Source organism: Drosophila grimshawi, unplaced genomic scaffold, assembly GCF_018153295.1.
Source record: "Drosophila grimshawi isolate 15287-2541.00 unplaced genomic scaffold, ASM1815329v1 contig_311, whole genome shotgun sequence".
NCBI lineage: Eukaryota > Metazoa > Arthropoda > Insecta > Diptera > Drosophilidae > Drosophila > Drosophila grimshawi.
The window spans coordinates 25,358,533-25,906,431 of NW_025063098.1; the positions used below are offsets into that span (position 1 = coordinate 25,358,533).

A 547,899-nucleotide genomic window follows, 5' to 3' on the forward strand; every position below is an offset into this window, starting at 1 on the left:
AGATTTTCTCAAAGTTTAGCTATTTTTTTCATGAGCTCACGCTTTCAACAACGAAATATTTAAATGAGTTCAAGTTGAGCCGCTGAACAACGGTAGTTTTTAATTTAAACTTAATTTTTTATTGGCAAACTCAAAATGTTTGCTAAACAAAACTGTAAAATATGATGAGCTTCCGAGAGTGACAACTAGTTAAAGCGAGCAGTTGATCAATAGTATATACATACATAATAAACTTGTATATACATACACAAATATGTACATTCATTCAAAATATATTTATAAAAAGTTCCAAAATGTTTTTGTCCAATTAAAATTTTTATTATAGTTATTTATTCAGTTTTTAAAAGTTCTGTCGTCCCAATTTAAATAACTGAACAACAAGTTTCTTGATTCTTATTTCAGGCTTTGGTAGATCTGCTCAGATATATAACTAAAGATTCCGTTAAAGAGTCAGCAACTAATTAAGTGCAATCGAATGCCAATAAGTTGCATAATTTTATTGTTACTGCTTTTAATTTTGGGTTGCTTTTGTAAAACGCGTTGCAATTGCAGTGTAACTTTTGGCAGCCTTGCCTTAAAGTGTAATTAGCATAAACTGCCTCGCGCTTTACTTCCTCGTGATGTCAACAATTTTATGTCAATTCATTTAGATCTCGTTAATGTTAATATTCGGTTGCTGTGGTTGTTGTTGCTGTGGCCAGTCAATTGGCATTCACCGAGCGTCAGTCGCACAGTTGAGCGACAGGCGCTTAATGCATAAATAAATTAAAAATAAACCGTGTTAAATGAGTTTTTACTTGTTTATACATGCATATATATATTTTGTGTGAATTGGGAATTGTTGCTGAACTTCAAAATGTGGCACTTGATGTTGAGTTTTGATTTAATTTATAGCACAATTCATTCAAGGGGGATTGGGGGGGAGGACTGTAATTAAACCAAGATTTTGATCAACTCGATGACTTTGTGGGTCATCTACATAAACAAAAATCTCAGATGCCGCATCAGCCAAAGCAGTTACTTCAATTAATTGGAATAAAACCCAGGCCACTTAATCGTAATATTGTCTATGATTTTTATTTTTTTTTTACTATTATTATTATTTTTTTTTGTAGTTCATACAAGTATGTACCTTCAATGCTCGTTTTAAGAGTATTTTTTTTTCTCTTTTGAATGCCAAGCCGTGTGAATTCGTTTTACATTATCAGGCAGTCAGATTTGTACGCTTCATTGTTGTTGTTGTTATATTGTTGCATTGTCTTGTTGCGGTTTATGTATATATAATTAAGCATTATCAGCAGCGAATGGAAAATAGATGGCAGATGGGAGCATACCTTTGAGTTGCACACAAAACAAATGCCTTTTAGGTTTTTGTATTTATTTCTTTTTTTCTGTTGTGTTTTTGTTTGTTTGTTTGTTTTGGCATTGAACTTTGCTTTGACTTTGAAAGTGTTCAAGAAATCGTAATTAATTATAATATTATAAACATCTTCATATTGTTTGAAGCAAGCATGTGTGAGAAAATGTTTTAATCCATTTTTCACACAATTAACGGTTTTCAGTTGATATTTAGATCATTCGTCTGCACCAATGTCAGCGAAAGTGTGTGCTCTTTAGAGCTTGGGCGGATTGATACCATTTGAAGTGAATGAAATGTATTGCAGTAATATTAAAGTATATTTTAAAACCAGTGATGCAGTAAGTTATCTACTAAAGTTAAACAATTAACAAGTATTAATACAGCTCTAAGAAATATCTAGCCCCGTTCCCTCTTATTTTTAAGAACTTTTGACAGAACTTCAAATTATGACATATCATCTTTAGCTTAATTTAAAGCTCTTTGCTAATTTCGACCCAATTCTCAGAGGCTGTCACCGATCTTTTTTCTTTTTTCTTTGCCTTTGGTAATAAATCATAGTCGCGTTCGTTGCCCAAGTCTTTTGTTTGTAGTCACCGTCGCTTTTCAAGTTCATAAATTTGAAATTGGGCCCAGCGCGAAATTGACTTATTTTAAAGCTGTTGACAAACTTATTTAGACAACTGAATTTTATTTATCTATTATCCCCTTAAGATACGGCAGTTAATCAAATAAATTATTTTTATGTCGTATTTTGTATTTGTAAATTTGCTCTTGTGTTGAAATACTGCTTGTAAATATTTAGGTATGTATATTTTGTCACGATTTTTTCTTGTTTGGCTTATTAAGTCGTCAACACAAATTTTAACAAATTGCCTTGCAAGTGCCATGTTGGCAAGCAAGTTTCTTGCCCAAGTCTTTTGTTTGCCCATTTGTCGATTGTCAATTGAAGATGCTAAAAAGCGAAAACCGTAAGCAAATGACGAGCGAGCATCGCAATTTGTCAATACGCGACTGACATAAATCCATCCCAATGCAACAAGCGACAAAATCAATAGACGAGCCGAGCTGAGCCAACGTTAAATAAAAACTTGCATAATAAAATCGAATAAAAAGCAAAGTATTGCAAATAAACAAGTGACTGCACTCTGAAAAATAGTGTGGCCTTAAATTTAAATAGCCACCTTACAAAAAATATACTTTGAAAATTATGAAGAAATAATTTCGTAAAGGTATAAATGTAAAAGAATAATGTGTATCCATTAATTATCTTTATCTTTATCTGTTAAAAATATATTATAATTTTTAAGAAACATATTTCTGACCAAGATAAAAACATAATATTTGCTACAAAGTACTTCTTGAAAAAAAATCAAATTGAGCCTTTTTTTGTGTTTTTATATTGCTTGCTCTGACAAAAATATGTAGCTGGTGATCTTCTAAATTCCAGAGCATGAATTTTTCTTAGTGTGATGAGCAAGAAGTCAACAAGGCGCCACAACGGGACGCGAGCATGGAAGTTGGGGCAGAATTGAGAGCTGCCAGCCGTTGCACTTGCTTCTCACATAATTACATATTTTGCTTACATGCAGTTGCAGATCGCGCAGCGCTCTGGCTGTGTGGCATGTTAAGCAGCTGTGCTGCCGAGCTGTCGACTTGGACTTGGACTGGGCCTGAGCCCACAAAGTGGCAAAAGACAAAACAAAAGAAGCGCCGCACATGTGCAGTTTCACATCCGCATCGCTGACTGTTGACTGCTGCATGCGGCATACTGGCCAACAATTGCTTCATTTTAGAGCAAATGAAAAGCAATTCTAATGCAGCAATTATGTGGTGCTTGGCAACCTTTTATGGAGCATTCCGTTTGCTAACAGCCAGCTCGTTGCTTGAGTATTTTGTTTTGCATATGACAAAAATGTTAGCAGCCAGTGTCAAAGTTACAGCTCACAATTGCGCTTGAGCAGGTGCTCCTGAAATTCCTTAATAACAGTGCTGCTCAGTCTGCAGCAGTTTGGCAATCATTGTGCTTATCGTATTGAATAAACGTTGATTTTCACAGTGTCCCGTTAAAATGGCGGTTAACCTGAATACTTTGCGTATCTGAATAGACACGAATGACATATCTGTCCCACATTTAAATAATAAAACACAATTTTAATCAATATAAAATTGTTGTTCAAATAACTACTAAAATACAATTTGAGCTAACGCCAGTTAGGTTGTTGACTCTCGCTAGAACACTAGTTCAAAAATAATATTCCTATGCAATTTGTAATTGTTATGGGTTTCACAGATGATACATGATAATCTGCTTTAGCTGTTGCTGGCGAACGATTTTTATTGTCGCTCTCAGGAAACTTGTTATGAGAGTTGTAATTGTTGTTTTTGTTCTTATATTTAAATGTGCTTGTTGTTGTCACCGCCTTATTAGAATCATATAAAATATATACTTATTATCATTAGGCATATTTAACTCTTGACATTTGCCAGCCACAGAGCCGATTTAAGCCAGACCGAAAATGAGAAACAATCAAATATAAATAAATGCGACGCGCTTTTTGTAAACGGGTTTGCGATTTAGCCAAATTGATATCACAATATTTTTGTTATTTTGCATGGGCGTTCGCGACAAAGTTCTTACTATCCATGAAATGTCAAGGTTCTGGTTCAGCACTAACCTAAACGACAACCGCAACCAACAGCGGTAAGGCAATTTGCAACAAATTAAACTGAGAATTTATAATTATATTTTTGAAAAGAAGCCTAAAGCCAAATATCCAACCGAATGTCTGACTCGCTGTCTGTTTGATTGTACGGCTAGTCATGCAGAGATTGACCAAGAGTTCAACTGCCCCACACACAACACAACAAAAACAACCTGGCAAATGAAAAACAAATCTTTCACACGTTCAAAATGCCAGAGTGAGGGGCACTCTGTCGATAGACATACATAGAAAGAGAGTGAGAGAGAGAGCGAGAGAGAAAAGGAGGAAGGCGGAGGGGAGCTGCCACATTCTCTGAAACGTGTAGCAAGTGCCAGCATTGTGCGTCGTCTGCCTTTCGTACTATCTGAGCAGCTACCCATTGAAATTGTTTATTGAAATCGATGATGAATGATTGAAAGTAACTATTAGTTGCTGGCTTTGTTGTTGCTGTTGTTGCTCTGGCTGCTGGCGTTGTTATTATTGAATTTGCTGTCGGAAGCAATTTACAAATTGTTTTTCTAGACAGTCAGCGTTTTATGTTTCAGCTTTCTGCGCAATTTCTACAGAGCTCATTTTTTTATTATCTCTCGCTTTTTCGCTATTTCTGCGCTTTTTACTTTTCATAGTCGGGACTTTTGCTCAAGTCGTACTAGCTCCAATTACTGTAAAACTGTTGCAAATTTATTGCTCTTCAGCAACTTACTGACTCTCACGTACCAAAGTAAAAATTTCCTTTGGTTTTAAGTACTTCAACAACTGTATGGTGACTCCAAAAGTGTAACAAACGAGCTTGACAATTCAAACTCAGCAAAACTCTCAAACATTCTGCTGTTCGCCCAACTCTTTTGTGTTTAGTGGTTCACAATCCACGCGACAACTTAATTAAATTATAAAAACAAATAAATACATATATACGAAAACGAATGCGTAACAATTAACAAAAGCATTCCATTGGACAGTGAAAGCTCAGCTGCAGTTTACAATGAATAAAAAAAGCGGGTGGTGTTTTGATAAGCGAATGATTAACACTCTCCGCTAATGAGCATCGTACAACTAGCTTAAACAGATGCGGGCGTTTAATGGTGTGAAATGGTCGCCCAGAAAAGCCATTGAAGCGTGCCGTTCGCACAAACAAACATGCATACATGCATAAGGCATACGCTTTACACTCTAGTTACCATCAATGAAAGTCCAAAAGCAGCATCTTTAAAACTGAGGCGCTGAAAGTTGATCGAACCTTGAAAATGTTCAAACAATTGAAGACCATAAAAAAATAATAAGATAAGACAGACATAGAGGGTGAGACAGAGACAGGTAAATTACAGACAGAGTGAGAGAGACAGAGAAGGAAGAGAGGGAGGATTGCTTTAGCTTTAAAACAACAATAAGAACAAAAATAATAAAAACCTTTAGGTCTATCATTAAACAACAACAAAGGCATTTTACAATGCTGATCAAAGCGCAATAAAAAATAAAAATAAAAACGAGCTCGCAAAAATCAGAGAACAGTTAGACCATCACTTTGTCGTCATTGTTGTTGGCCGCTGGTGCTACTGCTAAGGGCCATGGCTACACTTGGCTTTTATGAAGTAATTAAAGCGCATGAATTGGCCAATTGTCTGGACAAAGCCAAAAGTTCCAGAGCCCCCACGGCAATTTTTGGATGGAAGTCATGCGCTCATGATGTGAATTAATTACTGACCCAAAGCGCTGGATACTCTGCTGCCAGTTGCCGTTGAAAGGCTGCAATTTGACTACGTTTGCAGCTACCGTGCCAAAAGATGCATAGATAAGCCATGACATGACCATCTACCCCTTGGCAGTGCACCTTATGAGGAGGCAATCGCGAAAGCATGACTAATTTTTTTTTTTGCCTGGCACTAAAATTGATCTAAACTGACGTAACTACACTAGGCACATTAGAAGTATTGCGCTATCTGTAAAATTACGAATTACCTCAGTTTGAGATATTTATAGATATTGGTATAGCTCGTTTACATAGTGATAATTATTTTATCTGTTTTAAAATAGTTTGGCTGTGATATTTATGGAGATGAGATTTACTTTAAAAATTACATGCTTTGCTTTCTAAGGTAAACAAGTCTAGCTTAAGCTAACTAAATGTAGACCTAAGTTTACTCAAGTCATTTTTTAAAGTATATGATTATAAATATCGTTATGACACTCATGTGTATACAACTTTTAGTACAACTTATATCACATTGTTACATTTATATAGATACACATTCTAATAAGTCTTGTGGTTACTTAACATTAAAATAATCTTTTCTAAGAGGCTTTTGGGTACTCGCCGGAAACAATTTGCACTCTCAATATATAATATAATACCTGTTTGGAATTGTATAATAATTTCTAAAAATATGATGTTATTTATAGAAAATTGCAGCTATTAAAGCAGACAAAAGCAGAAATGGGAAGCCATAGAGAAATAATTCTTCCTAAAGAGTACCATATACGATATAAGATTTGTCCACTAGACTAAAACGCTGGTCAGTCTTTACATTTCCGACCATTTTTTTTATATTTTGTTCTGCTATCAGGCATTCCAAATCCAAAACAACTTCCGCAGTTGTCGCGTGTAGATGCCACAACAGACACCGTCCAGCACTTTCAAATTTCCCAAGTGCACAACAACCACAAAGTGCACTTGCTTTTGATGTTTGTTCTGTTTTAGGTACTCGTAGCTGCGTTATTAAAACAAAATAGCTGACAAACGGAAGAAGTAAAAGTTGTTAAACATTTTCCATAATTATTAATACAACATAAGTGCTGACAATTGCAGTGAGTTACGTATGTGTGTGCTTGTGTGAAATTGAAAGTCAATTCAAATCAGTAGTTGAGAAAGGGGCGGTCAAGCAAATCGATGGATCAATTCGATTCGAACTGTCAATTAGATTTATGGCCTGGCGGAAATCCAAGCAAGTGTGGCATAAGGAAGCGATGTCTGTTTCTGTTTTATGCTTTATCTCTTCCATTTGGCTGTCTAATGAAAATGCATGAGATGCTTGTAAAAACACGCTGATAAAAAATCTACAGACCGTAAAACACAATTAACATTTATGCGCGTCGACAGATGCACTATGCAATCAAAACAATTTATATAGTTTACGAGTGGGGGAGCTCAGCTCAGCCCGAGACCCGACGTCCGGACTCGACTCGACTACAACACTGTCATAGCAAATGGCATATAAATATAACATTTTAAATGCACCATAATTTCCAACACCTTGTCTTGTTTTCGTTTTGGTTTTCATTTTCAATTTCTCTATCATGTGCAATGCTTTGCTGCACTGCAACAGACAACGATATAATATACGTAAAATTATGTAGATATATAAAGAAGATTTGCCGATTTTTACATGTTTCTCTTTTCAAGTTAGTGCATTACACTTGCATATATACAAAAACAATAACGAGCTCTGTTGAAATATTGGAATATGGTATATTCCTAGCTACAATAATTATAGAGTTTTCAGCTAATCGTTTGTTTTTTGTTTTTAATGATCATCTTATACTTTCAACGCATTATGATACCTGATGAAATCAACAATGATCTCAGCCATTGATCAATACAAAGCGTTATATACTTAAATATTATATTTTACTCTGAAAAATAAGTGACTCAGAAAGTGGCTCTCAGTTGATGTCATAATTTATAAATTTAAAAAAAACACATACATTTCAAGAATATGTATGTATTCTTATATAAAATATATATACTTGGGCATGTTTATTTATCTTAAAAATGTTCATTTTTATTATAAATTATTAATTACAATTAATTTTGTGAATATTATATGAATAAATCTAAGTCATATTTCGCGCGCTCATCCTCAATCTACTTAGTTCAATTACAAATGCATTCAATTGTAATATTTCAGAATGCAATGCATTAATTGCATTTTCATGTTATACCCACTGTTGGCCAAGTTCAGCAGCATGGTAAAAAAAAAACCAACCGTTAAAGTGCAGCGAACTATTGACTCAGCTGCAGCTATCACGCCCCCTTTGTTTGTTGTCTGCTTTGAGCCAGCCAACTTGAACTTTTGCCCACAATATCACAGCAAACACAAACAGAAACTGAAACAACAGCAACAACAAACAGGCAGCTGAAAAACTGTGCAAACTGTCTGACTTACTGACTTTTCTCGATGTCTGTCTGTCTGCCTGGCTGCCTTTTTGGCTGTCTGCCTCCTGGCAGAGCTGACTACCTGTTAACCCTGACTTTAGTCTTCAATGCACTTTTGACATTGAGTTGTTGTTGTTGCCGTTGTTATTCCTGTTGCTGTTGCTGCAGTTCGATGTTTGTTGTTGCCTTTTGATGTCGCTTTAACCAAGCGGCAATTGCAACATGGTCAAAGTGTCGCCCTGACATGTTTCGATGTCGTCGATGTTGTTGATGTTCTTGACGCTGTGTCATGACAAAACAAACAACAGCAGCTTGGCTAATACTGATTGTTGCAAGACTAAGATATATGATGCAAGGGTTGTGGTATAATAAATGCGTCTAGGAAGAAAAGTAATTGCAAAAATAAAAAAAACTAAAATAGATCTCGAATTTATATGAAACCGTCAATTGAAATTCAATCTCTAAACTCAGAGAGTAATGAAATAGTTATAGCTTTTTTTTTTATATATTTGTTGGTCTCCGATCTAAACTAAAGACGCTTACGCTCATCGTATCCATTTAATTTAGAGAATACTGGGTGCAATCAAAATGAATATAAAAAAGAAACACTTTCCGTCTTTACGCAAAACAGAAACCGCAAACACTTTGGGAAAGGCTGCGAGGCAGAATAAGCGACATGTTTAAACTTTCTGAGCAGGAAGCCAAGCAACGACGACCACGGCGAGTCAGCGTCAAGTGTCGTCTATCCGTCCGTCCATCCGTCTGTCTGTCTGTCTGTTCGCCTGGTTGCACCTACGAACAGCGTAGTCTATAAGCTGCACAGAGTCGAGAGCAGTGCGAGAGACCCACCTGTTGACCAACCAGCCAACCAACCGCACACTCACTCACCGATCTCATCATGCCGTTTTGAGGGCAGGTGTCTAAAGACGCAAAAGATGACAACGCTGTCCACAAGACCAGAGAATCGGTCGTCGTCTCAGTTGGTCAAGTGGCAAGTGGAAAAATAAGTCAGTGTGACAAACAACATTTCCTTTTAAGGGCCTTCAAGCGGCGCTGGCGAAACTGAAACCCTATAAAAAAAATTCACCTATTGTAATAGTTTTCAGACAAGCTGCTGCATTCATTAGCGAAACGCATCAAATGTTTTTTTTTTTCTATTGGGCTTTGGCCTTAATTGGCACAAAAAAGACGTCAATAAAATGCAGTTTCAAAATTTAAATATAATCAAAAAGTAAACAGTCCGAACAACCTTCAAGAGTTTACAGAAACTGGCGATCGCAGATTTTGTATTGTAAACTGCACTTTTCAGTCGCCAACTCGAAACTAATTTCATGCAAATTAGTTGATGAAATGTATGTTTTTTTGGCTTCTATTTTCTATGGGTGTTAGCCACTTGCATAATTAAAGTTCCGAAAGTTCCCAAAGAAATACAGAGCAATTGTTGTAATATTATACCCTCAAACAAACAAAAAAAAAAAAAAAAAAAACTCACGAAATAATTTTTATTGTTTGAATTTAGTTTTGTGTTTCATTACGAAACTTGCAGAAATAATAAACGGCTGACACGCCCCACAAACAAGAGTCCTAAACAATTGTCTCGTTTGGCCGCCTCTAATTGATAGTGTCGTGATCTCGCCAAACTAAATGTTTGTTCCACTCCCCTCCTTCTACACAACAATAGGCGTGCAGCTGGAATAATGCGCGACTATAAATAAAGGCGGGCAAGTTGAACAAATAAATGAATAAGTATGAGTAAGTAAATTAGATAAGCTAGTCTAAATTAAACGATAAGGCGTCTACGAAATGATGTAAAGCATAACAAACAATTCAAATAGCAAAATGATTCAACTACTTGGGAAATTTGAGATATTCGTCGAAATGTGATCTTTGAATAGTGTTTCGTTAAATGCAATGCAGAAATACATATTGGATTTCTTTTTATGAAATATTGTATTCATCAATAAAGCTGATGTAATTAAATTTAATTAGGATATCATCTTTTGATTTTTTGTATTCCCATCATTTGTAATTTGTCACATTTCAATAAATAAAGACCTTCTAGCTAGTAAACTATTCTCAAACTTTTCCCATATGCTAATTTTGACCATCTCCGAACTCTGTGCCGAATAATAATAAAAATAATCTATCATATTGGTTATAAAGATTTCAACATTTGCATGATCTACGCGTGACGTGACTGTTTCCCCATCGAAGAGATCTTCTGCATTTGCAAATATGAGCCATCATTAGAGACACGCAACGCCTCTCAAACTGTAAATGCTTACAACAACAGCATCCACAGCAACAATTCGAAATGAAAAAGCGGGTCAAAAAGCGGCTGCAAAATGTTAAAGTGATTAGCACAAAACGTCCAAGTCGATGCGGCGAACAAGAGAAAAAGACATAGTGGAATCTGAACCTGGGCAATTATACAAACAAAAAGCTGCCAAAAAGATTAACGCCATTATCATTATCATTATTATCAGGCACTGGCGCTTAAATAGTCTGCGAAGAATGGATATGGTATGGTATGGTATGGATTGGTGGTATGTATGCTTTGTTTGTATGTATACTTTCTAGGCTAATAGCACACATTGCCTGTGGGCCAATAGGTTCGATCACATTGCTTATGCAAATCATTGGACATGGAGCCAAAAGCACTTCGAAGAGCCCAAGGTGATTTGACATATTAAATAAAATACTCATAAGCAAAGAAAAGAAAAAAACAACAACATAAATATTTCAACCACAGTAGCCCATATATTCAGCCATGACAAAGCGATCCAATCAAGTATACGTCCCAACAAACGGAAGAAAAAAAAAATCTGAAGAAAAAATCAAAGTGGAAAAAGCATCACGAACGGAAATTCCATGGAAAAAGTTTTGGGCGGCTGCTTAACCTTTTGGCTAAATCAGCTCTAATCGAATGAGCCGCATCGCACAGTTGCCTGCAAAAAAAATTTCAACAAGCTTTATTTTTCGGCTGCCCACCATTTAATGGAGCGCAATTTCAGTTTCCTGCATGGCAAAACAAAAAAAAAAAAGAAAATAACAAAAAAAAAAATAACAAAAACAAGAAGTAAAATGTACAAGAAAATATTTGTTGTTAGGCAAAAATAGATCTCTGGCGGTAATGCCAATGCCAAGGAATGTTTTGTGAGCGGACACGGGACCGTTAAAAGAGTAACAAGTGCTGCAAATTTATTGGCAGAGCGTGTTGAAAGCCAGCAAACAATAACAACAACCACAACCACAACAGCAACAGCAATAACAGCAACAACGACGACATCGTCAATGAGTACAGCTCCAGATGCAGCCGAATGAATGGAATTTGTTGCTGAACTTTGTTAACCTTGGGCTAGCAGGAAGCTAATGCACATTTTATACACTTACCCCAAGGGGGAATTTCGACATTTGACAAATGTTTTAGTAACGGCACATAAATGGATATGTATCTCAGTATCTACATATTATATGCTGATGTGGAAACCTCCTGTATACAAATACATTGTAATTCAATTTTGTATAATTTTCCTGACGTTAAAAAGATGCTTACTGTGTTAATAGTGTTCTATAAGACATCTTCTATAAAACTTTGTCAAGATGCAGAACATTGTTTAATTGACTGACATAATTTTTGAAATTTAAAAGTAATGTTTTCAGATAGCATCTAAGATATATATTATTAATTATTTGATATTCGTTTTAATCGAATAGTAGCCAGTCAAGATTTTTAGAAGGGCATCTAAGCTTCAATTATAATGAATTTTTAGCAAGCACTTGTGTTTTTGTTTTTTATAGTTTTCGCTGGCTATCAACATTAACATTTATCAACTGCTACAGTTTTGCTGGTTACTTTCTGGGCGCAAACCTGTGCTAATGATAATGATGATATTGGAGTAGCACGTTGCCAGCATGTTGCCAACTACACAGAACGAGCAACAGGCGATTGCTGTTGTTGGAGTTGTTTACCAACTGGCCAAATGGCCAATTCGCTTAGCTAATTCATATTGGCAGGCAGTTTGTCTTTATCGCAGGCACATCGCACTGAGCGAAACGAAAATATTTATTGATAGCAGTGAAAGGCAGCCAGGGCAGACAAGTTGAGTGCTGAGTGCTGAGAACTGGATGCTTCGTTGAGTACTTTTGTACTTGTATAGATCCAAACATAATTTATATCTTTCATAATTTATGCTGACCCACATTTTGTGATCAGCCCATCAAAGCACAACAGCTATAAAAGTCTATAAAAAACAACAACTTTGTTGTTTATGTTGTTGATGCTGCCAAAGCGTTTAATGAGTTTTCATTAGAGGCAGCAAAAAAAAAAAAAATGGTAAAAAAAAAGGCAACTGAAAAATTTGCAATAATTAAAGTTGGCTGCGCAGAAAATGTTTTTGGAAACCGTTTTGTGACTAATTTAACTAATAGCGAAGCGTGTTCTCCGGTGATTAGAACTTGCCCAAAAGACAAACAAAAAAAAAAAAAAAAGCTAGCAACAGCAAGCCAACAAAAGCCGGCCACAAATTTAACGCTCATTACGCGCACGGCTTGACGTGACCAGCGGCAAAGACTCCAGCTTTGATGACGACGACGACGACGACTTCGTGGGCAGCTTGGAAATTGAGCTCTACTTTGTATGGCAGTCTGCAACTTGTAATGCCAACCAGCTCAGCTCCTCCCTCTTTCGCCCACTCTTTGGCTATTAGTTAGAATGCTTCTTGCTGGCTGGAACAAAACTCGAACAAATTGAGGCTACTGTAGCACACAGAATGTTTGGGCGGCATGGATTTCGGCTAAAGGTTCCACTTAAGTTCATCCCGTAAACTTGCAGCACCCGCAATATAACTTCTCCCCTATCACACTCACATGCCACTTCTAAGCCCTAATGGCTGCGGTAGTTTTGGCTGCGTGTGCTGCTAATGAGCCTAAGCTATTGAGTTATGAGCGCGTATGAGCAGTTATGTGTGTGTGATTATATGTGCATTGTGCTCTGAGTATTTAATACTTAAAGACCACCCACGGTAAGTTCTTAAGCTATTAAACTGTAAAGCTGCTGAAGAATTTGAAGTAAAAGATAAAAAAGACGTCCACTTTGATTGATAGAGAACTGAAAGCATTTTATTTTTTTTGTAAAATGAGTTCTATGATAATTATTATTACAGCATCCTATGTGAAGTTGCCGCTAAAATGTTTTTAATTATCAGATAGTTTCAAAGTTGTTGAGTACATGTCTAACTCTGACTCGAAATAGTCAAATAAGTTTGAACTTGTAATTTACACAAAATTAAATATGACTTATTAAATTAAAAATTCAATGTAACATTAGAAAATAATTAATAAGATAATTCTGTCTCTTTAATATATTGAAAAAATATTTTTTTTAAGTGAAAGATTAAATAACTGAACATACATTTCTTCATACCTGAGAAAATATATCTTCTAATAAAATTATCAGAACTTCCGTTTTGCTGCATTCAACATTCTAACAAGATCGTTAAGATGCCTTTAACAGTTATGAACTAATTGCTTCCCCCTGCATTGGGTGCTTAGGCTTGGCTGCGGGGCAAACCCATCAAAGTTATACATACTTCCACTTGTGTTTAGCCTGACGTTATTAATATATGATCCAAGCAGTGAGTAGTTAACGTATTTAAGTCTCATGGCTGACACACTTAACATTGACGCAGCAAGTTGTTCGCTCAACACACGCTCCTTGGGCTGCGTTCACAGAGTCGCAACTGGCCCCGGAGCATGCCTTGGCATAAATATAACATAAATTCTGGGTGCACTGCGCAACTTTGGAGGCTGCACGACGAAACGCCCCATACCCGATTGCTACACGCAAGTGAGTCCAATTCATAGCTGGTGCCTGACTCAGTTACGCGTTCCGCCTTGGGGCCATGTTTCACCTGTTACCGTTCCACACAAAATATATGTGTCACACATATGGAAATTGCTGCGGACTTTGCGTTGGGGTCTTTATCGACGACTCTCGAACGTTGCCCAACGCAGCCAATTGAGAGCAAGCTCAAAGTGTCTGCGCCTAAAAACTAAGCGTTTTGCTTTTATATTTTTGTTGTTGTTGTGTTTTTTTTTTTTTTTCTTCGATTTTAGTGGGTTTGGCGTCTTTATGCAAATGGTTGCTGCTCTTGATGGGCTCAGTGCGTACATAGGCATAAATATTATGGTAAGCCGAAGCCAACGTGTTTAAAGGTGTCGATGCCAGTCACGCTGATGCCTAGCTACATTCAACTGGACGCCACTTGTTGCCTGAACAGTGGTGAAATCTTAAAAGTGAATGGCAATCGAAAAATCTTGTTATTTAAATTTTCGACTATAGTGAGCCAATATAAAAGAAGCTAAATACACAAATCTATTTTCGTTAACAAGATAAAATGACTTTGGGTTATTAATAAACCAAGTAAAACAAATATAAGTAATATACTTGTCATATCTGTAAGAGTTGTTTAAATTTGTGCCAAATATGATTCAAAATTAATTTATTATCTAATTATTTACTTTGAAGGTTTGTCCTATAATTATAATCAATGCTCAAATCAATAAAAAGTGAACCCTTAATTCGAAAATTATTACATTTGAACATGAATCTAAAATCGACAGCCGCAAACCAAACTTATTATGATTAATTTTCATATTTGGTCATGAAATGATGAGGGCAAATTTGCGTGCAACTTATAAACTGCTGCCTTTATATTATTTTGCTTAACGCTCTTTGCAGCTCTTTATTTGTCCCACTGTGCGCATGGTCAGCTGCTTGTGTTGATATTTCTTTTGTTGCGTGTTGCAAAATGTTCGCAAATAAGTCAATCATTTAGCTTTTTTGTTTGCTTTGCTGTTGTATGTCTTGTTTGCCACTCGTTTCGTTGTCTATCGTCTTTATTTTTGCATACATGTCGTATGCGCAATATTTACAACTAATTGTGCACAAATGCCATCAAATTTGCATCATTGTCGCATGCGAATTGCCTGGTCAACCGACTCCTGGCACGTCATCATCGGAGACGACGACGACACCAGCGGCGGCATCGCCCGGAATTTCAATTAGAATGCCCCACAGGATGCCGAGCTGTCTGCGAGGCTAACAAGAATTCCATGTTGAGATTTCTACGTATCGTATGTACGGGTAAAAGTTAACTATTTGTGGTAATGCCCGTCGCCTTGCAACCCCGTCGCTAGTCGTCTCATAGCGCCTGTAAATCAAGCGTCTCAGCATCAAACTGTGCGCCGAGAGTTAGTTGCTAATTTTGCGCTTGAGTAAATTGCTGCAATCCAATCCGAATCCGAATCGGAATGGCCCCGGCCCCGATCCCGGCCGCCCGTTTGCTGATTAGATTTTATTTCTTTTTTTTTTTTTTTTTGTGAAAGGCGCTGCGATGCTGCACCAAATTTGCCAAAAAGGGAGCGCGCCACATGCTGGGCACAAGCGGGCCAGTGGCAGTGGCGCTGATAGAGAGGTGGAAGCCAGCAGTGTGGGCATCGCATTTGTATTTGAACTATTGGGATGCGGCACAGCCATCCCATGGGGCGATGCTTGCATGCTGCGTGCGTGCTCTAACGGTAAGCGTGACGCATTTTTTTTCTGCTCAAATCAGACACCGCCCTCCTCCCCACATGCTGGCTAACATGTCGCATCATTAGCTCTGGTTGGCCCGTTATTATTATTTCGCTAACTCTGGCTTCTATTAAGCTTAAATTGCAACTTATGCAAGTCGCACAACAACAACACACAAACACACACACACACACAAAATTCGTTAACATTTGAAATTAAAATTGGTTTTGGCTTTGTTACAATTTCGCTCTAGTTTTGTTTACTTTTCGCTGCTGCAGCGGCTGCTGCTGCTGCTGCTGCCCACCAGGGCGTTGGTCTGCCCCATTCAGCTAACTGGCCAATTATTTGCATTAGTTGCCCACTTACATAACTCCAGCGAGTTGTACTATAAACAGCTTGAGATCGTATTCCGATTGTTCGATGTGAACCACTTACCTGTAAATACAATGAAAAATAAATAACAATTGTTAGTTTTAGGGCTTTGACAATGGCATACAAAATGTTAAACTAAATGAATCAAATACTTTCTACTCAAACTGATATGCACTCTAGTCTTATTCGTTTGAGCTGAGACAAATAAAACTTATTGAAACGAATGACAATTATTTTTGGATATAGATATAAATAAATTCGCAAAATTTCAGCATACACTGCCAGCAATTTATATTTAACTATAAATTAAATGGAAATAATTCGACTATAACAAGTTTTTAAAACATTTTTATGCTAAACTTTATTGAAGTCCTACATTTGGTATCTACATATTTATCGAGAGATCTTTTCGATTTTTTTCCAGCTGAAATCAAGTTCGCTGTCTAAGTCTTTTGTTGCTGCACACCTCAATAGTGCCCCAAACCAGTAACTGTGAACGCTTAAGACGCCCACCAATTGCCAGCCACCCAGCACGCCCCATTTGCAGTCCTGTGACAGTTATGAACACACAACCAACACACAGCACACAATACACAATAGCAACAACCACAACAACAATACGGGAATTTCAACAAGCGCGAAGAACCTAACACATACAAAAGGTCAAACGGTCAGCGCATAAAACGGGGCAGTTTATGTGCTGCCAAAACAGTTTACAGTGCATAAATTTGTTAGTGGACTGCCCAGTTGAATAGTAACGCCCCAGACTCGATCTCCAACTCCCTCCTGCCACCGCTCCCCTACGACAAACAGCACTCAGCGAGATGCTGAGAGTTGAGTTAAGAGAGAGCAGCATTTCGTCTGTTACGAATCTCGTATGGAGCGTTAAATTGTTAATAAACAAGCGGCTAACAAGCAAACAGTTAAGCAACTGCGAACAACAGTTTACAATTAGTTTAGTCGGCAGAAGAACTTTCAACTGCGGCCGCGGCAAAAGCTCAAATGGTGTAGGCGTGCCAGAAAACAAAAAAAAAAAAAAAAAAATTGAAGAAAAAAAGCAAAAATAGTCCCTGTTCCTGCTGCCGACGATTCTCGACTGTGTATGGCACGTCTCATGGCCAGAGACAACGATTGCAAACATCAAACGGTGTGCCAACTGCAATGCCAGTTAGCGAGCGACAAGTGGGCGTGTGCAATGCTTCCGCTTCCCCCAAAAAGGCAAACACAAATGGTAACTTGCAGTTCTGGGCATTAATTGCACACACACACACACATACACACAGAGAAAAAGAGACACAGCAGCGCGCAGATCTGTGAACAGTTAAGCAAGCGATTCTCACAGGCGCCCCAACTGAATCACAACCACCTGAAGAGATAGCGATCCCCAGCTACAGCTACACAGAAAGAAAATCGGTAGGATATTAATGGGTTGACGAAGTCGTACATAAAATGAAGGAACAATGTGCTAAACAGATAAAATACATTGAATGAAAATCATTTTAGTGTAAATATTTTTTAAAATAAAAAGAAAAAATCAAAGAATATGTCTTCTTATAGATCTGCGTAAATGGAACTTTGAGCAAACAAATATTTCTGAGATTTTTAATGCTATTAATATGTAAAATTATAAAATAAATGCATATTGAAAACTGCAAGAGTCAGCAGAGTTAAAGATGCTTTCACAATATCACTGTTTTTTTCTGTGTACATCTACAGCTGCAGTTGCAGCTCCCTGCCAGCAGTGTGTCAAGTCGCGGCGAATGTGGAATTAGAATGTGTGTTTGGAATTCTTTTGTGCATGTGTGTGTGTGTGTGTGTGTGTGTTTGTGTGTGTATGTGTGTGTCAGCGTGTGTTGCAGATACACGCTACAATTTTCATGTTCTATGTGCAGCGGCGAGCAGCTGCCAGCCTCTTTGCTGGGATCTGGAAACGTGCCCGATGCGGTGTGTCCCGTGTTGGTTCTGCTGGCAATTCTACAATAATTATAGACTTTGAATTGTGTTTAACACGCAACGTCGACAGCGACGCCGACGGCAACGGCGACGGCGACGGTGACGGTGACGGCGACGTCGGCGCAGGCAATGCGCTTTCACGTTTGCCGGTCATTTTATTTTTTTTTTCATTTCTTCTTTTTTTTTTTTGACTGTTGCTATTGCGATTGCAGTGAAATTTATTTGCTGCAGAGGTCAAATATTTGATTATCGCAAGCAGCCGTAGCGAGTGTGAAAAATTTGATGGGAAATTATGGCGCAACAATTGTAGCGCATGCCGCACACCATAGGCTTCCCATCCAGTGTTGGAGTTGGAGTCGCAGCTGAAGTCCTCACCCGTCGAAGTCGTTTAGTGGCAATTTATTAGCGCAAAGTAAAAGGTTCGTTCTGGACAGCTGGAAATTATTGGCACTTGGACTGCAGCAGCAGTCGTTTGCAGATTTGGACTGACTGACTGCTGCGGCTGCGACTGCTGATGCTGCTGCTGCTGTTGCTGCTGCCGCTGCTGCTGCAACTTAATGTTGCCGTCGATTGGGGCATTCAGTTTGAGCTTATGTCGATCACAAGACATTAAATAAGACAACAGGGCTTGAACAGGGATCAATAGGCAAAGTTGTTCTCATGATGTTGAAATGCTCTATATTTATCATAAAGTTAATTAACATTTTATTTAGATATATTCTCGGCTAATTTGGGTGACAAATAGATGAAACTTCCTACAGACAGAGAATATAGTTAAGCCATTTCGTTGTTTTTTATATACAATGATACCTTATCAATTTTAAAGGCAATTAAAAAACAATGAGCATTGAAGAACAGGTCAATATGCTTCTTAAAGTGACTTCTCATTCAAATTCCGAGAAGTAACTTGAGCAATAAACGTTTAGCTATTTGCTCTCGAGGTTATCATCTGTTGCATAGCTTAGGCTTATCCCATTTTATAGTCACTAAAGTTTAAGCTCTATTTATTAAATGCTTCAGCTGGCTGACAGAAAGCGAAGGACTCTCAATCAGCAGTTAGAGTATATATATATAAAAATGAAGAAAAGAAAAGCTGTCAATAAAATAAATAATAATGCTGCATAAATATGCTGCATTCGCGTTTGGAAATGCTTCGATTCGCGTTCGGGACTCTGTCTTGGATGCATAATAATGATATTTGCCAATAGGGAGGGCGGGGTGAGTAGTGGAGGGTTAGGAGGTACTTGGGAAAAAGTGTCTAAGCGAATGAAAGGGTGCAACTGCTGTGCCACAAAAGAAATGGCGCAACGTTTGTTCTTAAAGTCATTGCTATAAATGCTGTTGTTGTTGCTTGTTTTGCTTTAGTGTTGCTGCTGCAGTTGATGTTGCTGCTGCAATGACTCGTCGCAACGTTTTGGCACTATTAACCTACTCCGCAACGCCACAAGATGAGGATGATGACGATGACGTTGACTGCGACAGAGTGGAGGCTGGAACAAAGTCTTTGACTGTGTCTTGTCTGTAAGGTTTCTTCTCTTTTTTTTTCTTTTTGTTTTTTTGGTGTGACTTTGACTAAATGCTGTAAGAAAGGAAAGGCAGCGACAGTCACAAATCAGTTGAAATAACTGTAAACGTATCTAATAATATAAATTCAACGCTACTCATGAGCTGTGTGTGTGCTAATTGCTAGACCCCAAACTCAGACTCTTACACTGACTGTGCATTTGAAGCTGTGACCCAACCAGCCATTTGCATTCAACGCAGCCCGCCTGATTTATTGGCCAAATGAGCACTTGACACGCAATTAAAGTTGACGTTCCAGCTGCTTTTGGCAGTTGAAGAAACTGAATGAAAGACAGAGCGAGAAAGACAAATAGTGGCCACATGCCGCAATCATAGGAAGTCAACTAAAATGGTTCCCCTAAAGGCAGAGGTGCTAAACGCGCTGACCTTCACAGATCTGGTTTAGACAATAACAAAAAAAAGAAGCTATTTAAAGCTTTAGCCCGTCTCTCTATTTCTATGGATGCTTTTTTGGGTTTTTGTCACATAGCCATCAAAAGACTAAATGAATTTTTTTATATTTATATTTGTTTTTTTCTTTTTTTTTTTGCATATGAAAGGCAACTTTTTGTGTAGTCTTTTTGTTTGATTTTTTTGTCTATATTTTGTTGAGTCTCCTGTAGCTATGATACTTTATAGCTCTTTTAAACATTCTACAATCAGTGTGATTTTTTATTATGGATTGGCATCTTTGTTCGTTGAAGTCTATATTTTTGATGTCATAATATATGTAAATATTATATGTTTCCTAACTAATGGGCCCCCATCTATGATTAGTGTGGTGTTGATATTTCAAGGTTTTCAATCACCATCAATTGTTTGGGATGAATGCTTTGGGTGACTGCGACTTAAGAGGGTTCCAATACAGTAGCTATGAGAAAGACGGCATTGCTAACAATACAAAATGTCACACTGAAGGCAGAATTAACTAATTAGTTTCGCTTTCTAGAAGAAATTCGGTTAGAGAATATAAATTTCATAAGTCAGAGCAGACCAAATGGATTTCTTTATGTGAAAAACTTAAAGCAAACTCCTTTTGGATTTCATAATTTAAAGAGCATTGTTGTTAACTACCCTCAAGGGAATATTTGTCTACTACATTCATCTTCTCACCCTTATGCATCCCACGCCTCTTCCGCTGTCACCGCTAACTATGTAAACGCCCACAATTTAGGATTTCAATTTATGAGATATGCCCACCTGTGCCCCACTAAATCATAACCTCAATCGCCTCACTCAATGCCCAACCCAAAAAGAAAAAACTTCATGAAAAATTAGGTAACCCTAACGGCGCAGGCGCAGCCACTTCAATCACTGGATTGAACTGCAGCGATAAACTATGATAAGTATTATTATAATAGCAACTACATCAGCAACAACTAGTAACTCTGGTGTAGGCAATAAAATCACGCTCAACAATAAAACAAAACATAATAACGAAAGACTTAGGCAACGAACTTGCTGCTTGTTCGTTTAACTGTTAAACGCAATCGAACGCCACCAACAACAAAAACAACAACAACAACAGCTGCCGCAAAGACAAAATCAACACCAAAACTAATATAAAATGAAAAATAAGAGAGAGAGAGAGAGAAAAAAAAAATAAGTTGCGGGCGAAAAAAATGTGCAAAAGTTAACAACCATTTGTTCTCACAACATTTTTACGCCGATTCACAAAAAAGCAAAACCGAAGACAACAACAAGAGTATAAATGAGTTAGAAGCCGCGCCAATCTGCAGCTCCCATTCATGAGGCTGGCGCTCGAGGAGTTGCAATCCAAATGATCCAAACGATCCGACGTACCGAGGAGCAGGCAGGCAGGCAGGCAGGCAGGCAACGGCCCACACACAAACTGCCAGCCGGGCAGCCAAACGAGCCAAGCGACTGGCAACAACAACAACAACAATAACAACAACAGTCAGCAGCAGCAACCACAACGTAAATGAAATAAAATTGAATTGTGTGTTTGACTGTGCAGCATTTGTTGCTGTTGTTGTTTTTGTTGCTGTTCACGATGTTGCTGCCGTCGTCGCCGCTGCTGCTGCTGTGGCTGCTGCCGCCGTTGAGGCCAAGTTTAAGGTCTTCCTGTTGCCAGTTGGCAGTTTGCAGTTTTTCAGTTGTTGCTATTATTGTTCCTGTTGTTGTTGTTGTTTTTTTTGTCTTAACTGTTTTCACTCGCCTCGTGTGTGCAGCATGTGGGCTGTTTTCTGTTACTCTTCCTCTTGTCAGCTGCTGCCGCGCACCACAGTTCTGCTTTTGGCTTCCTGTAGCAACAAGTGACCTGCCTTCATGCTACCTTTTTAATACATTTCCCGCATCGGGTTTGTTAGCTACAAGCAAACATTACTTATAAATATTGTTAGTGTCTTTTTATCGCCTTCACATTACAAATATTTGAATATTGATAAATTGAAATTTTACTGGTGACTTTTAATTAATTAGGAGAGCCCGGTGAAAAAACTTTCTGGCCTTAAAAAATTTATATTATGTTAACTTTTAATAATTTCGATGATCAATATTTTTAACAATTTTTATTTCCCAGTTTATTTATTAAAGACCTTGCATATATAATTAATATGATAGGAAATTGAGTTTCTTGAAAATATAGGCTTTTTCTTTTATTAATCAAATTCATTTCACGTCAGCGGAACCAATTGAACTATGGCTTATACATAGCTGAATATATATGTCGCTTGTCTATACAAAGTTCTTATAAATATTCTTCACACAAGCAGTTGAGTAAGTATATGTAAGTGTATTTCCACTTCGGTTTCGCTGCAGCCATCTTCACTAATTCTTGTTATCTATTGTTGTTAGTATAGCGATCTGCTATCTAGCTCAAAAAATAAAAGAAAACAAAAAAAAAATGTTTGGGCCATTCCAGTTGATGCTCGCGCATGTTCTGCGCATTTCCTGCAGCAAATGCAACTGCTGCATCTGCACCGGCATCCCCCTGCGCCTTTATTTTGGCAGCCTAGCAAGCCGAATTGCAATTCCATTCACCTGAACCTGCGCCTATGGGCGGCCATGTGTAGCAGATTTAGTCAAATGTGCTTAACGGTTAAAATGGGTTTGGTTTTTCGTTCAGTTAGACTCGGGGCGCTTCTAGTTGATTTCTTTTGTTGTTTGAAAAATATTGTTATTATATTTTGTTGCTTTTCGGAGCGGGCAGCAACAGCAAAGAGGAGTTGCTGCCTGGATAGGCCAGGCCGGTGCCCAGGGCTGGCTGGCTTTGTAGGTGGCGTATGCGCAATATTATTATAACTGTGAGGCGTTCTCGTTTGCGGTCAGGGACCAACCCAAAACCGAAGCCTGACCAATTGGTTTAGTTAGTGAAATGTGGGTGTGTGTGTGTGTGTGTGTGTATGTGTATGTGCATGTGAGTGTGTGCTTCAACGAGGCGTACACTTTAATTAAATATTTTCTTTTTTGGGTTAAAGAAAAGTCAACATAGCGCATCGATTATTATTTTGGTCAGCTCTTATATAACCCGATCCGATACAATTTAATTAAGTAATCAGCAGCTGCATTATGTATGGCACTCGACTTCATAAAGTATATATAGACGTAAGTATGAGCATATGCGTAATTTTTAATTACAGGCCCTCGAGAGAAAAAAGTGAGAGTGTTGACTCGGGCCGAGCTCATTAAAATTAAAAGTCTCGCGCTGTTGATTGCGCAAAACTTAAACTTTAACTCAATTCGTAACGCTGCCCAATAACTATAAATTATATATTAAAGCCACAGTATTTTAGTTATCGTTATTGTTGCCTAGTTGTGGCACATGCAGCCGTTTTTTTTTTTTTTGTATTGTGTTGCTTTTTTTTATTATTTGTCATTAGCGCAACTTCCAACTTGACATCTAGTAGTTGGGGGTTCGAGTTTTGGGGCTCCATTTACGATTACGTGACGTGCGGCGTGCTAAATAACATTAACAAAATGTAATGAGCAGCAAATTTATGACTTTAGCTTTATGCTCAAATCATCGAAATATTTGTGTGCATTTTTTTAATTTCTCATCTGTTTTTCCGTAGTCTTTAATCATTTATAACTGTAATTGCAAATTTTGACAGCTCATCAAAGGAAAATAAAGGCAGTAATGATCGCATTAATGAAAAGTTTTAAAAAATAAACATCAAAAAAATTAATTATTTGATTTTGGCTCAGTTTGAGTATAATAAATTGCACGTGTATGTGTTTTTCTTTACACATAAATCATAAGTTATTTAATTTTAGAATGATTTATTTCACTTCCTGTACTTTGAACATAAAAATCACCTGCAGCTCAACTTAAGTTTGCTCAGTAGTAAAATCCAATAAAAACCCCAACTTAGTTTTATCTATGCACAAATCATTTCATTAACACATAAATGTCTTCAAAATTTATTTAGAAAAACACTACAGCCATAAAATAGTTTCATAAATATTTATAAATCATCGTTTGTGTCGTCTATGCGTCTGGTCATCGTCAAAAATGGCTAGAAACCGGCTAAACTTATCAGGCTGTAAATTGCCCAGGGGAGCAGCGAATGCAGCAACAACAAAAATACGCACAGATCATAGACGAAACTAGTTTCTATTCGAAACAAACTTTAAACGTGTTTGCATTATATATGCAAGAAAAATAACATCAAAAATAATAAAATGAATAAAAAAGAATGAATGAGCGAAACAAGCTGATGTAAATGTTAACTCTAAATATAAATACGTAAATTAAAACTTAGCTAAAGTGGCAGGCGGTCGACATGCCTAACCTTCACATTTACACTGAGCGCATGTGCAGATTGTTGTTGTCATGAATGAGGCTCGAATTTTTTTTTTTTGATGAAGATATAATCAAAAAAAAAGATGTATATGAGTATGTATAAGCCGCACGCAAGTTTATTGGCTAACTGGGCTAATCTATTGAAATCATCTTGCGAATTAATACCAATTTGAATGTTGACGCATTTTTGGCATTAAAAACCTTGACATTTGCCAAAGTAATTAAAAACGCCAGAAAGCACCACTCATGCAGTTTGTATTTTTTTTCTAGACCAATATGTGCAGTTTGTTGCCTAAGTCTTTTGTTTCGACATGACAGTGAGTTACCTTTTGGCAAGTATTAAGATTCCGCAGATAGGGTTTACACAAAAAAAAAAAAACCAAACTTTCCAACAAGCTGTCAGCTGCTGGTAACTCTCGTAAATTCCACCAGAAAACATTTCTAACCATAGCAAAGAAAGTTGACAACAAAACTTTCTTGCAGCGCATTTGCATGCGTCGAGCATTTTGGGTTTTTAATCTTGCGGATGCGCAAAATTTGCGTCTGCTCCTCATGTTTAGAATATCTAAATAGCAACATCTACTCTTTGCTCCAAGTGTGTAACAAGAAAATGTGGTTCATTTGGTCACTGGGCCAGTTGCAAGCGCACAATTTCAGTTCTAGTCTCTGTCTCTGTCTCTCTATCTCGATACATATATATCTTTCAGAATCCGACTCTTTCTCTCACGCTCAAGTGCAATTTGTGTAGGGCAGGCTCGACCGCAAATTGAAAAGGCAGCGCGTGCGCCTCAAAAGGCAAATAACAAATTGCCTAGGCCAGCACATCTACAACTACAATAACAACAAAAACAGTTCACCTCGGTTCGCTGCTGCTGCTGCTGCTTTTGGCATGCAAATTGCGCCAGACGCCAACGCAACAGCAACAACAACAGTAACACCAAATGAACAGCCGCAACAAACGCTCCGCATTCTGCCGCGGAAAGCTGGTGCTTCATCTATTGTTGTGGAAGGTGCCCCCACCACACCACTCCGTCCCTCCCCTATGCAACAGCGACGCCTTTTTGGCATACAAAAAACGTTGGAAAAAAAAACATGCAAAACGTTTGCCCGGAACTGTCGTTGAGTGGCTCTTGGCATCTGCCTAACAGTTGCCCCTTTTTGTGGCAAATGGGGGGCAGGGATTGGTACCGCCTTGAATACTGCAAAGGTGAAAGCAAAAGTTTTGTTCTATTTGTTTCACTTGAATATAGTACTGTGGATGACTGCCAGTATGTAATTTGCCCAGCGTCCTCCACTACTTGTGTCTCTCGCTGTCATTCATGCGGATTGGCTACGGTTTTTGTTTTTGCACGAGTTTTTTTTCTTTTTTTTTCTTTTAGCTCGATGAAAGGGTCACAAAAGCAAAAGTTGTGAAATCGTTTAGGCGGGCACCAAAGGAAAGTGGAAGCAGCTGTTGCATGAGGATTGAAAGCTATTGTCGTATAGTTTATGGGTCTAAGGCAGATAGCAGCATCTGGACTTGATCATGATTTTTCAAACAGATTTATCAAAATCTATATTAAATTAATTCGATATAAAATATATATTATATATATATATTATAGAACTTTTATAGTTGTAGTGCTTAACAATATTTTTGTTGCTCACTTACGCTTTGTAATAAATGTATTAAATGATACAAATATTTTATTTTTAAAGCTTTCAACCTTTTAATACATAATTTTTCGCTTAATCATTTCATTCATTTTTTTAAATTGAGAAAGTATACTTTTTTCCTTAATTCTGGAAAGTACATTTTAATTTTTTGATTGTTATTTGAACGTTCACTCTTTCCTTTGCGTTCAGAATTACTTTTTTAAAACCTGTCGAAAGCGAATTTTTGATGCTGAAAATAAATGAATGTGATTGTGCTTGATGTGTTTGATATCTCTGTTGTACATACATATTTATATATTGAATGATAACTCTGACATTTTGGCTAGAGGCAAATCGAATGTGATTATCGAGCCGTTTAATTGGCAATTAATTTGCTGAGCGTTCCATATCGGAGCGTGGGATTCGAACGCCAGTCTTCAAGAAAGCCACTCGAGAAGACAGTTCCAGCGGTGTGATGGAATCAGGTCCGTGTCGGCGCTGTAGCTGGGCGAGCTCTGTGTACTTTCTTCTTTTGAAAAATTTGAAAAATCATGAGCTTTTGTGTGTGGTAATAAAACTTATGAGTGGCACCCGCAATCACCGCACCACATCGCGCCCCTTTTCATCGCCCAACACAGCCAAAACACTTTCATTTGCCGTTGACAGACATCGTCGTCAAGTGGCCAAGAGACCGTGATGGTCAGGTTGATGGAGGGGGCGATGTTGGGGACTCACATGTTTGCTTGCTTTGTTTGTTTATTCATCAACGTCATCATCAGCGTCAGCGTCAAGCACAGCATCCAGTTGGCTAGCTGGATAGTTGGATGCTTGACTCGCTGGCTGGCTGACTGGCTGGCTGCCTGACTAACTGACTGACTGGTTGGTCGGTTAACCGATGCTGGCCCCGCGGCCATAGGCAACGAGAGACGAGAAATTTCACTTTCATAAAATACAAAATACTCTGGCAAGTATTTTAGCCAGAGCCTCGACAGAAATTATGGCATACTATCGTGGCTGCTGCTCGTTATTGTTTGGCCAAAAACCCGTTGCATATTTTACCAGCCAATGGACATTTTCATTTATTTCCATTTTATACATACACATACATACATCTATATTCATGGCACGGGTGCAGCCAGCGGCCTTTAATGAGCAGCAGTCAGGAAATGTAGCCAGCTAAGTTCGACATGGAAATCCAGATGAATTGAGCTGAGATTAGATGGGATGAGTTGATTGAGGCGTCGATTTGCCAAGAGATTCCGATTTAATTGGACAACATATATAACCAGATATTTGAATTTATGCAATCTGCATTTATCCAAATTGCACCTAGGGATGAATATTTTCAAATATGCGGTTCATTTGGTTTGAAGTACCATAAAAAGGTTTGCAAATTGTAGATCGTATGTTGATTTATATCTGAGGATGACCAAAAACTATATAAGCTACATATATAAATTAAAGATAATTTTTAAGGTCAGTCTAGCAAAAAAAAATGCGAAATACTATATAAATAGCAAGAGTAATATCCTATTGGCAAATTTTCCGAAATGAAATGGCAATTTAAATATTAGTATAATTTGCTTGTATTCAAATATAAGAAAAATGTTGAACCAATATTGAAAAATGCTAAAAATTATAAATATACTCGAAGCTTAATAGAAATAATTAATGTGAATAGGCCACATCAATAAATTATAATGGCCAATTTATTTATTATTAAATAAAATACTAAACCTTTAAATACATACTTTTTTTATCTTTTAAGCAACGCTTTAATTGAATTGTCAACACTACAAGAACAATGAAGACTCTATGACTAAATGAGTCCATGGACTACATGAAAACGCTGCAAGCCATATTTGTATTCCAATTCAATTAACTGCTGCCGTCGGGTAAGATATCGCATGAGTCAGTCTCACTTGATTGCATGATTGAACCGACTAATTGAACAATTGATGCATGCGAGTGATTTTGATTACATGACAAACAAGTCTCGACAAAAACTTAATAAGCATATGTGGAGCCAAAGTCAACTGAGAGTAACGGAGAGGAGGTTGGCCCAACCGTTGACACACACATATATCGAAAATACACGCAAACACACTTCTGACTTTTACTTTCCAAAATTCAAATTACTTGACAATTATTGTTTGTTATACTCATAAGTAAGGGTACTCTGAAGTGGGGAGTTATGTATTGAGGTTTGTATTTCATGATCTTGTGGTTGGCTTTGTAATTATTTCAGCGTATCTTTTGTTAAATCGCTTCAATTGATCGAGTGCCAAACACTTGAGAAAGTTTTAATGAATCGAAGCGATTGTTTTGTAATTGATAAAATGCTTCAATTTTATACAAATTTATACAAAAAAAAAAATAATAATAATAGAAAAAAAGTAAAGCATTTACCACATTTGAAATTTACAATTCGCCAATTTTAATTACCATCGAATGAAAAATATATAATTAAAGCTGACTTCAACTAGTATTTACATCTCGCTTATTATACTTTCCTGCTGGACGTAGAATCAACAAGTAAAAGTAAAAACATTTCGCACGCTAAAAACCAAGTACAAAAAAAGAAAAAAACAGAAATAAAACAAAAGTGAAGGCAATTGAAAAACCCAATGGAAATACCACTTATTTTCATGTTTGTGTTTTCGCTTTCGTTTACAAATGAAGTCATAAACTCGGCCAGACCACAAGTACCAGATACAATTGTATCTTTCTTTTTTTTCAACTTTTTTTTTTTTGCTTTCTGAGACTGCCCACTAATTGCGAATAATTAAACTGCCGTTTGTCGCGAGTTCTCTTTCCTGATGACTACCGATGCCGCCTGCCAGATAAACCAAAACGAATCATTAGAACAGTGAGAGAGTGCTGACAGCAATAACAATAGATGGTCTCTATCTTATATTATAAATCTCTTTCGAGCTGAATGCTTAGCAGAGATATGACACAGACACGGGTACACAAAGTGAAACTTTTATTGGGCTTACCCCGATGAATTACCAGTCAAATTGTTTACTTCTTAAGTACTTGACAATGGTAGATAATCATATGATTCAATACATACCTGAAAGTAAAAGAGAAAAAATATTTAGAGATTTGGAAAATTGTAATTAACTTAAAATTTATAATTATGAAAATATGTAATAAACTTTTATGTTTAGAAAAATTTCAAAAATTCTATAAATTCAATGATAGAATTACATTCTGACATTTACAAAATTCTATACTTAAAATTATTTTAAATAAATATTAATTGAAAAATTGTTTCATCTATTCTAAGCCACAAAATTAGTTTAGAAGATTTGCTCTTTTAAACTTATAATTCGCAGAAATCTCAAGAGTTCTCTTCTTTAAGCCGTGCTTATTTCTATGTTACTCCCGTTAAAAAAATATTCCTCCAGATTAGCTTATAAATAACATGAAGCATCCATTTCAAGATTGTTGTAAATTTCTGCCATTAAATTCTAAAATGTGTTAGTCAACTTTTATGACCCAATTGTCATGCTAACGCTCTTGAACAGCTATAGCATAATACCAGCATTAACATATATCTACACACACATCTATATACATATATGTATACATATATATATCCACTTTAGTTACAGTTAGTACGGTGTCCATGCTATATGCCGCAGGCGGCTGCATGGCTCATTAAAATAGAGAAGCCGAAGAAAATGTATGTATGACATGTCACCAAGATCCTAAGCCACTCCAATTTCATTGCCAGTGTCATCTTCAGTAGCCAGCATGCCAGTAACAACGTCTCCATCGAAGCCAAACTCAAGGCGTCTCTGTCAATGCTGGTTAAATGGCCCAAGGCAAGCATATTTGCAGTTTGGCCAAACTTGAAACGTCGCCGCAACGTCTCAGTTTGGGTCAGAGTGAAGTGGCACCCCATTAGGCTTGGAGAACAAGTTGACCCAGTTAGTCAAAGTGCTCTGGAAATTTGCAAATTGTGACAGGCCTCGCCGCCTTGATAAACAATTAAGTCACAACTTAAACACAAATCTAAGGTGAATAACACCCACAACGCCGAGCCGGGCCATGTGACGGAAGTGACCTTGTCCATGGATTGGCAACTAGCGATGAAAAAACTTGTTAACTGGTTTGTGTATTTTTAATGTTTTGCTGTTGTTTTTTTTTTTTTCATTTTTCTTTTTGCTTTTTGGTACGGCACGCGCGTTTTGTGCCTTATTTAACGGTTTCTCGTGGGTGCATTGAACTTTTGTCATAGGCAAAAACAAAAATTTGAGTTTTCCGGTGCTGAGAAATACTTTCAATTGGCAATTGCCAGGAAGAAGGCGCATAATCATGCAAAGCAAACGCAAACAACTAAATCTAAATCTTAAACGAGCCAAATTTGCATTCGCGATGAGGTAATAAATAGCCAGCTGGCCGCTGCCCATCGATCGTATGCTCTCCGTTGCAATCTCTTCTGGCTGGATTTGAAATTGAAAAATGTGCGCGGCCAACAAATCGCATGCGAGAAAAATGAAATCAAGCCAAGATTATGCGCATAAGTTGTGTATGTCTATGTGTGTGTGTGTGTGTGTGTGTTGGGTAGGGTAGGGGGGATATGGGTGGGTCAGGTATGCATGTATGTGTGGGTATTTGTAGCAACGGCATATGTGGCCGTTATGGCTGTAGAAATTTATCAACTGGCAAGTGTAGCTTTGTCTGTCTGGTTGTGTGTGCATCGAATTGCGGCAGCAACCGGAGAAAGGTGCAACAAGTGGCAGCCAAAGTGCCGAAGTGCATGCAGATGCGAGCGCAAAACTGCAAGCAGCTGCTGTTGCAAATGCATTTCAATGCTTTATTGATTTCATACCACATTTGCCTCATATAATTGTGTGCGTGTATGTGTGTGTGTATGTGTGTGTGTGTATATGTGTGCTGGTAATTTGCAAAGCCACACACTACAAATATGGCGGCAAGTTAAATTTTGCGGCATGCCACAAGTTCAATAAACCCCAAAAGCCTGCAAGTATAAGAATTGTAAGCAATAAAAACTTTCAAGGGGCAATTTTAATTTTGCGGTTGGTGAAATTTCCGTAATTTTGTTTCTGATGTTTTTAGTTTGCAATTAAGTACGAAATATAAACACAAACGAAACTTATTCTGAAAAACGTTTCAAATATATTTTGCAAATTTGAAAGATATATGCGTATTGTGTTAATCTCTCACAATAACTACGCCAAATTTGCATATGATTCAAACTCATTTAATATGTGAATTACCAGTTCTTTGGGGGTTGTTACACGTATTATTACGTACATATGAGTATGTATTTATGCCCAGACACATTCACTTGCCAATGTGCTGGACCCATAACCTCAGTTACACCTACCTGCTTCGCCTCCCTCCTTTAAGTTGGCGGTGTTTTTTTTTTCTGTTGTTGTTGTTGTGCCTTTTGCCGGCTCGCTGCTTTCTTTGCAACAACATTTCGACATTGCAGCAAGCCGAAACGTTAACGTTTACTTTCTCCTTCGATGTGTACTTTTTCCTGCATTTTTATTACAAGTCGGCAACTGGTTGGGTGCAGGTCCAGCGCCAGTGCCAGAGTCAGAGCCAGAGCCACCTTCACCGCTCGCTTTTGGACTTTGCTTATCTTATAAGTATTGGGAAAGCGGCAGCTTCAACTGCATCTTCAACTACAACTTGCTTTACCGCTGGCTGTGGCAAGTGGCATTGCACGAATCAGACCCCAAACAGAAAATAAAATATACAAAAAAAAAACATTTGCGATTGTTATCAACTAAATGGTGTTAAAGTGCGTGAGAAACAACATCGGGAGGATGTTAAGTACCACAATGCACAAGCGGAAGAGCCGCGTGGGTAACTTTTACTCTACTGTTATACAACAATAATAACAACAACAAGAAAAGGGCAAACTGCTCATCATACAATCGTAAAATGAAAATACAGTGATAATGTGTCTGCTGCAAGACGTTTTATGCATAACACGAGGAAATGCAATGCGGCAAACTGACACGACGCTTAAAACAATACTAGAAAACTAAAGTATTTCAAACTTAATGACTAAACTAACTACGAATAGTTTTCGGACTTGAACGCGTGCCGCTTACATAACACACACACACACACACACAGACACACACACACAGACACACACACACACACACACACACACACACAACGAGAGCAACAATTGCAACAAGAGCTTAAGCCGTAAAATGTTTATCAACATTTGTGGCTATGCAGCCGTTTTAATGAGCAACAAAATTGAAACTGTAATTGAAATGCGTTGTTGTTGTTGCTGTTGTTGTTTTTAATGTTGTTGCCTGGTGCTGTCATGCAACATCGTGGCGTATGAGTGATCAGCCTGCCCCAAGTCTATGTGCGACGTGTGTGCGTGGCGCCTCAAGTGGAGCAGGCTATGTGTGTGAAGAGTCACATATGTACTTGTGCAGCGAGTGTTTTTTATGAAACTTATTGCAATACATTTCATGTGCCTAGAGAAGCTCAACTGATGTCTCAATAATGGAAGTGAGTTAAGCTGCACTTGGGACTCAACTGCACCATAATAATAGATTACGAATACCTTATTAGAACCTGAGGATACATGGAATTACAAAGCATGATTTATATATCTTGAATACCGAAATTCTAATCAATATCTATATTTTTTAACTATATTCATATTTATATTATTTATTATATATATAATTATACCTATGTATACATTTGTATCGATTTAAATATCTATATCCATTTTACCAACAAAAGCTGTATATTTGCATTTATCAATACTTCAAATTATAGTTATTAATGCTAAAAATTAAATATTATTTTTTTTGAATTATCCTTTTGCATTTTATGTTATACAATCATTTTTGTCAATAAATAGAAACTCAAGCGTAGCATTTAATATATATAATATCAGTATTTTGCCAATAGCTGCATTTTATTCTGGGATATTATTGAATGCAAAAAGAATTTTGGACCAAGCAAACGCTCAACTTTGTTTTCGAGTTTAATTTTTTCATTTTTGCTTTTGCAAACCATTTAGCACTTGAGCGTCATAGATGACGACTCGTGCTACAAATGTGATGGCTAGAGAGGAAGAGATACTGACGATCCACATATTGTGTTAATTCAATTAAGATGCTTCTAATAACTAATTTGCATAGGAAAACAATATGGAGCGCTAAATGAAAACCGCCTAACTAAATCCAAAGATTGGGTTTGAGCTCACTTCTGACGTGGGCAAAATACTGTTGTCAGTGCTGCTCCTAACAATATATGTGCTTGCGTAATTAGCGCCAGTTGGCCACATATAGAAAAAGTGTAGCAAAAGGGGGCGGGCAGCCAAGTTCCCGGACTGAAGTCGAAGCTGATGTTGAAGTTGATGCTGAAGTTGTAGCTGAAACTGATTTTTAACACTCAGCAGCCATCGAAGTTTTGAAAAGAAAGCAGACGAAATGTTTTCATACGTGCTGCCATTCGAAACACTTGACAAACATTGGATGAGCCACCATAAAAAAAAGAAGAAAAACGAAAGAAATACAGAAATACAGAAATAGAGAGAAAGAGGGAGAAAGACAGAGAAAATACAGAAAAATCACAGAAATATTGTTATTATCTAGCGACAAGCGCAGAGACAACAGACAATTGATTTGGCATGCAGCCGGGGCGCCAAAAAGACCTTTTGCATTAGCTACTCTTTGGCTCACACAGAGATCCGATAATAATAGAATGCGAACGCGACGTGGAAAATGGAATTGAAATTGGAATTGCCTGGGCCACAAAGCAAGGCGCAAGCAACGCAGTCGCTGAGGTGAAACAAACCCAACTGATTTCACTTTGCAGCAAAACTTTCCAACACAACAAATTAATCAAATGATGACGAAGACGACGACGGCGACGACGACCCAGCACAGCGCTCAGCTGATCTTCAAGTTCATCTCGCAGCTGAGGCAGCTAAGGTAGCTGCCAACAGCAACAGCAGCAGCAACAACAACAATACAACACGCCGCCGACAACTTCCGCTACGGCAAAAAAAAAAAAAAGTAACAAAAAACAACAAGCAACATTGTTGCAAATCTGAGATACAATGTGAGGAACCAGTATTTTTTTCGGATTGCACATTGATTTAGTAGAGTATTGCATGGCATGCCACAGATTAAGTAATGCTCTTTAAGACATTAATAAATGTAGAATATTCGGAAACAGACATTTTTGACTTGAATTTATTATTTAACTCGTTTAGATCCAAAATAATTTCCATTTTTTTTACCATTAAAATTTATGTTAGGAAACAAAGTTCGAATTTATTCTTCGTTCAGGTTTTTTTGCTCTGAATTTAAATTAAAATTTAACATAAATTATGAGCATATTTTTTAATATAACTTAAGGTCAAAAATACATAATAACTATGATTAAAAATATCGCAAAAAATTTTAATAATTTGTTGCTTATGGTTTTATGACCCCTTTTTATGACCTGAAACCAGCAAAAACATTTTTTTACAAAATGTATAAAATATAATAAATGTATGTTATAACCAGTGTAGACATTTTTATTTAAACATTTTTTTTGGCCACCAAATTACTTGTTTATAAATGTTACAGTGTGTCTGTGGCCGTGCTCTGCAACTGTGCTCTGTTTATTTACGAGCTTGGAATTTTGCAGCGTACCATTAAATCGTTTAAATGGCTTTCCTGGCACTTCATAATTTGCCGATCAGAGCGCCAAATTGCAATTTGCCCAGCAGCAGCAGCAGCAGCAAATATCTGCGTGTGGGCGTTGCCCAGCGCCCAGTTGCCTACATGCCTCAATGTCGAGCTGCCCGAAGAGCTGAAGATGCAAGACATAAGATACCAACACAAAAACAGAGAGTTTTTTTTTTATTATTTTTTGTTTGTGTGCAATGTTGCATTAAATGCTGTCTAAATGCATTTGACCGCCAAACGACTTTGAGTGCAACATTGCAAACATTGGTAAAAAGCAGCAACAACCGCAACAACAACGGCGGCGATGGCGACGACTCCAACTGCGTCTAGCAATTAATTGTATATTATTTGCGCGTCGTTTACTTGCCTCAAATTAGCCAACTTGCAATTTTTCTGCAACAGGAAATTATTGTTATTGCCAAGGCGACTGGCGATCGGCGAACTAGCGACAGAAATCGAAGCAAATGTTGCAAACAGCAACAGCAACAATACAAGTCGCCGCATATTTACATTTTACACACAGAAGAAAACACAGAGAGAGAGAGAGAGAGAGAGAGAGAGAGAGAGAGAGAGCGATACAAAAGACTGTAGACCCACAGTCGACGTATTATGAGTTTTGAAAGTGAATTGATAAGTTAAATAGAAGCTAATTTATGCATTGTATAAGTTGAAAGATCTGATATAATGTGCTTCAACTGAGCATTGTTATTAAATCGAAGTTAATTTGTCTAGCATAAAAATGTATACTGTTTACTGATCATAATTGCAATAAATTGATCATTTAATTATCGCATAAATTAAAAGATCGCTTAACACATGATCTGTCTGATCATTAATATCAAAGCATTTGTATATTACCTACGAAAACATATTTTATAACGTATCTTCAAAGATTGTTTTAGAGGATCATCAATTAGATATTTTCTCCTATCAAAAACAAACATAAAACTACTCAATAAAGCGGCAGATCATTAATCCGTTGCGATCTTTTTGCTGTTTTCAATTTGCTTCTGTTTTCTGTTCCGCTTGTAGTCACTTTCAATGTTAATTGAACGTGGCCAGCACGAAATGGACCAGACCTTCAGCTATCAGTAGCCAATTTAACACACAATGCAACGATGCGGAAATCAAAAGTGTGGCATGCAAAAAGAATGAAGCTGTAGCAATAAAAGAGAGCAAAGAAAGTTGTCATTTGATTATTGATTGTCGACTATCTAAACATTTTCATTGCAGCACTTTTCCATTCGGGGTGTTTGCACTTTCATTTTCAATTAACACAGCAGCGCGACAAGTGATAAAAAAAAACAACAAAAAAAAAACCAAAAGACTAAGGCAACAAACTTCGTCCGTCGTGGAAATGCAAATGGGAATAACCACGACGGCCGGTTGCCTGTTTTGAATGTTAAGGCTGCAATTTGATTGCCACACACACAAACACCCCCACACTCCCCTAACCCAATAAAAATCGTCTACTCTTCTCTCGTCGGACTGGCAATTTCCGTAGGAAACGACCCAAGAAGTAAAAGTATCCGCGAAGGTATCACTAACCAATTACGCACCTTATGTCCAAACATAAAAAACTCCCAGTCCGAGTTGTTGCTTCCTTGTTTAGATAATTATATAGCCCTTTGGGGTAATGGCCTCTAAGGCCTATGGGATGCGCCAATTAGAAGCAGAAATAGAAAATAGAATCTATGTAAATTAGCGCAAATTTTGCGTGACTTAATTAAAAACGATATTACATCATAGGAAAGTGGCGCTGTCATAAGATCAACATCTCTTCTATCTATCCAGCACGATGGCTTGTGCATGCCACTGGAACTGCGAAATGGATTTAGTATGTGAAGATCTTGCGGCAGTTTTAATATGAAGATGTTGACACGCCCGTTGGGCGAGTGAGTGAGTGAGTGTGCTCGAGTATGTGCTGGCTGGCTGGCTTTATGATTCCTCGGCTCTTATATAACTTAATTAGCTATCGAAAAAACAAATGCGGAAATGCTAAGAAGGAAGTCTTAGCTGCACAACCAACTACAACTATCTACAATGTGAAGCGATTCTAGTTCACTGAGGCGCATAGCCGAAGTTGTCTGATTGTAGTAATCTTTAAGCTGGAGCGCTTATCTAATATATTGCAAATACTTAGGAAAGTTGTCCACTTAAGCTAAAAATACCTTGAATTTGTATGTCCATTTAGATCTTGAAACACTGAAACTTAAATAGTTTAAGTTATAAACAAGATAAAAGCAATTGTTAAAATTAATATTTATTTTTTTATTTCCCAATTGCATTTACATTTTTGCAATAGTTGAACAATTATTGTAATTACATTTGTCCAATGTCCAAAAACTAAAGACTTGGCGAACAAACTTGCAACAAAAACACCAAAAAAAAACTGAAAAGCTATGAAAAATATTTGCACACAAATTAAATACAAGATAAAAATATTTGTGTTTAATTGCATTATGGGCAGCAATTAAAAAAGTAAGGCTTGTTTGCCAAAAGGCACTAAAAACTTGGACAACCAACTTGACCAGTCACAAAGTGTCTCAAATAGTTTCTTTCTGCCAATTTTCAGGCAATTGAAACGCATTTTAAATGATTAGAAATACTAAAAAAATAAAAACAAAACACAAAATCAAAAAGCTAAAACTAGTGGAACCAGTTGCCTTGGTTGTTGTATGACTGTGTGTGTGTGTGTGTGTATGTGTGTATGTATCGCACTCCAGAGCTCAGCCAGCTGAAGCTGGAGCTAAAGACTTCAAGTGGAGTCATCTTGTGTGGCTCGGCTTTAACCACTCAAGTTGAAGTTCGCACGGCACTTGCAAAATGCAAAAAAAAAAAAATTAATAAGAAAAAATACAAAAAAAACAAATAACATATTGTATGGGTGGAAAATAGCTAAAGAAATGCAGTACCAAAGCACCAGCTGCCTGACTGAAAGTACTTTCTTTCTTAATAAGATGCGCAGTTCGCAGCTCACAGCGGAGGCCAAGATGCGTCTGCCGCTGCCTCAGACTCGGCCAAGTTAATTTGCTGCCTGCCTCGAACTTGCTCTAATGCATGCAACAGCCGCATTGTCTGCAGCTGCTGCAGCGACAACAATTTGTTGTCTTATCTTACTCGCTAGCTCTCTCTCTCTCTCTCTCTCTCTCTCTCTCTCTCTCTCTCTCACTGTCTCATTTTGCAAATGACACAAAAGTGAGTTTTGGGAACTGGCAAAGTGGCACAAAGGTTGCCTGTCTGCCTGCCTGGCTGACTGCCAGCCTGCAAGCCATGGCGACAGCGAGGCAGGTGTTGAAAATATGCCACCGTCAGCTAAAATTTGTTAGGGTGTCTGTCTTCTCAACAGCAGCAGCAAAGTGCATCAGCAGCAGCAGCAGCAGCAGCATCTACAAAGTGCATAACTGCTACATCGAATGGGGCTTTTGGGTTAGTCGGCTATTGGGGAGAAGGGGGCTCATTTTGTGCAGAAGCCCCTAAAGATGCTGCCACGATATAACTAAAGGAAAACTTATGAAGCAATTATTTCTTAAAATTAACTACAAATATTTAATGTTCTGAAATATTAAGGAAAAAGATTACCTTTGGTTCAACAACTTATAAAGAAGGAATACCAATTTTCATCTCTTTAATCTCAAAAACTTTGTTTAGCTACATTCTTGATCCATCTCCATCTCCATCTCTGATCGAGCTGATATTAAAAAATATTTCTTCAATTCCCAATTCTAACTAAATTATCATGAGAGTCTTCAACTCGATCATCTTTTTTTTTTGGCAAATTAATAAGAAAAAAATGTATAAATGCTTGTTTGAATGAGCAGCTCTCAAATTCTTCACGCCCACGCAATTTGCCGGTGGATTTGCCTGTCACTTTGGCGCTCAACGCCTCATTTGCATGGAGTCGAATGAAGATGGTGACAGAGGAAGGGACAGGGGAGGGGAGGGAGGACAATGATGGAGCAGACGCCCACCACAGACAAGACGAAACGAAATGTATGTGGTTGTGTGTGTTAAATTGCTACTTAGTGCCAGGGCAAGAGCCAAGATGTATCCATCAGGCAAGCAGGCGAGTAAACAAAACATGAAAATTAAAATTAATCAGCGAGCAAAAGACAAACAAACGACTTTATAGCAATGCGCGTGGAACATATAGTTTTAGCGTGGGCTATCAAAATTTGTATATTTGTATATTGTTTTCGTTTCGTGGAAGCGTGTGAAAAACAAATTTCTGGAGTTATATATGTGAGTAAACAATTAGGCGAAAAGAATGGTATAAGCAAAGCATAAGATGAGTGCTGGGTATAAGTATTTTGACTAGTCTGGATGGTTCCCGTGGGGAGCCAAAGTCAAAGAACTTTCGGTTACTTTCAAATTAAGAGCCATTGGTTTTTGTTTTGTGTTTTTTTTTTCGGCCTTTGGGCATTGTTTGTGTGGCATTTCCGTTTTTGGCCAGCTGAGAAACGGACCCTTTCCCTTTGGCATTGCGTAACCTGCGCTATAAATGTCATCGTCTTGATTCTTGATCTCAATCTTGATTGTTTTCGATGTTAACATTAGTTTGGCTTTGATTCTAGTTTTCACAATTTGCGTACGCCATTAAAAAGCTAATCTGTTTTTGTTGTTGCGCTTGAAGTGTTTTCAACTTTACGATCGTATTTTGTTTCTGCAGGGCTTTTTGTTGTTAACACGCACGCCGGTCAATAAAATAAATTTGTATAGCAATTTATTTAATTAACGTTACGTGTGATTTTTTTATATTTTTCTATTTTGTTCTTTTCTCTAATTGCGTCGTTTCGTTTTCACAGCTGTTTTAATTTCCGATCGTTTCAATCAGCCATTTGAGTTCGAATCAATTTTGAAACTCGAGTTAAAGCAACACTTCAATGTTTTTTATGTGCAGCTTGTTAATTGACTTGAAGTTAAGGAAATTAAATGCTTTTGGATTTTAGTGTTACTTTAATTTTTGCTATGCAAATGACACATGTTAACTGAGCAATTCTTTGAATCTTTTAGCAATTTGAGTTTAGCTTTTATTGTCTAAAAATAATATATTTAACATGAGTAAAATCATTGCATTAAAATTAATTTAAAAAAAAAAAACATATTTTTTATTTTAATATCAAATATTTTTGTCGGCACAAAATATAGTTGGTTAAGTAACTAAGAAATACATCGAAAACTAATATTTATATCTGCTTGTATACTTTAAATATTGGATATTAAAGCTACAAAAAATAATATTCGATTTAATTTATTAAACTGAATATAAATATAAGAAAATGTATTTAAGTGTTTAACCTTTAGACCTGTGTCAAATTATTTGGTCTGTTCTAAACTCCATTAAGTCAGCAGCTGAGTTGAAACTCACTGTAAACCGCATGCCGCAGTTTTAATTAAAACAAATGCAATTTAGTCGAGCTTCTGAGAAATTTTGATGAACTGCTTTGATTTGGGCCTGAAGACAGCAATGCAAAAGAACACCAAATAAGACCCAAGTAAAACCACCGAGAAGCAGCAAAAGAAAAGAGTGAGATATATTTTTAACACCTTTTGCTCCACATACCACATTTGTTGGTATTGAAGAGCCGTTAGCTGATGCTAGACTTCGACTGCGACTGCGCTTCAATTGTTATTATTATTAATTAGAAAAAATATTTGTTGTGCGCCCAAAACGAAAATGAAGGCAAACCCAAAGCCAAACATCGCCTGACGCTTATCGCATCCAGTGCATCAATGGACCACGTCCAGCACTATTTTTATTTATTTTTGTTATGGGAAATGCAGTTGCGGTCCGAACGGTTGCTGGATTTTGATTAGAACTTGGCCATGACATGCGAGACTGGCTGAAACTGTGCGGCTAACATGCCCGTGTCGGCAAATTAGAGAAAATTTTTGTTTGCTCAGTAATTGGCAAAATGGGCGACGACAGCGCGAACAAAACGGGCATCAAGCGTGTTTACAAATTTGTGGCAATGCCCCCCGCCGCGCTGGAGCCCAGCGAAGTGGCTTACCGGTTTTTGTCTTTGTTAGAATTTCTGCGATCGACAGATTTGCATTTGAAATTCAATAATTTGCATGATAAAAACCACATTTAGAGATTCATAAGTTTTATATTTAGTGAATTGTAAACAGGAATATTTTTCACACACAATAGAAAATAAAACAAAATTTCGCTTTCAATAAAAAAAAATATTCAACATGTTATAAATACGTACAAGCAAAAAGTTCAAATAAAAATCAATGAAACTTAAGCGATTATAAAGCTTATAAAATTACGCAATACACTACAAATTGCAAGATACTCGTATAAGATTGCAGCACGTTCAATTGCCTCATAAAAAATTAATTAAGCCTAGCAAAATTGTCTAGCTTGGGCTGCCTGGCCATAGATCAGCCATAAAAAGCCAATAAATATAATTAAATATTAGATGACCACAAACAACAACTTGCAAATGAAAAAAGTCCAGTAAAACTTTCATTTCTGGTGCTATTTGATATACGACTCGAAATTCTTGGCCAAAATGCAAAAGTTTTGCGCGTTTTTAATTACAGAGACTCGCGAGATGCGATATACAAAATACCTAATACGAAATATGTTAATTAGCCAGACACACGCGGTAATTTATGGTTAAAGTCCAAAGGGAAATTTGTCAGCTTAGACAAAACTTGTCGGCTACTTTATGTGGGCAGCAAAAGTAAAAGCGGAGCATTAACTTAAATTAGAATATTTACACAAATTGGCCATAGATTAATTAGCATGTCATTTGGGGTCACGCAGAACTCGAAAGCATTATGATGCATAAATTGATGAATGATCATTTGGATTAATATGGGAAAATAAGAAGTTGATTTGAAAATTATAAACAAATTATGTACATATGAGGAAATAAGATCAAGACTACTTATAATACATATAAAAACAAATCAAATGCCTTGACATTGAGTACTTAAATCCCTGATCTGTCAGGAGAGCCTAAGGCTCTTTACAATCTCTTTATTAATTATACGATCTCAAAAGGGAAACCTGCATACATCAAGTATTAAGACATTGAATATTCAAACATCATCAAAGCTCAACATTTAAAAACTATTTATATATTCTTTTGTCTACAGACCTATCGAAGTGGCCTCAAGGCTATGCCAACTGGCACACCAATACGATTACCATTAAGAATCCCCATAAATTTGTCACTTAAGTTTGTAAACAAAGTCGCTAATTGCTGCACCCCACCCTCCCCCCCCCCCTCGCCGCACTTAAGCAGCCAACAAGTGTCAGTTGTTACCACAAACTTGTGCCCAGTTTATAGCCATAATTGTTGACTTTTTTTAAGCTCCCAAAGGTAAGAAAATTTATTTAAACAAAAAATAGAATGAAAAACAACAACAACCATAAAGATGCTATCTGTGGTGGGGGACTGGTTTAAGATTTCTGATTGCTGCGAATATTTGCCAATCACTTAAAGCCATTTGATGAAAATGCCAAGCCAATGAATTGATGAACATGTTGCAGACTTTTAGAGCGCTGATTGCTCATCAACCGAAGATAAAAAATGTTCAGCTCTTGTTTTTTTTTTTTTGGTTTTTTCATCTTCATATTTTTTAATTAGGCACCTTATTTGCAGCACACAAAAACAACAACAGCATCAGCAATCGAAGCCAAAAGCGACCAAGAGCGACCAAAAGAATAAAGCAAATTGAATCTTCCGCATTTGCTTTCAAATAAAATATATTTTTGTTTTTATTTATTGTTAATTTGCTTTTATTTTTGGCAAAAGCCAACAAAAAAAATCTTAAAGAAGAAGAATCCATTATGGCTGCCTTATGAGTAATTTTTGTATCAATATTTGGTCAGTAATTTTGGCCAAAAAATAAGCAGCTCGAGAGGAAGTGGAAGTGGACGCTCTACACAAATGACTGAGGCAACAAACTTCTTTTACATAATACCCCCGACGAGCGCCCGAATGTAAATTTGTTGTTGACATTACAGTTGACGTGATAGTTGTTGTTGTTGTTGTAGTTGTGTGTGTAGTCACACATGCGCAAACAAATGACTTAAGTAATATACTTGCGACTTATCTGTGTGTGTGTCTCTGTTTATATTTTTTTAGTTTTTGTTGTATGCAAATAACAGCAAAACAAAATGAATCATTTGTTTCACTTGCGACACATACACACACACACACACATGTATAGCCACATGTGTAATACAGACAATAGCAATTTCAATGTCAAAATTGTAATTGCCTTTCACAAAAAAAACTCATTTTTGTGATTTATTTTCAACTTGCGGATTTGCTTTGTTTCTGCTTTGAGTGCACCCACATTTCAGTACTGCGTTTATAAATCAGCTTAAAACAGTCAAATTGTTGACTTAGTTTAGTTTTATCTACATTTGTAGTCGGGCATCTAAATTATCTTTAGAGCTTTGCCACTTAAATGCTGATAAGTGCATCTTTTCAGCACTTACAGTATCATTATATTGTACATTTATCTTACAGCCGACTGATGACTGTAAGGGTATTTAATATTCAGCAGTTTATATTTACTTTTATCTTTATTTAAATATTTTTTGACAGATACATATATTGCTGACGTCTTCAGCTACTCAAATGTATTAATCATAAGAGCATTCACTTATCGTTCAGATCGTTATGCTCTCATTTCAAGTATTTTTCGATTTGTTTTCATGCGATTGTCTCGTGCGACGTCTGCTTTAACACCTCATTTTTTTTATATTTTTTGGCAAGTCACGAAACAAAAGAATTATGCGGATTATACAGCATTTTGTGGTACTCATTCTAAACTGATGGCAAGTGGAGTGAACGATGCGGGGTTCGCCGCACCATAATTGAGTTGTCAATGACATCAGAGGCCGAAGTGCGATACGGATTCGGATTCCAGCCAAACAAAGAACCAGCCGGAAATGCAACACAACAGCACAACAAACTCTCACACTCGCAGCCCCTCTCCCCCTTACTGACTGTAACTGCTGTGGGCGTTTAGGGTTTCCATGCGCCGGTCTGTCACACAACTTTTGTTACATTTTTCGTTTGCATTTCGAGTATTTTTTTCTCTTTTTTTTCTTTTTTGCTTTACATTTTTTTCATTGTAATTATGCGAAAAGGAAAACAAACACAATGTGAGAGCCACCATAGAGTGAGGGCCTCTGACTCAGCGTCAGTTGTGTGGCCTGGGCTCGGATGTCGACACCTGCACAACCCGCTTAGGTCACGGGCCAAAAATGTGAACTCATATGTGAAGCGGGGTGCAGATGTAAGTACTAGTTGCCCCCGCACTCAACAAATGTGCCAAAAGGCCAACAAACGTAATGAAATTTTCGTTTTATGTCTGCGGCTTTTGTGCGTCTGCATGGCATGGTAATTATTCAGCTAAAGTATAAGTATAAACATATATTTACAAACACACACACATATATTTATATATATATATATATATATATATATTTGTCTGTGTCATGCAAATTATGTTGTGAGGGACGTTGCTTCTGAGATGGTTAACTGTAGGGGTGACTCAGTTGGCAAATGTAAGCATGGGAATGCAATGAAAGTGAGGTAGTTTTAAATGTACAAAGAATGTACTTTAAGGGTTGCTCAGAAGGGTTATCAAAATTGAAAGAAAAATTGTGACAGCTGCGGCACTTTTTGAATGTACTCTAGGCATAGTCATAGCCTGTAAAACCTTAGATCATGTAGATATTACATCAACTCCAAATACAACAGATATATATTTTTTAAGTTCATTTTTAAGCATTGCGAAAAGTTTCTCATATTTCTCTCACACTAAAGCCCCTCCCATTGCTAAGCACTTTACATGATTACATATTCAATTTCGTGTCTTACATAATTTCACCTGCCATAAAAAATCAATCATGTGTTACGCTCAAAAGTTATCAAATATTTACAAAAATATCTTTAATTGTAAACTCAAATATCCATAACAAAGACGCACTTAACGTCACGCCCCTCCTCAAACGGAAGCGCGGCTATAATAAAGAGAAAAAACCCCAAAAAAAAAAATGGAAAAAAACACTTTGCAAAAACATTAAACTTTCGCACGCCCCGGTGACAAAGTGATCCGTGTGCAGCCGCATCAACAACGCATCGTGCAATGAAGCTGAGAAACACTTTCAAATGTTTTTGGGGGCGCCTCGTATTGACAAGTAAGTTGTACTGGACGCCTACACGTCAGACACAGCCTCCGACATGACCATCTACAAACAAATTAGTGTCAGGCGCAAAAACCGACTCATGAAAAGCAAAAGTGTACACAAATATGACACATAAGCGCGTGGAGGGAGAAACGATGACGGAAAAAACCACATTCATACAATGTGGATACATTTTGCGCTGGCAAAGTATTAAGAAAAAAAACTTTTACTTTTCAAGTATAAAAGTATTTGCGCATCATGCAATTTGATTTGCAAGCGCAAATCGTAATATTCAAGATGTGTTTTTGAGTGCGTTTCAATATTCAGCATCAATCACACAAGCAACAATACTAACAACAACAATCTCAGCTAAAAAGTGAATGAGCCGCGAGTTGAACTAATCAAGTTTGTTGCTTCAGTCATTTGATTGATTTCTGCTTCACAGCGCATCAAAATGCATTTTGCCGGCTTTTCAATTATGTTTGTGGGTGGTTATTCAGTTTGCAAAGTAAAAGGCTTTTAAATAACATCAAACTATTTTAGCGAGTTTTTGTTTTTTTGCTGGGACTTATGCAATGTCTTAGACGAAGCCGCCTACTTGGACCGATATTGTGAGCAGTGTAAGGAGCTCAAAAAGCCGCCTAAAATTGAAAGTGATTTTCTGTTTTTTATTTGCATTTTTATTGCACAAGTGGTGGGAATTTAAATAGCTTCAAATAATGCTAATGGTATTCGCCATAAAGTGCATGCAAAGAAAGGGGTATGCACATCACAAATACCGTTAAGTCAAAAATTTTGCTTATGTAAATTTGCAAATAAAATGATTTAATAAAGTTTCGAAATTAGAAGCAACGTTTTTTGTTAGTTTTTAATGGATGGAGTCTAAAAATAATTAAAAGTGTGCTATTTTTAATGGTAAATTGAATGGCCATATTTGTGCTATTAATTTAGTGCTTAATAATAATAATGAAATTATTCAAGCCTTCAAATTTTTACCAACTTTAACTTTTCTGCTCTATTTTTTAGTTTATTTTGTTTTTTGCAATTTCTTAAATTGATTAGTGTGACGCCCTTGGAACTCTGATCACACCTCCCCTGCTTTGCATCACAGAGTGTTGCACATGAAATGCGCCAAGTCATAAAAATTAGCCAAATGCGAGTTAATTTTCAAATTTCAAAGCTCTTTTGCATGTACGAATTGTAACAACAGTTAACAATAATAATTTAAAAAAGAAAAAAAACCAGCCAACACAAATGTAAGGCAAAAGGCAACTGAAACAGGTAATAAAAGAGCGCAGAAATTGCTAAATTATATGTGCCTGAAATTTGTTCAGCGAAAAAATTGCAATTTGCGTTTAATTTGGGGTCACACTTAACAGCGCCACGTTATGCAAAGCATAACAGAGGGTGCCAAAGCGCTGTTAAAGGACGCCATGGTCGCTGTTAGGCAATTACAGTTATTGTTTTTCTTCTTCCTCTTCTTCTTCTTCGCTCTTTTTGTCTGTTACAGTTTTGAAGGCATTTTAATTGCAGCCCCCGCGGCCAAGCTAAATGACACATGCGCTCAACTTGGCCAGGCCACTTTGTTGCTGCTGCTTCTGTTGTTATTGCTGCTGCTGCTGCTGCTGCTGGTGCTTGTGAAGACTTTCACTTTGCCGCAAAGAGATGAAATGGTTATTGACTCTTTGTCCAAAAATAAAACCGAACCAATTAAACCATTAGCGTACACTATGAAATAGTTTTGAAAACCAGAGCACAGCAATTTGCAAAATTTCGACTTTAACTGTTTCGCGTGTGTAAAATGTATATTTTAAAATATATCAACGACAGCTATTAAATGGTAAATTATCAGTTAGGTTAGACAGATGCCGATAATATTTCAGAAAATGTACTCCTAATAATAGCTAAGCAAAATAAAATAATAATACTAGCAAACCAAATATTATAAAAAAAATTTAAAAAGGGGATTTTTAACTTAAGAAAAAATGTGTAACAAGCTACAGTTTCCAAAAATGCATCATTAATGAAGCCATATTTTTATTTCGAATAAAACCGAATAACATTTTTATTTTCTTAGAATGAATTTTGCTAAAATGAATAAAATTTCTGTTTAACACTTGAAATTATATTTTGAATATTAAGATATATATTTTTTAATGTTTATACATAAGTGAAATGTTGTTCTATTTTACGATCAGCTATTGGATATAGAAAGGATTCCTGTGAACTCACCGTCTTGCCTGCCTGGGTATCGATTGTGTCCAGCACACCGGCGCCTTGTGCAGCTGATGCATATTCCTCGACGATTTGTATGTGAGATCGCCGCACTCCGTTTGCCACACCTGTAGATTGCCCTCGGCCGGATAGAACGTGTACAGACTGTGCGTCGCCGAGGCAATCACTGGCGATGAGCCGCCGCTGCCATCGATACCGACACCAACGCCCATACACCCGACACCATCGACACCGCCAACACCCACCAGCGGCGACAGTTGCGCACTCGATATCGGTTGCACCAACAGCGCTGCCTGACCACCTGCCGCAGCCGCTGCTGCTGCTGCTGCTGCCGCTGAACCTGCAACTGCAGCCGATGATCCGCTGCTTTTGTAGTTGAGCATGCGACTGTTGATGGCGCTGTTGCCGCTGCCATTGCTGCTGCTGCCGCCGTTGCTGCTGCTGCTGGTCACGTTGCCGTTGCCATCGTGCTTGAGGATGAGACTGCTCGGATCGTAGCCATGTCGCTGCCTGCCAATCGCATCCACGGAATGCGAACGTAGAGCGCTGCGCGCCGGCGTTGTCATTTGGAGGCGACGCCCACGTCTGTAGCCAGCTGCAGCAGCAGCAGCGGCACCGGCGCCAACGCTGATTCCACTGGTCAGGCGATGATTGTGAATGCTGGCGGCGGCACTTGCCACCAGCGGTTGACGATGCTTCTGGTATTGCAGGCGCTGTTGTTGTTGCTGCTGCTGATGCTTCAGCTGCTGTTGCTGATGTTGCTGTTGCTGATGCTGCTGTTGCTGCACATGCTGTTGTTGCTGCTGCTGCTGATGATGCAGTTGATCCTTGTAATATTCGCGTCGCTGCAACTGTGGCGCCGCCAGACTAAGTGCGCCGCGAGCTGTTGGCTTCTCTGTCAAATTGCTGTTGCTGTTGTTGCTGTTGTTGCTGCTGCTGCTGCTGTTGTTGTTGCTACTGCTGTTGTTGCTGCTGCTGCTGCTGGCACCGCCCGTTGCCGCTGAGCTAAGCTGCGCCAACTTGCTGGCATTGTTATTGTTGTTGTTGGCAGTTGCACTTGTTTGATGCTCTGAATCGGTTGAAACCCGATCCGGATCACTTTCGAAACCTTCGTCAAGGGATCGTGTTGGACTCAGTATGGGCTTGGAGTGTTGCTCCAGTTTGGTGGACATTGCAGACATTATCTTATCGAGTTGTTTTTGGAAAAAATACACACTTGTTGCACTTGTTTGCCGTTAGCAATTGCCTTACACCAAGCCAACTTTTTTACTTTTTTCTTTTAACTTGCCATGCACTTTATAAATTGGTTTGTTTTGATTTTTTTTTTTTGCTCGAGCGTCGCGAAAATGTTGCAGTTCGAAATTTGGTTTGTAACCAGCTTGAAAGCATTAGCTGATGCTCACGTCTGACTCGCACGAAAGTCGTTCACAAACTGTTCAGCGACTATGGCACAAAGTGTCGTCGACTGGCCAAAGTCAGACGAAAGCTTCGCTCGGCACTTGTTACGAGTCATCGTCGACGTCGTCGGTATTGTTGTTATTGTTGGTGCTGCACCTGCTGCGGGGAGAGCACAAGATCAAACGAAGAGAGAGAAAGAGAGTGTGTGTGTGTGAGTGTGAGTAAGTGTGTGAGAGCACGCGCTGCAAAACAGCTGTTGGCTGTTGACTGTTGACTATCGACTGTTACTGTGTTGTGGCCTAGCTATTCGCGAAATTTCTGAGCGCAAAGGCATGCAACGGGAATGGGAGTGGGAACAGTTAACAGGGCGAACACAAAAGCAGCGCTCAAACCTTGACTTTCATGCAAAAATGCTAAGTTGGCGACATTTTTAGTTATGTTGTTGACGTTTTCAAATTGATTAAATGCAAGTGGGAATCGGTGAATCCAGTTAGTCGAGCAAGAAAGTTATCCGGAAATGTTTAGTTATTGTTAAGATAGCTTATTATGTTTAATTAGAACCCAAGTGGAATTCATTGTTAAAAATACATAAAGAATTAATTGTATAAAATACATAAAGATCAAGGAAATATATTGAATATTCATTATTGGCCCCCAGTAAGAACCGTAAATATGTCTTACATTAATATGCACAAGTAACTCAAACTCAAAAACAATGCTAACTTTTCTAGCCGCTAGTGTGCTGAGCAGCTTAAGCCACGCTTCGCCTAAAAAGCCCCATGCGCTCTTGCTCTCTCTATTTCGCTCTCTCCCTCTCTCTATCTCTGCCAACTATGCTCATTCGCGCCATAAAATTTTCATCAATGAAAACAGACGCTACAGCAACAACGACCGGCACAAAAAACCGCAAGCACGCCAAAAGCAAACAAACAATTGAAAGCTCGAGCAACAGCTTCGCAAAAGCTTTTTACACCTGCTGCACAGCTGCATTGCGAGAGCATCAATGAGACTGAGAGAGAGAGCGGCCAAATTTGGGGTCTACCGCTCGAGTTTATTGATGTTGCTATTGTTGTTGTTGTTGGTGCTGTCGCTGCCATTTCATCTTTCGTTTCGCTGTTGTTGCTAGTTATTTTTTTTTTGTGACCACTGCGCTTACGGCAGCAACAACAACAACAACAACAGAAAGAGTCGGCCATTGCAATTTGATGCCAAGCAGCAATCGATGTTGAAGTGGAATGCCCTTACTTTGATTGATTTCCGGGTGCTGCGACGTTGACGTTGACTAAGACGACAACGACAACGATAGCAGCAGCAGCGGTTTCATTTTTCGCCAGCGAAAAAGAAAAAGTGACCGAGACAATGGAGAAATTGGCTGCAATTGGCTATAAGCAGCAGCAGCAGCAGTTGCCAATTGTTGTTCTCTTTTCGAGGGTATCACGATTATTTTGTGTTGTTTGCCAGACTTAAATTGAGACTAACTGGAAACATTTAAAACAACTGCAAATAAAATTTTTCTAGTTTAGTTGTATGAATATTTTAATTTTCTATTATTTATTTATTTATTTAATGTCAGAGTCGACACAATAAAACACAAAAGGCACAAAAATTAAATTAAAAATAAAATTATACATTTAATTTTGTAAAATAAGAATTATTTAGAGGATTCAATATAATATTGATATTTTAATGATCTGTTATATAGATATTTTAATTATTAATATTATTAACTAGTATTTTTCGTAGAGTGTTCGAAAAGCTCGTAGCAACTTCTGCATTTGTCTCCCTTCCTTTGTTGTTGTTGTTGGTCGTGTTTCTTTTTTGCACTGGCTTCCGATAGCGATAATCATAACTATTGCTGCTGCTGACGCTGCTCTTGTTGTTGCATTGATTTTCGCTTTTCTTTTATGCGCTCATTTATAAGTAAATTATAATAAAGCAGCAATTTGATTTTTCTTCTTTTTTTTAGTTTTATTTTTTCACTGTATTTTTTAAAATTTTTTTTGTTTTGACAATCGAGGCAACGAAACAGTTGTTGGGATTGCGCTATTGTAGCTGCTGTTATGTATAACAGCAATTTAATAATATAAATTTTATAGTTTGAACACCATAAAAATGTAGATCTTAATTATGTTGCGGGGCTGTTGCTGTTGGTGTTGCCGCTGCTGTTGCTGCTGTTGCTGTTGCTACTATTGGATTACGTGCCGGTATTTTGATTTTAATGACAGCCCCACTAAATGGGATGACCTGCACTTCACGTGGAATTCGGAATTGGATCGGTAACTAGCTGGGCTGGCTGGGCTTGGACCGTTACGGTTAGGCAACAATTCCAATTACAACAAACACCCCATAAAGTTCAACTCACGCGTAATGCACTCAACACTCAACAATAGAGAGAGATAGAGAGAGAGAGAGAGAGAGAGAGAGAGAGAGAGAGAGAGAGAGAGCAAAAGATTACATTACAACAGGAGAGAGAATTGGAGAGGATGGCCGTATAATGCTTTATGATGGCTGGTGGGTGTTTTATTGTTGTGTTGTGTTGTTCGTTGTGTTGCTGTTGTTTCGCTTTGCGGTTGGCGGCCCAAGTTCAACTGGGTTCAAGACACAAGCGCAGCCACAATACTTGTCTGTTAATGAGCAGCCACCAGCAACAACAGCAACAGCAACAACAACAGCAGCAACAGCAACAACAACAGCAACAACAGCAACAACAACAGCAGTCGGCAAGAAGCAATAAATCAATCAAAGTGCAGTTAGAGTGTTTCGGTGTAATATCAAAGATGTGTTCTTGACTTTTGATGCTCGCACTTAGATTACATTTAACAACACTTCAAAGTAATTTTATTTATTCAAGTAAATTTAACAATGGACAGTTAAATCTTTTATTAAGAGTAAATCAGCAGTCATTTTAATTTTAAGAATGATGCCAAGCTTTGTTTAATTAATCAATTAAATGTAAGTTTAGAAACAATACTGTAAAAAACTCTTTGATGTAGGCAAAGGTTCTCAACTGGGAAAGCAGAACAAAGTTTAAGCTCTTGGTCGAATTACATTTGTAATTAATTATCATTATTATTTGTAATTCATTTAGTATTAATGTTATTATTATTGTTTCTATTATGAATAGTATTTTGAATATTCTTTAGGCTACAGATATGAAAAGATGCTTACTATTCTCAGTCAACTTTCCTTTCAGTCATTTTCAATAATTCTCAATTGGTACAGGGTATAATAATTATCTGCCCACTGGCAGCAGCTGTTGCGACAAACGAATAAAACTCAATTCTTGTTAATTTTTTATTATCGTCTGATTTGTTTGCTCGTCAGTTGCCACTGCTCTGCGAGGCAGGCCTCTTTCCTCATTCATCATCTGCAGCACCCATGCATCAATTGGCGGCAATAAACAACCGTAAAATGTTTACAGCCAGCGTTAAACCCACAAAACTGTCTCCACCGTTTTCCGACGTGGACCACAGCAACAGCGCCACCAGGCAGCCAAATCCAGGAGTTGGGATGAGCAAAAGGGGTGTGGAGTGCCAGGCACCAGTTTAATTACAACTTTACTGGTTATGACAGACGCTGGCACCAACAACAGCAACAGCAACAACAACAACAACAGCAACAACAACAATAGCAATAGCAACAACAAATGTCACATAATTTTCACAATTAAAGCATAAACTAAAGCAATGCAGGGGCTGAGAATTGCTGGCGGGGAAGGGGAGGGCGGGCAGCACACACTTTGGCAACAGGTGCAACAGGCTAAGCTCGAGGCAGCGAGGCCTGATACAAACTCTGTGGCACACGCATGCGTAAAACGGTTGTTAGCAGTTGCAACGGCAGCGACATGCACGAAATTGTTTGCTTGGCGCAGAGGTAAGAAACGCGCGACGATAGGCCCAGAGTGCCGGGGACATGTTCTGCCAGTTGGCGCGTTGCAAGTTGCAAGTTGCAAGCTGTGGCGACAACGATAACAGCTACACGCGACTAGCAGCCACCAGCAACAAGGCGTGAATGCCGTAAGCCAATACTAACACACACACACAGGCACACGCACACGCACAGTGCTTTGGGTGTCGAGTAAAAGGAAAAGTGTAAACGCCTGTCGCCCCAAGCAACACTGCGCAACACTTCTCAATTGCCCTAAAGCTGGATTACGCAATTCAGTCAAGGATTTCCAGTCAATGAATAGGGCGTTTATATCTTTCAAATTGCTGGGTTGCCTGAACAAGTCATTTTTAAATAGTCTACCATTACTTTAAATAATGATATGCAGTGTTATTATACACTTGTAGGCCGGACTTAAGCTTCTGACATATACATTTTTGTTCGCAGCTGGAAATATTGAAATATTCATACAATATAAATACACAAATTTTAAATAATCAGTATATATATAAATATATTTCTCTTCCTTAACGTTTGTAGTTTTCTTATTTCGCAGCTTCAACCTTCCCCAATCTTTGCAACGAGTGTTCAAGCATTTTAGACATTTATTACATCCATTATTATAGCTAAATATTTTGAATTGATTTAATTACTCCCTTTAAATTATGTAGAATTTAATTTATAATTTTTATTTTTATTTTCTAAAATGCTTTACAAATTGTAGAATATTTCTTGGTCAGCTTAACTAACGAATAAAAAAGGAATGTTTATGTTATATTTACTTTAACCATTATTTGTAGATTAATATCTGTTATCGTATGCAATAAACATAATAATTAACACATTTGATATTCATCAATTTGTGCAAATGGTAACCACTGTGCAAACGTATCTTGGATGCTGTAACATCATTACCGTTTTGGCCATGGGCCGCTTGCCATTGTAATTGATGTTGTATTAGAACATCATTTACTCAATTGCTGATGCTGTTTTTGTTGTTGTTGTTGTTGTTGTTGCTGTAATCTGGTAGCTAGATTGTTGCCAGTTTCAGCTGCTTTCCTTGCTGCCGTTTAAAAATTTATATCGACTAACGATCGCACGATAAAAAAAAAAGAGCCAAGCCAGTTATCCAATTGACTATAAAGTTGCGAATGCGAATACGTATGCGAAAGGGGCATGAAGATACGAATGATCTATGGGATGATACTCGTCATATGATCTCAAGATCACTGTGGGCTGTTTTTGCCGAACAACCTTGCCGTTGGCCAGGGACATTAGTCACACATTGGCAATAAGAGTAATGGCTTGAATAATGGCCAATAACGCCCAGCTGACCAGTTATGCTGAATTCTAAATTTTGTGCTCACTTCTAATACCCTGTAAATATGAATAACATATCGATTGAATGACAACAATGCCCGCTATTTTGAGAGGCATAAAATATTTAATATTTGGGCTATTTAAGATCTGATTTTTAAGAAATCTCCTCGCAAATCACGTAGCAAAACAAACTCTTGGCTAATCCACATAGTTGGTTACTGTTTTTCGATCTAGCGCCGCATTGGCACACACAAGTTGCCCAAGCGAATGTGGCCGCAAGCGCAAATGGTTGCCCAAAAAGGCGGCCCAAAAGACACAAACGCAATGCCGCCAATGTTGCCACAGCCACCGCCCAGGCAGTCAATCGACCAACATCAACAGCCCCAAACCAATGCAAACCAAACCAAACCAAACCAATGCAGACCAAAGCGAACCGAATCGAAGTGAGGCAAAATCGACGTAGAACGCAGATCGCAGAATACGCCAAGTGGGCAAAGCGCCATCAGTGGCCATGATTGCCAAATCAAATAGCCCAAAACGCTGCGGCACGAAACGAGGCAACATTTTTTACGCTTAAATGGCAGATTGTTAAAATAACAGAGGCGGCAACGGCACGCAAAATTGAACAACGGCATCGACAGGGAACCAGAAGGAACCACAGAACCACAGCAGCAACGGGGCACCACCACCAGAGCCACCAACAGGTGCAAGCCAAGATTAACGTAAAATCAAAGCGAAAAACTGACGTTGCCAGCCATGTGGCAGAGGCAGACGCAGAGACAGAGGCAGAGACAGAGGCCGAGGAACTGCATTTCAAAAGACGTCAAGATAGAACATTTAGTTAACCCTTATGTAAAACTGGGCAACTGGGCAGAAGATGCAATAGCTTGTGTGGTTTTTGTAGAATAGTAAAGATGTTTTGCTTTATCTGTCTTTTCCTCAAAAGATTTAGAACAGTGGATTAATAAAATTTATTATAAAAAGTTCATTAACATAAATCTGTAAATCTGTTATTATAAATTATAACATGCATTATTTTATGTTACTAATAAAATAAAATAGATGGATTCCAAAAAGTGTCAAAAATGTAATAATCATTTTTGAAATCCTGCTTTGAAAAGTAATAACAACAAAAGTTAGCTAATTTTCTCAATTATATGGTAATTTTATTTGGAACTCATTTCAATAAGTTTATAATCTGACCTCAACTTTGGGATGCGGCAATAAGAATCATAAATATTTCAATTTTTGACTGAATTACATATGGGGGGAATAATCAACCCCAGCCACTCACTTGGCGGTTAATTTTAAGCACATGCAAGTTTAGCTGGTCGGCTGGCGGAATGGGTTTGAGTTAGGTTCCCTCGTTGCAGTTGCAGTTGCAATTGCTACCGTCGCGTCGCCTGTCTGCAACAGCGACTCCTCTGTCGCTGGCCGGGAGCGCGCGCGCTTCGCTTTTGACTATATCATTAGAAGCATCATTAGAATCACTTGGCAGCGTCTGTTCGGGCAACGCCTCGAGTGGATTTTGTTGCATAATTGTTGAGACGACTCCATAGAGTTGCATTTCTTTCTTTGCTGCTGCACACACAAGTGTCGGCTGTCGATATTTGTTTGCGTTGCACTGCAACGCTTTTGCTTTACTTTCGCATGCCACTTGCACTGTGCACATAGCCTGGGTCCCTTTGGCAACCACCAACCACCTCCCGGTTCCCTTCGCTGGGCATTAAACTTTTGATTAGCGCTTCCAAGAAATCAACAAATTAGCCAACAGACTCGAACTCGTGGCCCAGCTCAATGGTAACCGCTCTAACATGCACATGGAACTATTATGGGTTTTCTTTTTTCTTTTTTATTCCAGTTGCATTTTCCCTTTGTTTCTAGCACTTCCGGCTCTAGGAGAGCATTAATCTCTTTACCACTTAACGTATAGTTTCTTGAATACGTTTAAAGTTTCTAAATTCTAAATGCAATAGAAAAAATGTAACAAACTTAGAAACAAAAACGAATTTGATTAAAAATATACAAAATTATCATTCAATAATATAAAAGTAAAACTGATAAATTAAACAAATATATATTTTTATTATGTATAATTGTTCCGTATTAGACAAAAGAAATTCTAAATGTGACAATAAAGTTAAACAATTTTAAGAATAATAAATTCAAAGGCAAGCGATAGTTTTGTGTAATAATGGATTGGTCTTTGCGGTTAATCCACCTGGAAAACTATATATCTATATATATACTAAATAATCAGTCAATAATATAGCAGTCTAAAAAAATTCATAAAATCTTGATAAGAGTAAGAAAAAGATGAAAATCATTACATTCACTTTTTTTTAATTATGTTGCCTTTTATGTTTCTAATCTGCATCTGGAAAATGAGCTGAGAATAACTGCGTTGCAGTTCTTCGCTCACATTGCAACACCAACAACAACAACAACAAGAACAGCTCACATGGGAACCACATCAGCTGAGCGGAGGCAAAGAAGCCTTGACTTTTATTTGCGGTATCTCGAGCATTGAAATTGCAACACGTAGCATCCATTTAGCTGAATGAGCTGAGCAATTGACATTTGCAATATGATGATGATGATGATGGGGTAGTAGTACTAAAATATGTGTTCTAATGCAACCAAAAGTAATTTATAATAATTGATATGTAAACTAAAGTGATATTCACCAGAAATTCACTTACACGCAACAGCAAAAGACTTTACACACACAAACGTGCCGTGGCAATTTATCAGCTGATGCGATATGGGAGCGATAAGTCGGTGATGTGAAAACTGGCAAGCGGCAAGTGGGTGCATTGACATTCCGGCAACTGTGTGGCGTCTCCGCTTTGCGGCTTATCAGCGGACACCGACGCCAACGCATTTAGCCACATTTATTTCCTTATTACGAAAGCGTTGCGCACAATTTTACCAGCAGCAGCTAAAGCCACAGCCACAGTCGCAGCAACAGCAACAGCAGCAGTAGCAGCAACAAAAGACAACTCTAACGTTAATTACGTGATGCTGCAAGGAAGTCGCGACACACATTGGCAATTTGCATTTTATTTCTGAGTTTTCCTATATCCATTTTAATTTTTTCTTTTTTTTTTTTTATAAGCCACGAAAATTCGCCTGTCATGCGGCAAAGTTTCGTCGTGCAAAGAAAGTGAAAAGCGAAGCGTGGAAAGTCGACAACTGCAGCATCAGCATCAGCAGCAACAGCAACAGCCGCCGCAGCAACAACAAAACAAAGGTGAAGATGCCACGTCAAACATGGCCTGGTGGCTCATAGTTCAGAGTTCACAGCGGTCAGCAATTGTCGGTTGAGGTGTCTTCGTCGCACACAATTTATGGTCAGCATGTGAGCAGACGCCGTCAAGAGACAAGAGACAAGAGACACGAAAGATACGACAAACAAATTGTGCAAGTTTTGATGCGTCTCTTGCCCACAACATTTCCTCAATTGCGTTTGCGTTTGCGTTTGTGACGAACCAAAAGTCGGGGAAATTACAACAGGTTGAATAATCTATTAATCTTTGGCATTAAAGAAGATTACAAGCATTATAAGACATATGCATAAGGAAACATTTGTAACTTGACGTGTGTAGGAGATTTTGTCGCGATTTAGCTGACCATAGAGGCTGAATCAAAGATTTTAATATGGCCATGGAGGTGTAGTTGAAGATTTTAATATGACAATTGACAGATATAATAAGCTTACGCAAACCAATACCAAGTCAATTTAATGCAGAGATAAGGATCACAGAACTAACTGCCTTTCACTTGTAATTATATTATATGAAGACAACTTAATGCAATTGTATAAATCGTATATCCAATTGCATTGAAAATCCTACAAATAAAGTGAGCATGGAGATAAAAAAAAAAAAAAACAGTATTACCATAATATTATATGTTGGAAGTAAATAAATAAAAAAATTTAACTTACTTAAATAAGAAACAAGTTATTGGAATACTAATGCATTGCAGAAAGAAAGCATCAACTTAACGATAAAAATCCAAAGCTCAAAGTCAGTCTCGAATATGAACTTAAATTTATATATGTATATAGAAAAATAAATAAAGTTTCAAACAGCGTCAGAAATTAAAAAAAAAAACACTTGACCTGACCAGCGAAAAACATATTTAAATTATAAAAAAAGCAATAAAAAATAAATAGCAAGCATTTTAAGAGTATCTAAGAGTCGAAGGTTAGGCCATCAATAAATAAATCCAATAGGAGTCAAGGAACAATTAGTTAAAAATCATATTTGATTTTTTGTATTATATCCAGTTTTATTTTATTTAATACTTTTATGACAAAAAAAAAAAACAAAGTTAATGTTAAATGTATAGTAAACATTTTATAATACATGTTGTGTTATCTGATTTATTTATTGTACGCACCTTAGTTGCCGAGTTTTTAATATTTTGAAGTAATTAAAAGCCTTAGAGTTTTTAATATTTTTAAGTAATTAAATAGCCTCAGCTAATTACGTGACCATGGAGTATAGATAAGCAATCAACCTAATGGCACAGACAACTAAATGTTTATCATAATATAACTGGCATGTATTCAAGTTCGCGAGCAGCCAACAAATTAAACTCCACTGGTTTTCTCTACGGGTGTGTGTGTGTGTGTATGTGTTGGAATTTAGTGCTATTGCGTACAAGAAAGAGGCGTGGCAGCCAAAAATAACAAAGTGCTAATAATTTCGGCGTAACATTATGACCGAGGGGCCTATCAATAAACCTAGGGGGCTAGTCTGGCGACGAGGCAACTCTACACACAGGCACAGGTAAGCTCAATTTTAGGTTGTGCTCTATACGATTTGCATTTAAATTTAGTTTTGGGTTTTTCTTTGCGTTTTCCTCTTTACGATATCATTTCGTTTGGGCTATATAAGTGCCACAAGTTGGGCCCACAATTTGCCAGCCAGTTGATTAGCTTTGTTCGGGGCACTTTTGGCCGCTGGCGTTAGCCAAGATTGGCGCACGTATCTGACAGATACACGTGTGTAATTAACTACTTTAAACATACACACTGACAACCAAACATACAGATACAGATGCACGCGATAAATTGCTGTTGCTCTGTTGTGGGCGAAGGCTGACATATAAATCATATAAAGTGAGCCGCATTTCATGTCAAACGCAAAATAAAAAAATAAAAAACAATAGCCGCAACCAGGCAAATAATGGCAAATGATTTGTAACAATAAACAATCCATTATGAACTTCATATTTCTTCGTTTTCATTTACTATACAATATTTTTAATGTTTATACATATTTATTTTGACTTTCGACTTTGATGATAATTACGCATAAATATGTTCATATTTGTGTCAAGGATGAGCGGAAATGCTGCCAATAAACATTGATTCAGTAGTTAAGCAGATGATCCGATGAATCACGCTTTCAATTGATTGATTGATTGATCCAACGATGTTTTAATGGGCGTTTAATTGCCAACAGTAATCACGAGCTTCTTTCTCAATATTTAATCAATCGATTGTTTCAATAAAATGTACAGGAACACTTAACTTAATTACGCTTGACTATTAGATATAGGTATTAAATGCTTCTCTTCCACAAAAATTGTTCAAAACTAAATTTAATAATCATCATTAGCCATGACCATGCATCATGAAAATTGATTCAGTATTTAATCGATTAAAAATTATATTGTATTTTAATAAATTTAAAAAAATAAAATTATTCTAAACAGCAGATAAGATGATAACATCAAGAAAGAAAATATATGCATAAAACGTATTTCAATTCAAAAACTTATACTGCATTAAGGTCAAATTAAATTATTATTGGTTAGTTATGGAAGTGGGAAGTATTGGCTAAGAAGTTAAAGACAGTTATATTATCATTATTTATAATGTTTCCAAATAAATTGAACAAATATATTTGCATATATATACTTAATTATCAAGAATTATAGTCGAATATTAGGGACAACCAAAATTTGTTTTTAAGCAATAATAAAAATTTATAATATTAACATTGTAATAATATAAACTAATAATCAATTATACTTATCTTATGATTATTTAATTTACAATTTATATTTCATTAGCTTTTCTATATATTTGTATAATTTTTGGTATTGTGCAATGCAAAAATATCTATCTATTGAAAACGAAACCGATGTCAAAAGCGACGTTTGCTGCAAAGCAGGTTGTCTCTTTCGAATCACAGTTTAGCAGGAACTGGCATGCCCAACAGGCATTGCACGCAATTACCAGGTGAGGCAAACATTACCCCCCGCAGCAACAGCAATTGCCGCCACTTGGTGGCTGGCTGTCTGACTTGCTGGCTGATTTTAGCCAATTGCGGGGTAATTTGCAAACGCACAAAAGCGCAGTCCGCTGACGACCCTAATTAGCGGGCGCAACGGCGAAGCAGAAGCCGACTCGTCGTAATAGGCAAACGCACATAGAGCAAGTCGTAGAAGCCAGAGCTACAGCCACATCCAGAATGTGGCCAAAGACAAGAGGAAGGGCGATCTACCAGTTCTTAGAAACCAATTAAGGCGCCAGCTGCTGCACACTGTTAAAAGCCGAAAGTAAACCCCGCAATTCAAAACTTATTTTAACAAGATTGAAAATGATTTGCCACATAAATATAATGAAAAATTAAATATGGTTCATGTAAATGTTTTTCACTAAATATAAACTATTGGTTTAACAGCCGCTCTTTATATATTTTGTAAGTATCTTAGAAACAGTGGAAAAGATTTTTCTTAAATTATAACTAATGGTGATTAGAGAATATAGCCTTGAGTTGAACCAAGGTTTATACGCAAAAGTTAAATTTTTATGCGATCGGCTTCAAGTTGAAATCGTGATTAGTGAATCTCCAGTGTTCCAGGGTTATACGTGCAAAAGTTACATTTTTTTACGATCTTGAAGCCGATAAACCCTGGTGAAACCCTGGAGTCCACTCACGACTAGAAACACACAAATCGCAATTCGCTCAGTCAATCAGTGAGGGTAACATGTTTGATTAATGGAGGCTAACGTTCAGGTACCGATTTGTTACCAAGTCTAGTTCAATATGAAATCAAAAATGTGAAATGAAATTATTTTATTGCAGTTGTACCACTGTGCGGGGGGCAATGTTTTGATGGGCGATTGCCAATGGAGTCGCAGCCGCAGCCGCAGCCGTAGCCGCAGCCCGATGCAAGCCTCAATTGAGATATTATGAAATCGTTTTGGTCGCTGTCGGTGCGTGCGGTCGTCCGCTAATAGAGACGCATCCTCCGTTTTTCCTGTGGTCACTGGCCATTTGGCCAGTTGGGCCGTTCGCCTTGTTAATGATGTGCCGTGCGCGCATTTAAATAAAGTGCCGCCCATTATAATGAGCCGTGAACGCTTTTAACGTCTGTTGATATTATTCCATGTTATAAAGGAGCGGCCCAAACTCCGTATCACAATCTGTGGTCGCATCTAATGAGCGGCCCATAAAATGCACCAAAGTTTGCGCATCCACTAAAAAGGGTTCTCCAACTGCATAATTAAAGCAAAAACCAGGCAACAGTCTATTTTCATCTCTTTTTTCTCTTTATTTACCTGTTAGCCCACGCTGTGCTGCGGAATGTGATAATTATAAAATTCATTCTTCTTTACACGAAATACTAAATAATAAAAGTAGAGAAAACCAACGGCTAACAAGTAAGGACGCTCTGGTTGGGAGAGGTTGACCAAGAGATACCCTGAACCCAGCTGTTAAGTGTAATTATTCAAAGCAGATTTAGTTGGAAATTCTACAGTTGATCAATAATATGCCAATTTTATTCCGAGTTTTTCTTTTTGCTTAGTGTCTTAGTTTGATCAAGCTGAAGTTAAAGTAAGCAAAGTAGAATAATATGAATTTTCCTGTTCTTTAATATTTGTTCAGAAAACCTCACGAAAATTGAAGGAATCATAAATCTTTGATAATTCGATTTTGCATAAAAACTAGGTATATTGCTCAATGCAAAAGACGATGGCCAAAAACTTTCACCTTTAGTTCAGATCAGCCATTATTTTGGAAGCAACCGCATTTGTCAACAAGTTTTGCACCGGAATTGGATGCATAACTTCCTTGAACAAAATTGTAAAGCATTTTCCGTTGACGCTGGGAATGGCAATTAATCAAACAACTGCCAAGTGGTTAAGGAAAAGCCATTGAAAGCCGAAAATTGCCAACGTTTGGCATTAGCCACATGTTGCATGCAGCGCAATGCAGCGGCGGCGGCAACAAAGTCAAAGCCACAACAAATGTATGGCTGAAAATTGTAGCAGTCAACAGATAGGTAAAAATTTGGAATTTATATCATCAATTGGTCGCGGGGCTGTTAAGATAGCAGTGGCTGGCATCGGAAACGGCAATGTGGCAAGCAAGTTGAGCATAGTCGATGCTAAACATTGCGAGCGTGTGCAACATGTGGCAATGGGGCCATTAGCTGGCAACTTTGTGGCATGCACCACATGGAGCCCTCTACTAATGACATTTGTCTGCCCATCGACCATTGACCATGGCACATTCGCAATGATAAGCAATAATTGAAAAGATTGCCGGGCATTTGAATCGCCACGAAATGGAGCGTCCAAGCTGTATTGTGTGTGAAGTCGAAGAGGAAGCAGGCGATTGAAATCGGTGCCCATAATTAGGCCCAGCACTCAGGCTGTCGAAGTTTATGCCAATTGCTGGGCATTTGTCAAGCGATTTAAGATGCAGGCCGATGACCACACAGGCATCAATTTTTGCTTTTTTTTTATATTTTCTGCATCCAGTCACTCTTAAACTGCAAAACTGAAGACTCATCTCCGAGGGAAGATCATTAAGGCTAAAACGATCGTCGGCAACATTTTCAGCTTTCATTGCGCCATCTTAGCTTGCAGTTTTTCTTGTAGATTTTGCCTTAATTGTTTCTATTGCAAACGCTTGCGAAACTTTCTATTTGTGCATTTTCACTGTGTAAATCGACCAAAAGAAATTGTTTTATAATTGTTAAGCGTCAAGATGAGCTGACCATTAGATCCCTTTTTCCAGCTTATTGGATTTATAGACCAGGCCAAAATCGTGCCACAATTCCCCTCTACACCTCCCACTGCTCTTGCCACATGCATTGCTTGCGCATCTGCCGCTAATCAAATCATAGCGTTGACAGAAGAACTTTCCACCTGAGTAAAAGTTGCGTGCCCCGCAACTGACCAAATGGATCGGCTTAAGTCCACTAACAACACCAACAACTACAAATATCATAAGCTAGTTGCATTTACCTCTTAATGATCATTAAGTGCGTAAGCCAAACTACAAAAAAAAAAAAACGAACAACAACAAAAATGAAACCAGACACTGGACGCGTATTTGCTTTTTGGCTTGGTCAACATTAGACATTTTGTCCTAATTACGTAGACAAACTGAGGCAGGCCAAGACAGCGTATTGAGAGACTGAGTGAATGAAGAGACGGTGCAACAACTAAGAGATCGAAACTTGATGCTGCGCTTGATTGGCGACGCAACGCACAACTTCACTTTCCATTTAATCTCGTTTTGTGGAGCAACTGCACCAGCAGCAGCAGCAGCAGCATCATCGGCAGCAGCAGCAACGGCGACGACGACGCACAATTTGTCGCAAGCTCGCATGTAAAATCGAAAGCCGATTTTCATGTCAATATTTTGTTTAATAAACTGCACCACATACAGATGACGGCGTCTGCGCGATGCGGAAAATATGCAAATTACAAAGCGACGAACGTCTCCAACTCTGCCTCTATCTCCGCATCCGTGGCAGAGTACGCCCCGGGTGCTGCAGATTGACCGATTGGACGAAAGTGCTTTTGCCCACCAATTATGAAAGTTGTTCAAGTAGAATGCATTTCCATGGCCATGTCTTGAAAGTGCAAGTGATCCGGCATTCGATCGCCAGATCGCTCAATTGATGTAAGATCGTTATGGAACTGAGCGCAAAACGGATAGCACCTTGCACAGAAAAACTGATTGGTTTCACTTTTCAACTGACGCCGACACATGCTGAATATCACGGAATGCGGCCCGGTGGACACCTGTCGTCACTCAGAATGGAATGGAAGGGAATGAAGATGAGTGCACTGACATTGATCATCAGCATTAGAGTGAGACAGAGGTATGGAGAGTGAGAGAGATCGAAAGATCGGACGATTTAATCTGATTAAACGAAGGAATTGTGTTTTAATATTAAATAATATTATATTACAACAACCACCTCTAGCAATGATCTCTTGATACAAACTTAAAATCTAAAATTTTAAAAATTAGTGTTCATTTCAAAATCGAAGAATAATTGAAGACTATAACAAGAAATAAATAAAAATTATTATGTAAGTCTAAGAATTATATTTAAAATAAAGTAATCATTAATTATAAGATCTACTAACAATAAATACAACATAGAAACTAATTAGACGATTTATTTAATTTATTGATATAAAAATCAAACTATCAAAGAAAAATTATTTTATTTGTAGAAAGAACATTTTAAATTGTTCACAAAAAAAAAGTAAGAATTCGAATAGATCCTAATATTAGGCCCCTTTCAAGTGGCGACATGTGTAAGCTGTTTATATTGTTTAGTATTGAATCGAATAACTGAAGTTGAACACTTTAAGTAGCCCATATCACATAGCCTAGATACTTTATACATTTTCTAAAGAACGTGCTCTTTGAAGCAATTTACTGTGGTGAGTGCACTTTCATTTGCATTGTGTGCAGCTGGGTTATAGGAGCATATCAAGTCCATCAATTGTCACTTGGGCCCAACAAAGAGCCAATTGGGTTGATGCGGCACCTGTCTGCCAATCCTCTCTCTTTACTTGGCTCATCCCATTGACATGCACTCTGTGGCCGAGTGCCAAGTCATTTGTGCCTTTAGTATACAATGTCCAAGTGCCGTTAAGCAAAAGTTGAGTTAACAACTTAATGCTGAGCTAGGGACTGGGCTTGGGCTTGTGTTTGGGTTTGGGTTTGGGTTTCGTGGATTGGGGATTGGGGATGAGCTGTTGCAGCTGTTGTTGCGCAGCAGGCAACAAAGATCTACAGCTATTTTCTGTTGTAAAGGCAAAATGAATTAACGCTACATTAATTTAATTAATAACATTTCATTGGGATTGAGCAATTTTGAAAGAACGAAGAGTCGAGATCTAGGAGCATCATCATGGGTGCATACCTTCCTATAAAGATGCAACTACTGGTGGCAACTGCAATTATTTCTGCATTAGAACTTCTTTCGAGTCGCTTGGCTAATGCCAGTTTAAGTGTTGGAATGAATCCACTTTCAGCTGCCAGGCATTCAGTCAGCCAGCCAGCCAAGCTAGTCAGTTAGTCAGTCAGCCAGTCTCGATGTGGGAAAATACCTTGGCGAGCTTTTAACTTAACTTAATTCACATGGATCGCTATTCTTACAAGACTCGCAGTCATTAACAATGCATGAAATGCACTCCAAGTCCTTAAGTTCATATAATATATGTATATTTCAGCAGGGGGGGACGCTCTTCTCGGCATGAAATCAAATTAAAACAGCCACCTGCCCCAAAAATGGCAACCCACACGGCGGCTGTTGCTCAATGATGCCAAAAATAAAACCAAAAAAATCTGTAGAGCAAATGGGCTGCTCAAATGTACAGAATTTATAAAGAGCCTGGCCAAAAAATTGTGGTCATTTTATGAACTCAGTTGTAATAAACATTTTTTGTAGCATTAACAATGAATTTCAAGTACGCCAAAAAAATAAAAACTTTTAAAAGGAAACTATGCGATGAAGCAACCTGTTTTCAAGGCATACGTAGATCAGGTGGAAGATATGAGCGAAGGTATAGTAGAACCAGAGAACACCTAGATTCCTATCAAAAGCACTTATAGTCCCTAGCATCATTAAGAATAATTGCACAGTTTTAAATGAACATGAAAGTTGAATCTTGCAGCATGCTACATTCTTACTCTGAAGCCCATTTTTAGTATACTATTAACGTTAATTATCGAATTACCATATAGCTATGTCCATTTATATCAGAGACTATATGATCTAATTCACTGTAGGGAAGTTAAAAAATAAATTATCGGCTTACAAAATAAAAAAAACTAAAAGAAATATATAATTAGAAATTAGCTCGTTGACAACAACAACAAAAATTATCAAATTTATATTTAAATAATTAGAAAATTCCCATTTTAATAATAGGAATATGTACGAGTATAATGAATGAAGAAATGAGTATAAAAACAAAATAGACTATCTAAGCCAAACAAAATATTAAATACCCTCGAAAATTGATAAAAGATATATTTTAAAATGATCATAAAACACCAGCAAGTCTACATCGAGTCGGAATATTATGCTGGTCAAGAATATATACACATTTTGGGTATGGAGACGTCTCCTCCAATGCGTTACAAACCTTATTTAGGCACTATAATGATAAGAAATTCTTACAAGGTGACAATTCTCCTTCTAAACCGTTGCGTAAAATAAATAAACCAAGATTTTTTTAACGAAACATTTTTATGAATTTATTATAAATTCGTATTGCATTAAAGAAAACGTATGACGCTTAAGTACATTGAAACAAGTGGTTCAGAAATAAATTAGGTAAATGACACAGTTGAAGCACTCGCCGATAAAGAGTAAGAAGCAAGTGTAGATGATAAAATAGCTGATGTGTGATGGCAAACGCAATCGTGAATCGTTAATCGTTAATCGATAATTTCGGTTATTTTGGCATTCTCGGCAAAGACATCCGGGATTTCGGCATCATCGGAACGTTCAATGATGCGATTCCGTTCCGCAGCCGCCAGGCATTGGATGGCCACTTCGCGTGCCTTGGCGCGAGTATCATCGGCCAGCTGGCTGAGGCCGCTGAGCAGCTCCATGATGTCCGTCTGGAGGAGATTCGTGGCAATCTCGGTGCCGGCATTTATCATGTTGAGTATGACAACAACGCCGCGATGCTGCACCGCCGGACTGGGATTGGCGATGAGCGTTTGCAATATTGTCAGCCAGCTTTCAATGGCCAAAATCTTGGCACAACACTTGGTAGAGACGGAGGTAAGCATGGCCAGAGCACCAGCACAGGCCGTGGCCGTTTCCTCGTCCTCATCCTCGCAGAGTAGAGCCAAAAACTTGACACGATCGTTTTCGCCCTCAAACATCTTGACCACATCTTCGGACATTACCAGATTGCATAGGCACTGGGCCGCCGCACGCGTCAAATACAAATGATCCTCCATCAGATAGAATTCAATTTTGGACACGCCCTGCTCCTTGATAATACGCTGGCGAACGCTCTCATTCGTGCTGGCCAAATTGGTCAGTGCCATCAGCGACTCGAAATTCTCTAGGGCCGTGCAATCCTGATGCAGCAGACTCAGCAGCGGCCGGATCACATCCAGCGAGCGCTGACCGCTGAACGCCACCTCGGGATTGATGGTGATGCCGATGCGGGCCAGTGCTTGACTTGCATGCCGTTTGCCCTTCTCGGTGCCGTCCAGTGCCAAACGGAGCAATGCCTTAACGCCGCCATCCTGCACCACCTTGCCGCGCAGCTCCTGTAGCCCGCACACTGAGTTCAGAACACGGGCAATCAGCTCCTGGGAGTTGTGGCTCTCGGTTCGGGAGAGCGCACAGAGCGCCGTCGTGATGCCCTCGTTGGCCAGCACTGTGATGCGTTTGTTCACAAAATCCACATCGTCCAGCTCGTGCTCCTCGGGTATGTGATGCTTGGCAAATTTGGCCAGCTCCACCATTTCGGGCACCAGCTCCTGCTTCTCATAGGCATTGCAGAGATTCACAAACGTGGTGACAACGCCATACAAACACGACTGATCGCCGGCACGCGCCAAGTCCATGAGTGCATGTATGGATGCCTTGTCCTCGATGAGCTTCTCCTTGCACTCCGCATCCAGCGTCAGATAGGCCAAACCATCGGCAGCCCAGCGGCGTATGTCCTTGTCCTTGCCCGGCTTGATGAGAAAACGGCGACAGGCTTCGGCCAGCTTGAGGGCGGCGCCATCACCAAATGGTCTTATGGCTGCATCCTGACCACCATAGCTGCCCAGCTTACAGAGTCCAACGAGAGCACGCACTCGAATTGCATCGTTTTTAGAGTGATAGAGGCCCTTCAGTATTTCCACTCCCTGTTCGCACATCGCCTTTGCCTTGTCCTTCTTGGAGGAGGCCGCTATCAGACACTCGCAGGCCACACGCTGCTCCAGCAGATCATCCGTTGTGGCCATGGCCAGTATCATTTGCAGAATGCCTGAACGAAGTTATTAATAATAATAATTCAACTACTAAGAATTTCAATTCTAGAATACACACCCTCTCTGGCCACAATTTGATTGCCCACCTCGAGGGGACCGTTGAGCAGTGATGTAATTGCCACAGTGACGCGCACCTTGGACTCCATGTCGGGTGACAGTAGCTTGTCCTTGACGTATTCATCAATCTGATCCGTGAAACGCAGCTTGGCCTCATCGTAGTACATGTTCTCATAGATGCGTGCCAGGCACACCGAGGCGATGGTGCTTGAGGAGGCGGTAATGTTCATGGCGCTCTCGTACTTGTAGTCCTCCAGTTCGGAGCACACGTCGAGCAGGCGACACAGGCCACGAATCTCGACCAGCCGTTCCGCCCATGCCAGTGCCGTATAGTGAACGTTTCGTGTGATCAGCTCAATGACCGCATCACGTGCCTTGCCCGAAATGGTACGATCCGTAATGCTGTATACCAAGCACGTGAGCAGCGTATCAATCTCTCTGTTATTGCGATCGCACAGCTCCTTGTTCGGCTTGGAATCGGCCTTGTTCTTCATCCCAGACAGTGCATTCATGATGGTCTGCAGACAGAACTGGGCAGTTGACACGCAATCCTCGTGCTTCTGGTCGAACACACGCATAAACCAAGGAATGCCCAGTTCGGTGAGTACGCCCTTGGTGCGTTCGACGCTATTCTCGCACAGCGAGGCCACCACACGCACCATATTCAAATATATGTCGTGATCCTTCTCCACTTTGGCTAGAGTGGCAATTTTAGGCACACACTGCGCCTTGTACAGCAAATCGGCACCGGTTGGTTCTTTGGCCAGCACCACCAGATTATTGGCACCCGAGCGTCGCTTCTCGATGGGCGCGCCAATGTCAAAGGCCAAATCCATCATTTGCTGCACCTTCGTCGAAGTTTTTGCATTACGCGCAGCATTTTCTTGGACAATGAGATGTAGTCGCTGCAACATGGGCTGCACCGATTTATTACCCGGATCGGCCTTGAACAGTGCTGTGGCATCCTTGTACGCCTCCTCCGGTTTGGCGAGCGCTTCGTACGCTTGGGCGCGTCGGAACAGTGCTTTAGGATCGTTGGGCGCGAAGCGCAGCGACTCTGTACAATCATCGACAGCCTCCGTGTACTTATCGAGCTTTAGATAGGCCGCCGCACGATTCTTGTAAAACACGGGCAGCTCCTTGTGCTTGGCGCCCAGTTTGATGGCGGCGGTATATTCCTGCACTGCATCCGTCCACTTTGAAGCTTTGAATGCCTCATTGCCTTTGTCTTTGTGGCTGATGGCTGCGGCATCAGCAGCGGCGGCGTCTTTGTCGTCGATTGTCATGATTATGAAATTTTCTAAATGAAAAACTCGTATTTTAGCTTTAAACTGCACAAATGATTTGTATCCAATAGGAGTGACTCACTTGTTTAGCCTTATGTGCGCTTCTTTTATACCGTTTGGCCTAAATTCAATAGCTGCAGAAACTTCTCGATATTACACACACATACAAACTCACACACGCAGTCGTATTTGTGAAAAACAAGCACGCTGTTTTGAAAATTCTAGCAATCGCTGCGGCGATCTATATATAAATAACCAAAGGAAAACCAAAAAACAAAAAAAAAACAGCGGCAGCAACAGTTTTCAAATTGCCATTCGCCAATTAGCGACCACAAACAGCTGATCGATGCATAATCGATAAGCGATAGACAATTAGTGCAAGCAGACGTTGATTTGTTTTGACAAATTGCCACGCATTCCGCCTTCCGCTCTTTGCGAATGCCATTGCTTGAAACTCGGAGTCATTTTTGACGTAAATACTGTTAATTTATCTTAATAAATATAATAAACTTGAAGATAGTATCTATAACATTACATTACCAGCCATTTTAAAATTGAAGTTCGAATTGTTCGCCCTTGGTTGTTTACATTTTCGCAGTGAATGTCAAATTTAGTGGTGGACCGAAAACATCGTGAAAACACAGAGGCAACTTAAAAACATCCCCTGGCAATAAGGAAATTATGCGCAATTTTTGTTACGGCAAAACCCCAAAGAGCATCATTAAAATGACACTTGATGTCGCTCTGTCTGAATCAAACTCATATATTTTGTCCAAAAATACAAAATTAATCTTGTCGCATTAGCAGTTCAAAAGAAGACTAATAGTTCGGGCTGTTAATAAAATTTTATCGATTCTTGCGTGTATCGCTGCAAATGCAGCACTGTGCAAATTAGCATTGTTTTTTTTTTTAATACAATTCTTGCAAATGCCCGGCATTGGCTCGGAATATTTGCTAATTACAACATGTCCAACTCGGTAAATATATCGGTGGAGACAACGTGCGAGAACCAGATACGTGAAATAGCCTACGATGGCACCGAACTGTACCAACCGTAAGTGCCAGCAGCCAAAAGCCGCAAAGTTGTCTCGAATTTTTCACAACAAGTTGCTCTCCCCACAGTCCGCCGACGCTCTCCGAGAGTCTCGCCAAATGCGCGGCACGCATCGACTTTAGCAAAACATCGCTAGATGATTTGAAGAAGGAGGAGAAATCGGCTGCCGCTGCCGAAGATAAGGAGGACAAGGATAATCAATTCCAGGAGAGCCTTTGGCCCTGGGATGCAGTGCGCAATAAGCTAAAGGATGCCTACACTGAAATCTGTGTGCTGTCCGATGTAATTTCCATAGCCAAGGATAAGCGTTACCTGGTCCTAGATCCATTGCTGGAGGATGGCGACGACACCAAGGCCATTGTACAGGTTTACAGTCGCAAGAAGGCCCTTTCTCAGGCGGCCCAAGTGTTGCTAGGCGGCGCCGAGCGATTGCGCACTGCCCACAGCGAGCAGCGTAGTCGCAACGTATCCGATTTTCACATTGAACTGCTGCGCTTGCGCCAGAACTGGCGCCTGAAGAAAGTGTCGAACGGAGCCATCATTGGTGATCTCAGTTATCGCACTGCTGGCTCCAAGTTCGGCATGAGCGGCACATTTGAGGTGACCAAGGCAGAGGATACACTGGACGAGGAGGGTGGTGCTGGAACAAGTGCGACTGCCTCCGCAGCATCCAGTGCCAGTAGCAGCAACAATGGTATGCAGCTAAAAGCTAGTTCGGCATTGCGCGTCATTGTGCCCGCAGAGCTACAGGGCGTTGCCTACATAAAGGTGATCACCCAAAAGGATCAGGAAGATCTCTGCACTGCCCAGGTATGAATTATAAACCAAAATCTCTGCTGCTACTGTTCCTACATTCGTAAAATAATTGCCAGGTGAATCTGATGGGCCATGGTCCAAACATTACCGCCCAGGTGGGCGTTTGGCAAAAGACGCTGGAGTTCGCACAGAATGTACTCTTCTGCAAGGAGCTGTTTGCTCAGTTGGCACGCGAGGCTATTCAGCTACAGGCGCCAATTCCGCATGTGGTCATTGGGAATCAGATACGTGCCACACTTCTACCCAATATACAGCTAATCATTTCGCTGTGCCACTCGACCAGTTTCGATTCCAGCCAGCCGGCGCCTATTAACGATCATGATCATGTGCTGGAGCACTCGCTGCATCAGCTGCTAAGGGAGGTGCATTACAAGAACTCTCATCATCCGTTTCCGCATCCGGCGAGTGCACCGCTTGGTCCCAGCAAAAAACGCATGCTCGCCGGTCCAACAGCTGCCGATCGTGAAGCACTGCTGGACATGACCAAAACACAAACAATACTCGAACAGATCATTGCACAGGCACAGCACATCTTCATGCGCAAACGGACGCAGTACGTGCTCGATACGCTGGCACGCGATGTCAAGGATCCGCAAATTGTATCGCACTGGAATGCTATGAACAGCCCCACCATGTCCTGTGTAAAGATTAATATTGTGACACATGGATATGATGCAATTGGACGAACATCGCTGGTCATTCATGTGAAGGAGCGTTCGCTGAAGTGCATCTGCCGTGATGGACGCGTCATGCGACTGTCGTATGAGCCGCAGGAGCTGCGGGACCTCATACTCTGCCAGATCAATTCGCATCAGATTAGTTGCTTGGTCAGCTTGGCGCGTTGCATGGCCTGGACGGTGCTCTCGAATAGCAATCATCTTGGCATTGGCAAAGTGGAGCCGCTGGGCAATGCCAGCTCCTGTCTGTTAGCATCACCCAACAGCGATCGCATGATTGCCGTCCAGATACGCTGCGATCCGCAAATTGATGTCAAAGTTTATATTGCGCGCAGTCCGCGACAGGACTTCTTTCCCAGTCCGCTTGTCCCCGAGAAGTTCTGGGAAAATTTGGGTGGCAATTTCAAAGAGGTAGCCTATGCAACTCTATACTATTATATCTTTGCAGAAGGGATTTTAATGTTGTAAGAAATACATAGTTTCCATAATAAGTTTAGGGTTTTGGAAATACATTTTCCATTTTCCATTTTACCAATTTCTATTCTAATTTTGCACAAGTCATCAGACTTGGATCAAAATTAACAGTCAAAGTTCCCCAAACTTTGCACATTAATATCTGATTTCAAGTTCACAACTTTTTTGTCTGTGTGATAACGTTTCTATATATAGAAGAACGTTTTTACTAACACAACTTTGTTCATAAGTTAGTTAATAAGATAATAGTTAATAAGTTATTATTTAATCTTCGGCAACTTAAAGCTAACTATTCTTTTTATGTGTCAACTAATCTATTTTTATCTATTTACTTCAGGTGCGCTTCGACAAAATTGAGGGCAAGAGTTTTCTTAATAAAATGGAATTTCTGATGGCATCGCTGACCAGCAACACGGCCTGAATTGAAGCACGCAATTTAGTTGTCTAGCATATTATTATTATTTTTTATAGTTGTAATAAAAATTAGTTACTTAAATAAGCACACATATTAGATATATAGGCATAGAAATACAGATACAATTAAAGAAATCAGTTTAATGGCTGCATTTTGTAGACAGCCAAGTTATTCCAGTCGCGTTGCGGTTGATTGCTCTGTGGATGTGGTGGGTCTGTATGTGGATGCGGCCCTGGCTTCAGGATGCTAAATGTATCCTCTAAGCTGACCACATTGGCGCGATTGGTGCTCTGTATGCAAATTTGACTTTATTAGACTTTGCTGAAAGTGCAACAAAATTTGTGTGACTCACCCAGCGTTCCAGATCACAAAAGTTAATGTCATAATGCTGCGCCACCGGTTGCAGCGTCGTCTGTGGCTGTGCCACACGCAGATAGAGACCACGATTTGTGGAGAATAAGACGGGAACTCGACGCGCTGGCGCTGAGCCTGCACCAAAGCCGCCGCCTCCGACTTGGCGATACGTTAGGCAATTCGACAATCCGTTGACAGTTGGCTCCGTTCCTCGGCTGACTTCCTCACCAGCAGCGGCAGCCACGTTGCGCGCACAACCCAGGCAACTGTAAAAACAGGACGCCACTTTGCTACATTCGACTTGCGTGTCTCAATGGATGCATTTGATAATACTACTTCAATATAAATGCATTTTTTTTCTTTTGTTTTAATATATGTATTTAGTGCAGTCGGTTTATTGATTATTGACTTCACGCCACATCGACGCTGGCGGCGCTATCAACACTGAGTGAACAGCTCCGGACATTGGTTAGTCAATGTAATTAGCTTACAGTGAAAAGTTTGTGTGGGCCACCTGGCATTTGGCCTGGCCAGGTTGCCAATGGCAATGTGCCTCAATCGACGCTCAATTAGTTTCAACCTGACCACATACACATACATATATGTATATATAGATATATAGCAAAGCCCGTGCGTGTGCCACGCCAATTTTGTCTCTCTGTCTGCGCTTTGACTTGGTTTCTCAGTGTTTTGGCGTCACGCATTTCAATACAAAATTATGCAATTAAAACGGCAGCAATCAAGAGATCATTGCCCGCTGATGAACATATTAGCCAAACTCCAGACAATGCTATTTAAATGTAATTTGAGGTATTAGGTTAAGCTATCTATTCCTATCTACTCAGGTGTGTTTACTCTGATTTCATAACAAATTATTAATAATCATGCTATTAAGTAAACATAATATTTGTGATCCAAAGTGAGAATCATAATTAAAGCAGCCAAGTATTTACTACTCAAGCTAATCTGATTAAATTGAAATTTATATATATATATATATGTATATATATATATATATTTACAAATGACATGCGTCATCTAAAGGTTATTATTATAAGTGCATTAAATAATTAAATTAAAAGCACTTCAGTTGAATTTGTTAGCAAATTTAACAGCGATTATCATCACATTAGCTTAAAATGCTGAATAATTGGATTAAATTATAAGCAAATATATATGATATAATTTTCCTTAATTCTAGCTAATAAATAAGCTAAACACATCAAAAAAGTCGTTAAATGGATGAACAAAGACATCACTTTTGACAAATAATAAATGATTTTCATTAATTGTGTGGAAATATTCTGATTATATGATATTTGCAAACAAAAAAATTAAAAACGATTTTTAATTTCACTTGATAGAATATATCTTATCTTCATTGTTAACCAGAAATAGAGAACAGGAAATAAATAAATAAAGCCATTTTTTACTTTTTACAAATATTGTTTTAAAACTTTATTTCATTTTATATTATATTCTTGTTTTGTTTTTGTTTTTGTTTTTTTTTTTTTTTTTGTGTTGTGTACTTGTAAATTGTATAATTAACACTAAAATACTTATTTAAACATTATTTTTTGTTTTTTAATATATTCAATCGGGATTTTTTCAATTTTTTTCTGGGCATTTCGCATTTTCATTTTCATTTTTGTGTTATCTTTCATTTTGTTGCTGTTTCTTCACTTTTGTTTTGTTTTGTTTGTTTGTTTGTTGATGTTTAGTTTTGTTCACTAAACGCCGCGCCATTACACATACATACATTTATATAGATCCAGCAATTGAAACGCTTAAACTTAAAGCGTTGCAGATAATAAATTTAACTTAGATACTATTTAAGTGTTGTGGCTTTCGCATTCGCATCATTTTATCTGGTGCGGCATCAATTCAATAATAATAATTCATGCAGCACGCACATGCACACATACATATATACATATATATATATGTATGCCATCAATTTGTCGCACTACATTTTTCAAATTCCGACACATTAAACATATACATACAATATTTAAAATAGAATTTGTCGTTAAATTATGTGTTATCAATTGATTTGGGGTGTTGTGTTTATAATGCAAAGAATTTCATTTTGATTTGTTTCTTTTGTTATTAGTTTAGTTGGTTTTTTTTTTTTTTTTGTTTTGTTTTATGGGTTTTACGCTTATAAATTAGCTTTCAAATCTAAATTCTACGGATTTCTTGGGTTTTCTTCCTCTCTTATTTATGTGAATGTGCTCTGTCGAGAAAAAGATGCAAGCACAGACATATACTATTATTTATATATATATATATATATATATATATGCTACAAATATATATGTATATATACTTTATGCATAATATTAACATTAGCTGCGCAGCCACAGCCAACATTAACTAACTTTTGTACAGCTTTTTTTAATGTAATTTTTGTTTTGTTTTGTTTTAGTGTGATATTTTTGAAGTAAACTTTTATTTTAGGTTAGGTTTTGCTACATTTTGTTGCCTGCTGCCTTTAAGTAATAGATAATATACATATATATATATATATATATGCATATGCATTATTAAACAGCTAAATCTTAGTTATACGCGTAGCTATTTTGCAATAAATATGTGCATACAAGGCGCCACAATCTGTTTATATCTATATTTATATATATATATATATATATATACGTATATATACATATATATAAACATATGTATAATTTATATGTATATTTATTTATTTCGCTGCCCTAATGCACAATGTCGACATCGAAGGAATTTCTGAAATCGAAAACAAGTGCACAAAAGTGTTTTTTGCCGTCCTCCAATAAAAATAATTGGGGTAAATCATAAATATTGCTCGAGATTTGCCAGAGACGGCAGTTGAAGGAACTTAATTAACAATTTGTTGCTTGTAAAACACACAAAATATACAAATACAAATATAAGTACAATTTAATTTATACATTGAAGTTTGGCATGATTTAAGAACGAAAGTGACAAACTAGAAACGCATACAAATACAAATATTTAAAATATATATATATATATATATATATATATATGTATATATATATGTATATATATATATATATATATAAAACGACGACGACGACGACAAAGTGCCAACTTTACAATTTGTTTAAAAAAAAAGATACGCAAACAAATAAAATATATATATATATAAAATTAAACGTACATTGTGAGAAGAGCACACACACAAACAAACAAGATATTGCCATAATGTGCATGTATGTGTGTTACAGACTACATATACATATACATGTTCAATAATGCTAACTATGCTCCTTCCTAATATATATTATAAATATTTCATCTCCTTTGTTTTGCATCCTCAATATTTTGTTTTTCTTTTGTTGTTTTTTTTTTGTTTTTGTTTTTGATGTTGCGCCTTTAAGACTGCTTAACAAAAAATTCTATTTTTTTTTTTGCCATCTCAATTTCTACAATACAATATTATTAATATTTATATACTTAGTTTATAAGTTGTATATATCTATATAAGTATATGCAAAAAATCACACAAACAGAAAATGTACATAGATGGTGTAGCTGTGTTAAATATTCCTTCTTTTTTTCTTTGATTTTTTTATTTTTATTTTTTTTGTTAATAATGCAAAGCGCAAGTAAAAGGATTAAATTGCTAAAAATTAGTAGACAGATTGTGTGTGTTTTGTGTATATGGAGGCTACAATTTTTTGTTTTTGTTTTGTTTGTTTGTTTCTTCTTCTTTTTTTGACTTGTTGCAACAAAACTATTCAGAAGACATTGCTAAACATATTGTTTGTTGCTCTTGCTGTTGTTGTTTGCATTTTAAGTATATTTTGCTTTGTTGTTTTCGGTTTCTGCCATGTTAAAGTCAGCCACTGAACCGCTAGCGTTGCCACCTGGTCGCATTTGTTAGCATTTGAATTTGAAATGTGAGTTGGAATATTGTTGTTTGGTTTTCTTTTGCTCCGCTTATTATTTGCAATTTTACATATTTTTTTTTTGTTTTTTTTTTTTTCTTTTAGACTATTACATATAATAATTACTTTACTTTATGCTTATGTACCGAGGATTTTCACTACCGTGTGTTTATTTAGAAATTGAGTTCTTTTGCAAAATGCGCGCCAGTAGGCACAGTCGTCGGGTTGCCAGATTGGTTGTGGTTGTTGCTGCTGCTGCTGCTGCTACTATTGTTGTTGTTGTTATGGTTATTGGTATTGCCACTTAGCAAATTGGAGGCAACTGCTCCAAGTGCCGCCGCAGCAGCTATAGATGCAGCCGTTGTATTGCCATTTGGACCACCTCCACTGCCATTGGATGCGGCAGCAGCAACGACAGCTGCCACTGCAGCTGCCATCGTATTGAGATGTTGTTGTTGCTGTTGTTGCTGCTGCTGCTGCTGAAGCTGTTGTTGCTGGTGTTGCTGATGTTGATGATGTTGTTATGGCATAAAGTAGTCCGGATGATCTGTGTCTTTCTCAAACCGCTTGGCCTCCTCGTGCATGCTCTCTTTGATCTTCAGTATGGCCGCCGATTCGGTTTGATCGTTCTCGCCGGGACCGCCAAAGCCGCCTAAATTGTAATCGCCCATGCCGCTGCCGGAATCTTCGCGCGGCGTACCCGGTCCCCCGTTGGCTGGTGAGTTCTTCATGCCATCGAGACCGGTACCATCTGGCCCACCGCCGCCGCCATTAAGTACCGGACCCATTGAGTTGGGACCACCGCCCATGGGTCCCATGCCGCCGGGTCCGCCGCCACCACCGCCGCCGCCACTGCCATCGGGGCCACCGCCGCCCATCGGGAATTCTGGTTTCATTAATGAGTACATGCTGTCGCCGGGTCCGCCAACGGGACCGCCTTGCGTGTTATCTTGCGGTGAGGGCATGATCGGCGTACCGGGACCAGGCGGTCCATTCGAGCCGGGTCCGGGTCCATAGTTGCCCGGTGATGATGACGAATACGCATTCATTGGCGCTGATGCATTTGGCTGCCATTGCGGTGGTCGCCCACCACCGCCGCCCATGCCCATTGGTGGCATGCCACCTGGTCCGCCGGGCGCTGGACCACGCATGCCACCAGGTCCACCATAGCCCATGGGACCCATGCCGGGGCCACGGGGCGGATTCATGCGCGGATTCATGGGACCCATGCCGCCGCCTGGTCCCGGCCGCGTTGGATCCATGCTGTTGGGCATCATCGGTTGTCCGGGTGGCCCATTGAATTCATTGCCCATGCCCTGCATGCGCACACCGGGCCGTGGTCCGCCCGGATAGCGTGGACCGCCCATAAACGGCGGCTGGCCGGGCATCATCTGCGACGGCGGCGGCTGTGGACTCGAGGCGTGCGTTGGCGGCGACGGCCGCATTGTCGAATTTGGGAAAAAATTGGGACCCATTGGTCCCCCAGGGCCCATTGGGCCACCATCACCGCCTGGTGGCATCTGTGCCAGAGGACTGGGCGCCGGTCCGCCAGCATTGTGTGGTCCACCGGGTCCGATGCCATTCACTCCATAACCGGAGCTAACGAAGCCATAATCATGGAAGGCTTTCGCCTCTGAGCTATGGTCGCATTGATCGCGACGCTCCGGCGCCGCACAATACAGATCCCAGAAGACGCACCACCAAGTGTGCAGAAATCCCGGCGGTTCACCCAATGTTATATTCTTCTCCCATCGTATCTCCGAGAGGAATGTCTGTGCCGCCTTTTGGGCGCCCACGTGCAGCAGATATTCGTAAACATATAACGCCAACTTCTCTCTTGCCTGCGCATCAGACGGAACGGCGGATGTCTTCGATTTTCCGTACATTTTTCTGTTTGTTGTTGTTGTTGCTGTTGTTGTGATGTTTTCTGTTGTTACACTTTTTGAGTTTGTTCTACTCCCGTTGTGGTCGTTGTTGTTGTTGGTGCTGCTGCTCTCGCTCGCTTTCCAACTTCCACTTCCACTTTATTTAAATTTTTTAAGTTTGTTTTACTGCTTCTCCTCTGCTGCTGCTGCTGTTGCTGCTTCTGCTGCTGCCTCCAGCGGCTGTTGCGCGCTCGTTTTGCTTTTTGTAGTTGCTGTTCTGTTCTGTTGCTCTTCTTATTGCTCTCGTTGTTGTTGTTATTTGTATAATTGGCGCTCAGATCTGGCGCTGCTCACGCAGCCGTTCTCCGCCGCTCTATTGCTTCCACCATTTTGTTATATTTTATTGTTTTTATATGTTGTTTAACGTTCGTTCGTTTTACTTCGAAAGCCAAAATACAAAAATCACTTGGTGCCTTCTACTTTGATTTTTACAATAAACTTTTAGCGCGCTACCTTGACTTGCTGCTGCTGCTGCTGCTTGCTGTCGCCACTTCTTCTTCGCTTTACCGTTTATTTTTCTTTTTTTTCAGGTATTTTGCCTGATTGTTGCTGCTTCTTCTTGCACAACCACTGAAAACAGAAAACAGAAAAAAAATATATAAGCAAAGAGAGCCAAATATGAGTGAGTATGCGTGCGCGTGTACGTGTGTGTTGCAAAAAGAGTATGTGTGAGTGAGTGCGGCTGCGGCTTGAGCGCGTGTGAGAGAGAGGGAGCGCGCGCATTGTCGACAAAACGGCACAAGTGCTACACTGTTAGCTAAAAGAAATGGCCCACGTGCCAACTGTCAACACTGCATTAAATCGTATATTTTCCACTATTTGAATAATGGATTCTAAATAGTTGTGCATTGTCCGTCAAGGGTCATAGTTCCATAGTTCCATATGCAAAATTGTGCATGGTGCATGCCAGAAGAGACGTGCGCTGACTTTCGTCACAGACTTTAATGCGTCGTTCACTCGTGTGTTCGTTCCCCTATTTGCTCACCAGGTGAGTGAGTGATGCTCAGTTGTTTGTTGGTTGGAAAAGGCAAGGAACAGCAGAACAGCAAGCAGCGTAATCTGCTTCTGCCGCTGCCGCCGCGCGCTGACTGTCAAATGCTTATATTCAAATCAAATTTCGTGTACACTTTTGTGTACAGTGGAGCAGCATGATAGATTTATCGTTCATATTGACACCACACACACACACACACACATCTAGCTTCTTCTTCTTTTTTTGTTTTGATAAGACTGCCCTGGAACAGGTGTATTGCCATTTTACAACAAAAGCAGTTAAAAAGAGATAAAACGCCAATGCACCGTATTCTAAAAGGTGCTTACACAAGCAATATCTAGCGAAAATATTCTTTGTGAAGACCTTTACAAATTTACTTGTTTTCGAATATCTAACAACTTATTACAAAATTTTAGAATGGTAGCTAGAAGTTGTAGGTAAAGTATCAATACTTTAATACTTTAAATATGTTTGGTATTTCAATTTCTCAACATAGTTTAATTCAATTTATTCTAAAAATTCATTTATAATGTAATCATAGAAAACTTCCAGAAATTGGAAATTTTGACACTATTTAACTATCAAGCAAAACCCTCCATCTTTCAAAGAACAACTGATATTACAGCTACAGTATAATAATGTATATGGATAATGCTAGAAAACACTACTATATTAAATTGTGACATTTTATTAAGATCTATTTTTAACAAAATATATTTATATGTGCATTTGTCAACACCCAGCCAATCAATCCTCAATAAATAGAAAAGATAAAATTACTTAAACGGTGGCCACTCGTAAATTGGAACTTCTAATATATCCAATAATCAAAGTCAAATATTAATTGTTGTAAAAGACAAAAATTATAATCTTTTATCTATTTTTGTGCAATTTATGGGTTTTCAAATATCTCTATTCAGGCCCTAATTTTTTAACTTTAATCATATTTACATATATAGCATACATATGAAATATATACATATGTATATACTCAGTATATCTTGTCTAAGTGTGCTGCCCAATGCATGGCTAATTCACGCATTGCACAGGTAAAAGTTACTTTTATGTGTTTTGTTGTTTCACTGTCAACTCATTGGAACCTATTCAAATTTGACTACATCACGATTCGCTTGGCAGCTACACTATTTACTTGTTGTTGTTATTGTTGTATTGCTATTGCTCTGCCTGCTTTCTGAGTTTCTTCTGGGCTTCTCTCGTTGCTGATGCTGCCTGTTGTTGTTGTTAATCAACAGCAGCATCATAGCATGCTGGGCTTCTTCTACAGGGGGCTCTAAAAAATACCGGTCGTCGTCGTCGCTGGCCGAACCCCAAACAGTAACAGTAGTAAGTAGGTACAAATGTACGGTCTGTAGACACATATAGTGGTCACTCTCAAAAACTACCATAAGTTAAGACTGTTCGAAAATAGTTACAGACGTACAGGGACTAAAATTCTTAAATCATTTGTTCAAATAGAGCACTTTTAAAAACCCAAATTCAACTGTAATTTAAGCATATTTCAATTATTATATTTGTCGTATTCAAAAAATGTTCGTTTACAATATCGAATTAGAGTTAGATGTTGTACTTTGTGAGTGTTCACTGTTCACTGGTTTTCGATACTATTCGATACCAATCCATTGTTGCTGTTGTTCCACTAGACAACATCAACAACAACAGCGACAATAGTATCGCATTGAAGACGTCATCAAATTTTATACGCGGGTTTTCTTCTCTCACACGTCCTACATTTAACAACACACCACACCAATTTCTAATGTTTTTGTTATTGCTGTTGCTGTTTACTGCTGCTGCATACGCACCTTGTATTAAACTGTTTTGCAGATAGATATATTAGTGAATATGTATTTGTAATATGTACTTGAGCTGCTTTTGGGTGGCAAATGTTTTTATTGTTGTGGTCGCTGTTGCTGCTGCTGCTGATTGCAATTTTATCACAAAATCAACAAGAGAGGGCGCTCACAGCGAATTGTGGTGGAGGCAGAGACAGAGTTGTAGTTGTAGTAGGATGAAGAGAGCAAAATACGCAATTTTATTACAATTTCATTGATTTTTCGTATTTGCGGCGCCTCATATGTTTTCGCGCAACATACATACGTATAACTGTTTATTATTAAACCGCGCGCCTGACGACTTTTTGCACCAATTCTCAAATTTTGCGCTTGTATTCGCATTTGCATTAGTATGTGTTGTTTGTGTGTGTGTTTATGTGTATTTGTGTATGTGCGTGTGTGTTTTTAATTTCTTTTCTAAACACACTTTTCGCCTTGCTTTTTGTTGTTGCTGTAATTTTTGCAAGTTTTCTCTTTACACGCTTTTCATTCGCACTGCGCTTTGTCCGTGTATTCGTCGTCGTTGTCGACGATTGCTTTTACTGCCTTCACTGCTGCTGCTGCTTCTTCTTCTTCTTCCACTAAAAATCGGCTCTTTTTTGCCTGTACGACGAAATTTTCACGGCGAGTTATTCCGTTGAAATACATTTTAAATGAATTTCATTTCATTGGCAAACACTGCGTTTACATTTTCACTTTAATTAATTAATAATTAATACGATTTTTACACAGTAAATGATTTGTATAAATATTTTCACTGCTACAAGTTGCGCTGTCGTCGTCGTCGTCGTCTTCTCGTCGTCGCGTTTCAAATGGCGAATGTGGTGGGAAGGAACGAACAAACCAACACTTTTTTCTGCTCATTATTTTGATAAGTGCTTTGCGCGTGGACACGCTGGTTATCTCGCTCGCACGCATATTGTGCAAGTAGCGCTGCCAGATTGTCCAATAAAGCAGATTGGAATATTAAATCTCTGAAAAACCTGTCTTAAATGCATAAACATCATATGATACAAATTAATAAATTTGAATTATTTTGACTATTTAATGAACAACATGCATAAGCGCTCTAATTTTAAACTTTTTATAGCTTTTGACCGGCTGTGCTGAATCTGGCAGCGCCGCGGTTTCGGCATTTTACTCATTTTGTTTTTCCCTCATTCTTTACACGCTCTCTTTCTCTGTCTCTCATTTTTTGTGTACATGCATTTGTGTGTATGGGTTGGTACAATTGACTGCGAGTGCGTCGATATTGCATTCGGTATTATTTCTTGCTGTGTTTAAAAGGCGAGAAAGTGCCAATGGGTGAGTGCATAAAAATTATGTAATTAATTAGACATGTAGGTACACAATTAACATATTGTCACTGATTGTTATTCATTTTCATTTTGGAAACAAACTTGTCAAAATTGCCGCCAGGGATGTACAAATAAATCGAAATATCGGCGCATGTGTATATCGATTTTGTTTTGTAAAACAACAGCGATTGAAATAATAGTTCGCTAGCAATTTCATGTTAATTTGTATTAATTTGAATTGTATTGTTTACGCAATTGTAAATGTGAAAAATAAACTAATTTTAAACAAATTGCACATTTATTTCAAATGCCAACAGATACTTAATGAGCTTTGTGCAAACGAGCTTTCTGTCAATTGCAAAATAGCCGTTAGTTATTCAAAAAAGCAACTTTCGCCAATTGGCAGCCAGTGCGCAAGAACCTTTTGCCTTGCCGCCAAATGGCAGCTGCCGCGTGGCGTAAACAGAAAACAGTGCAACTGCAACTGTGCACGGCAGCGGTGCGAGCCACGGATTATCTTGTTGAATCAAACGGATGCAATTACTATATATATACCGCGGTATTCTCGTGCATAGTTTGGTGACGCGAGCGCGTTTCGAAAGTGGAAAGCGATGCAGCTAATTAATGTTGCATTAGCAATTGTATTTAATATAAATTTCAATTAAAGTAACATCTCACGTACGCAAGGACATACCGCAAACAGTTAAGTTGCCTTATTGCAAATGTTTATTCAAATCTTTAACATTTAAAATTAAAGAATAGCCCGTGACCGTGTTTCGACAACAATTGTTTTCTTTCAAAATCAACTTAAATTGAAAACATTCAATTGCTCCATGTTTAAGCGTGTTCACAGCTTAATTCAACTAGAAACATTTCCGGGCTCCATCATTTATCAAGTGAATAATGGCGCTCTGCGATTATCTGTCAATTCCCCTTTTGAAACTTTTATTCGACACATTTTATTGGACCAAATCGTTTAGCTGTAATCCGGTTTTTTTTTTTGTATGCATTCAAAATTATTATTTTTTTTTTTATGGCCACTCAACTCCCCTCAACTCCCAAGGGCAACATATTTGCTTTCCTTTTGTTTTTCTTTTGTGGTTTTTCAGCTGTGCTTGCAATTTTGACTGCAAATCTGATTGTTGTTCCGTCCTGCTGCTGTTGCTGTTTTGCGTTACAATCATTTCCGCAATGTACTCCTTTATCTCTCACGTATCTACCCCAACACACACACACACACTCACACACACACACACGTACCCGTACACATGCACGTACACGGACGCAGCTCTAGCATTCAATTAAAATCGTTTCAGCCAAGTTGCACTAACGGGCTTAACTATGATTCCGTTATGAGTGTCTTTCTTTTTTGTTGAATTGAATTTCCCTTGCTAAAGTGCACAATTTTGCAGGCTATTTCTCAAACAGAGAGCTTATGTCAAAACTGCTTACGTTTTGCTGCCAAAAAAATAAGCTGTTGAATCCGCTTAGCTGCAACATTTAGTTTCCCTTCAAGCTTAAAGCATGTATGTGAATAAATCATGATGATTTAATCATAATTTTATTTGATATTATTATTTTTAATAAATGTACGGAAAATCTCTAAAAACTTCGTCTACTATGCCATTTTTTTGTTGTTTTCATCCGATCCGTTGAAAAACTGTTACTGCTGAAATCAAAGTAAGCCAAAGCTTATTTTTCGTCTGATTGGCTAACAAATCTTTTAAGTCCCCATTGTTAGATGTATTACAGATTAAGGAGAATTTACCTGACAGAGGAAAAAAATGAGTGGAAAGACAGCATTCACTTTCTAGTTAAGAATAGATTCTTAAATTGACTAGGTTTTATGGACTAATTTGACCAAAAATATATTTTTTCACTTCTGCAACACTAAAAATTAAAATTTAGTATCTACTACATAAAACAGATTTATTATAGATATATAAGATACTGTTTATGTTGTGTGAATCGTCAACAATCTCTCGTCAAATTAACAGTTCAGAATTTTTCATAAAACAAACTTTAAGGTCGGTCCAACAAATGTTTGTTTGCTTGTTTTTATTTGATTAACTACTACAGATTTCTACGATAGGCAGTTATCAATTTATTTGGCAATCGATAGCTTTCAAGCCCCATTTTCAATACTCAAAATTCAATTGGAAGACAATTTCTTTGTCGCGTGTTGCATTAATGGCGCCTTCAATGACACAATTTACACTTGCTGCACATTAATTAATAATTAATTCCCCGAGTTTCTGCAGCAGCTGTGTTTAAATTCAGATTTATGTGATGCATTTAAATCTGCTCTAAGCCAATTTAAATGTCAACTGACAATTAAAATAGAAAATGTGTTTGTAATTTAATGAATTAACTTCTTCTTTGTTTTCCCAGCTTATTGTGCGGAAATTGATTAGTAAGTGTCCCCATTCGAGTCAGCAACTTAAGTCGCATTACCAGAACCGTGTATAAGGAATACTTGTGCTTGGATAACAAGCAATTTGTTGCACACACTCCCACCCACTCACACACACACACACAGCAGCAACTCCGTTGGGCAATTGTTTGATCCGAGAGCATATTTTACGAGTAAGTGCATCTTACTTGGGCAGTTCACATGGTTAGGCAACCAGGCAACGAGCCATTGTCGCCTTTTAGTTGGCTGGCAGGATTTATGAAACTCTTGCCCCAAAAGACGACCAGTTCCGTGTTACTTTCAGGTTGTGCTGCTCGTAATTCAATTGCACTTCCACGAACGAAAATATGGCACCTGACTTATGCGATTTATGGCGTGGTCTTTGTGACCCACAAACATTGCCAAGAATCGCAACCCGTTTCACTTACTACATGTCCATATAAACATGTCTATATTTCAGCGCATTTTTACTATAACAAATATTAAGTGTGCCAAACAGCCATTCAACACAAAAAGTGTTGCTGGCTGGAAAAAAGCAAAAAAGAATTTCAGTGGGAAAATTGAGAAGCGTGTAGCCTGAGAGATAGAAAACAGTTTTCTTGTGGAAATGATTTACAAGTGCAATAAATACTTGTTACATATTGCACTACTCATTTTGAAACTAAATTTAAACTCTGTACCAAAATATTGCCATACTGTGTCAGACTGAGTATTATGCTGTAAAATATTTGCGATACATTTATTTAAATAAATTTCGACGACAAATCTCGTTAGCCTGGGCCGACAAGTTGGCCAGCTCATTATCGTTAAATTTAAATTCCCTTTGCGTATGGCACACAATGTGACAACGTGACCTGCCCCAGCATCCACCTACCCCCAACCACCCCCTTTGTCGTGTCATGTGTTTTATTATGTGGCTTTTTTATCGCTTAATTAAAACGGCTGACAAAGTTAATTTACTTTAATTTTAATAGCGGCAAAAATGTCAATTAAATATTTCATTAGCATTGCATCTCGGGGAATATGAACTACCTCACATTTATTTACACACACTCAGAGACACACACACACACACACTCTGAACAGCAGCGCTGAAAAGCACGCAACAAATTAAGTTTTTGCTCTAAAATTTCATAAGCGCACGAGCAGAGCAAGAGCCTTAATTAAGTACACATATGTATATACTGCATATATACTATATATATATATATATGTTTATATAAAAAAAGTGGTGTATTAAGGTTTAAAACAATGGCACGTTCTGTGCAGTGTGGTTCTGCCCTGCCCTTTGGGATAGCCGGTGACAGCGGGGCAAAAAGCCAAAATGTAAACAGAAGCAAAAGAGTTGCTCCGCTCCACTGACAGAAATTGAAAGCCAATGCCTGAGGGAAAGGAAGGAAGAGTGTTGCGAAGGGGGGGAATGCGGTTTGAAGGGTTATGTGTTATGGGCACAAAGCTGCAACGTGTGGCCAATACACGCAGCACGTTGCGGAAATGGTGAGCCACATCCAGACACATACATATGATGCATATTTCCGTCTTCTTTTTCGAGCTGCTGTCAGCTCACATGGGATAGCCAGCTGAAGATGCTGAAATTTTAGATATGCAAATAATAAGTCCAATAAGCTAAATATGTGACAAACCCAAAGATATGCAAAATATTAATTTAATTTAAAATCATTTTGTTGCCAAACGCTAAAACTAAAATAGTTTTCGAAAATAATGTCAATTTTTCTTAAACTTCAAAATAAAACATCAATTTCTGAAAAGTTGAAATGATTAGAGTGTTTTTATGCTTGTTGGTTAAGCATCAGTATTATAATATATTAGAGGCGTATCTGAATGCTTCTGATCTTTTAAAATGGTCCAACACTCATTGCAAGGATTGGGAAAAATTGAATTTAGTTTAAGAGCAAAGTGAAAAGTTAAAAGGTATAATCATAGAAATATATGAATTCCGAATTGAAATCATTTTTAAGACTTTATTTTTCGAATAAGCATTTTTTTACTGTTTGCAAATATTATTATTAATATGGGAAAGACTTTGATAAGTTCATTAGTCTCTGTTCGATACTCTTTTATCGCTTCCCGTTCGATACAAATCGATAATCAATTCTCTTACTTGAGCTTAAGTATGTTAAGAAGATATATATACTATTATTTATTGTAATTGAATACTCACTGATACTCTTAAATCAAATTGAAATCATTTTCAGCTAATTTAATTTTATCAGATTTTACTGCACAGAAATTCACTGATTACCCGATCATTGTATAAATAAATTAACAGTTTGCTTAACTCTGGTTGCTATGGTTGCCACAACTCATTAACGTGTCCATTTGCAACAGAACCCCCCCCCACACACATGTCGTGTTATCGCAACTTTGTTGCTGTTGCGTAGTGGCGATATACTCCATGCAGGATTTGCATTGCAGTTCGTGTGGCCTGTGGAAACGCATTGGTGCGTGGATGCGGCGGATGTGGGAGATGCGTGTTATATTTGCATGACTGCGTTTTGCAGTCAGAGTAGAGGCGCCACTGGGACGAGGAAAGGAAAGTGGCAGTGGCAGGGGCAGGGGCAGGGGATATGGAAATGTGGTAATTGGGTGGTGCTGTGGTATTTTGTGGGCGATGATACGCCTATGCAGCGACAACGATAACATTCCAAAGTAAACAGTGACTACGTGCAGAAATTGTAACAGCAGCCGCAGCAGTATACGTGCCACATGCAACAATAACATTTAATGCAACTTCAACGCCAGCAACTACAATGCAATCTCCTCATTTGGCAGAGACGCAAAATGTTTTTCCATCCTTTCATCCTTTCATGGCCCTCATGCAAACTGAGCTGCACCAGTTGGCCCTTAAAACGACGACGGTCCTTGTTGCAGCGAGAGCAGATCCTCTGTCCAAATTTATGCCCGCTAACCGAGCACAAACCACATTCTGTTACCCTGTATACCCTTTCGTTTGAGAGCGTATGCAGGACTTCATTATTCAAAGCACACTTTCCAAACCGAAACCACTCAACCCATCTATCATCCATCCCATCTATCAACATATCATCCACAAATATATTTTAAAGATTGTAATTTTCACTCACTTGTGTTAGCAATTGTAATATTCAAATTACTTAACAATATAATAAAAAATAAATAAAATGTGCTTAAGGATCTAGCGACTTTCTATATACATATATATATATTATGGAATCGGAGATGTTTCCTTCTGCCTGTTACATACTTTTGCCTAATTCCATTGTGCCCCTCTCTAAGGGGTATATAAAAGGCCACTGATTAAAGATATTTTCTCGTTGTTTTGGTTTGTTTGTTTAGGGTGCAAAATGCTACAAACTTATTTGCATTTATACGATGAGATGGGAGAAGTGTGTTGAAATTGATGTTTACTGCTTTTGTTGCACTTAATTCGCTCAAATTGTTAGAATTTGCATGGTAATTTTAGCAAATGAAATTAGTGAAAATATTTTAATTGCATGCTCTGCGAGAGACTTTTAAATGAAAATGCTCAAGAAATAAGTGAATATTTAGGTAGAAAAACCTCGGAATTTATGTAAATTTATTTCCACCTCACCGAACTGTATTTTGTACATATTAACTAAGTTTATTTGCCTGGCTTAAACACTAAAGCTGATATTTGCCTTTGGCAAAAAGATGAACTGGAAACTTGCGCCTCTGCATCCGCTGAGCACTTGTCGTTGCAACAACAACAACAACAAGAATAACAGGAAGTACAAGAACAATGCGGGACAACAATGCAAAAGGCACTTAATTAATTTTAAGGGCAGATTAAAAGAAAAGCATAAAACAGCCCTGAACAGGAAGCAAGCTAAGCGAAATGAGATGCCGGTGTTGCGTATACGCCAAGGCGACCATCATCATGACTGCACATTTATTTGACGTTGATTAATTTAAGAGCGTTCAGATATGCTATGGATAGGAGGGGAGCCGGCTCTTTGAGGCTTGCTGCAGTGCGTTGCGTTGCAAGAGAAATTGCCAGCTGCGGTTTATGCGGTTGCCTAACATTGGAAACAAATCGAACTGGTGAAGTGCACAAAAAACCAAAATAGAAGTGTTCAAGACGAAACGAGAGCTCAACTAGAAGTTACCAACTATGCAAGTCTTTGGACTTTTGTGTGCAAATATATCAAAAAAATCATTGAGCTAAAAATACTCAGTTGCATTGATAGCTTATGTGTTCTTTCAATGATATTTCCACATTCTATCCATATTATGGCAAAGTATATTTGAAACAATTCGAATGGTATGAAATTAAATTAATCTAATAGGCAAATAAGAACTTACATACCAAATATAAAATTCCTGGCTCTTATTTATATAGATATTTGCATAGCTACACAATGCAGGGTAACACAATTTCCATCCACTTTTGATTTGTCTTGCCTTAGTTGAAGGCCTGGCAGAGGCAGCAGTAGTAGTAAACTCTTATCTGGATATAAACCACAAAAACTGTAGTAACAGTTACTGCAAAGCACATACCATAAAGTTCAATTCAATTACCTTCAAAGGCGTGTCCGAAGTGGCTTACAAGTTCTCAACTTGCTACTAGTTTCCAAAAACTCAGCTTTTGTGACAGCACCAAAAGTAAACAAGAAAGGACGGCTATTTTACTCACTCCGACGATTACACACCCTTGCAGAGTGTTAAATTTCACTATAGATATAAAAAAAGAACTGACCGATTGTTTCAATAAAGATATATGATGTTGTAGTCCGATTTTGATCACATTTTATCGAGCATAATTAAATGCACAATACAGGTATTAAGTTAGAATACATTGATACACAACAAAACTAACTAAAAGAACTAATTTTTAGACCGATTATTCATATGGCAGCTATATACGATATAGTAGTCCGATATCAATGGTTTTTACAGTATTGTGAAAAACATAATGGCGCACATATTGTGTAAGCTTAGGGCCGATAAAGAGAAAATGTTTCATCCGAGAACTCATATTGTTCCTATGGTTGATATTTGATTAAGAAGCTCGATCTTAATAATTTTCTTGTCTAAATATGATGAACACAAGAAAACACATGTTCGAAAACTTTGTGCAGAGAAAAGTTTCCAGACAAGAAAATATATTTCAAGCGATCGTTAATATGACAGTTATGTGATCTATCGATCCGATCCGGTCGTTTCCGTCTACAGCCAAAAGGAAGGTATCAGACAAACAGACAGACAGAATTAGACAAACTCGGCTAGTCCGATCAGGAATATGGTGGTTCAAAGACGTGTTCTTAAATATATTAGGTTAGGTTAGAATAGGCGGTTGTCGACCTATACCGTGTCGGATATCAGTTTTCCTCCAACCGGTTGCATTTATACAATTTACAATCTTGTCTGGTCGTAAGTTTGCCATCATTGACAGATTGAGTGGCAAATGACTGCCTAAGGTGACGAAACGTTTCCTGGCAAGAAGCAGAAGAAGTGCTCATTATATTCTTCCCCGTCCTCTTCCTTACAGCTGCTGCTCCTTTAATGTAGTGCAAACTTCACATAAAAGTTATAATGCTCGCTACAAGTGTATGGAATAAAAAAATGGTCGTCCAGCAAAAGTTTTGCAGGTAAAATGTATGAACTGACTTTGTGTTCCATCAATAACAATGCAAACAAAAAAGTGCTGCAAGTTTGCTTTGCATTCGGCATTGGGGAATTAGAAATGGGCAACGACAATAACGAGTATGAATAAGTTTTTTATTGTTTGTATATAAAACTCGTAATGCGGTTTGCTTATGTGTGTGTGTGTACACAAAACTGATATATGTTCAATTTATTTTCAAATAAGATTTAAAGACACAATCCTCATATATCTGAAGTGTTGATATTTGAATGAACTTGCAAAAACAATCGTTGGTTATTGAGACAATAAATTATATTTGGTTGCTTAAGAGATATTTATTTAAGGGGTGTGCAAATTTTATTTATGGTCTGAAGACAGATATAAACAACCACTTCTCGTTTATTGCGATTTGCATAAGTAAAAGCTTATGTGTTATATCTTATTCTTGCAGGAAATGATATACTAAATATTCCCTGTTAAATATGGCAATGTTAAATAATAACAATTATCCTCATATTCAATTATATATAGTTTTAAATAATAACCTAAAGAGGGAAATATAATTGTGATGCAGCTAACCTTCAATGCTTTTTGGCAGCACCGAACAATATTTTTAACTATATTTGACAGTTAAATCAAAATTTTTATATTTTTTTCCATCCGATCTGTCAACGTACAAATAACTTTCTGTCAACGTTTGTTTTGAACAGCTTAGCAAAAAAATGGAAAGCATATTGTGTTCACGGAAAACTAAATTCAATAAACACTTTTAGAAATGTTGTACAGATAAATTTAAGAACCACTCACAAACATTTATTTAAGCAATAAATTTGATTATAAAAGCATTCAATTTTTGATTGATTATTGATTTGTCTGATTTCTCTTAGAAAAATGTAAAGCGATTATTGATGAAAAATGAAGCAAATAATATAAGTTTGAAAAGAATCATTGCAGCTCGCATAAGTTGTTAAATCTAAAGGTGGAAAACATAAAACTCAACATAGGTAACAAGACCAGTTTAAACTTGATTAATAAATAAATAAACGATATTATCTCTTTTTAATATGTGACAAAAGTAGAACATAAATAAAGCGTATGTAAACGAGGCCTCGAGCCAGAAATTCCCTTTGTTCTCTAGATTATCTTAGATATTCCCATTTTCGCTTTGTCGCATTTCGCACGCCGAGTTCCCCATGAGCTATGTGCTGAGCAATGATGCTGCCACAGCCAGCGTTGTTGCCTGCAACACAAATAGCATTGCTGAACAGCCACACAAGGATGCAGGCATGGTTAGCTAAGGCCAAACATTCATCTTGTTGCAACTATGGCTGTGCACTCTATAATTCATAAGCATCAATCAGTAACCGAAGGGGGCAAGTTCCCAGAGTGCCTTCTGACAAATAGATGACTCGTTAAAAGCACTTGATGGCATTCCATGCCATTCAAATCCTAGCTGGGCCTCATATAGGAATAGAGGAGCACATCAACACTTGAAATGTGTTTCCCTGATTTGTGTGGCACTGTGCATTACATTAGTAAACATTTTGTTGTCAGTGCTCGTCATTTGTTCATAGCCGCATGAGACGAGTTGTCGACGCTGCACAGTTCAAAAGTCAGTTCCAAATCGAGTGGGGCAAAAGGAAATGATAGCCATTTTTGGGGGGAAATTCCAGGCGCTTGACAGTCTAGTTGCAAAGAGACAGATTTTAATGGCTTTCACTGGAATTAAAACACGTTAAATGCACAAATGCAAATACAATGAGCAGCCAGCGCACAGTAAACAAAGACAATGCCACAAATACAAATACAAACAGAAAAGTTAAAACAATAAGAGAATTAATGATGCATCATGTTAAAGGGTAAATATGCATACACAAAATGCTCTGCTCTCTTTTCCATATGCAAATAGTTTATTGCAGTGGCTTTAAACATCCAACAATTTACCACTTTAAAAGCCAGCTGCAAAAGCGAACAGGTAAAAGAGAAATGACTAAAATAACAGCAGCAACATGTAAAAGGATATCATTGTATGTAGAGTTGGATAGAATGCAAAAAGTTTTAATTATATGCTCATACAAACGTAGACTAAAAGTTTATGGAATATTTCAAGTATTGTAATCGACATAAAAGAAGCTGCTCTTAACGTTGAGTACAAAATTTTCTAATGGTATTTCTTTTAATGTAGTAACACAATAAATAAATATAAAACTAAAAGCTTAAAATTTTGTTTAAATAAAATAAACTTTACATTTGCCGTAAATGTCAGTATTTTAAGTATTTGGCTTCTTTTTTGAAATTTAAGTTTTATGTTTGCAATTCGGAAAAATGCATTATTTAAATAAATAAATTGTTGACAATTTCGGGTAAAATTTCTCAATTTTCAATTTAATTCAATTTTCTTATGTATTCAGTCCACATTTAATTTGTTATTTTTTTGTTAACCACTATTAATTTGTACTTCAAGCACTTTTCAGATAGTATCATTTTTACTATCTGTATGTATGAATCAATTATGGATATATATTTTGTTTTTGAGGTTTGTAGCGACAAAATTGGCCTAACTCAAACTTAATAAGTTACCCAAATATACATAATCAATGATAAATGACATATTGGTCATTTAAACTACATGACTGATATTTGTTAGCACATCGAACATAACACAGAACGTATTATCTTACATCTGCCAGGCCATTAATCAATCGGATAACAATGCAATTGTGAATTCAATTCGCCGATGTAAACCCGGTCAAAGGACTGTGCCAGTGCCACATTTATAATCCCAAACACGTCTGGTCGCCGAACAATCCCCAATACAAAATCGCTGACCACCACAATAATCAGCAAATACCGTTGCCAGTCCAGATACACTAGTCATACATATATATATATATGTGTATATATATGAGAATCCTTTTTAGAAATCAGTGAAACAAACAACAAACAAGATGTCTAAATGTCTGTCGGCTGTGCTAAAATGCAGGCAGAAACTCATTTCAAATTATAAACACGAGCATCGTGCGACGTTTTATGTGTCCCAGACAGATACATAGATGGACCGACCGACAGTTCGACAGACATTCAGTTGAGCATCTGGCCCTTTCGCTGCAAAACTGGCATAAATGTGTGGCACTTGAATAGTGCTTGACTATTTAAATACCCTGTATCAGCGACTTCAGCGTTATCTTATTTGTATATTTTAGGCTTACGCCAGCGCTAAGGATTACAAAAACTCAAATGTATTCGGTTCACTTGAGGAACTATTAAAAATATATGCAATATTTGCAATTAAACTTTCGAATTTCCCTGTTCTTTCCAAAATAGATACTCACAAAAAAATTCAATTAATAGTTAACATAAACTAACATAATAAATGAAAGCACACCTGGAAGCATAAGAAACTTAATTAGAAATCAAAATGTTTTTTTTTACAAACCAGTCACAATCACTGAAATACCCTTTTGCCCCATTACGTGCCGGGTATAAAGTGTCCTTGCTATGGATTTCACCATAGCATTTGTGCAGTTGCCTTTTAGTTTTTTGCTCTAGTGCTGACAAAGTAAGTGTTGCATAGTTAAGAGCGCTGAGATTTGTGCATCTCTCCAATTTATTCCCACTTCTCATTGCATCCTTGTCACTCGCATCTGTTGCGCTCGCTGCTTCTGTCCAAAGTTTTGGTCAGTTTTAATGCGCTTACAAAGTAGGTAGCTAAGTACGCTGGTATTATGCCCGGCAGTTTTGGCCAACAAAAAATCAGCGCTCGATGGCAAAACTTTGCACGTGATTCAAAAAAATAAAAGAAAAATTTAAATATATGTATATATATATATATATATATATATATGGATCTGTTTAGGACTGCAGCAATTTTCGTATGATGTTGAAACTTATGCAAAAAGTTTTCCAATTGCAATTTACATTTGGGTGCACTTGTAAATCGTTCTAGTTTTGTGTTTTGTGTCGATATTGTGAAATAAGCAAACCATAATAAATACATTTATCTTTGTGCAAGTGCTTTGAAATTCAGATTCCGTAAATAAATCAATAATTGCGTACAAATTTTGAGGTCGAGTGGGATTAAAGCTTATAAATTAAATGCCAGGCAATTTGTGGCACTCATTAAATAGAAATAACCCATATTTAGGCGCTTGTTTATCAAATTCAATAGAAAATTAGGTTTCTAAAATTAAATTGGATTGACTTGAGTTGAGATCCGAAGTAGATAAAACACTTTGTCTTGACCGACTGAAGGGCGCCGGATAAATATTAGATTTGTTGGAATTTCAATTTGCATCAAGTAAGCAGAGCCAGAACAAATAAACATAAATTTCGTTTCAGTAATTCAATAGCTCCAGGTAGAGATCCTTGGTAGGAACTAAAGAAAATAGTAGAAATTATGTAGCACGCTATAATTTTGCCCATAAATCTTCTATATTCGCATACACATGTGAATTTAACTGGCATCGTATTCCAAATTTATTAGCTATTGAGTATGAGCTCTCTTATTGATTTACTTCAACCATAAAATCCCCCTTAAACTCTCCATTTGATTTACCCACAACTCGAGTGCTTAGCCAAGTACTCGCTTCAGACAGGACCCCTACTCGCTGCAGACAGGACCCCTACTCGCTTCAGACAGGACTACTCCCCGCAACTTTTTGAGCTCCTGCCATTTCGCTTGCGCATATCCTTTTTGCATTTTCATTTTTGCCTCGAGCAGTATTTGGTGCACATTTTCAGGAAAATTTAAATGCGCATATTCAGACTGTGAGTCAATGTTGCGTCAGTTTGCAAGGAAACCAAACCAAACTCCACCAACTAGTGGACGTTAATAAGGCGTTAAATTGCCTAATTGCCGATTATGCTGGTCGAGCTAACGATAAGTCTGCCGTTATAAGCGTCTGGGCACCAAAACGCCATAACTTAAATGTTTATGCACTTGCGATTATCCTCGCTCGCTTTCCCTGGTTAAGGCAGTTTAATGGTGCCACCGAACAAGTTTCGGCACTTTTGAATGCAATGCGGGGCATGCAATAACCGCACAGCAAAAATAACAAATATGTGCATCAAAACTCATAAATAGCTCGCTTGAGTGCATTTCGAATAGGACAGCAACAAACAACAACAACAGCAACAACAACAAGAAAATGTTGCAAACTGAAGCCGCTTTAAGGATTTTTGAGAAGCTTTCTCAAATTTATTTTATTTTTTTGCCTACCCGCACTTTCTGAATCATCAGGGTATATTTGGCTGGAGTTTTTCGATGTGCTGAGTGAATTCTTCTTCTTATCTGTAGCTTTGAATATGATTTTGAAGGTAATAAAGGGATCTACACACATTTCTATAAAGTTAATATGATTTCTACACAGGGAATTTGACATTCCTTTTAAACCTAGTTTTAAGCCGATGGCAGAATAAAATGTGAATCACAGTTTTCAACCGATCTCCCAAATTATATTCACTACAAACTTTTTTTTTATTTATAAAGATTAACTAGATAACAACTATATTTAAATAAAAAATGCTGTCAAGAATAATGAATTAATTTGTTTAGAGTTTAGGTATTTCATATTCGTTTCGCTCGATTAAATGTGATTTGCTTTTTTTTTGCTTGGTTTTTTTTTTTGTTACTGGTTGCCCTTGCCGCTGGCAGGCAGCCAAATTGCGTTGTTCGACGTGGGCGTGCTGCCAGCTGGAGGCGTGACAGCTCACAGTAGGCAAACTCCTGTCGTAGGTCTTCATTGCTTAGAACATTTTGGCTCAGAAAATGTGCTGCATAAATTGCAACAACATATAGTTGATAGTGGAGAATTGCAGGCGGTCGGCAGGACGAGAAAACGACAGGATACGGATGCGAACCCACAGAGACACCAACTGCAAATTGGCCCTGTGGCTGACGTAGCAATTAAATTTCATTTTATAAACTGCTCTGCAAAATCATTGAAGCTGCACTGCGTGTGCAATTAGTCCCAGAAGCCAGAACAACAACAACAGAACAACCATAACATAAAAGCATCAAATTCCATAGAAGCGACATCAAAGAGGCGGAGGTGGAGGCGGAGGCGTTGGGCAGACAGAGTGGCGCCCCAAAATGGGAACACATTAGGTTGACACCCCCGCCCAACATTAGTTTTTTTTTTGTATTTTTTTTGCATTGTTTGTGTTGTGTTTGTTTATCTAGCTACGAGTATATTTGCATCAGCGGACAAAGCCAAAGCACTTTAAGAATTAGCCTATGGCTTTCATGTAAGTAGATTGAGGTGTGGATTTTGTACAGAGTCTATTTCCAGAGTCCCAATTTTCCTTATTTTTTGGCGCACACACCAGTGACTCACACATATATATATACATATATATATATATACAAACAGTTGGTTGCAGTATGTGGCATTGAAGTTGTAGCCAAATGGGTCAACAATTGAAATTTTCTGGTCGTTAGCAAAAATTCAGCTTGTTATTCCCGAATTGTAAAACGTGAGACTTGCCAAAGGTATACTTGGCTTAAATTGTTCTAATGATCGTTGATTCTATGCCATTTGCATAAATTGTGTGCTGCAAACAAGTTGAAAGTTTTTCCTTCGTTGTCAACTAGCTAGCTGCTTTCAAACCCATTATAAAAGTTACGTGATAAGTCTTAGATAGTTTCCATAAATAAATTTGTTATTCTTTTAAAAGTAAATGCCTTGCATGGAATAACTGATGTAATACGAAATCTTTTTGTTCATAAATTGTATATACAATTTTAGTGTCATAGTAAAATTATCATAAGCATTTTAAAGCCATTAAAGAAAATTGATAATGCATAGCACTAACTAAGTATTGTACAGCATCACTGCAAAAGATGCATGAATATATTTGTATCTCTCAGCATAATTTATGCCAACCAGTGCTAATAGCTCTGTTGCCAATTACTATTAAATGTTGGCTGCTTTAACTATTTGAAATAAAACCTTACTATTCGTTATCAGTCTTGAGCTTTAGATAAGGAAACCAAACCGCATTCCTTTTGATAAAGATATTCGAGTGTCTGTTCTAGTGGCAATAACAAGACTTGGGAACGAAATTGCCCGAACTTGTGCAACTATTTGCGTTAACTGGAATTTACTGTGGGTCGCTTAGTGGCTCCACTCCGCTCGAATCGTGAAAGGCGTCAATTCAATTTCCTCAAGACAGCTGAAGTCTGTTCCATTTCAACATGAACACTTGCATTTGTCGGCTGTCAAAGTAATGTCTATTATTGAGTGCCGGGTCGGGTCATGGCATCTTTTCTTAACCGCATTCAGCTGCAGCAGCATAATGGCTCATATATAACTAAATACACACATATCATAGCCAAATACATATGTGTATATATATTATACATATAGATGGCTACGTGCACAGTGTTGTCGGCTTTTGTTGAGCAATAAAAGCTAACCGTAGATATAAAAATGCAAATATGTAAAGCTTCTTTGTAAGTTTTCTTTTATATATATATATATATATATATATATGGAGAAAATTGCTGAAAATTCCCATGCTCTAGCTATGGTATTTTCTTATAATATTTTGCGCAATTTTATTTGTTGGGTGAAAACATATTTATGTAATATTTAACCCGTTACGAAATTATTGTTTACTGAAATTTAAATTGCTAGTTATTCAAATTGAAATGATATTGTTATTGGGAAGACATATGTTATTATTATCTGCATTTCAACTTTGAAAACTTAATTTATTATATAAACTTTTTCACTTAATATGTGGCATTTTATGATCATTTATAACTTTCTTTTGTTATAGTAACATAAATGAATTACTTGGTAACGAATTGTTGTTGCGACATCCTCTTTAAATTAAGCAGCCAAACAAACATTTGGGGAATGTTTAAAAGTAATCAAATTTCAACGTTATAAAGCATTTCATTCCTTAATTCTACTTTCAAAAATAAGCGAGGAAAATCTCGTTGGAATTGGCAACACTGCTGCTGGGTAAAACAAGTCATTTAAATGAGCTGGCAGTTTTGGGCACTTAAGCGAGCTGCTGCTGAATGCGAGCATTGAATGGCTGCCAGTCGGGCACCGACTAAAGTAAACACATCGCATATACAATGTATGTGCTTGGGTATATATAAATATACACACATATGCACACGCTTGGAGCACACAAAACCAAAACAAGCATCAACAACTCTTAACCTCAATGAACTGCCCGCAACTTGGCGTATGAGTAACGCAGCTGTTATGCTGCACAAGTTATAGCACAATTCTGGGGGCTTCTTGTTCTAGGTTTCTCAAATATTTATAAAAATGGCAGAATGGGTCGCGTCCTTTATTGCAGTTACTTTGCAACTCCATTTCACTCTCTCTCTTTCTCTCTCTCTCTCTCTATATATCTCTCTCTCCCTCTTGCAGATGCACTCGAATTTGCTGATATTTATTTGGCGCCGAAAACTTTCATTTCTGCTGCTGGCGTCTGGACTGGTTTTACTAGGTCTCTGGACATGGGCCATACTTGTCGATACGACCAAAACACTGCCAACAACACTTACACAACAACAGCAACAGTCGAACAATCTACAATCGAGTGAGGCCAATTATCAGCACGTTCACATCATCCAGAAACTGATTGCTCAGGCGAATCGTGTCCTGCGTGCTGAACGGCAAAAGGATATCGTTGAGCATCCATCGCCAGTGCAACGGCTATTGGGCAACGTGCGCTTTGTGCGTCCCACACAGGCCAAGAAGGCACCACTGCCACTAGCCGATAGCTACCTTTTCGAACAGGAGCGTCTCAAAATTCTCGAGCAGCAGCAGCGTCAACGCAACGCCGGCATGGAGGAGCTGAATGCCAATGCCGATGATGATCGCATGCTCAGCTCTGCGGAGCGTCAGACCCAATACGAGCACGAACTGCAACGTATGGGTGTTCCAGTTGTTGCGGGCATTGGTCCCGATGGACCACGTGCGCCAGCCGAGCGACTGGTGCATCTCGATCTCAAGGGTGCGCCGCCGAAGCTCAGTTTCCTCAAGCAAATGCTGCCCGTGCTGCGCGCCTTGGGCGCCACAGGTCTGCTCATTGAGTACGAGGACATGTTTCCCTACAGCGGCGTCCTCCAGTCACTTGCTGCTCACAATGCCTACAAAGAAGCCGAATTGAAGGTAGGCAGAAATCAGCTTTTTAAATTTAAATTTCCATTTCCTTTAGCGATCGTTAATCGAGTTTTGCTTTTGGTTATCGATAACAGTTGCTAATTTGAAATCGTGCTTTAAATTTGCACCGCTTTCTTTGCATGTTGTTAAAGTTGCAGATATATTTATTAATATTACCTAAGCTTAATTCATTTGGCGTATCAACAAATATTGATAGTTAAAAAGTTATATTCTTTTAATCACAGCCCATTTAGACTTCATTTTGTGTGTTATTAACCAACAATTAATTTATACTGTTTGCCTTTTCGTTTTGTTATCTTCCATAGGATTTTCTAGAGACAGCTTGGGTGGAATATGGACTGAGCGTAATGCCGCTGGTGCAGACATTTGGGCACCTGGAGTACGCACTGAAACTGTCCGGCTTTGAGCAGTTGCGAGAACTTGCCGAAAGTCCTCAATCGATATGCCCCAGTCAGCCGCAGAGTATGGCGCTGCTGGAGCAGATGCTCACCCAGGTGATTGAGCTGCACATGCGACCGTCGCCGGCAAATGCAACGAAGGCGACGCCGGAGCTGCCCATTAAGTTTACGCACCTGCACATTGGCTGTGATGAGGTGCAGCGAATGGGTGAATGCTCCCTGTGCCGTCAACGGATGCGCAGCGAACTGTTTCTCACGCATGTGATTAGCTTGGCGCACTTTGTGCGTCGCCGTTGGCCGCAGCTGCACGTCGTCATCTGGGATGATCAGTTGCGCGAGATGACTTTGAGTGAACTGCAGAACTCACAGATCGGCACCTATGTGGAGCCCATGGTGTGGGTCTATGCCAGCGATATCTATCACTATATACAGCCCCAGCTGTGGGATACCTATGCGAAGGTCTTTCCCAGTGCCTGGGCGGCATCCGCATTTAAGGGTGCCTTTGGGGAGAGTTTGTTGGTGCCGCCGCTGCAACAGCATCTCGAGAATAATATACGCTGGCTGGCTGTTATTGCCAAGGAGGGGGGACGCTTTGCCAAAGGCTTTAGAGGATTGGCGTTGACGGGTTGGCAGCGTTATGATCACTTTGCTGTGCTCTGTGAACTGCTGCCAGTGGGCATGCCCAGTTTGATGACATCGTTGTCCACCGTCGCCAAGGGTTATTTTAGCACCAATCCGCGGGACAACGAACTGTTGCGTGTGCTGCGCTGTGTTTTCCAACCGGATAGTCGACGATCCGGTCATCCCTGGTTGGAGCTGCATCCCAATGCCCACTATAGTCAACTGTTTGCTGTGTGCAGCTATCCGGGACATCTGGTGTTTAAGTATGCGCTCCGCTTGTACGACAAACTATCCGAGGTGCGTAACTATCTGCAGCAGACGAAGGAGCACAGCGCCTGGCTCTCCAACTATAATGTGCGGCACAATTTCAGTTCGCCACTGCGCGTCCTGGAGCTGACGGCGCGCACGCCTCAACTGATCGAGGAGTTGCGCGTGATGGCGCGTGAATCACAGCAACTGCTGTGGGAGGTCTACGATGAGCATACGGTGGCGGAGTTTGTGGAGCAGCATATTTATCCCAGCATAAGTGCACTGCATCAGCAGTTGGTCAGCGGTCAATCTATGCTGCAGAGACGCACTTGGCCGCAACGGCCGCTGCCCCTCTCCCCCGAGCTGCAGCAGGATATGGGATTGATTCCTACACACGATCAGCACCATCAGCAGCAGCAGCAGCACTGAACGATTTTTTTCACAAATAGTTAACAGATAGGAGCAAGATACATATTTTGTAGTCAAGGCGTTCGAAACGCCCTAAGCCTAAAGGATAATAACGATAAAAATGCACATGCAAATTAATGTATAACTTTTTCCAAGCTCACTTAATCGTACATATGTATGTAACATGCTAATCGTAAAATAAATTTTGCATACGTCAAATTAGATTTAAACTTGCGCGCCTTAATTAAAAATCCCATCAGGGTTGACAATTTGAAGCTAATTTAGGGCGACAACGCTGCTATTTAAGCCTTGTCTTGCACAAGAAGATGGAATAATCACCACATATTTGTTGAAACCCCACATTAATTTAATCATCCGTTAAATTTTATATATTCGGAACGTACATTTTTGCGGGCATTTTCAATTTGAATTTGCGCGCCACAAGTGCAACTGCCAAGCTTCCGGACCAGGGCTTCTATATTGAAAGGACTTAACTTTTTTTGTTGGTATTTTATGTATTTTGGCATTGTCATGCGTAATTTTAGCACAGGACGAAACGATGTGAGCAAAACATGTGTTCGCGCAAAATCGATGAATGAACGCCTTAGCAAAATTTGAAGAGGCTCATTTTTATTATATTCAAAAGTTCTGTGTGACAAAACAAAAGTTAACATTTATTGATTAATTACAAATATAAACGTGTTAGATACTCGTGCTCATTGTGCCGGCTGTTGAATACCACTCAATTAGATAAAGATCGGGCAAAAAATGGGCATCACAGAAACGCCGAAAACAGGAGCAGCAACCACAGGCAACGCAGCGGCAAATGAAAGCAAAAATGTTTTGACTTTGGACACGTTTCAGGAGATTTTCAAGTGTGTGGAGCCGGAAGTACAAATCGAGGCATTCGAGGTATATTTACATATATATATGTGTGTATATATATGTATATTGTATTATGTGTGTATTTCGTGTGCGTATATTTTGTATGCTTTAGCTGGCGCAAGGCTCGGGCCGTGGTGATAACTATACGGCAGCATTGTATCGCATCTACCTGAGTGGGAAGCGACAACATTTGGATGGCAGCACACACAAATGGGAGCAGAATGTTATATGCAAAGTGCTGCCAGAGAGCGTTGTCCAACGAGAGGCCTACAAAAGCGATAAGCTCTTTCGGTAAGTTTTCTTATCATATTTATATTATGCTTATGTGTATATTTATTTTGTAAAGTATTTCGCAGCAATGAGGTGGAGTTTTATACCACTATAATGCCGGAGTTGGTCAAGTTTCAGGCGAGCAAAACGGGCCTGGGGGCGCAACTATTTAATTCCATTCCCAAATGCTATACAGCTCGACATGATCTGCTTATTATGGGTAACTATTATGGAAAATATTTAGATATCTAGCTTTTGATGGCAATACTTTGTTGATTCTTTCTAAAGCATATTTTTAATTCACTCACCTTAGATTAATAATACCATAAAAAGTTAATTGTGGAATTTGTCTAAAATCAAGTTTCATAATTATAGAGATTTAAACAAATGATGTTTAATCAATATGAGATTATTAAAATTGCTTTGACATGTATCTGATATTTGAGTATTTTAATTTTGGCACTTTATTTGGCATATTATAATTATTCCTTTGGCCATATCATTATATATATATATATATATATATATCTGAACATGTACTTTCTTGCAGAGGATTTGCGTGTTCGCGGCTTTGAGATGTCGGATCGCCACAAGGGACTTAGCATGGAGGAGACGGAGTCGGTGCTGTTGCAGGTGGCACAGTTGCATGCACTCAGTTTGGCCTACAAGTTTGAGCATCCGCTGGAGTTCACCAAAATGTGCAGTGTCATCAGCGAGGGCATCTTCTGCACGGCGAATACCAGTTGGTACAAAAACTACTATGAGCGTCTGACAAAGAACGCCATCAAAATGGTATCCGATGTTCTGCCTGCCGATTCAAAATATATGCAGGCAATGCGCACCTTTGCCGAGGACTCCTCATTTTTTGGACAAATGGTGGAGTTGGCCAGCGCAGAGTCGCCGCTGTCGGCCATTTGCCATGGCGACTGTTGGGTGAACAATTTTCTGTATCGCTATGATCCAGAGGATCGACAACGAGTGCTGGAGGTGGCACTGGTTGACTTCCAGCTAGTGCGCTACAGTTCCATTGCATTGGACATTGCCAATCTGCTGTACTGCTGCACCACCAAGAAATTGCGCGACGTTCAACTCCAGACGCTGCTCAAGATCTACACAGAGGAATTGTACAAGTGGCTGGAAATGCTCTGCACCATTCTGCCGGAGCATTGCAATACACTGGAAAAATTTCAAGAACTGTAAGTGAATTTTAAGTCATGTTAGAACTGTGGAATATTCAATTAATTGAATTTATTTCGTATAGCTTTGCTCAGGAACTGAAAACCTATGGAAGATTTGCTCTCGGTCTGGCCATGGACATAATACCCATTAGTACGTGTTCTTCGGAGGATGCACCCGATATGTATTTAAATCACAATGATGACCCCGATGAGGATGTAGGCGCGCCCACATTAAACTTTCCGCCCAACGATCTGTGTCGACAGAAGATGTCCGAAATTGTAATTGACATGGTCGACAGTGACATGCTCTAGAAGATGGCCAACAAAATGATCTTCATAAAATTCCTGATTAGGTTGCTTTAGTACAAGTTATTTGAATTTTGAGTTTGTGGTCAATTTAGAAGAAATGCATAATTCATAATTTACAAAATGTAATTTACGTTCATTAATATGCGATTATGCCCACAAGATTTAGGTTAGATTAGACATAACATACTTTATTATTCCACTACCAAGTAATATGTTTACCGTTATGTTTCTCTAGCAGCCAACTTAAAAACAAAGATCGATTGTGAATTGTATGCGTACATATAAATCTAGTTACCATACACATATAGTTAACACCAAACAGACAATAGACAAATTGTCGAGGCAAACGCGTGTTTTTCTATAGTACTGTGTTTACACAAAAGCAATAAATAACATACGAACGATACAAAATAAAATTACAGTGGTTATTCAATAATTGGGACACGTTCCACAAGTGATTTTCATTGTCTCGGTAAGTTCTAGTTAGCCGTACACAAATGTAATTATAATTGTATATTAATTATTTATTAATTTGATAATTTCTTAACGATCGAGTACTTTACTTAATCTAATCATTGTGTAGTTAATAGTCCGCCTTAGCGGTCCAGGTAGCCTTGTTGCCCAGCACGCCCTTGTCGCAGTTGTTGCGCAGAAATCTCAGACCCGCCTCAATGGAGCGTTCGAGCTCCGCCTGTGACTTGGCACGCTTGGCATCTGGCGGTCCACCATAACCAGCATCCAGACAGGCAGGTGGCGGTATGGCAGCGCCTTGACTATGAAACTGCATTGAGCTGCTGCCTGCTGATTGATCTGCATCCAGATCATCGCTAGCTTTTGTATAGTTGCGTCTCTGGAATTGTTTCTCGCGTTTGGTCGAATGGAAGCTGTTAAACTCCTGTTCAGTATGCGGAAACAAAAGCTGCGATGGCGGTGGCATGCTATTGAAATTGGTGCGCTTCGGTGGCATCTCTGGCATGGGTGCAAATTCTGGGGCACGTACAGCGCGCTGCTTTTCGTTCCATTGCTCCTGGGACATGGGCAGCCGTTCGGCCTTATATTGCCATTCCTCTGGCTCTGGGTCCTCTTCATCAGCGTGCTTCTTGGCCACGCCCGTTTTATCCCTATCCCAATCTCGAATGTGCTCCTTGCGCAGCTCATCGCGTTCCGCTTCCTCGGCTGCCTTTAGCGCCGCCTTTGCTTCATTTACTTTCGTCTTTTCACGTTCGATTTCAACTGATTTGGCAGCGGCTTCTGCTATCTTTAGCTGCTGCTCCTGCTCGTAGTCTTCCTTGCTGATGGGCGGGAGACCATTGCGCGCCCGTATCCGATTCTTAGCTGCAAGCACACGATCCGCAACGATTCTATCGCGTTGAGCACGCATCCCATCGCGTCGCTTTTGCTCCGCCTCCGTTGCCTTTCGGGCCAAATCCAGTTCCCTTTGCTGCTTCGTACGCTCCGCCTCGTCCGTGGAGAAGGCATAGTAGCTGACGCCGTGTGTGCGCGCCTCATCAAAGAACACATCCTGATAGTGAACATCTGGCTTGTCCACATTCTCCAGCTCCTTGCGCTCCCAGTTCACGCGCTGCTCATCATGCTTGGTCATCGTGGAGAGTGCCTCACTAAATACACTCTCTGTGGGTCTCGGTCCATAGCTGGGCTCCTCGTCGTCCTCGTCATTGTCGCTCTTGTAGTGGCCGCTGCCTTTTGTATCTATCATCCAATTGGCTTTGGTTTGATCCAGACGCTCGGGCATACTGTCTGCTAGCTGCTTGTCGCGTTTCTTCGCTTCGCTAAGCTCACGCCGCAAACATTTGCGTGTTCGTCCCAAGCAATCCGTGTACTCCACTTCATCATCATCGTTGACAGCTTCTGTGCTGTCCCTGCTTTCCTCGCTGCTACTGCTGCTGCTGCTAATCAATCGTTCTCTCGGAGTACATGTTGGTGGCTCTGCATCCTCTATATCCTGCTCCTGGCGTTTGCGGTTGAACATCACCAGACAATTATCGTCGGAGTTGAGGGCGCCGCCACTGCGACTCATACGATCATAAAATTTACTCTTTGCCTCCAGCACACGACGTGATTTTTCTAACTGTCCCAAGTCCTCTGTTTCATATACCTTAGCGTCCTCATTGCGGCTGATTTCCTTGTAATTGTGCTCCTTTTTCTTACTGCCATTCGATCGAGACTTTTCCTTGTCGCTATCGACTTTATTGGGTCGAAATTCATTGGCCGTCGTCTTGGTGGCCTTGGCCAGTTTGACCTCATGCTGTTTGCGCTGTAATTCTGCCTTTAAACTGAGCAGTGATGATAAATTAACGCTGATTGCTTTGTTCGGATCGTTCATATTCAAAACATAAAAATACGAAACTATGACAAAGAAGAGCAACGTCAAAGCCAGCTGTTTTTAGAGCGCACTCATATATACTCGATACCCTCCAAAACCGGCAGAGAGAGATAGGAAGTTATCGATACCAACAAAAAGCGATAATACGATAATGCGAATGTACGAGAAACTGCAACAGCAAACACACTTTATTTACAAAACAGATTTCTTGGAATGTCTGGCGTTGGCAATGAATTTCAGGTGGTCACACGCAAGAAATGGATGGCGCGTAAATGCCTGAGTCGACGAAACCGCCACATATCAGAAAGCGACTATTTAAACGACTGCCCCGATGTAAATGTGGACAGCTTTACAACGTAATTATTCTTGATTTGCACATCCTTGCTGATAACTTGATTAATGTTCATTTTGTAGTCGCCTGGAGCGACTCTGTGGGATAATGAGCCAAAGTGATTACTTTATGCTGTCAATGGAGACGCTGCAACAGCAATTGGATATACTCAAGCGGCCGCTGGAACGCATTGTTTGCCTGGGCCTGGGACCGTTCACACGCACCCACCAGGCGCTGCATCAAGTGGCGTTTATAGTCTGCGCCCAACGGCAACACAAGATTAAGGAAGCCCTCTACTACGATCCCGTGTTTCGTGATACCGAGAAAGAGTTGCTCGAACGCCTGAGTGGAACAGTGCTGACCGAGGACAGATCTGGCAGACATGAGGCCACAGTGCCCACCCTGTATTATTTACCCCACTGTCCCTATGCGCTGATGCACAACCTGCTCTTGTGTAACTGGACCAGGGAGAATCTGGCAAATGTATTCCTAATTTCAAATAGCTTTGAGATGCTAACGCTAAACAGAATAAAGGGTCGCGATGCTGACGATCACATTACCCGCATAACGGACCATTGCACAGAGACTGTCCTAGAGGATGACTATGAACAGCACAATGTATTCAATGATTTGTCATTACACAGCTTTCCCAGCGATAAACTTCCAGCAGCAGATGATAACGTATTTTGGACATGCGGCAGCCCTTTAAAAGTGCACGAAGATGAATTACAAACGGAGTTAATTACGGAGGCCGCAATGACCGCATTGAGCATTAGCTCGTAGTTCATATGTCAAAGGACATGGAATAATTGAGGCAATATATTATTTTAAATAAAGTCGAATCGTAATCATTTTTCATCAATTATACTTTATACCTATTCTGAAATTAGCTATCAGAATAAATTTGACAAAAATAACATTAAGGCTTCTTTAAATTTCAAAGGTTTGTTTTTTAAATAGATTTTAATTATGCTATCATATCATATTGCCTATAAGTCTGCCAGTTTCAGTGTCTGAATATAAAGTCAACAATGATGTGCTTATTTCAATCGATTTAATGTAAATTGATGTATTATAGACACATAAACTTGTCCAGCTCTTTTTCATTCTGCTTCAGTGCTTTGGCAGCCTCCCGTTTGCGTTGCCTGTGCTGCGGCCTCTTTCGCTTCTTGGGCATTTCCTTCTTCTTGAGCGTGCGCTGCACCAGAGTTGGTTTCGCCTCGATTTTTGGTTTGTTTTTGGTGGCGCGCACGCCCCGTTCCTTGGCTGGAAAGGCACAGGGCAGCAGCTGAAGTTGCTCGTGAAGGCGACTACACAACTTGGTCGATATGGGCAGATAACTGTTGCTCTGGGTGAGAAAGTTGATGTCAGTGGGTGGCTTGCTCATGAGCAGATCATGCAATTGAAAGCTCTGCGCCGTCGCCTCCAATGATGGACGACAGAGTAGAAACTTGTCTTTATATTTGGTTGTATAGCGTAGCAGATATTCCCCGGGCGCCACGGTGCGCAACAGTTTGAGGAATTCGTGCAGCTGGCATAGCTGCTGTGGCATACTAGTGTGATAGTATTCGTACAGCTGCTCTTCGAGTGCTTCCAGTTTTAGTTGTTGCTCCAGCAACGGTGCAAAGTCGCGAAGTGAAATCCTCGAACAATGACCCACGTTGGCTTGCAGTAATTTCAGCTGCAGCCAGGCGCTGATTAGCTCATACTTGGTCATTATCTCACAGCCACAATCGGGCTTGTTCTCCAGCTTGATGAGGTGACAGCCCAGCGGATGTTCGCCCAAAGTATCCCGAACAGCTGCAATGGCGAGGCTGCTGTAGATTAACAAAGCGTCATCCTTTTCGTCAGTCTGCAGACGCCAGCTAACAAGCGCACCATTGCTTCTCGCCTGCTTAATTGGATGCACTTGGTCATCGATCTGTTGTAGTTTATATGCAGGCTGCGGCTGGCTTTGAGCTTGCTGCTTAACTGGTTCATTGTGCAACTCAGCGACTCCGTCGCTTGTCAAGTTCAACCACTGGGCTGGCGCATATGCCGCATAGCCTTCGGCTAGGATGCGATTGTTTGTGTGCCAGCCGCAGTTGCGTGCCGGCATCGGTTCATAAAACTCAATGCACTTGAGCTCCCCGTTTGCAATGTGATGTATGCGCAACAGCATCTCTGTGGGCAAATCAACATAGGCGCCGGGCATTAAAAGCAACAACATCGCATCCAAAGGCAACACAAAAACATCCTCCTCCACTTGCAGCAGTTGCCGCTCAACTTCTGCGGCCACCAAGTCGGAGGCAGTTTCATTGGCAACGCCTGCTAGCGCATAACGCTCCAAACGCAAACGTAATGTGCTCAGATGCTGTTGGTGCAGTCGCACTTCTGGCCAGTGACGCACTTGACCTGTGCGATGAAGGAGTTGCACCTGTTCCATGCTGGCCGTGTTCACATTGAGGCTTTGGCATTGCTGCAGCTGCGGCAGACCAGAGTGGGTTATATAGCCTGCATTGAGCACCGATGACAGCAAATGTTGCATTCGCAGATGAAACCATTTGTTGTAGTTTTGCACTAGGGGCTTCATCGGTACATAGAGACGCTCCTTTTGTGTGCTGGCATAATCGTAGATGTACTTTTGCACAAGCTGCTGTTCGTTGCACCATTTGCCTTGCACGGCACGCCACACAACGAAATCAGCCTCATCTACATCGGTGCTGTTCTGGAAGGAGAGCAGCACACGCAGACATGCGGACTGTTGGGCGCGTCCCAGTACCGAATAGCGTTCCTGGGGATTGGGAAATGTATACGGCAGTTGTTCGTTGGTGTGATCATAAACAGTCTGTCCCAGAACTTCCTGTGTGCGTGGATCTTGTCGGGCGAATCGACAGCCGTAGGATGTGAAGACTTTTGTTGGTTGTTGTTGCTCCTCTCTGAAAATCTCTGGATCCAACTCGTTGAGGAAAGCGAAGAGTGAATCGTCAGCATGATCGAAAGACTTGTTAAACACCTTGTAGGAGGGCTGATTGCGAAATGCTGAATGTCCCTGATATAATTGGGGTTCCATATTTTTATTTCAATTTTGCAGCACGTTACACATTTTTTTGTTGCTTGCGTCGTTTGTTGTGGTTCCGTTTCGCATTATTCGCTAACCTGTTGACTTAACATTATGCTGGAATGTTATTAACAGCAAGCACAAATGTAACAAACATAAAAATACAATGTAAAAATTACAGAATAGAATTTTAACTTGTGTTTATAAGCCAAGTTATATTTTATTTTTGTTTAAATGATTGAGAAGTACAAATTAAATGTTAAGGTCATTTTACCTCTTAGTGGTCGTTATTGTTTAAATGTGAATTTCTATGCAACGTTAAACATTTGTGAATTCATTGAAAACATGAAAGCTATTTAAGCCGAAGTTTTTAGCAATAAGCACCTTAAATTCAAAATGTATTTCAACTATTTTCTAGTTTCAATAATGTTTGTGCTGTCAGCTTTGAAAAATGAAGTTGACTCAAGCTGCGATAAGGCAAAATATTCGAAACTAGTAAGTTCAAGCAGCTTGCATAAATGAGAAAATCGTAATAAATATTTAATATTTAATAATCATATTTGTTCACATATTTTCATTTAGTTGCGCTCATGTTGTAATATTCCAAGAAATGATCAGAGCAGCAACGCCTGTCGCAAGTCCTTGATAAGCCAGTCTAAGCAAACTACCAATAATGGAGAGAAGAGTAATTTGAAAAAGGATAAAATTGCCTTACATGCTGTAAGTATAAAATTGTGCCGATCCTCATGGATTGTAATATTTGAAATGGATCGCTTTCAAGTGCATTGCAGACTGTATATTCAAGCGAAATGGCTACTTGCACGCCAATGGAACACTTAATCTGCCCATCGTCGAAAGGAGCTTGAAACAGCGCTTTAAAAATGACGAGGCTCTGGTCCAGCTAATGGTGAAGAGCTTTGAAGGCTGTGTGGATTCTGGTAAGTCATATAAATGGATATAGTTGAAATTCATCTTTCACATGAATGCTACATCATCTGTAATGTATATCACAGTGTAAATTCATAAAAGTTATCTTCCCTCGGAAAGTATAAAAAAATGTGTTAATCGAATGATTCATTTTTTTTTTAGCGGAAGCTCGCTCTAAGCAATTCGAATGGCTGCATTCAAAGGATAACTGTGATTACTTTCCGGCCACTTTACTGTCCTGCACCATGGAACACGTTTATAATAATTGTCCGGTAACCAAATGGAAAAATACCAATGAGTGCCAGGCGATGCGTAAAAAATTAACGGACTGTGGCATAAAATTAAAATGAATGTCATTAATTTGATTTATAAGTAGATCAGAAAAAATAAATCGTTTGTTTAATAACTTCAATTTTAAATTGAATTAAATTAAACAAATTGCACTTAGTTGTAAGATAAGTCTGAATTTATTCATCGCACACGTTGAACTTCATGGTGGCTAGATCTGCCAGGCCACACTCGATGACATCGCCAGCTTTGAAGGCATCGGATCCATGTGGTGTGCCTGTGAGTATCAGATCATTGGGCTCCAAAGTCATATATTTTGAGACATAGGCAATAATGTCCGGCACTTTGAATACCAGATCTGCGGTGCAACCACTCTGCTGTACTTCCCCATTAACCTTCAGCCACAGGGGCAGCGCATGGGGATCATTGACAGCATCCAGGGGTATTAGGCGAGAGACAGGCGTTGAGGTATCAAATCCCTTGCCCAGTGTCCAGGAGCCGCCAGTTGCACGTGCCGCAGTCAGATTACATTGGGCGGTTAGATCCAGAGCCAAGCAATAGCCGCCAACATGTTGCATTGCTTGCTCTCTCGAGACGTTCTTGCAACGCGATCCGATGATGACGCCCAGTTCCACTTCGTAGGCAACCTTGGTGAACACTTTGGGTAACTGAAAAGTTATGTATATAATCAGTTATCAGTAATGCAAAATTAAAGTCTTGATCTTAAGTGATTTTTCTATATTATTTCAAAGCACAAACGACACGAATAATTTTATTTTGCGAGCATAATTTAAAAAATACCAGAACGAGGAAAAGTTATAAATCAAAATGGAAAGATTTAATTTGACAAGACTGATGCTTATATTAAATTTGGAAAATACTGTAGAAACTCAAAACGTAATTTAAAACTTTAGAAAAAATAGAAGTAGCCTAAAATTAAAGGACTTGGCAAATAAATTTGTTTCTTATAATTTCAATTTTCCTATAAGCTCTTCTTTCAATGATTTGTATTATTAAGAAATATTTAAAATAAGCTGATTGTTATTTTTCAGTTTTAGTTTACTTAATATTCCGGAGAATCAGTTTTGGTTTGTGTCGTATTGAAAAATCCCACCACACTTTGAACGCTACTCACCACGATCGGGGAGCCCTCGCGTATATAAGAAGTTGTTGGTTTCAAAAAAACAATTGGCTCCTTGGGCACCGGCACTTTCCTGGCATTGACAGCGCACCTGTTTATGGTAAACAAATTTAAGTAAACGATTCATGGTAGGAATACACTATTAATTACATATAATTAAGTGCAACTCCAATAATCTTCTTGCCCTCAAATACAAAGTTGGCAGCATCCTGGCTGCGTTGGCAGGCCATGAGGCAACGAGCGGAAAGGCGCACCACTTAAAAAAGAAATGTAATCAAAAATCGTTATTTTAAATAGACATGTTAACAGCGAAATGACTGGATGTTAAAATGGGGCTTACGGACAGAAAGTAAAACTAGAGATTGCAACCGCTGCGGTCGAATGAATGTGAGCGAGTGTGTTGGGAATTTAAGTAGAGCAATGTTTATGGGCACTTACTTGCGTCAACGCTATATTAATTGGGTCCCAAGGTTATCTGGAGACGTGCCCCTCTGCCTAAAATTGTTTATCAATAGAAATTAAATAACATCAAGATCGAGTGATCAACAGTGAACTAGATCGGCGGTTCATAAAGCTTAGTGTGACCGACACACGCGAAAATATAAGCGCAAAATCACCAACGTAAACGCAAGAAAGCCAACGTTTGCATACGTACGCGAAGTGAGTAACGTATTCCAATTCACTGACTATCGACAGCTGTGAGTTGCTGAACTCGTTCATGTTTCATGAACTGAATGTTAATTCAGTTTGTTGTACTGAATCTTTTTATCATTAACATATTTGTGTGCTTTAGACATCAAATAATTGCAAATATTTAATAAAACTGTATATTGATGAACTTAGAACAAAGAAAACTATATTAATAATGTAACAAGTGAGCGAGAGTGAATTTAAGCTAACAAAACGAGCGAGAATTTGGCTCAAAAGAACAAAGGGAATCATAATTGACGAAAGAACTACTTGAACGATACTCAGTGAATCTGTTCGTTCATTCAGTTCTGTAAAGTCGTTCGATCGAACATATTCCAAACGATTGGTACAACTCTTACATTTACGTGCCGTCGCTTAGTAATGTAGGAGAAAAAAATTATTAAAATATATAAATTAAAGTGTAATAGTGTGAGAGTGCGAGGCAAACACACGTGCATTTGCGGGCCAATAGCACGGTGCGCTTGCAATCTTATTGCTGTGCAGAAGTATAGAGAAGACGAGCATACAACGCAAAAGTGTAATGAAAAGTATAAAGAATGACTTGTCAAAGAGAATAACACGAATTTGTTGGAGGCAGTAACGCGCGGCGTGGTGAATAAATATAAGCGCGAACGAGAAAGCAATGAAATATTTAAGTGGGCAAAAACGAGAAAGCGCTAAAGTCACCACCCTGAGAAGAGAGTTGTTGTAGGGACAACCTCAAACCTAAAATTTTTTGTAATTTTCTTGCAACTTAATATAATGCCCAATTTACAAATGAATGGAAACATACATGTGCTAAGTTAATTTCGGTATTGTTTGATTTAAGTTATTGCGAAACAATAAATCTGTGCGCTACTGTGCTTGTGTGTGTGTGTCTCTGTGTATGTAATAAAATAAAGAGCAGCAGCAGCCCAAGCAACTACATAAATTCAACAAACACAACAACACAATGATTAAAATGGAGACTGACAAAATGATGGACGAGACTAACTCCAATGCACAAGCAGTAAGTTCATCATTATTATTTTTCAGGTGTAGCTGATGATTTGAGTTGTAAGCGTATGTATATATATATATGTATATTTATATATATATATACATTTATATGTGTGTGTGTGCAACGTTCAATATATATACATATACATAATGCTCAAGGTGTCACATATAAACGAATTATGTTCATTTGTATCTGTGTGTTTTATTTTCGTATACACACACACACCTACACATAAATATATACACAAGTACATATATATTTTGCACTCGTGCACTCTATTAACATTTTGTTAGCATTTCTTATTTGATGCTTAACCTTAAGCATTTCACATTCGGTCGTATTTGTATTTGTCCTGTGGCCATTATAAAAATGGGTAATGTAATGAACATAGCTATAGCTACAAATCTATATAAATTATTGATTAGAAAAATGAGTTCAACTGATTTAACAATGTCAATTCACGCAATAGGAATCATTATTTCAGGGTATCTGCTAGTCGTACATTCTCCCTACTAGATCACTCTTGTTGTTTAGTAATTCGAGGAGGAATTTAAACATGCTATAGTTTATTTTGTTTTTGTTTTTTTTTTGTCATGTTTTCTTTGTTTATATGTATTTGTTGTAATTAGCAGTTAATTGGCATTTATTGCTTTCAAGTTTGGTTTATGTACACAAATCAGTTACATATGTCTAATTATAAATAAAGTAATTATTATTATTTATTTCGTTTGAACATATCTAAATTGTCGTACTTATTTTAATCCGTTCAATTCGATATATTGTGCGTAATAATGAAGGTCAGTCCTCCCCCCTTCCCACATCCACTTCAACCCCAATCTCCGCAAATCACTCAATTCATGTTTCTCGATTTATTTACTCGGTTTCGGTTTCTGTTTTCTTTCTGGGTCAAAAGTTGATTTTTGACTAAATAAATGTACGGGCTCAGCAATTAAATTAAGCATTTGAGTCATCTTTGTTATTGTTGGCCCAAAAGCTGACATCAAGGTGAGGTGGCGACCAAATTGTGCATACGCAATTTTTTTTTTATTTATTTTTTGTTGTTTTGAGTTTACCATTAAGATTTCGCACAAAACTCTCACTCGAATTAGGTCCAAAGAAAAAGGTCGCATACATCACCAAATAACATACATACATATTTAAGCACACATACATATCTACGCACACACAAACTAATACATATGCATACACAAGGCTGCAAACCGGTTCACAGTGTAATAGCAGCGTTGTTGTGGTCTGTGGATTTTGATAATCGTCTCAAGCGATTAGCCAAAAACACTTATGTATGAGCAATAAATAAATAAAATCATGCCTACTTTGCTTCCACAGGGATTCCGTAAATAAATTGGCAATTGGCTATTGTTATTGAAATAAATTCAATAAAGATCAACTATCTATATAAGCTGGCAACATAAAGTACCATTCTGATCTGTGTACGATCGATAAAGACAGTTCAAATTGGAAAAAATAAAAACATTTTCAATGAATTTAGATCCGATAGATCTTTGATGTGGAGTTTCGTAAGTTTTGCACTCATTTTTTCACACTATTTGGCGTGTATTAGTATGCAAAATCGTTGTCCAAGGTTACTACTGTGAAAATACAGCTGGCCAAATAATTTTCCTCTAAAATGATGAAACTGGAATTACCCGCAGCATGGGAATTTCAAATTTTTTGAAAATTTGTAGTTTTGATTCACTTAAAGTGTAATATTTTGCTACACTATGCTCATATTCTTTAGACTGTACTGATAAGCGATTCAATATTAAACAGTCTGTCAATTTGTATTGGTTGCTTGGAGTATGATAATCAAGTTTGTCATAAGTTCACGGATATTCCAGAGGAAACTTTGAAAGCAACTTGCTGGCTGACCTACATATGCAGTAATTGTGCGAATAGTAGGAAAAGTTTATACAAATTTCAAGTGGAAAAATATTGTAAGCATTGTCAAGTGGGGCTAATAAGCGTAGTTGGAGGCCGCAAGTCGTCGCCTCAACAGTTATTACCTACATCAAAATGTTAGCCTCAAAAAAAAAAAAAACGATTTTAACTTTATTTTTAATGCAAACGCAAATAAATGGCTATAACAAACAGCAATAAATGGAAAACGACAACAACAACAACATATATGAAATGCTATTAAATTAAGCCGCTAAAAACGTGTACAGACACACACATACACACACACATACAGGCAAACATTGGCAAATAGAAGCGCGAACAATTGTTCATTTACTCACACACCTGCATAGACAAGGTTTAGATATAGTCAAGGTATCAATATTACTACAACTAACTATATAAGCAATTATAAATATATATATATATATATATATTTATTTATTTATTTATATATATATACATACATTATATTTATTAATTATTTGCATTGAAGTTAACTTAATAATTCCAAATCTGCACATTTCTTTCACTTTTTGTTAGCCTTCACCGATATTGCAGTAACTTTATTTAGAAATAATTTAATTTAATTTCAAAAAATCTGTATATGCAAGGTTAACCCCAATTGTTAAAAAGCAGAGAATTGTTTGAAAAATTGATATCATTTTTAATGGCTTTTTAAGTACCAATTGTTTGCGTTTAACCTGGAATATTTATACTTTGTATAACTCGAATCTCCAATAAGTTGTTAAAAATGCCCACAGAAAATTTTCCTATCAGGCACAAATATTATTGTTTACTTTCAAATATTGCCCAGTTCGAATTCATTTCTCTGCCTGTCATAACACCAAATAAATCAATATGACAACACAAAGTATAGTCAAAATTCAAGAATTGCCTTCTAGAGTGGTACGTATTACACCGTTTTTCTCTCCTCTGCACCAATGAATGAGTACGGATTTGCCTCATTGTCCGTCCTCGGGTTGAGTTTATTTTTGCCATTTTTGTGCTAAATAAAGCCAAAACTATACAAGTCCAAATATACGAAATGAAACGAAAAGAAAAATGAAAAAACCGAAAGACAAGCTCAACTAATTGGCTAATTGTAAGCCGTAAGTTTATTTGCTTGCTGGTCGCCAACTCGTCTGTAAGAGTTGCACAATCTCTCAACTTGGCACATAACCTGACCTGACCCGGCCATTACTCATGCCATTGCCAAGAGCTACCTACTTTTCAACTCGTACGAGGTGCCCTTTGACATCCAAAAACAGAGATAAACAAAGAGAGAGAGAGAGAGAGAGAGAGAGAGAGAGCGATCGCTTCACAAAGAGATAGCATATAACATATATATGTATATAGAAAATTTCATAATTATTATAATCGTTTCGGTTTCTTCCGCATTTCCTTTCTATAGTTCACAACCACAATGCTGTACGATCCGGTGCGCAAGAAAGACTCATCGCCCTCATACCAGACGGAGCGGGATGTCTGTTTTCAGTACTTCAGACAGTGGAGCGAATCGGGACAGGTGGAGTTTGTGGAGCAGCTGTTATCGCAGATGTGCCACTATCAGCATGGACAGATCAATGCGTTTCTTAAGCCGATGTTACAGCGCGACTTTATAACACTGCTGCCAAGTAAGTAGTAAACAATAATGACACCATAATGATTACTAAATGTCTGGGAGGGGTTTAAAGGGGGTTTTTTTTGTACACACAGTAGTACGCACTAATATTAATGTGTCTGTTAGTAGAGCTCTAGGAAAGAAGATAATTATGTGTCTTTGATATACTGACTCACATTTATATATTACGAATCTACCACAAAGCTAGTATAATTTCCCTGTGGGAATTATTCAAAAAGAAAATAAATTAGTGAAAAAAACGTATTTTTAAATGCCGCCTTTCTATGTGATTCTCAGGAATTCAAGTAAGGTTCTTCGATCTTCATATTTCCAGTAGTGTCAATCGATCTTAAGTAAAAACAATGTTAAACAACAAGTAACAAGAACTAAAAGCAAATCGCTTACGCGAACTAGTGACTTAGAACTAGGGTAGAAACAATCAAATACAATGTGAGGGAGAACAAATTCCAAATATGAGAAGGTAAAGGGATTCCCCGCCCCGCCCCCATCCCTTGCTCCATCGTGCGACGTAAGTCGTCCTAGCCGTGACTGCGTTGCGTTGCCGTGCAACTGTTACGTAGTGCGATAACGCCACTGGTGCAGGTGCCGTCTGCTGTCCGTTGGCTGGCAAAGTTGTTGTCGTCGTTGGCGGCGCCGCTTATGTTGTTGACTGAAAGGTCATTGCTTCCATTAAGCGACGCGCTTCGCCGTCACAGAAAGAAAACAACAAAAGCAAAAGCCTTCGCAAATCGTTATGCATATATATATATGTAATGTTGTAATCAATTCAATGAACAAAATAATTGTATGGAAATTCACTATTATTGCTTAAGCCCCTAATTCCAATGTGGCCTAGAATAAAATCAATAAGAAAATCATAAGTAAAGATGATACTATTATTGTAAGCTGTATCTATATATATATATATATATATATATATATATATATATATATATACATATATATATAAGACGATATCTGAAGACATCTGTAAAATTAAAGATAGACATCAAGAATTAAAATTTAGCAGTTTCACTTATAATTGACACTTGTTCTAGAGAGCTGTAAGGTTGAATGTACTCAGGATGTCCTCAGGTAAATGCGAGCGAATAATTACATGCCCATTGTCAAAGGCTTACCTGGAGCAGTTCCTTATACCAAACAAGACATGAACAGGCCTTAGTTTTGGCATATCGATCCTGAAATACCCTTGGCCATTAGCATTTCCAGGGCTACGCACATAATCATCGTACGTTTTCATCATAAAGAAATACATGATTTAAAAATATAAAGAAATATATTCAAAATATATATATAATATATAACATACAATAAAATACATTTATTGATCATTTCCGTCTGCCTGTCTGTCTGAGGGACCTTAAATATCTCTCTCTCTCTCTCTCTCTCTCTCACTGTCTGACTCCACTATACCCGTCTCTCTTTTTCTCAATCTTCCATTTGTCTTTGTGTCGATTACTGCAATGAAGAATAGAATCACGAGTTATTTAAAGCAACGCGATAGAATTAAATGTTCGAGCCTCTTTTCTCATATTGAAAACTGATAGCAGTAGTTGCTGAAATGATAACTTATTTTCTTTCATGATGTCAGATATAAGGTTTTTTTTTGTTTTTTTTTTTGCCACACATCTACGTTTACTGCTTTGGTAGATATCTCTCTCGAGTCGTTACATCTTGCTTGACAAAGCGATAACAACTTGGCTGGAACAGTAAAGTAGACAAGAGACGAACAAATATTCTTGACAGTCTTTGGCTTGTGAATTTGTTCCTCTTCTTTTTTTTTCCAGGATGAGCTCGTGCATTAAAAAAATGCGAATGAGACAGGGAAATAAGCAGCGTTGTTTCCTCCTCCATTTACATTGTAATGCACTTCAAAGGCAGCTAACCAGCCAGTAATACACACGCACACACACACACAATTATATATGTATGCATAAGTGTGTTGCAGAGGCAGACAGAACTGAGGATAGGCAGGCGACATGAACCGTTAGACGGCGACGAGAACAGCAACAACAACAACAGCAGCAGCAACAGCAAACGGCGACAACTTGAACTACATCAGCGTTGCAAACTTGGTTGATGTTGCTGTTGCAGTTGTTGTTGTTGTTGTTGTATTTCTCTCGTTGTCGTTGCAAAGTCACTTTGCGAGTTATGCACATTTTTAATTGTGTTTGGCAAATGCTGCAGCAAGCACTTCACTTCACTTGCAAACCAGCAGGGCCACTTGCCCCCTTACCTAACCTTACCCTTCCCTTATTCGCTGCTATAGGTGGTAATCATACCTCCTCGATTCCCTGCTTGAAATATCTGTCGATTGCTCACAGTCAATTCTTTTAGCTGCTCCAACTGCTGCTAAACACCGTTAGGTGCGTCCAAAGTTAGCGTCTGTAGGTGTAAGTCGCGTAACCGTCTATGAAGCAACTTCCCACTGATTGGTACTTGGTTATACATAGTGCTTCATTAGCGACAGCAGATCACAATCTGTATCTGCGATGAGTCAACAATCAACTAGACCTTATGCCACCCAACCTTCCTTGGTATTTACTTATGCATCGTTATGTGACTGTATACAGCCACATCCATGGCCATATAAATAGCACTTATTATATGGATACGTTGGTTAGTCACTAACTCACTTGTCAGGAAGCGCAAAACGCACTCAAGCTAAGCAAACTGAAAGTGGTGATGAGTCATCCAGGTTTTTATATTTTTGCATGTGTGTATTTCCCGTAATGGGTTCATTCGCCAACGTTTATAGTCTCAAGCAGATAACTTTTAAGAATTGCACTTGAACTCTGAGTAAAAACTTCTAAGAATCAGTTATAAATCAATTATTTCGTTACTCATCCAATCCAATATTCCACAGAAAAAGGTCTGGATCATATTGCCGAAAACATCTTATCGTATCTGGATGCGGAGTCGCTAAAATCCGCCGAATTGGTGTGTAAAGAATGGCTGCGTGTTATATCTGAGGGTATGCTGTGGAAGAAGCTCATCGAGCGGAAGGTGCGCACCGATTCCCTGTGGCGTGGCCTGGCCGAGCGTCGGAATTGGATGCAGCATCTGTTTAAACCGCGACCGGGACAAATACAGAGACCGCACTCATTCCATCGCGAGCTATTTCCTAAGATCATGAATGTGAGTACCGAAAACATTTGCAAATCCCACAGATGTATATCGAAAACCAATTGTTGAATTGCATGTGATGATTTGATTGCAGGATATTGACAGCATAGAGAACAACTGGCGAACCGGTCGACATATGCTGCGTCGGATCAACTGTCGCTCGGAGAACTCAAAGGGTGTCTATTGCCTACAGTACGACGATGGCAAGATTGTGTCCGGCTTGCGGGATAATACGATCAAGATATGGGATCGTACGGATCTGCAGTGTGTGAAGGTAAAACGAGATACGTTGCTGTTGTTGTTGAGCTAGTTTTCTAATCGTTTTGTTGTTGGTATTTTAGACGCTGATGGGACACACTGGATCCGTGCTGTGCCTGCAATATGACGACAAAGTTATTATCAGCGGCTCCAGCGATTCGACGGTGCGTGTGTGGGATGTGAATACTGGTGAAATGGTTAACACGCTTATTCATCACTGCGAGGCGGTGCTACATTTGCGCTTCAATAATGGCATGATGGTTACCTGCTCCAAGGATCGCTCCATTGCTGTCTGGGACATGACCTCGCCCAGCGAGATCACGTTGCGTCGCGTCCTTGTCGGCCATCGTGCCGCTGTCAATGTTGTTGATTTTGATGAGAAATATATTGTGTCCGCCAGCGGAGATCGCACCATTAAAGTGTGGTCCACGTCGAGCTGTGAATTTGTGCGTACCCTGAATGGTCACAAACGTGGCATCGCCTGTCTACAGTACAGAGATCGTCTCGTTGTTAGCGGCAGCTCCGACAATTCAATCAGGTAACAACATATTACAACTTGTATACACAACTTATTTTTACATACTTCCATCTCCGCTCGTCGACAGGCTTTGGGACATTGAGTGTGGCGCCTGCTTGCGTGTCTTGGAGGGCCATGAAGAGCTGGTGCGCTGCATTCGCTTTGATACAAAGCGCATCGTCAGCGGTGCCTATGATGGTAAAATTAAGGTATGGGATTTGGTTGCCGCTCTCGATCCGCGTGCCGCCTCCAATACGCTGTGCCTAAATACCCTCGTGGTAAGTATAAATATTCTCTGCCAGCTAATGTTTATCAAGGATTTCGATTACTTATTTGATTTGTATCTAGGAGCATACTGGTCGCGTTTTTCGTCTGCAATTTGATGAATTTCAAATTGTCAGCAGCTCGCATGATGATACTATTTTGATATGGGACTTTCTAAATTTTACGCCCAATGAGAATAAGACCGGCCGAACACCATCACGTAAGATACGACTTTCATTTTTTCTCAACTTGTTGTCGGTGTGTGTGTATTAAGTATTTAAATCTCATCGGGTTTTTTTTTTGTTTAGCGGCGCTTATGGAACATTAACATTTTGTGCAAAGGCAGCTCCGGGAACTTGAGCTGCATTCCTCAAGTGATGAGGAGGAGAACGGTGGCGAAAACGATGATGATAATGATAATGATGATGGGGAAAATGGTGATGATGATGATGACGGCGACGCTGAATACGACGATGCAGATGATAACATCGAGCTGGAGGATATCGATCATGATTACGTTTATTCCCCACCAAAACATCGTCATAATCGAAATAATCCAGCTCTTGATAATGCTGATCACGATAACTAATGAATTAAACACTAAGCCAGCAAATAGCATTGTAACTCGTCCATTAAATTATGTTGAACCCAAGATACTGCGATCTCCGATTTTACTGAAATGCAACAAACACGAAATGCAAACTAGAAAAAAGAAAAACAAAAAATGAAAACAATTTATAATTAATGCAAAGAAATACACACATGCGGATAATATGAATTAATGAAGTTATTAAAAAATACAAGAAAACCCAATAATAAATACAAGAGTATAACAAATATTTTTGCATAATCTGGCTGTTAGGTTTGAGAAATATACGAAACAGAGAAAATAATATATACAAATATATATATAAATTGATATATATATATACATATATAAATATATATATATATATATATATATATATAGAATACAATATGAGCAGAATTATGTATTAGTTAATTAGGCATTATAGGAATAATTAAGGTCAGTATGTGTAAATCGTTGGATCGACTGCTTGTGCTTGCGGCAGCGATACAAAAGTTTATGTAACTAATGTTTAGCTCAAAAAAAAAAAAAAGAAGAAAATTAACTACAATGCATTGGGCTGAGCGCAGCTTTAAGGAATTCTTGAAATTTGTGGTACGTTTTTTTTATGAACACCCACGATTAGGATATACACACTAAGTGAGCAAAACTGTCAGAGCGTACAGATCATAGTCTTTAGCATAGATGTTAGTTAAAGCTTCATGGACTTCTGGGCGAGACATATTTACATACATTTTTTGATTTTTTAACATTACAAATCGCTTCTGTCATATTGCACATTTTGTAATTTAATTTGAATTCCTGATGTTAAAATTGTAAAAATAAAATCATTATAAATTGAATAATTAGGCCTTAAGAAATACTTATAAACAAATCTATAAAATGATAACTATGTGTGTGAGTGAGGAGACATAAAAGGCGTACACGTTTTCACTGAGCCTGTTTTTAACAGTGCTGTTTGATACTGTTCATTAGGCAAAACTATTAAAAAAAAAGGAAAACTAAAATATTAATAAATATATACTGCAATAAATTACAAACTCTTTAATTGAACATTGCTAGATGTTATACATATGTAGAAATTAGCTAATTGTCATGTCGTTTTTCAATACATCGTTGATTGTGATCAATTGATAATTTAATACATATTGCCTAAAATTTAAGTTACAAATCTACTTCCGCGCTCGTATATTATGTATATAATGTTTTAATGTAAGCCTAAGCAAAGTACCCAATATGTGAAACTGTTTAGTGGAAATGAAGCCTGGTTGTTGAAATTGGCAATAGGAACTGTAACTTCAGCAAATTGGTAATATAGATTCTATAAAATATATATTTATATAAATATATATATATATGATTAGAAATAATAAATTGTGTATAAATGCTATCAATGGTGATTTATTTCAAGTTTTGTATTAAGAGGAAACACAGCACGCAATCTTGGGCCTTGAAATTCACTAAACATCTAGCACCAATTCATTAAAAGCTATATATATGTTTGGTTAATAATTAAGTTTTATTTTAAATAAATTGTTTAAGCAGAAAGCGATTTCAAATTCAACAGAAGTCCAAATAATACATCGATATCATACTTTTTATATCGATAGCATTTTTTATATCGATACTTAAAACAGCCGATTCTCTAGCTGTCAGTTGTCAGCTGTTTCACCATAGTTTTATTTGTTGTTTGGAGGTTTTTGATTTTGTTTTTGAGCAAACAAGTTAATTTTGCCAGCTCGAAGCTTTCAAATGTATGGTACACGTTACATTGCAAAGATACTGACAACGCCACGAGTTACAGCATCCATTGTCATCCATTGCCGTCAGCATTTGAGAACATCTGCGAACCGCATGGCTTCGCCACCAAAAAAAATCGACGAAACAGATCTTTCGGCAGAGATAATCGCACAGCTTGGTAAGCCGCCTAAGATGCGTGAGAATCCCGCTTTCACCAAGGTCGACAGTGACGAATTTCGTAGCATTTTCACACCCGAACTGGAGACACTCGTTGCGCTCTTCAAGAAATATAATTATGAGCTGCGCATTGCTGGCGGCGCCGTGAGGGATATTTTGATGAAAATCAAACCGAAGGATGTGGATTTTGCAACGACAGCGACACCGGAACAGATGAAGGAGATGTTCACCAAGGAGGATGTGCGCATGATTAATGCCAAAGGCGAGAAACATGGCACAATAACGCCGCGCATCAACGACATGGAGAACTTTGAGGTGACCACATTGCGCATCGATGTGCGCACAGATGGACGCCATGCGGATGTAGTCTTCACCACCAATTGGCAATTGGATGCGAATCGTCGCGATTTGACAATCAACTCCATGTTTCTCGGACTAGATGGCACCGTCTACGATTATTTTTATGGCTACGATGATGTGCAGCGTCGTCGCATCATTTTCGTTGGCGATGCCGACGTGCGAATCAAGGAGGACTATTTACGCATTCTGCGTTACTTCCGCTTCTATGGCCGCATAGCAGCGGATCCCAACTCACACGACCCGGCCACATTGGCCGCCATCAAGGCGAATGGCGCGGGTCTGGCGCGAATTAGTAGCGAACGTGTTTGGGCCGAATTGCGAAAGATTATTGCCGGCAACTTCGGCCGGGAATTGGTCCTGGAAATGTATAATTGTGGCCTGCTTGAACACTGTGGATTGCCGGCGCAACCAAACATCTCGGAATTTGAGCGACTCTGCAACAGTTTTAAACGTTTCGAGGAGGAGTCACATCATCCCATACTCTACATGTGCGGACTGCTGCACACCACCGAGCAGGCAATGCAGCTGCACGAGCGTCTCAAGCTGTCCGCCTACGAGCGCGACTTGGCACTCTTCATCACACAGCAGCGCCACCGGGTAAGTTGCAAAGTGAATGCGAATTTATATTATATATTATTATTTATATTTATTTTCAGATCGATAACGAGTATAAATCCCTGCGCGACTGTCAGAAACTGTGCCTGCAGCCGTATGCCAAACGCGACTATGTCGAGCATCTGCTGAAGTATGCCAATAAGCTGGAGCTGTACCAGCAATTGAAGGCGTGGCAGATACCCAACTTTCCGATTAAGGGTAACATGCTGAGCAGTTATGGCCTGGTACACAGAAAACTCGGTCTAGTTTTAAACGAACTGCGTCTGCTGTGGGTAGACAGCGATTATAAGCTGACGGCCGAGGAGTTGCTGGAAAGCGTACCCACAATAATGGAGCAGATGCAGCAATCACCGCCCAGCACACCCAATACCAATAAAAAGCAACGAACGCGGTAAATTAACCTCAGTACTTGTTATGTTTGCCTCCTTTGTTAATAATGATAAAACTCAAAAAACACCGTTGAGCTCTAAACTTTGCTAAAGATCTGTATTGGTCGCTTGAAGCCCGCTTTGCAGTGCTCCGGCACGCCCATGAGTTCCATGCTGGCAAATCCCACTTCTGGGCTGAGCAAGTAGGCCGTGAAATGATCTGGTTGAAATTTGATGGCATTGTAATTTTCACGTATGCTTTCCTGCCAATTAGAGAAGAGTAACAGTTATATGGAGGGCAATACAGAAGTAGTATCTTGTAGTTCACTCACCGAAAGCTTCTTGCGACGCTTATACGTATCAAATGATTGTGGTTCCAGGATTAGCTTGCCGCCGCGTCGCAGTTGGAGAAACATGCGCCTGAATGCCTGCTTTAGGCCAGCATCACAGAAGTTGAGATGTATCCATTTGGTGACGGACAGACAGAGGATCACATCATATTGTGGACGCTCAATCTCGAGCAGCACATCGTCGTCCAGCACATAATTGCCATGCACGAATTTCACATTGTATGGAAAGATGCTAGGGGTTATAGGAGTCACGCTGGAACGTTTGAGTGCATTTATGACCATTTGTGCGCTATGCGCCAAATTGCGATCAATGTCCAGGCCAACAAGACTCCTGGCCCCAAATTTCTTCGCAATCTCAATGGAAAGGTGCCCAGAATTACAGCCTATGTCCAGCAACTGTTTGCCGCGAAATAGCTCTGTCTGTGTTGCCAGCACATCCAAGCGTATATCGTGGAAATCCTTGTCCAGTATGCGCTTTCCATAATAGTGCCTGTAGTTGCCATACATGAATGTCTCATTCTTGTTGTGTCTGGGCTTGTCTGGACCAGTGTTGCCAACATTTGTACTATCCAGCTGAAGTCGCTTCTTCGGACTCTGGGCGGGCGCTCGTTGAGAACACTCCTCTTGTTTGCTGTTGTCCTCAGGCACGTGCACCTCGCCGCTGGAGTCGGTTGCATTGTGCTTCAGTCTTTTGGTATTTTGTGCGCCATCTTCAACATCGGCAGTTGCTGAGCGCTTTACAGCAGGTACTATTGTGTTGTTGTTATTTTCCACTTCCATTGTGGGTTTGTATACGTTTTAAATCGTTTCATCCACAATAAACAAAATATTGAGCGGCATTAACAGCTTCTGTTTAAAACAGTGCTGGAAATTACCGAAAATATACATTATGCACTTAAGTTTGTGTAGGCATCGATACCTTACAATGAAATAGCTCAGTTTTTGAACAAAATACCTAGTCGTCGCCGTTGTAAATCGATTTCATATGCAAAACCTATATAATAGCGAAAAACTTGTGTCTAAAAATTCCTTAAGTGCGGGATCAACGCTAAGACTGGAAAATAATTGGCAATACATGTACAAGCTGCTTGCTATAAATCTGCACCTCTGTTGAACTGCTGTATAATACTGAATGCTGTGATGTACATATGGATTTCTGTAAATATTAACAGATTCTTGAAGCATACTTTTAGACTTTTCCAGAAAAATCCTCACATATTTTCGAAGGTCATAGTGCATTCGAATCTGAAGGACGAACTGAATCGAAGTGCATTCGAGGACTTTGGGGTCATCTACGAGCCCAAACGCTTGTGAAAATTTTACTTCAGGGTGAATGGAAATGAGCCGAAAACAATCCTTTTTTTCGGAAAACAAAATAACGATTTGGATGTCCTTTGGCCAGTTGGTAGCCCAAGTCAAAATTAATTGTTTGACACAAGACTCACCAGGATCCTCGAATGCCAATCTATATATTTTTTTATGTATTAAAAGTATGTGTCCTTTGTAGATCTTTAAGTACATGGCCGAAGTATGGCTTAAATAGGCATTTAATAAAACAAAAGTTTTAGTTTATTTTTTTTTTATTTTTATGTGCGTGCGCACATGCACGTACTATTGTTTTTATTTAATGTACGTAAATATAATGTATGTATGTGTTTGTTGTATGTTGTATGCACTGATATAAATATAAATGTGGTGTTGATTTTAAACATAAGTGTAAATTAAAGAATTAATATAATGCACGTATGTATGCGTAGAAATGAATGTATGTCTTTGTTCGTTTACCTACAACAGGTCTGAACAACGCATTAATATATTTTAATATCGTAATAGTATAATATTGGATGTAAGTAATGCTAGTTGTGGTATGGTATGGTATTTTATGTAATGTTTGTGGCCAATATGCATTTGGGATTCAGGCTTGATAGAATTAAAAACCAAATTCATTTAAATTTCTAAAGCGTATTACATACGTATATGTATTCCATTTAGTTGCATATTGTGGTTGACGATGATGATTTAACGGGACATACATAATTGTGGTTACAGCGATAAATCAATTAGGTTCATGCGTTGATGAAGAGTGATTCCAAATATTTGTGTGGTATTATGTGTATAATGATTCTTGGCTTAGTAATGCTGATAAGATCCGACATTGAGCAATAATGTTCCGTGAAGTAAAGTGCTTAACCTCATTTGCGAAACAAGATTTTATACAGTTAGATAGATCTTGTGCGGCGCTCTTTTTTTTTTCTTTTTTTGCTTTCAATACTAAGAACAAGGTTTTATTCGATATAAGAATTGATGCAGTTGTCGACTCGATTGGTGTTGGGTGGTGTTGGCTGTAATGCTCTTCTGTTGCTGGCTCTTATTATTAAAAACGCTAGGGCTAATTTCGCATATGCGGATAGTAGGGGATTCGTTTTCGTTTCTTTTTGTTTTTTTTTTGTTTTTCTTTTTTTCTTTTTTATGCTTTTCTTGGGATTATATTTGTTTGTTGGGCTGTCTCTTGCTGTGCACACATTCATCCGACCATGTTGATTTTCATTCGTGTCTCCATAATTTGTAATTACCAGAGACCCGATGAATATCCGCCGGGTGGCACACGATTCTTGTTGATAACCTGGTTCCCGCCGTTCATAGCTGCTGTTGGTTGTATATAATCGTTTCCACCAGCCTTGTAGCCCTCACCAGTCACGGGATTGCCATCTATTATGAATAAAAAAGGTAAGGCAAAAGGAAAACAATTTAAATATTTGCTACAATTTGAATCATAATTATATTATAACTAAGACCTTTCATATAAGTATTTTTTCATATTCATTGTCTCTTTAATAAACTATCATCATTTTTCATTTATTATATAACAATCATTAATATTTTATGAACTAAAATGCAATAGCCAGAAATTGGAATTATTTGCGGATGAGAATTACCCTTGAAACCGAAACTAATTTTCGATCGATCCAATTTAGTTTTGTAAGTTAATTGTCGCGTGTCTGGAGCAATAAATGTGAATTTGTGCCGATGCTAAAGTGTGAAAAGCTTTATTTATAAAACCCCACCGCAATTCTTTGTAAACGACCCCGAAAATTCACTAGGCACACGAAAATTCACCGAACAATATTAACTAAATCGATAGGCAGAATTGGGACAGGACTCTGACTGGTGTTTGAAAGTGGCTCTAAGCTTTAATAATTTTGTTTGTTTCTATAAATAATAATCACAATTATATATATATATATATCACAGTAATGTGCGAAATTCAGTTTTAATTTACCTGAACGGTTGCCTACGTTAATTTTTAAATTCTCAGTCGAAGAAGAAACGGAAGATGATGCCGACGATACCGAACCACTTTTGCCATTGTATTTTCCCTTGTTGTTGGCAAGTAATTGCTGTGCGGCATTTGTGTTTTGTCCAAATGGAATGCTGCTCTTCATGTGATTCTTGCCCGGCGTAATGGGACGTGCCGGTTCACCAAATAGACGCGAATAGGAGTCAACGGGTTTTTGGCCCCTCCGCGGTGCATCACCTGTATATTTTGTAGATTACAAGTTTCGTATGAAAACAGTCGTTGATTTGATGTGTATTTTTTTTGTTTTTTTTTTTTTTGCAGAAACAAAATAAGTACAAGATTATAAATTAGTTTGCTGTATGAGTGAATGTGCTTACATAACTACAATGTTGCATAAGTAAGACAAGACAAATTAAAATATGTTAACCATAAACTGAACTGAAACGATTAACAAGTAAATACTTAAGTAGCTCTCATTTCTGAAAGCATGAGATTAGGCCATTTAATTATAATAATTAATTAAGTGAGATGCTGGGCTGCTGGCTGCATATGCAAATGGATTTCGATTTCAAAATGGCAATCGATTAAAATTTGCATGGTTTGAGTGAAGAAAACAGCAAAGAATAATAATTAGTGGTTTTTAGCAGTAAAAGTGGCTCCATTCAATTTTATTTTTGAACTCAGCGGGTTGTCTTTGACCTATATAACAATTATATTTCTGATTTCTATTCGTTTATATTTCTCTAAGAAAATCCGTGGTATCTGGAGCAATGGTTTTTCTTATTGAAACTCTTTAATCAAGACTGATTACAGGCAGCATTCTTATTTGCTTTTAATAATTGCTTAAGTTAAATTAAAATATGAAATATAAATTTTAAAAATAAGTGGTTTTAATTGAATTAAATTGTGTGTAAATTAGACTCTTTGTGAAAAAATGTTCTCTTTATTAGCACTGTGCTAGAGTTTGAGGTGACAGAAGATTTGTTTGATTTCATTTGTTTGATTTGCACAATTAAATTAGTAAATGGTAAACCAATAACAGAATTTAAACAAAATAATTGTTTATGTTAAATCGGACACTTTAAATATGTATATATTTATGTACCAATGAAATAGAATCTGTGAGCTCCTTGCCGTACTGTAAAGATATATATAGAAAAAAAAAAGAAAAAGAGAAAGAGAGAGAGAGAGAGAGAGAGAGAGAGAAAATGGATATCGAGAAACATTCAGTAAACAAGCTCACAATATCGTTTTCATTTTATTGCATGTTGGACGACAGTCACAATTGGCTGCAATGATAAAAATGTGTGGGTTTCTATCGAGACGATAAAACTATAAAGTATTTTGTAGAGAGAGCTATCCAATTTCTAATTTAGTCTAAATAAGCTAATTCATCACAAGGTAATGTGTATGTTTCTTTTGATTATTGTAAAGCAATTTGAGCGTAATAAATAAGAAAACTGCTGAAAAAGCGTTGTTACAAGCTGGAGACTAGACAAATATTTGCTCAGTGTCTGGTTAAGATATGAAATATATTTTATTTGTATATCTCAAAATGTATCTTTCCGTGTATCTATTGACAAAATAACATTACTTACCATTGTTCTTCTGAGCGGCATCTTTATCGGCTGAAAATATATTTGAGGCCATGCGATTTTTGACGTTGCGTGGTGTCTGCGGCATATCAGATCCAAAAATGTCACTTGACCCGCCACCTGGGGCCCTCAACACCCTAGAAAAAAGCAAAGAAAAAAACGTTTTTATTATTATTATTATTATTTTTTTTGAGGTCAGTTACAATTCAAATTAAACAATTATGGGAGTTTAAGTTTAAGAAATTAGCCACAGACGTGCCACATCCAAGAAAATTATAAGGCAATGGGGGATATGAAGTATGCCTAATTATCATCCAGCAGAAATTGCAATTATTCTGCCTGGCTTAGAAAAGTCAAGCATTGCAATCAGATGAGAAGCGAAAAATGTAAGCCAAGAAACAAAGCCACAGACAGAGAGAGAGAGATGGAGAGAGATAGAGAGAGGGAGAGAGCAGCAGTAACAGCAACGGTGGATGGCACTTAACATCACGCCAGATTCTGGTGTTAAAGCTCAGTGCCTGAAGCCAACGGTGCGGAAAAGCTCGACCGGCAACAGTTGCAATTCACATTGCCTATGCTGAAATTACTTAACGAGTGTTCTCATTATGTGTGTGTGTGTGTGTGTGTGTGTGTGTGTTGCTGTTCTTGAGCTCATTGTTGTTGTTGCGACTCCCACATCAAGTAATAAAATTTGTCATGATTCGTTTTGTAAATAAACTCGGCTCCAATTAAAAATGTGTTAGAAGGGAATAAACCTGGACAAATTTATGCAAGAGGCAGACAAGGGAGTCGTCAGTCAGTACATAAAACAAATATGACCCCATAAACTATATAGCATGAATGAAGACGAAAAACTGAGAACTGGGAATTGGAACTGAAATGTTATAGACAGAGTGGAAGTTCCAGCGATTGCGATGTGATCGCCACAAGTGAATATTGCTTGCCAAATGCAATTAGTATATTTGTGGCATAAGAGGCATAAGTCGAAAGCATAAGCAACATAATTCATCTTACACCACAGATATGGTTGCATTCCACCGCTACAACTCTGCGGCAAGCACATGTAGCAGTAAAGAAAAATGTGTCTGAATCTATAATACAATGCCAAACTCGGCAAAGAGAGCCATAAGCCATTGTGTAATGCAACATTTTACTGAATAAAATGTTACGTGACGGTGCTCAAACTTGCGTGTCATAGTTTTCCTTAATTATTTATTTGAGCATTAATATCTCAGCTTGATTTGAATACCACAGAAATTATGGTATCTTATATTTGATCACTCTTGATTACCATTTAAACACATATTATTCCATTATTCAGCAATGATGCAATCCTATCAATCCAATAGATTGATTGACTAATTGACAGTTGTTGTTATTTTGTTTTTTCTTTTTTTTTTTGCATGTAGTCTAATATGATATATAAGGTATTTAGAAAGCACATCCATATGGAAATTGGAGTTGCCCACATAATGCTTAATTAGTTGTTTGTATATGTCATTTTGATATAACGACCAAATATTAATCGTTGCGGTAAAAGTTAACGTTAAGACAACCACGCAAGGATGGATGGAAGAGGCGCTCGAACTTGACTTGTTGTTAGTGCATATCGGCTATCTACTATCGAATGCCTTTCACATGTGATATAGTAGTGTTTCCATGTGTTAGCAGCAGCTGCAGCAGCACTGAGGCAAATCAGAAATTAAAGTTTGCCTTTTTTTGGTTTGTTTTTGTTTTTGCATTGACCAGAGAATGTGAGAAAAAAGCAAACCTGACCGGCAGGTAATTTTGCGGTGCAGATGGTTCATATGCCATTGGCAAACCAAGTGAGCTCAACTTGCTATCGGTGACAGCCGATGTGCACCATACGGAGAGTGAAGCTGGAGCTGCGAGCTGCAAGCTGGGAGCTGGGAGCGGGACTTGGAGGAGCTGGGAGATGAAGTGCTTTTACCTAGTACATAGTGCATGCAGCAGCATGCAATGGAGGCAGCACTAAATATGTATTGAGTCAATGACAACGAAAATGTTGAACACTTCTTATCCACAAAAACAAAAGCAAAAACAAAAAACAAAAAACCTTACGGGTAAAAGTTGTTTTGTGATCACTTAAAGTAAAAGTGATAGTTGCTGCATTGATTTAGTTTAAGCAAAATACTAGCCCCTTTCTGACATCTCTTTTTTTAAAAAAAAAATCTTTTTTATATTTTGCGTTGCCTTTGTTGTTATTTTGATTGGTGTTGGGAATACGGGATGCGATTTATACATAACGCCTTCCCAAAAACATTGGCGAAGTTTGATTTGTGTGAACTCATGTCACTTCTCATTTCTCGTTTTCTCATTTTTCTTCTTCATACATATTGATAGTATATTTTGAGCACCTTACTCTGTGGTGCAGTCGACAGCTGCCCACTACTTAATTTCATTTCCAATTTCAAAATCAGTTTATATCTGACTTGTCTCACAGACCTTGTTCAATTAATATCCACATTATTTGGGAGGATCAAAGATTTTTGTGTTTGATTAACTGTTGTTTGCACTGTACGAAAACATTTTCGTATTAAGAAATGTTGTTAAGTAAATTGGTTGTCTGTTGTTTTCTCCCACATAACGTGAACTTTAATTAGTTTTCAATGAAAATAACTTTTTTTTTATCATAATTTATTTATATAAAACTTACAGTTGGGATAAAACTTAACATGTATGTGGATAAATTCCTAGGCAGTGACTTTATTATTTATAAAATTCGATTACAGGCATAGTAAGAATATAATTTTGATGATCGTGCCCGATTAAGAAATAACCGCTACGTAACATTCTTTCATTGTTCTGTTTGCTTGGGATCGTCAGTCTAATTTTATGATTAACCTTTTTTTTTTTTACTCTCAACAATGCATTCCTGAGACTACAATGCAGGGAAAGAAGAAATACAGTGGAATGGCGGCAGTGATGATAACAATTTGTTGGACATTGTGGGTATTGCAGCTTCAATAACTTCAATAGTTCAACAAACAGTCTGTCAGCCGAAGAAAGAAAGCGCGGCTGTAAAACGAAACGAAACGAAGAGAAAAGAAACAAAAAACCCCACCCTGTGTGGAAGCTAATTTTCTATTTGGCTGATTGCGGCTTGTAGCGTGCAGCGTGCAGCTTGGGGCTCATGTCATCAAAGGTTCGCAGGTTGTTGCAAGTGCCTAAGCGCTAATTGCAACGTCAGCCGCCGGCGAGGCTAACGAAAACCGAGTGACAGCAAAAAGTGTATAAATTTATTAATTGCAAATAAATTTTATGATTTTGTTTAAACTTGACATGATGGCCGCTGACCGCCTGTCATAAAGATTTTCCAACGATCAACATATCTTAAGCCACACAAATTTGTCATTTCATTTCATTTTTTTTTGTTTTGTTTTTGGGACAGGTGAAAACGGGTGAAAATATTTTTCTTGTTTAATTATAGTAATTTCTTACTAAAATATATTATGGATAACGGATAAAAGAAACTATACATAAAATGTACATTGAGCTAGTTCCGCAATTCGTGTTCTAAAATGCATAAATATAACTCTTAAATTTAAGGCGTTAAATGCATTGAAAATGGCTATTATAATTCTTTGAAAATCGAATTTCTAATTTCGTTTTATATGTGAGGATAGAGTGTACATAGTCTGCTACCTGTTCATTATCATAGTGCACACTGTGGCTGCCAAGAGATCGGTGCACGTGCTGCATTTATACATAGATTGGAAGTTGAATGAGTTTGGTTTTTAAAAGTTTCAGTTCATTCGTCTGTAACAAACAAATGTCCGAGTAATTGTTCATCAGTGGAGTTCATTTGTTTGGTTTTTTTTTTTAAATATTTTTTTTTATTGAGTTTCGGGTTTGCTTTAAATTGGTTGCTGCACTGATCTGCTGGAGCGCATCAAACCGTTATTGTTTGGCTCGCCGGCTGCAGTATTGTCTCACTTAAAACGTGTCCAGCAGAAGCTCGTGCAACCGCAAACAAAACAACAAAAAAAAAAAGAGTTTAAAAAAAAACCATAATGAAAATTTAACTGTGGCACGAAAATTGAGTGTGGTTGCCTGAATTTATGCATGTAATGTATTTTTTTATTTTTTTGTTGCTGTTGTGTTATTGAAGTAGTAGTAGTATTTGGTTTTGTTGATTTCCCTAAAATGTTGATTAGCTGTATCCATTATAATTGCCCGGCATGCTAGAAAACAACAACAACAACAATAACTGACGTTTAAATGACTTGCTTGATGGGGCTGATGGTGCTGGCCATGCTGCAATACTTTCCCTGCACGGCTTTCTGCTGGCTGCACTGTGGCAGTTAACTGTGCATTCAAGCGGAGTTGCGAGTTAGTTGATCAATGTTGCCGATATCCGATGTTGCACTTTTTGATGGATTGGCGCGCGCGCGCAACCATTTCGAATGTTCGGTAATTTCCTCTTAGCTTTTAGGAATTTGATCAGGTGTGCCATCAATTTTGAAAAAAGTGAAAAAAAAAACAGACAAAACTAAACAAAACAAAACACAACCAAAATGAATGAGCGCTTACTGTTCAAGCTGACGAAGATTAAATACCCTTTTTGTTTTGTTACGTAATTTAAGCTCTCGCTTGTGTGTCTCCAAATTAATTACAATTGATTGCAGCTATTTTCATAGCTACTTGCCCCTTGTGTCTGATCAAAATCCCAAGCCTTTCCGAATGCGATTTGTAAACTCTTCATACGGTTGTAGTTTTTATCAGATTACTTGGTTAAAATTATTACAGTTATTAAGGATGGACTTGGCCAAGATTTAAAGTTATTAAACATTTAGCAAAAAAAAAAAAATGATTTCTTTAATCAGTCGACAATAAACACAAATACTTATGCATGTCAAATTAAATATTTAAAAACAATTTTACTTTACTTTCTGGGTATATTTGAAATACGAAAATTAATCCAACATTTGTTGCATGGATTGGTGTAAACTAAAAAAGAAACTCCAATTGGACAGAAAATAAAAATGACAAGCGTTAATATTGATTGGAAGAGTACCTTCAAATAAATCTAAGCGCATATCTTGTAATTGACCATCCTTTTTACTTATTCACAAGTTGAACGGAAATGTTGTATAAAATACCAGCACTAGTCTAAGAAACAACTTTATAAATATTTCTAAAGATGTTGTTAAACACTATTTTATTTGATTTATATTGCAGTTATGCCTGACATAATCACTGTTGCAAGTAATAGGAAATTATGCTTATCTAATCATTATTGTATATTCAAGGATAATAATAAAGTTTATGTGATAATAAATATGAATAAGACATTATCTAAAGGCCGTTATGTGCTATAGAAATCAGCTTATGGTAAAGCTTTCTTACAGAATTAAGATTCATTTATTTTTGAAAGTCATAGTTAAATGCAGAACTTAAACTATTAACCCTTATGGTGCCGCTAATCAACCGAGATATACAGATTGTTTAGTCAAACTAATTTGTAATTTGTAAATAAAACACAGATACTCATAGAAGTTTTTTTTTACCAACAGCTACATATTGTATCCCTCGGCAATCGGACTATAGATCTGAAATACAATTCCAAATCGCTGTGAAGCAATGAATGTCGCACCTCACAACACCTTTTCCAATTGGCCAGCTAACAATCAATCCAATTAACAAGACGCACACACACACACACACACATACAGATACAAATTGATACAAAGTTGCAGAGAATCTAGTGATTCACAGCAATGTCAGCTAGCTGGCTGACTGGTTGGCTGGGCTTACTGACTGTCTGGGGCTGCACAACAGTTAGATTGTCAATTATCGATAGTGTTTTCCGCGCTTGATCAATAATTATCGATTAGCTGCGTAGAAAGTGTATATTGGCCGGCAAAGAGGAAAAGAAAAGTTGCCGAGCCACGTTGCTGCCACTACTTAACAATTATATATGTGCATATGCGCCAAGATCGGTATTGCATAGGCCAGTCGCCTATCAAAGTCTTTTTTTTTTTTTTTGTTTTGTTGCGTTTAAACTTCAGAATTAATGTCAGTAGACTTCAGCTTAAAATGGCGAAAGTTGTCAATTGCATTGAATTTTGATGTACACAGACCGAGCATATTATAATTTTGTCACGCAATGTGTACCGCATTGAAAGAGATATCGGCAACTTCAAAAACTCTAAAATATGAGCTATCGAAGCTTATTGGCTTAAGAGTGAGTTCAAACTGAACTTATAAGTAATTTTTGGTGCTTACAGAAAACAAATGAAAAAACATTTTCATTAAAAAAAAAATCGAAACAAAATATTTTTATTAAATTTATTTGTCAAAACCCAGAAATTGGAAAATTGTATTACGTTTTGGTAAACATTTATCGAGACAACTTTACATTTTTTTCCAGGTTATTGAATTCGAATTCCCGCAATTTTTATTTTAACTACACATAATAATAAGCAAACATTTCAAATTAAAGATACAACTAAATAAATATTAATCTTTTTAACAGTGTAAAAAGTTACACAGCTGTTACAAATGTTGCAAAAACTGTGTCAAACTTTGATTGCCAAACACATGTAAAAAAAGCAGTTAAGATGAATAGTAGTAACATTAGCAAATACAATGTTTCAAATGAAATATTGTTATTGGAATTGTAACAGAAATCGACCAAACATCAAAGCATTAAGCATTTAATGCTTCGGGTAAGCAAATTGTTGCCGACAAGCACAAGAAGGTACGAAAATACTTCGGGAATGCGCAACAAAGTACGAGTTACTAATGCTCCAAGTAAATAGTGGTGAACTTTGTATATACTCGTATATATATATATATATATATTATATACATATATAAATATCTATATACTGACGCAACAGTATACCGTAAGCAGTATATAAATGGAATTCGAAAAATGACGTTCGCACAGATTTGAAAAGTGTAATGGCTGCTTTATTTGGTAATACTTTTCCTGTTTGCCCTAAATAAGCATATCAATACTGTTGACATAGTAACTATATATATTAATATATATGTATATATATATGGCAAAGTACAAAAAGAAAGAATAAGCCAAAATAATTTGCCCTAGAAACAAATATTGCGTTGCACACATAAAAAATTAAATACACATTTAATTATGCGCAAGAAGAGCTCAAGAAAAAAGAGATCACTGCAATTGGAGAATGGAATGCGTTAGTGCTGCATATATATATATTTAAACAAATGTAATGTTTATTAGAAATAATGTTCATTGTCTATTTGGGAGACAATCGCATGGTAATTACAACAAATAAACAATGCCATAAAAAAAATCTCATTGCAACGATTTCCGCCGCTCAGCTCAGCTACACAAAGAAATACAGTTATGTATATATATAGTTAATAATACTTTCGAGGAAAAGTCACGCCTTTAAAATTTAATTAAGTACCAACCATGAATCAGGCCGAAAAGGAAAGCTTACAAAATATTTCATTAAGCCCTCCACCCTCCCACCCCGCCTTCACTTCATAAGTGCATATGAAATACCAAATGCGATTCATGCAAGTGTCCAAACGTGATAAAACTCATTTTCTTCAACAAAAGCTAACTTTGTTAATCTTGATGACTTAATGCAGATGACTGACTGTTAATTAAATTTAGAAAATTGTGTACTCTCTGCCAGAAGCTAAGGCTAAGTCAAAGTCGGACGTGAAAAGCAGAAAACTGAAAACAGAAAAAAATTTTCAATGTTTGTTTCACGTTCTTAACGACGACCTTAGACGGAAGTAAAGCAATTTTGCTTCATAACCTGCACCCATGTTACCAAATTTGGTATTTTCTTTGTTTTCGTTTCTTTCAGTGCTGTTGTCATACGCACATTAATTGTGTCCACACCCCAAATTAAACAATTAAGAACGATTTCTTTTTAAAGCTGTCAATTGAATCGAATTTGCTCAATTTAATATTATTATTTTTTTATTGTTATTTTCAAATAACTGTTTAACTGTATTTTTACTTTCGAATACCGAATTTTGAAGAACGTTAAAACGTTCTTCCATAGAAGTCATTTCTTTATTTTCGGAAACTCGCATAATCTTATATCTATTTTCTATTTCGCAGAAGTTCAAATTGCCCAGATAATTTTATCGTGATTTTCACCGTGCATTTAAAGTCAAACTTGTATCTTATTTTGTTTCTAATAAGAATTTTTGGAGTAGCGTTGAAATCGCTATAGAGAAATGATCTTTTTTTTTTTAAATTATTTTTTCATGATTTTCACAAATTCAATTCCCAACAAAATACGAGCGGAAAGACAAAAATGAAATGGCCTTATTGACTATGAGGGCATAGAGCATTTATATGCTCTGCTCTTTCTTATAATTATAAATATTATTAGTGTTGCTGTGGGCTAAAAAAGCAGCACAAGTCGACGTGCTCAAAATAGGCGACTCCGCTGCCGCCGGAACAGTCGCAACATGCAAAACAAAAACAAAATCAGGGATTGGGGATTGGGACAAGTGAACCGAAAAATCAATGAACTGCTTAGGCTTAGAGGCAGTAGTAGTAGAAGTAGAAGTAGCAGCTCTAGTTGTAGTTGTAGTAGGTGCTTAATAAAGAGGTTCTTGGCAGATTACATGTGTGTGTGCATGTGTGTTATATGAGTGACCAATACACTGAAACAATGTACACACATTTGGTGAAAGCAAAGGGTGAATGTACGATAAATTACAATACAACAACAATAATGCAAATAGCCACACATACACAGACACATCATATATACGAATATATGCAAGTGCATATAGGAACCGCCATTGAGTTTGGGGCAAATGCATTTCATTCAACTTGAAACTTACCTCTTTTTGGCTTTGCCGACATTGTAAAGTTCGACATGTTTAAATGCAGCATAAGTAGCCATCCTTAATGTATTTCTTTGTTATGTGTATATTTATCGTTTTAAATGTTTTATTGTCTGGTGATTTTATTTTTATTGCAAAAAACCTAAAAACACAAACAAATTAAATCTTCTGCAATTAACACTAGGAAAATTTGCAAATTCAATCGTTGAGAAACATAAAACAAAACGTCAGCAAAAATATATATTTATATGTATATATATACATAACAAACGTGTATCAAGCTGCAAAGCAATGATGAGTCATGCTGCTTGCTGCATGCTGCATGGTGTAGCAGCAACGACGTTGCCTGCATTGGATGCTGTGCGCATAATAAAAGAAAAATCAATAAACGTTTGTGTGTGTGGTAGGCAGAGAGTCCTAATTTTATGACTGTAGAAAATTACACTTGTTTCTGCTCACATTTTAAACGGAATTTGCAAACTTTCCTAAATGTTGTGTGTGTGAGTGTGTTTTTGTTTGTTCGTTTGTTTGTATATACTTTTTAAGGACACTCACAAAGTAACCGACCTTATTCACACCTTTATTTTTGGTTTAATTTCAAAAAATTCTCTTTGTCACAAGTAACACGTTTTTATATCGTATACAATTATTTTGAAATGATATGCGTTCGTTTTGATTTTTAGATACTTTGCTTGAATTATTAACCGCAAAGAATGAAAGCTATGTGCTTTTCAATTTTCCCATTCATGAACGTTTTTCAAAGTGTGCTGAAGCGTTAGCTGACGTTGTGAGCGCTTCAGTATGAAGCTGACGACTGGAGTGCATTGGGAAAAGTGAAAAGCATTTATTACCACCAGACCTGGCAGTTACACGACGAACGTCGCCGAGAAGTCTTATCGATCCAAAAACAAAAGCACCAACTCTCTCAGAGCGAATTCATGTAACTGCAAAGAGAGAGAGACAAAGAGAGAGAGAGAGAAAGGGAGAGCAGCGCACACTTCGTTTTGTAAGTGTATGTATTTATATGCAATATACTCGCACTCGTACTCGTACTCGTACTCATGCTGTATACTGACTGAGAGAGTGGCGTACGTAGCATTATGTTGGGGCTGGCAGCCGTATCAAAACAAAAAACAAACCACAGCTGATTGAAGTTTAAACGGCATTACACGCTCTTTCTCTCTCTCTCTCTCTGTGCCGCTCACTTGCTCATCTTTGAAATTCAACTCAGATGTAATGTAAATTTGGTGCTGCAAACAACAAAATGCATGCAAAAAGAACTTCACCAGAGTTGCAAAATTTTGTGAATTTTACACAGCTCTTACAAGTTGAGTAAATAATCATTAATATTAGAGTTGAATTTAATTGAATGTTTTCCATTCAAAATGATACCTATTAATTATAATAGACTCGAATTTGAGTTACAGTCGAATGAGTTCTTTCTATTGTGAATTGATTTCCATCACAGAGCTCTTACGCTCTTCACATTTTGGCAACAAATGAAGTTTCTATATAAAAAAAAGTATACGATTTTTTAAAACTAAAAACTTTGCTTCACATGAATACTCAAGAGGCACAACAAAGCCTTTTTTGTTTTCCTCCACTGAGTGCTTTCTTTTGCTTTTGTGGCAATCTTAAACAATCTCCCCAAATCAGACATATTGATTTGGCGAAAGGCAGCCGTCAATTTTGACTGTAACGGATGAGGCCAGACCAGACCCGGCCAGGATTATTAATTCGAACAGATTACAAAGCTTATATATTTTAAGCCGACAAAAAAGTGAATCGTATTGTGTTTATTTAGTTGTTTTTAATTGATGATACCGTAGAATGTGCAGATGGCATCAGTGTATCATGTGCAAGAGTATTTAATGTTCGTCACGGCAAAGATAATTGGTCTTTCATGCTCTACCAATGTACAAAGTAGTTCAGGTCTAGTGCATCTTATATTTCTTAGTGTGGCTTTTCTATGGGTACCGTTAGAGCGAAGTCCATTAGAAGCTAACACTACTAGCAAAAATTCCAAAAACAACAAAAATGAAAATGCGAAAAAAAAACGAAAAAAAAAAACAAATCCAAACTGAAGACTAACAAACAAACGAACCAGAAAACATTGTGCAGCAGGTTGCATGCTGTATTCGGTTGTGGCGTCGACATAGTAAATCACTTTCATCATCATCAGCATCTGGAGAAACTTGATATGCTGCTGGCAAATTAATTTAAAATTCAACTCTGAATTGCCTGCATTCAAATCAAAATGCATTTATGTACCCACCATTCTTTGTAAGCTCTCCTCTCTATCGCTATCTCTCCCAGACTCCGTCTATCTATCTCTCTCTCTCTCTCTCTCTCTCTGGCTCGCTCTCGCTCTGTCATTCTTTGTAAAAACATTTGGCACACATTTCCGTGCAACACAGGAAGCAAGTAGTGTTGGTCCATGTTGTATGGTGCCTCTTTTTTTTTTATCTATTTTTTGTTTGCTTTTATTTTTAGTTTGAAGTTGGCAGTTCTTTACATGCTGGCACACTGTCAAAGTATGAGTGTCATTTGACACCGGCCAACATTCAACATTCAACGTTCAACATCCAACTTCCAACATTCGGCACCCCACAGGCAAGTGTAAGCTATTTCGTCTCTAGAGCAATTCACTTGCCCACATTGTGGTGCGGCGGACGGCCAACCAACCCACTGGACTGGGTTAAAAATAGTTAATGTGGTCCACACAGTCCACAGTCGACCATTGGCATCTGCTCGTCGCTGCGTTTCCACCGAATGGCTTGCCTAATTGTCGAGCATCGTTTCTTCGGGTCAAGTACTTATGTCTGTGTGCCTTATCTATTCAAAATCGTCTGTATCTACCCCCCCCCCCCCCCCCCTGTTGTTTTTGTGCTTTTTTGTTGTTGTTGCTTTTTTGATTTTTGCAGCAGTTGCATCAAGCAGACGTTAACCAAGTGGGGAGTCTGTCTAAGTGTATACAACCGGAATGTGAACGCCCATGCCTTGCCTGGACACTGTGGGCGATCATTTTCAAGATTGAACATCTGACAGTCAATAATGGCAATTCCTATTACATGCCATTAAAACAACATGAAATATGCTCTAAAGCTGTAGCAGCCAATGCTGTGGAAATTCCAAGAATATTAGTAAATGAGACATCTATTTCAAATAGGTGTTTATTATGATAGATAGATAAACAACACAAACGTTTAGGTAATTTTTATTAGTTTGTCGCGACTTATATCTGAAAAAGTGGCTATTTCCCGGAAACTAAAGCTGAGTCGTAGGCCTTTGTAGCTAGTCCACTTACACTTGAGTATATTATTGTTATATATATTTAATTTAATAACAAAAAACAATAATTACAGTTATCTAGAATATACAAATGTATCTTTTTCAGAATTGATTTTTATTTGTCAGTATTAAATTTGTAAAAGCACTAAGAACCATTAAAAATCAATAAAAGGAGAAACTCATAAATAACAAATGGATAACAACAAAACTAATCATTTTAACAAACAGAAACTAGGCTGTTGTTTAAACATTCTGACCAAGTCAAATAGGTCAGTTAAATATTGATGAAAATACCACAGTTTCATTTAACAACAAATCAATCATAAACTGGCAGCTTTCACAAAACTATAACTAGTAACGATTCAATCAAAGATAATAAATTATTAAATCGTATGCCTGCCTATGGGAAATCTAACTATATGTTGATTAATTAAACTTTATTTCTTTGTTATTTTTTGGTCACCTAAGGAAACAACAATAAAAACATTAATATTTCTCATGGAATATATACGAGTTTTTCTCTTTACATAATGCAATATAAATATATCAATAGTTTCGTGGAATATATACGGGCCCATTCCCTTCCTTACATAATGCACTATTTGCACAGCTTCAATACAAAACTATTTATTAATACACACTGAATGGGTGCATGGTAAAACAAAAAGAAAAAAAGTTAAGGCTTTTAAACGCCTCTCCTCCGACAGACAACCCAGACAACTTTTCTTTTTTGGACTGTCTATTTTAATTATAGCTTCGGGCACAAAACATTTCTTTTTGTTGTTTAGCCGGCTGCTTTTGATTTAGTCACTTTTTGGGTAAACATTTTCCACGTGTGTCCATAGAGTACATAGGGGGGAAAAAAAACAAAAAGGTTTACAGTTTTCACTGCATTTCACCCGGCAATTGACCGAGCGGCCCATTGACTTACCAACCACTTAAGAGCCACAGATTAAACGGAATAATTAGCCGACCGTGCAAACTAAAATATAAACTAAGACATAAAACAAAACAAAAAAAAAAATGAAAAAAAAAGAGGCAAACCGGCAAACCGGCTCAGCAAAGGTGACCGAATCCGCTTAGTTCAACAACATTTATCAGCGATTCCTTTTTTTTCGAAAGTACTCGAGAAGAAGAAGTTGGCTTAAATCAACTGAGGGCTTGTCGCTTTTCTATACAAATTTATTACACGTGTTTATTTTGTGAAGTAATAAAAACTGACATATGATCCAGTTGGAGCATTAAATAGTCTGCTAATTGACATACAACAACAGTTAAAGGTCAAGTTCTTTGATTTTCTTGCATGTGTATTAAAATACTTCAGAAATCATATTTTATAATATTGACAATATTAAGCATTTTAATATTGTGCACTGTTGCATTAAACTTTACGAAAGATAAGTTAATATTGACATTCTAGCACAAATTAAGCAATCCGAAAGTATTGTTATTTTTTAACCATATGTCTCTCTTTACCAAGCAAAGCACAATTTGTTAATAACATCCAATTAGAATGAAGACCAAGTCAAGCTACAACGTTTTTTTTTTAAATTAAATTCATTGAACAGTTTCAATTAAAATGGGCGTTTTTATCGTTTTAATGAAACTTTAATTAAACAATTGCTCGCTGGAGGATTTTTTATGTTCCATTGAGTGATTTATAGATACATTGAGATGCGTAGGTGGGCACTTCAAATGTTCCTTAACTCTGCAGTATATTGATGAAATGGAAGCAATGGGGTTGTTGGCAGTAAATGAAGTAAATTAAACACTTGACTCTGCATCAATAAAAGTTGGTAAACAAATACAGATTTACAGGGATTATTGACTCTAAAACTCATTTTTATTGTAATCTGAGCAGTTTTTAAAAACCTCAATAAATGTTCAAATTTATCGTCAATTTTCAATGTTAATAGAAAGTAAGGCTAGAGAAACGTTTAAAAATTCACGCAATAAAATCAGCTGTTAACCTGCGACGTAATAAATTGTATGTGTAGAGTAAATGTCTTTACAATCCTGACTGCCACTTAACAAGCAACTTGTTGCCATAAAAAAAAAACAATAACCGATTTCTACAAGCTCTTTTTGAAAGGATATCAAATTGCCCGAGTCTAGATTTATACGTTGCAGGTGCATATGTTTCAGTTAGTCAATAACTCTCATGTTCCACTTGGGCTATGGCGACAACCAAAAAAAAAAAGAAAGAAAAGTTCCGCCTTGAAAAAAAAGATAGTAAACAATTGTCTAAAGTCTAGACTCTAGAGTAAATTGGCTGCACGAAGACTTTGCTCAGCGGCAACAAATAAAACTTTGCTGTTTATTAAGCGAAAAGTGAAAGGCAATTCAATTTGTGTACTTTGCACAGCTCCTCTCTGGATAGAATTTGTTACACTTTTTGCGTAGTTAATACAGCATAACCGAAAGAAAAATAAAACACACACACTCAAACTGTTGTTAAATATAATGAAGCACTAATCAGTTTTCTGCACCTCTTAAATCACATGAAAAACTCTTTTCTTTAACAGGAAAAACTAAAAAAAAAACAAAAAACAATAAAATGTAACACTTTAGCTAAGAGTTTTGCAGGCACGTTTCAAATTATCTGTGTATAATTAATATGCATGACCTATAGGCTTATAATTGTTTTTCGGAATTATGTGCATCACATGCAACTAATTCAACTGAAAGGCGATGAACACGTTAGATAAAAGTCTTTTCTCAGTTGGATACGAAACCGTTAAGATGCCACACACACAACACACAACTTCGCGCTTAATTTGAAATCTTTGAAATGCCCGAAAATGAAATAAATCAAAACGGAAACAAGAAAACTTTTAACACATCTTTTTCCACACATAAAAGGTAGTCATGCTATGGACAGTGTTTGTCATTTTCTTTTGTTGCTATTAAAAATCGTTTTTTTACTATAGAAAATAGTTTTTTTCTTTTTAACAAGTCTTGCAGCTTGAGGCAGTTGTCTTTATTTATATATATATATATATGTACTGTGTATTTGAAAACATATAATATATACAGAAATAAGCACATAACTTTTGTATGATTTATTGCTTTAATGGCTTAACTCAGTGGTATATACTAAATGAAGCAGTTTAGAGTCTAGACTCGAAGCATTTGGTATTTATGGTTTGTGTACTCGCTAGATAAGCACTGCTTGCGTGCACTGCTTTGAAGTAGAACTCCTTTTCAACTTCTAAAAGCCTACGGTTTTAACTCTGATTATTACGTTGTTTTTAGACACAGTTTTAATGATTCAACTTAAAATAATATATTTTATTATCGTTTGGACAACACGCTCTGAAATTATTGAAGAAATTCTTTAGTTAATTGTCGATCAGAGGAAAGATGCGCAGCCGCTGTCTAAAATTGAACTGCTTGCAATTATTTTGCGTGTCAAGCGGATTACAGGGTATCAGCTTATGGAGCTCCACTGACTCTTGGTTGCACTTGCAAAAATTTAATTTCTAAGAAGTCTTTGAATTATAATAAATATAATAAACAACCCATTTGCTTGATAGATTCAACTCTTGTAATACCAAACGTTTTTTTTTTTTACCAAAATTTCCATTAGTAAATGACAAACTAAACTTGAAACTAAATCATGATTCCTACAGTTTGAAGTGAAGCTCTCAAGGATGCTTCCGCATGGAGGGAGTTACAATTCAAATACAAATGTGCAGTGTCATTAAAAAAGAGAAGATAAACTTTCCCCTTACTGATTGTCTTCACATGCGAAATTGTTGGTTAAGTGTCAAATGCGAATGAACTCCAGAAGAGATCTTCTCGCTCGCTTGCCTTGCATTATTCATGTATGCAGTCCAATCATTTTCAGCTCAGACTGATATTGCCTGCTATGTCCATACGCTGATCAACAACAACAACCAGAAGTAACATGCAACTTTACAGATTTCAGAGATGCTACTTATTCAAAAAAGTATTTTGAGAAATTGCAAAAGCTTTTCAAGTGAAAGAGAACAACATTGCAATGCTATGTCTGACTGTCTGCTCGTTTGTCTGGCATTTCCGTATTTCTGTCGATAATCCACCCTGTTCCTGCCTGCTTTACGACCATGCAATATAATCAAAGCCCCAGTTGACTTTTGCGTTGCGGCAAAAACACCCCAAAAATGGCTTAGTTAAATCCGTAAATCCGCAAAATGAATGCATTTCTACCCTTCGCGAAGCGAAACGTGCAAAGTGTCAAAATTATTGCAAAGTTCGTGCTTAATTTGCTACTCTGGCAGTCTTAACAACAACCTCTTATTCTGCTTGAGACAACTAATTGTGCCCCTGGGATGGATCCAGTCCGATACTAGCCAATTTCGTATTTTTCTAAATTGAGAAAATTCTAGAATATTTTTCTTTTTTTTTATATGTATCTAATTTTAAGCTGTTGAGAGACATTCGCATGCAGTTGGTAGTTTCGATACGATTCTTTAGAAATGTATTTTAAGACAGAAAAAACAGAATAGATGGGAGGGCAGGCAGCTAGAAGACAAATGACAAAAAAGGGTTGCTGGCATTATTTATTTATGTTTGCTTCATTTGGCAAAGTTATAGTTCAATGGCTTAGGCGTATATGTATATGAGTATACCAGGATTATTATAATGCACAGCTGGAATACTAAAATTTTGCATTTATTTATAGGATTCACCTGAAGTCGCGTTTTAAAGGCGCGCCGAGATACACGTTAATGATTCATAACCAGCAAGGCATAGTCTCTTGTTAAATGCCTTTGTCATGCACTTCATTTTCATCGGGCATATGCATATAAAGTGGCCACTGCCACAAGCGCACAAAGGCGTATTGAGAAACTCTGACTGACTCTCAGACTGCAATCTTAATACCCTTAATGATGTACATTTTTGAAGCTATCAAAGTGTGTACATTAATAATCAATAAATAAGTCAATATATTTACAATTGTTCTCTTTCAGATTTCAGATTCATAGCAAGCAAAGCATCTTTATGTGTACCCCCCCAATTAATGAATACCCATATGACACATGATTGCAGTAATTAAGCAGAATACATTTTCTATATGTATGTGTTTGCTTGGTTTCTTATGAGCAATTGGCAGACGTTGTACAACGACCTCCTCAGTCCATGTCCATTCAAGTCTGTGTGTTTTTCTGTGTTCAACGAAGCGTTCGTATTTGCCAATAAAATTTAAATAAAAAGAATTAACGCAGTGGAACTGTCACCAAGTACGGACATAATTGGCTACTCATTTTTGTTTATGTTATTTTTAAACTTTATTGATTCTTGCAAGTAATCTTATCTGTGAGCCAGCTGCTCATTTTAAATGTAGATCCAGAAATTTTAGAAATTCTCATTAAATATATGTTTATGTATTTATTCAAACTATTTGGGTGTGGCACTGATTTCTATAATGTTTATTAGCAAATTTGAATTCTTTTTGTTTGGCACGCAGATCCATTTCAGTTGCACACATTTTGTAGATATTTGACAGCATTTAAACAATTAAAAATTTGTGTCAGATGCGTGTCCGTCTTGTATTATTATTTTGAACAGTTGAACACGCGCCCATTATTATTATTTGATTTTTTTTTATTGGATTGTCTAGCAGCAGCAGCAGCAAGAGGTGTTTATCTCGGCATGAGTCACAGTTATTTACACATACGTGCGTATGTCTTCTCCCGTTATTTGTAAATATCACAGTCTCGAAACGAATCCAGACAGCCGGTTGCACCTACCTGAGATTTTACCATTCTCTTTCTTTGCCTATCCCATTCTCTATGTCTGCGTCAATGACGATTAGTTCTAGAAGCTCAATTAAGGAGTAAGGCAAAAGCCAGTAAAAATCAACAATTGTTCAACGGCGAAAAGAAGAACAACAAAAACAGCAACAACAACAGTGTGGCAAACACGTAATAACATGCAAGGCACTATGGATACTATATAAATATGTAGTAGGAAAGTTCAATGCACTTTTCTGCTACTTGCACATTGGCGGCAAGCACAATAGGTACAACAAAAAAATATTAAATAAAGTCGCGTGACTAGTTACCGCTAATACTTAAACAAACCATGTTAATATATACATATATGACTTGGCTGAGAGCCCACCAAGTGTAAAGGCAGCCCAATACCAATGCATTTCAGAGCGCACGCTCAGCTTACAAAAAATCAAATAAAAAACAAAAATTACTATAGTGCTTGCTCGGAATTCCGAATTTTCAAAATGTATAATTATCTATTATTTTCGTTTCTTTAGTTATACTTCTAGTCATATAAATACATTTAATGGTAAAAATCTATATGAATTTCCTTGCTTTTAGTAAAATCAATAATTAAATGCAGTCATAAAATTCGTGTATAAGGAATAAAAGACCCGTCTGCAATTAGTATAATTAACAAAAAAAAAGAGCAATCAGCAATTCATTCCAATTTACGAGTGTTCACTGTATGGAACACAAAGAGAAAATGAGCAAAATGAGAACAGTGGCGGGCATTAGCCGGGTTGGTAGTAAGCCGGAAATTTCTTGGGGTTGTTGCTGATGTCCATCATCAATAAATAATACATTTTCTAGCAGTGACTTGTCCTATTTAGAGCTGAACTCGTGCCGATGTCAGAGAATTTGTTTGTACACACAAGCTGCCATAGAAACAATCAGCGGAAAATGGAGCGGTTTTATGAGAAAACCGCCATTGTGTGTGTGTGTGTGACTAAGATCATCAATATATCGCTCTTATGTTATCTTAAATACACATTTAATCTTTGGCCCCCCAAAGAGAATGAAAACAAATAAATATTTCAATTCATATCTCGCGCCCATCGGTAGTGTAAAAACAAAAGCAGCTGGGCGCAGCTGGTGATAATCGATAACAATTAATATTGTTCGCTTCGAAACTAGAACGTTTCGATTCAAAAGTGATGCGAATAGTTTAAATTTCAACTAAACTTATTTTTCCAATCAACTCATGAGTAATGAATGACAACAGCACTAAAATATATTATTTCTTATTTTAAAAGAATGCGATCACTTCTTTAATGCTCAAATAAAGAAAAATATCCAATGACTCATCATGCTGTATTCAAAATTGGCCTTTGCCATCGTCGTTGTCTTCAAATGTTACTTCCTGAAGTGCAGCACACGAATGGAAAAGCAGATAACATACATTTTGAGGGGTCGGGCACTAATATCCAAAATGCGTGGTAGTATGTGTGTGTGTGTGGGATATCGGTTGTCAAGGGTGTTTACTGCACTGCTATGGGTTTCAGTGCATGTCAAAAAAAAAAAAAAACCAAAAAAAATGACAAATAGTGGTGGCCATTGTGAAATGTAACAAATTAGTCCATATGTACACAAGTAAAACAAAAAAAATAAAAGCAAGACATAGAGGAAGAAACCGATTGACTTAAGTTACAAATGACACGATCGTATATAATATTCAAATAAGAAGGAAATGCATGTGGATTACGCTGGTTATTTCCTTTTATCTTACTACATACATAAGAGGAAAAAACATCATATACAGCCTCGTCTTGCGATAAACCAACACTGATCGCATATTGCTAAAGAAACTGCATGCATACACACACACACACATACACACGCACGTCCATGCAGAAATTAGTATTTATGTATGTATGTAGATACATACAAAACAGTTTAAGTGGGCCGACAGCCATTTAGGACTCCGTTAAAAATGTTATTTTACATATGCATGTGTACATAATACATACACATGCACACTGACCAAATGACAGAAAATTATGAAAAATGGGCAAAAACTTACTTGCTGCTTGGTTTGTTGTCGGCAATATCAAAGTTGGCGATCATTTTGCTTATTTTCGATTGTTTTTCTTGATTTGGTAGATTGCCAATAGTTTTCACACTTAATATCGCAAGAGCGCTGCAAACTTGAACTTTAATTGAAATTTTATTTATTTTAAAAGTGCACACAAGAGCGGACCGGCTAAAACTGCATCCACACAGACTGTTCAATCGAAATAGAATGAGATGGAGTGATTAATCGATGTAATAAATGGTTGACATATCGGTGGCTCAATTACTAAATATTCTCGGTCACACTGTTCGGCTCGTCTTGAAATGTTAATAACACATCGATAGTTATGTTTCTGTAGTAAATAACTGTTAGCTAACATTATGTTATGAGTATTTATGTTACTGTAAGCCACTCTTTTACCATGAAAAAACTTTGTCAGTATTGGCGCGACCTTTAAAATCTAATAATAATGGGCAACATTAAAATAGAAAATTGAATCAAGCCAAACCCAAAATGTTTCCTGTGTGCTGGGGGGTATTTAAATTAAACGTTGACGCACAATTTGGCTCATGTTAACGCGTCAAAGAGCCCCAATCGAACTGTTAACGCTTAATACCATGTTAAACCTTCTAATGTTTTCCAACACACAAATTATACACATGCACATACACAAATACAAGCGTACAGTCGCAACATCTTAAAAAAATTGAAACTTAAATTTGGCAGCGTAAAACCTTACCAGTCCAAAAATTTCTACAAGCAATTGAAAATTTATTCTTGTAATGAACGTGACCGCTGTGAAAAAGTCAATGTCGTAGGACCGCAGATAGCAGAAGTGAATAGCAAAAAAACCGCCAACATGATTGCATCCGAATCGGAGGCAATAAATTCGGCCACTTATGTGGATAATTATCTGGATTCCGTGGAGAACTTGCCCGACGATGTGCAGCGCCAGCTGTCCCGCATCCGTGACATCGATGTGCAGTACCGAGGTAAAAAATTGAAACAAAAAAAATGATAAGGAAAGTTTTTATGACCTTTTTATATATCCGTCCAATAGGTCTCATCCGTGATGTGGATCACTATTATGACCTTTATGTGCTGCATCTAAACTCACCGGACAGCCAACGTCGCTGCCGTTCCATAACCCGTATGCATCAGAGCCTAATACAGGCCCAGGAGCTGGGCGATGAGAAAATGCAGATTGTCAATCATCTGCAGGAGATAATCGATGCGAAGGTACGACAACTGGACACCGATCAGCAGAATCTCGACCTGAAGGAGGAGCGTGAACAGCGTTATATTCTGCTCGACGATAGTCCCGCCTCCAAATTGCAGCGGTTACAGAGCCCCATGTGTGATCAGGGCAACAGCGCCGGCAACAATGTATTAAATAGCACCGGTTTGTCCGCAAGCAATGCAGCCAACTCCGTGGCTAAGGAACACTATGGTGCACTTAGTTATGGTGCCGTGATCGCTGTCGCGGCGACGGGTGTTGGCCTAAGTGGGAATGGTGGCGGCGGCGGCGGCTCAACGCCCACATATGACCGTGGCAGCCATTTAACGAGCAGTGCAAACAATGGATTCAATGGCACCTTCTGTGGCAGCAACAGCAGCGATCTTCAGCGTTCGGGCAGCAAACGTTCGCGGCGACGCAACGAAAGTGCGCCCAACAATGGCAGCTCCAACGAGATGGGCGGCAATGAATCAAATTCAGCAAACGAAGCAGGCAGCAGTGGCAATGGGAATAGTGAGCGTAAATCTGTCATGACTGGCGGTGCTTTGGGCCAGCGCAAGAGTCATGTACAGCTGGTTGGAAGTGGTGTTGGCGCTGGTGGTGGTGTTGTCACCGCTGGCGGCAGCGGATCTGGTGGTGCTGGCGGCGGCGGTGGTGGTGTTGGTGGTGCTGGCAATGTCGGCGGCGGCGGTGGCAGCAACTCGGGCAAGAAAAAGAAACGCAAAGTGCGTGGCGCAGGCGCTTCGAATACGGCAGCGAATGCACGGGAGGAAACGCCGCCACCAGAGCCCATCGATCCCGATGAGCCAACGTATTGCGTCTGTAATCAGGTATGAAGTATTTCCATATTTTATGTTATTCAACAACAGAATTTGTTATTGATTTTGGTTTTATCTTTGCAGATTTCTTTTGGCGAAATGATACTCTGCGACAACGATCTGTGCCCCATCGAGTGGTTTCACTTTTCGTGCGTTTCACTTGTGCTGAAGCCAAAGGGTAGATGGTTCTGCCCGAATTGTCGTGGCGAGCGACCGAATGTCATGAAACCGAAGGCGCAATTCCTTAAGGAGCTCGAGCGCTACAACAAGGAGAAGGAGGAGAAAACCTAAATCCAAACAAAACCGGGTTAAAAAAAAGAAAAAAAAACAGTTTTGTGTCAAACACTAAGCCGTTAAAATTAGACATTACAGCCAGGGCTCCGCACTATGTAAATTATTCGCTTCTTCAATTTGTGAAACTTTCAATTTGTCTATTGTTTGGGCCTACGGCCCTTTGTATCCACATTATGAAACAGTGGCTTAAGTTATTTTTTGTATAAACGTTCTCGCTACATTATCTGTAAGAATTAAAATTTAACAAATGCTAATAAACATTGATATTCATACGGAATATCGCAAAGTTATGTGCCAATCAATTATGGGCTTGCAGCCAACTTGGCTTAGATCAATATTATGTTGACACAGCTTGAATTCACACCATTCTAAAGACATCTGGAATGAAACAATTGTCGCCTAAATATAGCTTCGAAAGTATTATTAGTCTTGAAATTAAATTGGCAAAATTAGGGGTACATTTATTAAAAAACGAAAAAGTATATGAACAAAAAAAATAATCTATACTTAAATTACAATATTTTATGATTATGGTATCTTAGGGCAGGCAGAAAATCAAAGAATCATTACTATTTTCGAGCGACTATTGTAATATTTTAAACCAGATTTACATAACTATATTCATTTCAACATTTAACATAAAACAAAACATTTGTATAGTAAAATAGTAAATTTATTTGTATAAATATGAAAATTGTGTAAATATACACTCGTCGTGTTGTATAAAATACATATTTGTAAATTGATTATGTACGCTTAAGACACATTTTGTAGTCAAAAATAGAATGTCACTGAATTATTACTCTATGGACGGATTGGTTGTTTAAATACTTCTAGATTAAACGCATCGCTTTTAAATGCTTTACAAATAGTATATATTCGATTAGCTGTCGACATCTCCAAAAAAAGAGATTCATCCTTATGGCATTAAAAGTTCAATATTTGGATTCTGTAACTCCAAGAAGATTTGATATTGCGAGAAGACAACGAGCCAGCAGTATAACTGAAAGGATTTGTATTAAACAAAAAATGCCAAAGGTTTGTAATTATTTAAACAACTTACATTGTAAGCCATCCAAAGAAAGTTCAACAGCGCCGAGAATGTTTGCTCCAGCTATTACAAATAATAATATTTAGAAATTATATGTATATTTTTGGTGTATATATGCTCACGTATATGTAATAGCCTCCAATTAACCAGAGGCTCCAGGCAAACTGGAAAAGGATCGCGAGTCCAACTAAAAATAGCCAGGGCAACAGCCAGCCACGGGTGCTGTGGAAGAAATACATATTCTTTATTTATATACTCTCCAAGACGCACACGTGCAAAACTCACTTAATTTTGATGCCATGGTATACCATATAGGAGGCAATTATAATTAAAATGAAGTAGATTATGAAGAAGCCACCAGCGATCGGCATGGAACTCCGGATGTCCGTTTCAAACAACGGCGAATAAAGTTGTCCAGATTCTCCGCCAGCTAGCATATAGCAAATTATCGTAATTAATACGAAACTTAACGCTGCCGTATAGCCGGCAACTGCATAGCTGCCAGTGCGTACATTGTTTGACCAGATTATTGGTGACCAACAGGAGCTCAATACTACCATTTTTAATAAATGAAATCGTTGTTATTTACAATTGGTCAAAATATGTTTATTAACTAATAACAACGCTGTCAACGCCCTGACAGTGTGACCGAATACGGCTGAAATTAGAGATGACATGTCAACATCGATTATTTGGCATTTGGAAAATAATCGGCACTGATCGGTGCTGATCTTATTGAACATATTGAAATTTTGTACTTCAATTTAATTAAATAACTTAGCTACAGTATTTCAACAATTCAAATCTCATTCTATCTTATATATGCTAATGAAACATCATATATTGACTATGCACAGAATTCAAATGATTATACCTGTCGTGAAATAATCAGTTGTTGGCTAAACAATTCTGAATGCTGAAATGTATATTTATGTAACTGTAATGCCGCAGAATCCACATTTGAAGAAAACGGCTAAGTTTTAAGTTCCAATAGGAGTCATTTGATTCCGCACAGTTCACTCGCTCGTACATTACAAAACTATCGATATGTTCCAGCACTAGCTGCGCTCTCGAGAGAACTGATAGAGTGCAATCGAACGCGATTGACAACGGTCGTAACTGGCGGAGTGTCGCGGATAAACCCATAGTTGATTTAATTTTTTATTTAAGATACGGCATTCGTTAATAATGGTAAAGTGACAACAACAATTGACCAGTGTAAAAGTGCGCGAAAATACAAAAAAAAAAAAAAATCCGAATAAAAAAAAATTAGGTGTGTATTTTTAGTTGTTTGAATTTAATTATTTTTATATAGGTATCGAGTTTAAGTTTTGTTTATTTCGCTCCTTTGAATAATATAAATATAAATATAAATATATGCAAACTATGTGCAGTGCTTAAATTTAGAGACAGATCTGCAAAGAATGCATTAAGATACCACAAAGCTCAAAATAGGTCACATTAGCGCATGCGAATTTCCTGTATTTAAGTCCACTCAAGAAAAGTTCACAAAAAAAAAAATCAAAAACAAAAAAATTATTGGGTTCAATGAAGAGTACGTTTCACTATGGTAATTTCGTTGTTGTTGTTGTTGTAGTTGTTGTATTTTCTTTGCCAATGTGATGGGAAGAAGTGTGTTTCGAGTTCAGACTCTTATGTCTGGCAGAAAGATCATTTGGTAGCAATCACAGCACAGTCGCAGCAGCAGCGAGCATCGACCTATATTTCGATTTCATTTCATTTACAAAAATACGAAAAAAAGGCGGCCAAAAAAACAACAACAACAACAACAACCAAAACAAAACAAAAACAACATGAAAAGCAACTTTTGCTCACCAAAATGTAAAAAAAAGAAGAAGAAAAACTACTCGGTACTCAACTGCAGGCAAAGAAGCCGAACGAAGATAAATGCTGTAAAAAAAGGCAAAGCATGAGTGTATTTTGAAGATGCTTTTTCATCATCATAATTTTTGGACTGCGTGTTGGCTGTTTCTGCTGCTGCTGCTGCTGCTGCTGCTTCATCTTCCTCTTATTGAAGAGGCATACTTTCGCTATTCATATTGCATATTATTATTGTATTTTTTGTCTTCTTAAAATAAGTGCCAGTCCAGTCAGTGACCAATTTCTAAATAAACAGTTTTTTCTTTTTTTTCGTATTTAAATATTGTTATTTTTACACACATTTTTTGTTGGATATATTTTTACTTAGCGCTCAAGAGGCAACTTGATTGTCGATTTACTTAGGCGGTTTAGGCTGTTTGTCATATTTTATTTGATAAGCGCAAATAATGCATGCTTCAATACCAATACTAACTAACTTAGTACCAGTGTGTGTATGTTTGCGAGCGTGTCAAACTGTGACTAAAGAATTACAGCTGTAAGTTAAAGTTAGTTAATGACTAACTAGCTTATATGCGCTGTGTTTGATGTCCGCTATTCATTGCATTTGACGTGGTAAACCGCTTAAGAAATCCATCATTTTACAACAGTTTAGATAAATGCTTACACGGAAAAGCTTTTGAATTTAATCATCAGACTTTTAAGTGAGCATAGCTAAAGACTTTTTAAAAATTAAAAAGAAATTTGATATGGTACAGGATACAGATATTAGAAACCTAAGTTAAAAGTATAGGACATTTTCAAAAAGTATGAAAGCTCTTCAATAATCAAAAATTGTATATTTTTTTAGAACTGCACTTAATCTTAAAATCAAAAAATTTGTTTTTCAATCTTACCCTTTTATAATATGTCAAATTTAAGCTCACTATCTGCTAAATTATTTACTAATTAAGGACATATCTAATTGAAAAGTCATATATGTATTGAAATATAGCAAATGTTTTGAGTTGCTCTTTCATTTTATAGTAATTAGTAGAAAAACTTAAAAAGTTTGCGTATATTTTTACATTCATTTTTACTTAATCTGAAAATCAAAAAAATAGTTTTTCAATTATAGACAATTTTCTATGTTTTACGTAGAAAATCTAGTCAAAATTTATTTCAATAAATTATAAAAGTTTTTATGATAATAATCTGATAAATTATCGTCAGTAAAAGGACTTTAATGTTTTCTATTTCGAAATTCAATTGTATTTGAATAGAATTCAATATAGATTGATATGTGTACAACTGTTTAAAGGGGTTATAAGGCGCTATAAGTGATCGATTAAAGTGAAATGCTGATCAATTAAAATAAAAAATTATCTGAAACAAGATTTTCACATATATTTTGAAACGTTTCAATTGAATTAATGAGATATTTTACATTACTTACACCCAATTACTCAAATATTAATAATCTTAAATAGTTTCTAATATACCAAATGAAGATCAACTTAAGTCATCCCATTGGCCACTGTGTGGCGCTGTGGCGCTGTGTTGCTTGCCACCGGCATTCATAATGCCACTTGGAGCGGTGCCATTTGAACGGCTGTTGGCAATAGTCGTAATGTGACTATTTAAAACCTTATGCTGATGTCTTATGGAGTGAAAACGTCCTGCTGTGTGAAAACAAATTATAGGCATGTAATGTTGCATGTTATGTTGCGCCTCTGCCTCTGCCACTGTCACTGCCCTGCTGTTTGAAGAGACCCATTGCCTAGGCCAGCCACTTACTCGACCGTCAGACTCGGCCACTGGGAGTGGGAGTGGGAGGGGCAAGAGATCAGACTCAGTTAGCCGTTGTTGCTGTTGTTGTTGCTGTTTGTAGTTGCTGGTGCGCTCGATGCTGGTGTGGTAACACTCAAAAGTCAGCCCGGTTTGCCCTCTTGGATTTCAGCTTTATTTCGTTGCAGTTGCATTTTGTGCAACATTAGCTTTTGATGTTTGTGTATATTTTGGGTCTAATAAACTCCCAATTGTATGTGTAATAATTGTTCGCAGCAATTTAAATGCACTTTTTCTCTCTTTATCTGAAGGAATTTGAGTTCAAAGTAAATTGGAAATACAAAACACTTTAAACGAACTTAACACTTTAATTAATATTTATGCTTTTGATGCAATTCTAAAGCTAAATTTAAAGTTAAGCTAAATAAATAAAAAAATTAATTCAATTTGCAATATTATAAATTAAAATCAAAATATAATTTTTACTTGCAAATCAAATGCAAATTAATTTCTTTCAAAATTATGTTTATTTATCTGAGCATTTTTTAAAATTTGTATTTTATTTAAGTCAACATATTTTCCATTACATTTGCATGTTGCAATAATTATAGACTGAGTCCTGTGCAGTTTTCTGCTGCTTCTGCTGTTACACATTTTTGTAATTACATTTTGATATGCTGATGACTAATGTAAACGGCTATTGGAGAGCAAAACAAATACTTACTTGTGTTGGTCGGACGAGAGATTTGGTTAGGACCTGCCTACAAATCTAGCAGGCCAAGTGCCAAGAGGGGCATAATCAGCTTTTGTGTCGGCACGTTATGTTACTGTTGCTGTTGTTGTTGTTGCTGTTGTTGCTGTTGTTGCACACTCAAACAGCAAGTTGTGCGATACTCACGACCTCGTCAGTTGCAGTCACGCCCACATTGAAACTGTCCGCCTGCATCCGCATGAGTTTAGCTCAAAAAGCAAAGAAAGCTGGTGCAAGGCTAATGAAGCTTCATATTAAAGCACGTATGTGTATATGTATATGTATATGTATGCATCAACAAATGTACAAATCTATGTATGTCTGTCTGCATATGTATATTCATAATCGGGGTGATTTGGAAGTGGCGATTAAAGTTGATGAGACCAATTCCTTATCTAACCAAGCGCAACAAGACGGATTGCGTTGTGAAAGCGCAAGTATCAAATGAAATGTGATATCATTTGTAAAAACTGATGTTTGAATAATTTTCAAAATATTTAAATTTACTTACGTAATCTGTCTGTAATTATTTGTTACTTTCTTACATTAATATACTGATTTTGATTACCAATCGGTCTCAAACTAAACTCCAATTGCCAGCAGAGTATCAAGTCCAAATTATAAACTGTACCCATACAAATAAATTAATAAAGTTTCACATACGTATCTAAGTAATATAGAAGTATATTTCTGGGCAGCATAAAGTAAATGTATTTTTGTATTGGCCAACTATCTCTTATAAGTATTATAAAATCGGATTTTTTATTTCAACAATAATTATTTTCGTTAAGTTTATTTCGCTGCTATTCGCTACAAAAATTCCGTTTCACCGAATTTTTCATTTCTTACTTACTTGGAGATTGATTTCATTGCATTTGTTATACATGCTGATGCTACGATTAGCTGTCAAAGTTATGCGAAGTTAAAAGTTGGTGAAAATCGCAAAAAAAATATTCATTTGGCAGAAAGTGTAAATTCCAAAATAAAAAAATTTACATATTTAAATTGATTGCAACTGGCAATAAATGAGTTTTGTCGTGCTGCTGGTAGTGTTGAAAGCCCAAAACAAATTTTGGATCAAAATCAAAGGTTTTGGCAATACTTTGCCTAAGAATCTATTAACCAAAGTTTGATGCGCCTTTTTCACTTTCCTCGCAGGCAACAACACAGGCAAACAATGGCACTATATACAAGAAAAAAAAATAACAAAAGTGGTTGATCAGTATCGCGGCTGATCTATGGCTATGCTATTTATATGTAATGAAAACTTTCACAAGTGTCGTCGTTAAGTTACCTGGCTAATTTTGTGGCCATTTTGCTGGCCGCCGATTATTAGTTTATAAGGCGACCAATTGCTTATCTCTTGGATTTCATCAACAAACACAATAACGTTGTTTTTGGTTTTTCTTCGTTTATGTCTGAATTGTCTACGAATTTTCTTCCTGTTGCACTTTCATAAAGCAATTTATCTAACGTTTAGCGTAAAAGATGCAGAGCAAAAAGTACAGATACTTTCCATAAAAACTTAAATCAAGTCAAGTTCCGCCTCATTGTTTGACTACAAAAATAAATAAAAATATATATGTATATATATATATAAAAACGAAAAACAGCAACCAAACTTTAAATTTACTAATTGAATGTTGTGCACAACTGAATATGCTTCATCGCTTTTTTTTTTTGTATTTGTTTTTTTTTTTTTGTCGTTCATTCACTTGAACTGTTAGGTCATTCCACAGAAAAGGTCGTGAAAGTATGACTCCTGAGTGCAACCTAATCGAAAATCAAAAGAGAAACGAAACGGCTTAAACTGAAGCAGGCTGCATGGCCATAAGACACTTTTGACGCTTTATTTAATTAAACTCAACAATATATTGAAACTAGTAAGCAGTACTTAATCTAAGAATGCTATGGGAAGATACCTGTTGTAACAAATAAATTTTAAGATTTAACAAATTATATAACCTCTTTTTCTTTATCTGTATATATCGCATGTGGAAACTTTGAAATACATTAAGCGAAGGTGAATTGTGGTTAGTTAGCTAGATAAACTTGTGGCTTATCTATTGTAATTGTTGTTAGGCTGTAAGCAAACTATAATTAGCACAAAAGTATGATCTAGTTATCAAAAATAAACTTCATTTGATAACATTCTTCACATTCTTAGATTTTAGATATTTACACAACTATTGTTAATGCAGTATGCAAATAGTCAAGAACAAATTTCTGCTCAGTGGAGTATTAATCATTTTAAGCATAAGCACAATAGAATTTTGAAACCTTTTGCAATTTATTTTTTATCGACGTTGAACTTGAACTGACTGATTAAATTTCATGCGAATGTTAAACTCAAGTAAGGCCAAGGTCTCTATAGATTACTTTGATTTGGTGGTTATTAACAATGTTGTTCAATATGTATTAATTGCAACATTCACAGTGGGAACAGCACATTTGTCTGATTGGCTAACAATAAGATATATCTGTCTTTAGTTTAGAAGCAGTAACTGTTTTGTTTTGACAACATTTTTTTTGTTTTGTCAGTGAAGATTTAAGTTTGTGAGTATTTTTTATATATATATATAGAGGAAATTGTTTTGAGCATTTACATTTACATATATAAATATATATATACATAGATATGTCCAGACGAATGCGCATATGTATAAATATTTTGTCTGCTGTTTAAATCTTAACGTATTATTTATTTGCTTACAAAATACTTAGATAAAAAAATCGTAGATAAAACGAACGTTTCAACTTTGCAAAGCCGCAAAGATTCTTAAACATACGTCAGCAGAAAACCAAGTTGAATAAAAGGGAATTGCACCGAAGTTTTAATGCCCTTGCGAGTGAGAGATAAACTGGATTAAAATATGTATAATTTAAATAGCTTTGTTTATAATTGAAGTGTGCATTTTTTAACCATACAAATATTGAAAGTGAAATTCCAACAAGTTTTTTTTTCATACGATTGTGCTTGAATAGGTAAAATTCAATTTAAAATAATTAAAATGTAAGCCTTCAGAGTTCTGTAAATGATCATTAAAAAGCCATAAAAGTTTTGACATGTTGCGAACATTCTGCACTCGGGATGCAAAGGCGTCTCACCGGCTGCCATCTCAACACTCAACAATAATAACAATTAAGCCTAGGAGCGCGATATATTACATGCTGGGATTGGGACTGGGACTGAGACTGGAACAGGGATTGGGACTGGGACTGAGACTGGGACTGGAACTGCGTCGGTTTCTGTGTGATGGAAACTGCGATATGCTTGCAATCTATTTTTATACATTTTTATAGGCCGTTTAATGCCTTGGCTGTTTTGACTGACAAGTGACAGCAGCTCAACGCTGCGATGCACTGCAGTGCAATACTTCTCTTGGTAGTGTGGGCCTCTATGATTAATCTGCGCCGCGCTTCAGCAGCACGTCAGCAACACCTTCTTCTTCATCACAATCCCAATCTCAACACAATGATCGCAAAAGAATTGGGCTGATTAAGCAGCGGATACCCTGCATATTATTCTATGCTAGCGTTGACTATGTAAATCGCCTGGACACAATTTAGAAGGCAAGCGCTTTTGCTGGGAATTTTAGTGGGTATTCTAGAATTTTAATAATAATAATAATTTAAACTTGTAATTCTTAGAATATTTATAATTTATTTAGATTTCTGTAGAGATAGATTTCTATAAGTTTATGCCATACTTTTTATGTGAATGGATGCAGATATATAAATTTAATGGTATATATTAATTGATTAATATATTCAATCTAAATTGTCTTTATCTATATGCAAAGTTGTTGAACATATTTTTATCAGAACCACTGAAACTGCCACCAATTGGATAATAATAACATTAATTTCGAATACAACTGAATAACAATCAAGCTGAAAAATAGCAAAAAGAGCTTCCGACATTTGTGCAACATAATTACTAAAAACAAAAGTATGGATTGTAATGAAAAACTGCAACTGAAAAGTCAACAACTACTATTCATTTACAATTGTTGTGTTTAAACAAAAGAAACCTTTCTCCGGTAACAAAATGCGATTCAAACCGGAAAAAACAAATGTCTTTAATGTCATGCGAGCGTAACAACTTTTGTTTACAAATATGCTTATGCAGTTGCCATCTGAAAGTGATGCGGCACTTTGGCTGGCTTAAGTAATATCTTTAGTTAGTTCTTTGAACTTTAACCAAGTCTAGAAAAGTCTGAAAATAAATTGCATGTTTTTTAATATATTTTTTACGTTTTGCAACTATAAAAAGTGCAATTATTTTCTTCATTTGCGTTTAAATTGCGTCTGTCTGCTTGACCAGAACTAGAAACCAATAATTTTAAACTAAACATAAATTATTGCGCATTTTTATTATTAAATATTATTGTATTTGACTAATTGATTGCTAGCAAAAATGAATTTTCTTAACTAATACGGCCAGAAAGTGTGGCACACTTTGCGGCGTCCACAAAAATTGGCTTTTGCTATTCGGCACATTTTATTGCCAAAAAAAAGAAGAAACTAGAAACTGCAGCTTTTTAAGTATTCGAATTGATTCTCTGTTTTTTGAAAAATTTTAAAATTAATATAATTTATTTCTATGTATTTAAGGACATCCAGGACGATATAACAAAGAGAAAATATACTATAAAATGCGACCAATTAATGCATAATTTGCTACTGTAAGTCTGCAGCAAATTCATTTTGAAAATTTATTAATTATCAACAAATTTAATTGTTACAGATATAAACAGCAGACAGGATATGTTGAAAGGATAGTCGGGACTACCAATAGCAACCAACGAGCTTCACAAATCAAAAAATAAAAGCCAATTTAAAATATAAGAAATTTAAAGACGATCAAAATACAATCAAATCGAACGCTTCTGGCATTAATGCACGCATCTGGAATCAATGATTTTTAAAAATATATCGCTGTCAGAGAACTTACCACAACTGGGCAACAGCAAAACGAACGCCAACAACAACAACGACAATAACAATCATAACAATGAGGATAACGATCCGTCAAATCGAAAACCAAATCAGATGCAACGATTGTGTGAAAAGCTTCGGCGCCCAAACGAAAATACTGCCGAAAGCTCGCGAGCATGGGCCTTCTGCGAGCGGTGCTGTGGAGAGAGACAGCACCAGCAGCAACAGCAGCAGCAACAACTACGACAGCAGCGGCAACAGCAACAGCAGAAACAGCGACAGCAGCAGCAGCAGCAGCCTGGCGGCATCGTAGCTTTTTATCGTTCGTACACGGATTCAGTGTCTGATTTGTCGTCGTATCGTTTTGTCTCCGATGAGGAAGAAGCCAATGATAATGATAATAACGTTGTTGTTGCCGATGATGATGATGACGTTGGCGTTGGCTCACTGTCGCTGTCGCTGCCGTTTATAGAAATAGAACAACGCCAGCCAAAATCATCAACTATCGCACAAGACAGAACAACAACAACAGCAACAGCAACAACAGCAGCAGCAACAACAGCAGCAGCAACAACAGCAGCAACAAGAACAACAATAACAAATACAGCGCCAACGGATAAGGCCTTAAAAGTTGAAGCGTCACACGCGTCATCGACAAATCGTCGCGTATTACCAATAATTTGTTGTTATACGATTAACAAATTCACTCACCAGCAGCAGCCGCATCAGCAGCAGCCGCAGCAGCAGCGGCAGCAGGAACAATTATCGGAGCCAAATGGCCGTCGAACAACACTTGAATATTATCCAAGTGAATCGTGTCGCGCGAATAATTTTCGATCTTATGTCCGTTGTGATCGTCGCCAGCCGCCGCCGCCAGTGCCGCCCAAGCCGAAGCCACGTATTTGCTTCGAGGTGACCGCATGCAGTGATAGTTCATCGGATCCCACCGAACCTGCACTAAAGACCCGCCGCTTGGAGCAGAGTCAACAGCGGGAGCAGCTAATCTACCCCTTGGAGTACACGCATACGCATACCCAGCAAATACCCAGCAGCTGTTCAAATTTAACGTACGCCAGCGGATCCACACCAGTGCCAGCTGAAAATAGCTGCAATTTGCATGCATTTGACAGCAATCACAATTGTAAACTCGACACAGCGTTGCAACCGAAAACAACATGTGTTCTTCGCTACGATCGTAACGGATATCTCAAACAGGAGTTCAGCATAAATCCAAGCAACCCGGAGAGAGCAGCGGAAACGGAGAACGATTTGACAACCCAATCGGAAATTGCGCCAAATAGTGACGCAATTGGTGAATATTATAATGCGACTGATGAGCTAAAAAATGTCCACGCAGAAGACAACTGTATTGATTTAGATAAATCAGCGAAGCCGATTGAATTTGAAGCACAATTGTCACAAGCAGCGACATTAACGATCGCTGGCGACGAGTCGGATGTTCATATAGATTTAAATTTACCAGATGATTCAATCTCGAATTGCAGCGAGAAAACCGTCTTCATTCACAACTTGGACCAATCGAATAGTTCCTCAAATGTGTCATTGCACTCAACATTTGCCAGCATCTCGCTGCACAATCTAACATATTGTTCAATACCTCAACAGACGATCGCAGTAACTCCATTGCAATTGCGACACTTGCCGATCATTCAAACCTTTGACTGTTCCCCCTATGCGTATTCAACAGTTGGACTTAACTGTGCTGGCAAAGATGTAAGTTCATACAAAGCATACAAATAAATACACTAGTGTTTGACTAAGGGATAAACTCTTACTCACATGTGATCATCCATAATTACGCATACAATAATTTAAATACAGTGTTCACTGGCACATGTGAGAACGCTTGACAATTTTGAGGTATCCCAAAATATGGCCCACATGTAAATAAACAAATATAAAAATGTTTTTAATATCTAAACAATTCCTATATCTAAATATTTTAAATTCATTGGACAATGAAATTCTGAAATCTTGATGCACAATAAGAAATTAGTGTATAAATTAGGAATTTAAAATCATTTTCAAAATCGAAATTATATTTCAAAAACAATATCCAATTTTAGCTTCAGAGTTTAATATGCTAACTTAATTGAACTGAAATAAATTGGAAAATTAAAATGTAACTTAATATTGTATATTACACACCTTTCCTAAAACAACAAAATGCCTTGCAAAATGATTTTATTGGTTCGCTCGGGCTTAATTAATTTTTATGAACTTTCTAATACCTTTTGAAAACAAAATAAATATTTGCGAGGTGTGAGAATTGAGAGAACGCTGTAGTCTGCTCATACTAAGAAAGTACGTTCTCCTAATGTCCATTCATGCATATGTATGTATGTACATGTATGTGTTTATGTATATGCATGTATGTATGTACGTATTTATGTATTTATGTTCGTATGTGGATGCAGGCATATGGATAGAAAACAGACAGAACATGTAATATTGTCAGTTTTAATTACGTGCTTATATGCGCATTTATATGCGTATTTACTTACAAACATAATTACGAGCTATACATATGTACATACATACATACATACATACATAAATACATGCATATATTATTGGGCTAATGGTGCCACAATTTGTTTGAGATTTTGTTGTTCTGTTGTTCTGGGATGCGGCTGTTCTACGGTGTGCTTTTTTGTAAGATTCTTTTAATATGTGTCTAAGGTACATACATCTGTACGATTTTGAGTTTGTCTGGCTGCTCTCTCTCTCGCTCTCTCTCTCTCTCCCTCGCTCTCTCCCTGCCTCGCTCTCTCTCTCTCTTTTGTATTTGGTATAAATTCTTGTTGTTTATACTAAAAATATCACTGTGTGCGTATATACAGAGTTTTTCTTTTTTGACTTTTGTACATATACATATGGATATGGATGTATTCATATGTATATGTATATTTTTTGTATCCATAGCATTTTCTGTTTTGCCTTACATTGTGTTTTATGTGTCACTGTGCACTGAAAAATATAATTACGCCCAAGATAATCTGGCGCCCAAAAAAATAGTTGCAAAACTACTTACTCTCAACATCGGGCACTATTCGAATTTAAGTGTTCGCCAATTTAGATTTGTAAGTGCCTCAGATCGCTGAATGGATGTTGAGTAAACATAAGATCTGTGTACTCATCTCTTTCGATATTCAATGTTTTTATAAAAATATCTAGTAAGTGTTCGAATTAAATTGCGTTTTAAGGTATAGTTTCTAAAACAACTATTATCTTAACTTTTTGTAAGATTGCGCCAATATGCAGATACTTTATAATAATAATATAGTATTTAATATAAAATATTTAAACATTTTTTAGATTTATCCGAAGAGATACGAATATTAAAGAATGCTTTATATTTTGAACTTTATTAAATATCTTCTTTTAATAATTATAAAACGAATTTAAAAAACCGAGTTTACTTTTAGGCAAAGCAAACAGTTCAAGGACATTTTTAGATCTTCTCCAAGGTTTTCAAATAATATTTTCAACTTTAATAAATAAAACTCACTTTAATATTAATACAGCGAAATTAAAGTTGACTTCGTTTTTCGAAAAACAAAACACTTCTAGAGCATTTTAGGTCCTCTGCAAACATTTTCAAATTGAACACGATGTTGTTTCTAAACGCTTGCCTCTAAATGCACATGTTTATATTTATATTTGAAGAGAGCAGAGAAATGGGAAGAGCGAGCGAGAGAAATGACGTCGATCCATTCAACAATACAATGATTATATTGTCGCTGTTGTGTGAACTGGAAAAAATGATTCGATTAACTTTCCTCACCAATTGATTTTCTGATTCTTTCAGCAGACAATGGAAAAACGACGTAATACGCTTGATCGTTTTCAGCGCCTAGCTTTCGGGCTCAAATCAAGGCCATCGGCATCCACAGAGGGGGGTGCCTCCAATTCGAGATCGAGCAGTGCGGAGAAGACACGCAAAACTTCCGATAGATCCGAGCGACTCAGAGAGCTAACGGAACTGTTGCGAGGCGGTGGCGGTGGCGGCGGTGGTGGTGGCAGCAGTTCACGTGCCTCATCGACACCAACACCACCGCCGGTGCCACCGCCACGACGCCCCCGACTTCCGCATAATAATTCAACAGCAAGCAGCTTGGAACTGCAGGACACATTATGCCAGAGCGTGGGCGATCAGTGCCAGCCAATCGAAGATGCGGAGCCATCGACCAGCAGTAGTCAGTTACAAAAGCAGAGCAGCACAAATAGCAACAGCAACAACAACAGCAACAGCAACAATAGCATCGGTGTGCCCAATACAGGCACACAGCGACTCTTTCAATCAATGCGGCCAAACGCAAGTCTCTCCAATTTGGAAACTTTCATGTTGTGCACTCGCGAGAAGTCCAAATCACCGCCACCACGAGCAGCAGCAGCAGCAACAGCAGCAACAGCAGCAGCGACAGCAGCAGCGACAGCAGCAGCGACAGCCCCATCAGTGGGTGACGGTGAGGTCGTCGGTGAGGCAGGCAGTAGCGAATGGGCAACGCAGCTGTCCAGAGCGGAGAGTCGCACAGCGAAAGGGATTTTACCGTTTCGTTCCGTTTCATTCTCACAAATTGATTGTAAATCAACATTGAGTGCGTGGCGCGATCGACTGCGACGGGACAAGGCCATTGAGAGCCCCCCTCTGCAACAAAGCAACAGCAACAACAACAGCAACAACAACAATAACAACAACAAGGGCAACGAATTGCCGGATCCAGGTTGGGTGCACATACCACTAAAGAGTACGGCTGTGTGTATTAACCTGAACTACGGACAGGAGAAATCACTTGAGAACGTGCTGGAAGACGTGCCCGATTCGATAGCCGAAGAAGATATATTCAATACGGATAGCTGTAGTGGCGCCAGCGTATCGGTTGCGACTGCTTGCAGTGTTATTGCGGCACATGCCAAAATGGAATCATTATCGGATACCATACACTCGGAGAGCGAATGTAATGTCAAGGAGGAGGAGCTGCCCACAATAATGGAGCCCAATTTGGCTAAACTTTTGGAGGAGCAACTGCCGCTGGAATCGCCACCAGATAATATTTTACAAACAGCCACAACGTGTTTGATACCCGTGCCGGTTTATGAATGTGCGGCCCAAGAGTGGCTGGAGACACCTGCTCAGGAATGGGTGGAATTGGCGCCGGAGTTTGGCATGGTGCCGGAAACAGTGCAGCCACCCATTGCACATGCAGCATGCAAAGTAATGCAACCGGAAACGTTGACAACGCTGCCAACCATCTCAGTGAGTCGCAGCTCCGAAGAGGGTGAAATAATTAATCTAAGCCCAACAGAACAGTTAACCAATCCGTCGTTCGACTCTGTGGATGAGCAGCAGCGGCAAGAGGAGCTCGATTTGGAGTTACGCGGCACAGAGGCGATAGCGACGCCAAGGCACAGCACTGGCGAGCGCCATAAACGGCATCTGGACAAGTCCACCAAGCGTAAGGGCATGTATATCGATAATATCGATTGGCATCAACCTGCTGCACCACATCGTGGCCTTGCGCTGGATATATCTATAGCCAACTTTCAGGCGATTAAGCCAGATTCACCAGATGACAGCAACAGCCCGCTGATGTTTGAGATGAACACACCCGAGCTGGATAAGTCATCGCCCTCATGGCGCGGATCACAGGACAAGCCACAATTGCTGAGCAGTTTCAGCTGCCAGAGCAGCGAGGAAAAGGACGATGCCACAAGCAATAATCATAGCAAGAGTAACAGTTTCCTGCAAACGGATTCCATGTCAGATACCGAGGAGCGCATCAGTTGGAGTCCAACACCCAGCGGTGACTACGAAAGCAAACGTTATTCGAAGCGCCCGCTAACCGTTCGTGGTCCATATGGGCAAATGTTGGAGGCGGAACTGAAGAAACCAAATCGCATGCATTTCGAAGAGATACTCGAGGAAATGCGCGAATCTGACAGGTGAGTTTTAACACTATTTTTATTATACCTCTTATTCGCTTTGTGTAGTTTCCAAAAGTAAAACGTTTTTCTGCTCTGTTTAAAGAAGAAATAAATATATATATATATTATAATATTTACTGCAAACAATTCAAGAATTACCTCTACATTTATTCAGGTAAAAATGATTACAACATTATTCTTTCCGATATTTAATATATAAATTAGAAGCAAGAATTATTCATTTTTAAAAGATAGAAAGTGATCAAACAGATCTCTTAAAAATTAACTATGTATATATCAATATTATTATATTCATCAATTGCATATATGTATATATCAAAGTCAACCTTAGTGAGTGTCATATTTTCCATGATATTATCTATCTTATGCCAGTAATTCTGTGTATTGGAGTTGTAGCATAAAAAATATAAGGAACTTGAAGTTTTTGAAAAGGGTTTCATCTGCATTACGCTGGCAATAGAGCTTTCAGCAGTAGGACACTTTCCACTACAAAAATCATACATATTTTACTGGCAAGAAAACAATAACATTCTAATTCCTCCAGCTTGAATCCGCGTCGTGAGTCAAAGCCTTCTCTTGGCTCCATGCGCAACAATAAGCCGCAATATTCGAGCTCGATGCGGGTGCGTAAGTCGAGTGCGTATTTGCCGGTGCCGACGCATGCACGCGCCGCGTCGACTCCTTCGCAAATCGATCATGTGAACAGTGCGGGTGCAATGCTGCCAATTTCGGTGTCTGCCAAGGATCTGAACGAGACGATATTAGCGGCTGATATGCAGCCGCCACATCAAATGAAACGTGCCGCATCCGAGACGCCCCAACTCAAATCGCATCACACCAAGCGCAGTCAATCGATTAGTGGTGACACTCAGAAACCACATCTACACCAACATCAGCACCATCACGGCCATCATCATCATCATGCGAAGCGCAGTGCTGAGGCCAACAATGCTAGCAGCAGCAACAAATCCAAGGCGCCTCCCTCAGCTGCCTTGTTGGCGGAGCTGCTCCAGGGATCCAGCGAGAATATGCTCTCTGAGCAGCGACAGAAAACGATTGCGGTAAGTAGCCGAATAACCGAGCATATATATATATATATATATATTGAAGGGGGCAATGATCTTCACAATTTATTTGTTCAATAATATTTTTTATCATATAAACCTATACCTAAAGCAACAAATTTGTAGCAAAAATTGAGAGGCACTTCGGTATTTTTATCCAACAATTTCGAAAAGTGAATTATAAAAAAACAAAAACAAACAAATATTATTTTTTTTGTGTTCCAAACAATTAAGCGTTCTTGCTAGGACTATAAATCTGAAGGAAAATATTATAAAGACACATAAGTTAGCATTTGTAAATGGTTCTTTATCTTTTGTAAATCTAAAGGTTCTTAACAGCACTTCATAGTAGTTGGTAAAATGTTTCAATTAAAACTAAACGAAATTATTCATTGATCTCCGTCTCCAAACTTCTTGATATTGTTCCATCAACAGAAATGTGTTGGTCATTGGGAAAACCGTACATACATATGTACATGTGCATGAGCGCCACAATTTGTATTGTTTGCAGAGCATTTGGGAAATTGATTGGAAAAACAGAAACAGACAGCATATTTGTGCGCATGCTCCAACAACCACTGCGCATTGGAAATGTGTCACTGTGTTAGGAAGAGCGCCACAGTTGCCACAGTTTCATCTCTTTGTTCCGCTCCATGCACCGTGGTTGAAGCTAACGCATTATTTGTGTCTTTAGCTTCAGCTATTAGCGGTCTAAAGCGTATGATCATAAATATTTATTATAATGGTTAAAAGTTAAGCGCTGTTTACTCATGGTTAATGGACAATCATCATCATCAGTTGCACACTTGTCCGTTTGGTTTTATCATGTTCAGTTGGTTGTTGTTGTGACTAGGACACAGTTCTGTGAAATCTTAAATAAAAACTCGTTCTTTTAATTAAGCTAATACATTTTGTTTGAGTGAATGTTTGACTATTTACTTTATATTTGTTAGTAATTGTTCTTAAGTCCATTACTTGTCAAAGTACATGAAAACAGGGCTAAACTAACAAATAGTTCTAATATCTAAAAAGAACTTCGTGTGCAGAAAATTAAAAATTCAAAGAGTTTTTCATAATTCAAAAGTTTAATCCATACAACAAAAAAACAAAAAAACACTTTTATTGAAATTAGAATTATAAATTCTTCGAAAATTGTAAATTTCGAAATAGTCGCATTCCGAGTGACAAGAAAATTTGAATATTTGACTATTAATCAGCATATAATTGAACAAACCATTTTTGTTTTGATCATAAAGTAAAATATGAATAATTTAAGAAAATGCATGCTACCATTGTCTGTCTCTGCCACTTGTCGCATGCAGACCGAACCGAGAAGTGTTCGTGGTATTCCAATTAGTATCGTGAGAGTTCGGCTTGTTGGGGGTGGGCTGTCTGCTTTCGATTGGAATATGAAAAATGGAAATTAAGTGTGTATTTGGCACAATGGAATGTTTTTCAACGTGTTGAGTAGCACACTCCTGTGCAGCTAGTTATATGCGCCACCAACACACAATGTGAGTATTAAACCGCATCACATACACACACACATACACACACACATACAGAGAGACACACACACACACACACAAGCATAAGTTGTGTCGCTGCTCTCCCGCGCGCGCAGCAACAGAGTCTTCTCCGCCAACGCCAATGCGCGCGTTTAAATTCTTATTTGGTTTTTGTACCTCAGTTGTGTGGCGAAATTTTTCGTGTTTCGTTTGTTTTATTTTGTGGTGTTGTGGAAAATAGATTAACCCAAAACAGTCGCACAGATAAAACAGACAGGCAACAGCAATAAGCCAAATATAATAATAACAGGCTACAAGCACGCGGAGTTCAAAAGTATTTAATGGTTTTCAATTCAATAAAATTGCAAAAGAAAAAAAAGAAGATTCCTTTGCATTGTCAGCATATACATACATGCTTAAAAGTACATATGTAATTATATATATATATATATGTGTAAACACGTACGGCTAAATTCAATTTAAATCAAGTGTATGCATTGAAATAAAAGGATAACAAAAGCAACGCCTAACTTTATGACAAAAACAAAAACACAAAACAATTAAATATATGTCCATGTATTTGTGTGCGTGTCTGTGTCTGTGTGTGTGTGTGTGTGTGTCTATGTGTGTATGGATCTGTTAATGTGTGTATGTAGTAGATACATATGTATACACAAAAGCATATCGGCTACCATACCCAACCTCTTGTTGCGCTGCGCAGCTCAAAGAAAAATTGTAATTGTATTAAATTGTGAATTATATTGTGTTGTGTACTTCTGGGAAAACGCACTTAAAGCTTCAAACTCCAGCCAGCGAAGCGCAATCCAATTATATTTTTCCTATATTTTGTGCAAAACACAATCAAATCTCAACAGTTTTCTATAAGCGTTAAATACTTGGATACACATTGATACAAGCTTTATTGGACACATGTGTATTTATATGTATATATGTGTATACATATAAAAACAAACAAGATTTATATAATATATGTTTAAAAAAAAATTAAGTATCATGCCTAAAAGCAATTTAATTAATATTGCTCGCTAGTCTATGAAATATTCTTAGTTGCTGGCTTTTTAGTTTTTTTTCCCCTTTTTTGTTTTTTGCAAAAACTTTTCACAAGAAAATCAAAAATAGTTTCTCAATTGTGTTTTTACAAATTTGAACTATTAATTGCTAAACTAATGTGAATTTTGAAGTGCGATAAACATGTGAAGTTGAGCATAAATAGCAATTTAAAGGCGTTTTGATTTCCGTTTTCCTGTTTTCATCGAAATCAGATCTGACGGCGTACATCCTTGTGTATGTGTGTGTGTAAAAACACTTGGTTTTCTTGTTGTGGCAAATACATTTTTTGGGCGAGAAACCACACAAACAACTTCTTGTACCTGGAGAAGCCGCAAGGTTATTTAAATCTTCTGTTGTGAACAACCACATAGACTGAATGTACAGATGTATGTATGTTTGTACATACATACATACATACATACATACATGTGTAGTATGTAGTACTTATGTGGCACGTGGGTAGTAGTTGTTCACCCACTCGACATCTACGCAGATTTCTTCATTCCTGCTACTCCAGTACTACTTATTACTTGTTTTTAAAGCACTTTTTTGGACCAATAAATTTGTTTGCAATTTTAGTTACCTGCCTTTTATCGATGGGCGAGCACGCGACTTTAGTTTGTGCCAACAAATGCTAAATACAAAATTGATTAACTCAAACGTAGTGACAATTGGTAGTTTATTAAATGCTGAACAATACAAAACAATAATCAGTGTATAAATCAATCAAAGTTAACAACAACAACAACAAATAATCATTAAATATTAATTAAAAATGTCGCATAATCGCGAAAATCTACGTTTAAGTCTGTTGGATTTGCAAGCAACAATAACTGCACCCTCAAATACCGTTGCTGCCCCTCTGTTGCCACAGACATTGGCTCAGGCTGTGATGCAACAGCCGCTGGCGGCAGCAGCAGCTGCATCCACATCCACATCCACATTGCCGGCGAGCAGCAGCAGCACTAGCAGTGTGTCGCAAGCTGTCTCAATGGCAACAACGACTGTGGCACGGTTGAGCAAGGCTGGGTTCGCTGCGGCACCCCATCAAAATGACAAATGTGATAGGCTCAAGAAAATGGCTTCAATCACTTGCTCCGATTCCGAGGATGATTCGGAGAGGCGCGCCCAGTTCGATATTAACTGCAAATGGAATCTGGGCGGCTATGATGGCGTAAGTGTGGGCGGCGGGTTGTTTCAGAAAGGCTTAATAATAATCAATAATCAGACAATCTGTAATAATCATTTATATTTTGTATTCTCATTTTTTTATCATTTTTTTTTTTTTCTTCTTTGTTTGTTTAGGACACACGCACCTATGTTGTACAGGAGATTTATCGTAATGAGCAATCCTATGTGGAATCTCTGCAAACCGTTGTGCTTAAGTATCTGAAAGTTTTGAAGTCACCGGAACACGCTGGCATGATTGATACACGCACCGTGGATGAGATTTTCTTTATGGTGCCCGATATTCTTGAAATACATGAGAAATTCTTAGCTGAGCTCAAACACCGACTCGACGACTGGGATGTAAATCAAAAAGTGGGCGATGCCTTTATTGAAACCGTAAGTAGCACTTTGTGTTTAATCAAATGATAATCAAATGCTAAAAATGAATTGTGTAGTTTTCAAAGCTCGAAGTCCTTGAGGTCTATACATCGTTTGTAAATAATTGTAATCGCGCCAAGAATGCCATTCGTTCGATGAAGCATCAGCGACCCTCCTTTGCCAAATTCCTGGAATCCACAGCCCGCGAGCACAAGGGAAAACTTACGCTGGACAATCTGCTTATAAAGCCCGTACAAAAATTTCCCAAGTACGTATAAATTGCATATTAAATATTATTAGAAGGTATCGAAACTAGATATAATAATAATACCTGAGTAGATATAGCCATGTCCTATTGTCTTTCTGATTGCACGTCTTTCTTTTTTTCTTGTCAGTTTTAATAAATGCGATTTATATGGAATTTCAAAATTCTTATTTTAAATCCAAAGAAAATAAAATTACTTAAGCATACTTGAACTTATTTAAGCTAATCTTGGTGTAAAATAAATTTCACAAAGATTATTCATTGTATGCAGTTAATATTTAAAAGTTAAGGAAACTGAAATCAATAAAATTCATTTTCATGTTCCTTGTCATATTTATTTAGATTAGTTGCTTATTATATGAAGAAATTTGAAATTAATTATTAAATTGGACTCTGGTCCCCATGAATATTTTCGGGATGTCGAAAATGTCTTATTCTTTTTGGTTTTTATTTTAATATGCAGCTGAATTTATAATGATTTTAAATTTTCTATAGCTACGAGCTGCTCTTCCAACGCCTCATCAAGCATACAGATCACGATCATCCCGATCAGAAACATTTACAGGATGTGCTCAAGCTGGTGCACGACATTCTGGTTCACATCAATTGCAAGGAACGCGAGATCATGGAAAATGGACAGCGAGAGGCAACATTAAGGGAATTGGAGGGCGTCATAGAAGGCATCACCGATTTAATAGCGCCCGAACGTCAGTTTTTATTATTCGATTTGGTATCTATGCCCTCGGGGCAGGGTGCTCGCAAGGATCGCGGCTTTTTCCTGTTCAATGATCTGTTGGTCTTGACAAGCATCAAGAAGCGCAGTGGCACCATTAGGAAACCAAACAGCTCAATTTGTCCCGGCTCAGTGGCAACCACTTTGGACACCAATAAATATAAGTTCCTTACAAAAATTTCTCTGGACTGCCTGGAGATTGTCAAGTGTGAGTATTAATTTAATTTCATCGTATAACAATAATGCATTGCTAGATATTCAATTTAATCTAGCTAAAGATGAGAACATAAAGCGCATCGTTAGCGAAATAGAAAACCTGTCTGAAGACTCCAATAAGCTGCAACAAATCACTGATATCGCTGCATCATTAAAGCATCCGCATCAGTATCTGGAAGATGTCATTCGCGAACTGCATCGCGACATTCAGCGACAGTTATCCGAGCGTCAAACAAATGACACTCAACTAAATATGTTGGAGTTGACAGTTAGCTCACCGTAAGAAGATCCTCAATTAATAATTTAATATCATAATAAACCATCTATTATTTTTTCAGCAATGGAAGCCAAAAGCTGACTGTAGTATTTAGCAAGACAGAGAAGCGCACCAATTGGGAAGAAGCGTTTAATGAAGCTAAACTTAAACTGGGTAAGTTAAATGCAATATGTTAAATACTTAAATATTTCAATTGTCTATATGAGCATTTTATGGATACAACTTTAAATTAGCTTACAATTATTATTTTTTTAAATTTTTAAAATCACTTTAATACTTTCTTTTTATTTAATTGTTGTTTAGTTCAGTTGTTATGTTAGACAGCAAATATTTAAAAGAAATTGTAATTAAATTTGGATGAGAAGCTATAAAAAAATGTATTACATTTTACTCGTCTTTTTCGCAATGCAAATTATGATTAGTTGTCAATAAGTGAATAAAAATTGATGACATTTCAATTCCTGTTTTATAATTTACAGCCGCCACACTCGAGCGACATCCCATACCAGAATTCCTCACATCTATACCAATACGGAAGACACGAGCGGGTCTTCAGTTCACTTGTGCGGCAGCAACGCTGAGCGATAAGCGAGATGTTTGGGTCTGCAACAGCGATGGTTATGTGGGCCAAGTGTGCATCATGTCTCTGCATCCGGAACCGAACGTAACCAGCTGCAACGGTGTTTGCAATGCACGTATTCTGTGCGTTGCATCAGTGCCGGCCTACACAAGCAGCAGCAGTAGCGTCGATGATGGACAGGAGGATAAACAGCAGACTTTGCGCAGCAGTACACCACAGCATAGCTACACACAGCAGTTGCGCGACTATCGCAAAAGCATCTCGCCCATTGCACAACCTGCATCCACTTTAGCGGCGCCAGAGAAGAAGAAAGTCGCCGCGGCGATTATTGGCAATGGGGCTGATGCGACCAGCAATCAAAGTGATACTCAGCTAGATTTAAATTTAAGTTCCAGCGATGATGAGACGGATGCCATCTCAACTGCGCCCATTGAACAACAACGTATGCCCAGCCCTGCACCCTCATTACAAGCCCCATATCATCATGTGCATCAAGTAAGTACACTCAACGTAATTGAACCTCAAATGAACCTGAGCTGAGGCAACTTCTTTTATTTTGCTCCTAATATTTGACAAAAATACTTTATTAACATTAACATGAATACTCTATGGTTTATTTGCAGGACTCCAATCCCGATGAAAGCGAATGTAATCAATCCACAATGTGGATAGGTACTGAAGATGGATGTATTCATGTTTACAATAGTACTGACAATATACGCATTAAGAAGAATCGTATTAAAATTGAACATCATTCAGCTGTATTTTCCATATTGTAAGTGCACATATTCTACAATTATATAACTATATATATCTAAACATACACAACTTCATTGCAGATATCTTGACAATCGTGTTTTTGTATCTTTAGCTAATGGTGATATCTGTGTTTATCTCAGAGATGGTGGTAAGTAATCTAACATGTATATAAAATATATATATACTAATCAATTCTTCTTTTCTTTTCAGCCACATCTTGGAATACATGCTTATCGCATTGTCTCTCAATTGGCACAGTTACAAGCCCAGTGACTAAGCTGCTGAACGTAAATGGCAAATTATGGTGCTCCATACAGGGGATTATAAAAGTATTGGATACTGAATCATTTTCGGTAAGATAACTTAAGAAACCAGTTGAAAAGCATGTCAAAATTAACTTTTTTAAATTTTGTATTTTTTCAGGTGGTCAATCAAATACAAATCTCTTCAGACTCAAAGCCAATTACGAATATGACAGTAGCAAATAACTATGTATGGATATCCGTACAAAACTCAGCTCACATTAAATGTTTTCATTCCAATACGTAAGTAATGTCGTGACCTATATACTGATATGAATGTTTCACTAACTGTTTGTATTGTTAAACAGCCACCAACTGATAACTGAAGTAAACCTCGCTCCTGCCGTTAATAAGATGTTGTCCAATTGCGACGAGATCATTCGGCAGCATAAAGCCGCTTGCCTGCGGGTTACTTCGTTGCTCTGCTGTAAGGATCTCATTTGGATAGGCACCAGTGCTGGTGTATTGCTTACCATACCAGCTCAGGGCTATGAAAAGGGTGCCCCCAATGTGGTGCCCACTGGCATCCCACACGGCCATACGGGACATGTGCGTTTCCTTACCTTTGTGGAGACACCGTCACACGGAGTAGAGGGCTGCTCCCAAGTGATAGCTGCTGCGGCATCTGCACGAGAAACTGGAAGCAGCACCAGCGATGAGTACACAAAACAGGGGTGAGTTCAAATATAAACTTATCATCTAACAGAAATTAATTGTACTTATTTATATTTATCGAATAAATTGTACGCATCCACGCGTTTAGTTCAACGAAGAACAATTCAAAATCCAAATCGGAAACAAAAAATATACTTATCATATCTGGCGGTGATGGCTATGAAGATTTTCGCAATTCTGGGGCCAATTCACTGAGTGAAATCGCTGGCCGCGAGGACAGCACCAATCATTTACTCATATGGCAAATTTGAAGCAGAAGACGTAAAAATCGCTGGCGGTTATTGCTTTCGAGATGGAAAAATAACAACTGAGATCAACTTTAATGATCTTAAATCATCTAAAAATGAATTGTTATTTTGAGAATACTAAGAAGCACAACTGAAAGTCGACTGCAGCGGTTTTTATTGTACCAAAAAGCCAAGAAACAGAAATCGGATAGAAACCAGTGTTACAGCAAATATATGCTTTTATTTAATTTAATTTAAATTAGCCTAATATTTCATTGCTTAAAGTATATAATTCTAAACATATATATATATATATATACATTTATATATATATTATATTCAACTAAATAGCTAGCAATGTTCACAATTATTGTATTTATGCAAATCTATATAATATACTAAAAAAAAAAACAAAAAAAAAAACAGAATTATTAGTGCCAAATATACATACTTATTGCGCCAAAACATTCGGAATGAATTATTAAATGTATTTAATCAAAACCAATAGCTAGGCCCAATGGCGCTATATTCCAAAACCAACACACGCATAAAACTACAAATTCATATAGAATAACAAATATTTTTATAAAATATAGCAAATATGCAGACTAAATATAATTATTTATAATTTGAAATATATATGCATATATATATATACATATATATATATATAAATATGCTACATACATACAAACAAATAAAAATATGTACATTTAGTACATATTTTCATACAAATATTAATATGTACGTAAAGTATGTCCTGATGGCAATTTAATTAAAACTAATTTACCCATATGATATCGCCATAAAATTTCATTAAATTAAATGAAACACTTTATCGAATTTATTCTAAAGGTAATCATTCAATGTACTTAAAAGCATACTTCAAATACAAATAAACCCAATGGCGAAAGAATAAATAACTTTGTAAAAATCAAGATGTTAACATTAAGTTAATTTTCGAGGTATGCAACCAAATAACTTTATATAAATGCTAATCGTTTTAATGGCGTTTTCAAAACGCAATGTAATACAACTTTCATGCAAGAGAATTGAATTTGAAAAAAAAAAACAAAAACAAAAACAAAACTAACAACCCATACATACCAAGTGATATTCAAATGTTTGGGAATGTATTAACTAACAACATATGTATGTATATTTTTCGAAATAGCATATTACTAAACTTGACTAATGATAGCGATGTTTACAGTTTTACCAATTAATGGAAAATCTGTCTCTTTAAAAAAAAAAATAGAACCGTCATTAAAGCTCTATGGTTAATAAAAGTGTGCTTTCTAATTTCTAGATCACACTTATTGCCTAACAAGTGAATTCGCCCTCTTTTTTATGGGGTGGATGAACACAATCTGTCTATATATTTTTATTGAACTGGACGGTATTTAAATTGTACTTAAATTTGTGTATACTCTTTATGTAATAAAAACCATAGTTAATATTTTCTTTAAAAAAAATCATATATATTTAAATTCGTTTAATCAACTTATTAGCAGATTTATGTACGATTACGGTAAGCTGCTAGCTACAATACGCATTTCTTTATTTTTTTTTAAATGGCATCTGACAATTGTTATCCTACCTCTATAAATACCAGCAGGTGTTAGAATAGATATCGATATACATACTTATACCAGAATAAATCTGAAACAGAACTGTAATAATAGATTGTGAAACAATAATTTCCCCTTTACAAATTGCAAAGTAAGATTTAACAATAAAAATTAAAGTGTAAAATGTAAAAATGCGGTTATATGTGTACGTTACCTGTTAAATAAACCAAATTTTCAAACTGAAACAAAAAACTTATAAATTTATTTTATCGTTCTATAGCTTATTTCTCAGATACTCTTTGAAGAAAAACTTCTTGAACTACTTTGGAACCTCTGTTGTAAAATATATGCTAATTTTGAAGTTTTTTTAAAACACATTTTCGGATATTTAAATTTAAAAGCAAGTAAGTATTTGATCATTTCATATATTTAAATAGTAACTGTGAACTAAGAAAAGAGGTTAACAAATACTCATAATTCGCATATGCAAATTAATTTGTTTTTGATATATTTATGAAAAGTTTAAAGATTATAAAGTTTATAAATAGATGCTGAAAATGCTGCAAGTTAACAAGGAAACGGTGTCTTTCACTTGTCACAACATAACGTAATTCTACAAGAGCATAGTTCATTCAGCCGACTGCCATGGAAATATTAAATGTTGACCTAGACTCACATCTCTGCACTCAACCGCTCGATACTCATAAAGTTTGCGCAAAACTTTGGCCCTTTGCCCGTTTGTTTGTTGTTACAAAGCCTTTGAATAATTGAATTTTACGCATAATTTTGTTTTTATTTTACATACACCTGGATGCATACGTACCGGAATCAAGTTTATACCCTGCTACCCATAAAAGGGGTACAAATAAGGATGTAATAAAGTTGTTTCAACTTTTATAAGAACAATGAAATGGCGGCATCTCCAATCACATTTGGTATCAATATATAATAAGGCCTTCTCCATGTATGTTACTACTTTTATTTCGTCTGTCAAAACCAATAGGCCATAGTTTGCAGACAGTGTATCTCTTTCGCAATTCCACCTTGAAATATCGAACTTTAAATCATGTCGGCTGACAGGACAGTTGCCAAACGTACAGGAAAACTTTTCTCTAACTAAAGTAAGGACACATTTCCGCTTCTGGTCTTTGTGCATTTTAACATTTCGCCTTAATACAATTAATTAATGAATTTAAATGTTGTGTTCACAACCTTTTAGGGCACAAAAATAAAGTATATGACACAGTTTATATACTTTGGGGACCGCGACAAAACCATTTGTAAATGATACTTTAAAATAGACAATAAATGTATATTGAGTTCGTTGCAAAAGTTACAAGTCCTAGATGATTAATCTGATTCAGTTTTTGAAATTAATTAAACAATTAAGTGATAAAGTATAACCACTAAGCAGATAATATTGCTGAGAACGTATTCGCTTAGAATATATTTACCTGTTTATCTATCTATGAGATTTTAGTATATGTGTTTGGTGGCACTGCAAACTGTCCCGTACTGAGAAGATTCAGCATTTTGCAATTTTCTGCTAACATGCCCACCGCATTATGCAGTTGTGTGGCTTTTGTGGTTTATGCACATCGTTAATTTTTTATTTCCCCCTCGGTTACTGCTCACTTGCAAATGCTCTCTTGCGTTTAGGTATGTATGTTTATATGTATGTATATTCGGGAGGCTAGATTATTTGGGATTTAGAATTAACATTTAGTTGTGTTTTCATTCAGGGTTTATTTTTTTTTGGAGCACTATTTACAAAACTCCGAAAAATATTAATTCAATCGTATAATTTTTGTATACTTTTACCAAACCAAGTGCCATACCCGTCGAATACTTAATATGCGCAATCAAACGGCACATTGCTATTGAAGTAACTTTAAGCTCTACAAACTTTTAACCTATATAAACCATTACCTTCTGTACTGTAGAGCATTTTAAGTGTAAGTTGTAAAATGAAGTGCACGGAAGTGCTTCAGTGACTGTTGCTGCTTGTTTATATTAAGTTAAATAAAGTAAAAACAAGCTTTGCTTTTAATCCGCTACAGCTTTAATGTTTGTATTTTGTTTCTATCTATAAATATTGTTTTATGTATGTTTATATACTTATCTTTATTTATTGGTAATCAATAAATTATTCAACTCAACAATTATTAAGCATTTTACTAAAAGTGGGTAAACTTGTTTACATTAAAAAGCGATAAATCTGATTTTTATTCGTAAATATTTTTAATACGTTCCTCCATATTAAATCTGCTTAGGCTTCTTGGTTTGGCAACGACCATAAAATACTTGGCGGTAAAGTGTGTTCAACGTAAACATGTTGACATTTTCGATCCTAAAAATTCCTTATTATTTATTACCTTATTGAGAAAATCGTAAAGGCAATAAATATTAAGAATTTGATGTGATTCACTGATTTACATCGCGATGCATGTGGATAATTAAAATGTTCGAAACCCTTATATGTTTATATATCCTCTACTTAGTCAGGACATTTTCTGCCATAAGTATACATAGTTTGTTTATATTTTCTTATCTCAAAATGTTGGGGAATTTAGAAGTACTTCAACATCATGCGATTCCTTTTAGCAGCAAATCAATAATTATGCGCAAAAATAAATGTGTTGTCATAATATGACTCATATTATTTGTGGCCATAAACTGTGGTACCCTGTGGCGCTTGCAATAAATTAAACTACAATTGTATCATAAAGGTGTTTTCATGCAATTCTAATGGAATTTTTGCAAGTGAGAGAAAGTCTAAATGTAGATGTAAATTTTAATGTAAATTGGATATTGGCAGTTTAACACTTATTAATCTAGCAAGTAGTAATTTATTTCATTGTTTTATAAAGGGAATTCCATGATTGACACTGTGGCATTATAAATTAAGTTTAAAATGAAATGCTGAACAATTTCCAAATTAAGGAATTGATAATCGAATAATTGCAGCTTACACCCCATATAAAAATCAAATTAGAAATGAGAGATTTTAAGGAGAAGAATGCATCTCCGATAAGTATCAGGCCGAAAAACAAAATAGTTATACTTAATTAAGACAGTCTCTATGAAGGTATGAAGCCTTCTGCAGTTTCTGCTGCGTTATAATTTCATTTGCCTCAATCATAAATTTGACAATTATATTAAAAGAGTTTTTAGGTTTTGCGAGCTATTGTCTAATTATGTGCAAACATTGTCGATGTTTGCTTTAATATATCAGTTACAATTCAAATGTAGCTTAATGCCTTCCAGTCATTATTTCTATAGAAATACGCATGCGCTAAATTGTGCATTTCTTCCGATGACTCCTTCAACCTACGTTCCACTTTGCACCTTATTAATTTCCATAGTAATGGAAACAGACAATGTTAATGTTGCAAATTAACTTGTTAATCACAATTAAATACGATAGTTTATTATTGATTCAACAAACAATTGTCTACTAGTAAATATGCATTAATTGCTAGTCATTAATTATAAATTTGTTTACATTTTATATTCCATAATTTAATAAGCTACAATGCTAATGCCATCCATATCTTGTAGCTTATCTTATAGATAATATAAAACGAATTCCAAAATCTTGAACTAACAGTAAGAATATATAACTGAGCTAAAACTGAGTTAAAACAACTACAAACAGATTTATTGTAATCCGTATGCCCAAAATTTATAGCTGTTTGCAGGGTATTTCAAAGTTCTGTTCATTCTCAGAATTCTTTAATTGATGATGCAGTAGACAGACCATAAAACATAGAAGCATACAAATGTTAATACATTTAAGTGCCTATGAGCAGCGCACATATACAAATAAAATGTTTTAGGCACTCATAAACATTTGTTATTAATACATTTAACGTATTTGCAGTTAAAAAGAATCTGCGAAGAGCAAATACGAAACCAAATAAAAGCCACGATAAAAGGATTAAGAACAGGGTACACTTTACGGCTCTAATCACAAATATGCAATGCAAATACACATGTACGTACATACATATATTATGTTGTTATGTTAGATATGTGTTCGCATTAAGAATGGGACCCACAAATTGGAAACTGTTGTGGCACGCCTGCCTTACACACATTGTAAAATTTCCCCACAAGCACACACACACACGCACACACAGACACACACACGTACATACGCATTTAGAGGGAAACGTTGTGATACACTCGTGGCATGTATCTTTCGGATACGCGAGTTCTCTCTGTTGTGTGTTACGGTTGTCAAAGCAGGCGGCAGTTCTGTAAGAGCTCTGAACCGAAGCAGTCGCGTCTGTGAGTTATGTCCGAGCGAATGTTATTTTAACAAAATCGTTAGACGAATACGTCAAATTGATCATATGTCGCTTGATTTTAATTAAAGTGAACCCGGTGAGACGACAGAATTTGATTACCGACGGTTTCTTGGCAATGACCCTATGATGTCTACCATTACTACTTGCTGCATGTGAAATACAATTTAGAAATTGTACGAAGTGAACTTAACAGGAAACGGAAATGTGCAATTAAAACAAGTACTATTAAGTTGGCTACCACTACTACTAACTTGATGGGAATCAAACAGACATATTACAGCATTTATATAAAAGTCCATTTGACTGCATATAGAAATTATTACTATATGGGGCACCTTGAGCAAAAATACTGTTAGTGCAATGTTAAGTGAATTGTACTTGTACATGCACACATATGTAAAACTTACTATATATATATATATATATATGTATATTTGTGTGTAAGTGTGTATGCGCGCATAATTAAGGAAATACACTGATAATGATAATGGACAAAAGGTTTTTACATTTAAAACAATACAAAATGTGTAAACAAAACTGAAACCAAATGTCTGATAAATATTGAATGAAAGAAGCGGCAACTGAGGTAATGATTTATTGAAATACTAAATTCAGATTTATGTAACCTCTGTTACCTTAGAGACCTTACGCATTGGCCACCAATCAAAAACATAACCATTTAAATATTCATACAAATATTTTGGATAAACATATGTAGGCTATACTTTAGCTGATTCAAATTGAAAGTCTACTTTTATGCATTTAATTTTTAAGGTGAATCTCAATCAGTAATCCAATATGCAAGTTCTCAAAAAATGCTTAGCATTAGGCATGAAATGCATTTAATAATAAGCATTTATTTGTATTGTCCGCCAAGCAGTAAACGTATTTTGTGGCAAATGTTCGAACAGCTGTTCTTAAAGCCATTATTGACAGCTGGCATTTTTAATGGCATTTTAATGCTCAGATACAACCCAAATAAAGTGCTTTCATTTTTTTTTTTCGCAACTTTTCTAAACGATACATATGAATGTATACGCCCACACAATTTTTGATATAATTTAGCTTTGCATAAGTATATCTACATATGTGAATACAGGAATATATGCTTGTATGCTTGTTTATTTGTGTTTGGGATTGGGCTTATGTGTTAGTATATAAATTTGAATTAGAGGCTTTTAATGTAATTAATGTATTGTTGCTGGGGAATTAATTAAAAAAGGGAAAAAGGGAAAAGGGAACGCAGACACAACTGGCTCTCCATCCATAAAAACCAAAAGGCAGATAATTTGCAGCAGACTCATGTACAAAATGTACAATAAAAACGTAAGGGAAAATTTTCATAAATACGTGGCCATGTACGCATATGTATACATTTGCATTTACATAAAACCCTAACCGCAAAACAAAACGTAAGCGCAAAAATAAAAAAAGTAAAAAAAAAAATGGGTTCTAAACCATGGTTTATTTGTAATCTGGTTTTTAATTCGTTTTACATGTTTCTATCGAAACTTTCAATTGCAAATCGACAGCAAAAATTACTCTTTAATTATTTAATTGTATGCTGTGCTGTTGCGTATAAAGCATTTCCATCGATTTTAATTAAAAAGTTTGTTTCGATAAGATGTCACTTACCATTTTAGCGATTTTGGACTCGCTTAATGCCTCCACATAAAGATTGATCAGCATATAAGTGTATATGCCTTTATTTGAATTTGCATACGTATGGGAACATTTGCACATGTTTACGATTGCTTCCTGTTCCTCTCAAATCTTTGCCAATTGAACTTTTAGTGTGAAATAAATCTTCCATTGGCACATTGAAGATTATGATGTGGTCGGTATGCCCTCAAAACGAAATAAAAGCAACACCATTAATCGATTCTCTTTTACAAAACTCGAATAATTCTAATTAAAAAAAAAAAAGAAAAGAATTTATTTAAATCAACAAACAGACTGACAAAGAAACGGACATTGTACACGCTTGACAGAAGAAATCAATTAGTAAAATTCTATTTTATAGTTCTGAGCTACGTCATAAGGAGAAAAAATGTTATCTAAATAATGCAAATATGTCTGAATACACAAATCAAAAAAATATATATCTAAGCATGTGTGCTGAAAAGAGGGCTTGTAAATAATTGCGTTAGGAAATCGCTTGATTTGTTATCAAATTTGCGATAAGCGACTCAATGACGGGTTGATGAGGAACGACTCTCTCTCTCTGTATTCTATAAATCGGAGTAATGTAAATATATATACCTAAATGGAAAGATTTAAATATGAAAATCTGTACAACAAAATACAAATCTAAGAAATAAAAAATGTCAAAATCATTTAAGATAATCCTTAAGCTTACGTAAGGCTCTCATTTATATACTTTCTGGCAAATGCCACCTTGTCTATCTTGGCTGTGGTTTTAATTTAGTTATCGCGTACATACCTATGCATAGACACACACATATATACAAATATTCAAATACATATACAGGGGCAATGGCAATCTACGACAGCACTGGCATTTGGTGAACGCTATCAGACGCTAAATAAATAATACTTAATTCCACATTATTGTCAGCACGAACGTCGGCAACTGTCGATTCCAGGCATGGCGGGTGCCTTTTTCATTACTTCTCATCAGTTTACCATTATTTGTCGGTGCGATCCCATAGGCAATAAGAAAAAGTTCATACAAAATATATATGCCACATAAATATTTGAACGAAAGAAGCGTCGGAAATTCCATCAACATTTTATTTATGTTTATAGCCAAGCACCTCTTCAGAAGTTTTTCTCGCTGTGTTAATTAAACGGTTTATATTGTATATTTATGTGTAACTATAATTAAATAGTTGAAATGATAAAAGTGCGTTTATATTTATTATTATTCAGTGACAAAGTATATATAATGAAAAGTGACGTTATCGTCAATTAGTTATTTTTAATTCAATCATTTCGATTAATTTCAATTTGCCAAATTGATAAGGTTAAATAAGCTGGTGGGGAAATAACGATTGATAAAAAAAGAAAATCACAAGGAAAAAAATGTGAAATATCAATTCAATGTGTCATTCACATTCAACAAAGTTATTCTTATTCCTGTGCAGAGGGAAATTCTATTTTTGTAATTAAATGCGCATTCACGTGAGCCCATCGAAATGAAACTTGACATTAATACCTCATTGTGCTTCAGAAAGAGAATTCAATTTGACTGAAAATAAAGCTCTTGTGGAAATAACTTTTTTTTGTTCAACAATTACACACAATCACCTTGACAATGTTTTTTATTATGATTCAATAGGTGTGTTATATATTAACAAATTGTTTTTTCAATTCTATTTTCGTTCGGAATTATTAAGCACGCTATTCCATTTTCATTCCGACTTAAATAAGATTATGTTGAAGTGAAACGTTACACTAAATCCCACCCTTAATCCAAACTAATCTAAATGTGTTTGCTTAAGGACAACATTTTGAGCTGGGTTCTTGTAATTACATGTATATGTATAAAGTTATTAAAAGATAAATGTGTTTTGTCGCTTTGCTATCATTGCAGGATATCATAAAAAAAAGATACTTAAAAAAAATTATCAAATAAAAAACGAAAAAACAAAAAATGTTGAAATTAAAAAATGACAATTACGATGGCAATATGAAGCTATCGTCGATTTGCAACTACAAAAATCGTTCACTAGCTGTGCAGCTTGAACTGTGAACTATGTTGATTTAGCAAGAATAAATACTGCATATATGGCTATCCACCCACAGTTGGATAATTCAAACGCTTTGTTCCCGCCACTGATGTATGTGGCAAGCACATTTCTTGCCACCAGCGGCGTTCTTGGATTGCAGCCCAACATTTCCGTTGGCAACGATGACTTCCTAGATGCATGGAACACTGATAATCGCTCCTTATCATCACCGTCAACTACATTCAGAGCTACTTATGCAAACAGCAGTAAACCGACTTTGCCGTCAAATTTAAATGAGTCGGGAAATTATACCTTTGGTGATTCGGGGCCCGCCTCAACAGTGTTCAACTACTACAACGAATCTGCCGCAGCGGTCGAATGGCCGCCAGCATGGCAGGGCATCTGTTTGATTGCTGTCTTCTGCACGTTTATCGTTGTCACCGTCATCGGAAATACCCTCATCATATTAGCTGTTCTAACCACTCGCCGACTTCGCACCGTAACAAACTGTTTCGTTATGAGTTTAGCTATTGCTGACTTACTTGTTGGCATTTTCGTTATGCCACCGGCTGTTGCTGTTCACCTTATCGGTAAGTTTAATAATAATCAGTTACTTTAAAACTATACAATAAAAATACGATTCCTTTCTTGGGAATTTTAGTTTTCTAAAACATTAATTGCTTGGTATCACAATCTGCTTCTATATTATTTAAATATCGGGAAGTTGTCACTTGACTTCATTTGACTAGAGAGATTCCAAGTTTTATCCAAACACAAACTCATTAAGAACGTGTTTTTTAAATAAAATTTAATAAATAAAAATATTAGAAAAAGTTTATGGACAAAATTATGAATTATTCACAGATATAAGAAATTTCTTTGATTAAATTTCATATTTTATTTCTTCAAGTATTTGAAAAGAAACAAAATCTTAACAAATTTGTGTCAAAGAATGCGAGTTTGACTTTTCTCAAAAATTCTATTTGAAGTTGAAAAATTCGGCAACTGTGGTATTTTGCCTGTGCCTAAGAATTTTTTTGGCCTTTTGGTCTTATCTTTTTTTTTTGAGAATGGAATTTTTGCTTCAGTAAAAAATATATTTTTATATATTTCCCTGGATTACCATAAACACGCATTTTGGAAAAAACAAAAGTTGAATCTGCGTGTCTGCTGAAGAAACCTTTCATGTAAATGAACAGTTGCGCTAATCGAACATTGGTACTATTTTCAGGTTCGTGGCGACTCGGCTGGATACTTTGCGATATTTGGATATCCTTTGATGTGTTGCTGTGCACGGCATCTATTTTAAGTCTATGTGCCATCAGTGTTGATAGGTATTAAGTTTTAAAATTGCCTCGCAAAGAACGTGCTACAACCACATCTTAAACATTCTAGATACCTGGCTGTTACCCAACCACTCACCTATTCAAGGAAACGACGTTCCAAGCGCCTTGCGCTTCTAATGATTCTTATCGTTTGGATACTGGCATTAGCAATCACCTGTCCGCCCATGCTCGGCTGGTAAGTAAGGGCGTTTTTTTTTTAAATTTAAAGAAAGTAGTTCATTAGCACACATACGTATTTGCTCTATGTTTAAGACAAGCATGTGAACAAAATAATACATTTCGACCAAAAGTTTTTGTTAAAGATGTAAACGAATGTTTATACATGTTTAAGTTTATTGCTGTTCAAACAATTCATTTTATTTTTTATATAAACAGAGATTTTTTTGTTTTTTAAATCATCTTCATAAATTTGCGTACGAATTTGTTTGTAGAATATGAAATCGAAATTTTGATATAAATATTAAATTAATAAATAATACACATTGTATTGAATATTGATTAAATATTAAATGGTGCATGACTTTCTTGAATTTACATATATACGAGTATATTTGTATATAAAAATATTTTTAAATTTTATTTTATTTTTTTTTTTTTTTTTTTTTTTTTTTTTTTTTTTTTTTAGGTACGAGCCTGGACGGCGAGATTTACATGAGTGTCGCTACAACCAGAATGAAGGCTATGTAATTTTCTCAGCGATGGGTTCATTTTTCATACCAATGGCTGTCATGATTTATGTTTATGCCAAAATATCCTGTGTTATAGCAAAAAGACACGACAATATGAACGATATTAATATTCATAACAAGGTAAGCAATAAGTGAAATTATTAACGTTCTTTTATACATCCTCTAGCATTCTCTGTATTCATAATTCATATCATTTATCGTTTTTATTTGTAAACATTTAACGTTATGCTAACGATGATGTGCAATCGATTATAGCTTATCTTGCTTTTAGAATATTGTATATAGATTGATAGATACACTCAGTTCGATATTGAAGAAAGTCGCTGAATGTTACGTTAAGTGGCAAGCGTACATATTTCTGTAAAGTGCTTATTAAAGTTGTCATTGAGTAATGTTTTGCTTTCATCAACTCTATTCTAGGTATTAAAAAGTATAATTACTAAAATTCACAACAGTTTTCATTTTAAAATAAGAATATTTGAATATGCAGCTTCAAATAAAATTCCAAGACGGATTCATAATTAATCAATTTGAACTTTTTGTTAGCAGAGCTGATCATTTTTGAAAAATATTTTTGTTTATTACACAGAAATTTAAGCGCTACACCGCCGCCGATGTTGAAAATGAATTCTCCGAACAGGATCACAGTACGGGCTATAAGAGCAAACAAGCCACGGCTCAGACATTTTCTAATCAGACGATATCGAAGGAACTACATGAAATCGCACTGAGCGATACTGACAATCTTGGCGTGTCAACAACAGTTGGCGGAATTCATGCTGGAAATTGTCAATCCTTGCTGGCACTGCCATCCTCAAAGGACAGTGGCAGTGGGAGGAGCAGTTGCTATGAGCTAACACGTCCAGCCTCATTGTCGATAAAACGCACCTCGACAGCTTCGACTACAATGACCACAATGGCCAGTGGCATTGGACCCAGCAGTAGTCTATTAGATGCCCAATGGCAGGGACAATCACAACAACAGCAGCAGCAACAGCAGCAGCAGCAGCAGCAACAACAACAACAGTTGCGCACACACAGCTTTCGGCACTCGCATCTTAGTGTTGGTGGTGCCGGCGACAGGCAGCGTGGCCACCATCATCATCATCATCATCAGTCAGCTGGCGCTGGAAATGCATCGGATGCAACTGCAACAGCAACAACATCAGCCAATATCAAATCTCTATCAAATCGCATTACATCGCTAAAAAAGGAGAATAAAACGACGCAAACATTGAGCATTGTCGTTGGCGGATTTATAGCGTGCTGGTTACCGTTCTTCATCTACTATATTATAACCCCATTCCTCGCCGAGCATCAAGTCAGCGGCACACTGGCGAAAGCACTCACATGGCTTGGTTGGTTCAACAGCGCCATAAATCCATTTATCTATGCATTTTACAGTGTCGACTTTCGTGCCGCCTTTTGGCGCTTGACCTGCAAGCGTTTTTGCAGTGAGGAGCCAAAGCCACAGTTTCCCACAAACACCATGTCCATCAGGCGATAGTCGTGGCGTGTCGCCACCGCACATTCCACCACCGCATCCCGCACACGCACAGATAGGGATAGGATGATAATAGGGATGGGGCGTGGCGACATGGCGACAGTTCCTTCAGCTAGTCGATTATACAACTAGAAATTTGCAAGTCGACAATGTGGCAGGACTTGCATATAATTTCAAGTCATTCTTCAATATTATGCGGACATACACTCTGAAAAATGATATGCCCTGTAATTTAGACTACATCAGCAGAAAGTGAGAGCCCAAAATGGTTGGCTTAGTTTGGAATTTCCAAAAGAAATCTTATTATTTCGAGCTGCGTCACTTAGAAAACAATCTTCCAAATAGCATTCATTTACAATTAAACAGAAATATATCTCCCAACTCCATAAATTAAGGGAATTGCTAATATTTAAAAAAAAAAATTCTACAATTTTTCAATTTAATTCATGTTAACGCTTAAGTCAATAGCTGTTATATTTTTTTTATTTTAAGCAACATAATTGCTTAAATTCAAAGTAGAAATTGCAGTAATTGTAGTAATTGTAGTAAGAGTGTAACCAAAGACCTTCCACAAAAGCAAGAAGTGTAAATTGCAGCTTAAGTTTTTTGTTGTGTTTTCCACGAACTATCATCAGTGTAAATAATTTCATACATAAAGTAAGCTTACAGTCTAGAATCTTTCTGTGATGCGGCTCATTTCACATTCATAGTGAGACGCACACAAACACACACATACTAATTCATTCAATAAAGGGCATTTGCCAGGATGACATGAATCGATTTAGTAATTTCCGTCACGTATTTTTTCCGCCTTTCAACCGGGTATTTGTCGTATTGCAATCATATAAAGCTTTTGCAAACCGTTCAAAGTTACAAACTGAATTGTGCAACCAGTTCATTAAGTTTATTTGTGTTATATACAAAAAAAAAAAAAAATAACAAAAAAATGAGAATATACATATATATGTATACATACATATGTAATATATATCTAGTATTTATATACGTTTTTCGCCAACTAAGCGTCCTTGTATTGGAAATGTAGGATTCAAATGACAACTTCCACAAGAAACTTTGTAGTATTGTTCTTTGTAAAAATAAGTAGTTCAAAATATAAAAACAAAAAAAAATACATATATAAATACATTTAAAATTTTTATTGTGATGTAGCCATAATCAAACCGGAAAAATGTAACATTTAAAATCTAATTGTAGTGCTATGTCTTGAATCAATTTTGCATTGCCTTCATAAATAATATCACTAAGCAGACAATACACGTTTGCTCAGTGGTAATAAACTAGTACATATAAAATAGCAAAAACGGCACAAACAAATTGCAGTCAATTGCGAATTGCGAATTATTTAATAGTTGTAGTAGCAGCTAGATCAATCCAATGTATAAGAACATATACATACTATATGTAATCATGTCAAGCATTAGAAACATATATTGAATAAAACTAAATCTCAAAACTCCAGCATACCGACAACTATCATTTAATTTAATATGTATATATCATATAACTTAATATCAACAAGTTTGGATGCAGCAAATCGAAAATAAATTTGTAGCACCAGAACTTCATCCATCTATTTTAGAATTTACTTAAAACATCTATTTTTTTGCAATAAGATTACACTAGTATTACCTTTTAGAATAATAGCCAAATATATATTTATTTATTTATTACACACATAGATATTTTATTTAAAATGGGATTAAATTAAAATATTAATTTTGTATACTCATTTCAAAATTGGATTTAATTTGAAATTACAAATTTGAGGCTACAATAATAAAAGCTTCCAGTTAAAGGGCACTCAGAGGGCACGGAGAGTCCAACTTAATGACTTTCAGAAAGGTTCTTAAAGCCAGAAATGAAAATCACAGTGAACACTAAACTATCGGGGGGACTATTATTGACAAATGCAGTTTATAATCACAGTGCCAGTTGACCTAGATTGAAATGCACTTGAAAGGCATTTGCCAATTATACATTTTGCCATTTATACATCTGAATTTGCAGAAACGTTGAAATAAAACCTAAACACACTTAGACTGTTCTCTATTACGAGTTAAATGATGTCAGTGCCCAAATTTCTGTGGTTTTAAATACATTTGCACTGACAGTAATAGGCACAATGTGTTGTAATTCATTGGAGACTCCTTTTCCTTAATTTTTGTTAATGCAGTACAAACCACATACACATTTGTGTATTTTGTATTTTATATATATACATATATTAGTGTGATTACGTAAGTACAAGTATGATGACCACATTCTCTTTGTGGCTTTCAAGTTTGTCACAATATGTTTAATGTTTCATAAAGACATTTCCTAATTACAGGTCGCCTTGCCTAATAGCAATATTTGTTTTTTGTGTTTTTTTTTTCATTCAACATGTAATTAAATTTTCAAGCCTTTAAAAATTGCACACCAAGATTCTTTCAATATACAAAAATGCATTTTATTGTATTACAATTTGAAAATTTTAATAATATTTAGTTTGACTTAGTTGTTGATGACTATTAAGACTATCTATTTATACAATTGCATAGTTTAAATGAACCGATATGTCTTCTTCAGGCTATTTGGATAGTAGCATTTTTTGTTACACATATTTATGGTTTTTAGTGGTAAATAAATACAAGCTTTAAATAAATTGATTTATTTGATACGTGCTAAAAATAAACATTAATATATACGCTTAAGGCTAGCACTTCTTATTGTGGATTTTTTGAACGCTTCAGGCTCGAAACATGTTAATATGATTTCGAGGCAGTTTTTGTTTGCAGATGCGCCGACATGTTAAGCGCCAGAAGGCAGCTCGGAAATCCGGATTAAAGGCATAAATGAAGGGATTTATAGCGCAATTTACCCAACCGACCCAAGTGAAAAAGGACATAAGGCCCTCGAATTTCTTTAGCTGCGGCAGAAACGGTATCAGCAGGTAATAAACGAAAAATGGTGTCCAGCATGCGATCAGTCCACCCATAACAATTGTAAGTGTCTTAGTTGCTTTGGTGGTTTTGATTTTGGTCGAGACACGCATTGGAACGCGATGATTGGCCAATTGTCGCTGCAGCTGATGCGATGTTGTTGACGCCCTCTTGGCCACATTATGATTTACCGTTTCCAAAGAGGTGGCGCCTCCAATCGATTGACCATCATTATAATACATTGTTGGTATGGATACAGATGAAGCACACCGCTTATGAAATCTGCAGCTGTCGGATGTGCATTGAATAAGTGAGGACATTCGTGATATTTCCATTAGTTCATAGAATGTCGGTTGATGTTTCAGTTTCATGCGCTTATCATTAGCCTTTGCCTCCTGACATTTGCGGCACTTAACGCTACCGGTACTAAATATGGGATTCGCATGGGTTCTCATCACGCTGCAGCGAGCTTCACAGCATGGCAAACATTTGTGTTGATTGCAACGATACACTTCAGATTCCGACATAAAATGGCCATCGGTATCTGCATCATGGTCAGCTGTGCGTTCCGAGTTCTGCAAGAAAAATGTTCGAATTAAAAATAAATATTTGTTTCATTCATTCATCAATTATTATACTAACTGCATCGCGTACAATTCGCTGTCGACGTGATGTGAGGACATAACCAATCCGTACGTAAACATATAACATCACTGTGAGTGGTATAAAAAATGAACCCATCGCCGAGTAAACAACATATCCTTTATTTTGATTATAGCGACATTCAACCGAGTCCCCCTTATTGCGATTCCTGCCATGCTCGTACCTGTGAAGAGAAAGATTGACAGCTTAAATTGAAACACAGTAGACCTTTTATTTCTATTTTATTCATTTATTTTACGTTTACTATCTATAGATTTTATGCTTGGAATTTTAAGAAGAATTTTAATTTTATACTTATTAATTTTAAGTGAGTGCCGAACAAGATAACAAAATTGTAAGAATAACTATCTATGAAGACATGAATTATTTTGCTAATATTCAACAACATAATGACATTTCTTTAAAATGCAACAACATTTAAATATAGGGAGTACGTGGACGCTTTCAATTATGGATACTCACCAGCCGAGCATCGGTGGGCAGGTAATACCGAAGGCGAGTAGCCAAACTCCAAGAATCATTAACAATGCCAATCGTTTGCAACGCCACTTTTTCGAATATGTCAACGGTTGTGTCACTGCGAGATACCTAAGTACAAAGCAATAAAAACTGAGTAAATGAAAACAAAAACGAAGCGGCATATTGTGTATAAAGCTGTTGACAAACGTCCCTAGCAAACAGCGCAGCATGGCGTCAACAGCAAACTTGGAAATGCCATTAAAATGTAATTGAAACTTCCAACAAAAGCAGCGAGCCCCTACTTACCACCCACATTTTCTTTATTTTTTTTTTTTCACAGTCAGGTTGTTGCTACCATTGTGCGTTGGACCCCCCCACCCATTGGAACCCATTGAAGTTCACTTTAAACGCCATGCACAGGATGGGTCAATAAAAAATTCTTTGCACAGTATTTTCACCTTTTTTATGCGTATATGACGTCATGCAAATGAACTGGGTCTTTTTATACTAACAAATTAACGTGTGACATAAAAATTAAGGGTTTGTTGGCTTAGTCCGCTAATATACGCCTCCACACACACACACACACACTCACACACACACACATACATCTATTAGTAATTAGTTGAAGCTGACATGTACAACACACCAATGGAATATGAATTGAAGGCATTCGCTGTCAAGGGAATGTGTATGCAATTCGTACTCCTTGACATATGAAACGGTATAAATATTATTTTTTATTTTTTAATTACTTACCTGTCCAAGCTGATGGCACACAAACTAAGAATGGATGCCGTGCATAGCAATATATCGAAGGATATCCAAATATCGCACAGCACCAGGCCAAGTTGCCATGAGCCTGCATAAGAGAGTAATTGATATGAAAACAACAACACAATAGCAATGCAATCTTTGCCATGCCAAAGCTGAGATACCCACTAAAAAGTTGGTATATACAATTATATGAAATTCTATGTGCCTTCGAAATTATTGTCAAATCTATGCAATCTATGTATGTACACTTATATGTTCTTAGTTTGTAATTGTTGTTAATTTCTTTAAGCTAATCTCTTTGAAATAGAAGGTAAATTAATAAACATGAAAGATTACGATTTTAATTTATGAAGCTTAACTTGTAAATATATTTGTATACTTGAACTGGATATCTTGGCAACATGCAACTTTTCTAATACTTGTTACTTAAACAATTTTTGTAAGCATGTCAAGCCGTGTAATGTTTAACAAGAGCTACAACAATAACAATGGCAGCTCCCAACCCGCAAAAGGGTTGTTGAAAGGCAAAGTTTTTGTTTTGGAAGCTGCCACCGAACTTGTTGTTGGCTACTAAAACACCGAGCATACCTTTAAGCGGATAGTACATAGATTGAATTTTTTTTAATTTACCCATTTGTTTGAAGAAAGTTTTTAAAAGTTTTCCTACTAGGCATTTTGGGAATCATAAAGGCATGTAATTACCTTTTTATTTGCTCTGGGCTATTGAATATTTTGATTTTTTTTTCCCAGAGTGGCAAAAGTGGCTTCAAGGACTCTTTAGTACAGTGGACACCAAGAAATTGTTTACAAGTATAAAAATGTTAGAAGAAAAAAAAAAAATTTTAAAACTGTTGAAGAAGTCATCTCTAACAAAACTTTATCCGACACTTGATATTTAGTATTTTGAAGCCGAGACAATAATATTTTCTAATACAAAAATTGCACACACTCAAACCTTTCGTAATTTTAAAACCAATAAAGAAATATTTATGCTATTTATTTAGGTATACATACCAATGACGTGTACAGCTACTGCCGGCGGCATAACAAAAATGCCGACAAGTAAATCAGCCACAGCTAAACTCATCACAAAACAATTTGTAACCGTTCGAAGCCTTCGGGTGGTCAAAACAGCTAATATTACGAGCATATTGCCAATTACGGTCACCAATATAAGTAGCAGGAAAGTAGCCACAGCCAACGACTTTGGCCATTCCATGCTTGTCCAATACGAGTTCATTATTCATATCATTATCCGCAGAGCTGCCGGTTGTTAATCATTTTCACATAGTGTCTTGTTTATTTTTCGTTAATTTTTATTTGTTTTTGCATGTTGAAAGCGAATTCAAATAACGTTTGCCATTATCTACCCTGATTACTGCACACAATAATTACCTACAAAAAGAAATTAAATTAAATTAATGTTTATTTATGGAAGTAAATCTCGCAAATTATACACACAAGAAACACTCCGATTTCTTACGAACAACACATCGATTTTCATTTTAACAATCATTTAATCACTTCTGTTCCGTAATGTGGAATACAGTCTCTTGAGAAACTTCTCGTTTTCATCCTTAACATTTTTGAAGTACAAAGTATTGAGTTGATAATGGTGTGTGAATCGCATATGAAAACTTCTATTATTCATCTATTAAGATTCGCACTAATAACATGTTTATTTTATAAAGTTCCTGGAACAGGCCATACAATTTACGTATGCACTTATAATTTAAGTGCAACCTTCAGTCAGACAAAATCTATGGCTTACGTGTGTGTGTAAGCATTGTTTATTAATTTGCTATTTTGACACACCTGTTAAGACAAACATATAATATAAACACACAACACAACATAACGAATTGAGTTTTTTAGTGAAATAAATGCGAGTTGTGATTAACTTCCCAATAAATAAATTATTTGAAGTCCACCAGTATTTTAAAATATAAAATTAATGTATAATCCAGGTGGCTACAATTGTTATTAATTTCTTCTTTTTTTTCGGTAGAGAATGTCGGCGAATTATTTTCACTTTTGCACCATTTCCACATGCTTATTTTATTGGTTTTTGTGAATTATTTGAAATATTTCATATATGTAAAATATATATTTGTAATATATTTTTTGTTTAAACTTCGGCTTTAGCATAATATTTGCTTTATTTGCAAATTAGCACCAAAAGCAAAAAGTAAACCATACGAGAGAAAAATATCTAATGCACCGCACAGTTGCTAGAAGCACACGTTTATTGAAGACTGGCAGAGCAACTTGTTGTCGATTGGCTGGCGTCTGGCGCTGTGGGTAACTGAGCGCAGCCAATGCTTCGTATGAGCAATTTCTGTTGTTTTTATTATTGGCGGCTAAAGTACACAAAACACAGCGCAGTAAACCAACAACATGGGGAAATTCTTTAGCATTTTTCACTGCTGTTGTTGCTTTTGGAATTTTTATTATTATTTTTAGCATTATTTAAACGGCGCGCACACATTTGTTTCTATTGCTCCCATGTCTGGAATATATTCAAAATATTGTGAACAATGAAATTGAAGAAATTGAAAAAGTTTCGGCCAGAAAAAGCACAGATATCAGTAATTAATCTCATAAAAGAATAACAAGCAAATTGTTCAATTCGTTGGGTAGAACAAACTTTATTTATAATTTAAAACTGTGCGATTGCAATAAAATTAAATTCATATTATTTCATATATAAAATCTTAAACGCAAATGCAGAACAATTTCTTATTTTAACTAAATATATACTAAAATGAGATCATTCGCGGGCACTAGAATAACCGTTAGATTGTCTGTTAAGTTAATTGATAAGTTTATCAGTTAATTGTAGCTTATATACCAATTAACGTATATCTATTCATATATTTATTTGGGTTCATTATTAATGGCTGATAGTCATTTACACAAACACATTCAATACATTCAATAATATTCACATTTCCATATTTATTATAATTATAATATGTCAGTTGGTTTTGAAAACTTTCGAAAGTGTAAAAGTTGCTGATTTATTATTACTCATTGTTCTCATTGAATATATATATTTTTCACATTATTTGTATCAGTTAGTCTTTTATTATGCCTGTTTGCAACCAAACGCCAGGACGTGTCGAGTACGACTAAAACAATTCGGAGCGGGACATTACATTTTGCTAATTTTCCATTCGCTTTGGTGTACTGGGTTTCTTAACCTTTTCGCCTAGTGCTGCGCTTCATTAGCGCGTATGTGCGCCACACACACACACACACACACACACATTTAAACATACATACATACATATGTACTGTAAATATGCGTGCCGCCTTTCACTAGTCGGATAATGCGAATTCGTTTGTCCCTTCATGCTCCTTAGTTAATTACTTAGGTAATTAGAAGGGTGTCGCGGCTGCCAAAAGCAGGTGAAACAACAACAACAAACAAACCACAAAAAAAAAACCGGATAACCATTTAAAATATTTATTAATAATATAGAGAAGAATAATAACTAGGAACTAACACTATTCTAGATAAGCGTATTTCTAAAAGTGGATACGCTTAACGTAACGTGCCATTTATATCAGTATACGAGTATGCATATATATATAGTATATGTATGGTTTTACCTAGGGCTTAGGTATCGCAACAAAGCTATTTGCTTTAATTAATTTTTGTTTGGATCCTGTTAATCAACGTACAAATAGGCATACAATGTATAACTCTCTGGTAAACATTGCAATGACACATACATCACACACATAAATATCTCTACTTCAAATGATCATATTAACTAACTATATGTCTATCACCACAGAGAACACTGTCAATTTGTATTATATGTTTGTTTTGCATTATTATTATTATGCATTCATACAGTAAAAGTATCATTTATCAATATGATAAAAATATTTTCGACGAAAAAAAAGAATTTTGCAACTCGTTTAGTTTTGACAGTAACATTTTATTAAATCCTAATATACTGCTAATATGAAAGATACACATTTTTATTGTATTGCTGTCTTATTCTAAGTTTGTTTGTTTGTTATTTTCTTCCGAAGGCAAAATATAATAGGCATGATGTGATAGATTAACAAAAATACTGGGTATCCAGGTGTCAGTGATGCCAATCACAAATTTGCGGCTCACAAATTTGTGAAATTTGTTGACACTATTTAGTCTGCGTGCTTAATATAATGTTATACTACTGATTTATTTAAGAAAATCGAATTGCTTCAAGTCCTTGGTACATTAACTTAGATGAACAACTAAAGCATACGACAATAAAAAAGCCGAGCCTATATCCATTTATAAATATACTCGGATATCTTCAATTGTAGCTCCTGCAGGTAGTTTGTCAGATATAAACGATGCAGGATTGGGGCCTTATGCTACATGCGCTGTATAACACAACCCTTGAATGAATTCATCCTCACATCGATTTCGCCTTCCTCAAGCTGCCAAAAATAAAATAAATACATTTATTAATTATGGTACTGACTATAAGCGAACTGCACACGTACCTCATCGAATGCATAAATATCCTGATAGCACGATGGGGAAATGCATTGTCTCAAACAGTTCAATTTGGAAGCCATCGCAGCATTGGCATTGACACACAGTGAATTTTGACCACACGCTAGCTCGTAATCATGATAGGTAATTTCCTTAAATAAATAAATAAAATTAAAATAAACAATCACAGTTAAATTGAAAAATCAATAATCTATTTTTCAAGCGATTTACTTACATTTTTACTTGTTTCCTTGTACGCGTATTCCGGAAAATGAAAAGTCGCTGCCTTCGATAGAAGTTTACCATTCCTGTGATTTTCTGCCGCGCAAATAACAATTTTTAACACAAAGATTGCAAATAATTCAAAAAGACGTGACATTTTCACCCGGCTGTCAATTGACGACAAGTGTTAGTATTTCTTGCTTGGTATGTTTTCTGCACGGTATTTTTGGTTAAAGGGGTGGTTTTTTGTTAACCATTTTAACCATTTTGCTACATTTCCATTTTACCAGAGCAAAGGACGGAACCAATGTTAACAGTTGACTGTTTAGCTCTAACATCTGCTAAAAATAACAGAGAGAAAGCTTTAAGTAACCGTTATTTTTAAAACACATTGATTATGCCTGTTTGTATATACAACAACAATTATACAACTTTTTGCATAAATATATTCGGGTATATTTTTGTACATTATTTATTATTATGCATGATTCATACACAGACATTAAATCACATAAATATATTATGCATTATACATTAATAGGATTCACAATAAAATACGCGTACATATTGACCTCTAACTGACATTTGACTTAGAATTTGTAGGTTTATATTCACTTTTTAAAGCATTTGAAATGTGTTATCGAATGCAGTACATACTTTACGTAATGATTACATTTAGGTGATGCTTTTCAAAATAGCACTGGCTACTGTGGCCTTTAGGAAACACAACATTAAAACTGAACGTGATATCAATACTGGATTAAAAAGGTAAATATTTATTAATATTTGCTTATAGAAAGCTTTAGGTAAGAAAATATAACTAATACGATTATCACAACTAGCAATTCTCTATATTCTCCAGTTTACAAAACGTTTTACTTGTTTTACTTTTTTACTCCACGAACCCTTCCTTACTGTTCGTATATATTTATCAGATACTTTCGTATAATACATTTTTTCTTTCCTAATGCAAATCACAAGTTGTTTATTTGGGCTCAGTATGGATTTGAAAAAATCAAATAGAGAATAAATCCTTGAATATATCTTATTACTTTAAAATTGGCTCTGCCACATAATAAGCTCAAGTTGAAAAATATTATATCTCTTACACATAATCTTCATTATTTATCAGCATTTTCTGTGTCTCGGCGCCCGCACCATTTGGAGCCTTGTGGGGAAATGCATTTGGTTGTTCAATGGAGTTGCGTATGGTGAAATGTGATGTGTGAGGCATCGAGTCACTGTATTTGTATTTCATCACGCTCTTGCGACAAATTCCCAATCTGTGAAAATAAATGCGGATAATATTGAGAAACCGACAACTTCTTTTATTTATTCACAGATACTCACTTGGAGAATAAGAGGAACAAATCCTGACGATACTGAGATGTTAAGATGGCATACAAATATGGATCCGCACACGAGTTCAACGGATAGAAGAATACCAATAATATTTTCGACTTTGTAACATTGATCAAAGGGTAGCCTGCTAAAGCAGTAAGGCCAAAAAATGCAATTGGTGCCCCACAACTAAAATTGATGAATACCTGTGCAAAGCAAAATGTTTAAGCATTAGTAAGTTTATATATAAGCCTAACTGAAAAATATATTTAATTTTCATATAGAATTTGACTGCAGATAAACTCACCAGAAGTGCCATTTTCTTGGCAATACTCATCTCGCCGGGATTGTTCTGACGTGCATTACGCGTCTCCTGGCCAAGAGATAGATAGATTTGCGAATAGCATATTGCAATAATAGTGAATGCAATAAAATTGCTACCCAATATCATTAGCAAATATACCGAGTCGTATATATCGCGTTGCTCCATTGGCAGGCAAATACTAAATAAAGTTCAACTTAAAGATAATGTTTGGAAATTGACATGTGTGCTAAACTCTCACCTAGTTGATGAATAATTACTGATACCAAATAGGGGCAGGGAGGACATCGTTATGGCGTAAAGCCAACCAGTTATCATAATTACAGAAGCACGTCCCAGTTTGATACGTTTATTTAGATACATTGCATGCGTGATGGCAAACCAGCGTTCAATTGTGATGACAGTCAGGGTAAACACCGACAAATGACTTGCAAATACGGTTAAAAAGCCGGCGACCTTGCAACCAAAACCTGCAGAAAGTCTTATGAAAACCAAAGTGCTTTTGCATAAATTACAATTTAGACATACCGTATTGCCAATCGTAGGCGTAGTTAAAATATTGTCCCATTGAGTGTGCATCAATTGATGCAATAAGCAGCAAATAGAGACCCAAGCATAAGTCGGCAAAAGCCAAATGGCATATGAGAAACCGTGGCACAGATGGGCTCTCCGATCTAAAACATACATATCTTATTCACTGTAAATGCATATGGTTTGAGAAACTTACTTAATCGATAGAATGACAGTGAGGACTGCTACATTGCCCACTATAGTCAAGGCAACAACAATCCAAACAGCTATGCGCAGCCACTCATAGCCCATGACATCCTCGCATGGATTTAGGGCATTCGGCACGGGGTAACACTCAATATTCGGTTTTCTACATTCAAATGGAAGATTATTAAAGAACTTATCACAAATACATTGAACAAATACCCACCTGAATGTAAAGTTGCCGCAAAACTCAGTCATTTGATTATCATCTGGATTGATTGTAATCTCAGTATGGAAAACTCCAAGGTTGTTCATTGTCGCATCAGCCATATAGTCATCCATATTGGGCAAAGCTTCAGGCGAATCGATGAGCTCATTGTTATTCCAATCGCCATTTTCAATGCCCCAATTGCCTTTCCTAAAAATTAATTCAAAATCTTTTTATCAGAGGCAGAGCTATTTTGGTTATATTGTTATAGAAATTGGGTTGGACGCGGACTGGAATTTAGCCAAGAAATATTTAAAAAAGAAATACCAATTGAATTGTCGTGTATGCAATATTCATGACCATCTATAATTGACCATAGCCTACCCATTAGGCATCCCAACCGCATCCTCCATTGATTTGGTAGGTATTATAATGTTTGTTGCAACATTATTGTGCATATCTCGATCACTTTTGCACTGCTCCTGCAATTTACGCAATTCTTCCTCGTGTTTCTTGTGTCTTTGGGGATCGTGTCTCGAGGGGAATTTAAACGCACAGCAATGGAAGGAGTGTGTTAAGTGTGCTTTCTGCAAGTTCTGCGAAAAAAAAGTAGTTCTTATTTTCTGGTTGTCATCATTTATGCCAATGAATTTGCGTTAATGTTTTACCTGAAAATTATATATGGAGGGTATCGTTTTCAAAGTGTGCGTATTCATTATGTATAATACTTCGATGGTCTGGAGTCCAGCAGCTGGCAAGCGAACCAGCGAAGTACTCGAGAGATCACTGTGAGTAGATAGGAGCGGTAAATATCACAATACCAATTTTGTTAGATTATTGTTACACTTACAGTTCTGTCATATCTATGATGCCATTGAACGCATTCGGATGAATCTCGCTAAGTCTGCGATTTTGCTTTAAAGAACTATATATTATGTTAATACTTTCCAATTATCGTTAATTCTATTTTAATTTTTTCTTACAGTTTTGCTATTTTAGAGTCGAGGAATGCGGAATCATCAATATAGGTTATGTCATTGTTTGCTAAAACGCTAAACAGTTAAATAAAGACATAATTGTTCTTACTAATGAGAACTATAACTATTTCAATATTTGTACTCACAATTGTGCAGTCTTCACTTGAATCGATTTGGATTCAATTCGAGAAATTTGATTATTATCGAGATCTCTATAAATGTAAATATTTTGCAATAATTAGATATATGTATAAGTAATTCCATAATCAATAAGATGCACTTACATCATTTGCAATATAGTATTGGGTGGTAGGTGTCCAAGATCGGGCACGCTTGTCAAACCACTATTTATAATGCGTCTATATGAAAAATGTTAATAAACGCATTAGGAATTTCAATTTAATTTAATGTTACCACAAATTTTAAAGATTAAATCACACACACACACAACTAATAAAATAAAAACTGTGCTGACGCGAGATTTATTATCTAAAAATAAAAGCTGAACAATGCTTGTGTATTTATCAACCGTATCTAAGTCATAGCGAACATGACAACACAAAACCTTTTCAACTCCGACCCACTTTAACATTTAATGCACCCAACTGGCTGCAAGGCTTATGACTTTATATTGGTCTTGTTTACAGTTGACCAACTTTAGCTTTATAAAGTTAGTTTGGTCTAATTATAATTTTTCTGGGTTGCCTCAATCATTGCAATAAATGTTTGACTAATTTACTTCTTAATCTTATATTACAAGTATATGTAATCTATATTTGAAATTGTAATTTAATTTGTTTAAATTTACTTTCGAAATTTTAACTTGTAATGTTTTTTATTTAATATAAGTAATCAACTTTCTTTACATTTATTTTCAAATTATAATAATCTTGTTAAATGGTATGTAAACTATAAATACTTAACGTTACACTAATAATAATATTATTCAAGTAAACTATTTATAAGCTAACAATAGTAACTAATTAACAATAGTAACTAATGTACACAAATTTTTATATTTGTGGATATTCTGAGGTCGTAGTTATTTATATAAAAAGGAAATTGATTTTATTCTCACTTACATAATATCAATTTTATTCGAAATTCCCTCGAAAACATCTTTGGAAAGGTACTTTAGTTTTGGCGCATTTGAGATATAGCTAACAGATAACAGAGCAGTAAAGAAAAGTATATCAATTTCACATATGGCATATACTTTACTACTTACATAGTGCGTAGAATCGTTAAATTGGAGAAGGCACCGTTCTCAATGGTCTCGAGTTGCGGACAGTCCGTAAAGGCACTGCAACAATATAAGATAATGAAAACGTGGAAGCAGTGGAATGATGTGGCTGAAAGGACTACTCACACATCCAGCAATGTGCTGGCATACACCTTCAATCCGATGGAGCGTAGCCTCGGCAAGCCCGCTGATGCAATTGTTAGCCTTTGGAGGGGCAACTTCAATGTTTGTGGCACACGTGTCAGCGCCTCACCCTCGCAACGGCACTCGAACTCATCCTCCGGAAAAAGGTTCTGCACACAGATTGGCATTCGTAAATTTCATAATAATGATATTCAATTGGGAGAAGGTATTTTAAATTTGTTTTCAGATTTGCATTTCCATAAAGTACATAAATCACATATTCTTGATCAGTAGTCGAGTCGATAGAGTCCGTTCATGTCTCATTCATTCATTTAACCTTATCAGCTTGAAATCATTCTAGATGAAACTGTGTACATATATATTCCTCTTACTGAAGACACTAAATATCCCCAATCGGTCGAAAGATGAGTATTAAGACGTGTTAGTCTGCGCCCATCTCGATCAAGAAAGAAGACTTATTTGAGGCTCACCAAAGATTCCATTCTACCGGAATACGCAACGAGTTTAGTCATTGTTCATCATTACAATAATTATATAATCGTCTTTCACTTACTTGATTGGTTGTAATAATAAATACCCAATACAAAAATGACAATAGATTCTAAGGTTTCCTAGCCAATAAAGTCGCTTAAGACTATATATGTACTACGTGTTTAGACGTTGGTTAAATACAATTATTATGTGGTCGTCTAGCACTTACTTGATTGGTTGCTTCCCAGCAGCAACACTTCCAAACGGAAGCATCGGCGGTCGGCATCGGTGTCGTGTCTGTGGTATAAGTTTCATTGCCATCCTCAGCTGGCAGAGCATTTGGATTGGTATTGAAGCCACTGCTGCTGTCATAGCAGTTGGTGCTTGCCTGATGAGCACAGCAGACGAGCACCCAAAGCACAAATAATGTTAAAATATCAAATTGTAATCCAAATGTTGTCCACTTCATTTTTGTGATGCACTTTTATTATATTATTCTTATTCTTATTATTGTTATTTTGTTGTTTCCTCTCCTCAGCTTGCCGTTTAATTAGTTGCCATTAGCAAATGTGTGAAGACCAGCTAGGCAGTCAACACTGTAGTATAAACTAGTTTCGCAATGCGTCTTCGCATGGTTCATTTTATTTGCTTCATTTTGGACCAATAAGGCGTATTTGTTACTGAAACGTGTTTTGCAAATAAAAAGTAAGTTCTCTTAATTAATTAATTAATTAATTGTTGATGGAATGCCAGATAAAATAGTATAAGAAATAACATGGTAAAAGAAAACGAATTTAAGATTAAAGCATTGTCAAAATAAATCGTTTAAAATAAGAAAATTATTCACAATTAAGAATTACACCCAAAAAAAAAACGGAATATTTCGTAATCAGTCAAAAATCGATATGACTAGATATAGGTACATATATAAAATACAGTGTATATACTCACACAGCAGGCATACAAACATATAAATAAATTTACAAAACACCGCCTCAAAATTTTTGCACCTATTGATGAAGATGTGAATTAAATTTTCACGTATGGCGACGAGCGCATGTTTGATTGACTTTTCAATTTATACAAAGTTATGATTGGAATCCATGAATATTGTTTAACATGCAAACTGTCATCGACGAACGAACAAATATACCAAAAATTAAAAACACAAACAAAAATATGTCCAGACAATTATTTCACTTAATTTAACATTAAATGGATAATAATATATTGAGCAACGGCTTTCAAATTGTGCTTGTCATAAGATCAATCGCATCATAATTCAATTTTTGTCAATATAGTATAAGAATTATAAACAAATATTAATTGCGTGTATTGTCTGCTATTTAATTGTTATAAATATGTGGGACTTTTTTATCTTGGCCATGACAAAACACACTGAACCCAATATATTTCTGTTTAAACTTTTTTTATTTAACATGTATACCCGATCTCAATCTACTTTTTCAATTAACATATAGGACTGTAAACATAAAAAAATTTGCACTCGCCTTATCAGTTGTATTTATAGATGCACCTGCCTGTGTGAGTCTTACGGAATCGCCGTGAATTTTGTTTATCTTTAATTTATTTTCGATATTCGATATATCTAACTAGTGCAGTAATAAACTCATATCAACAAGCTTTAAGAAACTATTTATTTAAAAAAAAATTAAGCTTAATCTTTAGCAATAGCACCTTTTTTATAATTATATCCCAAGTTCAGGTGTCTTGATGCCAACTCAAGGGCAAAGATGTTTCTTCTGGTAAAACAAAGTAGGGGCAACAATGAAAGCGATGCCGACAAATGTACGCCGATTTCCACATTTCTTAATTAACGCATATTTGTATGTCAAATAAACACAGTCTGTTTTTTCTTCTTTTTTTTTCGACCACCTGATTAGAATCATAATAATTTAACGTGCTTATAAAGACTTGTTTGTTTTGTGTGTGTAACAAAATTTATTTCATTTTTTTTTTTTTTTTTTTTTTGTAAATGTGCCGTAAGCTATATTTTGTTGCATTTTAATTTTTATTAAGTTAAGCCACTGTATTGAATTTTTTAATTAGCAAATAACTGAAAGCAAACTGTACTTTGAGCTTCATTTGATGATCTGATTATCTTTGTGAAGTACAATTTGAACAAATTCAGTGTAGTCCAGTTAATAAAAAAAAAATCACCAAAATTTACATAACAAAACGTGTTTTCAAGTAAATTAAAATATTCAAACTTTGAAGCCAAAAATTTGATTACATTCACACTAATTTATGATATACACAAAACTAGAAAACGTTTCGGAAAATAATCGCTTTTCAAATCACTGATTTTTCTTGATTTCTATTTGCACTGAATTGTGTTCTTGGCGCGTTTATTCTTAATTTAATTGTGTTCACTGTAAACTTTATTCAAATCGATTCATTTTGATAAGCACATCAAACTATGAACTATATTTCACTTGCATGCACAAGTGCATCTGTGTGTGTATGTGTGCACTTTTGACTTTTACGAAATGCTAAAATAAATACACAATCTAAACACAATTTCAGCACAATTTCTATTTGGTTTATTCATTTTTTTATTCAATTTTTTTCTGCCAAAAATCCATTTGAAATTTTATAAAAATATATTTGTAATTACATTTTCACTTACCTACGCGTTTAGAATTAAATTAACCGTAAAAAAATTACACTTAACGGGAATTGTACTATATGACATGTAAATAGACCAGCGTGAACAAAAGCAAATAGCTCATCTTGCAAAAAAAAATAGTGGGCAGAATAAGCTCTAATGGCGCTCGAAGCGTAGTTCCGTCCGCGACACTGCACCTGTTGAATGGCGACAACTGAATCAACTGTTCAGCAAGAGCAGCTTCATTAGAAACCGGAAATTGCAAAGTTTACGAATCGTGCGACATCGTCTCGATATGAAAAAAGAAGCACGAACACTGGCCGAGAGAACTTTCCAATCTGGCCGCTTCGTATAACTGTTATATATGTTGAGTAAATAAGCGCCGAAGAAAAAGCTTTCTGCGTTAAAAACTGGGGCGCTTTTACACAATACTGTGTGTTGCATGGTGAAAGCTTTCGCTTGCGTTGGCAGCTCGGTTAGGGTAGCTCGTCGTAGCTCGAATCGAATTTGTCTCTAAATATAGTAAGCGTTTGGAAGGGATTCGATTTTGTCAATAAGTATACGAAAAATACCATTCACAAGTTATATTCGAGACTCCAACGATATTTACGAAAAACATTTCAACTCATTTTTCCTTTTTATTAACTGATGACCGAGCAGAACCGGTGCCATTATGAATATCAACTTTCAATTTAAGAAGGATCATTCATTTGAGAAGCGGCGTGCAGAGGGTGACAAAATACGCCGTAAGTATCCGGATCGTGTGCCACTCATCGTGGAGAGGGCACCGAATACCCGACATGCTGTGCTCGACAAGAAGAAATTTCTGGTTCCCAATGATCTGACAGTGGGTCAATTCTATTTTCTTATACGCAAACGCATTCAACTGCGACCGGACGATGCTCTATTTTTCTTCGTGAATAACATCATTCCACCAACATCGGCCACGATGGGCTTGCTGTATCATGAGCATCGCGAAAAGGACTACTTCCTCTATATGGCCTACTCCGACGAGAATGTCTACGGACAGGAACATCAGACTCAAACGTAGCTCGTCAAGACCGACACCAGTTTATCCTTCAACATGGTTACATCCACATAAATTGCAGTCCATCAATAAAATTCAGTTTCACAGTTGAAATTCAACAATGTGCTTAATATTAATGACTACAAAAAGTGATATTTGAAGGATAATTGCTCCTAGAGGAATTATAAATATAATAAATCAATAAATTAATATAAATATGATTTTACTGTCCTCCAGTTACAATTACTGATGAAAAATAAATAAAAACAAACATTTCTCAGTTAGTTGATGCGTTGCCCATAAAATGACTCCTACTTAATTTCATAGATTTAAATTATATAATTTGTTGGCATTTATCAGATATATACAATTATGTTTCTAACTCGTTGGGTATTTTAAAACAACCGGATCATTTTAAATTTGGTTTTTATAATTTTTTAGCCAATTCATACTTCAGACAGTTTCTTCATTCTGGTTATTATATATATTTATATTTTAAAATCTTTTTGAAAATGCATTGTTAAATAAGAATTAAGTAAAGCCAATTAAAATGAGCCGATAAATGCATTACATGCGCCAGGCGTTTAGATCGACTGAGGGAAGTCGCGGATCATCGCAATGCACCAGCTGATTACTGAAATGATGATGCCAAAGAATCCTTCAGCATATTTATTTACAGTTTAAAATTATTTTAGCTCCTTACCCAGGAAAATCGGCACGCACAAAACCTGCTGTGGGCACCGTGTGCAGTGTCAAATGATCGGCATTATCGCATATTAAACGTGCTATGCTCGCCTTTCGAAGCTCCTGCAATTGTGCCGGCTGAAAGGCAGATGGATTAATCTTCTTATCGTATTCATAGTAGAAGCGATCGCCATGCTTAAAGCGTGCAAACTGATCGGCAATAATCTCCGAAAATGTAATGCCAACGATACCATCCTCAATCGCTTGCTCCAGCAAGCCGCCAACCCACAAATCAATATCATCAGTCGAATGATAGACACGCGACAGCTTCTCACCAACCTAAGAGAAATCAAGTGGTTTTTAAATATATTTTATCAACGCTGCAAAATGAACTCACTTCCTTGGGAAACTGATCAAAATTTCGCAGTTTTGGTGCACCCATCACTTCGAGGTAATCGTTATAGCAGCGCAGTCCCTGATCGCGACCACGTTGTATATTAATGGCAGCCAAGTCCAAACCAAACGGACTATCACCGCGAAACAGAAATCGGCTCAGCTATAAATACAAATATAAAACAAATTCAAATTTCATTTTGAGCTTGTGATCTGCTTTGACAGACTTACACCCTGGGTTATCGAGCTATCAATTTGCTGCATTGGCTGTGCGAAAAGCGTTTGCAGCATATCATCAAAGAATTCACGTTTGCGCATCCTCGAAGGATTAAACATAACGTCGGGTATATTAATGATCTCATCGCGTATGCGAAACTTGCCATCGACACTGAAAAAGGCAGAGAAATCAGTAAGTTTTTATTAGAAATAATTACTTTTAAGATCATGAATTTGATAACAGATAAAAATTATTTAGATTATTTATCTATTTTAAAACACAGTTTAATATACGATTTTCAAGAGTTCTTTGAAATGTGTTTATGGAAATCATTGAATTATGATTGACTATGATATATATAGATAGATAAGTGTATTATAAGTTTTCAAAAAGTATTTCTTAAATTTTGAAGCCATTTTTATTATGCGTACAAAAACAATTTGTGCAACACTTGCCTTGAATGACCCATGCGAAAAGCAGCGCCAGAGAACTCATTTGTGATCGCTGGATTAACATCAACGCTATAGTCCGTGGAATATCCCTGATGTTGGGGCGTTAAACGGAATCGCTTGACTTGCTTCGGTCCAATTACAGCTGGCAGATACTCATTGTACGTGATGTGCTGCAGCTCAGCGATCACAATGCGTCGTGCCTCCTGATAAAGCCACTCATCGGTTGCCGTCGGATTCAGTTTGGCCAAAACATCGCAAATGCGATTATGTTCACGTGCAAACACTATTTGCAGTGTGATCAGCGAGATTATCTGATTTGTGCGGCCATCACCTTAAACATTTTATTGCCATCATTTAAATAACCTTTGCAAGCAGAAATATTTCAGAACAGTTTCACTTGACAAACTCACCCGACTTGAAACAAGATTTTCCTGGCTCATCGCTGCCACAGGCGCTTTTGTCACTCGTCAGGGGCAACAGATCGCGACCAAAATCGTTGAACATACGCAATCGGCCGCCGTGGAAGGTGCGCAAGTCGCGTGCCGCCTCCTCATTGGAGCCATAGACGGGTGAGGCATCGAGGAAGTGGGTCACCTTGCTGCGCTGTTTGCCATAGCTCAGCTGGCAGTCGGCACTGGGCACCAGGGAGAGACGCACCAGATTCAGACAACGCACACCAAAAGCGCCATAGAATTCATCGTTCTCGGCCACCGGAATGGGCAGGCAGGCAAAGTGCTGTTTGTCGCGGGGTAAAATACTTTGGCCTCCCGTCGAGCAGCACTGCACCAGGCCACCATTCTCATCGAGACGCACCGACGACGACTGGGAGACGTCGTGCGCCAAGAGCTGGCCAAATTGCATGATGAGCTGATTGCATTTGTGATGTGGACGATGCACATCCTCGAAGAGAATGCGTGAGATTTCACGGGCACTCGTCAGTGGACTGCCATCCTTGGCCTTGGCACGTGGCGTCCAAATGCCATCTTCGTAGGCGGGTGGCAACAGACGCTCCATCGACTGCCCGGCGGCACCCCAATGCGAACGCTGCGCCAACGGATTATTGCAAGTGCCGTCCAGACTCCGCAAATTTTGCCGACCACGACAAATGGGCGGTGCCTGGCAATGATGAGCCAGCGGTGTCTTTGAGAACTTCACCTGCACATTGTTCGTGATGAAATCATCGAGCGGCACCTGCTCCTTCTGACCGAACACCTGTGTTGTTATCACCTGCTCCAAGGCATTGTTTGACAGCGCAAAATTGTGCAAGTCCTCTTTGGGAGTCGAGTGGAAAACAATGCCGTGGATGAAGTCGGGATGACCACGTTGCACGGGAATTTGCAGATGTGCAACGCCATGCATTAGCTGCTCGAAATTCTTGCGCGCCTCCTCGAGCACATCGGGCGGCAGAATGGCGGGAAAGGCGGAGCGACGCTCCTTGCTCTCATGTGCCGTATGATTCTGGCCCGTTTCGCAGCAGAATCCAAATTTGCCAGCGGGCAAATCGCAAACTTGCGGCTTCTCATGCTGTCCCATTCGCACGTGGGCGGGACATTGGATTTGCGGCACACATTTGATGCCTACTTTGCATGGTTTGCACTTTTCCATCAATCCACTTTTGGTCACATCTTGGGGGAATTATTTTTAATGATTATTTTAAATTTTAGTCAACCTTCTATGCGATTCTTGCAGCTAGCAAATGCACGAACTCTTATGGAAAAGAAATATGTGTTCGAAGCTACAAAGTATAGATTTCGAATTGAATTTGTAATGGGATCATTTCTCTACTGGGTATTTAAAAGCTCTTCTCAAACTTCTTCTCTTTCTCCTCAGTACCGATCGCTCTTTGCATCCCTTTCTCGCTAAGGAGAGATCAACACTTAGTCATTCCATTATCCGTTCTAACTGTTTTTTTCACAGTTAAGCGCTCTCTCCGTTTAAATGTTCTTCTCTTTATAATTGTAATACTACCAATTTTGTTTTCGTATTTTAATAAAATGTCAAAATTACATTTTCATATTTTTTTATATTTTCAATATCATTTAAATATTCAACACTAAACCGGTAATTCTACATATGTAACTGCATAAAATAAGAATTTTTGCCATGTGCGATTTTTTTGTGTGTATGTAAGTACGTACATACACATATATTCACATACATATGTACATACATGCAGAATATAAAGTTTGAGTTGAAGTTTTGGCTATTAATTTTCAATACAACTGCCACAATCCAAGAAAAGAACTTACCTGAATCCTCATTATGCTTTTCCACAGTTTTTAAATCATTTTTTCGTATTGAATATGCAGCTACATATTGTAATGGCACAGATGTGACAACACAACATAACAATAAAACATATAAATTGCGCATTTTACAATTCAATTTTTAAACGAAGTTAAAATTTGCACGCAGAAAATGACTCCGCTATTACCATTTAACGGTGTTTCTTAATAGTGTGACCAGGTCCGGTAAGAATACAAATACCCACAACCCGACACAAGCATCCATTGCCCAAAAAATGGAATAACAAACCATATAAAATACCGACTTTTAGTATAAAATAAGGTTATATTGTATGCAGTAAAACAATCTACTGTCAACATCATATATATTATGTTAAATATTTATTTCTTTCCTGTGATTGTAAAATGTGTGTTTTTTTTCTGTATGTGAGTCCGATTTTCGAAATGCCACACTTCTAAAATTGATACTTAACAATATCAACGCTGAAAGTGTTAAAATTAGCGCAACGGAAAAGGCGAATATCGATAGTATCGATAACAGTTGAAAATCTATCAGTGTACTATCCGCCATATTTGTTCGCGTCAGTAGAGATGTCCGGCAACGCTAAAAATCGCTTTGTACAGGGCCAGCTCGTCGTCATGCTGAGAAATAATAATGAAAAATAAGTGAAATACACTGGATTCAAGAGAAAATGTGCACTAATTGCATGCAGAATATGTCAATCAATTAACCCATTGTGAATTAACCAACAACCAGTCGCTTTTTCACGCGTCCAACAGTAATGAATAGTTTTTTTCGGCAACGCAGACAAGACTTGGCACACAATTTATGGTTCGTACTCGTACCGAGCTTGTCTTCTCACGCGAGTTCGTCGTTTTTAGTGTATATAGCCAGTCTATGGACGGTCGATGCGTGAATATATTTCTATGTGTAAGTGTGTGTCTGTGTGTGTGTGTGTGGGTGTGTTGTACGTACACATAAGTATGTGTGAATGTCTGTGTGTATGTGTGTGTCGATTAGTTGAGAAAAATGACTTGAAATGAAGCAAGAATTTACCGCAAAGTGAAAAGTAGAAGCGAACTACGTAAAGAAAAACCAAATATGTACACACATACAACAGGCTCAAAGTTCGCTACAGATACATGTGTGTGTGTGTGTGCGTGTGTATACAGAAAATATAAAAGAAAAGAAAGAAAAATTATCCTTGCATCATCAGCCACAAAAATATGTATCAATCTGTGCGCCAAACCAAAAAGATAATCGCACACAAAAAGAAAAAAAAATGAAAAAAAAAACCTTAAATGTAGCATAAACGAGACGACGACGGCAGCAGCAGCGACTACGACAAACGTCAGCAGCAGCGAGCAATGCAATTACAACTGTTGTTTGTTCGACGGCAGAGCCAAATGCAACAGAAATATATATATTATAATAACTTGACTCAAATTCAGAGCGGAGCCACAAGAAGAAATGAATGTACTTAACCATAAAGAAAAAGCAGAAAAAAAGTAGAATTTAGCAAAAACAATTTGTTAAAAACGCGACAGCTAAACTCGTTTTGTTCTCACATTCGGCATTAAAATTTAAATATAACAACAGTGGTTGTCTCGCTCTCGCACACCTATTTGCATTACGAAAAAAGGCCGCATATAATAATACAAGCGAGATAAATAGCACACACACCACAACACACACAAAACGAAATGAAATCAACGAGAGAGCGCGCAAAAAAAAATCCAAAGCAAATATACGAAAAGAAATCGCACGCCAAGTGGGATAATGAAAAATGAAAAGAAAAAATGTATAAAATTATTATTGCTGCAAATTGGAAAAGTGTCTGCAAAATATTATTAAATCGCTTACGCTTCACTTCTCTCCCATGTGCAACAAATATGAAAAATACAATCGTATAATGAAATGTGTGTTATTTTTTTTAATGACTCCTTATACGTTCTAAAGATAAACACTAAGTAAATATCTAATTTTCACAAATCTGGCAAAGAGTAAAGAGCGAGAAGAGAGTGGAGAGAGATCTATCGTCATATATATATATATATATATATGTATATATTTGCATATGGAAATCATCGGGTGCAATTGAAATATGCATTTCTGTTTTTTTTCTTTCTATAATTGCACTTGAATTCGGAATGTGATTCAATTTGCAATTTTACATTTTGGAAAATATTTCGCCACTTTATTATGAATGCCCGGAAAATGATCATAAATGTTTTGAAACAAACGTTGTAATTGCATTGAAAAGTGAGCGGCTTTTTTCTGATTTGCTTAACTGGTGTAAATTTAATTGATTTGCGAATTTAATTTTAAAATAATATAAAAAATAAATAATGAAATGTGCCATATTGCGACTTATTGTGTGTCTTGTGCAGAAAACAAATGATTTGTATTTTATAAACACAATCGGTCTATTTACAAACACAAAAAACAAGAAGTGAAGGACTTAATTCAACATTTTGAATAAAATATAATTAATGAATAATTTACTCTGCCCTTTTGCAAACAAGAACTAATACAGACACTCCATGCCGCGCACAAGTGCGACAGGGAGAGCGAGAACGTGAGAGAGAGCGCGAGCGACACTCACATGCAAGTGAGATGGCGGCGGCGTTGCCAAATGTAAAGAGCGCGAGAACCGAATTCAGTGAGAGAGCAAGAGAGTGTAAACGCGCGAGAGAGCAACGCGCTCTCTCTCCCTCTCTCGTCGACTGTCAAAGCGCGACAATTTGTAAACGGCGGACAGTCAGCAGAGAATGCTGTGGTAGCTGCTGACTTTTCAATACACAGACACAGACACACACTAACAGACCGAGACACACACAAGAATGAAGAGTTACAAAATTCTCGTTGGCGGCCAAAAGAAATACATATTTACATATGAATGTGTGTGTGTGTGTGTGTATGTATGTCTAGCTGCTCTTCATTTTGATTGTGTGTGTGTGTGTGTGTTTGTTATTATTATTATTATTATTATTGTAGTAGTAGGAATCGAAAACTAATCTCGAATGCTTCTTGAAAAACTTGCAGCTAACATAACCTCAAACTTGCCGCTGCAGTCGTCGGGGAAGTCGTCGTCGTCATCAGCGTCAGCTTCAGTGTCAGCGTCAACTTTGTTGTTGTTGTTGTTCTCCTCCTCTGTGCAGATTCTTCAGCAAGCGCAGCCAAACGATTTGTTAAGCAGCCCCAAAAAAAAACACACTCTGTGGCTATGAATGAAAAAATAAAATCGCCCTCGGCTGGTGGTGTTGGTGGTGCTGCTAATGCGGCCGCAACGGTTGCAGCGAGCGCTGCTGGTGGTGGTGGCGCTACACCGCCCACATCGGGCCCGCCCACGCCAAACAACGGCAACGATCCCAACATACAACAACAGCAGCAACAACAACAACAAGGTGGCCCCTTGCCCCATCCCTATGGCGGGCCACCAGCGCCAGGTGCACCAAATGATCCGGCTGCCGCAGCCATGTCCCACTATCACCATCTACATCAACAGCAACAACAGCAGCAGCAGCATCCACAAGGTCCACCAATGCCACCACACATGCAGCATCATGGTGGACCACCGCCACCGCCGCCACAAGGACCACTGCCGCTGCCGCCAGAGCATGCGGCCGGTGTCAAGGATGAATATGGATCCTCGGGACATTTGCCACCGCCACCACCGCATGCACATCCCGCCTATGGGCGCTATCACTCCGCCGATCCCAATATGGATCCCTATCGCTATCAGCCACCGCCTGGAGGCAAACCGCCGCACCAGCAGCAGCAACAACAACAGCCACAAGGTGGTGCACCGGGCGGGTCACCAAATCGACCGCCGCCACAGCAACAGCAGCAACGCTATATACCGGGACAGCCGCCTCAGGGTCCAACGCCCACATTGAATTCACTGCTGCAATCGTCGAATCCGCCGCCTCCGCCGCAACATCGCTATGCCAACAACTACGACTCGCAACAGCAGGCGGCAAATGCAGCTGCAGCAGCGGCAGCAGCAGCCCAACAACAGCAGCAACAACAACAGCAGCAGCATCAACAAAATGCACAACAGCAGCAGCAACCGGGTGGACCACCAGGTGGACCACCAATTCCCGGCCATGGTCCACCGCCGCCGCCGCCACAACATCAGCCATACGGTGCGCAACAGGGGGGCTGGGCACCACCACCAAGGCCCTACAGTCCACAGCTGGGCTCCACGTACAGGACACCGCCACCGGTAAGTTGAGCTCAACTTTCGATTAGTTTGAAGCAGATATAATCTAATTGTGTTAATCTGACATCGAAGTACATAATGTATATGCATTGCACTAGAGTCAAATGCATTTTGGACGGCTATAATCATGAGCGATTAAGGCAGGTAATAAAAGAATAGGCTTAGGATACTCACCGGTCTTTTTGCAGGACATTGTAGACCAAGAAGTCACCTATTTAAACTGGGTATTTTTAGTATCGAACTGTGCCGGTTTTGTAAAAACGAGGAAGAGTCGTCAAAATACATCCTGGCAGATTGTGTCGCTTTAGCTAGGAAATATGTAGTATACTGGGAATATCCGACAAAGATTCTTGCATTCGTGGAGGAGCTGGGGTTGATGGAAGCTCAGCAAGCTGCACAATAGATGTGGTAGATCGCAGTGCATGAATCCCAATCCCAATAATACTAACCATAATTATCATCGTCTTATGTCAAAGTCCAATGTACTTGATCCTTAATTTAAATGCCGCATACTTATCCCCAGTCGAACAGTTAAATCAACCTATTATATGGCTTATCTTTTTTATAGAGAGAGATTATCTATTATCCAGATTTTTAAACGGATTTTTCAGTACCTTAAAATTGAAATTCCAATCTTTAAGAACCAGGTTTAACTCAACACAGAAAACTGTATATCCATTGAAATCATTTCAATTCAGTTAATAATGATGTTTAAAATGAATGCAATTGGAGAATTAGAGGGGCAAACACAACTTAAAATCATATCAGTGATAATGTTGGCTTTTAGTAAATGAACAGTTAATTCGCCTTTCTGATACCTTGAAAATGTTGCAAGAATGAGACAATCGACAATAAGCTGAATAACGAAATAGTTACTCTCGACCATTATTTGCCCTTTGTAGCACTTGCACTTTTCCGTTCTTTATACGTTTGCGTTATTTTGCACTGTGTTGTGTTTTAAAGGTTGCCCAATTGGCGCGTCTTGTGTAGGTTCCACAACATGCCGCATGCCGCAGACATACTGACACATATAAAACACAGATTTCGCTTGCGACCCAAAGTCTGCCCACATTTTTGCCCAAAAAGAACCTGCACTCGTTGCCGGAAAACAACAACAATAACAAAACATGAAAAGGCGGCACTCTGATGTTGGCAAAAGAGAAGGAGAAGAAGAAGAAGTTGCCGGCACCATCACCACCAACACCAGCATTATTATACCATCACTATCAAGAGTACTACCACCACCACCACCACGAGACCACCACCACCTGACAAAAGCAGGCAGAAGCAGAAGAGACGCGGCATTTATACTACACACACACGTACATGCATAAATACATACATATGATATTTGTTTGCGTCTCAATGCATGTATGTGTGTGTGTGTGTGTTTTTGTTTTGTTATGTGCTCATTTCTTATTTCTATATTTTGCTTATGCGTATTCTTTTATTGTTGTTTACGTGAGCTGCGCCTTTGCTATAATTATTATCAAATGCTTATCTTAATTACATTGTTGCGCATAGTTGCTTAGGAATTAAAAATAACAAATTCTAAATTATTAAACAAAATTCTAATTGCCCATTCTTTTCGAAAAGTAAAATTTTGCTTGTGAAAAATTATCGATTGCAACTTGTGTAAAATACACAAAGTCGTTGATTATTAAACAATAATCAAGAAAAAAATGGGTAGTTTTGGAATTTAAAATTTAATTAAAAATACCCTTCTCTTTCATTAAAAAAAATGGGAATGAAGCTTGCTCAAAAAATATTGATTAAAACTTGTTCATAGTACAAAAAGTGGTTGATTATTAAACCAACCAAAAAATACTTACAATTTATTGCTTTACATGTAAAACAGCAATATAATCAATATTTGTATAAGGGCATTCAATCTTCGGCACTCATCGAATCGATTTTCATGATTTTAATTAATTAAATATAATATATAATCGAGTTCAGTTTCAAATGTAGGTGTCTGAATGAGATGACTAACACAAGTCGATTCAACAAAAGGCAATGAACTTTGAAAGCCAAATTATGACTGTGCTTAGAGAAAACACCTATAAACAAAACAAATCAAACAAAAAGCAAGAAAAGAAAAAGACAAATCAAATTTGCGCAAATCTTATCAGCACCTTAATAAACATTATAGATTTTATTTGTCGATGGGGGTTTTGTAATATCCAAACGTTGAAGATTTCGAAACAACTAGTTATCATATCGTACACAAAAAACTTGTACTTATGGATGTGTTATTCTGTCTTAACTAAATGTAAACTAGTACGAATAGACTTATTCCAAGTGCCAGAGACTTGTTTGTCTATTAAATTGTTCGTGCGATTACAAAACAAATATAATTAATTGTGTACTTTGTTTAGTAATATTTTTCTCGACACAACTGTGTGAATTGTGATTATAAAATGCAATATTCGAAAGTTATGTATTTCTATAAACCAAACTAATTTTAAAATGTTCCAAGCGATTGCATTTTAGATTTGTATAATCGAATTCTCAGCTGTCTCGTCTGTCTGTCAACAGGTGTTGCTGTATATATAATCAACGTTCAATTTCACTTAACGGCTTCAGGTTTTGTGAACCTTCCCTGACCTTTGAACGATTATGTTTATGGGCATTTGTTTTGGTATTCGCCGGTCTTCCCATTCCATAGACATTTCGGGCTCATACTGCGACTTGTTATCGTTGTTTTTGTTGTTGCTGTCTCTCTGTGTTTTGTATTTTTATTGTTTGTTGTTGTTGTTTTTGTTGTTGGGTCGCTTAAAGTTCTTTTAGGTTCGACCTTCAAAAAGTGGCGCACATAAAAAAGAACGCTGCCTTTGGCTTTGTTTTCCTCCTTCTTATGTGTTGCTGCTGTTGCATCGGGGTTGTTTGTATTGTGGCACGTGTATATATTTATATATACAATATATGTAAATATGTATATATATTGTAACACAACTTAATGTCAAATCAAGTGTCTTCAATTTGCAAATCATTGTCGTTAATATTTTCAATATTTGTTTGCCATTCTCAAATATATCACCATTTATGCAAATAATCCCCTAAAATTGTTACTGGCAATCATATTTGTATATGTATGCATATAAATGCACATATATGTATATATATGTTGTCTGTATTAAACATTCCCTTTTTACTGTTGTAGTTGTTGTTGCGTACAGAGATATCCTGCATAAAAACACGTCTGGCTCTGTGCTTATGTATAATATACTTGTATATAATAAAATAAGATACAGGAAAGCGGCAGCTCTTTATACCCTGTAAAGGTAAGATTGAGGACTAAAAGAGTATTCATATTCAGTAGATCGATGAGCGAAGAGTAATCACATTTGATATCATTAAAAAGATAAAAAGAATCTTTAGTTTTATCGACTCTAGTTTAAAGTTAATAATTATATATATATATATATATATTAAACCCTATTACGAATGAAATGCCAATATTTATTGCATTTATTGTATGCCACAAATAATATCTTTTGATCGACTTAATTCTCGCAGCTGGACAATTTTCCACATGTTTCCCTTTTCTTTTTTTCTTTTTTGTTGCGATTCAATTGGGTCTGCTTTGTTGCTTTGCTGGTTTTATATTTTGAGTCCGTAGCCGGCTTTTAACCTACCACCGTTAAAACAGCGCACACACACACACACAAAATGCAATTCTTCCACTCGCCTCTTCTCTCCTCTCCTTTCCTGTGGCTGTCTATCTGTCATGCACACAAACGTTATTTTCTCCGTTGCGCTGTCATTTGCTTGCTCGCTCGCTCGCTTGTTCGGTTCATTCGTTCGTTTGTTCGTTCGCAGCACAGCTTTGCCGACCCTTCCTCTCTTCTTTCTGTGAGTTCCACTTCAGCCCTGCTTTTGGTGTGGTTGCCTGCCTGCTTGGTTGGAATACACAACACAGACACACGCACGCAGTCATTTTTGCTTTTGATTTTCATCCATGATGAGTTTTCCCTTTTTTTGCTTTAGTTCTCTTTCGTTTGCGAGACACGGACACACAAACACGAACAATACTCAAGCGCACATAAAAGTCCCTCGTCGGTATGCAGTAAAACCATCCATTCATGTTTCCTGTCACCCTGTAGTGGACCAGGCGATGTTTGCCGCTGCCTGCCTTGCCTTGCCTGTCTGCCTGCCTGCCTGGCTGGCGGCCTGCTTGCTTGCTGCTTGTCCTGCCGGCTTTAGCGCACACAAACACAATCGCATACACATACACAGACACACGCTTGTGCGTCCGTTGCTGGCATCTCTTCCATTAGATTTATTGCCATGTTTTACATCGGTCTGGCATTTGCAACAATGCTACAACGACGACGACTTTGCAGTTGTTGTTGTTACTGCTGCTGCTGCTGCTGCTTTTGCTTTGCCATTTGTTATGGGCATTGACGAAGGGTTTGGGGCGTGAGTGCGGGTGTTTGTATGTATGTGTATACATACATGCATGACTATGATTATGGGTACATGCTATGTATGTATGCATGTATTTGTATATATTCTCTTCGCCTCTTCACTTGTCTTGCTTGCGCCTTATTCATGTATTTTATTACACGCATTTCCATTTTTCTTTGTAGTTGTAACGAACTTCACTTTGAATGTGAAGCTTTTGTGTTTTTCTGTCTTGTCTAGGGTATCCATTTTTATTTCTATTTCTTTTGTAGGACACATGCATAGTCTGTTCGATTAATAAACTATGTGATGGGAATATATATCATTCATTTGAGTAGTCTACATGCAAGTCAAGTTATATAAGCCAACCAGTTCTCCCCCAAACAAAATATGAAAATGTTTTCCACATTTGATGATTTTGTTAGACTAGTTTGTTATGGGTAAATTCAATATTTTATTCGCACAATAAATTATTCATTCAACAATTTGAAAACTTCGTCGTAATGCAGTATTAATTAACACACTCATTTCTAAACAATTATAGCTCGTACATGCCTTAATTATATTGTAATCATATTATTGATTAAGCTGAGACACCAAAAGCGAAGAAATGTTGTACATACACATACAAATGCACGTGTGTGTGTGTGTGTGTATGTATATACATATATATGTATCATCAACTGTGTTTGTGCACAACTTTAGTTACACACACACACTCAGAGCTAAAACATCGTTACATGCTTGATATGCACATTTGTAACTGTCAATCGACAATTTCCCCCCAGGAGCGCCAAAATCTGCTGTACAAATACACAGAGCACTAAGTTGTGTGTGTGTGTGTGTGTATGAATCGATTGTGGAAAATCGATTAAAATGATAAAACGTAACGAAAATTGAATTGAATGTGAAATTAGACTTATATGGGGGAGGCAGAAAGACGGACAGACAGGCTTTTATTGACTGATTAAATAAAAGAGTAAATGTACGAATATTTATATAAACATTTAATTGATACATGGAAATAATCAAAGCGAAATGTTTAATTTTAATTTTATTTACACAGTCAAATACATCCAGAGGTCAATCACCATATCCGCCAGCTCACAGTCAAAACTCAGGTTCCTATCCAAGTTCGCCCCAACAACAACAACAACAGCAGCAAGCCCAACAACAACAGCAGGCGGGACAACAGTCCGGTGGAGTTGGCGCACCCGGAGCGCCGGCGCCACCACCCGGCCCAACACAGCAACAACAACAGCAGCAGCAGCAAAACACACCGCCCACTTCTCAATATTCGCCGTACCCGCAAAGATACCCAACACCACCAGGTCTACCGGCGACCGGGCCCAATCATCGAACTGCCTACACAACGCACCAGGTGAGAAAACAATTTAAATCACTCATCAATTCAGCAATTGATGGCCATCGATATACCCTATAAAATGAGCACAAATGTTTACAGTTGAAATTTAACTAGTCCAATGGCAATTGCCAGATTTTTAAAGAAAAAATAAAATTACAATTAAATTAAATTAATTTATCTTTTTTGGAAATAATTACTAATGCTATCGACGTAATTTCAACAATATTAAAAACCGTTTTTAACGTGTTTATTCTTAATCGGGTTTGAAACACATATAGAGAATTGGAAGAAAAACAAAAACAACTTAATATTTGTTTGTTTTATTGATTTATTTATGTTTAATATTACTTGTAAATCATATTAACTCTGAGTATTATTAACGTGATCTTAACTTTTATTTGCAGTATCCCGAACCAAATCGACCGTGGCCAGGCGGCTCATCGCCAAGTCCTGGTCCCGGCCATCCATTGCCGCCTGCCTCACCGCACCATGCACCGCTACAGCAACCGCCAACGCCGCATGCCGCTGGTGGTGGTCCGCCACCCAGCAGCAGTCCGGGTCATGCACCGAGTCCATCGCCGCAGCCCTCTCAGGCATCACCATCGCCGCACCAGGTAAACATATATTTAATTGTTGGGCTTTGATCCCAGAAAGTCAAGTCGCAGCTGATTGCCTCCAAGCAAGCCAAAGCACACATTGAGCTGAGCTGAGTTGTGGCGCTTGACTGATATGCGCTATCAGAGCACAACCACTTTTATGTTGTGTTTGCCTCACTCCATTTCACTACATGCATACAGATGTGTATATATGTGTGTACATATTTGGGTAGTGAGTGTGTATGCGTAAAGCCCCATTTATTCATTCAGAATGTCCGTGATGATGGTCGCTGTTGCCGCTGACGCTGCCGTCGAAATTCCTCATACCATTTTTTTTTTTACTCATTCCCTTTATGTTTTTGTTGTTGTTGTTGGTGTGTGCACAAATACATAGATAAAACACGGGGTACACTCTCAAGATCTCACAAAGAGCATCTGTTTTCACATATATGCATGTATTTGGGTCAATGCCAAGGTCACTGTTGTTGTTCTTGTTCTTCTTGTTGTTATTGTTGTTGTTGTTGCTTGCCGGCTATTCACTTTTATATGCCGTGCCTTGCTAACAACACAAAACGGGAACTTGATTCACTTGCTGCGACACTTCTTAGGCTCTTTAAAGAAATCATTCACTGATTGCTGCAATGTGTGCGTGTGCGGTATTTATACAATAACTGTTTAATATTGTTGTGTATAAAAAATACAACTCCACAGATTGACAGAGTTGAATTTCAATGATCGAACTTGTGTTTTCTCTAATTGTAGCCCTGCCAGACTGCTCATATATTTGCTTGAGTTCGAAGTTAAGTTGGTTGAGCTTTAATTCTCTTTTACAAAGAATATTCGTTATTCCCTTTTGATTTCAGTTACTTCCTTGTGGCCTTGCCAGACTTATTTGCTTTGGTAATAAGTTAAGTTGGTTGCGCTTTCCTTTGTCATATAGTATATTTGAATATTATATTTTGTTCAGCTGTAATGTATAAATATTATTATCATTTGCAGTGTTCGATGCTGTCAAGTTTACATCTTTAAGCCAAAAGCCAACTGTATGGTGTTTTTTTTTTATCTCGGACTGCAATCAGCTACGTTCTCTAAAGTCGGTATCTTTAATTAACACAAATGCACAAAATTACAGTTTCCAAAATGAGAGAAGTATTTTTAATCTTCGGCTGGCGCGGTCCTTAATGCCATTATGCACACAGACACACTCGTTTTACTCATAAATTTCCAAATGTGCACAAGCACAAACACACACACACACACACTATTACAAACTCATACATGTGCGAGTGTATTTGAAAAACAGATACAAAAAGCGCGCACACACCCAGAAATAACTAATGAATGTTCGCTCGCTCGTTCGTTCACCAGTTGCGGTGGGGTTTTTTTTTCCAACGGTTTGGCGCTGATTTCAAACAGCTCAGCTCAGCTCAGCTCAGCTGTGTCGAGCAATTTTTGCTTGCCTCCGTTTGTTGTAGCAGTATTTGTATTCACACACATTGCATGTAGTCGGTATCTGCATCTGTATCTGATGCAAATGGTGCATTATGTGTATATACATGTATGTATGTATGTGTGTGTGTCAGTCAGCTAGCTTTAAGCCAATCTCTATCTATACATAGTGTGCGGTTTATGAAACAAAAACACATTGCTTTCATATGTATAACATCTTGTCCCATACAACACTTATTAAAATATTAATGTGTGTATGTGTGTGTGTGTGTATGTGTTTAAATTACATATGCATGTTGTACATTAGGTGGCAACTTTGTTGGCTTTGATATTGAGGCTAATATGAATCCATTTCCACTTTACAGTGTAAGCTTTTAATGTTACATTCACTGTATTTTGCAGTGTGCAACACTGGCTCATTTAGATATGCATTTTCTTGGATCTTAAGTGCTGTCAAGTTTTGAAATCCTTTTTATTTTAAAACGATGACCCTAAAAAATTATCCTTTTTATTCAAAGATTTGCATGTTTCTGAATTTTGCAATTGTTTGTACACAAATTTCATTATTGTTGCGATTTAGGTTCTACAATAGTGAATACTACATATATATATATAAATACATACATACATGTACGTAGACGAACGCATGCTTGTTATAAATGATTTCATTGTGCCATTCCCGCAGCGCCTGTTTTTCTTCCCAAGCAATTTTTCTACACACCGAGCGACCGGCAAGCTTACATTCAACACACATACACATATATACTTACTCACTACTAAAAACGTGGGCCGCCTTTAGCTTGAGGAGCGTCGCCCCATCGTTCAAACACATTACACACACTCAAACTCACGCACACATACATACACATAAAAAAACATAGCTGGCTTTTTTAGCTTTGCCTTGCTGCCTGCTGCTGCCGCCGCCGCCTGTGGTGGCTTTGCTATTCTCGTCATCAACGCGCCGCAGCCGTTGCCGTCGCCGATGATACTCAAGTATACTCCATGCCGGCGCTCCCCTTTGCCCCCACCACTCCCCGCGAGCGCACACTTACCCATAAACTAAACAACACTCGACGCGCTCTGGCACGAAAGCGAATGAGCAGAGAAACGACGACGAGCAAAGAAACGAATGACTGGCACTGCTGTTGTTGTTTTTATTTCATTTTTCTTCTTTTTTTTTTTTTATTATATTTCGACGTGTAAATGTGTGCGCGCGTGTGTGTCTGTGTGAGTGCTCGTTCACGTTGCTGTTTCTTATCTACGTCTTTGTCATCGTACGTTGGCTCACTCAAAGCGCGCCATAACTACCACTGCCACATCTCCAATCCGGGACCCCTCTGAAACGCTTCAAGTTGCTGCTGCTGCAGTTCGCGTCGACGACTTTGTCGTTATTCGTTCGTTCCACATAGCTTTTGCTTTTGCTCTGGCCTGGCCTGGCATGCCTTGCCTTGCCTTGCCTTGCCTGTTTGATGTGTTGTTGCTGTTGTTGTTGTTGTTGTGCGCTTTGACTTTGCCGTCGCTGTCGTTGCTGGCTGTGTTTCCCCGTCAGTTCGTCGTACATTTCATTTCACTTCACTTAATTTCTCAGATACCAAAACGAACAGCGTCGTTTTGCCGTCGCGGCCACCTCTACTACCTCTCTCTCTCTTCATCTATCTCTCTCTCTCTCTCTCACTATCTTTCAGCTCTCTCTCTCTCTTCTTCCGCACCCTGCCTCTCTCATCGTCATTTATATCGACAATGTTGATCCCGCGCCGTTCGTTTTACTGTGCTGCGACTCGAATTGCTGTCGGCTTAAGTCTCTGTATTTAGCTTTATATATATTCATATATATATATATAAATATACGTGTGTATGTGTGTTGTGTATTTACTCGCTATCTCGGTGTGTTTCTTATTTGTGTGTGTGTGTGCTCTCTTGTTGGGCTGAGTTGTTTCTTTTTTTGCTTGGTTTTCTTATAAGCAGGCGGCAAAAAACTAAGGTTACAATCGACCGTTTAGAATTTCAGCATGGAAACTCAGTTTTGTTGATATTCTAATACGAGATTTTATTGTAGCACTCTCCACTCTACTCCATTCCTCTCTCCTCTCCTCTGCATATATATCTGTGTGTGTGTGTGTGTGGTAAGCTGGTTAGAATTGCGCAACTTTTAAAGTGCGTGCTCTTTAACACTAAATGCTGCAATATGCGTGTAGTTAAAACTAGTAAGAGAAATCTAATATTATTGTATAATGTTAGAGCCATAGCCAAAATGGTTCCTTTGCTGACGTTAGCTTAACAAATTTGGTGCCACCAAATAATTACGATTATTATATTTTTTCGAATATTTTCTAAATTACCTTCTTTTTTTTTTTTTTTTTTTAAATTAACTAATGAACTGTTATTTATGTACTATTTTTGCAATTGAAGTGGTGTACTCAAACTTGATTAACATGTAAATATTCTTTGCAGGAGCTGATTGGACAAAATAGTAACGATAGCTCAAGTGGCGGAGCACACAGTGGCATGGGCTCTGGTCCGCCTGGCACCCCAAATCCACAGCAAGTGATGAGGCCAACACCCTCGCCGACTGGCTCCTCGGGCTCCAGATCAATGTCTCCTGCAGTGGGTATGTATCTCGATAAAGGATACTTGCATACAGACAGTGATTAATAAGCGGGTTTTTCCTCTCTTTTTCTTCTATTTCTTCGATTCAGCACAAAATCATCCAATCTCGCGACCGGCGAGTAATCAGTCAAGTAGTGGCGGTCCAATGCAGCAGCCAACAGTGGTTGGTGGCCCGCCACCGATGCCACCACACGGTCTACCAGGTGGGCCACCATCTCAGCAACAATCTCAGCAGCAGCAACAGGCATCAAATTCAGCATCTTCGGCGAGTAATTCGCCGCAGCAGACGCCACCGCCAGCACCGCCGCCAAATCAAAATGTTAACAATATGGCAACGCCACCACCGCCCCCACAGGGGGCAACAGGTGGCTATCCCATGCCGCAACTTATGCATGCCAGCTACAAAATGGGCATACCCGGTCAAAATCCCGGTGCACAAGGATATCCACCACAGCAATATCCTCAAGGTATTATCACAATTCGATTTGTTTGTATTTCAATAATTAATTACTTTGTTTTTCTGATTATTTTAGGCAACTATCCGCCACGGCCTCAGTATCCGTCGGGTGCGTATGGAGCGGGGCCACCACCGCCGCCGGGCAGTCAACCGGCTGGTGGTGCGAACAGCATGCCATCCAACGCACAAACTGGCTACCCACGATCCATGCCCAATCACAGCGGTGGCAGTCCACATCCGCAGTATCCGCCATATCAGTGGGTGCCGCCATCCCCCCAACAATCGGTGCCGGGTGGCGGTGCCGCGGGACAAATTGGACCAGCGATGGGCAACCATGTGCAGGGCAAGGGTACACCACCGCCGGTGGGGCCACCGCCACCCCAAGGCAGTGGTTCGCCACGCCCACTCAACTATCTGAAACAGCATTTACAACACAAAGGTGGATACGGCGCCAGTCCAGCTGGTGGTCCGCAGCCCCAGGGCTATGGCAATGGGCCAACTGGCATGCATCCCTCAATGCCAATGGGTCCGCCCCACCATATGGGTCCGCCACAAAGTATGGGGCCACCGACCAGCACACCGCCACAGTCAATGCTGGGCGTTCCGCCTGGCAGTGACAGCGGCACGGAGCATATATCCCAGGACAATGGCATCAGTTCGTCGGGCTCGTCGCCAGCGACGGGATTGCATGCGGTAACCGCTGTGGTCACAACTGGACCGGATGGCACCCCAATGGATGACGTTAGTCAACAGAGCACGCTCTCAAATGCATCGGCTGGTGGGTATAATTAACAATATAGACATTGCGGCGTGTGCTTAACTGAGACTCTGTTCTGTTTGCAGCATCGGGCGAAGATCCACAATGTACTACACCAAAGTCGCGCAAACATGATCCGTATAGCCAAAGCCATTTAGCTCCACCGAGCACATCGCCACATCCAGTTGTAATGCATGGAGGCGGCGGTGGTCCAACTGGCGAGGAGTACGAAATGAATTCTCCCCCAAACTGGCCACGCCCAGCTGCAAGTTCGGTGAGTGTGTGTTGCATACACATAAATCTATATATGTAAATTAATCATAATCCATAATAAATTGTTTATTTCTTGTTTTCTATTTGTATAGCAGGTGTTCAACAGTCATGTTCCTGTTCAACAAGAACCGTTTCGTAGCACGATTACGACAACTAAGAAATCCGATTCGCTGTGCAAACTGTACGAGATGGATGACAATCCGGATAGGCGTGGCTGGTTGGACAAGCTGCGCGCTTTTATGGAGGAGCGTCGGACACCGATTACCGCGTGTCCGACCATCTCAAAACAGCCACTCGATTTATATAGGTTATATATTTATGTAAAAGAACGTGGCGGATTCGTCGAGGTATGCAAGGTGCCGTAGTAACTCCTTTTACTAACTTCTTTTTAGATTTACTAGCAAAACCAAATCAAACAAACCAAAATTAATGTACAACCAACCAATCAATCAAACCACCAAAAAAAAAAAAACACCACCAAACCAAAGTAAAAAAAAAAAACTATAGCTAACACTGAAAAATGCCATTTTTTAAATTCTTTTTTCAATGTGCCAAAAAAAAAAAAACACAATTCAACCTATATTTGTGTGAAATTTTTCCATAGCATGATATTTTCCACCACAATCAGCGTTTCGTTAAAGCCTTGAAAGTGTTTTGAAAGTTTTTCTTAAATCGTTCATTGAAACAGAAACTCAATAGATCTTTTGAAACACATTTGCATGCAAATTTTGACAGCATGTGCGGTTTAAACTTGGTTAATCATTTTATTGTTTTGGTTTTTCTTTTTCAAAGACACTTTAAATATTTTACTATAAACTAAATGTGTCAACATTTGTTATTCAAGCTCAAGTGTTTTCAATTTTTTTAATTCTTTTTGATGTGGTGTAATTTCCTGTTTTATCACGTTTGATTTCCACTTTCCATTTTCCTCATTACTAACAACAAAAAATACTATATATCGTTGAATGCGTAACGCTTTCATTTGCTCGCCATATTTTCCATATTTTCTTCTACTACTACTTTCCCCAATTAAATCGCACTCCTTAATAGTCGAATTTAGTAGTATTTTCCAAAAAAATATACACGCATATATATTTTCATTGTTGTGTCACCAGGTGACCAAGAGCAAGACCTGGAAGGATATTGCCGGTCTGCTGGGGATCGGCGCCAGCAGCAGCGCTGCGTACACCCTACGCAAACACTATACCAAGAATCTGCTGGCATTCGAGTGCCACTTTGATCGTGGCGACATCGATCCCTTGCCCATCATTCAGCAGGTGGAGGCGGGCAGCAAGAAAAAGACAACGAAGGCAGCCTCGGTGCCATCACCAGGTAAGTGTTTATCAGGCGGTGGATCAGGCCTTAAATGTCTTATCGTGCTTTCGGGAGAGTTTTTAGTCCACACTCTTCTTAATCTTATCGTGACCATCATTTAAAATGTTTTTATTTTATTTGCACAACTTTTTCTTCGACAATATCACAAATGAATTGCAACCAATCGGTGGTGGGCATTTGGATGCTGGCACAACAAATTCGACAGGATCATCGAACTCGCAGGATTCTTTCCCAGCGCCACCGGGTAGCGGTGCACCAAACACAAATATCGATGGATATACGGGTTATACGGGCGGTGGTGCATATCCACCAACGGCTGGTCCACAGCCAGATTATGCTGCAGCGGGCCAAATGCCAAGGCCGCCATCGCAAAACAATCCGCAGGCACCACATCCAGGTAAGCAGACCACCATACACTACATATAGCGATATATACATAACTAAAGATATATATATACATGCGACGTACATGTGTATATCATTGATGATTATTTGTTGTAATATTAAATTGTAATTTGTCCCCCATTCAATTTGTGTTATTTTCAATGTTTTTTACTACATGTATTGCAAATAGTTAATGCATACTTATAAATATATATAAATATTTATATTTTTTGTTTGCCTTCAAATTTAATTTCACTATTAATTTCTCATATGTGTGTGTAATTTGTTTATTCATTTTTATGTTGGTTACGTAAATATGGGCGCACTACTACTACTACTACTACTACTATTAAAAATCACAATCACCTGAAACCACAATCAACCACAACCAACAACCAACACCACCACAACGCACCACCATTATAATTAAACAACTTCGAAAAAAAAAAAAACAAAACACAAACTTAACTTTCATGTCAACAAAACAAACAACACAATTGAACTTTTATTATGTTTATACTGTGCCATTATTCATTCATTTCTTCATCAATCCATAATGTATCATCATCAATGCCGCTTGCCGAATTAAATTAGGCACACAAAATCAAGCCGCTGGCGCTGCTGCTGTTGTTGCCGGTGATAACATAAATGTGAGCAATCCCTTTGAAGATCCAATTGCTGGCGGTGTGGCCGCTGGTGGTGGTGGTGTTGCTGCTGTTGCAAATGCTGCTGCTGCTGCTGCTGCTGCGGCGGCTGCTGCAGCTGTAACTGGAGTTGGTGGTGCTGCGTCGTCACACGGTGCTCCACCACCGCCCCCACATTCACCGCACACAAACGCGCCACAAACGGCCAATCAACACCACCAACAAGTCGGCATTCCAACGCAATTGCCATCGCCGTCACAGCAACCACCGGCGCCACCACCACAGCAGCAACATGGTCCGCCATCGTCGCAGCATGCGCGCCCACCACCAACTGGAGTACCTTATCCACCAGGTAGCTCTGGGTATCCAACGCCTGTGTCTAGAACGCCAGGTATATTCATCTTGTTTTCTGTTTTTCTCTCCTCTTTTTTTTCTCTCTTCGTTTTCGTTTTCTTTCGTGTGTATTTCGTTGTCAAAATTATTTAATGAGCCCTTTTTTCAATTTGATTGTTCAAAACCAAAACCAAAACCAAAACAAAAAAAAACCAAAACGAACGCTGTCTTTCTCTTCATTTAAGTAATTGCAAAATTGGTCTGCATGTGGGACGCGTAGTGTATTTAATTGCCTGTGTACACAATTATAATTATATCTTTAGCGTCACCTTATCACACATTTGTATTCCATTTGATCATCTAGATCTATAAGCATTATATATGTATCACTGTAGCACCAAAATTGTGCCTAATTGCTAAATTAATAATTGGTTTTTCACTTGTGTTTAATGTAGGTTTGGATCTTGCCGATCTATGATAAAATTAGATTACATTTATATGTATTCGATTATATTATTTTTTTTTTAAGAACAAAATTTAGTTTACGAAACAAACTCTGCCAAATAAAAAATGTATTTCTTTTATATTTCATGAATTCAATTTATGTAAAAAAAAAAGAAGCGATATCACAAAATTAACTAAAATACAAAAAAAAAATTCGCTGAAGCTAGATTCTTCAGCTTATAACTGCAATTTGCTGTATTTAATATTAATAATAAGTACAAATTTGATTCCAATTTGATTCTCTTTAATGTTGTGAAAAAGTTAAATTTTGTTTTTTGGATTCGGCCTTAAAGTATTCTACAGGATATCTTCTAGTCGAGCACTCTACTCAATTTATGAAGTAGTGTTTTGCTGTGTGATATTTTTCTTATTTTTTATTTATTAAGTTAACAACAGGCTTATTTCTTATTTAATGCATTTTAACATTTTTGAATCGATTGTGTTTTAGATCGAATTACAATTTATCTTCGATTAACTTGTATTTTATTTTATGCATTTCTATACCGCCCACTGTCACTTGTTATAGTGTTGCTGCTTAACTTAAGTGTCAGTTTTGCAATGAGTCACACAAAACTAAGAATATTTTTAATACATTTTGCAGGCTCACCCTATCCAACACAACCCGGTGCTTATGGCCAATATGGTTCTGGCGATCAGTATAATGCCGCTGGCCCGCCCGGCCAGCCATTCGGACCAAATCAGGGACAATATCCGCCGCAGAATCGCAATATGTACCCTCCCTATGGGCCCGAAGGGGAAGCGTGAGTGCACAATTCATATAACACATTCACACACTCACAATATTCACACTCAAATTCATTCCACACACAAATTGGCAACACTGAATTACAACCGTACTGAGACAAATTTTATTTGCAAAGCTGCATTTTGTACATATGCTAAACGATTATTAATCGATTTCTAAATACCTTTGCTGAGGGCATTATATTTTTTTTGATGTCAAGAATTTAAGTAGTTATATCCTAAGTATATATATATAAAGACTTGCATATATCCGATTGCATCACTAGATTACTCAGTTTGCCATCAGAATATTATTCGGCAGAAAATTCAGCTCTCAACTACAATTTTTTACTGTTTATTGAAAAAGCTAACCCATAATTAACTTTATTCTTTAGAAAATGAGGATAAAGTCATTCAAGATCGGACTAGTTTATCTTTTAGTTGTCATAGTTGCTATCGGCTAAGAATATAATATTTTAAAGAACGATTATTCCTATATTAAAGCTATTTTCTGCCTGCATATTGAAAGCTTGATTATATTCCTATTAAAAAAAGATTTTCTTTGCAAGGATATTTCCTTTTCGGCAAACCGAAATTTACTGTTTCATCGTGTTGTTAATCAATGATTTTTGGTTTGTTTAATAATTTAAATAGTCCTCCCGCTGGTGCTAATCAGTATGGTCCGTATGGTAATCGACCCTATAGTCAAGCACCGCCCGGCGGGCCACAGCCACCAGCACAAGCCGTTGCGGGCGGACCACCAACTAGTGGAGCGCCAGTAGCACCACCAAATAGTGGTTATGTACCAACCACTCCCAACCAGCAGGATTACTACAGGGCGCCAGATCAAGTAAGTTGAACAATTTCTGCACAATGCACAATGGAAAGCTAAAATTTCTACATTTGCAGAGTCCTCAGCCGCGACGACATCCTGACTTTATAAAGGATCCACAGTCTTATCCCGGATATGCTGCGCGGCCTCAAATTTATGGTAAGCTTTGCATAATACTTTGTCCAAGTGTATTTAAATATTGATAAACATTTTGTGTTTTTTATTAGGTGGTTGGCAAGGCGGCAACCAGCAGTATCGTCCTCAATATCCCACAGCGTCAGCGCCCCAATCGTGGGGCAATGCACCACCACGGGGCGCTGCACCACCTGGGGGACCGCATGGTCCGCACGGCCAGCAGCAGCCAGGCGTGGCACAGTGGGAACAGCATCGTTATCCACCACAACAGCCGCCACCACCGCCGCAGCAACAACAGCCGCCCTACCAGCAGGCTGGACAGCCGCCTGGGCAGCCCCCACAGCAGCAGCAACAGCAGCAGCAGCAGCAGCAACAACAACAGCAGCAGCAACAACAACAACAGCAGCAACAGCAGCCGGCACCACCACAGTGGGCGCAAATCAATGCGGTTCAGGGGCCACCACCAGGAGCGAATATACCGCAACCGGGTGCATCACTGCGTCCGCCAATGGGCGCCGCACAACAACAGCAGCAGCAGCAACAACAACAGCGTATGCCTAGCGGAGTGCCAGTGATGCCGCCACAGCAGCAGCCCGGTGGTCCGCCGGGTGCAGTGCCACAAGTGCCACACGGAGGTGTACCGCCAGCAGGTATGCCGCCCGTTGCCGGTGGCATGGTGAAGCCACCATATGCGATGCCACCGCCATCACAGGCGGGCGGCACCTCGCCCGGTGTGGTGGGGCCAATGGTGGTGGGCAATCCGCCCGGCGCCATGATACCGCAAAAGCAACCGCCCATCGTTGGACAGCAGCAAGGAATGCTGCAGCAGCCGCCACACCAGCAGCTGCCTAATCAGCAGCAGCCGCCACACCAGCAGCTGCCCAATCAGCAGCAGGTGCCACACCAGCAGCTGCCACCCAATCAACAGCCAAATTATGCGCCGGTGCAAGTGCCACCAGGTGCTGCAGGTGCACAACTGGTGAAGAAGGAGCTGATCTTTCCGCACGACAGTGTGGAGTCAACAACACCGATGCTCTATCGACGCAAACGCCTGACCAAAGTGGATGTCTGCCCCGTGGATCCGTGGCGAATATTTATGGCGATGCGTTCGGGTCTGCTCACGGAATGCACCTGGGCATTGGATGTGTTGAATGTGCTGCTGTTTGATGACACCACCGTGCAGTTCTTTGGCATATCGAACTTGCCGGGTCTGCTAACGCTGCTGCTGGAGCACTTCCAGAAGAATCTCGCCGAAATGTTCGACGAGCGTTGCGAGGATGCCACAAACAATGACGAAGCGGCCAATAACAATGATGACGATGCGGACAGCGGCACCGTCATGTCCCTGCAGATGGATGACAAACTGCATCAGCGACAGCTGCAGCAGCAGCAACAGCAGCAGCGTCAGACAACGACGACGCGCTGTGTGCGCAGCATCTGCAGCTATAATCGGAAGCGACACTATGAGAACATGGATGTGAAACAGCAGCGCGAGGATTCCGATGATGCGGACGAGGGCATTGATCTGGGCCAGGTGCGCGTACAGCCAAATCCCGAGGAGCGTTCGCTTCTGCTCTCGTTCACGCCCAATTATACGCTGGTCACGCGCAAAGGTGTCCCGGTCCGCATCCAGACCGCCGATCACGACATCTTTGTGGATGAACGCCAAAAGGCATGGGATATCGATACGAATAAATTGTACGAACAACTGGAGCCGGTTGGCAGCAATGCCTGGACATATGGCTTTACGGAACCGGATCCACTTGATGGGATCATCGATGTGTTTAAATCAGAGATTGTTAACATTCCATTTGCGCGATACGTGCGCTCCTCCTCCTCATACTCCAAGCACAAGGGTGGCAAACCCGAAATAACACAGAAAGCCACCACCAACAACAGCAACACCACCACCACCAACAACAACAACAATAGTAGCCACCTGCGGACAGAGGATATATCGACGGTGCTGCTCAAGCAGGAGGACACCACGAGCAGCAGCACCGAGGACAGCAGCCTACTCCAGCAGACGTACAACAAGAAGCGACGACTCGTCAGTAGTAGTGGTGGAGGTGGTGGCGACACCAAGAAATCCAAACTGGCCGATGGCGATGAATTCGCTCAGCCCACGGTGGAGGTGAAAAAGGAGGCGGCCGATGGTGATAACCTGACCGTGGACAGCGATTGTCGTGCCATCGACATGGAAATTGAATCGCCACAGCAGCAGCAGCGACTCACAAACGGTGTCGCCTCACAGCCGAAGGGATTCGATCCGAAGTCAACGGTACGCGATGAGGCGCAAGTGTTGCAGCGTCGTCGCGACTCTAGCTATGAGGATGAGTGCTATACGCGCGACGAGGCCTCACTGTATCTGGTGAACGATAGCCAGGACTCGTTGGCCCGACGCTGCATCGCCCTCTCGAATATCTTTCGCAATCTGACCTTTGTGCCCGGCAACGAAACGGTGCTGGCGAAATCGACAAGATTTCTGGCGGTGCTCGGACGCCTGCTGCTCCTCAATCACGATCATTTGCGGCGTACGCCCAAGACGCGCAACTATGACAGGGAGGAGGACACAGACTTCACCGACTCGTGCAGTTCGTTGCAGGGCGAGCGGGAATGGTGGTGGGAATACTTGATAACCATACGCGAGAATATGCTGGTGGCCATGGCGAATATCGCTGGACATTTAGAGCTGTCACGCTACGATGAATTGATTGCCCGTCCACTCATCGATGGCCTGCTCCACTGGGCGGTCTGTCCCAGTGCGCACGGCCAGGATCCGTTTCCGTCTTGCGGTCCCAATTCAGCGCTATCCCCACAGCGTCTCGCCCTCGAGGCGCTGTGCAAGCTGTGCGTGACCGATGCGAATGTGGATTTGGTGATTGCGACGCCGCCGTTCTCGCGACTCGAGAAACTGTGTGCGGTGCTCACGCGTCACTTGTGCCGCAACGAGGATCAAGTGTTGCGCGAATTCTCCGTCAATTTGCTGCATTATCTGGCAGCGGCAGACAGTGCAATGGCCAGAACGGTGGCCCTACAATCGCCGTGCATCTCGTATCTGGTGGCATTCATTGAGCAGGCGGAACAAACGGCGCTGGGCGTTGCCAATCAGCATGGCATCAATTATCTGCGCGAGAATCCCGACTCGATGGGCACCAGCCTGGATATGTTACGACGAGCAGCCGGCACCTTGCTGCACCTGGCCAAGCATCCCGACAATCGTTCACTGTTCATGCAACAGGAGCAGCGTCTGCTTGGCCTCGTCATGTCGCACATTCTGGACCAGCAGGTGGCGTTGATTATATCGCGGGTGCTCTATCAAGTGTCTCGTGGCACTGGACCAATGCATTCAGTCGAATACAGATTGTTGCAGCAGCGACAACAACAACAGCAGCAACAACAACAACAGCAGCAACACCAGCAGCAGCAACAACAGCAGCAGCAACGGCCCAGTTCGGCGACGACAACAACAACAGCGGAGAAACAGCAGCAAAGTGCGTCCATAAAAACTGAACCCGAACAATCACTGTCATCGGATGTTAAAGCGTGCAGTGCTAATGCAGCTGCAACTGCTGCTGCTGCTGCTACCAACACACCAACAGCAGCAGCAACGGCAGTAGCAGCAGCAGCAGCAACAACAACAACAACAACAAACGCTGTTATCAACGATGACAACAGTAATAGCAGTCAACAATTGCCACCGGCTGCCACCTTCAACGATGTGAGCAACAGCAGCACGAACAGCAACAGTTGCGGTACAGTCAGCAGCAATCAGACGAACAGCAGTAGCCTTGGCAGCAGCAGTCAGACGACAACGCTCAACAATTTGATAACGCCGAGCGAACAGCAACAGCAGCAGTCGCAGCAGCAAGTGGTTAAACTGTCAACTGCCTCCCCCTCGTCAGCGACGTCGTCTTCCGCATTGACAGCGAACACGTTGAGCAACATAAATGCAGCAGCAGCAGCAGCAGCGGCAACAGCCACATCGAATTCAACACAACAACAGCAACAAGCAACAGCACAACAACAACAATCATCGACGGCGGCGGCAGCAGCAGTGGCACAACAAACGGCTACACCACCGCCAACAAATGCGAATACAACCGCCGCCGTTGCGTAGTATACAACAATGCTGCCAGCAACGTCTTACTATTGGCAACGTGATGAAATTTGCAAAAGAAACTAAAATCCAATAAATAACGAAAACATTGAAATGAATGCGTACAATGGATGTGGAAGTGGATATGGATGTAGGTATAGATATGGAGATATGCATATATATCGTATATCAAATCTTGTAAATTAACAAACACACAAAACTGAATAAGGGATACGATGATGATGATGATGACATTGTTGGTGCGTCTTTTAAAGCGAATCACTTATGTACTATGTAGCATAGCCACAAATTGTATATGCTAAAAGTAATATTATTCTTGACATTCATAAATCATCAGGAATAATAATAACAACAAAAAACACAGCAACAACAACAAGATGAAGAACAACAAAATCAACACCATGGCCAACATAAAAACAATTGGCCACAACAAACACACATACACACACAATAACTGTATATTTTTTCACTCAAATCTATAGTTAATATATAAATATATATATAAATCATATATAAAAAAAAAAAGAAAAACAAAAAAAACAAAAACAACTGCGCATCAGAAAATATGAACAGAAAATTATGGTCTGTTGGGCCCCATTTCAAATTTTAGCAATGAATTTTCAATGTCAAAACTTAAGGCAGAAAGTTGAATTGCATACAAAACAGATGCATGCGTAAAAGATAAGCACACAACATACTTATGTATTAAATTTAATAAACAAACAAAAATAACTAAAAAACTAATATACACACTCACACATATAAATGCATACGATATATATACATAGGTATATATTTATATATATATATACATATATATTTGAGTATATATATATGTATATATGTGTATACATACATATTAACACAAAAAAACAAAAAGAAAACAAGAAAGATAACGAATTATGTGTGTTAAATTAAACATATACATATAGAGGTTAGTTTTTAAACAAAATTCTAAAATATAATACTTATAATAAATATTATTATTACAAATATGTCATATGAAGTCATATATAGTGAACATAAAACCTTAAACCGTCTGCATATATGCGTATATATGCAAACCGATAAGAAGAACTATGTAATACAATTAAATGGATATTTATGTGGACAAATTGAAATGCAGAAAATTGTAACACACACAGACACTCATACATTAAAAAAAAAAAAAAAAAAAAAAAAAAAAAACCACAACACAACAACAAAAAAAAAAGCAAACAAAAATTGTACATACTTAACTATTTTGTAAATTGTATCCTGTATTTTGTTTTCGCAATTGTCATTTCGTATTATATATGAGAGGAATGTGTGTGTGAATTGTCGACGAATGATTCAAACTCATTGAATAATGTTCGTACACATTTGTTTTATTTTTATTCTATTTTTTTTTGTTGGCAAAATCACTGCACAAAAAAAAAAAAATGAAAAGTAAAACAAAAAAAAAAAAAGCAAAACCGATATATGCGAAATGCGAGCACTTAATGTTGTAATTTTTTATGTTGTTTGTATTATTTACTGAAGTGCTGCTGGAACAAGGTTTAATTTTATATTAAACATAATTTAGGCGTAAATGACAAGCTTAACTCATAAGTTTTTATCTTAATTCTTAATTTAAAATATTCAATCTTAACGAAAATACAGTACATAAAAAGCTAGAAAAGAATACGAACTAAGCTATATAGAAGCACGCGAAATTAACTAAACATGCTTTATATCACAGAGGCGTGAAGAAACAACCAATAGAAAACAACAAACACACAACAACCACAAAAAGCAACAAACAAATAAGAAGAAACAATTGCAAAAAACAAAAAACATACAAAAAAATCATTGAGCACCTGAAAATGGACATGTGCGAAATGTTGTATAACTTATTTTGATGCATATGCAATTAAAGCTCTTAGAATACATGGCAATATTACAAAATGGACTGCTGTTTAAAAAAAAAAATAAATAAAAATAAAACAAAAATATATAAAGTCAAGTAGACTGGGCTAGTGTAGCGAGCCCAATATACTTACAAAACATATGTATGTCATGTCGATCAACAGGAATACAAGGATCAGTTGAAGCCCTAAAGATAAACGTTAATTTATGTAGTTGTTTTCCAAAACACAAATATGACTCAACATCTCGATATCGATATATTTACTTGTAGTTATTAGTGTATAATTTTGCTAGGATGTAAATGTATGTCCCTCAAACTTAATTTAATTATTTAATTAATATACATACATATATAATATACAATTGAGCGTTTTTCTATCAGTCTAAGTGGGTATATGCATGTATTCTTTATTTATTCTTATAGATAAGGAATTTGCGTACTGAGCGTTTACCTCGGTTTTCTGCAAACATACCCGACATTTATTTCCATATGTTGCAAAGTTGTGTGGGACACAAATAAATTTATTTATAATTTATAGTTTGCTGATTTAATCAATTGTAATTTTTACTTTCTTTTTGTGGTTGCAATTGATTAAATCAGCAAACTGAATTATATATATTATTATAAGCAAAAAATAAATATTTAAGCCGATTAAATTTGAATTCAAATGGTAAGGCCAATATCGATATGAATAATCGAAACAGCGTGCTTCTGTCGTGAATGGTAAACATAGAATGAAGAAACAGAGAAAATAAAGTCATGGCGCTGATTTTAATGGGAAAATACACAAATATTTCCGGATAATTCATAGAGAAAATGTATTTTTTCAGACATCGCTGCTATGGCGCTCAAGAAAAAAAGGCCGGTACATTTCTTGGTTTGTGTAAAAATGAGTAAATATTGATTAACGGCGAAAAAGCGGCCACACCAGTTATCAAAATGCGGGCACACTGAAGACAACAAGAAACATCGATAGCATAAAATCGATTAGTGCATCAGTCTTATCAGGATTTTCTCTGTAAAGTGGGTGTGTACTGCTTCACTCGGTTAACAATATAAAATTTCTTGAAATTTCAACGGTAAAAGGCATGCGAAAATCGCATTACATTGTTAATAAATATGTATATACCTGTCGCTATAGTAAAATTGTTTGAATTATTGACATTTTAAGTGAAGATTGTGCTGCTCAAGTCAACTAACATATCCGCTACATACATACATACACAGTTTTGTGTATTGAGCTTTGCACATATGAATATTGAAAACTGTATTTCCATGTAATTTATTAGATACGTGTTTGTCGATATATATACTAAAATATGTATGTATATATTTATGTAAATATATTTTATTGTGTGTGAGATTGTGTCGATAATGTCATAATTTTTTTTTATTATAAGTATCGATTCAACAAAAGCGGAAAACAGTATTACTATTTATGGATTTATAACTGTGCAATTGTACCGTATATGTGTGTCTTAGCACGCATATAAAATAAGAGAAATTATTTGTTGATTCCCCAACCAGGTTCAAGTTAGGATATGGACAATAATTCAATAGAAAAAAACTCAGCCGATGACGTAGTCGTACGCCTGAAATGGGGTCGGCATTCATCAAGTACTTGAAAAGCCGATTATCATTCAAGCATATTAACATAACAGTAGTCGAAATGCTTCTTCCTGCAGCCCCCAAAATACAATATGCATGAAATTTACCACTCACCAAATGTGCCACAATTTGTTGTATTCTGCGTTGCTCTTTTCTATATATGTACATATATTTTTTTAATATACAAAGCACCGCATCAGAGCCCACAAAGTTCAATGCTCGCTTGCGTGTTTACTCCCATAGTCGTATTCGTATTTTGATGACGCTTGTAGTTAGAGACTTGCACACACACACACAGCATACACACACACACACATATATATATATATATGTATTTATGAGTGTGCAAATAACAAACATACATAGATTTAAGCTGTCTGCGTTTGCGACCTACGAATAGTTATTTGTGTCAGTTTAATTTATATGTGTGTGTTTGTTTTTTATGCAAATGGTGAAAACTGTATGTGCTAACTGACTAACTGTCTGCCAGCTAGTTTCCTTTTATGACGTAAGCGAATCTAGTCTTGCTTGTCTTGTCAGCCATAATGGGGCACACATGACAAGTAACCGCTGTGTGTGAAAATTGTTGATCGCTTTTACTGTATCGATTTTGGTTAAAAAACCACTCCCCAGTTTGTATGGACGAAAGTGCATTTTCAATGCGATACACAACAAAAATCAATTAATACGGGTTTATAGCCGTTTTCGGGTAATCCACGCCCATGTTTGAAGAACCGGGTGAAAAATGTTGAATGCAATTTATGTTGTGATTTTCACTTGCTTTGAACTTATTTAAAAAAAAAAACCATGTGATTTAGAAAAAATAAATAAAAAGATATGCAACAATTTTCTTTTAGTTACCCAATTCATTCCACAAAATAATGATTAATATTTTATCGATTGCAGAACTAGCTGTTTTTGGTACAAAATGTCAACCAGCCCAAAGCCTGTAAAGAAAGTGCCGATTCACTTACAAAGCGCCCAGAATCGCGTTTACATTAAAAACGGTGAAATCGTCAACCATGATAAAAGCTTCAAGGCGGACGTTTACATTGAGGATGGCATCATTAAGTATGACACTAACAATCCTATAGAAAAAAGTGTCAATTTAATTGAATTAATTACATTTGACTCGCTGCAGATTCGTTGGACCTGCGAGCGATATAACAATTCCGGGCGGCGTACGTACCATCGATGCAACGGGCAGAATGATAATACCAGGTGGCATTGATCCCCATACACATCTGCAGTGTCCGTTCGGTGATACGGTTACCGTCGATGAGTAAGTTAACGATTTGTTCATCGTTTTTCTTGTTTATAGTAAAAGATTTGATTTCGATTTTTTCTTACAGTTTTTATCGTGGTACAAAAGCAGCTGTTGCCGGTGGCACGACTATGATAAGTATGATTCTCAAAAAATCAGAGATTTTCTCGTTTTGGATACTGATATATAAATTTCTTGTTGAAATTAGTCGATTGTGTGCTGCCCAAAAAACATGAGTCAATGATTGAGGCCTACGACAAGTGGCGCAGCTGGGCGGATCCCAAAGTATGTTGTGATTATGCACTCCATGTGGCCATCACCTGGTGGTCCAAGTCGGTGTCCGAGGAGATTGGCATACTTTGCAAGGAGCTGGGCGTCAATTCGTTGAAAATGTATATGGCCTACAAGGATCTCTATATGCTAAACGATTCTGATCTTTTGGATGTTTTCGAGCGAATTCGAAGCCTAAATGGTGTCGCAATGGTAAGCTATACCACATTGTAAATGCCTGGCCATTGCAACAAGATTAATTACCCACCATTATTTGGCCAGGTTCATGCTGAGAATGGTGATATTATAGCCAAAAATACAAAGAGCTTGTTGGCCGAGGGCATCTGCGGTCCCGAGGGACACGAACTGTCCCGCCAAGAGGAGGTCGAGGCGGAAGCAGTGCATCGCGCTTGCATTTTGGCCCATCAGGTTAGTGGAAACAGAAAAGAAAGAGAACAAATCAATAAATCAATCCAAAGTTGTATAAAAGCAAAGCTCGTGGGATTTTGGGAAATGTTGCAATATGTATACAAATGTACATACATACATACATACATATATTCAATGTTACTATAATTTGTTTATGTTTTTGATTTGTTATTATTTCCATTATGTATGATGCACCCTTTGTACATAAGATAAGATTGTATGCGGTATGTGGCACTTGATATAACTCCAATAAATATATACCCTGATTGATGCTGATGCACTTGCACACAATAATCACAATGTTCGATGCTTGTGGCTTATCAATAAATCAAGTCCCAAGTCGAAGCCAGCCGAGTTCCCGATCAAACGACTGGCGATGTAAGTAAGTTAGACACTGGCTACAAGTAGTCCTAAACAATTATCGCCCAATAACAACTCTGGTTACGTTTGTTCCTAACACTTCTAATCATCAAACGTCCAACAATTGGCTTGACTTTTAGTATTTAGTAGTGCCAAAAACTGTACCAACTTGTATCAATTATTGTCATATGAAACATAGATGAAGACACCGCTATACGTTGCCGGCGTAACCAGCAAATCCTCCGCTGAGCTCGTGGGCCGAGCCCGTCGCAGTGGCTACTCGGTGTTTGGCGAAACCCTGGCCAGCTCCATTGGTCGCAGTATGAGCAGTGTTCGCAAGCCAGAACGTGTTTATTACATTACTAGTCCACCAATCCGTATGTCTGCCGAAACGCCCAGGCAACTCATGAAATCTCTGGCATAGTAAGTATACCTTCATAAATGTAATTGTGTATTAATTTACTCAATGTTCCACTTGTTACAGCGATGATCTGCAGGTCACTGGCAGCGATAACTGTACGTACAACAAGAAACAAAAGGAGATGGGTTTGAAGGACTTTACCAAAATTCCAAATGGCGTCAATGGTGCTGAGGATCGCATGTCGGTGGTGTGGGAAAAGGGAGTCCAACAGGGTCTACTCGATCCGTGCAGATTTGTTGCCGTAACTAGTACAAATGCGGCAAAAATATTCAATATCTACCCGCAAAAAGGCAGAATCGGTACGTTAACAGCTTGAATAAATGAATTATTCACTTATACTTAAAATAAATAATGATTCATATTTTAGCTGTTGGTTCCGATGCTGATATTGTCATATGGAATCCACTGGCTACGCGCACCATCTCCAAGGATACCCATCAGCATGCATGCGATTTGAATATTTTCGAGGGCATGACCGTGCATGGTGTGCCCGAAATTGTAATGGTCCGTGGGCGTATCTGTGCCGAGAATGGAACAATTCGCGTTGCCGAAGGTCATGGACGGTTCATACCGATGCCAGTGCGACCGCCATTTGTTTATGACATTATTGAGGGCAAAGTACAATCATCCGAGGAGCAGCAGCAGCAGCAGCACCAACAGCAACAGCACGAGGAACATCACAATGGCAATTTGATCAAAAAGTTTGCTGAATTGGATATCCTAATACCAGCACCGGAACCGCTTGCCGAAATGCTCGCTGGCAACTTACCAATGCCGGCGGAAGGTTCCATTTGCAGCACACCCTCGGTGCGTGGACGTGTCGATGGCAAACGAGATATGCAGGAATCATCTTTCTCGATTAGCGGTGAGTTACATTTATCTATCTAATTTTATTGTATTCAGCTTTTATTGTGTACATTTTTTTTTTGTACGATATCCAGAGGAGTTGGACAGATCCGGTGTTCGTGCTTGTATTAAAGTTAAGAATCCGCCTGGTGGGAAATCATCCGGATTTTGGTAAAGAAAAAACCAAACAGAAAACAAAAAAAAATAACATCTTATCGACGCTTTAAGATACATAATAATCGCACAAAGCGGTCTTCATCAGGCAGAATCTGCGCTCATTTAAAATAAGATTTATATATCCACAAAATAAGATTTATATAGCCACAAATGAATTATCTTCGCTATTTATATTAAATGTTTTCCATTGATTAGCTTAATTTAATCGCATTTACATATATATTTATGTAAATATATAGCAGAATATTGTTTAAATCACGTCGATTTCCAAGTTGAATACGGGATGTCATCAATGTCCTTCAAGAAGTACCAGTGAATAGTCTGAACCAAATCAAAAATTCTTTTTTTTTTTTCAGCTAAATAAATAGATACCCCCGCCCCTCATTATGTTTTTTTGTATTTCTAAAATGAAATTAAACGATTTCCATTGATTTAATGTTACGTTGTAGGCATGCACTCTTTATTTTTAAAAATTATGATTGACAAACTATGCAAAATTAAATGTTTCATTATATATTAACTCAATATAAGTAATATAATACACAGTTATTCATGCTGAATATATATAATTACATTTGCTTTTATTTTATTTTAACAATATACATATATCATGCCTGTTGCAAATAAAATACACCTATAACTGCCTAAACAGATTAATTGCGTAAAATATCTAACTCCAAATCATCAATTCAGAGCAATTAGGTAATCTATTAATGTGTACTCAAAAAATTTCATCTGATTTATTGGGTATTTTTTTATAATTGAATTAATAATTTAATGTAATTGAATTGATTAACTTACAAGAGGTAAAATACAATTTATTGGTTTTGCCTGTCTGCCTTTCAACTATATACTTACATTTTGTTAAAGCAAAACAGTATTAATAATCATTATAAAAGTCATACAAATAAACACACTAATCAACTAAAATCTGTTAATTTAATCGTTTTGAGTCTGTTGTGGTGCTTCGAGAAAACGAAAAAAAAAATTGATGGAGACAAATTTTACTGCTTAATGGATAGTTTCACTTCTGCATTGTCTTAAACACTAAAAATCATTCGGAGTGTAACCTAAATTGGACTTAACAACTAAACTTCAATAGCAATGACAATTTATGTATTTGCGCTTTACGGGCGGCGATTGTGATTGATGAGGAGGAGGCGTAGGAATGCATGCGGCCGTTGAACGAAATTGCGTGGTTTGAATACGTGAAGAATACGCTGTGTGTGGCAAATAAATACGATATAAATATTTTAATGTTTTCAAATCGTTTGATGATAATGATATTCACCTTCTCCTAACTCCACTCCTACGTTTGCTTATAGCTTCTTTAAATATGCGGCACATTTGACAGCACTGCTTACTTGCCCCGTATTCAGCAGACTCAACTTCTTGTGCTTAGCGCGGAACTTCCTCACGTAGGCATCAATCAAATTTTTGATTTTGTGTGGATTTATTTCACCGGACCGACTGTGACAGATCTGTAATTTTTGTATATACAAATAAATCAAATGTCATATTGAATTATTGTTATATATGTGGGAAGGAACACATACCTTGGGTACAGCGCGTCGCATAATATCTTTGTAATCTTCTTTCGAGATAACTTTCTTATTGAAATGTGGTTTCAGCACTAATTTCACTTCCTCAACAACCCGTTCCTGGCGATTTAGCTTGCGTATAAACTGCAATAGAGCAACATTGAATAAGTTTTGATGAAACACAAGTTTGATTTGCTATTCACTCACCCGATCTTTGACTTGTAAATCGACTGCTGAATTAGGCACATCATCATAGAGTTTACCGTGCTCCTCGTTTGATTTGATACCTGTAATCACAATAAATAATTGAATGTCATGTGTTTTTATAATTGAAACCAATCACTGTTTGAGAAACGACAACTAGCCGAAAAGGCTAAGAATAAGGCTTAAGCTATAGATAATGTCCGACTAAAAAATACTCTATAACCAGTCGGAAACTAACACAATTTGTAAACCTACAAGACAGCTGAGCTCCTCAACATAGAATATATTTTCTTTTAAAGTAATCGTTTAAAAATCAAGGCCATATATATCTAAAAGATTGTCGTTCACATTAATATGATATATGATAGTTATAGAGTCGAAAATTTTATCATTTGCAGTTTAAATACATTATCTTTGTATAGCCATTATTATTGGATTCAGAGTACAAAATTTCATCGAATTATACAAAAAGTTACTAAATTCTTGCGATGCATTAATTGTTTTGGATAGAGATGAGACAATTGTAACCCACCTTTGTTTTTCGATTTGCGTTCGTTTTTATTATTTGCTCGCTGCTGTTTCCTTCCCGTCGAGCTGTTGAAACGCGATGATATTCGATGACCCACCGGTGGAGAGCTGCTGCCAAATAGATTGTCAAACATTTCCGCCTTGCCGCCGCCGGCAGCGCCTGCCTTCGTCGTTCGACTACGTATTGAACCGATTGCATTGCCATCTGGCGGCGGTTCAAACAGATCCTCGTAGTCCGCCGAGCCCGGCGAATACGGACTCTCGATTTCCATGTTGAAGGAGTCGTCCAGACTGGTGGAGGGCACAGCAGTGTTGCCATTGCGCATATTATTGCCGCCACTGCTTGGCGGCACATTGGCAATGCCACTGCTGCTGCTGGCGACGCTGCCGCCGGCCTTGGGCAGTTTCCTGACCAGGGTCGTTGTCGTCGGACTAGATATCGATGGTATGTGCTGGGATGAGGAAACCACGGTGCTGCTGCTCGAGAGTAGCACATTTGAGAGCACCGTAATTGCACTGGAACAATCCACGGGTTTATCTTCCGCATTGGAGGACACCGTCAATGATGTGCTCATCGCGGTGCCGCTGTTCAGATACTGTGACGAGGTTGCCACATCGCATGCTTTGCTCGCCAGCTCCTGTTGTATGCTGCTGGTGGTGGTGCTGCTGTTGCTCGGCTTGCTCATCAGCGCCATGACCAGATCGACGGGATTAATGCTGACATTATTCGTGTTCGTTTGGCTCGTCGCATTGCTGACGCTCGACAAAGTGGGTGTGCCCAGATTAACATCGGCTAGATCATCGCTGCTGTTGTGACTGTTGTGCTGCTTCTGTTGCGCATCGAGAATCTCTACACCGACACCAACACCCACACCGACACCACCCACACCAACGGCACCACTGCTCGACTCGAGGCTCTGCGCTGGATTCGGTGTGGGTGAACGTGGCGAGAGTGAGGGTGACTTGGTTGGCTCAAACGGATCGTAGGCATCGGGCGAACAAGGTCCCGATTCGGGTGGCGTATTTGGTCCAATTTTCTGGCCCTCATTCGGATGAAGGGCCGGCGTCGCATGCAAATGTGGTTCGTTGTCCACGTTGCTGCTGCTGCGCATCGAGCATACCGTTTCCAGCTCATCGGCCGAATGGATATCGTCGGCATCATCGTGCAGCGGATTATTGCGCACCTTATGCTGCTTCTTGGCGGGCAGATTGAATTTCACCAGATGCGGTTCGGGCGGCGTTTTCGGCCCAGTTGTCTGCGTTATCGTTTCGTAGGATGTCTCCAGTATCGTTTCCATGCAATTCGCTGGTGGCGTCTTCTCACGCTGTCCATTCTCGCGTTCATGATCTGTGGCCGAGACGGCGCTGCTGCGTCGACGTTCGCGTCGCAATAGCAATAGTTGATTGTCGGTGGCATCCTCGCTGTCCGTCAGCACAATCACATCGGCCGGCTCCTGATGCACCTGGAACGGTGAACGCTCCAGATCAATGATAGCCACCGGCTTTGCGTCCAGTTTCTTGCGTTTGCGTTTCGATTTCTTGCCACTGCTGTTGGTCAGGCGATCGATCGAGGTGCGTCGATTGCCGAGGAACTCATCCCGCGACGCTGGCAATGTGACTACGGTTTGCTGCTGTGTCGCCGTGCACGAGGAGGAGGTGGCTGATGCCGCCAAAGCGTTCGCCTCCTTGTTGAAACTGACACTGACCAGTATATTGTTGCCCGAGGCGAAGACCTCTTTGGAGGGCAGTGGTTCTGGTGTCATCGTATGGCGTTTGCGTTTCTTCTCCTTGCGCTGCTGCTTGTCCAGCGGTTTCTTGTTCTTGTTCTTCTTGCTCTTGTCCCGCTTCGGCTTCAGTTTTTTGGTCGCCAGCGGCGTCAGGCTGCGATGTGAGTGAGCAGCATGCGCGTGGCTGTGACTGTGGCCATGAACATGGCCATGAGTATGGGGCATCTGGCTGTAGTGGGCACCAGGCGCCAGTGGCGATGCCAACGGCGGCGTCCACGACACCGGCTTCTCACCACCACCACCAGCTCCGCTGCCGCCCGCAACGCTGTCATGCATGAAATTTAAACGATCCGCCGATAGACTCGGCGTCGGCGACGGTGACCAGTGTGAGGCGGCCGCCTTCTTTGATTTCTTGCCCAGTTGCGGTCCCAGGAAATCATCGGCGTCAGCGAACGGATCACGCTGGCGGGAGATGCGACGTTGCCGTGCCGCAATTGGACTGGCTGGACGCTTTTTACTCTTCTTCTTCTTGTCGGCCTTTTTTTTCTTCTTCTTCGGGCGCGGGCTCTTGGAGCGACTGCGACTGCGACTCAGGCGTGGAGTGTAACGCGGGGAATAGCCAGGCGAATGCTGTTTGACGCCCAGTTGCAAATTGCGATTGCCATTGAGACGCGCCGGCGTATTCGATCGGGATCTCAATGAAATCGAGCTATGCGGACTGCTACGATGTGCCTGCCCAGCTGCCGATGATGCTCCAGCTCCACCTCCGCCAGCAGCTGATTGTGGATTAATTGGTGAATGTTCGTAACGGCGGATGACGGGCGACATGGATCGTCGATGCTGCTGCTGCTGGTGTTGATGATGCTGATGGTGTTGATGTTGATGACGCACAGTGCCCGGCGGCGGCGTTGGCGACATGCTAAAGCTGCGCAAACGTCGCGCACCCGATGCGGAACGTGTCCGCGACCGGGTCGAGCTGCGTGAGAAGCTGCGCGGCGAATGCTGCTGTCGGCGCTCGTAGCTGATGGAGCGACTGCGTCCGGCTCGCGCCGCATCCCTGCCATAGCGATCCTTGTGCTGATGACGCGACGCATTGCTCACCACATGTCGCACATCGTAGCGCGGCAACTCGCGCCGTTTGGGTCGCTGATACTGCGGCTGCAAGTGGTAAGGTTGATGCGGCTGCTGCTGCTGCTGCTGTTGCTGCTGATGGGAATAATGCTGCTGGTGATGTGGCTGCTGCTGTTGATAGTGCTGCTGCTGCTGCGGCTGTTGCTGCTGGTAGCCACGTTGTTGTTGAAATGGCTGATTGCGTACGTTGAAACGCTGGCCAGCGGTGCCAGCGCCACCGGTGCCACCGACGCCACGACCACGTCCAAATCCTCCTCCACCTCGAGCATAATCGCGAGACCTAAATCCGCCACGCTGCCGTCCGTGCGAGTTGCTCCTCGAACGGGAGTTGCTTCTCGAGCGGCTATGACGACCGCGACGTGGACGAAGTGGCGATGATCGGCTGACAGTGCGACTCCGACTCCGACTGCGAGTCCGAGTGCGTTGCTGGGGAGGAGTGCGATTTAGACTGCGATGAACACTACGATTGGGAGTGCGAGTCCGAGTTCGACTACGACTTCGACTGCTTGGCGAGCGACTCCTTGAGTGGGGGGAGCGACGGGAACGACTGCGCTTGTGCTGCTGCTGTTTGTCGCTGCGATAATTGCGATCCTTGCGTCGCTTGCCCACCTTCTTGAATGTCTCGGCATTCTCCTTGCCACGCTTGGAGCTGCGCTTCGATTTGTTTGCGCTGCTTTCGCCATGGCGACTACGACTGCGTCGCTTCGATTCGGGCTCATTTGTTAGATCCTCATCCTCGGATATTTGTTCGGTGCTCATGCGAGCCGCATTCTCCACATCATCGTTCCGCTGCTGCTCATCACCACCACCATCGTCGTCGTCATCTTCGTTGTCCGATTTTTTCGCAGCATTCTGCTGCTGCTTGTCCTCAACACCGGTGGCAGCAGCTGCTGCTGCTGCTTTATCCTTTTGTTTTGCTGCCGCCGCGGCATCCTCCTCCAAGGTCTTCTCATCCAAGCAGGGCGTATATGAACGCTCTGGCTCGGATTCGCTGTTCGAGGTCTTTGTGGTCGTTTTATTTGCCGCCGTAGCCACTGTATCCGCCCCATCGGGTGTCTTCTCAACGAGCGCCTTTTCAAACTCCTTCGGTCTGTCGATTTCCAATTCCTCCCAATCGCTGTCATCGTAGAGTTCCAAGACCCCTTTACTCTTGTCGACGGTGCGGCTATCCTTGTTGATGGGACTGGGAGTGCTGGTCGATTTTGTCTCATCATCATCAGCAGCATCTGCATCTGCATCAGCAGCAGCATCAGCAGTGGGCTCTTTCGCTGGCAAGCTGACGTGGGGCTTATCATTATTATCATTGCCTTCATCGGCATCATCGCCAGCAACCCGCTTTGGCTTGGATTTTGCTTTACGCTCGCTGTTATCGTCCTCGGGCTCGTCGGTTGGATTTTCGGGCTCGTACAGATCGGCGCCGGAATTGCGATCGTCATTGAGCGAACGAGAAGGAGGAGGAGCAACCACTGCATCGGATGGGGGCTCTGGTGGCAATGGTATGTCATCATCATCGTCTAATTGCACTAAATCTTCATTCATTTCGTCGTCGTCCTGAGTAAGTAAAATATTTGTAAAATTGAAAGAAAGAAAATAACACATCACGGTTAGTATGCCAAAGATTCTCCACATTTCAATAGCAGCTACAATACAGGCATAAAGACTAATGTACGGTTGTTTTATACCCTGTAGCCATTCGAAACGGGTATTTTGGGGCGAGTTTTATCAAGTTGTGCATATTTATGCAACTGGCGGAAAGAATATGTATTTCATCATTCCATTAAATACTATGTACATTTATATATTCTCGATCAGTTCGGTCGGTCTGATACCTTAGAGACTTCAAATGCAATAACCATCCACATCGATAACAATAGATGGAAATCGAATTTTAATCGATCAGATTCGATTATCGATTTGATCAATTTTCCGTTATTTTTTAAACTTAAAATGGTGTTTTCATATGAGAACTTTCCCGCTTACCCCATATCAATAAGCCTAGATTCCCAAATCGATATATATCGGGTTTTTTCACTCGATGTATAACAGTTTCAGTCTTCTTCTTCTTGTATATCACTTAATTAAAGTAATATGTACATCATGCCCCGGCTTCTTCTATGACTGGACTTTATATTTGAACTTTTAGCTTTGATTGATGAACAAATTTCTAAGTAACCGACTGCAATATACTCTGTTCTGTAGAACAAAGGTAGAAAATACAATATTGTTGTAACTTTTGTATTTATATTTTCACCGTAACCAAATCCAAAATACTCTGGTCTTTAGTTAAGAGGTCAAAAATACAATTTTACGGTAGTATTTGTATTTTGACGCTAGCTGTTGGATATATAGTGGAATTTCTCTCAAGCGAAATTGAGTAGTAATAAAGCTTAGAGAAAATTAATAAAGCATTTTGCTTTCATAAATCAAATATGATATATTCCGAAACTCGAACTGAAATTGGCTAAGCCTATACCAAATTAATCCCAATTTATATCACAAATAATGCAAAAATAGTTTCCATTCAGACGGACATGTTACAAAAGCCAATATTCTGTGTTTTCCTTTTGATAACAGAGTACAATCTTGTGCTCAAGATATATACTTAATTTATAAGCGACTCAATGCTGACAGCTTCTCTCAATAATTCTTATTCAAAAATAATACATTAATTTAAGAAATACTCAAAAATCGCAATTTTGAGCATTTGAACAGTATTTAAAAATTCAGTCGGACGAGTTAAATTAGTTATTTAAGGATGAGGATGAATGCGAGTAGAGAGCAAAGATATTCTCGAGTTATTTTTCAAGTAAACTGAGTACATAAAGATCAATAGTTAATGATCGTCAAACGAAAACTAAATAAATATTTGCCATTTCTCAAACAGTAGATTTTATAGATAGATATATATATTTTTTTAGATCCCATTAATTACCTTATCGGAGCTCCTGGCGGCTGGTTGGGGTTGCGCGAATAGTTCGGTGGCAACCGCCTGCGACTCTTGTGAGTATATTGAGAAATTCGGACAATTGTCATCGTCGTCGTCGTGATCCTCTTTGTCAGCAGTATTGGTTTTGTTCCCATAGTCGGTGTTTAGCTTAAACAATGAACTATTCCAGGATAAGCTGGGCGGCGGTGCCGGTGGCGGTGGCACAGTTAAAACCGGTGGCATCGAGAGCCGTGCACCCAAAACGGGGGCATTTATCGGCGCTGGTAGACCAGCGAAAAGTTGTCGCTGTGCTGCTTGCTGCTGCTGCGGAGGAATGAGGAAGCTGCTGCTGCTAGACCCACTTGGCGATGGAGTTGCACCGCTGGAATATTCTGATTGGCGGGTTGTCTGTTGAAGATTTCGATTGCGTTGTTGTTGTTGCTGTTGTGGATTGGGTGAATTGAAGCGTATGTTGAAGGGCGTAAAATTTGTGTTTGTTGGCGCGTTGTTGTTACTATTGAAGTTTGGACTGTTGAAACTGTTATCGGCAGCATTATTACTGTCACGCTGATAAGGATTAGCACCGCCCCCGCCACCGCCAACAGCACCACCCGAACCAGCTGAGCCAGCTGCACCGCCTCCGCCACGATAGCTGTTGCTGTTGTTGCTATTGTTGCTGTAGCGGTTGTTGTAGTTGCCACCAGCAGCAGCACCACCACGTCCAAAATTGGGCGCTGCACCACCGCGCTGATAGAGCGGTGCCTGTGTGATATGTGTGGCTGTGTCGTTCGCTTGCTTTGCCGGCAAATCGAGTGTGCCATCGGCATTGATGTGCACATCGCTCAGATTACGCGACGCATTGTGCCAACGATCCTGCAGCTCCAATATACTGGACAGAATATCACTCGTCGTCGTTGGCGGCATCGTCGTCGTCACACCCGCTGTTCTGGCTTTGCCCAGTAGCAACGCTTTTCGCTGACGCGTCGCACCAATGCGCGGCATACGTATCGCTGTTTGAACAGCTGTCGCAGCTCCAGCACCGTCCCCATCGCCTTGTTGGACACCATCAGCATCGTCGCTGTCGGAGAAATAGTCCAAATCGTTGCAATTGCCAAAGAGCGTAAAACTGGATGCGCTGCCGCCGCCCAAGTGCGTCCGATGCACTTCGTCCCGTTTGACGCCCAACTGCTCAGCTAAACGTTGGCTGGCCGACAGACGAACACCGTCGCTGACAACATTGCTGCCGCTAATTGGCTTTCGCCTGCGACGTCGACGTCGTCGTATGACCTTTTTGCTCGTCTTAACCGCAAACTTCTCATCGAAATTGTTGAGATCGTATTCGACCACATAGGTGCGATGTTGGCGTCGACTGCGTCGCGTTGTTGTCGTCGTTCTGGTTCGGGTACGGGTTCTTGTTCGGGTGCGTGTGGTACGCGTTGTTGTTCGACCGGTGCGCCTTGTCGTTTGCCGCGTTTGCGTCATTGTTGTGGACGAGGAGGTGGAGGAGCTGGTAGTTTGGGTGTGCCTCAAAACGGCTGCCCGTATCCGTTCATTTTGCCGTGTGCGCAAAATGCGCGGCTGTTGCACTTGCCGCACACGCAGACGCGTCTCGGGCAGACCCATGCCACGTATATCCTCGTACAGTGTGTGCAGATCCTCGGCAAGTTCCAGGTCCTCATCCTCGGCCTCGTCCGCGGAATCAATGCAATTGTCACAGTACCACGAACCGGCTGGTATTATATCCAGTGCCGGTTCCAGACAATCCATGTGATAGCCCTGATTGCAGCTATCGCAGAGCAGCATAATGTCCTCGCGATCCGTACTCTGGCATATCTGACAATTGGTGTAATCCTCATCATCGACGACCACAACATCTTCGTCATCCTCTAGCAACAGCTCCTTCCGCGGCTGGTTCGCATCCATGCGAATCTCACGCACATTCTGGCGTCGCTCGACATTGTCCAGGACAATAATGCGATCGAAGGCAATTCGATCGATGGGGCAGGTTTGTACATTGTTCGCCCATGCCTCGATGCAGGCGGCGCAGAAGATGTGCTCGCATGTCACGGGTCTACCGATCTCCTGCTGCCGGAACGTCAACAGGCAAATGGGACATTTCTCGAGCAGCTCGTTGCTGCTGCTGGTGCTGCTGTGACTGCTGCTGCTGCTGTCCGTGCTGAAGCCGTCCGCGAGTTCAGCTTGAGCATCTGTTCGTTTAATATCATTGGATGCACCGTCTGCTCTTGCTGCGGCTGCAGTTGCTTCTACTTCGCTAGACTCGTCCTCGGAAATGATCAATTTCATTCGCTTCTTTTCACGTTCCTTTTTTCTCGCAGCGCGCTGATCGATCTGAGTGAGAAAGAAAGTGTTTAAAAATTAATAAATAGTTGGAAAAGTATGAGAAGAACATTTCTAACTAGTTGTTGTTGGCCTAAAGTTTATAAATAGTTTTAAAAAAATTAAAACAACTGCATATTTAACTCAAATAATGTTTATTCTAAATTTCAATAACGAAAATAAACCCTTCCGTTTTCCTTAAGGCAAAATGTAATTTAAAAACTAAATGAATTTAATTGCTGATTTAGTTCAGTTTAAAAACTTGATTGTAAACTAACAATTTTAAAATCTTCTCTTTACAACAGACTATAAGTTAATAGTGTTTCAAGCAATATTCCAATATTCATATTTAGTTCGGTTGATTCTAATTGCAATTGGAAAATTTGAGCATAGTTTTCTGATCTTAGGTTAGTGTTGTCTTACACATTGATTGATCAGCAAATATAAATGTTAAAAATAATCAATGGTAATTTTCTGAAGTATATAGTATTTTCGACAACTTTATGAAATAGCCATGAATCATAAATAACCTAAAGTGGTTAGCGTATTTTGCAGTTGTGTTATCTCTGCAATGTTTATGCATTATGCTGCACACGATCACCTGACAATGCTAAAATACAAATCTTTCGAGGCAGGTGAAGTATTTTCGATTTTATGTATACACATAAATAAAATAAATATTTACCTCACTGCCGCTGGACGATGACGGCTCATTGTCGGCTGGAAGACGATTTGAATCTGGCCGTCTTCGGAGCTGGCGACCCGATATCCTTGAAGGTGGCAGTTGCTGGCGATTGGAGCGTTCACTGCGGCGTTGTGGCACCGCAGAGCATTTTGGCAGCATATCAAGGTCAATGCCCACACTCATAGATGAAGCGGCGGCGACGGCGGAAGGGGTAGCAACATTTTCATCGGCGTCCGTGTCATCGGAATCATTGAATTCGATGCGCATGATGATGCGACGTTTCCTCTTGTCGCGATCGCGATCATTATTACACTGTGCCGTCTTCCTGCTGCAAGACGGCTGATTCATCTCTGCATCGCTGCAGTCGCCGGAATCGGGCATGCTGATGCAACTCCGTGTGTGCTTGTATGTGTGTGTGTTTATCAAATGTGTATCGAGTTGAAGTTAATGTACAATTCTCGTCTCTCTAGTTGGAACTTGTGGAGCGTTTTCAGTTCGTGGTTTTTTCGATATTTCTATGTTTATTTTCAACTTTTACTCCTTGTTCATATACGATTTTTCTACTTCTTCGCAGCTACATTTTTATGTTAAGTTGGCTGCGCTTACGCAAACCTATCGATTTATTTAATAATAAGCTATTGATATCGGCACTCTCAATGGCGTCTGAAACTGTTGAGGCCGCTGCTCTTGAAATCTGTATGAAACGACAGTGCTTCGCAAACTGTTATTTCAACTGGTTGTCTCTGGACGTCGATAGCACTTGTAATTTGAGCTATCCTTGTTAACATTAAACACTTTTAGCTACATTACTTATTTTACGCATTGCAAAACGTCTCCGATAATTATTTGCACGTTTAAACAAAAAATTTTCTTGTACAACTATTACACACACATACATACACACACACACTGCGAATCAAGTCAAGAATTATCGAGCGATGTCACTGGCCACTATCGTAAATAGCAAAATTCATCGCATAAAAATTTACATTATTTGCCAAGCTGTGCTCGGCCACACTTAATTATAATTTCATTTATTTATGCCTTGCCTGTCGAAAGCACCAATATATCGCTCAGCCGGCTAGCTATCGCCTCAGGGGATATTCATATTCATTTGTTTCAGGGTGCCCATGATTTGATTGATTATAATTCACGCATTTTTGCTTCAAATCTACTCGGTTATGTATTTAAACAGCTGTGCCGGCTGTATTTACTTATCACTTAATCTCAAAAACTATCTTGACTCCTACGGAAAATGTTGTGAATTGTCTGGAGTTTCTTATCAATTAAATTTTCCATTATTTACTGACACAGTAAAGCGTACACCTACATGCATCCACTGTATGTATGATCATTAATATGTATTTGGGCATCAAACTCCCCAATTTGCTATTTAACGTAGCTGTCATTAGACGATAGTTTCATTTGTGCAGAACCTGGCAGATTCTTAGGATGTTTACAAAGCTCTTTGGCGTAATAGAAATATTGCGTTAAAAAAATTTAAACTAGAATCCAATACAATTCATCAAAATACAATCCGATCCGCCACCTCCTGGTGGACGTGGCATCTAAGGCACAGATAAATATATGCTCAAGGTTATAGTTTAATGATTTTGTGCTCATACAGACGTACTGATATATACTCCTGTAACTTCGGTATCAAAATATAAAAATAAAACTCATTCACTTTTTAAATGCAAAATATGTATTAGCGCGCCATAATTAGTACAACAGTCTGGCAGCACCCATCACAATTGCCAGCGTTGCACCAAACGAGGAAGCGCCATCTGGCGACAATGCCCTTTGATTGCAAAAAGACAACATATCGCCAGCAACCCTAATTTCTTTCTTTTCGATAGATCCGCATAAAAGTGACAAGGTGAGCAGATTTTCTTGCTAAAATTCTGGACATTTAAAAGGTTTTAGCAACAAAACAATGCCTAAAGTATATGCAATAGGTGCGAGAAATGTGCGGCGCATCAAATGCCAAATGAAAACATGTAAAAACATGAATACGAAAGCTACACGTGTTTCCCTGCCCCCGTTGCCTGTGAATGTGAATGACAAAATTAATAATTTTTGACTTTTGTTTCGATTTGAACAGAGCACAAACAATATGCAGCTTTTCGTACGTGGCTTGGAAACGATTGAGGCTTTGGAGGTGTCCCAGGATGCCAACATTGCTGGCGTTAAAGTGAGTCAATAACTGCAACGATAACAACAAAAATCATTCAACCTAACCTTAATGTTGTTAATGCGATTTCAGACTCAGTTCGCCCAGCTGCATGGCTTCGATGCCGCTGAGTTCAGCTTGAATTGTGAGGGTGCCACACTAAGCGATGACACACCCGTCACGGCTCTCAGCTCCTTCGAGTTGGATATCACCATTCCAATGATTGGTGGCAAGGTGCATGGCTCTTTGGCGCGTGCCGGCAAGGTTAAGGGCCAGACCCCAAAGGTTGAGAAGCAGGAGAAGAAGAAGAAGAAGACGGGACGTGCAAAGCGCAGGATTCAGTACAATCGCCGTTTCGTAAACATTGTCCAAGGCTTCGGTCGTCGTCGTGGCCCCAACGCCAACTCAACGTAAAGTGTGGATCCTAAAAGGGAGATGATGATGATGATTTGAACAGTGGCAAGCTGAGCTAATTTTTATTGCAAAATAATAACCATAAATACACTGTTCATAATAGTAATTTTCATTAATTAAATCCAACTTATTTTACACGGAATTTGTCTAAATCTCAAAGAAACTATAATATCAGAAACAGAACAGTTTAAAGCTGACCCAATTTTTATTGGAAAATAATAATCAGAACCAATTAAGTCCAACTTATTTTACATAGAAGTTGTCATCCATTTCAATTGGCAAAAGCGATACTCTTACGGTCTCGACCAACGACAAAGAAACGATAATACCAGAACTCAATGCAACTGATGAACAGCGCCAAAATGATGCCAAATAAGAGGACCATAAAACAGCCTTGCATGTCATCCATGTTGACCTTGTGATTGGCAATCTGTCGCTGTACATTGCGACCGTTGCACTTGTCCATCGACGGTAGATTCGTTTTGTGCCAGCGTTCGATGAAACCCATGCGAAATAATTTATCCAAATGCTGATTAATCAAATGCAAATATGCACTGCTCGTCGGCACAATCAGACCGATTTGTTCGTCCACAAAATCCTCTTTGCCCAGCGCAAATCGACACTCTTTGTCCTTGTCAAAGTGTTGCTGCACAATCAATTGGAGATTGATGCGCCAATCGATATTGATACGATCGCCATGCTTTACAGCAGCTATATTTTCACTCTGGACACTGCTATAAATCGTGGCGCGTTCAATGAAACGTTTAAATTCTGGCCTCGTTGTCGTCTCCACATATTTCTCGAAGAAGGTGCCGTTGCGTAGACCGTATTGTTTGATTTCCGTGTGGCCAAATAGCTGGTTCAGGTAATCGATGCCCGGCTGAAATTTGGGGAATGTGAGAAATGCAACCAGATTGCCACAGTAGGTGGTAACCAGCACAATTACAACGATCCACCAGAAGCCAACTACCAATCGGCCACTATCCGCACGTGGCAGATACATGCCGCCTGCAAAAGCTTTTAATTTAAATGGTTTTTTGTTGGTTTTTTTTATTTGTAGCTCACCTTGTTGCAGCAGTGCTCCATAGATGTACCAGAAGCAGTTCTTAACTGTGGACAGTCCACGAATTTGCAATTCCTGCAGCGGCACCAGACGATTAACAATATACAGCATGGGAGCTGTGACCATTAAAATACCAGCTAAACATGCCCAGGTCTCTATGGTGAATGGAGCGGTGAATAGATAGATGCGACTCACTTCATCCGGTTGCCTCAATATAAATGTATATTTTTGCACACTAATTGGCTGTGTGTAGTTGAAGCGCTTTTTATGCTGCTCATCAATGGTGGCAGCCACCGCAGCCATAAAGAACTCATTGCCCTGAACCATTTCCACAACACGATATGGTATGCGAAAGGTCATCGAGCCCATTAGTTCATCCTGAGAATATATAAATATCTGGATAGTGAAAACAAAATCTTGGGAATTTCTTCAATATCATGTCGAAATATTAATTTGTAAGTGTGTCAAAAAAACGCAGAACAGGCTTTTAGGATTGAAGAAAACTTCATCAGCAATCGATAATCGTATGGTGTTATTGGCTAATTTGAAGCTGGTGCAAAAAAAGAAAATTACGCAACATTCTCTGATAAACTTGTTTGGTAACGATCTTCACACCTATTTTACTGTCCCGATGTGTATTTATACTTTATTTTTACCGACTCACACTCTCATTTGTGCTCGGGCCGAGCTGATTGTCGTAATCCTGAGCAGTGGCATCGTGCAGATAGTAGCTAAAGTTGAGGGCCCGACTCAGTTCCTTGAGGATTTCCATAACGATCCCATTGTGCTCGACAATGACGCCGCGAGAGTCCTTGGTGAGAATTTGCCAGGGCGGATTCTACGAGTTGTTTGAACCAATATATAACAATTATATTCCTGGCTCAAAGACTCACATGCTCAGTGACAATATCCATGGTGATATTCCGAAAATGATGCTCGATATGGGGAAAGATCAGCTCGTGGCATACAAAACCCAACAGCGGACTCCAATATCCAATATTGATGAAGTCAAAGTTTCGATTCTTTGCATCGCGAGTGGGCGCTACGGGAAATTAAGTTGGAAAGTTTCAAAAATCTAATTAAATAATTAATATTGATTAAAGTTTCAGTAGCTAATTTTTATTTATTTGAAGCAACATCAGCTCGATAAGGAGCCTCATAAATAATAATAGCTTGAAATAAAAATCGAAGTATGGTTTATTGTTAAATGTTAAAATCAAAAAAATTTTGAATATTAAAATACTCCATTAAAGGTTAAAATCTTTAAATTTTATGCACCTAGGTGGACTTTAAATTAAGTAAATTATACAGAGTATAAAACTATAACTATAAACTTACCCGCACGAAATTTGCGATTCTCCTGACTCTTTCCCCAAGTAATCGCCGTTTCGAAGCGCCAACGAGCGCAACTTGCACACTTGCTATTCGTTTTTAAATAGTCCTGACAGGATTGGATCATTTGAATTCATTCACTATTTCATTCATCAGAAAAAAAAAAGAAAATTCCCTCCTTACCTTCATATATTCGAGCATTTCGTCCTGCTTCTCTTGTTTGGTAAACCTTATTGACTCCCATTCCTCATCGGATATTTCGCCGTAAATGGATTGCTCTTCGAGTATCATTCGTGACAAGGATGTGACCAGAGCCATCGATACTTCAGTAATGGTACAATTCAATGTGTCCACACAATTGAAATTAGTCTCGTTCAAAGCGAATGCAATGTTGGCGCCCTCATCGAGATTAATTGTCACCGTATTGGCATCAAACTCATTATGCGGATCCTCCAATACAAAGAACATCCATTGATTGTTTACGTGGAACATACTCAGTGTCTCCGCTATCTCAATGATATCCTCATGGAAACGGGATAAAACCAGAAACTGTTGTCGCCTCAGTTCATGTTTCGTTGGTGCAAATTGTATCAGCGCCTTCCGTAGAGAAATTCGCTTCTGCTGACCACGCATGGATTCATCGATCTTGTAGAGAATCACCGAAATGGGCGGTATATGATTCGTGGTGCTTTCGTGCACAATCGACTTGATCAACATCGGACTGTTCTCGACTTTGATGGGAAGTTAAGAAATGTATCTTCAAGTGAACATTATTTTAAAAATATTTTGCTAATATTTACACTTTAATAGAACACCCCTTAAATATATTATTTAACGAGGCATCATTTTTGCTTCTAATGAAAGTACAAAGTACATTTTACCAGAAAGGAAGATTTACTGTTAAATAAAAACAAAAAATCATCAAATAAAGATCTAAAAGTGAGTCACTTGAATAGAATATTAAAAACAAAACCATATTTTACAAAACTCAAAGACAGAAAATGGCTTCATATTTTTTGAAAAAAATCACAAAAAATAGAATATTTTTGGATACCATTGAAACCACAAATGTTTTGTAAAAAACTTAAAAAATGTAAAATATAATATGAACAATATAAGAACTCCCAAATAATAAAACTATTCACAATATCTTGAATACATACATATATAAAACATCTATTGAAAATACCCACGTATAGTTTGATCCACAAATACAACAACCGATTTCCATTTGAAAATGCCCTGAACCTTGGCATCCAATACGATTTGTGGAAACTCATCGCCATGCGAAACCATTGGTATCTTTGTAAGTGAATATTAATGTAAATTTCAACTCAAATTAAAAACAAATATAAATATAGCTTACCATCAGGGCTCGATTTAGTGGTAATCGTGGACAATCTGAATCCGTAATGGCAATCAGCAAAATCGATGTTTGCTGTGTGGTTTTATAAAAATTCCAAGTGCTCTCACAATCCGCCACCGTAATTGCAGCCAGAAAATCTTTAAAGTGACCACAAATAACTGAAAGCTATTCAAAAGAGATATATGTTTTTACCTTTCTTGATTTTCACCGAATTCCAAGTAAAGTAGCGCACATTAATGCCACCATTCTTCATATTCTCACGTATCACATCACTGAGAATCTTCTCGAAATGGGCCATTATATTCTGCCGATGAATGGCCATATATTCGTAATCAACAACCACCGCTGCAAGGGATTATCATGGATGATTTATATATAAGTATGACGACAAATAAAAAATGTTATCCTCAAATGAATTACTATTACAAAATATGTAAATGAAATTCTTATTTAAGGAACGTTTTTTATAAATTCGAAATTCATAAATGAATGGCAAATTTGAGATAAGCCACTTCGAAATTTTCTTATTATTAGAGAGTACTAAGTACTGTTATAATCAGTCGAGTCGATATAGCCATCTGGTCATCTGTCTGTCTGTTTTTATACAAACTAGTTTCTCCGTTTGGAAGTTAACTTGAAAAAACTTTGCATATATCCGTAATTTTGATGCAGGCAGTTAGTTTTTATGGAACTCATCATATTATATAGCTGTCATAGGAATACCTTATCGAAAGATGAGTTCTTAAATGAAAAACTTTTTGGCTTAACAATTTATCATACAATTGTATATAATCTTTGGCGTTTATATAATATCCAAACATTTTATACAACGGGCTCAAACGGGATGTTAAAATATTTATCACAGCCAGAAGGAAGTATCTTTGATCCCATTATGTATATGAGTTTTTGATTAGCATCCACGACAGTGGTACCTCTTGTCTTGATTAGTAAAAAAAACTTTTCTTTACATTGCCTCGATAAATTTAAAGATTGAATGTGGAATGTGCAATATCACCCACTAAATTCAAAGCTGTCGAATTTGCAATCAAGAAAGATTTATAGTTATTTTAAAATATTACAATCTATTTTGTAAAATAAACTATATTTCATTTGAATTAAAAAAAAATTTTTTCACTGAGTAAATATATGTGGAGATTTGTTACGTATCCTCACCGAGCGATGCATTGGCGCTTAGAAATGAGGAAAAGTCATTGGCCTGAACCGGAACGAAACCACATAGGACTAAACTAAGGGATAAGGCCGATAACCTCATGTTGCCGGAACCGATGAAAGCGAACTGAAAAGTGAAAGGAGACCAAAGTCACGACGTTGCCTTTTGTTTTTGAGGATATATATGTATATATGTTCACATATATGGAGATACTACGTGAAGCCAATTAAAATCGAGCAATTGAGCGCAATGAGGCGTGTGTGAAAAGTTGAGAGCCGCATTAAATATTTAGTAAGCCGGAAAATCCTACTGCGGTCTGCCTGGCTGATTGACAGTTTGCGGTTAGGCGTCGGATAATGTCAGTGGCGTAAATTTGTTGCAGGTGTTCAGCGATGGTTGCCGGTTGCCGATTGAACCCAGAAATTATTGTGTTTGCGGTGTTAACTTCGTTTATTTAATTATATTTATGAAATTGTTCATCAAAATTGCGTGTAAGGTAATTACATTTTACATGGGAATTGGGGAGTGGGTGGTGTTTTAAACTATACGAGTTACAATTCACTTAGGATTAGGTTTTACTTTTGGCTAGTTGCTAACTTAGTTCTATGAGCATATTAAGGTTTTCTGTTTTTTTATTTTATTTTTTTTAGTATTATGTAAATGGTATCAGAAGTATGCATGTAATAATGAAACTATTGTAAATGTATGTATATGTATAATTTAGCTACTTCTTATCGACTATTATACAATTCCAAAAATGCTTTCAAATATAAATGCATACGATTTCGATTGTAATTCGTAATTGTATTGTATTATATATATGTATATATATATATATTTATATATATATATGTGTATATATATATTTGTAATTTGAAAATTGGGTTTATCATATAACCTGTGCATATATATGTTTTCAGTTTTGTTTAATAATTTAAACTTGTCAACTATTGTTACTTTTCAAAATTTTCTCTCCATGAAACGTTTTTTTTTTTTCAATGCAGTGCAAACTGTTACAAATCTCCCCAAAGTTCATTTCGTACACTCAACAAAAAGGATCTCCTAGAAATTAGAAAAACTGACAAACTTTCGTTCAAATTGGGTTGTTATGGTTAAAAGAGTGGGCTAGCAGATACCCTGTATCCAATTCTTCACTTATCATAAATCGTACATAAAACATTCTTAAATTTAATAATTTCCTTATTGTGTAATAGAAAAGTATTTGCTCATTTATTAACAAAATGTAAATCAAGTTTGAAAAACATGGAAAAATTTGCTAATTATAATCATGGTTTTTAGAAGGACAAAGTCCTAAAGTAAGGAATTCAATAACTCCAAAAATAAGACGAGCTTTTCCCCATTCTAGTACATAATACATAATTTTTTGAGTGTAGTTTCCCTCTATCCATCCAAGTGCGCTGCTTAACCAGTTGTTGCCATAATATAAGTGTTTGTTGTATATGCTACTATACTACACAATTGGGAGTTGATGCCTTGCTAGAATTTTTGATTGCTGGTCCAAACTGACCCCGCCGACCTCTCTCTAAACCCATTCGTCCAGGGTTTACAATTTTCCTCATTCGTTCAGTATCGCACTCAGACGCTCCTCGACGGCCACCTTGCGTGACTTCCAGACAAACTCGCAGACAGCTATGACGCAGGCCACGCCCATGCCGCCCATTAGCACCACAAAAACACCGCCCACATTCGCCAGGCCGAGCTCATTGGCCGCCGACGATGATTTCGATGTTTCCACACGACACTTGCCACCACCTCGCTTCTCCTTCCACCACTTTGTTTTCAGTATGTGCAACTTGCCCTCCTCCTGTAGCTTCAATATGACACTATTTATGGCAGTGCGATAAGGCGAATCTGTGGAAGGGTAAAATTATAATAATATGATATTATTTCAAATTAATCAAGAAGGCTTCGCTTGGGCGCGTACCTCCAAATTTTCTCTTCTCAGTAAATTGAAACTAGAAACATCAAATTTGTCTCCCAACAGATTTGTATCGCTATCGATTAAATGAAATAAACTTGATGTGCATATGGTATACGAAGAGCTATATTCAGAAACTGATGTCTCGGGAAATTCATTCAGAATGGCAGCGGACTTCTTTGACTCGGCATTTAATACTGATAAAGAATATATATACACGCCGAACCCATGTCGGCACAACTTTATTATACCCTGTACTTAGGCTATAAATGATTATGTGATCAGATTTTATAAAACAATGTCCTAGTGCTCTTTTTCATTAATAAAATGATGTTCAGTTTATCATTCTTTAGAATCAGATTCTTTAGTCAGGCTCATAATATTTGAGTTTGTCACATAACTTACTAGCAGTTTTCCTCAGTATTCAAGTTGATCAAAGTTCAAACTTACTTGGCGGTGTGGCAATGCCATAGCTTTTGGTGTCCAGCATGCCGCCCACTTGGGTTAGCTCACAGTTGCGTTCGGTTACATATTCGATGGATGTGGATTCCATGAGAAAGGCATACGATCCCTTGCCCTTGGCCACCCTTTCGACGCCCTCGCCATTGCTGGCCGTAAAGACAGAGGGACGAGCCGATTCCATAAAGGACCACATGCGCTGATATGTTGAGATCTTAGAGTCCTGCAATTGAGTGTTTTTTTTCTTCTTAGTAATAATAAACGACAGTCAGACCTGGACCGTTTGACTTACTCTGAAGAAAGCTGCTGTGCTGCCACCTTTGAGAGCACCATATTTGATCCTTGTTTGCTTGGCCAAATCCTCGGCACTCTCAATGGGCGAATCCATCCGCTCAACTGTCAAAAATGCAGCCAAATTAGCAGTGTACGACGAGATCATGATAAGCGTGAAAAACCACCAAATGCCAGCAACCATTCGCGTTGAGAGTGCCCTGAAATGATGGAAAGTCTACAGTAAATTTATAATTCTTTATAGTATTTGCTACAATATTAGAATGCATCTGTTTCAGACTTGTTTCCAATTTGTGAAAATTGCTATTTCTCGAATTGTAAAAGAGAAATTAGAAATTATAATATTATACGATTTTGATCAAATCTTAATTTCTAAAGATAGAGCATTATTTGCTTGCGTCTCATTGCTGACTAAAAATTCTTAGAGCTCCAAAAACTTCTTAATATTGAGCAACAATTTTCATAAGTAAAATCGAGTCCTACTTGGGTAGAAAATCGCATCCTTGCTGCATTAGGGATCCAATGGCGAACCACATGCAGTTGAGCAGAGTAAATTGACTCTCGATCTTTTCTCCATGTGCATCCGTATAGGCAGGCCACTCATAGGGCGTGAATCTGTACAAGTAGTGAATATATATATTTAATAAATAATTTATTTTAATGGAATTAAGTTAACTCACTTGGCTAAGATGAAGAGCAGTACGGAAACGCCCAAATATGCTGTGGCCATGTAGATCCAAACGTCCAAAGATAATGGCGATAGAAATGAGAACAAATTCGGTGGCTGTTTGATGGGTTTGCGATAGAGTATAGATACGCCAAGGTTCATAAATGGTGTGGTAAAATCAACAGCCTGTTCCCGTTCAAAGGTAATCGTGAGATCGGCTATTGCCAGATCAGCGCGTTGTTCCAATAGCTCACGTATCATGCCATTCCATTCTCTACAAAAACAAATACAGTTCATTAAATAAGACAGACTGTTTTTCAACAATTATCCAACATTATTGAATAAGGCTTACCCTGTCAATTTATTTAGACTACCATAGCTGCCATCGGGCACTAGCTGTATCTTATAGTTAAAACCCAGCGATCTGGATATCTCGTGTATTAAATCCACAGCATAGCCTTCAAACTGATCGTTGCCCGTCAGAGGAATAGCTGATTCTTTGCGCATGCAGTACGGATTACTCTGGAAAAAAATAAGTAGAATCAATTATAATACCTGGAAATCGATAGAAATCTTTTGGCAACAATACGCACCAATATTGTAGTCACCACCAACGTTTTATTCTTTAGATTCGCTTCGATCTCTTGCTGTTTCTGGCTGAAAGTACGCGTAAAGTTGATGCCCTCGGGCAGTGTCGAGTTCCAGGTGCCAATCTTTCGTATACCACCTGGCGTCAACTCCACAATATCCAGCATGAAGTCAGTGCGAAATCCCTGATGATCGAACTTGATGACATTCGTCAAGCCCTTCATCTCGACGATCTTCATGTAGTTAATCAAACTGAAGCCATGCTGCCAGGTGCTTTGGCCATCACAACTAATTGGATGTATATCGATCTGTTGCGAGGTATCCAGATCGTGCAGTGCCTTGGCAAATAGATGCACAGCATCGTACATCAGTGCCGTCTCGGAGCGTATTGTTGTCAGATTCGCCGATCGTAGCATACCCTTCTCATCGATGCTCCATTGACGTACCACATCCGTCACGATCTTGTCGTTGATCAGCCGAAAGCCTGTTATATTTGTACCCCCATAGCGAAACTCCTCCAGATTAACAGTGTGCAGATCCAGTGAGGTCACTAAATAGCTATGATAATCACTCATCATTCCAATCTGTTGTGCCTGCTTCAACACCTCGTGTATACGCTCCGTGGAACAGTCCAACACAATGTGCGCCTCCGCCGAGTTCTTAATTTGCTTCAGCAGTGGTCTTCATGATGGGATGATAAAATTATTGTATTAATTTTGGGTGAAAAGTTAGAAATAATAGTAATAAAAGTAAATAATAATAATAATTGTTTTATAAGTCTTCATTCATCTCATCCACTAAGATTGTCAGAAATAAACTAAAATTTACTAGCAACATTATTAGCACAGCTGAAGGTCTACACGCTAGTGCTCTTACTTTTATTATTAATTGGAATATTATTATATAAATATGTTTTAGTTATTATTAATAAATAAACTAAATAACATTCCTCACAACAATAAAATTGTAAAAGTTGAGTTTCACTTTGTTAAGCCCCTCAAATATGGGAAATAATTCCATTTAACAGGCAGAAGGAAGCATGTTCAAATCAATAAATGTATGTAAATTATTAATAAGTATCGATAACCAATATGTTTATAAGAACAATCAGAAAACATAATGGAATATAGAGTTTGATTTTTCTACATATGCTCTCGTATACCATACACAAATCAAATTTGTTTAATTTGATCGACAAATGTCCCTGTTTGGCGATAAAAAGACACAATTGTAAAGATATAATCTTCAAATTGATATATAGTATCCTCAGACATAATACCGATTGATTGTAATTAAGTGTAAATAATGTTATAAAGATCGGATGAGAAACACTGAGTTCGTTCACCAAAACGTATTTTCATATTGAACATATTGAACTAATAAAATTTATTTGACAACAGGATTCAGTTAATCCCCAAGTTGAGCTCTCTCGACTAAAAGCACCCTCACGCATTGCTTAATTAATACAGTTTATATTCAAAAATCAAATCATTCAGAGTTAGTTGGACTATACAATGTCGTGTAGCGAAAATAGAGATAAATATGTGTCAATGTTCCAAGAATATTGCATCAAAACTAAGGCACAAGTTTTGTGTGCAAACAAACAGAGATAAACTAAACATAAGGTGCTGCATAGGCTTTCGTGGAATATATAACCTACCGATAATCACCGCTGTCGCTGAGCTGGCGCACCGTAATTGGGAATGGTGTCATGCCGTGGGCCTTGAGCAGCTCCTGGAGGCGCACAATGCCATCGTTGTTCTCGTAGATGATGGTGAAAGTCTTCCAGCCCCAGTGGCGCACAATATCCACATAAGCCTGCGTTGAATAATAACAATAATAAATACCAAACATCAAATAGCTGAAGTGTGTGCACTTGCCCAGCAAAGAGACAAACACAGAAATTACCTTGGAGAGGGTATTAGGATGGGGATAAAGATTCACTAGGCAGCTTTCACGTCTCAGACGGTAATCCCAGCGATTCTCCAAATGCGGTATCTAAATAATTTGTGTGCATATTAACACAGTTGTTATATTTTACAAAATGCACCCCACACACTACCCTCATGCGACCCACTTACCTCCATGTTGTCGCAAATGCTCTGCACATGGCTGGCGGTGTGGGAGGATTGTGGTCCAAAAATTGCAGCAACGCCAATGTTCAACAAGCCACAAACTGTAAAATGTATAAAGAACATACCGCATTCATAGTTATTGGCAAACTTTAGCACTGGCTGACAAAAGTCTTGAGCTGATTAAAGGCACTGAAAAATACAACTTTTTCTCTCTCAAAGAAAATGTTTCTATGAAAAGAAACATCTGCAAAAATACAACTAAAAATGTATACAAATAACAAAGAATTCGTACAAATATAATTTCATTTTAATAAAATTTATAAGTAGCAAAATTTAATGCTCATAACTAAGATATGCATTGTCTACAATGACAAGTTTTTTTATAATATTAATTTTTTATTCTTTGTTAAATAATTGTTTTAAAGATGCTTTTAAATAATGACAGTAAAAAATTTTTATATATACCTAATCCTAATACGTATTCAGTGTTTAGAACAAATTTGCGGACTGACTGATCACATTTTTATAAGTTTTATGCAAAGATTCGTTCAATATTATAATGACTATAACTAGCTAGTTAAAAGAAAAAAGAACGTATAAGTAAAACTAAAAATTTGGTTTTCAGTATTTTGAGCAATTGTTTATCTAAATAGCGTAAATATTTTTATTCGCATTTGAAATATACCAAAAATTGTATTTTTATGCTATCTGTATTTCATATGAAATGATGTTATTTTATTAACAAGACATTGATAAGTAAATCTCAAATTGATTTTCAGTTAATGCGCTTTGTGCTGCTCTCAATCCCCAAGCTAAAGCCCATTCACCTTACAGTGAGATTATCTGAGATGAATCCCTCGATCTTTGCCAGCAGCAGCAGCAGAGAAAATGGGCCCAAGTAGTAGTTGGCTATGGGATAATAATATTCGTTTTGTTCGCCTCGTTGGCATATTTAAAATGCACTTCAGCAAGACATAATTCCATTTTACCTTTTGGCTTTAGCTTTTACCATGAAGGTAGCATCCTTTTTCGGTCTCATCAAATTACTGAGCGCGTGCAAGTGCAGGTGCACTTGCAACATGCAAACGGTGCAAGGGGATTGCAGCGGATAGCAGGGTAAGCAGACAAACACACTTGTGTCTGTTTGCTTTGGTGTGGGTTGGTGAACTATCCGAACCATGTGATAAATAATGCACTAGTGTGCATTATGTGTGTGTGTGTGTCTGTCTGTTAAGTCTCTTTTTAGCTTGTTACTACATTCGTTGCAAAATGTATTTGGTTTGAATTTGTGTGCTGTTGCTGCCTCGGTCCATTTCTGACCATGAGACAAGTCTGAACTTGGCAACAAGGCCCAAAGGAGGGTCCTTTTACGTGCTGTGGGCCTCATTTATCACAATCACACCATTTTGGACAGGTTTGTTTAGTACCTTGAATGATTTTTCTAGTGCCTCAGGCATCATTTGTCTTGCCTGGTCAAACTTTATTGTGTTTGGGCGCTTAAGCAAAAAGATGAAAACGTTTACAATTACTATACAATTAAATCACACACACAAAATTATTGTATTTTTTTGCTTGAATCGCAGTCCTATAATTTAGTTTTAATTTGTTTAACAACAATACAATGTGTTTTTAATTTATTATTATTTTTGTTACTGGTTTAGGATCGATCAAATAAATTGCATGAAAATATGAGAAGTTTACTTATTTTAATTAATACAAAGTTATTGTATGTTTGTTATTTAACATAGTTCATTAAAATTGTTACTAGTTTTATAATCGACAAAATTACGATTATAATTTATAAAGAATTTTAAAATCTGAAAACTTCAAATGAGCAATAAGTAAAAACTACATTCTCCTATTTAAGAGTCATTCCCTTAATTCTAGAACTACTTTGTGATACAAGTTTAACACTATACAAATACTTTTGCTAGTTTCGAACGGTCGAGTCCATCACTTAATCAAAAGAATTTCTGTAAAAGTTTTGTGCACGAATGTCAACAACTAAAAAAGGCAACAAATGTTCCGAGAGCAACTTTGTTTATTATCCTGCACACACAATGTGTGTAGGTGTGTATATTTCAAATTTCAAGAACGAAACAAAGAAATACCGAAGTTTTCCCCCCAAGTGTTCACAAATAAATATGTAAGCACAAAACAAAAGGATTGATTTAAATTTGAAATAGTTGACTTTGACTGATATTCAACTAGGAACCATTGTTCTTAATGCCCTGAACGATGAACATAGAATAAAGCCCCAAGCTGTCGACTCGATTTGCATGACGAATAATTCAAATATGAAATTAAATCAAATGAAGCATACGCAAAAACAAAAGCGTAACCTTACAAATTGAGCAAAAGAAACAGAGAGAGAGAGAGAGAGAACGAAAAAATAGCGATTTGTTATGAGAACAATAACAGACACTTTTGTGACCGCAGCCCAGCAGCGAATTAGTGAACGACTCTCATTACCGAATGCATTCTGTATGCATGCAATCTAATTCATTACCTGGTAATACTCTTGTGTGCAGGTTTGTATGCTGGAGTTTCAGCAATAAAAGCTGTGCAAACATTTATTAAATATTTTTTACATGTATTTGTTTCTTATCTGTTTTACTATCTCTTATAATTAACGTGCTGCTTTTATCATAGTTTGTTTAGTGAAAAATAATTTATATTTATATATATTGTATGCTATCTATATTTTCAATTTTAAAATATACAATATACAGTTTTCCAAATGTGGACACAATAATAGTCTATCTTGTTATATGGAGTCGTATGGTAATCTGTATTTTTAATATATTACACACAAGCAACATTGCTAGCGGATCGCGGAGACCCTTGAATGTGTGTGTGCATAGCAGCAACACTCTATACTTGTCTGTCGTGTGCGAGCTGTCACTCGATTTTCAATTTTGTAGTTTTTGGGCCTGAGATGTTGTATGTAGTTTAACTGTTAAGCAATTTTGAGATGACGGCCCTCAAAATGTATGGTGCGGTATCATTGGGTATCATTGTCTCGACATGCCACATGCATTGTTTCTCGCCAGGCCCACATAGAAAACTAAGTCTCAACGGGATGAAGTCAGAGTGCGCCGACTTGTCGGACAAACAATTTCACATGTCGTGACAAAAGGGGTATCTAAGATTTGGCTTTAAAAAACTGATGTAATAATTCTAAGGTTAGCTTAATAAATTTGAACGTAGATTAATTTCCATAAATTCTTAAAATATTTGTTAACAAAAAGTTAAATAGTGACAGACACAAAACAAAAGAAAATCTAATCTAATATACTACAAATCTATTACAAATCAAGATCCGAAGCAGCCGACGAAAACAGATTTGTATGTAATCAGCTTTTTGTCGATTTGACGACTAATTTGCGATTGCTATGCACATTAATATGGTATATTAAGTATATAGATTACGAATCGGATTTTGTAATGGAGCCTTTGTCGCTGTTCCCCTCCCTACCCCCCTCCACAGACACTAGACATTGCTTACCCCGTTTGCCGGCGTGAAAGCTGTCAAATGGCGAAATGCGCTCAATTTGTGCAACCAATTTGGAACGTGGTAGAATTGAGCGGTCGGCATTTATGCGCTCAACGGCCTGACGAAAGGCGAGCTCCTGATGATCGTCCGACGGATGAAAGAGTCCACCTATATATAGTAAATAATAAATAGCGAATGTTATTCATAAATATGCGAGTGCAAAACACATGGTAGACAACCATAAAATGTGCGGAATGCGTGGGGAAAAATAAACAAAAACATACGCACAAACACGCTGACGCTAAGGATACACATACACACACATTCGGGGTTTATTTTGTGTGTGTGTGTGTGTGTTGTGCAAAAAATCGATAAGCGCTGAAGAAGCCGCTGGCTAAAAATCAACGCTGTCAAAAATATCAAATACTTCACCAACGCATACGCATTATTTGAACTGTTGATCAACAGAATGTTGCGTTAAACTTACCTATTTTAATGACGTCGGGCAATGCGATAGCTAAACGCCAGTTGAATGCTAACTGCAGCAACAGCAACAGCACGACTGACAGTAGCCCGTTATTGCCGACAATGGGCTGCATTTTTTTTTTTTTTTTTGCAGCTTCTTTTTAATTTATTTGTTTATGTTTATTAATTTTTTTGCACTTGCTTATTTCGGCTTGTATTTTTTAGACGCGCGCTAGCATCTTATTAGATGTTTATTGCCTGACTTTTTTGCTTGTTTTTTGTTTTTAATTTTTTTGGGCACTGTTGTGTCGTCTTCCGAGATGAAACATCTACTGAGAGCATCAATCTGATGCTCGCTCTTTTAAATGTTGTCCTGTTGCCGCATATCGAAAGTCGGAGGGTGGATGGCAACCAAAAGCCGGTTGACAGCTTAAATAGCTGCGCACTGAATGTGGATGCTGTGGATGATGCAAACAATGACGTTGATGCCTTTTTTTGAGGCTTATCAAAGCTAATTTGTATACTTTCCAAATCAGAGATTTAATCAAATAAGCAATAATGAAAGTCCTCATCCTCATGCAAATTTCACGTTTCCAATTAAATAAAATATATAATTATGTATAAAGTTGCTATAAAACACAAATGTAATCGTAACATATATTTTCAAATTTAAATTGTGTGCTCACAGCGCGTTAATGCAAGAGAAATGTTAATGTAAACAAACTGAGTATGGTGAATTCAGACGATGATGTTCACCACTGAACTGTTAACATGCTGGAAATTCAAATAACTAACAGTTCTTCCTAAAAACTTTACCTTGTGTTATTTATTTAGTTAGTTATTTCATTATTGCTATAATTATGTCAGTTGTTTCAATCATAGTGCTAAATATTATTTAGTATTTTGTGATTTGTATAGAACATATTTTATGTAAGCCAAAGATGCCAGATTCAGCAAAAGTATTAGTATTTCATTTTTAAACAAAGATTTGTTTTCAAATTTTGCATTCAAATTTAACAAGAACGTGCACTTGGCATTTAAATTTAACAAAGCATGCATACTGTAAATTAGCAGAGCTCGATTTCAAATGACAATTAAATTGAATAAAATCGCGTTGCATATTATCATTTAATCATTTATTTAACTTAATCCCGCACACTATTTTAACATAGCTAGTTTTCAGATTTTACATTTAAATTTAACATAAACGCGCTTCAGTATAATTAGCAGAGCTCTGTTACTACAATTTGCAGCCCTGCCAACTTGCCAGAAACACAGTCGAAGCGACGCCGACACATGAATGGCAGCGCGCGCTGCTGATGGTTTCTTAGCGGCATTTGTACATTGATTTTGTTTGGGAGGTGGTTGAATTGTGATTTGTGTTCAATTTGTATAATATATTTTAGATAGATATATTTTGAAAAGCGCCACAGCCACAAAATGCCACGGGCCGCTAAACCAAAAGCAGCGCCAGCCAAGAAGCAAGCCAAAAGCAAATTGTATGCCATGCCCGAAAAACTGAAGGAAAACACAATTCTTACCGATCTGGCAAAGGGACAATGGCGAATTGGGCCCTCGATTGGCATCGGTGGCTTTGGCGAAATTTATGCGGCTTGTCGCAACGGTGACAAGCAATTTGATGCCGTTGTCAAATGTGTAAGGCGCTCGCAATCGCATTTTTGTGGAGATTGACTTAATTGCATTTACTTTTGCAGGAGCCACATGGCAATGGACCACTCTTTGTGGAGATGCATTACTATTTGCGCAATGCCAAATTGGAGGATATCAATAATTTCAAGCGTCAGCAATCCCTCAAATCATTGGGCATGCCCCACATTCTGGCTAATGGCTCGACGGATATAAATGGCCATAAGCATCGATTTATTGTGATGCCACGTTACGGCAGCGATTTAAGCAAGTTCTATGTCCAGAATGGCAATCGTTTGCCCGAGGCGACTGTCTATCGTTTGGCCCTACAAATGCTCGATGTATATCAGTTTATGCATAGCACTGGATATGTCCACGCTGATCTCAAGGCAGCCAATATTCTGCTCGGCATGGGCAAGGGAGGCGGCAGTAGCCAGGCTTATCTGGTTGATTTTGGATTGGCGTCGCATTATGTGACTGGGGATTTTAAGCCGGATCCGAAGAAGATGCACAACGGCACCATTGAATACACATCGCGGGATGCACATTTGGGTGTGGCCACACGACGTGCGGACCTGGAGATACTCGGTTACAATCTGATTGAATGGCTGGGCGGCGTGTTGCCTTGGGTCAGGGAGAAACTGCTGGCAGTGCCACAGAAAGTGCAAAAGGCCAAGGAGGCATTTATGTCCGATGTTGGCGCCGCACTGAAGCCACTCTTTCCCCAAGGCGTGCCAGCATCCATCTCAGAGTACATGAAGTATGTAGCCCAGCTGAAGCACAACGAGGCGCCCGACTATGACAAATGTCGCAAATATTTCCACAATGCGCTCAAGCAAATGAGAGTTACAAATAGCGGTGATTTGGACTTTAAACTGAAGCCGCTGATCAGCAACAGCAGCAAAAACAATAACAATAGTCCACCATTAGTGAAAAAGGCGACGATTAAAAAGGAAGCATCGCTGATCGTTGACTCCTCCTTTAGCGATGATGTGATCCTTGCCAGCGACGATGACGACGAGAACTGCATTTCTCAATCTACGCCGCGTCGAAAGCTGGCAGCTAAGGCAAAGGCAAAGGCATCAATCAAACAGCCGCCCACAAAAACAACGCCTCCAATTCGCAAAGCGGCGCCCAAATCATCGACTTCAGCTTCGCCCAAGAAACGTGAAGCGCCGCGATCCGCGTCACCCAGTAAGCGACCTAAATTGGATGGTAATGCGAATGCTAAGATCAACTTTAGTCCGGCGCTCTCCTTGCGTGCTGGGCGAGCTGGCCGCGCTGGCAAGACGGTGATCAATGATGATTTGACGCCGCAGCCGCGCTCCAACAAAACGTACGAGTTCAACTTTGAGCTGGACGTGAGCATGGACGCCAATGTCATTGTGAATGTAAAACGCAAAAAGAAGCCGCAGCAGTCGAACAGCATTAGCAATACACCAAGTACACCAAGGACACCGAGGACACCCAAGACACCACCAACATCACAGCCCAGCGGCCGCCGAATGGCGACGCCAACCACTCGCGTCAATTTGCGCAAAGTGAAGGGCGGCGCCGATGGTATCACATCGCCAAATCCATCTTCCAGCTCCGCACGTAGTCCACGCACACCCGCGGTCACCGTTCGAAAATATCGTCGTTAATTGTTTCACTCGATTTACAAATTTACTTTTGGTTATTGGTTCTTTTTACAAAACAAAAAAGGAACACAAAAAATATTTTTCTATAACGCGTAACTTAATAAAATGCTACTTGGCATAATTAATTTTGATACTCTAGGACTACGACTATAATAACTAATTTAGGTGCTACAACATATCCTTGTCGTCCTGGCGATATCTACATTGTAGGTCCGGATTACGAGATATAATTTTATGTTGTACATTTGAACAAAATTTTGTTGGTTTTTTATTTGCGTTTTTCTATATATGTATGAATGTCATTCTTCAACTGACTTAAATATAGTGAAAAATTGTAGAAAATGTTGTCTAGCTGCGGCGGTGCTTCACTCAGGATCTGGGCTGCATTCAGTCATCAGGAGCTCGGAGTGTTATATAAACTTATTGGACGCAGTTTCGGTGATCTTTATAGAGCATCAACCAGACCCAAATGCCTTATTTCAGCAGGATAATTCTCCAATACATGTGTCGTGGGCCTGTCGTCGGTGGTTTCCAGATAAGTATTTCAAATTTTTAGAGTGGCCAGCAAGGTCACCCATCCTGAATCCCATAGAAAACATATGGAGACACCTGTTCCGTCGAGTTTAAATGGGAAATTGACTGTTTGAGACAGTTGAAGAGCTTCGAAGGCTGTCGGAATGGTCCAAAATCCCACTATCTGAGATCTGAAAAGTTGTTTAATCGATGTTAAATCGATTTTTTTAGTCTGCAGGCTGGACACATTATTAATTTGTTATATTCATGTCATTTATACATATTATATTAATATTATTAGCCCTGCCCTTAATGGAATTTTGCACCTATCTCAATTAAAAACAAATAATAAAAAATGTTATGATAAAATAAAATATCTCCCACAAATTTGATTGGTCCATAAAAACCGGAAATGGCTATATCTTCCGCAGTTTTTCAGTTAAAGCCATCAAATTTTGGATTGTATATTACCGGCAACCGCAGTTAAGTATTAATAAAATTGATAATTGATATATTTAGAAAGTGTAATTCGGCAGAACCGCTTTTCTTTCACAATTTTAATGATAGAGTCACCAAACTTGCTAGTAACCTCCTTCAAAGATCGGCATATAAATGTTCAGGCCATGCTCTAACTGTTATTGCGCTAGATTTCCGATTTTTGGAATGTAAATTGTAAAATGTCATATCAAAATAATTTGCAATCTTATTTAATGGTGTTTATCAATAAAACCAGATATTTCACAAAATCTGAAAGCTAGTCACAAAATTTGACATGTATATTGTTAGTAACAACCTTCAATAAGCCGGAAAAAGTCTATATCTCTTGCAATTTAAAAGATGAAGCTACCAAACTTTGAAGGCAGATTACTAGCAAAATCCTCTACTATTGTTGTTCAGCCACGCCCGTCTTCATGGTATTTGAAAAATAAACTTTAGTTTTTATTAAAATATTAATTAATTTACTAAAATTAGTCAAAAACTGAAAACATATCCAAAATACATCTCAAAGCTTTCTTGGGACAGTCTTAGAAAAGTAACATATTAGGCGTATAAAAACTTAAATAAGGATGTTAATACTTAGTATGATATCTTTTAGCCTTAATAACTTCCCTTAACCTATTATTTATGGAAGATACCAGCTTCCGGGTAGTTTCTGGACTGATTTTGCTCTACTCATCCAGCAGAGCATTCTTGAGATCGGATCTGTGATTCCGGATGTTATTTTCCAGCAGAGACCACAAATTTTAAATAACATTTAAATCTGGAGACTGGGCCTGTGGAATTATCATGTGGGGGCAGTTCCAGATAAGCCAGGACTATACTAATCCGGACTTATGCTTGGCTCTTGTCCTGGTCGTGGTCCTGGTAGAACCGGAAAGTACGTCGGATTCCTAGCTTCTCGGCACTGTGGAGTAAATTTTCCTTTAATATATTGAGATACAAATTCTTGTCCATTGTTGTTTTAATAAACACTATATTTCCGACGCCGGCTTCCGAGATAGATGCCCATACCATGACACTTCCTCCGCCGTGCTTGACTGTTGGCTTTAGGGTTTTTGGATTCAGCTCAGTATTGGACTGTCGCCACACATAATTCCGTCCGTGTGAGCCAAAAATGTTGAACTTGGGCTCATCTTCAAATATGAATATGTTCCAGAACTCCAAATCCTTGTCCAAGTGGGTTTTGACGAATGTCATCCTAGTCCCTTTATTTTTTTGCGCTTATAAAGGGCTTCTTCCGTGGTACTCGGACATTAACGTCATGGTTGCGCAGAGCCCGGCGCACAGTTTCCACACTGCACTTTTTCCCCATTTCATCCTCCACCTGTGGAGTCAGTTTTGGAGCCGATAGCTTGGGATTTTCCCTTATTTTCCTGATGATCCTCCGCTCCTCCTGTTCGGTGAAAATCTTGTTTGGTGCCTTCAGCCCTTGTCCTCTATCCGATTTTCGTCGACGAAGCGCCGAATGATGTTGAATAGAGTTGATTTGCTTAGATTTACCACTTTAGCTATTTGGCGATGTGAATATCCAATCTTGAAATGTTGGCTGCTTGCACCCGAAATGCAGGATATACCTAAGCTGACTACGAAGAATTGGTCTATTTATACCGAAAATAATCAACCTGGCGTAAAAAATCCGGGTTTTATGGCACCCAGGTGTCCATAACGCCCCTGGTCCAAATAAGATGTGACCATAAATTAAGGTACTTTTTTACATAGCCCGGCCTAGCCGGTGGGGAAACCCCAGTTTATTGGGATCATATATTCATTATGGTGGTTAATATATGTACCTGCCATCTGTACCTGGTCTCTGGAATTTTTGAAAAATATTGTATAATTAGTTTATGGCAGGTAATTAAAATTGTTGCTAGTAGGTACTGTCCCTGATGAGCTTTGAGACACTGTATATCAATGTTTATTATCAGCTATGGAAAAATGCCAGTCTGACTGACGCCAGAGTAAGCCACACACTGCGCTTACTTCAATCTACGTAAAAATGGGAATTATGTTAATCCAACCAACTCGAGTCCGTCGTCCTTTGGCATTGTTTGTCACAAAGAAAAGGACACAGGAGTGTGGACACTTCCAGCCCAAATGGTCGGCGCATGGCTGTGTTTTATTCTACGCCATTTGAATAAATATTGCCGCATTGTTTGTCAAACAGGACTAGATTTGTAACATAAACATTTGCTCATTGAATGCAAATCATAAGCCGATTTTACAAATTTACACGAATTATGTACAACTAATGAGTGTGGTTTAGGCCAGACACAAGGAGGCGGCTGAAAGTTCAGGTATACATATCCTAAATATATATGTATCTATCTATATATATATATCCTTCGGCCTGTCATATTGAGATATACATTTGAGGGTCTGTTAGGAATTGTAATTATTATTTGAAGTTTTATTGATGCTGACCAATCGATCGTTTGAATGCTATGTAATATAGTTGTTCGATCTATCTAGTTTTATATATGAATTTTGCAAAACAACTTGCATCTAAATAAGTCTTTTCACTCTAAAAAATACACAAAAAAATTTCGTAAACTTTAGTTACTTTAGTTATAAAAGGAATTATTGTTGACAATTTTAAATGCTAAATTAAAATTCAATTTTTTAAGTTTTCAGATACAATTTTCAGAGGACAAACAGCAAGCTTGGTTTATAAAATAACCTGTCGTGGATAGAAGACTGATCAAATTTGTATAATATATAATTTATATAATGTATTAATTACAATTTATATTTATAAAATAATCTTATATTATTATTGTATTTATACAATTTGCTAATAAACATTATCTATAATTTATATATATTTATTTATTTATATTTTTTATTTATTTATATTTTGCAAATGATTATTTTAAGTAACAATTACTGGTTCAGTTTATTATTTTAATGACAATATAATTTCCCATATATAAACTCGATTTGCAGGGTTAGCTTAGCTGAGCAAATGCCGTTTATTTGTATTGTAATTGATACTTTTTTGTTGTTTGTTATTGAGGGTCGCTGTTTGGAAACTCGTTATGAAAACAAAATTACAAATCAATCAAAACATATTAAAATTTGAGGCTCAGCTCGTACAACCATTGAAAATGGCGCAGCAGATGAGTAAATTGAAAGGAGGCACTGAAAGCAAAAAGCAAAAAGCACCACCCAAATGTATAAAATGCAAGCCACAAACGATTACCACAAATAAATAAACAATATGCAGAGATACAGATACAGAGATACAGATACTTGAGCGATTTGTATCTGAATCTTTTGCCTGGTTTGTTGAGTGTGTCAACTTCAATTACTTGCGCTGCCCTAATCAGGGGCTGATAAGGGTAATATATAAATATATATATGTATCAACTGACTACCTGACGATGCTGATGATGATGGGAGGGGCAACGCCTATTAAACGCCTCGTTGCCTTGCCCAAAAAATCCGATTCGTATGACGGGCCAGAAAGGGATGGCAACAGTTTGTCTGCCAGTCTGCCTGCTTGCTGCGAATGCACAAAATGGCGCTGGGCCGAGTGTAGGGTGTCCTTTAAATAGCAGCAGGATGCGCCGAGATCTGCACAGTAGCCGTTTGCAACGAGACGCACAAGGATCGGAATATGAGTGATTTTAGCATTGATTATATATTGAATCGCGCTGGCGATAGATTTGTGGGCACCAATGCCTCCGTTGGCATTCTTCAGAGATTGGGCGTTAGTCTAGCACATCGTTATCATCCATATGGACACCGAGAGACAAGTCCAGTTGCTCCGCTGGAAAATGCTGGAGCTGGACCCATGTACGATTGGCTGCAATACACACGCTATCATCCACCCAAATTGCCCCGGGCACTGCGTCAAGGACCCGCGAAACGGATGCCAGGACGACTGCCAAGAATACCTTTCACACCCGGTCAGCTGCAGGCTCTGGAGTCCGCCTACAAGGAGTCCAATTATCTGAGTGCCGAGGATGCAAATAAATTGGCCGAGTCATTGGAGTTGACAAATACCCGTGTGAAGATCTGGTTCCAGAATCGTCGCGCTCGCGAACGAAGAGAGAAACGGGAAAAGGACGAAAGCTGTGATTCCACTTTCTCATCAAATGCATCCAGTCCAGAGCCGGATATGATTGTCATTGTTTAATCGTTGTTATCTTGTTCCTGTGTAACTTGTGTGATTGTGTGCATTTCAGATAGAATCTATCCATCTTCTATGCCTGCCCTGTAAATACATTTTGTTTAATTGTAAACCTATGCTTAAGCAACAAAAGAAGACAATATATATAAGTCATTAGTACAGTTTAATAAAATAATTATTTGACCATATTATTATTTGTTACTTTGATTACTAAAAGAAAAGCGTTCAACTCATTGCAGAGCTCATTTTGATTGTTTTAAATGTACCATATTAAAGACTGAGTAAAGACTGGTTCACATTGGTAAAACCGATCTACATATACATCTATTTTTTATATTATATAAAGCCGATCTAGTTAAACATACATTTACATATATATCTACAAGAAACAATGCCAACAAATATATTTATAAAAACTGCATTATTTATTTATTTTTTGAAATGATCTCGTATCTATATTTACAGCGACGATAAGAATATATTGTAAAAAATTAGAGAAATATTTTGCCAAATTAAGTTTTAGTTAGTTTGACAATTGTTTAATATTTTCAAGCCATTTCCAAATCAATAAATGAAAATTCGAGAAAAAAAAGAAAGAAAAGTATTTAAGAATGTTTTATACAAATTTTAAATAAATATGATATAAAAAATGCTGAAGAATTAACCGACAACTTATTTATTTAGCTTTAAAAAAAATGGGCAGACATGGCTGACTTTTATACTTACAAAAAAATTATTTAAGGTTCAATGTCTGAGAACAGGTATTATATTAAACTATTAAATATTATATATTCAACAAACATCAAAATCAATATATAAATATTCTAGCTTCTTCTTCCGTTGTCATTTAAATCAATCGCTTCTAAAATCTAAAGAGAATGAACTCTTTTAATGCAAATTTGAATTACACAACACAATTTGAGTAATTTGATATCATTGATAATAAGGTCTTTGTGGAAACTGCAATTTTGACTTGTTTGACTCAATTCCCACACATGGCCCACATTAGTCCTTGCCGACAAGGATATCATGAAATATCATGTACTGTGGCCAAAAGCCTATTGTCTATAGGAAATTCGTGTTGTAAGAATCATCAATGAAAATTGAATAATTCACGTGCCGGAAAAACAGCAAATAAAATAGGACTAAGAGGGAGAAAGACAGTGAGACAAAAAGAAAGAGACAGTGAGAGTGAGAGCGAGGAAGCCGGGGGAGTGTTTTCTTAAGCCGATTCCGCAATTGTTGCTGTTTTCATGGTCAAGAATAATTTGTTTTTCCGCTTTCCCATTGTTTGCATATATATGTATATATATATGCAACCAAAAATATCAAATTACAAATAAAACTGCCGACGGCATACTATTTTTACAAAGGACGATGTTTATGATGGCAAATGAGCTTGCGCAAATCTGCGCCTAATCCGCCGGATAATCCGATCATATAAGTTGCAAACAAGACCAAGGACCAAGGTGAACGAGAGGAAACTGCAAGAAGAACCCATCTTTAAACTATATTAAATGCACAGCAGAGAAGTGAAATGGAAACGGAAGTAAACGGTCAGTGAAGGGGTTTTCATTGTTGTGGAATATCAAATATATATGTATACATACGAGTATATGCGGGCACAGATTAACTTATTTTAATCAGTTGAGGGCTGGCGGGTGGTTGGAGAGGGGCCAAATGGATGCCTTCTTTTTTTTATAGACATTCATCTGCACTTTCTTATTTATTTAAAAACAAGAATGAAAGTCGGAAATTGTTAGAAAAATCCACCGTGAAATTTTGAAATGCAAACCTTTAAAATATATACATTATTATCTTTCACAACTTCATTATTCCACTCATACGCATTTCCAATGTGTTAATGTAATAATTACAAATCGGGTTCCCCTTTTAGGATATTTTACTGAAAAGCTGTCAACGCATTTGCTGTAGTAAATAACAACACTTAATTAACATTGATATCAAAATTAAAATTTATATAGATATGACTTTGTAATCAAGGTAAATAAATATCAATTTCTGCTGAATGCCTTTGTTCACATTGACAGAGAAAAAAACAACCTACACTCAGAAAAAATCGGCCTGAATTTTAAAAATAATAAATAAGAGATTTATAAAAAATCAATAATATATAAATCTATGTATATATAGATTTTCTTTGTTATATTTTATTTCGTAGTAAATAACTGCTTATTTTATTGCTTGCATTGTCTAACAAAAGTGCAAAGTGTTCTAAACTAAAAACAGCTGTGTTTCTATCGCTGCTATTGCGACAATTACCAGTTTGTAATTGTCATATAATTGTCAACTAATTTGGCAACAAATTAAACAGACCGTTTTGGCGAAGGGTGAGATCGGAAGAGAAGATAGTATTGAAATATTGAAACAGATGTAGATACAGATACAAATGCGGATGTAGATGCAGATGCAGATGCATCACTTGAGCTATGGTCCTTGCGGTACTCCACTCAACCAGAATTGCCCTGGGTTGATTGTGGTTAATTATTTTGTCCGGCAGATGCAGTACTTCTTGGCAACAGCATCGCGTACACAACCAGAGTGTTGGCGATAGCTCGTCAAGCGACTAATTCGAGTCACACTCGTTGAGATCTTTTGTGTCGCATTGTTCCACTGTGCCCAGGCCTCAAAAATTGCCCAGGCCTGCTTCGTCTCATATCTGACCACATAGAACTCGGATTCGTTTGATCCTTGCACCATTTGCCGTTGCACCAACTCAATTTTATTTAGTTGCAATTTCTGACAAATGTCGGACAATTTTTTATCTGACAAATAATTATTTGTGGCTTCTACCAGCTGCTCGGCCATCATCCTTGCTTTGGGCTCACTTTTCGAGATCTCACCGAGTTCTTGGCAAGTGCACCAAAAATCAGCAATGCCCGCCTCCCGGCAATCTCTTGTCTCAGTCACTTCGTGGAATAGACTGTGACAGCGGGGACATCCTTCAGGACGTGGCAAATCATTTAATGGAGTATCCAGTTGCAGAATGTGTTTCAAAGTGGCGTAGATATCATAAGGAGAAGTTAAGCGATTCTGATTCAATTGTAAACTATGCACAAATTCAGGATATTTATTTTTAAACCATCGAGGCAGCGAGATGTACATAATGGGCATCCTTTCCTCCAGAAATCCCGTCTTTAATGCCCGCAGTTGCCCAAAACGCATACCATGATCACTGAAGAAAATCACTATAGACTTTTCAAGCACCCCACTTTCGCTCAGTGTACGCATATATTCCAGCATCCTTGTATCCATCGATGAGGGCAACATAAAATTGTTGTGACTAAAACTGTTTGTCCAAAACATGCCGAAAGTCGACTGATTCCTATAGACTTCCGTAAACTGTATTGCCGCATCATAAATATACTCTGCAAAATGGCGACGGCCCACACAATAGGGTATATTCATATCATTGATCTTCGGCAGCTCCCGCTCCACGGCCAGTATCAGTGGACGTGCATAGTAATCCGTTGGTGGCTTATGAAAGCCTTTGAAATTGAAATTAAATGTCGAATATTCGCTCCAATCCTCAGCATAAGCCGTTACATATCCTTGCGCCTTGAAACTCTTCCACTGAAAAGGGCAATCATCCAAGCCACCGACATCGTTTGGCCGACAGACGGACATCGATCGCGTTAGATTGTATCCTGTGAGCACAGCCATCAAATTCGGAAATGTATTATCGTCAATCTGTAGAAAAAACAATAATTATATCATGGCAAAAAAGAAGTGATTTAAATAATGCACTCAGAAACCAAAATCTAATTGAAATTCGAAAATTGCCCTAAAAATTGGAAGTTTGCTTTTCTTCAGAAATAAACTAATTTATTTATATTTAAAATGTTGTCTAAATTATAAAAGAATCCACTCCGAAATTAAGAAAGCCACAACCTCCAACATATTCAATTTACTTTCTGAGGAATACTTGCCCCAAAATTATGCCGATTCTGAGCGAATTTTTTATTTTCCTGAGTGTAGCAATTAACCTTCGATAATAAGTTATATATACGGTTTACTGACCTTATTATAGCCCCTCAGCTCAAACCAATTTTCCTCCCTCAGATACTTGAACATTAGGGGCATAGTCCGCTCAAAGTTCATGCGTGACATGGAATCAATGCCCCACAGCAGGACACTGGGTCTGCTCTCAAAGGATTCACTTTCAAGTGAATCATTCGCAAATGAGTTATTCATAAGTTGTCCCTTTGGTTGCACAAATCCAAAGGCATCTTTTTGCAACAGCTTTTTATCAGTCAACCGACGGCATTCGGTTATGATGCCATCCACACGCTGAGGCACTACAAAGTCCTGATGAAAGTTACTACACGGCTGCAAGCTAGTATTTATATTAGATTAGATTAGATTAGATTTATTGTTTGACGTACTCCAAGCACTTACTGAAACTGGTTGTCCGCTTTGGTGTCAGTTCCCCAACGCAATATTTGCTTATAGCAACATGTAATATTCACTTCGTTCAGATGCAGACTATGGCTGCGTTGTGTGTGATCATATTTGGGGGTGATTAGATCCTTACTTTTGTCACACTTTGTATATGACTTTTTTCTATAATTCTTCGCCAGATCGGGCATAACTAGCATTAGGCACTTGGAGGTCTTTATAAAGTATTTGGGATCTGCATCTAACTCAACAAAATGCTCAAAAACACTATGAGTTGTATTAAATATATCGATTTGTGTGGTTTGCAGTGCGAATCCCTCAATTGCACTAACATTACAATAATAACAATAATAATATAATCCGGTCAGTAGCAGTATTGCAGCAGCTAGTAGAATTTTTAAAGTACCGTGAGGAGTGCATTTTGTTTCATTTACAGCCTTGTCTTCCGGTTTGATTAAATGGTATTTCACTTTGGCCATCGATTTGATATTTTTGTTTTTTATTTAACACATTTGTTTGTTGAAATTCGCCCGCAGCTCGATGCGCCTTACTCAACTGCCAACTGAGAAGTGCTTAGCTGATTGTGGGTTATCAGCCATTGAAAATTTTGGGGGGTACAACCCATTTAATCACAAAGATATGCTATGATTCTATGCACCCAATCCTTCTTATCGTCAAAAACTAATCAAAGCAAAACCAAAAATTAATTGTTATTTTAGCAGATATTAATTATGAACATATATTTATTATTGCCAAATATTCTTAGAATATAATCTTTTTTTTTAGAATTTCATTTTATGATTCAATCTTGTACTTTGTTATAATGCACAGGGTAAATAAAATGCATTGATTCAAGTATCGAAAATCGAAATTAAGGAATTTCAATCTCAAACTGAGACTTACAATCTGTAAAATGTTTTTAAACACAATGAACAACTAAGAAAAATTTGATTATTGTTTAAAACAAATCTTCAAAATATAAAAAAATATTAACCTACATTAAACATAAAAATAATTTCGCATGTTCGAGTCGAGATAGCTCGACTAGGAGATACCCTGTTGTAGTATCCTACATAGTAGGTCTGCTGACATTGGTTTGTTCAATATGAAAATCTGCGTTTCTTATCCGTATCGATATATAACTATGGCAGTTATCGACTAAATTAAATAAACTTGATCTGCGTATTATATAGGTAGATAGATATGTAAATTTTAAATATCTAGCCTCTGAAAACGGACTGACGGACATGGCTATATATAGATACCTATATATATATACACTATGAGGAAGTAAATGCATTTTTCTGTCTGTACTTTTGCACAGCTTCATTTTACCATTTATCCCTTTCTTTTAATGGCGTCTCAGCGTCTCAGGGAAGCAGATGCAAAACTTTTTGGCAATATTATCCTCAATGCATTCGGATATTTTACGATACGAGTCCAAGCGACTTATATCGGGCACATGAATGGACATTTTTCTTGTATTATTATGCCAACTTGCGGATGCCTCAAAGATTGCATTCTCTGGTTCAGCTTCGTATCTAATCAGATAGGACTCGTACTCCTTGACTTCGTGGCCAATTTTTCGCTGCACCGACTCAATATTTGAGAGTTTTAATGTTTGACATAATTTAGTTAGATTATTGGATTTAAGATAATCATTTGTGGCATCGATTAATTGTTGTGCCACCTCCTTGATATGATTATCACTCTTCGAATTATATTTAAAGGTGTGGCAAGTGCACCAATGAGCACTTATGCCCGTATCATTGCAGTCTCTCGTCTCGGCCACTTCGTGAAATAGGCTGTGGCAACTGGGACATCCTTCAGGACGTGGTAACTCAGCTAGTGGCGTCTCAAGTTGCAGAATGTGTTTTAAAGTGGCATAGATATCGTAAGGAGAAGTTAAGCGATTCCTATTCGAGTGCAAATTATGCACAAATACAGGATATTTATCCTTAAACCACTGGGGGAGCCAGATGTATATAATGGGCATTCTTTCCTCGAGAAAGCCACTGTCCAATCTTCGCAGTGGCCCAAAACGCATACCATGATCACTGAAGAAAATCACTATAGACTTCTCAAGAACCCCACTTTCGCTCAGTGTACGCATATATTCCAGCATCTTTGTATCCATCGATGAGGGCAACATAAAATTGTTATGACTAAAACTGTTTGTCCAAAACATCCCAAAGGTCGATTGATTCCTATAGACCTTAGTGAATTGTATTGCAAAATCATAAATATATTCCGCATAGTGACGATGGCCCAAACAGTAGGGTATATTTGAAACCACAACTTTCTTTAGTTCCTTCTCAGCGGCGAGCATCAGAGGACGCGGATAGTAATCCGTTGGCGGCTTAGCAAATCCCTTCTTGTTGTAGTTGAACGTGGCGAATTTGCCCCAATCCTCGGCATAAGCTGTAACATAACCATGCTTCTTGTAGTCTTTCCACATAAGCGGACAGGCATCCATGCCACCCACTGCTGTTGGCCGACACACCGAATATGATCTCGTGCTATTGAAGCCAGTCAGCAGAGCCATCAAATTGGGAAATGTATTATCGCCCATCTGTAAAAAAAAATCATTATATCTTGGCAAAAACGAATTCATTTAATCAACTCAGACCAAAAATCAACCAGAAATTTAAAAAATTTCTCTATAAATTATGGCGCCAAAAGAAAGGTGAATTTCTGAAATTCAAATCAATTTTGTTGTCCTGAGGGTAGAATCAATGTAGGGTTCACTGACCTTATTATAGCCCCTCAGCTCAAACCAATTCTCCTCCCTCAGATACTTGAACATTAGGGGCATGGTCCGTTCAAAGTTCATGCGTGACATGGAATCAATGCCCCACAGCAGGACACTGGGTCTGCTCTCAAAGGATTCACTTTCAAGTGAATCATTCGCAAATGAGTTATTCATAAGTTGTTCCTTTGGTTGCACAAATCCAAAGGCAGCGTGTTGCAACAGGCTTTTCTCTTTCAACCGACGGCATTCGGTAACGGCAGCATCCACATCTTGAGGTACCAAAGAGTCCTGTTCGAAATATTCGCATGACGCCAGTCTACAAATGATATTCGAATTTGATTTAGATAACTTTTGGCTATGGATGACGTGGCCATGCTTACTTGTAATCATTATCTGCACGAGCTCCTTTTCCATTCCGTTGAACTTTTCGATAACAACATTTGATATTCGTATCATTTATATGGAACTTATAGCGTCCTATCCGGTCATCATAGTCCACCGATAAGAGGACCTTACTCCTGTCACAAGTTGCGTATTGCATTTTTTTAAAAATCTTGAGCACATCCTTGGTAAAAGGATTCAGCGCCGGCATGCGACAATGTGAGGTGTACACAAAATAATTATCCAATATGTTGGGACCTAAGCAAGCACACAACTATCATAAAGATGTATAAAGACTAAATATTTATAATGATATTAACCCAAGCTTGTATTTGATTTCGATGAAGGATTTAAATGTGTTGTAGTTTCTATTTTCAGATGCACAACTGATGCTGACTGCTCCAAGGCAATATCCTTATCGCCCTTATCCCCAAGAATATAGGTTAAGTTCGCTGCGTTTGGCGGCAACGAGGTTTTACTGGGTGTTGTATTAACACTAATTGTCCAATTGCTATAACATACAATTAACAGAAATGTGGCACATATTGCACCGATTTTGAGAAATCTATATACGCCGGATCTGTCACCGAATAAGGTCACTTCCGTTTGAATGAGATGATACTTGATTTTTGACATATTGCTATATATATCTATCTATATATATCTATATATATATATATATATATATATATATATAAATATGTGAGTGTGTATATGCTCGAAGCTGTGTGTTTTGAGCTCCGATCGCGATGGCTTCGCGTTTGAGACTGCTGGCATTGTAATCTACGCTCCATGTTCCTTAGCATTCAGTAGTTTCTTTCGACTTCAGATACAAGTATTTATCGCATTAATATTGTTACTGCTGTTGCCCGATTCATTTCATAGAACTATGTACAAGTATTTGTAGATAAAACTCATTATATAATATTATTACTGCAAGTGTATGTTAAGTAAACATAAATGGTATTGTTTGAAGAAATGACTAAGTTACTGCATTATATTCAGTACAATATTTTGTATTTTTGTAATCAGAATTGACAATGCCACATGTAGAATTGGCCATAGGTATAAGCCAACTAATACCTGACCTACCAAAAACTGCACCCCAACGATTACATACTCTTTCTGGTTCGAAGTCAACTTGGCAACATCTAAATTGTACTGAAAATCGTAAACATCAACCTATTATTAGATATTGATAGAAATAGCATATAAAGTTCAATAAAATGCCAATGCTCTTATATAAAATAGAAAATATAATATTAATTTTATTTTACCGTCCCATAACAAAAGCCATTGCAATTTTAAGAAAACATTAATTGTTTTTTAAGCCTCCAGGTTTGTTTCTTACCATCGAAAAAATTGATTTGGCTTTGAGTCATCCACTTTATTTATATTTTAAAAATGTTTAATGAGTTACAAACTTCACAACAAAATCATTATACATTCAAATTGAAATTGTATCGAAGTGAATTATAGATGATTTATGATAAATTGCACAATTAACTACTTCGAGTAGCAAAAAATGCACTGCAAACAAGAACTTATTCGATCGATTCTTCATATGCCAGTTACATAATTTACTCGTCTATAATATATTGCCACACTTTATCTTCAATTTATAATACTCTGGGGAAGAGTATGCTTATGACACTCCCCAATAGTTAATAGCATCATCATACTTGTAAAAATAGCAAAAATAATTAACACGATTGTCTGAGCAAGCAAAAAGTGCAACTATTAATTATGCATTCATATAGATACATGCGTAATGAGTATTGTCTAAGTAACCTTTTAAAAATATCTAACAATTAAAATAAAATAAGATAAAATGCAATGAAGTGTTTAATTTGCATAAAACGAAAAGACATTCATTGTTAGATATATAATATGTTTTCTAAAGTGCAATTCTAAAACTTTTCAGTTTTTTTAAAGCCATTCAGTTTATACCTTTTACTCGAATTTTCGCTTTCTTTCAGCCAAAAATAACGCTTAAGATATAATTAGAATTCAAAAATAATTTGTTACTAATGTTTTGCTGTTTTTATTTAAAACAATGAACAAAAATAAAATGCTTTTGAATAGCGGTTCAGATTCGACAAAGCTTCAATACGAGTGTTCGCTATTCATCAATACAGTTTGATGGTTCAGCTTTGATAAAGTCAATCAGAATATTCGCATTCTATCAGTCAAAACAAAAATTTAAATATATGCGAATAAAATTAAAATACCCTTTCATTGTTTTTTCGTTTTTCGTTTTTGGTTGTTTTTATTTAAAACCATGGCCAGAAAGATACTGCTTTTTGAAAGCAATTAAGTTTCGACGAAGGTCCAATTCGAATTTTCGCTTCCCATCAATTAAAACAATCCGTTTAAGATATAATTAGAATTAAATACACTGTGATTATTATTAGTCTTTTGCATTTTTTTATATTTTATTTTAAAAATGTAAGTTGTTTAAAACCACGCTCAAAAAGCTATTGTTTTTCAAATCGATTCAGCTTTGACAAAGCTCCAAACTGTTTATATTTTATCTAAGATACAATTGAAATTATAATAATATTTTATTATTTTACGTTTTTTGCATTTTTGTTGTTCTATTTTTTATAACTTAAGTCATTTAAAACCATGACTAAAAAGTTATTGCGTTTGGCAATCGATTCAGATTCGACATAGCTTGAATGAAAATGATCAGTTCCCAACAGATAAAATAAACTGTTTTAGATTCAGAATTAAAATGCACTTTGATTGTTATTCGTTTTTTGCATTTTTGTTGTTTTATTTCAATAATTTAAGTCATTTAAAAATGTACATATACAATAATATACGTATACTTTTTATAACACAAGTATACACAAAACTTCATAAATAATAAAAAAATGTTCATGAAACGCATTACAAATACTACGCACATATTATTATTGTTGCAATATGCTTTTTAAAGAGTGTGCACAGGCCGGTCTTGACTGTGCCGTGACCAAAAAGTTGAACAACAACAAGCCAAGATGAGACCAGTAAAAAATGCGCGCACACTCCAATATAAAAAAGCATATTATATCATTTTCATTTCAGTTGTGGCTATAGCATAATACAATATGTAATAATGTTTGTAATATTATTTCATACATTTGACGTTTTACACATGTTGTTCTGTTTGACGCTTTTCCGTTTTTATCTATGTTATATCTGTATTCTGTACTCTGTATTCGGTTTCTTGTTTGTTTTCTTCTTCCGGTTTCTTCTACGACATTTTCTTTCAATTCTACTGTGGGTGAGTTGTTTTCCTTTTTCTTTTTTTTTCTTTTTTTTTTACGTTAGGTTGGGCTGCCATTTTTGTTGAATACAAATACAAATTCAATGCCTAATACATAAGTTGATGCCAGACACACACCATAATGGTGTTTGGCAAAAATTGCTCATAACAAATTCTAATACATACGATAATAGTTCTCATCCAACGACTATGTTTACTGTAGTACATTATATCTCTGAATCTCTTCTATATATAAATATGTATATATATGCTTTCAAATGCCTGTGTGACATGACATTAGTTCAATCAACCACTACTACTTCTAATCGCCTCGCAAAAATTCGCAATTCGCCCCCATTTTTCATCCCGTCCACTTTATGAGTGAAAGATTTCAACATAATTCGCCGGATAGAGGCCGACACGTCCGTTCATGCGTCCCTTGCACCAACCCTGCTCATCCTCATCCTCCAGTTTCTCAAAGACTTCACCTGGGTATACAAATAATAAAAGATTATGATTGTGTAACAGAGACTTGTCATAGATCGAACTATATCAATAGATATATATTTATTTATATGTATACCTTGCTTGAACGTGAGCTCGTCGCTTTCAGCGCCGTCATAGTCATATAAGGCCTTCACGGGTACACCCGGCTCCCCGTTGTCCACCAGCACATTGTCGGCCTCATCCCATTCCTCCTCCTCGTCGAATGGATTGGCGTCCACTTTGCCGTTGCCATTGCTGTTTGAAGTTGTGTCGTTGTGTTGCATGCAAATTGAAATCAATTAGTTCAATGAAAACAAGTAAAAGTGCTCTCTAGCCGCAAATTGAAAGACCAAAAGATTCCCTGTGAATGCCAACTATTAAATAACTGTGCGTCTTCCTCTCTAATATCTAATCGATCTAATATCTGATATTAATATGTATAATTTAACAATTAAATCGTTGTCTAATCTAATCAAAAGATTGGATTTTCATTTCATTTATAAATGTATATTATTAATATATGCATAATTAATATTTATGAAATTTACTGCTCACACCTCTTATAAGTTTCAAGAAATGCTTGATAATCCGGAATTATCAAATAATATCTCCATTATAAAGTAATATATATAAATAAATATTACAAATTAGAAAAAAAAAATTAAATTTAGTCGTAGATGAGGAGTTTATGGGTTGCTCTTCCTTCTTCAGAACTTATATTCATTCTGTGACATTTCTAGCTTATTCTACGCACAAATCGGGTGTCGGAAATATTTTGACTGATATATAAAATTCAAATTTCGGGATGCAAATAATTAATAATAATAATAATTCACTAGCTCTCGAGTATTGTTAATTAAGAATTCGCATACTTTATGATTTAACGATACTACCCACTCTCTGCAATCAATTCGAAATGTTACAGGGTATAATGAGCAGTGAACAACAGCCATAATGAGCGTTAGTTGACCACTCGAGTGTAATCTAAAACAACAATATCTACGCACACACACACACCCACTCACACACACAAAAACTTACGTTACGCTCGCGTTACGATTAGATGCTGCTGCTGCCGTCGCTGCTGCTGCGGCGGCTGTTGTCGCAGCACCGGCACCGGCTGCGGCAGCGGATGTTGTCGACACCGTTGATTTGGTTTCGACTGTTGTGGCAGAGGTTTGTGTTACTTGTTGTTGTTGTTCCTGCTGGCTGCTGCTTCGTCCGCTCGCTTTACTATTGACGCTCGCGTTCTTCTTTAGACTATTTGTTGTGGGGTATTCCTGTTTGCGGTCACAAAACAAAACAATTATTACAATATATAATCGTTTTCACTGGGGGACAATTCTTACGTGCACATCCTCTGCGACGGGCCGCTGATTGATGAGAGTTATGGGTGCGGCGGGCAGCGCCTCTTTTGATTTGTTGCCCTTGGCTATGTCACGGAACTCCTCCGTGTATTCCTGCAAATGAAGTTTAATCATGTTAAATTCAAATTTAACTGACTTTTAACTGAGGCATGTCTCTCTTACCACAAATGCCGGCCAGTTCATGGCCATGTTAATGCCATGATTATTTGACCACCATTTCAAGTCCTTTTGTTGGTCCGCATTGTTAATTGTATGATAGAATTCCTCATAGATCTGGGGCAGGCTGTGATCATATAGAGAAACAATTTAAATTATAAATTAAAAGAAAATTTATCTGGTATTCAGTTCTGAATTGAAGTAACTATTCTATACCATACTCATATACACAAAACAAGTCTTATCTCTCTGATAAGCACCATGAAAGATAGTTTCTTTGGTATCGAGAGAGCAAAAAGCCAAGTGGGTTTTGATGGGAACCGTTCTTTCTGCAACCCACCGAAATTCGCTCTTACCTAACCCAAGCTAACTAGAGTATTGAAAGAGTTTTAATATATTCCTAACGCATATAGATAAAATTAACTTAATCCGTCTATGCATTATGATTGTCTAACTATTGAAGTAGGTTTTTACAGCGATTTCTAAATTAGATATTAAAAATCTATATGGTGTGCCAAAATGGCAACACAATAAACCAAAATTTACATTACAAATAAACATTAAATTTGTTAAGTTTTTTTTTTCATTTTGCTATCAATTTTGTGGAGTAAATTAAGTAGTACCAATTGAAGATTTACTTTATATAGACTAGTTTATATAACTCGTAGCACTAGGAATTCTGAATATGAACAAAGTTATTGATTACAATATCCGATAAACTACATTCTTAAATTTAAGACTCAAACTCCAGAATTGACACATTTATGGGAATAGACTTTGCCATTACAATTGATTGAGAATTTACATTCCTCTTTGACACATTTATGGGAATAGACTTTTGCAATTACAATATAGTTCGTCAAACTGATGGAGAATATATATAAATTGACCTATCGGTTACAAAACAACTTTGATATATATTTATATATCAAGTTTTATATGGCTAACCTTTGCACTTTGGTCGGATCGAGAGACGAGTGCACATTGAATAGCACTTCCTTGAAGAACTGCAGTCGTGTCTTCTCCATGGTTTGGCACTTCTCAAAGACGGATGTCATATCCTCGATGTAAACGGAATTATATTTGGTTATTTCACTAATGGCCTGCTCATATTTCTCGCGGCACTTTTGCACTTGATCTTTGGTCTTTTGCACGCGATCGTGCATCTTCTTCACCTGCAATATAATAACAACAAATGCATATGTAAATATATATATTCAACAAAGCCATACAACTGTCGTCTGTCTGTCAATCGATATATATATAGTATACGTAGTTAACCTGATCGGGTGACAGTGAGCTGTCCGCATTGGCGTTGCGCTCTTGATTGGTGGCGCTGCGCTCCGTTTTGCATGCTGAATGATAATCGGCTTTGGCCTTCTCCACTTTGGCCAAGAGTTTGGCCCACGGTTTCTGCGCCTTCTTGAACAGATCCTCCATATCCTTGCGCTCCTTGATCTGCATCAGCGTGTGATGATAGTTATCCTTTTGCCACGTCTTTATCTGACTATTGACATCATTGCACAGATTATCCTTGATCTTCATATGTACATCGGATAATCGTTCAGATTCAGTTAATACACCCTTCCATGCCGCCTCTGTGGTGCCATATTCGGGCCCTGCAAAACAACAGAATATTGATAGACTTTTAGTATATTCCTAACACAGCAAATAAAATTCACTTAATCAGCCAAGAACAAAAAAAAACAAAAAAAAAAATTAATCGGTAGTAGTAAATATGACTAGATTATGTGCAAACGATTGTAATTAATTATTAATCAACCTGGTCACATCTTTCGATGCCATTATTATTATGTGTCATTATTCAAAAGATTTTCAAGCATTTCGATTGTTGTTGTCCCCTCGTCGTTGCTGATGTCATCGAAGCGTTAAACGCTTCTTGACGGGCCTTTTTATCTAATCAGCTCAAGAATGCGATTGTGTGCGTGTGTGTGTTGGGTGTGTGCGTGTGTGAGGCACATTTTTTGAAGGCATTTTTATTTTTTATTGTGTGCTAACAAACATAAATGAAAAACCGTAAAGTTTATACGATGGCCACTTAATAATTGCAAATTGGGAATGCACGAAACTCGATTTCTCGTTTCACTAACGGGCCACACACTCAACTATTCTCAATTGGCGCCCACCACACACTCACACACTCACACACGCACACACATACACAGATAAATTGAAGCGCTTAGCACAGAAAAAAACAAACACGTTCTATTTTTCTCGCTCATCGCATTGATTTTTGAAACCATTTTGCGCGACGCTTTGGTGCCGGTTTTTTTGTTTTTGTTTTAGTTTTTTTTTCTGCTAGCCTCGTCAATTGGCTGGTTGAGTGGGTCTTCGGGGATCCGCCTGCCCCCCCCCCTCTCCCTAACCAATCTACCTGCTTATAACTTTGACTGGACGCAACTAGGCAAATTCCGTAGAAGCCGCTTTTTTACATGACGAGAAATAATTTGTTGTCTAAATTTTTAACATCTTTTATTCGCCCAAATCACAATAATTTTTGGCAAATGTCGAAAAAAAAATAAAAATGCAAGTAGTAGAAATTTAAATTACAAAAATTTACATAATTTTATCCTGATGAATACATATGATGTATGCTTCTCTTTCTTTTTTTAAGTGTACACATATCTGTCCGCAATTGCTATTCGTCCGTCTGTCTGTCCGTTCGTTCGTCATGCTTACTGTGAAAGTGGACAGAGAGCAGAAAGCAAAGGCGTTGGCGATGGGCATAACAACTATAACAACAGCAACAACAAAAGCAGTTAACAACAAAAATAATATAAAAAAGCATTACACTCTGTACTCGATTTCATTTCACACAAGAGAAAAACAAAAACAACAACAACAAAACGCACACTGGAACGCAAATTGTGACAAAAATGGCTGAAATCGGAGCAGTGACATTTTGGCTTTAAATAGGCCAATTTGGCATTCCATTCGATGGCAGCAAAAGCAGCAGAAGAAGAAGAGTTCAGCTTACAGCTCGATTGGGAAAACTCGTCAAATTACTGAGGTATTTGCAATATTTTTAATGGATAGGTATGTATGTATATATACTGACTAGCAGATTGATTGATTGATCAGCGCAAAGTTACAATAGAGCAAAATTTTTATTTTTTTTTTCAATATATACTTTATTTGCGTTTTACATTTAGCATTTTGAATATTTTTTTTTTAGCACCTAACAACTTGTAGAATGTAAAATGCTTTGTTTTCCTGTTATTTAGGACCACAGTGCAACAATGGAGATGGAGACAACAGGTAAAAAACAGCAAAAAAAAAAATAAAAAGAGCAAAAAAAAAAACGTCGCAACAAAAAGCCCATTAATAGCTTAAGCCACTTATCGCAAGAACAACAACAAACACAAGAACAACGGCAACAAAAAGAACAACAATGCGCAGTACACGAATGATGTACACGAATATGACAAGAAGGAGAGGAAGAAGAATAACAGAGTCTGTTGTCAATTGACGCAGGCGATGGCAACGGGTCATCGCTGCTGCTGCGGCTGTTGTTGTTGCTGCTCCATTGGGCCGTCAAAGCAGGCGTGAATGAATGTGTAAACAAATAACACGGTCAACATACATACACACCCACATACATACATATATATTAAGTTCCCATTAGGAAAGGGGTTAAGAGTGTGTAACTAAAGTTGTGCAAAAGAAATGCATTTTTGAGCACCAAAAAGTACGTATGTTTGTATGTATGTATGTATATCTGTATGAATATTCTTCAAGAGCATCAATAACTTGTCTTCGCGATAAAAGCTGTGCCCACAATTATAACATATATATTACTTATAAATATGTATAGTTTTCTTATCTCTTTTAATATATCTTTTAATTAATGTGCTTCTTGTTTCGCTATGCAATTTGTGTAAAGAAAAATAAAATATATTTTTATGTTTATATTTAAAATTGTTATATATCTTTGAACAAGTCATAATCATTATATAGTAAGCTTCCTATATATTAAATGTATAAATGCCGCTGCATTACATTACATTGGTATATCACGCAGGATACAAGAGCTAAAGAGAGAGAGAGAGATAGATAGAAAGAGAGAGACAGACAGAGAGCATCTGCTAGCTGTGCACTTTCAACTAAACACTTTAATTGTTATACTTGTTATACAGTCACTTTCGATTAAAGCACTCTTATATAATTTGTAATAAAATTTAACACATTGGAATATGAAAAAAATTGAGTTATGATAGTTAACTTATTATTTTGATCATTTTAAAAAGTAAATAAACAAAAACCTAAGTTTTGGGTAGAAGAAGTGTATTTGCCAGTTGCGCTTACCTTTCTCAATGAGTTCACCCCATTTCTTAGACCAGGTGCGCAAACTTTTTGCATATCCCTTCTCAATATCGGCGCGCTCCTGTATCAGTTGCTGTAGGTCATTGCAGAGTCTGTGCCGAGCACCGACAGATGTGTGGATGAGCCATCAAATATAAATAGAGAGAGGGGCAGAGAAGAGAGAGCGAGAATACAAAATAAAGAAAAGAAAAGAGACAAGTAAATAACCGGTTATTTAAGTTGTACACTTTTTTTTGTTTTTGTTATTGCTGGCAATGACCCAAGCAGCCAAGCCAGTGTTGTGTTTTGATTTGCGATTTGTATTTTGTGTTTTACTCACTTGTAGCTATCTTCGATGCGTTTGGTGGTTCGTTTATAATTGCCAGGCTCCCAGAAGGAATCACTTCCAGCCTGCAGAAGCTGATCATCGCTGTGGTGGGACATTTCCTGTTCAAAGATTATACAAAAACAATAAAAAGATCTTTAAATTCTCATTTATCTGGCCACAATGCTATAAGGCACAGCAAGAAGCAACAAGAACAGATTCGAGATTTGTGTATGCAAAATGACGTAGCTGAAAATCATCATCATCATCCCAGTCAGATGAAACCAGCTAGCCAAGAACCAGTTATGCAACACTTGGCTGCTAAAACTCATCTGCTGGATGAGAGCATTCATTACAATGCAACCCATCGATTAAAAAAAGCTAAAAAAAAAAAAAACAAAAAAACAAAAACAAATCCGAAGGTTAAATACCCTTGCTGCAGTGACTTCATTTATTGTTTATAATGGCCTCTGTTACGGTATGCAAATGACGCAAGCACAATTGAATCTTGGTTTTAAATTTCATTCTTTTCTATTTGTATTTATATTTATTTGCAGGTCATTGTACAGTTATTTAGTATAGATCCATACAAGAGGAGAGTGTAGAAGTGAGTCGATTACTTTCCTAACAGTGCCCGCAGATTGGCAGCCATATATATAAAATCAAAAACTTGCCTAGTATTTTTTATCGAATCATATACCTTTCGTAAGAACTATCGATAAAACTAAATTACTATTCTTTAGGAAATTTGCCCAAGTTAAGCTATGCATTTTAAACATAACTAAATAGAGTATTTAGTCCTCGGCAATGCAAAGAGAAATAATTTTTTTTTTCTCAGTTCTACACCTGTTCCTAATATGATATCATATTGTACGATTATACGATAAAATTCTACAAAATCTTAGCCAACTGAAAAGAATTTCATTAACATTCAAATTTAGCAGCAGTTTCTCAATTAATCATTGAAGACAAACACAAATCAAAAAATTCAATTGAACATCGAATTTGAATTTGGCAATTAGAAAATTGTCTAACTGTAATTGGCGTCCCTTTTGAACTGTCTGACCTTTGTTTAATAAGTGAGTGCATATCGATAACGGTAAAGTAGTGCATCTTCATTTATACATTAATAATTTTAAGTTATTTTCAATGGAGTTTTTGCAGGCGGTGCAAAAAAACCCATCAGCTGTTTGTAAACAATGCAAATACAGGCACATGTATTGCATGTAGTCGCACACACACATGCTAACAAAATGTTATCAATGGCTGCAGCATGCAGACCGCCAGACGGTCACTGACTGCCGGCATTTGCTGCCATTCGCCCAGCAACCCCCCTCCATTCCAAATGGGGAAACAAACAATGCGTGTGTGTGAATGGCAATCTGGGCGGCTGGATCAAGCTGTGCTTTGCTTTTGCTTTTAACATCGTCATCAGCAAGCGATCTGGCAACGATATTTTGTTACATAGGGGTCTGTTTTTTGTTGTTGTATTGATATAAATATGTATAAATGTATATAAGTATAATTTAACTAAATGCAGTCATGTTGCTGTTGTTGTTGTTGCGGTTATTTGAGTAGAAATTTTCAACAGAAAGTTTAAAAAAACAGGTTGACGCATGCTTCGCATATTTGTCGAGATAGATAAGCAAGCCGAAAAACAACAATAGCAACAAACAACAAACACACATAGGCAGGTAGACTAAGACACAAACACACACACGCAAGGAAAAAGATAAGGCTGGAAACTCGTTTATCTGGCCTCAAAGATTGAACATTTTTACGTATTTCAAACAAATATTTGCACCTGTATCTTAGTTAAGCTTACATAAGTTCGCAAAACCCACACATTTTTCCAAGCAATTAAATGTTTTGTTTAAAAAACACACACACAGTCGCACTTAAATTGTTTCCTTTTTTTTGCACTAATTCAGCGCGCAGCGAAGAAGAACACTTCACACACACACGCACACTACATCAGACAGTTAGACCTACACACACACACACATGAGTACATATATATATGCAATCAACACACAAATTCCACTACACAAGCACCGCACCCCGCTCTTCAAACCCAGAGAAAACGAAACGCGTTCACACGAAATTCTATGTAAAATGTTCTTATTGCTTCTTGCCTTCTGCTGCGTTTTATTTTGTATTATTTTGCATATTTATGGCAGACGATTAGTATTTTGAATTTGTTGAATCGAGACATACCAAAAAAACAAAATAGCCGTAAAAAGCACTACAACAACTTGCGTGTGTGTCTGAAATCGCCAACTAAAAAAAACTAGCAGGGCTGGCAAAGCAACAACTTGACTGCAAGCTGGACAAGGGCTGCAGTTTGTCACTGGTTCATTATTCAGCGAACTGTTGGCGCATATGCCCTAATGACACCTGATTGTTTTTTTAGCATGCAGTGATTAACAGTCGACTGTCAATTGCATTGTAGGTGAAATACTTAAACATAATTTATAATTTATACAACTATTAGTGTGTAAAAGCAAAAGTATTATTTGATGTTTCAATTATAGTTTGTTATCCAACAAATCAGTAAAATCACTAACGGAGTTGCCAGATCTACGCAACGCGTAATTTACTAAATTCATGTTTGAAGATTGCTTATGCGGCTCACACACGATGCGATTTAGTTGACAACCTGCATGACTTTTCACTGCTGTTAGTTGGCGACACATTTAAAATTGGTATTAATTTAAATTTTGAACTTCTGTAATTAAGTTATTTAATTAAAATTACTTACACGCCTGCACAATTTCCATCGTTGCATATTTGATTTGGATACAAAATATATGCAAAACAGAAACAAACATAAATAAATTAAACTAATTTTATTTGACAACAAATTCAAAGGATTTCTTACTCCTCCCTTGCCACATAGGCGAGCATAAATTCCAATTTCTTGATTAGTTTACCCAATTTGTGGCGATTTAATTCCACGCTGCCAAGACGCAAAGCGAATAATTTTTGAAATTTCGCCTCCTCGAGATGCGTTTGCTTCTTGGACAGCTGCAAAAGGTGAAGAATATCGCTTAAAGCGGCCAATTTATGTTGCCTGCTGGCCATCAATTGACGCACATCCTCCAGCAACAGCTCGCGACTCTCCACAAACAAATTGTTGGGGGTATTTCCATGCGTGGTGCATGCCTCCATTTCCACGGAGATGACTGCATCCTCAGCATCCTCGTAATTTGTGTTGTACTTCAGTGTTGCACTCAAATTGACAAGTTGAGCAACTGCCTCGCTGGGATTCGTGCGCTGTTCGCCGTTGAAGTAGCGTGCCACACATGCGTAGGCGCTCAACATGTTCCACAGATTGTAGTGTACGCAGGACGACGGTGTCCTTTTGCACAGATCCTTAAATTGGGGGATGTTTTTGTGTATTTCTGGCATATCATCCTTCTTAGCCTCGCTTAGCACAACAATTTTTGAGCTTTTGCGCGTCCACCAGGGCTTGTAGTCTGGCATCAGTTGCATAATGTTGCCGCTGGTAATTAATTGCTGAAATTCCTGTTGCTCTTCTGGTGTTAATCTGTTCCAGACTTCATCCGCATCATTTATATCAATCCCCTTGAGGCGTGCTGCAATATCCACGACTTCCGCCGGTTCCTCTGTAAAGGATTGCTGATCAGCATCACCCTCCTCACCCTCCTCCTGACCACTTTCTTCTAGCGCGTCGTCATCGGAATCCAAAGGATTATCCAATCCATCAGCATCGAAATCCTCGGGCTTAAAGCCGGCCTCAGTTTCACGCATACGCTTGAGTATGTCATAGATTTTACGCATATCCTGCTGACTTTCGAGCGTCGTCTTTGTTGCACTGGCCAATTCGTCCTGAATGCAGGATTTGAAGAATTGCTCGGAGCATTTCAAATGCTCCTTTGATTTGTAGCAGGCGACGCTGCAATAAATCGCATTGCATTTGGGGCACGTGTATTTGAATGGCGCCACTTTACAGCTGCAAATGGGGTTAAAGTTAATAACTTGAATATGATCATTATCCCATATACAAACAAATGGCAATTCTCTGCGGTTTCCGACATTTTATTAGCAAAACAATCATATGGCTGCGCAGCGTTGCCAGCTTATGGATTTTTTGCGCTTCACTGTGAATGGCAAATTTGAGAGTGAAAAAAAACAAAGAAATTTTGTAAAATAACTAAAATTGCTAAATCAACTTCACTGTATTTTATAAAACAGTGACATTTTTTTATCTTATAATAATTATATATTTTCCCTTTAAAAACAAATTATTTTGCGGTCGATTTACAAATAAAATTGTCAGTTATAAAAACTTGAATTCATTTAGTGAACTTCCAAATTTAAAATATTTGTGTACGATTAATCGCTTACAAGCATCGTGTAAGCCTTAACAGTCTGGGCATGCTTGCGAATGTTCTATAGTGGCAACGCCATGCACTGTGACAGCTGCAAATCAAACGATATTATAAAAACAGAACGTGTTCCGTTTTCAAGCGAGATCAACGTCGTGTGCTCGTTTTTTCGTGGTCGTGCGGAGACTTTTCCCTGATAGTGGTACGAAATGTCAACAACAACAATAGCAAGTAACGCTGTTAACGGCAATCACTACGAGCAATTGCATCAAGGACGCACCAAGATGTACAAGTCGAAAGTGGATGTTGTGCTAGGTGCCCAATGGGGCGATGAGGGCAAAGGCAAAGTGGTTGACATGCTCGCATCCGAGGTGGACATTGTCTGCAGGTGTCAGGTAAGCACAAACTAAAAAAAAAAAAAAAAAAAAAAAAAAAAATATATATATATATATATATTGGTATGAAAAAATCAAAGAGGGCAACAGAGATTTGATAACAGCGCGCAGGGCAAAACAAGGCAAGGCAATTATCCTTGTGTCAAGGACACGGCTTGGGCGCTAGGTTCGATGACGCCGAAAAAAAAATCATTGCAGCAGCATCTGAATTTCACAAAAAGATACATTATTTTCATCGGATTTAGCTATTATCGCCTTAACTGGCCGACCGCATGCTTAGCTTTTTCATTTCTATGTGTGTGTGTACTTACATGTATATTTGTATGTAGATGTGGGTGTGTGGTTGTGTTGTGCATGTTGCGGGTGTATGTGTGCGCGCCGTCTTCACTGTGTGTGTGTGTGTAACAGTGCTGTCATTATTGAAACCGAATAAAACAGCTAAATCTTCAAGGAATATTTGGCAGAAACAGTTTAAGAATTATTGACAAATAGCTAAATATGGAGCCATATTTTTTTTAAATTGTAAATTAATACTATTATTTATGGAAAAATAATCAAGATGTAGTATTTTGCGAAAAGCCGCCGAATTTTAAGTGTTTGCCATTAATAGCCAAAATGTCAGCACTGTCGTGCAGATGAGATAGCCTCTTCTGTATGAGTGTGTGTGCGCGCGCTCAGTTAGTCAGTCAGTCAGTCTGCCAACGTCTGCTGCTACTGCCGCAGCACATTCGTCACTCGCTTGGTGTTAGTTGTTTGTTTTCTGTGTGTTTTCCTTTTCTGTTCTCCTACAGCCAGTCTATGTATGCGTGTATTTGTATGTGTATTTGTCTGTATATGTACACACTTGGTCGGGTCGCACACACATGCATATAATACGTACACACTTGCTTGCTCAGGGAAACAGCGGCTGCGTTTACATAATCCCTCCCAAGCATTGTAAATGTCCCGCGCAGTATTTGAAAATACGTCACATATATATGTATACATACATGTATATATGAAAACAATCTATGCATGTATGCGTGTATATACAGTCGTATGCATGTGTGTGTGTATGTAGTTATCTAAGCATTTAACAAACTGTACTCCCAATTTCCTATATACATATATATATATATATACGTATGTATTTAATTTCGCCTTATTTTTGCTAATTTTACGCTTTCAACAGTAGTTAAAAGAATTGCGTGTACCGTTATTTTGTTGACCCTATTCTAGCAACTTGTTGATTGCTGTTGTCTGTTTTGAGTTGTCAAATAGTTCAATGATCGAATAGCTGTTTGTATATATATAAATATATATTAGTATTATAATCAGCCCTTTTTACTCGGTTATCAGTTATCAGGGATTCTTATGTAATTCCTCCCGACAGCAACTGATTTTTTGTATCATCTGACTCATGCAGCAAAAGCCTTCCTCGGTTTTGTTTTTTGTTTTCTCTTTTTTTTCCACATATTGCGCAGCGAAAGTTTCTTGAACACGGGATTTTTATTTTGCAGTTATTTTTGCTATAATCTTATCAACAATGAGCCCTGTACTGCCATTATATACATATGTATATATATGTTATATATGATTAGTTTTTCGTTGAATAGTTCCAGAATATGTTTGCTTAATATTTGGCTGATGTTTTTCTGAACAGTTTTTTTTTTGTTGCACATATAATATATTAGAGAAGATTATTGAATGCCAAAACGAAGCGAAACTTGTACAGTTGCCAAACGAGAAAAAAAACACAAATAACATTTTCGCTTTTCTTTGCCACACTGATACGACTGATACAAAAAAGAAAACATTTCGTTTTTCTCTCTCATATATACATATGTACATATATATGTATATACATATGTATATATATCAATGTATATATATTCGTATATAAAATGTAGTTCGTGTCACTCTCAGCTTGCCAGCTAGATATTTATTTGTTATTTAATACCTGCTGTTCAACAATATTTATTTATTTATCACACGACTTTTAATAAACAAAAACAAACATGCTAATTTTGTATATAAACAGAAAAAGGCTCTCTGTCATGTGTGTACATGTGTGTACATGTGTGTGTGTGTGAAAGATTAAGTTAGTTGAAAATGTTAAACAATATTATATTAATTGAAATTATAAATAATCGATATGGTAATTTATATATGCGTCTTTTTTATGCATTTTCAATGATAAAATTTAACTTTAGAACAAAAATAGCTATTATTTGTATTTATTATAAGTTGTATATGAAGTCCTTTTCCGAACATCGTTCAAATATGAAAAGATTGGATGTTGATTAAATTTAGGGATTACTTACTACAGTAATATAGAATGCTGCATTTAAGTGCTGCATTTTATTTAAGAATTTAGACTCAACGTATACAATTTGTGCAAGGTTTTCATTGGTACATACATAGATACAAACTATTTTTGGCTATTATCTAATTGTCTACATATTTGTATTTTATTATTGTATTTCTAATCTCTTCCATCTGTTTAGGGCGGCAATAACGCTGGACACACGGTCGTTGCAAATGGCACCGAATTCGATTTTCATCTGCTGCCGAGCGGTGTCGTTAATGAGAAATGCATTTCGGTCATCGGTAAGTGTGGATCGGAGATCGGAAATCGAGATCTCAGAACGAATTTGCATCCCTTAAAATATCAAGATTCAAGAAACAAGAGGCTCAAAATTCAAGAGAAAAAGAAAGCAAGCAAATCAAAATGAAATTAAATGAAACAAAATGAATATTTCTCAATGAAAGTTAGTATCATTTTCTTTTTTCCTTTATTTCTATCATTCTCTAATACTTTCTGTTTATCTTTGTTTCTTTTTTTTTTTTTTTTTTTTTAATTTAAACAGCATATATATTCGTCGATATAGTATAGATATATGTATAAACATCAAGTGAAATTGTTTTTATTATTATGTTGTTTTTAGCTCTTTGTTCTAGCGCAAAAGTGAAATTGAGCGTATATAAACGAAACGAAAATATATATATTATATAAATATATATATAGGGTATGTATAGGAATTTTGTTGGCAAAAGACTTAATGCAACATTGACATTGGCTTTTGCGGCCAGTTGATTTTCGTAGTATTTGACTTTGACATCTGCCCGAGAAAAGGTCGTTCATTTTCTATTTTCTATTTGCGCTTTTTTTTATCTAGGTCATTGCAGTCAGACAGCAAAGTCAAAATCCATCAATTAGTGACTTTCGATTCCTGTCTGACGTCAATTTATATATATATATATATATATATAACGTACCTAAATTTTACGGAGGCATCTGCGAATCCAAATGCTGCATATATTATATATTCCATGTCTACCCAACTTTGTCTGTTAAATATTGAAATATTCGAAATTTTGGTGCAATTGTACATTTGCTGGAATCGGTCGGATTACACTATTTTTTTTCATTTTATCGACAATCCGTTTGCCTAAAATCAATAATTATCGATTAGCGTTAGTAATAAAAGCTATAATCTTAAAGATGTTAGATATATCTTTTAAGCGGATATTTTTAAAAGATAAATATAATATAAATAACTTGGAAGTAAATCGAGTAAGACTTATGAATAAGTAATGGGTATCTCCAAGTCGAGCTCTCCTATTTGTTAAGGATGTGTTGTTGCAACAGGCAAGGTCATTTCCAAGCACGCGTTTCTGCAACTTTATTTGCTTTGTTGTGCTTAAAGTTTAATCGATGTGTTCCCCGCTTGGTGCTTCTCAAAACAACAGCGACAACAAAAATAAATAAAAAGGGGCGAAACGATAAAGGAGAGGAGGAAGAGAAAGAGAAAATTACTGTTGCCTGTCATCGGTTGTCACAAGACTAATTTATGAGATAATCGCAATCAACTGTACACAGTATTTGTGTGTATTGGTGAGCTTTGCAATTTAGATGTGAGACACTCAGGGTTAAATAAACAATAGCTCACACACACATACACACACATCTATGCCGATTTATTGTAATGAAGCACTTAACTTATTATTTGCCAGTCAATTAAACTACAAAAAAAAAATAAAACAAGTTTAACTCGACTCGCGTGCTTCATTCAGCAAACAAAAAGAAGAAAAAAATAACAGTCTTAACAAACTAAATCCAACTGAATTATTATTCAGCCATCGATATAGAATATAGACAATTTTTGAATATCATTATTATAGTAGATAAAAAAAAGCTGCAAGGCAAAAAGTTGCGATTCCACGTCAAGATAAGATAAGGTGCCAGCGGTTAATGCACGTGTTTTTATGGTTTCTTATGGCTTGTTATAAAACAGCATTTTAAGCACCACATACGTCTACAACTAGATTAGATAAGATACTGTTCCTAAGACGTTAATGTCATTACTCAGGGTAATTCATTACAGTTGTTTTCTATACTTTTTGTATGCCGTCAACTCCAATAAAAATGGCTAAAGCAAAATATTGTATATATTTATTATCTACATGCAAAAAAAAACTAAGTAATTTTTCTGAAAAACAAAATGAGCGAGATAAAAGCTTGGAATAAAAGTTTTTGTATACAGAACAAGTTTATTTCAATTTATCGATAGCTGCCGGTGAATATCGATATAAATCGGTTTCCGATAGCAATTAATACTGAAATCGTAAAGATTTATCCTTACAATTGATATATAATACAATATAATTAATTAAGATTCAGATCATTTCATGATCAGATTTTGCTAATTAAACTAACAATAAACTCATCATAACCAGATTTGGATAAAACCATCTAGTTCGTAATTTGGGAACAATATTTTATTATTCCAGTAGCGCTAATTTTATTTTACCTTCATTAAAATATAAAATTATTGTTCCTAGATTTTCTTTGGCTTCGTAAACATTTTTTTTTTTAAACGAAATTCAAGATCTCTTAAATATATATGTTACTATAGCCTTTTATAAAACAATAATAATCTATGTTACAATAATAAATATAAAACAAACTGGAAACCGCATAGTATATTAAAAGAAGCCGCAACAATGAAATTATTCATTAATTATGATTGTCTGATTAATTATTTTTAGGCAATGGCGTCGTTATTCATTTACCCTCGCTGTTCGATGAGGTGCTGAAGAATGAGGCTAAGGGCTTGATACATTTGGAGAATCGTTTGATCATCTCGGATCGGGCGCATCTTGTGTTCGATTTCCATCAGCATGTCGATGGCATGCAGGAGGCGGAGAAGGGCGGCAAATCGCTGGGCACCACCAAGAAGGGCATCGGTCCGGCCTACTCCAGCAAAGCCACACGCAATGGCATCCGTGTCGGTGAACTGCTCGGCGAATTTAATCTGTTCAGCGAGAAGTGAGTGTGGAATCGAAATTAACTTTCATATATATCTATATAAATATACATAAATTATTCAGATTCAAATCGATTGTGAACACACATTTGCGATTGTTCCCATCGATCAAGGTGGATATCGATGCGGAGCTGGTGCGCTACAAGGATTATGCGGAAAAGATACGTCCCTATGTCAAGGACACCATCTGCTTTCTGCACACAGCGTTGCGCAATGGCAAAACTATACTGGTGGAGGGTGCCAATGCCGCAATGTTGGACATTGATTTCGGCACGTATCCGTATGTGACGAGCAGCAATTGCAGCATTGGTGGTGTCCTTACCGGACTGGGTCTGCCGCCGCAAACGATTGGCGAGGTCATTGGCGTTGTCAAGGCTTATACGACGCGCGTGGGAGACGGACCCTTCCCCACGGAGCAGTTGAATGTGAGCGACCATTCCTCTTCCTCCTCTACCTTCTTTTGCTCCCTATTTATTTATTTAAATTTAAAATGCACTCAATTGTTTTCAGGAAATTGGTGACTTGCTACAGACGCGTGGCTTCGAGGTGGGCGTGACCACAAAGCGCAAGCGTCGCTGTGGCTGGCTGGACATCCCGTTGCTGCAGTATACATCACTGGTTAATGGCTACACTTGCATTTGCATTACGAAACTGGATATTCTGGATACGCTGGCCGAGATTAAAGTGGGTGTCAGCTATAGGCGTAGCAATGGCGATAAGTTGGATCATTTCCCCGGCACCATTAGCGAGCTGGGCGGCATTGAGGTGGAGTATGCCATACTGCCCGGCTGGCAAACGTCCACGGAGCACGTACGCAACTTTAAGGAGCTGCCCGAGAATGCACAAAGCTATGTTCGGTTTCTGGAGAGCCATCTCAGTGTTCCTGTGCGCTGGGTGGGCGTTGGTAAAGGCCGTGAATCTATAATTAATGTACACTAGTTAGCCATACACACACATAGACACCCACACATACACACACACACAAGCTATATGAATATGCTTTAAGCTCCATTTAATCCATTATTCGAGAGTTGCTCCTGTGTCTATGAACTCTGGACGTTTAACTATGCTAACTACAATAACAAACCACTTACCGGTAAAGTAATATTCCGACTATATTTGTATCGACTACAACAATTTGGACACAAACTTAATTAATTTTTCTTAGCTTATTGCATCTTTAAGTTTTATTTGATATGAACAACAGATATACTATATACTATGATTTTGTTTTGTAACACTGCACAGAGATATGTATATCTACATATATGTTCGTTTGTTGAGACGTACTTAGTATTAAGACCGTCAAGTGCAGTTTTTAAATTTTTATAGACTATTGCATAAAAGTGAAACAGATATTTTCTATTGTACAATAACTAATTAACGTTGATTTAATATTTAAATACAACATTGTGCTTTGACTTGTATAATTTTGAATTGTGTAATCTGTGTGGAATTTTTTGTATTAATTGGTCCTGTCGCAAAATCTGTTGTGAATGCGAAATAAATAAAACAATACACAAAGATCGTCTGTATTTCTATTTTTTTCCTTTTAAAATGTAGCGGGCATGTACGCTTTCGCTGTGAATGACAATCGTTCAATCACATTTTTCTTTCGACCAGATGGCAACGCTGGCTTAAGTTGATGCGCACGACGCTGTGAATGACACTCGTCCCATTTCGTTTTTGACCAGCAAATTAACTGGTTCAGCGCTGCTCAAAATACAAAGATTTGACTATCTCGACCAGATAAATTGCTAAATAATGGTAAATATTCAACAACAAATGCGTATACAGAGCCCACAAGTCGTTGGTTTTGTGTGTTGCACGCATATTTCGCTCTAAAAGCAATGCACGTGTTGGGCGTGTAACATAACCTCAAATTAATAGATTTGTATTTTTTTTTTTAAACTTCCTTAGGCTGCTGCTCCCAAGGACATTGAAAAGCCCCATGCCGGCGATTCTGCATCCGTGCACCGCATTCGCATCACCCTGACCTCCAGGAATGTGCGCTCCTTGGAGAATGTGTGCCGCGACTTGATCAACGGTGCCAAGAACCAAAATCTGCGTGTCAAGGTAAGAAGATGATGATGTTGAAAACTGCTTGCCGCGTGCAAATTTTAATTTTAATTTATTGCTTGCCGCATTTACCTGGAGGCTTCGTGCGCCCGCTTGCCGCTTAGCCTAGTCATTATTAGATGCAAAATTAAAATGCCTGGATTGGACATTATTTGCACACTGAATCCAACAAAAACAGTGTGCAGATTTTATATGATTCATGCAACAAATGCGCAACTTTTAAGTACCTCGAGGGGGAAATAATTGAAATTTATTAAAATTGTTTACTGTTAATGATTTCAGGGCCCTGTGCGCATGCCAACCAAGACCCTACGCATCACCACCCGTAAGACACCTTGCGGTGAGGGTTCCAAGACCTGGGATCGTTTCCAGGTGAGTTTCAAATACAAAAAATTAAAATATTGATTTTCCTGGTGGGCAGATCAGATATCGTGCAAAAGTATTTAAACTTGCTTTTGTACAGTATCTTGGATTTGCCCAGATTAAACGTGTTCTCATAGTCCACTTTGCTGAATCTTCTACACAATTTGGCTCTCCGAATGCGACAACTTTAAATAATCAAATTTAATCCCCTTTTTGTAGATTGAATTCTTGCTAATTCTGTTGTTTAATATGCCCTAATTTTTTAGATGAGAATCCACAAGCGCATCATCGATTTGCATTCGCCATCGGAGATCGTCAAGAAGATCACCTCGATCAACATTGAGCCCGGCGTAGAGGTTGAGGTTACCATTGCCAACTAAAACTAACATCGGCTGAGGAACAGCATCTCCTCTCATTATGCTGACAAGTTTCGCATTTTAATAAAAACAAGAAAAACTTTTCATAAATGTGATATGATATGTGTTTTGTGTACATTTTATTGCGTATATATTTTTTAAATAAGTAGTGGAATGTAAATTGTTTATTGGCAGAGAATTGTTTGTGATTTGCTTAATAATCCTTTCAGAGGGAATTTAAATTATCCATTGATTGAGAAGTTTGCTTTCCAAACAGCCAAAATTTCTTATTGCTAAGGGTTCTTGCTTGAATAACTTTTTTTGTCTACCCAAATTGCTTAATCAAATATGTCATCCGTAAACGATCGGTTTTTTGTGTAAAAAATTGAAATCTAGTTTGATGAATGTCTTTTGTGCAAGGATATATAAGCTATATCTATAACGGTTCTCTCTGCTCTCTCCTAGTAATAGTCTGGCACAGGAGCACAGGCTATTTTCACAAAATCGGCATAGCGAACTGTGCTATTATTGTTCACATTTGCCTCCCGGAAAATGTTGTCCACCTCGCGGACGGATAGGCCCTCGCCCCAGTTTTGCAGCAAGTTGCGCAGCTGTTTGGCCGATATGGTGCCCTTATTCTGTGGATCGGCTGCCTTAAAAGCGGCTATAACTTCATCGGGCAGATTCTCGACAGAGGAATGCTGATGCATAATATCGAGAAAGTCGGCGAAACTCATTTTTCCGTTCTTTTGTTTGAGATATGATACCAACTCCTGAATTGTCGGTGACAAGCCCAAAGAGCGCATAATAACCTATTTGTTTTATTATAATTGTTTAATCATTTTAGGCATATACATTTTTTTTGGTCTGATGATGAGTAATGCTTACCGTTAGTTCGTCCAAATTGTTAATTTGGCCCGAACGGGCGAATAGATAAAAACATTCACGGAATTCTACAGATAAGAAGAACAATAAATTATCAGACTGAAATCATATTTTACGTTTAACAATTAATTACCATCGATATCCTGTTCTTTAAAGTAGCGAGCCTATAAAAAGAATAGAAAGTTGCGATTAGCATACAAAATAAAATTGGAAATGGGGACAAGCATTCATATAGAAAGTAGTTTAAAAAAAATAATAATGAAAATTGGTAACAGGTTCGTTAACTTGTGATTATGTACCACTTTACTCATACCATTTTCAAAAGCTGCCTTTTCGCACTTTAACTAAACAATAGAAAAAATAAACAAAAGTAAATGAATGAGAAAAACTGAAGCAAGTTGTGTGAACTGAGCGTTGCCACCTAGTTGCAAAGACTAGCGATGACAAATTCGATATAAGTCGTTTACCTGTGCAACAGCTGTATGCTGTCAGTGTAACTGGCAAAAAGGTAAAGAAGCAGCATCAATTTGTGTACGTGTGTGTTTTGGATAGTTTAGAGCTACTCTAGCTACGTGGTGATTGTGCACGCCACCATAAGTTTCGAAATCCTCGCAAGAAATCTGAGCTTCCCCCGTTTTGAAATGCATTTGTCAGACTATACAGCAACAGCTGCCTTGTTGCTGCTCGCCCTTGTTGGTTATGCGAGCGCACAGCGAGTGGCGCCCGGCGTAAATCCCCAGCATTATGTGAGTAATTTTTTGCAATATTGTGCAACCAGCTGCGACTCAATCTATGTTTTTCGATATACCAAATAGCAACATGTGCCACAGCAAATGCCACAACACCATCAGCAGCCGCCGCCGCCACAGCAATACCAGCAACAGGGACATGTTGCACCCGGCGTCCCACCGCAACAATATGTAAGTTGATGTCTGAGCATAAAAGGATAATTAACTAATAAATTAAACTCTGCACACTCAGGTGCCACAGCAACAGCAATATCAGCAGCAGGTGCCTGTGCAACAGCAACAACATCACCAGCAACAGCAGCAGCAGCAGCAGCAGATGCATCAACAGCAGATGCCTGTCCAACACCAGCAACCTCCCGTGCAACATAATCAGCCGCAGCAAATGCAGCAGCAGCATCAGCAGCAGGCGGGCGGACATCATCATGGACAGCCGCAGCAGGTTTTGAACACGGGCAACATTCAGCAGGAGCGCGCGTAAGTTTCTTACTCCTTATCAATCAAAAACAAATCAAATCAAATCAAACTCCCTGTCGCAATCAATCAATGTGGACTTAAGTCTGTATCTTATCAAATGTTTACTGACAACTGCCTCACTTATTTCGCACATATTTATATATGAACTAATGATAAGGGCACATCGTATATATTAAAATTCACACTTGTGGGCAAATAATAATTAATATGAATGCGCATTTGGGCAGTTTTTGGATTGAAATGTTATTAAATTGTCAATTTCTAGTTGGGCTATCATTTTTGTTAAGCAAATAATAGCTTTAAAAATAGATACATTTCTAACTAAACAGCAGGTATAAAATAGTAATCATTATTTGTTGTTAAAGTATGACAATTTTTAAAGTGTAAGTGTAATAGTAAGAAGACAATATGGCTTTAGCTCAAATATGTATACAGCAATATTGTTAGAAGCATTTGTTGTTTGCATAAGAATTGCTCATTGAAAATTGGCATTGTTAAATAGATATTCGTTATCCAGTTGTCAAGGGGATTTAAAAGTTAAATAATATCGTTGATAACTCATACGTGTGTCTACTGCATAATTTTATAAATGTGTTCAATCCGAGAAACTGAATGTTTTCCCCTATTTACATTTGTCTCATGTCATACTACAATCACAACTTTTCTATTTACAATTTTCATGTGGTCTTCCTGCAGTCACATCCAGGAGCACATGCAGGTGCCCATCGATACGAGCAAAATGTCCGAGGCTGAGCTGCAGTTCCACTATTTTAAAATGCACGATTCGGATAACAACAACAAGCTAGATGGCTGTGAACTGATCAAATCTCTTATCCACTGGCACGGTAAGCATTATTATTATTATTGCTATTATTATATTTTTTTTTTTTTGTTTTTCTGTTTGTAGTTTTGCTTAAATTTATTAAATGTTTGATACATTGGTTTTGTTTTGTTGTTAACCTCATGTCTGTTTTGTTTACCTTTATTTGCATACTCGTAACCAATAAACACTGCTTGCTGACACTTCTTCTGGTTGTGGTTGTGGTCATATGCTCAACATCATCTCAAAATCCATCTTGCATGTGACTTTTAATAACTCATATACGACGACTACAATGACAACAACATATGCAGAGCAAGGCAGCAAAGAGCAGCCGAATGGCGAGAAGCCGCATGTGGAGGAGAAAGTATTTTCGGACGAGGAGCTTGTTGCGCTCATCGATCCCATACTCCAAATGGATGATACATCGCGCGATGGCTTTATCGACTATCCGGAGTTCATAAAGGCGCAGCAGAAGGCTGCCGAGAAGCATCAGCAGCAAACACAACAACAAGGCCAACAGAAGCAGGAGCAGCAGCCAGCTCATTAATTTATACTTTCCATCAATCAATCAATCAAGCATATTTCTCTCTTTCTCCCTCTTTCTGCCACTTACACATCTTTAATTTAGGCGCTAGCGAATTCCAGCTCAAATTGTAATATACATATATATTCTGAATTTCCAATTCAATATGCTGCAAGCATTCCAAACGACCAAAACTATTTGAACAAATTGTAAAACTTCTCGAAAAAAAATTCCTACATATTTCGAATAGCACAAAGAAATCTCTTATTAAGGGCAATGTTTTTTGTTCTTTTTTGTTTTCTCCCCTTCTCATAATTTTAGTTATTTGTTCGATATGAAGTTATTTTTAAGCGTCAACTAAAAGCAGCAAAAACTAAACAAAAAGACAAAAAGCAAATACACAAAAAACAGACTGATTGTGTTAATGTTTGTTTTGTACAAAAATGAAAAAAAAAACGTTGAAAAAAATCTGGAACAATTAGAAATTGAAAACTACTTTAAATAGACGCATGCAATTCTTTGTAAGTAATGTGTTTTTAGCGAATAAAAACCACACTAACTAATCTAGTCTCTTGAAATGGTGGAATTGGCAATTAAATATTAGTTAAACATTTTAAATTTATATTCAAAATTCTAATCGATTTTCTAATTCTAGCAGTAGATCCAAAAAATCCTGAAGCTGAAGGCACTACCGAGCATCCTGATGACGTGGAACATAAAACGGGCACTGTTTATACCGATAAAGCGTTGGCGGAGACCATTGATTATGTACTCAAAACGATGGATTTGAATAACGATGGCTTTGTGGATTATGCCGAATATCGAAAGACCGAAGCGAATGTCGGTAAAGATTAGACTTGCAATATGGGAGACAGTTAGACATAGGCTTGGAACTGAACTAAATGAGATATTTTTGTTTGATGCTTGCTTGCATCTGTTAAACCTATTATTTTTTATACTTTTTCATAATAAAATTAAATACGAAGGCCAAAATTTATTGTAATTTTATTATTGACGAGACTCAAGTGTCAACGCTAGCATTTGGACAAATGACATCCAAAGCGTCTAGATAGCTTTTGTAATTATGAAGGATCTTCTAATGGAGGCCAATTCATTATGACACTGATCTTTACGGTACCATCACACTCTGTTCATTAAAAATATACAAGAATAAAGACGAAAGACAGCTAAAATTCATAAAAAGAAGATCCTTCAAGAAATCATGTGGCTTTTCCTGTTTATGCAAACATTTAAGATTTCTGAAATTGTCCATGTGTGGGATGATCCTCTTAACATTAAATGCCATTTGATATCGCATTTAACGGAGCAAGTCCTTTAAATTATTGAAGAGATTTGACCGAGCTTCAGTTATTTTTTCCAAGTCATTACTCCAGCTCTCAACGCATCCTAAAAGTATGCTTTAAAATTTGAATTGCATTGAAATTACTTTACAATGTTCTTAACCTATGCTTCGTCATTGATTTGTTCCCTTCTTAGTCCTTATGCGTGAATAAAAACTACATTTACTAATAATATGAAGAATCTTTTTACGAAACAATTTTTTGTACCCCAAATATATGCATTAGAATTTTAAATTTTCTAAAACAGGTTTTCATCGTCGATTTGTTCCATTTAAGGCATTTAGAATCTTTTGCATGCATAAAATTTGATTCATCCCGGAAGTATGCAGTGTATTGTAATAAACTGCTATATATGCTGTAAACATGTGTATTAAAAAATATAACAGAACTTTTTTTTTACAATAGATTTAATATTGTTTTTTATTTCTACCTGAAAATATGCTCCATCTTTTTGCAAGGAACCAATTTGACTCTGCCCTAAATTATGCAGTGATTTTGTACGTCTACTTAAAACATAAAGGAAAATCTTTTTATTTGTATTTATTTTTATAATCAAAGTATTCGACTCAGCTCGAAAGTATACTGTTATTTTGTATTTTCAGTAAAACACATGATTTTACGATTTTAAGTAAATGACTTACAACATTTATTTTCATACACTTGTAAATATAGAATTTTGTAAAATAATTTAAACTATAAATTTTGATTGCAATAAATAAAACATATTTTTTTATGCATAGACGCCTTACAGTTACTGTCAACCCCCTCTTACGGTACATTCCATGAAACAGCCGGCCGGCCAGTGGCGTGAAAGCTTTCATACCGCATAAAAGCTTTTTTCCGTCGTCGTCTGGCATTTAATCGGCGTCGAAGCGTCGCCGCGAACAGTAGCACAAAAGCAAGCAAAGCGCGAAATCACGCAAAAATGTGTTGATAAAAAGAATGGAAAGCCAAAATATAAATAAAAACTAATGCAAAAGTGAATCTAAATTATTGTATATAAAGCTTGTGCTGTGTTCAAAACAAACTAAATATCTTTCGCAATGTAAGAATTATTAATAAGCAACGAGTGCAGCATGAAAATAAAGCGAAAAATTTGACAATTTGACTCGATTTGCATGCCACAAATTCCGTTGCTCTGGGTGACATTGTTGACCGAAAATAAATAGCCTCAAAGGGGCGCCCGGCCGGATCCGAGTGGCCCACAGCACGTGTTCGCGTGCCATCAAATTAATTGGGCCCCCCCAACAGTGTTGTTGCATAAATGATAAATGTGTGTCAGCTGGGGTGCGGTATCGATTTTGCCCAAGCAAACCAAGCAAACTGAGTGTGGGTGGCTGGTTTGGTACCTCTGCTTCGCGATTTATAGATAAGCCGGCCGGCATTTTTTTTTTTTTTTTGTACCTCATGCAATTATTCTGTCATTTATTTCCACTCCGTGTTTCTTTCCAAGCAGGGCTGCAATGCAGTCGGGCAGTCGACCCCGCGAGCGTCTCCTCTATGCCTTCCGTGGTTGGATTGCGTTTGTGGCATTCATGGATCTGGGCACTGCCTTTCGCAGCTATATCGAACGAAGGAGTTTTCTGGGTGACCACAGCGATACCCAGTTCATTGAGGGTGATTCTAATATAGATAAAAATATTTATTTTTAATTTGCATTATACAGATGAAATGATTAACGTTTGCTATGTATAATAAACGTTCCTTTAGGTGACTACACCATATCCCGTATTATTGGAATGTACTGCCTGCTGAAGGCCATCGCTCTCGTGCATTGTACTCTATATATACACTACAGACCGTAAGTAAATAGACAATATGTAATGTAATTGTTAAATTACTATCCATTTATTTATTTTATATTTTTAGCGTTGTCAGCATGGGTGGTTGTTCCTTGGCCCTAACCATGATCTTCTATGCCACTGAAGCACTCTATTTTCGTTCGAGTACTTTGAACTTTTACGTAATCTTCCCATGCGTCTTGAACAGTGAGTATTATGTGCATTATAAGATGAAACATGTTTTAATAAAAAACACAATTGAATTTACAGCAATTACTCTACTAGGCTTGATTTATATACCGAAAAGACTACGTCTGTGGGAGCCCAATATGGATATTGATGATGAAAACTCGCAATTGTTAAAGCAAATGACTGGCTATAAAAGACGTCGAGCGAAAAAGCAATAATTTCTCATTTAATTTACCAAATCATAAAAAAGGAAACAACGAATTAAAATTTTCAATTTGGAAAAGTTTAAGTTGGAATAGAAAGAGCGACATATAAATCAGTTGTTAAGAGGCATATTATTGTACCCATTATGGACTGCATCGATGTGATCACATCAAAGAATCCTTAAACATTATACATACATACATATATAGCAATATTAACCAATGCCAAATTAGTGATTTTCTATAAATTTAAGAACAAATGAGCCAACAGCTCTGCCTGCATACATACATACGTCAATTTCTGACATAATCACTTAATGAACATTTTGTACTTCCTTTTTAGACACCATATATATATATATAAATTAATTAATAACATTGTAGAGTTTATTACACATTTTTATAATTAAAAATTAATGATTAAAAATTATAGGTAATGCCATTGTAATCCATCGTAAAAATATGTTAACAAGTTAAAGTTAAGCAAAATTAAGTAATTGACTCAAAAAAAAGAAAGAAAATGGCTTTAAATTTACAACCACGACGTTTATGTAATCAATTATTTATAGCATTATACATGGAATTTTTCCATTAAACTCACGAGTAGTTAATTGCAATATTTGCACCTAATATATACATTTATATTTATACATATATCTATCCAACGATCATATACATATTTAGATGCTTTGTATCAAACCAAAACACGATTATTTATTAAAAACAAAAAACAATAATAGACTTAGCAAACTACATGGCTAATAATTATATATTCAATAAAAATGCCGAGTTACTAACAGTTGAATCTTATTATTAGTAGTGTTTAATTTCAATGAGGACAATGAAAAAAATATAATTGATTTTAACAACAGCTGATATCAAAATCAAATTGTAACGTATCGAAATGCTAAGGCATCGACAGCGATACTAAGTAACAGTACACTCCTCCGCTAACAGAATATGTTAGTTACTTAACAGCCTACCTTTTAAGATCAGTATCGAAAGACAGGCAAACAATGCACAGATTACTATCGATACTCCGTCATCGATGTGGCACATTGCGCTTCAGCACAGCGAATATAATTTTGAAATTGCGTTTAATTTAACTATTTTGTTTAACTCGACATTTACAAAACGTAATGTATCGGAAATTGAAGAAACGCGCCAAAGCCCTAAATCCAATTGATGAGAATGCAACGATAAAAATACCGGTGAGGGATAATCGCAGAAATGGTTAACAGAATTTGATTTCATTTCATTTGTCCTTGAAGCGTGTTGCGTCTGTGCAGAAAACAGATGACACCATCGATGCACTATTGGCTGGCGAAAGTGAGGAGGAGAAGATACCAGCGTCGCAGGAGCAAACACAGCGCTTCCTCTCCCAACATAGCATCGCATTGGCCGCAACGCTGGGACGAACGCAGTCCTCGTCGCGGATTAATTGTTCTCGCCAACCGAATAGTTTCTTTGAAATGGTGCTCCTCAATGCTGGTGTCCAGCTGGATCAGGAGAACACATTTGTGCTCTCCTGCGATCACATTGCGATTGTCGCCAAGCTGCGCGATATTCTCTCGCGCTCTCCCAAATATCCCGAGAATATAGAAACATTTAAAGCGGGTCTAAATGCTGCACTGGCGCCCAAATCGAAGCTGGCGCAGAAATTGTTAAGTGGCTGCACTATTGACACTGCTGGCGCGGAGCAGATATATCAATCACAGAACAGCATGTTTATTAACTTTCTGATGATCGACTTTTTGCGCGATCCCTGCCTAGAGGTGCTTTTCACCAAGATCGAGGAGATTTCCAAGTGCCAGGAGCGGGTGCAAACGATGCCAGGCTGTGTGCCCCTGCTCCCGCTGATGTTGGCTCAATTGCGCTATTTGACGCTGTCGCACAGCGATCAGATCTATAATCATATCGAGCGCATCTTCAACAACGCCTCCGAGTCATCCAAATTGGACATTATAAATAATGCCGAGTTCTTGCTAGATACCAGCAAGCACGATTCATTTGTCGAGTTGCTCACGTGAGTAACAATAACTGATTTAATTAGAGTCCTCATTTAACAAGATGTTCTCCCTTCATCTAGCATCAATTATGCGAGCAACAAGGATTTGTTTCATTTGAGCACAGTGCAAATGTTGAGCAACTTGTCGCTCAGCGCAAGCACTCAGGGAAAGTTGCGTGATCGAATTTTGGAATTTATCAAGGATGACAGCAGCGGCTTAAACACAGTAAGCAAAATATATGCTACTATTTATGTGTATATATTTGATTATTTTTTATTTTTGACAGATTCTGCCGCATTTGATTCGGCTTCTGTTAAATAGTCTCAATCAGGACACCGATGATGTTGTGCGTGAGGTTCGATTTCATTCAAATTAAATAAATTGTTGTCTTAATTAACAATTCATTTATGTAGCTGGTCTTTACACTCCGCGAAATCTTTAATTGGCGTCATAGAGCGCCGAGTGCGAATTGCATCGAAGCTGCCGAGCCCGCCAAAGCCAATGATAAGAAATCTCAATTGGAGCTATTTGGTTTCTTGCAACAGGGCCTAAAACGCTCCAAGCGCTTTTACCAAATGTGGCAGCGAACTATTAGCGGTTTGCCCGCTGGCGTCTTTAGGTGTGTAAAAATGTCATTAGTTACCATTACGAGATTTGCTTTAATTAAATACTCTTTTCAGTTCCTTTGATTTTATAATGTTGCTGCTGCTAATTCACATCAACGAGGACAATACCCTGTTCATCGAGAATCTTGTAAACACAATTCTATATCATTTACGAGACTTTTACGAGCCCCATTTTTTTTTTTAGATTCGGCGGAGTATTAAACTGGAACACATCACAGTTGAGATATTAGAGGACATAAAAACGCATTTTCCGCACATTTTGGAGCAACATATTGGCACACTGATGCACATACTGCACGACTTTATGCGCGAGAAGCATCGCATTGTGGCCGATTTCGCAAAAACCTCTTACAGGTTGATATGTTTTCTATAATTCCATTGAGGGATATTTGCTGAATCGATCACTAATTATCTATTTAGTGTTCTTCTGTTGTACTGACTGAATTATATGATTCCCATTCCTCCTCAGCATTCTCTTCAAAATCTGCAACTCGATACAGAAGAGCATACTCAAGAAGCTACTGGAGCTGACCTTTGACAAATCTTCACAGCATGTGACGTCGATGGCGTTGATTCTACTCCGCGAACTGCAGCGCACGAATCCCAAACATGTGCAGAATTGTGCAATGTTGCTGTTGCCACTGATCGATCGTCTCAGGGATTTGACGTTGCCCCAAACGCGTCTCGCAATGGATTTACTGTGTCACGTTGCATTCCCAGAACCCGAGTTGCCGGAGTGTGCAGCGCTGCAGGATCAAATTGAAATGGTTGTGAAGAAGCAACAGATCAATCATAACGAATATGTCAAGAAACAGGGCATCATTGGATGTGTGCAGCTGATCGATGCCGTTGCTCGCATCCAGAGTTCGCCAGTGAGTAACGATTCGCAGACCAGCATTGACAGCATCACCTCATTGCCGGATGGACGCAGCAAGCAGGCAGCAAACCTGATTAGTAAGTATATATACTTACTGTAAAAGCGCGATACCATTTGGAATAATATTTTAACAACTTATGCACATTTCAAACATTCAGTGCTCACCCAGTCAGCTATTGGCAACTCTGCCGAATTGTTGGCCTTGTTTTACGATGAGTTGGCAAGCGTTTTGACTGTTCGTTTTTACAATACGGAATCCATTTACATGCTGGACAATTCTTTTCTGATTTGGCTCTGTGAGCTGATGACCTTTCGCTTCCAGCAGAGTTTTGTGAACGAACATGCGCCTAATGTGGTTAGGTGAGTATGCTCAACACTTCATTAATAATGATAAATATCGAAATGAAAACTCATTTCAGGGGCATCCAGCTGGAGTACCAGAAGAATATCAATGAACTCGATGAAACGAATGTAAATACCGAATCAGAGGTACTCAAAATTGGTATTAATATTTCGGAATTGGTGTTGACGCCAAATGGCAGGTGAATATTTTGATGGGCTTATGGGAAACTCCGTAAAATGCTCGGAAAACTGTTTTTATTGTCTTTCATCCGAACAACATTGTACTACAGTTTTTCTTTTTTTAATTTTCAGCGCCTGCGATTCGGTTATTGTGCTTGCGCCGTTTTTCCACTTGATCAGCGTGCTGCACAATCAGAGCTTTCATCATAGTCTGGAGGTGATAAATGCGCTGCTTGGTTGCGCCTTAGTGTTGCCCACGTTCTTTGATGATGCCAACTATTTGGCCATCTTTGACAACTATGAGAATGAGCTGCAGAAGCGCATTTTACACATTTATTTTCATACGGCCAACTGGATGCGCGTTACCATTTGTGCCTTTGCCTTGCAAAAGGATGCAGCCACACGTTCAAGGGTGCTCAAGCGCCTTGCGGATTTGATATGCATTGAGCAAAAGTTAAAGCCACTTTTGTCACATGCCCCAGTCGGATTTGCCCCACCACCATGTCAGTTCTTAATCAATCCCAAGCAGACCACACAACAAACTGTGCGAGAGAAGCAGCCTACTGCAAGCAGGACAAAGATTATTCCCAACGAATCTCTTACAGAGGAGCAGCAAACAAATGTGACCATCAAATTGGGTGCCTGCAAGTCCGTCAAATGCAAAATCGACTTTGAGCATTTATATGGCCCGCTACAGCATTTTAGACAGCTCGATGTGGGCATCTTAATCTTGCTGAAGGAGGAAGACTTTACATTAAATTATCCCTTGGCAGAGGAGGAAGTGGGCAAACATTTGGGTTTGCTCGAGTTGCGTTTTATATTGACAGATTTAGTACATAAGCTGGAAACCGTTGTCAATGGTCATCAGGACGTAACCCAAGCGGACTCCTTGAGGCCGCATGTGGCCAAACCAGATCATTTTATGAGTGATTTAAACAAATGCCTTGGAGAGATCAATGCACGCTTGCTGACACTGGCAACGCACATTGATCAGGAACTGGAGAAAGTTAATCATTTGCACAGCAATTTGGATCTATTCAAGGAACGCTTCAATTATGTAAAAGCCTGCTTTGGCCTGTGCATCCATTTGTTTGCTCTGTACTTCTCCTGGAACGAGTGGTACAATAAGTCGCAGGCAGAACTACTCCAATGCAAGTCGATTACAAGACCCAAAAAATATGTTCCTTTAATTGAATGAGTTTTATTTTTATGATTTTAGCATCTCTGGTCGCTCTGTTGCCACCAGCTGGTCAGCGAAAGGTAACCAAGAGGACATCGTCAGCACGTATTGCCGCACAGATCTTTGATTACTTTCACAATTATGGGAAGTCGGTGCTGGTCTTAAGCACAGCTGTTCAGTTGAAGCGTCTTTTGGGCAGTTTACGCAAGTTGAGTGCCACTGGTGAGAATGCTGCACAGCGCATCGTGCCACAAGCCGACAATATGCGTAAGTTTTTGTTGATTGAGTCTTGCATTCAATTACGATTCTTTTAACATTCACCTTATTGTTGCAGGCAAGTTCTGTACAGAGATGCTGAGTCGCAAGTGGTATGACTACACGGGCAGTCTGGAGAAGGGCGCGCAGTGTAACATTCATCTGGACGAGCTGGTCAAGGGCTTTCTCAAGGACTCTAGTCTAGAGCGTCAAAGCGAGATTTTATGTCGGCTCAAGGAGGAATGTGTGCTACTGAAAACAAAAGACAAATCTCTACAATCCGTGCCCAATATCAAAAAGTAAGCTAAACACATTTTAATGATCGTTTTAAAACTGACATTTTATTGTATTCTGCAAATATAGAGCAAATTTCCCTCTGCTCTTCCGTGGCTTGTGTGAGATTGTTATAAGCACGCTAAGCGCACAGTGTAGCGGCGTCAATGAAGGGGATCGCTTCAAACTGTGGGAGTTGACTATGTGTCAGTTGAACGGCCTATTGGAAATCGTTCAGAATGTGGAGCAGCCGCGTAATTTTGCATTGTTCCTGAAGCACGCACAGCAGTACCTTAAGCTGCTGCTGCAACACGGTCTGCCAGCACTCGAGCGTATTGTGCGTGATAGTCCCGATCGGCTTACTCAGTTCCTGCACGACCTAAAGAATGTGACCAAGTTTTTGCACAATCTGTGCTGCCATTCAAAGTCGATAAAGAATACTGGCATTATTAGCTATATTCCAAGTCTGCGCGAAGTGCTCGAGACTTTGGTGTTTCGTATGAAAGCGCTGCTGGCTGCGAATAAATGTCATGCTGCTTTCCACATCAGCATTTTGGACAATAAGGATTTGCATGGCGATGCAATTGTGACGCCGAGAGGATCCCTGATCGATAACGAGACAAATAGCGATGAGGAGATACCTGAAGATGATGCCAGCGTTGATGAGACTATTTTGGATGAGGATGTGGCTGGCACAAGTGTGGATAGCTCCATGCGACGCAGCTCCAACAGTCGCAGTAAATCATCTTCACGCAGCAAATGCTTTTAAATGTTATTATTATTACCAATATTGTATTATTGACAACATATATCAGTACTATTTAAAAGTTTATTGTGTTGTACCAAATAAAAGTGTTGTATTTTTAAACATAAACTATATATGTTCTTGATCAGCATCAATAGGTAAGTCGATACTTTACCATTATTTTTTTTCCAGCAGTCATTTTCGAAATTGACCGGATCGGACTACTATATCATCTATAGGGGCAGTCGGTCTAAATATGAGCTATGGTTGTTGATTTAATTTATATTAGTCCTAAAGTTTTCATTGAATTGAGCACAAGTCAAGTTTTGCATTGTTTATTTAATTTTTTTTTTTTTATTTATTATCTGGATGCAATTTTATTTAATTTTTGTATTACAAATAATAACAAATGTATGTATATCAAATATTTTTAGTACAATATGCTTCTTTCTTCTCACACTTTTATTTTCTTCATTAACAATAATTGTTTTTGTTTTTTGTTTTTTTTTTTTGTTTGTAAGACGTAAAAGTTACTGTTGCTTCCTTTTGCTGCTGCTCCTCCTATTTCCAACATTTCTGAATGTTCGTTGAAACTTTAGTTTTGTTTTTGCTTTCATTTTCTTGTTGTTAAATAATTGGCGACGTTACGTTCACGGTCTATATAAATATAATTCCCTCAAATGTGTTGTGATGTTTGTTTTTAAGGATTAGTATATATATAAAAAAAGAATTGTGTAAGAAAAACAATTACAATTAATTTTTAAAATCAAAATATGGAAACACACACAAACTATAAGTATACATACGTAAAAGTTGTTTTCTTAATTGTGTTGTTGTACATTAAAAAAAATAAACAACTCAAAATACCCTATAAATATTGTCCTGCTTTTTATGATTATAAACAACTGACACTGGAAACTGACAATCTCAAATCATTCTTCTTTTTTTCAATCCAATTCGAAAAACAACGAACTCTTGCAACTGAACAGTATATCCTATGGCCCTTTATCCTTTTTAAACAGCTGCGCTGTTTTCTACAAATATTATTTCGAAAGTTTCGCTGAAAAGAGTTTAGAAAGCATAAATTTGGAAAAGTTGTAGCACTCTCAAAAGTACTCTCTTTGTATCTTTCAATTTTCAATGCGCTCTTTTTTTTGATTTATTAATTTTTATTGTTTTCTTTATTTGCCAATTTTTCAAAAACTTAAAACATTTTACACAAATTAATTTTAAAAATTTTTAATACGTACGCAGTCTGTTTAAAAGTAAAGTTAGATTATACACGCCTAACGCCTACATATACAATATATACTCATATACATATATATATATTTTATAGAGAAAGATATATTTTTAGTACATATGTATATATATATATATATATATATATTATGTATATGTATAGATATAGTAATTATGATTAAATCTTGCCTTTGCATCATCACAATTCATGTAAAGTTTAATTTTTAATATTTGTTTTTGAAATTTTGTTTTCTTGTTTTTGCTCAGTTTCCATGCGCCGTTTTGTAATTTTTAATTTTCTTCTTTTTGTTGATGTACGATTTATTTGCTTGAAATTCATTTACACAAGTTTACAGTTAATTATTGTTGGGAATTTTTATATATGTAAGTAAATATATATTAAAAGTCGGGTCAAAAAGGTCAAAAATTTGCTTGCGCTTCTTTACAATACACAAAAAGAGTTTCAAAATAATCAAAAAAAAAAAAACCAATTAAACAGCTAAACAAATAAGTTCGGTAAATATTTTTAACATAAGGGTTCTTTAAGTTTAAGTCGTAAAAATATTTTGCTACAAATTAATATTCATATAGTATATTATATATTTATATATTTATTTATATAACATAATATTGAAAACTTAAGCGCACAAAACAAAACTAAATATTCAAATTAAAAACTAAATTTGCCAAACGTTTTTGCTTTCCCGAAAAAAATTAAACAAAATTACAAATTACAATACAATATTTAACACAAATATCAAGGGCAGGACAGGTTTCACGAAAGTGTATACAAATTTTGAGACTTCCAAAAAGGGAGTGTGTGTAAAAGCAGTTACGACCGCGAAGGCAGCAACGGTACATAATTCAAATAAGATTTGTATTGTATAATTTTTTTGTTGATTTTTTTTTTAAACCGAATTGAAAACTTTAACTGATTGTGATAACAGGGTTTTTTTTTTGCCAATTTGTTTTGTAGTTTACAATAAAAACACATTAACAATAAAGACTTACATAAATAGAATTACAAATTTAAAACAATATAAAATCAGTACATTTATCAAATTAAACAAAACTTTATCATTAGGCATATGTATACATTATATTTGCAATTTGAATTCGGTTCAAGTTTCAAAGTCACCAAGAAATTTTTAGAAAAAAAAAAAACAATTTTCATTTTAAAAAAAGACGCGGTTAATCAAATTTAAATTTTATTTGTTATGTTTGTGTGTGTTTAACCAAAAAAAAAAAAATTTAATAAAAAAGAGGTTAATAAAATAATAGTAATCTTTTGTAGGCAACAATTGAAAATAGAAAAAAATGCACAACGAAATCTTAGTACAAAAAAATTGTTAAATATTTGTTTTTTTTTTAAATGTTTTTTACTGTTTTAGTTTTATGTAGTTAGAAAATGGCTGCTGCTGCAGTTTACTCGTTTTCTTTTGTTGTAAGTTGTTTTTTTTTTTAATATTAGGGTATATGTTTAACTGTGTGTGTTTGTTGTGTGAGTAGGTGTCTGTGTGTGAGTGTGTGTTTTACTAAATTTAAGCTTAACTATGGTCATTTAGAATTTGTAGTAAATGTTCTTATTGTTGTTTGCTAATATTTATTATTATTTATTATGTATTAAAGTTCTTTGCTGGTGTTGCAAATTTTCATTTTTGTTTTGCGCAAGTTTTTAAAAGTATTTTTTTTTTGTTTGCTCTTTTCTTTAGGCAACTGCTTGGTGTCTGTGTATGTGTTTGTGTATATTGTTGTTGTGTGTTCTAATTTTAAAATATCATATATTCCGTTATTGTTTTATAGGCGCTTGCTGAACAATGTTTATAGATACGCTTTAAAAAAACCACACGTCTTTTTCTCAACATCTTTGCTTGTTTTTCTTCTTGAGTTAAAAATTGGAAGTTTTGTTTGTTGTTAGATTATAACTAATTTCATTGTTTATACATTTTTTTTCTCTCTTGTTATAACTTAACTTTTTGCTTTACTTGAGATCTAGCAAAAAGAAACAAAAACAGAAAATAATTTTGAAAATTTCCTTAACAAAAGTTAGCCACGATTCTTTTTTCTATGTGTGTGTTTTGGTTGTTGTTGTTGTATAGGCATGGAGTTACAGTTAAATAATGCTTATATACGTATTATAGAGTTTCTAGTTTCGATTTGCTATGAAGCTGTTTGTTTTTATCAGCACTCTAAGTAGAAAAAACTAAGTAGGGATACGAAGGAAAATTGTGTTTGTATTTTGATAATTTTTGGAAATTTGTTTAATTATGGTAGTTATTGTTATTTCTTTTTATAGTTAGTTAAATGTTTTTTTTTTTTTTTTTTTTTTTTTGAGGGCGTTGGCTAATTGATTTTTTGCAATTTGTTTAGATTTTCGTATAAATATTGGTTGTTTATATTTTTTTGTTTTTCTTTTAGTTATTAAATTCCCTATAATATTATCGCTTGTAAAATTTATAGTTTCTTATTTAATTGTATTTTTTAGACTGCTGCTTGTGATGTGTGTGTTTTGTTGTTGTTGATTTGTGTCTTACTAATTCGTTGCTTCTCGATTTTTGTATCTTTAGCTTTTTTCATTAACTGCATGGATTTATTTTTTATTTTTTGTGCATTTCTTAACTCTACATTTTTGTTGGTGTTGTTTTTCTTTTTAATTGATTTCAAGTTTACCTAATTTAATCGGAAAGTCTTTGCCAACTTGTACAGCGCCAGACATTATATAATAATGCCAATAGGCCTGTCGCTCAATAATTTTTAGTTTTCTTAACTCTTCTCAATCTCCAAACTCTAGTTAATAATTTGTTGTTGTTACTATATTTTATATTTTGTTTTGATCTTTTTTTTTTTAATATTTCAGTCAATGTTTCTTTTTTAAGCTTTGCTTCTGAATTAATTTCTTTTTTCTTTATCAATTTGATTAATTTTCTTGCATTTTAAATTAATTTTTTCTCATATATATTTACAATTGAAGGAAATATTGTTTTAATTTGTTTTTTTTTTTTTGCTGTTGTTTTTAGAATTTCTCCATTTTGACTCATTTTTATACAAATAGTATTAAAATGTTATTTAATTATTTTTGTTTATCGATTTTGGTTATAAAAAAGTTGCTTAAGTTTTAAAATCAATATATATATATATCTGAGCCTAACTGCCACCATATACATAAATCGAGTTATATATATGTAGTATTTTTTTATATTTTTACTCTTTTCTTCCTGCTATTTATGCTCAATTATTGTTTTAGATTTCAAGTTAAAAACGTACGTAGTTCTCGAATTTTAAAAGGGGACTTTTTCTTTTACAATTTTAAAATGCTCTAATCGTTATATTATAGTTTTTTCTTTATATGCGTGAATTGGAACTGAAAATTACATATATAATTTTGTTTTGTTTTTTTTTTTTGTTTTGCTAAAATGCTGCGGCAAGTTTATTATATATATGCTATATAAATATTATTATTATTCATTATTTGCTTATTGAGAGAGAGAGAGAGAGAGAGAAGGTTGTGCAAAGCAGTTGAAAAAAGAAACAACGAAAACTTTTTCACGGCTTAAGGCTCAATTTTTGTTGTTGATTTTTATAATATGGGATTTGTATTGCTTTAAGAGTTGAAAAGATACGAAGTGTATTGTTGGCTGTTGTTGTTGGTTGTTGGTTGCTTGTTTGCTTGTTTGGCGTGCCTTCTAAATTCCAAGTGTGTGTAGGTTGTTGTTCTTGTTAGGTTGTGGTTGTTTTGCTTTTATTTGTTTTTGTTTTTGTTTTTTTTTTTTTAACTCCATGCCGAAAACGTATCCATATACCACTGATCACCATTTGTGCCTAAGGGTTGCTGTGGTAGCGGTAAACTGCTCCAACTGCCGCCATTTCCTATTAAACCGCTCTGGTAACGTCGCTTAACATCTGCCGGATTTTGGTGACCTCCATCGAACTTACGTTTACCGACTACTAAAGTTGCCCAAAAGCAGCAATGGTTGTTGTTGTTGTGTGTGTTTGTTGTTGTCGTTGTTGTGTGTGTTTGTGTGTGGATTGTTCGTTGTTGGTGTGGAACGGATTTAAAAAGAGAAAAAAGAGAGAGTTAAAATTGTTGTTAATACTACAAAATGGAACAGAGCTATTATTTTTTCTTCTTTCAATTTCATTTTGGCTATTTTCAATTTGGGGAATTTTTTTTGCTTGTTTATATTTTATGGTTATTTTTTATAAGGTTTTTTCATATATATTAATGCAGTTAGAAAAGACACACACTGTAATTTAAAAAAAAAAACATTTTTTTTAATTTCTTTTTTGTATTTTGCATATAATTCATGTACAACAAAATGCAGAAAGTACTGTTCATTGGACATTGAACGCCGTCAGGGACTTGAACATGAGGGGGACACAGATTAGTGTGTGTTCGTGTGGGTGTGTGTGTGGGGGTGTGTGTGTGTGGGTATGTGTGTGTGTGTGCATGTGTGTGTTTGCTGGTGTGTGTGTAGGTATGTATACGTGTGTGCAGGTGTAGATAAAACATTGTACATGATATTATCGCTCACAAAACAACAATGTTAACACATAATTCGAGTGTGAAGTGATCTGTTTGTTGTAGGGAGTGTGTTGCTAGGGATGCAAAGAGTGTTTGCATTTTTGAATAGAGCGCTGTATCTTGATTCCCAAGGATTTTTCGAGACATCAATATCACATCTTAGAATTTGAGTTTGAACTGATCTGTGTGTTTTGAACAAAATAATGTGAGGATAACGATTTTGAGAAATCAGACCAATAATATTACCTTTGGGGGTGAAGAATCTTGTCAAAGATTTTCTTTTTTGCCTGGGTTTTCTATCATAAATACATATTGTATATGTGATATGAGGAGGGGCTTGATTGAAAATGTGTTTTGAACTGATCTGAAAATGTATCTGTATGTGCTCTTCAAGTGAGGATTTCGCCTTTGTCGATTGCTTGTAAAAGGGATTTCAAATTTAGCTTGGCAATAAGTACTTATATATCATATGTTATGTTGCTTGTGAAGGCTTCAACCAGGACGTTGTCGTATAAGTACTTCCTTTTTTGTGCCAAATAAAATGATATATGATATATGTGGGTTGCTTGGAATTCTATAATTTGAGCTGATCTGTTTGTGATAATACACATTTATTCAATTTATATTCCAGAAAGGCAGAATTTCATGAAGAATTTTTTCGAATTGGGATTCCGCTGGGTAGTATATTATTGAATTGAGGGAAACATATTGTGTTTTTCGAATGAAAATTCCGCTGGGTATTTCTGAAATTTGAACTGATCTCAGCATTGATGGGTATTTTTTGTGTTTCCAAATAGGGATTTCGCACAAATCAGTCTTATATCAAATCAGGGTATTCTTGAACTTCCAACTGATCTCCTGTATTGGGAGTTGTGTTTTTTTTTTTGTGTATGTTACCGAATAAGGATTTCGCAAAATCAGGCTTATTAGTGTTTGTAGAAGTGTTTTTCTGTTGCTATTGTTGTTTCTTATTTTTTTTTTGTTGGTTATTGTATTCTTCAGCTAGAGCTCCTCTTCTTTTCTTTTTTGGACTTGCGTGAATGCTTCTTGGACTTGTGTGGCTTATTTTGACTTTTGGTCGGGGAGGACGAGGAGCTCTGACGCTTTAGTTTCTTGATCGGCGAGTGACTTTCGTCGCTGCGCTCGGAGCTACGCTTATTAGTTGCCCTCCATGTAAGTCTTGAGTGCAGATCCAGCTAGAAACAGATTAGTTTTTGGTTTTTTTCTAATTTTCTATTTGTTTTTTTTTTTTTTTTGTGTGAAAAAGCAGCTGGCGACGAATTCAATATGTTTTTAAATATATAAAGATATATATAAATATATAAATGAATTAAGCCGTGACACTAAGTGAAAAAAAAAATACATAAGCTTACAAAAATGTGAACAATACAGAAAATGTTTGGGGTGTACAATAAGTAAAGCGTGTCACACTGTAAAAAATTAACTAAAAGTTGATTTGGTTTTTTTTTTGATAGTGTATATGTTTCTATATAGCCAGCCATAATGTTTATTGGTAACAAATTATATATATATACATATAGATATATACGTTTTAATGGATTATATGTTTGGTGTGCGAGTGTGTGTAATAAAACACAGAATCGATTAGTATTTGGTGTTTAAAAAAATATATATATATGTAAAAAATGAATTAAGTAACATACTTACATATATATATATATATATATGTATATATGTAAGTACATATGTATGTATTGGTGTGTTATGTTATATATATTTGGTTTGGTATATACATATATTTAGAATGTTTTCATCTTGCTAAATAAGATGGATTAGCAAAGCTTGAACTTATATATATTTATTTATGACAAACCTACATATTTATTATTTTATTTTATATACTCCGAGAAACAACAAATGACAAAATTTAGAAAAAATATATTGCTGTACAATCGCATCAATATATAGATATATATATATATATACATACATATATATATACATGTATTAAATATATATAGATGTGTAACCAAAAAAATTTAAAAATTAAAAAAAAATTATATACACGTACGTCAAAAATTTTGGTAAATTATTTGTTGGTCGGGGCGGGTGGGTATTCTATGTAAAGATATATACATTTATATATATATATATAATCTTCAACTCTCCACTACTCTTTGACTGGGTGGTGGGGGCGTGGTTAGGGCAGGGCGAATGTTGGTTAAGGTGACAATATTTGAGGTGTTTTGGATGTTTTCTTTGTTGTTTGTTTTGTAAATACTAATCGATTCATAAAACGTTTTTACACAGCTCTGAGGACATGTAAAAAGCATATATATATATACATATATATATATGCTTTATATAATTTGTTATAGTGGCTTTCCATATACATAAGATGTGCGTGAATGTGAATGTGTGTGTGTGTGTTTGGTGTGTGTGTGTCTGTGTGTGCTGCTTACTGCTTTTGTTTTGGTCGTGGGACTAAGATTCATGCAAAAAAAACTGTAGCATACATTTCAGCGCTGAATTTTGATTTTTAATAATTGATGAAAATGATGTGGCAAATGTGTTTGAATTAAAATATTCCGCTTGACCACACAATCCAAAAGCAGCAAGAAGCATAAAAAAAAACTACAGTAAGAAAATGTATATATATATATTATAAAGATTTCATAAAAACACATATGTATATAAGGAGAACAAAATTAATGAATTGATTTCGTTACAACATTGAGAAAAACACGATTACAAAATGCAAAAAAAAAAAGAAAATTTTAAAATTAAAAAAAAATACACACGACATTAATACGTGAACCCCAATTCATACCTCATAGGTGTTTGTGTGTGCTTGTGTGAGTGTGTGTGTGTGTGTGTGTGTGTGTGTGTGTGTGTGTGTGTGTGTGTGTGTGTGTGGGGAGGTTTTAACTTGGCTTTACTTATTAATTTATATGAATTTGTTTTTATGATATATAGGACATTTCTTTTATTATTTTAGTTGTTTTTGTGTTGCTTGTTTGTTGTAGTTGTTGCAGCTGCAGTTGTTGTTGTTGTTGTTGCATTTGAGAACACGTTGTGGTTGTTCATTTTGATTTTGATTTTGGATTTTTTTTTTTATTTTGCTGTTGCTGTTGTTTATTGTTTGGTGGTTTTGTTGTTGGTTGAGCTCACCTGGTAAATTTTGTAGCGGCTTGACGTGCTGGGTGCCAGGAGCGCTGGGACGCATTGGTGCCACCCCACGGACCACCCCCCCGGTTGCTGCTTGCGCCCCCTGAACGGTGGCCGCCCCCCGATGAGCCGCCGCCGCCTGTCCCACCGCCGCCGCCGCCGCCACCGCCGCTGTTGCCGCCTGTGGCGCTGGTTGGGCCACCAGACGACTGATGCTGCCACGTTGGCCAACGGCTCGGCCACGCGGGACTGTGATTCCATGCCCACGACCAGCCCCCTAATCATCATTCATCATTCATCATCATCATCAATGGCATGCACGCATGCATGTGTGTGTGGTGTGGGTGTATGTGTTGTGTGTGTGGTGTGGGTGTATGTGTTGTGTGTGTGGGTGTGTATGTGTGTAGTTCAATGTTATACATATATAATCCAGAGAGCGTGGGTGTTTCCATATCAGAGAGTTTCCATATTCAGGTATTCAGGTTATTCCAGTTTTTCGAGCGTCGATTTTTTGTTATAGTTTTTTGGTTGAGTTTTCGAATTATTTTTGCAGTATTATATTTTTTTTTTGTAAAATGTGTGTATATATATACATATATATATATATATATATATATATAATATATATGGATCGCCAAGATAATTGTCAAATTTGTTGGTCATTTCAAATCGTTGTACAAAATTTGCGAATAAAAATACATTTTGGATTTGGATTTTGTGGAATTTTGAAAGGCAGAATGCAGTTGCGAATTTCGAGAAAAAAATTTAATACGGGTTTGGGTTTTTTTTTTTGTTTTTGAATCGAAAAGATTTGTTGATAGATTTATTTTTGGTTATGATTGGTCGTTGGTGATTTTTGGTTGGTTGGTTTTTAATTTTAGGTATTTTATTTTTTTGGTTTTTGGCAGAGATAGAATTTGTTAGGAATTTTGGTTTTTTGGTTTTGACGAACATATATATAATTTTTTTGTGTTTGCAAAGTTTTTGTAAAAATTTGTTGTTGTTACCGAAAAACATATGATTTGTTTGTATATATATATAAGAGTATATAAACAAGAACATATATAAAAAAGAAAAGAAAGAAAAGAAAAATCGAAATAAACGCGTTAGATTCTTATATTTACATACAATAAATATATATGTAAGTATGTAGTATATATATATATTAAGTTTATATGCAATGTCTTTTAATATGTAGTAAATATATACATATAAATATATATATATATTTATATTTGTATGAAAGATTACGTCTGATACGAGATAAAACAAATGCTAATATATTTTTTGTAAAAATTGTCTGTGTATTTGTTTGTTTTTTTTTTTTTGTCTTTTTGGTGTTTATTTTCGAAATTTGCAATTTTTTACTGCCTCTAATACATAACAAATTAGTTGTAGTACTTAATAAACAACAAATCACAGCGCGCAGGAATTCAAAGTACATGTATCTATTAACAAAAATCGAGCTTCAGCTCCAATTCTTTTTTATTTAACTTTTCTGCTGTCTTAAGATTGACAATATGTAAATAATTTTTTAATCAATTTGTCAGTTGATAAAAATCGAAATAAAAAACCATACAAAGCGGAGCGGGCGGTGCTTAAAAGTATGCTACGAATTTTTTCCTTGGGTTACCAAAAGCGCATTAAACTTAATAAATTTAATAATATGTAAAAAAAACACAATGAATTAATGTATAATTAATAAGTCTATAAAACGCTTAATTTTATTGAAAAAGCATAGCAATATAAAAAGCATTTGATGCATTAAAGCCAAATTAAAAACTAAAGCATAATAAAGCATTTTTTTTTGTTAGTTTCCATGGCAAAAAGCAAAGCGAAGCGAAATGAAAAAAGCTGTATCCGAATGCGAGCGGGTGTGCGTTTGGTTGTGCGTGTGTGTGTAGTATGTGTGTGAGTTGTATCTGTGTGGGCGAGGTTTGATGTGCTGCTTTGTTGTTCTTGTTGTTGTTGGTTGACGTGCAAATTTTGATTTGATTGTAAGCGAAATAAAAAGCGTATATTATAATATATGTAATTAATATGTTGGGGCTTAAAAAAAATCAGCCTTAAAGCAAAACAAAAAAGCTGAAATCAAAAATGTATCGAAATTATATGTAAATAAACAAAAATGCCACTAGCTGAAATTATCATTGATAACAATGAGGCTTTATTCTGTAGAGAAATTTATGTGTTCTCTTCAAGCTTGCTTCTAGAATTAGAAGAAGAGGATCAGTGAGCGTAAACTTTTAAGCCACTCGTTTTAAGGAGCTTTGGAATGTTTTGAAAACATTTGAAATTCTCATAATTCCATTCATTCGTTTATTTTTGATTGAGCTTTATGATTTCTAAGTGCAATTGAAAAGCTCTTTTAGAATTATAGGGAAATAAGCTCTGATCTGTTAACGAAACTTTGAAAGCTCTTTGATGTATAATATATAATTTCAGCTAGTAAAGTATTAAGTCAAAATTAATATTAATAAGAAGATTAGTAGTCGATTTTCCAATCAATTTGTTTTTAACTACTTACAAAGAGAAGCTATAAATTCGTTTAGAAGCTACAAATTCGTTTCATGTGTTTCTGTGTGGCGTGTGTAACTGTTGCTGTAACTGTGATTTCATCAAATGTGTAGGGAAAGAAAGCATTTCTAGACACGATTTAACACAACACGCAACAATTGAAGCGAAAGTTATGGGATTGAAACACGCACCATGACCACTGTGGTATTACTGTAAGTTGCTTGGGTTCTTGACGGACGCTGTTGCTGCGGCGAGTTGAGGGCGGCCCCTCCACTGCCGATGGCAACCGGGGCAACGGCGTTGCTGTTGTTGCCACTGCCTGAGACGACGCCATTGTTTGCAAAATCATAATAATTGTAATCGCCCTCATAGGCGCGATAGATGTCATCGTAATACGAATCAGCCCCAAAATTTGCCGGGCCGGGGCCGCGAAAATCCGGATAGCCGAAATAATCATAATCGTAGTCTACGAAATTTGGTGGATTTTTTTTTTGTTGGTTTTTTTGACAGAAGGATGTGGAAGGAGGAAGGAAGATTATATAGGGTATATATATTAATGCTTCATTGATTCGAGTGTGTGTGTGTGCTGTGTGTGTATGTGTGGTGTGTGTGTGTGTGTGTGTGTAGGTGTGAGAAGGGTTATCCCTATAGTATTTCTCGTAAGCTGCTTTTAAGTCCAATTGTCGTAAGCTCCAATTGGGCGCGTACTAAACGCTGGATGGAATTAGGAGGAGGGTGTGTGGAATATGGTGGGCGTGGCACACATTCATTGATTTATAATAGTAGTAGTAGTAGTAGTGGTAGTAGTAGGTAGATTGATGATGACATTTTTTGGGTGTTACTTACCGGTGATAAAACATCAAACAGTATACAGGGTGCTTAACATTCGCTACACAGAGAACACACAATTGGCAACGTTTAATTATGACATATAAAAAAACACAGCTATGAACAACGTTTATAGGTTAAATTCTAACTATTTTAATTATATGTTATTGCTGTCATGGTCAAAGAGAGCCAGAGAGAAACAGAGAGAGAGAGAGAGAGAGAGAGATCGAGAGCGACTTCAGCATCTTGTCGATGTGAAGTAGGAGATTAAACGAAACAAGAAAAAGGATAAGAATAAAAAGACAACATCGAAGAGAATCGTAACAAAAAAAATAAATAAATGACATGCAAGCAATTAGAAACAAAAGGAGAGAGATAAAAATAGAAAGAGCGCATTGACACATATATAGTAGAAGAAGAACTTGCAAAAATACATGAAAAACATAGAGTGAGGTTATGTTCAAGTAAAAAGTTTGGTTATGTGTGAGTGTGTGTGTGTGTGCGTAAAATTGGTTAAATCTTCAATTGGTTAGTTCTCAATCTAGCTGGATATACATTTATTTATTTTTTTTGTTGCGTATGGATTATAGGTGCTAAGGCATTTTGGTGTACAGGTGTGTGTGTGTGTCTTTGAGTGTGTATGTGTGATAATTTGGTTTAAGGGCGATGGGCACGAGCGTACAAGTTAGTGGGCAGCGCGCTTTCTAACCTTAAATATACATAACTAACTAAAATGAGAGAGAGAGAGAGAGAGAGAGAGAGAGAGAGAGACGGATACATGATACATAAACGATAAAGGTGGATGAAAAAAACCAAAATATTGGCATTGGATTTTTTTTGATGATCTAACTTAAAGTTGTAAGCTGCAAGACCAATTTAGTTGTTTAGTTTTTTTTTTTTTTGTTTTGTTATTTTTAAGGTTAGTTTTCGCCGTTACATTTAACTACAATTTGAACTAAACATAAACCTATCATTATTTGTTGTTTGTTTTTAACTACAAGAAACTAAATCAAATATTATTTCCTGCGATATTATACTCTTTGAGAGAGATACGAGAGCGAGAGACACAGATAATCTTTTTTGATGAGGAGAGGTTATCGTTTTCTTAATTTTTTTTTTTGGTTTTGTGGTTTTTCACTTATTGGCGTATTTGCCCAACTTACCGTATTCGCGGGGCATCGGCGTGCGCAGCGGCATACGCGCCCCTGGGATTCGCATGGGCGTTATGGACATCATGCTGGGATGTGTCGGCGACAGGTTTCTGTATGGAGACAATGTTTCAAATCTTAACAACCAAAGAGTTTCACAATTTGTCGGGAGTTTGTTGTGTTGGGTGATTTTCATTTTTTTTTTTTCATTTTTTTTTTTTTTTTTTTTTTTAGTTTTAAAATTTGTGGGTAGGTGATGATAGTAGATCGTTCAACACCCACATATTTGGGTTAGGATCACGACGTGGCAATTGACAATTGGCAATAAAAAGAAAGAAAATATAAAAATTATACAAATTAATTGATTGAATTAATATAAGGAATCGAGTGACTTGAAAAGCAAACATATTTTTTGAACACTTGAATTTCAATCAAAATCGTTGTAGGCCAATTCTATGCAAATCGTTCAGTTTTGCATTGCATTTTAATTTTTGTATTTTGGAATTTTGTCGCTCCAATTTTGTGTTGATGTTGTTGTTGTTGTGCTAGACAAGGATCGTGTGTGTGTGTGGTGTGTGTGGATTAAAGCCTTGCATGAATGTTTTTTGCATATAAATATAGGATCTTTCCCATGATCAATATTATATCAATGTATGTCTGTAATCGGGAATTGTGGCTTTTATCGATTTATATCGATATCAGTTATATAATTAAATAAACTTGATCAAATTGGTCAAGTAACTTTTCAGCTCTCATTCATTCAAGGCTTTATCGGCATGGTTTTTGTTATTTTTTTATATTAGGGATAGTACCCAAACACTTACCCGATTCCGGGACGCCCTTGCATCATTTGCATCATGCGTCGTTCGCGTGCGCGCAGAATTTCTTCCTTTTTCTTTTTGTCCGATGGCGGTTTGGCAAGTGAGACCTGTACAAAAAAAAAATAACAAAACCAAAATATTAAATGCTGTTGAATCAAACTGATTCTGGTACATCAAATATGAAGATATGGGGAAGCTTAAGCTTTTTTCGCTTTTAATTTTTTTAATGTATTCGGATCTGTATTGGTGCCTTACGGTGGTAAGGCATGGTTTGGTTAATAATATCAGTTGCGTTAAAGGCTTCTTAACAAATTTAATTTTTATCCGGTATCGGTATAATACAATAATACCTACCTCAATATTTGAGGCGCCGACCTCCTTGCCATTAAGGCCACGCATAGCTTCGACGGCGCTATCACGATCCTCAAAGTGTATAAAGGCATAGTCTTTAATCTTCTTAACGCGTTCCACTTTGCCATATTGCTCAAATTGTTCCTGAAATGATATTAACTTAGCATTTGCCGCATCGCTTTCGCGATTTACAAAACGAACCTTCAGTTTATCCTCTGTAACGTCTTGCGTTAGATTTCGCACATAAAGCACTTTAACCTTGGACATTGTTTGTTCATCCGGCTCTTCCTGTGGATCGGCCCAGTCGACTATAATATCACATCCCCAAACCTGATAATAACAAAAGGATAGCTTTTATGAATTGTTCCTAAATATAATTATGATATATATATAATATACTTGCCTTAATTCTACCAGTGCCAAGTCTCCGTTTGGCCAAAGAAGCCGCCTTATGTGAATCGTATTCGAGAAAGCAGAAGCCGCGATTCTTCTTCTTGTCATCGGGAGAACTATAGATGATTACCTCGTAGAGGCCAGCTATACACATATTCGATTTTAGGTTTATTGCATTTTACAAATACAAAGAGAACGAATGTTAAATGAGTATTTTCAATAATTGACAATCAATTCAAATAATTAGTTCAAATGCAGCTCTACTAAATAGTTATGATTAGTTGTTTTTTTTTTCTTTTTCACACACACATATATAGAGAAATACAACAAAAAAGTATTTGTATTGACAGCATTTTAAGAGTGTGTGTGTGTATGTGTGTGTGTGTGGGGTGGCTCTGTATGTATTTGTAACTGGGTGTGTGTGTGTGTGTAAGTGTGTGATGATAACGGCATCAAATAATCGCCGAACTCTTGAATAATATCGACGACAGAAATATGCACAAAATTTTAAAGCGGGCATTTTTGTGAAAATTTCTGTGTTATCGATATTCTCTTGCAATTTATCGTTTATCGTTAAGGTGATTTTGAAAACCAATGCCAACAAATTCCTTGCTTTTTTTCAAATATTTTTGAATAAATAAAGCTAAGCTAAACTTTTTTTTGTGTGTTTTTTATATATATAAAGAGAGAGAGAGAGAGTATCACATAGAGATATACGTATATATAAGAGAGCGAGAGAGAGAGAGAGAGAGTATCACATAGAGATATACGTATATATAAGAGAGCGAGAGAGAGAGAGAGAGAAAGAAATACACACTTAGAAGGAAAACTAAAATAATAACCAGGGCATCAAACCGGTTCCAAATTTTAATCCGGTTTGATACCCTGTAGGAAACATTATTTCTTTTGTTTCTTTTAATGCATTTTTTGATTTTGTTCTTTTGTACAAGTAACTAAATATATATATATTTATATACATATATATATTTATATATATTTCGAGAGTATTTCCTTTTGATTCGGTTTATTAAACAAAAATAATAATAATAGGATAGTATACACTGTAGAGGCGAGAAACGGAAACTGATTTCAATTTGATTTTTGAATTTTGCTCAAAGAGACAGAGATATAGGAGAGAGAGTAAAAATGAGTTTGTTTTTCTTTTGGGGTGGTTGGGGGGTGGTGGGTTTTACAGCAAGTAGTGTTTTTTCTCCAGTCATTACCATAGTTATATATATGATTGGCCAGAACAGAATCTAGTATAGATTTCTAGACTTCAGTTATACGAATTGTGGTTGTATCCCTAAACAAATTGATGGACTTTGTATATAAAATATGTAACTGCACTCTAAAACAAAAATGTTCAGTTTATTTCAAAAATATTCAAAAATGTTTTTGGTTCTTTTTTTTTTGTTAAATTTTGGCAAATTGTTTAGCTACAGGTTTTCAATGTCAACAAATTGGGCACATTATTAATATACAAATCATAAGCAAAGTGTAACAATTAATTTTTTGTTGTATTTACTAGCAGAAAAGTAGTACTATAGAGCGAGAGAGAGATAGAGAAAGAGAGAGAGAGAGAGAGAGAGAGGGATAGAGTGAGTTGTTAAGGGTACACCCAGACAAAAGTTCTACAGTATTTCTGTTTATCAATTGGCTCGAAATTTATATGGAATTATCATATCGATTCTGAATTTGAATGGTTTATTCAATTTTTAGGTTTGTAACCCGTCTTTTGGAACGTGTAGAAACTTTGCCTCTGGGGAGTTTTTTTTTATTCAATTTGGAAGCCTTTTAAAAGCGAAAATTGCAAAACAAAAATCCAATTAATTAATTAATACTTTTAATTGCTGCTGCAGTCTTTTTTCAATTATCTGCAAATATCGCCTTACATTTTTTTTATATATATTTTTTGTTTTTTAACCAATTATATTTTTTTACCAATTCTCTGAGGGGTTCTTTGGAGGGGGATGGTTTGGTATAGTTGTTTTCTTATTGGGGTTTGTATTTATTTTTTTGGTTGGTTGTTTTGTTTTGGATCACTTACGTGCATGTTTAGAAAATTCCTCAATTAATTCGTCACGATCTCTATTTTTAGGTATATTGCCGACAAATAGCCGGTGATTGTTAAATGATATCGTAACACCAATCTTTTTGCCTTTCCGAATTTCAAAATCATTTAGCTGCAATTGTTCGAAAAGTTCACACAAAACAAAAGAAAATTTTGATTTGCTATGAAAAATTTGTATCCATTTGGGTTTCTGCGGCTGTTTTATTTTTATTTTTTCTCTATTTTGGAATGTTTAGTTTTGTGGGTGAAAAAATTATGGTTGTATCTGATAGTGGTGTGTGTTGTGTGTGTGTAGTATGTGAGGGTTGTTGTGCGTGTGTTGATTTTTTTTTCAATTAAATTTGTAAGATCTAGACTTAGCCTTAGTAATTTTTTTTTGTAAGATTAAGTTTCTTAGTTTGTTATTATTCGTGCCAAATAAAAAGGAATTTATCGAAATATCAAAATTAGGTTTGGTTTTTAGCTAAAATTTATAAGTTGTCAGTTCAACTAATATTATTTAGTGAATTGTATAATGTGTTGTATTTAATATTGCTGTTCACACTACCGAGAGAAGTAATCAAAAATTATGATTTATGACTTAGATTTTTTTTATTACAGCTAAAAACGCGGGTGTCAAACCGAAATGGTGCGGTTTTTCAAATTTACATTTTTTCCTTACGGTATTCCATTCCGTTTAAAAAAAAAAAGTAAAAATAATGCTGAATTTCGATTGTTAATTTCAATAAGTTTCCGGTTTGACACCATGCTATAAAGTCATCTAATACACTTTATATTTTTTGAAATTACAATCTTACCTTTTTACAGAAGTACACTTATAATTAGAAATTTTAGACACCAATATTTCAGATGACCTTATAGCGGTATAAGAAAAAAAAAATTGCCTACCATATTCCACATATAATAAAAGAAAAAAAAATAAATAAAAAAATTGATATGCAATGCATACAAAATTTTGGTATAATTTCAATTTTCCATTTTGGTATTGTTTTTTTTTTCACGCAAAGTTAATGACTGGAGATATTATATATATATATATTTATGAAACAATAGTAAATAGTAAAGAAATGCTTTTGTACCATTATTTAAAGCGTATGGCAAATGGCAAAATGGCGTCTAACTATGGGCTGAAGTATGTGTATGGCCGTGTATGTGTATGAGTGGGTGTGTCTGTGTGTGTGTGGGTGTATGTGTACTTTTGTGTGCGTAACCTAAATACAATTTGTAGACAATAATTGTTTTTAAACAGAGTGTCAACCCGAATCGTATTCCGTTCCAATTTATGGTTTGCATTTTTTTTTCGTTATTCGGTTATGTTGGGCAATATATGGTCTACTGTATTCCAAATCGGTCAAGTTGCGGTTGCGATTTCGGTTTGACACCCTGATTTTAAGTGCATTCATGTGTTTTTTTTTCGCATTTGAAAAGAGTCTCGAGTAAGGGAATAATGAGGAAATGATTTCCTTTGATTACTTTATGATTTTTGACTGCATGGATGGATTGGATGGTTGGATGTTTTTATGTTGGATGGTGATGAAAGCAATAAAGTAAATGAGTAAAAATAAAAGAACTTAAACGTTAACAAAAAAATAACCTAAAGCTGAACAATAACCCTAAACTAAGACCCTGCCTGCCTGCCCAATTAGCCAATTATCAATTCTTGTTGTAAGCCAATTGGATTTTTGTTTTGAATTAAAGCCGATTTTTTGGAGACAAGTGAAAGGCGTGGAGAGAGAGAAAGAAGAAGAAGCGCCACCTTTCACAGACAGCTCTCCAATAGTTGGAAAATTTTAAATACGTTGTTAATTTTGTGTGTTTTGTGTTTCAATTTACCTGTAAGTTTACCAAATTCCTCTAAAATTTCATCTTTGCCTTTTGACTTGGGTATATTGCCTACGAAAAGGCGTAGATTCGGTACGCTTATATTTATTTTCAGACACTTGCCGGGTTTTATTTCGTGATTATCGAGCTAGGGGAAGGTAAAATGTTGTTTTTAATACCAATTCAATTGTTAATCAATAATAAATCATAAATAAAAATGATAATTTGTAAAAAAAAGAAAAGAAAAACTGAAAATTGGGTTGAGGTTGGGTCATTGGATGTTGTCGGTTTCGGGTTGTGGGGGCGGGCGAGGTTTACAATATATCAAATTAAGAAAATATCAACAAACAAAAAAAAAACAATTTAGAATAATTTTGCATTACCAATTTCGAAATGTTTTTGCAGTTTTTTTTTTGTTTTATTTGTTATCGTTGGGAGCCGCATTTTGAAATATTAATTTAAAAGAACAAGTTAGTTAAGAGAGAGATTCTTGTTAGTTATAGTTAGATGATAATTTAAAGCTCTCCTGGATGGTTAGTTAGTTAATTTTTTTTTAGGGGACATGCTCGAGTTGCATTTGTTTTTGTGTTCTTTTTTTTCATCTTTTCATAAAACCAGACAATTGGAAACGTACCCCTAATATTATATAGATTATTTATCTACAAAGTTGATAGGCTACGATTTTGATATGATGATGCTCTATATAGCTACAGATTGACTTAAGACTAGGAAAATGAATTCAAAAAGAATAGAGTGAAAATAATATATAGATAGAGAGAGAGAGATAGGGGATTGTACAGATTTGCAGTATATATAGAATATGAATCGCAGAGAGAACTCTTTTCAAATTATGCAAATTTCGTTTGACTCGCTTCTAGTAGTAGGTAGTACTTTCGATTTATCATCTATGTATATAAGAAAAAGGACATGCACACATAACAAATTACAGATATATATATATTATATATATCTATATAGAGTATAGGCAGAGCACAAGAGTTAGAGAGTTAAGAGTTCAAGGCAGGATATTAATCTCTTTTAAAGCGCCAAATCGGGTAATTTTTGTTTAGTTGTTCTTTGGTGTTGGATTCTCAATTCGTACGAATTTTGGTTGCAAGCGCGGCTGTGTTGAGGACCAAAAACGTTTGTAACGAACTTTACCTACTATACAGATAGAAATTTTTGGATATATGTATGTTGTATATATATATATAGCATAAGTGATACAATAGTAATAGTAATAATATAATATTAAGCGCTTTATATGGACGGACGGTGTTATTTCTTTTAATTTTTTTTTTGTTTTTTGCTGTGTTTAGGTTTTTTTTTTTTTGAGGCGGGGGTAAAAAGTTAGGGGTGGCTGGGTAGTAGGTTGGGTGTTGTGATAGTCAAAAGGGGTTTGGGCATAAATACCTGTCGCACAGCATTGATGGCCGCCTCGCGGTTTGTGAATGTGACAAATGCGTAACCACGATTTGTGCCCGTCATCGGGTCCATCATGAGCCGTAGGTCCCAAATGACGCCACAGTTCTCGAATAGCGGTATTAGCTCATCCTCGAACATATCCTTGGGTATTTTGCCACAGAAGACCTCGCAACCGTTGCCAGGCACATTGCCCTCCCAATTTGGTGGCGGCCCGCCATATTTGCGTTGTCCTATTGAATATATATAAATAATTCCCAATTCGAGTGTGTAGCTAAAATGTGTACTTACCTGTAGTCACATCCAATGTGTAGCCGGTGCGCTCGAGTATCTTTTTGATCTTGTCTTCGTCGGGGCCCTTCACCTGTATGGTGCTGGCGGTCGCTGGTACACCCTGCTGGCTGGCGCGACTCTTCTGGCGATAGGTCTTCATGACCCCGCACAGGTAGGCAGACTTATTTGACACATGCTCCAGATTTGACTCGAGGAACTGACTAAGCACATTCAAGGCACCATCGACGGGAAACTCCTTGAGCGCGTCCAGCGCACGCTCATCCAACTCGGCGTGAGCCAGTTTACCGGTTTTGTAGATTTCATCCAGTTTGCCGGCGACCTTCAAAATTGAAAATACAATTAAGAATAAGCACATACAACTATGTATATATATCTGTGTGTATACCTTCTTGTCCAGACCGTATTCCAGCAGCTTGGGATAATCCTCTGTACGTTCGCCATCGCCACGGTCATCGGCTTTCTGGTTAATGTCATCTAATAATTCGCCATTGCCTTCCGCCATTTCTGCAATTGCAATTACAAATAAAAATGAGAAATTATATTCCCCAAAGTCGTAATTATGTACGTTAAGAGTTCAATGAACAAGCACAAAATAAAAATGTTGAAAATGGGTCGCGAGTATTTGCGAACAAAATTCGCAACGCACGCACAAAGAGCGACAGAGACAGAGAGAGAGCGAGCGAACGGCAGACAACAAAGCTATCAGAGCGTGGGAGAGGGAGAGAAGTTTGCGAATAAGTTCATTGACTTCAAACAAATTGTGCGTTGCGTATGATCAACAGAGTGGGCCAAAAGAGCACACAGAGAGAGAGAGAGAGAGAGACAACGCAGCACGCACAAATTAGTGCGTGCGTGACAGAGATAATCAGCAGCAGCAGTGGAGAGAGGAGAGCATGACAACAAAAGCAAAAGGTAAACAATAGAAAAGAGGCGCGTTCGCGAAATGTGCGTGCGTCTGTCCGAATGCCGGACACACGACGAACACACACGACGACCGACCCGAGCCGACGGCACGCTTGCAAAACGCAGCCATAGAAACTATACTGTGACGTTGACATTTGTATTTGTTTGTGTGTGTGTGTGTGCGTTGCGTTGTGTGTCATTAGGACGCGAGGCAAAACTGGTTGCGAGCTAATGTATTGAAAAGAGCTTTTTTTGTATGTTTGACATATGTATATTATTTTATTATTACTATTTATTATTTTATATATACCTACTAATTTATATGTACATACAAAATAATTAAAATACAACAAATTAAATAAAACAAAGTGCATACTATTTTCTCATGCTTGTGTCACTGTGCACAGGTGCACTAGCCGAGCAAAAGCAGCTGTCATAATGCAAAATTAAACGAAGTGTTGCCAAGTAGAAGTAGAAAATACGCACACACACACACACACACACAGAGCGAAACCAATCTATTATCAGCAAGCAATAAAAACTATATTATTATTTGAGCGTTTGGTATGCGGCGATTGCTCAAACAAAAGCAAACACACAAAAAAATAGAGAAAAGAACTACACAAAACGCGATTATTGCGTAACTACAGTGGGCAAAAAGAAAAAAAAAAGTTATCGAAGATCGCAATGTGCGCGAGAGCCCAAGAGCGTTAAATGAATGACCAAACGTGAGAGAGAGCGGGAGAGAGCGAGCACGCGTGGGCAGCAGTGACGAACGAATGCTTGGGGGGATGGGGGGTGTGTGCAGGCGTTCGCTGTTCATAATTCTGTTTTGCATTGCAAACAAAATGTAGAATTTTCAATGCTGCTTTTTGTTTGTTGCTCTCTCCACGGCTCTCTCTGCGCTCACTCTGCGCTTTTGCTTTGGCTTTGGCTATTGCTATTTCTTTCTTTTTTTTGCTTGCTTTTTTGCTATCGTTCTTTCGCATGACATTGAAATACTTTTTTATGTCGAATTTATTGCTGTTGTTGTCATTACTCACTTGCGCCCCTGTCGCGGGGCTTAATCTCGTTGTTGGCAGCTGACAGCGTTGTTTTTGCTGCTGCCGATGTCGCTGCCACTGCTGCAGCGTCGATGCGCTGCTCCTGCCGCTGCGAAACGTTAAGAAACATTGCGAAAAGAGGAAAACAATTTAATTCCAGAGAGAAATGCGAGTTTTGTCCTTTTGAAAATGTTTGTATTCGGAATTGAATTTTGCTATTTTTTTTTAATTGTTGTAAGACAAACAGTCCCGAATTGTACAGCTAATTTTTCACAACTGGCAAACAATAAGTTTTGAGTAATGTCAAAAAACAAAGAGACGACAAAAGCCGACTTGATTTTCAATTATGCACGTGCTGTGCCCACATATCGATAATTTCTGAAATAACAACCCTGTTGCCCTCCCTCCTTTGGGTCCCTGCTAACACCATCAACACTGATAACTATTTAAAATTGCAATGTGACCCAAAACAATATGACCAAAATGCCGAGTCAACAGACACGCCTTCCCCTTGGTGGGGGAGGGAGGGCGGTGTTGACTATTGAAAATTGTCTGGGCGTGAAAATGCAGCGAGCTGCAAGTGAAAAGTGCTGTTGACAGCGGCAGCAACCGCATGTGGCGCATTATTTGCTGCAAACACAACAGGGAGCAGCGCGTCGCAAGTGCCCCCCATTGAGCTGTACTATGCTGTGGAAGAGTATATTAAATAGCGTGGACTATGTTAGTAGAGACATATACTTTAAGCATGTTATCGATTTTCGATCACAAACTTAGCAGTTCAGTTTTGACATTGGCAACACTGTAGAAATAGGGTTCGCGGTAATTCTCCAACTATCAAAATACCGCCAGTGAAAGGTGAAGGCATTCTTTTTTATGTGCTGGATACCTGTTCAATTTTCCAAGCCCGTTCATCTTCTGCCTGTTATAACATATTTTTTTTATGAATTCAGGATATACAATTTACTAGTGCTGCTGCTTCAGTACTCTTTGCTTGCCAAATTGAAATATTCTTTCAGGAGCCGTAATCACATACGTACACATAATAACTCATTGACGTAACTGTAGTAAACTTTTGTGTATATTTTACACATTATTTTTGTGATACTCTGGGCCCGTACAGAGATAGCCACATTCCGCAACGAGGTCTCGTTTTGAATATTGTGTTTCAAAACCCCAGGTCCGCTTGCATGGGCTTCTCTTATTACATGTGTAGAGGCATTCTCATAACCGTATTCATGTCCAATTCTCACCCCTAAAGCACATCACACCCCCTCACACACACAACACTCTCTGACCTGCACCACACATATTCAATTTGCACATATTTTTCTGTGCAAATTTCAGCTTTTTTATTTTATTTTTTATCCTGTCTGTGAACATCATTTTGAATGCATGTTTGTTGTTGCAGCCAGCAGAGTTCCATTTCAAGTTCCGCCCTTGGTTGCATAAAAAACGAGAGAATGCAGCAAAAAGAATAAAAACAGAAATTTGCATGGTTTTTTTTTTTTTTTTTTTTGCTTGGTAACTACCTCAATAAATTTTATGTTGACGCCCGGAATATGTAAACAACAACGTGGTCTCAAACAAGCCGCAAATACATGGCCCGGCACTTGTGCTGCTCTGTGTGTGCCGTTCCCGTTAGTTACTATTCTATGCGAATTCATTTTTTTGGTTTGTTTGTTTGCACCCTTAACTACAGCTACTGCCGTGCAGTGCGGAAGGGTGGGCGGCGAGGTGTGTGTTTAATATTGGGTGAGTTTCCACACACAGAGAAAAATGTCATAGTAATTGACTTGGAGATACCATATAAGCTAGATTGCTACAGGTCGAAACAGCTACGACTAACCGATACCCTTGTAATTGCATAGATGTGCTGTCGGTAATCGATTTGTATCGATATTCGTATAACGAGTGCAATAATTTGATCTGTGTAGTGTGCCATACAGGTTAGAATTCGACAGTACAGATGCCTCGACTAAGAGATATCCTGGCTCTGCCAATTATTATCTCTACAATTATAGATGTACTATCGATAAATCGATTTGTATTGATACTCGCATTATTAAACTTTTTTTTTCATATATATAACTCCCATTTTGAGTAAATAAGAAATTTCAATAAATTTTCGCTGTGTGTCTGCTTTTCTGGTTGTAGGCCAAGAGATAATGTTTGGTGTAAGGTTAGTAAATCAGCGATATGACAAATGCCTGGCGCGACCAATTTAATGCAGCTTTCAATAACAGGAGGGCGCACAAAAGAAAATCAAAATTGCTGATAAAGCGAAATAAATCGCTTTTCGCCCATATTGAGAATGAGGGGACTTCAGCCAGCCAGCCAGCCAGCAGTCAGACATTATGTCTGCATGGGGGACGGACGGACGATGAACGACGATGGTGTCTGCAACTGGAATTACAATGCAGTTCAAATGGCCAGACGGTGTGTGGCAGGGAGGGGGCAAGGAGTGTGGGGTCAGCGAGAGGAGAGTGTGCTCTGTTTGCTGTTGCTGCTTCTGCTGCTTTTGGGGGTTGCTTGCCATCAAATGGCAGTTGTTAAAGCACCCAAATCCACAATGACACCAGCTATACAAGCAGCAGAACTTTCAAATGACACTAGATTAAAGTGATCGTATTTATTATTACTGTGAAAGAGTGAACAATAATAATTTATACAACGCTTGATGCTTTAATAAGCTTTATATATATATAAATTAAATATATAAGTTTATTCTTTTAATTATAGAGGAAAACACTTAAAGCTTTAAAACACCATTTAAATTTCTATTTGAAGCCACAAAATCAAAATACACATTTATTTGAAATTCTATTTTTAGGAAAATAATATTATTAATATCATTTATTACTAAAGTCACTGAGGCTTAAGTCGACTCGCTTGAATTTTAAATTTCAAGAAGCTTCACAAGGGCATAGCTATAGAGAGAGTGGGTGGTGCGGGCGAGCTGTGGAGAAGGCAGCCTGGGCTGGAGGCTTGGTGGACACATTGTGGACATTTTAAATCTTATTGCCATGGACGACGACGACGATAACAAAAGGAAACAGAGTAACGAAAAGAGAATGCGGGGCAAAACTTATATATTGATTTTCTTGACAAACTTCACTAAAGCAATTTGGTGGGGTTGGGGGAGGGTAGTGTGCAACCCTTTTGGGAAAGGCATGTAGATAAGCCACCCGAGGGAAGAGAGCCGACAGTGCCATAAGCCGACTTAAGGCACGAAAATAGCTGCAAGCAAGTTCTAGTAGTTGCTTGCAACACAACTGCAGACATGCCACTTGAAACGGGAACGTGGTCAGAACGCCGCTAGCGGAAGTGTGGCAAATGTTTGCTGTAATTTATGGCCGGCAAGATACGGTGGGAGGGGTGGTGGTTAGGCGAAAGGGGGTCGATGTGGCCGCATAAGTTGCAGAAATTAATGCCACACATTGCGACAACGAAGCAATTGTGGCACACAAGAGGTAAATTAGAAAGGGGCATGCATGCAGAACAAGCAGAAGAAAAAAGAATAGGAAATTCCTTGTAATTTATGGTAAATAACGCACCCAAAAATGCATTCCTCCCCACATTTAGCAAATATGCGAATTGCCCAGGCGGAAGTCGGGACACAACTAGGATGGCTATTAAATGCAAAGCCGGAAATCGTAGAAATGCATTATTGAACATAAATCAAAAACTCCTACTTAAGAATATGAGCTCAAAAACAGTGGGGTTCATATTTAGAATATTTTGTAAATGATGACCACTAAAGTAAGAATGCTTTAGTCGAGAGTGCTCGACGATTTTTTTTGTTGTTATGTTAAACTATGTATTTATATCAATTAAAGTGTGGTTTTTGTTGCTATCGGAGATCGATTTGTATCGATAAAAATTGAAATTTCGTAGTTCTATATATATATATATATATATATATATATATATATATGAAAAATAAAAAACAATATGAACATTTCTTGGCATATTTTCAACTTGCCATCAAATGTTGCAAAGTAAGCTTTTTATTAAGGAATACGTCATACTATTTCGAACACATTCCCGCAATGATAAATATTTTGTTGGATTTGCGCTTGCCAAAAACAAGCCATAATCCACACAATCTTATAGTTCGAACTGACATATGTTGGCCACAGTAAAACACGAATACTTCTGCACTTGGCTGCATTTGGGCTGCCAAGAAACCAATCAGATGAGAATCCTTGCAGCCTCTTTTGCTGCAAAACAATATTTGCGCCAAGCTCTTTTGGCAGCCGTAAAACTTTCAATATTTGCTGCACACAAACACACAATTCTGTGGCCGAAAAGCGCAGGACACGCTTCACGATGCTCAACGACCATCAACAAATGAAAAAGCAGCTACGAGACACTAGGGGGATGGGGGAATGTTGCCAGTCACATGTAACTGGCCAGGCACTAAAAAATTGACTGCAATGCGGCTAAGGCCGGGAATCAAAGGATCACGTGGCTGGAAGGGGTGGTGGTGGGGGGGTGGAGTAACAAAGGGCGGGAAAGTGGTGTAAGAATGTACAACAGTTGCATGCAACCGAACATTGTGTCTGCCATGTCCGGGGAATGTTCTATTTGTATTTGTGCAGTGCGCAAAGGAAAAAAAAATTAATATATAAAAGGACAACGGGCTCTCCTATGAGCAAGTATATAAAGCCGTCGCCAGGGGGCGCCCGCTTCTTTCACAAAAAAATAAAAATAACAATTCATTTTTATATTTGTATGTCTGTATGTATATATATATATATAGTATATACAATAAGATCGGGGCTAAAGCATGAGAATGCACAAGAATGTGGACAGGTCGTCCGCCCTGGAAAAAGGATGAATTTGTATACCCTTACTTTGAGGGCGATAGAGGCATATTTCTATGTTATCTTGATCAAACTTTTGATATATCCGTATTTTTGTTGCAGAAGCGGCTAACTATATCTATTATAGACCTAATATAAATGCAAAATAATGTTTATTCCACAGACACACAGAGGTAAGGCTTAAAACAGTGTTTAAATTAAAAATTCCACTTGCGAAATAATACTTTACTTTTACACACAGTTTATGTTACGTATCAAAGTCTTTTCAAGTCACATCGGGACTACTGTAAAACTTTGCCTGTTTTCTACTAATTCTTTATCTGCTCAAAGATTACAAACTCATCGAGATAGATTTCAAATTTGTATCAGAGTATTCTATTACATCTGTATAGATCCGTACATCTTATTGAATGAGTCTCGAAATTGAATCGATTTTCAAACCAACAAAAGCCATAATTATTATTATTATTTGTATCTATTTTTCCTAATTTATAAATTGCAACTTGTAACATTTACACATTGGTTTCCATTCGCCAACAACCCGCTGCGAGCTGCGCCGGCAACGAATATGGGTTTTTGTTGCCAAGTCGGCTCTCGTCACCAGCTCTCCATCTGGCCAAGTTTTCTTTTGGCTTGAACAACGGCTGTATTATATAGTTAGTTTTGGCTTTCATGGCGAATTAGAAAAGAGTGCCGGCTGCAGGCGCCTCACAATTCTCTGCTGGGGGGTCGTGCGCGCATCTGGATGCAACTTGACTTGCTTCCTTACTTAGCATATTTTATTTGCAAAATTAGGCTGCATTTTTTTCTTCGGCCCCAAGCCAGACCGCGCCTGCCTGCTGTGAGGAGGTGCTGCGCCTTGCAATTGTGGCTGCCAGTGGTGCCAGGCACCACACAAACAGGGCACACACACTCACACAGACAATTCGCTGCTGTTGTTGTAAACTGTAGTACCCCACAGAGCCTTGCGATGCATAAAATACAGCACTCAGTAGTGGCAAAGAGAATGCACATGCGAGCGAGTCATCCTTGCGATATATGCGATATATATACAGATATATATTAAGCAGTTAAAAAGATGACAGAGTATTTCGCTTCATCTACAACGTTAATCAAAGCTGAGCTTTAAAATAAGTACAGTGGGTTAGGTTAGGTTAGATTGTCGGTGGCGTCTGGAGGAAGAAGATATGTACAGTAAGGTAACAATATTAATCTCTGTAAAACCTAAGCGACGAAATGTTTAATTTATGCTATGATATATTTCAAAATCCGCAAAGACAAGCGGCCGACCATATCAACTTGCTGAATCAAACTAAGCTGAGTTGTGCCTAGTTTAAATATGAAATATTTAATATTCGCCGAATTGAGATGCCTGCAAAGGGAGATCCCAAATGTTGTACTCTTCTACTACAAAGAACTGGACACAGTGACAGAGAACTTGATGAATCCTGAAGTTTGTATATGTGTCGCATTAATATCGATAGTGCAGTAAAGTCAGCTAAGCTTGGTCAACTTTTCACAGCTTTATTATTTAATATTTCAGTTATAAGCTGAAAAATCTAGCTTAGAGGGGGCGCACTTTAGCTAAGCCAGCTTTATTGCATTTGCACTCTTATACTTTATATGGCCAAGTAAGAAAATTATAATTCAAGAAAATATCTTAAGTTGATTTTAAGTCTAGCTATGCAATTACATTAACATATTTACACACGTTTTGTCACGGCCAAGATTATCCTTGAAAGTTTTCCTATCTGGCTTCTCATTATCTTTTTTGGCCTGTCAAACTTGCAACAAAAAGAAGAAAAAAAAATGGAGGAAGAGGAAGCAGCACCAATGCAACATTGCAAGCGCAAAAATGAAAAGTCGGAATGCGAAAAGAGGCAAAAGCGGCGACTAAATGCGGCATGAAAACGTGTTTGCCGGCAACGAACTCAACTTGCCTGCCGCCGGCTCCAATAAACTCCCCCCCCCCCCCCCACACACACAATCATGCAACACCCAACTGAAAAAAAGAGAGAGAAAGAGAGACTGCTCGTTGAACTCCCTGCGGCTGCAGAAAACATGGCGAAGCGCCAAATTATCCACACATGCAGACAAGACAAGAGCGGAGCAAAATGAAGTAGAGGGGAGAGAGGATGTGGAGGCCAAGAAGCAGCAGGCAAAAGAAACGGAAACAAGATACAAGAACTGCAAATAATTGCAGCTGTACCTCTATCTATCTCTCTCTTTCACTCACACATGCATTCTCGCTCTCACTCGCTGCGGTTGAGAGCGCGCGCATTGCACTCGCAAAGCTTTCGACAATGCAGCAAAAAGCTTGTTTGGCGCTCTCTCTCCCTTACTCGCTCTCTCGTTGCATGCAGCGACGAGTTGAGCCGGCCGGTTTTCGCTTACTTTACACATACATATATGTGCACATGTGTGTGTGTTTGTGGACGCCATTTGGTTGACACGTGGCTGACGTGGAGCCCAGGCAACAAAATATGTGCAAATGGGCAAGGCGAAGACACAATTAGAAAATAAATTGAAATTGCTAAAGTCAGCAAAAGAGAACAACTAAAAAATAAAAACATTATATATTGAAGAACTAAAATAAAATATAAAGACAGCAAAGCAAAGGCGAAGCGACGCAAACCGGTTTCTGCAACAGCAACAACAACAAGAGATCCGAAGCAACTTTGTCTGGATTTTTCCTTATTTTAAGTTCACTTTTAATGATTTGCGGCGGCGGGCAAAAAATCAAAATGGTGGACGACCAGCAGAAGCAGCGACGACGACGACAGCGACGGCGACAGCAGCAGCGGCTTTTAATGCGATTGTGAGCAATGTTAAATGCAATGCCTACACACACACACAACAGACGCAAGCAAGCAAAGCGTCGCAGACTAAAAAAAAGCTGCAAGTATTTGTGCATGTATGCGTGTGCTTGGGGCCACTTTTGTTATGACGCTCGTCTGTGTGCGCGTGCATTTGTGTGGCTGTGTGTTTTTGTTGCAGTGTTGTACAACGCAGACACAGTGGGGCGTAGTGTTGTTTCTAAATTTCGTCGCCTGCTGCTGCTGGTGCTGCTTTTAGCACCTGAACGCATTTCATACAAAATACAATATTAATTCATTTTGCATTCGCTTCACACATGTCAGCTGTTTAGCTTTTAAATATATATCACAACATTAATGCTGTTTAATGTTTGCATACAATTGCACACACACACACACACGCACATTTGTGGAGCTCTCTCTCTCACAAGAAATGCCGTCGCTTACTCACACGTACACACACACATACACGCACTGGCACTTGATATGAATACGACTAGTTGTTGTTGTTGTTGTCTGTCGGTCTGTATGTGTGTGTGCAGCGAAAATAGCAACGACTGTTAACATTTCTCATGCTTATATTTATTGCACTTATTTAGAAATTTACCTTTTTCAATTTGCTTGCACTAAACAGAAATTCACCAAACACTCGATTTCGTTATTTTGTTTTTTTTTTTTTGTTGTGTATTTTATGTATGGATGTAATATTTAACTAACTCATTTGCATTTTATATATATATTTATATATTCATATTTTATTTATTTATTTTTATTTTGTTTTATTTATGAGATCACAGTTCCCCCCGTTCCGCGCGCGCTCTCTTTCTTCTATCTCTGCAGCTACAAATACATGTGTACATCTATACATATATGTGTATGTGTAGGTGTGTGTGTGTGTGTGTGTGCTTGCGAATTCTCCAACAACCGAGCATCAAAAACACAGATACATTTGAATTTCTATTTGTATGTGTGTGTGTGTATTTATATTGAACGCTTTGTTCTATATATTTTGATTTGCACTTAGTTGATTATAATTTCTATTGCTTTATTCCGATTATGTATTTTCATTTATATATTATTATTAGTATTTATTATAAGTATTATTATTATTGTTGTTGTTGGGCAGCCGCGTTGTAATTGAATGGCGGACGCAGCGTCTACGTCACCGGTTCTTCGTACGGTACTTCGCACACACGTCTTTACGTCGTCACTTGCGTCGCACAACAAAACCCACAAACAACTCTGGGAGTCGCAGCCGCCGCAAGTCGTAACGAAAGCTGCACTGACGACGACGGCGACGGCAACGACTGCGACGGCGACGGCTACAAAAATGCACACAGTCAAATGTGTTGGGCTACAGACGGCATGCACATACACACACACACACATACAATGCTCGACGACAGAGAGGCAGGCTGAAAAGTTTTGCAAAGCGTGCAAAAAAAAAAAGAGTGAGCGAGAGAGCACGAGAGCGAGAGAACGCCTGAGAGAGTGTATTTTTGCGCAGAGAATAAGCAGCGCGAGTGGCGGCAGAATTTGCACAACAAAGCGTAAGGCGAAAAAACATGAGCACATACACACATGCACACAGATACGAGACGCGCTCTCCCGCTCTCGCTGCACAGAAGATCGTTTTGCTTGTGTGTGTGTAAAATGCAAAAACGTGTACAAGAAAAAATAAATAAAAAATTCAAGACTGTCGGCGGGCAAAGTTTTGTCGCGTGTGGAACGCAAGTCTGCATATGTGTGTGTGTATGCGTGTGTGGAACGCGGCGCTATCTTAAAATAAGAAATGAAAAAAAAGTGAAAAGCAACGCAACTTCAAACTTCAAATAAATAAAAGCGAAAACTGCCAAAGCAGACGTGAAAAAAAATGATTACCTCTGCCCTCCCCCAAAAAAGTAGTAAACGATAAACAGCGTCGACGTTCCACATGCCATCCACACACTGAGAACACATTATTTGCGCGTCTACGCAAAAAAAAACAGACACACAAAGCATTCCTTCGAAGGGGTTAAACGAGCGCAACAACAACATCAACAATAGGCAAATTCTGTTAATTTTTCGTACCACTTCTGAAATGAAACCAAATTGCAATGTTCAAATCAAATGCAAGGCACACACACTGTTGCATCTACACATAGATACACAAGACCCCTCCACATCTCTCTCTCCCTTGCTCTGCGCCCACGCTTGTCTGTTATATTGTTGTTGCTTTTGCTGTCCATGCGGCATTTTGGTCATGAACTTGTTGTTGGTTTGTTTTTTGTTGAGCGTCGCGTATCCACCCGCCCCCAACCCCAGCTCACCCCACAAACCACCTTTACCAAAACCACCAATGACAGGTCAGTTTTGGCTTGTGTATCAGCACTAATAAAAAATAAGTAGTACAATGTTGTTCTAATGTTTTTAAATGATTAAATTAATCTCGTTAATTTTTGTAAAATAAATATATTTCAATTAATTAAACCACTCTTTCAAATCAAATTATTCTAGAAAAAATGTTAGGTCATTTAAGTAAATTATAAATTAAAAAAAAGTTTGCTTTAAAAAATATGTTGACATATCTCAAAAATCAAGAACTTGATAATTCAAGAACTAAAAGTTGAAGTCATCTATCAACTGAAATCATTATTAAATTGAAAAAATCAGAATGTCTCAAATACACATATTTATGTATTAATCTCATACTTGAATTTAAATATTTCTGGCTATTCGAGAACGATTTGATTAGGGAAATATTTTCTTGGAGTGTATAACTGCCCACTACCACACCTCCCCCTATCCCACACAAGCGCCCTGTACATTTTAAATACAGATGGCAACTCTGAATGCTTTTTTTTTGTTGTAGTAGGCGGAATTGGTTTTTTCTGAGCGGCTTTGTTGGTTTGCCTTGAATTGCGAGTTTTGCACGTGATTTCTCAAGCAGTATAGCAAAAATGCATCACATTTGACAGCGGTTTAATCTAAATATTTCCAAATACAGTTTTATTTATTTGCTCTCCAAAGTTTATGTTAAAAGGCCTCTCAAGTTACGCTCGCACCTCGTAGTTTTTGGGAATTTGAAACCATGAGAAGCCCCCTGCTGCTGTGCTTGAATTCCAATAAGACTGCTGCCCCTAACAGTAAAAGTAGTTTGGGGTAACCTTAGATGCTTCAGCATATTCGATATTCTAAGAATCGAAAGGAAATTTTTAAAACACTCTTAATTAAGAATATATTTAATTAAATGATTTCTATCAACCAATTTAGTTAAAAAAATTTAATTAATCAATTTATTATTTAATTTAATAATCTAATTTCTAAAAATGTACACATCGCAGTTAAAATATTAAAAAAATTCAATAACAAAAATTTTGGAAAATTGCGACTATATTTTTGATTAAAAAAATGAAAATAATACTAGAAAGTTCCTATTTAAATTATGTTTTCCATATTCAGTAATAAAATATTTGCACTATTATTTATAATAATTTATATGGCATTATATCTCCCACAAAATAAGCAAAAGTATTCACAAGATTGAAAAAAATTTACAACGGATTAAAAAAGAAAGGGATTGGAAATGAAATCGTTTTTTCCTTAAACCCCTTAAAAATGGTTAATGGTTTAATGATAAAATTTATATCATGTTACCAATAATATTGATATGTTATATATATATATAAATGTTTACTTGGCTTGAGCGCATTTTAATTATATTTAGAATTGCAATCTATTTATATGTGAGTGTATCTCAATCTGAATCGCATGCCATATATATTATTATTATTATTATGCCACAATGCTGCTGATAATCAGTGAGAGCTGAGCTGAGAGCCCGATGAATATAAGAAATTGTGGCCGATGCCACGTAGAAATTCTGGAAATGTTTAGAATCGACTTCAATTCAATTTCGATGTCGACTTACTCAAGCGAATTGTTGTTTTTGTTGTTGATGTATCCAAAGTGTGTAGAGTATCCAATTGTTTGTTGCTGCAGGTGCTGTGTGTAGATATTTAATCCGAACTCGTTCGCCTTATGTGTATGTGTGTGTGTGTAATGTATGTGAATTTTTCTTCTCTTTTTTATATATATTTTTGCACTTGAATCACAAAAACTTCACTTCATTTAAAATGCTTGTTTTCTATTTTGCTTTTTCCTTTTTTCTTTCTTTTTTTTTAACGCAGCGTAGGTTTTTTAAAATTAACTTCTTTTTTTTTTTTTTTATTTATTTCCCGGCGTACAGTAGAGCGTATGAATGATGATCTCTCTTTCTCTCTGTCTCTTTCTCGCTGTTGCTATGCTGTGTGTGTCTCTTTCACTTTTTGGCGAAGAATGCAGCGTTGCAATCAGCGTTGCATTCGCCAGCAAACTGATCTCGTTGTCGTCGTCGTCGCTGCTGCGGCGGCTGCTTGTTGCGCGCAGGAAGTGCACGAAGTGCGTCGCGGTACGAAGAGGGAAGAGCCGAACTAGTTACGAGCGTGAACCTCTCTGCTCGTTTGCGATGCTGCCTGCTGCAGTTGTGTGCAGTTTGTCACGCTCTTCTTCTCTCTCGCTCTCTCTCCCTCTCTTTCTTCGCTTTTGGGCGTGTACCGTTTGTGGAGCTTTTTGATCGTGGTTCTCTCTCGGCTTTAAAGCTTCCTCTTGCTGCACTTTCCTTTATGTGTATGCGTGAGCGCGTGCTTGTATGTGTGTGTGTAATTGCATCAATTATCTCAAGTTACGTAAATGCTTGCGTTGTGTGAGCTTTGATTAAAAGCTTTCCTTCGGCACTTGCAATTTTTAATTTTGATTTGAAATTTCCTTTTACTGACTGCGTTTTCTTGTACATGTGTGTGTGTGTGTGTGGTGTATGTGTGTGTTAGTGTGTGAGTGACGAAATATCCAATTAAAATCCAAGTTAAATTTCAAATTGAAACGCAGTCGTATTAACTAAATTTAAGTAACTGTCTTTTTTTGTTTGTTTTTTTTTCACTTGATGATCATATATCGCACAAAAAAACACTTTTTAAATTAAAATTCAATTTGTTTTTTTTGTTTGTTGTTTTTCACTATTTGTGTTTGTGTTTCAGGTTGTGTTTGTTTCACTTGTTAGCAATTTACACATTTTATATTTAATTTTAATGCATTTCCAAACATGACGCTGCATTTTTATGCCATAGAAGACCGTGTTAGCCTTTAATTGTTTATCCGTCGGATGCGTTCTTTAAATTTTCTTTTTAATTTCTTAGACTGCGTAACTTTTTATTATAATTATGAATTATATATTTGTTATTATTATAATTATTATTATTATTATTTTTATAGAAGCGTACCACTTTGAATATTATAATTTAAATACCGTTGCAAATAAAGAAAAACTTAAACAAAAACTGGCAAATTTAAGTTGCACTAAAATAACACTAAGAAAATGGAATATTGAACATTAGATTTTTTTTCTTGGGCTATTTTTTATATGTGATGAATGGTTTTTTTTTGTTGCTGTTGTTGCTATTGTTTGGTTTAGTGGCTGTTATTGTTGTTTTGTTTTTACGATTATTATCCAATATATATTTTGTAAGACGTATGCGCGGACTTTTTGTTGTTGTTGTTATTGTTGATTTTTATTTAATACATTTTATTGCATCGAAAAGTTGTGAAATTTGTTTTGTTTGTTGAAGACGTTGAATTTTATTATGCTTTTTTTCGAAATAGATTGGATTTTTTGTTTACTAATACGTTGAATATTTGAAGACGTTTTTTGTGTGAAAAGTTCCAGATTTGTAATAGCGATTTTTTCGCATGGTCTTTTTGCGCGTCCGCGATACTTGCGAGTGGAGTGGCGATGCGATACAGATACAGATACCCAACTGCTGCTCGTTCAGCAGTTAGCAGTCAGTCTGTCTCGACGGCGACGTCTCTGCGCTGGGCTACAGCGACAAGAAACCAAAAAAATATAACAGCAGCAAAAAAGCACACAAGCAAAAAAAAAGAGCTTGCAGCGACAAACGAGACACACGCACATACACACACACACACACTCGCAAGACTCGACGTCGCTGAGCCGGCAAAGTTACACACACACATACACACACACGCACACAAGCGCAGCGTGCGTTTCCTTTTTGTTTTGTTTTGGCATTCGCAGCAGCAGCGACTGCATTTGTATTGGTGTGCTGACTGCAGTCTGTGACGCTCTCACTCTCTCTCTCTCCCGCACACACACACACACATGCAGCTGTACAGTGGGCTTTTTGTAGTTTTTGCACACGTTGTCAGGCAGCAGGCAGCTAGCAACCACCCAGAGATGCCTTCGCTCGTTTTGTAGTCAAACACTTTTGTCGCTCTGCAGTCAAATCACTCTCTCACGCTCTCTCTCTCTCTCTCTCTCTATCTTTCTGTGTGTGTGTGTGCGTGTGCATCTCTAGGGTTCTTCATTTTTTGCAATAGACTATTGGCATTTTTTTATGCCAACATGCCTATGCACAAACACATACTCATATATTTATATATATATATTATTTTTTTTGACCCCTCTCTCGCAAGTTTGTCGCTGCAGCGTTTTTGTCGCTATGCGCGCGTTGAAGAACATTTCAATTAACTGCAATTCTTTCAATCCGTTTTTATGATCCACTCTCTCGGCGCGCTCTCGCTCGGGCGTCCAAGTTTAATTAACTGACTGACAAACGTATCTAGATTCTAGAGATGCGACCGATAAGATGTCATTTTATTTATGTTTTTTTTTTTGTTTTTTGTATTTTTGCTTTTTGCCTGCTTCTTGGTAACTCAATTTGTGTGCAGGTGCGTTGACCGTTAGGGCAGCAGCTTAAAAGCTTAAAAGCACATTGAGAGATCAATCCGATTAACTGTAAATTATAGATCCTTGATGGGATTATAATTTGAATGAACTTCTTGTGTGTATGTGTATGTGTGTGTTTTTGTTTGTTTTTATTTATTTATATTCTTATCAGCTTTCAAACAGTTTACGATAACAATTGTATTAAAAACGATGATAAGCACACGTCATAAAAAACGTACTTGTTTTGACTCATTTCCGTCCGGGTTGTAAAGTGTTGAAATACTGTTTAAAAATAGCTTATTTTATTATGTTATTTGATTTTTATTAGACTTGTTATACTTGAAATATCAATTAGATTACGAATTGAATTTAACTTTAATAGAAAGTTTTTTTCTTTTTTACGCCCACAAGCTTATTTTTTGACTTAAAATCGCTTTCGGTTTCTTCAGGATTTTTATTTTTTTTGGGATCGGGTCAGCGAAAGAGAGAGCAAAGCAACTGTAAAAATGGAAGATAAATCTGGCAAAATAAGGTAAGAAAATGAGGAGGCAAAAGCGGCAACAGACGAAGCGAGGACATGCGCGCAAGGATAACGCAGCCTGCGACGACGACGACGATGTTGATGATGATGACCAGCAGCATCATCAAAAAATCGGTGGCATCATCAAACAGCAGCAGCAACAATAAATGCGGCGGCGATAACGCAGTTTTTTTTTGCTGTTTTTTGCAGCAAACATTGAGAATCCTGTTTTGATTCCCACAGTTTTGTATCGGAGTCTTCTTTACAACAACTACAACTGACCGGGGGACGATTTAGCTGAGCTGCTGACCAAGTGAGAGAAGTACCCCTCAGCAGCGGCGCATGGTCATCATCAATGCGGCTGCCGCTGTCGCTGCTGCTGCTACTGCGTGGTCTCAAAATAATAAGATGACATCCAACACTTCTTCAGGCAGAGGTACAGGCACAGTCAGGGGCAGAGGCAGAGGCAAGAGCAGTCCAAGTCCAAAAATTTTATACCCTAACCTTACCCCATATTATGCCTGGTGCCTCTGTGCCTGTGCCGATGCCGATGCGTTGATGAGCCTGTGCCGATGATGCCTCAAGCTTTCTGTATCTCAGCCTCTGTCTCTCCCTTTCCCTCTCCCTCTGTCTCTGTCTTTTCCTACACACAAAAAAAAATGTCAGTGCAAATATATAACTATCTAATCGGGTTTGTAAATACCTAGACATAATATTATTAACATTTTCACAATATCGGTTAAGCAACAAGGCAGAAATCTTATATATTAATTTTGAGTTCTCTCGACTAGATAATTCTTATTTCTTTAGCATTTGAAAGTAAATTTTAAATTGAACTAAAGCATAAGCAATTTTAAAAAGAGAAAACTATAAATACTTAAATGTAAACAATTGGATTCTTAATATTTATTTAATAATACTTTTTCAATATTCTAAATATTTATTTAATTAAGTTCTTTTATTTTTGTAGGCAAAAAAGCTTGCTTAGTTATCGTAATTTTTTTTTAGTGTATAAAATGCCTGTTCCAAATATTTTTCATATAAAAAATCGCTTTTTTGCGCTCGTTGGTATAATAAAAACTTATGCTGCATGCTTTTAGTTTCATTCCCCCCGATAACAGAAAAAGCAGGGCCAGGCAGCAAGGCAGAAAGAGCAGAGTGGTAGGGGCAGCGACGCACTTGGCCACACAAAGGACTTGGCCTGAAGATCGTCGCGAGCGCTCGAGAGAAAAGGACGCAGGGACTTGTCTCCATTCAAATATAATGCAGAATGTAGGTAGAGGTCGAGCCCGAGGCAGAGATAGATGTAGGGGTAGGGGTAGGGGCAGACGCAGAGGTAGGGGTAGAGGTAGAGGTACTCAAAATGTACCTGAACCTCATATCTCTCTCTACGAGCAGAGCGACACGACGTTGGCCACAAAAGGATGGACATTGTCCAGTGACCAAATCTTATTGAGCACTGATGATAATTTTAGCTTGTTGTTATTGTTGTTGTTGTGGTGGTGGTGGTGGTTATTGTTGTTCTTGTTGGTCCTGGCAAGCTCCTTGTGCAAGGAGTTAGAGAGCTGGCAAAATAAAGTCTCGTGAACATTTAAACAGATTGCTTTGCAAAAATAATAGGAGCAGGTCTTATAATAGGGGTTGTAGTTCAAAAGATGCTCTGGTACAAATATATAGATTTCTTCTTTATGAATAGTTTACAAAGAACAGATTGGTATGTGAAAATATGCAGTTTGAAATATTATAAAATGTTATAATTTTTCGTTTTATTATTTTGTTTTAATGGTTGGGTGTCGAATCCTTATAAATTCATTTATTGTTAACCAAGTCATTCAAACTCTGTTATATCAGAGCTTTCAGAGCCACAATCGGTTGTTTTTTTTTAATTATAGCGAAAGTTAGATGATGGCAGGTTAACTTCTATATTTACTAATGTTAATAAACAATTTATTAATGGATTGATTGTTTTTCTCAAGATTCACAGTTCAATCAAACATTTTATCGATTTTTAAGCCAAAAAAAAAAAATAATAATCGTGAGAATTTTTTAATACCGTTAACTAAGGCACGCGTAGCCCCTAGAGACCGGTACCGTTCACCGTGAGTTGATTACAAACCTGAACCCGAACCCGAACCGGACCGCACCCGATTCTTTAGTGAACAAATAGCTGCCGATCGTCGAATTGATTTATATCGAATTCGACATCGATTCAAATGCATAACTTTTAACGAGCCCTGTAAGCTGACTACTTTTAACAGCATCCCTATGTTAACTCACTGTTAATACCATAAGTAAGGCGTTGACTGGAAGAAATCGTACAATTTATTAATATATTTAATGTCAACTAATGTCAATCCACAATAAAAAAAAGAAGAAATATTTCTAAGATATTCTTACATAAACTAAAATTTATTTTGGGAATCAAAAGTAGCTTGGGTTCAAGGCACCCCAGAAGAGAAGTACTGCTCAAAGATCTATGTGTGCGTCTCTGAGAGGTTAGTAGTGCAGGGCTGAGCTAAAGTTCATTTTCAGGTTCGCTGGCCGCTCGCAAATTTGTTGTTTGCCCAAAATCTTAAGGAGCAGCAAAGACACAGGAAGTGGACGAGAAGAGAAAGAATGAAACTTCAATGCGACATTTGCATTTTTAATGCAGACCAAAAAGTTCGTTTGATTTGCGTTCGCTTGATTTTTTCTATATACTGGTTCCAATTTTATTTTTTTTATAATTTAATATATTTGGCTTCAGTTTTTTACTCTTTTTTTTTTTTTGGTTGGATAACAGCAAGGCCATTGTGTGTTGCGCCACGGTGTCACCTTCGAGGAGCCGAAGGACCTCTTCGCTGACCAGACAACACAAAAAAAACCAAAGAAAAAATCAAAAAAAAAAAGAGGAAAAAAGAAAAAGCTAAGCAGAAAAGCACACAGACTCACACACACACTTCGAGGCGAGTGTACGCGAAGAATATCCTTTTGTGATATATGAGTAAGTTGTACCTGAAGGATGCGTCGCCGTCACTGCTGAGCCGTTGTGTACACACACACTGGGTGTAGGGTGGTGTATGGAAGCAAGCTGCAGTTGATATCATTTGATATCGAGAAAGAACGTACACATACCATACCATATATATATATAGCGGATGTGCCACACGGAGCAGCACACATCCAGAGAGACGCCGCGTCCAAGAAGGACGAGCAGCACCCCTCGCCATTTTGGATGGGTTGGTGGTGAGCTGGCCTTTTGTTTTTATTGCCGCATCGCTGGTGGGAAAATTTATCTAAATTGTTGATGGCGTTTTTTTTTCTTAAAGGATTTCGTATTCTACTTTTTTTTTTTGGGTTTTTGTGTTGTTTTTGTCATATTGTGGAATGTTTTGTCGTCACTTTTTTGCGCAAAAAAGTATAAAAAAATACCAAAAAAAATGATGCGCAAGTAAATGTGGCCCAAAGAGTCCATAAATTAAGCCAGGGCAAAACTGACAGCAAACCTAGCCAAAGGATCAGCGTCGAATATGTGGAACAACAACAAACACAACAACAACAATAACTGAAATTGGATGAAGGTGTTAAAATACAATAGAAGCCGTTTGTTGTTGTGTGTGTTGCCAGCTGATGGTATTGTTTGACTGCCACTGCCGCAGGACGACGCTGTGGCATGTAGAAACTCTTTTCTCCCTCAGCGAGAAAGTAAACATTTTTAGCCAATTAGCTGTCAAATGCATTCCCCCTCCACCCACTTGACAGCCAGCCGGAGACGTCGAGACGCTAGTGCCAAGCACCAAAATCTAACAAACAAAAAACAGAAAACCAAAAATAGTCAAGTATACCAGGCAAGAAGAATCGTTTAGACAGCCCTGGTTCTATACAAATTGTATAAGTGAAGGCGGTATTTGAACTTTGGGCTTATTAGCCTTTAGCGATGAGTGAAAAATATTAACTAGAGAAAAATAATAAATGATAATAAATTATATTGAATTGTGGGCTTATAATACTCCTATATTATCTAGATAATTAACAATTTTAAGGCGATTTTAATTTCATTTGGATTTTGTTTTTAAATTTGTGAACAATTTAATTTCACTAAATATTAACAATATTTGTTACCAACTATAACAACTAGATATAAATGTGTAAATTATTTTAATCAGAAAGAGGAGAAAATAGATACAAAGAGAATAGAGAGAGGAAAAAGGAACTTCACAATTGGGGAGCTTTCAGTAAAAAACTAAACTCGTTTTGCGTTTGGATAACATAAATTTCAGAATGTCAAACTCAAACGAATTTGGATTCCGGTTCTGCTATGAAAAGCGCAAATGTATTCCTTTTTTTCCAAATTTCGATCACGGTATTCGTCGTTACAATAGGACACTATGTATCGGTACAAAAAGACAGTTTGAAAAAAAAATAATCTAAAATTATCGAACTGCCATGAATTTAGTTTTGGATTTCGGGTTTGGCTCCGAACTTATAATTGACACCCTGGCAAATCTATAGTTGAGATAAAGCTTGATCAGGTTCGCATTTTGATGCTGTATGAATTAAGAGATACTTTCAGAATACACCTTTTTTGGCCACATTAATTGGGTGCAGGGTATATCAAAAATAAAAACGAAAGCGCGGAAAAACTGCGACGTCAGCAGCAGCTGTAAAATTGCCAGTCGCTTTTCACACGCCACAAACTACTAACTGACGCTCAAGGGTTGGCAATTATTTTTAACGAACTTTTCCTAGGCATAAGTGTGTGCATCTAGTGTGTGTTGGTATTGCTATCTGTTTGTGTGTGTCCTGGGTCAATGTGCTGCTGTTGCAAAGAATATTGCGCATACGCCACCGATGCAGAGACGACCCTAGTGTGTCTCATCACACAGAAATCTCTCACGCAATATTTTTAAAGATCCCAAGCAAAAAATACAAAACAAAAAAGAAAAAATACAAAATAATAAAACATCTGCGTTCGACACACATATAAATCTGAGTTGTTGCAGCTGCAACAACAGCGGCAGCAGCAGGCGCAATCAACGCATTAAATCAATTTTAACTTGGCCTACTTTTCAATACTCTTCCTCTTCATCTTCCGTACAAGCAACAAAAGCTAAAAGCGAACCCTTAATGCAGTTCATGCAACACTCGTTGTTGTTGTTGCTGATGCTAGTTGCAACGACTGCAGCTTGCAACTGGCACAGCGGGCACACGTAAGAAGTATATGTGCAGGGCGCCGGGGTTTTTGTAAGGGGCAGGGATGCAATCTGCGCAGCACATGGCGTTTCGCACAGGAGAAGTGGTATTTTTTCTTTTTACCATTTTTTGAGCATAGTTAAAATTGAATGTGCACTTTTAATGCGTAAAAGGTATCACCTACACTTCTTGCAACATTGCAGGTTGCAGTTGCTGACTCTCCACATCTCAAAAGCTCCACTTACAAATTTATGACACACTTTTGAACTGGTTTTTTTTAAAGACGTCGACCCATTTTTTTTAGCCTAAATGTTTGGCTATGCACTGAATCTATTAAAATGGGGAAAGAGTATATATATATATATATATATATATTCTGGCTCAGTCTATCTAGCTATACTCGTCTGTCCGTGTGTCTTTTATATTACTAAGCCACATTATTTAGTCATTTCCATCTTTTCGTCTGACCTTAGAATGATAAGTTCTCTTAACAAGCATTAATTGTAATGCTTGTGTGGTGTGATCTGAAAGTATACCAATGTATTAAGAAAGTTATATTGATTCGATACAAAATAACACTGGAAAAACTTGGGATTATCAGAAGAACAATGTGTACAGCTTTGGCCATGAGAATATTGTAACACGCGTTGGTTATATTGAGGAAATTGCACATTTAGTCATGGAATATTCCAACCTCAAAATTTACTACTAATCAAAAACTTCAAAAGGTTGCAGATTGGAGATTTTTGCACCGTTAAAGAATTGGCGACACAAAATACGGAAGAGGTTGGCACAGCTTCTTATGTGGCACCCGAGGTTTGGGTTTATTAGCAAATTTTATTAGTTAGCTGTTCCATTTATTCGCAGGTTTTCAGTTCACATGGAAAATATACGGAAAAATGTGACATTTACAGCTTTGGCATTATTCTGTGGGTGGTAATGCCGCGCATAAATTCTTCCGATTATATCGGAGAAGGGGGCCGACCGGAACTCAATGTTAAAATTATTACGGAATGTGAGCAAATTGCAAAAACTGAGATAGCGTTCCGGAGAAGCGACCCTCTGCCGGGTCAATTCAACTTTCTAAAATTCCGTGTTCTGAGATTGTAATATAAGTGATTTCAAAATTGTTTTGGACTTTTTAAGGTTGTTACTTGCAAAACAATGTATTATTAAACCTAAATAAAAAGGGAAAAATCACAGTAAAAAAAAATTAATAACAGAGCTGTAGACTTTAAATTCGGAAGATAAGTTCTTGTATATTATACGCATTTTTATCGATAACTGCCCCTGTTTTGCAGGTTACTAGTTTATTCATAGTTCCTAGGGCACTTTTAACCGATATCTCTGATGATTATGGCTAGATGATATATGTAGTGCTCCGATCCGATTCTGACACCTTCACGCTTATCTTTCATGTTTCACAAATATAGCTTCCAAAATGGCAGAGCTTACATGGATGAACTAGGTAACTGGTAAAATATCCTCTTTTTTTGCTAAGCGAATTAAACTGCATATAAATTTCACACCTTATACTGGAAAATTTGCAAGCCTATATTAATTAAAATAAAGATCTCGCATGAATTAGCACGCACACACAGACTCTCACATATACACATCATTTTAAGAACCTATTGACATTATCACGTTGCGGGCAAAACCATTTAGGGGAGTCTCTCAGCCCTCGTCTTTGTACGTCTTACCTTGAGGCAAGACCGGCATTGGCAGCCAAGCGTTGCAAGTGAAGCGCCGCATTGAGAGGCACTTCTTTGCTTCTACTGCTTCTTCAGACTACCCCCCACACACCTTAGTGGTTCCTCCCTCTCCGCTTAACGATAGGCACATTACACAGCTATTTACTTAACCCATTAATTCTGCAGTGGCAGCAGGCACCAGCAGCAGCAGCAGCCGAAAAAAATGAGAGGTTAACATTCTGGAGGCAGCCAAAGGTGCTGACATCGAGTTTGGTTGCAAGCAAACAGTAGGTGAGCGGAGAGTGGGGGGAGGTGAGTGCAACCGAGTTGTTTGTATGTACATATATAGGGGCGAAAGAATCGTGTTGCATGTGCCAAAAGGCGCGAAGAACCGTGTATACTGAACGAAAACCAGGACTTCGTTCTACGAAAATGAAATACATCAAACAATTACTATACAGAAAGAAAGGTGTAATTTCAATGGTCATTTGCCAGATTAAATATATTTTCGATTTGATATTTAAGAACATTTGCATTTCAACTTTTTGTAAAAATAGAATAGACCAATGGAGAAATTTATTTATTTAATAATGCTGAAACTTTACATGAAGTTCACAGTTCCATTTTAAGTTTACGAGAAAAATTGTCGTTGGTTAATATATTTTTTTATATATTTTTTTTTTTTTGGCGCATGAGTCAATGCCCTCAACTAATTTTTTTGAGTGTATGCATGCACATATGTAGGGTGGTATGCATGTGATTGTATTTGCATTATGTAAACGCAGAAAGTAGGCATGTGGCTTATACATTTATATATGCATTATATACATGTTTATATATATACATATATATATCATATAACCGGCTGGACCTACATCAACATGTGTGCAACAGTATTAATGTGCAGCAGATGAAGAAGAAGAAGGCGTACAAAGAACTGACGAGGCGGCATATGATGAAGAACAACTGCCACAATGAAGACGAAGCAGCAGCAAACATGCTGTTGCCACAAATTTGGTGGGTGACAGAGGGGGTGCAGAGGCGTCACGATGCGGCGTCTCGTCAGATGTGGCATAAGCATAAGTAAAGTCCTTCAACAGCCGCCAGACACAAACTAACCTCAAATGCTCCAGGCCAATAAGTATGTGTCGACGTTGCAAGGAGCAGAGGGTCTGGGACTGGGGGAGGTGGCGGGGGGGTTGGGTTGGGGTTGAATGGGGCAGGATATTAGGCTAATAAAAACATTTCCGCAAGTGACTTTCCGGAGTTTAGCAGTATCATTTTAAGTGTGCGGAAAAACAGCAATTTACAAGATACATTCAACAACTTCAGCATCCATCTCCACCCCTCCTCCCTCCCCCTTTGCTTAATTAAATTTTTGTTTCACTCACCGCCACGTTGACCCGAGGTGTTGTTGCTGTTGTTGTTGATCCGATTAGTCGAATACATCTCCGAATTGTAGCCCCGATACGGCTCCCGTGATATGTTGTGAGCAACTGCAAAGAAGAAGATTTTTGGAATATTATATAATAAATACAATTATTAACCTTTTAGTTAAATATGATAATGATGAGATATGATATGATATGATATGATATAGATGAGAATATATTGTTAGATTGTCGGATTGTGATGAGTCTACGTGTTTAAAGGCAATGTCTCTGGTCTGATGGATTTAGAAGCAATAAATCAATTAATATCAAATCGTTGTTCATGAGGAATATCTATTATTATATTGCTTGCTCTATATCTATATTTTTCACATTTTTATACCCATATTATAATATATTCTTGATCAGCATCACTAGCCGAGTCTATATAGGTTTCTATGCGAACTAATTAGTATTTTATTTTAAGATATCGTAAAGTTTGCTGATGGTTGCTGGGGCGCCAAATCCATGCAAAAAATGGTGGACCATTTTGTATTTGAGTACCCTGTTTTACTGTTCTTAAATGTATTTATTAATTTTTTGTATCTTTCTGTGTCGACTGATTTTAAATAAATAAATAAATTAGGCAAATACTGCTCAACGAATTCTAACCACTTCTACTATCTGATCTGCATTTTACATTTCGAGCTCTAGCTGCCTGGAGACGCGGTTGCAGGCAAAGAATTTATGCAACACACTTATATATGTACACATACACGCACACACTCACAGACACAGACACGCACACAAAAGGGTAGGCCTATGAAAAAAAGCGCTTGCTGCAACTTTGCTCACGAAGAAGGACAAAGTTAATGGCGAACATGACAGCGCGTGTGTATATGTGTGTGTGTGTGTGTGTATGTGTGTGTGTGTGTGGGTACAGTATGTACCAAGCGGTGCAGTGCTGCTCCTGGCACAGCGCGACTCCTTTTAGCTTTTACTTAACGTTTTCGCATTGTATTTTTTTATTATGCTTATACATTTCTATGCATGCGAGTGTGCCTCGCGTTGTGCATGCGCCTGTGTGTGTGTGTGTGTGTGTGTGTTTGTGTTTGTGTGTGAGTGTGAGTGCATGTGTGTGTGTGACCGGAAACTGCCATTTAAAGTGCATTTTAAGAGGATGAATGCGTTGCGGAGACGTCGACGCCGAGAGAGAGAGAGAGAGAAAGAGAGTGAGAGGGAAAGGGAGAGAGGGAGAGAGGGAGAGAGAGAGAGAGAGAGGTGTGTTCGCTGCTCGACTCCTGCTTTGCTTCACTTCACTTGTGTGCTAAGTGAAAGAAAGGAGAACTCTGTCCAAGCCAGCGTATGCTAAAGCTATAGCTAAAGCTATTGCCACACAGAGAGAAACGAATCCTGTCTCAGTTCCACATTTGACTAACCCAGCAAAGCGAACGTTCTTCTGTTTAATATCAACGTCAGTTTCTTAAAATAATGTTGAATTTCGATTTATATTCTGAATTTGAATAAAGTTCCAGTGCGTTTTCCGGGTTGACACCCTTTCAGTTCCATATATTTACAACAAAACATCTTTGATTTCTTCATTTTCTTTTTACATTTCGATTTTGACTAGCATATTAAATATATTTGTTTTGCTTTTTTGATCTGAACTTTCATTTAATTTATTGTTTTTTTTTGTGTTCTTTTCTTTTTATATTTATTATATTTAAATTTTAGTCATTAAAGTTTTGATTTCAAGTCTTTTTGAGATTTCATTCAAATATTAAAATTTCCTTTTTTTTCAGGTTGTATTTTTAGTCATTCATCAATTATATATAAGATATTTTTTAAAAATAATTTGCTTGTATTTAATGAAGATGACGACTTTTCTCTCTATGTACCCACTACTCCGCCACCAGCTCCTTCTGCTCATTGTGTTGGCTGTTGTTTTTGTCGATGTTTTGTTTTTATTTTGTTGAAGCAAACTCCTTTGTGTCGCAATCCTCTCCTGCCTGCCTACCTTAGTCCGACTGGTTGGTTAGTTAGTTGGTTGCCTGGTTGCCAGTTAAAAAAAAACATGTGTAATTTAACTCCTTTTTAATTACATTCAATCTCCTCCATCCCCCACTACCGTTGTCTGGCAAAGGTGTGTTGTCTCTTGCCTGGATTCCCAACTCTCTTTAACCTTCCCTGCGAATATCGATTTTCAATTTTTGACTGCAAGAGCAAGGTGTTGAAACGATTTGTAAAGGTGACACAACTCCGGGGGAATGAGGAGGGAGGGGGGGGGGGGGGCACAATGTGGTGAAGTGCAGTCAATTGCCAATAATCTCGAATCTCAAATCTCCAATCTCGAATCAAGGGATCATATTTGTCTCATTACGAACTGCACTTAACCAATGCATCGCCAGAATGTATGTTTGGTTAACTGAACCTGTAAATGGAAACGTTTGCCTTAAGCAAAGATGAATCTTTCAACTGGCAAAACGGTAAGATGAAATCTAAATATAAACTATTTGAGGTGACTTTATACACCTTAATCCTATGTTAAAAAAACATCGATGGGTTTTAGAAAATCTGGCTTACGAACCAAACTTTAGGTTAACACAATAATAAGAATCTCTGTTAAGTTCTCCCTTAATACCAAGAAGTTTAACTCTAGAAGCGTATCAAATTCTAAATCTACAAACTAAAAGTACTTAATTACAAAGCAGCTGCCTCCTACTCCACTACCCCCCACTCTTCCTCCTGTACCATTGTTAGTCTGTTGGCTTGAGGGGGGCATAAACATAAACTTTAAATATGTTTACACATGAGTTGGTTTCAAGAATCGCTTTGTGCTATTTACTTTTTGCCGTTTTGCCAGCCAACCCATACAACATTTTCCAGAGGAATAGGTCAGTACGGTCTACAGGGTGAGGGTGTGTGCGACTCAGTGTGTGTGTGTGTGCATGTGTGTGTGTGTGTGTGTGTATAAAATTTATAAGAGGCATTAAAGAGCTATGGTGCCGGAGGACTTGTAGGGAAAATACATTATGTGCATATAATGAGCACATAATGAGTACATAATAATATTAAGTGCAATGGTTGTTCCCCCACCCTCCGCCCCTTACCCACTTTCCTTACCCCTTTCGCCGCAAACTGCATTGAGTTACCCTCGCTGGGTTCAATGACAGCGGAGAAGGTCGAATATGCACATGAGCAACTAGAAGGGATGCTCTTAAACGCTGTTATCCTTTCCGGCACGCAGGATATCGCTGATATATGTGACTTCGATTTCGCCGAAGGAGCGCTGTACACTGTGAAAAATGTGTCGTACTTTAAGCAAACATTGGGTCAACAATGAGGTCTGCAAAGAGTACCTAATAATATTAAAAGTAATTAATAAAGTAAGATTGCCTGAAAACGATAAAAGTGATAAAGTATCTAGTCGGTGAAACGAACGTGAGATTCAAACCAGTTCGATTTAATTATTATTTTTATGGTTTAATCAAATCGAAACGATAATAAGATTATGATTTTTTTCGAAATTATTTCGGTTTGTCACAAGACAAAAGTTTGAAACTGCAATGGTTGTTTGGTTAATAGTTCTTTAAATATTTCAAATTTCTGAGGTTACCGTTTTATTCATATACTTTAATAATTGTTTTAAAATATTATGCTGATTTCGAGTTTTTAGGAAGTGTTGAGAACCAGAACCCATTTGAAAACTTTTTGTTTTTGTTTTTTAGATCTTTATTTGGGTATTTTTATATATTATTTTATATGTTTAATTTCTAGAATGCTTAAAAAATCGTAATCGTACTTGAGGGGGATAAACGAAATTTTCTTTGCTTAATTTTCTCTCAGTGTGTGTGTTAAGTGCAGCAGTGTGCGAATAGTTTTTCTTGATGCATATCTTTAAGGAGTCGACACCAGTAGCAGCTGGCAGCTGCTGCTAACTAAAGTATCTCATAGATACAATTTAAATGTGAACTTCTAGCAAAAATTGCATCCAGTTGGCATTCACAGTTCCTGCTCCTGCTGCTGCACTCGCTCCCTGCTCCTGGTTTCTGCGCAACTTCCGCTGCAAGTTTCTTGGATTTTGCATTATGATTTATTTTTGTTTTTCTTTATTTCTTTTTGTTTTTTTTTTTGTTTCTTTCAATTTTTGCATTTTGTTTTTGTTTGGCTGACCAGAGGAACTCTTTTGTAATCGTGCGATAACCCCGACGCAGAGAAGAGAACTTGAAACTCAACCCCTAAATGGGAAAACAATACGAAATTGCATTGCAATTGCATGTCCAGCTTAGCAGGATGCCAGGCCAGGCCACAACAGGCAGGCAGGCAAAGCTTAACGCAGAAGGTCCAGGCAGGTCCTTCGCGGCAATTAGAACGCGTCCAGGATCCTCTAGCTGCTTATGGTTGTTGTTGTTTTTCTTGTTTATTTACATATCAAAAATGGCATTATATATATATATATATATAAAGAATAATGAATAATGGCTGAAGCAACAAATGCAATGCAAGGATTCGAGCCGCTTGCATTCCTTTTGTGCGCGATATGCGCGAGAATCCTTTTTTGATATCTTTTGTGCTTATTAAATGCATTGCGAAGCGAACGGATTTGAATCCAGGCAGCCCCCTTCCCCCTCTATTGTGCTATCTGATGCCGCATGGCAACCAAGCAAAAACGAAAACAGACAGACGGACAGACAGACAGGAAGCGGGATAGGCCAGGCTATGAAATGAATACGCATAAATTACATGCCTGTTGATCTTGGCGGCAAATCAACAAAAAGGACATGCCAACTGATCAACTGGTCAACTGGTCAACTGGCCATGGGAACGGATTACGTGCCACGAAATGCAATTGAAGATAATTGCACTGCATATTTAAAATGCATCCATCGTTGGAATTGAAGATTTAAGTTTATTGCATAAATCAAGTAAGTATGCTCGACTACGAGATGTGATGCGAGGAAAGCCAAGTCTATACCTATCGGATAATTATGTATATACTGTCTCTCAAGTATTATTATAATATATTTATATATTTGGCTTTATTGTCATCGAGAATCGATTATTCTTGTACATTTTCAGTTACGAGTTTACATTCAAAAATACTTAGTCTTTATAGTTTTATAGTCCCAGAGAGACATGTCTCGGCTTTTGACCTGACCAAGAGATGCATAATCAATAAGCGCATGTTATTCTGAGAACTTTCTCTAATGCCATTTTATACATGCTAATTAGAAATTTAAAGTGAAAAGAATATAATTTCTTGAATTTGTAAATATTTAAAATTGTTTTCCACGCTCTCGAGTCAAAAACAAAACAAACAAACAAAAAGGGAAAAAGTTCTTAGCAATTGGATTGCAAAGAAAATCTAGAGCGAATTGAGCGCAGCTTGTCCACTTGGGATATAAAAGTAATTTCAAACCTGAAAAAGGCGACAGGCGAGTTAAAAGTAGTGGCAAGTTGACTACTGGTGAAATATGCAGCAGGATGCGGCCTCCTGGCTGAGTTTGTAGCATTGTCGGGGGTCATGATGATGTCTTGCCTCTTACGTTTTCTGTGCTTGCAGCAAGACTTTACTTTAGCTATTGTCGTAGGTCCTTGAAGGGTCCTCTCGTGTACAAGTCTCGTGCGCAGCGAGGCAAAACGTCATTTGCCTGGCAGGGTCCTGTGCCGGGCATGTTGCCTTCGCCCTGGTCAGAGGCAACTGCAACAACTGTAACAGCAACAGCAACAGCAACAACGAGAACAAATAGCCATATGTGACAGGGACTACAATTGAATTACAAAATTTGTCGATGCGAAGCAAATAAATGTTAGCAATGACTGGAAACTACGAGTAGAGCTGTAGTTGCAGACACAGGACACATGTCAGCAAACGAGGAAGGGGTGGGGAGAGGATGACTGACTCAAGTGGCCCCTCTTGCTGGCCAAAGGACATGTTCTCTAAAACGGAAATTAGGTGACAGGCACAGACGGTAGAAGGTAGATGGTTGATGGTAGACGGCGAGCGAGACACTTCTCGGCCACGTTCTGGTTTACCTTTTGCGGTCTCGAGACGACGACTATTCTGCACAGTGCAACCAGATGTCAAATTGTCAGAAAAAAAGAAAACGGCTCAGAATTTTAGATATTCGGCAAGGCTAACTCACCTTATATATTTCTAAAAACCAGGGTTTTTTCGTAAAATTTTTCTAAACTTTAGAAAAAATTTGTTTAATTTTCAGGTTGTGTGTAGATTTCTGTAGCAGTGTGCGACAGACATCTTGGGTCGACTTTAATTGCTCCATTGAGTTTGAGATGTTGGCCTGTCCAAGCTTTTTGCTCGTTGCTGCTCAAATTACTTTAAGGCTGTTACTGTTGTTGTTGTTGTTGTTGTCGCTTTCGCTTTGCTCTTCTGTCCAGGGGCATAATCATAAAGCTGATGTATGTCGACATGCTTTCTCTCTCTCTCTCTCTATTTCTCTGTGCAATGAAGATTGATTCGGCCATAGCACAAAACAGCTATGCCAAAACGGAAGTCGAACTGAAGCCTCTGGCAAAAAGTATCTAACGGATGCAATAGACCGAGCTCTTAAGTAAAGTAGAACAGTAGATGGAAGAGTTCGCGAGCGAGGAGCGAGGAGCGAGGGGGTGGGGTGTGGCGCTTAGAGAAGGGGCTGTCAATGCAATTAACGCTGCACGGGCTGCCACACGATAACAATTCGCTATACAAAAGTCAAAAAGCAGCATTTGTAGCTGCATCTGTATGGGTATGTATATCTGTATCTGTATCTGTGAGTCTGGGGGCCTCTGTGTGTGTGTGTGTGTGTGTCGCGTATCTCTCGCCTCTATTTTTCGCATCTCTCTTCCGACTGTGTCTGTGCGCGTGAGAGTCGCGTGTGCAATGCTGCAAAATGTTTAAATTCGCAATTTCTTTTTCACTTTGTATACCCAGTGAATTGGGTGCTAAAGGGGTATCATGAAATTGGCAAAGATATGTCACGGGTGTAGAGAGAGGGAGAAAAAAAGAGAATGGGAATGAGAGATAGTGAAAAAAAGAGAGGGAGAGCGAGACAGAAAGTGATGGAGATAGATAAAGAGTGAGAAACAAGGAGCTAGATAAATAGATAGAGAGAGAGAGAGAGAGAGAGAGACAGCGAGAAGGACAGAGAGACAGATTTATAGACAAACTGATGAGATATAGACAGAAAAGGACGGATATATAGACAGATTGTGAGAGAGAAAGAGAGAGACAAAGGCATAGAAAGAGGGAGAGAGAGACACACAGACAGAGGCAGAGGGAGACAGGGAGACAGATAGAGACAGAGAGGGAAATAGACGATTTAACCGATTTGAATGTACGATATATCTGATTTTTCTATAAATACATATTTCCGATCAAGAACAGGAGAAATTCATCTAAGATTATAATAACTTTTAATATATATATATATATATATAAGACACATAATATCCTCTTTATTTAAATTATTTAAAGCGCAACAAAAGGCAGAAGCACAGCTTGCACTGTGAATCTATATAGGGTATCCACTAATCGTTAAATATTTCTTAGGATACTTGCGATATACATATATACACTACAAATGTATGTTAGTTGGTATCTGCTAGTCGTGCACTTTTTAACTAATGCACTCTGACTTGTTGTTGCTGCTGTTTGTTGCTGGCGTTGTTGCTGGCGTTGTTGGTTTGGGTTATCGTCTGGCAACGGCAATCATAACAGCCCGAGGAGCCGAAACCGAAAACGAAAACCGAATGCGAGAGCCACACATATATTGTTTAATGGGGGGGGCACGAAGAAGAAGAAGACGAGGACAGGAACAGAGGCAACCAACCGACCAGCCAGCAAGCCAACCAGCCAGCCAGCCAGGCAGCAGCAGCAGCAGCAACGACAACGACAACGTTTGTGGATTTTGATTCTGGGTCATTCACCCTTGACAAAAAAAAATAAAATTGAAAAAAAAAAAATAAAAATATTTTGCGCTGTGTTAGGCCGTTTTTTGTGTGTGTTTGTGTGTGTGTGTGTGTGTCTGGCATGGAAGTGCTTGGCATTATTGTTGTACATTCATTGCTTCTGTTGTTGTTGTTGAGATTGTTGATGCTGACGCCCAGAGCACGTACAGGCATCCCAAATTTGGGGAGCTGCTTTTGCCAAAATGCAATCCAAAGAGATCGCAGTCATGTCACCAGTCTCTTGTTTTGCATATGTATATGTATATAGCCAGCTATATATCCCATATATTCCATATATCCATGTCTAGCTCTCTCTTGCTTTTTGTTTTATTTTGCTCAAAATGTTGACTTACTTTTTTTTTCGTCTGTTTATTAGCATGCACAAAATGCTTTTGTTTGTTTTTCTTTCTTTTCTTTTTCGTTTTTTTTTTTTTTTTTTGATTTTGATTTTATGGCCTGTGGTTTTTTGAACTTGTGCTCAAGATTTCATTGAATGCGCAATTTGCTTTATTTGATGTTTGTGTTTTTGGTTTATTTTTTGCTTGGAATTTTTAAAACTCCTGATAAAATTTATCAAAATTTGTACTTAGTTTGCGCATAGAACAAACGTTTAGCATTTAATTATATTACAACTAAATGAATTGGTAGAAAAATTACAAAGAAGAAGAAGAAAACACCCCTAATTAAAGTTTCTAAGTAAAACAATTAATATATTCGTATTGAAATATAAGTTAAGAGATGCCAACAAGTCGAAAATACGCTTAGAGACACAAATTTTAATCTGTTTTTTTGGGGGGTATTTTATGCAAAAGTTGAATTTGTATGTAGCAGTTTGAAGATGGAAAATATGCATGGCTTTGCGTGTTGTTCACGAATGGGAACTTTGCCAACTTAATTTGCAGGCTGATGCAAAAAAAAAGAACAAAAAAAAAAAACTCTTCAATGCTTTGGCACTATTTCAAATTAAACTTTAATCTTGTCGAGCTTAACGACTCTTTCTCTTCTAACGGAACGCCCAACATAGGCCAAAAGCGCCATCTACCGTTTTGCCAAAATGTAATGGCTCAAAATAAACTTCTGTCGCAATGTAAAATTGGCATTGCCATTTAGGACACTGCAATAACAACAATAGCAACAACAACGAGAAACAACAAGCAGGAGAAACAACAAGAACAATCAATTACAGGAGTTGTAGGGGCAACAAAGCGAACGCAAAACTAAAACAAAACAGAAAAGCAAAAAAACAGAGCGCGCAGCAGAAATAACTGCAACAACTTTTAATGTTTTGTTTTTTAGTTTTTTTGGTCAGTTCAGTTTTGTGTCGATTCCCACGTGCAAAATAAAACAATGCGAGCAAAGCCGCACGTAGATTTATCTGCATTACAAACTGCGGCGCCCAGGATAAACAGCATACACACACACGCAGTCACAACAAACACACACATACACGCAGAGAAAAAGTGTGTTTTAATTGCAATTACAAGCGCAAAATTGTAAGCGTTTATCTTTAAATATATTATAAAATACTGATTTATAAATAGAGTATAATCGAACTCATTTAAGAAATAAATAACTTACTTTAATTAATCGCTTCTGATTTTGTATTTAAGCTGATTTATCCATAGATTCTAATCGAATTGATTTAAAAATGTATTTTCTTGAAATGAATCCCTTTTTTGATTTAAGGCAAATCTGCATTTATCTTAATACTTATTATAAACATTTTTTGATCGCTTTCTTATTTAAGCTGATGTATAAAAAGCTTATAATCGAATTGAGTTAAGAGTTTCACTACTTGTAACAAAAATGAATCGCTTTATTGATTTAAGAATATTCTGGATCTATCTTATTACTCATTACAACAAATTTTTGATCATATATATTATAATTAAATTATTAAAATTAAATTGCGCATTTATTTTGAAACTTTGTTTTTTCTGAGTGTACACGGGAAATGTCAGTCGACTAACTGAAAATTATGTTTGTGCCAAATTTAAGTTGTGCTACTCTTTTTTTTTTTTGGTCAGCATCGCGCAGAATTGGCGTTGTAATCCAACAGGGTAAAAAAAAAACCAAGACTGACAGAGAAAAACAAGCAAAAGGCGACAGGTGTAATAAATAAGCCAAGCGTACTGGCCAGAATGTGAATGAGGAAGAGGAGCAAAAAGGGATGCGCCATGCAATGTAATGCAGTCAACAAAAAAAAAAGTAGTGTAAAAGGGGAAAAAGGGGGAAAAATGGTAAATGCAGCGAGTCGTCCGCTAATTCGTGTCATTTAGCGCAGGTGGCGACAAAACTAAAAAAAAGGGGAAGAGAGCAGCAGATTGACACTGATAGGATGGAAATGGAGAAGGAGGAGAAAAAGACTATCAGGAAATGGCGGCGGTTTCCGACTCCGCCAAGAATATCAGTGGTGACCTCGTTGTGCCCTTTTTTAGGTGAATAATGCAAATGGCTATCAATGACGGTCTTTAGAGGATTTTTTTTTTTATATTTTCCATTGGCAGTCGCCCAAAAATGTTTGTGCTCCACGCAGCGCTATAATAAATTGAGTGGCAACTGCTGCATAGTTATAAATAGTTATGGGCGGTGGCGCTAAAAGGAAGCTGACAAGTGATTGACCTTATCAAAAATACAAGCTGTAATTTTATAAAAGAATGGCGCGCTATATTTGAAAATGAAACTGGTTCACAATGATGCTGACTTCTTATCGAATATGTAAATGCCACCCGCATGTCAAGTATCGATAAATTGCTGAGGGCGTAGCCACCTAATTTGTGTTGTTTTGCAGCAATGCTGACGACTGTTATTATTTCGATATCGATATAACGATTAGGTGAATTGCTCTTGTGATGCTATGGACGAGTTTCCCATGAATGGGAAATATATAGAAATAAATATTACTAGATTTAAAATGGATCACCAATTAAAAATTGTTGTTAAGTGAACAGCAACAACTGCAGAGCATTCATTTGTATTAATTGACAAGAGTTTTGCCGGTTTTGCTTATACTGATACTTAAATATCGATATATGTCGCTGCGATATCTAAACGCGATATGCAACACTGTTTTGAGGGCGTAGTTCCAACAAGTGCACAGCATTAATTTGTATTACTAATCCGCGTTGCGTGTGTGTTTTTGCTGCGTCCAGTGGAGTTTTTGTTTTAAATTTTGTTTCGTTTTTAATTTTAATAGAGACTGCCCAGGCAGGCAATAAACTCCCACACAGACACATACACACAGACAGAGACAGTCCAACAAAAACATGGCTTTGTTCCTGCCTGCGACAATTTTGGGGCGCAGCTATTTGTTTTTTGGGCTTGTTCTAATTGTGGGTGTGGTGTTTGCTCAACACGAGTGGCAGGCTCGAGATGCGTTCGATGAGATCAAGATACAATTCGATAAGGTGAATGCAGACAACTGTCCGATACAGCATCATGCGGATCTGTTTATGCCCGTGGATGCCGTCTCCCACAAACCGGACATAAAGGAAGTCAATGTGAATCCGGTGTTCCCAAATCGCACCGCCTTGCTGCATCTACAGAATATGGCGTTGAGTCGCAGCTTCTTCTGGAGTTATATATTGCAATCGCGATTCATACGTCCGGCTATTAATGACACCTACGATCCGGGCATGATGTATTATTTCCTTTCCACAGTTGCGGATGTTTCCGCTAATCCCAGCATCAATGCATCGGCCATTTACTTTTCACCAAATAGCTCGTATTCATCGTCGTATCGCGGTTTCTTCAATAAGACCTTTCCGCGTTTTGGACCGCGCACATTTCGCCTGGATGATTTCAATGATCCGATTCATCTGCAAAAGATTTCCACGTGGAACACGTTCGACGTTCAAGATTTGGGGGCGCATCATCCTGACTCAATATCAAAGGATTACACACATGATCTGTATAAGATCAATGAATGGTACCGCGCCTGGCTGCCGGACAACGTTGAGCGCAGACATGACACAAAGATCACGTATCAGGTGGAAATACGCTATGCTAATAACACAAATGAAACATTTACATTCCATGGTCCGCCGGGCTCTGAAGAGATACCGGGTCCCATTAAGTTTACACGTCCCTACTTTGATTGCGGTCGCTCCAACAAGTGGCTGGTAGCCGCTGTTGTTCCAATTGCTGATATTTATCCGAGGCACACCCAGTTCCGGCACATCGAGTATCCCAAGTAAGTGTAAATTGTAACTTATCTATGCATTAGCTAATCCTCTCGTGTATTATCTCTTTTATAGATACACCGCTGTCTCAGTACTGGAAATGGATTTTGAGCGTATTGACATCAATCAGTGTCCGCTGGGCGAGGGCAATAAGGGTCCAAATCATTTTGCGGACACGGCACGCTGTAAAAAAGAGACAACCGAATGTGAACCCTTACACGGCTGGGGCTTCCGTCGTGGCGGCTATCAATGTCGCTGCAAGCCAAGCTATCGACTACCCAACACAGTGCGGCGACCCTATCTGGGTGAAATTGTTGAGCGCGCCTCAGCCGAACAATATTACAATGAATACAATTGCCTCAAAATTGGCTGTAAGTTTTTATCCTGTCTACCTATTTGGTATATATGTGTAAAATGATTCCCCCTTTCATTTTAGGGATACAAAAGCTGCCCATTCAGTGGGAGAAGGCGCCGTACTATGTGCGCGAAAAGTATTTGGATATGCATCCGGAATATCGGAATTATACGACAGGCTCTCGATCATTGCACGCCGAACATTTGAATGTCGATCAGGTGTTGAAATATATTCATGGCGTCAATTATCGCACATGCAAAAAGTGAGTGGCAACTTTTAGAATATAGAATTTAAAATTGTTATATTGTTGTGAAAGTATTGCTGATATTTACAATGTGTGTGTGTGTGTGTCTGTATCCCTATTTGATTAATCTTGTAATTTAGCTTACATGGCAATAAAAGCCTTTCCAATGTATAAATGAGTGCACATGCGTGTCACAACTGCTGTCAAATGGCATTTTATATTAACATTTTATAATTATATTAATGCCGATTCGTTTTCCCATTTGCAACTAGCTTCCATCCACAAGATCTAATATTGCGCGGCGATGTTAGCTATGGCGCCAAGGAGCAGTTTGAGAACGAAGCCAAAATGGCTGTGCGTCTGGCCAATTTTATTAGCGCATTTTTGCAGGTAAGCTTAATGCTGGAATTCAGCTGTTTCGCATCGTTTCCCATCAGCTTCACGCTAAATGAAGAGCAATAATTGATAAACCCGACACCTATATTAAGCGCCTTCGATGTCGCCTCTTGAAAACTTCTCAAGTGTAAATTATAATTTTCCACGCGTAATTCAACTTCCTCGAATTTCCTGCAATGCCAGTTTCACATTTTTTTTTTGTCAGCTTGCTTGCCAGTTGCGAATTAAATATTCAGTGTCAAACCATTACCAAATGCTAAATTCATTAGTTTGAGCGCAGAAGGACACGAAAAACGGGTTCGACACCAAAAACGTCGTCTTCATTAAATGCCACAGAGCAACAGAGTAAAAAAAACTGGACTCCTCTCTTCTTTTTTTTAACCCTACTCCTACCTCTGGCTGCAAACGTATTTGCACAAGTTGTTAGCATAGAAATCGAGAAACGCTTGGGGAAATATATATAAGTCGTATAGTATCCCCCCTAAATTCCCATTTCTTTATTATTCAGGTATCGGATCCCAATGAGGTGTATTCGGGAAAACGTGTGGCGGACAAGCCGCTGACCGAGGATCAAATGATTGGCGAGACCCTGGCCATTGTTCTAGGCGACAGCAAGGTCTGGTCGGCGACGACGCTATGGGAGCGCAATAAGTTCACAAATCGCACCTATTTTGCACCCTATGCCTACAAAACGGAGCTGAACACGCGCAAGTTCAAGGTGGAGGATCTGGCGCGTTTGAATAAAACGCACGAATTGTATACGGAAAAGAAGTACTTCAAGTTTCTCAAACAGCGTTGGAATACGAATTTTGATGATCTCGAAACGTTCTACATGAAAATCAAGATACGACACAATGAGACAGGTGAATACCAGCAAAAGTACGAACACTACCCCAATTCGTATCGTGCGGCAAACATTAAGCACGGCTACTGGACGCAGCCGACATTCGACTGTGATGGCTATGTGAAGAAGTGGCTGGTGACCTATGCGGTGCCCTTCTTTGGCTGGGACAGCCTCAAAGTCAAACTGGAATTCAAGTGAGTAGAGCACAAGGGGAAGCTATAATTTTTGGGTTTTGGGATAGGGATACGGAATAGAAATCGGAATAGGGCGAGCTGCGTGCCGCGCCTTAAGCGGGCCCGTTGCTCACCCCTTTTTTTTTGTTGTTTAGGGGCCAGTCCCGTTCTCCAATTCATTCAGATGCAAATGTTGTGTTTTGTTTGGTTGTCTAATTTTCAAGTGTTGACTTCTGACTTGTGACTTCCTTCACTTCACTTTGCACATTGTCATGCAAATTGTGCAAGCAATTAAACTAATTTGTTGTCTCCTCTCTCTCTCTCTCTCTACACACGCAGGGGTGTCGTCGCCGTCTCCATGGACATGCTGCAGTTGGACGTTAATCAGTGCCCGGACTGGTATTATGAGCCAAATGCCTATAAGAATACGCACAAGTGTGATGAGAAAACATCATATGTGAGGCTCGATATCAAATATCTGATAATTAGAAATGTAGCTAATATGATTTTCTCATTTTTTTTTTAGTGTGTGCCCATTATGGGACGTGGCTATGAGACGGGCGGCTACAAGTGTGAATGCCTGCAGGGCTACGAGTATCCCTTTGAGGATCTGATCACCTACTATGATGGCCAGCTGGTCGAGGCCGAATATCAGAATATTGTCGCCGATAAGGAGACACGCTACGATATGTTCAAGTGTCGTTTGGCGGGCGCGTCGGGTTTGCAATCAGCGCTGGGTTTGGTCATCTCACTATTTGGCCTGACACTCACGCTGCTCTATAGATTTAGTTAAGCCAAATAATGCTAACATCAATTTCCGTCCATACGAATCTCACCTTAACAAAAATAGAAGAAAAAACACAATACTAAGAAAAAAACTGACAAAGCAAAACCAGCTCAAAGACACAAAATTGACACCCAAAACAAAACGCAATACTGCCCAAAAAAAAAATGAAGTAAAGAAGAAGAAGTTGTCCGTATTCTCCACGTATTCCATATATATTTATATATATATATAAATATATACTGAGATGCGCCTTTGAACATTGTCATCATTTATCTGCAAGGCGATTAAGTTGTAGACATAATCTATTACAATGAATCTGGTTATTTGTCATTTCTATCAAAGAGCAGCAGCAGCAGCAGCAGCAGTAGCAGAAGCAGCAGTAACAGAAAAGCGCAAACAGCCGCGCCTACTGTGCTCAGATTACGGAAGCGTCGTCGTCGTCCTTTGCTAATGTCCGTGAAGTTGCACAGCTGTATATGTATGTGTGTGTGTGTTTGTGTTTGTGTGTGTGTGCTTGTGCTCGCTGGAAACCTGTTAACATCAAAACCCAGTTAGGCCTCGTACCCTACACCCATCCTCTATAAAGAGAGGGTTGTTTGTGCCTGCCTGGTCAGCGCTAAAAAAAAAAAAAGAACAGAAGAAAAAACGCCTGCCGTCGTGTTTTTCCTATATTAAATCGTCGGCTGGTCCATTGGCTGCTTTTTTGCCTGAATTAAATATGCCGCCGTTTTTTTTTTCTTTTTGCATTTTGCTTTTTTCATTGAGCGCCTTGATTATCATATGCGCTTGAATTTTTATTATCTATATACCCTGAGAACTTTTTCTATGCGTCGCCTGGAAACCAGTTTATCAGCCACTTGGTCTCCTGCCAGGGCAACAACAACACACACACATATACAGAAAAAAACTTTACCAGCGCTTCTTTTTTTTCATTAAAAAATTGGCCATGAGTAGCTGGACTTGCGACTTGGACACACACAAAATATTTTCACACATTTTTCATAGTCAGTATCAGGGGCAACAACAACAACAACAACAAACAATATCGGACGCCGCCGGTGGGCAGTGACGACCGCTGCGTTTTGGGCAACTCCTCCATTTCCATTACCAATTGTGCCGTTGCCGGCTGCAGGCACGTCCTTTTACAAGGAGCCATCATTTCGCAGCGGGTACGCGCTTTGGTTTTTATTATTTCTATTTTCTAGTGTGTCTCACAGTTGACTTTTGTTTCTCAAAACTATTTACTATCTATATCAGTTTGTAGGACAGTACAAATAATATCGTATCAAACATAAAAAGTGAAAAGATTAATTGTGCCTTAATAAAGACAAAGAAATTCTTGCTCGAATATTATACTACATATATAGACTACGTCGTAAGTCCGTCCATTTAAAAATGTCTTCATTATATTATTAAGTGCCTTGAATTTGTAAAGAATGAATATATTCGTATTTTATACATAACACTCACATACACACACTCTTTTTATATAAATATGTAGAGACTTAAGCTTAAAAATACCAAACAGTGTTCGAAGCAGAAATCTCAAAATAAATAAATAAAATAAATCAATAAATGTTTTGTAAATGCTTTGTAAATACCAGAGTATAGAGCTTTTACCAATATACGCTTTATAATAAATACAAAGTATTGTCTAGTTGTAATGTTTTTAAGGACCACTTAACAGGGACTTTCACAAAACCAAGTTTGTAAATCATGGAGTAAGTTTTAAAATGTGTACTCGATGAGCGAAGGCGGATATAGCTAAACTGGAACCGGCTTAATAAAGCTGCCTATCTTCAATTTTTATATTAAAAAATTATCAAATGTTGTTTTGTTAGATTAGCGACACATTATGAAAAGACGTTTTTTTTTTAGCATGTGTGTAACAAAACATCAAAAATTATTGCTCGTGATATTATATTCTTAGTTGTTGAGAAATGCTCTACGGAAAACTTTCATTTAAGTTGGCGCAATTCAGGTGTACATAGAAAATGGGCGCATTTTATGCTTGGCTTACCGAATTTTTTCATATTGGCTTTCACGTATTTAGCTTGAATTTGATAGTCACGAACGACACGACACGACACGACACGCACACAAATTGAATAAAATTGCAAAAAAAAGGTGTTTCGACTTTTGAAAACAGAAAACACAAAGCGAAAAAAAAATAACACACGGCCTTGCGGGAGAAACCAAATTGAATTGTTGATCGCCGCCCGTTAAACGCCGGGCGGTCACGTCTTTTTCTTATATCGCGGTAGTTGTGTGCACGAATAGAACTGATACGATTTAGTTGCGATCGGCCCAAACTATCCGCGAAATATGAAGAATTGTAATAAATCTTTCGTTCGAACTTTGATTTATTTTTGGAACCTTTTAGAATTTTTAGAAATTTTGGAAGGGTTTCAATTTGAATGAGAGATGTTTTTGTAATGAAAACTTTTCATAATGTTTATCCAGATTTTTCTAACAACAAAAAATAGACATTAATTTCAAGGCCTATGCGACAGTGAAAAAATCCATTTACCATTTGTTGTGTTGTCAATTTTTCATTTTGTGTGTTTATTATGTGTTTTCTAAATACATACATTTGGTTTTTTTTCTTTTTTTTCTTTTAAATATTATAAACATCATTAAAAACTATCACAAATCAATTATTGGATGTGGCTACACAATAATAATACAAGTACAAATTAGGCAGCTGCGAAATTGAATCGAGCCGCTTGCAGTCCTTAAATACATGTGCGGGATTCAACCAGGATTCAATCATACAATTCCCAGCAACTATAACACTAATACAGATCAGTTTTTTTCAACAACAGCTAAAGTACAAATAACACGATGAACTTTACATTTTATAAAATACATGCATATACTTTAATATTCGTTTTCACTTTCGAATTAAAAAACACATTCAACATAACCCCCGAATAAAATGTATGTATATGTATGACTAATCTTTGGATCTGACTTTAAGCTGCATTTTATTTTTAGTACTTAGCTAGTTCAGTTTTTTTTCTGTGTCTCTAAAATTTAAGTGATGTCTCTTAGACTAATTTTGAATCTTCCGAATTTTCCTATCAATTAGTTATACTTTTCGGTAATTTTGGTTGCCCTATCAGGGTGTGCCGCTGTGTGGATTTTTACTTTAAAATATTTTATAATTAAAGTTAATATTTAATTTCGTCATTATTTTCTAAATAATTGCTAAACACAATTGGCTTCGATATCTCTTTTAATTATTTTTATTTGTTTAATTTATACTAACTTATTTTGTATGCCTTTGCAGTGGGTATTAGAATATTATCATCTATAGCTGAGTTAATATAGTCTTCTAGTTCTGAAGCTATCAATTATCAGTACATATTTGAATACCGGTTAAATCGCACCTATGCCACATCAGGTAGCTGCTATCGGAAAGCTCTTACAGAGGGAATCAATGATTTAGTTATGACGTGAAAACAATATTTTTCAAGTTTTTCCAATTTTTCTTTTAATAACTTGCCCAAATTGTGATTAGACCCGTTCTGCAAGGGCAAAGAAACTTTGGCATGCCGAAGATATCATTTCTTTCTCGGTTTTTATTTAAATTAATTCGTATATCTATAATTAAGGGGCATATTCAGGGTCATATTTGAGCTCAAGTTAATGAAAGAGCTCATTCTCTTTTTAGCTGGTTCCTCTTTGGTTTCAGTGCACATGGGTTTTTGCATGGGTTTGTATCTCTGCACTATGAGCTATATTGTATCTGTATCTGTATTTGTATATAAGTAACTGTGTTTTTTTTTGTTGCGTATAAGTAGTTAATATTTGAGCAAAATTCTAACTGCATGTGTTTCAATAAAACTCTCACAACAACAACGATCCTTTAAAATGACATATAATCGTAATGAATATAATATGTATATATATGTATATATATATATATATATATATATATATATAGAACTTCTTAAGTGCTTGTGATTGTGTTCAATTTTTTTCGCTGTATGCGGCAGGTGTTAACTAACTTATCGGATTCACTATATTGATATGCACAACTACACTCAGAGAAAAATAGTTTTCTAAGCTTAATATAAACGGTATAGATGTTCTCAATGTTTTGATTTTACAGTTTTATCAATGCAAACGTAAGTGAATACGAACAGACTCATAAGATGTAAGTGTAATGTAAAACTGCACCACCTTAATTTGTATAGGTTGGAGCTATTCTGTGGGGGCATAGTAAACCACTGTCGACTTGCGTCGAAAGCCCAAATTGAAGAATGAGGTCTCCGACTTTTTGCGCTCATGATCATGCTCGTGCTCGTTGCCAAAATAGGAGAAGAGGCGTCCAGTGCCGGTGGGTGGTGCACGAATGCCGCCGCTGCCCCGTCGACTGCCATGGACGCTGTGGCTGCTGCTCTGACGGTGAATCATTGTGAGTGATGTGTGCGAATGTTGCCGCTGCAAATGCTGCTGATGATGTCGATTGTGGTGGTGGTGGTTATTGTGATGCTGTTGTTGTTGTTGCTGTTGTTGCAGATGATGATGTGCGTTATTGGTTGTGTTGCCATGCAGAAACCCAGCTGTAGTTGGCGATAGATCAGTCATCTCACACGGCCAGAGGGTGAACGAAGATGGGACCTTATGTATCCCGTCCGATAGTCGATAATGGTGGGATGCTGACCTATTGAAGTACCGCTCCGAGGGCCGCGACCCCATCTATACATATATATATATATATGGTATGTATATATATTGTGTATGGGTGTGTGTGTGAGTGTGTGTGTTTGAAGAAAAGTTCAGATATTAGCACAACGTATAGAAATATGTTTTCTACATTTGATTTCATTTTTTTTCTAGGCTTTTTGTGTTCAATTTCTATTGCGCTATATGTACATATTACAAATTTGTGTTACTTTTCCATTTTTATCTTTTAATATGTATATGTATATATATATATATATAAATATATATATACAAACATACATACATATATTGTATACTCGTATATGCAATGCCGATCAACAGCAGTGCAGCTTGTTGAATATTAAATAAATATTATATTTAGTAGACAGTTAAGCTTTAAGTAGAATCAATTTGCAATTCAAATTATTTTTTGTATTGTAAGTACAGTTCTTAATCTAAAATGTTGTTTGTGCATATAGCATATAAAAAAGAATGTATGCCATAAACATGATGTAAGCACTTCGGTTCAGGGAATTAACCTGTGTTGTTGAGGATACGTGAAACCATTTGTTGGCCGAAAGCATGGTTTATATTTTTGGTTCTTTTATGATCCGGTTAAGTCTTACTGAGTATCTGCTAGTTGATCAGCAATGCATTTACATAGTCTAACTAAGTTGATACTAAAATTTGTATGCGTCTAAAATTGTTTGCTAGCATTTTTTTTTTAAATACATTTTTTTTTTACTGATTTTTTACTGATGTTTGTTAAGTTTGTTGTCAATTTTTTTAATATATATTTATTTACATAATACATGTTTGTGTATGTGTTTGTTTGCTTGTGTGTGTGTAAGTGTGGGTGTTTAAAGGGCAACTGTAGGTATAAGCGTAGGCGGTACTTGGGTGCCACATTTACATAAATGGAGTCCAATAAGCTGTGCTAATTCAAACAATATTAACAAGTGCGGCTATTTACAAATATATGCATTCATTAAAAAAAACAAATATGCAATTAAGACAATAATACATAATATATGCAATTTGTTATATATTGATGTAACTAGTGAAATATCTCTAACGAGGGTTTTCACAAAAAATGTCAAGAGCGCTCACCGTTTTCGTTCGCCTCTCAATTTAAAAATATTATTGTACTTGGTATAAATTTTTTTTGCATTTGTGGTTTTGGTTTTTTTTTCTTGACAGTTACGACATTTATAAAAAAACATTTTGTGGGTCGTGGGGCTTAACATAAAAAGTCGTCTAAAGCCACACACGATCGCTACACAAATTTGCTGTCTATAGGATTTGGGTTAGTTGATTTTTTTTGTTTGCTTTTTTTTATCATGCGTTTTGGCTCAAACAACATATGAGTTTGTATTGACCGCATAATATTTTCGTTTATGTTTGTAATGGGAGGCATAAATATGCTGCGATCTGTGAATAAAAATAAACAACACAAAGAGAACGAGAGAAAAAGAGAGAGAGATGAGGAGAGAAAGAGAGAAAAAGAGAACAAATACAGAATAATTTAAAAAAAAAGGACTTTAAGCGGAACCGAGAGGCAGACATTAAGAACTAAAACGCATCTGAACAATAGGTTAATATATTTCACTTGGACTCGACTATAACTATAGTTATTAGGTGACAACTGTACCTTACAAAGTAATACTCATCATTCATTACAGGCAGTAGGGAAAAAGAACGGTTCAAGTACTTACCCAGGACTCTAGTTTGGCTTACTGGTCTGTCTTGGAAAATCATTTACAAAATATATGTATTTCTTGTTGTTGCTTGTTTTTTCTTTGTACAGAATATCTGTGAATTGTAGTATTTGTTTTTTATATTTTTTTTTTTCCAACTTTTAGCTTATGTGGTGCGAGAACGAACGCGTGATGTGCCGTTGCGCATATCTCGTGGACGGTCCGGTGACTGCAGCATCTCGTTTACAAAGCGCTGGCCTACCGCTACTTGGTATTTTTGTGGTATTATTTTGCAGTGTGTTTGTTTTTTTTTGTGTGTTTTCGAATTTGCAATGAGAATCAAATGTTGCATTTATTTTTTTGTGATATTTTTTGTTTTTTTTTATTTTTTTAAATTTATTTTCGCAGTTTTTGTTGATTAGAGTTTTGCCAGGTTGATACGTGTTGTTGTGAGTATGTGTATTTTGTTCAGACAGAGAGATTTATGTATATATATATATAGAGAAAGAGAGAGAGAGAGAGAGTAGGGGAGACAGTCATAGAGAGAGACGTGGCAGAGGTGAAGAAGAGAAAACAAGAAGAAAAAGAAGCAATAGTACAGATTAGCGGTGTTTTACTATATACAGAATCGTTAGAATCGTTTTTTTTCTGTTACTATTAGAGAGCTGCTTGTTCTAAAGTGTTGTTATGTCGAAATTAATTAATGAGATTTTGTGTAAAATACATTGCTTATGCCAAATATACATATGCTTGCGCATACACAGAGAGAAAAATGACGGTGTGTAACTAAACGGGAATCAAAAATTCGCAATTTTAGTAAACCAAGAAAGATTTATTCTAAGTGAGCACAGACCAAGCACAAAAATGTTAAAACAAGATGTTTTAATATCGTTTACAGCAATCATACTCAAAATTAGAATAAATATCTCAATGTGAATGTTTTTCTCTCTGTGCAGTTAGTGAGCACTTTACTTTTATTTCCTTATCTAGTGAAATTTGAACATAAGAGGAATATCTTTTTGGTTAAATTTATTTATTTTGGTGCTAAGGCTGATCTTTTTTTTTTTTTTTGAGAGTGACGAGTGCTTTGATAATTAGATCACTTGTATTATGGATCCTGTTGTGAAACTTACCTTTACGCTTTTCAAAATGTTTAAGTTTAACAAATTTGCACTGTAACTACGAGATTCCTAAGCTACTTAAGATTGGCTCAAAACTACTCAAACTATTTATCGTAAGTAAATCAAATAATTAAGTAAAATTGAATTAATTTACTAACTCTGCAGATTTTGAGAAAAATTAACTTAAACTAGGAGTTCGATGCAAGAAATAAAAATGTAATAAGAAAAATCAACTTCAAACCCTCTTAAATGCAGTTGGTAACGAATATTTAAGAAAATACTTATCATGTCATAATTGTAAATACGATATCGCGTCTATTTGTTGTTTTAAGGAAATGCCCATAACAAAATAAACCCGAAAGCTCAAACTTACTAATCAAGTTTTGAACTAAGCGGAATCGAACTTAAATCAATACTTTAAAATTTGTTCAGTATTTTTTCTTGGTGAAGTTTATCGTTTTTGAGTATGGTTCACCTATATGGCGTACAATATGTAGATAACAGAAAATCTTTCTTTTTTTAGTTTTAAGCACCGTATGCTTAAATTTGAAATATAGATCTTGTTTGCCAACAGACGAAACTCACCTCGCATTGTGACCCAGCATTATGATGCTTCTGTAAATACAATTGAGAAATGTCGACACCATTTTTTATTTAAGAAATAAGTAGAGTATATAGCAATAGTAGAGTAGAGTTTAGAGACAGGTTTAGAGACAGAACGAACACACAGGAGATGAAAATCAAAGAGAAACTGAAACAGAAAGTCAAGAGTTTCGAGAAAGAATAGCGTTGGTGGCCGATTGTGGAAATGTAGTAGAAAACTGATACAAAAAAAATAAATAAATTTATGTATATATTGTCTTAAGATCATGCCAATAATTTATTAACACTTTATATGAATTTTTATTTTTAATATTTTGCTTTTATTTATGAAGGGTTATATATGTATTAATTGTTGTGCTGCTGTACTTATATCATATATATTACATATACATAATAGGTCAGACAGACAGAATTCTTAAGCCATAAAGATTGAACAATGGGACGACTCTGAGTCGATCATGCTACAATATCTGGATTTCTAAATTATATAACTTTGCGCCCTATTAAAAATGTGCACACACTTTGACGTAAAGAATAATTTAAATTAAGAATTATAACAAATATTTTTAAATTGTATTTACAATTTTTGCTTTCCGTATATAAAAAAATTCAGGAAACTGATAATTATAACTTAACTATACATTTTCAAAATGTTGTATAATTATATAATATTAATATTATAAGCAGCGTGTACTATCAACAGATCGCACAACAAGCAGCCAAAACAAAACAAAACAAAAAAAAATAATGAAAGGGAACGAGGCTGAAAGAATAACAGCATCCATCATCATCATCATCATCATCTTATGCTGTACAATAAATGGGTCTTGAGCTGTTCTATATAAATAAAATATCGCAACACCAGCGAAAGTCAAAAGCTACACAGTTTTTGAAGTATGTGTGTTGTAAAGTGCACAGAGAAAAAAATATTCTAAAAACAAGATAGCTTCTTGGATCCAAAATGTATTTTCATTTCAAAATGGAAATTCTTAATTTGAGACTTTTACTCCTAAATTTAGGTCTATGATCTTCATAGTTTAATACAAACACAAAATAGAAACATATTTGTGGCTTAACATTTTTAGCCGCTTTCTTTTTGATTTTAGCTTCTTTTTTTCTCTGAGTGTGTGTGTGTGTTTTTTGTGGGTTTAAGAACTACTATAGTCGAACCTGTCAACAACATCCATAGACAAAGTTATTTTACACAATGGTGGTCAAAAGAAAAGAAACAAAAACTGCAAACGACGAGTTATATTTATAAGTTGGGTTTATATAAGTTGATAGTATTATGTAGACTGGCAGTTTTGGGATTTAAGAGTTCTCTGATCTGCCGTAACGCAACGAAATCATCAAAAGGTGTCAACAACAATTAAACACATTAAGAAAAAACAAAAACAACAAGAAGATTTCATTATTGGCCAACTGCACAAGGGCCTGGAAGTAGTGTTTGGTAAACGATATGCATTGTATTGTATGGTATGTATATATAATGTTATATGTTATGTAACAAGGCATATAAAATTAGGTTTATATAGTTTTGGGTGTTGTACATAGTTATAGTTGGTATTTAGTATGTACGTAACTCTTTTTTAAAAAGGGTGAGCGCATACTTTTGGAGGCCAGGGTGCTTGTATATTTTCATATAGTATTTTTGTGTGGTTTTTTGTGTGGTTTAACTATTAAGTACGAGTACATTCAGTCAGTAAAAAATCTGCCAAAGTTTCTGGTACATCTCAAGCTCAAAATCTCTTAAAAGGTTTGGTATTTTCTGGTATTCACTATGTTATTATCAAATATGTTATGTAGTATAACTAAATAAATGTTAAATGCTTGATATTATTTGTATAATATTTGGTTATTGGGAGGTTTTTGTTTTGGTTTTTTGCTTGTGTATTTGGCCTACCGAATGAGCATAGCGAATTTCGGCTAATTCACAACAACATTGGTAACGGAGTATGGCACGAACGCTCTTTCTGCAAGATGTTTGGTTTATATAAAATTAAATATATATTTTTATACAAGTAGATTAGCAACAAATTAATAATTTCATGTTTTCTTTTTAAGTTTAATGTTGTTTATATCAAGTTGTTAAATTTATATGAACTATTTTTAGCAAAATGAATCAAACTTAAACACATGAAATACGAAATTTTTTAAAGTAATATTTAAGAAAAGTTGCAATAACAAAAGTACAAACAGAAATTGAGAAATAAAATACGCACGTGTTTGTAATCACTAAGAAAATTAGCATAATTATATTTTGTATGTATAAATCATGTAGCATTATTAGAATAAAAATACAGTTACACTGGGTTAGTACTTACCGTAGCAGTCGCGTTATGTAGTCGGGCCAGTTTTCGGGGAACATAACGAGGAAAAAACCGATGGCAATTAAAATGACGCCGGCCAGTTTCATGCCCGCAAATGTCGCACTGTACAGGATGACATCGAGTGCTAAATGATGGATGTTGTGTATGTTAATATTTTTTTTTTCTTGTGTATTGTATTGACATTTTTAAGATGAATTAAATAACATATTTTGTGGGGCTTAGTAGAAAATCCTCTTAGAAATGCCTAGGTTATTTATAACTTACTATACTTGGAAAAAAGATACCCTAGAGAAGTGAAGATTGACTTAAATTTAAAACGCCTTGAAAACCAGACATATTATTGGCTTCTTGAAAAAAAATTTGATTCATAAATACCTTATAAAATATTTTTCAAATTTTTTGTATACAAATTAGAACTATCTTTATAGGATTAAAAAAAAAAGAAAAACAAACATTCCCAATTCTATTTTGCTGAATTTTGATACATAAAGCACTTTAATATTTGTAAATTACATATATTTTATTTTAAACGATTTTATTTATTGTGATAAACGAAAGTAAACAAAAGTTCTTCGAAATTCTAGGTCAACTTTTTAGGCAAGTAAGAAAATAATTGCCATATATAAGCATGTATATGTACTTAAACCTGATGTTCTTTGGCATAGCTGATGTTGTTACATCGTATGGATTTCTATAATATACTTTCCTTGTCTATGTCCTCATATAATAACAAAAAAAAATAATATATATATATATATAAATAGTCATATGACCCATATGGATGCATGTTGATATTCATATTTACACAATGCGACTAATATGGCAAGTTTTGAATAATATTTCGTCACGAAATCCTATCAAGCTAATACATTGTCCTTTTTGTTGTAATTGCTATTGTAATTGTTAGTGCTATTGCAATTCGACCGCCCAATTCGAGAGGTTGTTATAGTGTACGTACCACCAGAAACTGGTACAGCGGTTATCAAACCCAATGTCACAAACATGTTGTAGGTAACAGCAGCGCTGAACTGCATGAGTACGTGGAAAACTGCAATCAAAATTAATTACAACGATAAACAACAATCAAAAAGAAAAAAAAGCAGGCAAGAAAAAAAAAACATTGCACTAAAGAAAAACGAACAAGAAGAACAATTGGAATGTCAGGCATACCCAGGAGCAACACGCTTGCTGCCATCAACATGTTCCATGGTATGGCTTCCGATGTCAGATTCTCGGCACCCGTCAGGTACAGGGCCAAAACGACGGGCCACAGCAGCAGCGCATTGAGCAGGCCCAGAGCGGTGAATGTGAATGCGATTTGGGCCACAGGCGGATCGCCCATCACCTTACGGAACATTACCTGAAAAGGGAGCACCGACGACGACATGAGCACGACATGGTCCCAAGACACGAATGCGCTTGCTGGGCTCTGACAGGCCAGACTGGCGGCTTACCCTAAACACGGCATAACCGGCAGCAGCTAACGTGGCCAAAACAACGCCACCCAATGTGCGACTCTCCGTGATGCCGTCCATATAGGCAAGCAACGCGATGCCAGTGTCGCACAGGATAACGGCCACAATCTAAGAATATTTGTTATTATTTATATGCTATTGAGCGGCTGGGCATAGTTGGGGCTTGTAAACTAGAGATGGGCGTTCATATAATAATTTAATAATTATAAAAATGTATCCACTTAGAAAAAAAGAAACGCATACAAATGAAAATCGTACTAAAAATTTGGTTTTTCTTATTTTTAGAAATTGTCACTACCAAAAATATTTTTTTCTTAAATATTCCTTAAAAATACTTTCTATTATTAAAAAGTATAAGTGCCAACCATTTTTCTTAGAAAATATATTTTCAGAAACTCGACTATCAACTTGTATATTAGAGAAAAACTCGAATCTAAGAAACTCTAATGTAAGAATTCTATGCACACATAGAAAACAAACTCCCTGGAATTCAAACATTTTTCTTTTTAATTTTAGAAAAATTCATTTTGAAATTAAGTAATACAAATCCTGGTTTTCAGACAACCGCAACTTTCAATTTTATAAGTTTATTTTCTGAATAGTAAGGCGAAGAGACCTTGGGGCCAAAAGTATGCCTAATTTTTAAAATTCAAGTCGATTTTGTTTTATGTATGTTTCGTATTCGTGCCACGAGCTATATAAATATATATTAAGACTCGTTACTTACCCTAACGCCAACGAACTGCTCGTGCAATATGACCCAGGAGAGCAAATAGACGCAAGCAACGTTTGTGGCAAACAGAGCCAGTGCATCTGTTGCAAAGAGAACATGCAGCGACAGTGTGTATAGATAGGTGGTCACCAGCCACAGGATGCAAAAGGATAAGCAACGATTTAGGAAACGGCCTGAAAACGGAAATTGCACATTTATCTTAAGCATCGAAAAAAATCAAATGATAGTCTCAAGCACCTATGGTAAAGCCACGTTCACGAAATCCCCGCAGGACATCGGCTAAAATCTCACTGAGCTTGTCGCACTTGCGGGCGGATATGAGACCGAGTATATAGATGGGAAAGAAGAGCAGCGAAAAGTTAGTAAAGAACCATGCCGCAAAGAACGGCGCATTAAAGTAGACGGGCTGTCGCGGTGGTATGTTGAACATCTCGGTGGCGTCCTCGACATGATGCAGCGATGAATCACTGATGGCCAATATATCCTCCAGTTCGGTGCTGAGCTCAGCCCGGCTCGACGACGTATCCAAATAGTCGTCCAGCTCATCTTCATACGGCGCCCGATACAAATACATGTACTTGATGCAGTGCGTCGCACCCACCCAAGAGGCAGTCACCAGAATCGTAACGCATACGCCAAAGTACATCTGGAAACATGATGATCTTGATTCAAATTTTTGAGTGTAGTACAAGACTGGCATAAATATATGCCATCGAAATTAGAAAATCGATTGAAGAAAGATAATTTTGAAAAAAAAATATTGTTCCTTTTCATTTAAAAACTAGGATTAAATTACAAGTTGGAATTTTCTATTATTTCTAAATAAATCAAGAGAGATTAGGCCTACCGAAGAATATATGACTGAATATATGACTGGATTGAAGCTGTTGACAGCTAAATTTTAGTTCGAGTTTCGAAATATTATTTTCATTTTTAAAAAAATTTCTAATGGTTGAATTTGATTTATTATTATTATTATTGATCTCTATATGGGGAATTTGTTTTGATAATTTAAATTCTTGAAATTATTTTTTTGTCGATTCTCTGAATTCAATTCTGAATTTGATTCAAAGCAAGTCACTCACCTTCTTGGCCAGCTCGGAGCAGCAGGACTCCTTGCAGGCTTTGAGTTTGCGGAAACGCACTTCCGCATCCTCGCCAGCCGGAATGCCATTTGGCTGCTGATGATCTATGGCCAGTTGTCCATGTGTTTGTGGATCGTTCGTATCGCCTCCAAAATTATGTTGTGATCCGTGTGGTCCTGTGGGCGTGTCCGCCTGGATGGTAATGACCTCATTGGGATCCTGTTGGCTCGATGATATCGAGTCTTGGTGGGTTATTTGCGGATTACTTGAGGTCAGCACATTACTGAAGCCACAACTCCCGACAGCGCCAACGCTGCTGCTGCTGGCAATGCCACCACCACCAACGCTTCCTACTGTCCCGCTGGTATTGTTGTTATTGAACGGTCCATTCGACGAGGAGTCCCCAGTGACAACAACGGATGGCGCGCGGACGCGTTTTGGATTGAAGATCGCTGGAATTTCTCCGTCACGCGTCATCCTCTCATCATTTCCAAGCGCCGCTCACGTTCATAGTGTCTTTTGTTTTCTATAAGATAAGCGAAGAATTATAATAAATATATAAATATGGTATGCATAATATACATTAAATACTCCCAATTATTTTAAATTCATCTTTTTTAAGTCTTCCCTTAAAATCTTTGAATCTTTTACATTATTATTTTTTTACATTTATTGTACCTAATGAATATGGATAAAGTGTTTATAATAAAGTTGTGCAGAAATATACAACAATAAAGTATATTTATGGTTGATCAGCAACAAAACTCAAGCCGATTTAGACATAACTGTCTGTCCTTCCTCCTTGCTTCGTTTCCCAATGCCGATTCAAATTGATTTTAGTTAGCAATAAAAACTATTATATTGAGCCAGAGTCGTGAGTCTTTAAACTTTAAATGTAATATTAATATATGTAGTAGTATTAATCTGGATGTGATTACAAAACATTATTTGTTGAATATCTGCTCAGATTTGCTAAAGTTATGGCTTAATCTAATATTTATGAGTGTCTTCTATAGAATTTGAATCAAATTTCATAAATTTGAAGTGAGTAGGTATTGCAAATGTATGACTGACTATTTAGTCGTGCAGGCACCGATTTGGGGTGCAGGAACAATCACACGCAAGGCTAGGGGACAAGGTGGTAGGTGGTGGTGGTAGCGTCTCAAGCAACTTGATGGCCATCGTGCAGGCCATAACCATAATTGTAGCAAAGGTTTGAAAACAAGCAAAGGGCAAACCAGCAAAACCAATCACGCAATGCCAAACTCGAGCAATTTGCATACGCGTCTTGTTCAGCTGGCTGCTAAACAAAGTTGGCCAAAAGCTCAAGGCAAGCGACGCGTTTCATTACTAAATGGCCAACTGAGTGAACGCCTGATTCAGCAAGGACAGTACTGATTTTGAGGGCACATTGGTCGCAAACAGTGGTCGTCATTTACTTAGGGACACTCCCAGCTAAATGGTATTTTATATACCAACTAATTAGCCTTGTACTATTCACAAAATCACAATAAGAAGCTTGGTCAACTAATGTATATATAAATATATACCATCTCAAACCATATCAGAGTCATCAGAGAGTATTACATCGGTTTTCAGCTGATATCTACAATATTTGTCTCACTGGTCGTAAGTTGTCCCTAATTGAATGGTCTGCAGTGCATGTATGCGTTGGTGTGGGTGTGTGTGTGTTGGGTGGCTTATAACAATGAGAAATATGAATGCCTCGTTGTGCAGGTCAAGTTGAGCTAAAGTCAACGTCGCCTTTGTGGACAATAAACATCAAGTTGCTGCCACAGACTGAGTGTGGCAATTTGTACAGCTTTTAGTGCTGCATTAAATATGACTCCTCTGCAGCTATAGCCACACATCAACCACCACCAACCACCCATCACCCACAAAGTGAAGGTCGCACACAATGTGTTTGTATCCTTCAGCTGAGTGTCTCCCAGTGGAGCTCATTGTGCCTTGTCTGCGATAATGACATTCTAATTGAAACATTAAATATTCAGACCATCGACCTAGGCAAATACATAAATAACTTAATAGCCGGCCATCGATGGATTAATAGCTTTATAATGATTCGGATTCAACATGCTAATACATATTTATGTATATGTATTTATAATTGGCTGCATTTTTGCCCAGTCTGTAGCTAATGGAAGTCATTTCATATATAGTTTTGTGAAATTAATTTTTTTTTATTGATTTTTGTAACCTTTGCATCGGATATCATATTTATTACATGCAAAATTTGTAATGCAATCAAAATGAAATTTCAAACAATATTATTTAACTCCTTTGGGGCCTGTTAGATTTATAGCCTATAGCTCGTCCATCAACTCTACACATTTTTGCTAAGATGTGCTTTAAGGATACTTTCATCATTATCACAAAATCGGCAGAGTTCTACTAAGGATACGATGACTATAAAAACCTGCCGCCTCCATATTGCACAAATATATAATACCTGAGGGCCCAGAACTCCAAGGCCTGCGCCCCGGTGGGTGAGTGCAAAAGTTAAAACCGGTTAAATTGTGTCGTAGAAGTTTTCCCATATAAATACAAAGCTGATCGTTCACAATACGTCGCTTAGACAGCAAAAAAATAACTTAAGCGGCTTTGTATAATTGAATCTATTAACTGACTTTGTAAACAATTACCAGACGAGGTAGTTGCGATATTTTTCTTAAAGCTATCTTTTAGTTTACTCTGAGCACTGAGTTAGATGTGAATTAAAGGCGGATAAGAAAACGAAACGAGATGAATACTACTGCAAAGCTCGTTGGACTGCTAATAAGCATCATGCTGAGCGGTGAATGTTAATTTTCATTTCATAAATAATAGATATTAAAGAAATACTTGTTTTTCAAATACTTGCAGTGAAGGTAAACGCGGTCACAATAAAATGCGGCAATCTTAATGAGGCTCTGCTGTACAGTAAGGAAACTACAACGAGTCCGAACGAATATCCATGGATGGGTGTACTCCTTGAATCGGAAGATGGTTATCTAAGGAATACACGCTGCAGCGTTATCATCGTAGGCGAGGCACATGTCCTGGCAACCGGCCCTTGTGTGCGGAGAAAACGTCCGGAGTTGCTTACCGTACGGCTGGGTTTGTGGAATAAGACACATGTGCCTGGGGAGAGGATACAATGCAATGAGAAAGGCTTTTGTGTGCCGAGACCCGTGGATCATCGGGTCAAAGGGATCTTAGAGCATTCGCTGGCGGATAAGGAGACGGGAGATTATGATTTGGCTATACTGGAGTTGAAGGAACTCATCAAAATGACTACGTACATTCAGCCGCTGTGCGTGAATCAGCTTCCCGTGCCGGAGTCGCTAATCGGTCGCAATTATCATTATGGTGGATTCGATAACGCTTCCTATTTGAAGGGTAAAGGTCTGGCGATAACCATATCGAGGCAGGTGTGTACAGAGACGGGCAAACTGTCCTCAGCACCCCCGGCAAATCAATTCTGCGCCTATCCGGAGAAACGCACCCGTTTCTATAATGGCGCTGCCCTAATGAGCACCAATGTGAAAGGGGAAGTTCCGCGCAACTTCTACCTGTCCGGTATAATGACGAAACACTTGAATGTTGGTGATACGACGCTACTATTCTTTCACGATATAAAATCCGTGCGTCAATGGATTTTAAATAATACCCGCATAACGGGTAATTAATATATAATGAATATATAATTTTCAATATATAATCAACAATTTTCTACATTGTAATTAAATAAATTATTCTTGGGGCTACCCACAGCTCCGCAAAAAACGAGTTTTACCCGCGTTTTGAATCGTATAAAATGCTAGTGTCAGGCAGCTATGTAGCAAATAATGCTTCTAGCGCAAAAAATTAAATTACCCATTTTAGACTCAAATAAGGATTTATAGTCTCACAATATGAAAGTGATTTTGAAAATGTTGTAAAAAGATTTCAAGCTCCAAGAACTTTTTATAATTTTGTTTTGCTAATTTAATTTATTCTTCTTCTACTTGAATAATTAATTTACCTTATTAAGAAAATATAGTTTATAATTTTTCGGTAAGGTTTATGTCGGTATGCAGTATTGCAAAGTCAAGAATTTTTTAAAAATTTATTTATTTGAAGTTACGTAAAAACATATATTTTCTACTCAAATATAATTATGGTTGTTTTCGAACTCAAAACTGATAGAGAAACCCTCTCTCCAATCTACAATTGTGCAATTCATTAATATCGAAGAATAATTTCCGGTTCAGTTAACTTTCAGTCGTGTATCTAGATGTATTTACTAGTCGGGTTGACTTATGCGCTTTCACAATATTTCCTGTGCAATCGGCGGATTTTTTGAAAACACACAAACGAATATGCGTTATTAACGGAGTACCAGTGCTTGACTCTCACAGTTTTTAGACAATTGTGGGATTCTCACAGCTTTTTACGCCAAATAAAACAGACGACACAAAGCTGCCAACAGTTCGACTGAGTTAATTATTCAGTTAGTCAACACACTCTGCTTCAACCTGGAGTTGAGTTTACTTCGTGCTCATGCAATATGTAATTATTTATATACTAGAAATATTAATAGCTAATGTGAGGAACCTGGAAGTTGCACCTTAAACCTGTTTTACTCACATTTTCTTTAGACAGATTATGATGTTAGATGTTTGCGAACTATTTAAATCCAATCAGAAAAAAGCACATCAAGTAGAATTTATAACCTCTGCCTTTAAAATCAAAGTGTTATTTCCTTATTTTTAAATAAGTTAAAGTCAATCTGCAAAAGAAAATCGACCTTTTACATAAAAAGGAACTATAATTCTTCAATCATATTCAAAATACTTGTTAAAAACACTTTTTCACTTATGACTTTTTACGTAAGCAGCAGGGTTTGGGAATTAGAAAAAGAACTTGAATTATGAATTTGGTTTTTTAACCTTGGCTGCATTTGAGTTTGACACGAAATCCTCTGTATTTTTTCTGAGTGTGTGACTAATATTTAAACTGGGATTAGCATTAGGTGCGTGACGTGGTCAGTTTTACATGTTTGTGACTTAGGATTATATTTTTTGTTATATGCGTGTTGGAACATGACATATATTTTATTTTGCCTTTGGGTCAAAATACAAAAATAAAATACAAATTTAGTAAAGTTTTTTATTCTTATATTCGTACACTTATTAAATAATGTTAATATTACGGATATTAAAATCATTAATTCTATAATAAACGAGTTTCAAAATCTACCTTGCTTTTCATGCTTTTACCTTGCTTTTGAACTTGAATCGAGAAACAATTATAGGAGGAGCTGAATATATTTACTATAGTTCTTGATGCAGCCTGCACCTAGTCACAGTTTCCTCACTTCTCCAGAGACTCTCGATTATTTTCGTGACATTTGGAAACGAGAAGAAGTTCATATATTTTTTCGATGCAGCTAATTTTTAGGTGCAGCAAACAAAAAAAAGTTGTGGTAATTGGGTGGGATAATGAAGCTTACAGTATGCGTGAGTATATATAAAACATGACAGACGTTATCTGAAGATATGCGCAAAATTACTCTATGAAAAGCAAAACAAGTAAGAGTGCTGTAGTCGAGTGAACTTGAATACGATTTACCCTGTTAAATATATTCTAAAACTATTGGCAAATTTCCATATTGTAAGTTTTCCGCACAAATGGGAGCAGGTCTGCTGGTGCACTCACTTCTTATAGCAAGCTCAGGCACTGAAGAGTAAAAAAGCGAACAGCGCATGTTTTTATGCACAAGCCTGAACTGATCCTAGCTGACTGGCAACAAACACGTGCATATACATAAGCACATACATACATATATACGTACACGCAATCGTAATGGCATAATGGGGGTCTGCAAAATACATATCGATTATCATGTCATTTCTTTCTCACACATGCGTTCGCATATTTGAGCAGCTGCTGATACAAATGAGATCAATATGAGAATATATATGTTCGACTATAACTTAGGTGTTTCTTTTCCGATCTTGATGAAATTTGGGCAGTTGATCAATAATATTCATACGCATATTATGAGTTAATTAGAAGGTTCTGCCTTTAACGTTGTAGCATTTATTGATATCATAAATTTAAATGTATCGATAATCGAGAGATGGAGTCAGTTATCTTCAAAATAAAACAAACTTGATCTGCACCAGATATACGAGAACCTTTATTCGAAATTTGAAGTCTCTAGCTCTTACAGTCTCTGAGATCTGCGTGTTCATAGAGACAGATAGACGGGCGGACAGACGGACATGGCTATATCGACTCGGCTGTTAACCCTGATCAAGAATATATCCTTTATGGGGTCGGAGATGCTTCCTTCTGCCTGTTACAAACATTTGCATAGAATCATTATACCCTTTTTAAGTGGTTCAGGGTCTAAAAATGTCGTCACGTTCTCTTTTTAATTTTCTTCGATTTGGATTGTTTGCATTTAAAATCATAATAAAATTTAAATTGCCAAACAACACGATGGATGGACAGGGAGTAAAAGAAACGTGCACAAATGTACGGACGGACTGATGGGAGCTGGGAATAGATAAACAGCAGGAAGGCGGCATTAAAATTTGAGGTCGACACAGAAACAGTGGGTGGGTCCGTATTTTTGGTTGTTCTCGGTTGTTGGTTGTTGGTTGTTTACGGGCCAAAACAAAACAAAAAACCAAAACAGCTGAGAAATAGAGCGCATGCAAGAGGGCGAGAGCGCACAAGAGAGAGAGAGAGAGAGACAGAGAGAGAGAGCGATAGAGAGAGAATATGAGAGAGAGTGCGCTTGCGCTTTGAGTGTAAGGTGCCGAAAAATGTAAGCGAGCTTACAACAACAACAACAACAGCAACAAACAAAAACAACAGCAGAAACATTGAACGAGGACAACACGCGGCGTATACGCAATGTGACAGCTTTAGTGGTTATGGTCAAGCGCAGCGCTTGAGCGAGGGCACAAGCCAAAAGCGAAAGTGACGCCAAAAAGAAATACGTATGTGCTACTCATACACACAGATACACACACACACACCTGTACAACAACTACAACAAGAACAATAATCCAACAATGGGTGGCAAGAGTGGCTTGCCACAAAGCGCGCACTTCAAAATCGTTGCCCGCCAAGATGTTTCAATTTAGGCGTGCAGATAGAACACTTAAAAAAATGTAAGAGCATTTTTCAAAGTTTTAGCAAAGAGAACGAAAATCTTATATCAACAACATTTGTTGTATTTCCAAAATTCCCATGTGTGCGACAGAACTGGATCACGTTATTGTAAATTGAAGTAATCAAGTTCTTGAAATAAATTGAAGCTATTCAATTAGAGATTAGAACGTTTTAATGATTCACAAGAATATACAATAATTTTAGTAGAATTTCAGTTGCACTTTTACAAAGAACACTTTTTTAGAGTGTACTTGCCCGACTGGGTGGATAGCTCAAAGTGCTCCTATAGTTTCCTCCATTTATTAACCTTTTCACTTTGTTTTGGGGGACAGGCAGCTGGACGTCTTATACAAAAAATGTAGCACAGCAGCCGGTAGACGTTGTGGTAGCTACTTACTGTGGTATCTACAAATCTGGTTTTCAAGCCTTTTTAGATTATTCTTAATTATGTTCACAATTCACATTTCCTCGGTTCACTTTTGTTATGGATGTGCATTAATGCGTTAAATGTTTTTATGTAATTTATTAGCTGAGCACTTAATGACATTTGGCGACATTGTCCGCAGACACATACTTTACGCAATTCTTTCGCATTCTCTTGCTCACTCACACGCTCTCTGCGTCTATCTCTCTCTCTCTCTCTCTCTTTCGCTCTTGCTGTCTGTTTTCTTATTAAGGTGCATGCTTTTGCCCTTTCATTTAATTCAATTACATACATAGATTTCTTGATCTATATCATTTTTGGAGCAGCTCAGAAATACTGGACTGAAAGCTGAAAGGATACACAAAACGCACACGCACATAGATACACACTAACACACTTGCACGCGCGCACTTCCACACACAGCTACTCACACGCGAACACACACACACACACACATATAAAGATGTGCGCATTTATGTTAGAGCCCCTTAAAAAGTCGTGGGCTTGTTTCTGCCACTTAAACTTGCCTTTTCACTAGTTTTCCTTTGGCTGTGTGGCAAAAAAACAGTTTTTAGTTTATTTCTTGCTGCTGGCGTTTTTCCAGCTTTTCCTATTCAGCGCGCGCTACTCGACTTTTCAGTGCGTTTCTGGCCAGGAATCTCAACGTCGACTGAAGCCGATTCCTGAGCACGCCTTCAAAAAGCGGCCAAAGCTTGTTTTTCTGTTCTCTCAAAAGCACTCTCTCATCAAGCACTCTCACTCTCCCACACTCTTCCTCTCTCTCTCTCTCTCTATCTCTCACACCCCCTTTTTTATTTGGTTGTTGACACTTGTTAGAGATTTCCTTGCAATTTCTGATTTGTTGTTATTTGTTTTGAGACCCCATTTGTAAGACTGGCTTCCTCGCCGTTGACCATTCGAAGGACTCAATAAATTGTTTGGTAACGACAACTATTTCAGATGGCGACCCGATAAGATATTGCAGTTAGTGTCTTGTTGACAAGAAGGCATTGTGACCAGCCCAACATACATATACGTATATAAAATATTCTGAATGTGCAGTTTTCGAAATAGGTTTTATTACAATCGGAAAACAATTGAACTTCCACGTACGTTCAGATGCTGTGTAATCGGTCGCAATTATCATTATGGTGACTTCGATAACAGTCACTATTTGAAGGGTAAAGGTCTGGCGATGACCTTTGCCCTAATGGGCAACAATATGGAGAAGGATGCGCCTCACAACTTTTACCTGTTGGGTATAATGATGAAAAACTTAAATGTTGGTGATACGACGCTAATATTCTTTAATGATATTAAACCCGTTCGTCAATGGATAATAAATAATACCCGCAAAATAACAATTTTTCACGTTGTAATTGAATAAATTATACTTGGGGACTACCCAGAGTTCCGCATATAAAACGGGTTTCTCTTTTATGCAATATCATTGTAAGTTAGCTGGTGGGTGGTCTTAAAACAAAATCTCTAATTTAAAAAATGTTCATGATAGAATAAAATTTTAATTTATTTACAAATAATATACTCAAATAGTTTTTTGTAGTCTCAAATTATGAAAAATTAAATATATAATTAAGTGTGCAGCATTGCTTTTCAGTAAAGTAGTATATTAGTGTTACATAAGAAGCACATGATTTCTACTCAAATATTATTATTTTTCTAAGTAGAAAGAAAGAATGACGAAAATGTTGCCTTCGAACTCAAAACTTTTGGAGAAACCCTCTCTCCATTCGATTACGATTGTGCAATGCTTTTCTATCGCCAATGTCGTAGAATAATTTCCAGTTTAGTTCAATTTCAGTCGTGCTTCCAGATGCAACCAGAAATCGGTTTGATTTGTGCACTTTTCGCAATATTTGCTGTGCAATCGGCGGATGCAGAATGCAACAAAGTAAACGAGCGGGAGATGTTGAAAAAGGCAGTCGAATATGCCTTACCAACGGAGCATCAGTGGCTGGCGCGAATCACCTATAAGAATGGTAAGTGACTGCTAGCTTGGAGTTGGCACCAATTTTGTATCACAAAAATGGAAGAGATTCAATAGCTTTTGTTATAAAATTTGAGTCTTACCATTTAACTGTAGAATAAATAGAACCAACTTAAAATTATGAACTTAAAAGTTGAATTTAATTGTTTATTTCTTGTTTTACTTTTTGTCCATTTCTTTCTAACTTGATAAATCCAAATGTGGAATTAGTTTCTAGGGTTAGCGAATTTGAATTGCTAGAACAATCGGTCAGTTGAAAATATCAGTATGATTGCTTATAAAACAATGCATTTAAAGAAAGAAAGCAACAATCTTGACTCAAGTTGTGGTTCTTCTGTATGAAACGGATCCAACCTAACCTCCTTTGTTTACTTTTGAAAAATCAAAGCAATAATTAACATTTTCGTTGCCTCAAACAGGTGATGAGTCGAAACTGCCGGATAATAGTTGCCTGGGAGCGCTCGTATCAAAGCTCAGTGTCCTGGCGCCCGCCCACTGTTTCCTCCAATACAGCGACATGGTGGAGGCGTATTCTGTGCAGCTTGGCGTATGGAACAAGAGTTCCAAAGCGGACGATCTGAATTGCGACGATGAAGGGTATTGTGTACTAGCCGCACAGGATATACCGGTGGCGGAGATTGCCATACATCCCGAATACGATCCATTGACGCTGAAGCACAGTCTTGCCGTCCTCACACTGGCACGGAGTGCGGAGCTGACGCCAAATGTGATTCCCATCTGTATGCCGCCGCAGTCGGTGATGAATGAGACGGTGGTTAATGAGATATTTGTGCTGGCGGGTCTGCCCATTAAAGGTGACTTGAAGCACAAGACATTTGTGAATACGATCAGTCGACCCTTCTGCAAGAATGATAAGATTGGCGAATTAGTTACCAGTGGTACCGCCTTTTGCGGCATACAGGATCTAAATAATCGGTACTATTTGGGTGCACCACTGGTCGGGTTACATGTGAAATTTGATGAGCCGCAAAATTACTATTTGGCCGGTCTGCTCCTCGACTCCCGCGAAGCAAAGTCGCCAAAGCGTACTGTGGCCAGTTTTCTGGATATCCGTCCCTATATGAGTTTCATTAACCGCAATGCCAAAGAACTTAGTGTGAACAACTGAAATCGGTGCGGTGAACCGATTTTAAATCCCGAAACAAACATAAATTATCCCGTCCGGAGGCTTTAACACATGCATTTGTAATTGCTTCAAATGTCTTATCAATATTGACAATAAAAGATAAAATATAATTTGCTAATTGTTCTTCATTTAGCTTTATAAGTCAAACAATATCAAAAAATAAATAAGTAAACATTTTGAAGCTCTTGTTTTGTCGACATTATCTAATATATTAAGATCCTATTTAGAAGGTGGCATGTCTAAGATCAATAATTTCCTTTAATAAATCCGGTCATATCTGGTTCAAAACAAGTTGCCTAAAACTGTCGAGCCTTTGCCCTTTATAACAATGTATTTATTTTTAATGGAAAAAATACAGTTTTTTTTTTTTTAATAAATTATGTTCGCCAGTCCTGTGTTCATAGCTGCGTATTATATTAAGGTAAAAGGTGATTTCTCCATACTTTTACCATAAAAAAAAGTTAGAAAGCTATAGTCGAGAAAGCTCGACTAGGAGACTCCCTGATACCTGTTGGCTTCCTGTAAATACGAAAATACGTCTTGGTTAACAGTATCTATGTTTCTTATTCGATCTTATATCTATGGGAAGGCTTTATCTTGAAGATTTGAAAAATTTGTACATTTTAATTTATTTTATAGATGTATGTAAACATAATCAAATTTCATCAAATGAAAACGGGAAAAGAATAATGAAGTATTTTCACTGTGAAGAATTTCTTTTTGACCAACGTCCTATTAAATAATTCTCATAACCTTAAAAACATAATGTTCGGGACCCGGCAGTAATTTTGAGACATGTGTTAAGCCCTTGGGTCTCTGCCATTACCTTCCCAACACATTTGTTTTCTAGGTAACCGCGGGATTCTCCCACCTTTTGACACCGAATAAAACAGGCAACAAACAGCTGCCAACAGGTCGGCCGAGTTAATTATTCAGTTAGTCAACACACTCTGCTTCAACCTGGAGTTGAGTTTACTTCGTGCTCAGGCAATATGCAAATTATTTATACACTAGAACTATTAATAGCTAATGTGCGAAATATGGAGATTGCACCTTAAACCTGTTTTACCCACATTTTCTTTTTAGTAATTTAAAAGGTAAGTTTAACGAAAGACAATATAAATGAGACAGGCGACAGACAACTAGAGGCTTTTTCTTTCTTTTTTGGAACAATGACTTCCGTCCATTGACGGCCTGCCAATGCTGGCCAAATTTGATTGTTTGTTGTTAAGGGTGATAAAGTCGGGCTAAATCAAGCAGAGTGTTTGCGAACTACTTAAAACTAATCAGAAAGAACCACTCTGTTTTAAAATGGAAAGTATAATTTCTGGTAACTTAGTTTTACATGTTTTAAAGTCAATCTGGATCAAAAAACTTGGCTACCTGGATTTTTGACTTTGGATCGATTTGAGTTTCAGCACAAAATCTTCTATAGTTTTTCTGAGTGTATGACTAATGCTTAAACTGGGATTAGCATTGGGTGCGTGACGTGGTTGGCTTTACGTGTTTATGACTTGGGATTGTGTTTTTTGTAATAACCGTGTTGGGACAGGACATAAATACTATTCTAGATTTGGGTCAAAATGAAAATAATCCACGAAATACAAATTTAATAAAGTTTTGCTCCTAAATGCCTGCACAAATTAATTAATACCAATATTATGGATATTGAAAGAGAAAGGTACATTTTTGAAAACAACCAAATAAATGAATGAATTTAATGTAATGTTGAACTATACTCTTTGTCTAAGATTTTGGCCGCTAGTTCTCAAGGCCTCCTTAAAATTTGATTCCTTCAAAATTCCATGAATTTTTCTTGGTCTCAGTTTCCTCACTTCTGCACAGACTCTAGAGAAATGAAAGCTCATGTTTGTTTTTAGATGCAGCTAAATAACGCGTTTGGTAAACATATTAGTTGGTTTAATAAAGCTTCAAAGCACTCAACAACAATAAGAACGACATCAACTGAAAGTATGCGTGAATGCGTACAACACATGACAGTCATTATCCGGAGAGTAAGTCATTTATATATATGCGCAAAATTTCTCTATGAAAAGTAAAACATGTCATCACGTTCTCTTATTTTAGTTTTCTTCGTCTCTGTTTGTTTGTATTTAAAATCATAATAAAATGTAAATTACCAAACAACACGATGGATGGACAGGGAGTAAAAGAAACGTGCACAAATGTACGGACGGACTGATGGGAGCTGGGAATAGATAAACAGCAGGAAGGCGGCATTAAAATTTGAGGTCGACACAGAAACAGTGGGTGGGTCCGTATTTTTGGTTGTTCTCGGTTGTTGGTTGTTGGTTGTTTACGGGCCAAAACAAAACAAAAAACCAAAACAGCTGAGAAATAGAGCGCATGCAAGAGGGCGAGAGCGCACAAGAGAGAGAGAGAGAGAGAGACAGAGAGAGAGAGAGCGATAGAGAGAGAATATGAGAGAGAGTGCGCTTGCGCTTTGAGTGTAAGGTGCCGAAAAATGTAAGCGAGCTTACAACAACAACAACAACAGCAACAAACAAAAACAACAGCAGAAACATTGAACGAGGACAACACGCGGCGTATACGCAATGTGACAGCTTTAGTGGTTATGGTCAAGCGCAGCGCTTGAGCGAGGGCACAAGCCAAAAGCGAAAGTGACGCCAAAAAGAAATACGTATGTGCTACTCATACACACAGATACACACACACACACCTGTACAACAACTACAACAAGAACAATAATCCAACAATGGGTGGCAAGAGTGGCTTGCCACAAAGCGCGCACTTCAAAATCGTTGCCCGCCAAGATGTTTCAATTTAGGCCTGCAGATAGAACACTTAAAAAAATGTAAGAGCATTTTTCAAAGTTTTAGAAAAGAGAACGAAAATCTTATATCAACAACATTTGTTGTATTTCCAAAATTCCTATGTGTGCGACAGAACTGGATCACGTTATTGTAAATTGAAGTAATCAAGTTCTTGAAATAAATTGAAGCTATTCAATTAGGGATTAGAACGTTTTAATGATTAACATCACTATATTCACTTCACAAGAATATACAATAATTTTAGTAGAATTTCAATTGCACTTTTACAAAGAACACTTTTTTAGAGTGTACTTGCCCGACTGGGTGGATAGCTCAAAGTGCTCCTATAGTTTCCTCCATTTATTAACCTTTTCACTTTGTTTTGGGGGCAGGCAGCTGGACGTCTTATACAAAAAATGTAGCACAGCAGCCGGTAGACGTTGTGGTAGCTACTTACTGTGGTATCTACAAATCTGGTTTTCAAGCCTTTTTAGATTATTCTTAATTATGTTCACAATTCACATTTCCTCGGTTCACTTTTGTTATGGATGTGCATTAATGCGTTAAATGTTTTTATGTAATTTATTAGCTGAGCACTTAATGACATTTGGCGACATTGTCCGCAGACACATACTTTACGCAATTCTTTCGCATTCTCTTGCTCACTCACACGCTCTCTGCGTCTATCTCTCTTTCTCTCTCTTTCGCTCTTGCTATCTGTTTTCTTATTAAGGTGCATGCTTTTGCCCTTTCATTTAATTCAATTACATACATAGATTTCTTGATCTATATCATTTTTGGAGCAGCTCAGAAATACTGGACTGAAAGCTGAAAGGATACACAAAACGCACACGCACATAGATACACACTAACACACTTGCACGCGCGCGCCTCCACACACAGCTACTCACACGCGAACACACACACACACACACATATAAAGATGTGCGCATTTATGTTAGAGCCCCTTAAAAAGTCGTGGGCTTGTTTCTGCCACTTAAACTTGCCTTTTCACTAGTTTTCCTTTGGCTGTGTGGCAAAAAGCAGTTTTTAGTTTATTTCTTGCTGCTGGCGTTTTTCCAGCTTTTCCTTTTCAGCGCGCGCTACTCGACTTTTCAGTGCGTTTCTGGCCAGGAATCTCAACGTCGACTGAAGCCGATTCCTGAGCACGCCTTCAAAAAGCGGCCAAAGCTTGTTTTTCTGTTCTCTCAAAAGCACTCTCTCATCAAGCACTCTCACTCTCCCACACTCTTCCTCTCTCTCTCTCTCTCTCTATCTCTCACACCCCCTTTTTTATTTGGTTGTTGACACTTGTTAGAGATTTCCTTGCAATTTCTGATTTGTTGTTATTTGTTTTGAAACCCCATTTGTAAGACTGGCTTCCTCGCCGTTGACAATTCGAAGGACTCAATAAATTGTTTGGTAACGACAACTATTTCAGATGGCGACCCGATAAGATATTGCAGTTAGTGTCTTGTTGACAAGAAGGCATTGCTGGGGCCCAATATTACCAACCAAATAATAATAATAATAATAATAGTTATTTACCTTTTCATTTCTTGTTCTGAACCTTGGAAATTATATTAATTAAGTTCGGAAAAACATTGAAATTGCGTGCATTAAGAATGCCACATTCTTGGAGCTTGTTTTAGAATTTCCCAACATCCCACATATAGTTCATTTAATTTAATACCCTTCCATATATGCAAACTATTACTGTTCGCAGTGTGAAATTTTAAATTAGCGTAAATTCAGTGATTTACGCTAATAGGACACTCCCAGAAAAAATTGGAGCTTAACATACTTAAAAGCACTTATCGACATAAACAAAAATAAATTTGTACATTTATGTGTAAACTGGTTTTGAGAAATGGCAAAAAAAGAGATTCTCATGATCTTTATTTCTTTACGTTAAATAAATAATACAAGCAAATTAACATATGAATGGATGTGTTGATTGTTAGCTGCCAAACTGGCCATTAGATTCCCAGCAGAAGACTTTCAAAACAGTTTTCGGAATTGGGTTAGTTAGTCATCAATAATGTCTATACATATTAAAAACGCTGTCTTCCATTCGATATTGCCATATCGATACTAAAAACTTTCACTGGCCCACCTTCATTCAGCCAAAATACCATTTAAATTGACCCAAGATTTAATCTAAGAATGGTTAGATGGAAATTAGTTCCATTGACAACTTAGGTTCAAACTGAATTAAATATCAGTCACCACTGGACTAGCAACGATAACAGCCGCGAGTTCAGAAACAATCTTTTAAGGTTTCCCATCACTATGCACTGGCAATTGTGTGCAGCAATCCTGCTGCTGTTGGTGTGGCAAGGAGCTCCCAACCAGATCCAAGCAGCTAGGACAACTAACTTCGATATTCTGGAGTATTGGCAACCACATACACTGAAGCAGACGCAGAGAAAATCGAGGTAAGCCCACAAAAGATCACCGAATCGTGCTGATAAATACAGACAAAAAGCATATACTAAATCAATGTCAAAACTCTGAACTCTTTCAGTTTTATAACGATCCTTACATAAATTTAAAAGCTGTATTATGTGCTTATTATTTTATTTATTTTATCTTTCTTTTGTTGCCTTAATAGCAGTCAACAGATTCTGAATCCCGGCTATGAGTTTATTCAGAGCAGAATTCCAAGCGACGGATACAATCGTCGTCGCCAATTGCCCGGACAAGGCAGAGCAAGAGGAACAACCACCACAGAGCGACCCCTTATCCGGGTGTGGAACAGTTTCTTGCGCAGTGTACAACCGAATTTCGGTCTTCACAATTTGACCAATCCACTGGTGAATCTGTTCAGCAATGGCAATGCGAATATCATTGAAACGCTGCCCCTGCGAACAGAGCTGTACAACGATGAACAGGCGACGGCGGAGGAGGAGGAGGAGCAGCAGCAGCAGCCAGAGCAATCAACTGCCAGCAAACGTAAGCGTAGGCGACGTAAACAACAAAAGCGTCGTCCCGTCTTCGAATCAGAGGAGCAAACTGATTATCCATATGATTACTATGGTGACAATACGTTACCCATGCCATCGCTGTACTACTATCATCCGCATGATTACTATGGCTTGCGTCGCCTACAAAATTATCAAGACTACGCGCAGCCGGCCAGTTACTATCATCCGTACTTCGTTGAGCAAAATGCAGTTAACGAGGAGGAGACGGATTCAGAATATACTTCTACAGACAACTTGGGTAAATTGAATACCAAGAAAAAGGTAGCAGTACTGCGACCGCTCAGCTTGGCATTTGCATTGCCAGCAGCTGAACAGAATACGGCCAATAAACACGTAGCCAGCAGTGCAGAAGCCAATGAAAATGAAGATGAAGATGAAGACGACTCTTTTTTGGTTGTCGGCAGCAAACCCGAAGTCAATGTCGGGCGCATAGCTAACGAAGATCGTTCCACCGCAACACTCTCGGAGAGCGCACGTAATGCTTTGGGCACGTACATGCGAGACGATATACAGACTCGCCAGCGTCAGCGTCATTCCGAGCAACAACTGAAGGTGGATGGTGCAAGCGAGAAGGCGAAACCACGTCAACGTCAGCACCAGGAACATTATATACTTACTGCGCGCCTGTTCAACAATCTTTAATCTCTTATAAACATTCGTGTTTAAAATATGAAAATGATTTATGTATTTTACTGATGTTGTGTGTTGTTAGTCTGAGTGTGAAATGAAGTTGAGATCTGTAAGACAAAAAAAGTAGATATTTATATATATATGGTATTTAATATACTTAAATCTGTTTATATTTACACTATTTACACACACAGTGTTGAGGTAGATATTCGCACTTACTCTAAGAAAAATTACTGATAACGTGATTGCCACCATTTGGTAAAATGTATAATTTAGTGAGGGTCATATGAGCTGAGTAAGACGCGACGCGCTGCCGGCATTGGGATCGACAGGTAATGCCACATTATCCACATGTTGCACATTCTGAAAGTAGATATGCTGCAGAGCATCCTTGGCCGATGTCCTCAAATTGGGATCATAGCACAGCATTGACTAAAGTAAGTATTGTCACTAGTTATTTGTATTTGTGAAAGTTCAACTATAGTTGCGAATATTACCATTATGAGGTCATGTGCTTCATGATCGCGTATCGCTGAGGGTACATTGGATGCCTCCCATTTGGGAAACTTGGCCTTAAAGTCCGGCAATTGGGTAACACCCGGCCACTTGGATTCATCGGGTGTGCTCAATGTGCGAAAGATTCGATATAACTGATCAATTTCACTATCGCCCGGAAACAGTGAACGTCTCATGATCTACAAAATGCCCAAAATGAAGGAGAGGAAGTTCGGAAAAAACAAGAGACTCACCATTTCAGCAAATATGCAGCCAAGACTCCAGATGTCCACGCCAGTCGAATAGTACTTGGTGCCGAGCAGGATTTCTGGAGCACGATACCAAAGTGTGACTACCTCGTGTGTATATGCGCGCATTGGCACATTGAATGCACGAGCCAAGCCAAAGTCCGCCAGCTGCAAAATTAGTTATTAGGATGGGATATAATTGAGAGTAATCTCATAGATTATACCTTAATATTTCCCGCCGTATTAACGAGCAGATTCTGAGGCTTCAGATCCCGATGCAGTATGCGACTTGTGTGACAGAAGGCTAAAGCATCAAATATCTGATACATGTAGCTCTGCAAAATGATTGTGCCAACAATTGTAATAAATATGATACAATAATAAAATTCGGACGTTACTTTAATTAGTTGATGCGTAAAGACCTCCTTCTTTTTATCCATTAATTTCTTCAGATCCATATTGAGGAACTCGAATATCATGTACAGATTGTTGCCCGATATGACGACATCGAAAAGCTGGACAACGTTCTTGTGCTTCAGATTTTTCAGTAATGATATTTCTCTAATCGCAGTCGATGGAACGCCTTCGGATTCCCTGCGTAACCCGATAACATGAAATAGAACATTATATGATTTATGTATGTTAGATATCTTGATTGATTTATCTATCTAACTGGCGATGGAGTTGCTAGCACCACGAAGCCGAATCATGTGGTGCTACGTATATTTATGTGTATGGCAAATCAGCAAACGCAGCACACACAGAATCCGGGCTTCACTGTACAGCATTTGACATTCGTCAAGGACATCTGGGATAACGATTGCGGCAGCGGCTGTCAATTGTCAAAGTGTAAAAAATCCACCGAGGATTAAGTTATTTCTTGAGTCGTTTGCTATCTTCCACTTCAGTTGTTGTGGCACAAGTGTTCGGTGACAACTTACCCTTCCAGGCGTATTTTCTTGAGTGCAACATCCTGGCCAGTTCGATTGTGGGACGCCTTGTACACAATACCGTAGGTCCCTTCTCCGATTTTCTCGGCGCGTTGAAAATTTTCCAGTGCTGTTCTCATCGAGTCAAATTCTTAATTAAATTGAATGTCAGTTATAAATTGTTGTTATTGGAATAGAGATCCACTTTTTGCGGGAAAGCATAAAATGGAGGGAAAATTGCTTATAAATTGGTAGCATCAACAGAAAGCAAGCCTGCATTTTCGTTTCATTCATCGCATGTACAATACTATCGATTGTGTTTTGCAATTGCAGTCGATAGATATAATCGAATATACCATAAATAGCCATTGTAAAAGTTGACTAGACTTTCCTATAAACAAAAAAGTTCTTTAAGGGGGGCTATACACACTGGCATCATTGCCGAAAATTTGCCAATAAATGCTTCCGAAAAAATGTAGTTAGCTCACAGAAGCAATGCCGGAGCAAAGTGGCAACGCTCCCGATAAAAACTATTCGCTTGCACCTAATCGGACATGTCTGGCAACAAGCGTCAAGCATCTTTGACAGAGAATTCATATTTCGCAAATTTACAGTTGAAAGTGATAATTGAATATGATCTGTATTAAACGTATTTATTATATACATACAAATATACATAAATTAATTATGTTATATTATTTTCTAATATGTGTGCATATGTTTGTCAGGTCAAAAATAGTATTTTATTATTAGGGTATTTTTTTTTTGTTTTTTTCTTTTTCCTGCTATTAAGTGGAGTTCTTAGATCTAGTCCACGTGACTCATTAAATGTGAATCATTGAGACTGGTTTCTGGATCTGATTAAAATTTTCGTGATTACCCTCTACTATATTTAATAATATCCGTCTATTTCAGTCTGTCTTTCCCAGAAGGCCCATTTGAAGGGTTTGCCTCTTTGCAAGTGGCTCTTTTATAACTGGGTACATTAAATCCAATCGAAAGTCGAACGTTTATCCCAATTTGGCTGTAATATACGGGGATATTAAAATACAGCTTTTCATAATAGAAAATTGTTTATCAAAAAATCGTACACGAACCAATTTCTACAGAAATATGTTTGAAAATACTGAGAAGGGAATTGCAATATAATAAACGACAGTTGTCCAAATATTTTCTTGCCAACAGTCCTCAAAATGTATAAAAATTGCTTTTAAAATTTCAAAATTTATCAAATTGAATGAATCTTGTTAGGAATAACATTTGTCGCTCATTCTCAAAATAAATGGCACAAGATGTTCTATAAAAGAACAAAGGGGAAAACAAATATCCAACAGTTTTCGTCGCGTAATATCAAGTGAGATATGTAGCTAGTGAGTCTTTCTGGTGGTGCCTCTTTTATACCCTGAACCCGCTAGAAATGGGTAAAAAGGGTATAATGGTTTTGTATGTCACAGGCAGAACGAAGCAAGCCTACCCCATTAAGTATACATACATATATTCTTGATAAGGGTCAACAGTCGATTCGATATAGCCACGTCCGTCTCTCCGTCCGACTGTCTGTTATTAATCAACTGCCGACATTTTGTCAAGATCGAAAAAGAAACACCCAAGTTATAGCCGAAAATATATTCTCATATTGATCTCATTTCTATCAGCAGCTGCTCAAATATGCGAACGCATGTGTGAGAAAGAAATGACATGATAATCGAGCTGTGAGCGTCAATATGTCTGTGTGTATGCTGCAGATATTCTCGTGTTTGTCGGCAGAGCGCACTTGCAGACCTGCTCACACATTTTGGTGTAAATCTTTTTAAACGGAAATTTTGCCAATAATAATGGAATAGAAATTGGATTCAGGGTAAATCGTAGTCGAGCTCACTCGACTACAGCACTCTTACTTGTATTTTATTGATTTGCGAACTGTCTTTGCAAAAGAGACAAAGTAAAACAAGTGTTTTTATCTCTTTGCAAATGGTTGATAGACAGATCGGAACGTTAGCTCTTTATTATATTTAATTCTCTTTGATCCGTCAGATTGGCTGTCTGTCTGTCCATCTGTATGAGCGCAACTCTTTCCGGCAGCCCAAACTTGGAACATTCTGCCGTGAGAACGTATAAAAATTTTGGTTCTACGCCCACGAAGGGCCTTGATAATTGCAAATCGATCAAAATTTTCTTATTTCTTCTAATGCTTATGTAATAATTTAGTTAAGAGTTTAGGCTTGTTCGTCTCATCCAACTTATTTATTAACATATGTGGCTGTTGTTAATATGTTATATATGCATTTTTAGAGTGGGGTTTTTTCAAAATCAAACTAATTTTTAATTGCTTCAAAACTTAGAGCTATGATTTATATATGTAACTAATTGTTTAATATGAACATAAGTGGAACAATTACAAATGTTGTAAAATTTGTTAGCTTCTAGAGCCTATTCCCTATAATTTCAATATTTACTCATCCATGCGGATCAGTGGTCGAATAATTGGTTACAAGGCAGATTTAAAATCAGATTTAGTACTTTATATTGACAATTTATGCTAAGCAAAAGTGAGCCTACCAATAATAAAATCAACAGCTATAAGTCGTCCTTACCCTTTCACAATACCACATTAATATATTTAAACCGTAATCGGTTTGAGATCGTAGTTGCAACTATTTTTTTTTTTTTTTTGTCCTACTCTTAAGTCACAACTCAAACCAAACCAGTGGGTAACTGTTGTCAACAGTAATCTTTTAAACTTTACGGCGATCTGATTGTGTAATGGGTTACATTTGGCAAATTTCATTAAAATTAGGGTATGCTGATATGTGAGGTTAAGGTTAAGGTAAATAAGTGAGTAACTGCAATTTAGCAGACAGTAGCAAAAAGCAAAATAAAAGAATTCACGCAAAAGGTTTTGGGCCACCTAATGACCAAAGTTGAAAGCGTAAAATTGGACACAAAATACATTTCCCGCAGTGACGACAATGAGCATTCCTTCCGGTCAACCCCACCACCCCCACAACTACCCTAGCCCGTAACCTATTTCCCGCCGTGAAAGTTGCGTGTGATTTATGCATTTGGGTCCTGGACTTCGTTGCTTAAGTAAACTTGGGGCGTACAATTTATTAACGGTGCACTAGCTAAAGAAATGTAGATAGGGCTACAAAAACAACAACAACAATCCACTTGAGTGAAAACTTTACAATTTTCATTCGTTCGCTTTTGGCATTTTGGGCATTCCATTTTTAATTCATTTTCCTTTTTTACGTTATGCATTAATCTCCTCGCTCCATCATTAAATCCTGAAATTTCAGTTGTTGTCTAATTTGTTCGCAACACATTTTATTGGCAAACAAAAAAAAAAAAAAAAAAAAACATCTGCTGGACAATGTTTTTGTTTTGTTTAGTAATTTAATTGATTTTATTTGGAACCCTTTAAGGAATGTACAATTGATTAAATATTGAATGTGCATTAAGTGAGCTCAGAAATTTATTTGATTCGCCTTTAAAAAGTTTTACCCATCGAAAAGTAGTATGGCTATGAGCAGATGCATCCATTTGTTTTCAACATATTCAATTTTTGTTCATTTGGCGCCTTTTATGTGGCTCTTTTATGCTATTCAGCTGGTTTTTGCTTTTGTGTTGTGGTTTGCCATCGAGCAAAAATCATTTCAGTATTGCGCCACATATTATTTTTATTATTATTCATTTTCATTTATATTTTAAAGTTAGATAGAATGCTTAAACGTGAGTGTGTGTGTGTGTGTGTCTGAGCATTGGGTCCACCTAAATAAAATGCCACCGTTCGATTTACACACGATTGCCCATACACACACACACACACACACACACACACACACACACACACACACACACACACACACACACACAAACACACACAATTGTACGCGAATGATGGAATGGAAGCCGTTGTTGAGCGCAATTCAATTGGAATTAAATTCAAGCGGAAGCAGTTGCTACCAGGTTTCGTTGGGTGCAGTTCTTGTTGTTGCCCCCATTTCTGGCTTAGCTGCTCACACAAGGATCTCTGTATGTGTGTGTGTGTGTGGCTAGGTGTTGTGCAACCAGTTTGCACACTCTAAGAAAAATGCTGCATAATTGCAATTATTTTTCATTTTAAATGTAAAACTTATACATTCAATATCAAGGCGAGAATTAATTGAAAAAAATGTTAATGAAAGTTTTAATTTTAATTTATTCAAGAAAGAAAACTTATATTGAACTTGTACAGAAACTGACTTATTTTTCAAAAGTTCAGAAAAACAAAAAAATATTGCAAAATAATAATTTGGTTCCAACGATTTATTTTGACAATGTTTAATATTAGCACAACATTATTATTACATTCTCTGAGTGTATGTTCATATATATATATATATATATATATATATATCTGTTGCTGTATCTATGTGAACTTTTGTAGCAGTTTTATTTTGTTGTTAGCTTACAAGTTGCATTTTTGCTGGTATTGATGACAATGGTCAGACTTACTCAGCAATGCGGGTTGTTGTTGTCCTCGTGCAGATGTTGTAAGTGTGTATTGTGTGTGTGTCAATATCATGTGGCATTGTTTCATGTAGCACACGCGCCACCGCCTGTTCGTTAGCGGTAATTACCAGCACAAGCTCCTGCCGCATATCCTATTGACCTTGTTTTATTTTGTTGCAAGCTTTGACATTTGCTTAACTTGCTACCTTAAAGTTATTATTTATACCGTCCCTCGATTCACAGCTTTATTTAAAAACAATTATAAATATTTGTGAATCAATGGGAATAAATTAATCCGATTCCTGGTCAATTATGCTATTGGGAGTCCAGGCCTATAAACAACACGTTAATCAAAGTAATAATGAAGCACTTAATTATTTATTGCTATTGTAGAGAGACAATTCAATTCAAATAATTAATTTCCATAACATAAAACATTCAATGGGATATATAATTTATCATATATATTTATTTTTTCAAAACAACCCAGGTGGAAGTTCAATTGAATGAACTTTTTTATTCGACTGTAAAAAAAGTGGTACAATGAAGTGTATCTGACTGGAAAATACTATGCATCTTAGCTTTGTTCTATTTAGTTTCGGAATGAAATACGAAAGTTTAATTTATTATATAAATCTGTTGAAATTAGAAATGTATTAAAAGAGGGTCTTCTAGTTATGTCTCTGATCCCCTAAGATATATACATTCTTGATCAGAATTGTTCGTACATATGCAATCAGGTGGACGTGAGAAAGAGAAAAGTCATTTTCTTTTGCTTGACTATTTTTTTTTTTTCGCAAAATCTTAAGTTCCATAAAATGTGTTTTATTGACAGCCCGATTCAACTTTCCATTTGCAGACCGTTTTAGATCCAATGCCAATAATGATTGGTTCGCCATTTAATTATTTATGTTTTTCAAGGCAGTGTTGTTTCACATAGTCCACAACATCATCTGCTTCTAATTTAGGGACTGGTCTTTTAACTACAGCTGCAACAGCTTCGTCTCCACTGATCTTATTCCATACTCGTATACCAAATACACAAACTTCAGATACTTGAGGCATTTGGGAAATAGCTGCCTCAATCTAGTTGGGATAGTATTGCATAAATTTAAATTTAAGTAAGTCCTTTTCCGATCGACTATAATTAAAAAGCCATCTTCATTCACATAGCTTGGAAATATAAATCTTGAAACTTGTCATAACTAGCTAAGAATTATTTACAATAATAATTGGGATATTTGTATGATTGGTTTATATATGTTACAAACTTGTTTGACGTTACTCTAATTTAAGACTGGATAAACCATAAATAGGTGATAAGCACAATTTGATATGAATTGCATTTTAAGCATTGTGTTAAGTCTTTTAAGATTATTTTGCTGAGCAGGCTAAATACTTTACGCATCATCAAATCAAGATAACGATTCCTAGATTTTCAGCTATTTGGCTATGAAAACTAAAACATAATCCGTGTGCCGTGCTGTGCAAATATCAACGTGATTGCTTTTGATTTTGCTCGTTCCCCATACCATATGAAAACAGCTCGGCTCGGCAAACAATTTATATCTCTTTGAATTTAACTTGGCACGCATCAATGTTTATAAGGCAAGCCACACAGACACCCATACACACCCCTACACACACATAGATGCAAAGGCGCTGTTCAAACATATTATGTGCGTGTGTTTTGGGTAAGTTTAAAAGTTGTTCATGCCTGGCATTTGGGATTTGTTGCAATATTCTAGAGCGGCAATGGGTTTTGCCTTGTTTTGTATGCGCCACGTTGCTTATACGCGGCGTACGCATAACCAACCATCTTCCCTATCTAAAGGCATCTGCCAGACATATGTGAAAGAAGTACACAGAAAATAAAGGGTAGGTGTACTTCAAGCATGGAATACTTTTCATAATTTTGAAACAGAAGTTAAATTGTTAAAAAAATTGATTAATTTATACAATTTATTTTTAATCTTCAACTATAAACAAACTTAACCTATAAGACATTCTTTTTAACAGTGTATGCGCTTGTACTATTTGTATTTAGATCAGAATGGGTGTCGAGCAACGTCTTCCGCACATTCTCGTAAATAAGTTTGCAAAAGAAAAGGAAGCCAAGGATTGAAAAGGGCAAAATAGGCGACAGAACTCGAGCCGTTCCTACGTTTTCGTTGCTTACTAAAAGGATTGTTGGCGTTGCTATTGTTGTTGCTACGATAAATGGCACAAGTTCACAGTAAGCGTGAAAAATCTATAAAAAGTTATAAAAGTGTCATTAGCGCACAACAATGGGCAGACAGCTATTCTATAATCATATCCCATATTTATTTATGCTTTTTGCGCTGTAAAATCTCACTTTCTCTCTCTCCATGTCTATGGGATTTGTCTGTAATACCTTGTAATGCGCATTGTTGCGTTACAATTTTAACCAACTTTGTGCACACATTTTACTTATCACTTTACAATTCGAATGACACTACCCACAACCCTCAATTAAGCTTGTCAGCAATGTTTCTCTTCTTTCATTTTAACTAACTACGATTTCAGTTAATTAAAAGGTTTTCCGTGTACATTGACTTTCTATCGGCATACAGCTTCCATCTTTTGCTTCCGTAGAAGATAAGTTTAGACAGTTTTGTCAAATAAAATCTTGTCTAGTCTAATGATTTGTTATATAAATATAGTTGTTGCTTAGAGCTACTAGCTAGCAAATGATGTAGCTTACTATATTTCATAAATCACAGTATTCGATTAAAACTATAAAAATTTGCAATTAATTCTCGCGAACTTATAAGGAAAATATGAAGCTTACAACTAAAAAGTTTGTTAATTTATTTTAATAAGCATCGAAATCTCATGATTGTAAGGTTATGTAAAAAATAATGATTAGTTATACATTTTTTTTTTTTTTTGTGGAGTTATTCATTAAAATGAATTGGCAGCATAAAATTAACATTGAATTTTGTTCTCAAACTTTAAGTGACTAATTTTGTTTTGGGCATAATGGCAAATGTCGCATCAAATATAATGGCTTAAGATTTCTTTTCTTTTGGCTATGGTTTTGCTGGATGGGTCGACTTTGACAAACGTCAGTGAAGTGGATTATGTAATTTATTTTATACAACCTATAGACCGACAACTGTCATTTGGACACAGAATCAAAGCTTGTCCGCACCGGCTTACAGCCGCTGGCGAGTTAAACTTTTTGCCAAAGTAACGCAAAAGTTGAATGCGAAGGCGCAGACTTTAATTAAAGCCCTCGGCGATGGGGCAACGAATGAAAGCAACAGGTGATTTGTGGCAAGTTGTGGTCACAGAAAACAAGCTGGCAAGAAATACCAAGTGGATTTAGCTACGGTTTAAAATCGCTGTAGATATATTTGATTTATTCTTGAACAGACACATAAATATAATTCAAAAGTTTATTTCCAATTTTAGACAGATAAAACGAGATTACATTTGTATTATGCAATTGGGAGCATTTATTCGTTTATTGTTGTTGTGTTCCATTCGATTCCGTACCGTTCTGTTCTGTACTGTTCTGTTCGGTTTCAAATGCCAACACGTTCCCTGGAAACCAACGCTTTCCAATGGCGGTTGCTGTTGGCCGAAAGTCTGTTGGCTTTGTCAGTTGGCTAGCAGCCAACTGACGGCCAGGCAGCGATTGCTACTGCGCATGAATCATTGTTAAAAGAGTGTCTAGTGCATTTAGACGCCTTTTGTAACCTGCCACTGACACGCCATATTTCTTCAACGAATTTTCAAAAATTTTCTATTTAGTTTTGTTATCTGTAGCTGACTGAATCAATTAAAATGCAATACTTTTAAAATTTCCATTTAAAAGTCTCTCTTAGAAATACCATGCAAAAAGAAGTAGCAAAAATGTTGAGTGCCATAGAAAAACTGCCAGATGGCAACAAACTTTTGAAATGCCGTCGCCCTTTGCGTAATGTAGCCGACATGTCGTGTACTCAATCGACTGACTATTGATATATAGTGTGTGTGTGTGTGTGTGTTTGTGTGGTTTTGGCACGTTCTTGTTTGAGTTTGCCAGTGGCAGGACATTGTCAAATCAAAACCAATAGCTAACCAATAACAATAAAAACTAAACGATAGCACAGTCAAAGAAAAGTGTTCCAATAGTTTTCTTTTTCTCAAAAATTTTAATGATATATTTTGGATTTCGCATTTAAGGCTTTTGTATACTTTGAATAAGTTAAAAACTTAAATTCTGGGCTCAATTAGTTTCATGTTTCATGTTTCAAGAATGCAATTTTTTCAAAATGAGAGCAAACGTATGTGTATAATGGGAATAGCAAAAGCGCTATTGAAATAGGGATATCATTTTCTGGTTCTACTTGAAAAGACTTTGATAACGATTGTACAATATGTTCTATTTAATTTTCTGTAAGTGCAGTTAGCAGCAATAGAATCCGCGCCCAGGACTGGCAGCTGTCTGCCATCAAGACTGGCAACATTACTTCACATTTTATTCAATTTTAATTTATAATTTTTTTTTGTATGCTTTGAATTTTGATTATTTTTTGTGTAAATTGTGCCACCAGCTCATTGTCAAATTTGATGCTTGACATTTCACTGAATATTTTATTTTTCATTTTATTTAATTTTCGCAGTTTGCGTATTGTTTCTTTGCGTGTTTTTTTGTGCCTTGATTTTTGGCAGTGCTTTGTGTTAACTTTTTAGCCCGCAGGTTGTTGTTTCTATTGTTGACTTTCAGTCTGTTCGTCTGTATGAGTGCAAGTAGTTTCGAACTTCTTTAAGTTAGAGCCTTGAATATATACTTGTCTAAATCGATAATCGCAAATCGACCAAACCACAAATCTTCCACAATCTTAAAGTTACAGTCACTTAATTTGTTTGGTATGTTATTGGCATATCCTTCAAAGATCAGCCAACTACCTTCGCCAAAAGCAATATTTCTGAAATCGACTTACACCATAAAACCGCATAGCTGCGTCTGATTTGTTTTATAGTTCATCTTTACTAAGACATCTAAGTAAAACTAACCATACATATCAATAGAATAACAAACGATCTGGTATTGTAATGGCGTATCTAAGATTGTTGTTAATTCTTTCATTAGTATTTTCATCATTTTCAAATGCTTTACAGTATTAGTCATCTATAAAATGATAACGAAAATTTGTATTCAAAAATTCAGTAAATATTTTAAAATTATTGTTTTCTATTTATTTTTACTTTTAATTTTTAATAAGGTCTAATAAGTTGAATTGATCCTTCAGAGGGGCGCTTCTCTTGATCGTGATTGCAACAGCTCTCAATCAGTTTTTGCAATTCTTCACATTTCCTAATAAGTTTTACATTCAGTTTTGGTCGGTCCTTCTGTTCAGTATGTTATATAATTGCGATATATATTTCCAGCTGGACGTAAAACCTTCCAATAAGGAAGTTACTAATTAACACAAATGTTTCCAATTTTTAAGGTTCGAAAATTGTTGGATAACATAAATCTCTTGGTATAAACATGTCGAAAGATCGGGTTAGATTCCATGGAATGGAGGTATTGAAGACCCTACAATTGACAGTAAGAAGAAAAGCTATTTAATAGCATAGGCCTTTAAAGATATACATATATAACATACCATAGCGGCCTGATGCATCCATCTTAATTCTAAGCCATCACTAATTTGTATCAATCAAATGTGAAAATATTTATATTTATTTATAAATTGTTCGATTTCATACGACGAAAGTCTACAGTGTACTCAACAAATAATATAATAGTCAAATAATGTAATAGTCAACGCTTACAGACTTTCTGATTGTAATAATCTTAATATTTTTCGCATGCGAGAAGATAAGATACATCTAAGGACTCTTGATGTCGCGTGACCCTTTACATTTCCTTGTTGTATCTCTATCAGAGACGGCTTATTAGATATCAATTAACTTGTTGTGTTCTTTAAATAGTCGTCATAAATTTTGCAGTGGTTGTCATTAATTTTCTTATTTCGAGCTGTTATCTGTCTCGTCTGTGTGTAATGTGCACTCAATTTCGCAAATGCACAAAAGCAATAGAGACTCACGTCATTCCCCTCCATTGTCATGGCAACTGGGTATAGGAGTGGAACTGAAAACTGAAACTGTACTGCCTGACAATGTGGTTGCCATAATGCGCGTAATTACTTTGTTAATGCTCAGCGTATTAAGTCAGCGAATTCAATTATAAGTGAAGCAACACACTCATAGACACAAATTGTGAGTGAAGCCAACGACTTGCTGTAAAAATCATATCAAAATGTTCAAGTGCCACTGTGACTTTAAGTATTTAAAGAGCCAAGAACATTTGACTTTACCATTTACCTTTTGGCCATTTTACAAGTCAGTGGTCGAATTCAAGTTGTTGGTCAAGAGTTAAGATAACTTTGAATAAATAGTCAGCTATATATGTATATAAATATTTCTAAAGCCTTAACAGTCTGCCACTAATGTTGGTATTTCAGCTCTATAATAATAAAAATTTATATTTTATTGATTACATTTTGTATATCTGTCTAACGTCAAGTGAACTAAAGATTTAAAGGTGGAGAAAAGTGGAAGGTAGCCTTAAAATATATGTGGCTTTATCGATGAGATTATCGACAACATGATGGGCATTGCACATTTGATATCTTTGGTATCTGTGTATAAATAAATACAATATAATATAAATATAATCCTAGATTCTTATCGAAATGTTTGACTGCAATGCAATTTTCTTTACTAACAAAAAAAAAAAAATTAAAAAACAACTTAAACTATTTTTAAAGTATTTTTATATCAGGAATCTGATTTAATAATTTTCTAAGAATTCTTAATATTTTGTTTTATTTTTCTAGTTATTTGTGCGATACACCAGTTTATGTTTACCTATTACACAGCACACACCATACTTGACTCACAAGTAAAGCCGTCAAATAAATTCCACTGATGACATAAAACGCTTCCCTAACTTTAGTTAAATATTTACACAAGGGCCCCCTCGTGACTGAAAGGACATGGCTATTACTTTGGGTTGCCTTTATCGATAATTAAATTAGAGTCGAAGTCACAGCTTGGCCAAGAAGCACAATTAAGGGCAACAACAACAACGAGTAAAAAAAAGCAGGTCCAACAGGTGTTAACTTTTTCAACAATTTTGCCATTTCACTTTTGGCTTTCTTTATGGCTTTAATGATTTAATGGCAGTTACTTAAACTGCTTGCTACCTTTTGTTTTGAATCTGCTGCTTTTTGTTACTTGGCCCTTAGCAGGCTGCTTTTATTTGTAATTGAGAGACCAGCTGCAACTCTGCCTAGATTGAGAGTTGATTGAGTCGAAACAGAGTTGCAAGTCGACTACTTTCTAATTTCTCTGCAGTTGCAAGTTATACACAGGGGGGAAAAAAGACGACTTCAATTTCGGCAGAGTTGTAATCAAAATTTGTTGTTCAAGGATGTTCTGCAAGCAAGTTGACAATTCAACAAATCAGTAAATATTTAAAATAAAGATATGTAAATCATTAAGTGTGAAATTGTCGACAAAAAATCCACTTGAAATCCATCCATTGAAAAAAATCCATTTGCACTTACCATTTACAGACTATTTAATACTTTTCAGTGTAGCTGCGTCTAGGGCAACATAGAATGCAACTTCTGTTTATTTTAGTTGGAAGTAATTGCATTTGGCTAGCTGTAATTCAATTCAGCCTTTGCTTGACTTGTGTCCTTTGACTGTATTTCATTAGCAGCATATTCAGTTAAATGCTGCAGCAAATTGACAGCAAAAGATAAGACCACACCGTACCACCACCACCAGCACCACCAGCACCACCAACAGCACCAGCACCACACTGCACCACAAACATACAGCTCGACACAGTGCTCGTAATTTAAGAGCTTTCCTTTTCTTTTGGTTATCTTCTTTTGGCCAACCGTATGCAATTTACCAGCAAAACCAAAGACAACGTTTCTTTCAGTTTGCACCAACTATACTACAGCTGTCTGTGTGTGTGTGTGTCTAGTTGTGTGGTAAATGGCAAGATGAGAAGAGTCCCAAGGAAGAAGTCTGTCGCTTGTGTTGACGTCAGGGGAGATTGATTTTTTATTGCGCGCCCCAAGACTTGGAGTGGCATGAAGTCTTTGACGCAAGTCCCATTATGTGCGTGTGGCAATGGCAATTTTTAATGGACGATTTTTTATGCCGCCCAACCTCCTGTCTAAACCTACGCAGTCGTCTTTTTAATTCGTCGGATTTGTGAGGCAATTTGGATTGTTTGCGTAGGCGCTGCTTGACGTGGATTTTGATTGTGGCCCACTTTTTTTGCCTTAAATATATACATATATATACTTATTTATACATATATTCAAACTGTAAATGAGTGTTAAGCTAGTCACCTTAAAGTCCAAAGAGCAGCTGAATCAAGCTCATTAAATCGCTAACAGCACAGCCACAGCCGATAAATGCCTAAGTGAAGAAGCCAAGAGCTCTTGGACTGCTCTCTCATCCATTTGGGTCCCCCAACTAATTTCTCAAAGGATTTGGGGCGACGCGAAGTTGCCTTTGTTTGGGGCGTTAACATGTTAAGAATTTCGGTTTCGATTACAGCCCGAGTCGAGAGTTTGGGTGTCATCATTGTGTCTCGTTTAGGTATGGGTGCGTGTCGTGATTTAACACGATATGCGTATCTGTGTTAAACCGAAAGACCTTTACTAATTGAACTCGTATTGTTTTATACACAACAACCATCTGAATCACAGAATAATCATAGATAAAATGTATAAGTCAAATCGGCCTATGATTGAAAAATTCGAATTCAAGTTACTTTTTTTATTTTCTTGAACAAATTAATAGCGGGTCAGTGTGTTCATTTTGTTCATTGTGTTGTGTTTGTTTCCTATTGAAAATGTGGCTCATCGCTAGTCTGGTTTCCTTGTTAGTGGACTATTGGTTCTGGGTCATTGAATGCTGCTGCACATTAACAGGGATTTGTTGTCGCCACTTGGCTGGTCATTGGTCCATGTCGCTGCTTACAGCTGTAAGCCCTCAACTGATTGCCAAGTATTGATTGGGGACACACAATGCGGCGTATGAGTAATGTGAGCCAAGAGCCAAGAGCCAAACGCTGCTTAGTGTTTGGTTGCTGTTTTTTTTTTTTACGCGGAGGGGGGGGGGGAGGTAGGCTAAAAAGTAAATCACATTGCACTCGTTGGGAGTCGTGAAACAGCAGAACTGAATAAAACTGATAAATAATGTAATGATCATTAATAAACATTTGCGGCAGACAATTCTGGCAGGCAGCGGCTGTCAAAGTCACTGACCACTTGAATATATATGTATTTATGCAACCGAATCCTTTCACAGTATTAAATTTGTATTCTGTTTTGATTTTTCAGCGGTGAGTGCTTGAGTGTTTCTAGTCGTTTGCCACAAATCTGATTTGTGGCTGCCACATTGTGTATCGTATCATCCAATTTAGTGAAATACAGATTGCCAGCTACGAAGAGGTCATTTAAAAGAATTTGCTGAATCTGGTTTCGCTGCTAAAATGAAATTATTTAAAGGTTTCTCTCTCTTACCTTTTGCCTGTGTTGAAGGTTGCGTTAGGCAAACATCAATTGAGTAGCATCTGTGGCTGCTGGGACACAGTGAGAAATATGTGTCACCAATATAGAGTTTGAGCTAGTCACGAATGATATTGGAATGATTTTATTTTAGAGCAAAATTATTTTCAACGCATATTCAAACTACACTTGTAACAAGAACTCATAGAATTTTTTTTAAAAATCTTTTAATCCTATTTCGTACCATTAAAATCATACATGAAATAATATAAAAACAATAGATTTTAGATAGATTTTGGTAATTTCACTCACAGTGGATTATTATCGCTTTTTTCACTGTGCAGATGTTGTCGCTATTCATGGTTGGGTTCCATTATGAATTCTGTTGCCAAATATCGCATATATAATTGAATCTAAAGTACTTCATTTGGAGCATAAACACGTTTTGAACCCCACTCATTTTGTGTGGCAGCTATTGTTATTAATAAACCACAAGAAAGTTATGCGCCACAAAAGCCACGTGTAAACAGCAGCAGCCACAAATAACAATTCAATTTGAGCTCAATACAAATACACTCAAACACACTCACATGAATAATACATTGCTTGTGGCATGCTGCAGGTAAGAAATTATTGACAGACGTCAAAAGGCGCAACATGGAGATGTCCGCATATGTGTATATGCATGTGTTTATGTGTGTGTTTATGTGTATGTGTGTGTGTATGTGTGTGTGTATGTGTGTGTGTGTGTGTGTGTGTGCTGCACAACAATCAAACAAAATGAAAAGGCATTTGACTTTTTGGTTAGGCTTATTTCGATTTATGGGCATTTTTGCTTATCGAATTTTTGTGTGCGCAAATATGTTCCTGCTGATATGCTCCCCCGCGTCGGCACGAGTGAGATAGCATGATCGAGACATAATGGCAAAGACAGAGACAGGGAGAAACAACGAGAAAGAGAGAGATATAGAGAGATAGAGAGATGGAGAGGGAGAGAGTGAGAGTGAGTGTGTAAGTGGTTGTGTAACTGAGATTCTGTATTGTTGTCGATTCTTGACTTTAGTTCTGTTCTTGTGAGACTTCTCCACTTGTCTGTCACACATTCAATTTATTTAATAGAATTTCGTTATTTGTTACGTGTGGCAAATGTGATATAAATTATTGGCCATGCTCTTATTTTGTGGGTGTATGTAGGTGTGTGTGTAAGTGTATTTGAGTAGCTCTGTTACATGTATTTATATTTGCGGACTAGCAAATAGGTTGCATAAATCCACATAATAAATAAAAATGCTATTCACTTTTACTGACCAATCAAGTGGAAGTGTGCTAAAAAAATTTAATTAACAAGCTCAAATATATATGAAAAAAATTCATACAATTTCCTATAAAATACTTTGCAGATATAAAAAATATTTGTAGCTTTTAGCTATAAGTAAGTGAGTAAGTGGTGAAATGATATTGTGCATGCTGAAGGAAGCATCTTCGACTTTAAACTATATATATTCTTAATTTTTATCAATGGCCAAGTCGAGTTAGTATGAACAAACCGATTTCAGAGACTATACGAGCTATATATGAGCTATATGAGCTATAGACTTCAAATTATAATATATGTACGTAGTCGTTTGCCACACGCAGATCAAGTTTATTTATTGATAACTGACACATATCGACTTCCGATAACAATAAAAGACACATTTGTAAAGATGTAGCCCTCCAATTGACATATTATTGATCAACTGCTAAAGTTTCAATAGGGATAAGAAATGTAAATTTTTTGGCAGGAATATACTTTGGCATAACATTGATCGACTGTACATACGTGTATACATATATGTAAAAGTTGTGTCTCAAAAAGATCATAAATTTGTCAAAAACGAATCAAAATTTATATATGGCACCTATGAGGGCATTAGCTCTTTCATTTTGATTAACTGTTGGATTGTTGTTGAGTGTATTTAAATGGCAATATTAGCTGATATCATTGGGACTTATAGCTTTCTTAGAAACTTACAGAAAGTTGTATCCGTAAAGCTTAACACGAATTAATTGCTTTAGGGCTCAGAACTGCGCCATTGTTTTAAGCAACAATTTGCCACATTCTCAAATTACACACTCACACACACATATATAAGATCAGACAAAACACTCATACCAGTCTACCCATAGACCATTAACTAAAAAGCATAATAATATGTTAATTATAATTATAAACGAATTAGACAACTTAAGTGTAGGCCCGAAAAACACGATTTTCCCATTAGCTAGAGGGCGTGACAAGTGCTCAAAACTTTCTGCTATTTTAAATAATCTGATTATTAGTAAATAGGCAGCAAATAGTGTGTGCGTGTGTGTGTTTATCTAACACATACACATATATATATATGTCTTTATGCTGCATATGTCGCTTTTGATTTCACTTGAACCACCAGCTCGCTCTCTCCTTCCCTCTCTCTCTCTCTCTCTGTGAGAGATTGTAAAGCTAGGGTTGTGTGTTAAGGGTTGCCCCAAAAACCAGAGCCGAAAACCGAAAACGAAACTTAATTTTGGATGCTGGATATTTGCATATTTTATTAACCCAAACAGCCAGCACACGCGATGATCCCCCCTAGACCCAACAGACAGTATAACCCAATCATAAAAGTTGCCCTGCGTCCAACCCCCAACCCCCCTCAAAGACAGGGAAAGAGAGAGCGTTCCTAATTTAATGCATAAACACAAATTCTCAACTCTAGACAAAGTTATAGGGACGCACAAATTATTGAAGCAAAGGGTTAAAAACTTGACTGTGTTGAAATGTGCGTTGGATTTGAACCGATGCAAAATACACACATACATATACATATATTTGAATTAAATCTTAAATATTGAGCGGCGAATTTCTAATCTCTGAGATTTGAGATTTAAATTTTGTGAAACGGAAATCAGCGTGTTTTGCCATTATTTATGCTTAAGTCCCATTAACATATTTATCGAGTCAATTAAGCATATTGTTGGATAAATTAGTATATTTAGAAGAAAATTGTGTCAATAAACTAATTTGATTTATTTTTTTTTAAGCTTAAATTTCTGTGCTTGCTCATACACAATGCCAATTATGCAATCGAATACAATTTCATATGCACTCAGACATTTCGAAACAGATAATCCCGATTATTCTGGCAGGCACGCATCCATTTCCGTTTCCGTTTCAGTTTCACTTTGAGTTTCAATTTGAGTTTAAGTCTCTGCAGTTCATGCTGTATGCCTGTGCCAAATATATGCGGGAGCTGCATTCATTATCTGGCCCAGAGGTGCGCCAAAACACTTTTGCCTTTATCTTAATGCTTGACTGGAGCTTGTCACTACAATTTTGGAAAGCAAACGTTGAGCAGCATTTTGCTCCCCTGACTTAAATGTTAATTTTTTCTACACATGAGCATTGAATTCAACTCGTACACGGAGGAAAACAAATTTCGCTTTAGCCGGGCTATTTTTTTTTTTTTAAATATTGTGAAGTAGAATGGGAAATCTTTGATTAAGTCAAGATCTAAAATCTCGAATCTAAATAGAAAAGCCTATAAGCCAAATCCAATAGGAATACATTTTTGCCTTGCAATATAAATAAGGTTTATGTTTGAATCTAAAAGTTTGTTTAAACTTATTTTTAGAACACACTTAGAAACACTAGCCCTGAAAATTAGAAAGTCTTTCCTATTTTTCTTAATATTGGAAAGGATTAAATTGGAAGTCACACTACATGCGAATGAAGAGTTTTGGACTCGATTTAGCGTCAGAACTGTAACTCTACACATATACAAAACCAAACCATGGAAGTTAAACAAATTTTCTAAAATTTTTGGAAAAATCCACCCAACAATTATGAAATGCAAACCTTTGTTTTTAGAAAGACACAACCGTAAAATTTAAATATTTTCTTTCTGAATAATAAGATGGCAGAAGTATAGCAAAATTCAGGCCGATTTTTATTCTTTCTGAGTGCAGCATGCCAAGTTGTAATGACGGCCGAGCCCATGCTCGATGGAATATTTCGATCAAAGTATCGTTTCATGCCAATTGATGCAGTGGTTTCGGTGGCTGACCTTTATTAAGGGGCCCAAGCTCAATGGAGAACAGCCAAATGAGACTAATTGAGACTTCACTGCCAGACGTCTAAGTCATGGGCATTGCATATTCCGTTTATAGCCCTTCTCCTATATATTTTGGGGGGGGCAATGAAATTTTTGGTATTCCGCTTCTGCTGGGGGTCATCATGTTCAATGACAGCACAAAATGGACACGCAGCTGCAGGGGGTTACTTTACTTTTTTTTTGTAGGATTTCACACGTTTGTCGCTTGTCATTTGCCACTCACCACTCGTCAATTGTCACACAGGATGCCGCAATGTCCTTTCCCTTTGGCATTTCGCATTCGCTGTATATATTTTTTTTTTTCAATTTGCTGGCTCAGTGAGAAACATTTGCCACAATGGGTTATCAAATGACAACGTGCCACAAAACGTACTTTGGGTTTGGGCCCCGGTGCCACATAATGTTGCATAGCTGGATAGCCGGATAGAAAAAAAGGGTGCCGCGCTCTCCATTTCAATTTCAATTGGAGCCTGTTTTAAATCGATTTTTATTATTTCTTTTTACATTTACGAGCATTGTTGTTGCTTTTTCTACTTATTTTTTTGTTCTGTTATTTCATTTCGTATTTTTTTTTCCTCTTTTGTGTGCATTATTGTTTGTCGCATTGGTGTCTACTATGCGGGCAGTTTGTCGCTTGGTTTGTGGCTCAATTTAGGTGAGGGACTGAAAGCCCTTAAAGCCAAATACAAAATCTGTAATCGATGCTATATCAGTTTAGTATGGTTTGACAAATGCCGCTCGTTATGGCAACAAGATTAATTATAACAAATAAGAATGCGCGCGAACATGGATCATGAGACAGAGATATACTCCAGTGAGGTGGTACATCTTAAGTAAAATTGAAATAAAGATGATATAGCTGAGAAATTTGGAATTCTGTATTCAAAACTATTTCGAGTATTGTTATATACTTGAAATCGTTAAATAAATACATTTTCATACAATTGTTCAATTTAGATTCTATCATTGGCCATTTCAAGTTGAAGAAGCTCGCTCTTTGACAAATCTGTGACTTCAGCTGAGATTTAGAGCTGGCAACAGCAATTGTTCTATAAATGAGCGAAATTTATTTTTGGGGTGTGTCTGGCCACGGTGGCCATTCACAAGATGGGACAAGCAGTCATTACGATGGCAATTGGCCAAAATCCCTCCTCTGCCATTTCCATCCCCCCTTCAGTTTTGTGCTAATGACCCGTCTGCGGCTACTGGGTACTTCGCGTACCCGCAAAACTTTTGGCACAAGCTTTCAATTTCATCAAGTTCGTTTTCGATTTGATTTTTGCGTGGACCTTTCGACACTGATTTTCCATGGAAAGTCGAGATGGGCAGGTGGGTGGTAGTAGATTTGTAGGTGTTTTTAGTGTCTCTACCCTCATTTGCCTAACTGATATGTCAACACGTATCTCGCATTGGCCATCCATCTTCCCATAATACCCAGCCTCCCCTCTACCACAAACCATTTTCGCTACAGAATCTGTTCTCATCATCGCAATTGTGTCATGGGGTTTTATTTCTTCTTTCGGGCCGATCCGTCAACTACTAACCCAGCGAGAAGGTTAACACACTTTTTGCTTAACTTTATTTATGGCTTGTTAAAACAGGGTGGCACACAAAGTGCGTATTGTCAGTTTACGCACGGTGTTATACTTGCATTTATGCGCAAGGAGTCGGGCTTTGGATGTCCTTGTGGGCGTAATGTATGCGACGAGGGCTTGTTCAATTTAGTTGATAGATGTTGTGACATTTTAAGGGGTTTCTTGATTACGTGAGCTGCCTCGTTAGTTGTGCTCAACATCTGCAAATTGATGATACAATCTAGAGTACTTTGCTACTCAGTAACAACATACACAACTGTGTGTGTGTATATTTTTTATGTAAGTCATATTTTACAATTGGCGAGACCAGTTTTAGTCTTGCGATTGTCCCAAACAATAAAGGTTCCATAGAAGTTGGAATCTATTTAAAGCAAGCTCATTTAATACTCGAGTTTCGACTACAACATTCCCATTTATTTTATTTCAATTTGCTGTAATTTATGCACAGAAGAACATTAAACATTTTAATGATGTTTTAAATATTGCTCTTGAAAACATTCCAAGCGTTTTGTATATGCACAAATTACAAACATAAATCTCACACCAAGTTGCCTCAACTTGCTTATAAAAAAACCCATTTAAAAATGTTAAGAAAAAAATGTGCCATAAAACAAGCACAAGATGCGCACTTCTCGAATCCACCACTCCATTCGCAAATGACTTGCAAGCGCCTTACAGCGAGGTGTTAATCGAATTGTGATTGATTTTTGGTAGTGAATTGAAAAATGTCGACGAACGAGCTGCGAATAGCAGCAGAAGTGGATACCAAGTTGGGGAAGTTGACTCGAATTATTGATGTCAATTGCATTAAGCTATTAACATTGTAATTACAACAAAATTTAAATTGACACAATTTTTTAGTAGCGTTTGTTGTTGTTTTGAGACAGCAATTGAATTTGCACTGAAAGACTTTTAGGCTGGTTTAAATTGATGCGATGAATATGCAATTTGCTGGCAGACTATTTAACAATTATACAATGTTAAATTGGATGCAAACAAAGGGAACGCAGTTTGAAAAGTAAAATAAATAGATTGAGTAAATATGCTCAATGTAAGAGGATATTTGCCAACTACAATAGTAGTATGCCAGTGTCAGAGTGCAGGCAAATTTTCTTGGCTACAGGAATTTTTATTAGTCGTTTATTTGTGCTTTCTGTCTGTCTGCCTGTCTGTCTGTCTGTTTGTCTGAATGACTCGCATACTGGCATTCTGGCAGACTTGCAGACAGACTGTCTGCTGAATACTTAATTTGATGAGCACACGATACACACACAGCGTCACCAAACTTGACACACAATGGGGCTGAGCTCGAGTAGCTCATCCAAGGCGTGCAAATATGTTTGTATGTTTTTTGCACAGCTTCCGGCCTTCCGGTGATAAGCTAAAGAATTTTCAGCTGCCTTGAGGTGCCAGCCCATTGTTGTTGTGTATGTTGTTGTTATTATTGTTTCTGCTAGTTAGACTTAGCCTCAGATTGTCGGACTGCTTTCTCGCCTCCTTGTTAGTTAGCATCAAATGTGTCCCTGGATTGCCTCGAGCCATTGGCCCCGTTCCCCAATCTGTTTGTGTTGTCATGAGGTTATATTGGGATACTCACTTATGAAAGTATCTAAGGACAGGCATGAGATGAACGTGTCCTGAACATATATGAATAACAAATTGACAAAAACGACACGCAAGATCTTTGAAATGTCTTAGCTCGAAGAAACTTCAAATCTTTATCTGGAAGCTGTTCTATGTAGATTGTGTTTAGAAAATTCGCTTAAATACGAACGAAAAAAAGAAACAAAATGTACAATTATGTCATTATTCAATACATTATGGATAATACTTTAAAGTAACCTTCTTAAGTAAGTCTTCATTTCTTGTCAACTTCTCAAATATGTTCAGTCGCTGACTTTAAGTTTACCTGAATTTATATGTTTGTTTGTGATTGTGCTAATCTCAGCTGACTGTTGACTCCAGACTGACTGTCATTTGTTGAAGCCAAAAATCTCTGACTATACTTTACCCAATCAATGACATCACGTCTCAAATAATGTCACTGGCTGGGGAGGAAGCACCTTTAACTGGATAGAAATTAATCCCATCGCATTTCGTTGCCTTGATTGCTGTTTGTTGGCCTTACTGCTCTGGCACAGCTTTAACAATGTCGTCAATATACGTCTTGGCATCTCTTTTGGGCGTTTTAATAAATTACATTTCTCTGTGTTTTTTGATTAACGAAAAAGCTCCCGTCAGCGCTCAGTGGTAAAAGGGAAGAAGCAACAGGTGGTTGGCAAAGCCATAGTAAAAATGGAAAATTCATTTGCCTAAAATGAAATATGCTAACCAGGCTTGAAGTTGATCAAAAGTTCAAATTAAAGTCCATGCGTTTCTATCAGTGGCAGATACAGACACAGATGCAGATACATGGTCACCTGACCACCTGTCTCTCAATAAATCCCAACAGGTGTGCTTGCTGACTGTCTATTGCGGCAGTTCTTGCCGTTGACAGCCCATCTGAATGTCGAGCGTTTTGTGGCTGCCCCATTGTATGGCATCTGCCACTGACATTCACAATTGTACTTAGTGGCGAAACCGCTGCGAATTATGAACCGCATATTTCGGTGCTATACGAAAATCTGTTTGGAAAATTACGCAGCACTATTGTCAAATCAGTGTATGTGTGTGTGTGTTTGTGTGTTTGTGTGCGTGTGTGTATGAAAAACAACGGACGAAAAAGGGTTGCACAGAGAGAAAAGAAAATTTATGTCAAGTCACGTCGATTGAAACTTGATGTTGTCCAAAATTAAAAAAAAAAAAACCTAAATTCTTAGATTCAATTTTCTTTATTTCATTTACTTATTTATTTAATGCTGATCAAGAAAAAAACACATTTTTTAAATGTACACCATTAAAAGAGTTGTTAAAGATAAATTGAAAATTAAGGGTGATCGATGGACCAACGCTCGTGGTAAGAATTGGGGAATCCCGCATAAAACCTTGTCAACCCAAGAATGGTAAAGCGTTAGTAATATAAAAAGTAATAAGGAAAGTAAATCTTTCAGAAGGCTGAGATAACGAAAATAATGAAAAGATAGACCACATTGAAATATACAAAATAAAAATAAATATTCGATTTAATTTGATTTTAAAATACTGCATTTTATGTTATTATATATAAATAATTAAATAATTAGTAATTAGTAATTTATGATGCGAGCAAGACATGGTAAATACGAGCAACAACGGTATATGCTATCCCTGGCAAAAAAAAAAAAACAAACGGAGTCGACTCCAACTTTAGTTGAGCTTTTCGTTGTGCAACGCAATGATGACGAGTGCAGATCCAGCACAGGCAGCCAACAAACCCATTCCGGCCACCCTTCAAGTGGTGCTGGCCAAAGTGCTTTTAATATTCATCTAATGCACTCAACACTCTGTGTTGATTTTTTTATACCCTGTTAAAAGGAGGTATTTGCAGGAATGACGGCATTTGAAGCCAGCGTACACAACTGGTAATAACAGACATCTCCGTTGCTTATCCAATGCTAGCGATTATATTAATAAAAAGCAATCGCCATGAATTTTAGAAATTCGAAATGTCTTTGACGCCGAGAGTAACTCTTCTTAATATTCAGTAATTAGATTTGATTTTTAATCAGGGATTTTCCCTTTATTATTATAGTGTACAATTTTCTAAAATGAATAAAAAAATATGTCTAATTTTTTCATATGTGTACGCAAAGCAACTCAAACATTAGTTAGTTTTTAAATTCATATAACTTAATTTGAAAAAAAACTTACGAATTTACGGCAAGTTGAATGACTTCTATTATCATTACGACCATTTTTCAAAAAATGGCATTCTAATTTTGTAAATTTTGTTTAAAATTATTTCAAAATTCCGGATTTCATTTTACAGCGACTTTATTAAATGCAAGCCGATTTTTCTTTTGAGTATAAAATAGTTAGAGAGATACATTTGAATATTGAATATATTGAAGATTTGGATTTTTAGAATTTTCTTTTCACATGGAGCGGCTCCTGTCTCAGTCACAATAGTGTCTCATAGTCGAACACTATCGTCTATTGCACCTTCTGTCTGGCTTTGTATTGGCTTCATTTTTCTTGGCTTACACTATGGTTGGTTTTATTGTAGCTGCCAACTGCCAGTTGCGAGCAGCAGGTGGGCAGAAATGCTGCAGTTGAAAACACTGCCATAATACACTCTGCTGCCAGAGTGTGTTTAGTGCTTCCATTATTGAGAAGCCAGTGCACAGAGAGAGCGCTGCCCAGCATCATCTTGCAGGTCTATTCACTGCACTAGTGAACGTGACGTATGCGCAATAATGTCGAGCGAACAGACAGTGGAGCGAAAGTTATTCGCTTTGATTAACCAGTGTGGGAGAATGCAAATGCTTTTGGCATACGTCAGCTGCAGCTTTATGTGATAAACATAAATCAAGGCTTGCATTTGTTGTATTTATCTTCAAAAAACATAGAGTTTTTCACATTATTCACTTGCTGTTTGCTGCATTTGCCTGTATTTTGTGATTATTTATTGATTTAACGTTTTTGATTTATTGTCATGACCGCTGCTATTTTGTTGAGTTATTTTCTGATCGACGGCTTTTCAACCACAATTTAAATGGTTTACTTCATTTAACTTGTGGTAAAAATAGGATCCTGCTTCTTATACCTTGTACAAGTGTCTTTGAAATGGGTATGCAGATCGATATTTTTCTTGTAAATATGATAAGGCAACTCAACTGTACACAAATCAAGAACACTAAAGCTAAAAATAAATTAAGTGAATTGAAAATTAAAGTCAATGTGGCAAAATGTCGATGACTGAAGCTTAAAGAGGATGTGTGTCTGCTTGTATGTATGCGAGTGTGTGTGTGTGGGCCATGACATGTGTCCTTTGGCTTGGGTTGTTCCTGTGGTGGCGGTGTCTGTAATTTAGCTAATAAGACAGTGGTAATTATAATTTAATTAAGGAGGAAGGAAGAGAAAGTGAGACAAAGAGGCAGAAAGAGCTTTCTCTACGAGAAACCCATGTTTGCCAATAGAATTTTCCATGTGTAACCAATTAAAGCGAATGGAGAATGGAAGCTAGCCGACATAAAGTGGCTGCCGGAGTGGCAAGCAAATAAAAATTGATTTATGCCACACAAGCTCATAAAAGAGGCGTACTTTTGCGTGTGTGTGTGTGTCTTGAGTGTGGGAAAAATGCTAAAGCAAAACATTTCAATTGCAAGTCAAATACTTGACGACAAAAAGTTGGCGCACAAGTTTTGTTTGTTGCACAGTTGAAATGTGACTGCAATTTGTAGGAGAACGTTCGTTGAGTCAGCTGAGTACTTTAATTGCCTTGAATAAGTGCTTTTTATACCTTTGCGGGGGAGTTATTATAATTTGAACGAGTCGATGTAGCCAGGTCTATCTGACGGTTATTTACTTTACCATGTGAACTCAATAAATTTTCCAGTTACAACGTGGTAGAAATTGAGATACATACATTTTTCCTTTGCTTCAGTTCATATATTGAAATCAAGCGGATCGGAGCACTATCTCCATTTAGCTGCCACAGAAACGATCGAAAGATGAGTCTTTATTTTTGTTTGTTGTGAAAACTTTTTAACTTAACTTGTTTACTTAACTTCTTACATTTTTGAAGTTCTGGAAGAGCATGTATGGTTCGGCCGTATCTGTTCTCTCCTTTTGTATATTAACAGCAAATTGGGATGAGTTGTACAGAGATAGACAACAGCCTCATCCTCAGACTTCAGGCACAGACTCAGCCTTGGCCCGCTTATAGTAAACGGATTTTAAGTGTGTTGCAAGGCAGGCAATTGCAGTTGGGGCAAGTGGTGCTGGTGGGGCAGGTGTTGTGTCGAGCTGCAGGTGTGTGCTCATTTGTGTATTAATAAACAAATTACGCAATTAATAACACACACTGAGTGCTCAGGAGTGCGCAAGTTGTGACACGTATGAAAGTGCCACTCCTGCGAGCATCATGCAGCAGCAGAAACAGCAGGAAGGAAGCAGCAGCTAGACCGTTGCACCAATGAGCTAAATTAAGAAGACGGAATTGTGCGAGTATGCTTTACACGTTTAATTATACAGATGTATTACAGTAACCGTGCAACATGCGCAACCAAATGTGGCCAACGAGCATTAGCGATACCAAACTGTGGCTGGTGAACTCGCTGAGCAGCATAATCCGGGGGGCTATGTGTGGAAAAAGTTGTGACACTTCTATACTTGGCAAAAAAATCTCATTTTATGAATGTTTCCAAAATTGTGTACTTTTTTGGGTTAAGCAGAGTATTTAGTGCGATGTTTTTATTCTCATGAAAAAATAAAAAAAGTTACTGGCTGCAGTGTTTAAATTGGGTTGCTGCGTTGTAGGAGACTAGCATATCGATAAGATCAATAATCGCAAATCGATAAAACAACTCATCTCAATAGTGAAACAGAGGCTGGAATACGACAGAAATTTCATGACTAAATTATAATCTATAGCAGGATTACAATGATTTTATTATTATTTTTTCTATTTGATTAGTCAATATAGTTAGTTAGTCAATATAAGTAACAGAACACGGAATTGTACAAAGTTGAATTGATTCGGCAGAGGGTCGCTTCTCCGGATCGCTATGCCAACAACTCTCAATCAGTTTTTGCAATTGCTCACATTCCGTAATAATTTTAACGTGGAGTTCCGGTCGGCCCCCTTCTCCGATATATTCGGAAGGTTTTTTGCGAGACATTACCTCCCATAGAATAATGCCAAAGCTGAAAATGTCGCATTTTTCCGTATATTCTCCATTTGAACTGATTACCTGACAATAAATTAAACAATTTGTAATTATTTGTATTTTATATAAATTTGCTAATTACCACATACCTCGGGTGCCTGATAAGACTCTGTGCCCAGATTTGACGTATTTTTTGTCTTCATTTCTGTAACGGTGCCAAAATCTCCAATCTTCAGGGTTTTGTAGTTTTCGAATAGTAATAAATTTTGAGGCTTCAAATCGCGATGAATTATCGGTGGGTCGTAATCATGCAAGTATTCTATACCCTACAAATGATAACAGAAAGTAAATGACATGTTATATTTTATATTACACGAACAAACATTAACAAGCTGATTCATCCAGTCCATTCCACCTGACATTAAGTATTTGCGTTTTTCCATTCCGTGCAAGTAGTCATATAGCGATTTATTCTCAGCATATTCCATGAGTAAATAATATGTCCCAAAATTTGTGGACGTAGCATATAGTTTCACAATATTCTCGTGGTCAAGAGGTGCAAGCATCTGGACCTCTTTGTTAAATGCATCAAAGAGACTTTGGGAATTGGGTTTTCCCTTAAACTCTTTTAACGCCATAATCCATTTAGGACAACGCGCTTTGTAAACAACCCCGTAGGCGCCTTCCCCAATTGCCTGTAAGGTTTTAAATTAAATTATCTCCAAATTTATTTATATTGTTACTTGATACCTCAACAATCTCTATTTTCGAAAATTCCACTTTTTCAACATTTTGCCTAAAATTAAATGAAAGCAGAGTGAAAACTAATTAATTTTTAAATAACGAAGAAATATATGATTTCGAATGAAATCTGTTGTTACCTTTGTAGACTTTCTTGCCATAATTCATTCCACTGGAACATAAAACATTAACAGTGATAATAGATACGCATAAGTGTATTCATATTACCTCATCTTCATCGATTGGTATGATGACTTGAGAAAGTATTCTAGATTCAGAAGTTCTGCAATCGAATAGGTAACACAAATTGTTTAAATTATTTTACAACTTATCTTGGTGAAATTCAAATAAATCTTACACGAGTATATTTGTAAGAACAGATATTATCTTTCTGATTTCCACAGCCTTAAAGGGCGCCTTCACGCAAGAATCAATTATTTCTGATATATCATCTGCGCCATATAAGTTAATGAATATCGGTGAAAGATATAGACCATCTGCAATATGCTTTATCTGGCGTGTCATCACTTCGTATAGAATATTGCCAAAGGAGCAATAGTCGTAATAGTATTTTTTTGGGGTTTCACATATATTTAACATAGATTCATAAATCTCTGAAATGACTTCGTCAAAAGCCATTGGCAGTTCGTGAGCAATGCCAAAATCGCTTATTTTCAAAATTTGGTAATTTTCGGTTAGGAGTAGGTTGCTTGGCGTTAAACAATTATGAAAAATTGGTTCTGGTTTCATGGCATGCAAGTGAGCTAAACCCTAAATGGGAGTGTCAATTAAAATTTAAAAATTTAAATAAATTATTAATGCAACAGCTTTAGCCCAAACCTTAGCACATTGGATCATCCAATTGAGTCCACGGCCCACTGTATACTCTAGTTTCTCTTCTCCATGCAAGTAGTTGTGAAGGGTTATGCAATCTGGATAATTCATTAGTATAAATGCGTTATTATCATGAACTGTAATTCCATATAGCTCCACAATATTCTCATGGTGAACGCGGGAAAGTTGTCTGACAACATTTTCAATGTTTCCGACATCGTCAGAGTCGAATTCCTCTGAACTTTTTGTGCATTGCTGTACTGCGATCTCTTTTTCGCACCAGTTAGCTTTGCAGATAATTCCGAAGGTACCTCGACCAATACATTCCTGGTGGGTTAAAATTAATGTTTATAAATAGTGAAAAATATATTATTTCATCTAACCTCTCGAAATTCAATATCTGCATAGTCTACATTTTCAAACAACCTGCGAAATAGTTTTAGAGTTAATTTACATATTTATATTGAACAACAGGAACATTTGTAGACCACTTATATTAATAAATTCAATTTAGAATTAAAACATATATTTCATTTCTAACTTACTCAGGTTCATGCAGCTGTTCGACTAGTTCCGAAATTGTAGGACGGTTTTTTGGGTCTGTATCCCAGCACCTTTCAATTATTTCCTTTATGTAATTAAATTCTGATTCAATTATATCACTCAGAGGCGGACGTTTCCCTGAAAAACTCAAAGTTGTTTTACGCTTTATTGGTAATCGGTTAACTTTCGTACCATTTTGGATCTCTTCTACATTAGTGAATTCAAATGATCTGTTGAATTGAGAGAAGGGCTTCTTGCGGGACATCACCTCCCAAAACACGATCCCAAAGCTATATACGTCGCTCTCTTTTGTATATTTTCCTTCCTCGAAGACCTGTTCATGAATTAATTTTGTTAATTTAAAATCATTTATTGAATAGAAACACAAACCTCTGGTGCTACATAGGCATTATCTTGATAGTTTAAAAGAGAATCCCCCTCTGCCGGAAAGCAATAATCACTGATTTTCAAGACTCTGAAGTTATCGAACAGCAACATATTTTGAGAATTTAAATTGCGATGTATAGTTGTAATTGGTCTCCCATCTAATAGGTATTGAATCCCCTTTAAGCAGAATTTTAAAAATCTGTTAATTATTCGGACAAAAAAGTAATAGTAAAATACCTTTGCCGCCTGATACATCCAGTGAAAGGAATTTATAGCAGTGCAACTTCGCTGTTCCTCACCATGCAAGTAGTTGTAGAGAGATCCACAATTAGAATATTCCATGACTAAATGTGCAATTTTCTCAATATAACCAATGTCATATAGTGTTACAATATTCTCATGGTCCATGCGTGAAAAATGTTTGATCTCTTCTTTACGATCTGAATTGATATCACTATTTAAAACATTTTTACATTTTTTCAACCCTATATCCCATCCATGCCAATCAGCTTTGTAGACAATGCCAAATTGACTTTCTCCAACAGTCTGCAGAAAATAAATTGTAGTTAAAGAAAATAAACGAATTTTACAAAATAATACTTTTAATATATTTATATCGCCAATATAAATGGTATTGGGGATAATGGTGGAGATACGCAACGGTTCCGGCCTGAAAAACAGTAGAGAATTTAATAATTGATATTGAAAATTTTGATAATATTTTAAGAAGAATCTTTAATAATTACTTAAAATATTTGATATCCAGATAGATTTCCAAAATTGATTCATGTAACTTGTCCAGCTCAAGTCGTTTCTTCGGATCCTCATGCCAACATTTTAAAATAATTTGCTGTAGGGAATCTGGAGCGAATTGTTTAATTTTGTCAATAGGCGGACGTTTACCTGCAAGAATCAAAATTATGCAATCTCTTCGTTGGAATTCCATCTTGCGTACCTTTGTGGTGTTCCTTCTTAATACTAACTGCATGATAGTTGTGGAAAGGCTCCCGACGTGTCAATGACTCCCAGAAGATAATGCCATAGGTATATACGACGCTCTGCGCAGAGTATTCTCCTTCGTTCATCACCTGCGTAAGAATTAATATACAACATATTTACTGCACAAATTTGCTTGGCAGTCATACAGACCTCCGGTGCTAAGTAGGACTTATCTAGATTTTCTTTCAACCCATCTTTATCGTCGAATGCAAGACAAAAATTACATAATTGCATTTTTTTACCCAACATCATATTTTTAGGCGTCAAATTGCAAAGAAAACGGGGGTCTAGCTTTTTCTCACATAGAAGGTAATTAATTGCCTACAAATGAAAATCGTAATTACAACCTGTAAATTTTTAGGGGATATATATGTGCAAATATTCAGTTATAGAAAATACCTCAGAAGCATGAGACATCCAGTACCAAACCAAATCCAAACTAACTTCGTATCTACGATCGTGGATATAATCGGACACGGATGGACAATCCAAGTATTCCATTAGTATATTTGCAAATTCTCCATCCATTGCGATGCCAAGTATAGACACAATATGTGGATTTGATAAAGGCATTAGCTCCTCGATTCGATGTTTAATGTTTTCATTCATAATGTGTGTCAATTTTTTTACAGCAATAGTCGTATCATTCCAAGTCGCTTTGTACGTAACGCCAAAGTAGCCCTTGCCAATTTCCTGTAAGGTGTATAAAAACGATAAATATAAATGAATTTGAATTATATATATATATATATTATATGTTATATTATTACGTCGCCCATTTTAATTGCTGCAAAGTCCCAGAATTTTCCTATATTAGCACTGAAGACTTGATCCAATATTGAAGGGTCGAAACTACTGCAATCAAATAAGTCATCACATAATTATAATATCCATGAATAACAAATTTCGTATTTAGCTTACTTCAGAAAATGTGTGACTTGGGAAAGTATCTCTTCCATTGCTGGGCTCTTAACAGGATCCGAATTCCAGCATTTTTCAATTAATTCTTTAATCGGCTCAGAGTTGGGTATTTGTATTTCATTAAGTATTGGTATTATTCCTATGAAGGTAATGTATTTAACAACAGTTTGTGGTGCCTGTTTTATAAGACCGTGATATAACGGAATCTTTCGCGACATAGACTCCCAAAAGATAATACCAAAGCTGTACACGTTGTTCTTCTGAGTATTCCACGCTTTTTGTGATTTTACCTGCATGAAAACATAATTATGATAGATAGATAAATATATATTTATATAAATATTTATATACATATATATATATATATATAATATTTAATATTTATATATGTATATATATATATCTTATATATACACAACCAGTGATGCTAATGGCGACTCATATTCCAGCTCTTCCTCCAAAATGCCACCGATTTTTAGGGTGCAAAAGTTATTGGATAGCAAAAATTTCTTGGTATTAATATGTCGGAAAAACGGGTTAGGTTCCATAGAATGGAGATACTGAAGACCCTACAATTGACATAAAGAAGAAAAGCTTTTTAATTGCATTGGCCTTTAAATATATACATATATAACATACCATAGCGGCCTGATGCATCCAGGAAAGCACATCTCTTACTGTATATTCTCTCTGCTCCTTCCCATGTAAGTAAGTGTGCAGAGATTCACATTTCGAATATTCCATTAGTACATAATCGTGCTGTATGCCATATATTTCAATAATATTCGGATGTCTGATACGCATAAGTAAATGTATATCGTCTTTCTGAAGTTGGGTCTCAGATAATGGGATTGCCACGCTCTCTTTATTACTCCATATGGCTTCACGGGCGTTGTAAGAACCATATTGAATTATCTGAAATAATGCACTCTGTTATTTTGTAACTTAAGTATTTTAACGTTATCCAGATGTACATCTTTTAATCTCAAAATATTAGCCATTGTTTGCCCAAGACAATTGTCGATCAAATGTGAATATATGATTTATTTTTATGTATAAATGGTTCGGCCACACCCAACGAAAATCAACAGTGTACTGAACAAAGAAGTCAAATGCGATAAGAATAAAAAAAATATGTTATTCATTGTGCTTGCCACTGTTGATAGTGATACGATTAAAATGAGATTACATTTTCGACTACAGCTTGGGTTTTTCTAATCAAATATTAATGAAATGTATTTGTATGTATTTTTAATGTATAGTATAAATCATTCACGAGCCATTGCTTTTAAAATTGTGGCTTTTTTTGCTATCGGAAATCGAAATATATCGATATTCGAGAAGTGGACTCGATCGGCGCGTGATATATGAAAGTTTATATTTCTCTGAGACCCGCATGCTCATCCAGACGGACGGACAGACGAACATATCTATATCGACTCGACTGATGATCCCGATTAACAATGTTGATATATATATATATATATATATATATCAACAGTGTACTGAACAAAGAAGTCAAATGCGATAAGAATCAAAAAAATATGTTATTCATTGCTCACTTTGATAATAATGAACAAAGAACTCAAATGCGTTAAGAATCAAAAAAATATGTTATTTATTGCTCACTTTGATAATAATGCTTGCCACTGTTGATAGTGATACGATTAAAATATATATATATTTATATATATACATATATCGGATATACTTTATTTTCCCTATCACATGCAATTGCATATAAACATTATACCCTTTTTTCCTTGGGAATAAAAGCTGTTGAAAATTATGTTAATTTACATTCAATGCAACCGTGCATCCATATACATGTTAAGTCCTTCATTAATGTATATCAATACTGTTAACTAACAGCACCGCGACAGTCTTGAATAAACTTTGGTTGAATATACAACGCTGGTGGTATTTCGCTTTATTTTCTTAAGACGCGGGAAACTTCGCTCTAACAAAAGCAAACAAGAAAGAAGGCACTACGATATACCCTAAATCCAGCTGTTAAATATATATTTTTATTGCCATTTCTTATGGGAGCAAGAATATATCCGTCTGTCCGTTCGTATGAGCGCAACTTTTTTTTCGAATCTAGTGACTTGACACATATACTTATCTATACACGCGTCAGACAAAGTGTTAAAATTGCGATGCTTTTGATGTCTTTTGAATATAAGTCGCATGAAGCGAACCTATTTTATGTATTAAGCACAAAGCTCTGAATAAATATAAATCGCAGGTCTTAATAGTTATCAAGCTTGGAAGGTAAATTGCTATGTACCTCCTTCAAAAACTGGTAAAAATAAAAATAAAATAAAAACATATTTGGTCGACCCGCATACATTGATATCAGAGTATTTCAGAGTTGGTTGCGCCCGACAGTTTTTTTCTCAGTTGTTTTTACCTAGTTCATAAATCAATTCTGTTAAAATCTGACAATAAAAGTGATTCTGGTTGAATCAAAAGCTTAAGGTTTAAAATTAAGGATTAGAATGCATTTGATCCATTTTTAATTCAAATATGTATTTTATTCTTGATTTGATACTTGCTTAAGAACGAAGCGTATGAACCAGAGCTTAAAATTTAAAGCCATTCTTAGCACAGCACTTTTCTTTGAGTGTGCTGTTCAGTGTTTTTGACATCAAGTGCGTGGCTGCACTTCTTTCGTGCTGTTAGCCCAATGATAGTCCTTGCTGGCATTTGATGCGAGCAGCCAATGCTCCAAAATGGAGATTGAGTTAAGTTTTCATGCGATGCCTGCCACATGAAAATGTGCCAGCAAGGCAGTTTTTCTCTCTGCCACTACACAACCGGAGCCCGCATTTGCTATTCGATGTGCGCTCACATGGAAAATCAAGCGAAATGTATATGTCAGGCAGCCAGAAAAGCAGGATAACCGAGCGAAACGAAAGCGTTAACCAAAAACGACAAACGAATATTTATTACAGGTGTTTGCCTTTGATTGACAGAAGCGCCGAGCCAAACAGTCGCATTAGGGGAGACTTTCACAAAATACAACGGAAGAAGCAACAAAATGCAAAAATACAGGAAAATCCAAAAAGAAAACGTTAGAGCCAGCCTATCAAGCATCTACTACTTGCAAATCCAAGAGCTATACGTACATCAAGATACGCAATCAAAAGGAGTAATAATATAAATAGAAAAATGTGCAGAGTCAAACATACATCTCTAAACGTAATCGTTGTGTGCCCCTAAATCGTATTCTATTCATTTGGGCAGCATCATTGATTAAGGATTAAAGATTACACAATCGCTGTGAAGCAGTCTCTCTGATTTATGCAAAGCAACATCGAGCAGAAATATGTATAAAAGTAGACAAAATTTTATTTTTCTTAAGTTAAGTCTTACAAGCCAAATGAAAAAGAATTACTAGTTTCTCTGTCAACTAACCCAGCCTTCAGTCAAAACTTACATAATCCGATTACTTAAAGTAATTTGTATCAAAAATAGATAGCCAAATTAAATATTCAGAACTGTTAAATAATGATTATGTTTTCAGTGCTCTTTGCGCTTCAATTAAAGATAAAAACTCATTGCAAATCCTTCAATTTAAATTGTGTTTAGGGGCTCAAGCTGATAAAATCAACAGAAAATTTCGAAAATACTTGGCCAAGTTTAAGCAAGTCTGAGCCCTTAATTGTCAAGTATCAAATCGATACCCCGAAAAGAGAAAAAACGTAAAAGAAAAATCACAAAATCCAAATTCATATAATGTGTGTATATATGCGAATGGATGTGTGCTATTTTTGGGATTTGGAAATGAAAATATACAAATTATGTGCAATCAGCTTTGTGCAAAACTGAACACCCAAAACCATCAGAATATGTGGATTATCAGATCTTGGGTACAGTTCTTAGAATAGGGCCAACAAGAAAGAAGAGTTGCTAAAGGGGCAATGCTTAAATTTTTAAAGCACAAACACGACGGTAAAAATGAAAAAGCAACTTGCATACAACTTGTGTATACATATTATTGCAGCACTTTAAGTTCTTTTGTCTCGCAATATGCACTCGGCTCGCGCCGTTTACTTTTCTTTGTCGACCAGGTCGTTAAAGCAGCATAAAATATACCAAATTGCATGTTGAGCATTTGCACTACAAAAAAAAAAGAACACTTTATTCGAAATTGTCGAATGAGACGTTAAATAATAAAAAATATGTCTTAGTTATAATTACTTTTTAGAAATATTTGTTTTCTTAAAACTTACTTAAAGCAGGAATTGATTCTTGAATTTAGATTGTTTATCTGTGTTTGATTTTAAGCAAGTTCTTATTAAATTTCTTTTTAAGAAATATCATGCATTGATAATCCAAATTACAAAATATCTAAATTCTATTGCACATATTATCTGAATTGATGTGAACGTTTATGAGCCAAAAAGTCAGTTAGCAGTTTTTCGTTGGTGACTTACTGACTGTCAGGTGCCAGGTGCCAGGTGCCAGGTGCCAGGTGCCAGGTGCCAGGTACCACGGCCAAGTGCATCTTTGGCGCCTGCTTATGCAAATTTACGAGGTGGTAGCTAGGCGATGCTGCAAGCAGCTGGTTGCAGTTTCAACAAAAAGTCTCTTTTGACTGTGAGATTTATTGCTGGCAGCAGGGATTGCCACCAATGAGATAGATTCACATTGTATTAGCCAAAAGTTGAACGTGTTTCATTTTGATTACGACGCAAAAGCAGAGAAATGTGTGTGAGACAGGGAGGCACTTTTCGGACGGTTTAGGTTTTTGGGAGAAAGACAGGCAAGTCTAAATAAAGGCTACAGTTGTATTTCGGGCTCGTGTTCATGTTCATGTGCCCATCATATGTAATTAATTTGGCAACAGCTGTTTATCCTAATTAGCGATGAATCCTTGCTACTGCTGCTGCAGAAGATGTGCCTGGCTGTATGTGTGTATTTGTCTGGGTGTGGGTCTGTGTGTGGGTATGTGTATGTTGGTATGTGTGTACATGTATGTGTATGTTGGTATATGCCTGGGGCGTATACGTTTATTTACCGTTTCACAGACTTCCAGTTGGGCGTTCAAAGTAAACAAATGTCAACGATTTGCAAAACAAATTGTCCATCTAAATATATATGTATATATATGTGTGTACGTATTGTAAGCCAGACCTAGACTAATGGATTTTAGTTAGACCAAATGACGAATAAATAACATTATTTGCTTTAAATATGCCTTCATCGCAATTTCATGGTGAGAGGTTGGTACAACGATTTATTGAAATTTATATTAACTCAAGTGAAAGTTAGTGAGTGCTCGAATGATTGGTTTATTTTTAGTTTTTTTTTTTTTTGCTATGTGATTTTGAAATGCAAATCATTAAAATAACGCTAATATTTATATATATGTATATATATATCACTAAAAGGATGGAAGCTGTTGAACATTCAATACAATGAATATTCTTTTGAATTAATTAATATGAATATTTATTATGTCCCGCTTTTTGAAAACTCGTTTAGTCTAATATATAGATATATAAATTTATACTTAAATATTATGTTGTTTTATATTCTATTATTATTTTAAGAGTCTATTGGTTTGTGCAATTGATATTGGCTATAAGTCTGGAAAATATACTCGTTTACGTCTGGTGAACAGTAAATAATCGCTAATTCACTGATTTATGTTCTGTCTCGTAAGGGAGTCGAATATCCACAAAAGTACAAATTTCATATAATCCTAACAATTATTGGAGTTGTTTGAGACAGCACTTGACTCTTCACTTTTGAAACCCTCTCAAATGCTCTCGGGCGGTCTTAGGTAGTCAATTGCCGCTTATTGGCCAAGTGGCTGTAATCCCCAGTTGTATAATGCAATCAAATCAGCTGCTAAAATCCAAAGGGCAACAGAAGAACCTAATGGAAAACTGGTTAACAAAAAAAAAAAATATATATAAAAAAAGAAGAAAATAAAAAGCGAAAAAGAAATTTTTTAAATTGACAATGTCAACTTTAGCATCAAGTGAAATTGTAAACAAAGCAAAGGGAGCGTCAAAACGGAAAGCCCAAAATACAATTCACACTTTTGCGAGTAGTGCGTGTCCTTTGCGCCGCATCCTTCGCCCTTTTTGCTGGTCAAAAGCAAATTTTCTGTGATGCTCTCAATTTATTATGCGTCCTTCAGGGGCAGTGCGTCAAATGGCCAACAAGTAGCCGCCATATCAAAGTGAATTTCCCAGCCGTAATTCCGCCAACATATCCGATATAATAAAAATGCCCCTAATTAGTATGTTATTGATATACTTGTACACAGTGAAAAAGAAGTCATAATTAAATTAGGGAAAATTAAATTATTCACATAATCAGTGAATGAAGAATCCAGAATCCAGATTGTTGTTTATTCTTTCGTAGCATTTTTAACAGTTGAGAATAAATTCTGTGATTCGTGTAAACTTTAAAATTGTCAATTGTTGAATCAAGATTATCCATGTTTGTTAGCAATACGATTTTTTGTTTTTGATTATGATCCATTTGGCTGAAAGTAAATGCTGTAAAATGTTTGCTTGTCCCGTATCGCGATGCGTCGGCAACAGTTACTGCCACCTTATTGGAAAACTCAGTGTGGTGATGTGTTCCATTGCCATAACGTTCCGCATGGGGCTCGAGCTTCAACTAGAAACGTATTGGCAATCAGTTTGTGTTGAAAATGACGCCGCATTGGTTGTTGAACGCATGAAAACGCCATTTTAAAACAGAGCTTTATAACGGTACAATACGCAAAGATTTTAGTTGTGTGTGTATGTGTGTGTGTGTGTGTGCGAGCGCCGAAGTGGAAATGCGAACGAAGTCGTGATCGCAGGCGTTTTTACTTCGTTTCAGTTTGACGCATTCAGTTGCCGTCGAGTCCTCGTATCGAACAATTGTGCAAGGATTGCCGCTGTCCGAGTGAGATACAAGTGAATGAATGCATTGAAAGTATTCAGCAATGATTCATTCAGATGATATTTGATAAGGTGACATACATACATATTTAACAACAACATCAACTGAAACTACGTGCTTCCGAATGCAAAAATAGCTCAACAAAAATTCGAATGAAAATAATACACATACAAATAATTAGTGCACAAAATAAGAAAGTTGAACGAAATCTGTATTCGAGTGTGTGGAAGTGAGTGCACTTATTTTCTCAAATTTTTACTTATTGCCTATGAGCTTTAAATATATTTTATGTGATTTTATTGTGTGTTCGCGCGTTTTGTTATTTGAGTGCAAACTGCAGAGTGAAGAGTCCGTGTGTGAGTTGGTGTGTGTGTGTGTGTGTGTGTAAGTGATTTCTTTTGTTTTCCGCAATAATTTCATTGTTTTTAATGTAGACTGTTAAATTTGCATAATGATCGTTTAATAAAATCAAATGTCAACATAAAAATGAAAAAAGAATCACTTTGTACATTTTTGTGCAGTAATTAGTTATGTTAATTATCAATGTGGCATATGTTTTTTGCAAATCAGCTTACAATTATTTTTGGACGGCTAATAAATATTTGGCCATAAATCGTTCAACAAATTAATTATATAATTTGTACGCTAAATTGCAGCCTGTGCAAAGCAATTCATGCCAATCACAAAAAAATAAAAATAAAATAAAAAAACAGAAAACGTTTTCAATTTTTCAACAACAAGCGTTGGAACGAAAGAGAGACATAATAAAAAATAGACATAATTTAAACAAACTGTCAAGCCGGTTACCGCCTCTAAAGTGCATCCAGCAACAACAGCAAAATAAACTAAAAACTTGACCGAATTTCCAATCAATTTGGCGTCTCTAATCTCTCAGGCCCAGAGTGTCGCCTTCGCCTTCACGATCGCAATCTCAATCTCGCAATGATTTATTCAGGTAAGTGAGAAACGCACTTTTTTTTATTTATTTTTTTTTTCGATCTGACGCTAGCGGCGTTTTAGCTATGCAAATTGATCTATTTGAAATAGGCGTCTCTTGTTTTTGGTTTTGGACTCTCAAGTGCAACGATTTTAAATTAAATGTTTTATTTTTATTATTATTTTTTTGCTCATGACTTTAGCCATAAATCCGCAATTCCAGCAAAATGATATTTGCTTTTGCTGCAGTTGAGATGAATTTGAATGTGCAATTAATAAGATATTTGAAAGCGTAAGAGCATCAATAGCGGAGTAAATATAGAAAAATTTGTAAGTACTTTTAATACAAAAACAGTTTTGCCTTAATAGATGTCTGAACAAAACTCATTAACATTACTTGACACTTTTTTTTTGCAATATTGTATTAAATAGTTTCTATATACCAATCTGTAATTGCTATTATTTAATAGTGCAACGCAAATATGGACTCCATTCTGCGAAGAAATGCAAACTTAAGCTGCCTCAGATAACTGCTATAATATGTTTATTTTTTACTTCATCTCATTTCATAAAATATGTTTGAGTATCTTTTGCCCAGCATAAGACAAAATGCTTTTAAAAGAAATAAAGCATATATTCGTTGTGTTTTGTCTTTACGGCAGTCTGGAATCTGGCACGTGCCAATATATCAACCATTTTGGTTGCTATTGCCATTGTCAGTGGCCTAATTAAATCAAATGCTTTCAGTGTGGGGACAAATACAATGGAGTTGCAAAAGTTGAGTTCTGCACAAAAGTTTTGTTTCATTTCTCGGCGTGAATCTCAATGAATACACAACAGCCAGTTGGCAGTTGACTGAATTACGTTTGCATATAGTAACTTTTCCTCTGGCTTGGTGATTAACTTACATCACCTGGAACTGATGAAGTCACTTTAGCAAGAGATTCAGGTTGGATATAAGGAAATACACCAATATTTAGTTGGATTTTTAATTTAAGTGCTAGTGCTGGTAAGCTTTGCATAACTGTTGTGACAGCTTTAAAGGAATAGTGTGGAAATGATTGAGATGAAGTTTCACCAATCATCTTGAAATTATTTTAAAACTTCATGTTTTCATTCAGATGAAAGGGGTTCACAATCAAAATCATACAACTGCAAAGGTCAAACAGAGAATAGGCCGTATTTCATATATATATAATGTATATATAATAGGTCTTATTAATACTTAATGCTGACTATAATCAGCGTAAAAGCTTTTCCCTGTATTCAGGTTTAAAGAGTGGGACTTTAACTTGTTTTGTTGTTGTACAGACAACAGACAAATTGTGGCTCTTGTGTGGTGTTCTGTGCACTCTATCAAACTCACTGAATTTTGTCATGTGTTACATTCTGTGAATGCATGCAAATTACATTTATACCAACAAAAACAACAGCAACGACAGTCGACAGTCGACGACAGACTTCAGCCTACGTGCATATGGCAATGAAACCTGAGATTCTTTAACACAAGTTGAATGCCAAAACAAAAGCGACAAAATATATATTCAAATATGCAACAAACACATACTGAGAAAAGTATTTCAAATCTCATACAAATTTGTGTGTGAGTGTCTGTGTGTGTGTGTGTGTTTGGGTGTGCACAACTAACTACTTGATAGCTTGGGTGGCTATCGAAGGCAGTTTTTATCAGTCAGACAGAGAGACAGAGTCAGACAGATAGAAAGAGAGCGAGAGCGAGACTTGCATATAAGGAAAGCAGTGGGGGAAATATATTTATTTATGGGTGGGTTATAAAATTGTTTTAGGTGTCTGCACTTATGTGTGTTGCGCTGGTTGTGTGCTGGGTGCTGGCAATAAACTTGGCATTAAATAAAAATAACATAACAATAAAACAGCTCGAGCACGACTGCCAAAGAAGCTAACAAAGTGAATGGCAGGGGTTGTGTAGGGCAGGGGTGTGAGCCATATAACTCCTTCACGAATTGTGTACGCTTCTTTTCAGCAAATTTGCGTTATATTTTCCCACCCCTCCGATATTTCGTGACACTTTGACGCCTTATTGCAATGTTGTCAACTCACGCACACGTGTCGTATGTGCTATAAATGTGCATCAACTAACAAAACAAACAATAACAACTAAAACAACAACAACAGTCTGAGCAATCTTAACCCGACAAGGAGAACAAAACCTGACAAACGCTGCAAACTTCATTCGTTGCGCATACAATAAATAAATAAAAGAAATGATTTGAAAAAGAGTTTTCTTTGCATACGTAAATATCTGCCATTTGTCACTTTGTCACAACACTTTTTTCATGATAAGCACACTGAACATTTTAGTTTATTTATTTGATTATGTGATTTTTGTTATCCGAATACTCTCTAATCTTTACTCTACTATCACCTCATTCCTTAATCTGCCTGCATTCCACAAAAAAAAACATTTAATACTTACAGAAGAAAAATAAATTATGCAACCAACATGAATTCTGGCATGTAAAATATTGATTTGAATGTAAGTTGCCTGGTATAATAATAATTCGTGAAAACGCACAAAATAATATTTCTTATTCATATATATATATATATATAAGATATCCTATGGATAAATATAAAAAAGAATAATCATCAATCATAAGTAGACCAGTACATATATCGATAATTTACCTATTTGAATATTAAAATAATAATAGCCTCTGCAAGGGTCTAGGAACGGTCAAAATTTGTAAAATATCTATAAAAATGCATATATCTAATGCTCGTCATCAGTTGTTTAAGGTTAACTACTTTTAATTACTTTTTTCAACTTTTAAGAGATTTTAAAACATCAAGTTAAACGTTAAGATAGTAATCAAGTGCATTTTAACGATTTGTAGCTCCAGTTCCTCATTGAATCGGTTGTGCAATTATTTAATTTTACGTTGCCCAGTGCATTAAAACAAAGCGGCCCTTATTCTATGATGCAAACACAATTTACCAGTTTTTTTTTAAGTTTACAAAAGTTATGTATATGTATGTAAACTGTTATAATAAAATGGATTACCTTAAACAAAGTTTTAGTTTAGTTTGCAAACAAGTTAAAATGATGTTTCTTTACTGCTTTACATCTGAGTAGAGTATATTCTAGACAAAGCAACATTTAACTGCTGCCTATTTAGCAGTTTTATTTATGTTTTGAATTTTTTGTTGAACATTTTTAGCTTGTCTAAATAGATGGACTGCCGTAAAACACAGACAGCCAAATTGCGAGTGGCTGTTAAAGTTTTCATTGCCTGTAAATAAACAGCTCGCTGTAGCCGCAAACAAAAAATTTAAGTCCAATGAAGCTTAAAGCCAAATATAAGAAAGAATGGAAAACAGACAGAACGATAGAGAGAGAGTGTGAGAGAGAGAGAGAGAGCGTGAGAGAGCGTGAGAATGTTAAAGTCGTAGGTCGGCGGAAATGAGTTTGCAGCTCGTGGCTGGAGCTTAGCACTTGAAAAATCACTTAATTCATTCAAATAAGCACCAAAATGTCACAGCCAATGGCTTGGAAGTCCATTTGCCCAGAAAGAATGAAGGACGCCAAACAGTTCAGTTGGTCCTGTTGACTGCGCAGAGTCGGCAAACTAATTTAAAAATCCACTCGCCAGCATTGCCAGACGACATCTCCACACCTCCAGCTAGGCTATTCTTAGGCAGAAACTTTTTTCCATCCATTTTGGGTGCACTCAGCAAAAAAAGTGGTTAAAAATCCAATTACAAAAAAAAAAAACTTGAAAAACATACAAAATGCAAATTATTATAATTTTGTTTTACCAACAAAATTATAATAATTTACGTTTTTCTTTTTTTTTTTTTTTTGAATCATTATGAATCTTAATCTAGGAACTTAAATTCATTATAGACATTAACATATAGTTTGCTGTTTATTCAATTATTTGAGAACTTGTGTACATTGAATAATTAATAAATGTTAATAGTCTAAGCAATTGAGTTCTTCACATAGTAAAAATTTGGATTGCAAACAGTTTTAATATAACTAGTCTTAGATTTAGAAATTTTTGGATTAAAGTGTATGTGTTCTCTGATTGCTCCAGAATTGTCCACCTACAAGCAATGTTCGCACTTCAATGGAGTGCAATATTCTCAATTGTATTTTTGAGTGTGGTTATTTATTTTTTCATTTCTTGCCTTTTATGATGATTTTGCAGTGCGTTCATTCGCTGCTCGGGGCATTGGGCAAAGCAAACATTTTAGCCTCAAGTGTTTAAATAAAAAAACGGAAATGAGCTTTGCCAGCCAGAAGTAGAAACCTCCAGCTAGACGTCCCAGCAGTGACTTCTAAACGGATGACACCCGGACTGGAATTATGCAAAAAATGCCAAATAAATTGCACATATACTAAATCCTCAAGTATTCCTACTCGTTGGTTTTTGAACAATTAATGGGGGTAAGTTTTTAATGTCACGCCTTAATTAATTACACACCAGGAAAGCAATTGGAAATCATTTGCCATGCTCACTTTAATAATTTATCATTTCGCTTTTATGTTTGTCATTGTCAGAGTCATGTGGTATTAAATGAAAATGTTAAAGCTGTCAAGAAACAGACAATCGAGACAGATCTCACGACATTTACAAGTCACACACAAACAAATGAAATTCCTTTTTTGGGGCACTACTCAGCCACGCCCCTTATGTATGTGCATTTGTTGGCACTTAAATTGTTTTCCCGATACGATAACAAATTGCATTTGCATTTTGCATTATTATGCAAAATAAATTTGAAAAGTGAATTAGTCGAAGTGCTCATACTCTGTCAAAAACAATTGAACAACCATTAGACTCGAATATTTTGAAGACTGTGACAATGTAAATATAACTAACAGATAATATTAGATTTGAAAGTGAGCAACCACAAATAACTTCTTGAGTTAGTCACTTCGATCACACGACAAAGAGAAACCATTAAGCACATATACAATTTATCCACTAGAGTATGACTCAAATTAAATAAGACAACAAAAAATATATACAAATGAAAAACGAAAATCAAACTGATTGCAATTTATAGATTTGATTTGTGCTGTTTTGTCAGTTTGATTGGCATTCCGAATTGGCAACAACTCAAACGTTATGTTCTCTGTCGCTTTGAGTTGTTTGTTCTGTTTTTTGTATACGATGGCTATAATTCGATTTTGTTTTCGGTGCCAAGCACCCGAAAATTCATTTTCTGCTGTAATAATGCAGTACGAGTCAATTAAGACAATGACGTACAATAACCAAATACCCTTTGAATGAGTGAATGTGTGTAACTAAGTGAATTAATCAGATTAATTTAAAATTGATTTGCCTTTGGGTTTTGCAATTCGTGCGTGCTGTTAGCTACAATCTCAATTGCGATTAAGTTAATTGAAACCACACTTTTAATTTGTATCCATCGCTAACTGTTTACGTTTACTGCCAAAGGCCATGGCAGCTTTGGCAGCCATTCATGCGTTCATTTCGACGCCATTCATTAGCTAATTTATGAAGCACTCAGTCGATACGCCCCAATGATCCTACCAAGTGCACATGCTTTCAGTAATCCCGCCAATAATCCCACGAATATAATGTCACAAATATATATATAAACAAAATAGAACACTATTCACATATATAAATGAAATGGGCTTTTTTATATACGTGCTGAGAATATTATAATTTTGTGTTTTGAAGAAGACACTTTCCATTTCTCAAACAATGCATCTTATATTGAGAGAGCTATTACAAGTTTGTGTAGATAAGGCTGTTTTTTTTTTATGGAAAAGTATTTTTGGTCGGCGTTTAATGAACATAATTATTTATTCCATACATATTTTATTCATACAAATAAAATGTTCACGCATATTATATAATTTCTTATTCATAGTAAAAGGCAATTTATATTTATATTTTAGAATATTTTTATTGATATATAAACGCCTTCAGTTTGTAGAAATAGTTGCTATATATACGATAAATCTAAATTTAAGTGTTGCATAAGTTGCATAAGGAATTTAAAACACTTAAGGAATAACAAACACATTTAAAAAAAATTTTAATCAAATCACTTTATCATTTAACAATATGCAAGTGAATGTTTTTTAATAAATGTACATTTATTTTGATTATAGTTACTATAATTTCAATAAGGTTATTTTCTTTAAAAAAAAATTCTGAAATGCAAAGCAAACTGTTTTATCTTGTTGCTATAACTATTCCAAATGATACACATACTAAATTGCAAAACTTATTACTTTAAGCCCAACAATTTCAGAGTAGAAATCCTTTTAGCATTTTAGTTTTGGCCACAAAATATTTTCTTACGCCATATAGAAAAAATGCAGGCAATTCTAAAACTAAAATAAAAAGGACACAGCATTGAAACGCAATACGATACAGCAGGAAGGGGAAACTCGGCTAAAATATGTATATATATAAAATAAGAAATGTGCGCAAAAGTGAAAACAAATTTGCCCAAAGCGTTTTCACAGCCAATTTTTTATGCAAAGTCAAAGACAACGCTCCGCACATGAGTCTGTGTCAGTGTAATGGGTGTGCGAGTATGTGCATAGTGTGTGTGTGTGTGTGTGTTTGTTGAATGCGGTGTACGTTTACTTTTTTTTTTTTCTATTTTTCTGCAATTTTCTTGGGCATCGCACATAAATCCTTTTGTTGGTCGCAAGCGAAGTAGCCGCTCGACTTGCATCAGCACTTCTTACATTTACATACGTACACGTACATTTTGCCTGTGCACTCAAAGAAAATAGCTATACACAAGTCAGTTTTTTACTTAAGTGCAAAATATTCATCACAAGCATTTTTAAAATATGCGTTAAATTTCTGGATCTTTGTTAATTATCGTGCATTTGTAAAAACCAACTGATTAAGTTATCTTTAGTATGTCCTCAGTAAATTTCATTTAAAACTCCACATAATATATCTTAGCAATGAAAAAGAATATAGTTCTCATTTCGAAAATATTCTTGAATCGAATAAAGAAAAAACTATATTTTTTTTTCGAGTGTGCAAGTTGATATGTGTCTATGTATGCATATGCGCGCTACACATTTAGCACAATGAGCAGCAGTGTCTTACAACACATACACACCCACATTCATGCACACACACACACACACACACACACACACACACACACACACACACACACACACACACACACACACACGCATATGTTAAAACATGTAAATCCACACACTCTTAAGTGCTGTTGCAGACCTTAATATGCGTTTTGTAAGGAGAGCTTCTGCTTGGCATCCCAGTGGGACGCGCCTTAATGCAAGTGGCATGCAACTCAACTTGTCTTCATATCTTTCTGCTGTTGTTGTTGTTCCTGCTGTCAATTTCTACACATATTTACGCAAGTGAGAATACAATGACAACAAAGGGGAACCTGTAATGTGTTGCCGGGGCTGTGTGATGGGGATAGCTAGCTTTCGTGGCATTGAGTCGAAATCTCAATCTGTTTTTCAGTCGAGTGATTTTGCCTTGACTGCGACAACACACACTCAAACAATCACACACACATACACACTCGAACCTGGCCAGTTGGCCAATTGTGGCTGTTGTGGGTCATATTCCCTGGCTTGGCAGTTAAATTGGACTTTGGGTGCCATAATGGCAATATATAAGCCATTTAATCTTTTAAGGGTATGCAACATTTTAAAGTTTTTGTTTAATACCTCGTGCAACTTGACAGCTAAACATTTATTATATGCAAGAGAAATCTCCTTACCTTGTGGCTATTAAATATGTTGATAATATTCATGCCTTCATGTCACAATAAATCACTCTTTATTATTATGACTTTTAATGTTTCTTTTTAATGCCCAAAAGTATGTTTATCGTAGTTATTCACGGAATGCAATCATTGGTGAAAGCAAACGAAACTATTTTATTTTGGCTTCTTTTCTAACTTCTTAACATAACTTTGAGCTTAATTGAATGCATCTCCAATTGTATATTATATTAGTTTAAGTTTGAAAAAGCATCACGCAATTAAACTTGATCTACAAAGTTGAACATATTTGCAACTCACGTGAACTTTAACGGTAACATGAGTCTAGTGCGAATCAAAATTGTATTGCCACGTTTGTTAATTCTATTTATTATTATTATTATTATTATTAATATCTTTAAATACCCATTCCGAATTTAAAGTAAGCAAATTAACAAAATATGCCAATCAAGGTCATCACGTATTACTCACTTTGAATAATTAAATAATTCATTTATTGAAAATCAAATCACCCTTTCGATTGTGTGTCGGTTCATGTTAAGCAGCTATAAGCCAAGAGGTGCTTCAACCAATTAGTAAATGTTAAGGCGCATATTTTCAGATACTCGTTTCGGCCACGGTCATTAACTGTCCAAAAAGGCATTAGTTGGCCCAAACTATTTTGATGGCCAAAGGATTCCATGTATCGTCAAATGTCGTCATAATAAATCTAGAGTTCATAGGCGTGCCAATGCGTACAAACCTTTTCAGATTCAGATTATGCCAACGACACTGAAATAAGTTATTACCCTAAAAATAAAATTATGATTTTTTTTGGTTCTCTTTTGATAATGTAATGAGTTTATAGATTGACTCATTGCGTCATGCTCATAGAGTATTTAAATTGCGGCCATTACGCGACTTATGTCAAAGTGTTGACCTTTTGATTGAAATGACGCATAGCCAAATAATGCTGTATAATACACACATATTTTGAGATATTTTCATCTATATATAGACAGTTATTGATTCATAAATATATTGTGCGTGCAAAGCTTTCGCTTTCAAAATATTTAACACTGATTATATATTGATTTTTAGTCGGTAGGCTCGGTAAACTTGAATTAAAAAAGTTTCTTGGCGGCCACAAAGAGAGGAAACAAGAAAATCTGATTTCTTAGGGACGCCGAAGATTACATACCCTTTCCACAATGTAGTCCAGCTGTGAGCAGAATTTCCGAACTTCAATATTAATTAAAGTAAACGGTTTTTATTATTTTCTTTTTTATAGCATTGTTGATTAAGCAATGCAATGTATGCGTTTCGGAGTCTTCCTCATATTTCACTACAAAATTATAATATTCATCGCAAGTGTATAAGAATTCTGAATGTAATTTTCATAAGATAAAAAGGGAGTGGAAAAGAAGCAAGCTATGCATACAAATTAACAATGGAAATGCAATTTGTCATACTTTGCACTTTGACGTTTCATTTTCTTGCTGTGGCCAAATCCGACGAACCAAATGGAAAAGGTTAACTGACAAACTGTTGGCCAGTGAAAAATGCTGGAAGGTTGCAAAATGACAGCGCATGATATGAAAGAAAATCCAAAGAGAATTGGAGTTGGCTGCGAAACAATGCTGAACGTGCAACCGCATTGCGGCTTTTGAGACAAATTAATCAGTGTAAATAACTCAGTAACAGTTTAATTAAAAGAAGAAAAGCTGAAGAGTTGAAGTTGAGACTGAGACTGAAGGCGAAGCACAGACAAAACTCAATTATTTATATTGACAAACTTTGCCATCAGCAGAAAGTTTGCAAGTTTTTCAAAAGGTTTGCAGTTTAGAAAAAAAAAATAATATGAATGAAAACTGCACAAACTATACTAATACCAACTTGAAAAAATTGATTGCTTCTGTTGTTGCGTTGCAGGTGAATTGGTTTGTGAATTGTGATTTGTAAGCAAACAAGTTATGCCAAAGTTTTTGTTTGTGCGTCAATTACAAATTTTAAAGTTTACTTGCATGCAATTGCAAATGTAGCATTGCTATTAAATAAGAAATGTTTGCAGTAAAGCTTGAGTCACACTAAAGTACACATACAGAAAAGCTTCAGTAGAGAAATGTAGCTCTTATTCATACCAATATTAATTATAGTGCTTACCTCATTTCGAAATATATAAATATAATAAATTTTAATTACTCGCGGTCATACAAAACTTTATTGTTTTTCTCGCTGTGCAATGCACACAAACTCTTACGTGCTTGAGTCTATATCTCTCTTTCTCCCTCTGTTGCAGCATATTGGTGAGACAGAAAGAGAGAGAGAGAGAGAGAGAAAAGTAAATGCGGCTTATAGCGACACGTTTGTTGGACTACATACATAGGAAAAAGGTTGCCCCACCAGGGCTATCACTCAGTCGTGTAAGCAGTCGTGTTAACATTTTGCTGATGAATGCGAAGCTGACTCGCAGTGAGTGCCAAGGATTCGAAGGATGCCAGTGCAAGTGCAGTTCAATGTGAATCGTGTCTCATATTGCTGTTCGATAGTAAACAACAGCGGATAGTAGCAAAGTCAACAACACAGACACCAAGCAAAAGCAACTGAGGCACAACAGTTTCTCGCTGTTCTGAATGGAGACGACGTGTGGACGCCAAGGGGCACGGGACGCAATTGCAGATATTGGTCTATTTGTATTGGCGAGTGTTTGCCAACATCAGCTGCAACAACAACAGCAACAACAACAACATGGCCATAAGGCAACAGCAACGAACTAAATGTAATTCATGGTTACAAATACCCAACAACCTGCTGCTACTGGTAAGTATTTAAAAAATGTCAATGTATTTGTAAATTTGAGTCTATGTATATGTCTATGTAGGCGGTTGGGTTGGTTTCTCCCTTAAGCATTGCAAAGATAAATATTAATTTAATATGATTGCCTGCCATAGAACTGAGGTTTCTTTTCTTCGCATTGTTGCTATTTTTACATTTCAATTTATGCCTTTATAATTCCATTCAGAGTTCTTATTTAAAGGCACATGCCTTTTCTTGTCGTCAGTAAAAAATGTTCTATATTCAGTAAAACATGTTTCGCTGTGGAAAAATTTCAAATCGAAGAGTTAGATATTCACCTATATGAGTTTGTCTGCCAATTTTCACTCAAAAGAGTACATTTTCTAGAAATATAAGTTGTGTGTAGTTTTTTGACGAATGTTTAAATAGATATTTGTTATGTCACTGAAGCAAATCAGATAAAACATAAAGAAAAATTGGTTCTGCTCTTCTGCAATCTGAAAGGATTATCTAACATACATTTGCATAAGACCATTATACCCTTTTTACCCAATTTCAATGGGTTTATGGTATAAAAAATGAGTTCATTGAATTTCTAAATAGATCTTTGGATATGATTTATAAGCTGATCGGATAAGAACAAAAAATGTTTCATGCTCCTGTTTCCCCTCATTTTGCGAGTTTAGTTTTAAGTAGCTAAAAGGAAACTGCCATGAATTTAGAGTGACCTACGTCATCCAATCACACATTTCATATATGTCTATTTTGCTATGCTTTTTTATTTGTGTTTATGTTATTATTAAGTTTGATTCATACTTTAAGCATTCATCCATTAAACAGTATTTGTGTGCAATTATTCAAAGTTAATGTGTTGAAAATGTTGTTGGCAACATTTCCTGTTTATATTTCCGTTGCACGTTTCCTTGCTGATGAGGACACGCACATCCGGAACACAGTTACATTTACAGGCCTTTGGTTGCACTGGAACACAAACAAAGGGCTATTCACACACATATATTAACACAAACAGAGACAGCGAGAGATAGATAGTAGATTCGGGGAGAGAGGGGCAAATGGGAACTGACGTCTTTGGCTGGGCACGTGTGGCAGCTGCGTCTGCGTTGCACATTTGCAAGCAAAACAAATCGCAGCTAGCTGCTTGCAGCTTTGGCATGTTGCTATGTGTACCTAGACATTGATTATGTTGTAGCTGTCGAGTTTATACAACTGCGAGGCAGCTACATATATTTTTTGTGGCATTCCTATTACCATACAGTTACCGTTCCAATAAATCCGTTGCATGAATCTAAATGTCATCTGCTACTGTGCAAGTAGCAGCGAAAGCTGTGCCACTTTTATGAAGCACACGTGTTGGCTAGTTTCCTCAGAAAATTTACGCATACGCCCTTGGGGAAAACACTGTGCGAAATTTAATAAATTTACTTCGAAATAAGAACATCATTTTGTTATCTAGGATTTGCAACATTTCTCCAAGTGCATTCTCTGAGTGTACGTACATGTCAAAAAGTTGTGCCAGACACACAGCCAGCTCGTAAAAACCCCATTAAACAAACAGATGGACTTGGCACACGACTTCGGATCCTGTTAATAGTTCAAGCCATCACGTTGAGTCGTAAAGATGTGTTTATTAATTTAAATCAAGTATCAGGAATTTATGTTAACAGCAAAATATCAACTTGAATATCTTCTTGACTTAAGATTAAAGGATATTCCGTATTTAATTCGACTAGAATTTGGCATTCAAGTAAAATGCACTCGTGACATTCAGTGATCTGATGCCACTTAAATGGACAGAAACAGGACTCGCCACAAAAATAAACTGAAAGTCGAAACAAAATCTGCATATCAGGTGTTGTTGTTTTGTTGTTAGATTTACTTTTGTACTTTTTTTTGTATTTCCTAATTCGAGCGCAATTATCAGAATTAAATTAAAAGTTTTTGCGGCTTGCCAACACACAACTGCGTTAGCCCCAAATTATGGAGCCAAAATATTTTCGTATTTGTGTGTATTTTTGTTGCATGTCATTTTGAACCTCTGCTCAAAAAGTTGTTATAAATGTTTTACTTAATTGAGCCTGTTGCAAGTTGCGCTAATTAATGGCGAGTACAGTTTGTGGCTGCATAGTTGAGGGACTTTTGAGGTGAAAATCGTGTTACTCATGTTGTTCGCATTTAAAATGGTCACAGAAGTGAGTTTCTCTTATTGATGAACTGTAGTAATCCCATCATTATTGGTTAGGAAACAGAAAAATTCTTCAAAACTTCGTACTCTCAGATTGACTAAGCTGTTTTCTGTTTACGCCTCGGTTTCGGTTTCGGTTCCTTTTCTCTTCCATAAGTAAGATTAGCCAAATCCTTAAGGGCATGCGCTTGCTTTCTAATGAATCATTCATTAAGTGCTAACAACTTGTGTTTTTCTCTTATTTTTCCATGTAACTTTCTTCTCTTCTCTGCTGAGTTTCTTGTTATTAACAAATTTGCAACATTCCTGTGGCACTTGGCTGCAAATTACTTACTTTCAATTGTTTTGCAGCACGTCAGCATACATGTGTATACCAAATTAAAATGAAGAATAATACTAATTAAATTGGAGCACACCAAATTTCCTAAGTTAACAGAACAGTAGGCATGAACCGTTTTCTTGGGCATGCCACAGATTATGCACCCTGTAAGAAACCGAATGATTTTACCCAAGTGTCATGCCTTTTATCTGGATATTTTCGATAGTAAAAAAATAAATATTTTAAAGTTAAACTTGGCAGATCTGTTTGGTTCTAGCTGCGGTAAGCATCATTGTAAGGAGACAAGAAATATTAGAGCCAGACCTAAAATATGCATAACCATTACCCAAAGCATTTTCAATATTGGATGCCAACAATAAAATAATCTCAATTGCTGTGAAATGTTTTATGTTCACAATCTGTTTTACAACTTGCACTGTGCTTTTATTATACAACTTTTTATCTATCCCTTGACTGCTATAAAGATTATTGCCGTATTACAAGCTTTAACCTACCACCGAATGTTTTCAGCTGATTTACATAGTAGATATCCTTTTATTGAAATTTTATACGGCCCCTTTACGTCGAGCCTGTCTCAATTAAAACGTCATTTCAACACGCAGCCAGCTTTTTTATGCCTCCTGTAATTAAATTTAACACATTATGCACTGAAATTCATCGTTGCTCTACGCCATGCGGCATACGGCCATAAAGGCAGCATCATCGGCGTATGCGTGCTATGAATGAAAGCAAAATTGCGTATACGCAAAGGGTGTAAAAAGATTTTTGGTACTTATAGTCGCTGCTCGTTTTAAATGTCAATTATTTATTACGTTTCGCGAATTTTAACTCAAGTAACTCAATTTAAGCCATTTTTCATTATTAGCAGCCATAAAGCGTAACATTTACGCACGCAAAATGATATGACAAAAATTGCACTTGTTACAGGCAAATATTCAACTTTAATTTTCCACAACATTCTCGCTTGTAAGCTTGAACGGCATACCTCATTCCGTTGCAAATATTTGCCAGCCTTTTGTCACAAAGGCAGCAGCTCCTTTCGGCTTATACTCATAGTGACACATCCACATATACACACATGTACGTTTACATGTACGAGTACATGTACATGCATGTTGTCTGTCATGTGAGTAATTTCGCCCACACACACTCACTGAGTGCCACTGATTGCTTTTATTGTGAGGCCACAGCAACAGCCTCATTCCTTAGCACACATTTTATGCTGGTAACATTTCCAGTCAACGCCAACATCAAGTAACAAGTAGCCATTTTTGTTGTTAGCTGTTTTACGCAACATTTTTGCATTTATATTTTGCTTTTACATATTTGCATATTGTCTTTGTCAATTTGAGCTAAACTGCCTTATGGCTGCTATTTTCATAAAAACCAAACACCCGCACACACAAACCCATTACACATATTTCGCTTTCTTTCATTGGTTGCATTTTTAATGCATAGTTTTCAATTTAAATCAGATTTGCGGCACAGTTGTGTTACCAATTTACATAAGTCCTAATGGAAACATAAAGCCATTATAGCTTTTAAATAAAGTATAAGAGCATAAAACAAAACAATTAAGACTAGAAAAGCCATGACTAAATCGACTCGACTGTGTCGCCTGATCAAGGATGCTTGTTTCTGTATGTTACATACTTTTGCATCTCATTGTGCATTTTTCCCAAATTTGAATTGAGTATTAATCAACTAAATCTTAAGCTTAACTCTTATGAATCTTTTTCATTTGACAACTTATGTTTGTGACGACATTTTCCTCTTCTATAAATTTGAGTTATAAAGATATTGCAGTCATGACATGGATACAAAATTATATTGAATAGCTGCAAGCTCAATTGGTGAAAGGCATACCGATATCTATGAAGTTGTCAGCTTTAACAACTATATAATAATTTATATACTTAATTTGAACAACGTCAGCACTTTTCTTGATAATGGATTACAAATCGATACATGTGGGAAATTGCCTTCTGTCATACAACATTCACTAGCAATAAAGAAGTAATTACGGTCACCATTTCAAATGCAACTTCCCCACAATAAAACCAGTGAATATTAAATCTCTGCAATAATAACAATGAAAATTTGCAACTATTTTGGCCTGTTATGCGTTTTTCAATTGTAATCAAATCGTTTGAACAAACTCAACAATCGAGTCTGTTCAAAATTGAGGCGAACGTGACAATTACTCTGAAATATAAATAGCTACCAAAAACTCAAGACGAACTTAAGCCAAATATATTTAATCGATTAATTGCGTGCCTGGAATATTTCTTGGACCAACACCCCCTAGCAATTAAGTTTGCCCAGCCCAATAGGGGAAGTGTGCTCGCTATATTTGTTGCTTTCCATTAACCATTAGAGTCAAAAATAATATAACTTGGTGCCTGGCCGCAAATATTGATTAGTTGTCAAACAGAGTGCAAATATTGGCTGTGTCAATGTTTGATGAGCTTATTGCCCTCGCTATGGCAATCAAAATTTCCATTTGTTCATTCACAAATTCCATATGACGGATAGTGTTAAGAACATTCAATAAACATGGCTAAAGCGCTGGCAATTTATGTGCGCAATTAAATTGCAATATGCACGATAACTGAATGAACAAGTGGTTATGTAATACGCTCACTTACTCTCTCTCTCTCTCTCTCTCTCTCTCTCTCTCTATCTCTATCTGTCTCTCTTACACTTACACACTATTTACCTCTCTTTCCTGTTCGCCTGCAGTTATTATTTTGAACCTCAGCTGACCGGTATTGTGGTCTGTGTGGTTTATTTACACGTACACTTAGAAAAAATAAAAAACACAATAAAGTTTGTATCTTCTATTGTCTGGAAGTTTAAGTTTCTAACATTTACTTTTTTGAAGTTGAAGTACATATTGTTATTGAATTATTTTTAATTTTAAAATCGAACATTTATGCATAAAAGTCAAGTACAAATTACTTATTTTAAACCATATTTTCAGTTACGAATTACAAAACTTCAATTCTTAATTAAATCTGATTTCAATTTATTTCGAAAGATAACAGATTAAGAGTGCTCTAAGTATCTCATTCTGATTAATCAAATTCAAAGTAATTGAATTATTATTATAAAATTTCCCAAGTGGATTGTATTACATCTGCCAATTCCAGGCTTTAGGGTTGTTATCCAGGTTTTTGGCAGTCAAAGTTCATTTTTGTCCGCTGGGCATTCATTTAAGTTTTTCGAAAATTTTGCGGGAGGTTCTCTAACCACTTAAAAACTTGCTTGTATTTGCCATTACTTTTTAGCGCCCCCATCTACAATCCACAACCTAACCTGATTATACTTTTAGTCTGGTGTCTGCTTATTTTCATAAATTAATTAGGCATGCCGGGCACGCAGCTGCTGTGTGTCCCGAAGGAGTATAAGAAGAGAACAGTACTAATTATGCATTGAATGGGCATTTAGTAACGTTCGCTGTTTTCTTATTAACTTGGCTTGCAGGTGGTGAACATAAGTCTACACCCATCACAAAAGTACCGCCATGAATGAGACAGAGTGTGAGGATCTCATTAAATCTGTGAAATGGACGGAACCGGCGAATCTGATCTCATTGGCCATACTCGAGTTTATCAACGTGCTCGTCATTGGTGGCAACTGTCTCGTCATTGCCGCCGTCTTCTGTTCAAACAAATTACGTAGTGTTACCAATTTTTTCATCGTTAACCTGGCCGTTGCGGATTTACTAGTGGGCCTCGCGGTGCTACCCTTCTCAGCCACCTGGGAAGTGTTCAAGGTAAGTCAAAAACTTAAAATGTTGCTATCATATTTTCGAATAATACTCATTTTCCACTACTTAAATATTAAGTTTAAAAATATAATAGTCTGAAAATTCCTGTGATTATATATTTATTTCGGAGTGCTGGCGAAATAAATTATTTCTTGTTTTAAATTACATTTTGTTTGACACTTTTGGCCAGGTTTGGATATTTGGGGATGTCTGGTGCCGCATTTGGCTGGCCGTGGATGTGTGGATGTGCACGGCATCGATATTGAATCTATGTGCCATATCTCTGGATCGTTACGTGGCCGTCACGCGACCGGTTACCTACCCAAGTATTATGTCAACGAAGAAGGCCAAGTCTTTAATCGCCGGCATTTGGGTGCTTTCATTTGTTATTTGCTTCCCGCCCTTAGTGGGCTGGAAGGATCAAAAGGTAAGCATTTTCTCCACACATACACATACACCCACACCCACACCCACACATGCACACATACACATACTAGTGCTAGTTCATGACCCCATCCACAATTACAATAAACTAAAGTGAAAAACTGTTTGCACATGAACCAAATTGAAACCACGAAAACTGCTTTTGGCTTGCAACTAACCAACAGAGACGATTATAAAGGAAACCTCAGCTAGACATTTCGGTGACCCTTTCGAACAGCAAAGTTCTCAATAAGACTGTCATTGACACCGTTACAACTTAAAGTTTTGCCCAAAAAGCCGCAAACTCGAAATGTGGCAAGTGTGTGTCCTGCAAGGACTGCAATCTGGCTCATTTGTGACAAACATGACCGTAAAACATGTGGGCGGACTTTAGATGGAAATGTTTGATCAAGAAATACCCTGTAAGAAAAACTTTTTGATTACGAAGAAAATATAATATTTTTGTAAATTAAATGCGCAGAAAAAGCTGTTAAATAATGATGAAATTCCGTTTATATTTTGAGACTCTTATGGCATTTGGTGGCAAAGGCGTTAGTCTTAAAATAGGCTCGCAGTAAATCAATAAATTCAAGGACTTAATACTGAAAACTCATTGAAAAACATGGTTGGCTTAGCTTGAATTTATTTTTTAATAAATTCATGCTGCTGGTCATGAAAATGTTGTACCTATTTATTTTGTCAACAGGGTATAACAAGTGTCAGTTCAGTCTACGACATCATGTGGACTAGGCGTGTTGATGTCGTCCGTGTGAATATATTTTTGTGTTGTTTTCATTTTTGGCGCACATGCATAACAATTTTTATTTCATGGCAATGATAATGATGTGGCAGCCACACAGACAACAACCCTGAAACAGAAACAGAACCAGAACCAAAACCAGAACGAATGCTGACTACACCAGACAGCGTCGTATAATTCATGTTTGTGTCTGTGTCCTGGAATCAGGCCTGATAATCAGATCAGTTGCGATATGCCCACTAACTGGGCCAACGAATTACGACATTCTGTAACATTTTATTGCCCTCTGCCTTGGTTTCTCTTTGTGTTAGTGTGAGTGAGTATTTATGTCCTTTGTTTTTGTGTGTGCAATAGGCCTAAGATCGAGTTGGGATAAATTTACTGGCCATATTGTTTCAAGTTTTGTGGTTAACGGATACACTTGGATTACATACAAATATGTATCTTTTATACACTACTCGATTCAAATATTTAAGAAGACTGTTTCTAAATTAGTTAGGAAAAACTTGTTCTCAATTTGAAACAGTTGGGTTTTTAGAAAAAGTCCACGCATAAGTTTCAAGTATCTTTCATTCTTTAAATTTCAAGCAATCCGCTCGTACTTGTCCATTGGGCAAGCGTTTCTCTCTTTTACACATATATTTAGTGTTGCGTAAGCACATAAATCCCATTTTGCTTGAGAGAGCAACCCTGCTCTTTGTTTGGTGGCCTTAATTTTAGTGCCATCTACCCATCTACGAATTGCTACACTCAATCGGATTCGCCATTTGCCCTGCAGCATATACTCCAATAATTGCAGTGCATAAATGCATTGAAATTCCAATATCAATGCATCTATTGAGAGTGTCTTATGATGTTTGCAATTCAATTTGATTTCACTGGCAGCCTGACAATGGCCTTATGAGTTTAATTGGAACTCGATTTATGCCTTCTGGCATCGACTTTCTGCACGACGCTTAATATCTTTTGACATGACATCGTTCAATTTCAAGTCAGGTGTAGATTGCTTACCTTCTATACCAGCAGCTGCATATGACAGAGCTTATCATATCTCTCTCATAACCTCTCAAAATTCGCCCTTGGCATTCGTAAGAAGCCTTAAAATGATTGGGGCTGTTTTTACTAATACGCTACCCACTTCAACATTTAGGATACCCTAAGTTATATTCCTGACGACAGTTATCTTTAAATTAAATATGTGTTAAATATTAGTAGCACAACAGCTAATTACTAAAACTTTGTACACTGTTCAATGAATGACCTTTCAAAAAGAAAAAACAAAACAATCATAAAAATTGAATATTATTTTATTAAAATGTATCTTTCATTTCAATATGCCATATGAACCAACTAGATAATTTATTTTGGTACATGAAATATATACGAAAAATGATGTAATAATGGGTATTTATTAGTCGAGTATAGCACTTTCACTAAACTGTGTCCCGTTCTGGTAGTCTAAATGTCTGCTACATCTTGGCAAAATATTTATGCAAGACGCGTCGCTGAATATCTTTTTCAAAATGAACCGCTTAAAGTTGTATTTTTATTGGCTTATTGTGAGCAATGTGCAAGTCCAAAATGTTCGTGGGAGTGCGTTTCTAGAATTTCAATGCGTTAACCGTATGACAAAGCATTTAATACAACCCGTCAAAAGTTATCTAAATACACTTGGCAAAAAATCCACTTTGAATGCGAATACATCCTTGATTCAAGTACAAGCTGTAAAAAGGCGAAGAGAGTGGATAAACACCTAAAGCTGAGAATATAAATTTAGCTTGAATTGTTTTTTTAACAGTGTACACTAATATATGTAATTTTTTGTTTTGTTTTGTAGGCCATGGTACAGCCGACCTACACACGGGGAAACTATACGCTTTACTATGCTACCACAATGTCAAGCACACAGGATGAGCAACTAGATGTAGATAAGATTAAGGATAATCAGGAGGAGGCGTTAATAACTGAATGGAATGGGAATCGCAAAGGGAATGGCAATCGCAATGGCAGTGGGAATGGCAATGGGAATGGGAATGCCTATAATCCATATGATCCGAATTTTGCGCCAATTGATGGCTCCGCGGAGATACATATTGCAGCCATGACATCAACAACAACCAGCACTATGTCCCCGAGCATAGATAAGGATTACGATCTGTTGAATGCACCAGTGCAGATTGTTGCACAACAGCCGGTTGCAGCCACCAGCTGTCCCTGGAAGTGTGAACTCACCAATGATCGGGGCTATGTGCTCTATTCGGCTTTGGGTTCCTTCTATATCCCCATGTTCGTGATGCTTTTCTTCTATTGGCGCATCTATCGAGCAGCTGTGCGCACCACACGCGCCATCAATCAGGGCTTCAAGACCACTAAGGGTGAGTAGTGAAAATACATATATATACATTTATCCATCATATAGTAGTGTGAACATGTATTGAAGATCGGTAGCAAAAACTCCATCAAATACATTTGGACACATTTTTTAATCTCTCATTCACAATTTAAATTGTATGGCAACTTGTGCGTAGCTAAAAGTTTTGTCCCTTTAACATTTTCTAATATTAATAATTCTCATTCAATTTGAACAGTAAGTTATGTAAACCACGTAGCGTATGTAGTTCGTTTGTTCAAAGTACATACATACATACATAATTTTATCCAATACATTTTCATCTCGACTGCTAATAAAATTTTAAAAAATTCTAAACGTGTAGATTTAGTTGTGTGACGTCTTTGCCCCCGTTTTTTGGTTTAACAAAAGAATAAACAAAAAACACACACCACAATAAAAACTATAATAAAGAGAGTGTATAAATCAACACACGCACGAACACATACACATTATATATATAATATGTAATCAGTGCCATTGTCAATAACAAACACATTGAAGAGAATAAGTTAAGATGTCTGTTTCGGATTCGATTTGACATATTTTTTGTCATTATAATTATATTATAACTACTCTAAAAACATTAAAAGAAAGTAAAAAAAATAAAGGTAAAAAAATCGATTTCACGCAACAAATTCTATTCAGATATTTTTTACTTGCTTCTAGTAATTCAAGATCATGAATAAGATCATATTTGGCATAAATTGTTGAATCAAGTATAAATACTTGAATCTAGGTAACTAGATCTTACTTCTAGTACAATAAACATTTTATGTGAGTCTTTAAAGCTTTGATGTTAAGAATTTGAATTCGAAACAGATATATAAATGAACATACATCAAAGTACTATATAAGATATGCTTTTCTATTTATGTACATTCATGTTCCGTGCCAACTCAATTATCAGTCCACCAGAAAAAAAGAAAATTAAAAATAAAATAATAATAATTAAAAATGTCAATAATCGGATGTTACATTTATAAATACCAAAACACATTTCTTGTCAGCCTTTTGTTTTTGTGTTCTGCACTTAAAATATCATAAAAATCAGTAATTAAACGATATTAATAACATAAATAAACAAGTAAATATTTATAAATAGATCCCTAAGTGAAAATTCCATTGTTAATAAATAACAAATTATAAATTTAAATAATTATGTCGACAGCCACTTAACAAATTCAGAAATTATCAATTTGTATAAATCAAACTATGACACTTAATCCTTGTAACTAAAATCCTTACATTAATTATTATATTGATTATGTACCATCTAAAGATAATGTGCATAATTGTAGCTTATAGTCTTAGTATATTCTTAGTTTAGTTAATCAATGTCAGTAAGACCTTATATATATTGGGCCTTAAATTTAAAATTGCCAAGAATACTTCCCTAAGCAATTGAACTTATCTTAATTCCTTAAGCCTAAACATCTCCCTTACAATCGTTATAATTAAATACCTTAAGATAAAAAAAAAACCTATACCGAATATTAAATTTTTACATAGGCTAAGACTTCTTTTTATTGTGATAAACCTGCTAAACAGTATCTTATTATTTTCTTTTGAAAATTATCATATATGAAAGCTTGCGATCTCAACAATAATTGGCATAATTTTTCGTCCAAGAACACATAAAAGAGCACATCAAACAAAACCGCTTACTCAAACGGCAGCGTAAATGAAATGAGAAAAACTTCAGCCATTAAGGCTGGAAAAATATAGAAATTCACAGAGAAATAAATGTGGAGCCTGATGTGCAATATGTGTTTATTTTTATTATTTTTTCTTCGATTTTCGTTTTGCTTTGAAGGATTTTATTTTGAATTGCTACCAAACTCTACTACACAGAGAAAAAAAATGCAGTATTGTATAAAAACTGTGAGTCTTTCTTCAATGAAAAAAGTCAGCAAACTTAATTATACTTTTATATATACGAAACCAATCTAAGAGTATATTCTGTGCTTCCGATTCTCTGAAGGCGATTAACAATTAACAATTAACTTGTGGAAAAGTATGTAACAGGCAGTAGCAAGCATCTTCGACGTTAGGGTATCTCCTAGTCGAACTGTCACAACGAGGGCACTCTTGCTTGAATATATATTCTTTTTTTAGGTTGCCAGCTTGTATATGTTTTTATTCTGGAATGTGTTCTTTTTATATGGGGCAATATTTTTCCAATGTTTGTTGCGCACTTTCTTCCAGCTGATCAGCTCATTGAGCACAGTTGCTAGTTAGGTTTTTAATCTCTTCGACGACCATCGAGGAAGCCAATCCTATGTGGAAAACTGTTTCTAAGCCAAGCGCACGCATTTCCTTTAATCTCTTCTACCCAGCTGCCAGGCAAACTGACTGGCTGACTAACTGGTTACATAATAAAAATCAATATGGCAATTTTCGTGCGCACTGCTTTGAAAGTCAACGCCCTTTGCTAATTGTGGGGCCAGAAAACCAGCTAGAAGACTTCCGTCTCCTGTGCCCCAACACAGACATTTTCACAGTCCCAAAAATAAAAGACCAGTCAAAAGTGGATGCAATTTACTGGAAACCCTAATGACAGTTTAATATCGACACTAAAACATACAATTTACATTTCCGTCTGGCAATAAAACTTTGGGGTAATTTTAGGGCGCCAGCTCAGTTGAAACGAAAAGAAATTAGAAATAATAGATATTACTTTTGCGTAGCAAAAAGAGTGTATCAAATGATGTAATCGACTTGTGTTTGCCTTGTTCTATTACAAATAAAATGCTTATAGTATGCTTTGCAAATTGCTAAAGATTTCCTTCGCCTGTCGTTTTTATTTGTACCGCCAACTTGTTTATTAAGCAATATTATGTTGAGACTGTTGTAAACTTAAGATTTTCTACTTACGCAGTATTTTCAAACCCAACATATAGCTTAAATAATGAATAAATTCTAACTGGGTTGCGTAATATGATAAAGGCAGCTCACAAAACACATTTAATTTCATTGGTTTATTTCCTACCAGCTGAATTGATTGACGTTATTCGAAATGTCATTAGTATTGAAGGCGTGTCACTGAAATCTACCTAATTATGACCTCAATATAATAGCATTTTTCTATGATGACATCGAGTTGTTTTCCTTTTAGTTGCTTAGACCTTGTTTTTGGTTTTTTTCCTGTTGTTCTTGTTGTGTGTTGTGTTTTGAAGTTGGCGTGTCCTTTAGTGACGCTATTTTGAAGACAAAGCCCAGATTTTCAGAAACTGCCGCTCATGCGACAGCCTTGAAATATACACTCTCGCATACACACACATCCTCCATACGCACACAAACACTTAAGCACACATGCAGACAGAGTGGCGCTGAGCTTGTTATAGTTTTTATACCCAGCACCTATTCAAGATGGGTAGAGAGTTGTCTATGTGACAGAGGACAGGCAGAGGACAGCATCTCTGACCCCATACATTCTGGATCAGTATCAACAGCCGTGTCGATCCAGCAAATGTTTATCTACCTGTCCATGCGACTTATTTTAACGATTACCTCTCTTCTTTCACTATTCGCACAATGAAAGAGACAATTTTTGAAAACTATAGCTTCCCGTTTATGAATAGTAGAATAAGAATATTGAACAAACAACGACAATATACGAGTTCGATTTATGAGAGGAAAGGACTTTGATACATGGTATCTTCTAGTCAAGCTCTCTCAGCGAGTATTATTAGTATTTTTTTCCTTTCCTTTTGTATACGGGTCTCTTGCCGTGCGTGTCTTCATTTCATGCTCGTTGTTTTTTGTACACAACACGAAGCGCAAAAGTCTACAAAACATCTCGTGACACAATGCGGGGGCGTTTATTGTTGTTTTTGGTGGCATTCAGTTATGTGGCCCACTTTCGCCCTGCAGTGACTTTTGAAGGTAATCAAGTTTCAAGTTCAAAAACTAGCTGAGGTTCATGGCGTCGTCTATTAAAATGTACGCAACAAGCAGAAGCAGCGAGGCACTTGTGCTGGGCTGTTATTGTTATTGTTGTTGCGCCAGTTGCACACACGAGCTGTGAGGGTTTTCAATTTGAAAAGGCGTAGTTCTGGCCTAGTCCTGGCCCTCTCCTGGCCTCTGTGTCAACAACAGGCGTGTCAAATTTCACGCCAGCCTGTCTTAGATTTCACCTTGACTTTCACTCGCATCAGTTTCACGCATCAGTTTTACCCAAAGTCCCAGTACAGCGTTCAAAGGTCACACCATGTATACAAAAACTACACAATTTTGTATAATTAAACATTTAATAACACAGGAAAGAACAGTTTAAAACTTTGACGCCCAGAACTTGAGCTACACTTAAGGAACAGAGCTTACCTGCTCAAATATAAATGCATTTGTTTATTTAACAAACTGCTTTTATGGGAGCTTTATGATTTTGTGATTTTTCCCTCTAAATGTTAGAAATAGATTATCACTCGTAAGTGATGAGATAGAAGTTATCTTGGTAGACAAAATAGTATTCATACTACAAGTCATTATTCGGAGAATCCTTTAAAACTCACAGAGTAAACTATGTATTAATTGGAAGGATATGTTCTTACTAATGTATTTTATTGGTATCAGAAACCGATTTGCATCGATATTTGCGAAACGAGAAGATATTGATAAAATTAAATAAAGTTGATCAGCATATGGTTGAACTTATATTCCACATTTAATGTCTCTAGCTCTTATAGTTTCGAAGATGGGCTTGTTCGACAACGGCAATGGCTACGTCAACTTGGTTAGGCTGGTTAAGCTTCTATCTTTCCATTACGTACTTTTCCACAACTTTGTTATATCGTTATTTTATTGGGCTCATGGTAGTATATCAAAAATGTATAATATGAATAAAACAATGGGTAAATAATTAATTCTAATTGCATTAAAATGTCAAGCAAAGTAAACAGAACCGCAAAGAATTTCAAAAGCAATTACATTACAAATTTCCCACTTAAATGGTATTTTGCATAAATATGTAAATACATTATTTTTGCATACATTTTGTTTGTATTAAAATTTCTCTTGCTTTGCTGCATAACGGCAAAATTTTCATATGCGGGACATTTGCGGAAAAATCGTGTTTTCCTTTATTTGTTTGTTTTGTGAGAAAAGCCCACGCTTTTTCCTTTATACGAACACTCCCACTCAAATGCATGGGGCTATACAGAAAGGCTTCCGCGTCAAAAAATAAATAAAAAATAGTTTTCATGTGCACATTAATGCGAATATTTACCGTACTTCTTCTTCTTTTTATTCCCTTTCGAAATCATTTAACATTTTTTTATAAGCTTTAAAAATGGATTTTCGTCTCCTTTTGTGCGAATGTAATATATATTAAAAGCATGCTCTCTGCATTCTTGTATACATATGGAGGGGTATCGATATCCTTTAAAAATTGTCAAAAAGAGTCTTATGAAGTTGCGCAAATGCCTAAGAAAGTCAATTTCACCTGATGAGGTACAAATATTCCTGAACAGCATCAAAAGCCAAGGCAATCTAGCCATATCAGTACTTTAAATTTTTTCTTTAAATTTCATATATGATTATTATAGCACTAATATATCATATATAATATATGCATATGCATACGGGGTGTCTGAAAGTATGGCGCTCTCGCCTAAGGCACACTTTTTTTCTGTTATGCTATATTTGTTTTTATGCAAATTGACTTTTTTTTGCATATTCGTATCATTTTTTTGCCATTTATTTCAGTTTCGTTTGTCAATGGATATGCTCATATCATTTTATCAATACTGAATATTCGAAGGAATTGAAATCAGCATTGTGTGTGGGCAAGGAATAATATCTGATATATAAAAGTAATGATTTATATGGCTTTGACTCTATTCAGCATTTGTTTCGTTAATATCTTGAAATTATTGCAATCCAAATGTCGTCTGCAATCATCGACTTATATTTTATTATTATTAAATCGAGTGACTTGTTCCACTTTGTTGTAATTGTTAATAAGTTTCCCAAAATGAATTAACTACATTATCGGATTTTTTAGATAAATATGTCCTATTGTTTGTAATTATATAATCAATGCCCAACAGACCATGAAAACTCAACTTAACATAGAGCCAATGGACCCACATAATTTGTGTTCGTGCATCACAGACATAGAAACCGAATTAAGCAATGATAAAAAGTGTCTTTGTCCCAAATAAACAACAAATATTTCACAATTTAAGCACGTCCAAGCAAATGCGAATTAATTAACCCGATAAATGAAGAACCTTTTTGGCGCAAATGAATAAACTTTAATCAAAATTATAATAATAATAATAATAATTTGTAAATATATATCATTAATGGAATACTAATTACAGATACACCCAGAAATTTTTATAGAGTTGTTTATACGGGCATGTTTTTACTATATTTCGTATTAATTTCACTTTTTTAACTCTTTTAAAAATATTCCAATGTATTCTAAAATTATATTTTGTTTTTATAGCATGCCCCAAAAATAATATTAATATTAAAAAAGTATATCTTTGATATGTCAATATTATATGATATTCAGAATCAGACTAATTAGGTACGTTTTTTTCCTATATTATTATAAAATACTTGCGTGCGGCTTTCCTTAACCTAATATTCTAGTATAATAGCTGAAGATATTTTAATAAATATAGTCCTACAATTTAAAAAAAAATATATCTATATGTAAATGTTTGTAGTTAGTTTTATCCTCGCTCAATGTTAATGTGGCCCACACAAATAATGTTTGTATCTAATCAAAACTCCAAACAAATAACCAAAACTAAATACCAAAGTAAAAATCACCAACACACTCAAATTCATGTATAACACAAGCTAATTGTTCTACACGCAGAAAAAAACAAATGGATTATAAAATCTAAATTGTAAAAAGAAAATCTTTAATTAAGATCTACAATGTCAAATCAAGAATATCGTTCCAAAAATTTAAAGAGTTAAGATGACAAAAAACTTGATTTAAAGTTTTTCATTGTTAACTGAAGGTTTTTGTTCCATTTGTTTTTTTCGTCTGTGCAGAAATATCGTTTCTAATCTGAACAAAAACTCACATTAATCAAAAGTAAATACAAAAAAATAAATAAATAAAAAAATCACCCACACACACATACACACCCAAATTGATGTATAATACAAACTGAATGTTCAAGAACACCCTGTGTACATTTTGTGTAATGAGTTGCATTTTCGACAACCCGCAAACTTTCCACACACTCGACTTATTGCAGGCAGCCCGCGAGAATCGGGTGGCAACAATCGCGACGATGATTCCCAGCTTATATTACGCATCCATCGTGGTCGTCCATGTGGGACACCGCAGCGCACACCACTCTCCGTGCACTCCATGTCGTCGACGCTGAGCGTGAACAGCAACGGAGCCACACATGGCACTGGCAATGAGGATCTGCAGAGCGTCTCCCAGCTGGGCACACCCAAGCGAGCGACTTCAATGCGCGTTCAGCGTCAGCGGCACGAAAAGATTGCCATCAAAGTCTCATTTCCTTCCTCGGAAAACGTATTGGAGTCGCCTCGCCTGGGTGGCACACAGCAACAGCAGCAGCAACAGCAGCAGCAACAGCAGCCACCTTTATCGCCCCACTACGCCGTCATCAGCAGCAAAGGAGGTTCGGGGAGTCTCTCCAATGGACGACGTGCATCCTTCAAGAGCAGCCTCTTCGACATTGGCGAAACCACATTCAACCTGGACAACGCGAGCCGAACAGCTGTCGATCTAGAAAGGGGAAACTCATCGTCTGCGAAAAAGCGTGCCGGGAAACGGAGCGCCAAAATTCAAGTGAAACGCTTTCGCATGGAAACAAAAGCGGCCAAAACGTTGGCCATCATTGTGGGTGGATTCATAGTTTGTTGGCTGCCCTTCTTCACAATGTATCTGATAAGGGCGTTCTGTGAGAATTGCATACAGCCAACGGTTTTCTCAGTGCTCTTTTGGCTTGGCTATTGCAATTCGGCAATCAATCCGGTGATCTATGCCCTCTTCTCTCACGAATTTCGTATTGCGTTCAAGCGAATCGTTTGCCGTTGTGTTTGCACACGCAGCGGCTTTCGTGCATCCGAGAATTTCCAGATGATTGCCGCACGTGCACTGATGGCACCTGCCACATTCCACAAGACCATATCGGGCTGCTCAGACGATGGCGATGGCGTTGATTTCAGCTGACTAATTGGCAGCTATGAGACGACGGAGGGTTCGCTACAGCGCACATCATCGCTGCCTCATGATGAGGCAGTTGAAGGATGCAGCGATGTCGATACCAGGGGCAGCACTAAACGCATACGGCGTGGTGGTTTCTGCAAAGGGCGAGTCCTCTAAGCATCCACAGCCGCAGCTAGTACAATTGAGAAAAAAAAAAATATGCATTAGAATTAAAAAACAAAAACTAAACTTGAAATCCCAAAAATAATTGAAATTATTTGTGAGGAATCATTTTTTATGGTTTACAAAATTCATTTCTGATATTTGACAATCTTAATTTTCTGCATTTTATGTCATATGTTTTCTTTCAGTGTACTTACAATATTTGACACATTGGGCAATGTATTTCAGTTTTGTACTTTTGTAAACCAGCCAACCAGTCATTCCCATTCGACATTGACAGTATTCGCATTGAACGACGTTGTAACTTAATGGCAATAATTTTCGTGTATTTAAACTAGACTAAGAACATACATATATCTTGATATATACACATCTTTAATAAATAAGCTTAAGTATTGTTAAAGAACTTAAATGACGATGATACACTTAGCCCTAAGACTTATATTAACTAGTACTTATTATAAGCATACCCTTATCGTTCCATTTTGTTGTTAACAGAATGCTTCAGTTCAGTTATATATAGTTACATATGTGTATATGTCTGAGTTATATATAGTACTTAATACATATATCTATATGTATGTATGTAAATCAGCCAATAACATAACAGCATTTTCAATAAAATGAAAGCAAACAACAACAACAAAAATAAATAAAAAAAATACAACTCCGAACAAAATTAAAGGTAATTTATAATAAAAACAATTGCTATACACAACTACAAAGCATTTCAACACACACTGAGCGAGACAAAGGTAATAACAACAATCCGGTCAAAAATACACTCACACACACATCACAAAACTTAAACAACATTAATTCGAGCTTAACCAAACGGAGGGAATAAATGTGTTCTTACTGAAAGTAATTATGCTCTACCTAAAGTTGGGTCGTTTAAATTGTGGATGACTTGTGAAACTTTGTATTGAAGTACCAAATGCAAAACAACAATAAAAAAGTAGTTATCTAATTAGAGATATAGATAGACGATTAGAGTATTGATTTTTCAACTGTTGACTTTTTAACTTAAGAAAAGTTTGTTTAATAACTTACGCTCTCTTTACGTTTGTCTGTACTGAGCACATTTGAGCTAATATTTTTTCTGGTTTTATTAGTGCCCTATGTTAATGTTTGGGGAAGAACTCAGCTTAAGTTTATATAAACTGTCTTGAAGATATGTACATGATGTAAACTTGAAAACAAAAAATTATATACGAACATTGGAGTGACGAAAACTATTTGAAAAGCTCTCATTGAAAAACATCAAACAAATTATAGAAAAAAATGTCATCAGGCTCAAGATAAATTTATTTCGAGCTACAGGAAATTCTTTGATTTTCTTAAAGACTAATTTTGATCGCCGCAACATGTCGAGAATTCTCATTAGTGTTCAATGCTTTTTGGACACCCTTGCTCCAGCAGCAATTACTTTGAACGCAATTCAACTGTACTAAACTATTTCATGAACACAACAACATCAAACAGTCAAAAGCAGACAACATATTTGAGATATATATTGAAGTGCTTCCTGGTCGATGTCCTTACAAGCGGAAAACGTTTAACTATAGGTTAGGGCAACGGCTCGTTGTGACAAAGACAGCAACATAAATATTTGAACAGTAAGAGGCAGCAGCAGCAGCAGCAGCAGCAACAGCAGCAACATCAGCAGCAGCAGCAAGAACAAACTAAATGACATGGTATTATTGTGCTGATTATTCATTACACTCACGCGGCTCTGTAATGAAAATTTATACAGCTGTTAAACGTGCGTATGAGTAATAAATGCAAAGCGAGCGAGCCAAAGCTGTTTACGTCTGTGTGCGTAAGTCTGTCTGAGTGTGTGTGTGTGTGTGTGTGAAATTATGCAAATGTATGCTTATTAATGAAATAAAGTTCGCTTTGATGGCGGCTTAAGCGCTACTAAGACAAGCGCAACAAGGATGATATTGTTGCCACGGCTAGACGGTGAAGGGGTATTCATGACAAGGGGCAAGGTGGTAGGGAAGAAGGGAAGAAGAGACGCTTTGAGCATTGAGTGCTTGTCGCGCTTATGCCAAGATACATTTGCATAATTACGCGTTTAATTTGCTAAAGTGCAGCCTGGCATCAGGCCAAGTTGGCAATGGCAACAGCCATTCAACAGCGTAGGCATTAAGTTTTATGTGTTACAGGATGTATTAGCGATATTCAATAAGGAATGGACAAACAGCCAAACAGCAGTTTGCACTAGAGCAAAAATTACATCCTTTTCTATCAAATCAAGTAGAAACTTTGTGCAAATTCAGCAAAATTTCAAGACTGAGAAACAATATTATTATTGTTGTCATCTTGAAGAAGTTTCTTCTTTCGTATATCACGTACACTTATTTTTTTAATCGTGAATGAATATATTTACTAATACTTAAGTAATTTAATCAATCCTAATATCAGCTAAAAATAAAACCAAATCAGATTGAAATAAAACCTAGAGCTCTTGTATAAATTGTTTCATGATTACAACATTTTTGAGGTTTTTAACTATCAATTTTAAAAACAAGAATAATGCAGAACATCCTGGACAAATTGGAAAACAAATCGATATAAATTTACTGCCATTTCTGCTTGAATTTAGAGAAACGTTTTTCTCTAAGTGTTGGTAGTAAATAGTATGCGAGCTGTGAAAAGGGGCGGATAAGCAATATTCAATAAGAGACAGGAAACAGTATGTTAAATTGTCTGTGCGAACTAATGTTTCATTCTACTCTCAATCTCTCCCTCTCTCTTTCTTTTTCTCTGTTTGGCATTTTGATAGGCTCCAAGGGCATTGGCTCACGTTTCGAGGAGCAACGCTTAACGCTTCGCATTCATCGCGGACGCGGTTCCAATCAACAGGATTCGATGCACAGCAATGGGAGCACTCAGAGCACAACAACAACACTGGGCACACCGTCGCCGGAGAGGCTGAGTAAATACGCGACGAGGCGGCTACATCATCAGCACGACAAGATCAAGATCTCCGTCTCGTATCCATCCAGCGAAAACATCAACGAGTTAACGCAATCGGATGAGAGACGCCCATCGAACAATGCCCTGTTTTCCGTGCACTATAACGGATCGCATGGGCGCGAGGCAACCGAGTCGCAGCTTTACAGGCAGCAGCAGCATCATGGCGGTAGCACCTGTTATCTGCAGGTGAGCAAGGCACTCCCGGATCTGGCGCGTAGGCAAAGCAACACCAGCGATGGCGGTGGCATTGTGGGTCATCCTCGCACAGCCAACAAAAAGATGGGCAGACGGAATATCAAGGCACAAGTGAAACGCTTTCGCATGGAGACAAAGGCGGCCAAGACGCTGGCTATTATCGTTGGCATGTTCATCTTCTGCTGGTGCCCGTTCTTCACGATGTACATCATACGACCATTCTGTCAGGATTGCGTGGATCCGTTGCTATTCTCGGTGCTCTTCTGGCTAGGCTACTGCAACTCGGCGGTGAATCCCATGATTTATGCTCTCTTCTCTAAGGACTTTCGTTTCGCCTTCAAGCGCATAATCTGCCGTTGCTTCTGCTCCAGGCAGAGCGTATCCCTAAAGAGTTCCCGCCGCGGATCCGACATGTCCGCCATAAGGATACAGGGCAGAACGCCCAGCATTACACCCAGTGCAGCGGCGCATAGTTTTGGGGATGAGAGTGAACTGCATCATTCACACTCGGATCTGGGGAATGAGGCGATGAGCAGATGACGTTCGTTTGGGCCCAGCTCGAGCTCGCAGAGCAGCTTGGGCGGGTTGCGCAAGACAAGCCTCAAGGTGCCCGTTTACGAGATATGCCATCCTCTGGTCATGGAAACACCCTCCTACTCCTATGTTGAGGCACCGGGCGATGCACCCAGCTCTGCCGGCAATGGGGCAGCCAAGAGGACACAATTGTAGCCGCGGGAGCTGCTGGCGCTGCGCAGCCTGGCAGCCACAGAGACTAGCTCTAATACCCTTCGAGGGCAAAGGCCGAGACGCACGGTGCGCATAGAATATAGTGATGCTAGGGTCTAAGAGCGCCATTGAGCCAAGTTAAGAACAGTGCTGAACGACAACGGGGGACAACTTCGAGTTAAATGTTAATAAACATTCAAAATATTCGTTACAAATGTTATTTGGTAAAACCAACCTTTTTTCTTTGTTTTTGAGTTTTTCTTCTATTCTGAAACTCTATGAAACAAAAATATGACCTAGATTTTTTAATATCATAATATAATTCATAGAAATACTTTATAATTTTGTCAAGCATATAAAAATTGTTAACTTTTCTAAAGCATCTCTTCTAAAATGCAGTAAAATATTTTTCTGAATGGGAAAATTATAATTTTCAATGGAGAATTAAAAAAAAAAGAAAATTTGTATTTCTGTTTGTAAGAAAACAATTTTTTACACTTAAAGATTTTCCAAATTCTAGGGCATATACTGTTTTTCAGAGTGTAAGAATGCGCTAAATATATGCATGTAATCCAATGTACATAATACAGCAATAAGAATCTCGTATTGTTCTATTTTGTTTATAAAGAGATATTTAAAATAAAAGATGTATACATTTATTTTAAGTAGGTAGCCAAAAAAAAAAAAAAGAAGACACCAGGACAAAACAGTATATTCAAGTAATTAAATGTATGTCTATTTAATATCAAATATATGCACAATATATATAGAGGTATGTATATGCATATTTGAGCAGGCCAAATTTCGGTATTATCGCTAAAAACCAAAATGAGAGAGTTGTACCTTTTAAATTCCCCAAAAACAAAATATTCGTATGCAAATGTTATAGCAGAAAAATATTACAGAAACCGAAACGAAATTGTTGTAACTTTAAAAATAAATATTAAAATACATAATGAATTAATTATTTGATTGTTAACTGTTGTGAATACGGAAGATTCTGACTTTCTTTCACATATATATGTATGATATAAATTAATGTGACATAAATGTACATATATACAAAACGATATTATAAGTACAATTCTAGTTAAATGTTCTATGTGCTATAAATAAATTCAAACTTAATTTATTGAAATTACTGTTTTTTATACTTGCATTTTAAGTATTATTTTAAAAAAGAATCTTGAGTGGTGGGTCGTGGCTTGTTTTTATTTTTTTTTCGACTTTCTGTGTCAGCTTATTAGAAACTGTACTAAAATGAATTTTTGAGTCGCAATTAGCCCATTTAACAAACACCTACTCAAAATTAGCACAAAGCCTCTTGTAATAATTAAAATATGTATATAAAAACGTTAATGCCAAATGGGAATCCCGACATTTATCTTAAAATTGTTGTTTGACTAAGCTTCTTGTTTTGATTCTTTTTTTATATTTTGCTTGTTTGGTCAGATTTCATATGGATTTCACAGCTGGATTTATTTTGAAACAAGCACTCATGGTCTTAAATGTTGATTTTTTGAAGAATACTTTCAAACTTCTCTTTATGACCACAAGGTATAAAAATGTCAAGGCTTTAGAATCAAAGGGCAAGTGTGAAAGGCAAGAGGCGATTGCAACTGCAACTCAATTAAAACCAGATGGGGGCACTTGACAATGGCCTCAAGTTAACAGCCTGCTTATATTAAATCTTGACTAGCAGATGGCAAGCGACTTTAATCAGAGTCAGCATCTTTTTGCTTTCTACTTTAGGGCGAAGGATGCGGCAATAAATACTTTTAACGCAATGGGACTGCGTCCCTTTTGCAGTCGAAGAAGAAGAAGATTGAGCAACTAATTTATGCGGCGAGGGGTTATTTGCTATAGGGGCGGAACTAACTAACTTTCTTGGAACTTCCCCATGGCCATGAACATTCCGTTTGGAGGGACCCAATTTATTTGGCTTCATTTCGGTACTTTCACTTCTTCCTCTTGTACTTCTTGTTGCTCTTTTCGCTACAAAGTGTTTCATTTGATGGAACTCAATTGATAAAACGCATTAGCTTGGCGCTAAAGTTCCAGAGCTTCCCCATTTAAGTACCTTCCATAAAAACGTGCATGCTGCCCAAGTGGAGGTAACTTTAGCAGATAACATCGATTGTTCATTTAAGTTAGACACTCGCTGCCTCTCTGTAACATTATCCCATTGTTTATCATCGACACGGAACCACCACCTACATAGCAACTCCCAATATTTCCAACCCAACCAACCCACCCACGCCTGACTGTTGAGTGCCAAGTTCGACTACACAAACTTAGACGTAATGCGCGGCAATCAGACACTTATTTAGATTAAGTGCGTCTTAAATTTACCGATTTAATTAATCAAATTGAGTTCTATATTTGATGAGCTTTCACTCCTCACAACAACCTGAGCTCTAACTGAAACTAAATTACACATTGGTAGTAGACAACATTAAGCCTTTATACCAATTCATACTTACAGAAAAAACACAAGCAATGATAAATTAAGAATGTGTTCATGATTTAATTAAGGAGAGTATTAAACGAGAAAATGCTTAACTCGAAGTTTATTCACGCTTAAAGTTTGAGATTATTTAAGTACTTTGTGGCTTATATAAATATCATATGTATATATGATATATATGTATAATAATATTGAAACATTTCAATTTTCAAGTACTCGCATGGATAGGTTGATGAGGTTGCAAATGCTTCAACTCGTTAGATACAAAAACACTGAACAAGACTCTTCCAACCAACTTGTTGTCTGTCTTCTGCTTACAACTGGAATGCGGCCCAGATGGAGGTCCTGAATAAACAAGGAACATGCAAATGTTCAGCTTAACTTATGATGTCTAGACAAAAACCCTTTATGAATGCGGTTAAGCTCTATTAACAATAATAACAAAATTGTAAGCATATAACGATGCATTTTACTCCATGGAAATATATATGTATTTTCTTACATCAATACATTTTCGTTGCAGTCTGATAACCTTAATTCTATTGCACCACATTCTCAGAAAATCTATAAGGATTTGGCTAAATTAATGATATTTTGTGTAAAAGGGAAAAACGTTCCTTAGCCACAGCTTCTAAAGGATCTCGAAGGGCTACCAACAACAGTAGAAACGACTATTGATTTTCATTCCACGTTTTATAGAAGTTCAAAGAAACATTATGCAAATAATTAAACAACTGGTATGGATAAGAAATTATTTAGTTAAACAGTATCTAAAGATTCTTAGGATCTTCGATAGTCCTTGGCCTGCTGATTTTAATAAACCAAAATATTTAGAAAATGCCCTTAAACAATTTAATAAAACATTGAACAGGATCTTGAAATCGTTCTTTTAGTTTTCGACAAATGTTTGAGTTCTTAGATCCTGAAGATCAGTAGAGATAGTTTTACGATTATAACGCACCATGATTAGGCCAAGTTAGCCAATTTTCTTAATATCTGAGAGAGACACTGCTTAGTTCACATCCCCAAAAGTATGCACGAATCAGATAATAATTTAAGCGCCAAGCAGTATGCATTGTATCCATAATATCCCCTCATAAAGTACATATATGTATGTATATTTGGAATATAAGTACTCATATTCCTTGCGCATATTAAGCTTATTTCATTTAATCGATAACTGCCTTATCACGAATATCGATAAATATAATAAAAACATAGACATATTATTGATCAACTGGATTGATTATAGTTTTAATCATCGCTTCATGTATAGATTTATATATTATACATACAATATTGCTAAGCTACAGAGAAATTTAATACGTAACGCCAAAATAGCCCTTCTTGTTTTTCTGTAAGATGTTGAAAAACGACGTATATATAAATGAATTCGAAATATAAGTAAGTTAACATTGCTTAAATTCGTAATATGATGCGAGTTTCTTAAGTGCGAAATGTAATATTACTACCATTTCAATTGCTGCATAGTATCTGTTTCATCGTGGATGGCGTACAAAATAAGTCGCTATATGTATTTGTGCTTGTAAAATATATTCTGCAGATTTATTTCACTTTTGTAAGTTTTCTATTATAAATTTGTAAATGCAGAAAATGGCTGTTAGCTATTAACATTGCCGAGAAAAGGAGAAGCATACATAGAGAGTATATGGATCATGCTAATATTACATGTACTTATTTCAATAAATAGCTAACCTCAACAGAAATTGCATAAGAAGTCGCGCACTGATCCGATATGACTACTTAATACCCCATCCAGTCGGAACATAGATAAATTTTTAAATCATTAAGTTCTTGAATGGTAACCTTCGTATTTAACTTACTTAAGAAAACTTTCGATATCGGAGAGCATGCGTTAGTAAGTCTATTTCGCCTTTCCAAGCTTTGGTTATACGTAATGACATTGCTCTGACCTCTTTATTACTCCATATCGATGTAAGGGCCTTGTAGGAACCATATTGAACTATCTGAAATTTACAATCTGTGACTTTGTATCTAAAATATTTTAACGTCATTAACTTGTGCATCACCTTATTCGAAATCTGTAGTCAGTCTTGGTAGCGATGGCGAATACCGAGAAGAAGTTTTAAATATAAAAAGAGAGGGGAAATTCGACTGCTAAGAGTTTTGATTCGTTTTATGAAGTTGGTTTCAGTTATTTTAGACCCAGAAACATTGTGTCCTATATTAAAAAAAGAAATGATTTGAAGAAGGTAGCCACTAAGCAGAAAATACTGTATGTACTATGTATATATATATATATATATATATATATATATATATATACATATAATATTGTCTGCTTAGTGATATAAGCCAGATTATTGCTGAATGTATCAATGATTGTCAACAATATTTTGTATAACAAGGACGTAGTTTGATAAAAACAAAAAAAACTATAGAAAGTAATAATATTAGAAAAACGATCAATGTACGAGCTGATGGTGGTCACGGTTGTGTAAAATATGTTGATTTGTGATTAATATTACAGATACTTTTCATGGAATTAGATAACTTAATTATCCTAATCACTGGTGCCTGTACTTGCTCTTTTAAACAGAAACCGGCTCAGAATTCAATATCGAGTGAAATATGATATTAACAAACCGTAAAACATAGAAAAATTTCTAGCCTCCTCCTAGTTTGTTAAAGGTAAAGTTGGAAAACGAAAAATAGTAAAATATGTGTCAGTAACATTTTGTATAAAGTTATTCAAATCAACTTTGAAATAAATCGCTCGCTCAGTTGGGTATTGGTAAGGCGAATGTTAACCATTTAAGTCTGAACTTCACATGAGTTGAAGAAAACGAGGAAAATAAACAGAAAGACAATTGTAGCATACTACTCTGAATGCAGTCATTATTATACACAGTTCCTTTGATGGAGGGACCCTAACTGGTTGTCTGAGTGCTTTGGCTTTGGATTTGACTTTGGTTTTTGCTTTGCCTTTGGCCTAGTCCCTCCAAAGCACAGAAGTTGTTTGCTTTGCTAGGTAAGGCAAATAAAGAGCAAGAGAGAGAATGAGAGAGAGGCGGGGCGGAGCATATACAAATGATAGGATACTGTGAGCTGAAGGCAGGTAAATAGTCACTGCTATCACACAATCGATAAAGCAAACAAATCTGCATACAAAAAGCGAGGCAAGGAAAATGTTGAAAAGAGAGTGGGCCGGAGATAATAATGCAACCATTTATCGTACCACAATGTGAACTTTAAAGGTTGACTTTTTCATGTTAATATTTGGCATTACTTACTAATACAATACTCACATTAGAGTGATAAGATTGATTTTTTTTGTGCAGTTACAGGATCTGATTAACTGAGCTTCTTCACTTACAGCTAGAACAACAACATAAAAGCTATGTGAAATTCTGAGTTTTTTACATACACACAATTTCTTTTTAGTTTTTCGCAACTCAGGCAGCAAGCAAAACTATAAAGCAGATTGAGCAATGGACCGGAAACAAAAATATGAACAGTTGCAAGATTTTATGCACAACAGCAACAACAAGAACAATAATCCTCCTAGCGAAAATCAACACAGCATCTAAGCCATAAGGTATAAAGAAAGTGTGCAGAGGTTTGAGGGAAAACAAACAACTGTTCACATACTTTTCGAAGTGATGGTGTTGTGGCAAAGTTTTACAGAGTGCTGCACAGTGATACGATGTGTTAAAAGGAAACGAAAGCAAAACGATGGCCATGACGAAGCACAGTCAATTTGGCTTTTCAGGGGATAATCGTTGCTGAAAGTTATTCAACCGTATGCCACTGTTATAGCACATTTGCTTTTAAGCTGTGCTTGTTTGTTATGTCCTATAAAGTATTGAACTTTATTGAGTGTTGTATTTAAAATCGAATGATATTTGCCTTTACTTATTCACAAAAAAAGTATAGATAAAAAATTAGTAGAGAAAGCGTTAAGGATTTCATATATTTTTCACACTTATTTGAAATCGATTTTCTTGGTAATTTTTTGTTATACGAATTTTTCATATTTATTAGTTAAATCAAATCATTGGAAGTTAATTTTAATAATATAAGTTAACGAAGTTTAATATAAATTTGAATTATTGATTATTTTCGTATTTTCTTTCGCAGTTTAATCTGGTTTCTGTATCACATTATCCAAAGAATAAATTTGAACGTTGAAATCAGTCGACCTTCCAAAGAGTATCATGAAAAAGTTTGATATTAGTTTGTTTAATATGAAAATACATGAAAATACAAAATCCGTGATTCTTAACAAATCATAATGATATACATATAGAGTTCATCAGCAATATTTGAGAATATATTATATATCTTAACAAATCATAATGATATACAGATTGAGTTTATCAGCAATATTTGAGAATATATTATATATCAATTGGAGAGCTATATATTTACAATTGTTATTTTTGCTGCAGCAAAAGCAACTTGAATCGATTTTGTCGAATCGCCTCAACTATTGATGCTGATAATGAATATATATACTTTAGATTGTCGGATATGCACTTAAAAACTTTTGCACAACTTCATTATGTCCTTTACCATTATCATAAAGACATGAAAATATTAGTCTGCTTAATGTTATCATTATTATTTACTATAAATCATACTTGTATGATTTGTAGCTCGACAACATTTTGATTCTCAGATTCAACATTTACTTTGAAAAAAATAAACTATAACACTCAGGAACAGGTGTTACAGATTTATAAAACACATTCGCTTGCAGTACATTTCAACCTGCTCTAAATAGACCACATAATTGCATGATTTGGTAAAGCATGTGGGCAACAAAATGCGAAGCTTAATAGCCAGTTAAATGGATCCCACTTCAGGGCAGTTGTTGCTGCGGTTAGCCGCAGAGAGGACCAAAATATAAGAGGGCCAACATGCGTTGCCAAGCGTAGCGTGTAGTGTACAACCCGCTTTCCCCCTTGGTCATTAATCGCTCAACTGTGACACTCAACCCACACTGTTCACAATGTGCTGACAATTTGCACAAAGCGTTAATTCCCTTAATTTAAGACTAATTGTTATGATCGCCCGCGGTGCAATCAACAGCAACAACAGCCACACAGTAGCCAGAACAACTTCACACAGTCAGCTCAGTTAGTAGCAATTGGTTTCATTGAAATAAACGACATAAAAAAGGAAAAAAAAAAAGACTTGACAAGGCGCTCGGAGAACAAGCTGGGGTTGGAATGATTCTTTGCGCAGCTATTTCGACTGGAAAATGCCATATACCCTCATTGAAAAAGGTTACAGCTGAATTTCCCAGCCACTTTGCAGTTCAATAACCCATTTTCAAGTACATCTCCACAGCTAAAATACGTATATATACATACACTCAGAAAAAAATGTAACAAATTGATCCGAAATTTAACAAATTGTAGAAATTATGTTCGAACTAATAAGTTGAACGTTTTTAATTTTCATAAATTGCTTTGTGCTTAATTTAAGAATTCTGGGTGTCATTTGTTTTCAAATTGAACAATAGTATTATATCGGTACTGTACTTGAATTTGAAACAGGCTTTTTCTCTGAGTTTAAATGTGTACACACATATAGAACGACATCGACACCGTTACGAGGTTTTGGTTGCAACCAATCCACAAAAATGGCAAGCGATTCCCTTTTATGACGAAACAAAACAGAGCCAAGCTAACCGGATATCGTTAAGCCACTCTAGCTTCCACTCCACTTCCACTTCACCTTAACACCGACCACACTATGGACCCTGGAGTCAATGTCGCTGCCGCAGTCGCAGTCCATTTGGTTTCTTGACTTTTTGCAAACACTTTCTGGTGAAGATAATTCTGACCACATTTTTGTTGGCCTGCTTGTATCGGTGGCTGACGGCTGGCTTATCATTTCTGACAGACGTTCGACTCAATTTAATAACTGATTTGCTAAAATTGAATTTAGGTCAGTCAGACAAATTGGCAAATGCACTTTGAAGTCCACAAATAACTTTTGACCTTAGTGGTGTTGTTGACACTCGTTTTCACGCAGTTATAATTCCATTTAAAAGAATTCGGCCGTTACATAAAACGTAGTTGAAAATCGCAGTTACAAAGTTTGTTTAAATTGGCCAACTTAGCTCAGATCGCAAAGTTGGCTTAAGTAACTGAACGGAATGCCAGCCGCATGAAGCCATAAACCTAAACGGCCTAAAATGTTGTTTAAACAACGCAAAAAAGTTAGGTTTCACATTTATTAACTTCATTGCTCCAAGCGTTTGGCTACAAGCGGAAACGGAAGTCAAAGTCATTGCCATGGTCAGGCTCCCTGCTGACTCACCCGCCAAATCTTGTTAACTGTTTGTGTGTGTTAGTTCTAGTAGGTTTGTGTATACAGATATGTGTGTGTGTGTGTGTGTGTGTGTGTGTGTGTATTAGCGACTTTGCCAAGTTTTAGAGATGCTCGCCTTTTGTATTTCAAAATTGTATAATATCAAAATAATAAAAAGATATTAAATTATATATTTTTTTATTATAAATATTCCAATAAATTGTACCACATCACTTCAAAATGTTTTCCATTTGTATTTAACTAAAATCAAGTGAATAAAAGCCAGAAGTAGATTTTAAGTTGAGCAATATTAAGATAATATACTTAATTCGAATTCTAAAGCAACTACTCTCATTTAATCGACTACGAAACATAACTCTTGAAGGAGAAACAAAACAAAAGGTGTTTATTTCAAACGGCATCGGAATTTATAAGCAACCCTGAATATTTGTTCTAGTTTCTCCATAAGCTTTCAAAGTTTTCCATAAACCATTTTCTAAATAAACTTTTTAGTTTTAACAGATTAGCTTAAGAATATAATTTAATTTTTTAGCTGATCTTTGCCAGTTCTAGAAACTTCTTGAAAAGGTAAAGGCAGTTACCGAAATGCTTGTCTGCTTGCTACAAACATTTTTAATATAATCAAAAATATGCCCGAAGCTCAGCGCATGCAGTAACAGCAACTTTCTCAAATTGCGTGGGCTTGAAAAAGTTCAACAACATTAACATATCTAGCCATTTTGTAAAAAAAAATGAAAAGAAAATAAAAATAAAATCTCTTGGATACTTGAATTACATGCAGACAATTGGCAAGTACAAACAAGAGCTCAAAATTAATGACAGTTATTATTGAAAAGATTAATACACCCATGACATTCTCATGGTGCCAAGTAAATTCTAAGCGTTGTAATCTCGCATATTAAGTTTTGGCTAATTGAAATTCTCGCCAAAACTCAATGAAGCCGTAATGGCAACAAAAGCTTCAGTCAAATAGCCTGGGGCTTACCAGAACTTAGAAATTAAAGCGACCTAAATTGAAGACCATTTTGGCACTGATTCTGGGTCATCAACACCTCGAGGGCGGTGGTAGATGAATGGGCGGCGGGGGTGGAGATGCTTGGTGTGTGAGGACAACCACAGGCACAAACAAACAAACAAACAAACAAACAAACAGACTAAAACACCTGCGGCGCATAAAAGGCACAAAGCGACACAAAGCGGCCACAAGGCCTTGGCCATAGAAACTCATTTGGCGGCCATTAATTGCAAGTTTATTGCCAGAAAATGGCTCAAACCCGGCACCCGGATCTCATCTCGGTTCAGGCTCTCTCAGCCGGAACTGTCTGGGTGCGCCAACTACCTTTTGTGTCCCAAACCCTATCTCTCTCTCCCGCAAAATGTTTGCTCTGCTTTCACGATGCGCAATATAATGACGAGCTCATAAGTAAATAAGGGGTCGTTTTTTGAGAGTGTATAAGGGCTTAGATATGACAGCCCAGATGTGCGAAACATTTATGTTATGATGACAGCATTTACTTATATTACACCTTACGGTGTATGTGCGCTGACAGTGCCTTATATCAAATGGTGTAAGAGCGAAAGAGTTTTAACAGATTTAATATAAATCACACATTATGTATATATCTCTCTCCTCTCTCTCTCTCTCTCTCTCTCTCTCTCTCTCTCTCTCTCAATATTAGATCTACTGAATAAGTTGGTAAATTTGAAGTAGTTAAGCGCATTAGCTCAAGGTTCAATTGGCTTTGTTTACGTCGCAGACGGAATTATTCAACTCAAGTGAATTGTTGTCTTTAAAAATTCAATGACCTTAAACTCTGTTCAATTTTCAACTCCCTCGACGCTCATTTAGTCGTTATTCTCGGTGCGGATTTAAAAATGTAAGAAAACATAAAAAATGTATATAAACAATTTGCTAAACCTATTTCACTGCCATTTGTACATAACAGCCAATGTTTCTTAAAACATTAGCATTTTAATGTCGTTTCCCGCGAACGCTTTCTTTCTTTCGGAAGCATTTGCATTTTGACTTTTTGGGCCGCCATTTATTTTCATTCACTGTTAATCAAAATCCAAATTTGGCGCATTAATTTGTTCTTCGGTGTCCTGAATTTCAATGAAAACTTTTAGGCATTTGACATTCTTTATTTATCTGAGCTTGTGTTTGTAATACAAACTGGATTTTGTAACCTTTTAGATAGCTCTCTGCCCCAGTTAAAGATTCCAACGATTTTCCGGTAGAATATCACGCCCACATGCTCAGTGGGTGACATTTACGCCCACATGACCGACTAGGAAGCCAGCGTGCTACTCGCTACTTGGCTCAAAGTCAGCTGATTTTTGAATACGAAATGTTTCTTCTGTGTGTTGCGGCTTTTCGTGGGATTCGCTTAAATGTCAAACTGCCTTGTGGGGGAAGCAGCATTTTGAATCCGCGTCGACAGTGCCCAGATAAACAGGCGTCCTGCCGCTTGGCTGGCATTAAACTGCTGCCGGTTGCCACAGCTACTAGTAGTGCAACAGCGCTCCTACCAACAGAACGTAAATCTAAAAACCCCCAAAGCCCAAAGCTATTCGCGCTCAATGTGCAGCTAAAACGAACTTTTCAATGGAATCGCTTCTTGTTGTCACTGCTTTGTTGCCACTTTTGCTAACAGTGCGAGAAAATTTTAGGAACAATTTACTGAAAATATTAAATACCAAACTTTTCAATATAAGCTAAAATTTCAAAATTTTAGATTTTTCAATCGAGAACGTTGTTTCTAGCGAGCATAATTAATCCTCACTTGCAAGTACCAAGAAACGTGGAGTACAGAAAATGTTGTATGAAATAAGTTAAATTTGGTAGACTATCTCGTGTTTTTCTCTCTGTATCTAGTTGCTGTAGAGAGACACAATGTCTGTGTTGTACTTATTGTGGTTAGCACGCGCAAAAACAAGCTGACAAGAAGAATGGTTTTTACTGCTACTCGCTGTGCTTAAACTACAACGATGAGCCGAGAATTTCAAGTAGCCAACTTTTTTGCTACAGTCTCAATTATGGGCAGCCAATTGAGCTGTTTGCTTCTGGCACAAAAATGTCAAGGCTTCACGCCGCAAAGGAGCTGTTAATAAGCCGTAGCCATAAATCAATTGGCTTTCTAGTTGTAGCACACTGAAAACTCGACTACAATTCCAAGAAAAACACATGGATAGCACATCGAGCTCCACAAAATACAAGAAAATACAAGTACCAAAAAAAAATACAGAACGAACAATGTGCTCATTGGCGAAACTTATCACGCAATTAGAGCCGCCGCACACCTGGCCATAAATTATGGGCCCAGCACAAAAGTAGGCAAAATTCGGAGCGCCAAAAAATTAAAAGCCCAAACGAAAAACCAAGAACATGATAAGAAAAAAACCGAAACAGAAAAAGAAAATGCACTAAAAGAAAATATAGAGAACTTCAGACCCAAATACAAATGTCGTCAAGAATACTTACTAAAAATCTCCAACCCAAAAATGAACACTTATTATTATCACTTAAAAATATATGTGGAATCATGATGCCTGTTGTCCTGAAATTCAGGAATCTCGTTTTTCTCGAAGTGAGTATTTGTGATAAGTAATGTGTTTGAATACGTTTTTCTGTGTGCAAAAACTTTGCACTTTCGCAAAGCGCAAAGCAGCAGGGCACACAGTGCGTATGATTAATGCGTTATAATAAAAGATGATTTGTTTTAAGGTTGGGGCCACAATGGCAAAGCGAGAAGTCAACAGACGCTACATAAAAGTCAAACCTTGGGGCTCAACATTCGAAATGGCCTCAGGTGTAATACACACACACACACCCCCTACCCACAATTTCCGTATTTGTATGTGTGTGACATGTAAATTGGCTTTCGGCTCCTTTTTGGTTTGGTTTTGTTTCATTCAGGTTTTGATTTTCTTTGCTGTTCCATCAATAGCCAAAAAAAAAAGGAATGGGGAGAAAAAATGTGGCATTTTGTGCGAAATACATTTCTATAAATACCGAAGAAGTTAAAGAGCAGTAAAGAAGCTTACTTAAAGAAATGTAACCAATTGACTTAGCATCAAATATATACTTATACTTGCTACTTAAACATGCTGCCCCAAAGAGACAACTCGTTTTCGGAGCAAAGCAATTGACACGTTTAAGAAACTTTGAAACAATATCTTAACTACTGAAATGTTAAATGCCACAGAGCATCCCACACCAACAGGTTGTCCTGTTTGCTTTGAGATGTCGAAGGCAAGGACAATTGCAAGAATAAGAACAATATCAAATTCGAAATATGCGTCATCAGCCTTAAATATATGGGTATCAAACTCTCTCATCCTCTTAAAATGCTTTAAATGCCCAGACATTATATATATGTGGCGACAACTAAACCAAAACTTACCAAGACTGAATCCAAAAAACTTCAAGGAACAATCCATTCAATTATCAAGGATACAGCTCCCAATTGCTTTCAATTGCCGGAAGCAGTTTGCATAAATGACTTTCTCTGTGCTGCCTCTGTAACTGTGACTTTGACTGTGACTGCACTCAAAAACAAAACACAAAAACAAACATTTTGAAGAATTTGTCAGATAGCTCGATTAAGAAGATACTCTAAAGCAAGCTTTAAAATATTTCAATTTATTTATATAAGTAATGTCAACTAAAGTCAGTCGACACAAAAGAATGCATAAGGTAAAACATTGATTAAATTATATTCAAAATAAAATTTAAAATTAAAAAAAATTTACATTAATAAATAGGAAATATTTATTATATTTCTGGGGTTTTTAAATGCAAAATCGTCCAAAATTCGTTGCATGGATTGGGGAAAATTCTGAAGAAAACCGAATCCTACCAAATTATTATAAATTAGTTAGTTGTAAGGCTATATATTTTAAATTGCGTGTTTTATTTTATAATAAGCTTAGTATGCTATTCGAATATATTATTATATTTAATATATGAATTCTTGAGATCTTTTAGTCTTATAGTCTCTGAGATCAGTTTGCTCATAAACATGAAGATGCGGCCATAGCTAAATCAACTCGACTGAGGTCGGAAATGCTTTGGTTGTTGCATATATAGTTTCATGATCATAAATATAAATACGTTTTACAGAAATCATTTTAAAAATTTCCTGAAATATGTATTAATAATTGTAGATTTCAAATTCGATTCAGAAACTTGAGTACAATGTTCTTCAGTTTTCTCTTAGTGTGGTTTTGATTGGGTTTGAGACTGGATTTGAGCTTGTCACTTCTGCTTCTACTTCTCCTGCTGCTGTTAACCCCAATTATCTGAGACAAGAGCTATGAGATAATGTAATTGAGGCCAGGCACAATGGCACCAAATGAAGCTTAAGTATAATTCATACTACTTCAAATGTTTCGCCCTTGGTACTTGCTTCGATTTTGCTTGAGCTTAAAACTTGGTTAATTTATGTAAACTTCAAACCCCCAAAAGCATTTTGGCGTCATTTGGCATTGCGTAAATTGTGAGCATTATCAGGAACTATGACCGAATACTAACTGACACACACAGGGGCTGTGTACAAAAAAGGGGATCGTAAAAAGGGAAGTTGAATGAAGAAATATTAAGAAGAAATTAAAACTATAATTTGTACTTTCTTCTTTCTTCTCTTTTTCGACTTCATTGCTGAGGAATACATTCTTAATTTTTGATTAAAGTCGCCCTCTTGAAGCAAGGTTTATTTTCCCTTCACCCAACCTATAGCACAATGCTTTAGCTGTAGACAAAGTCAAATAAATTGATGGATGGTTGCCCCGGGGGGGGGCGGTTTTGTGGTATGAGTAGCTGCGAAAGCGCCAGACAAGCTGGCGGCAGGCAGCCAATGATAAGCCAGTAGTGAATAACACTACTATTAATAGCAAAATCGTGCTTATAAGAGATTTTAAGATTTTGCGACTTTGCGCTTGAGCTCCCTTACATAGTTAGGGGACCTTAAAGCTCACCCAAGCGTTAAGCGTTGCTCTAAGACTATATTTCTGATGTGTTTGTTGTTACTGCGGGCTGTGCTCGTAAATGGTTTACTCATTAGCAATGGCGTGAAAACGCCAATAAACGCCTTGAGTCCATGGCGGAACGCACAAATGCAATCAAACTGAATCAGAAACTATACAAACGACATAAACGCCGTTATGATATGATCATAAAAATCCAAACACACACAAAATCATCGCTGACTCAACAAACCAATTTGCTGGCGCCACATAAAAACAATAATAATATTGCAACACTTGTTATTAAAGTCGGAGCATTTTACTCTGTTTGCTCTGCAAACGTTTTTCAATCCACTTTTATTATATTTTAGTTTGTACACTGTAACAAATATTGCGCATCATTAAGCTGTGCAACACATCCAATGATATAATTTATATGCTCTCCAACAAATTCACATTTTCTGTCTGATGATGTCATCTCGGAAGAAGCTTTTATTAAAGCATTTTTTGGGTGCTTGTAAATAGGCAACATTTCCATGAAATGACAAAACTGAATTCTGATTATTTTGTGTGCATATTCATAAAATCGCAGTTATCTTCGAAGATTACGCATTTGAATACTCTATACCCATTTAAATAACGAAATGGGGTATAATGAAGTTGTGTATAAGTGTGTAACAGGCAGAACGAATTATGAATACATATCAAAAGTAAATATGCATTGAACTGTTGAGTCTACGGTTTTCTATTTTCAATTAACTTTCCTTGAATTAATTCATCTCGAATTTGATTCAGATTTAAAATATAAATATTTACTACAATGTGATATCCTGCTTGGTTAATATGCTCGTGCTTATTACCTCAAGTGCTCTTGTGACTTTAATGTATACTATACAAAACATATATCTCGCACACTTTAATTTTAGAAAGATTAATCGATAAATATATATATATGTCAACAAAGCCACATTATTCATTGCAATAAATTTAGATCACACGATTTTCTTTGTTTTATTGCGAATTAAATGCGGTTTGTATTTCGATCGGGTCTCGTGTCTATATAAAATGTTTGTCTGGCTGCATATTCGTTTTGTTATTGATGGCTTTGTCGACACTTTCAGCATGCCCCCGCATATTGTGACAACTGTAACGACCCTTCATGTTCGCTGAAAATGTCATGCCCGGGGCTTTTGGCTACCACATAGCACTCACTGTTGATCTGCAGTCAAGTCATAGTTCATTTTTGTATGGTGTCAGCATCATGTACGTGGCACGAGTACTTGCAAAAAGCATCATAAATCATCTCACTTCGTTTACTCTAGGTGAATGGGAAAACATCCACTGAAAAAGAGAAATGCCCTCGCTTAGGTGTAATATTTGTTGCTTCGCGACCAAAAGGCGACTAAAAAACGAAGCTGGTTTTTATTGTAGAATAATAGAAAAGGTTTTGCGTACAACAAGAGGGCATTAGAGTGAGGCAAAATATTGGGTAAGTATTGACAAGTTTGTAGATTCTCAATTAGGCTAAATTATATTTCTTTCAAACGAAGTAAGCTTCTTAGTGTCTTGAAAATAACTTCTTAGATCAAGAGGAGAAGAAGGTAAGGTTACATTTTCCTAGCTCTAATACTTTTGAGTTTTACTTCGATTTTGTAAAGAATTCCTAATATCCTTTTGAAGCATAAATATTAAGACGAGAGAAAATTCCGATTATTTTTACAAATACAAAAATCCAATTTCCAGCAAATTACATTCTTTAATTGAAAACATTGACGTTGCATGAATTTACAATTGGAAAGATGCTCGAGTCTGATGCTGATGAAATATCCTAGTTTCCAGTTGCTTGAAATGCTGCTCACACACTTCTCGCGCAATTGTGTGTCGGTTGCACAGACACACACAAACAAACACACACTCACTCACGAACTCATCACACATACGCCGCACTGCTCATTACGCATTCGCCCAGTGGTAATCATTTCTGTAAACCGTTTTCGATCTGCACCCAGACACACACACACTCAAAGTGCGAGACACTGAAAAAATAAACCAACGATAATTTTGTGGTTACAAATTTCACCATCGCATTTAATTCTGTAAAACTACACCAACCTTTGTCAAAATAATTATATACAGAGAACTAAGCAGTAATCACTATAATTATGTGACTAAACAAATATAAAATAATAGACCTTTAGGTTTTATTTATATTTTTTGTGTATATGGTCGTTATTGTTATGTGGTTGTCCGCAACTAAAGTCGATGGCAACGTCAACTTGACTTGGCTTGCCCGTCAGCTAACAAATGGAGCTTCAGCAAAACTATTTATATACTGGTCACCCCTTATGTGCTGAGGTTGGGGTTGGAGTTGTGGTTGAGCTTGTTTCCAGAGAGCGGCCAGGACGTGTGAATAAATAAATAGCTGGCTGCTCTGGTCGAGTCGAGTCGAAGCCATTTATTGGCAGCATATTTAAACCTATTGTTTACGTCGGCGGCTCCTCGATTGGCGCCACTGTTTTGATTAATAGCCGCACGGCCCACCAACAGCAGCATCTTGGAAAGCAGTCAGTCAGTTGGTCAGTGTTGGTAAATGCTGGGTCGCAAAATAATATTTGCAATGCCAGCAGAAAATGGAATCTCAGGAAAAATGCGCAAGCGTTGGGAGTATCATTTCGCGTGCCAGTCGCGTTTCGAAATTCTGTCGACTGGGCTAATTGGATTGCAACTTGAGTGTTGTTGTTGCTGCTGTTTTGGGGAACGGGAGGAAGGTAACTGGCTAACTAGCCAACTAACTAACTAACTGATTGCTGCTCGCTGGCAAGCATCCCTCGAATGTGTATCGTTGCGTCTTTTTATCAGCTGATGCCATACGCACAAAACGGCCCCCCAGCACTCTCCGCACAATCTTATTGTTGTGAATAATGTTGTGGGACGTGAAAAAGGCCATGGAGAAGAAAACGAGCATGATGATGATAATAGCCTTTATGCTCCTCCTGTCCCTGCTGCTGTCTCTTGTTTTTATTCGCTTGTTGGCTTAATTGATTTACTCGATGCTGCATCGAGTTTAATAGTCGCTCATCATTTATGTGGAACTCAGTTGAACAACCAGGAAACCACAGCAGCCACAACCAGACCCAGGCACTTAATATTTGCCGACACTGTATAGCACTATTTGGCGACGATGAATACGATGCAAGGAATAAAACCATTCTTAGGCACGCCGCTAATTGAATACCCTAACAGATTGTAGTCCACTTGCTCATGAATAAAATTTGTTATTAACGTTAAATGCCGACAGATAGCGAATTTTTGAATTTGGTTTAAATTCCTTGATAAACATAAAAGATATTTATCTCAAAACTTTTTCATATTTACACATGAGAAGAAGTTTTAGTTTAGTTTTATCTATTAAAGCTGATCGGAAATACATATACTTCAATGCCATTCACTTTGGCAGGGTATTAAACCGGGTACACAGTTCCATAAACGCCCCTCTATCTAATCAAAGACGCCCAGTCCACGCGGACCGAACGCTGCCTCCATCCAAAGAGTTAAGTTGAGCTGAGAGCAGCGTATTTAAATTGGAACCAATTTTAATTATTTATTAGATCGAGTATTGAGAAATTCCAAGAATCTGGATTATCTAAAAATATAATTATTTTGAGTTATGCGTTACTTTAAATACCCTCTACTAAAAATTACTCACATTAATGGGCAGTTAATAAATTGACATATGTTGTATTTATTTCTAAGAACCTTGTACACATTTTCTCTTGATACATTGCAGAATTGAAAAACTTTTAATGGAATTGTCATTAAAATTTTGAAATTGACTGTTTTGAGTCATCATGTATGAAAGCTGTAAGGGAATGCCTCCAATAAATCAAATACTAACTCATTCATTCAAGTGAATCAAATGCAGTCCAGCAGCGTTCTCGAGGTCACAGCAAGTGACTTAACTGCGTATTTCAACTGACGGGTTTTGTAAGCCAAGTTTACACATACACATACACACACACACAGTAACACGAACATTGCAAATTAGTGTAATTGTTGTTGCTAAAATAAGAAAATAGCATTTAGTTGTACTTAAATTAGATCACAGTAGATTTATGTAGTAGCTGCTTCCATTTATAGACAATGTCAGAGACTCGTAACCCAGTTTCATTTAATCAACGTTATATGGACAGACACGATATATAAACTAGACAAGGGCATACTGAATGGAGTCAGTTCGACAATAACCTCTGCCGAGATCGGACTCAAAAGGGTAGGACTATAATATTCAAGAGTCATGATGCGCACAACAGCGGTGAGCACTAAATTTACTTAATTAACTGATTTCAATTCTGTATATCCTTGCAGAGTGTATTATAATTTGAGTAAATAATCGCTGAAAGCCATAAACCATACACTCCTCGCCACTTCAATCCAATCCAGTTCAAATTTTAGATGAAGGAAGATTTAATGTTAGGCCTTTAAATATAAGCCAAACATTAATTACTAAAAACATTTTAGAAAGCCCCAATTCTTTTCAGAGCAAAAAGTACTTTAAAAATGACTTAAAGTTGAGTGAAGTATTTAAAATTTCGGTGAAATTCTAAAATGTTTGCAAGAAGTTAGTGCAATCCTCCTAGGTTAAAGCATTTCCTCAACCCACTTAAATAAAGATAATATAATAGAAACTTACAGAAAATTGCATTATTTTCTGCTTTGTGGAGAGTGTAAGAGGTGTCCTATTCATGTGTCGAGGAGTGTATGTGTGGAGTGTATCAATTCTTGAGTCGATATTGACTTGTCCCCCTGTCCGTCTATCCACCTTAAGTCTGAAGTGGGTCGCTATAGCATATAGCTGCTGTAGGACCAATTGATCGGTTATTTAAATAATTAATTGGAGTTTGACCTCCGCTCTGCAAGGAATATGAAAGATACTTGCTATTGTTTGGATGCTTTTAAACAGATTTTCACCAGCAGCTGTTTCTGCTGATTGTGGCTCTCGCCCATGTGGGCGTGGCACATGTGGTTCCATTAACTCTTCCAGTGGCTGGCACTTATTTGTTGGCGCCAGCTACGCCAGTTTTGCTGGCTGCACCAGCGCCAGAGGACGATGGCAGCTATAAGCCGTCAATCAGCGATGGACTGTGGAAGCCACAACCAGGTGTAGAGGGTGAATACGTTGAATCCTCGACTGGCGATGCGATTGCGAGTGATGCGAATGACGGGCTCTTAATTGACAGCTCAGGCTCTGCGACGGGCAGTTCGGGTGGTGCTGAAGGTGCCGATGGTGGTGCGGGTGCTGGCGGTGCTGGTGGCGCTGGACAAGGTGGACAGCCTGGAGGTGTCTTGGGCGGTGCAGGTGGTGGAGGTGGTGCTGGCGGTGCAAGTGACGCTGGTGGTGGCGGTGGTGGTATACTCACGTCCGGAGAGAGCGGACAATCGGGACAGCCTGGCGGCCCAAGTCCAGCCGGGCCACAACCAGATGGTGAAGACGATGGGAGTAGAACTGATGGCCCCGACGGACCCGATGGCTCCAAGGGTGGCAAATGTGGTGCCGGTGGGCAGGGAGCACGCAATGGTGCTGGTGGCGGCAGCGGTGCCGATGGTGCTGCACCACAGCCCCCAGCGCCCACAGCTGTGCTGCTTCCGGCGCCTGTCTGGCCGCAACCGGAACACAATTTGATGTAAGTGGATAGAGCAGCAACAAAACTTAACTTGAACTTGAACTCTGAACCTACACTCTTTGTGCCTTGCAGCGACTTGGTCTAGACAAATACCCCAAAAAGATGAACTCCACGTTAAGGTAGCACGTTAAGTCATCTCTGTTCTTAGCAATAGTTCTAAGCCAATCAAAGCAAACGAATATTAAAATTCGAAGAAGCACCAGCAAACCTCAATATATGTCTAAATATGTTTTTGTGGTCTTAAACTCTTGTACTACATTTTGTCAAGGCTCGTTACCACGGCAAGCAATAAATCTTGGTAGCGTTTTACAAACTGCAACAGCCAGCAGCTGGACAAAGTTCTCTATCGTAACAACAGCAGCTGTCTGATATTTAACTCAACAATAGCATTATACATGGGAATTCAGACTTGCTCTTTTGCTCTCTCTCTCTCTCTCTCTCTCTATCTCTTTCACTCTCTCTCTCTCTATCTCTCTCTCACTCTCTCTCTCTCGACCCTTATTTCCTATCGAACAATTTAAACGTTTGCCAAATGGCCTTAAATAAGCTTGTCGTACTTGTGTGGTTTTAGCGGAGTTCCCAAAGCTTGATAAAATAAAGCTAAATCTAGCTAAAAAAAAAATTCAGTAAAGCGCTGTTTAATTTGAAATTTTCGACTTATTCTACAATCTCATTATAATTTATGTGCAATATGATTACTGGGCACTTTGGATCTATTTATAAAATGACCATGAATAGTCAAATGGTTGAGTAAACTTTTCATAATCTAATTGATTGTTCTGAGTTAATCAGACAAATTATAAAAAATCGGTAAAAATGGCATAATAGTTTTATGCAAAAACTTCTCCGTATAAGATATATATTTTTGATCAAAATCAACAGTTGATATAGGCATATCCGTCTGCAAGAGGTAAACACTTAAAATTTAAAAAATAAGTTCTCGCATAGCCCGCGTAGATACAATTGTTTTTTTAATTTATAATTTATTGTAATTAAATTTTGTCGATGATGGCGAAGAAAGAGTTACAGTTCGGCCTTTGACAGGAAACAACGAGAAAAGACAAGAAAGATTCTAAAACCGGCGATATAAAACACTAATTAGGTATTAACATACTTCAATATATGTATATAAAAACCCGAAGCTGATATTAATTTTACTTTCTTATTACTTACTTTCTTATAATTTTCTGTACGCAAAAAAAAATTGCAAGTGCATCTAAAAATAGGGATGACGACATAGGCATAATCAACGATTTCGTAAATATTTATATGAATTTATGTATGTTATACCCTGAACACATTAAAAATGGGTAAAAGGGTATAATGTTTTTTTAGAAATGTATGTAACAGGCAGAAGGAAACATCTCCGACCACATTAAGTATATATATTCTTGATCAGGATCAACAGCCGAATCGATATAGACATGTCCGTCTGTCCGTTCGTCCGTCTGTCCATCCGTCTGTATGAACACGCAGATGTCAGAGACTATAAAAGCTAGAGACTTCAAATGTGGAATATAGGTTCTCGTATACCAGGCGCAGATCAAATTTGCTTTATTTTATAGATAACTGCCTCCATCTTTCGATTATCGATACATTTAAATTTCCGATAGCAATAAATGCTACAATTTTAAAGGCAGAATGTTCTAATTAATACATAATATGCATATGCATATTAATGATCAACTGCCAAAATTTCATCAAGATCAAATAAGAAACAACCAACAAACGAGCATCAATATGTTTTTGTGTGTATGCTAAAAAGCCCCATTACCCCGTAACGATTGCGTGTGCATGCATATGTATGTATGTATGAATATTCACGTATTTGTCGGCAGAGCGCACTTGCAGACCTGCTCACATTTTGGTGCAAAACTTTTAAAGGGAATTTTCCAATATAACTACAATGTATTTAACAACTGGGTTAAGTGTAAATCGTAGTCGAGCTCACTCGACATAAGAAATGAGAGCACTGACAGTCCTGCTTACTTTTGAGTGTGCAAATCTTTTAAGGGGGAATTTGGCAATATAATTATAGTATATTTTATTGATAAGTTCAGGATATATTGTATATACAAAACAACACAATACAATGCATTGTCTGCTTAGTGGTCAATCTCACTCGACTACAGAATTTTTATTTTATTCGCTTTTTTATCTTGTCTTATGCGAGTGTAGGTCACCAACACTCAATAAAATTTAAAAGTAATTATTTTATAAGTACAGGGTATATCGTCATCCATCCAACTTGACAACATTTTTATTTGATTCCTCTTATCGCATTTGAGTGTTCGTCGTAAAATGAAAACGATTTGCTCAGTACAGTGTTGATTTTCGTTGTGTGTTGTCGAACAATGGCCAGTTCCGAAGATTTGGAATTAAGTCATGTACACGTTAATTACATAAATTATTTTAGATACAAAATAACAGAGTGCAAATTTCAGATAATTCAATATGGTTCTTACAAGGCTCACAAGGCGATATGGAGTAATAAAGAGATCGTAGCATTCCCATTAAGTGCAACTAAAGTTACGAAAGACGATATAGATTTACTTACGCCGATCAGACATACGAATATTATTGAAGTATATGGCATACAGTACGATTGTATTGCCGCTTTTGGACTAATGGAATATTCGGATTGTGGATTTCTACATAGTTACTTACATGGAAACGAGCAGAGAGATTATACAGTGAGTCATGTGCTCTCTTGGATGCACCAGGTCGCCAAGGTTTGTTGTATATGTATATCTATAAGCAATTAAGCAATTAAATAACTTTTCTTCTTTATGTAAATTGTAGGGTCTTCAATACCTCCATTCTATGGAACCTAGCCCGTTCTTCCGACATATTAATACCAAGAAATTTTTGTTATCCGATAACTTTCGCACCTTAAAAATCGGTGGCATTTTGAAAGGAAAGTTGGAATATGAATATATATGGCCATATGCATCACCGGAGGTTCTCTATGAATAACTAAGATATATATACACTTATGTAAAGCATCTCAATTGTGTTTTCATACAGGTGCAAGCAGGAAAAGACTGGACTGCTCACAAGAGCAACGTATACAGTTTTGGGATTGTTTTTTGGGAGTTGATGTCGCGAAAGATTCCTTTCCATCAATTTAAAGGTTACTGGCTTACAAAAATAGCGATTACAAATAATTGTCAAATGCATCACTTTCCCAGGAGAACTACCGATGCTTAGTCAAATACAAATACCCAACTCTGAGCCGATTAAAGAATTAATTGAAAAATGCTGGAACTCGCGTCCGGTTAAGAGACCAGCAATGGAAGAGATACTCTCCCAAATCACACATTTTCTGAAGTAAGCTAAATACGAAATTTGTTTTTCATGGATATTATATTTATTTGACGACTTACATATATGATTGCAGAAGTTTCGACCCTTCAATATTGGATCAAGTCTTCAGGGCTAATATAGGAACATTCTGGAACTTTGCAGCAATTAATATGGGCGACGTAATAATATACCATAACATATATATATATATACATATATATATATATATAAGAAATATATATATATATATACATATATCTTATTTCTACTCCGAATTTATTTATATTTATCGTTTTTATACTCCTTATAGGAAATTGGCGATGGCCGCTTTGGCGTTACGTACAAAGCGACTTGGAATGATACGACTATTGCTGTAAAAAAATTGAAACACATTTTGAGTGAAAACATTAAGCATCGAATCAAGGAGCTAATGCTTTTATCAAATGAACACATTGTATCTATACTTGGCATCGCAATGGATGGAGAATTTACAAATATTTTAATGGAATACTTGGATTATGGATCACTGCTCGACCTTACCTACAAAAAGACACTAATCATTACTTTGAATATGGCTTACCAGTGGATGTGTTCTGCTGCTGAGGTATTTTTCATAACTGAATATATGCATATATATATATATATATATATCCTCTAGTAACTTCAAAATTGTTTTTACAATTTTCATTTCAAGGCCATTAAATACCTTCTATGTGAGATAAAGCTAGACCCCCGTTTCCTTTGTAATTTGAAGTCTAAAAATATGATGTTCCAAGGTAACATCAACTGCTTGAAATTATGTAATTTTTGTTTTGCATTCGATGATAAAGATGTGTTGAAAAATAAGTTAGAGATGTCCTACATAGCACCGGAGGTCTGTATGACCGTCATGCAAATTAATGCAGTAAATATGTAGTATATTAATTCATTCGTAGGTAATCAAGGAAGGGAAATACACAGCAGAGAGCGTCGTATATAGCTTTGGAATTGTCTTCTGGGAGGTATTGGCACGCGAGAAGCCTTTCTGTAACTATAATCGTTTCAAAATGAGGAGTGAAATTCTAAGAGGTATGAAAGATGAAATTCCAACGAACAGATTGCATCATTTTAACTCTGGCAGGTGTACGTCCGTCTATTGAGGATATTCGTGGGAAGTGTCCAGATGTCATACAACGATTTATTACAAAATGTTGGCATGAGGAACCATCGAAACGACATAAAGTTAATGAAATATGTGACTCATTGGATGAATATAAAATTGATATCAGACATTTAAAGTAAGTAAAAATGAATTTTCAAAAAATATTAGTACGATTAATCACTAAATTGAATTTATATATTTTTCAGGCTGCCGGTTATAGGAGTCATCGATGACGCTAAAATAAAACAATTAAAAGTATTTTTCTGTAAAATTCGCTTTTATATTTTTCTAACCAAAATTTATTTTCTGCAGAATGTTGGAGAAAGTAAATTTGGCATTGTCTATAAAGCTGATTGGCGTGGTTTGGTGATAGGGTTAAAAAAATTTAAAGATGTTTTTACAGCCGATATCAATCCAGGTCGTAAAGAAGAGATCACATATCTCTCACGCATGGACCATGAGAATATTGTAACACTATATGGCATTGGCATTATTGGAGGAGTTGTACATTCAATCATGGAATATTCTAATTGTGGATCTCTCTACAACTACTTGCATGGTGAGGAACAGCGAAGTTGCACTGCTATAAATTCCCTTCACTGGATGTATCAGGCGGCAAAGGTATTTTAGTATTACATTTTTGTCCGAATAATTAACAGATTTTTAAAATTCTGCTTAAAGGGGATTCAATACCTCTTAGATGGGAGACCAATTACAACTATACATCGCAATTTAAATTCTCAAAATATGTTGCTGTTCGATAACTTCAGAGTCTTGAAAATCAGTGATTATTGCTTTCCGGCAGAGGGGGATTCTCTTTTAAACTATCAAGATAATGCCTATGTAGCACCAGAGGTTTGTGTTTCTATTCAATAAATGATTTTAAATTAACAAAATTAATTCATGAACAGGTCTTCGAGGAACGAAAATATACAAAAGAGAGCGACGTATATAGCTTTGGAATCGTGTTTTGGGAGGTGATGTCCCGCAAGAAGCCCTTCTCTCAATTCAAGAGATCATTTGAATTCACTAATGTAGAAGAGATCCAAAATGGTACGAAAGTTAACCGATTACCAATAAAGCGTAAAACAACTTTGAGTTTTTCAGGGAAACGTCCGCCTCTGAGTGATATAATTGAATCAGAATTTAATTACATAAAGGAAATAATTGAAAGGTGCTGGGATACAGACCCAAAAAACCGTCCTACAATTTCGGAACTAGTCGAACAGCTGCATGAACCTAAGTAAGTAAGAAATGAAAAATATGTTTTAATTCTAAATAATATTTAGTAAATAAAGGGGTATATATCTAAGTAAATTAAATCTATAATTATTTTGCAGGTGGTTTGAAAATGTCGAAGTGATTCCGGAAATAGACTTCGCGGATAACACACCTTTAAAGGTTAGATGCAATGAAAAATATTTTACTTTATAAACAATAATTTTAACCCACCAGGAATGGGTTGGAAAAGGTACCTTCGGAAATATCTACAAAGCTAATTGGCATAACAAAGAGATCGCAGTGCAATGCACAAGGTTTTCAGGGGACTTCAAAACCGACGATGTCGCAGAGAACATTGAAAAACTTTACCGCGCTCATCACGAGAATATTGTGGAGCTATATGGAATTGCAATTCATGAAAATAATGCATTTATACTAATGAATTATCCAGAGTGTATAACCCTTGACAACTACTTGCATGGAGAAGATAAATTTGTGTATACAGTAGGGCGTGGACTCAATTGGATGATCCAGTGTGCTAAGGTTTGGTCTATGGCTATTGTATTAATATACATGAATATTTATTTAACAATTATGATTTTAATTTACATTCCGATTTATAGGGTTTAGCTTACTTGCAGGCCATGAAACCAAAACCTATTTTTCATAATTGCTTAACGCCATCCAATCTATTCCTAACCGAAAATTACCAAATTTTGAAAATAAGCGATTTTGGCATTGCTCAACAACTGCCAATGGCGTTTGACAAAAATTTTTCAGATGTATATGTGACTCATTTAGGAAAATACAAAAATCTCTCAATATGCAATACGCATATTAGAGATGTTTTCAGCTTTGGCTGTATTCTATGGGAGGTTATGACACGTCAGATATTTGATATTATATTGGTTGAACCGTTAATCATTAGCTTAGATGGCACAGAGCGTATAAAAAATATAATTACATCTTGCTTGATGTCGTTTCGGAAAATGGTAGAAATGACATGGATCGTCTCTGAACTTACAAATATAATTATGTAAGCTTAATATGAATTTCAACAAGTAAAATTGTAAAATATACGAAGCAATTTGTTTTACTTTTTTGATTGCAGGATTTCTGAATCGAGAATACTTTCACAAGTCATAATATCAATGCAGAAAGAAGAGGTAATATGAATATACTTATGCGTATCTGCTCTCACTGTTAATTTTTTCTGATCCAGTGGAACAATTATAGACTAGACGTCATTCAGATTAATTCGTACGTTGAGAATGTGGATTTTGAGGATATTGCAATTTTTGAGGTATCAAGTAACAAAATAAATGAATTTGCAATTAATTTAATTTTAATCTTGCAGGATATTGGGAGTGGTGCCTTCGGCGTTGTTAAGAGGGCTCGATGGCGTAATAGAAATATTGCGTTAAAACAATGTATGAAAATAAATGATTTTACAGATACAAAAAAGTACCTTAATGCAATTAACAAAGAGACCAAGTCGCTTGTATCTGTTGACCACAAGCATATTATGAAGCTATATGGTACCTCCTCACATTCGGACTTTCTTTATTTGCTTTTGGAATATGCGGAGAATGGATCGCTCGATGACTACTTGTATGGAAAGAATCAAAATCGTTACAAAATGTCAAATGGAATTAATTTGATGAATCAGCTTGTTAATGTTTGTTTGTGTAATATATAATATGGCATGTCATTTACATCTTATTTTCATTTCTAGGGTTTGGCTTACTTGCATGAGAAAAAACCAAAGCCCATAATTCATCGCGATTTGAAAACTAACAATTTATTACTAACCAAAGACTACACACAACTGAAGATCGGAGATTTTGGCATAGCTAAAGAATTAGCGACAAAAAATACGACTAATAAGGGCACAGTTATTTATCAGGCACCCGAGGTTTGTGGTAATTAACAAATTTACACAAAGTCAAAATATATAGTATGTTGTTCCATTTACTCGCAGGTTGGCTCTTCACCAGCAATATATACGGAAAAATGCGACATTTACAGCTTTGGCATTATTCTATGGGAGGTGATCTCGCGCAGAAAACCTTTCGATCACCTTGACGATCCCAATCCAATCGCATGTTTTTATAAAACCGAAATGGGGGATCGACCGCCACTGAATATTGAACTTATAACGAAATGTGAGCCATTGCAAAACTTGATTGAGAGTTGTTGGAATCACGATCCAGAGAAGCGACCCTCTGCCAAATCAATTCAAATTTCCAAAACAATGAAAAACATTAAGAAGTTAATGCGCAAAATGTGAAGATTACATTCCCTAGCAGACCAGAGTTCGCCAGCAGATAAATAAAAAATTATGCTATTGATATAAAAGGTATAAAGAATACTGTACAAACTTCATTAACATGATCTAACTACCGCAGACTTCATTAAACAAAAACAAAATTTCTTATCAACAAGTCTACTATGTATTCTAATATTCAAACATTCAAACTTTTTTTAAATGGAGGAAAAACTATATATTCTAGTTTGCCTAGAAATTACAAGAAGAACAGATGGAGATCGACTTAAGAATGAATATATTATTGGTTCGAAGGCATCACTTTCAATAAAAATTATATAAAATGTATGTATAAATAGGAATGCATACATTTAAATGTATATACTTTATAATCGAAGGTCGTATTTTCCACGACGCACGAATGACAACTTTTCACCCTTTTAGCACTCGGGACTACTTATTGATGACCCTAACGTAGCGCTTCTACACTCGATTTTTTTGTTCTACTGTTATTCTTTGACTTATGATGCTGTTAGATTTCACATTGCAGTAAATTCAAATGAGACGATTTTCAATAATTTATTGTGAATTAAATGCGGTTTGCTTTTAATATGTTCTTCTGGCAGCATATTCGTTTTATTATTGATGCCCTCGCATATTGTGACAACTGTAACGACCCTTCATGTTCGCTGAAAATGTCATGCCCGGGGCTTTTGGCTGCCACATAGCACTCACTGTTGATCTGCAGTCAAGTCAGAGTTCATTTTTGTATGGTGTCAGCATCATGGACGTGGCACAAGGACTTGCAACAAGCATAATTAATCATCTCACTTCGCTCTAAAGTTGAATGGGGAAACACACTTCGCGGCCAAAAAGTGACTAAAAAACGAAGCTGGTTCTTATTGTAGAATAATATAAAGGGTTTTTTGTACAACAATAGGACATTAGAGTGAAGCAAAATATTGTGCAAACGTTAGACAAGCTTGTGGATTTTTAATGAAGCTAAATTGTTTTTGTTTCAAACAAAGGAAGCTACTTAATAACTTGCTAGAGCAAGAGAAGGAGGTAATGTAGGAGTCTTCTAATGCTTTTTGTCTTTTTCTTTAATTTTTTAAAGAATCTCTAATAACTGTACCTGATTTTAACGTACAATCGCTTCCTTTATTTGATTGTTCCAATGTATATGTTTTTTGAGAATAACGGGAAATTCCCATTATTTTTACAAATACAAAAATCCAATTTCCAGCAAATTACATTCTTTAATTGAAAACATTGACGTTGCATGAATTTACAATTGGAAAGATGCTCGAGTCTGATGCTGATGAAATATCCTAGTTTCCAGTTGCTTGAAATGCTGCTCACACACTTCTCGCGCAATCGTGTGTCGCTTGCACAGACACACACAAACACACAAACACACAAACACACACACACACACTCACGAACTCATCACTCAAACACCGCACTGCTCATTACGCATTCGCCCAGTGGTAATCATTTCTGTAAACCTTTTTCGATCTGCGCATCGTGCGGTCCAACAACGGACGGACAGACGCACACACACACACACACATACAAAGTGCGAGGCACGTAGAAGCCTTTTTGTATCGCACAACAAAAATCACATTCATGTAGTTGCTACACAACAACAAAAATCTGCGATTATTGCGGATAGAAATTCCAGCATCGCATATTTGTGTGAAACTAAACAAACTACAGCGAAAATAATTATTAATTATTATTAATTATAATTATGTGACTAAACATATTGAATACAATACTCTTAAAGTTTTTTGTGTGTTACTGTTATGTGCTTGTCCGCATCTAAGGTCGATGGCAACGTCAACTTGACTTGGCTTGCCCGTCAGCTAACAAATGGAGCTTCTGCAAAACTATTTATATACTGGTCACTCCTTATGTGCTGAGGTTGGGGTTGGAGTTGTGGTTGAGCTTGTTTCCAGAGAGCGGCCAGGACGTGTGAATAAATAAATAGCTGGCTGCTCTGGTCGAGTCGAGTCGAAGCCATTTATTGGCAGCATATTTAAACCTATTGTTTACGTCGGCGGCTCCTCGATTGGCGCCACTGTTTTGATTAATAACCGCACGGCCCACCAACAGCAGCATCTTGGAAAACAGTCAGTCAGGTCAGTGTTGGTAAATGCTGGGTCGCAAAATAATATTTGCAATGCCAGCAGAAAATGGAATCTCAGGAAAAATGCGCAAGCGTTGACAGTATAATTTCGCGTGTCAGTCGCGTTTCGCGATTCTGTCAACTGGGCTAATTGGATTGCAACTTGAGTGTTGTTGTTGTTGCTGTTTTGGGGAACGGGAGGAAGGTAACTGGCTAACTAGCCAACTAACTAACTAACTGATTGCTGCTCGCTGGCAAGCATCCCTCGAATGTGTATCGTTGCGTCTTTTTATCAGCTGATGCCACACGCACAAACCATTTAGTTTTTCGTCACAACAGAACCCTCTACCCATCATCATCCTTGTTGTTGTTGACCTGAATAATGTTGTGGGACGTGATAAAGGACATGGAGAAGAAAACGAGCATGATGATGATAATGGCCTCGTTGCCGTTATGCTCCTGCTCCTGTTCTTACTCCTACTGCAGATACTGTTTCTGCTGCTGTCTCTTGTTTTTATTCGCTTGTTGGCTTAATTGATTTACTCGATGCTGCATCGAGTTTAATAGTCGCTCATCATTTATGTGGAACCCAGTTGAGCAACCAGGAAACCACAGCAGCCACAACCAGACCCAGGCACTTAATATTTGCCGACACTGTACACCCCTATTAGATGCAAGCAATAAGAGCAATCTTAGGCACACCGAATTAAATACACTAGTAGATTGGAGTACACTTGTTCATGAATAAAATTTGGTTTAGATACCTTGACAAACATAAAAGTTTTTCATATTTACACATGTGAGAACAAAATGAACTGGCAGATCTTATAATTTTAGTAGATATGGAACCAACATAGATATGGCTACATCAACTTATCTATTAAAGCTGAAGAGCAATACAATCAATCCGTGACACACTTCACAACGCACATATAATTATTTCTTTGTTAGGGTATTAAACCGGTTAGACAGCTCCTCAAAACGCCTATACTTTGTATCCAACATGCAATCATCGCACAACCTTAGAATCAATGACGCCAACACCACTCGGACCGAACGCTGCCTCCATCCAGAGAGTTAAGTTTCTTGACCATGAATGGTGTCTTATCTTGACAAGTTGAGAGCAGCGCATTTAAATTGGAACCAATTTTAATTATTTATTAGATCGAGTATTGAGAAATTCCAAGAATCTGGATTATCTAAAATTATAATTATTTTGAGTTATGCGTTACTTTAAATACCCTCTACTAAAAATTACTCACATTAATGGGAAGTTAATAAATTGGCATAAGTTGTATTTATTTCTAAGAACCTTGTACACATTTTCTCTTGATACATTGCAGAAATGAAAAACTTTTAATGGAATTGTCATTAACATTTTGAAATTGACTGTTTTGAGTCATCATGTATGAAAGCTGTAAGGGAATGCCTCCAATAAATCAAATACTAACTCATTCATTCAAGTGAATCAAATGCAGTCCAGCAGCGTTCTCGAGGTCACAGCAAGTAACTTAGCTGCGTATTTCAACTGACGGGTTTTGTAAGCCAAGTTTACACATACACATACACACACACACAGTAACACGAACATTGCAAATTAGTGTAATTGTTGTTGCTAAAATAAGAAAATAGCATTTAGTTGTACTTAAATTAGATCACAGTAGATTTATGTAGTAGCTGCTTCCATTTATAGACAATGTCAGAGACTCGTAACCCAGTTTCATTTAATCAACGTTATATGGACAGACACGATATATAAACTAGACAAGGGCATACTGAATGGAGTCAGTTCGACAATAACCTCTGCCGAGATCGGACTCAAAAGGGTAGGACTATAATATTCAAGAGTCATGATGCGTACAACAGCGGTGAGCACTAAATTTACTTAATTAACTGATTTAAATTCTGTATATCCTTGCAGAGTGTATTATAATTTGAGTAAATAATCGCTGAAAGCCATAAACCATACACTCCTCGCCACTTTAATCCAATCCAGTTCAAATTTTAGATGAAGGAAGATTTAATGTTAGGCCTTTAAATATAAGCCAAACATTAATTACTAAATTACTAAAAACATTTTAGAAAGCCCCAATTCTTTTCAAAGCAAAAATTACTTTAAAAATGACTTAAAGTTGAGTGAAGTATTTAAAATTTAGGTGAAATTCTAAAATGTTTGCAAAAAGTCAGTGCAATCCTCCTAGGTTAAAGCATTTCCTCAACCCACTTAAATAAAGATAATATAATAGAAACTTACAGAAAATTGCATTATTTTCTGCTTTGTGGAGAGTGTAAGAGGTGTCCTATTCATGTGTCGAGGAGTGTATGTGTGGAGTGTATCAATTCTTGAGTCGATATTAACTTGTCCCCCTATCCGTCTATCCAACTTAAGTCTAAAGTGGGTCGCTATAGCTTATAGCTGCTGTAGGACCAATTGATCGGTTATTTCAATAATTAATTGGAGTTTGACCTCCGCTCTGCAAGGAATATGAAAGATACTTGCTATTGTTTGGATGATTTTAAACAGATTTTCACCAGCAGCTGTTTCTGCTGATTGTGGCTCTCGCCCATGTGGGCGTGGCACATGTGGTGCCATTAACTCTTCCAGTGGCTGGCACTTATTTGTTGGCGCCAGCTACGCCAGTTTTGCTGCTGGTGCAGCCTGCGCCCGAGGACGATGGCAGCTATAAGCCGTCAATCAGCGAGGATGATGGACTGTGGAAGCCACAACCAGGTCTAGAGGGTGAATACGTTGAATCCTCGACTGGCGATGCGATTGCGAGTGATGCGAATGACGGGCTCTTAATTGACAGCTCAGGCTCTGCGACGGGCAGTTCGGGTGGTGCTGAAGGTGCCGATGGTGGTGCGGGTGCTGGCGGTGCTGGTGGCGCTGGACAAGGTGGACAGCCTGGAGGTGTCTTGGGCGGTGCAGGTGGAGGAGGTGGTGCTGGCGGTGCAGGTGGCGCTGGTGGTGGCGGTGGTGGTGCTGGGGGTGGTGGCGGTGGCGGCGGTACACTCACGTCCGGAGAGAGCGGACAATCGGGACAGCCTGGCGGCCCAAGTCCAGTCGGGTCACAACCAGATGGTGAGGACGGTGCGAATGGAGCTGATGGCCCCGACGGACCCGATGGCTCCAAGGGTGGCAAAGGTGGTGCCGGTGGGCAGGGAGCACGTAATGGTGCTGGTGGCGGCGGCGGTGCCGGTGGTGCTGCACCACAGCCCCCAGCGCCCACAGCTGTGCTACTTCCGGTGCCTGTCTGGCCGCAACCGGAACACAATTTGATGTAAGTGGATAGAGCAGCAACAAAACTTAACTTGAACTTGAACTCTGAACCTACACTCTTTGTGCGTTACAGCGACTTGGTCTAGACAAATACCCCAAAAAGATGAACTCCACGTTAAGGTAGCACGTTAAGTCATCTCTGTTCTTAGCAATAGTTCTAAGCCAATCAAAGCAAACGAATATTAAAATTCGAAGAAGCACCAGCAAACCTCAATATATGTCTAAATATGTTTTTGTGGTCTTAAACTCTTGCACTACATTTTGTCAAGGCTCGTTACCACGGCAAGCAATAAATCTTGGTAGCGTTTTACAAACTGCAACAGCCAGCAGCTGGACAAAGTTCTCTATCGTAACAACAGCAGCTGTCTGATATTTAACTCAACAATAGCATTGTACATGTGAATTCAGACTTGCTCTTGTGCTCTCTCTCTCTCTCTCTCTCTCTCTCTGTCTCGCTGTCTCTCTCTCTCTCTCTCTCTCTCTCTCTCTTCCTCTCTCTCGCGCCCCTACTTCCTATCGAGCAATTTAAACTTTTGCCAAATGGCCTTGAATAAGCTTGTCGTACTTGTGTGTTTTTAGCAGAGTTGTCAACACTTGAGAGACAAAAAAGGTAGCTATAAGAAATTTGAAATATAAGAAAGCAAAGTCAAATTCAAAAAATGTTTAAAAAAAATTCGGTTTATTTTAAAATAATGGTCTTCTTCTGCTATGTCATTATTCGTATAGCTTTATGATGTGATTTTATATGATTTGGGGTCAATTTATAATTGTATTCATTGTCGGAAGGCCGAGTAAACTTTTCATAAACTATATGAATACAAAATAAAATATAATTATCGTCAATTTCGACTTGACTTGAAAAAGGCTTCATTGGCAACACTGTTGGCCAGCACTGAGCCAAGGTCCGAGCATTTCTTGTTGTCTTCGGTCGTTATGCATAATTTTATGGCATATTAATAAGCTTTTGTCAGTTGCTCTCAACTGTCAAATGGTGACATAAATTAGCCACATGCCTAAAAGTAGACAACAACAGATTTGCCAGACATTTACATGACTGTCAACACTAGTAATTAATAGAATAAGAGACACAGACTGAGGAGGAGGTATCTTAACAGCAAATTTACAGTTTTCCGGATTTTTTTTTATAATTCAGTTGATAGCTGTTCGCCGCACTTATGAGGCGTGAGACAATGGAAAAGTGTTGCAGCTCTCACGTACGTGGCAAACACCGAAATCAATTTGAGAGTTTTCCGCTGCACCAAAAGGAAAGCCATGGAAAATCGTTTGGTAGACAGCAGACAGCAATCCGCAATCGCATTTTCCTCTTGTTTACTTTGTTGCGCAAGTGTGCGAAATATCCGCAGCGCATTTGCTGCATCAGCAGCAGCAACAACAACAACAGTCGCATCATATTGTGTTGCACTGTTGCATTATGTCTGCTTATTGTTTCAGTTCGCTGTCGCATTTGCAGCTCTTGCATTTTGTGCGTATTTGTTGTTCAGTGTTGAGTATAATTGGGTTTTCGGCAACAAAATTGAAAAGCTAGCAAAAGAGCTACAAACATATTAGAACAACGAATTTTCACTTATGTCATAAATAAGAAGCGTTAAGCGTCACTTAATCTTTTTCAAGTGCACAAAAGTACACTTTACGAAAAAAAACATGCACCTTCTTTCTAAACAAGTGGTTAGTATTCATATTTACGTTTAAAAAACATTTAATAAATCATAATTATTATTAATAAAATACAACCTCAACGTTTGAATTATTTCTCTAATGCGTTGCGTTGATCATCAACATTTCATTCAAATGCATATTTTGAAAGAAAAAAACAAAAAAGACGCCAGACTCAGATCAAGCCAGCTTTTTAATATCCATAAGTGCTCCTCTGCTCGATGTTTTTCTGTGGAATTCCATGTTCTGATCAAACGTGAATAACAAATATGTGTTCTTTCACTCCCGTCCCCAAAAAACGGGAAAAACGACATATATCCCGCAACTTAAGAGTTCAAGTTACTAAACTTGGAAGGTAGATTACTAGGAAACTCCTCCAACATTTATTTTCGGCCCCGCCGACATCCATTCTTTTTTACTACTGAACTTCAATCTTTTCTCAAAAACATATTCAGCTGCCATTTCGTCCAAAGTTTGTGTCAATAGGGGAAGCTCATCAGAAACGATTTCAGCATCTCTATAGCTTAGTTCATTACTGCAATTAGGTATAACCATATTATCTTTGGTGATGTCCACTATGACTTCACGCCTATGCATATAAAGCGCTCTGGAGCCCTTTGATATCATATTTTGTATATGGGCGCCAAAGTTTAATTTATTGTCGAACTCCGAGGTATATTAGTTCTCTACTCGGTTCTAATGGCTCATTATTAGTAACTTATATCTTCCCGTGAAGGGGACGATGAACCGCACGGTGGCTATTGCTCCACCTATCGTACTCGCTTTCCTGGGCGCCTTTGTTTTCTTCAGAGCTTCATCCGGAATAAAGCCCATTGACCCGCGAGCCGCAATGGTGCCGCCCGGTAATCCAATCCGCCTGATTGTCCCCTGGCATTTTGCAATTTTTTTCCATTAATTTATCTACAATATAATTATAAGTTATCCACCAAATTTATTAAATATTTATTTATTTTTTATTGAGAGTGCACATCAATTTTGTTCATAAAATTCCTTCGATTCCTTTTTATTAACAAGCACAGCAAATTAAAATCTATGCAAAAAAAAAAAAAAAAAAAATCAAACCCACAAACTGAAGTCGAGTTTAATTTACTGAGCATGCATATTGCATTTCAACACAAAAGCGCTTTAGCAAATATTCAAATTGGTTCAATTAGGACATAAATTAACGCCTTAACCATAAATTAAATTGATGCAAAATATAAAAGCCGCTTTAATGCCAAAAATATATGCAAAATGTGCCAAGTAACCGCCTACGAACCAAAAACAAAAAAATAAGTAATAATAAAATGGAATATCAATTTGCCAAAGAATCAAGAGTCGAAAAATGGCTTAGTAATTGCGTTATTTTATTCAAATTTGTTGGCGAGCAATTGTTTGCTTAGCGGTTGTTGGTGTTGTGACTGACGTTGGTCGCTGGGCTGGAACTGCAAGTGGAAGTGGAACTGACCCTCCAATTAACCGCCGTTCTTTCTGGCTAGCGGCAAGAGCAAACTGGTTGCCAAATTGTTGTGCATGCAAATGACAGCCACAAACGAAATTCTTCGATTCGTTTGAAATATGAACGGAAATAAAAGCAAACAAGCCAACAACTAAGAGATGCCCTGTACCAAAGAGATTTAAACAATACAAACACCAACTAGTTTTTCATAGTGTGGAAAAATGATTACTTGCCAGTCAATAAGAAATTACGATTCGGTTAAAAAAATTCTGTGGTTTCGAAGAATAGCAACAGCAAGAACAAATTTTTTTCAGAAAGTCAATTTTGTATATTTATAAATTACAACTGAGAAAAATAGACAGAAATGGCTTTATCATTTATCACTTATAGCTGATTAATCTTGAGCAAACTTTTCTCTTCCAATGTTGTACAGGGTATAGGATACAGGGTATACAAATAAAGTATGCAAAATCGTGGCAAGAAGCAAGAAGCGAGTCTGTTTGCCACTTGTGCAAATCAACGCCAAAAATTGCAATAATAAAGCTAGCAAAAAAAATAAAAAATAAATGATTTGCACCAACAACAAAGTCAACAAAAATGTAGCACATTCACTTTTGACGTGGGCTGAGTGCCACGCCCCACAGCTTGTGGCAAGCTGAACGAACTGCACGTTACGGTCAAGCTACTGTTGCAACTAACTCTTTTGCAGCAACTCACACACACACATACACACACACAGACACAGACATTCTGAGCTGGCCATTTAAGCCCGATGTTGTTTGGCAATTTAAATAATTTTAACTGCACATTCTTTTCACCGGTAGCATTATTAATTATATTAAATAAGATTTGCTAAAATAAATGCACCGTTGTTATGGTACACCTGCTCCAAAATCTGTCTTTCATCTCAAGGTCATTTGGCTTGGCCCAAACACTGATTTGCTCTCCCATGCCCATAAATTCAATTGCCCAACTGCATGTCCAATAAAGTAGACTAGAGCATCCAATAGAATATCCGGGTTGTAATTTATAACGTTATATCCTTATGCTGAAATTTGTTCTGAAATTTTTGAATTGAATACAGAGCTTCTGCAATCGCGTAAACATATTGCTAAAAGTTCTAGTAATTTATTGAAGAAGACTTTTTCTTTTATAAAGTATTTTCCACATTGACTTGAATTAAGAAAAGGACGCCTTTTTTTCGCTGAGTGCAAGTGTTAGGCAGTTGTCTAGTTTGTTGGTTGGGTGGTGTTTTTCGGCTGCGTGACCCTTCTGTTATTTATGCGACTCAAAATCGAACCGTTTTAGCCACTTGTTCTATGACCTTTGCGTGTGCGGCTTCAATTGTTCATTTTTAATTAGTTGGTTTGCCACCGCTCGATAGGGCCTTTGAGGTTATTGATTTGTGCAAAGGTTGCATTCAAATTTATGGCCACCTAACATGAGGTCTTGCAAATGAATTCGTCAATCCCAAAAAAAATATATATATGAATATATATACATTCCATACATATTCCATTTTAGCCAATTGAAATGCAGGCACACACGGTCGTAACATATTTGTAAAAGCATTAATCGTAAATAGTTGAGGTGAAAATTGTTACTAATACCAAAATTGATTTTCCGAATTGATTGGCAGTCTATACGATTACCAGCCATCTGCCGTTCGATAGAAAACAATTTGCTACACAACTCTAAAAAGCCTTCATTGGCAACGTGGCATGCATATTTCAATCTCTGCAATGCAAATACGTGTATCCAAACACACACACAAGCACATTAACAAATATGTACACCCCTGACAAAATAAATAGAGAATGTTACACAACCATTTTACAAACAAAAATCCTGCCGTTCAAATTCGTATTTAAAACAAAATCGTCAACTAAGTTGAGCGACTTATAATTATTTTAGGCACGAGTAAAGATTTTCACTAAAACTCAGGAATTTTAAGTATTAGCTATGCTTTTGCAAGAATATTTGAAATGCATTTGTATTTAAAACTGCACAAACAACAAATTCCCCTGATAGTCCAACATCGTTTTTCTCAATGTACAGCTGTGATAAAGCGAGGACGAAGTTGAACAAACTGTCGCCAAAAAGCAAAAAAAATAAATAAATTTTATGCCATATGTGGATGAACTCCGGCAGAGAAGTCATGACTGTGACTTGGAAATTCATATGATAAATTTTGTCCTTTTTTAACACTCTCTTTCACCGGGCAGTCGAACAGAGAGACATTATTTTTTCTCAATTTCTTGGAAGGCCCAAACTTTTCTTGGAAATCACTTGTGTAGTCCGGCAAAAAAAGGTAAGAAATTTACAAAATAGCTTTCAAAATGTCTGACAAGTTCAATCAACTCCCTTAAAAAAGTCATTCCCCTCATTGAAAATTGAACCTAAAGGCTTAGCCAAAATGAACCGATTCTTATAGGCAATGGCTTTTTGGATATGATTTTATCCATGTATAAATTTTAACAAGAAAATATGATTTTGTGGTGAAAATTTATGAGAGTCATGTTACGTGTCTGCACAGTAATACTACTGTATACTCTATATACTAATCTGAAACATATTTATACATGTATACATATCTTAGAGTTGAAACAAATAAATAAATAAAGTTTCTTGCCCAAAAGCTGTAATTAACATACATTAAGTGTATATTAACTTAACTCTTTAAATTGTAGTAAAGAAATGAATACACAATTGCATTTTTTTTTTTGTGATCAAATACATTTTTGCAGTTTATTTGTCTGTTTGCAGTTTCATATAATAATATACATAGATACGTATCGGGTGCACATGGGTGCAAGATACATAGAAAATTACAACAATTATTTACAACATTCTCGTTCAGCGTTGCTCTAAAGTCAAAGAAGAATGAAATAAAGTTGAGGAGCATAGCTAGTGAGAAGAGAGACAGTGGCAGTAAGAGAGTGAAGAAAGGCAGTTAAGACATGAAGAGAGACAGGGAGACATGTAGACAAATAGTTTGAGCGATTTCTACTTGAAAAGTCAGAGATGGGAAAAATAATTGAAGCGGGCAAATGAGACGGCAGCTCAAATCTCCCGTGTGTAGTCGTTTTCCGTTAAAGTGTTTCTGTGTAACAGAGATGGTTGCGTGAAGAAGAGAGCGAGAGGGAGAGATGGATAGAGAGAGAGAGAGAGAGAGAGAGAGAGAGAGAGAGAGAGTGACGCTAGCTTGCTTCGGTTGTCTCGGGCAGATAGTCTACGGTTGCTCGTCGTTTATCGTTGTCACAATGGCAATAACTCCTCCTTAATAGTGATTGTAGTGGGCATGGTATTGGCCATCATCCTCATGGGCAGAGCCACCGTAGTAGCCACCGTGACCGGCGGCACCACCATGACTGGCAGCTGCCACCGCATTCAGATGAGCGGCACGAGCATGTTGCACCTCTGCTGGCTCAACGGGAACACCATTGTGGATGACGGGAATGTGAATGGGACCCTTATGCGCATATCCTGTGGCATAGCTATCGTGACCGCCCTCCCAGCGACCATCGTAGTGACCATCATCCCAGGAGCTGTGAGAGCTGCCGCCATGAGCGGATGCCTGCGAGAGGGCGGCATAGTGAGCGGCCTTGGCGTGCTGCACCTCGGGCGTATCAACCGGAACACCATTGTGGATCACGGGCACATGATAGCCGCCGTGGGCAATCGGAGCAATGGCATGTCCACCGGAACGAGCTGCGGCATGGGCAGCAAAATGCGCGGCCTTAGCGTGCTGCACCTCGGGTGTCTCAATGGGAGCGCCATGAGCATGAGCCGCCTGACCGAGTGCCTTGGCATGGGCAGCATAATGCTCGGCCTTGGCATGTTGCACCTCGGGCGTATCAACGGGTACGCCACCGTGTGTCAGGGCGACATGAGCGGGAGCCGCACCATAACTCCAACCACCGCCATAAATCGAACGCTTGTACAGATGATGACCAGCATGGGCGCCATGGGCAGCGGCGGCATGTGCGGCCGCATGGGCAGCCTTGGCATGTTGCACCTCGGGTGTATCGACGGGGACGCCACCGTGGGTCAGCACCGGAATGTGAATGCCATGAGCTTGATGAGCATATGGCACATAGGCGGCATGAGCATGAGCAGCGGCATAAACGGGAGCAACGGCATGGACATTATGCACTGGCGCCTGAGGCAGATTGGTGCCGACCGCATTGAAGCCATGATGGGGATCCGCTGTATAGGCCACAGACTGCAAATGGCCATGTCCATCCACATATGAATAGGAGCCGCGCGTGGTGCCATCGTGAGCACGCGTCTCGTGCTTCTGTGAATTGGGATCGGAATAGCCATACGAATAGGTGTGGCTATGAGGATCCAAGTGCTGATATTGTGTGGAGACAGCACCGTGCCAAGAGGCAGACACTGTCGAGATGAACAGCGCAGCGGCAATCAACTGCAGACAGAAAGAGACAGGGAGAGAGAGAAAGAGAGAGATAGAGAAGGGGAGTTAGAAAAATTTAGATTAAGAGTTATGCCGTAACCCTGTCTACAGGTCGTCTAAAACTCACTTAAAGTACGTCTCAAAAATAAAACACTTATAAATTCGGACTATTAAAATCTTACTTAAATTTAAAAATTGCCATATCAAGAATAGAATTGTAAAATATTTCATTTTGTGTTTTCTGTCGGCATAATAATTGCAATTTCCAGTCGATAAATTAAGTTGGCAAGTTGGTCGGTCAGTTGGTCAGTTTACGAGTTGCCAATTTCTTGCGTTTCTCTTTCACTTTCGCTTTCGGCTCGAACCATCCACACACGCCTTCTCACACACACATGTATGTATGAATCTGTATATCTTTGTGCGCCATCAAGTGAAACGTTTGATTTCGATTGGAGATACATGTTACTATTAGCCAAGTCGTAGATATTACCGCATTTGCAAGAGGGGCCATTATTGTTATGTGGAGCAGCCACATAAGCAGTCTTTAACTATCCGACATGCAACATGTCAACGGCTTATCAACGGCAAGCTGTTTGCTGTTGCTGTTGGCAGCAGCTGTTTCTGATTTGCTGGGTGGCGTTTTTCTCTGTGTGCCACTTGACATGCACCCAAATTATTTGACTTGGCCGGCAAAGTGATGGTTGAAAAATAAGCACAGCGGGGTTCATCGTTTTATAATTAAAGCTTAAATTACTCAAATGTAAGCAAATAAACAAGGATAACGGACGCTCATATTATCAAAATGCCAACTGCAAAACCTCCACTTCATTATTAAATTGATTTAAATGTACTTACAAATTAGCTAATAAGGTATAGTCAAGAACTTATGGAAAGTATTCAAACTATTTATAATGCTTGCTTTGAGTTGGGTCTTATATTATATGAAATTATTGGTGAATCTAAAAAAAATAACTTTACTTTTAACTGAGCACTGCAATTTATTGATAAAGTGAACTTATATAATCTAACTATTTAAAAATTAAATTTTAAAATTTATCTTTGTAGCCTGCTAGAGATAAACATATAAATATCATTTTTTTATTTATATTTTTTTTATTCTGCATTCGCTGTGTTTTTCTCCAACTTCTAATAAATTTTCCAAAGATATCTAACCTTTTGTAAACTCAGTACAACACAAAACATATAAAATATATTTAGATTCACTACTTTAATTTTAATCTTATTTCAAAACAAGAAAAACATTTTTTATCCCTTCTAAGCTTTTTCGAATTATAAAATCAATTAAATATTGATTCGATTAATTTTGAATATAAGTACAGATTTTTAGTAAGAAAAGAATTCTAAGTTTTAGTCCTACATCAATCGCTTTCAGAATATGCAGTATTGCAAAGATTCCTTTTCTATGCTTAATTGTTTTTGTCATATCCAATGCAGCTATTGTATCCTTTTCACAAAATAAACCATGTTAAAAAATGAATACTATTTTTCTTTAATTAGGCACAGCTTGCTATTTTTACTTACAAATGGCTTCATTTTTGTTTCACAAAAAGTTAATCACAAAAGTTGAGTTGGTTTCGTTTCGAACCGTACGTTCAAAGGATTGGTTTGGGGTTTGGTTTAACTGGGAGTAACAGAAAACAAACTACACACACGACGACGACGACGACTGGTCGCTGGACGCTGGTTGAACCTCCTAGAATCTCGGACTAGGACTGTTAACGAACTGTGCTGACTGTTGGCTTTTGGCTCTAATATATACCTCAAGAGACACACAAAGTTGGCTGAGACGCCGGCGACTGCTCCAAAGACACAAAAGCAAAAGCAATAGCAATAACCAGAGCAACAAATGCATACACATACCACACACACACACACACATATACACCCAACAATAACAGTAACAGTACAATGAGAGCACTAGCAGAACAATGTGGCACAAGAGTAATCGAATTACAACGTTAATCGCGGCTCGAAGCTGGTTTTAGCCAAAAGCCAAAGCCGAAGCCGAAGTCCAAGTCGAGGCCGAAACGAGATACGACGAGTATGTTGCCAAAGCCATGTTGCCAGTCATTTAGCTAGATATTGCTAACGATTTAGCGGGTTTATAGCTGGAAATGGCTATCAAATACAATATACACTGAGAGAAAAGATCCAGTCTTGACTCAATATCTCAAATTGTGTATTTGATCAAAGTACGATTTTACCAGTCTGCAATTTCAGGTAGCACACAGAGAAAAAATACATTATATATAGGCTCATAAAATTGACAAATTTGTTTCAAGAATAGGTAAGCTTAACTTTTACTTAAATCAATAATGCATTCTGCATTTTATTTATATAATTTTCAGTGCATTACTTGTTTTACTCTAAGATTTCTTTGCTCAACTTCATTAAATCATTCTTATGGTTTACTTAAACTGCAGAAATGTACGTAATAAATAAAACTTATTTTTGATACCTCTTGTTTCTCTCAGTGTATTAATGCTTGCGTGTACATCTATTACTGTTGCATTTTGCTTTTGTCACTGCAAATGCTGCCCTGACCTTGCTTTCAATCTTACTCAAACGTCGGAAAGGAATTTTAATTGCCAACTGACTGCTATTTTTTATTAGTTTTGGGCTGTTTATTAATGTGCGTGTGTGTGTGTGTGATTTGGTGTGGGCCAGCAATTGAACTTCCGTGCATTGAACAATTAGCACTCATTATTTGCTATGAATGTTAAACACTTCGATCTTATCGATTCGTGCCTTTCCAAAATAAAATGCCCACCACACCACGCCCAACAAAAGCCGCTCACATAATAAACAGTTAACAAGACAAGGGGGCAGGGGATGAGGGGTTGGAGTCAGTAAATTAAAAAATTCTTATGAATTTTGTGTGACTAGTACAAAGCTTAGGAGCCGTCAGTTTGCCACAGCTTGCAACATGCCACGGGCCACACAAACAACAACAACAGCACAAATCGAAAAGCGAGCAGAAAAAAAATATAAAATAGTAAACCAATTTCTGGGCGTTTTGCCTCTTTAATCATTGAACTGCATCGAAAGCGAGCAGAAACGAAAAGTTTGCAAATTAAAAATAAAAGCGCAGCACACAACACAAAAGACATAAAATTGAGTATTGCTGCTGCTGTTGTTGCCACATGTTGCAGCATTTCTTTAGAGCAGTACATTCAATCTTGATGTTGCATTTGCCACACTTTGCAATAGTTGTAGATGTTGTTGTTGCTGCTGTTTCTGATCGCTTTTATTGTTTTACCTGACACACAAGCAACAACAACAAACAACACAAGAAACACATTTAATAACGAATTCGATCATTTGCATTCGATAGGCGCCACATCTACAAGTGTGTGTGTGTGTGTGTGTGTGTGTGTATGTGTGTGTGTTGCATGTGCCACATAGCGGCAACTTAATTTGCTCAACTCTCTGCCCGATACGCCAGCGCCCAATTTCATTTAAATAAACCAAAATGCAACTTGCTCTATTGAACTCCCTCAACAATTGTTTTTATATACACTAAAAAAAAAAAACAATACAATTTAACTGATATTAAAATCGTTATAATTCCTTCCGTAAGCCAAAAGTAATTTTTGGTTTTCTTGATATAGTTTACGAGATACATTTTTGAACGCTTAAAAATAAATTAAAGCTATGTTAGAACTGTAGTAGTTAGCTCTCGAAGCCAAAAGTAAAAATAATTTTTTAGTTAAGTAAATGCATTAATTAATAGCTGAAATATTTTAGAAAAGAGGGTTGCAATATTCTAAACATTCTTTTTATTTTTTGAGTGCATGCATATGTCTATGTATATTTTTTGGGGGCGTGGCGGGTGTGTTTTGGCATTTTTGTTGCATGCGCAACATTATAAATTATATTCCCGTTGTCACCTTCGCTCTCAGTTTTTTCTTATTTTTCTACACACTATTTTTTGTGTGGTTTTTTTCTGAGCCATTTGCCGACATGTGGGCTGAACTGCTCAAGTGCAATCTACAGATTTGTGTGTGTGCCCACCTATCCAGCAATTTCTGAGCTATAATTATTATTTCAGATGGGTGCGCTACAAACTTACCTCTACGGTATACGTATGCATAAATATATAGAACAATGCAAAAAGGTGTTAATTAAATAATAATATACATATATCAGGAAATTGTATTTGAACTCTAACTGATATATTGTATTTGCCAAAGTATAGTAATTAAAGTCTTTATGCATACACTAATGCTGAATGGTAGAGGAGAACGGTCTTATGATTTCTGTGAAATATATTATTGAGATTTTAGTCATATATCAGGCAATAATATTAATATGCTCTTACAGTAATTTTATCCGTTATATGTGGAATAAAGTGTCCCAATTCGGAAAATTATTTCAATTCTTTAAATCACACATTTTATTGCTGTTCGTACAATCGTAACAAAACAATCAAGAATAATACATTTTGATTTTAATGTGAACACATTACGTATACTCTCCATTAACATGAACACTATTTTTATACCCTGAACCCATTAAAAATGGGTTAAGCTATAATGAAGCTGTGTATGTAACAGGCAGATTCCATATCGTGTATATATTATTGATCAGCATCACCAGTCAAGTCGTCTGAATGCAATAGTCGATCTCAGAGACTATAAGAGCTAGACAATTTTTAATACAAGTTCCCGTATATCATACACAGATCAACTGTATCTCATTTTATCGACAACTACCCCTACTTCGCGAATATTGAAATATATATTATAATAATTAAAGAGACGATTTTAAGTGTATATATATATATAAAGATATTTTATTGAACAACTGTAAATAATTTATAAAAATCGCATAGGAGATACCCTGATAGCTGGTATATGCAAATAAGTAAATAAAATATACAAATAAGGGTATCTGCCAGTCAAGTTCTACTAACTAGCGCATTCTTGTTGAAGTTTGTACGCCTTAATTTTATGACAATTAGAATCCACTCCATGCCATAATTGACCTACAATTAGATAAAAATAAATAAATTCCCATGCGGAAATTCTTAAGGAACAGCTGCAAGCATAAGAGGTACTGCAGAAGGTGTTTCATAGGGCACACTGGCCGTCATATGCTGAACAATGCACATTGCACAGTGGGTGTGGACAGTCTGCGGCCATTTTATGCATATTATTAATGCGGAATACAAAAGACAAAATCTACTCGTAAACTGCATTGCCGAATAGCCTGCCGATTGTCAACATATTTATTACACTTAATTATTCAAGCTTAAATGCTGGCTGCACTCAGCGAAAAACGTTCTTCTAAATTCAAGAACAATTAGAACTTAAATTTACTATATTAATTAATCTTGAATAAAAGTGAATCATTACAGTTTTAACTAGATTTAGACACTCTTTGTACTTGGCTTAAGTACAACATCAACTAATTGTTTTTATGAGTATAGCCTGCGTATATTTTGACTTTTATACTAGCCAGCCAGTCAAGCAGTGGTTGTTATTGCCCCATTTGCAGTTGTTTAGCTTGCAATTGGCAGTTCGATAATGCATATTCATAAGCAAATCATGATTAATTAATTGCGCTTGCTGTAAGACAACATAATTAACGAGAATTCTACAAGAAAGTCGCGGCGGGTGTTGGCCATTTAACCAGTTGGCCAGCTGAGCTGAGCTGGTCAACCTGCCGGATCATTAGGCAAATTAACGCGTCCAACACTTGGTCAATTAATATTTAAATTTCAGACAGCCGAGACAATAAATTGCAACAACAGCTAGCAACCACGTGGCCAATTCACAACCTGGAAAAAGCACGGCAAGGCCTCTTTAGAGCCACATCACGCACCACCTCGCTGTAGCTTGGCATTGAAATTCTTGCAATCGACACTCTCAAATTGTGTTTCCACATTATTTGGGGGCACTCAACTCTAACTGCACCACTTTGTTTACTGGTGCAGTGAAGCACAACCATCGCCACTCTCTGGCTGACTTTTGCCACAATGGAATGGTACAATTGGTGGAGTGATTTCTCGCCCCCGAGTATGGGTGTATCAATTATTGCATTACCCACTCATGTGTCTAGTCTCTATTTGTTCTTACACAAGCCGCTGGTTGCTTCAAATATTTACTGTTAATTAACTAACACAAATTTCTTAGAAATCATTGCATATTGTGTATACAGGTTGTTTCAGTTGGAGATACATAATATTAGCTCAGCTTAGGTCGGACAAATTGACCACTACTGTGGTCTAAGCGAATGCGACACGCGATTCAAATATGAATGGGGTTTTTTTTTACATATTGAGTATATATTTCAGCAGTGAGCTTTATGAAAACATTTATAAAAAACATTTTTCGCAGACGAATATGTATTATAGTATTGCTAAGGAGTATGTTCTTATGATATTCTTAATTTATGTATTTGAATAGCTATCGGCAGCACCCTGTTATATTTACCTCAAGAATTAATTCAATGTGCTTGCTAAGCGTGCAAAGCTAAAATAAATCATTAAAATTTATGAATTTAATTGCCTTCAATTATTGCCACAGATAAAAAGCGTTACAAACTGTGATCGCAGATCGCAGATCACAGATCGCAACTTGAACTGCAACCTGTAGAAACAAGCATTTATAAGTTGTAGCCACACTTGCTGTTGGCCACTTTTCTGACCATTTGGCTTTGGATTTCGAGTTGATTTTACGAATCTGAGCTACTCGCTATCCACTGCTGAATGGCTGATAATTCAATTCAATCAACGGTGGCCGCCCTAACATAAAATTACGAAAATTTTGAATTATATACAGAACATGGTAACATGTCATTACCGTGTTACCTGTACGTAGTGGTAGTGCGAGGGGAGGGATTGGTTCAAGGCAGGTGGTCTGCATCTGTCACAAGGGGCGGCGGCGGAAAACTGCATGCCGGCCAAGTTAATTGCCTGCCACATAGGGCCAAATCAACCGGTCCAATTGTAGCTGTACATAAAAATCAAATTACAAAACGAACGACATACTAGAAAAATAACTCTGCTGAACACATCCAATTTTTAGATAATAATAGTTTTTTTTTGCAATATGGCAATATGGTCATAATAACACACATAGCTATAGATTTCGGTTGAGATATCATGTAAAACAAGCAATATATTCTAAAGCATTAATCATTCATCATCTCAAAAACTAGTTAACTATTTAAGTAAATTCTGTAATTTCTTGGTCCGAGTTTATATAGATACGAGTATATTATAAGATGATATATGGATTTATTCAACGACTTAAGTATTAAAAAAAAATACTTAGCTTACATCAATCCATTTTACTTAAAACCAGAACTTTTATCTTGTCCGGTTTTATGATCATATGTGTACTTGATTGTATATACATATACACCTTATGGATTCAATTACCAAACACATTTCACGACAAAATTACAATACCCACCATCAGGGTACACAGAAATGATTGATTGGCAAGTTGCGTGTGCGCGTATTAGATGGCAATTTGACTGGGAATCGATTTGGGTGCAGTGCACCCAGAGTTGACCGCGTGGGTTGGTTCCCCACTATTGATATTGATATTAATATTGGAGTTTTGTGGCTAAAATTGGAGTTAGCAGCAGCTGCTGCCATCCAGCAAACCAACTTCAAAGCAATTTGACACGCTTCAAACCAGTCTTTTCGGTCTGGTCTCAACTGCTCTTGCAACACTTTTCTGTTTCTCACAATTCGGCACCGATTCGACACAGGTGCCAGCCAGGCCAAGCCCTAAAACATAAGCTCTGACCACCTACCGCATTGTCATAAATGGTTGGGTGCCCGTGACAATCCTGTTAAGGATATGTTGCACGTGCCACGTATGCTTGCGCCTCGCTTACATTTTTAACCACCATGGAAATATCTAAGCATGCGATAAGCGAGTGCGCAAAAACAAAACAGCAGAGTCTGAAATAACGACACACATCCATTTCAGGGCTAACAAAAAAACAGCCTAAAAATAATAAAAATGACACATAAACCACAGTGAAACAATGTGTATAGCCTCCATGCACCACCCTGCATCGCCAGTTTTGGCCAGATTCATGCGTATAAAATGCGCACAAGCGAATAAAATGACGAGCGAAACAACTGGTGAGCTGGCTGGAGGCGCGGCCGACTCTTTTGAGACTCTTTTGGCCTCTGATATTAAAATGCAAACAAATCACAAAAAAAAAAAAAAGGCTGCATAAATACAAGTAAGAGTGCTCTAGTTAAGAGAACTCAACTCGATGACACCCTCTAGCTATTATAAGTCGTACGCAGATATTTAAAAAAAAAAAATTTTGTCGGAAATCGAACCAGTTCCAGTATCTTACTTCTATTGGCTCAGTATTGTATCTATACAAAATTTAGATGTAGGATTTGAATACCGTTTGCTAGGAATTTCCTATTTATATCGTATTTATAATTTACTTGGCAAATATTTTTTTGATATTTTCATTTTGAGCATACCATTTTATCATTTGAACATACTACCCAAGTGTATATCAGCTGGCTACTTTTGCGCATACCCCTTTTTCTGAGTAATGTTTAATGGGTACAGACTATATGAAAATAAGTCAACGAACATGCATACAAAAAATACGCCAAAAAGTCAGAGTTGCGCTCACTCTGCAGCACTCAGCTGACCACCCAGCAAATGCAGAGACCCCAAAAACCCAAACCCCAAAAACCCAACACGTCGCTAGCTGATGGGGCAAGCTATGAAGCTACGTGAAATGGCAGCCGTTGCAAATAAAGTTGGTTTGGCTTAAGCAAACAAACAAGAGTTGAGTGGAGCTCAGGCTGAGATTGATTCAGGAGGTGAGGTTTGCTGAAAAGAGCGTATAAAATAAGGTAAGCACTGGATTAAAAAGCTGCTGCGGCTGCTGCTGCTGCTGCTTCTTTCAAGGATGGTGAAGCATAACGTAGCATTAAATTTGAGCACCATAAAATTTTATAAAATACGGTGGAAAATTTGAAGACTTTATCTGCGGGTGGCTCACTTCAGACTTGAGCACAGTGAAAATTATGCATAACATGTTAATAGAGACCCATAAAAATTGTCAAATCATTTAATGCTGCTGACTTTTAAGTGGCTACTTACTTGCAGACACAATGATACAATTCTTTTGCCAATTTTGTGCTTTCAATGAGATTTTCTTGATAGATGCGATACATTAAAAGCAACTTAAAGCTGTAAATATGTTGCCATAAGGTTTTCGTGTGCTTTAAAAAGTGCCGTCAAGTTTTTCAATTTGTGCAAATAAGTGAGGATTTAAGTTTAAAATGTATTATATATGTTAAAACAATACTTATTTACTATTTAGTATATATACTTATTTATTGTTTACTATTACTTAATTTAAAAGTTTGTGTAAAATTCATGCTTCTCACATTCATCAATTGATAAACCGAACACTCTTAATCTTTGCAATAAGATATTCCAAATAACCTTTATAAAATGTTATTCCAAAATTTTGATTAATGATAAATAGGTCTCAGCTCAAACGCATTAGTTAAGTAAAAAAGGATACGCTAACAAGTCCATCGGTTTCACATAAGCAAAAAAATTAACATAATTTGTATTTTGATGTATGTTCAGGCCACATGTCAGCTTTCCTTTGGGCCCTCATTTCATATTTATTTTGTGATCATATTTCGGACAGTTTTATTATTCATGCTTCATTTCAAGGTCATGGCTGTGACACCTCTGCCTAAACAAGTGGCCCACCCAAAAAGCAAACACCAAATAGCAGCCAAGTTACGAATAAATGCCCATATCTCAATATCAATGCCTTAGAGAAGAAACATAAAAACCACCAGAAAGCAAAAAAAAATAAAAAAAATAACTAAGAATGAAAGCCAGCTTTGGAACGCCGAAGATTATATACCCTTGAAAAACGGAATCCAACTATTTTCATCTGATTGTTCCTGCTGAGAAATAGAACAATAGCTTTCCAATGCTAATAGTTTTTTATTCAAATGTTTAAAGAATAGTTATACTTGCAAAAAATTAGTTTAATTATGTATCATGGTGTAGAAAATAATATACTTGCATAATAATTCGTCTGTCAACCGAACTTATGGGAGTTATATGATATAGTAGCCCGATCTGGTCAATTTCATTAAGTTAGCTTTAAAACAGAGTTCACAAAGTAAAAGATATATAGATAGACAAACGCAACTACCTTAGATGTATATATATCAAGAATATATATAATTAATTTAGTCGAAGTTGGCTCTTTTAATGTGTTTAATGTTTAATGTGCTTAACGGCAAAATTAGAATACCGTCTGTAGGGTATACCAACAAAAAAAAATACAGAAATGTCACTCAAGTGTCGCATGCTTATGTCTCACTCTACTCTGGCCATGCATCTTTATCTAATCGCAGGGCTGACAGTTTCAGCTTCAGCGTCAGTATCAGTATCAGCATCAGTATCAGTATCAGTATCAGTTTTGGTTTCACTTTACTTTCAAATTCATGCAATGACAGGAACGGAAAATGTCCACAATGACTGCTGACAAAATGAGAGCTGCTACTGAATAACAAAGGTCACAAACTGTAAACTTTTCAATTGATTGATTGCATTGGTAGGTAGATATCTAAGTCTATGGCAGCTCCCTTCCCAAGTAGACCTTTGACAAAGCCGCCACTCAAGGTTAATAAGCACACAGAGAGAGATTGAGATTGAGATTGGCAGACGTACATTAAGTATAGGAAGTGAGGACTGTAAATGTTACACAAATTTCGTTATTCGTCTTTGCAAATTGCTAAAATTGGACAAATATTTCTTACCTTTAAAAGGTTATTTTAACAAATGTAATTACGAAATTCAGGTGTTAATGATTAAGTTAAATTGCGATTCCTGATTCAACAATTCGTCATTTTTTAACTGAAGATTATAATCTCAAATTGGTATCTACAATTTCCTAGCAAATAATAGTTGTTAAATGAAAAGTAAGACACCAACTAACTAACCGAATGCAAAGTTTTCCATTCGACAATAATTGGACTCAATTGAAGTAAATATGTGTTATATTCTTTGTGTAGCATATGATCTGATTTTTTTTCATAATTAATTGCGATGCCAGATAAGAAGTATAAGCAAAAAAAAAATAAAATACATATATGAAATGCAGCAACTTTTGTGGTTTTGTGCTTTTCAACAGCTGTCAAGTTCATTATAAATAAAAGAAGATTAAAATCGAATTAAGCAGTGCAAATGAAAGCACCGAGCGGAAACCTAAAAAATGTGAAAAGACAAGTTAAAAGAGCGTGCTGAAATTGGATAGCACAACAGCTCTCTCATGCCAGCGGCTAATTACCCGAGCTGAAGCTAAAGTTTTGCCCAAGTCCTTTTTTAATTGCATTCATTTTTTTATAATTATTTTTTGCTTGCTTTATCTTGGCTTATTGCTAGCTAATTAGCTTAATCGATTTTGCATAATCGATTGCCTGTCCAATTGAATTGTCACTTCGCAATCTCTAAGATGAATATTGCGTGAAAGTCCGCAACGGCAGCGATTCAAAGAAAATCGTATGAAAATGCATTCAAGCAAATTTATTTCAATTCAATTTAATTCAAAACAAATTGCATTGGATTAAAAACCACGCCACTTGGTAATGCTATTAGCGACAAGTGTGTCAAATCGAAAGCAACAACAATTCAAACACACTCACACATATACCTACACATTGCTGCATTATGTTACTATGCGAGTGGTGCACGCTGCGTATACGCAATATCTGGTAAATCAGCCTTGAAGTGCGACCAAAAAAAAAAAAATAGTGAAAACCAGTTGCAGTTACAATTTAGCGGTAAAATTGCGTGTGCCAACGCATTTGTAAGTCAATGTCATGGCTGAAGTTCAGCCAATGAATGTGGCAAGTGGATGTGACTAATTGATGTGTGGTATTTTTGGAGTTCAATGATTTTTAGCGGAACAGAAAAGTTAACGCGAACTTCGCATTGATTAGCAACTGCGGTGAGCGTTGTGTCTAATTAATATGAACCCTTGAAGTTAGAGGCCATGTAAAAATAATTAAGGTTATAGAATGTGCATTTTAAAATCCCTGTATAAAAAGATCTTTTCTTATCATTTACTGGGAGTGAGCAGTGAATTTGAAAGCAAGTTAAGGTCTTGTCTTACAACAGCAATGTGTATAAGCAGGCGAATTCGAAAAATCGAAAAAGTTAATAAAATGACATAATATGCAATATGTAGTGTTGAATGAATTAAATAGATTTTGCAGTGCTGCATAAGAAAATAATATTTGAGCGACTGATCCAAATTTAAAGTAAGCTAAATGGATTACATTAAAGTAAGTAAGTAAGATAATTACTACAGTTAGTATCACTTTCAGTCCAAAGATGAAGATCTTTTCTGTTCACCAAGAAATCAGCACCAACTCCAAGAGCCCATCCTTCAAATTACTATAAAAGAAATTAAAATAAAATAAAATAAATTCAGTGCAACACTAAAATGCTTAGTTTTCTTTTTCCGAAACACGAAATTCAGCAAGCATAAATTATTTTGTTGAAAGTGCTCGACCAGAAACCCAGTATTTAAATGTATTACTTCTTTCAAGCATAGGCATTGCTAGAATTCCCCTTAAATAACTAAATTTTGAACTTACATAATACCTTGATTATATTTAAGTGTGTAATTAAATATAATCAACAAGTTATGCAAGAGCTATACATTTTCTATAGCTTGCGCAGGCTTTCTGCTATTATGTGGTAACAAATGAAATTACGTTTTCTTTAATAAAATGTGTATTACTTATTGGATCGCAATGAAACGAGATCTGAATGTAGTATTCGAGAAACTTATATTCCAAGTCTTCAGACTCTGTGAACATATGGCTTATATCGACTCCCCTTTTGATGCTGATCAAGAATATATATACTTTTATGGGATCAAAATTACTTCCTTCTGACACTTACAGACTTTTTATCCATACTTAATGGCTGCAGTGTGTAAAATATCGATTTCTTAGAAACGACAAATTTTATTTCCATCTATAATGTTGCAATCGAATTGTTGACAACCGAGCAACAACCTACAAAATGCTAAGCTCAGCAGTCAGTGTCGGCTGTTGGTAATATTATTAAGCATATCAATATACGGTTAGTGCAACAACAAACACCTCTTGCACATGCGCAACGTACACACACACAACACACAGCACACAACAACAACAACAACAGCAGAAAACGGAGCGATAGGCAAAGTTGAAGCTAATGTTGATGGTGGTCAAAAGCTGATGCGGGCAAGTGGTGCGGGTGGGTGGGTGGTGCGGTTGGTCAGTCGGGCAATTGTAATTGCAATACCTATCGTAAAAGTGCAAAGTCACGGATGAAAGAGCAGACAGTTGGAGCCGGCTGGAACTTTGCTTCAGCGAGTCGTTTTAATTGATTTTTGTGTGTGTAGCTTGTGTTGGTCAATTGCGCCTGCACCGTCAGCAACCAGCAACCACCAACCACCAACAACGAGCCGATGAGTTGCTAAACAAAAATTTGCGCTTGGGCAACTAATTTAGCCGAACATGAAGTGGAGACAGTGAAACTCAATCCAAATAGTCCGGCTATGCAAAAGAGTTGCCAAACATTCGCGGCCAAATTCGGTGGTCACCTAATTGTGGATTTTGGCATCCCGTTGACGGCGCAAACCAGAACCACTTTGCTGATAATTCCACTTGGCACCCTCTCGCTTCAATGCCTAATTTGAATGGTGTTGATATACCCTGTCCTCATTCCAAATAACCAATAAAAAGTATCAGAAAATTGTGACAAAATAGACGTATCCAAATCATGATATCGAAACGAATTTAGCTTCCGGTTAGTGATTAATTTCGGTAATTATATCCGTTCCGGTTAATATTTCCGAAAAACTGTTGAATTGTAAGTA

The 547,899-nt window shown here is 37.2% G+C and overlaps 56 protein-coding genes and 2 long non-coding RNA genes across 112 annotated transcripts; 30 read left to right on the forward strand and 28 right to left on the reverse strand.

Annotated features, from left to right (window-relative positions):
* Positions 1-37,580: 37,580 nt before the first annotated feature.
* On the reverse strand, positions 37,581-47,949 carry LOC122322479 (uncharacterized PE-PGRS family protein PE_PGRS46). Its single transcript, XM_043214777.1, has 2 exons — positions 47,185-47,949; positions 37,581-37,602 (listed from the first exon to the last, which is right to left on the reverse strand). The coding sequence occupies exons 1-2, from the start codon at positions 47,751-47,753 to the stop codon at positions 37,581-37,583; spliced, it is 591 nt and encodes a 196-aa protein (XP_043070712.1). The 5' UTR covers positions 47,754-47,949.
* Positions 47,950-66,308: 18,359 nt separating this feature from the next.
* Positions 66,309-69,711, reverse strand: LOC6568504 (protein unc-45 homolog B). The gene is made up of 3 exons (XM_001994487.2): positions 69,510-69,711; positions 68,143-69,441; positions 66,309-68,080 (listed from the first exon to the last, which is right to left on the reverse strand). The coding sequence occupies exons 2-3, from the start codon at positions 69,425-69,427 to the stop codon at positions 66,519-66,521; spliced, it is 2,847 nt and encodes a 948-aa protein (XP_001994523.1). The 5' UTR covers positions 69,428-69,441; positions 69,510-69,711; the 3' UTR covers positions 66,309-66,518.
* A 645-nt stretch (positions 69,712-70,356) lies between these two features.
* LOC6568503 (mediator of RNA polymerase II transcription subunit 17) lies at positions 70,357-72,997 on the forward strand. Its single transcript, XM_001994486.3, has 4 exons — positions 70,357-70,481; positions 70,550-71,291; positions 71,354-72,385; positions 72,786-72,997. The coding sequence occupies exons 1-4, from the start codon at positions 70,393-70,395 to the stop codon at positions 72,867-72,869; spliced, it is 1,947 nt and encodes a 648-aa protein (XP_001994522.1). The 5' UTR covers positions 70,357-70,392; the 3' UTR covers positions 72,870-72,997.
* On the reverse strand, positions 72,979-73,817 carry LOC6568502. Its single transcript, XM_001994485.2, has 3 exons — positions 73,709-73,817; positions 73,216-73,526; positions 72,979-73,153 (listed from the first exon to the last, which is right to left on the reverse strand). The coding sequence occupies exons 1-3, from the start codon at positions 73,815-73,817 to the stop codon at positions 72,998-73,000; spliced, it is 576 nt and encodes a 191-aa protein (XP_001994521.2). The 3' UTR covers positions 72,979-72,997.
* A 2,908-nt stretch (positions 73,818-76,725) lies between these two features.
* Positions 76,726-79,134, reverse strand: LOC6568256 (single-stranded DNA-binding protein 2). The gene is given in 1 exon segment (XM_001994484.3): positions 76,726-79,134. A coding segment is annotated over 1 exon segment (1,713 nt). The 5' UTR covers positions 79,003-79,134; the 3' UTR covers positions 76,726-77,289.
* Positions 79,135-83,099: 3,965 nt separating this feature from the next.
* Positions 83,100-102,262, forward strand: LOC6568255 (hexosaminidase D). 2 transcript variants are annotated; one of them, XM_032740532.1, is made up of 3 exons: positions 83,100-83,193; positions 99,598-100,344; positions 100,662-102,262. In XM_032740532.1, the coding sequence occupies exons 2-3, from the start codon at positions 99,598-99,600 to the stop codon at positions 102,051-102,053; spliced, it is 2,139 nt and encodes a 712-aa protein (XP_032596423.1). In that variant the 5' UTR covers positions 83,100-83,193; the 3' UTR covers positions 102,054-102,262. The 2 variants fall into 2 exon arrangements, with proteins under 2 accessions (XP_032596423.1, XP_032596424.1); XM_032740533.2 differs by lacking the exon at positions 83,100-83,193 and adding an exon at positions 83,709-83,888.
* A 369-nt stretch (positions 102,263-102,631) lies between these two features.
* On the forward strand, positions 102,632-105,093 carry LOC6568254. Its single transcript, XM_001994482.3, has 5 exons — positions 102,632-102,944; positions 103,030-103,208; positions 103,274-103,407; positions 103,738-104,383; positions 104,449-105,093. Exons 1-5 carry the CDS (start codon positions 102,801-102,803, stop codon positions 104,675-104,677), a joined length of 1,332 nt encoding a protein of 443 aa, XP_001994518.1. The 5' UTR covers positions 102,632-102,800; the 3' UTR covers positions 104,678-105,093.
* Positions 105,094-105,177: 84 nt separating this feature from the next.
* Positions 105,178-107,039, reverse strand: LOC6568253 (coiled-coil domain-containing protein 174). The gene has a single exon (XM_001994481.2). It carries the CDS (start codon positions 107,016-107,018, stop codon positions 105,258-105,260), a length of 1,761 nt encoding a protein of 586 aa, XP_001994517.1. The 5' UTR covers positions 107,019-107,039; the 3' UTR covers positions 105,178-105,257.
* Positions 107,040-107,173: 134 nt separating this feature from the next.
* Positions 107,174-108,440, forward strand: LOC6568252 (SRR1-like protein). The gene is made up of 2 exons (XM_001994480.3): positions 107,174-107,374; positions 107,433-108,440. Exons 1-2 carry the CDS (start codon positions 107,232-107,234, stop codon positions 108,130-108,132), a joined length of 843 nt encoding a protein of 280 aa, XP_001994516.1. The 5' UTR covers positions 107,174-107,231; the 3' UTR covers positions 108,133-108,440.
* Positions 108,302-110,472, reverse strand: LOC6568251 (little elongation complex subunit 2). The gene has a single exon (XM_001994479.3). It carries the CDS (start codon positions 110,399-110,401, stop codon positions 108,422-108,424), a length of 1,980 nt encoding a protein of 659 aa, XP_001994515.1. The 5' UTR covers positions 110,402-110,472; the 3' UTR covers positions 108,302-108,421.
* A 343-nt stretch (positions 110,473-110,815) lies between these two features.
* LOC6568250 lies at positions 110,816-111,700 on the forward strand. Its single transcript, XM_001994478.2, has 4 exons — positions 110,816-110,884; positions 110,972-111,109; positions 111,171-111,327; positions 111,479-111,700. Exons 1-4 carry the CDS (start codon positions 110,816-110,818, stop codon positions 111,664-111,666), a joined length of 552 nt encoding a protein of 183 aa, XP_001994514.1. The 3' UTR covers positions 111,667-111,700.
* Positions 111,701-111,760: 60 nt separating this feature from the next.
* Positions 111,761-113,322, reverse strand: LOC6568249 (acylpyruvase FAHD1, mitochondrial). Of its 2 annotated transcripts, none has more exons than XM_032740419.1 (4): positions 113,184-113,322; positions 112,896-113,001; positions 112,740-112,836; positions 111,761-112,272 (listed from the first exon to the last, which is right to left on the reverse strand). In XM_032740419.1, coding segments are annotated over exons 1-4 (693 nt in total). In that variant the 5' UTR covers positions 113,185-113,322; the 3' UTR covers positions 111,761-111,783. The 2 variants fall into 2 exon arrangements, with proteins under 2 accessions (XP_032596310.1, XP_001994513.1); XM_001994477.3 differs by lacking the exon at positions 113,184-113,322 and adding an exon at positions 113,086-113,140.
* A 421-nt stretch (positions 113,323-113,743) lies between these two features.
* Positions 113,744-122,814, forward strand: LOC6568248 (F-box/WD repeat-containing protein 11). Of its 2 annotated transcripts, none has more exons than XM_001994476.3 (8): positions 113,744-114,444; positions 117,767-117,989; positions 120,864-121,135; positions 121,218-121,397; positions 121,465-121,919; positions 121,987-122,176; positions 122,247-122,382; positions 122,471-122,814. In XM_001994476.3, exons 1-8 carry the CDS (start codon positions 114,388-114,390, stop codon positions 122,488-122,490), a joined length of 1,533 nt encoding a protein of 510 aa, XP_001994512.1. In that variant the 5' UTR covers positions 113,744-114,387; the 3' UTR covers positions 122,491-122,814. The 2 variants fall into 2 exon arrangements, with proteins under 2 accessions (XP_001994512.1, XP_032596309.1); XM_032740418.2 differs by lacking the exon at positions 113,744-114,444 and adding an exon at positions 117,184-117,261.
* Positions 122,815-124,402: 1,588 nt separating this feature from the next.
* LOC6568628 (CCA tRNA nucleotidyltransferase 1, mitochondrial) lies at positions 124,403-126,099 on the forward strand. The gene is made up of 2 exons (XM_001994475.2): positions 124,403-125,625; positions 125,685-126,099. Exons 1-2 carry the CDS (start codon positions 124,504-124,506, stop codon positions 126,036-126,038), a joined length of 1,476 nt encoding a protein of 491 aa, XP_001994511.2. The 5' UTR covers positions 124,403-124,503; the 3' UTR covers positions 126,039-126,099.
* On the reverse strand, positions 126,095-127,491 carry LOC6568627 (probable RNA methyltransferase CG1239). The gene is made up of 2 exons (XM_001994474.3): positions 126,344-127,491; positions 126,095-126,274 (listed from the first exon to the last, which is right to left on the reverse strand). The coding sequence occupies exons 1-2, from the start codon at positions 127,139-127,141 to the stop codon at positions 126,110-126,112; spliced, it is 963 nt and encodes a 320-aa protein (XP_001994510.1). The 5' UTR covers positions 127,142-127,491; the 3' UTR covers positions 126,095-126,109.
* Positions 127,492-128,006: 515 nt separating this feature from the next.
* On the reverse strand, positions 128,007-151,373 carry LOC6568626 (microtubule-associated protein Jupiter). Of its 5 annotated transcripts, none has more exons than XM_001994473.2 (6): positions 140,639-140,899; positions 140,081-140,225; positions 131,258-131,391; positions 130,765-130,797; positions 129,642-129,896; positions 128,007-129,070 (listed from the first exon to the last, which is right to left on the reverse strand). In XM_001994473.2, the coding sequence occupies exons 2-6, from the start codon at positions 140,140-140,142 to the stop codon at positions 128,931-128,933; spliced, it is 624 nt and encodes a 207-aa protein (XP_001994509.1). In that variant the 5' UTR covers positions 140,143-140,225; positions 140,639-140,899; the 3' UTR covers positions 128,007-128,930. The 5 variants fall into 5 exon arrangements, with proteins under 5 accessions (XP_001994509.1, XP_032596511.1, XP_032596512.1 ...); XM_032740620.1 differs by having other exon boundaries at positions 140,543-140,894; XM_032740621.1 differs by lacking the exons at positions 140,081-140,225; positions 140,639-140,899 and adding an exon at positions 151,157-151,369.
* A 437-nt stretch (positions 151,374-151,810) lies between these two features.
* LOC6568625 (inhibitor of growth protein 1) lies at positions 151,811-153,769 on the forward strand. Its single transcript, XM_001994472.3, has 3 exons — positions 151,811-152,139; positions 152,208-153,214; positions 153,287-153,769. Exons 1-3 carry the CDS (start codon positions 152,007-152,009, stop codon positions 153,491-153,493), a joined length of 1,347 nt encoding a protein of 448 aa, XP_001994508.1. The 5' UTR covers positions 151,811-152,006; the 3' UTR covers positions 153,494-153,769.
* A 378-nt stretch (positions 153,770-154,147) lies between these two features.
* LOC6568624 lies at positions 154,148-155,202 on the reverse strand. The gene is made up of 4 exons (XM_001994471.2): positions 154,833-155,202; positions 154,670-154,769; positions 154,560-154,610; positions 154,148-154,499 (listed from the first exon to the last, which is right to left on the reverse strand). Exons 1-4 carry the CDS (start codon positions 155,105-155,107, stop codon positions 154,416-154,418), a joined length of 510 nt encoding a protein of 169 aa, XP_001994507.1. The 5' UTR covers positions 155,108-155,202; the 3' UTR covers positions 154,148-154,415.
* An 8,558-nt stretch (positions 155,203-163,760) lies between these two features.
* On the forward strand, positions 163,761-179,358 carry LOC6568622. Its single transcript, XM_032740528.2, has 15 exons — positions 163,761-165,579; positions 167,678-169,812; positions 170,360-170,876; positions 174,764-175,024; positions 175,084-175,274; positions 175,767-176,212; positions 176,277-176,499; positions 176,559-176,650; positions 176,977-177,572; positions 177,701-177,852; positions 177,917-177,984; positions 178,047-178,189; positions 178,260-178,381; positions 178,447-178,812; positions 178,902-179,358. The coding sequence occupies exons 1-15, from the start codon at positions 163,825-163,827 to the stop codon at positions 179,062-179,064; spliced, it is 7,230 nt and encodes a 2,409-aa protein (XP_032596419.2). The 5' UTR covers positions 163,761-163,824; the 3' UTR covers positions 179,065-179,358.
* Positions 179,359-188,562: 9,204 nt separating this feature from the next.
* On the forward strand, positions 188,563-192,576 carry LOC6568444 (D(3) dopamine receptor). Its single transcript, XM_001994468.3, has 5 exons — positions 188,563-189,206; positions 189,848-189,950; positions 190,012-190,137; positions 190,588-190,771; positions 191,241-192,576. Exons 1-5 carry the CDS (start codon positions 188,675-188,677, stop codon positions 192,156-192,158), a joined length of 1,863 nt encoding a protein of 620 aa, XP_001994504.1. The 5' UTR covers positions 188,563-188,674; the 3' UTR covers positions 192,159-192,576.
* Positions 192,577-194,644: 2,068 nt separating this feature from the next.
* On the reverse strand, positions 194,645-198,356 carry LOC6568443 (tyramine/octopamine receptor). Of its 2 annotated transcripts, none has more exons than XM_043214949.1 (5): positions 198,011-198,356; positions 196,979-197,081; positions 196,223-196,348; positions 195,752-195,923; positions 194,645-195,672 (listed from the first exon to the last, which is right to left on the reverse strand). In XM_043214949.1, exons 1-5 carry the CDS (start codon positions 198,234-198,236, stop codon positions 194,905-194,907), a joined length of 1,395 nt encoding a protein of 464 aa, XP_043070884.1. In that variant the 5' UTR covers positions 198,237-198,356; the 3' UTR covers positions 194,645-194,904. The 2 variants fall into 2 exon arrangements, with proteins under 2 accessions (XP_043070884.1, XP_001994503.1); XM_001994467.3 differs by having other exon boundaries at positions 194,646-195,672; positions 195,740-195,923.
* LOC116805836 lies at positions 196,040-196,670 on the forward strand. The gene is made up of 3 exons (XR_004365418.2): positions 196,040-196,094; positions 196,188-196,484; positions 196,560-196,670. It is a non-coding gene; the product is annotated as an uncharacterized LOC116805836 (long non-coding RNA).
* Positions 198,357-200,922: 2,566 nt separating the features above from the next.
* LOC6568442 lies at positions 200,923-201,957 on the reverse strand. The gene is made up of 3 exons (XM_001994466.3): positions 201,733-201,957; positions 201,506-201,649; positions 200,923-201,439 (listed from the first exon to the last, which is right to left on the reverse strand). The coding sequence occupies exons 1-3, from the start codon at positions 201,874-201,876 to the stop codon at positions 201,374-201,376; spliced, it is 354 nt and encodes a 117-aa protein (XP_001994502.1). The 5' UTR covers positions 201,877-201,957; the 3' UTR covers positions 200,923-201,373.
* A 35-nt stretch (positions 201,958-201,992) lies between these two features.
* Positions 201,993-210,005, reverse strand: LOC6568441 (lutropin-choriogonadotropic hormone receptor). Of its 2 annotated transcripts, none has more exons than XM_032740490.2 (19): positions 209,790-210,005; positions 207,369-207,819; positions 206,651-206,817; positions 206,510-206,584; positions 206,364-206,441; positions 205,566-205,640; positions 205,428-205,493; positions 205,288-205,356; positions 205,155-205,229; positions 204,973-205,090; positions 204,689-204,900; positions 204,323-204,514; positions 204,110-204,262; positions 203,911-204,056; positions 203,624-203,852; positions 203,368-203,563; positions 203,070-203,266; positions 202,829-203,002; positions 201,993-202,057 (listed from the first exon to the last, which is right to left on the reverse strand). In XM_032740490.2, exons 2-19 carry the CDS (start codon positions 207,606-207,608, stop codon positions 202,051-202,053), a joined length of 2,469 nt encoding a protein of 822 aa, XP_032596381.1. In that variant the 5' UTR covers positions 207,609-207,819; positions 209,790-210,005; the 3' UTR covers positions 201,993-202,050. The 2 variants fall into 2 exon arrangements, with proteins under 2 accessions (XP_032596381.1, XP_001994501.2); XM_001994465.3 differs by having other exon boundaries at positions 202,006-202,060.
* A 380-nt stretch (positions 210,006-210,385) lies between these two features.
* Positions 210,386-210,914, forward strand: LOC6568440 (gamma-aminobutyric acid receptor-associated protein). The gene has a single exon (XM_001994464.3). It carries the CDS (start codon positions 210,442-210,444, stop codon positions 210,817-210,819), a length of 378 nt encoding a protein of 125 aa, XP_001994500.1. The 5' UTR covers positions 210,386-210,441; the 3' UTR covers positions 210,820-210,914.
* A 342-nt stretch (positions 210,915-211,256) lies between these two features.
* On the reverse strand, positions 211,257-214,996 carry LOC6568439 (chorion peroxidase). The gene is made up of 7 exons (XM_032740491.1): positions 214,791-214,996; positions 212,952-214,166; positions 212,545-212,872; positions 212,104-212,260; positions 211,877-212,035; positions 211,499-211,818; positions 211,257-211,429 (listed from the first exon to the last, which is right to left on the reverse strand). The coding sequence occupies exons 1-7, from the start codon at positions 214,912-214,914 to the stop codon at positions 211,363-211,365; spliced, it is 2,370 nt and encodes a 789-aa protein (XP_032596382.1). The 5' UTR covers positions 214,915-214,996; the 3' UTR covers positions 211,257-211,362.
* A 241-nt stretch (positions 214,997-215,237) lies between these two features.
* LOC116805838 lies at positions 215,238-215,579 on the reverse strand. The gene is made up of 2 exons (XR_004365420.1): positions 215,520-215,579; positions 215,238-215,429 (listed from the first exon to the last, which is right to left on the reverse strand). It is a non-coding gene; the product is annotated as an uncharacterized LOC116805838 (long non-coding RNA).
* Positions 215,580-215,659: 80 nt separating this feature from the next.
* Positions 215,660-240,344, forward strand: LOC6568136 (trithorax group protein osa). Its single transcript, XM_032740581.2, has 17 exons — positions 215,660-215,718; positions 217,834-218,794; positions 218,852-219,016; positions 224,487-224,801; positions 225,191-225,400; positions 229,283-229,439; positions 229,528-229,905; positions 229,972-230,673; positions 230,739-230,926; positions 231,018-231,272; positions 232,041-232,256; positions 232,426-232,657; positions 234,727-234,886; positions 235,524-235,719; positions 235,779-235,860; positions 235,929-239,240; positions 239,367-240,344. Exons 2-17 carry the CDS (start codon positions 218,015-218,017, stop codon positions 239,954-239,956), a joined length of 7,938 nt encoding a protein of 2,645 aa, XP_032596472.1. The 5' UTR covers positions 215,660-215,718; positions 217,834-218,014; the 3' UTR covers positions 239,957-240,344.
* A 2,517-nt stretch (positions 240,345-242,861) lies between these two features.
* LOC6568135 (dihydropyrimidinase) lies at positions 242,862-248,149 on the forward strand. Of its 3 annotated transcripts, XM_001994461.3 has the most exons (10): positions 242,862-242,923; positions 244,359-244,523; positions 244,594-244,734; positions 244,805-244,854; positions 244,925-245,199; positions 245,269-245,415; positions 245,975-246,198; positions 246,260-246,495; positions 246,564-247,061; positions 247,138-248,149. In XM_001994461.3, exons 2-10 carry the CDS (start codon positions 244,381-244,383, stop codon positions 247,215-247,217), a joined length of 1,794 nt encoding a protein of 597 aa, XP_001994497.1. In that variant the 5' UTR covers positions 242,862-242,923; positions 244,359-244,380; the 3' UTR covers positions 247,218-248,149. The 3 variants fall into 3 exon arrangements, with proteins under 3 accessions (XP_001994497.1, XP_032596466.1, XP_032596468.1); XM_032740575.2 differs by lacking the exons at positions 242,862-242,923; positions 244,359-244,523; positions 244,594-244,734; ... (1 more) ...; positions 244,925-245,199; positions 245,269-245,415 and adding an exon at positions 245,685-245,797; XM_032740577.2 differs by lacking the exons at positions 242,862-242,923; positions 244,359-244,523; positions 244,594-244,734; ... (1 more) ...; positions 244,925-245,199; positions 245,269-245,415 and adding an exon at positions 245,685-245,793.
* Positions 248,150-248,821: 672 nt separating this feature from the next.
* On the reverse strand, positions 248,822-259,107 carry LOC6568134 (PHD and RING finger domain-containing protein 1). Its single transcript, XM_032740573.2, has 4 exons — positions 258,299-259,107; positions 255,283-257,625; positions 248,968-249,047; positions 248,822-248,904 (listed from the first exon to the last, which is right to left on the reverse strand). The coding sequence occupies exons 1-4, from the start codon at positions 258,677-258,679 to the stop codon at positions 248,889-248,891; spliced, it is 2,820 nt and encodes a 939-aa protein (XP_032596464.1). The 5' UTR covers positions 258,680-259,107; the 3' UTR covers positions 248,822-248,888.
* A 1,020-nt stretch (positions 259,108-260,127) lies between these two features.
* On the forward strand, positions 260,128-261,020 carry LOC6568133. Its single transcript, XM_001994459.3, has 3 exons — positions 260,128-260,177; positions 260,403-260,492; positions 260,565-261,020. Exons 2-3 carry the CDS (start codon positions 260,415-260,417, stop codon positions 260,883-260,885), a joined length of 399 nt encoding a protein of 132 aa, XP_001994495.1. The 5' UTR covers positions 260,128-260,177; positions 260,403-260,414; the 3' UTR covers positions 260,886-261,020.
* A 136-nt stretch (positions 261,021-261,156) lies between these two features.
* LOC6568132 (ionotropic receptor 93a) lies at positions 261,157-265,919 on the reverse strand. The gene is made up of 10 exons (XM_001994458.2): positions 265,820-265,919; positions 264,839-264,991; positions 264,647-264,783; positions 264,474-264,582; positions 263,464-264,011; positions 263,287-263,389; positions 262,842-262,990; positions 262,613-262,786; positions 261,951-262,326; positions 261,157-261,893 (listed from the first exon to the last, which is right to left on the reverse strand). Exons 1-10 carry the CDS (start codon positions 265,917-265,919, stop codon positions 261,157-261,159), a joined length of 2,586 nt encoding a protein of 861 aa, XP_001994494.2.
* An 846-nt stretch (positions 265,920-266,765) lies between these two features.
* On the reverse strand, positions 266,766-275,946 carry LOC6568130 (glutamate receptor ionotropic, kainate 2). Its single transcript, XM_001994456.2, has 12 exons — positions 275,820-275,946; positions 275,345-275,500; positions 271,843-271,937; positions 271,670-271,759; positions 271,422-271,579; positions 269,767-270,442; positions 269,526-269,695; positions 269,187-269,447; positions 268,990-269,121; positions 268,508-268,706; positions 268,207-268,438; positions 266,766-267,689 (listed from the first exon to the last, which is right to left on the reverse strand). Exons 1-12 carry the CDS (start codon positions 275,929-275,931, stop codon positions 267,394-267,396), a joined length of 2,577 nt encoding a protein of 858 aa, XP_001994492.1. The 5' UTR covers positions 275,932-275,946; the 3' UTR covers positions 266,766-267,393.
* Positions 275,947-277,076: 1,130 nt separating this feature from the next.
* Positions 277,077-279,222, forward strand: LOC6568154 (nucleosomal histone kinase 1). The gene is made up of 2 exons (XM_001994455.2): positions 277,077-277,453; positions 277,513-279,222. Exons 1-2 carry the CDS (start codon positions 277,238-277,240, stop codon positions 279,085-279,087), a joined length of 1,791 nt encoding a protein of 596 aa, XP_001994491.1. The 5' UTR covers positions 277,077-277,237; the 3' UTR covers positions 279,088-279,222.
* Positions 279,223-283,714: 4,492 nt separating this feature from the next.
* On the forward strand, positions 283,715-284,236 carry LOC6568153 (homeobox protein MSH-C). The gene has a single exon (XM_001994454.1). The coding sequence runs from the start codon at positions 283,715-283,717 to the stop codon at positions 284,234-284,236; it is 522 nt and encodes a 173-aa protein (XP_001994490.1).
* Positions 284,237-286,735: 2,499 nt separating this feature from the next.
* LOC6568152 lies at positions 286,736-289,128 on the reverse strand. Its single transcript, XM_001994453.2, has 3 exons — positions 288,650-289,128; positions 288,272-288,587; positions 286,736-287,941 (listed from the first exon to the last, which is right to left on the reverse strand). Exons 1-3 carry the CDS (start codon positions 289,126-289,128, stop codon positions 286,736-286,738), a joined length of 2,001 nt encoding a protein of 666 aa, XP_001994489.2.
* Positions 289,129-289,931: 803 nt separating this feature from the next.
* LOC6568151 lies at positions 289,932-292,446 on the reverse strand. Its single transcript, XM_032740574.1, has 4 exons — positions 292,103-292,446; positions 291,782-292,040; positions 291,402-291,717; positions 289,932-291,221 (listed from the first exon to the last, which is right to left on the reverse strand). The coding sequence occupies exons 1-4, from the start codon at positions 292,416-292,418 to the stop codon at positions 290,001-290,003; spliced, it is 2,112 nt and encodes a 703-aa protein (XP_032596465.1). The 5' UTR covers positions 292,419-292,446; the 3' UTR covers positions 289,932-290,000.
* Positions 292,447-294,559: 2,113 nt separating this feature from the next.
* On the reverse strand, positions 294,560-303,968 carry LOC6568150 (protein kinase C and casein kinase II substrate protein 3). The gene is made up of 10 exons (XM_001994451.3): positions 303,910-303,968; positions 301,708-301,814; positions 301,371-301,480; positions 298,326-298,663; positions 297,993-298,219; positions 297,051-297,171; positions 296,871-296,981; positions 296,563-296,801; positions 295,619-295,776; positions 294,560-295,523 (listed from the first exon to the last, which is right to left on the reverse strand). The coding sequence occupies exons 2-10, from the start codon at positions 301,809-301,811 to the stop codon at positions 295,411-295,413; spliced, it is 1,521 nt and encodes a 506-aa protein (XP_001994487.1). The 5' UTR covers positions 301,812-301,814; positions 303,910-303,968; the 3' UTR covers positions 294,560-295,410.
* A 558-nt stretch (positions 303,969-304,526) lies between these two features.
* Positions 304,527-305,794, reverse strand: LOC6568149 (zinc finger HIT domain-containing protein 2). Its single transcript, XM_001994450.3, has 2 exons — positions 305,725-305,794; positions 304,527-305,668 (listed from the first exon to the last, which is right to left on the reverse strand). The coding sequence occupies exons 1-2, from the start codon at positions 305,751-305,753 to the stop codon at positions 304,570-304,572; spliced, it is 1,128 nt and encodes a 375-aa protein (XP_001994486.1). The 5' UTR covers positions 305,754-305,794; the 3' UTR covers positions 304,527-304,569.
* Positions 305,795-306,129: 335 nt separating this feature from the next.
* On the forward strand, positions 306,130-313,274 carry LOC6568148 (adenylosuccinate synthetase). The gene is made up of 5 exons (XM_001994449.2): positions 306,130-306,439; positions 308,926-309,028; positions 311,471-311,750; positions 311,813-312,173; positions 312,259-313,274. Exons 1-5 carry the CDS (start codon positions 306,254-306,256, stop codon positions 312,685-312,687), a joined length of 1,359 nt encoding a protein of 452 aa, XP_001994485.1. The 5' UTR covers positions 306,130-306,253; the 3' UTR covers positions 312,688-313,274.
* A 153-nt stretch (positions 313,275-313,427) lies between these two features.
* On the forward strand, positions 313,428-314,662 carry LOC6568569 (40S ribosomal protein S20). The gene is made up of 4 exons (XM_001994448.3): positions 313,428-313,515; positions 313,669-313,824; positions 314,110-314,199; positions 314,457-314,662. Exons 1-4 carry the CDS (start codon positions 313,513-313,515, stop codon positions 314,568-314,570), a joined length of 363 nt encoding a protein of 120 aa, XP_001994484.1. The 5' UTR covers positions 313,428-313,512; the 3' UTR covers positions 314,571-314,662.
* LOC6568568 (calmodulin-like protein 4) lies at positions 314,648-315,863 on the reverse strand. The gene is made up of 4 exons (XM_001994447.2): positions 315,745-315,863; positions 315,565-315,595; positions 315,435-315,499; positions 314,648-315,358 (listed from the first exon to the last, which is right to left on the reverse strand). Exons 1-4 carry the CDS (start codon positions 315,745-315,747, stop codon positions 315,008-315,010), a joined length of 450 nt encoding a protein of 149 aa, XP_001994483.2. The 5' UTR covers positions 315,748-315,863; the 3' UTR covers positions 314,648-315,007.
* Positions 315,864-315,901: 38 nt separating this feature from the next.
* On the forward strand, positions 315,902-318,993 carry LOC6568567 (putative cyclin-dependent serine/threonine-protein kinase DDB_G0272797/DDB_G0274007). 3 transcript variants are annotated; one of them, XM_032740579.1, is made up of 5 exons: positions 315,902-316,177; positions 316,247-316,351; positions 316,413-316,654; positions 317,351-317,499; positions 318,659-318,993. In XM_032740579.1, the coding sequence occupies exons 1-5, from the start codon at positions 316,073-316,075 to the stop codon at positions 318,853-318,855; spliced, it is 798 nt and encodes a 265-aa protein (XP_032596470.1). In that variant the 5' UTR covers positions 315,902-316,072; the 3' UTR covers positions 318,856-318,993. The 3 variants fall into 3 exon arrangements, with proteins under 3 accessions (XP_032596470.1, XP_032596469.1, XP_001994482.1); XM_032740578.1 differs by having other exon boundaries at positions 315,927-316,177; positions 318,656-318,993; XM_001994446.3 differs by lacking the exon at positions 318,659-318,993 and adding an exon at positions 317,789-318,564 and having other exon boundaries at positions 315,962-316,177.
* A 1,259-nt stretch (positions 318,994-320,252) lies between these two features.
* On the forward strand, positions 320,253-322,344 carry LOC6568565. The gene is made up of 5 exons (XM_001994444.3): positions 320,253-320,406; positions 320,818-320,978; positions 321,072-321,162; positions 321,231-321,349; positions 321,413-322,344. Coding segments are annotated over exons 1-5 (510 nt in total). The 5' UTR covers positions 320,253-320,404; the 3' UTR covers positions 321,550-322,344.
* Positions 322,345-322,621: 277 nt separating this feature from the next.
* Positions 322,622-328,128, forward strand: LOC6568564 (Fanconi anemia group D2 protein). The gene is made up of 14 exons (XM_001994443.2): positions 322,622-322,745; positions 322,806-323,560; positions 323,624-323,768; positions 323,830-323,898; positions 323,957-324,162; positions 324,224-324,296; positions 324,354-324,523; positions 324,639-325,123; positions 325,205-325,406; positions 325,466-325,588; positions 325,701-326,719; positions 326,788-327,015; positions 327,083-327,302; positions 327,367-328,128. The coding sequence occupies exons 1-14, from the start codon at positions 322,674-322,676 to the stop codon at positions 328,043-328,045; spliced, it is 4,446 nt and encodes a 1,481-aa protein (XP_001994479.1). The 5' UTR covers positions 322,622-322,673; the 3' UTR covers positions 328,046-328,128.
* Positions 328,129-331,221: 3,093 nt separating this feature from the next.
* On the reverse strand, positions 331,222-391,125 carry LOC6568601 (heterogeneous nuclear ribonucleoprotein R). 19 transcript variants are annotated; one of them, XM_043214969.1, is made up of 14 exons: positions 390,632-391,125; positions 373,706-373,810; positions 348,966-349,084; positions 348,578-348,899; positions 348,278-348,519; positions 346,877-347,012; positions 342,983-343,116; positions 342,781-342,909; positions 342,583-342,723; positions 342,232-342,335; positions 341,423-341,544; positions 339,623-339,897; positions 336,918-337,191; positions 331,222-333,208 (listed from the first exon to the last, which is right to left on the reverse strand). In XM_043214969.1, exons 1-14 carry the CDS (start codon positions 390,642-390,644, stop codon positions 333,033-333,035), a joined length of 2,292 nt encoding a protein of 763 aa, XP_043070904.1. In that variant the 5' UTR covers positions 390,645-391,125; the 3' UTR covers positions 331,222-333,032. The 19 variants fall into 19 exon arrangements, 18 of the variants coding, with proteins under 18 accessions (XP_043070904.1, XP_043070903.1, XP_043070906.1 ...); XM_043214968.1 differs by lacking the exon at positions 346,877-347,012 and adding an exon at positions 345,020-345,155 and having other exon boundaries at positions 390,632-390,754; XR_006246656.1 differs by lacking the exons at positions 331,222-333,208; positions 336,918-337,191 and adding exons at positions 333,514-333,967; positions 334,032-334,981 and having other exon boundaries at positions 341,423-341,520; positions 390,632-390,972.
* LOC6568600 lies at positions 384,699-390,059 on the forward strand. Its single transcript, XM_001994441.2, has 7 exons — positions 384,699-385,823; positions 385,888-386,183; positions 386,249-386,429; positions 386,684-386,801; positions 387,316-387,845; positions 388,164-388,281; positions 388,351-390,059. The coding sequence occupies exons 1-7, from the start codon at positions 384,898-384,900 to the stop codon at positions 388,615-388,617; spliced, it is 2,436 nt and encodes an 811-aa protein (XP_001994477.1). The 5' UTR covers positions 384,699-384,897; the 3' UTR covers positions 388,618-390,059.
* A 1,440-nt stretch (positions 391,126-392,565) lies between the features above and the next one.
* Positions 392,566-402,855, reverse strand: LOC6568598 (putative thiamine transporter SLC35F3). Of its 11 annotated transcripts, none has more exons than XM_032740454.2 (10): positions 402,330-402,855; positions 401,482-401,890; positions 401,239-401,417; positions 400,491-400,619; positions 400,207-400,396; positions 399,995-400,084; positions 399,031-399,160; positions 398,610-398,679; positions 396,689-396,718; positions 392,566-393,318 (listed from the first exon to the last, which is right to left on the reverse strand). In XM_032740454.2, the coding sequence occupies exons 1-10, from the start codon at positions 402,804-402,806 to the stop codon at positions 392,821-392,823; spliced, it is 2,202 nt and encodes a 733-aa protein (XP_032596345.1). In that variant the 5' UTR covers positions 402,807-402,855; the 3' UTR covers positions 392,566-392,820. The 11 variants fall into 11 exon arrangements, 9 of the variants coding, with proteins under 9 accessions (XP_032596345.1, XP_032596346.1, XP_032596347.1 ...); XR_004365416.2 differs by lacking the exon at positions 398,610-398,679 and adding an exon at positions 395,001-395,246 and having other exon boundaries at positions 393,280-393,318; XM_032740457.2 differs by lacking the exon at positions 392,566-393,318 and adding an exon at positions 394,461-394,716.
* Positions 402,856-404,914: 2,059 nt separating this feature from the next.
* LOC6568597 (spaetzle-processing enzyme) lies at positions 404,915-406,108 on the forward strand. The gene is made up of 2 exons (XM_001994438.3): positions 404,915-405,144; positions 405,213-406,108. Exons 1-2 carry the CDS (start codon positions 405,093-405,095, stop codon positions 406,016-406,018), a joined length of 858 nt encoding a protein of 285 aa, XP_001994474.1. The 5' UTR covers positions 404,915-405,092; the 3' UTR covers positions 406,019-406,108.
* A 748-nt stretch (positions 406,109-406,856) lies between these two features.
* LOC6570951 (CLIP domain-containing serine protease 2) lies at positions 406,857-413,259 on the forward strand. The gene is made up of 3 exons (XM_043214799.1): positions 406,857-406,880; positions 411,746-411,923; positions 412,351-413,259. The coding sequence occupies exons 1-3, from the start codon at positions 406,872-406,874 to the stop codon at positions 413,058-413,060; spliced, it is 897 nt and encodes a 298-aa protein (XP_043070734.1). The 5' UTR covers positions 406,857-406,871; the 3' UTR covers positions 413,061-413,259.
* Positions 413,260-414,159: 900 nt separating this feature from the next.
* LOC6568596 (nuclear control of ATPase protein 2) lies at positions 414,160-419,503 on the forward strand. 3 transcript variants are annotated; one of them, XM_043214796.1, is made up of 3 exons: positions 414,160-414,175; positions 418,153-418,311; positions 418,488-419,503. In XM_043214796.1, the coding sequence occupies exons 2-3, from the start codon at positions 418,166-418,168 to the stop codon at positions 419,500-419,502; spliced, it is 1,161 nt and encodes a 386-aa protein (XP_043070731.1). In that variant the 5' UTR covers positions 414,160-414,175; positions 418,153-418,165; the 3' UTR covers position 419,503. The 3 variants fall into 3 exon arrangements, with proteins under 3 accessions (XP_043070731.1, XP_001994473.1, XP_043070732.1); XM_001994437.2 differs by lacking the exon at positions 414,160-414,175 and having other exon boundaries at positions 418,090-418,311; XM_043214797.1 differs by lacking the exon at positions 414,160-414,175 and having other exon boundaries at positions 418,149-418,311; positions 418,491-419,503.
* Positions 419,504-419,521: 18 nt separating this feature from the next.
* Positions 419,522-421,439, reverse strand: LOC6568595 (cyclin-dependent kinase 2). Of its 4 annotated transcripts, XR_006246625.1 has the most exons (7): positions 421,175-421,439; positions 420,632-420,827; positions 420,458-420,568; positions 420,240-420,401; positions 419,988-420,185; positions 419,710-419,922; positions 419,522-419,597 (listed from the first exon to the last, which is right to left on the reverse strand). XR_006246625.1 is itself a non-coding variant. In XM_043214798.1 (6 exons), exons 1-6 carry the CDS (start codon positions 421,300-421,302, stop codon positions 419,773-419,775), a joined length of 945 nt encoding a protein of 314 aa, XP_043070733.1. In that variant the 5' UTR covers positions 421,303-421,364; the 3' UTR covers positions 419,641-419,772. The 4 variants fall into 4 exon arrangements, 2 of the variants coding, with proteins under 2 accessions (XP_032596353.1, XP_043070733.1); XR_006246624.1 differs by having other exon boundaries at positions 420,458-420,827; positions 421,175-421,365; XM_043214798.1 differs by lacking the exon at positions 419,522-419,597 and having other exon boundaries at positions 419,641-419,922; positions 421,175-421,364.
* A 25,992-nt stretch (positions 421,440-447,431) lies between these two features.
* LOC6568594 lies at positions 447,432-453,215 on the reverse strand. Of its 5 annotated transcripts, none has more exons than XM_032740478.1 (23): positions 453,093-453,215; positions 452,758-453,033; positions 452,538-452,687; positions 452,119-452,408; positions 451,968-452,052; positions 451,597-451,890; positions 451,348-451,518; positions 451,154-451,286; positions 450,945-451,101; positions 450,799-450,868; positions 450,436-450,744; positions 450,202-450,375; positions 450,004-450,145; positions 449,814-449,949; positions 449,652-449,694; positions 449,275-449,595; positions 448,793-449,205; positions 448,663-448,717; positions 448,575-448,606; positions 448,444-448,489; positions 448,077-448,388; positions 447,843-448,019; positions 447,432-447,777 (listed from the first exon to the last, which is right to left on the reverse strand). In XM_032740478.1, the coding sequence occupies exons 1-23, from the start codon at positions 453,117-453,119 to the stop codon at positions 447,514-447,516; spliced, it is 4,077 nt and encodes a 1,358-aa protein (XP_032596369.1). In that variant the 5' UTR covers positions 453,120-453,215; the 3' UTR covers positions 447,432-447,513. The 5 variants fall into 5 exon arrangements, with proteins under 5 accessions (XP_032596369.1, XP_032596367.1, XP_032596368.1 ...); XM_032740476.1 differs by having other exon boundaries at positions 451,968-452,049; positions 453,093-453,163; XM_032740477.2 differs by having other exon boundaries at positions 450,945-451,059; positions 453,093-453,163.
* Positions 453,216-458,835: 5,620 nt separating this feature from the next.
* Positions 458,836-492,457, forward strand: LOC6568459 (octopamine receptor Oamb). Of its 2 annotated transcripts, XM_032740598.1 has the most exons (8): positions 458,836-459,104; positions 459,690-459,988; positions 464,163-464,401; positions 470,009-470,529; positions 476,535-476,826; positions 477,011-477,247; positions 479,841-480,378; positions 491,519-492,457. In XM_032740598.1, exons 5-8 carry the CDS (start codon positions 476,575-476,577, stop codon positions 492,445-492,447), a joined length of 1,956 nt encoding a protein of 651 aa, XP_032596489.1. In that variant the 5' UTR covers positions 458,836-459,104; positions 459,690-459,988; positions 464,163-464,401; positions 470,009-470,529; positions 476,535-476,574; the 3' UTR covers positions 492,448-492,457. The 2 variants fall into 2 exon arrangements, with proteins under 2 accessions (XP_032596489.1, XP_001994470.1); XM_001994434.3 differs by lacking the exons at positions 464,163-464,401; positions 491,519-492,457 and adding an exon at positions 487,619-488,902.
* A 19,149-nt stretch (positions 492,458-511,606) lies between these two features.
* Positions 511,607-513,285, forward strand: LOC6568457 (glycine-rich protein DOT1). The gene is made up of 3 exons (XM_001994432.3): positions 511,607-511,703; positions 512,366-513,072; positions 513,145-513,285. Exons 1-3 carry the CDS (start codon positions 511,686-511,688, stop codon positions 513,155-513,157), a joined length of 738 nt encoding a protein of 245 aa, XP_001994468.1. The 5' UTR covers positions 511,607-511,685; the 3' UTR covers positions 513,158-513,285.
* A 2,111-nt stretch (positions 513,286-515,396) lies between these two features.
* On the forward strand, positions 515,397-521,184 carry LOC6568456 (probable serine/threonine-protein kinase DDB_G0268876). Of its 4 annotated transcripts, XM_032740765.1 has the most exons (23): positions 515,397-515,459; positions 515,517-515,804; positions 515,875-516,033; positions 516,100-516,205; positions 516,264-516,402; positions 516,473-516,557; positions 516,689-516,982; positions 517,073-517,252; positions 517,314-517,446; positions 517,499-517,655; positions 517,726-517,774; positions 517,832-518,140; positions 518,201-518,374; positions 518,431-518,572; positions 518,627-518,762; positions 518,860-518,920; positions 518,975-519,283; positions 519,364-519,776; positions 519,852-519,906; positions 519,963-520,043; positions 520,098-520,418; positions 520,476-520,655; positions 520,722-521,184. In XM_032740765.1, exons 1-23 carry the CDS (start codon positions 515,427-515,429, stop codon positions 521,028-521,030), a joined length of 4,113 nt encoding a protein of 1,370 aa, XP_032596656.1. In that variant the 5' UTR covers positions 515,397-515,426; the 3' UTR covers positions 521,031-521,184. The 4 variants fall into 4 exon arrangements, with proteins under 4 accessions (XP_032596656.1, XP_032596657.1, XP_032596658.1 ...); XM_032740766.2 differs by lacking the exon at positions 517,073-517,252 and having other exon boundaries at positions 515,423-515,459; XM_032740767.2 differs by lacking the exons at positions 519,364-519,776; positions 519,963-520,043; positions 520,098-520,418; positions 520,476-520,655; positions 520,722-521,184 and having other exon boundaries at positions 515,423-515,459; positions 519,852-519,889.
* Positions 521,185-524,904: 3,720 nt separating this feature from the next.
* LOC116805864 (uncharacterized PE-PGRS family protein PE_PGRS10) lies at positions 524,905-526,631 on the forward strand. Its single transcript, XM_032740764.2, has 3 exons — positions 524,905-525,005; positions 525,676-526,418; positions 526,491-526,631. The coding sequence occupies exons 1-3, from the start codon at positions 524,988-524,990 to the stop codon at positions 526,501-526,503; spliced, it is 774 nt and encodes a 257-aa protein (XP_032596655.1). The 5' UTR covers positions 524,905-524,987; the 3' UTR covers positions 526,504-526,631.
* Positions 526,632-532,264: 5,633 nt separating this feature from the next.
* LOC6568455 (histidine-rich protein PFHRP-II) lies at positions 532,265-535,711 on the reverse strand. The gene is made up of 2 exons (XM_032740659.1): positions 535,510-535,711; positions 532,265-533,979 (listed from the first exon to the last, which is right to left on the reverse strand). Exons 1-2 carry the CDS (start codon positions 535,519-535,521, stop codon positions 532,831-532,833), a joined length of 1,161 nt encoding a protein of 386 aa, XP_032596550.1. The 5' UTR covers positions 535,522-535,711; the 3' UTR covers positions 532,265-532,830.
* Between the last annotated feature and the right edge of the window lie 12,188 nt (positions 535,712-547,899).

Excerpts from the sequence above, each read along its gene's own strand:
- LOC6568569 (XM_001994448.3), top strand. Across the intron at positions 313,825-314,109 it reads ACCAAAATCTGCGTGTCAAG|GGCCCTGTGCGCATGCCAAC; the intron begins GTAAGAAGATGA and ends TAATGATTTCAG. Across the intron at positions 314,200-314,456 it reads AGACCTGGGATCGTTTCCAG|ATGAGAATCCACAAGCGCAT; the intron begins GTGAGTTTCAAA and ends CTAATTTTTTAG.
- LOC6568133 (XM_001994459.3), top strand. The coding sequence starts at position 260,415 with ATGCAGCTTTTCGTACGTGGCTTGGAAACGATTGAGGCTTTGGAGGTG. Across the intron at positions 260,493-260,564 it reads CCAACATTGCTGGCGTTAAA|ACTCAGTTCGCCCAGCTGCA; the intron begins GTGAGTCAATAA and ends ATGCGATTTCAG.
- LOC6568625 (XM_001994472.3), top strand. The coding sequence starts at position 152,007 with ATGATTGCATCCGAATCGGAGGCAATAAATTCGGCCACTTATGTGGAT. Across the intron at positions 152,140-152,207 it reads CATCGATGTGCAGTACCGAG|GTCTCATCCGTGATGTGGAT; the intron begins GTAAAAAATTGA and ends TCCGTCCAATAG. Across the intron at positions 153,215-153,286 it reads CGTATTGCGTCTGTAATCAG|ATTTCTTTTGGCGAAATGAT; the intron begins GTATGAAGTATT and ends TTATCTTTGCAG.
- LOC6568154 (XM_001994455.2), top strand. The coding sequence starts at position 277,238 with ATGCCACGGGCCGCTAAACCAAAAGCAGCGCCAGCCAAGAAGCAAGCC. Across the intron at positions 277,454-277,512 it reads TTGATGCCGTTGTCAAATGT|GAGCCACATGGCAATGGACC; the intron begins GTAAGGCGCTCG and ends TTACTTTTGCAG.
- LOC6568254 (XM_001994482.3), top strand. The coding sequence starts at position 102,801 with ATGGGCATCACAGAAACGCCGAAAACAGGAGCAGCAACCACAGGCAAC. Across the intron at positions 103,209-103,273 it reads AAAAGCGATAAGCTCTTTCG|CAATGAGGTGGAGTTTTATA; the intron begins GTAAGTTTTCTT and ends AGTATTTCGCAG. Across the intron at positions 104,384-104,448 it reads CTGGAAAAATTTCAAGAACT|CTTTGCTCAGGAACTGAAAA; the intron begins GTAAGTGAATTT and ends TATTTCGTATAG.
- LOC6568252 (XM_001994480.3), top strand. The coding sequence starts at position 107,232 with ATGTCTGGCGTTGGCAATGAATTTCAGGTGGTCACACGCAAGAAATGG. Across the intron at positions 107,375-107,432 it reads AATGTGGACAGCTTTACAAC|TCGCCTGGAGCGACTCTGTG; the intron begins GTAATTATTCTT and ends TTCATTTTGTAG.
- LOC6568153 (XM_001994454.1), top strand. The coding sequence starts at position 283,715 with ATGAGTGATTTTAGCATTGATTATATATTGAATCGCGCTGGCGATAGA.
- LOC6568253 (XM_001994481.2), bottom strand. The coding sequence starts at position 107,018 with ATGAACGATCCGAACAAAGCAATCAGCGTTAATTTATCATCACTGCTC.
- LOC6568594 (XM_032740478.1), bottom strand. The coding sequence starts at position 453,119 with ATGGCTAATATTTTGAGATTAAAAGAT. Across the intron at positions 450,745-450,798 it reads GCGATATAAATATATTAAAA|ACTGTTGGAGAAAGTCAATT; the intron begins GTATTATTTTGT and ends TATTTTCTGCAG. Across the intron at positions 448,718-448,792 it reads GTTCTTACAAATATACTCGT|AACTTCTGAATCTAGAATAC; the intron begins GTAAGATTTATT and ends ATTCGATTGCAG.
- LOC6568439 (XM_032740491.1), bottom strand. The coding sequence starts at position 214,914 with ATGCGCAATTTATATGTTTTATTGTTATGTTGTGTTGTCACATCTGTG. Across the intron at positions 211,819-211,876 it reads TTGATCAGTTTCCCAAGGAA|GTTGGTGAGAAGCTGTCGCG; the intron begins GTGAGTTCATTT and ends GATTTCTCTTAG. Across the intron at positions 211,430-211,498 it reads GTGCGTGCCGATTTTCCTGG|TAATCAGCTGGTGCATTGCG; the intron begins GTAAGGAGCTAA and ends TCATCATTTCAG.
- LOC6568597 (XM_001994438.3), top strand. The coding sequence starts at position 405,093 with ATGAATACTACTGCAAAGCTCGTTGGACTGCTAATAAGCATCATGCTG. Across the intron at positions 405,145-405,212 it reads AATAAGCATCATGCTGAGCG|TGAAGGTAAACGCGGTCACA; the intron begins GTGAATGTTAAT and ends AAATACTTGCAG.
- LOC6568149 (XM_001994450.3), bottom strand. The coding sequence starts at position 305,753 with ATGTCGGAAACCGCAGAGAATTGCCATTT. Across the intron at positions 305,669-305,724 it reads ACCGCAGAGAATTGCCATTT|CTGTAAAGTGGCGCCATTCA; the intron begins GTTTGTATATGG and ends CCCCATTTGCAG.
- LOC6568440 (XM_001994464.3), top strand. The coding sequence starts at position 210,442 with ATGAATATCAACTTTCAATTTAAGAAGGATCATTCATTTGAGAAGCGG.
- LOC6568136 (XM_032740581.2), top strand. The coding sequence starts at position 218,015 with ATGAATGAAAAAATAAAATCGCCCTCGGCTGGTGGTGTTGGTGGTGCT. Across the intron at positions 224,802-225,190 it reads CTGCCTACACAACGCACCAG|TATCCCGAACCAAATCGACC; the intron begins GTGAGAAAACAA and ends TTTTATTTGCAG. Across the intron at positions 225,401-229,282 it reads CATCACCATCGCCGCACCAG|GAGCTGATTGGACAAAATAG; the intron begins GTAAACATATAT and ends TATTCTTTGCAG.
- LOC6568596 (XM_043214796.1), top strand. The coding sequence starts at position 418,166 with ATGCACTGGCAATTGTGTGCAGCAATCCTGCTGCTGTTGGTGTGGCAA. Across the intron at positions 418,312-418,487 it reads CAGACGCAGAGAAAATCGAG|CAGTCAACAGATTCTGAATC; the intron begins GTAAGCCCACAA and ends TTGCCTTAATAG.
- LOC6568564 (XM_001994443.2), top strand. The coding sequence starts at position 322,674 with ATGTATCGGAAATTGAAGAAACGCGCCAAAGCCCTAAATCCAATTGAT. Across the intron at positions 325,407-325,465 it reads CATGCGCCTAATGTGGTTAG|GGGCATCCAGCTGGAGTACC; the intron begins GTGAGTATGCTC and ends AACTCATTTCAG. Across the intron at positions 327,303-327,366 it reads TCCGTGCCCAATATCAAAAA|AGCAAATTTCCCTCTGCTCT; the intron begins GTAAGCTAAACA and ends CTGCAAATATAG.
- LOC6568248 (XM_001994476.3), top strand. The coding sequence starts at position 114,388 with ATGATTAAAATGGAGACTGACAAAATGATGGACGAGACTAACTCCAAT. Across the intron at positions 114,445-117,766 it reads CTAACTCCAATGCACAAGCA|TTCACAACCACAATGCTGTA; the intron begins GTAAGTTCATCA and ends TCCTTTCTATAG. Across the intron at positions 122,383-122,470 it reads GACCGGCCGAACACCATCAC|CGGCGCTTATGGAACATTAA; the intron begins GTAAGATACGAC and ends TTTTTTGTTTAG.
- LOC6568130 (XM_001994456.2), bottom strand. The coding sequence starts at position 275,931 with ATGCAGCCCATTGTCGGCAATAACGGGCTACTGTCAGTCGTGCTGTTG. Across the intron at positions 271,580-271,669 it reads ATCCTAATACCCTCTCCAAG|GCTTATGTGGATATTGTGCG; the intron begins GTAATTTCTGTG and ends TATTCAACGCAG. Across the intron at positions 268,707-268,989 it reads GGATGCGATTTTCTACCCAA|GGCACTCTCAACGCGAATGG; the intron begins GTAGGACTCGAT and ends CCATCATTTCAG.
- LOC6568502 (XM_001994485.2), bottom strand. The coding sequence starts at position 73,817 with ATGTATGTGTATGTGGTCAGGTTGAAACTAATTGAGCGTCGATTGAGG. Across the intron at positions 73,527-73,708 it reads GCCCACACAAACTTTTCACT|ACACGCAAGTCGAATGTAGC; the intron begins GTAAGCTAATTA and ends GCATCCATTGAG. Across the intron at positions 73,154-73,215 it reads TTTGTGATCTGGAACGCTGG|AGCACCAATCGCGCCAATGT; the intron begins GTGAGTCACACA and ends ATTTGCATACAG.
- LOC6568152 (XM_001994453.2), bottom strand. The coding sequence starts at position 289,128 with ATGGCCAAAGTGAAATACCATTTAATCAAACCGGAAGACAAGGCTGTA. Across the intron at positions 288,588-288,649 it reads AAAGCGGACAACCAGTTTCA|CTTGCAGCCGTGTAGTAACT; the intron begins GTAAGTGCTTGG and ends TATAAATACTAG. Across the intron at positions 287,942-288,271 it reads AGCTGAGGGGCTATAATAAG|ATTGACGATAATACATTTCC; the intron begins GTCAGTAAACCG and ends TTTTTTCTACAG.
- LOC6568443 (XM_001994467.3), bottom strand. The coding sequence starts at position 198,236 with ATGAACTCGTATTGGACAAGCATGGAATGGCCAAAGTCGTTGGCTGTG. Across the intron at positions 197,082-198,010 it reads AGTAGCTGTACACGTCATTG|GCTCATGGCAACTTGGCCTG; the intron begins GTATGTATACCT and ends TCTCTTATGCAG. Across the intron at positions 195,924-196,222 it reads TGCCCACCGATGCTCGGCTG|GTACGAGCATGGCAGGAATC; the intron begins GTGAGTATCCAT and ends TTCTCTTCACAG.
- LOC6568598 (XM_032740454.2), bottom strand. The coding sequence starts at position 402,806 with ATGACGCGTGACGGAGAAATTCCAGCGATCTTCAATCCAAAACGCGTC. Across the intron at positions 401,418-401,481 it reads TGAACGTGGCTTTACCATAG|GCCGTTTCCTAAATCGTTGC; the intron begins GTGCTTGAGACT and ends TTCCGTTTTCAG. Across the intron at positions 400,397-400,490 it reads CCGGTTATGCCGTGTTTAGG|GTAATGTTCCGTAAGGTGAT; the intron begins GTAAGCCGCCAG and ends CTCCCTTTTCAG.
- LOC6568250 (XM_001994478.2), top strand. The coding sequence starts at position 110,816 with ATGTTTGTGCTGTCAGCTTTGAAAAATGAAGTTGACTCAAGCTGCGAT. Across the intron at positions 111,110-111,170 it reads ATAAAATTGCCTTACATGCT|TGCATTGCAGACTGTATATT; the intron begins GTAAGTATAAAA and ends ATCGCTTTCAAG. Across the intron at positions 111,328-111,478 it reads TGAAGGCTGTGTGGATTCTG|CGGAAGCTCGCTCTAAGCAA; the intron begins GTAAGTCATATA and ends TTTTTTTTTTAG.
- LOC6568442 (XM_001994466.3), bottom strand. The coding sequence starts at position 201,876 with ATGTCACGTCTTTTTGAATTATTTGCAATCTTTGTGTTAAAAATTGTT. Across the intron at positions 201,650-201,732 it reads ACAAGGAAACAAGTAAAAAT|GAAATTACCTATCATGATTA; the intron begins GTAAGTAAATCG and ends TATTTATTTAAG. Across the intron at positions 201,440-201,505 it reads ATATTTATGCATTCGATGAG|CTTGAGGAAGGCGAAATCGA; the intron begins GTACGTGTGCAG and ends TATTTTTGGCAG.
- LOC6568568 (XM_001994447.2), bottom strand. Across the intron at positions 315,500-315,564 it reads TAAAGAACAGGATATCGATG|AATTCCGTGAATGTTTTTAT; the intron begins GTAATTAATTGT and ends TCTTATCTGTAG. Across the intron at positions 315,359-315,434 it reads ACAATTTGGACGAACTAACG|GTTATTATGCGCTCTTTGGG; the intron begins GTAAGCATTACT and ends TAAAACAAATAG.
- LOC6568628 (XM_001994475.2), top strand. The coding sequence starts at position 124,504 with ATGTATGGTACACGTTACATTGCAAAGATACTGACAACGCCACGAGTT. Across the intron at positions 125,626-125,684 it reads TCACACAGCAGCGCCACCGG|ATCGATAACGAGTATAAATC; the intron begins GTAAGTTGCAAA and ends ATTTATTTTCAG.
- LOC6568622 (XM_032740528.2), top strand. The coding sequence starts at position 163,825 with ATGATTTTTAAAAATATATCGCTGTCAGAGAACTTACCACAACTGGGC. Across the intron at positions 176,651-176,976 it reads TGAAGCTAAACTTAAACTGG|CCGCCACACTCGAGCGACAT; the intron begins GTAAGTTAAATG and ends TATAATTTACAG. Across the intron at positions 177,573-177,700 it reads CATATCATCATGTGCATCAA|GACTCCAATCCCGATGAAAG; the intron begins GTAAGTACACTC and ends GTTTATTTGCAG.
- LOC122322479 (XM_043214777.1), bottom strand. The coding sequence starts at position 47,753 with ATGACAACGCCGGCGCGCAGCGCTCTACGTTCGCATTCCGTGGATGCG. Across the intron at positions 37,603-47,184 it reads ATACCCAGGCAGGCAAGACG|TGCCGTGCGAACTTCAACTT; the intron begins GTGAGTTCACAG and ends GCATTTTGCAAG.
- LOC6568565 (XM_001994444.3), top strand. Across the intron at positions 321,163-321,230 it reads CTATATATACACTACAGACC|CGTTGTCAGCATGGGTGGTT; the intron begins GTAAGTAAATAG and ends TTATATTTTTAG. Across the intron at positions 321,350-321,412 it reads CTTCCCATGCGTCTTGAACA|CAATTACTCTACTAGGCTTG; the intron begins GTGAGTATTATG and ends TTGAATTTACAG.
- LOC6568601 (XM_043214969.1), bottom strand. Across the intron at positions 342,910-342,982 it reads TTGGCACTGGTAGAATTAAG|GTTTGGGGATGTGATATTAT; the intron begins GCAAGTATATTA and ends TGTTATTATCAG. Across the intron at positions 339,898-341,422 it reads GCCGATGCCCCGCGAATACG|ACTACGATTATGATTATTTC; the intron begins GTAAGTTGGGCA and ends CAAATTTCGTAG.
- LOC6568595 (XM_032740462.2), bottom strand. The coding sequence starts at position 421,302 with ATGAGAACAGCACTGGAAAATTTTCAACGCGCCGAGAAAATCGGAGAA. Across the intron at positions 420,828-421,174 it reads AAGAAAATACGCCTGGAAGG|GGAATCCGAAGGCGTTCCAT; the intron begins GTAAGTTGTCAC and ends CGGGTTACGCAG. Across the intron at positions 420,186-420,239 it reads GCTGCATATTTGCTGAAATG|ATCATGAGACGTTCACTGTT; the intron begins GTGAGTCTCTTG and ends GGCATTTTGTAG.
- LOC6568459 (XM_001994434.3), top strand. The coding sequence starts at position 476,575 with ATGAATGAGACAGAGTGTGAGGATCTCATTAAATCTGTGAAATGGACG. Across the intron at positions 476,827-477,010 it reads CCACCTGGGAAGTGTTCAAG|GTTTGGATATTTGGGGATGT; the intron begins GTAAGTCAAAAA and ends ACTTTTGGCCAG. Across the intron at positions 477,248-479,840 it reads TGGGCTGGAAGGATCAAAAG|GCCATGGTACAGCCGACCTA; the intron begins GTAAGCATTTTC and ends TTTGTTTTGTAG.
- LOC6568132 (XM_001994458.2), bottom strand. The coding sequence starts at position 265,919 with ATGAGGTTATCGGCCTTATCCCTTAGTTTAGTCCTATGTGGTTTCGTT. Across the intron at positions 262,991-263,286 it reads GAATCGCAAATTTCGTGCGG|CGCCCACTCGCGATGCAAAG; the intron begins GTAAGTTTATAG and ends AATTTCCCGTAG. Across the intron at positions 261,894-261,950 it reads TGGAGCACTGCTGCAACAAG|GCGGCATGTATCTGCCACGT; the intron begins GTGAGCTACAAA and ends AAGCTTTTGCAG.
- LOC6568627 (XM_001994474.3), bottom strand. The coding sequence starts at position 127,141 with ATGGAAGTGGAAAATAACAACAACACAATAGTACCTGCTGTAAAGCGC. Across the intron at positions 126,275-126,343 it reads AGCGTCGCAAGAAGCTTTCG|GAAAGCATACGTGAAAATTA; the intron begins GTGAGTGAACTA and ends TCTAATTGGCAG.
- LOC6568600 (XM_001994441.2), top strand. The coding sequence starts at position 384,898 with ATGGCTTTGTTCCTGCCTGCGACAATTTTGGGGCGCAGCTATTTGTTT. Across the intron at positions 386,430-386,683 it reads AATTATCGCACATGCAAAAA|CTTCCATCCACAAGATCTAA; the intron begins GTGAGTGGCAAC and ends ATTTGCAACTAG. Across the intron at positions 386,802-387,315 it reads TTATTAGCGCATTTTTGCAG|GTATCGGATCCCAATGAGGT; the intron begins GTAAGCTTAATG and ends TTTATTATTCAG.
- LOC6568255 (XM_032740532.1), top strand. The coding sequence starts at position 99,598 with ATGCACTCGAATTTGCTGATATTTATTTGGCGCCGAAAACTTTCATTT. Across the intron at positions 100,345-100,661 it reads ACAAAGAAGCCGAATTGAAG|GATTTTCTAGAGACAGCTTG; the intron begins GTAGGCAGAAAT and ends TATCTTCCATAG.
- LOC6568150 (XM_001994451.3), bottom strand. The coding sequence starts at position 301,811 with ATGTCCCACCACAGCGATGATCAGCTTCTGCAGGCTGGAAGTGATTCC. Across the intron at positions 298,220-298,325 it reads GCTCACTGTCACCCGATCAG|GTGAAGAAGATGCACGATCG; the intron begins GTTAACTACGTA and ends ATTATATTGCAG. Across the intron at positions 296,802-296,870 it reads CCGTCGCAGAGGATGTGCAC|GAATACCCCACAACAAATAG; the intron begins GTAAGAATTGTC and ends GACCGCAAACAG.
- LOC6568456 (XM_032740765.1), top strand. The coding sequence starts at position 515,427 with ATGGCCAGTTCCGAAGATTTGGAATTAAGTCAT. Across the intron at positions 519,777-519,851 it reads GAACTTACAAATATAATTAT|GATTTCTGAATCGAGAATAC; the intron begins GTAAGCTTAATA and ends TTTTGATTGCAG. Across the intron at positions 520,656-520,721 it reads TTATTTATCAGGCACCCGAG|GTTGGCTCTTCACCAGCAAT; the intron begins GTTTGTGGTAAT and ends ATTTACTCGCAG.
- LOC6568444 (XM_001994468.3), top strand. The coding sequence starts at position 188,675 with ATGGCTATCCACCCACAGTTGGATAATTCAAACGCTTTGTTCCCGCCA. Across the intron at positions 189,951-190,011 it reads TGTGCCATCAGTGTTGATAG|ATACCTGGCTGTTACCCAAC; the intron begins GTATTAAGTTTT and ends TAAACATTCTAG. Across the intron at positions 190,138-190,587 it reads TGTCCGCCCATGCTCGGCTG|GTACGAGCCTGGACGGCGAG; the intron begins GTAAGTAAGGGC and ends TTTTTTTTTTAG.
- LOC6568441 (XM_001994465.3), bottom strand. The coding sequence starts at position 207,608 with ATGAAGTGGACAACATTTGGATTACAATTTGATATTTTAACATTATTT. Across the intron at positions 205,357-205,427 it reads CAAGTGAAGACTGCACAATT|CGTTTTAGCAAACAATGACA; the intron begins GTGAGTACAAAT and ends TTAACTGTTTAG. Across the intron at positions 203,267-203,367 it reads CCAAGAAAATGGCACTTCTG|GTATTCATCAATTTTAGTTG; the intron begins GTGAGTTTATCT and ends TGCTTTGCACAG.
- LOC6568134 (XM_032740573.2), bottom strand. The coding sequence starts at position 258,679 with ATGCCCGATTCCGGCGACTGCAGCGATGCAGAGATGAATCAGCCGTCT. Across the intron at positions 257,626-258,298 it reads CATCGTCCAGCGGCAGTGAG|ATCGATCAGCGCGCTGCGAG; the intron begins GTAAATATTTAT and ends TTTCTCACTCAG. Across the intron at positions 249,048-255,282 it reads CCGCCAGGAGCTCCGATAAG|GTATCAAATCAAACGAGGAG; the intron begins GTAATTAATGGG and ends TTGTGATTACAG.
- LOC6568624 (XM_001994471.2), bottom strand. The coding sequence starts at position 155,107 with ATGGTAGTATTGAGCTCCTGTTGGTCACCAATAATCTGGTCAAACAAT. Across the intron at positions 154,611-154,669 it reads TTGGAGGCTATTACATATAC|CTGGAGCAAACATTCTCGGC; the intron begins GTGAGCATATAT and ends TATTTGTAATAG. Across the intron at positions 154,500-154,559 it reads TTCTTTGGATGGCTTACAAT|TTATACTGCTGGCTCGTTGT; the intron begins GTAAGTTGTTTA and ends AAATCCTTTCAG.
- LOC6568135 (XM_001994461.3), top strand. The coding sequence starts at position 244,381 with ATGTCAACCAGCCCAAAGCCTGTAAAGAAAGTGCCGATTCACTTACAA. Across the intron at positions 245,200-245,268 it reads GCCTAAATGGTGTCGCAATG|GTTCATGCTGAGAATGGTGA; the intron begins GTAAGCTATACC and ends TTATTTGGCCAG. Across the intron at positions 246,199-246,259 it reads CTCATGAAATCTCTGGCATA|CGATGATCTGCAGGTCACTG; the intron begins GTAAGTATACCT and ends CACTTGTTACAG.
- LOC6568504 (XM_001994487.2), bottom strand. The coding sequence starts at position 69,427 with ATGACAATCGACGACAAAGACGCCGCCGCTGCTGATGCCGCAGCCATC. Across the intron at positions 68,081-68,142 it reads TCAAATTGTGGCCAGAGAGG|GCATTCTGCAAATGATACTG; the intron begins GTGTGTATTCTA and ends AACTTCGTTCAG.
- LOC6568148 (XM_001994449.2), top strand. The coding sequence starts at position 306,254 with ATGTCAACAACAACAATAGCAAGTAACGCTGTTAACGGCAATCACTAC. Across the intron at positions 306,440-308,925 it reads ACATTGTCTGCAGGTGTCAG|GGCGGCAATAACGCTGGACA; the intron begins GTAAGCACAAAC and ends CCATCTGTTTAG. Across the intron at positions 309,029-311,470 it reads GAAATGCATTTCGGTCATCG|GCAATGGCGTCGTTATTCAT; the intron begins GTAAGTGTGGAT and ends AATTATTTTTAG.
- LOC6570951 (XM_043214799.1), top strand. Across the intron at positions 411,924-412,350 it reads GCGAATCACCTATAAGAATG|GTGATGAGTCGAAACTGCCG; the intron begins GTAAGTGACTGC and ends TGCCTCAAACAG.
- LOC6568626 (XM_001994473.2), bottom strand. The coding sequence starts at position 140,142 with ATGGCTACTTATGCTGCATTTAAACATGTCGAACTTTACAATGTCGGC. Across the intron at positions 129,897-130,764 it reads TCACAGATTCTATTTCATTG|GTGATGCACCGCGGAGGGGC; the intron begins GTACATAAATAT and ends CAAAATATACAG. Across the intron at positions 129,071-129,641 it reads TAACGTAGGCAACCGTTCAG|ATGGCAATCCCGTGACTGGT; the intron begins GTAAATTAAAAC and ends TATTCATAATAG.
- LOC6568151 (XM_032740574.1), bottom strand. The coding sequence starts at position 292,418 with ATGTCAAAAATCAAGTATCATCTCATTCAAACGGAAGTGACCTTATTC. Across the intron at positions 292,041-292,102 it reads GAAATCAAATACAAGCTTGG|GTCCCAACATATTGGATAAT; the intron begins GTTAATATCATT and ends GTGCTTGCTTAG. Across the intron at positions 291,222-291,401 it reads AGCTGAGGGGCTATAATAAG|ATGGGCGATAATACATTTCC; the intron begins GTCAGTGAACCC and ends TTTTTTTTACAG.
- LOC6568503 (XM_001994486.3), top strand. The coding sequence starts at position 70,393 with ATGTCCAACTCGGTAAATATATCGGTGGAGACAACGTGCGAGAACCAG. Across the intron at positions 70,482-70,549 it reads GGCACCGAACTGTACCAACC|TCCGCCGACGCTCTCCGAGA; the intron begins GTAAGTGCCAGC and ends CTCTCCCCACAG. Across the intron at positions 71,292-71,353 it reads AAGATCTCTGCACTGCCCAG|GTGAATCTGATGGGCCATGG; the intron begins GTATGAATTATA and ends AATAATTGCCAG.
- LOC6568251 (XM_001994479.3), bottom strand. The coding sequence starts at position 110,401 with ATGGAACCCCAATTATATCAGGGACATTCAGCATTTCGCAATCAGCCC.
- LOC6568249 (XM_032740419.1), bottom strand. Across the intron at positions 112,837-112,895 it reads GGAGTTGCACTTAATTATAT|GTGCGCTGTCAATGCCAGGA; the intron begins GTAATTAATAGT and ends TACCATAAACAG. Across the intron at positions 112,273-112,739 it reads GCGAGGGCTCCCCGATCGTG|TTACCCAAAGTGTTCACCAA; the intron begins GTGAGTAGCGTT and ends ATAACTTTTCAG.
- LOC6568567 (XM_001994446.3), top strand. The coding sequence starts at position 316,073 with ATGCATTTGTCAGACTATACAGCAACAGCTGCCTTGTTGCTGCTCGCC. Across the intron at positions 316,178-316,246 it reads GCGTAAATCCCCAGCATTAT|CAACATGTGCCACAGCAAAT; the intron begins GTGAGTAATTTT and ends TATACCAAATAG. Across the intron at positions 317,500-317,788 it reads ATCTCTTATCCACTGGCACG|AGCAAGGCAGCAAAGAGCAG; the intron begins GTAAGCATTATT and ends CAACATATGCAG.